Below are 576716 nucleotides of genomic sequence, written 5' to 3' on the forward strand. Positions count from 1 at the left end.
CAAAGAGTCATTTTACCCAGGTGCTCCACGGGGCATCACTGTGCTTCTTTTTGGAAACTCCTGTTTAAAGAAGAAAAGAAACAGGAGCCTTCCACTAATTTCACCAAGTTTTGACTGAAAATTTGCAATGACACCAAAATAAAATACATAGAATCATAGAATCAGTCAGGGTTGGAAGGGAACACAAGGATCATCTAGTTCCAACCCCCCTGTCGCATCTCACACTAGATCAGGCTGTCTAGAGCCTCATCCAGCCTGGCCTTAAACACCTCCAGGGATGGGGCTTCCACCACTCCCTGGGCAACCCATTCAAGGGCCTCACCACCATCATGGTGAAGAACTTTTTCCCAATATCCAGTCTGAATCTACCCATTTCTAGTTTTGCCCATTCCTCTTAGTCCTATCACTATTTGACATCCTAAAAAGTCCCTCCCCAGCTTTCTTGTAGGCCCCCTTAAAATAAACACAGATTTATTTTTCCAGAATGACCTCTTTTTCAGCAAGCATTTGTTTCTTCACCTGTTCCTATTTCTTTTTCCTCCACCATACTGTCCTGTGACAACAGGGAATTTTTTTCTTATCCATGACTCAGAACCTAGATCAACACTTCAGCTATAGTGTGGGAGGAGAGGGAGGGGAAGCCAATCTATTTCTGAGGCACTTCAAAATGCCAAGTCTGCACAAGCTGAAACTACATTTGACCTCTACTGGTGCTAATAAAAATTAAAATATTAAATCATTTTCCTTTAGCTCCATACCAAATCTGCTCGGATTTGCAAAGGTAGAACTGATGTTTTGGCCAAAGACACCTCAGATGTGTGTGGGATGTTAAAATGGAAGAGAAAGCCAACCTAGTAAAGCTCATTGTACTCCTCATAGATTTTTTTGTCTGAATACCTGTGTACATCCTAAGACCAGGGATCCTTCAGGGTCATCTTGGCTGGCTCCGTTTTTGTGTCTAAGGAATTTGGCAGGTTGCAGAAAATCCTGTTGTGTGTGACTCTCAGCCAACACAAGGACATCCAGCTGTTGGCACAAGTCCAAAGGAGTGCCACAAAGAGCTCAGAGGGCTGGAGCATTTCAGCTATGAGGACAGCTACAGGGACAGCTACAAGAGTAGGGGGAGATTTAAACTGGATGTTAGGAAGAAGTTCTTTGCAGTGAGGGTGACGAAACACTGACACAGGTTGCCCAGGGAGGTTGTGGCTGCTCCGTCCCTGGAGGAGTTCAAAGCCAGGTTGGATGAGGGCTTGAACTACCTGTTCTAGTGGGAGGTGTCCCTGCCTATAGCAAGAGGTTGGAACTGGATGTTCTTTGAGGTCTTTTCCAACCTAAACTATTCCATGATTCCATGAAGACTTGCACTTCAGAAGTCTGTTGAAGTCATGGTGGTAGTACAGCCTAGGAAACTCTGGTATGTCCCCAGTTGACACACTGGACAGAAGAGATGCTGAGATGCCATCCAGAAGGACTTGAACAGGTTTGAGAGATAGGCCCAAGCCAAACTCATGAAGTTCAATAAGCCCAAGTGTGAGGTCCTACACCTGGGTTGGGGCAATCTCAAACACAAATACAGGCTGGGCAAGGATTGGCTCGAGAGCAGACTTGAGAAGGACTGGGGGCTATCAGTTGATGTTTTTGAGACTCAGCAGGAACTGGCAGTGGTCACTTGCAGCCTAGAAGGCAGCTGTGTGCTGGGCTGCGTCAAAACAATTGTGACCAGCAGGATAAAGGAAGCTCCCTGTGAGAGGACAAGGGTCAACGTAAGTAAGCTGCAGCACAGCAGGTTCCACCTCAACACAAGGGGGAACTTCTTTACTGTAAGGGTCACAGAGTACTGGAACAGGCTCCCTAGAGAGGTTGTGGCATCTCCCCTTGAGACTTTCAAGGCCTGTCTGGATGTGTTCCTGTGTGAACTGAGTTAGATTGTATGGTCCTGCTCTGGCAGGGGAGTTGGACTGGATAATCTTTTGAGGTCCCTTCCAATCCCTGACATCCTGTAATCCTGTGATTCTTCCTCTCTGCTCTGCTCTCATGAGACCCCACCTGGAGTAGTGGAGTCAGTTGGTTGGACTCCATGATCTGAAATGTCTTTTCCAATCTGGTTAACTCTGTCATTCCGTTCCCCAGCATAACAGGGACATGGAACTTCTGGAATGGGTCCAGAGGAGGCCACAAAGATGATCAGAGGGATGGAGAATCTCTGCTACAGGGACAGGTTGTGAGAGTTGGGGCTTTTCAGCCTTAAGAGGAGATGGCTCCAGTGAGGCCTTATGGCAGCCTTCCCTGAAGGGGTCTATAAGAAAGCCAGGAAGAGACTTTTCCCAAGGGCTTGTAGTGATAGGATGAGATGGAATGGATTGAAGCTTGAGGAGGGCAGATTTAGACTGAAAATTGGAAGAAATTATTTCCAATGAGGATGGTGATACACTGGAACAGGTTACCCTGGGAGGTGATGAATGCCCCCTCCCTGGAGGTGTTCAAGGCCAGGTTGGATGAAGCCTTGAGCAACCTAGACTAGTGGAAGGTGTCCCTGCCTATGATGGAGTGGGCTGAAACTAGGTGGTCTTTAGAGTCCCTTCCAACCTAAACCATTCTATGAATCTATGAACCTATTACTCTTCCCTCACTGTGTGGCAGAAACCACAGCTGCATATTCCAGAGGAGCTCAGTAGGAATGCCTGAGAGAGAAGGACCAGCCAACATTAATCAGCTGGCAGAACCAAGGCTATACAAGCATTTAGCATACAAATAGTAAAAACACTGCTGCAAACAGGTGTGCCACACACTGCAAATGCTATCTGCCTCAGACAGAAACGGCAGTGGCAGTTGAGATACTGCCTGCAGAAAGCAGCTGAAGCCATCATGTACTTGAAGACATGGTGTCTGAGTAAGCAAGGATGTCAATTTCTTTTGTGTCTTTACAAAAACTCTTGCGAAAAAAAGCCCTAAGATCCCTCTCTCTGACAGTATATAAAAATTATGTTGGTGATGCTTCACATTCCATTCCTGCAAAAGGCAGCTGCCAAGAATCCTTGCTTTTTCAGTGAGAGGTATAAAGGTTGTTACAGAATAACAGAAAGTTAGGGGGAGTTGGAAGAGATCGTGAAAGCTCATCCAGTCCAACCCCACTTCCAGAGCAGGATCACCTAAATCAGATCACACAGGAATGCATCTAAGTGAGTTTTGAATATCCCCAAAGAAGGAGACTCCACAACCCCTCTGGGCAGCCTGTTTCAGTTGCTCTTCCTCATGTTTCTATGCCTTAGCTTCCACCCCTTGCCCCTTGTTCTGTCATTGGACATCATCAAGCAGAGCCTGGCTCCATCCTCCTGGCATTCACCCTTTACATTTTTATCAACATGAATGAGGTCACCTCTCAGTCTCCTCCTCTCCAACCTAAAGAGTCCCAGCTGCTTCAGGCTCTCCTTGTAAGGAAGATGCTCCATTCCCTTGATCATTTTCATGGCTCTTCACTGGACTCTCTCAAGCTGTTCCCTGAGGTCCTTCTTGAACTGAGGAACACAGAACAGGACACAATATTCCAGATGTGGGCTCACCAGGGCAGAGTAGAGGGAGAGGAGAACCTTTCTCCACCTACTAAACACAGCCCCAGAATGGCACTGGCCTTCTTGGCCACAAGAGCACACTGCTCTTCATCTTATTACTGTTTCAGCATCAAATTCAGGAGGTCAGATCTCATAATTCATTTGGATGGTGGTGGCCTACTTTGTATTCCTATACTGCTATACCAAACTCCTATTCACATTGTACACTCTGCCCAACCCTTGCTCCAAGGACACTTGCATCATGTTGTGTTCCATGAAATCCATAATGAAAATGTCTTGTTTAGTTGTGCTTGCCTAGCCCCTGGCAGAAGTTGTATGACACCTAGTAAGTGAAATGCAAGATTGCCTATCTCTTGCACGAAAACCAGAAAGTCAGTTAAGGCAATACAATGCTGCCTGAATATAAAACTCACTGTCACCAATGTATGGCTTCTGTTGGTAATCATCCAGTCATAGAATCATACCTAAGACTGAGTCCAACTCTTGACCTAACACCACCGTGGCCACAAAACCATGTCCTGAAGTGCCATGTCAAGCTTTCTGAACACCTTCAGGGATGGTGACTCCACCAGCTCACTGGGCAACCTGTTCCAAAGCCTGATCACTCTTTCAGTAAAGAAATTCTTCCTAATATTCAATCTAAATTCCTCCTGGTGCAATTTCAGGCCATTTCCTCTCATCTAACACCGAATACTAGGAAGAAGAGACTGACCCCCACCTCGCTACACCCTCCTTTTAAGTAGTTGTGGAGCGCAATGAGGCATGAACTTATCACAGAAACATTTAGGTTGGAAAAGACCTTTAAGTTATCATGTTTAACATTAGTTGAGCAAAACTGCAAGGAAGCCACAGGTGATCCTAGATAGCTGAAATCATACTTTGGCAATGCAAATCTATGCTTTGAAAATGAGCTGCACCATCTGAGACAATTAGGTACTCTGATGTTAAACTAGTTTGCTTGTGGGAGCCTGGGTAATACTTCAGCATCTCATTAGCTTCACAGTAGGCAGTTGTCAAATAGCATAATAATTTTGCATTTTATATAGCACCTGACAGGATCACAGCCAATAAACTACAGGTCACACACGGGGAATTGCTTTTTAATGAGCAAGTCCAATCCTCTAAACAGAAATCAAGGGTATGATGTTGTAATCAGAGACCATACGAAAATGTATATGCAAAATCAACTGAGTTGGAAAGGCAACCTCTTTACCTGCAATTTACACCCTTGACTTTGCCAACTCACAAGCTCACCCCAACATATTTCTAGCATACAGTGTGTAATTTTAAAATTACTTCTTTCCTATCCATCACATCATTGCTCTCCTGAAAAGAACAGGTGTGGGAACAAGAATAGATGATTAAAGACCAAAGCAACATCATGATGCTGCTTCATTATTTAGAAAACAAAGAAAAATTACTAGTTGTAAATGAACCCATTGATTTAGTAAGGATATATTACTGTACTTTCTAACCTTTTAAGTGTGATAGCCTCCACAGGTCTGCTAAATGCACGGGAATGTATATCAGAATGATGCCCATCTGGACAATAGACAATACAGATGTCCTGCAGTACAAATTGATTCAGTAAATGTAGTCTCCTGACAAAGATCATATTTCAGAAGCTGAAATCACTGATGAGAGGGGTAAGAATAGAAACTTGGTCATGACCTGGAGAATAGTTCTTCTCCCACTTCAAGGAAGGCGATGAGCACTGTAGCTGGCAGGTCACAGAATCATAGAATCACAGAATGTCAGGGGCTGGAAGGGACCTCGAAAAGTCATTTAGTCCAACCCTTCCTGCCAAAGCAGGATCACCTACACCAGCTCACACAGGAACCTTTCCACTGTTCAAATACTAGTTTATAGTTACAAAAGTGATTTCTCTTCTAAGTTAGAGAAGAAAGATGACTGTGTATTTGCTCAAATCGCAGCACCGAATGACACGAAAAGACATCAGCGTATTTTGCCAGAGGCAAAATTTTTAAGAGTTTGAGGCTAATTGGAATATTTTAATGAGAAATTAGATCATTGCTTGTGAAAAGAAAATAATCATGAAGTCTCTATAATTCATGGGTTTGCTGAAAGGGACAAAATGTCAACAATTTCTTCCACTCTGGTCTGGGATGCTGGATCTATTAGCTTACTCTTCACGCTAATATCTCTCTACCAATCTTGGCTAACAGAAAACAGTGTAAGCTTTGGTGGTTGTTTTGTTTGTCTGTCTGGAAAAGAAGAAGGAGAAAGAGAGGGTAGCTTTGAGCCCTTCTGGGCAGCTTTATTTACTTGGAAATATATTTTGTGTGTGTATATATATAAATATGCTTGTAAATAGAGCTTCATCTTACTTCCAAGCCATCTGAGTTGGTCTTATAAATTTCAGTAGTGGGGAGAGGATGGGAAATTCCTATCCCATTACAGGTATTTTGGAGGTTTGATTATTTCTTCAGGTCACATGCATCTACACATAAAAGCAGCAAGAAAGAGAGTCCACTTTGCTGGAGCCACTGGGTTGCAACTACAAAGCAGAGCAGAGCACACACTCTACATACCTGTATAAAAGGAGCTGACATTTTTCAGGTCAGCACCAAGTCCCTGTGTGTGAGCCAAGAGTTGTGGCCAGATTTATGATGGAGAGCACACTAAACTTATGAGAGAGCTGGAATAAATCACTCATGTTCCAGCAACTGGGAGATAGTTAGAAGATATCTGCCCAAGTCATATTTTTCTTCTGGTGCTTCTCCTGAAAGCATACAAGTTATAAATTCTTGATGACTAAGATGATGAGCTTATTGTTAGTTATATTGAAGCTGAAAGATAGAAACTAAGTCAGTGAATATTAACCTCCTGAGTGAGAGCCATGTGCTTACAGATTTTGTCTCTTCTTTTTATGTCAGGAACCTTACTTCTACACCAAAAGATTCCTCTGCATCTCCCAGATTTCAATTAAGCTAATACACAGTTTTAGTGAGGCAAAAGAGTTAAACAGGGACTTCCCAATATAAAGGACCAATGCCTAAGTCTTTCCTAAAACTGTCATAAGTAATTGACAATATTTAATATCTGGCTTAAAGATTTTATTTTCTAGTGACTGGAACTAGCCAACACATATTAGGGCAACTCAGCGTGGAACACCACATAGAGATTTTAGCTTCATCAAGCACCAATGAGAGTTAATGAAATTGTTAAGCAGATCATGTCTCCTCCTCCTTGGAGAACACAAAAAAAGAGTGCTGAAGCTTTCTCTACAGATCACTTCACCCTCACATTGCTGACTTCAGGCATGCCTGTCTGCTTCAAAGGGCTATGGGCTTTTGGAAAGGGAAAGAAGATGTGCCCAGCAGGCCCAGTGAAGTACTTCTCCCCCTCTACTCTGCCCAGCTGAGAACACACCTGGGATACTGTGTCCAGTTTTTGGCTCCCCAGTTCAAGAGAGACAGGGATCTGCTGGAAAGAGTCAAACAGTGAGCCATGAGGATGACTTGAGAATCTGCCAGACAAGAGATGGGGAATCCTGGGGCTGTTTAGTCTGGAGAAGAGAAGACTGAAAGAAGATCTGATCAATGTGTACGAATATCTGAGGGGTGGGTGTCAAGTGGACGGAGCAAATCTCTTCACTGGCCAGCAGCAATAAGACAAGGAGCAACAGATACAAACTGTCACAGAGAAAGTTTCTCCTCCACATGAGGAGACATTTCTCTACAGTGAGGGTGACAGAGCCCTGGAACAGGCTGCCCAGAGAAGTTGTGGAGTCTCCTTCTCTGGAGACTTTCAAAACCTGCCTGGATGCATTCCTGTGAGAACTACCCTATGGCACCCTGACTTGGCTGGGGGTTGGACTTGATGATCTCTGGAGGTCCTTTCCAACCTCTAAAGTTCTGTGATTCTGCAATTCAAAAACTGTGTGGCTCTGGTGCTGAGGGGCCTGGATTAGTGGTGAACTGGCAGCCTTAGCTTCATAGTTCGACTTGAGGACCATGGAGGTCTTTTGTACTCTTTATGATTCTATGAGTCCAGCTTTCCTTATATGCCTCCACTTCACTCAGAATCCACATATGGATTCAGTGGGCTGCCCCAAACTAATCGTCCCAGCTTAGGACCATGAGCTATCCAGGACTGGAAGACAGAAATGACTCCTACCCCTTTTGAAGAGTTGTCCTGGAGTCCTGTATACCCCTAAATTGCCCTCTCTGCATGACTTGAATGGGAGAGGGAAAGCCGCCTGGTTCCCCCCTCCCCTGCCCTGCAGGCTTGAAGGGGGTGAGCAAAGGGATCCTGCCCACACAAGGGGTGCCCTGTGCAGTGCCCACGCTGGGATCGGGCTGGGATTGGCTGTGCCTTTCCCGCCTAAGGAAGTGGTCATTCTGCTCTTTGTCTAGCGAGGGTATAAATATTGGGGGGTTCCCACCTTTGGGGTTCCCACCTGTGATGGTTTGGGGGTTACCCCGCCCCCCCACATTTTTGTATTTGCCCCAGCTAACTCAGACGGACCCTGGGAATATAGATGAAGCAATTTATTTACAGCTAGCAGAATTTACAAGCAGCTATTTACAATATATACAGTTATATACAATTATCACAGTATCACAGTATCACCAAGGTTGGAAGAGACCTCACAGATCATCAAGTCCAACCCTTTACCACAGTGCCCAAGGCTAGACCATGGCACTAAGTGCCACATCCAACCTTGCTTTGAACTGCCCCAGGGACGGCGACTCCACCACCTCCCCGGGCAGCCCATTCCAGTGTCCAATGACTCTCTCAGTGAAGAACTTTCTCCTCACCTCCAGCCTAAATTTCCCCTGGAGCAGCCTGAGGCTGTGTCCTCTTGTTCTGGTGCTGGCCACCTGAGAGAAGAGAGCAACCTCCTCCTGGCCACAACCACCCCTCAGGTAGTTGTAGACAGCAATAAGGTCACCCCTGAGCCTCCTCTTCTCCAGGCTAAACAACCCCAGCTCCCTCAGCCTCTCCTCGTAGGGCTGTGCTCAAGGCCTCTCACCAGCCTCGTCGCCCTTCTCTGGACACGCTCAAGCATCTCAATGTCCCTCCTAAACTGGGGGGCCCAGCACTGAGCACAGTACTCAAGGTGTGGTCTAAACAGTGCAGAGTACAGGGGCAGAATGACCTCCCTACTCCTGCTGACCACACCATTCCTGATGCAGGCCAGGATGCCACTGGCTCTCTTGGCCACCTGGGCACACTGCTGGCTCATGTTCAGGCGGGTATCAATCAGTACCCCCAGATCCCTCTCTGTCTGGCTGCTCTCCAGCCACTCCGACCCCAGCCTGTATCTCTGCATGGGGTTGTTGTAGCCAAAGTGCAGCACCCTGCACTTGGAGCTATTGAACCCCATCCCATTGGACTCTGCCCATCTGTCCAGGTGGTCAAGGTCCCGCTGCAGAGCCCTTCTGCCCTCCAACTCAGTCACATCTGCCCCCAGATTAGTGTCATCTGCAAACTTGCTGATGACTGACTCCATGCCCTCATCCAGATCATCTATGAAGATGTTAAAGAGGATGGGGCCCAGCACAGATCCCTGAGGGACACCACTAGTGACTGGCCACCAGCTGGATGTGGCACCATTCACCACCACTCTCTGGGTCTGGCCCTCCAGCCAGTTCCTAACCCAGCACAGAGTGTTACCATCCAAGCCACGGGCTGACAGCTTAGCCAGCAGTTTGCTGTGGGGGACAGTGTCAAAGGCCTTGCTGAAGTCCAGATAGACCACATCCACAGGCCTCCCCACATCCACCAAGCGGGTCACCTGATCATAGAAGGAGATCAGGTTGGAGAGGCAGGATCTGCCCTTCCTAAACCCATGCTGGCTGGACCTGAGCTCTTTGCCATCCCTCAGGTGCGCAGTTATTGGCCCCAAGAGAACATATATACAAAGGATAAACAATACAAAAGCACAACTCCCCTCCCAGAAACCTAGGTCCCCAGAAGGGGCTCTCAAACCACCCCAACACCTCCCCTGGCCCTCTCAACCTTACCCCAGTTCTCAGGAAGAAGAGAGGTGTAGCCAAGAGGTTAGGGAGCAAGGTTAGTAGGAGCAGGGTTAATGAGATGTGACCAGGTCTAAGGCAAAAGCAAGAGTGAGAAGACAAAATGGAGAATGTTTACTTCTTCCCAGAGCTCTCAGCGAGACTGTGAGAGAAGTTGACATCAATTGTTTTCATTTCACTGCCCGTTATCTAGTTCTTTTACCAAAACATTCTAGCTTGCTTCAAACTAGCACGCCACCTTGGAGTTCCTCTCGCTTGGAGTTCATTACTGCCTGGACGTTCATGCTTGCCTGAGAGTTCCCCCCCCTCTCGCCTGGCCTGGATACAGAGAGATCTTCAAAGGCTGCTTCACCTATTGACACCCTTTGTAAGCCTAACGACCCTTAGTGGTCCACCTGCAGCTGCTGAAAGGGAAGGAGAGAGAGACAGACCTCACCAGGAAGCCAGCCTGATCCTGAGTTATTTTGGCTCAGCTTTATTAGTAAGAAAATGCTATTAATTAATAGCTAAAGCCTTTTCCAACTTCTGACTTCCAAAATAGTCAGATTATCGATGGTATCCCTGTAGATATTCTCAAGCAACTGAATCTGTTAATTAAACTAAACCAATCTTTGTATATATAGTTTGGGGGCGGGTTTTGGGAAAATAAAATAACTCTATTTTTGTATAAAAGTTCCTGACTCAGCCACACATTAATTCCTGCCTCCACAACAAGAGTAAGAATGAAGATACTGATTGGAAGTTTAAAGGAAGATTCTATTCACAGGAGCATATATACAAAAGGCAATCAGATAGAATGAACACATCCACAAGCTAGGCCAAGTCTATCGAACTAAAACCTTCTAGAATCCTCCACCCCTTCACCCTCAGCAGGCCTGAGAGTAGGCCAGAACTGCCCTCCCCAGCTTAGGCCTGCATGAGGCAGCTCAGGATTGCCTGCCAGCTGGGAGCCATCTCCCACACACAGACCATGAGACAAGGAGGGATGCACTCTGCACGGAGAGCAGAAGTGAAGGGAGGAGAGGCAGGGAGGGGAAGAGAAAATGTAGCAGCCAGGCACTGCCTTGTAAGATGTGATACTGCCAAGTGGAATAGAATAACAATATTACAACATCCTGAGACTACCTGCTCCATCCCCTGGCATGGGACTTGGTAGTTTTCTTAAGGGAGCCTACTCCCCCCCCAAACTACCACACTAATTTACAGTGAACTACTCATTCAGGAAGCTCAAACCCACAATAACCTTTTGTAATTCTTCCATCTTTGCCTTCTTGATGCATGCAGTTGTCAGCTGTAGGCAACAGAAGCAGCATATTTACAAGTAATTTCATGGCAAGCAGCTGGAATGAATAATTCCTTCACAAGCCTAATAGACATGCTCAAGCTTCTCTTCCCTTCCCTCCTGTACCCGATTGTGAGCTAATCCAGAGCTGCCCACTCTGCAGTTTAATTTAACAGAAATGATGCATAGAAGTTGTTCCAGTTTCCCTGCTTTGTATTTGGATATGCATTTAATGAGCCTACTGTAATAAATGGTACCAGTGCTGCCTGTCCAAATGCCTGTGACAAATTCACACTTTCAAAATGACTTCACAGCTGGATAATCTTTGGATTCCTTCCAGTTTTAGTTGAAGTTTCTGTCGATGCATGCCAATTATTTGCCATAAATCAGGTTTTGCCTCATTTTAGGTGGGCAAGGCTGAGAATCATGGAATATTTTTGGCTGGAAAAGACTTTTAAGATCAGTGAGTCCAAACATTATCTACCAAGTGTGGTGCTAAGCCATGTCCCTGGACACCACACCTCTGTATTTTTAAAACACCTCCAAGGATGGAGATCAACCATCTCCCTGGGGAGCCTGCTCCAGTGTGTGAAGAACCTTTCAGTGAAGAAATTTCTTCTAATACCTAATCTAAACCTCCCCTGGTGCAACTTGAGGCCATTTCCTCTTGTTCTTTCACTGGTTACTAGGGAAGAAATCAACCCCCAGAAAACTGCTAACTAACCTCCTTTCAAGTAGCTGCATAGAGTGATAAGTTCTCTGAAGAGAGCATTCAAGGGCATGCCAAAGAACTGCTTCTGATAAGTTAAAGGGTGTGTTTAGGGTTAACACTCCAAGGGGAGTAACCCTGAACCTGGGCCCAGGTGGTCTTGACCCCTCCCCAGGGATGGGTCTGAACACCACCAGGTGATGGTTAGCCCACTCCCCCTTCTGTCCCATAAAAGCAGGGGGACTGCCTGTTTCACTGTCTCTCTGCGCTCCCTGCTTTGGTTTTGCCACCGTTGCCATCTGTTCCTGGGTTCTCTTTGTTACACCATGTGGCCATCACCCACGAGACAGACCAAGCCATCATAATCAGGTTGTATTTATACCATTTTGTATTTGCTGTTTTCCCTAACCTTTGTAACTTCCCTACCTCAGACACCTTTTAAAGTTATTGTTAAACTTTTCTTTTTAACTTCCCAATTGAGTGAGATTTCATTTATTTGGGTGTGCTTACTTCTCTCTTTCTCCATCTAATCCCTTTCTTTTGGGAAAGAAGGGGAAGAGGGAAGGGCACTTTACAAAGTTGTTATTGGTTCTATCAAATTTATCTGAGTCTCTGGAAATTTAAATTAGAACCAAGACAGGGTGGAATGCTATAAGATACAGCTGATAATGTATAAAAGCCAACAGTTTTAATTTGTGTCAGCAGTTTTTGACTGATACTTCAGACAGTTATTTTGATGTATTTTGGACGTAGCAATTCAGTACATTCTGATACCTTTCACACGTACACAAAAAAATAAGAACATTTTCATTTATCTTTTGTAGAAAACCTGTGCAAGAATAGCAATAAAATGTGAATATATCTATTTTTTTTTCCCACTTACTGAATGTAAAGTGATATGGAAATTAAAACTTTCCAGCTACATTATTTGAAATGTTTACACTTTCATTTTTGTGTTCCCAACAACTGAAAAGCTGACAGCTCAGTTCAACATCATACATATTAACTCTAAATATTAGCTTAAAAAAATGAAAGTTTGTGTTTAGGATTAAATTGCTCTTAAAATTAGAGAATCACAGAAGGCTAGAGGCTGGAGGGGACCTCACAAGCTCATTCAGTCCACCCCCCCTGCCAGAGCAGGATCACCTAGACCAGATCATGCAGGAATGCATCCAGGCAGTTCTTGAATATCTCCAGAGAGAGAGACTCCACAACCTCCCTGGGCAGCCCTGAGGGACCCCCCCCCCCCAGCTAAAGGCCTCCATCCCATTGACCACAGCTCTCTGACTTGGGCCCTTATTCCAGTGATTATATAAACATTAGAACCCACATTCAAGTAGTTTGTGGGCAGGGCTTCTCAGAAATAAAATAACTACATGTTTTGTAATTCCTGCCTCAGTCATTGCCCCAACTACTTCAAGAAAGCAATCTGGAAGGCACAGGAACAGGCCGTGCTGATGTGCCGAAAGCAGATACACTGGGGAAGACAACCAGCCCAGAGGGGTGAGGGGCTTGTGAAGGAACTAAGGGGAAAAAAGAAGGCATGTCACCTTTGGAAAGAGGAAGTGGAAACTCGGGCAAAAATTAAGGATGTTGCTAGGTTGTGTAGGAAGAAAATCAGAGAGGCAAAAGCCCAGTTAGAACTTAGACTGGCCACTGCTGAGAACCATAACGAGAAGTGTTCCTGTAAATACATTAATGACAAAAAGAGGGGCAAGGATAACCTCCACTCTTACTGGACAAGGAGGGGAATGTAGTGACTAGAGATGAGGAAAAGGCACAGGCAGAAGTGCTTAACGCCTCCTTTGTCTCGATTTTCAATAGCAAGACAGGTTGTCCTCAGGACAGCTGCCTCCTCAGCTGGCAGATGGGGTCAGGGAGCACAGTAGCCTCCCTGTATGGAATCCTTACAGGTCTATGGCACCAGATGGGATCCATCTTAGGGTCCTGAGAGAGCCGGCAAATGAGCTGGCCAAACTGCTCTCCATCATTTATCAACAGTCCTGGTTCACTGGAGAGGTCTCTGAAGACTGGAAGCTGCCATTGTGGTGCCCACCCACAAGAAGGGTTGGAAGGAGGACCCAGGAAATTACATTCCTGTCAGCCTGACCTCAGTGCCAGGCAAGATAATGGAGCAGATCATCCTGAGTGCAATCACAGGTCACTTACAGGATGGCTAAGGGATCAGACCTGGCCAGCATGGATTTAGGAGGGGCAGGTCAAGCTTCACCAACTTGATGTCTTTTTATGACCAGATGACCTGCCTGGTGGATGTGGGGAAGGCTGTGGATGTAGTTTACCTGGACTTCAGCAAGGCCTGTGGCACTGTCTGCCATAACAAACTCCTGGCCAGGCTGGCAGTCCTTGGCTTGGACAGGGGCACTCTGTGCTGGGTTCAGAACAGGCTGAATGGCCAGGCCCAGAGAGTGGTGGTGAATGGAGCCACATCCAGTTGGCAGCTGTCACTGGTGGTGTGCCCCAGGGATCAGTGCTGGGCCCAGGCCTGTTTAATATCTTCGCTGATGATCTGGATGAGGGGACTGAGTCGCCATCAGTAAGTTTGCAGGCGACACCAAGTTGGGAGCATGTGTGCATCTGTTAGAGGGCAGGAGGGCTCTGCAGAGGGACCTGGACAGAATGGACAGATGGGCACAGTCCAGTGCCAGTTTTAACAAATCCAAGTGCCAGGCTCTGCACTTTGGCCACAACTACCCCGTGCAGTTGGGAACAGAGTGGCTGGAGAGCAGCCAGGCAGAGAGGGACATGGAAGAACTGGTTGGCAGCAGCTGAACATGAGCCAGCAGGGCGCCCAGGTGGCCAAGAAGGCATCCTGGTCTGTGTCAGGGATGGTGTGGCCAGCAGGACCAGGGAAGTCATTCTGCCCCTGTACGCAGGACTGCTCAGGCCACACCTTGAGTCCTGTGTCCAGTTCTGGGCCCCTCTATTTAAGAAAGATGTTGAGGTACTTGAATGTGTCCAGAGAAGGGCACCAAGGCTGGTGAGGGAGCTGGAGCATAGCCCTACACAGAGAGGCTGAGGGAGCTGGGGGTGTTCAGCCTGGAGAAGAGGCTAAGGGGAGACCTCATTGCTCTCTACAGCTACCTGAAAGGAGGTTGTAGCCAGGTGGGGTTGGTCTCTTATTCTAGGCGCCCAATGACAGAATGAGAGGACACAGCCTCAAGCTGTGCCAGGGCAGGTTCAGGTTGGATGTGAGGAAGAAATTCTTCACAGCACGACTGATTGACATTGGAATGGGCTGACAGGGGAGGTGGTGAGTCCTCATCTTTGGAATTGTTTAGTAAAAGACTGGATGAAGCACTTAGTGCCACGGTTTAGTTAATTAGAAGGGTTAGATTCTAGCTTGGACTCGATGATCCTAGAGGTCCTTTCCAACCTGGTTAATTTTGTGATTGTGTGAAACCTTCTGTGTTCAAGTTTTGTGTCTGTTCTTTCTTGTCTTTTTGCTGCTGACCAGCAAAAAGAGATTGGCCCCATCAACTTGACACCCACCCCTCAGATATTTGTACACATTGGTCAGATCTCCTCTCGGTCTTCTCTTCTCCAGACCAAACAGCCCTAGGGCTGTCAGTCTCTCTTGGTAGGGGAGATGCTCAAGTCCCTCAGTCATCCTTGTGGCTCTCTGCTGGACTCTTTCCATCAGGTCCCTGTCTCTCTTCAATGGGGCAGCCCAAAATTTGGCACAGTATTCCAGGTGTGGTCTCAGCAGGGCAGAGTAGAGGGGATGAAGAACCTCCCTAGACCTGCTGGACACACTCTTCCTGATGCACTCCAGGATGCCATTTGCTCTCTTGGCCATAAGGGCACATTGCTGGCCCATGCAGAACTTGCTGACCACCAGAAGTCCGAAGTCTTTCTCCACATAGCTGCTTTCCAGCAAGGCAGCCTCCAACCTGTACTGGTGCTGTTGTTATTCCTCCTCAGATGCAGGACTCTGCACTTGTCCTTATTGAACTTCATGTGGTTACCTTCAGTCCAGCACTTTGCCTGTTCTGATCAAGTGCTGAGTCTTGCACTTTGGCCACAATCCCAAGAAATGCTACAAGCTTGGGGAAGAGTGACTTGAAAGGAACCCAGTAGAAAAGGTCTGGGGGTGCTGGTGGCTGGCTGAACATAAGCCAGCAGTGTGCCCAAGGCCAGCAGCATCCTGGTCTGTATCAAAATCAGTGCGTGCAGCAAGAGTAGGGAAGTTATTGTGCCCTTGTACTCAGCAATGGCGAGGCGACAGCTTGAGTACTGCATTCAATTCTGGACACCACAGTAAAAGAAAGACATTGAGGTCCTCAAGTGTGTCCAGAGAAGAGCATCAAGGCTGGTGAGAAATTTAGAGGGCTTGAGTAACTGCATTCAGTTCTGGACACCACAGTAAAAGAAAAGACATTAAGGTCCTCAAGTGTGTCCAGAGAAGAGCAACAAGGCTGGTGAGAAATTTAGAGGGCTTGAGTACTATGTTCAGCTCTTGTGATGGTTTGAGTATTGCCCAGCCCCCCACACTTTATAAATCACCCAGACTAGACTCAGCAGCTCTGGAAATTCAATGAAGCTTCTATTTACAGCTTAGCACAATAGACAAGCAGATATTTACAATATATGCAGCTATATACATAAATATACAAGTTAAAAGGTAATACAGAAACACAACTCCCCTCCTGGAAACCTGAGTCCCCAGAAGGGCTCTCAATGGCACTTCCACCTTTCTCCCACCCCTCTACCTTACCCCAGATCTTGCCTTATGCCCAAGGAAGATTGGAGGGTCGGCCAAGGGAGTTAGGAAGCAGGTGGATTTAGTCACATAGATGGCAGGTTAGGTTAAAGAGAGATGCAGCCCAAAGGCCAGGCAGAGAGCAACTGTGTTACCTATATTTACATTCTTATACATCTCAGCAAGCCTACGAGTGGACATCACTGTTTTTTTCTTCTCACAGCCTGTAATCTAGTTCTTCTCACCAAAACATTGTAGCTAGCTTCAAACTAACGCCGTTCTGGACACCACAGTAAGGAAAAGACATTGAGGTCCTCAAGTGTGTCCAGAGATGAGCAACAAGGCTGGTGAGAAATTTAGAAGGCTGAGTACTATGTCCAGTTCTGGACACCACAGTAAGGAAAAGACACTGAGGTCCTCAAGTGTGTCCAGAGATGAGCAACAAGGCTGGTGAGAAATTTAGAGGGCATGTCATATGAGGAGCAGCTGAGGGAGCTGGGTTCAATTAGTCTGGAGAAGAGAAGGCTAAGGGGAGATGTTAGTGCTCTCTACAACTATCTGAAAGAGGTTGTAGAGATGCTGGTGTTGGTCTCTCCTCCAAAGTAAGTAATGATAAGGTTTAAGTTATGCCACGGGAGGTTTACATTTGACAGTAGGAAAAACTTCTTAGTGAGAGAGTGGAGAGGCATTAGAACAGACTTGCCCAGGGAGATGGCATGGTTGCCATCCCTGGACGTGTTCAAGAAGCATGTAGATGTGGTGCTTCAGGATATAGTTTAGTGGTCATGGTAGCCGAGTTACTGTTGGAGTTAATGACCTTAAAGGTATTTCCCAAGCTTAATGATTCTATGATTTTCCACTTTTTTTTTTGTTGTTGTTGTTTGGTGCTCACAATACAAGTCCCACGTGGCTTTTAGGACTGAATTTCCCCCCCTGCCCCGCTTACCACCATTGCAGGTATTATTCACAAAAGCAGAAGCAAAATTTTACTATGCAGTCCATCTTACACCTGTCCCCTTTATATGGCATTTCATTTATATGAGCCTCCAGCGTGCTCTTGCAGCCTAGAAAGCCAACCAGACCCTGGGCTGCAGCAAGAGGACTGTGGCCAGCAGGTTGAGGGAGGTGATTCTCCCTCCTTACACCACTCTGGTAAGACCCCACTTGGAGTACTGTATTCAGTCCCGGAGCCACTATTACAAGAAAGATAATGTGCTGGAATGTGTCCAGATGTGCTGGAATGTGTCCAGAGAAGGGCCATGAGGGTGATCAGAGGACTGGAGCTGCTCTGCTATGGGGACAGGCTGAGAGAGTTGGGGCTGTTCAGTGCGCAGAAGAGAAGGCTCTGAGGAGACCCTATTGTGGCCTTCCAGTATCGGAAGGGGGCTACAAGAAAGCTGCTGGGGGACTTTTTATGGTGTCAGGTAGTGATAGGACTAGGATAGAGGAGGGGAGATTTAGATTAGAGGTCATGAAGAAGTTTTTCACCATGAGGGTAGTGAGACACTGGAACAAGTTGTCCAAAATGGTGGTGGAAGCCTCATCCTTGGAATTTTTAAGGCCAGGCTGGATGGGGCTCTGGACAACCTGATCTAGTGTGAGGTGTCCTGGTCCATGGCAGGGAGGTCAGACCCAGCAGATGATCCTTGAGGTCCTTTCCAACCCTGACAATTCTATGATTCTGAGATTTCATTCTGAGCAAGGAAACGTTACAAGTGTCTGGCTCTTGCTTTGAACTGAGGAGGAAACATCATGATGCAGCTTTTCTGGAAATCTACTCAGGACATGCTGAACAAGCTGGGCTAAAAGTTATTGGGAAATATGGTTTTCCTCTCTTCAGAAAATGAATCAAACAGTATTCTCCCAAATACTACATTTGGAGGCTGGAACTGGAAGCATTGCTGAATGGGATGCGCTATGAGTGGCCATATTTAGGCCTTCATCCTATTTTTGAATATTGGTCACTGATAACCATCAACTGAGGCTGCCAAGCAGTACTCTTCGTGCCATTAGCCTCTGATGGTTTTTGCATTACACTTAGAAACACTGCTGGGAGAGATACCGCACTGCTGGCTGCTGATGTGAGGTTTGCAAATACTGGTTGAGAAATGGAGCAAGCTGCAAAATGCCTCCAAGCACGCCAACACTATAAAGTATTTGATTTCTCTGCCTCTCTGGCTTCCCCATTCATCCCTGAAATCCTGTTTCACCTCTAATAACAGGACTATACACACTTCATGCATGTATCCGAATTTCCAGCTGCTTCCAGCCATGCTTTCTGTGAATCATTCCTGGATGTGAAGAGATTTTAGGGGCAGTGAAACAACATTACCCATTCCCAAATTTCTTTCCCGTATTTCTCCTTGGAAACAAGGAAAAAAAATCTGCCAATTTTTGGGGCAGCTTTCATGGTAAAGATCAAAGTTAAAAACTCTTTGATCACAGTAGAGAGGGGACTGCAGAAGCCAGTGCTATACTCCTGCATCACAGACTGCTGTGGCTACTTAGATTTTCCCTTACCAGTTCTTACTCAGAACTTGCATCAGAGTATCTCTGATGAGCACAGTGCTCTCAGGACAGTCTGGAGAAGATAACTCCCTCTTTTGCCTTGAGCCTCCAAGTAGCAGGACTTGTCACCAGCTTACCCAGATAAGAAAACTGGCACTAATCTCCAGCACCCTGAGCTCATAGGTTTATTTTTCCTGTACCCTCCACAGTGCTCACCACAAGGGATTAGGACTAGTTGTTCCTGAGACACCTACTACTAGTGGAAGAAGAGGGGCAGGGCTTGTGTGTGTGCAGAGTGAGACCTTCATAATCCAAGAGGAAACAGTCAGTGACCTGCTACACCACTTGTGCTATACACAAGTCTATAGGTTACACCCAGAAGCACTGAAGGAATTGGAGGGTGTGCTCACCAAACTGCTTCCCACCATTCACCACCAGTCTTGGCCAACTGTGGAGGTCCCACTTGACTGGTCACAAGTGGTGTTCCTCAGGTCTCAGTATTGGGACCACTTCCATTTAACATCTTTATGAATGATCCTGCTGAGGAGATAGAGTGCACCATCAGTTAGTTTGTGGCTGTTGTGAGTAGAGACGTTTGGACAGGCTGGATTGATGGGCTGAGGTCAGTTGTATGAGATTCAACAAGGTCAAGTGCCAAGTCCTGCATTTTTGGCCATGATAACCCCATGCAATGCTACAGGCTTGGAGAAGTGTGGCTGGAAAACTGTGCAGTAGAAAGGGACCTGGGGGTGCTGACTGACAAGCAGCTGAATGTGAGCCAGCCGTGTGCCCAGGTGGCCAAGAAGGCAAACAGCATCCTGGCCTGTATTATAAACAGTGTAGCATGCAGGATCAAGGAGGTGATCTTCCCTCTGCACTCTGCATCAGTGGGGCCACACCTGGAGTGTTGTGTGCAGTTTTTGGCATCTCAATACAAGAACAACATTGAGATGCTGGGGGAGTCCAGAAAAGTACAGCAAAGCTGATAAAGGATCTGGAGAACAGCTCTTATGAGATGTGACTGAGGCAACTGGGGCTGTTTGGTCTGGAGGAAAAGGAGGCTAAGGGCACACTTTCTCACTCTCTACAACTACCCAAAGAGAGGACATTGTGAGCTGGGTGTCAGTCTCTTGTCACAAGTAACCAGTGAGAGAACAGGAGGGAATGGCCTCCAGCTGCACCAGGAGAAGTTTAGGCTGGACACTAGGAAAACATTTTTCACTGAAATGGTTGCTGGGCATTAGAACAGCCTGCCCAAGGAGATGGTTCAGTCACTGTCCATGGAGGCATTTAAAACCCATGTTTGTCAGGCAATGGGAAGTGGTGGAGTCACCAAGCTTGGATGTGTTTAAAAGTTTTCTGGAAGTGATACTTGGGGATATGGCTTAAGGGTGAACTTTGTAGCATAGGGATAATGGTTGGACTTGGTGATCCTGGGGTCTTTTCCAACCGGAATGTTTCTGTGATTCAGTGTAAATGTGCTGCTTGGAGTTTAGTAGTGGACTTGGTAGAGTAGTGTTAATGGTTGGACTCAGTGCTCTCATCAGACCCCACCTGGAGTACTGTGTACAGTTCTGGAGCCCCAACACAAGAAGGACATGGAACTGTTGGACAGAGTCCAGAGGAGGCCATGAAGATGCTCAGAGGGCTGGAGCAGCTCTGCTATGAGGACAGGCTATGAGAGTTGGGACTCCTCAGCCTGGAGAAGAGAAAGCTTCGAGGAGACCTTGGAGTGGCCTTCCAGTATCTGAAGGGGGCCTACAGGAGGGCTGGGGAGAGATTATTTTCAAGGTGTTGTAATGACAGGACGAGAGGTAATGGGTTTGAGCTGGCAGAGGGGAGATTTCAACTGGATGTTAGAAGAAGTTCATTCCAGTGAGGGTGGTGAGACACTGGCACAGGTTGCCCAGGGAGGTTGTGGCTGCTCCCTCCCTGGAGGTGTTCAAGGCCAGGCTGGATGAGCACTTGAACAACCTGTTCTAGTGGGAGGTGTCCCTAACTCTGGTTGGGGGGTGGAACTGAATCATGTTTGAGGTCCCTTCCAACCTAAGCCATTCTATGATCCTATAGTTGTAGGGTAAACAGGCATTTGCTATTACCAGAGCCCTTCATGGATTTTTGACTGTCTCCACAGCCCCTAGTGATCTTAATTCCTCTCAAACCAAAATAATTCCATTTCCCTGAAGGCCCTTGGGTCCTTTTTTAGATGAAACATCTTTTTTCTGCTTTGGCTTGTCAATAGACACCTCTTATTTTAGGGCAGAGGTTTCAATGGAGGCATCAGAGATGGAAAGGACTCGCTTAGTCATTTAGGACTGACTTAGTCACAGACATGGCCTTGCAGTCCAGCCCATTATCAAGTGACCTTGGTTATTTCTGTATTTCCTCGTCGTGCTGTCTCCTGTCACTTGGAGGGAAGTTCCTCTTGGAGAAATTCTTGCTAGCTGAGGACACAGAAATGATAAACGTGAGCAACCTGTGCTGGGAAGACCTTGAATCCATCCTGGGAGTTAGACAGCAGGCACAGGGTGGCTTTCCCCCACATGCAGCTGCAGGGGGTGGAGTGCAGCTGCAGGTGGGCAGAGTTTAGCCAGCCCCAGAGGCTGACCCTCAGATTGTTATGGTATACTGACCTATCCATGCCTTACATGTAACCCTGTACCCTCTGTTTGTAACCAATCTTGGTGGAGCACACCTCTTGCAAGAAAGCATATAAGTCACTGTATCACAGAAATAAAGTGGATTATGACCATCTCACCATGTTGGTGAACAAAGAGTCATTTTTCCCAGGTGCTCCACCAGCTTATACGTCAGGTTGGATGAGGCCTTGAGTGACCTGTTCTAGTGGGAGATGTCCCTGCCTATGACAGGAGATTAGAACTAAATGATCTTTGAAGTCCCTTCCAAGCTAAACCATTCTATGTTTCTATCTTGAAAATCTTTTCCTACCTAAAGGATTCTATGTCATTTTAGGGCACTGGATGCTAATTTTTTAAGATGACCACCATGTTTTAAGATCTGACCACAATTCTCATCTATTGTTTTTGGTTATTTTTGCCTCCTTTGTCTCTTATGGCTATGTAATGACTCTTTCTAGGCAGATTTAAAATCAAGGTCGGTGCTCCTAATTTACCCAGGCAGTGAAACAATTAGACTAATTCACATGGAAAAAAAAAGAAGAGGATGCAGTCCAACTCCTGCAAGTGACCACTGCACCAGGCAGCAGGTGCAGTTGAGTTCTAATTTAGAGGGGTCATTAACAAAACAACTGCATGAACACAGTACTCACAGGCTTGGGACATCTGCCCTTATTCAAGACGAAGCAATGCACACCTTAGATGGTAGCTCATAGGTGCCAGGGACCACTCTGCCTCCAGCCAGAACCACCACTGCTGTCCTGTGTCCCAGCTCCCCTCTACCAGCCCTCAGTGAAATTCTTCTGCCAGCCCCCAGCAGAATTCTCTATGGACATTCATACTGAGATCCCTGAAGAATCAGGCTTCCCCTGATGCAGAGGACACCCCAGTGCAGACAGGGTGTATTTACTTTCCAAGAACACAGAAAACCTTCAAAGGTCTTGGGAATATCCCATGTAAAAGTTGGGTAAATAGTTGTTGGTTTGGGACTTCTTTTATCACTTACTGTAAAAGAAAATAGCACCAGTGAGAGATGCTGCATTTTTTTTTATGATGCAACAAAGAGACATCTATTGTTTTCTGAAATGTAACATTACTCTTTTATCTGACAGTGCATTCATCACACCAGCGGTGGGTCATTTTGCAGAGGATTTCACAGTGGCCCTTGAGTCCATTGCTGCTTAGGACAGACACAGGTCTGCTTTGTTGTTGCTTTTCCAGTCTTCCAATCCTTTTATGGAAGAAGGTATAAGTATAGCAGCCCTGTGGAGAAGGACCTGGGAGTGCTGGTGGACAAGCAGCTCTCCATGGCACAGCAATGTGACCTTGTGGCCAACAAAGCCAATGGCATCCTGAGGTGCATTAAGAGGAGTGTGGGCAGTAGCTCGAGGGAGGTTCTGCTCCCCCTCTACTCTGCCCTGGTGAGACCTCACCTGGAATACTGTGTTCAGTTTTAGGCTCCCCAGTTCAGGAGGGATGGACATCTACTCCAAAGAGTCCAACAGAGAGCTACGAAGATGATTAAGAGGCTGGAGCACAGCCCTGTGAGGAGAGGCTGAGGGATCTGGGGCTTTTTAGTCTGGTGAAGAAAAGACTTAGAGGGGATCTAATCAATATTTATAGATATCTGAGGGCTGACGGTCAAGAGGGAGGGGACAAACTCTTCTCAGTTGTGTCTTGTGGTAGGACAAAGGGCACTGGATGTAAACTACAGCACAGGAAATTTCACCTCAACACAAGGGTGAACTTCTTTACTATAAGGGTCCCAGAGCACTGGAACAGGCTGCCCAGAGAGGTTGTGGAGTCTCCTTCTCTGGAAACCATCAAGCATTGTCTGGATGTGTTCCTGCGTGACCTGTACTAGATTCTATGGTCCTGCACTGGCAGGGCGGTTGGACTGGATGATCTCCAGAGGTCTCTTCCAAATCCTAACATCCTGTGATCCTGTGGTAGCAAAGAGGATAAACACCACTTCTGCCCATCCTGTGAACTCAAGCCATATAGTTTTCAAAATATCAGCATTTCCACTGCTTCTTCCTTGTTACTGTTTTATCTTCATAAATTCAGAGATATATTTTCAATATCTATCGTTAACTTTATGTGTTCTAAACATGTAGTTCTTCATAGTTGAAATCATAGAATCATAGAATGGTCTGAGTTGGAAGAGACTTCCAAAGATCATCCAGTCCAACTCCTGCAGTCAGCAGGGACATCTTCAACTCAATCAGGTTGCCCAGAGCCCTGTTAAGCCTCACCTTGAATATCTCCAATGATGGGGCCACACATACTTCCCCGGACAACCTGCAAGCCATTGCTTGTATGAAAACTATTCCTCATTTGTGACTTAATTTTTAATGAATTCAGGATTCCTCCTCCAATAGTTATCAACATCAAGTCCAAACAGCAAACATAGCTCAAAGTTACTGTGTCCAAGCAAACACAAAGGCCCTCGATCATTTCTTCACTTTAGCCTGATTTGAAGGACCTGCACACAGTCCAAAACCACACAAAAATATTTCACTTATGTTCTATTACAGACTTAGTAGTCTTTCATAAAAAGCAGGACAAACTAAATTTATTTTAATCATTGACCTTATTTAAAAATGTTAATCAGGGAAACAAGCCTAGACCAGGTTTTCTAGCTGGTTATCCTAGAACTTCTAGTCTGGATAATAATCCTGGAGTAAAGGTATATGGCTCATGTTGCTGTGCTAGTTTGAAGCAAGCTAGAATGTTTTGGTGAAAAGAACTAGATAATGGGCTGTGAAAAGGCAAACATGGTTGTGTCTCTTCTCTCACAGTCTCGCTGAGAACTCTGGGAAGAAGAAGTAATCAATAGATAATATTCTCCATTTTGTTTTTCATTCTGCTTTGAGCTTCAGACCAAGCCACATCTCCTTAACCTCACTGCCACTAACCTTCCTTCTTAACCTTTTGGCTGCACCTCTCTTCTTTCTGAGAACTGGGGTAAGGTTGAGAGGGCAGGGGGAGGTGTTGGGGTGGTTTGAGAGCCCCTCCTGGGGACTCAGGTTTCTGGGAGGGGAGTTGTGCTTCTGTATTACTTTTAACTTGTATATTTCTGTATATAACTGTATATATTGTAAATAGCTGCTTGTATATTTGCTGCTGTAAAATAAATAGCTTCATTTATATTCCCGGAGGCCTTCTGAGTTAGCTGGGGCAATTCCAAAAGTGTGGGGGGGTGGGTAAGAGCCCAAACCATCACAGTTGCTTTTGGTGAGCTCAGTCCTGTGAAAGGCTCTAGACCGTTTTGGAAACAGTTTGGATATCCATTTGTGCTAGTTTGAAGCTAGCTGGAATATTTTGGTGAGAAGAACTAGATTACAGGCTGTGAAAGAGAAACAACGGTGATGTCTACTTCACCATGTATAAGAACAAGAGTATAAACATAGATAAGGTAGTTGCTCTCTGTCCAGGCTGTGGGCTGCATTTTTCTCTTTAACCTAACCTGATTAATCCACCTTCTTTCTAACCCACCTTGCCAACCCTCCATTCTTCCTTGGGCACAAGGGTAAGGTAGAGAGGGGTGGGAGAAGGTGGAAGGGTGGTTGAAAGCCCCCCCTGGGGACTTAGGTTTCTGGGAGGGGAATTGTGTTTCTGTATTACCTTTTACCTTGTGTATTTCTGTATATAAATGTATATGCTGTAAATATCTGCTTGTATATTGTGCTAAGCTGTAAATATCATAGTATCATAGTATCACAGTATCATCAGGGTTGGAAGAGACCTCACAGATCATCGAGTCCAACCCTTTACCACAGAGCCCAAGGTTAGACCATGGCACCAAGTGCCACGTCCAACCTTGCCTTAAAGTGCCCCAGGGACGGCGACTCCACCACCTCCCCAGGCAGCCCATTCCAGTGTCCAATGACTCTCTCAGTGAAGAAATTTTTCCTCACCTCCAGCCTAAACCTCCCCTGGTGCAGCCTGAGGCTGTGTCCTCTTGTTCTGGCGCTGGCCACCTGAGAGAAGAGAGCAACCTCCTCCTGGCCACAACCACCCCTCAGGTAGTTGTAGACAGCAATAAGGTCACCCCTGAGCCTCCTCTTCTCCAGGCTAAACAATCCCAGCTCCCTCAGCCTCTCCTCATAGGGCTTGTGCTCAAGGCCTCTCACCAGCCTCGTCGCCCTTCTCTGGACACGCTCAAGCATCTCAACGTCCCTCTTAAACTGGGGAGCCCAGCACTGAGCACAGTACTCAAGGTGTGGTCTAACCAGTGGAGAGTACAGGGGCAGAATGACCTCCCTGCTCCTGCTGCCCACACCATTCCTGATGCAGGCCAGGATGCCACTGGCTCTCTTGGCCACCTGGGCACACTGCTGGCTCATGTTCAGGCGGGTATCAATCAGTACCCCCAGATCCCTCTCTGTCTGGCTGCTCTCCAGCCACTCCGACCCTAGCCTGTATCTCTGCATGGGGTTGTTGTAGCCAAAGTGCAGCACCCTGCACTTGGAGCTATTGAACCCCATCCCATTGGACTCTGCCCATCTGTCCAGGTGGTCAAGGTCCCGCTGCAGAGCCCTTCTGCCCTCCAACTCAGTCACATCTGCCCCCAGCTTGGTGTCATCTGCAAACTTGCTGATGACTGACTCCATGCCCTCATCCAGATCATCTATGAAGATGTTAAAGAGGATGGGGCCCAGCACTGATCCCTGAGGGACACCACTAGTGACTGGCTGCCAGCTGGATGTGGCACCATTCACCACCACTCTCTGGGTCCAGCCCTCCAGCCAGTTCCTAATCCAGCACAAAGTGTTGCCATCCAAGCCATGGGCTGGCAGCTTAGCCAGCAGTTTGCTGTGGGGGACAGTGTCAAAGGCCTTGCTGAAGTCCAGATAGACCACATCCACAGGCCTCCCCACATCCACCAAGCGGGTCACCTGATCATAGAAGGAGATCAGGTTAGAAAGGCAGGATCTGCCCTTCCTAAACCCATGCTGGCTGGACCTGAGCCCTTTGCCATCCCTTAGGTGCACTCATCACCCCCAAGATAACTTACTCCATCTGTTTCCCTGGCACTGAGGTCAGGCTGAGCTTCATACAATTTCCAGAGCCAGCTGAGTCTAGTCTGGGTGATTTCCAAAGTGGCGGGGGGTGGGTAACACCCAAACCATCACAGCCTTTTTTTAATCTGGATTTACAACAATTTACTCCATTTTTGCCGTTGTTTTTTTTTTCATGCCATTAGGGTGAATGTTGTCTCAAGGGCTACTACATGCCATGGGGGGAACAAGCAGGAGATCAGGCCCAGTCAGCATGGGTTTATGAAGGGCATGTCCTGCCTGACAAATCTGATCTCCTTCTATGACAATATGACCTGGTCATTGGATGAGGGAAAGGCTGTGGATGTTGTCTATCTAGACTGCCAAAAAGCCTTTGACACTGTTCCCCACAGAATTCTCATGGCCAAACTGACTGCTTATGGCTTGGACGAGCACAGCTCTCCTGGATAAAGCACTGCTGGATGAAAGGACTCAAATAATGGTGGTCAGTGGAGTTAAATCCAGTTGGTGGCTGGTCACAAGTGGAGTTCCCATGGGGTCGGTGTTGGAATCAACTCTGTTTAACATCTCTATTGATGACCTTTATGGAGACAGAGAATATGTCAGCAGTAAGTTTGCAAATAACACCATGTTGGGTGTCAATGTTCATCTGCAGGAAGGTAGGGAGGCTTTAGAGAGGGACTTGGTTAGATTAGATGGACGGGCCAATGTCAATGGGATGAGGTTCAACAAGACCAAATGCCAGGTCCTGGGCCACAACAACCTCAAGCAATGCTACAGGCTTGGGGCAGTGTGGCTGGAAAGCTGCCTGGCCAAGAGGGACCTGGGGAGTGTAAATGAAAAACAACTCAATATGAGCAAGCAGTGTGCCCAGGTGGTCAAGAAAGCCAATGGCATCCTGGCTTGGATTAGAAATGCTATGCCCAGCAGGAGCAAGGAGGTCACTATCCCCTTGGAATTGGGTTTGCTGAGGCCACACCTTGAGTATTGTGTTCAGTTTTGGGCACCTCATTACAAGAGGGATGTGAAGGTGCTGGAGACAGTGCAGAGGAGGGCAGTGAAGCTGGGGAGGCACCTGGAGAATGAATCTTATGAAGAGTGACTGAGGGAGCTGGGGCTGGTTAGTGTGAAAAAGAGGAGGCTGAGGGGAGACGTCATTGCTGTCTACAGCTACATGACAGGACACTGTGGAGAGGCTGCTGCGGGTCTCTTTTCACAGGTAATTAGTGACAGAACAAAAGGGAATGGCCTCAAGCTGCAACTGGGTAGGTTTAGACTGGATGTTAGTGTCGCGGAGGGGTATTCTGCCACCTACGCCGATTGTGGTGGAGAGGAGAAATTAATTGGCACGAGATAATATTCTATAAAAATATATATTTATTAAACTTCAATATTCTGAACTCTTGCCACCCCCAACCACTGTATATTAATATTAAAAGGATCCTACACAGTTATGAAAGACATTCTAGGACTAATATCAACAGTAACTTGTTAATAACTAGCAAACATTCAAACCATAAACAGAGAGAGGAGTTTTTCCCACGGCTTAATGCTGCTTGGGGTCTATATACTATTTGCCCAGCAGGTGGGCTGAAAACTCTTTCTGCTCTATGGCAGGAGGCAATAGAAATTACAGAGGCATCAAAGCATTTATTCACAAGTTTTGATTAATTTTCAATCAATAATCACCCTCCAGGGCTATGTCACAGCCTATTACTAGTGTCCAAACTCCAAGGGAGTCTTTGCCCATGGACTTTGAGGCTGGAATCCTCCTGGCTACAGGGGAAAGTAGAATCCTCCTGGCTTGTGGGGAAAATAGTCTCTGATCTTGTGGTGTTGGTTTCTTTTGGATGATCTGTCCAGGGACTGTTGGCAGGACCTCAGGTGCAGAAGAAGGATGTCATGCTGTCTCAGCACGATGTAACGCTGGCTACATAAGCTGATCACGTGCAGACAATTCAGAGTCTGCTTCCTGATAACTCGGCAGCAATGGCACTTACCAGGCACTGATAGGCAGCAGGCATGCAAGGCGTGCACAGCTGCACACAAGTCTGAGCTCCATAGGTAAAGGCAGGCAATACAGGATCTGGTCCTGCTAACTCACCACAGTGGCGTGCAAGTGTGCACAGCTGGCTGGGAGACTGTAGGAGATTCTGTCTCTGTAATAACAGCACAGCAAGCAGCCTTAAGCAGTGCTGGTGAGCCTAAGTCCAATAAGGAGCAAGTGAGTGAGCAAGGGAGCCTGTGCAAGCAAATGAGCATGAGCGATCTGGGGAGTCCGAGCACGTTGTTTACCTGTGTACCCCTATTTATTAAATGTGGGCTGAGATTAATGGCCCCTTGGCCACCAGAATGACCAATCAGGTTTTGGCAGTCAGCCAAACAATACCATAATAGGCAAAAGCCACAGGCCTGGACTTTCCAAATATGGTAAACACAATAGGCTAGCACCCAGCAAGCATGAGCTGGGTGTGTGGGTCTTACACAACATGTTTACAAACAGGGGTCCTGGGCAGACTAGACTTTATGTCACCAGGCCTATTGTGCCCCTTTTATCCATTTAATGTGTTTACCTCTGTTTTGGGCACAAAAACATATTCAGGCAGGGCAAGGCATAAATAAGCCTATTTTCAGGCCTACAGGCCCTCCATGACAATTAGGAAACTTTTTTTTTCCCAGCAAGAGTGGTCAGACATTGGAATGAGCTGCCCAGGGAGGTGGTGGAGTCACCAACCCTGGATGTGTTTAAAAGTTGTTTGGATGTGGTGCATGAGGATATGGTTTAAGGGTGAACCTTGTAGACTAGGGATGTCGGTTGGATTTGGTGATCCTAAGGGTCTTTTCCAACCTGAATTATTCTGTGATTCTGTGAAAGGTTAATCTAACTGTAATTGGTCCATGCTTTTTTTAAAGTTGCCTTCCTTCCCATCCATTTTGGACAGGTAGCAGACATGAGTAAGCAAATAATTCTGCTTATGGAAAAGTCGCTTTTATGGCTACTTATAACTTCCAGACCCCTAATTTACAGTCAAGTATTCAAGATGTAGTAATGCAACACAATAGTTGTAACTTACAGTCAAGTATTCAAGACCCAGTAATGGAAACATACAGCTCTGATGCATGCTATTGAGATGAGCATTCCTCATTTTCCCTGTCTCTTCTGTCTCCTGTAGTGAAGACATTATTTTGGGCTGATAATGGCTGAGTACAGTGGTGTGGTACCTTCTGCATTTAAGAATTGAGTCCTACTGAATTCTTGTCCTTTCTCTAAGACAGTCTTCATTTATAAGCACAAGTACAGCATCAAAAGAAGGAAGCATCTCCCAAATTACTCCCAAAACTCAAAGCTTAACATTAAGCCTCCCTACTGGGTAATAGAAAGTGTCATTTCAGATTCCCGTATTGGGAGGAGAATTTATGAAGAGCTTCATAAGACAGCTTCATAATTAAAAACTTCTATCTATTTAAATCAGATTAAATAAGTGATAACAAAACAAACAAACAAAAAGCTCAGCTGCAGATGCAGACCTTATGCCAATTTTTCTTACACAGAACAGAAAGGAGAAAATAAGTGCTAGTTGCTATACATCATAAGCCCTGGACAGTTTAGTACATAACTTTGGAGCTGATCAAGGTGCAAGTTTGCTACAACAAGCAAGCTGCTTGCTCCTCTGTCAGCAGAGCTACTAGAAATACCTTTTTAATTTTACCACCTGTGTAAACCTTACCACAGATGTAAAGCACATTTTGTGCCAGAACATACAAGAAATCTGCTGAGGGACTTTTCAGGATGTCAGGTAGTGATAGGACTAGGGGGAATGGAGGGTAGATTCAGATTGGATGTTAGGAAGAAGTTCTTCACCATGAGGATGGTGAGACACTGGAACAAGTTGCCAAAAGGGATGGTGAAAGTCCCATCCTTGGAATTTTTTAAGGCCAAGCTGGATGGGGCTCTGGGCAACGTGATCTAGTATGAGATGTCCTTGCCTATGGCAGGGGGATTGGAACTAGATGATTCTTGAGGTTCCTTCCAACCCTGACTTTTTAGTGCTTTATTTTAATCAGACAAAAGGCTGTTCTTGGTGTGAAGCAGGGGCAAGTTCAACCAGAGAAGCCCCTATGGAACTTAGAAGCATAATTAAGAGAACTGAGAGGAAAAAGGACAATATCTACAGGACAATTTAATTCACTTTTGAAGTCCACAAAAAACCTTAGCTTGACTTGCATCCATTTATTTGCTTAATTTTGGAATATTGGGCCAGATCCAGATGAGGTCTTGGCACATCACATCATGCTGCTGGGATGTAATAAATAACCAGGATGCAAGTCCCAAGCAAGAACATTTCTCATCATATTCTATATAAGCAAAAAAGGAGAGCTGGGGGCCAAGGCTATGGGAAAAAACACATCTATCTTTTGCTTCTGAACTTCTGCTTTCATCTGCTACCTGTACTGATGGATCAAACTTTCAACTTCAGAGAGGTCTGCTGATCTACGAAAACTTGCTGTCAAGTTTGTCCTAATTTCTAGATATTCTTGAAGTTTGCTTTCAGCATTTGCTTGGATTTACTTCAAACAATGAAGAGATCACAGAATCACAGAATGTCAGAGACTGGAAGGGACCTCCAGAGATCATCCAGTCCAACCTCCCTGCCAGAGCAGGATCACCTAGACCAGATCACAAAGGAATATGTCCAAACCGGTCTTGAATATGTCCAGATAGATAGACTCCACAAGCCCCCTGAGCAGCCTGTTCCAGTCTTCTGTCACCCTCACAGGGAAAAAAATCCTCCTTATGTTTCCATAAAACTTCCTATGCCCCAACTTCCACCCACTGCCCTTGTCCTGTCATTGGATATCAACAAGTAGAGCCTGGCTCCATGCTCCTGGCACTCACCCTTTACATATTTATCAACATTAATGAGGTCAAGAGATGTTCAAAACAAAGTTGAAGTAAGAAAAGCATATACTGTGAAAAGTTCTGGCTTTCATGGCTTAAAATAAATTGAATGCTCTTGATCTGAATGAAACAAATTGGATCATTTGACACTGACAACCTGTGATGTTGCAAGTTTGGTCAGGCATTCAGGTTGTTTTAGAGAGTAATAAGGTGTCCTCTAAGAACCCTCTTCTCCAGATTTAAACAACCCTAGTTCCTTAAACCACTCCTCAAAAGATATGTTCTCCAAACTCTTCACCAGCTTTGTTACCCTTCTCTGGACATGGTCTATCACCTCAATATCATCCTTGTAGTGAGGGTCCCAGAGCTAAACCCAGTACTCAAGATGTGCCAGTGCTGAGTACAGAGGAAGAACAACTTCCCTGATGTTGTGTTGTGTTGCGTGGGGTTGTTGTGCATCAAAGTGCAGAACCTTGTTGAAGTCCATCAAGGATGATTCACATAGAATCATAGAATCAACCAGGTTGGAAGAGACCTCCAAGATCATCCAGTCCAACCTATCTCCCAGCCCTAGCCAGTCAACTAGACCATGGCAATAAGTGCCTCATTCAGGCTTTTCTTGAACACTTCCAAGGACGGTGCCTCCACCACCTCCCTGGACAGCCTATTCCAATGGGAAATCACTCTCTCTGTGAAGAACTTACTCCTAACCTTAGAACATTGGAACCTCCTAGGAAGGTGATGGAGCCACCATCCCTGGAGGAGTGTGAAAAGCAGGTAGACATGGCACTTCAGAACATGGTTTAGTGGCCATGATGGCGCTGGATGGACAGCTGGTCTTGATGATCTTAGAGGTCTTTTCCAGCGTTAATGATTGCATGATAATTTCAAATCATGCTGGGCCATTAAAGCGTGTGTGTTAGTTTGAAGCAAGCTGGAATGTTTTGGTAAAAGAACTTGATAACAGGCAGTGAAATGAAAACAATTGATGTCAACTTCTCTCACAGTCTTGCTGAGAGCTCTAGGAAGAAGAAGTAAACATTCTCCATTTTGTCTGGCACTCTTGCTTTTGCCTTAGACCAAGACACATCTTTCTAACATCACTGCTTTCTAACCCTGCTCCCTAACCTCTTGGCTGCACCTCTCTTCTTCCTGAGAACTGGGGTAAGGTTGAGAGGGCCGGGGGGAGGTGTTGGGGTGGTTTGAGAGCCCCTCCTGGGGACTCAGGTTTCTGGGAGGGGAGTTGTGCTTTTGTGTTGTTTATCCTTTGTATATTTCTGTATATAATTGTATATAACTGTATATATTGTAAATAGCTGCTTGTAAATTCTGCTAGCTGTAAATAAATTGCTTCATCTATATTCCCAGGGTCCGTCTGAGTTAGCTGGGGCAAATACAAAGTGTGGGGGGGCGGGGTAACCCCCAAACCATCACATTTTTAATTGGCGCCCAACGTGGGGCACGAACCCACGACCCTGAGATTAAGAGTCTCATGCTCTTAGGCATGTGTGCATCTACGTGCCGCACCTTCACTGGAATTTTCTCCAGCCGTGCATCAATGTCCTGCCATAGATTAGCACACCAAATAGGCTTTCCTTTCCTCTGCCAATCATTCTTCTTCCAGTCCTTCAGCCAACCCCATAGAGCATTGGCTACCATCCACGAGTTGGTGTAGAGGTAAAGGATAGGCCAATTTTCATGTTCAGCCACATCAAGAGCAAGTTGAACAGCTTTTATTTCAGCGAACTGACTGGATTCTCCTTCTCCATCTTTCGTTTCGGTAACTCTCCTGGTTGGACTCCAAACTGCTGACTTCCATATTCGCTTGTTCCCAACAAGACGACAGGAACCATCTGTGAACAAAGCATAGTTCTTTTCCTGATCAGAGAGATCACCATAGGGAGGAGCTTCCTCAGCACGAGTTATTTTCTCCTCCGGAGGTTTGGAACAGTCTGTGCCTTCCGGCCAGTTGGTGATCACCTCCACCAGACCAGGTCGGTCAAGATTACCCATTCGTGCTCGTTAGGTTATCAAAGCCATCCATTTAGACCAGGTTGTATCTGTGGCATGATGAGGTGATGAACCTTTGCCTTTGAACATCCAGTTTAGAACTGGCACTCTAGGAGCTAAAAGCAATTGTGACTCAGTTCCAATCACTTCAGAAGCTGCTTTCACTCCCTCATAGGCTGCTAGAATCTCTTTCTCTGTTGCAGTGTAATTTGTCTCTGAACCTCTGTAACAACGTCCCCAGAAACCAAGTGGACAACCACGTGTCTCGTTTGGAGCTCTCTGCCAAAGGCTCCAAGTTGGACCATTGTCACTGGCAGCCGTGTACAGAATGTTTTTAATGTCCAGACCAGATCGCACAGGTCCCAAGCCCACTGCATGGACTACTTCTCATTTGATCTGATCAAAGGCTGCTTGTTGTTCAGGTCCCCACTCGAAATTGTTTCTCTTATGAGTCACATCATGCAGAGGTTTGACAATCTGACTGAAACCAGGAATGTGCAGTCTCCAAAATCCCACCACACCAAGGAAAGAAAGTGTGTCCTTCTTACTGGTGGGAACTGCCATGGTAGAGACTTTGTTGATCACATCCTGAGGAATGTAACGGCGACCATCCTGCCACCGCACTCCCAGAAACTGAATTTCTTTGGCAGGTCCTTTGACCTTGTCTCTCTTAATGGCAAAACCTGCTTGCAACAGAATGTCAATGATTTTGTTACCTTTCTCGAAGACTTCCTCAGCAGTTTGGCCCCACACAATGATGTCGTCGATGTAGTGGATGTGCTCTGGAGCTTTACCTTTCTCCAGTGCATTGTGGATGACTGAGTGACAGATTGTTGAGCTGTGTTTCCACCCCTGAGGCAAACGGTTGAACTGGGGCGTGTAAGAGCCCAAACCATCACAGCGTGCCATAAAATGGTTAAACATGAGCAGTTGCTATGAGTAATAGAGCATTACAGACTACAGTATTGAAAAAAGAAAAAGTTTTCCAGACCAGAGAAGTGTCATGTTGTGGACAGCTGGCTATAAAACTCTAATAAGGAGCTGCATGAAGGAAAGAGCGTTGAGTAGGAAATATTCTTCCTTTGTGGAGGAGATGGTGCTAGCTAGCCACATATATTTCAATGCTGACTCTCCAGTCAGCTCCAAAACACTGTCCTCACTATGAAATAACAAGCTAACTGGGGCTCTGGGAAGCAGGTGCGTTAGAAATTACGCTTTGGAATTCTGCAACACAAACCTGCTGGCAGATCCTTAAAAAAATGTCAGCCTTTTTGCTAAAAACCAAAAAGGTGTAAAGTGTCCTTGACCATGTGCAGCACTGGGCCTAACAACAAAGCACTGTGTTTGTTAAAGATACATACAAGTCTTAAAGGAGATGCCTCTGAAGGGTTTCCACATCATGCAGCTAACCAACCTCCCTTAATTGTCCTGGGCGGCAGTAAGAGCAGCAAGGCAAGGGAGGGGATTCTCCTCCTTTACTCTGCACTCATCAGACCCCACCCGGGGTACTGCATACAGTTCTGGAGCCCCCAACACAAGAAGGACATGGAACTGTTGGAGTGAGTCCAGAGGAGGCCACCAAGATGCTCAGAGGGCTGGAGCAGCTCTGCTATGAGGACAGGCTGTGAGAGTTGGGACTCCTCATCCTGAAGAAGAGAAAGCTTCGAGGAGACCTTGGAGTGGCCTTCTAGTATCTAAAAGGGGCCTACAGGAGGGCTGGGGAGGGACTATTGACAAGGTGTTGTAATGACAGGATGAGAGGTAATGGGTTTGAACTGGCAGAGGGGAGATTTAAACTGGATGTTAGGAAGAAGTTCATTCCAGTGAGGGTGGTGAAATGCTGGCACAGGTTGCCCAGGGAGGTTGTGGCTGCTCCCTCCCTGGAGGTGTTCAAGGCCAGGCTGGATGAGCACTTGAACAACCTGTTCTAGTGGGAGGTGTCCCTAACTCTGGTTGGGGGGTGGAACTGAATCATGTTTGAGGTCCCTTCCAACCTAAGCCATTCTATGATCCTATAGTTGTAGGGTAAACAGGCATCTGCTATTACCAGAGCCCTTCATGGATTTTTGACTGTCTCCACAGCCCCTAGTGATCTTAATTCCTCTCAAACCAAAATAATTCCATTTCCCTGAAGGCCCTTGGGTCCTTTTTTAGATGAAACATCTTTTTTCTGCTTTGGCTTGTCAATAGACACCTCTTATTTTAGGGCAGAGGTTTCAATGGAGGCATCAGAGATGGAAAGGACTCGCTTAGTCATTTAGGACTGACTTAGTCACAGACATGGCCTTGCAGTCCAGCCCATTATCAAGTGACCTTGGTTATTTCTGTATTTCCTCGTCGTGCTGTCTCCTGTCACTTGGAGGGAAGTTCCTCTTGGAGAAATTCTTGCTAGCTGAGGACACAGAAATGATAAACGTGAGCAACCTGTGCTGGGAAGACCTTGAATCCATCCTGGGAGTTAGAGAGCAGGCACAGGGTGGCTTCCCCCCACATGCAGCTGCAGGGGGTGGAGTGCAGCTGCAGGTGGGCAGAGTTTAGCCAGCCCCAGAGGCTGACCCTCAGATTGTTATGGTATACTGACCTATCCATGCCTTACATGTAACCCTGTACCCTCTGTTTGTAACCAATCTTGGTGGAGCACACCTCTTGCAAGAAAGCATATAAGTCACTGTATCACAGAAATAAAGTGGATTATGACCATCTCACCATGTTGGTGAACAAAGAGTCATTTTTCCCAGGTGCTCCACCAGCTTATACGTCAGTAAGTTCCCTTAAGATTTACAACAGAGTCTCCTTTCTCATCTTTTTCCTTCTGATCAGTTGTCCCTCACTTTCTTCTGCATGGTTTCACCTTTGAAAAATATTACTCGATATATTCCACTGAACTCCTGCTTTTCCTAGAATAGAATGGTTTAGATTAGAAAGGACCTTAAAGATCATCTGGTTCCAAGCTCCCTGCCATGGTGGGGGTTTGTTAAGGAGAGATTTGAATCTGGGTTACAAGTGAATCGTAATGAGGCCGATATAAAGAGTTTATTAACTATACAAAGAAAATTTCCACAAACTTATCTGCAATTAACACACAGAGATCCTATTATGTGGTTGGCAAAACTAATTTTGCAGAAAGTATATATACAGTCAAATTAAGTGATTTAGGAAAGGCTTTAGAAAAGTGTTTACAAGCGGAGAGTCCTGCACACAAACTGCCGCTCAAAGGTTAAGCATAATCTTTCACGAACTTCAAACAAGAGAGTTACTCACTGGTTAGATGTTGGAGAATTTCTGGCTAACAGGACATGAAATGATAAACATGAGCAACCTGTGTCCTTAAGCCCATCTTGGGAGTTAAGATACCAGGCGCTGGGTAGCACCTCCCACATGCAGCTGCAGGGGGTGTAGTGCCAGCTGCATGTGGGCAGAGTTAGCCAGCCCCAGAGGCTGATCCTCAGATTGTTATGGTATACTGACCTATCCATGCCGCACATGTAACCCTGTACCCTCTCTATGTAACCAATCTCAGTGGAGCACACCTCTTGCAAGAAAGCATATAACTCACTGTACATGGAAATAAAGCAGACTATGACCATCCAACCATATTGATGATCAAAGAGTCATTTTACCCAGGTGCTCCACCGGCAGTTAGAGTCTCAATATATGTAATCCAAAAGTATATGTTGCAACCCAAAAGCATAGAGGAGGGACAATACGGCCTCAGGCAGGTGGTGGCTTTCCAGGCGGTGATGGTGCAGCAGGGTTTGCTGCCTGTTTAGCTCAGATTGAGCACGTTGTCAGAGGAAATCCACGGACACGAAGCAAGTCCTCCGTGGCTCTCAGGAAGTCATCAGAGTGGTCAGCAGCCACCTGGGCAAATCAGGATCCCGGTTTGTGGGCTGGAGCTGTCCGTCCGGGTGCTGCGTAGAGTAGGAAGTCGGCAGGGTGGGCCGGCAGGTCCCCGCGTTGTGACTCATTGCTAGGTCGTTGCTAGACTTGGCCAGAGTCAAACGGACTCGGGCTCAGCTGAGCTCAGGCAGGCAGCTGTATCCCAGCCTGGGGCAAACTGTGTCAGTCCCTTGGGTGAGTGTGGGCGACAGGCAGGGTCAGGGCTTCCTTTCATGCTATGCACGGTGCAGTGTCATGGAATGCAAAGGCATGCGAGGCAAATGGGTAGCAAACAAGACAAAGGCAGCAGCAGCAAGCAAACAAGTTTGCTAGGTTTTTAAGCGTTTTGATGAGTGTCTTTGACCAACAGCAACAGATAAAACCAACCCTAGAACTGATCCTAAGTTATTTCACCAAAAAAGGGAGATGCACATGCCTAGCATTCGTGACATGTTTACCAAGGACAAAGCAGGCTGCAAAACAAGGTCAAATGTGGTGTCTGTGATAGACTGAGAGGTGCTGAGGCTTTTGTCTGCTTTGCTGTGCTTCTTCCACCCGGGAAGAAGGAGGTGGGGTGGAGGCAACATGGGTATTCAGGCAGGTGCTTAGGGTATGTCATGGCTACGTATTCTAGGTATCATTTGGACTTTCCACACAGGGTTCCACTAGCCCAGGTTGCTTAAGAACTCATCTAACCTGGCCTTGAACATGTCCAGGGAGCAGGCATTGACAATGTCCCTGGCAACCTGTTTCAGTGTCTCATCATCCTCACTGGAAAGAATTTCTTCCTAATATTGCAGAGTCTTTTTTTCTACCTAGAAATAATTCACTTTGTGGCAGAGCTGGTGAACAGAAAGGTTCACTCCCTCTCCTTACCGCAAAGAGAGATTTTTGAAAGGTTGTAGGCAGGTGAGGATCAGTCTTTTCTTCCAAGGAACAAGAGGAAATGGCCTCAAGCTGCATCAGGGAAAGTCCAGATTGGACACCAAGAACTTCTTCCCCAGAACGGCTGTAAAGCCCTGGAACAGACTGCCCAGGAAAATGGTTGAGTTATCATCCCTCGGAGGGATCAAAAAGCCTCAGAGATGTGCCACTGGGGACGTGGTCCAGTGGTGACCTGGAAGGGCTTGGTCAGCAGTTGGATTCAATGATCTCAGGAGTCTTTTCCAACTTTAATGATTCTGTGATTTACTGAATGTCTGCCTTGTTTAAGTGCTGACACAGGCATGCGTATTGCAAGATGGGGTTTTGCAAAACTGGCGTGAAACAGATCCACCCTCGTGATTAGTAAGAACAAAAAGATACTGATTTTAGAGCTGTAAGAAAGTTCAAGGAGAGGTGAAATACAACAGAATACACAAGTAGAAAAAAATCCCCAAACCACCAAAACTAAAAGATACAGAATGAATCATAGCTGTTAGATCTGTTTTGGGCTTGCTTGGAGACAGCAAGGGAGCCTCTTGTGAGATTTCCTGATAGATGTGTTACCAGTGTAACACTTTCCCTCTGTGGCCACATCACTGCTCTGCCTTAAGATTCTATCATAGAATCACAGAGTCATAAAATCAGTTAGGGTTGGAAGGGACCACAAGGATCATCTATTTCCAAGCTCCCTGTCATGGGCAGAGACACCTCACACTAGATCAGGCTGTCTAGAGCCTCATTCAGCTTGGCCTTAAACACCTGCAGGGATGGGGCTTCAAACACCTCCCTGGGCAACCCATTCCCTGGCCTTACCACCCTCATGGTGAATTATGCAGTGAGGACACAGACATCTTGCAGGGAGTAAGGAAAATTGAGGCCTTCAATAGTCAGATGAGACACTTTTCTTGATATAAGCCAGTAAATTCAGATGGAATCATTCTCAGTTCTCCATGATTTTTCCCTTTACTTCTCTATAAGGAGGCTTGGGGAAGTGTGACTGGAAAGCTGCCTGGTAGAAAGGGACCTGGGAATTGTAACAGACAAACAAACAAATATGAGCAAGCAGTGTGCCTAGGTGGCAAGGAAAGCCAATGGCATCCTGGCTGGGATTAGAAATGTTATTTCTAGCAAGAGAAGAGAAGTGATTGTCCCCTTGTACTCAGCTCTGGTCAGGCCACACCTTGAGTATCGTGCTCAGTTTTGGGCATCTCATTACAAGAAGGATGTGGAGGTGCTGGAGCCAATGCAGAGGAGGGCAAAGAAGCTGGGGAAGGGTCTGGAGAATTAATCGTACGGAGAGCAACCGAGGGAGCTGGGGCTGGTTAGTGTGAAAAAGAGGAGGCTGTCTACAGCTTCCTGAAATGACCTTGTGGAGAGGCTGCTGCTGGTCTCCTCTCACAGGTAATTAGTGATAGAACAAGAGGGAATGGCCTCAAGCTGCCACTGGGTAGGTTTAGACCAAATACTAGGAAAAGAAATTTCCAGCAAGTGTGGTCAGGTATTGGAATGGGCTGTCCAGGGAGGTGGTAAATCCAACCCTGGATGTGCTTGTAAATTGTTCGGATGTGGTGCTTGAGGATATGGTTTAAGAGTGAACTTTGTAGAGTAGGGATATCAGTTGGACTTGGTGATCCTGAGTTTCTTTTCCAACTGGAATGCTTCTGTGATTCTGTGAATGCAAAATCCCCTTAAGTCCTCAAATTAGGGCATTGAAGTTCTACAAGCATACAATGGTCTGGAATTAGCAATGTGGAAAGAGACTCATTAACAGACAGTTTTCCAGTTATTGCTGACTAGTGCTTGCTTTCCAAAATGTGGGCTATAGCTTGACCTGAGCTTGACTTTGAATCATTGGGATAGCAGTGATATGCTAGTGCTAAAAGAGCAGTATAATGTACCAGTGAGAAGCAATACAAGATCCACACTGTTTAAAGATTTAGGATGGTTCAAAGGTAACTGCTTACTGTGAATGGCTGGGAAGACTTCACAGAATCACAGAATATCAGGGGCTGGAAGGGACCTCAAAAGCTCATCCAGTCCAACCCCCCTACCACAACAGGATCACCCAGACCAGATCACACAGGAATGCATCCAGGTGGGTTTTGAATATCTCCAGAGAGGGAGACTCCACAACACCCCTGGGCAGCCTGTTCCAGTGTCCTGTCACCCTCGCAGGGAAGAAATTCCTCCTCATGTTTCCATGAAACTTCCTATACCTCAGCTTCCACTCATTGCCCGTTTTCCTGTCATTTGGCATCACCCAGCAGAGCCTGGCTCCATCCTCCTGGCACTCACTGTTACATATTTACAAACATTGATGAGGTCACCTCTCAGTCTCCTCCTCTCCAAGCAGCACAGCCCCAGCCCCCTCAGGCTCTCCTTGTGGCAGAGATATTCCATTCCCTTCATCATCTTTGTGGCTCTGCATTGGACTCTCTCAAGCAGTTCTATGTCCCTCTCGAATTGGAAGGCCCAGAACCAGACACAGTACTCCAGATGCAGCCTCACCATGGCAGAGTAGAGGGGCAAGACAACCTCTCTTGACCTACTAACCACAGACCTTCTAATACACCCCAGAATGGCACTGGCTCTCCTGGCCACAAGAGCATATTGCTGGGTCATGGTCAGCCTCCCACATTGGCCCCCCAAAAGGCTACTAAATCCTTTTCCCCTTCACTACCTTCCAACAGGTCAATCTCCAGCCTATACTGATCCATGGGGATGCTCTTTCCAATGTACTAGACTCTACACTTGGCCTTGTTGAATTTCATTCAATTTCTCCTGACGCAACCCTCCAGCCTGTCCAAGTCTTGCTGAAGGGCACCACAGCCTTCTGGTGTGGCAGCCACTCCACCCTGTTTGGTATCATCAGCCATTCTGTCTCTTTTACCTCTTGGTTGCATGTTTTTGGCAATGATTGAAGTCTTTAGTGACAGACCTGAGAAGGAAAATTCAAAATTAATCAGTTTTTCAGAACTGTGAAGTGTAACCTACTGGTCCAGTTGAGCAAACTGTTTGCCTTTTGTCTATTGTTTTAGGAAAAGGCTACAGCTTTTTAAAGTGCAATTTGATTGTGTTATGGGAGGCTTTCATGGTTTCTAAAATGCACTGCAGATGCTGAATAACATCTTAGTTAATTAGCTAACTTTCTCTTCAATTCTCTGCTCTGTAATTACTAACTTGTAACACATTTCTCAGTACAAATCTCCTTAATCCTCCAGCCAAAACTAAAAAACAATATCCAGATTAAAGACAGCAGTTTCTATCTTCCACTTTGTAAGTGACTCTACATAGGATATACTTTGGATTTAAGTGAGGGTAAGATAAACATTTTCAGTTTGTGTTTAGCAATTAATCCTCTTCCATTATTTTTTCCAGTGTGGTATGAGTTCAATTTGTTCTCCCTTCCGCCTGTATGCTTTAAAAATCCTTGCTATATTTTCCTTCCAAGTGAGATAATTGCTTCAGGATGTCTTTACTTCTCTCTTGTCATCTTTGCTGGAAACAGTGAAAATGTACTTAAGCAGCTCTTTGGCAGCCATATGTATCATACTGACCCAATTTATAGCATCTGCCTTGTGACAGCCTGTACCATCATTTGCCAAATGTTCTGTAACTGCAAAATAATAAGAAAATAATAGTGAAGGGTTCCTACCCTGTCATGCTCTCTGTGCTGTATCTCACATGTCCCACAGAGCCTACATAATGAAATGTTTTGTTTGATAGGTTGTCGAGTCAGCATGGAGAAACAGAGTCAAACCCATACTGGAAGTGTTCATTGAGCAATGCTCATGGTTTCCTGGGCCAAAGTTCCTGCATCAGCTGTTAAACATACAGGGCTGTATCTGTTATTAAAGAAAGCTGATGAAGAGTAGTGATTAACTATCAAAGCTAGCAGAACAGAATCTTCTTCCACAGACAAAAGAGGAGTGCAAAACCAAGGTATCAAATGATAGCTGAATTCTCTGAACTGGCTGTTCTTTCAATCTGAGATGCATGTATGAATCTTTCCTCTGAGTTTTAGCACACTGCAATTAACATTGGGGTTTGGAGTTTTCTTTTTGATGTATAAATCTGTATTTGTGAACAGCAAGGGTCCAGTTCAATTTGGCATACTCAGATTACTAAACACATGGCACTTACATTGCCTTCTTCTGAAGCCTTCTTGTGCATTTTGGAACATTAAAATAATAAATGGGTGAAGTATTCACTGAACTGTAAAATTAGCCTTTTCTTTTGAGCTCCAACTCTGGAATGTCAGATGAGTTAGTACATTTCTTTCTGACAGCTGTAGATAGAATACTTCCCTTCCTTCCTTCTCTGCTCCTCTTATACCTTTCCCAGAGAGAGGCTGAGAAGATTTTATTCCAGGAACTGCTGAAGAGAATTGAAGAGCTGCGTGCTATTTGTTTTAGAACTCTGACTTCTTCATCTTCTCAGCTATTCAACTTGGTTTGTGACTTTTTTTTCCCCTAGTACAGCTTCCTCCTCGATGAGTTTCTGTGTTGTCTTCCCAGTGCAAAATGTGTTAGCCAGATTCTCAAGATTTTCTTCGTTTCCCTAGACATTCTGCACTGTGGTTATTTTTGCTGGGGCATGTTAAAAATAATGTCCTATATGGCCTCAAACAGGAATGATCTGGTTGAAGCCTCAAAGAAATCCTTTGGAGGATATCACTTGTCCTTATTTTGAGTGATATTCTCATTTCATAATTTATGAGAAGCAGCTATCTGGAAGAAACAGGGAGATGTAAAAACTGTGACAGATAGTGCAAAATGTCTTTTCATATGGGCAAGCTATGGGACAGACAATCTTAATGATACCTTGGCTTTCTTATTCAATATACGTTTATTTTTCATGGAGAGGTGAATTGCAAGAAGCAAAGCAAAGCTTGACAGAAGGCCCTTGAATGAGCCTGCTAGTAGGAAAACTCTTCCATTCCAGCAGCAATCTCTTGCACATGTCTCACAAAGAGACAAATCATTGAAGAAGATGCACAAAATAACACTGAGGCTGAAGCAAATCCAAGGCTGCCCCTCTCACCATGTTGTGGAACATTGTTTAGTCAACCTTGCTACGGCAGATGTTGCATTCCTTCTTGTAGTGGTGTCATTATGAAATAAGAGATGTTAAAACAGCTTTACTCTTTCTGGTCTAGGAAGGTATTCAACTGCTGTCTCCTACATCCTGCGTCTGATTCCTTTGGCACTACACTAAAGGCACACAGCTCACTCACCACTGCTGAGCAAGCCTCAGGCATAGTGCTGGATTTCCCAGATGGCTTGTGTCTGCCTGCCATCAGCATGTGTCCCAAATAAAGCCTCTTCTCTTTCCAAAGGAGCCTACATACATGATAATTTATATCCAATCATGGGTGCTAGGCCTACAGTTTCCAAACAGATATTGGATTTCTCAGCAGTCTATTCAACAGAAAATGTTTTGCATTCCAAACTGTATCAAAGTTTCATAGCATATGTTTGGCAACTTAAACACTCAAATAAGACATAAAATGCCAGTATTAATGATTTTTTAATCTTGAGTTAGCTGAGTCATAACAGGTGTGGGGAGATCAGCTCAGTGAGGCCATTAAATCAAAGTTAAATCATCAGGTCTCTCTGAATAAAAACTGTAACATTTGAAATTGTGGACCTAGGCCTAAATAAATATACTTTTCTTCTTCTGCATGAGCTGGATCTGCAGCTGACTAGCTTGCCACAGAAGCCAAGATAGGGTTGGAGAAGTTGGCAGCCTGTAGGTCTCCCACCCACACTACCACTCATCTCTGCCCTAAAATTGTCCTCTCAGAATAGTCTGACACCTCACACAGTATGGAATTATGAAGTGAAGAAGAAGATAAATATATCCCATTTTATTATTAGAGCATTTTTCCCCTGTTTGTCAGACTCTGTTTCTATGCACAGCTGTGTCCTAGTACTGAGCAGATCGACTGCTTTTACAGGTGTTATTTTGTGTCTCCTCAGACTTTGGAAGAACATAATTAAATCAATGAAGAACAGGTGAAAGGAGGTAAGTAATAGGAGTTTCCCTCAAACAGACTCTTGGCCATGTCCATTCAAGGATGCATTAAGTGGTAACTACTGAGGAAATTAAATTGCCATTGCTTTACAAGCAGAATAGGGAAACTGATTTCTTCAGTGCTAAGAGACTGAAGTATTTTAAAACCAGTTTCATTTCAATAGGGAATTAAACACTTGAAGTTATAACAGATGACTGGAACCACACTTTAAAGTCATGGTTTTAAAGTCATTGGTTACTAAATGGAACATTATATAGCTGCTTGGTAGGAATGTATAAAACACACAGAATGTGTAATTTGCATCCTCCAAACCAAAACCAGTTTAAAGTCTACCTTCAAATAAGTAGAATTATACTGGTTTAGGGCCTAATTTGAACAACTTCCTACTTAGTGAACCATGGAAATGCTCCACAATGAGACTAACATAATATAATACAGCACCCCTGAAAATGAACAGAACTCATACACCAACATTTGAGTCATGTCCTGCTATAGTTTTCTTTTGGAGGTAAGGATTGGCCACAGCTACTGGTGCCATTGCCTTTAAAGCTGAAGACTCACTACTCTCACACTACAATTACTTCAGCTCTGTGCTTCTGAGCCTTGAGAGTTTGTAAGAAACCCTTTCATTCTATGGGGCACTGCAGTTGTGTTTAGAGCTGGTATCAGCCAGCAAGCCTTTAGACACTAAAAACAAAAAGCACATTTTTGGATGTATTTCTGTGAATACCTCACTGAGCTGGGAAAGTTTGTTTACAGAGTTGCTCAGCAGCTTCACTTTCCATTGACTTCAGTTGCTGGCTCCTCGGGTCCTTTGTTTTCAAAGGGAGAAGTGATGGAAAAGAGAGTAATGACACTCTTTAAAGTGCTGTACTGCCAGGTTTTTGTAATTATTAGATCCACTCAGAACAGGTGTTTCAGTTAATCTATAAACATTTCACTTACATTGACTACTATGTTTATTTAATGAAAGCAAAGAGAATTATAATAATTCTATGATTTTCAGTGTGGCTGAGCCATTTATGTGTCCAGCACTCAGTGAAATTTATTGGGCTTGTACTTTCTAACTCCTCTACCTGAACACACCAGCTTTGTGAGCAGCTATGGAAAAAACTGAAGTCATTGCTATCAGCCATGCCATCCTCTCATCACACAATTAAAATTTAAAGAGACAGGGCAATGCCACAAAACTACTCAGAAAAGAAGGGAGATTTGTGTACAGGCAGCTTGCCCAGTTGGGGGTAAGGTAAGGAAAAAAGTAGTCAAGTCTTAAAGAAAGGTGAGAGTATTTTAGCATCATTTAAACTATTTTGCACCAGAGTGCATAGATTTATGGAATGGTTTGGATTGGAAGGGACCTTAAACCTCATCTAGTTCAAACACTCCCCTGCAATAGGCAGGGACACCTTCCACTAGACCAGGTTGATCAAGGCCCCATTGAACCTGGCCTTGACCACCCTCAGGGAGGGAGACAACCTCCTTGGGCAACCCATTCCAATGTCTCATCACCCTTGCTGTAAAGAATGTCTTCCTAATCTCGCACAGTATCACACAGTATCATCAGGGTTGGAAGAGACCTCACAGATCATCAAGTCCAACCCCAGTCTAAATCTACTCACTTCAAGCTTCTATCCATTCTCTCATCCTATCACTACAAGCTCTTGTAAAAAGTACTTCCTCAGCTGTCTTCTACGCCTCCTTCAGGTACTGGAAGGCCATTAGAAGGTCTCCCCAAAGCCTTCTTTTCTCCAGATTGCATAGATGCAACTCCTGTAGCCTGTCCCCATAAAGGAGAATTCTAAAGAGTTTGATTTTGAGGAAATATTATCTTAAATGAGCTATTTTGATATGATCATCTATGTGGACTTCTTTGACATTACAATTAGATAGCATCACAGTATTGCTTTGGTTGGAAAAGACTTTTAAGATCTGTGATGGTTTGGGAGTTACTCACCCCTCCACACACTGAAATCACCCGGACTAGCCTCAGCCAGCTGGAAGTAAAGGAATGAAGCTATATTTACAACTTAGTGCAATTTACAAGCAGTTATATACCCAATATACAAAAATATATACAGTTATATACAAGTTAAAAGTAATACAGAAACACAATACCCCTCCCAGAAATCAGAGTCCCCAGGACAGGTTCCCAACCACCCTTCCAGCCTCTTTGCCTCCCCTCAGAAATAACCAGAGCAATCCCTGTGTATCTCAGGTGATAAATCTGAGAGAGATCTGAAGTGAGATGTCAAAAAGACAACAAGAAGGCTAGGGTAAATAAAGGGTTAGGTCAGATTAGAGTCAAGGCAGATGCAACTACACAGACACCAGAGAGAAGGAGAACAAGTGAGAATTAACTGAGCAGTGTGTGAGGAGTGTCTTGTGTGTATTCTAACTAGTTGTGATTTTCATCAGCAGAATGAGTGGTACAGGTTACTGTTGGGTTTTTTTGTCTTTCTTTCTTCTCACAGCTAAGGATTTAATTTCTCTCAATCAAATATTCCAATTAGCCTCAAACCAGAACATGATCATGGAGTCCAAATATTATCTAACTCTACCAAGATTGGTGTTAACAACTGTCCCTCAGCACCAGATCTGTGTGACTTTTAAACACTTCCAGGGATTTGGATTCAACCACCTTCCTGGGGAGCCTATCATAGTGTTTGAGAACCCCTTCAAGTTTCTACTAACACCCAGTCTAAACCTCCCCTGGGGCAACATGAGGCCATTTCTTCCCATTCTACTACTTTTTACTAGGGAGAAGAGATCAACACTCACCTCACTACAACCTCCTTTCATGTAATTGTCAAGAGGTGCTTGAATGTGCCCAGAGAAGGGCACCAAGGCTGGTGAGGGGGCTGCAGCACAGCCCTATGAGAAGATGCTGAGGGAGCTGGGGGTGTTCAGCCTGGAGAAGAAGAGGTTCAGGGCAGACCTTATTGCTCTCTACAGCTACCTGAAAGGAGGTTGTAGTCAGGTTGGATTGGTCTTCTCCCAGGCACCCAGCGACAGAACAAGAGGACAGTCTCAAGCTGCACCAAGGAAGGTTTAGGATGGATGTTAGGAAGCTCTTCACAGCAAAAGTGATTGGCACTGGAATGGGCCTGAAGATGTTTAAAAGGAGGCTGGAAGAGGTACTTAGTGCCATGGTTTAGTAAATTAGAAGGGTTAGATGATAGATTGGATTTGATGATTTCAGAGGTCTTTTCCAGCCTGATTAATTCTGTGATTCTCTGATTCCGTGAATGTGTGAGAATGCATGAGTGAGAAAAAGGCCCCCAGGTATGTTGCACTGAATACTTTGTGTGTTCTTTTAAATGGGCTGTCATAGAGAATCTGCTGCTGCTATCAAAGTACAGCATGACACAGTACTTGACTGGCATGTGTGAAAATTAAATAAAAGGGATAAAGTAAGGTCATGCTGAGATGCTTGGCAGTGTTTATGAATCCCAAGCTGTACAGCCCAGATCTCCCAGACCTTAAATAGCAGAAATTCTGACCTTGTGCTTCACAGAAGCAATAAATCTGACCATGAAGCAACTTGGAGATTTATTTACCTACAAAAAAGAGTTCTACATCCCAGACTCATGCTGAATCATATTGCATCTATGTGATCTCCAGAATGATTCCTCATTTAGTACTTTAAACCAATTTATAGATTAAGGTTTTCCCAGGGTGTATGAAGCAAAAGCAGGCAATAGTCTAACCCTGACACACAAGAATTATAGAATCATATACAAACATCTGTCAGGCTAAGCTGGATGAACTGTTGGTCTCTGAAGTCCCTTGAGTCTGCTTGATCCAGAACAGGAATCATAGAGTGGTTTTGGTTGGAAGGGACCTCAAAGATCATCCAGTTCCAAACCCCTGCCATAGGCAGGGACACCTCCCGCTAGAACAGGTCACTCAAGGACTCATCCAACCTGATTTGGAGTATTAAATGCCAACTGTTTATGTGCATAAACGTTTCAAGGAAAGAATATATAAAGATAAATAAATAGTCATTTGTTTACAAAATATTAATGAATTTGCTTTCAGTGGTTTTTGGCCAACCCAACTTTGGGTATAAAATTTCAGTTTCCTGAGGGTGAAATCATAATAATGCTGAGTACCTGCAGCCTTCATCTAAACTTGACCATCCTTAAGGGAGTCAGCTGGAGAATTATGTGAGATTTTTCCATGGTAGAGGACAATTACTATGATTGAGAGTTTTGTCCTTTTGGGATAGGAACAAAGTTTGTACTTAGAGAGGGTTGGAAACCTATCATAGATGAAAGGAACTCAATAGTTATGGGGTACCATACCAGTTGCTTCCTGATTTAACAGCCTCTATTCAGTCACTCAAGTTTTACATCTGACTGCTGTTTCAGTAAAACAAACAAGTTACATTCTCTGCAGAGAGGGGAATTTCAGGCACCTTTTTTTGAAAATTCTGTTTAAAAACGTGGTTTGAGCTCCAACCACCACACAGACTAGATGAAGTCCTGTAGCTGAGAAGCAGCCAGGGCCATTAAGATAACATACCAGGAAGTTAACGTGCTGGTCATCGCAGCATGCCTTTAAAGGAAGCACAATCTGCTGGTTGCAACAACTGGAAAAGTAATTTTTGGTTTTTTTAGTTAATCTCCCAACTTCCATTTAGAGAATGGTAGGAAACATTTTGAATGCTAAGGCAGATTTCAAGGCAGACTGTAAACTTCATCTGCTTTCACTAGTGGATTTGAAAGACTTGTTCCTACCCTCAGTGAGTGTGCTAGTTTGAAGCAGGGTAGAATGTTTTGGTGAAAAGAACTAGATCATAGGCTGTGAAAGGAAAACAATGGTGATGTCTACTCCCCTCAGAGTCTTGCTGAAGAAAAGTAAATATTAGATAACACTCTCGCCAGTTTGTGGCACTCTTCTTTGGGCTTCTGGCTGAGCTGCAGCTCCCTAACCTCATCTGCCACTCACCTTTGCTTCTTAACCTCTTGGCTGAACCTCCATTCTTCCTTGGGACTGGGGTAAGGTTGAGAGGGGCAGGGGGAAGGTGCAGGGGTGGTTGAGAGTCCATACTGGGGACTCAGGTTTCTGGGAGGGGAGTTGTGTTCCTGTATTACCTTTTAGCTTGTATATTTCTGTATATAACTGTATATACTGTAAATAGCTGCTTGTATATTGTGCTAGCTGTAAATAAATAGCTTCATTTATATTCCCAGAGCCTGAGTTTAGTTGGGTATTTCTAAAGTGTGGGGGGGTGGAGGAACACCCAAACCGTCATAGTGAGTTTCAGTGTAGCCTACCATCAATACTTCAGTTAACACACTGCAAGAAAGAGCTGACATTACAGGAATCATCTTTCTTACCTCTCCCTCCCAACAGGTTTTGTCCTGATCAGAATGGAGCAGTATCTGGGTGACTCTACTTCAAGATGCCTACATGCCTCAGGTTCTCTGTAACAAAGACAACTTGGGCATATTATGATTTTTTTTCTTTCCAAAAGAAATTTAGGCTGCAGGAAAAGTACAAATTGTTGAGAAGTCACTGTGTAGATCTGACAATTCCTGTGCTTTGGGTATTGTTCTGATGATTTTTAGGATGATTTTTAGGCTGCAGAGGATCACCTTGGGCATGTTCTTGTGGGAACACATAGTCTGTTTATTGGTGCAAATTTAACTCCTGAAACAGGATAACTCTGTTTATTGTGAGAAAGGATTATGGTGAGAACTCTTCTGCCGCTGCTCTTTACATTAAGCTGTTTCTTTCAATTCCAGGAATAGGAAAAGGGTATATATCCAAAATCCTTCCTCAAAATCGCTTCCCGAGCCCATAATTCTTCTCATATATGTGCAAGAGAGTGCTCCATCACCCCTGATCATTGTAACTCTAACATATCCACAGAGATGGATCCACAGTACCCACGCAGAAAATCTAATTAAAAGAAGAGAAACTTTTGTTCTGGGTTAACACCACACACAGTGCAACCCTGCCTCTAACGCTCCGTGGTAATAGATAGCATCTGCTCTTGTAAGACAATTTAATACCCAGAATTTCACAACCAAACCTGGGAAGGCTGGCTACCTTTGAATAAAAGCTGAAATCATTGCTTTGGGAAGGGAAAATCACCTACTCAAACCAGCAGTGTTTTCAGGCACTTCTAGGATCACTAAAAAAAAAAAGTAAGTTCTCTATATTTATAAAACAGCACCTGCTGCTGGCCCAGGCTGGTGCAAACACACTTGGTCCTCTCAGTGCCACTGCTGAACCTCCATACACACTAGAACATCATTAGCCCATTACCTAACCTCAGCCCTCAACACCCCTATTACTTAAGACTCTAGATAAGAGACCGGTGTGAAGCACAGAAACTCCTTTCTGCATGAAATTGCAAGCCAGAGTCCTTAGACTCAGTGGCTCCACATCTTTTGGCCTCTTTCCCATGATTGTTTCTACCCACAGCAGAAGGGGAGAAAGCAGAAAAGCATGGCTAGGTAAAGCCAGGACTATTTAGGCCTACCATGACAGATCTCCAGAGCTAGCTGCCTGATATGCAACATTTATTCATAAACTTTTCTAGGTTACATACCAGCACTATCTCTGGCCCTGAACGTAGATCTCTGGTCAGCCAAAGATGACCAAAATCAAAATATAGGAGCTCTGACTAAGCCTGCATTAGGAACATTTCTTTCACCCATGCCTAACCCCCATAGCACCAGACTGCACTGACACTGTGTGCCAACCCCACAGCCATTTAAAGCTCATTAGCTTCAATACAATGTTGCTAATCCAAAACTTAGTTCTGAATTCTCTTGTCAACTGATATTCTGACTTGTAGTTGTTATCCTCTATTTATCCATAAACCAGTTTTTCTAACCTGTCATGAGACCTAGCTTCAGCACTGGCTCAAATCCACCTCCAGTGGCTCCCTCAGGCTTTGCAATACTAGTCAGGATGTTGCTTCCCTTGGTCTTTATGTGCCACATCAAACACAAGCTGGAGAGATTGGATCAAGACAAGAGTCCTTGTCTGATTTATCTACATGGAAACCTTTTCCCTTTCTCTTACAACACTACAGTGCTCAACATGTTTGAATCCTAATTTAAACCCAGCAATAAGTTGATTTTCCTCTAATCTGAGATTCCTGGCAACTAAAGCAACCTAATTAGGGTGTTTCTGTTGGCACCATTTCTTTTTCTGAGGATGAAGTACATTTCCATCGTATGTAGCTCAAGCTTCTTAGACACTGCCAGCTAAAACACAAATTTGAACCTGACTGAGCATCCTCCCTGGGAAATGGAACTATTTTAAAGTCCAACATTTTGACACTGTTAAAACTAGGCAAGCAGCTTCATATGGAGCTGCTTCTTGGCTCTTGTCTGAATTAAGCTTAACCCTAACACTGATCTCAGCCTAAACTTTGATCACAGGCTATCAACTGCTACCACAACAGACAGAATGAATTCTCCTTGGTGCACTCAATGCAGGAAGGACATGAACTTGTTGGAGCAGATCCAGAAAAAGGCCATGAATATGATCAAGGGGGTCAGCACCTCCCCTGTGGGGACAGGTTGAAGGAGCTGGGGTTGTTCAGCCTCCAGTACCTGAAGGGCACCTACAAGAAGGCTGCAGAGGGACTGTTTACAAAGGCCTGCAGTGATGGGACAAGGAACAATGGTTTGAAATTAGAGAAGAGCAGATTTACATTGGATATTAATAACAGGTTCTTTACCACAGAGGTGGTGGAACACCGGAACAGGTTGCCCAGGAAAGTAGTTGAGGCACCATCCATGGAAATATTCAAGGTCAGCCTCAACAGAGCTCTCAGCAACCAGGTATAATGGAGAACAGCCCTGCTCACACAGGGGGTTGGACTAGATGGCATTTGGAGAGCCCCAACCATTCTATGATTCCAAAATTCTATAAATGAGATCTATAAATCATCATGGAACAAAAAAAAAGTAGCTTTGAGGCCCTTGTCCATTCAAGCACCAACCCTGATGTGGTCACCAGCCTAAACCTGAAGCTTCTCTTGACATATTCTCTACAGGGCATAATCTAGAACCAGCCCTACAATTGTTTATCTCTAAACCTACACAATAGCCTTAGTTATTGTTATTCTGACATTTGAAACCCAACCCTCATCAAAATCTCACCCACATTGACTGAAAAGTGTGTGTTAAGCATCTTTACTCTTGGCATCTCATTTTGAGGTGGCTGAGTAAATTAAATCAAAAGAATCATTTGGAAGAATTTGCCTTTCAGACTTGAGACAACCAAAGCAGAGGCAGCAAAAGAAAATGTGCATTTATCTTCTTAGATCCCCTTACTCCAGCAAGTTTTCACTACTGACTGAAAGACATGATTGGTCCAGCTGGCACAGAGCTCAGCCTGGGCATCTCAGCCTGCTGAGGCTTCACTGACAGTCAGCTGACAACAGACTCATTTCTTCTGCTGGCTAAGCCAGCACTGGGAAAGGGTCAGATCTGCCCTTGGGCCTCAGAAGCAGTGCAGCCCCACAAAGAACTAACTAGACCAGTTGGTCATGGTCAAACGGGTAATGACTACTTGGCAGTTTTGCTTGCCATGCTGACTTGCTGAATTCAAGTGATTTCTCACTGGGGTTTTTGCTCTCCTGTCCATTTGGCTGGTACCTAACAGACTGGCTGAGAGACATGTAGCTGTATTTAGATGTTAGATAATGGCTGGACTCTATGATCTGAAAGGTCTTTTCCAACTGAAACTATTCTGTGGGTTTTGTTGGATTGCTTTTTTGTTGTTGCTGTTTGATTTTTCATTGATCCTAATTTGAGTTAAAACAGAGCTAATTCTATTCAGTGATTTGACTTCTCAGCTCAATTTCTCAATAACTACACTTTGCAGTTCAGGGCATGTTTTTCACAGGCAGTTCTAGCAGTGAGAATGTTCACAGGGAGAGTTACTGCCAACACCAAGGTCACTGATAGATTTTGTGGCCCATGTTAGGATGCACCTGCAGGGAGGAGAGGTGGCCCTAAACTGACCAACAAGGGAGCCCCTATACCTCACATTTAGTATGAAGCTGAGGGACCAGGAGGGTCAAGCCTCCCTTTTGGTGGCTGGTATTCAAGGAGAACTGTCTATTCTGCCTTTGATCCTGATCCATGAGTTCCTGAATCCATTTCCCACCTGCCACTGAGTCCAGGATAGGACTTTTGCCATAGTGGTGACAGAATAGTTGCTATCAGAGGGGTTGGGCTCTCCATTGAGTTTGTATGTATGTATCTACTATTTTTAGTAATTATTATTATCATTAAACTATTTCTGGTTTTCCAGTCAGTAAATCTTTCTCCCTTTTTCCTTTTTTCTTCCCCTTAGGAAGGGAAAGGGTTAATAGAGAGCATCTGTCAGCTAACTCTTGCCATGATTATTGGTACAATATCTTACTTCTTTATACAAGGTAAAATTCCAAATTTAAAAAAAAAAGGTTAAGTGAATCACTAGACAGAGTTAACTGCCTAAAAATGATTTCTGCTAGAAGTGCACATCCTAGTGCATGCAGTGCCATCTTGCATGCTTAATGGAAAGTTTTTAGGTAGAATAGCTTTCAAGCAGTAGAAGTGACTTAGACAAGTATTCAAGCACTTTGAAGTGTATGAGCACTCAAGTTCGAGGAAGAAAAAATAATTACATGTTTAAGTAGTAATAGTAAACAGTCAAACCAAGTCAATCTGAAACAAAGAGTGCCTGTCCATGGCTTCATGTCCCAGTGCAGGCCAGTGACAAGTGGATCCCTCAGGGATCAGTCCTGGACCAGTCTTGTTTAACATCTTTGTTGATGCCATGGACAGTGGCACTGAGTGCACCTTCAGCAAGTTTGCTGACAACACCAAGCTGTGTGGTGCAGCAGACAGGCTGGAGGGAAGGGATCCATCCAGAGGGACTTGGACAGGCTGCAGAGCTGGGCCCAAGCCAACCTCATGAGGTTCAACAAGACTAAGTGCAATGTCCTGCATTTGGGTCGAGGTAATCTGTGATGGTTTGGGTGTTACCTGCCCCCCACAGACTTTGGAAATCACTCAGACTAGACTCAGCTGGCTCTGGAAATTGAATGAAGCTTATATTTACAGCTTAGCAGAATATATATGCAAGCAGACATTTACAGTATATACAGTTACATACAGAAATATACAAGGTAAAAGGTAATACAGAAACACAACTCCCCTCCCAGAAACCTGAGTCCCCAGGAGGGCTCTCAACCACCCTTCCACCTTCTCCCACCCCTCTCTACCTTACCCCAGACATTGCCTTGTGCCCAAGGAAGAATGGAGGGTTGGCCAGGGAGGTTAGGAAGCAGGTGGATTAATCAGAGCGACAGCAGGTTAAGTTAGAGAGAGAAATGCAGCTCAAAGCCCAGGCAGCAACTGAATGTCTTATCTATATTTGCATTCTTGTTCTTATACCTCTCAGCAAGCCTATGAGTGAAGTAGACATGACCATTGTTTCCCTTCCACAGCCTGTAATCTAGTTCTTCTCACCAAAACATTCCAGCTAGCTTCAAACTAGCACACAATCTCAAGCACCAGTGTAGGCTGGGCAGTAACTGGCTGGAGAGCAGTCCTGAGGAGAGGGACTTGGGGGTGTTGGTGGGCAAGAAGCTCAGTATGAGCTGTCAGTGTGCTATTGAGCCCAGAGGGCCAACCAGAGCCTGGGCAGCAGCAAGAGAAGTGTGGCCAGCAGAACGAGGGAGGTGATTCTCCTCCTTTGCTCTGTACTGGTGAGACCTCACCTGGAGTACTGCATCCAGTTCTAGAACCCCTATTACAAAAGGGATATGGATGTGCTGGAGGATGTACAGAGAAGGGCCACAGGGATGATCAGAGGGCTGGAGCTGCTCTGCTGTGAGGAGAGACTAAGAGTTGGAGCTGTTCAGTCTGGAGAGGAGAAGCCTCTGAAGTGGTGACCTTATTGTGAGCTTTCAATATCTCAAGGGGCCTACAAGAAGGCTTGGGAGGGACTTTTTAGGATATCAGGTAGTGATAGGACTAGAGGGAATGGCACAAAGCTAGAAATGGGTAGATTCAGACTGGATGTTAGGAAGAAGTTCTTCAGCATGAAGGTGGGGAGACCCTGGAATGGGTTGCCCAGGGAGGTGGTTGAAGCCCCATCCCTGGAGGTGTTTAAGGCCACACTGGATAGGGCTCTAGACAGCCTGATCTAGTGTGAGGTGGCAGGAAGGTTGGAAATAGATGATCCTTGAGGTCCCTTCCAATCCTGACTGATTCTATGATTCTATGATTCTGTGGCTGAGCTCAGTAGCCAAAGCCAAATGCTCAGACAGATACCATGTGCCAGGTGCTTGGTGTCTCTGGTCTTAATCCATTCCAATAGTACACATCCACACAGGGATGCCTTTCAGTTTATGGTTTTCTCTTCCAACCTAAACCATTCTATGATTCTGTGATTCTATGTACAAAAGCTTCCTCTTCTGAGTCAAGATATTATTGCTAAGCTCTGTGTAATGCCCACAGACACACAGCTGACTCCATAAATTTTGTGGAAGTGCATGTCCATTTCAACTGCCAGAAATATACACCGAAAAAAACCCAAAAAACAGGGAGAGAGAAGGAAACATAAATCAGGACAAAAATCTAAACAAAAGACTCCAGAAGGTTCCTTTATCTTCTTGTATTCCAGCAAATGCTTTCCTGTGTGTTTTGGCAGTAGAGAAAATATACAAAGCTGCCTCCTAATTCTGCAGACACAAGGAATATACAAGTCCTTTACAACAAGTTTACTCCAGCTCTGCTGTGAAATTTCTTTTAATCAATTCATGTAATTCTGACATCCTGAAATTTCTTTTAATCAATTCATGTAATCCTGACATCCTGTCACTTCAAAGCCAGAATGCAACATTTCATCACAGGAAAACCAGTTTGTGGAATTAGGCTTTACAAGGTATAACACAAGCAAAGTGCTTTTTATCAGCTTTCAGAGTTCACCTTGGTTTTTGTTCTAAAGTAGAATTGCTTCAAAGAAATGCTTTGGTAAATACCTCCTTTGTGTAGTTCTTGTCTTAAAAACAGTCAAGGAAATCTTCTGGTACAAATAGAGATATCTGCATACAGAATCACGGAATCCGGGGGCTGGAAAGGAGCTCTGGAGATCACACAGTGTAATATTCCAGCTACAGCAGGGGCACTCAGAGCAAGTTGCTCAGGATCAAAACATCCAGGCAGGTTTGGAATCTCTCCAGAGAAGGAGATTCCACAGACTCTCTGGGCAGTCTACTCCAGTGCTCTGGAACTCTCACAGCAAAGTTTTTCTTTAAGCGGAACTTGCAGTGTTCTAGCTCATATCCCTTGTCCTATCACTGGACACCATTGAAAAGGGTCTGGCCCCATCTTCTTGCCACCTGCCCTTTAGATATTGTTCAACACTGATAAGATCCCCTCTCAGTCTTCTCTTCTCCAGGCTAAACAGCCCCATGTCTTTCAGCATACTCACATCAGAGAGATGCTCCAGTTCTCTCATCGCACATTCGGTTTGTGCCTGAGTGTGAGACCTATGGGAAATGGCTGAGGAAGAAAGAGGATTTGCTCAGTGGATGATCAGACTTAGGCTTATTAACAACAAAAAAGAAATTCTTTTCCACCTGCAGCCTGCTTGATCTGAATGTTTACTGGTTGTCAGTTGGCTGAACATGAGCCAGCAATGTGCCCAGGGGGCCAAGAAGGCCAGCGGCATCCTGGCCTGTATCAGGAAGAGTGTGGCCAGCAGGACCAGGGAAGTCATTCTGCCCCTGTACTCAGCACTGCTCAGGCCACACCTTGAGTATTGGACATCTCAATTTAAGAAAGAATGTTAAGGTGCTTGAACGTGTCCAGAGAAGGGCATGAAGGCTGGTGAGGGGGCTGGTGGTGAGGGGGCTGGAGCACAGCCCTGTGAGGAGAGGCTGAAGGAGCTGTGGGTGTTCAGCCTGGAGAAGAGGAGGCTCAGGGCAGACATCATTGCTGTCTACAACTACTTGAAAGGAGGTTGTAGCCAGGCAGGGTTGGTCTCTTCTCCCAGGCAACCAGTGACAGAACGAGAGGACACAGCCTCAAGCTGTGCCAGGACAGGTTTAGGCTGGATGTTAGGAAGAAATTCTTCACAGCAGGAGTGATTGACATTGGAATGCTGGGAAGGTGGTAGAGTCACCATCCCTGGAGGTGATTTAAAGGAGACTAGATGAGGCACTTAGTGCCATGGTCTAGTTAATTAAAAGGTATTAGGTGATAAGTTGGACTCAATGATCTCGAAGGTCTTTTCAAACGTGGTTAGTTCTGTGATTGTTTGATTGTGCTAGAAGCAGTTGCCAGAACCACTGGCTGATTGTTGAAAGACACAGGCTGTAATTGGGCTGGCTGCCATTCAAATGTATATACTTGTTTCAGAATCAGGAAAGAGCACCATGAGGCCATGTGAGGCCAGCAAGAGCAGAGAAGGGAAAGTTTGGATTAGAGGCTTCCTGTATGGAAAACATCCGCCCTGGAGGCCTAAATACTGTGCTTTTACTGAAGTGTGGCTTAGACATTGTTTCTGTTTAAGCTTTCCTGAAGTCCATAAGCCCAATGGAATAGAATTTAGGTTGCTTCTTCCTCTGTCCTGGTAGGGCATAAATTCTGCCAGGTCGGTTTAACTCTTGCTCTCCTCCTTCCATGGTGGATCTGGGAGTGGAGTCTGACGGACAAACAATAAGGGTTTGGCCCCAGCAAAGCTTTGAGGGCTAAGAGGTTTAGCACCACGTCAGGTGTCCTGTGCTGCCCTCAACGTGCCTGCGTGGTCAAAAGAGGCACAAAGCTTAGAACTGGTTGGCCAGAACAACGGTGCTAGTGCCTATTGCCCAGTTTGATTTTCAAAATGGAGTATTTACAGGGGGACTGTGTAGAAGATCACACCTCTCTGCATGGAGCCTTTCTGCCATGCACAGCTCGTTAAAGCTGGCTGCATGTATGCAGGTCACACCTGCCAGCTTAGCAGCAACTCAGCTCTCCTTCCCTCTGCCTGGAATATTTTGTATTTTATCCTGAGCTTGAAACTTTCTTTGATGCAGGAGACTTACTCAGAGACCAAAAGCATCATGAGTACATCCGATGGAGTGAATGCCAAGACTCCATAAGCATAGCTAGAATTTTTCCTGGTTTCATGTTGGTATTTTCCAAGTTCTGATTGTTTGTCCTCTTGCAGCAGCAGTCCCAAGCCTAACATCCATGGTGACAGCCATTCAAGCTGTATCACATGCATGGATGGCCATGATGGCAATGAAAGATATGTTCTTCATGGTCCTACTGCGAGAGGAGGACAAGGCCCAGTTTGCCTTCACCTGGCAAGGTGTTCAGTTCACATTTAATGGCCTTCCACAAGGGTACATTCACCCACAAGCACACACAATGCCCTTGCAGGTTTACTTGACACTGTCACAGTTCCCCAGGGTGTTGTCATTTACCAATACATTGACAACATTTTGGTTGGAGGAAGTGACAAAGAAGAGGTGGGATCAGTTAGCACCTGGGAGTTGCTAACCAACAAGGGGCTGCAGATCCCACTAGATAAGTGTCAAGGCCCAAGCCAGCAGGTCAAATTTCTAGGCTCCTGGTGGGTAGCAGGTGCAGTAGCAGAGCCAGAGGATACTCTGGAGTCAGTTGCAAAGGGCTGCATTCCTAGTAACAAGAAGGAATTACAGAATCTACTTAGAATCATAGAATCATAGAATAAACCAGGTTGGAAGAGACCTCCAAGATCATCCAGTCCAACCTAGCACCCAGCCCTATCCAATCAACTAGACCATGGCACTAAGTGCCTCATCCAGTCTTTTCTTGAAGACCCCCAGGGATGGTGCCTCCACCACCTCCCTGGGCAGCCCATTCCAATGGGAAATCACTCTCTCTGTGAAGAACTTCTTCCTAATATCCAGCCTATACCTACCCTGGCACAACTTGAGACTGTGTCCCCTTGTTCTATTGCTTGTTACCTTTAGCAATTGGAGAGAGCACGTTCTAGGCCTCTCTGTGGTAGCACATCCCTTGTATGAATTGCTGGAGAAGTCTGGGACTGGACACCAAGGCACACTCAAAGTCTGACCATCCTAAAGGGTGAGCTCAAAGCTTTCCAGAAGCTGGGCCCTCTATGCCCACAGGACACCCTTAGGGCTGGAAGGGGCTTTTCTGAACATGCCTCACGTTGTGGATTACTCCAAAAGGGACCCAAAGGCCTGAACTGAGCCCTTCTGTTCTCCTCCATGGCATTTAGGGAAGCTGAGCAGAGGTACTTGGAATGAGAGAAGGGACTTCTTTCCTCTCACTGAGCTGTCAGAGAAGCAGACAAAATTCGTACTGCACAGTCCCTGGAACCAAAAGCACCGTGAGTACATCTGCTGGAGTGAATGCCAAGACTCCATAAGCATAGCTAGAATTTTTCCTGGTTTCATGTTACTGTTTTCCAAGTTCTGATTGTTTAAACTGTTTAATTCTGTGCAATTACTTCCTGTTGACTGAAAATCCAAAGAATCTCAGGGAATTTTCCCAATTTTTGAATATTAATTTAAAATGTAATATTCATGCAGAAATTAATATCCATAATGCATACCCACTTATTAATTTCCAATACTTCCTCTCCTCTTCTCCCCATATGGAAAAATTAGGCAAAAGAGTAAAAGGGGTAAAACACCCAAAGAACAGCCTTGCACTGATTTGGATATTCAAAGGTAACTTTAACAATAAATAAAAGACATTCAAGGTAAAGAAAGCTTACAGATATAAGGGAAGGGAACAGCCACAGATGCATATACAAGACCAGGCTGGATGGCAGTGGATTCTCTGGATTGAGATAGATTGTCCTTGGATGCAGACCCCAACATGAGGTAATAGCTCTGGCCATGTGGTTAACAAGAGCAGCAGCACCAAGGAGGTGCTGCAGAGGAGAATGCAGGAGAGAGAGAGTGAGCAAGAACTCAACTGCCTCTTAAATAGTGTTGTGGACAGGAGACGGCAGTGGGATAAACTGTGACCTGGGGGGGGTCCTCCTCCCAAGAGGGGCTGGGTTTTCCCTGCCTACTTCCCCACCTCAGATGAGCTTAACCTAACACAGACATTCACAGAGTAGCACGGCCAATGCAGGAGCCACTGCTCTCTCAGCCTGCCCAGGTGTGCTGCTTTGGGTGATCTGGGGACGTAAGAGCGCATGCAGAAACATGTCCTCTTTTCCAAAGGCAGTCACCCTATTCAGCAGTGGTAACTGAAAACCAGCTTTGGAAACAACTGCATTATCTGATCAGTTTGCATGTCAGCTTCACCCTGAAAATAAACTTTACTATGTCCTTTCTATTAATTATTTACTTTCTGCCTCGTTCAGAATGAGTGGATGCTTGTGCCATGAAGGTTTGTGTTCTCACACAATGAAATTCTAAACTGCAAAGGAATTTGGTTTCTTGGCTACAAATTCTACCTTGTCTGTTTTAGTAAGCTTCTGGGGAGAATGGTATAACTAAGTTAAGGTCTTTAACTTGTTGCATATATGTCTTACACTCGAAGTGCATCAGCGAAAGTCAGCTCACATAACTAAACAGAAACAGTAGCAGTAGAGGTCATAAACAGAAGAAAGAGATGTATAAATCCAACAACTTTCCCAATCTCTCTCAAGAAATTGTTAGCTTATTTTAAAAGATGACAGCCCTCTATCTTTTACATTTCAGGGATAAAGGATTTCTTTAGTAGTCTAAACACTATTTAATGAGTATGATCAGAGGGAACATCTTGAAAACCAAACCTTATACCTTATCCTACTGACATCTGCAGGAACCTACCCTCCTGAAGATTATTTTAGTAGTAAAAGCACTTCTTATTCATGTGCTCCCTCCTTTGTCATCCCAGCACCTCCTCCCCACTACAGTCTTTATACAGGAAGAAAAGGCAACTTGTTCAAAATTACATAGCCCATAATTTCCAGAATTGTGGAATCACAGAATATTAGAGGTTGGAAGGGACCTCCAGAGATCATCAAGTCCAACCACCCCAGCCAAGGCAGGATGCCCTAGGGTAGTCCACACAGAAATTCATCCTGGTGGGTTTTGAAAGTCTCCAGAGAAGGAGACTCCACAACCTCTCTGGGCAGCCTGTGCCAGAGCTCTGTCACCCTCACTCTAAAGAAGTTTCTCCTCATATTGAGGTGAAACCGTCTATATTCCAGTTTGTATCAATTCCTCTTTGTCTTATTACTGTGCACCACCAAAAAGAAGACAATCTCCAAACTACATAATTAACAGAATAGGGAAGACAATCCTATGGTTTAGGAATTGCATCAGGAAAATCATGATTCAGAAAGCCTTGTGGCAATACACTTATGAGGAGCAAAGGCATAGAAGAAAATAGAGATTTTCAGGAGCAGCTCCTTCTGTGGCTGGATGTGATAATCTACTACTGTGATATTACCACTTTGTGTGCAGTTGTCTTTATCCTACCAAGAGGATCCGTAAGAGAATTAGAACAACATTACAAGAACTGGAAAACCTAACTTACAGGACACTAATGGAGATCCAGTAAGCTGGCATATCACAAGTACCCTGAGCAGGAGATTGATCATGGCCTGTAACAATGAAAATAGGAAAGCATTCTTAATGTATTGTTTGTATGCAAACAAATAAACCCCTCAAAAAAAACTCAACAACCCACAAACAAACCCCAATTTAATAAGTGAGCATTTAAGCAAACAAAATCGACATAGAAGAAAAAATAGCATTAGCAATTAGCTATTAGAACAGTTTTTCATTTTATGAAATATATTCAGATCTTTGGAGACTTTTCATCAGGGCTTGATACATCTTAGAGCTGATAAAGCTTTAACACAATTGCTGGACTTGCTATAAAGCTCACTTAGAACAGACTGCAAGCCAGATTTGTGCTACTGTGCACTCCTACCGTGTTCTATGCCTAAGCAGTGAATCCCACATCAGCAGCAAGAGATAGTCTGTCCAACAGATGGACAGACGGAATGAACACTTCACACATATGAAAGGGTAAGGTCACACCATAAAGAACAGCACTAAGAGGGAGAAGGACAGGTATGGTCATTCAGCTGGGGCTGGTTAGCATGAAAAAGAGGCGGTTGAGGTGAGATCTCATTGCTGTCTACAACTGCCTGAAAGGATGCAGTGGAGAGGTTGGTGTTGGTCTCTTCTCACAGGTAATTAGTGATAGAAGAAGAAGGAATAGTCTCAAGCTGCAACTGGGGAAGGTTTAGATCAAATATTAGGAATTTTTTTTCCCAGCAAGAGTCAGGCATTGGAATGAGCTGCCCAGGGAGGTGGTATTGTCACCAACCCTGGGTGTGTTTAAAAGTCGTTTGGCTGTGGTGCTTGAGGATATGGTTTAGGGTGAACCTTGTGGACTAGGGTTCTGCACTGGATTTGGTGATCCTGAGGGGCTTTCCCAAACTGAATGTTTCTGTGATTGTGTTATTCCTGCCCTTCTGTCTTCCTGAGCTATTAAGAGATGTGGTGATGAACAGATGCCTACTGCCAGGCAGGGATAAACCAAATGGTGAAAGGACAATAAGGAAAGGATGGAAACAAGACATTTTCCCCTAAACTACAAAGTCACAGTGGAAGGATACCTGGCTTCTCCTGTGTAATCAAGGTACTAGAGAGCCTCTCCACTTGTTTTTTCCCATTGCAGTCAAGTGTAGAAAGAAGCCCATTCCAAGCCAGCTTCTGGCCTCATGTGACCCTAGTAAGAGAAGATGATGAGAAGGAGCCCAGCCTGATGCAGCTTGCCAGTGGGTGCAGTCACTGAGAGATTCCATGTCAGATCAGCATCTTGACTGTATGCCAGTGAATCCAGCATGCCTGAACATTGCTTCAGACATGTATATTGCTGAATGATTTCAGTGTGTTAGGAAAGAAGACCGGTGGAGCAAGTGAGCTATAACACTTTATATCCAATTCAATTTGCACACAACAAAGACATTTCTAAGAACACTGCTGAATTCTTTCTGGCTGAGAAAAGCTGTTTGTATCAATTACATTCTGTATGATATCTGTATACAACACAATTTCTGAGTACAGACATGAAAATGAAATCTAAGATTCCTTTATACAATAAATGGATGTTTCCATTTGCCACTTTGGGATCATCATTCTACAAAACCAATACAGGTGTTGTCAGGCTGGAAACAATTTTATGTGGCATGAATTGTTCTGAATCATAAAATCCTATGAGAAAACCTCAGCTTCACAGAATCACAAAACCTTAGAGGTTGGAAGGGATCTCCAGAGATCATCGAGTTCAAACCCCCTGTAAAGGCAGGATCCCCTAGTGTAGTTTAGACAGGAATGCATCCAAGTGGGTTTTGAAAGTCTCCAGAGGAGGAGACTTCACAGCCTCACTGGGCAGCCTGTTCCAGGGCCTTGACACCTTCGCTGTAAAGAAGTTTCTCCTTATGTTGAGGTGAAATCTCTGTTCCAGTTTGTAGCTGCTGCTCCTTGTCTTACTGCTGCTGACCACTGAAAAGAGATTGGCCCCATCCACTTGACACCCAACCCTCAGGTATTTATACACATTGATCAGATCTTCTCTCAGCCTTCTCTTCTCCAGACTACACAGCCCCAGGTGTCTCAGTCTCTCTTTGTAAGGGAGATGCTCAAGTCCCCACATCATCCTTGTGGATCTTTGCTGGACTCTCTCCAGCAGGTCCCTGTCTCTCCTGAACTGGGGATCCCAAAACTGGACACAGTATTCCAGGTGTGGTCTCAGCAGGGCAGAATAGAGGAGGAGAAGAACCTCTCATTTCAATATTTCTACTTTATAGTTTCTGCTATAATTGTTTCAACTTTAAACGCCAGGTCATTTGCAATAGCTAAACATCCACTCTGGCATTGGTATTGTCTTGTGGGATGAAATAATACCTTGTGTGTTAGGTAAGACAAATAGTTTGAAATAAAGGATTGAGCATCATGTTCCCCTAACACTGGGTTAACAGAGACCAAAACGAAGCTCCACTTGAATTACCTTTGACTTGCATTCAAACTCATCTCCTCTGGAAGACATAGTGAGAAGAATGGAAACAAAACATTGGTTCCAGTTTTTCCTTGATACAAATCAATACAAATTAGTTTGTATCCAAGATCTTTAAACTTTTCTTTGTGTACCTTAGCACATTACTTCTACAAATCTAGAGATCTTTGGTTGCTCTTGTGTTCATAAATCATAACCTTTGTCTTTAAAAATTACCCAAAACACCAGGAGCAGGTGTTAGAGCTTTAGAGAACTGCCTGGTGAATCAGTAAATACTCTTTCCTCTACAGCTCTTCCATATGCAGCAAGTTTAACTGCATGACTGGATTCCTTCTTCTAGTAGTCTCACAAATTGCAGTTGAAAAGGAGCAGAAAGTTCTTTGCACTCTGTACCATGCAATATGTTACAGGCACTGCACAGAACTGATTAGCTCTGATAACATCTGTCAGTCTTCTCTGGGGTGAAAAACATGATCCTGGGGAAAATAGACTGATAAAACTGGGGTGAAATATCACATATGATATAGAATTCTTTCTGAATTTAATCATGGTGCCCTGGGAGCTGAAACTTCTGGACACCAAGGGAGGTCATTATTTCCTTGATCAGCAAGTAGAAGACTGAAAAATAAGACTGGTTAAGTATTTGTAAAAGTATATTCTTTAATTCACCTTAAATACCAAGAGATAAAAATATTATTTGCTGCTTTCTCTGACAGAAAAGGATAGATTTTTTTAAAGCTTTTTTTTTTTTTAGCCTTTCTTGGACAGGTTGGAGGGTTGGGCAGGAAGAAATGTAATGGAGTTTAACAAGGGCAAGAGTAGAGTCTTGCACCTGGGAAAGAACAACCACAGGGATCAGTATAGGTTGGGAACTGACCTGTTGGAAGGCACTGAAGGGGGAAAGGATTTGGGGGTCCTAGTTGACAGGAGGTTGACCACAAGCCAACAATGTGCACTTGTGGCCAGGAGAGCCATTCTGGGGTGTATTAGAAGGGCTGTGTCTAGTAGGTTGAGAGAGGGTCTCCTGCCCCTTTACTCTGCCCTGTGCCTGGAGTACTGTGTCCAGGTCTGGGCCCCTCAGATCAAGAGGGACATAGAACTACTTACGAGAGTCCAGATGATTAAGGGAGTGGACCATCTCTCTTATGAGGAAAGATTGAGGGAGCTGTGGCTCTGCAGCTTGGATAAGACTGAGAGGTGACCTCATCCATGCTTATAAATACGTAAACCGTGAGTGCCAGGAGGATGGAGCCAGGCTCTGCTAGGTGGTGCCCAATGACAAGACAAGGGGTAATGAATGACAAGACAAGGGGCAACGGGTGGAAGCTGAGGCATAGGAAGTTTCGCGGAAACATGAAGAGGAATTTTTTTCCCTTTGAGGGTGACAGAAGACTGGAACAGGCTACCCAGGGGAGTTGTGGATTCTCCCTCTCTGGAGATATTCAAGACCCACCTGGATGTGTTCCTGTGTGATCTGGTATAGGTGATCCTGCTGTGGCAGGAGAGTTGGACTGGATGAACTTTTGAGGTCCCTTCCAGCCCCTGAGGTTCTGCGGTTCTGTGATTCTGTGATTCTTGTTTTGCATGACAGATGTTGCCCAGTCTATTTCTCATGGAAACACTTATTTCCTGCAGCCTTCTCTGTTTATAATGGAAGAGTGAAGTGGAATTGTCAATGAGGAAAACCTCTACTCGCTCATTATCCATCTCTAAATCAGAACTACTCATTACAATTGCAGCTTGGGATGAGGGGGAATGAGTCTGAAGAAAATATGAATTCAGAGTTAAAATTAAATCGTGTGCTATCTAGTTTCAGTTCAAAAAGAAGCAGAGCCCTTAAAAACTGGCAATTGTGATGATAAAGTTCTTGCAAATCTTATTTCTCAAGATTTATGTTACAAAAAAAAAAGTCATTAAAATGCTTGGTGAACATTTGCTACCTGAATAACCTGCAACTTGTTAAATTAGGCATACAGATCGATAAATAGCTGAGTAAAGGAGGAAAGTTTTGTAGTAAAAATGTTCTAACCCTAGTAGCAAGGAGTACATAAATCATTAGCAAAAGGCTATAGGGCTACCAATTAGTCTATCAATAACTACCTCATTTACAGTTGTCCTTAAATGAAATCAGGGAATCAATACTGAGACACAAAACACACAACCAAAGCTTATTCACCTGATATGGGTTGGGAAAATCTTTTTACAGTATATGCTTTAATGAGGGAAAGCAATGGCTTCTCCCTGTGGTGGAGGGTTGCAAAATCCTCTTGCAAAGCCCTCATTTATACAGAATTGTGGCTCAAAGGACCATCAATCGAGGAGTTAAAACCTCCACTCCGTAACACTCCCCACACCAAGAAGAGCTGACACAGTGAGGGAAAGCAAATGCAACAACTCAGCAAGATGTTGAAATAACCTTTCCAATGGGGAAAGAATGCGACATAGGAAAAGTTCAGCTGAGTGGAGAGATCTGTTGTATTTTTGTTCTTGGCAGAGGGCAGTTCAAGCTAAAAGCATCCTTGACTCAACAGTAGCTGGTCAGCAGTGAGTATAAAAGTGTGCGACACTTGCACAGCAGAGACAAAAGTCAAGCTGTGTGTCCCACCTGAGACCCAGCACAAGGTTCATCACTTCTCTGAATGTAAGCGAGCACATCCAACGCTATTGTGCAGTAATATTCCCAGCTCAGCTAGGAAGCAGCACAGCTTAAATCACGCAGTGCTGTTCCCAAACTGTCTTTCAGCTGCCTGGGAGCAAAGCTGTGAACTGTCTTCCTACACTTCATTCTCTTGTCTGGAATCACCAGACTGGCTGCTGTGTTCTCACCCCAAGTCTCTGAAGGTGCGAACACGTCAGTCATATACGGACCAGGACTGCCTGGCGGTCACATCATGATTATAACGCCCAGAACACTTAGAAATGTTCTTTAGTGTTCCTTCAGGTTGAGCTGGAAGCTTCTTAGACTATTAGCACAGGAAGGCTTAGGAGGCACTGCAACAAACTGGGCTCCTCTTCACTCCATTGCCTCACTTTCCTGTTTTGCCAGCAGAACACGCCTCAAGTAGCAAACCCTATTATTACTTTATTTTTTTCAATTACAAAAAGAAATAGGAATGTTTATCTGTTACAGTGTCATCTGGCACTGGTTGGATAGTAGAAAGCAGGACATTTACATTAGCCACGTTTACTGCTTTTTTCAGAAACCAGGGACTCACACGGTTCACATCCTCCATAGGCTGTTGCAGAGAGAGATATTATTAAATCCAAAACAAAGCCCTATTCACAGCACAAAGTGATTTTGCTTGTGTTCAGCACTTTTTCTGTTGATATGGATGGTTGGATCATATTAGTTATTTAATAAGATAAAGATGGGCTGGAATTTAATGTGTCTGGAGGGATTTTTGGTTTCCAGGAAGCATCATCCCTCTTCAGGACCGAAAAAAAATAAGGATCTGCCTTATTCAGTACCAAGCAGTATTTTTCTAATAGCATTGCATCTCTTTAGTTTGAATTAGTTCATTGCCTATGATGGGGCTTCGTGTTCACTTGTCACTTTAATGAGTCTAAGTGATGTTTTAAGGCTGGAGAGAAGACAGGTGTGTTGCTTGGGTCTGGGAGATACTCCAGACTATGAAAGGTAACCACATGTGCTGACAGAGCAGTTGCTTGAGCTGCGCAACATTGTGCCATGATTTCTCTTCACTGGAAATATAGAAGCACATCATTGCTGCCCATGCAGGGGGGTGTAGATGTCGTAGTTTGAGGGGTCCCAGATTCCCTTAAGAAAACTACAAGGGCCCATCCCGGGGGACAGGCCTGGTCATCCCAGGATTTTGTAATATTGTTATTCTATTCCATTTTCTTGTATCCCACTTATAAGAACATGCTTGGTTGATATCATTCTCTCTCCTCTCCTCCCTTCACTTCTGCTCTCCGTGCAGAGCGCATCCCTCCTTGTCTCATGGTCTGTGTGTGGGAGATGGCTCCCAGCTGGCAGGCAATCCTGAGCTGCCTCATGCAGGCCTAAGCTGGGGAGGGCAGTTCTGGCTTCCTCTCAGGCCTGCTGAGGGTGGAAGGGGTGGAGGATTCTAGAAGGTTTTAGTCTGATAGATTTGGCTTAGCTTGTGGATGTGTTCATTCTACCTGATTGCCTTTTGTACGTATGCTCCTGTAAAGGGAATCTCTCTTGAAACTTCCAGTCAGTGTGCAGTGTCTTCACCCTTACTCTTCAAAAGGGGCAAGAGTCATTTCTGCCCTCCCGTCCTGGATAGCTCCTGGTCTCAAACCGGGACAGTAACCCGTCCAGAAGATTCTGCAGTGAGAGTGGATGGATGGCTGAAGGACACTTTCCTGGGACCCAGTCGTTGTTACAGCTGCCACCTTTGCAGTAATGCTGTGGGGAAGATGCCACCTCTGCGTTGTGGCCATTCTCCACTGATCTGATCATTGCATTGTGTTATTTTCAATAAGGTAGTTTTCATTTTCTTTCCCAGCCCATCACTCTCTCTCTCTCCCTTATTCCCTTTCTGTTCCCTTTGGGAAGAGAGTGAGGTTAAAAGCGAGTGTCTGTCTGTTTAGTGGCTGGTTGTCCCAGTTTGGGCCACAAGCATACCCGGGACTGGAGGACAGAAATGACTGTTACCCCTTTCCAGGAATATGAATGAGGATACTGCACACTGATTGGAAGCTTAAAGAGAAAGTCTACTTACAAGAGTATATATACCAAAGGCAATCAGGTAGAAGGCCCAGCACCTCAGCACCTCTCTTGAATTGAGGGGCCCAGAACTGGACACAGGACTCAAGGTGTGGCCTGACCAGTGCTGAGTACAGAGGAAGAATAACCTCCCTTGTCCTACTGGCCACACTGTTCCTGATGCAGGCCAGGATGCCACTGGCTCTCTTGGCCACCTGGGCACACTGCTGGCTCATCTTCAGCTATTATCTGCCAGTACTCCCAGGGCCCTTTCTGCCTGGCTGCTCTCTAGCCACTCTGTCCCCAGACTGTAGCGCTGCTTGGAGTCATTGTGGCCAAAGTGTAGAACCCTGCACTTGGCCTTGTTAAATCTCATTCTGTTGGTCCCTTCTAGCCCCTAACTACCTGGGATTCTGTGAAATCAAAAGCTCTATACCAGGAATAACAAAAATCAGTACCACAGAGCTAGTAATTAATTCACCTGGGGAACAAAAGAAGAAAAAAAGGTGGTCTTTGACTTTACTCAGTGTTGGGAAATGCACTTCTGCCATGAACCTCTTTGCTGGATTAAATTAATTTGCAATGTATGTCTTCAAGGTTTTTTTTCTTAAGTCACAAAAGTATCACAGTATCATCAGGGTTGGAAGAGACCTCACAGATCATCAAGTCCAACCCTTTACCACAGAGCTCAAGGCTAGACCATGGCACCAAGTGCCACATCCAACCTTGCCTTGAACTGCCCCAGGGACAGCGACTCCACCACCTCCCCGGGCAGCCCATTCCAGTGTCCAATGACTCTCTCAGTGAAGAACTTTCTCCTCACCTCCAGCCTAAATCTCCCCTGGCACAGCCTAAGGCTGTGTCCTCTTGTTCTGGTGCTGGCCACCTGAGAGAAGAGAGCAACCTCCTCCTGGCCACAACCACCCCTCAGGTAGTTGTAGACAGCAATAAGGTCACCCCTGAGCCTCCTCCAGGCTAAACAATCCCAGCTCCCTCAGCCTCTCCTCATAGGGCTTGTGCTCAAGGCCTCTCACCAGCCTCATCGTCCTTCTCTGGACACGCTCAAGCATCTCAATGTCCCTCCTAAACTGGGGGGCCCAGAACTGAACACAGTACTCAAGGTGTCGTCTAACCAGTGCAGAGTACAGGGGCAGAATGACCTCCCTGCTCCTGCTGACCACACCATTCCTGATGCAGGCCAGGATGCCACTGGCTCTCTTGGCCACCTGGGCACACTGCTGGCTCATGTTCAGGCGGGTATCAATCAGCATCCCTAGATCCCTCTCTGTCTGGCTGCTCTCCAGCCACTCCGACCCCAGCCTGTATCTCTCCATGGGGTTGTTGTAGCCAAAGTGCAGCACCCTGCACTTGGAGCTATTGAACCCCATCCCCTTGGACTCTGCCCATCTGTCCAGGTGGTCAAGGTCCCGCTGCAGAGCCCTTCTGCCCTCCAACCCGGTCACATCTGCCCCCAGCTTGAAGTATTTATCGGTTTTTGTGTAATGAACTGGAGTAGTTCTCATTTAAAGATTCAAGGACTCTTTGTGGAGATGGAATTTTACCTCATTGTGCTTTAATAGAGGCAGCCTAGTTAATACGTGGAAAGAGACATTTTCACTAAAGCTGAGGCATAGAGCAGTGTGTGTCCAGACCTGAAATATATTTTACATATCATATATATTGCTTTTAAGATTGTACCTTGTCAGTTGGACAATTACTTTGCAGGTTTTTAAGCATGTACTCTTTTGAATTACAGTGAAAATCTTGCTCTATCCTTATTGTTCACTTTTTACTCTTCAGTCTTTCACTTCTTTTATTATGTCCTAAAATGTAGAGCTAAGGATATTCTCCCAAGACTTTCCCAGAATCATAGAATTATTTCAGTTAGGGAAAACCTCTAAGAAGATCAAATCCAACCAATATTTAACTCTACCAAGTCTGGTATCCTAAACCATGTCCCTCAGCCTCACATCTCTGCCTCTTTATACGTCTCCAGCAACGGGAATTCAAGCCCCTCCCTGGGAAGCCTGTTCTAGTTTTTGGCAAGCCTTTCAGTAAAGTTTCCTCTAATTTCCAACCTAAATCTCCCCTTCTGCAACCTGAGGTAGTTTCTTCTCATCTTATCCCTTGTTACTAGAAGCTCCTCATCTCCACTTCTCTCTGACCTCCTTTCAGGGAGCTGTAGAGATTGTCAGTGACATGAACAGAGGAATTGAGTGCAGCCTCAGCAAGTTTGCAGATGACACCAAGCTGTGTGGCACAGTCGACTTGCTAGAGGGCAGGGATCCATCCAGAGGGACCTGGACAGGCTGGAGAGGTGGACACAGACTGGCTGGAGAGATGGGCCCAGGCTAACCTCATGAAATTCAACAAGGTCCTGCACCTGGGTCAGCACAATCTCAAGCACAAATCCAGCCTGGGTGATGAATGGCTGAGAGCAACCCTGATGAAAAGAACCTGGGGTTCTGGGTTGATGAAAAGGTCAACATGAGCTGGCAGTGTGCATGTGCAGCCCAGACAGCAACTGTGTGTTGGGCTTCAGCAAGAGCAGTGTGGCCAGCAGGGCAAGGGAAGGGATTCTCCCCCTTTATTATGCTATCCTGAGACCCCACCTGGATCAGTGTGTACAGTTCTGGAGCCCCCAACACAAGAAGGACATGGAAGTGTCAGAGTGAGTCCAGAGGCGGCCATCAAGATGGTCAGAGGGCCTTGCATCAAAGAAAACCCTAAACAAATCAACCAAAAAAACCAAACCCTCAGATCATATCTGTCTGGCCTATATATTTCCTCTCAGAATGTGTTTGACTTGGCTGCCTGGCTACATTTATACTACTAAGAGCTGTGTTGTAAGTGTTTATGAGAAGTCACACAGGTGCACAGAGCTAGGATTCATGTCTTTAGCATTTCTAATCAGATCTCATTTTTCTAATTCAAAATATAGATACCAGGCAAAGTGAAGTGTTTCTTGGCCATGTCCCTGCTTCTGTGACAACCACGTAAATGGGAATACTCACACCAAAGGGAATAGATCTTATCCTTTTCCCCTCTGGAGATCTTCCATATTGTCAGAAGCTCAGCTCAACACAAGCCCAAAGGTTACAGCAGGAGTAGGGAGGTTATCACCCCCTTGTACTTGGCTCTGGTGAGGCCACACCTCAAGTATTGTGTTCGGTTTCGGGCACCGCAATACAAGAGGCATGTGGAGGTGCTGGAGCAAATGCAGAGGAGGGCAAAGAAGATGGGGAAGGGCTGGAAGAAATCTTAATAGGAGTGACTGGAGGAGTTGGGGCTGGTTACTGTGAAAAAGAGGAGGCTGAAGGGACATCTCATTGCTGTCTATAGCTACCTGAAAGGACCTTGTCAAGAGGTTGGTGCTGATCTCTTCTCACAGGCAAATAGTGATAGAAAAAGAGGGAATGGCCTCAGGTGGAGACTGGGTAAGTTTAGACTGGACATTAGGAAACATTTTTTTCCCAGCAGGAGTGGTCAGGCATTGGAATGAGCTGTCCATGGAGGTGGTGGTTTCACCAACCTGGATATGGTTAAAAGTCATTGGGATGTGGTGTTTGGGGATATGGTATAGGGCACACCTTGTAGAGTAGTGTTCTTGGTTGGACTTGGTGATCCTGAGGGGCTTTTCCAAACTGAATGTTTCTGAGAATAAATCCGTGTTCTTCTTCTATCCAGGAATATTCTGAGATCCTGGAAGCACATGCAGGGACATTAAGGCAAAAGGGAAGCTTATCTAATGAACTGTTCTGATCTCCTAAGAATTATTATTCATCTCACACAGTTTGGAGATAAATAATGTTGTCCATAAAAGGTGAAAACATAGACCAGCTTTAACTGGGATGACAAAACAGGATGTAGGACAAGTGCCTTGAATTCTGGTTTGGTACCACAGTGGCTTCAGTTTAATCAAAAATTTGTAGGATAAACCTTTTTATAGCTACAATTGATTTCTGGGATTAATCTCTGATCCCTAAGATCTGTGTTCATATTGAGAGGAAACTATAGACTGGAGAACCCAATTATCCACTGCTAAAGAGCTTGGTGGAACAATTTTCTACTGTGATGGCAGAGCAAAGGGCACATGAAGTGTTCCACTAACTGTGGGAAGTCCATGGGGGATAAATACATCTCATAATCCACAGGTCATAGACTGAAACTGTCTATTCTTTAATAAATGCACCAGATTAAGACTTCTATAGAACAGTCAACAGAGAGTATCTGTGGCAGAGTTAGATAATGGATTTGACTGTCTCACTCCTGTTAGGAAAGAGCTACATTTCAATTAAAGCAGCACCCATGAGCAACTGGAGGACATCTGGACAAACTGAAATTGCAGTGAAATGCTATACAGGGAGGAAACTGTGAGAGTGACCTAACCAACTGCACATGAAAATGTAATGCGCTGGCCCTTCAGATGCTCTGCGGTAGGCAGACCTGCTCTCCGCTGATCCCAGCGTGACAGACTGTAGCATAACACTGATAAAGCTATGCAAGTTATGCCAGGGAGTGGAAAGAGGCAATGCCACTCATCTGATTAGGCAGGCAAAGAGCAAAATGCACTTGGTAAAGTGACTGCTGACAGTTGTGATGGGTGCTCCCACAGAGCAGGATCATATTGCTGGGACAAGGAGTGCACGAGCAGAAGGTACCTTGCAGTTTACAGACAGAATCACAGAACTAACCTGTGGGAATGCAGAATGCAGAAGAGTTGTGGGGTGCAGGTGCAGGAGAGCTGTGGGAACAGAGTGAAGTGACAACAGGCAGATCCTTGTAATAACAGACCTTGGTTCTCACATGCAGCTGGCCACCTTATCTCAGAAGGGGTAGATAATGGACCTTCGCTAACGAGAATAACAAGACGTGTACTTATGCAGATGTGATGGGTTGTCCCTGACTAATTATGCTAATGTGTAGGCCTGTGCTCTGCTGGCTGAGTGTATATATGTTTGGGCTGTACGTAATAAAATTGGCTTCTGCATAATTCACATTGAATCGCCTGGAGACCCTCGCGGGCTGGCCCACACCACACTGGTCTATGGGCCTTGTTTACTGCAGCTCCTGCAGCAAGCAGAGAGAGCAGGCAGCTCATCCTGCAACACTAACCAAGCTGCAAAAGACCTTCAAGATCATCAAGTCAGTATCAGTATCACAGTATCACCAAGGTTGGAAGAGACCTCACAGATCATCAAGCCCAACCCTTTACCACAGAGCTCAAGGCTAGACCACCTAACACCTTCTAATTAAGTAAACCATGGCACTAAGTGCCTCGGTCTCCTTTTAAACACCTCCAGGGATGGGGACTACACCACCTTCCTGGGCATCCCATTCCAATGTCAATCACTCTTTCTGTGAAGAATTTCTTCCTAACATCCAGCCTAAACCTGCCCTGGCACAGCTTGAGGCTATGTCCTCTAATTCTAGCTCTTGTTCCCTGGGAGAAGAGACCAACCCCACCTGGCTACAACCTCCTTTCAGGTAGCTGTAGAGAGCAATGAGGTCTCCCCTTAGCCTCTTCTCCAGGCTGAACACCCCCAGCTCCCTCAGCCTCTCCTCAGAGGGCTGTGCTCCAGCCCCCTCACCAGCCTTGATGCTCTTCTCTGGACACATTCAAGCACCTCAACATCTTTCTTAAATAGAGGGGCCCAGAACTGGACACAGGACTCAAGGTGTGGCCTGGGCAGTCCTGTGTACAGGGGCAGAATGACTTCCCTGGTCCTGCTGGCCACACCATCCCTAATACAGACCAGGATGCCTTCTTGGCCACCTGGGCACACTGCTGGCTTATGTTCAGCTGTTGCCAACCAGTTCTTCCAGGTCCCTCTCTGCCTGGCTGCCCTCCAGCCACTCTGTCCGAAGCCTGTGCCACTGCATGGGGTTGTTATGGCCAAAGTGCAGAACCCAACACTTGGATTTGTTAAAACTCCTGGCACTGGACTGTGCCCATCTGTCCATTCTGTCCAGGTCCCTTTGCAGAGCCCTCCTGCCCTCTAACAGATCCACACACGCTCCCAACTTGGTGTCATCTGCAAACTTACTGATGGTGACTCAGTCCCCGCATCCAGATCATCAGTGACAATATTAAACAGGCCTGGGCCCAGCACTAATCCCTGGGGCACATCACTAGTGACAGCTGCCAACTGGATGTGGCTCCATTCACCACCACTCTCTGGGCCTGGCCATCCAGCTAGTTCTGAACCCAGCACAGAGTGCCCCTGTCCAAGCCAAGGACTGCCAGCCTGGCCAGGAGTTTGCTATTGCAGAATGCGTCAAGATTCCCCTCTAACACTGCAGAGAGGATGTTGTGTTGAAGGTATGAAGCAGTAGGCAGCCCACTTCTGGGCTCATTTCTGCCCCAAATTGAAAATCCAAGAACAATCAGCAACTGGTACAATCCCACTATCAATCCTGTCTAATTAGTGCTCTTCAGACAGATAGAGAATATTCCCATCCTAAACACTTCTGTGATGCCTGCCTATAGCTACTGCCCTTGTATCCAGTGGATAACCCAGGCTTTCACACTTACCTACGTGAGGCTTTGTTGTTGGCTGATTTAAATCATTAAAACCAGGATGATGAAACTGCCTCCAAGGGAATCATCTTGGTTTTGGAAAAGCAAGAAGCTCCCAGCTTCAGAACAATTCAGTTACCTGAGGTGCTGACCCAGGGTTGTCTCTTTGGCCACCAAACACCGGATAGAAACATGACCACAATGGAAAACTCAAGAATCATGCAAGACTTTAGTTCTCCTATACATGTCTTTGAGCCAAACATTGCCCCAAAATTAATATTGGATTACCTTTTCAACCTGCATTCTTCTCGTGGAAGACATTGAAGACCTCAGATGAAACACTGCTTTCCCAAAAGGGGCTCTGGATGACATTTGTACCAGTTTTGTCATGTTAAATGCTGCTGGCAGCAATTCCCTGTGCAGTGGCCATAATGGAAAAATATGTATAGAACAAATCCAGGACCAAAGTGATGGTCAGTCCTCCCCACGGGACCTCAGAAGTGGCAGAGGTGACACATGAGGCTAAATGGGGCAATTGAAAGCATCAGTTCACACAGAAAAACATGCAGAAGTTTCATAGATGACATCTAAACAGAGGACAAGGAATTTAAATGTATCCTCAGTCTAACAGTTACTCTGCTGCAACCAAGACAATTCAGAAGTGCCTCACTGAGTGACCAGGTGAATAAACCCAAACAATCTCTGTGAGGACCAAAAGTGGATGTCTAGCACTGGGGCAAGGATAGCTTTCGCCTGTCAAGTGTGGCTCAGCCTCCCACATACATCTTTAAGGCAATTGCACTTTCAAGCCTCATTCTTGTATCCCCAGAACGCAAAATCTCTGCCTCACACAGCAGAGAGTTAGAAGCTGCAATAAGCCAGATTTCATATGAGTATGCCAGCTATTGTTCTTTACTTACACTGTTATTTCTTGGGGTTGGTACAGGTTCTGAGGGAGGGGATGAATTCATCACACATGATTTGTTACATATTCAGCAGGCAGCAAGCTGCTCCATGATGCACTCAGTCAGTCCCATCTTCATCAGTTCCAAGAAAGAAAACTCCCTTGGGTCAGCTTGTAATTCTGACTACAAAACCTTTGCCTTTCCAGGCACCTTTTCTCCTAAAAGTTTTAGACTAGAGATAAGCTATGGAAGATTTCCATACAGATGGGTTACTACAGGCCATGGATAGATCCACAGATTCGTATTTCATAAGGTTTTCTTCTCTAGTGAATCTCTTGGCTTTTTACTGCTGCATGTGCCATGTCTGTGACAGGATTCAGTCTGAAATGGGGGCAGGAAAAAGTTACTTGTACTCTCACTGTGCTGCTTGAGCAGGTCCAGAAGTGGCCGCCATGATCCAATTAGCATTTGCTGTTGTTGCAGTTCTTCTTAATCTCTCTGAAGAGCAGCTGAAGGAGCTGGGGCTGGTTAGTGTGAAAAAGAGGAGGCTGAGGGGAGACCTCAATCACTGTCTGCAGCTACCTGAAAGGACACCATAGAGAGGCTGCTGCTGGTCTCTTCTCACAGGTAATTAGTGTTAGAATAAGAGGGAACAGCCTCAAGCTGCGACAGGGGTAGGTTTAGAATGACATTAGGGAAACATTTTTTCCCAGCAAGTGTGGTCAGGCATTGGAATGGGCTGCTCAGGGAAGTGGTGGAGCCACCAACCCCGGATGTGTTTAAAAGTTGTTTGGATACGGTGCTTGAGGATATGGTTTAAAGGTGAATTTTTTAGAGCAGGGATATAGGTTGGACTTGGTGATCCTGGGTGTCTTTTCCAAACAGATCGTTTCTGTGATTCTGTGATTCTCTTGAGTGGAAAAGTGTGTGTAGGCCACTAAGTGTATCTGTGCATCTGTTGGTTCTTAGTGTCATTTAATCCTGAGAAATGCACAGGATTAATGAAAAGTTATTTGCCGTGACTGAAACCAAGCAAATTCTAATGTCCTGCTCTACCACATGACAGAAACCATGCCTGGGTTATCCATTTAATATCTTTAGAGTCTGTTGTTAACATTTCCTTGCACCTTTAGTAACAGTGAGCAGATGAATATGTGGATTTTGTTCTGAATGGAACATACACATGTAGGATTTTTCATCACCATGTAAAAGCCCTGTTCATAAATGAAGGTATCTAAATGAGATCCTGATTTAGGGGTTGTAGTGTGTAGCCAAAACATCCCTCAGCTCTTGGAAAGGCTTTAAACAAAGGAGTCGAGTTGTCTTTATCTACACTAAAACTACTTAGACTACACAAACAATTAATATTGTACAAACAATAATAATCATGTCCCAGGTGGCAGGTTTGGGGTTTGATTTTTGAGTTAAAGAATAAACCTGTTTATTACTGAAACACAATTAAAAGAGAGTATTTTTATATCTATTAAATTCAATAGATTCACTTACAAATTGAATCAAGTACAGCATAAAAATGAGCATGAATGGAAGAGACAAAAGGGTGGGATCCGTTTCTTTCAGGACATGTATGTTAAAAGGGGCCCAGACATATCTTGGCTCTTCAATGGGAGCATTTTCTGCAAGCCTGTCTGCAGTGAATTGTGACCTTAAAGACCTTTCAGTGGTAGCTGTAACATATGCAGGGGTTTTGGTGAGAAGGAAGACTTTCTGCTAACCAGGAGATGTTGCATTTGGTGCCAGCAACCCCAGCTGGCAGCAAATAACTTGTCATTCCCATCACCAGGTCTGGCCTCCTACCCACTGAGAAAAATTAAGGGGTTTATTGGCTCAAATTCTTGCCCATTTTCCACTGGACCTGACCCTCTTCCACGCAGTTGGAATGTTTAGGGAGGAACTCCATCAAGAGAAACTTCTTGGATGTTTATGCATATCTACTCATAACAAAGTTTAGTTGCCAGAAAAGTGTTTTATATTTACTCCACTTGCCAATTTTCTATGAAAACCAAAAGGGTCTGGAATTAAATGGTCTGTGTTCAGTACGAGCCACTAACGTGTCCAAGCACTGATGGATGCTGAAGCAGAAAATAATAGCTGTGTTTGATAACGATGTCTTCCACCAAACAGACACCACATTTTACTTCACTGTGGATGACAGAAGCAATTGCTGTTGTGAATATATTTGCCCTCTCACAAAAATATTCTCTTTTTATCTTTTTTGCTTCTATTGAACTTTGAGGAAAAGGTTTTGCTCACCAGCAATGCTGTCTACCTCTAAGACCTCATGCAGCTCAGTAAAGTTCCTCCCCCTATATTCTGACCTGGTGTGAATGCATCTGCAGTACTGTGTCCAGTTCTGGGGCCCTCAGTTCAAGAAGAACCTCAGGGAACTGCTTGAGAGAGGTCAGTGCAGAGCCACAAAGGTGATTAAGGGAATGGGACATCTTTCTTAGGAGGAGAGCCTGAGGAAACTGGGGTTGTGCTTCCTGAAGCAGAGGAGAATGAGAGGTGACCTCATCAATGTTGATAAAGATGTAAAGGGTGAGTGCCAGGAGGATGGAGCCAGGCTCTGCTGGGTGGTGCCCAATGACAGGACAAGGGGCAATGGGTGGAAGCTGAGGCACAGGTTATTTCATTTAAACATGAGGAGGATTTTTTTTTTTCCCTCCGAGAGTGACAGAAGACTGTAACAGGCTGCCCAGGGGGCAGATTATGGAATCTCCCTTGCTGAAGATACTCACAACCTGCCTGGATGTGTTCCTGTGTGATCTGGTGTAGGTGATCCTGCCCTGGCAGGGGACTGAACTGAATGAGCTTTCAAGGTCCCTAGCAGCCCCTGACACTCTCTGATTCTGTGAAAGCTAATTGAAGGTTTTAATAAAGTGCAATTAAAGTTGCAGACTTAAGACTGTGCAGTCTCTATGTTTAGCACAAGGAGCAAATCCACTGTTCCTTTTTGGTCACACAATTCAGACTTACAAAGGAGAAACAGGCCTTTTAAAACCCTTTACTCACATGAGCAGCATGCATGCGAGTGAACAGCCCTTTTACTTATTCTTGTCTTCACTGGAAAACCCTCAAACCATCAAGAATGTGCTTCCAAACCCAGACCTAAGCCAAAAAACATTCTGCCTCAAGCCTCCAAATGGTGTTGATGTGAGTTGAGCCAGCAATAAAGGGTTGGACTAAGCAGGAGACAGAGCTCTAAGTGGCTACAGTTCACAACATGCAATACTATAACTGAGGACAATAAATACAAGCCTGTTTTACAAATAGGAACATATATGTTTAAAAACAACTCTGTTCCATTAACAAAGAAAGGCACTGAGCTCAAGAACTACTTTGGCTCATGAAACGAGAACAACAAAACCGAAGAAAGGAAATCAATCTTCAAACAAAACACAACTAAAGAATAAGAACACAAAGCCAGGCAGTCAGTAAAACGTTGCAGAGCTCAAAAAGCCTTTTGTTGAGCTGCAATCTGGAAGTGGTACTTGTGTCACTCAGTCTATAAAGCTTATCCATAGATCATTCAGGTTGGAAAGACCCTTGGGGTCAATCAAGACCAACCATTCACCCTGCTCTGGCAAAGATCCCCCCATAAACCATATCCCCAAGCACCACGTCTAAATGACCTTTAAACCACATCAGGGATGGTGACTCAGCCACCTCCCGTGGGAAGCCTGATTCCAATCTCCGACTACTCTTGCTGTGGAAAAAAGCCCTTGCAAGCAATGCCTGTCCTCGTGGAGATGGCAGGCAGGGTTAATGAAAAGCCATTCAAAAGGTATGTCTGATGAGTATTTTCTCAGGACAAAGTAGACTAGGGGGGGGGGGGGGGGGGGAGGGATATAAATACTCAATAATACCCAAAACAAAACCCCAACTGAGAAACAAAATCAAAGAGGATCCCCTTACAGATTCTTCTTTAGTTTGTTTTGTTGTGTTTGAGTTTTTGTTGTATGGTTTTTTTTTACCTCAAAAGTAACTATCTGGGTAAAGGGGCACTGATTCCCCTACACTCTTATCTATTTCTGGGTAAACAATAGATGAAATATCAATGGAATAACTGAATCCATCTGTGGCCAGCATTCTTTGGGCACATTAGAAATTGCCTAAAGACAATTTCTACATCTATACTCGTGTCCAGAGTAGAGCCAAGATCCTATTTAGGCTTTCCGTCAGCAAACAGAGATACTACAACAAGCAACCTGCAGCACAAATACCCTGAGTATTTGAATATTAGTAACTTTAAAAACAGGGTGGGGTGTCTTCATTTTTGCCAAACTAGGGCTGGTGTCCCTCCCCTCAAACCTGCCTGATTCCCATTTGAAACAGAACCAGAACCAGGTGGCATTTAACTGTGAGTTGAAGATCAGGTATTATCATAGAACCATAGAATGGTCTGGGTTGAAAGTGACCTCCAAAGATCATCCAGTCTAACCTCCTCTGCAGTCAGCAGGGACATCCTCAATTAGATCATATTGCCCAGAGCCCTGTTGAGCCTCACCTTGAATATGTCCAGGTATGGGGTCTCAACTACCAACCTGGGCAACCTGCTGCAGTGTTCCACTACCCTCATGGTAAAGCACTTGTTCCTAATTCCTAAGAATAACAGTAACAACTGATTTACCAATAAATAGGGAAAGTTTCTAAGTGCTTTGCTGCATATGCCTCCTCTGGGAACCCAGGACAAATGCAGAACTCACCACACCTGCTGAGATGTTGACCCCCTTGGATAGCAGGGGTGTCATCACCATGGGAGTATGATGCAAGCTATATGTCTGGTGAACGCCCTGTTTCACTGGGCTCCAGGATTTCCTCTGCTGAGTCTTTCTTGGTTGGTACCTTTTGTTGCTTTCCAAATGGCATATGTTAGAAACAGAGTAAGTCAGGCTGAGAGGTCCACTGGAGCACCATGAGATACTCAGGACCCATCTAACTTTGAGGTTGGGTCAGGCTGCTGAGAGCCATGGTTAATGTGGCTCCTAATGTCTGAGAGGATGACCCACAAGCTCTCTGGGCTACCTGCTACAAAGCTTAACCACTTCAGCTGCAAATCAGAATCCAACAGTTTGCTGACATTTATGTTTCCTCCTTTTGCTCTGCACCTCTGAGAAGAGTCTGTCTCTGTCCTCCCTGTAATATTGACACTCAAGAGAGCTGAAGGCAGTGATGAGATGCTCTTTGACTTTCATACTGCATGCTGAACAATCCCATCTCACAGAATCACAGAATTAACCAGGCTGAAATTATCGAGTCCAACCTATCACCTAACCCTTCTAATTAACTAAACCATGGCACCAAGTGTCTCATCCAGTCTCCTTTTAAACACCTCCCTGGGCAGCCCATTCCAGTGCAACTCACCCTTGCTCTGAAGAATTTCTTCCTAACATCCAGCCTAAACCTGCCCTGGTGCAGCTTGAGGCTGTGTCCTCTTGTTCTGTCACTAGTTGCCTGGGAGAAGAGACCAACCCTCACCTGGCTACAACCTCCTTTCAGGTAGCTGTAGAGAGCAATGAGGTCTCCCCTGAGACTCCTCTTCTCCCTCCCCCCCCTCCAATCCAAACCATTTTGGCTGACCCTCTGCTGGACCTCCACGATTTGTCAGTGTTCCTCTCCTGGGATGCCCTGAATTTGGCACACTACCTCAGGTGTGACTCCAGAAGTGCCACATAGATAGGAATAATCATTTCCTTTGGCTGGCTGTGTCTATGCTCCAAATGTCTTATTGTTTTAGGCCCCTTGAGGACCTAGGAGTCAGCCTGGGCTGCCATCCAGCCTCTGTGCTCCCAGCCTTTCTTTCAGATTGTCTTCCAATATTTTGAAAAAAAAAAAAAAGTAAGCTTCTCCCTACCTGCCTTCTGCTTTGGAGCTCTTGCAACCATTTTTTCCCATTCCTTCCTCTAGCCTGCCCTTCCCCACTCATTTTCAGTTTTCATCTACGTGAGACAGTCCCAACCCCACCATATACTTCATAGTCATGCTGTGGAGCCCAGAAACTATAAATTATTGACGTGCTGGCTTTATGGCCACCCAGCATATCTTTGTGCTAAAGCATGGAAGAACTTAATTCAATTCCAGACATAAGACAGTGGTCTCCAGCACAACAAAGGTTGTTTGTCAACAGCTACCACACAGTCCCTCTGCTTAGGAGCAGGAAATGCTGTGGTGTCTCAAATAGTGTCATGCAAAAGACTTTTCTAAGCTCTTAATATTCTTGGACAGTCCTTGAGTTGCTAATCCATCCTGGCAGCAAACCACAGAAATTCACTTGGTCTGGTACATCTGTTTGCTTGTCAGATGGAGGAAGACTTTGGGAAAGCTTGACAGAAAAGAGGGTACTCTGCTCATATAGTGATCATGTTGCTCCAGAAAGGTCTCGCAACAGAAACAGATGAAATGTATTAATATGTTTATGTGCACCGAAGCACATCTTGGTCATGTGGCAATTGCAGAGGAGCACATGAATGCCCTTGCAATGTATCCTTGCTCTTGATACCTTCCCTCTTTCACAGGAGAGGCACATTTTTTCTTAGCTAAAGCTATATCACTACAGCTCTGGCAGGAGGTTGGACCTAGATGATCTTGGAGGTTGTAGGCAGGCGGGGGTTGGTCTCTTCTCCCAGGCAACTAGTGACAGAATGAGAGGACACAGTCCCAAGCTGCACCAGGACAGCATTAGGCTGGATGTTAGGAGGAAGTTCTTCACAGCAAGAGTGATTGGCATTGGAATGGGCTGCCTGGGGAGGTGGTGGAGTCATCATCCCTGGAGGTGCTTAAAAGGAGAGACTAAATGAGGCACTTAGTGTCATGGTTGGTTAATTAGAAGGTGTTAGGTGATGGGTTAGATTCTGGAAGTCTTCTTCTGTGATTCTGTGCTTTTTCGAGGTCCCTTCCAGTCCATACCCTGCTGTGATTCAGTGTGATTCTATGATCACTCTTCTAAAGGCAGAGATGCAACTATGTGAGATAATAGCAATTTTCTTGTTAGACATCAGTGCAATCAAAGTCATGCCTGAATATTCACCTCTGCGCTATGAACATAAAGGCTAAAGCATTACCTGCTGAAGCTTCATTTTATCCTACAGGGGTTGGACAGATTAATCATGGTGACATCTCTTTCCTCACCATGTTCTGCAGTTATTTTGATACAATGCTGGCACTGTAAACTGCTGTTTATGGGATCTTAAGCCACCAGAGTTTTGGTTTATTTTCAAAGGTCTCTACTAATAGGATAAGGGGCAACAGCTTTAAACTCGAGAAGGGTAGCTTTAGATTGGATATTAGAAACAAGTTTGTGATGGTGATGGAACACTGGAACAGGTTGCCCAGGGATGTGATTGAGGTCCCATCTCTGGAGATATTCAAGGTGAGGCTAAACAGCACACTAGGCAACCTGATTTAGTGGAGATGCCCTGCTGGGGGCAGGGTTAGACTGGATGACATTTGGAGATCCCTTCCAACCCAGACTATTCTATGATTCTGTAATTTAGACACCATGCATTATTAGTGGGCCTGCGCTGCTGGGCTTGACAGTTGTGATTGAGATCTTAGAGGTCTTTCCAACCTCAATGACCTTTGGATTCTAGAATCTTATGCCCATTTAGAATCATAAAAATCACAGAAACATCCAGGTTGGAAAAGCCCCTCAGGATCACCAAGTCCAACAAAGAACCCTACTCTATAAGATTGTGATGGTTTGGGGGTTACCCCGCCCCCCCACACTTTTGAATTTGCCCCAGCTACCTCAGACGGACCCTGGGAATATAGATGAAGCAATTTATTTACAGCTAGCAGAATTTACAAGCAGCTATTTACAATATATACAGTTATATACAATTATATACAGAAATATACAAAGGATAAGCAATACAGAAGCACCACTCCCCTCCCAGAAACCGAGTCCCCAGAGGGGCTCTCAAACCACCCCAACACCTCACCCCCCCGGCCCTCTCAACCTTACCCCAGTTCTCAGGAAGAAGAGAGGTGCAGCCAAGAGGTTAGGGAGCAGGGTTAGAAAGCAGTGATGTTAGAAAGATGTGTCTCGGTCTAAGGCAAAAGCAAGAGTGAGAGACAAAATGGAGAAAGTTTACTTCTTCTTCCCAGAGTTCTCAGCGTGACTGTGAGAGAAGTTGACATCAATTGTTTTCATTTCACTGCCCATTATCTAGTTCTTGTACCAAAACATTCTAGCTTGCTTCAAACTAGCACAAAGATTCATCTTAAACCACATCCCCAAGCACCACATCCAAACAACCCTTGAACACATCCAGGGTTGGTGACTCCACCACCTACCTGGGCAGCTCATTCCAGTGCCTGACCACTCTCTCCATCAAAAACTTTTTCCTAATGTCCCTTCTACACCTACCCAGTCTCAACTTGAGACCACTCCCTCTTGTTCTGTCTCCAATTACCTGTGAGAAGAGACCTCAGCAGCAGCCTGTCTTGGGTTCAAATGCAAGTTCCCAGAGACTCTTATAAATTTGGTAGACCCAATGACAATTTATAGAATTTATAGAGTTTATAGAGTGCCCTCCCCTCCTCCCCCTCCTTTCCCCAAAAGACAGGGAGAGAGATAAGAGGTAGGGACACCCCCAATAAATCAATCTCACTCGATTTGGAAGTTAAAAAGGAAAAGTTTAACAATAACTTAGAAAAGGGATTGGAGGTAGGGGAGTTTTACAAAGGATAAGAAGGGGAAAACAGCAAAATACAAAAACAGGGATGGATACAACCCGAGTGTGTGATGGGTGTCTCTGCCTCGTGGCTGGTATGCAGTATCAGTGTGTGTGTGTGATCATGAACGCAAGGTAGAGGAGGAACGAGCAAGAGAAAAGAGAGCGAGGAGCAGGAAGTGCTCTCTTTTATACCGCAGGAAGTGGGGGGAGTGGGCTAACCATCACCTGGAGTGTGGCCCACCCCTGAGGAGGGGCCAAGACCCCTAGGGTCAGGTTCAGGGTCACTCCCCCAGGAGTGTTAACCCTATACACAGCCTCTCCACAATGTCCCTTCAGATAGCTGTAGACAGCAATGAGGTCTCCCCTCAGCCTCCTCTGTTTCACACTAACCAACCCCAGCTCCCTCAGTTGCTCTTCATAAGATTTATTCTCCAGGCCCTTCCTCAGCTTCATTGCCTTCCTCTGAACCTGCTCCAGCTCCTCCACATCTCTCCTGTGCCCAAAACTGAATGCTCGAGGTGTGGCCTCACCAGAGCCAAGTTCAAGGAGACAATCAGCTCCCTACTCCTGCTGGACACAGCATTTTTAATCCAAGCCAGGATGCCATTGTCCTTCTTGGCTGCCTGGGCACACTGCTGGCTCATATCAGCTCCTGGTCTATTTACAACGCCCAGATTCCTTTCTGCCAGGCAGCTCTCCAGCCACACTGCCCCAAGCCAGTAGCATTGCTTGGGGTTGTTGTGAACCAAGTGCATTTGGCCTTGCTGAAACTCATCCCATTAATGTTGGCTCATTGATCTAGCCTATCCAGGTCCCTTTGAAGAGCCTCTCTGCGCTTATTCAAGTCACTATTGCCACCTAACTTGGTGTCATCTGTAAACTTACTGCTGACACTGTCTATGCCTGAATCAAGGTCACTATGTCATTGGTGTAAACTCTTGCACAGACAAACCTCCTGTGCAAGATTTGATATATTAAAGCTACTTTTGTCTCTCAACTATACCTGACAGTCTGTAAATTGTGACTATTCTCCTTTGTACTGCCTTTGGACACAGACATTGCATTGGTTTCAAACACTGTGTGCAAAGGCAGAAGGGTGGCATTGCACAGGTCCACACAAAGGAGGACACACACATGCTTGAAGGAGAAGCTGCCTGCTCATAGAAGTACCTCCTCTTCTCACATTTGGCCTATTGTTTTCCAGGAGCAGACAGTGAGCAAGGGAGAGCTGGGCAATTCATTTCTCAGTAATTAAACCCCAAGAGGTCACACGACTCACACCCTCTGCTTTCCTGCAGATGATTTCCATCAGCAGTCGGCAGAGATCTGCCTTCAGGAAAGCTCCCAAACAGATGCTTTGCACAGACTGTTTCTGCTTCTCTGTCACGTCTTTGCCTGGAAGGGTGCTTCGGGCTACACATGCCTAAAAGGAAAAAAGGGATAGGGAGAGAGAGATCTGGGAGAATATATCAAAGCCCCAGCAAATGGCTCCTTTAAATTAAAGGTTAACAGATCCTACCCAGAAGGGAGAGGAAATCACAGGTTGGCTTGGAGGGACTATTGGGCTGCTGGCTAAAACCAAACCTTCTGGAATATGAAGGCTGTCATGGGAAAAACTGGAGAATGATGAAAGATTTCTTCATAGAATTAGTCAGAGTCAGAATGCCTGTGCTGCAGATTTTACTGCTGCTAATGCCAGGTTTGGGTGGGTTTGGCGCTGGTAGAAATAACGTCCACTCATTATACATTTGAGATGTGATTTTAAATATATATATATGTACAAATCAAAATACTGATAAAATATTTTCCATGCTATGAAACGAAGTCCTAAACTGTCAGAACTGTACCTTGAGTTGCATGTTCTGGAATGACCTGAATGAGATAAAAGTACAGATTAGCTCAAGCTGCAGCTTCTTCTAGAGAAGCTTTTCTTTATTTTCTTTCTTTCCTTCCTTTCTTTACTTTCTTTCTTTCTTCTCTTTCTCTCTTTCTTTCTCTCTCTCTTTTTCTCTTTCTCTCCTTCCCCTCCTTCTCTTCCTTCCCTTCCTTCCCTTCCCTCCTCCCTAACTTCCCTTCCTGTCTTTCTTAAGTTAGACTTTTTGCTTTGTTTGAACCTACAGCATTTCTGAAGGAAGGGTTTTACACCAGATTGAGACTGGGAACAGGATGTTTCAGGAATGAAATAATTTGCTGTACTGATGAAATGCATACAATGGACTTACTTTGCATTTCTGCATTTTATTTACCATTCCACTGTAGGCTCAGCTTGGTAATGAAGTCCCAATAGCAAAAACACTTTCCAAAAATAAGCTACATTAATTTAAACACCTATTGAAATGAAATAATGTCAACATGACATTAGCTTTTGTCTTCCCACCTACTAATGCTGATTCCCCTTCCCCCCATTTTAAGTGAGACTTGTGACCCAAATGGTGCAGTAGCAAGTATTTGCCAACAGAAGTTTTTATATTAAGCAAGACCATTTCACTCAGGCTTTTCTGTTTGGTTGGTTTGGGCAGTTTTTTGTTTGTTTCATTTTGTCCTTTACAATGAGTTTTATCTGATTATGTTTTTGTTATTCTTCTAGCTTTAACCATCAGGAAAGTGATTAGGGGACTAGAATATCTCCTTATGAAGAAAGGGTGAGGCACTTGGGCCTTTTTAGCCCTGGAGAAGAGAAGCTTCAATGCAACAAATACTTAAAGGGTGGGTGAGGGGAAGAGAAGTTATCAATGCTAACAAATACTTAAAGGGTGGGTGTCAGGAAGATTGGGCCAGGCTTTTTTCCTGTTGCTTAGCAACAGAGTAAGAGGTAATGGACACAATTTGAACGTAGAGAGTTCCATCTAAACATGAGGAGGAACTTCTCACTCTGAGAGTGCTAAAACACTGGAACATGCTGGTGGAGTCTCCATCTCTGGAGTTACTCAAAGCCTGCCTGTATGCCATCCTGCGCAACCCTGCTCTAGATGAACCTGCTTTTGTGGGGGATTGGACTAGTGATCTCCAGAGGTCCTTCAAATTCCCTGTCATTCTGTGAATCAAAAACTGCTGCATCTAAGTATAAGGCCATAAAATCACAAGGAAAAAGTGTGATTTTGGGTTCAGTGCCATTCATACCTTCTCATAGATACCTGACAGCCTTGAATTTCACTGGCCCTGAGTAAGACTACTTACAAGATTTGTTACCGTTTACTGTTTTGTGTTTCAAGGAGCCTAGAACTGATTTGAAAGCCTGAATTATTTGAAAGCACTTCTTGCTGCCTTTGATTTGGACCACAGTTCTCCTATTTGCCTCACAAAATAAATTAGGAACTTTCTCATGTCTAATGACCTGATGTAAGGCCAGTTCACAGCAGGCTGCTATCTGCATGACACCACTGTCATCATTCAGTTTACTTGCAAAGCTGGTCTGAAAACCCTTCATTTTTATGTACAGCAACTACTTTCTTGTGAGGGTTAAAGTTGAAAACTAGGCCAGTGTGGGCCAGACGATCTCTGGGGCTATCAAGCATGTCATTAATTATGCTTCATCTTTTATCTTCTGTGTGATACATTCATTAGAACGAAGCATGTATTTCTTAATGAGACATTTGACTTCATTATCATTTCCCAACTGTTCAGGGAATGTCTATTTGTTAGTTTAAAGCACAGTCAAACTGACAGTGATAGACATAGTTTGGCACTAGCCACCTTTTTTTTCCAAGATTTAGTCCAACAGTGCCTTATTGAATCCAGCCTGCAAATTCAGACCTTGCAGATGGTCACCACAATTCTAGGAGCATAAAAAGCCAAGACATTGATGCCAGCTTATGTAATGACCCTTACAGCACTGACATGGACAAGAAAATCCATATGGCTTCACTGTGACTTTTCACATGGGCAGGCATGGCTGGAAAGGGGACCTTAGCTGTAGGATGCTCACTAAGGAATTGGTGTTAACCAGAGACGAATGTGAGAGCATCCTCTTTGATTCCTTGTTTGGAAAGTTCACAAACCCAGATTGTTAATGATGGCTTCCCCGTGGTGATGTGAAAGAAGGACAGCAGACAATCTTTGCCAGCTTAGTTTCTCTCCAGGCAAAGAGACTTTCTCACGGTAAATAATGATTATTCTCCATCTTGCAGCCAAACAGATAAAACACTGCTTTTATTTCATGTGGGCTGTCTGCAGGCAAAGAAAATAAAAATCCAGAAACCCACCTCAAGCTGTAGTCAGTAAAGCAGGATTGTTTTTTCTCTCCTTCCTTTCTTTATGCTTAGCTCCTATGGCTAGGAAATGTGCTCATGTTTCGTGGCAGACTTAACCTGCAAAGTTTTGCAACAACAAATAAGAGGAGAGGTTGTTCCCAGGCTTCTCGTTTTTGTTCCCTACAGTTTGGAATCCATCTTCTCAGTTTTAAAGAATTGTCTCAAGTTAACTATGAGCATTAAAAAACACTACACAAAGAGCTCTGTCTCTGTTACTTAAACACTTTCCTTCTAGCATTAGTGGTCCTGCTCCTCGCTCCTAACATGTGGCCGATCACTGATTTTGAAGTCACAAAGGGACAGTTCTGGACTGAAATAGGAAAGAAGACTTGAAAACACATAAACTTTGGTTACAAAAAGCAGATCCTGCTCTTGCACAAAAAATAAGACTTGCTGAGTGTTTGAAAGGGACAGAACTGCCTCCTGCAAAGCTTGACGATGTAATTTTGACTGATACTTCTTTGAGCATCAGCACCTCCTTGAGAAGGAGGAAGAAACTGCAAGATCTTGAGAGGTTTAGATGATGCATCAGGCAGTCACGACACAACCCTCTCCTACAACCCATAGGAGGGACAAAATCTTTGTCTCGATCTTGGCTAACCAAGTTTGGAAGTATAGAAATTTAGCTGAACGTGATAGGATTCTATTCCTTTTTTATTTTTGCCCAGCAGCTCATTACAAAAGTCTGAAATGGAATTCTTGGAGGGTATATTGTGTTAATTAATTATGTGTGCTTTGAGTCTGATAACTAAATAAGATTTGAACTACTCTTAAACACTATATTCCATTTTAATAACTAACAATGAAAGTAATCAACAAAAATGATAGAATTACAAATACATAGAATTAAATATTGAAAAACAGGTAGAATTAAAAGTCTCCTCCATCTTAATCTTATTTGTTCTGTTCATTGGAAAGTATATATATATATATAATTAAAAAATATTTTGTTTTAACAAATTAATGTTTTGACAGCAGGAAGCAGAGATACCAAACTCTATCCAGCAAGCTAGATCCTGGTCAAAACTCAACAAAGTAAAAACAAAGTCATGCCAATTTAAATCAGCTGCAAATCCGGCCTGTGACTGTGCTGTTTTCCATTTGGACTCAGAGATGTGCAAAGCATCATCTGGTCATGTCTGAAAAATAACGTGGCCCAGGAGTTATTCAAACAGAGAAATCATTAAACTGTTTGATTTTGGGCTCTGTCCATGAACTTCACAGACCATTGTGGGTGAACATATTTTTTTTTCTTCACAGAAAGAAGTCAAGGAAAAATGGCTTGACTGCTCTGTCCTTCTCCTCTGCTCTATTTAAAAGAGGTTAGTAGCATTAATAAAGTCACCACTGATCTAAAAGTCATCACCATGCTGCAATGCTGAAGGCTTTCAGGAAATAACCAGTGCCTGGAAAAGTGAAGATCATTTGGGAGTAGAGAAGAAGTAGAGGTGAGAACATGACTATTAGGGACAAGAGTAACTCAGACAAGGGAAGAGTATGAAAGCACAGAAACACCTGAAAGGAAAAGGGGGTTTGATACTTCCTGCTTGTCTGAGAGAGTTTTCCAGAACATTGAGCACCTTCCGTTCTCACTGCTCTTCCACACCTTCTCCCTTCACTTTCTCTGGATCCAATGGCACAGGATCCATCTGCACAGGAAAGCCTGCAGCAGTTTGCCAGGCATCCAGTCACCCTGCACTGCCTCACAGAGGATGCTGAAAAATACAAGATGCCTTCCACCTGGTTCTTTTCAGTGCAATTCAAAGAGCTCACACCCCACATGTCCTGGTCCTTGCCAAAAATCACCACAGTGTTTGGGTGACTGGTGTGCCAGTGTTACCACAGAAACAAGCTAAACAGTTCAAACGTGGATTGTTAATTTAGGAATACTCTACAGCATGAAGTACTGCTCAACGTGTTTCCAAAGGGACCTCCAAACGTCATTGGTCACAGACAGCAAGGATCCCTTAGCTCCCTGAGAACCACATACTGTTGTCCCACCACTGTATACCACCCTGTGTCTCTGGCTGGACTCCTGGCAGCTTCTGCAGGGTGTCTTTGCCTCCCAGCCCCAGGAGGGCATCACCATTTCAGAAGTCCACCGCTGGGAGGTTGGCCCTTAGGACAAAGTACAGCCACTTCCCACTTTCAGTTTCTTTCAGGACTTCAGAGAGTGGTCAGACAGTGGAATGGGCCATTGGAATGGGCTGCCCAGGGAGGTGGTGGGGTCACCATCCCTGGGGGTGTTCAAGAAAAGACTGGATGAGGCACTTGGTGCCATGGTCTACTTTGGTCTACTTGACTGGATAGGGCTGGGTGCTAGGTTGGACTGGATGATCTTGGAAGTCTCTTCCAACCTGGTTGATTCTATGATTCTATGATTTCTATGGTTGAGGTCACCAACCCTGGATGTATTAAAAGTCATTTGGATGTGGTGCTTGGGGATATGGTTTAGGAGTGAGCTTTGTAGAGTTCTGGATCAGACTTGGTCCCAAAGGTCTGTCAAACCTAAGTGTTTCTGTGATTCTCTGATTCAATTTCTTGTGTTTCCTTCTGCCTGATCTCTCTCCCTGGGGTTTGCACAACATTTTTTAAACAGTGCTGGCACTGTGTCTCAGCACTAACCAGAATATCTACAGTGCTCTACCATCTCTTTTTAAAGCAAACAATTACTTCAGGGCCTTCTTCTTACTCACTAACTTGTTAAATTCAAAAGCACTTAGGATTTTACCCATGCTACAGAGGGAACTGTCGAGGTGTCCACTAAACTCTTGCCATCTGCCAAACACTCATTTAAAAAACTTTATACTTTGAAAACATTTAAAAGCCTAGCAAAAATGGATTTGATTAAACAAGATCTAACAAATATACACTTACTGCCTGAGATCAAGCCAAATATGTCTTTCTTTTTATCTTTCTTTTCTTCTTCTTTGTCTTCTTGTTTCTTTTTTTTCCCTAGCCTAAGTTTTTCTGTCTTTATTCCAAGGAGATAATTTTTCTATTCTACTGACATGGTCTCCTCTGAGATTTTTTTCATCATCTTTGGCACAGGCAAAAGCCTTAACAATTTCCTTGATGTCTGCTGTTTATTTAGGGCCAATATAAACCATCTATTATATAGCCCAATCCTTAAATGACCCTTAAATGTCAATTTAAATACATTTTTCTGAGAATGAATGCAACCAAACAAATAAAATTCCATCCAGGATTGCTAAGGATTAATATTGTGCTGCAATGACCATGCTACTCTAAAAATTCAGTCAATTTTACTGTGTCTTACCCTTCACAGGCATTCCGGAAATGGCAGATCATGCTCTGTAAGCCTCAGAACAGGTTTATACTTATTTAAAGCTGAAACAGTTTGTTGCTCTCCACATCACTGCAGTTTTGTCATACACCCAAGCAGTGTTTCTTCAGGCATCAGGTATCTCATGTGCCTGCGTTTAGCTGGAACTGCTCACAATTGACACCAAAAAGCCATTTTTGACACATGCTCACTGCTCACCAGGTGCTGAACCACAGAATCACAGAAACATCCAGGTTGGAAAAGACTCTCAGGATCACCAAGTCCAACCTATAACCCTACTCTACAAGATTCACCTTAGACCATGTCCCTAAGCACCACATCCAAACATCCAGGGTGGGTGATTCAACCACCTCCCTGGGAAGCTCATTCCAGTGCCTGACCACTTTCTCTGTGAAAAACTTTTTCCTAATATGGAATATAAACATACCCAGTCTCAGATTGGGGCCATTCCCCCTTGTCTGTCTCCAACTACCTGTGAGAAGACACCAGCAGCAGCCGCTCCACATTGTCTCTTCGGGTAGTTGTAGACAGCAATGAGGTCTCCCCTCCACCTTCTGTTTCAAGTCCCTAGTCTTTCTGTTCCATGGATACAAAACCTCCCTGCATCTTATTATTTTCTGACTGTTGCTGTCCTCTTGCTTTTTGTTGCTCCCTGCATTGCTGACACGATTTTGGGAGCAAGCCTCTGTCCAATTTAGATCAACACATTTTCCATTTTCTTCCAATATGCTCTGGAATGCATTGATCCCTGCAGATATTCCTATTCCAGTGGTCCTAATCCCTCCAGAAGTGTCCAGTGAGTACCTAGCCTACTTGCTGCCACCATGGGAAACCACCTGAATGCAGGCAAGACAGAGAGGAAGCCCACAGATGCGGCAAGACAGGAGATACATGGCAAAGGCAAGGACACTGATCCATAGCAAGAGCTCAGTGGGGCTACAATGAAGTTTTTTCACTAGGAGACTAAGTAACATTGGACATTTCTTGACTGAGAGTGAGAAAACGGAAGACATAGATATCACAGTATCACAGTATTATCAGGGTTGGAAGAGACCTCATAGATCATCAAATCCAACCCTTTACCACAGAGCTCAAGGCTAGACCATGGCACCAAGTGCCACGTCCAATCTTGCCTTGAACAGCCCCAGGGACGGCGACTCCACCACCTCCCCGGGCAGCCCATTCCAGTGTCCAATGACTCTCTCAGTGAAGAACTTTCTCCTCACCTCCAGCCTAAATCTCCCCTGGCGCAGCCTGAGGCTGTGTCCTCTCCTTCTGGTGCTGGCCACCTGAGAGAAGAGAGCAACCTCCTCCTGGCCACAACCACCCCTCAGGTAGTTGTAGACAGCAATAAGGTCACCCCTGAGCCTCCTCTTCTCCAGGCTAAACAATCCCAGCTCCCTCAGCCTCTTCTTGTAGGGCTGTGCTCAAGGCCTCTCCCCAGCCTCGTCGCCCTTCTCTGGACACGCTCAAGCATCTCAATGTCCCTCCTAAACTGGGGGGCCCAGAACTGGACACAGTACTCAAGGTGTGGTCTAACCAGTGCAGAGTACAGGGGCAGAATGACCTCCCTGCTCCTGCTGACCACACCATTCCTGATGCAAGCGAGGATGCCACTGGCTCTCTTGGCCACCTGGGCACACTACTGGCTCATGTTCAGGCAGGTATCAATCAGCACCCCCAGATCCCTCTCTGTCTGGCTGCTCTCCAGCCACTCCGACCCCAGCCTGTATCTCTGCATGGGGTTGTTGTGGCCAAAGTGCAGCACCCTGCACTTGGAGCTATTGAATGCCATCCCCTTGGACTCTGCCCATCTGTCCAGGCGGTCAAGGTCCCACTGCAGAGCCCTTCTGCCTTCCAACTCAGTCACATCTGCCCCCAGCTTGGTGCCATCTGCAAACTTGCTGATGACTGACTCGATGCTGGAACATGTCCAAAGAAGGGTCACAAGGATAATCAGAGGGCTGCAGCACCTCTCCTATTAGGAGAGCCTGAGAGTTGGTGCTGTTCAGTCTGGAGAGGAGAAGACTCTGAGCTCACCTTATTGTGACCCTTCAGTATCTTGAGGGGGCCTACAAGAAAGCTTGGGAGGGATTTTTTAGGATGTCAGATAGTGATAGGACCTGGGGGAATGGAACAAAGCTAGAAATGGGTAGATTCAGACTGGATGTTAGGAAGAAGTTCTTCAGCATGAGGGTGGTGAGACCATGCAATTGGTTGCCCAGGAAGGTGGTGGAAGCTCCATCCATGGAGGTGTTTAAGGCCAGGCTTGGTGAGGCTCTAGACCACCTGATGTAGTATGAGGGATTGGAACTAGGATGGTCCTTGTGATCTGCTCCAACCCTGACTGATTCTATGATTCTATGACATCTTGTTCTCCAAAGACAAAGGCAGCTGGCAAAGGTTATGTCATTTTCATCTACTTTCTTCTGAGCTTGCTCCATTTCATAAGTTACTCTGCTCCTGATGTTATGCAAACAAAGCTGTATTTTAATTTAGCATGTGTGTGTCTGTGTGCTTTGAACAAGTGTGCAGACAACTCTCACAATCTCAGCTGACTTGAGATCCTGTCATCCTTCCTAAACTAACAGTGCTCTTGTCACCCTATCTGCCAAAGCACTGCTCACCCTTCTGGCACCTTCAAACCAGTGCATGCTTCCTACACAGGCTGACCACTGTTCTGGTGTCCACACGCTGTGACAAATGGGATAACACAGGATGTTCTTTGTTCCAGGCTCAAGTATCTTTGGTGGGACTGGTTTGGATCTTCTGTTATCTCCTGCATGAGAAGATAATCTGCTTTCTACACCTTCCATCTCAATTGGACTGACTGACCAACTGCTTATTATTTTATCGAGGTTTTGGTTTGGTCCTGCAGTTATCTCCAATAAAATTTTGTCCTGGATCCCAGATCCTGGCTTTCATTAGGCTATCAGCACTCTCTTCACGTGGCTTTCAGAAATCCCTATTTCATAACTTCCCTCTTCCCCTTTCCCTCAGCAGATAAACACCACTTAGTTCTTGCACAACACACAAACCCCCAGTATCAACACACTTAGGAGACAGTCTCTAGAAGCACAGTTATCCAAAGAGAAAAATGGGTTGGATAAGCAAAGAAGTCCCACTTCTGGAACAGATCACTGCTTTCAGAAAGAATTAGCTTGAACACTATTTTTTAAGGGACAAGAGAAAACCTGGGAAAGAAAACATTTGTATTGAGTCATGAGAAGCAGAAATGAGAAACTGCAGATTTTCTTTCTAGCTGTGTGGAATGTCTCCTAGTATTTAATCTCCTAGTATTTATGAGACCCCACCTGGAGTGCTATGTACAGTTCTGGAGTTTCCAGCACAAGAAGGACATTGAACTGTTGGAGCTAGTCCAGATGAGGCCACGAAGATGTTCAGAGGGCTGGAGCAGCTCTGCTATGAGGACAGGCTATGAGAGTTGGGACTGTTCAGCCTGGAGAAGAGAAGGCTTCAGGAGACCTTGGAGTGGCCTTCCAGTAGCTGAAGGGGGGCTACAGGAGGGCTGGGGAGGGACTATTTACAATGACAGGATGAGAAGTAATGGGTTTAAACTGGGGAGAAGGGAGATTTAAACCTGGATGTTAGGAAGAAAGTACTTTCCAGTGAGGATGGTGAAACACTGGCACAGGTTGCCCAGGATGTTGTGGCTGCTCCCTCCTTGGACGTGTTCGAGATCAGGTTGGATGAGGCCTTGAGTGGCCTGTTCTAGTGGGAGGTGTCCCTGCCTATGGTGGGGGCTTGGATCTGGATGATCTTTGAGGTCCCTTCCAATCTAGACCATTCTGATTCAATGATGATGATGATGATGAAAGATTTTATAGACTGGCTACTATTATCTGTGGATACCTATGGTAATCAATATATATACAGAGTTATTCCAGAACTGATCCCTTTTGGGAAATTTCTGAAGCTATGTTAAAAACAACAATAAGGTTCAACAGCAATATTCTGGAGACCTACAGAATAATTGAATTTAGCTAGGATTTCATTGTTAATCTTGTAACTGACATATTTAAACACAGAATCACGCAGAGTTCCTGGTTTAGTTATAAGATATTCCCCCATAATTTGAAATAGCCTAAAGAGCATAGAACCATTTCCTATAAGGATGGAAATGGGAAAGGCTTTGGGAATAATAAACAATTAATTATATTTGTTGTCTCTATTTGAATTTTAATTTACTTATTAAATTTGTTTTCATATTAACAGTTACACCTGCCTTCAATTTAGGATTGCAGTCATTGTCTTTCCTTACCTGCTTTTATGCCATCCTCTGGTTTGGTACTTTGTAGCTATCGCTTATCATCATGCTTTGTCGGTTTCACATTTCTCTTAGATATGCACGCTCTGGCCAGCACAGTCCACGCAATGACTGCAGCCACAGGAAGTTCAAAGTGAGCTGACAGGGTGTCAAGTCACATTACTTAAGGTTTACAGACTGTAAAATGAAGTAAGATTAATCGATTCATAGAGTAGCAGGTTGGAAGGGGCCTCAAGGATCATCCAGTCCAGCCTTGCAGGTAAGAATATAGTTGAAATGAGATGGCCCAGCACCCTGTCCAAGCCAGGCCTTAGAACTACCTAATGTGGGGGGTAATCCACCACCTTCCTGCTGAGTTTATTCCAATGTCAATAGTTCACAGAATCACAGAAACATCCAGGTTGGGAAAGATTCTCAGGATCACCAAGTCAAGCTATAACCCTACACTACAAGACTCGCCTTAAGCCATATCCATAAGCACCACATCCAAATGACCTTAAATACATCCAGCACTGGTGACTCCACCACCTCCCTGGGCAGCTCATTCTAGTGCCTGACCACTCTTCCATCAGAAACTTTTTCCTCATGTCCCGTCTAAGCCTACCCACTCTCAGCTTGAGGCTATTCCCTCTTGTTCTGTCTCCAATTACCTGTGAGAGGAGACCAGTAGAAGCCTCTCCACTATGTCCCTTCAGGTAGTTGTAGACAGCAATGTGGCCTCCTCTCAGCCTCCTCTTTTTCAGACTAAACAGCCCCAGCTCCCTCAGTCACTCTTTTATTGAGTTCAAATGGTGAGAAACTCTTTACTGGTATCCAGTCCGAATCTCCCCAGTAGCAACTTACACTCATTACCCCCTGAGATTACCATGGGACTCTGTGAAAGATCATGGAACCACAGAACTTTAGAAGTTGGAAGAGACCTCCAGAGATCATCGAGTCCAATCCCCCTGCCAAGGCAGGATCCCCTAGGGTAGTTCATACAGGAATGCATGCAGGAGGGTTTGGAAAGTTTCCAGAGAAGGAGACTCCACAACCTCTCTGGGCAGCCTGTTCCAGGGCTTTGTCTCCCTCACTGTAAGGAACTTTCTCCTCATGTTGAGGTGAAACCTCCCATGTTCCAGTTTGTAGCTGTTGGTCTTTGTCTTACTGCTGCTGACCATTATAAAGAGATTGTTCCCAGCCACTTGACACTCAATCCTCAGATATTTGTATACATTTATTAGATCTTCTCTCAGTCTTCTCTTCTCCAGGCTAAACAGCCCCAGATTTCTGTCTCCCTTCATAGGGGAGTTGCTCAAGTCCCCAAATCATACAGCAGAGAGCTTTTTATGCATGAAAATGGATAAGGCCAGCAAAGTGATTGTTAAATGGAAATGGGAAAGAACAACAGAAGTCAGACAACCTGACTTATCCTTTAAAAAGAAACATCAGCTGCATTGCCTCAGTCTTTGTCTCATAATTTCTTGCAATGGCTTTTACATAGCCTCGCAAATAAGCCCTCATGAATAATGGAGAAAGCTTTACTTCTGAACTAAGGCAGGCTGACAGCACAGACTAAACACAGAGAGGGGAGTGAACCCAGTCTTAAAGAACCAGTAATGTTTGAGAGGGTGGGAAGGAAAAAAGGATGTTCACAACAGATTAAAAGGAGATTGAAAATAAAATTAAGACGAAGATCTGGACATGTTGGGTAATTTATTGATTCAAGCTATATAGGGAGCAAGATATATGGAAAATAAGAAAAGTATCATTGAATATTAGTACAAAATGTTAGTTAATAGGTATGTCAGGTACGAGTAGAAAGATGCACATGATCGGTGTATTGACACAGAATGGCATGGCAAATTCCTTCAGGCAATAGGTTATGCCGTGAGACACAAAATAAATACCAAAGACAGAACTTTCTTCCCTTCCCTTCCCTTCCCTTCCCTTCCCTTCCCTTCCCTTCCCTTCCCTTCCCCTTCCCTTCCCTTCCCTTCCCTTCCCTTCCCTTCCCTTCCCTTCCCTTCCCTTCCCTTCCCTTCCCTTCCCTTCCCTTCCCTTCCCTTCCCTTCCCTTCCCTTCCCTTCCCTTCCCTTCCCTTCCCTTCCCTTCCCTTCCCTTCCCTTCCCTTCCCTTCCCTTCCCTTCCCTTCCCTTCCCTTCCCTTCCCTTCCCCTTCCCTTCCCTTCCCTTCCCTTCCCTTCCCTTCCCTTCCCTTCCCTTCCCTTCCCCTCCCCTCCCCTCCCCTCCCCTTCCCCCTTTCTACCTTCTTTCTTCTCTTCCTTTCTTCATTTCTCTCTTTCCTTCCTTCTATCTTTTTTCTCTTTCTCCCTTTCCTTCTCCCTTTCTTTCCTTCTTTTCCTCTTGCTTTCTTGCTTTCTCTTTTCTCCCTTTCTCTTTCTTTCTCTCTTTCTTTATCTCTTTATCTCTCTCATTCTCTCTCTCTTTGTCTCTCTCTGTTCTTTCTTTCTTTCTTTCTTTCTTTCTTTCTTTCTTTCTTTCTTTCTTTCTTTCTTTCTTTCTTTCTTTCTTTCTTTCTTTCTTTCTTTCTTTCTTTCTTTCTTCCTTTCTTTGGTGGTTTTAGGGCCCAAGTTTCCTTAAGAAGACCACAGAGACAGAGTCCTCCAAAAAGGAGATAGAGTGCCAAGGGCTAGACCTGGTCGTCCCAGGATATTGTAACCCTGTTATTTTCACTTTGTGGGATCACAGGCTATAAAGCAGTGTCTGGCTGATACTGCTCTTCTCCTGTCTTCACTTCTCTCCTTCCTGGGAGGAGTGCACATTTCTGCTTATCTAATGGGCCGTGTGAGGGAGATGGCTTCGAACTAGCAGGGAATTTTGAGCTGAATCATGTGGCCTCCTGAGGTCTTGAGGGTCTGAGGTAGGGAGGGCAGTTCTGGCCTACTCTCAGGTCTGCTGTGGGTGGAAGGGGTAGATGATTCTAGAGGGTTTTAGTCTGATGGACTTGGCCTCATTTGTGAGCGTGTTCATTCCACCAAAATGCCTTCTGTATGTGTGTACTTGTAAATAGAATCTCACTTTATACTTCCAACCAGTGAACAACATTTGCACTTCTACTCCCCAAAAGGAGTAAATATAACTTCTGTCATCTGGGCCTGGGCAGCTTGTGGCCCTTCCTCTTTCTCTCTTCCTCTCTTTCTCTTTATCTATCTCTTTATGTCTTTCTTTCTCTCTTTATCTCTTTCTTTATTTTTCTCTCTCTCTGTATCTATCTCTTTCTCTCTCCATATATGTCTCTTTCTTTCTCTTTCTCTTCCTCTCTCTCTTATTTTCTGTATTTTTCATTTTAGATTCATAGAATCAACCAGGTTGGAAGAAGCCTCCAAGATCATCCAGTCCAACCTAGCACCCAGCCCTGTCCAGTCAACTAGACCATGGCACTAAGTGCCTCATCCAGGCTTTTCTTGAATGCCTCCAGGGACAGCAACTCCACCACCTCCCTGGGCAGCCCATTCCAATGCCAATCACTCTCTCTGGGAAGAACTTCCTCCTAACATCCAGGTTAGACCTCCTCTGGCACAACTCAAGACTGTGTCCCCTTGTTCTATTGCTGGTTGCCTGGCAGAAGAGACCAACTGCCACCTGGATACAATCTCCCTTCAAGTAGTTGTCGATAGCAATGAGGTCTGCCTTGAGCCTCCTCTTCTCCAGGCTAAACACCCCCAGCTCCCTCAGCCTCTCCTCATAGGGTTTGTGTTCCAGGCCCCTCACCAGCTTTGTTGCTCTTCTCTGGACACATTCCAGCACCTCAACATCTCTCTTGAATTGAGGAGCACAGAACTGGACTCAGGACTCAAGGTGTGGCCTGACCAAGGCTGAGGACAGGAGAAGAATAACCTCCCTTGTCCTACTGGCCACACTGTTCCTGATACAGGCCAGGATGCCATCAGCTCTCCTGGCTACCTGGGCACACTGCTGGCTCATGTTCAGCTATTATCTACTAGTATCCCCAGGTCCCTTTCTGCCTGGCTACTCTCTAGACACTCTGTCCCCAGACTTTTCTCTCTTTCTTTCATTCTTTCTTTCACTCTTTTGTTCTTCCTCCCTCTTTCTTCCTCTTTACCTTAACAAGCTGTGGCTGTTATAAAAGATTTCGTTGTCTCTCATCTAACAGCAGGACAGTTTAAATTCCCTTGTTTCCAGTTGTGGTGAGAGGTACAGATGAGTGGCAATGCTGCCTTTTCAAATTGCACTTCAGCAATTTGATTTATGGAGTAATAGTCAATCTCTGCCTGCTGACAGAGAGAAATTGAAGTATTTTTCACAACAGCTGAGGAAAAAAGACACTTTGCTCATCATGGATTAAAGGTAAATAAATAAACACTCCATTTTTTGATACAAGTAGAAAAACACAAACACTTGGCACCATGGTGCCTAGCAATGCAGCCCTACAAACATGTGTCAGGAAACTTCTTGTTGCAGATGCCTTTATTTTACCTACAGTTTGGAGCTGTGCAGCTGAGCTTTTTCTGACATTGTGACTCAAAATCACCCCCCCTCACCAGTGTTCAGTTTCATCTACTCTCACCATCTCTACCGCTGTCTGAAGGCCTGGCACAGGGTGTGTGGTTGCAGTCAGCACTGAGGAGGATGGGGGTTAAATCCCCAGTGCAGAGCACCCAGGGAGAAGACAGAGCACAATGAAAGTCTGCACAAGGTGGGTCTTTGAGTTGGGCAAATCAAACCCAGGAATCAGCTAAGGAATTATAGGATTCTGGTGGCTCAAAGTTCTCAGAAGTACTCAGGTCCTTCTTGGCAAACTTCTGAACCAGCAGACCTTTCACTTCTGTCTCTGAAACTAAACTTGCATCAGCTGGTATTTTCCACTGTGTTTCTATGGGATTTGGATACTTAATTCCTCCCCAGGTCCTGAGAAAACCACGTCAGGAATATTGGAAAATTAATCTGCATGTAAGCGAGTATCTCTAAGTCAGTTCACACCTGCATGGGGTATCTTTTAATGCAGTTTTGATGATGCTCAGTTTTCAAATGTCTCAGGTTTATAAATCAAGGACTCCTGCAAACAGATATTTTTCAAAGCAAGCCACATGAAGTCGATTACCCAGAAGAAAAGTGTATAGCTGCATTTTTCTGTTAACAGATGGAAGCAGCAGATAAGCCCAGACAATTTAATAACCTCTGGCAATATTGGTTTTAGATCCATAACATTTTTTAGGAAAAAAAACACATTGGGTTTTCCCCAAGGACATCAATAAAACCAAGATCAACCCAATTCCCACATGCACATTACAAAGTTCTTCTCTTGCTAATTCTTGCTGTGTCACCTTGACACAGAATGCTGCTGCAGCAAAGTAAACCACACAAAGAGAGCCATCTGCGTGCAATAGAAACCAGACTGACTACGCTGAGGTCAGCATTTCAGTGGGCAATCGCTCAGAAAGGCTGCTCTGAAGCACTTCAGGCTCCTGCTGGGATTAGATTGCTATAAATGTGGCCAGTGGAATTGCTGAAAATCGTTGATGTGTGATATGCTCTGCTGAAGAGGACACAGAGAATTTAACAGGCAACACATCCCAAGTCATGCACAGGAACAAGTGAAATGAAGATTCCTATTCTGTTTAGCACTTAGCAAGCTGTACTGCCAGCAGCCAGACAACTATTCCTTCCACTTCTGTCCTTGCTGTCCTCACAACTGTAGAGCCTGCTACTCAGACTGCAACAGAGCTTCCATGTGGAAATAAGCTGGACTCAGCTCACATGATACAGAATCACAGAATGTCAGGGGCTGGAAGAGACCTCAAAAGCTCATCCAGTCCAGTCCCCCTGCCAGAGCAGGGGCACCTATACCAGATCACACAGGAATGCACCCAGGCAGGTGTTGAATATCTCCAGAGAGGGAGATGCCACAATCCCCATGGGCAGCCTGTTCCAGTGTTAAGTCACCCTCAAGGTGAAAAAAAAATCCTCCTCATGTTTCCATGAAACTTCCTACACCTCAGCTTCCACCCATTGCCCCTTGTCCTATCATCGGGCATCACTGACCAGAGCCTGGCTCCGTCCTCCTGGCACTCACGCTTTATATATTTATAAACATTGATGAGGTCACCTCTCAGTCTCCTCTTCTCCAAGCTGCAGAGCCCCAGCTCCTTCAGTCTCTCCTCATAAGAGAGATGTTCCATTCCCCTAATCATCTTTGATACATGGATTTTTATCCCCACAGTTCAAAGTGGTAAGACAAAGAGACCTACATTTATTTCAGTGTCTTGAAAGAGTCACCAGAACACACTGGATTCTTCCTAAAGGAGATTTCTCTTCCTAATTCCTGCCCAATCTATAGTACACTGCCAGGAAACACAACTGCATAAAATTACAGACTATTTTATGGTTATATTTTTTCTCTTGTTTTTGTTTTGATTTGTTCTTTTAAAAAAAAAAAGAGTTCTAACTGCACAAGTTGTTGTCTTTAAAAGGGTTGAAAATCTCTCATTTCATAGCAAGGTGGTTTAAATTATCTTGTTTACAGTTCTAGAGAGAGATACAGATGAGTAGCAATGATGGCTTCTCCAGAGCTCTTGCCTATCTATCTTCTCCAACTCTCATCTGTCATCATTTCTGTCCTCCCTCCCCACAAAGGAAACATTCCTGCCTGACCATCTTCCCTTCAGACTGCTTCTCTCCCCATCCTATGTGAAGTATTTTTCCCCATCTGTTATACAACCCAAACAAATCCAAACTGCAAACAAAAAAAAAAAAAATCAAAACAAAAAACACCCAACAGAACAGCCCCAGGGCATTAGCAAACCTCAATGGCACTCAGCATTGCCTCTTCCTGAGGTAGGTACCAGGAGGTACTCAGCACCCATATTGCAACCACAGGATGCTGAAGCCACTTCCCAGGTGACACACTCAGTACTACTGTGAAGAAGCTGTGAGACCTTCTTTGCTTCCCCTCTGGTTTTGGCCACTGTGACTGTGCTCCGGAGTAACATGAAGCTGCCCACGTTTTACCTACCTGCCATGATCAGGTCCTGGGAGGTCTTCTAGTCTCTTTCTCTGGAGACTTTCAAGGCCCATCTGGATGCATTCCGCTGTGACCTGAGCTAGACTGTATGGTCCTGCCCTGGCAGGGGGGTTGGACTCGATGATCTCTTTGGGTGCCTTCCAACCCCTAACGTCCTGTAATCCTGTGAACCTAAGAATGCCACATGCAGGTAAGATGAAACCCCTCTTGCTTGTCTCAGGAAAGGTTGCTTCTGTCTTGCACACACTTGAAGGCACAGGCACTGCAGCGCCTGTGTGATTTGGGAGTGCTTCTACGGACTGCTCTCAGTTGGAGGCATCTCAGCCTTCTTTAGCCTCTTGCTGTATGCATAGATAGGGTGGGACATGCCAAATGTGCAAAGATGTGGTGCTGAGGGACACAGTTTAGCACTAGACATGGTAGAGTTAGATAATGCTTGGACTTGCTTTTAAAGGTCTTTTCCAACGCAAACAATTATATGATTCTAGGAATCACTGCTGTTATGGTATGGCTGCAGAGTAAATGATCACTAATTCCATACAAGCTTCTCTCTCTGCCAAGCTGTTCAAATGGGACAAAAATGGGACAGGCTTCGTTTGACTCCTTTGCTGTTCCAATAGCAGTGAAGCTAGAACAGTGACTAAAATTAACCTAAGAACTTTGGTAAGCAAAATGAGACAGAGAACTGTGAAGGTTTTCCTAGCAGAGCAGTCTGAGATTTGCACACTGTGCGTCCAGACTTAGATCAAAACCACAGGGCATGCTGGAGTTTAGTTTGGACTTGAATTTTTCTAGGAACACAATGGAACCTGATAGCACTTCAGATGAGGGACAAAAACTCTTCACTGCAGAGTTCAGTTTGTGGTCACGCCATGTGAGGGAAGGTCAGGTTACTGCTGATCGTGCCTGAAGCTTTGCTCATAAATTATCATGAGAAGAAAAAAAAAAAAAACAAACAAAAAACCAACCCCAAAACTCACTAATATGTGGCCTAAAAACATTGCAACCTAATAGCATGGATGAAGCTCAGGTCAAGTTTGCTAAATAGCTAGCTAGAGATAGCAAAAGATTCATAGAATAGCAGGTTGGAAGGGGCCCCAAGGATCATCTAGTGCAACTTTCCACGGTAAGAATATAGTTGAAATGAGCTGGCTCAGCACCCTGTCAAGCTGGGTGTTCAAACTGTCTATAATTATGATAGGAGAGGAACAATTCCTGTGAACCCCGGGGGGAACACATCTACCTGTTGCTGCCTGGCAATTATCACAGTATCACAGTATCATCAGGGTTGGAAAAGACCTCACAGATCATCAAGTCCAACCCTTTACCACAGAGCTCAAGGCTAGACCATGGCACCAAGTGCCACATCCAACCTTGCCTTGAACAGCCCCAGGGACGGCGACTCCACCACCTCCCCGGGCAGCCCATTCCAGTGTCCAATGACTCTCTCAGTGAAGAACTTTCTCCTCACCTCCAGCCTAAATCTCCCCTGGCACAGCTTGAGGCTGTGTCCTCTCGTTCTGGTGCTGGCCACCTGAGAGAAGAGAGCAACCTCCCCCTGGCCACAACCACCCCTCAGGTAGTTGTAGACAGCAATAAGGTTTCCCTTGAGCCTCCTCTTCTCCAGGCTAAACAATCCCAGCTCCCTCAGCCTCTCCTCGTAGGGCTGTGCTCAAGGCCTCTCCCCAGCCTCGTCGCCCTTCTCTGGACACGCTCAAGCATCTCAATGTCCCTCCTAAACTGGGGGGCCCAGAACTGAACACAGGACTCAAGGTGTGGTCTAACCAGTACAGAGTACAGGGGCAGAATGACCTCCCTGCTCCTGCTGACCACACCATTCCTGATGCAGGCCAGGATGCCACTGGCTCTCTTGGCCACCTGGGCACACTGCTGGCTCATGTCCAGGCGGGTATCAATCAGCACCCCCAGATCCCTCTCTGTCTGGCTGCTCTCCAGCCACTCCGACCCCAGCCTGTATCTCTGCATGGGGTTGTTGTGGCCAAAGTGCAGCACCCTGCACTTGGAGCTATTGAACGCCATCCCATTGGACTCTGCCCATCTGTGCGGGCGGTCAAGGTCCCGCTGCAGAGCCCTTCTGCCCTCCAACCCAGCCACATCTGCCCCCAGCTTGGTGTCATCTGCAAACTTGCTGATGACTGACTCCATGCCCTCATCCAGGTCATCTATGAAGATGTTAAAGAGGATGGGGCCCAGCACTGATCCCTGAGGGACACCACTAGTGACTGGCTGCCAGCTGGATGTGGCACCATTCACCACCACTCTCTGGGTCCGGCCCTCCAGCCAGTTCCTAACCCAGCACAGAGTGTTGCCATCCAAGCCGCGGGCTGGCAGCTTAGCCAGCAGTTTGCTGTGGGGGACAGTGTCAAAGGCCTTGCTGAAGTCCAGATAGACCACATCCACAGGCCTCCCCACATCCACCAAGCGGGTCACCTGATCATAGAAGGAGATCAGGTTAGAAAGGCAGGATCTGCCCTTCCTAAACCCATGCTGGCTGGATCTGAGCCCTTTGCCATCCCTCAGGTGTGCTCTTATCACCCCCAAGATAACCTGCTCCATCAGTTTCCCTGGCACTGAGGTCAGGCTGACAGGTCTGTAGTTCCCAGGTTCCTCCATCCGACCCTTCTTGTGGATGGGGACCACGATGGCCTTTTTCCAGTCTCCTGGGACCTCTCCGGTGAGCCAGGACTGCTGGAAAATGATGGAGAGCAGCTTCTTATGGGACTGTCATAGGGAGAACCACTGCCATCTTGAAATACTCAACTGCACTCTGTCAATACAGGCTGCTAGGAAACCATGCTGATGAAATGCATAATAATCCATGAAAGGATCACAAAAACATGTACAAGCATAAAAACACATCCCTTTGACCAAGGAATTCTTTGCTGTTAGTATTTACTAAATTTCATGGTTATAAAAATCATGGCATCATCAAGGTTGGAAAGGACCTGTAAGATCACCAAGTCCAACTGTTGACCCACCATCCATGTCTCAGAGTGCCCTAGCTACACATTTCTTGAACACTTCCAGAGATGGTGACTCCATCGGTCCCCTGGGTAGCCTGATCCAATGCCTGACCACTCTCTCAGAAAAGAAACTGCTCCTAATACCCAGTTTTTAAGCACATTGGCTGCTTTCTCCATGCTTTATTGTGGACTCCACACACATGGATCATTGGATATGAAGTCAGGCAGAAAGTACTTGGGAAGTCAGAGAGGATGCCCTAAGTGTCACACAGGAGGTAGCATAAATGTGCTGTGCACACACACACTGACACACAATGTAGGTCATTGCTTCCCTGGCAGCTGCTGAAAATGCTGACACAAGATTGAAAGAGTGACCAAACAGCAGAACCATGCTGGCTTCTCCTTGCACCATCTTCAGCTAGAAGTCTCTCCCCAGTCCATAAAACCTTCTCTTTCACCAGCCTTTATGCTTAGGACTGTTGGCCCAGCAAGGCTGTCCAGACGCCAGCTGCAGCTTCCAAAGGGAACTGATACAAGCTGCTGTAACCTGGCCTTGCCCAGCCACGGCCTTGGCAGTCCTTGCAGGGACAGACCGCATCCTACTGTTCCCACAGTCTGTGCTGCTGCACATACCACCCTTCTGCTCACCAGAGCCATCTCTCACTACAGAGTGTTTGATCTGCAGAAGTCAGGAAGGGCCCTACTCACTGGCAGACACTCAGAAGGAAAGCAACTGAAAGATGTTGTGGGATGACTTTGACCACAAGAACAAGAACCTTCTAAGAGCCTGCCCTTTTGTTGTTGCTTGACATTGCTCCAACCACCAAGGAAATCCTTCACACAGGATCTTGACCATGACCTGGAGTTCTCAGGACTTGAGTAACTCTCACAGCCAGAAGCAGTGTCCCATCTGGCAACGCATCTATCAGTCACCAGTGGAGATCAAGCTGGAAGCTTCACAAGTTGTGTGGTTTCATCCTGAGTTAATGCAAAACAGTGGAGCATCCTCCACTGCCACTGGTGCCTTTTTGGAATTCCTAACAAACAGTACAGGGGCCTCCAGCAATACAGGGGAGGGTGGAAGCTTCAATGTCAATATTGGTCACAGAGATTTGTGTGGGTGGCAGAGATTGGGCAGCCAAACCTGCAGCTCACTTTTCCATGTGAGTTCAATCTGCCATAGCCACAGACTGGTCCTGAGCAAGCAATTGTGGAAACCAAGAGTAGGTTTGGCTTGGGCTCAACCACCACACCAACTGCGGAGGACCGTGATGGCAGCCACACAAAGAAAACAGCTCCAGACAGACCGTAATGGGAAGCTGGAATTGATTCTTAAGATGTATCTAGTCTGCCTTTCATGAGGTTTAAATACTTTAGGCTTCAAACAACTCCTACAGCAGTGGTGTTTAGAAGCCTGCTTTCTCTCTCTGCAGATGCTCCACAGGAAGCAATTAAATGTTTGTGGAGAAAAAAAAAAACCTAAGCCCTGTCAAGTGAGGTTCAGTACAGGATTTCTTCTCATGAGCAGAAAGGAAAATCCTGTATAAACTAGTCCAAAGTAATGAATATGGCTATAACTCTGCGAGAGGCACTCTGGTGCCTGCAGAGGGACTGCTGGTGTGAGGAAGAGGAGAGCTGGAAGTGTGAGAGGGAATCCAGAGCTGAAACATTGGAGTTCATTTGGGTACAGACTGGGTACCTCAGCAGCTGCAAGACATCTGAGCACATAAGGTACTGCAGAGCCACTCAGGGCACCCCGAAGGCTGAGATTCCTGGGCTGCTTTGCCCTCCAGTTCCCACTCTGACTGAAATCGCAGAATCACAGAACTTTAGAGGTTGGAATGTAACTCCAGAGAACATCAAGTCCAACCTCCCTGCCAAGGCAGGATCCCCTAGGGTAGCTCACACGGGAACACATCCAGGCAGGTTTTGAAAGTCTTCAGAGAAGGAAACTCCACAGCCTTTCTGGGCAGCCTGTTCCAGGGCTCTGTCACTCTCACTGTAAATAAATTCTCATGTTGAGGTGAAACCTTCTCTGTGCTACTTTGTAGCTGCTGCTCTTTGCCTTACTGCTGCTGACCACCAAAACCAGAATGGCCCGATCTGCTTGTCCCCTGCTGGCCTTCCCTTCTCCAGACTAAACAGCCCCAGGGCTCTCACTCTCTCTAAGTAGAGGAGATGCTCAAGGCTCCCAGTCATCCTCGTGGTTCTCTGATGGACTCTAACCAGCAGGTCCTTGCTGGCCCAAACAGCTACATCTACACCAGCCACCAGCTCCAGGGAGCTAGTGTAAAAAGGGCTTGCTGATTTGGGTCTGATGAACACACCACCTTGCAAGAAGTGACCTTCTCCACCTACCTGACTTGTTTAAGGTACAGCAGGAGATAGAGCTCTGTGAAACAGCACCGAGCTGATGGCTGTGACAGGCTTGTTGGGCTCATTGCACATCCCTGAATAACAGGACTGGAAGCACAGGGCTGCTGCTACACTGGTGGCTGGCTACACTTGTGCCTTGGCTTGCCTGCTGCTGGACTGTGACAGGCTGAGCACTGGAGGGTCATCCCAACAGGTATGTCCAGAGGCCAAACCCCACAACTGCCCTCAGGGTGTGCAGACACAAATGAGGCGCTGAAAGTCCAGAATCTCCTTGATGGTGTGGCCTTCTGGAGCCTGGTAGCACTGCAGAGGGACTCTGATGCCTTACCCTTTACTCTTCTCCCCTTCCTCTCCTCTCCTCTCCTCTCCTCTCCTCTCCTCTCCTCTCCTCTCCTCTCCTCTCCTCTCCTCTCCTCTCCTCTCCTCTCCTCTCCTCTCCTCTCCTCTCCTCTCCTCTCCTCTCCTCTCCTCTCCTCTCCTCTCCTCTCCTCTCCTCTCCTCTCCTCTCCTCTCCTCTCCAATCATCTTCATGGCCTCCTCTGGACTCGCACTGCCAGAATGCTCCTGGCAGTGCCTTTTCCCACGGACTCACTCTCAGGATGAGAAAAAGGCAGCTTGCAATGTTCTCTGCTTTGAACACCTGAGAGAGAGGCCAGTGTCTGGAATGCCCCAACCACTGCCTGATTTGCATTGTGCTTGAAATTCTGACAGAGATCAACTTGACATTGCATACAATCATCAGGTTTGGAAAAGACCTTCAAGGTCATCAGTTTCAACCATCAAGCCGACACCACCTTGACCACTGAAACATGTCCTGAGGTGCCATATCTACATGCTTGTTGAATACATCCAGGGCTGGTGACTGCCACCACCTCCCTGGGCAGCCTGTTCCAAGGCCTGACCACTCTTGCAGAAATGAGATTTTTTTTCTACTATCCAAACTAATCCACTCCTGATGGAACTTTCCTCTTGCTAGCTACCTGGGAGAAGAGGGCCACAAAGATGCTCAGAGGGCTGGAGTAGCTCTGCTATGAGGACAGGCTACAAGAGCTGGAACTCTGCAGCCTGGAGAAGAGAAGGCTTTGAGGAGACCTTGGAGTAGCCTTCCAGTATCTGAAAGGGGCTACAGGAGGGCTGGGGAGGGACTATTTACAAGGTCTTGTAATGAAAGGATGAGGAATAATGGTTTTGAACTGGCAGAGGGGAGATTTAAACTGGATGTTAGGAAGAAGTTCTTTCCAGTGAGGGTGGTGAGACACTGGCACAGGTTGCCCAGGGAGGCTGTGGCTGCTCCCTCCCTGGAGGTGTTGAAGGCCAGGTTGGATGAGGCCTTGAGTGACCTGTTCTAGTGGGAGGTGTCCCTGCCTCTGGTGGAGGGGTGGAACTGAATGATGTTTGAGGTCACTTCCAACCTAAACCATTCTAAATGATTCTAAGAGACCAACACCCACCTCAGTACTGCTTCCTCTCAGGGACTTGTAGAGAGTGACAACATCTCCCCTCATCCTCTCTTCTCCCAGACTAAACAACCCAGTTCCTTCAGCTGCTCCTTCTAAGACCTGTTCTCTTGACCCTTCACTTTCATGTCCAACCTTGATGTGAGCTATCTAGGGCAGAACACTGAAGCAGAGTGAAATAATGCTTAGAATATCCTGTGGGATCTATTTTTTCCCCATTTTGGCATTCAGCTTTTTAACAGGGGAGGTCTGTGAAAGACTGAATTTGTGGTTCTGAGAAAACAAATCCCTGTTTTCCTAAGCTTCAAGGGAATTCATTAGGGCTGCATGACTCATGTGGCTTTACTGGCCTGATTTAGTGGAGTGCCAAGAGGCATTTAATCTTTTTCCCTTAGGTCTCTGGTCGTGTATTTCTGACTGGCAAACAGCCCCCATCTCTTTCCAGATATACCTGTGCCTTTAAAGGGCTGCTAAACACGAGAACCTTCCGTGACACTGCACTACTTCAGCTTCACATCAACCCACTGCAATGTCACAGCACCATCCAGTTTTGATGACAGACCCACAGCTTCATCTCACCTTTTTATGACATACACTACATTCTGACAAGCTACAGGGGCTACCAAAATAACACACAGCGAATGGCAACAATCCTTAAACACCTGAGGGAGAGGTCTGAGCACAGACTTACAACCTGAAGTATGGGAAAACACACACAAAATGTAAAGTCTGCTGCTTACCACAAATCTATTGATGGGTGGATTAAAAGGTTAGTAGGCCAAGAGCAGTCCTCCTCCCACTCTGTTCTGGCCTGCTAAAGCTACGTCTGGAATAGTATGTCCCATTCTGGGCCCCTCAGTTCAAGGAGGACTTCAGGGAACTGTTTGGAACACTCCAGCACAGAGCCACAAAGATGTTGAAGGCAGTGGAACATCTCCCTTGTGAGGAAGGGCTGAGGGGGCTGGGGCTCTTCAGATTGGAGCAGAGACTAAGAGCTGACCTCATTCGTGTTTATACAGATGTGAAGGAGTGTCAGGAGGATAGAACCAGGCTCTGCTCAGTGATGTGCAATGACAGGACAAGGGGCAATGCTGCAAGCTGGAACAGAGGAGGTTCCACATGAACATAAGGAAAAGCTTTTTCACTGTGAGGATGACAGAGCCCTGGAACAGGCTGCCCAAAGAGGTTGAGGAGTCTCCTTCTCTGGAGACATTCACAACCCACCAGGACATGTTCCTGTATGACCTACTCTAGCTAATCCTGCCCTGACAGGGGGTTGGACTGGATGTTCTTCCAAGGTCCCTTCCAACCCCTAACATTCTGTGGTTCTGTGTGATTGATAACTGCAAACGGCATCAGGCATTTTAATTACTGTTTGCTTCTCAGCAGTCAGAAGTAGGAGGGAACAGAGCATGGCTAAGCCCAGTCAGATCAGCAACCCTGCAGAGCATTTTGACTCTGATAGGAAATGTCTTAGTAACTCTCACTTATCCCAAGAATTGTCTTACCTTAATTTTCTGTCTAGATGTAGTTGCTCGGTTTAGCATCCCCGGTTTATCTGGCACAAATTACACCTGATCCTGTCAGCATCTTACAGAGTTGAAGTGTCTCAGCAGTCCAGATCTAGTCAGGTCTCTTCATGGTGTTCCAATATAGGTGTGGTTGTCATTCTGGCTTCTCCAGAGTGTTCTGATACATGTGAGGTCACAAAAACTTGGGAGACCTTCTCCTACATTATCTGCACTGTAGGTGACAAATCTACCATTACAGTAGCTCTCTTCTATGACAACAAAGGTGGCCCTGCCCATGGCAGTGGGGGCTGGAAACAGATGATCCTTGTGGTCCCTTCCAACCCTGACTGATTCTACGATTCTATACCCTAAAATTGAATGATGGGCATGAAAAAAAAACCCAACAGAGTTTTACACTCTATTCAGACCCTTCCAATAGGCTTTGCTACTGCTTCCCCTCCCTCTCCAACTCTATCTTCTTTAGAATCTTACCCCAACACAGAATCACAGAATGCCAGGGGCTGGAAGGGACCTCAATGATCCAAACCCCTTGCCAGAGCAGGATCTCCTATACCAGATCACACAGGAACACATCCAGATGAGTTTTGAATATCCCCAGAGAGGGAAACTCCACAAGCACCCTGGACAGCCTGTTCCAATCATCTGGAACAGCACACAGGCTATTTTCCTGTCTGTCCACAGTGCCAGTGATCAGTTTGTCTGAAATCAATAAAGTTAAAACAAACAGACAAACAAAAAACAAAAAAAACAACCCAAGAACACCAAAAGATTTCAAACACACAACTGTGCTGAGAAGCAAACCAGTACCAATTCCTAGAGAGCTCATTTCTAGGTTGCCCAGGGAGGTTGTGGCTGCTCCCTCCCTGGAGGTGTTCAAGGCCAGGCTGAATGAGGCCCTGGGCAGCCTGTTCTAGTGGGAGGTGTCCCTGCCTACGGCTGGGGGTTGGATCTGGCTGATCTTTGAGGTCCTTTCCAAACGAAACTATTCTATGTTTGTATGATTTTCAGGGAAACATGCTTGGAAAATTCATGTTCTCAATTTTGGACAGAAACTTAAAAACAAAAAAAGAAAAAAGGCATCTCATTAGTGCTGGATAAAAATGCTTCCAGCACATAGTCATGCAAGAAATGAAGCTTGCAACCTTTTAAATGCCACACACAGCAAAGCCCCCAACTGGCTTTTACAAACCCTCAGCTGAATACATTTTCTGAGTTGATGTTCACTCAGAAAAGCTTCTGCGTAGGATGAGGTTGCAAAGGGCATAGAATCATAGAATGGCTTAGGTTGGAAGGGACCTCAAACATCATCCAGTTCCAACCCCCCACCATAGGCAGAGACACCTCCCACTAGAACAGGTCACCCAAGGCCTCATCCAACCTGCCCTTGAACACCTCCAGGGAGGGAGCAGCCACAACCTCCCTGGGCAACCTGTGCCAGTGTCTCACCACCCTCACTGGAAAGAGCTTCTTCCTAACATCCAGTTTAAATCTCCCCTCTGCCAGCTCAAACCCATTACCTCTCATCCTGTCATTACAACATCTTGTCAATAATGCCTCCTCAGTCTTCCTGGAGGCCCCCTTCAGATAGTGGAAGTGGAACTGAAGAATATTCTTAAGGGCCTATCCCAAGACTCCTTTTTCTTTTTTTTTCACAAAACTCTTACTGTAACAAAACAAATGTATATATATATATATATATATATATATATATATATATATATATATATAAACAGGCATTTAGAAAATATGGAGGATCATTATTCTTACTGTCCTGCTCTCCAATTAATATTTGAATAAGGACAATTATCATAGAATAATAGAATCATTCAGGTCATCCAGTCCAAGCCCCCTCTGCAGTCATCAGGGATATCCTTAACTCGATCAGGCTGCCCACAGCTCCTCTTGAGCCTCACCTTGAATATCTCCAGGGATGGGACCCCAAATACCTCCCTTGGCAACCTGTTCCAACATTCCACTACCTTCATACTTCTTTAGAACTTGCTTCTAACATCCAGTCTAAATCTGTTCTTTGCTAGTTTGACGCCACTGCCCCTCGCTCTGTCACTGCAGGTCTTTGTAAACAGTCTCTCTGCAGCCTTCATAGTGCCATGGTCTAGTTGATTGGTTAGGGCTGGGTGATAGGTTGGACTGGATGATCTTGGAGGTCTCTTCCAACCTGGTTGATTCTATGATTCTATGATTCTATGATTCATATAGGCTTCCTTCAGGTAATGATCTAAAGCACTTCTGCAATGGCACAGCAGAGCCATTCTGGAAGCCTTTATCAGGTGAACAGCTCATTAATGTGGTACAAACTACTAGAAACTAAGGATAAGTTAATGGAATCATAGAACGGTTTGGGTTGGATGGGACATCCAAAGCTCATCCAGTCCAACTCCTTCTGCAGTCAATAGGGACACCCTCAACTAGACCAGAGCCCTGTCAAGCCTCACACATTGAATATCTCACAGAATTACAGGATGTCAGGTTTTGGAAGGCACCCAAAGAGATCATTGAGTCTAACTCCCCTGTCAGAGAGCAAGACCATACAATGTAGCTCAGGTCACAGAGGGACACATCCAGACAGGCTTTGAAAGTCTCCAGAGAAGGAGACTCCACAACCTCCCTGGGGAGCCTGTTCCAGTGTTCTGTAACCCTTACAGTAAAGAAATTCCCCCTTGTGCTGAGGTGGAACCTCCTGTGCTGCAGTTTACACCCACTGCAGCCCTCACAGGGAGCAAGTGAGCAGAGCCTGTCCCCCTGCTCCTGACCCCTAGCCCTCAGATATTTGTAAATATTTATTAAATCCCCTCTCAGCCTTCGCTTCTCCAGACTAAGCAGCCCCAGGTCCCTCAGCCTCTCCTCACCAGGCAGTGCTCCAGCCCCCTAATTGTCCTCATAGCCCTCTGCTGAACCCCCTCCAGCAGATCCCTGTCTATCTTAAACTGGGGAGCCCAAAACTGAATGCAGTACTCAAGATGGGGTTTCACCAGGGCAGAGTAGAGGCGGAGGAGAACCTCCCTTGATCTGCTGGACTCACTTTTCTTAATACACCCTAGGATCCCATTGGCCTTCTTGGCCACAAGGACACATTGCTGCCCCATGGACAACTTGTTATCCACCAGTACTCCCAGGTCCCTCTCCATGGGGCTGCTCTCCAGGGATGGAGCCCCAAAGACTTCCCCAGGCAGTTTGTTGTAGTGTTCCACTACCCTCACAGTACAGAACTTGTTCCTAACATCCAATCTAAATCTGCTCTACTCTAGTTTGAAGCCATTGCCCCTCATCATACCACTACAGGTCTTTGTAAACATCCTTCTCTCTCCATCCTTCTTGAGGACTGTCAGGTAGTGGAAGGCCACTCTAAGCTTTCCCAGGAGCCTTCTCTTCTCCAGGCTTGGATACCCCCAGCTCCCTCATCCTGTCTTCATAGCAGAGCTGCTCCAACCCCCTGACCATTTTAGTGGCCCTGCTCTGGACCTGCTCCTTCAGGTCCATGTCCTTTCCGTATTGAGGAACACTGGAGCTTGATGCAAGCAGGCCTCTTTAACGAGGCACACTGAGTTATCTACTCTGTGCAACAAGGCTACGGGGAGTAGGAAAAACATTCCTTACTTCTGGATAGCTCAAATGGCTGCAATAGCAGCTCTTGGGGGCTGCAAACATGACAACTCTGCTTCTTGGCAGCTCTGTGCAACCCTGAGACAGGTAACAAAAGGGCAGAACAGGAGAAGTTATCACATCAGCTACTTTTCACACTAAAATGTAATACAAAAAAATTATATGATATGACATTTTCTTTTCCTCCTGCATTTCCTTCCTAATCTTCTACTACTTATGCTTTACTGCAAAGAAGCAGCTTTGCTGAAATAGTAAAATAAGTGGAGGAAAGGAAAAAACATCCAAATACTTAAATACAGTGATTTTGGTTGCTGTCATTCATATCAGCCTTAAAATAGGCTCAATCCACTGCAGAATTCACAGCAGGAGACTGAGCTTGCAGGGCTTATTGTCCCAAAGCACACAAGAATAAGTCTGAAGAAATTTCTCCAGCACGAAAGGCACATTGCATATGAATGTGCTGGGAGGCTCCTGCCTCATCACACACGAATATCTACAACCATCCACTGACAGAGCCCTGGAGTTCCGGGGAGTGTTTTGGGCTGATGAATACATAAATACACGTGCAGTGTCTTTAACCTGAAGTACTTCAAGAAGGCTGCACATACATGTCAGACCAGCAGGCATTTTAAATACGTATGGGCACTTATCCAGGTTTATTTAGTTTTGACTTCTGGTTTTAAAAGCAGCAACAGCAGAATCCCAAAGCGTCAAATTAAGACAGTGGAGAGGTTGCCTGCAATGATTAACACATTTCTTGCCTTAAGAGGGTGTCCAAGTGTTTCACTTGTGACTGGTGGGATGTAATGAAAATAGAAGCTGTGGATGTTTGATTAGATTTCTCTGGCAGCAAGCCTCCCCACAGAAGAGACTCCTTTTGTGAAGCACAGTTGCTCAGGGAGGATCACACTGTGCTTAGTTCCACAAATCATCATAATTAAGTCTCAGAGCCAGCCCAATCCCTTGGCAAGTGCAATCATCTCTGAGATTACACTAGCCACACTTACTTCTGCAAGTGGCACAATTCTCCTGTTCCTGCCTCCCATTTTGTAAGTGAAGCCAAAATAAAATGGAAGTCCTTTTGCCATGTGAAGGATTTGATCCTTGTTGGATTGAGTAATTTAGCTAATTAGACATTCACCACAAACCACATCTGTCACACAGAAGGACAAGACAGCCACTTAGAAACCATCTGGTGATGATGGTCAGTAACTTAGCAAAGGTTAAAACCCCACATAAACTCAGCACACATCAGCTCACCTGGCTTCAGAATAGTTCTAACCTGAGCAACTTGCTCACTCCAGCATGGTCGAGGAGACCTTGTAGGAGCCTTCCAGTATCTGAAGGAGGCCTATGGGAAGGCTGGGGAGGGACTATTGACAAGGTCATGTCATGACAGGATTAGGAGGAATGGGTTTAAACTGGCAGAGGGGAGATTTAAAGTGGATATTAGGAAGAAGTTCTTTACAGTGTGGCTACTCCTTCTCTGCAGGTGTTCAAGGCCAGGTTGGATGAGGCCTCGAGCAACCTGTTCTAATGGGAGGTGTCACTGCCTCTGGTGGAGGATCTGGATGACTTTTGAGGTTCCTTCCAACTTAAACCATTCTAGGACTATGATTTTACTTTTTCTCAAGTGACTCTGCTTTTAAAAGGTAAAGAGTAGGAATTTGTAGCGAGACAGCTTCCATGGACAAAATTCCATTCTGAGGAGCAGAAGTAGTCCTCTTTCCTCTAAACAGCAAGACTAATCACCTCACTGCCTTGTACTGCTCTCAAGAATCTATTTTTAGAGAGTGGGTTGAGAGTTTTTTGCCAGATGGTTTAGGATTAGTTTGCTCTTCTCCAAAGCATCACCAGCACATGCAGCAGCCTGAGCCTTTAACACAGCTGGATTACAGGGGCTGCTTTCTAGGATTCAGAAAGCCTTCAATTACACTCTCTACTCCTTAACTAACCATTAGAGTCCTTGGGCAGCTAAGTCTGAAAAAAAATCACCCAAAAGCAATAGAGTTCATTAAATCCATGAAGCACTGTGGAAAGCATTATTCCCTAATCATTAGTATTAGGCAGCCTCCTGCAGAGCAAGGTTTTTGTCTGCTGATTATAGATTAGACCCAGGTCAATAAGAAAGGTCAAACGTGAGTTATTTTACACTGGCTGCTGACATCAGATTCTTTCTAGCATCTGAGGTGACTTTCACAGAATCACAGAATTACGACCAGCCTATGACCTAACACTACCACATTGACCAGAACATGCCACTGAGTGCCACATCCAACCTTTCCTTAAACACCTCCAGGGGCAGTGACTCCACCACCTACCTGGGCAGTCCATGTCAGTGTCTAATTCCCCTTTCCATCAGGAAGTGCTTCCTAACACCCAACCTAACCCTCCTTGGGTGTGGCTTCAGGCCATGATTTGCTACAGTTCACAGAATTAAACCAGGTTGGAAAAGACCTCCAGGATCATTGAGTCCAACCTCTCATCTAACACCTTCTAATTAGTTAAACCATGGCACCAAGTGCCTCATCCAGTCTCCTTTTAACCACCTCCAGGGATGGTGACTCCACCACCTCCCTGGGCAGCCTGTTCCAATGCCAATCACTCTTGCTGTGAGGAACTTCTTCCTATAATGTCCTGCCTAAACCTGCCCTGGCACAGCTTGAGGCTGTGTCCTCTCATTCTGTCACTGGGTGTGTGGGAGAAGAGACCAACCCCACCTGGCCACCTCTCTTCAGGTAGTTGTAGAGAGCAATGAGGTCTCCCCAGAGCTTCCTCTTCTGCAGGCTGAACACCCCCAGCTCCCTCAGCCTCTCCTCAGAGGGCTGTGCTCCAGCCCCCTCACCAGCTTTGGTGCCATTCTCTGGGAACGTTCAAGCACCTCAACATCTTTCTTAAACTGAGAGGCCCAGAACTGGATGCAGGACTCAAGGTGTGGCCTGAGCAGTGCTGAGTACAGGGACAGAAGAACTTCCCTGGTCCTGCTGGCCACACTGTTCCTGGTATTTTCAGCCCTAAACCACTCTCTGTGGCAGGTCCTGCCCAAGGTGTGAAGAAGATCCTGCCCCACCATGAAGCAAGGTTGCATTCTGGGATGCCATTTATTTAAAAACATTTATTTTAGGCAAAAATCAAACAGACATTTGAGGTTACATAGAAATACAGCGGTCCCACCGCATCACATAACCTTGTCATTAAAAATGCACTTGCTGTGTTGATTGAAGTGTCTTGGTATTTACTGGACCAGGTATGCAGTAAAGTAACCATGCCAGCTGCAGTCAGCTATCATAAAAATCAGTCAATGGAAAGAGGCTTCTGAAAATGTGCAAATATTATCTCTGGAGTGTTACCGTCGATAACAAGTGGCCGCTAAATAGATGCTTCGTTAGGCAAAGCTTTTGGAAAGTACAAGAAAAATACAAATTCTATTTGTTAAAAAAAGGGCCATTGCTGTGGCTACTAAACATCCTCGTTGTACAAAGTCCAAAATACTATGTGACCAACAAAATTATAAAGACTTTTCTTTATGAAACATATACTACTCTATTAGTTAGTGATTTTATATATATTTATATTTATATATATTTATATATAATACTCTATATGAATGTTGAACACAGAGGGAGAGAGGGGAAGACTAATGTCATGTAGGACATTAAGGCCCCCATTCAGCACAGTACCTGAGCATATGTCAAACTCAGCAAAGGAATAACCCCATGTGTTCCATGGGACTCCAAAGGTATATGCAGAAGTACTTTGTTGAACAAGGATATACATAAAGATACAGACACAGATGTGATGACAAACTTGCAAACCACATTTTTGGTATAAAGTCTAACTGTTAAGAGTAAAAATATTAAGTGTTGCAAAAAAACCCCCAAAACTCTAATGAAAATAGGAAAAAAAATCATCTGGAATTTGGGGGGGTTTCTACATCTGTTCACTTGAAGAGGAAAAATCTTAAAGTGTTTTGGAAGTGTTTTAATTGAAGTGATGTCGAGTTTGGGCATCCAAAGGCTAATGATTATTTTCTGAGACAGTTCTAGGATGGTATTTTATTGCTCATGTTAAAGATTAACGGGGAGCATGCATAGGCAGGCCAGAGTCAGACTCAGCAGCAGCCAAACATCGTGGTGTGTGGGGCAATAGGAATGAGAAGGGGGCATGAAGGACTTACTAATATTGACTTCTTGAAGCAAGCTTAAAAATTGAAGTAAGACACAGAACATCAGAACAGGGAAAAAATATATTCAAGAGTCTGACTGCAAACACTCAGATGTTGCAGGTAACTTAGAGAGCTGAGCCCGGTAAAGAGTGCTTACACACACAGTGATGCATATTCCTAAGTAAATTCGAGTCCCTAATATTCTTTTTAAGTCATGGTTATCATGTCATGAATACTGAATCACATACTCTGCAGTTCAGCTATAAAGTACCAAAACAAAAGGCAGTCACTGTGTCCATTCTGCAATTTAGCAGGTGTTCTATGCTCATAAATGGCTAATTAGCAGATCACAATTTGTTAGCTTCTCAAACACGAATTAAAAGAGCTAAAAATCTGTTGGCTGTATAAAGTAATAATGTATATACAGTAGAGTAACCGTAGACAGTAATGGAAACCAATTACATGGCATCCAGATTTAGCTTCAAAGCATACTTGTGGCTAGCATTTTTCAGCTCTCACGCCAAAATGGGAACTGTTTTGTGCTCGATATTAATTATTTTACTGCATGAATATTAAATAAGGGCTTGAAAGCATTAAGTTCAAAATGCTGCCAGGTAAAGTATTCATTTGAAATCATGCTTGCAAGGAGAATGAGCTTTCTGAAGAACTTCTGCAGGCTAAGAGTCACAAAGTGTAGCAAACTTGGGCCAAAATGTGACAGGAAGAAACACGACAGTGTCATTTAATTCATATCTCATAAACAAATACAACTCCTTTTTTTTTTTTCTTTACATTTGTACAGGGAAAGAATGGAACTAAGTTGGATTTTTACAGAAGCAGACCTCACAAGAATTTACATGTTGGAAAAAAAAAAAGGCAAGCAATTTTTGGCACATGGAGACCTGTGAGTACATGTTCAGAATTAAAGGAAAAAAACAAACAACCCCCAAACAACCCAAACCAACCAAATAACACTGCGTAGGAATTTCACATTGGGTTTCTTGGCATCAGCACCTGCTGTCTAGTGGGTCAAGACAAAATACTGTGCCTTCAAGAGTTAATCCCATTTTGAACCCCTCCTGCAATGAAAGAAGACAGAATTAATAAAAAGCAAAGTAATTCCTGGAGGATTAGGCTCACTTTCTCACAAAAAAAGCTAGGTATGAACTTAATCTTTATGCAGACAAACCATAAGGGTACTTCAGAGTCAATCTGTGGGCATTTACATCAGTTGGTCAGCTGATTTTTAGTAGATTTTAGTGGTGAACTAGAAAAAAGACACATCTCATACAACAAAAGTAATGCAGTATGTATATAAACTGAAGAAAACAGGACAGAATGGAAGTATTGAATATTCATACACTGAGGTGAATAGATTTAAAAAATGACAAGCTTGACCTTCACAGCATGTTGCTCTGGAGTAAAATTTAGCATGGTTTACAAGCAGGAAAGATGGGGGCTATATGAGCAAAGAGTTTATCGTATTTACACTTTAAAGATGGAAGTAAATCATGGTCATGGTACCAAGGATCTCCCACATTCAGTAATCCCTTCTTGTAGAACAACTGAAAGTGCATTGACACTGACAGGTGTGTGCTTTGTAGTCTGCTGCCAGCTGGGCTTTGCTAAAAAGCCAACCCAAATCATATTTGCTCTACTGCAAATGATCCACCTGCATTTCAGAGGCATGTAGCTTAATTCTTTACATTTTCAATCAAAATCCTCTTTTAACTCATATTAGACTGTCTCATAGAAATACAAAAAAGGCCATGAGCTAGAAGCTACCATCCCTTATACTGAAAGATATTGATAGACCAAGGAGTTTATTATATTCACACTTTAAAGATGGAGGTAAACTATGGTCGTTGTTACTAGTACCAAGGGTTTCCTACATTCAATGATCCCTTCTCTTAGAACAACTAAAAGTGCATTGACATTGACAGGTGTCAGCCTGCTGCCAGCTGAGCTTCACTAAAAAGCCAACTCAAATCATATTTGCTCCACTGCAAATGATCAAGTTGCATATCAAAGGTATGTAGCTCAGTGAAATAAAACGCATTGGTCTTTAAAAAGTGGAAAGAATTTCTTTACATTTTCAACCAACATTTCTCTTTTAACTCACAGTAGTTTGACTCACAGAAATACAAAAATGCCTGTGATCTAGAAGCTCCTATCCCTCAAGTTGAAATGAAATGCAGTCCACAAGTACCTGTGTTTGGTGTGCAAAATGTACTTAACCTTGCACACCCGTTCCAAAATAACAGCATCATATAATACAGAGAAAGTGCTCTTGTGTTCACTTCTCTTCTTGCTCTAAAAGAAACTGAGTCATTGTGGCTTGACTATCAAAGAAAAGTCACCTCTGACTCAAGAAACTTCTTCTCTATTAGGGGAGTGTAAAACTATCACAAATGCCATGAGAACAACTCCAGTGGCAGCTGTCAGAGTGCTGCCTGGACATGCAGTTTGCTTATAGAACACAGCTCATCTGCTCTGCTCCAGGATCAATATTAAGTGCTGTCATGAAGCAAACACCTCCTGAACAGAAGACACCAATCTTCCTCGGGGCTAGGCACAGACTCAAGCCTTTTCTAATAAGGCATGGCAGTATCTCAAGAGCAGACCTTTTGGTTTTGAAAAAACAAGCTCCAAGTCAAACCACCTTAACTGCAAACAAATCTAAACCACAGGCTAGAATTTCTAAAGCGTGAGAAGATTTAATAACCTCACCAGGTACTGCCATCAGAGGAGTAATGCTGAGAAACAGAATAAACCCTCTGGCAAGAGTTCCTAAATGATCTGAGATTTTCCAGTTCAGTTTTAGTTTCATTCCTCCCAAACCAGTGTTTTGCCACTTGTCACCTCGTTTGTGTTTGTTATGAACTATCTCAGAACTACCTCTGCTTAGAACTATCTCTGCTTTCTTGATGAATGGTCTCCTTGGCCTCTCCTGCAGCTTCACTCCAGATCACTTTCCCTCTCCATTTACTCCTCTTCCTCTTTAAAGCTGTACCAATTTGCACTTAAAACAATCACATTTTCACCTACTTGCAGTGTGACCTGTGTTAATCCATTAAAAGCTTGCTGCACTCTTACGTATCATAGCTAATCTAAAAGCCTTTTTACTTTTATTAGCATAATGTCTGTTCTAAAAGGAAATGGTAATGTGCTTGCCAGGTGCTGTTCTCAGTTGTGGACCTGAGAACTCAGCTTCTACTGCAGGCAGAAGTGAGATGAAGTAAAACCTACTCCCACAGTGTCAGGAACTGCAGTGGTAGCATCTGCCTCCTGCTTAAAAATGCCCCATGTACCTAGCTATCTAGAACAGCAACACAGCATCTTCAACATTCACCCCTTCAATCACAAATCCCACGATCATCAAGCGTCCAGATACTCCAGTTAAAAGTAGGTTCAAAATTCCATGTCAACCACAGAGGTCACAAAAAGCCCAACAACATAAAGAGGAATTCATGGCAACCTAAGAGAGTGTCCTGGGCCTTTTAAAACAGTATTAAAAATGGTTTAAGCATTCCAGATTATCTTTTTTTTTTCCTCCTCACAACGGTTTAATTGGAAGACAAGAAGTGTGCAGCAGCATAAACCAAGGAAAGCTCTACCTGTTCAAACAATATTCCCATTAAATGTAACCCTCAAAAAGGAAAAAAGCCTTCAAAAAATCAGAACACCCCTACCCAACAAACTCTTTGGCAAAGTGACTGCAATCCAGTTTGTCCAGATCAGGAAAGCACAGACTTCAGATCTCCCACAGCCATCTCCTATCCTAGTGCCTCACATTTGCCAAATGCTTGAACAATTTTTGCAGTTTCCAAAACTATACTTTGCCAAATGTGGGATAATTGTGGGAAGAAAAGCTTTGAAGAGAAGACTTTCCTGTATGTCCAGACACAGCTAAACTGTGATTAATGCAGGGATCAGCATCCTCTGCTGTAGATCTCACAGCAATGCAGAATGCTGTGAGCTTTATGTCTGCGTCCAGGAGCGCAGTTTCACTACTCACCTGAACTGCATACACCTCTCAATCCTTTATGCCTCCTAATTATCCCACTTGAAGCTGCTGTGTGATTATTATAGCACTCATCATCATTCAGCATATTCCTACTATACTACCCACTCCAAACCACAGCTTTCACAGCTGTAATAATAATGAAGTCACTTGGAATGACCAAGCAGATTGTAAATTATGATTTGCTTTTGTCTTGCCTTTGCCTAACAAACTCCATTAATGAGTTAGGCAGAATGTTTTTTTTTTTCCTTTTTAGAGATATGTAGTCAGTACTTGGCACACACTGCACTTTTTTTATATATATATGTAAAATGCCATCAATAATGTTAATGCACAGCATTTGAAATATTTTTTGCCTTGTGAAATTCAGACATTTTAGTTTCTTAGCTCTTAGCATCAGACGCTGCTGTTCATCATAGAATCATCATCATAGAATCAACCAGGTTGGAAGAGACCTCCAAGATCATCCAGTCCAACCTATCACCCAGCCCTATCCAATCAACTAGACCATGGCACTAAGTGCCTCAGCCAGGCTTTTCTTGAAGACTCCCAGGGACAGCAACTCCACCACTCCCTGGGCAGCCCATTCCAATGGGAAATCACTCTCTCTGTCAAGAACTTCTTCCTAATATCCAGCCTATACCTACCCTGGCACAACTTGAGACTGTGTCCCCTTGTTCTATTGCTGGTTGCCTGGGAGAAGAGTCCACCCCCCACTTGGCTACAATGTCCCTTCAGGTAGTTGTAGACAGTAATAAGATCACCCCTGAGCCTCCTCTTCTCCAGGCTAAACAACCCCAGCTCCCTCAACTTCTCCTCATAGGGTTTGTGCTCCAGGCCCCTCACCAGCTTTGTTGCCCTTCTCTGGACATGTTCCAGCACCTCAACATCCTTCTTGAATTGAGGGGCCCAGAACTGGACACAGGACTCAAGGTGTGGCCTGACCAGTGCTGAGTCCAGGGGAAGAATAACCTCCCTTGTCCTACTGGCTACACTGTTCCTGATGCAGGCCAGGATGCCATTGGCTCTCTTGGCCACCTGGGCACACTGCTGCCTCATCTTCAGCCTACTATTTACCAGTACCCCCAGGTCCCTTTCCTCCTGGCTGCTCTCCAGCCACTCAGTCCCCAGCCTGTAGTGCTGCTTGGGGTTGTTGTGGCCAAAGTGCAGAACCCTGCACTTGGCCTTGTTAAATCTCATCCCATTGGCCTCTGCCCACCCATCCAGTCCTCTGCAGGGCTCTGAGTTCACTGAGACACGTGTGCTAGGGCTCCCTGCACTTGAAAGGCTCTCCATGTGGTCACAATCTCACAGTCTTCCGAGGTCACAGAATCCGCAGAAGGCCAACCCCTGGAATCAGGTAGGAGCGGGAACAGAAAGGGCTGAGAAGTACCTACACTGTGCCATGCTTCTCTGTTCCAGTCCTCAGGATGACAGCCTCAAGTATTTTTTTCACTTTCCCAGGTAATTTAACACAAGGACTGAACATCTCAGCTACCCAGAACAAAAATGGGACTGTAGTAGGCACATGTCTGGTCTCTTGAAGAGGGCAGCAAAGCTGCTTTTCATGAAGAAAAGTAATCTGAAACAATCCCTGTGTTAAAACACTTTTTTTAGTGTGTCTATGATAGTAAGATATGAACTACCCTTAGAACTTAGGCTGCCACTGCTAAGGAGAATAAAAAATATTTCTATAAATATATTAATGGCAAGAGAAGGGGCAAGGACAACCTCCAGTCCTTATCAGATGCAGAGGGGCATAAAGTAACAAAAGATGAGGAAAATGCAGAGGTACTTAACACCATCTTGCCTCAAAATTCAATAGTGGGACAGGTTGTCTCCAGGACAACTGGCCTCCTGAGCTGGCAGATGGAGTCAGGGACCAGTACAGTCCCCCTGCAATCCAGGAGGAAGAAGTAAGGGGCCTGCTGAGCCACTTGGATCCTCACAAGTCCATGGGATCAGACGGGATCCATCCTAGGGTGCTGAGAGAGCTGGCAGCTGAGCTGGCCAAGCCACTCTCCATCATTTATCAACAGTCCTGGCTTATTGGAGATGTCCCCAAAGACTGGAAGCTGCCAGTGTGATGCCCATCCACAGGAAGGGCCAGAGGGAGGAACCAGGAAATTCCAGACCTGTCAGTCTGACCTCAGTGCCAGGCAAGGTGACAGAACAGGTCCTGTGTCCAGTTCTGGCCTCCTCAGTTCAAGAGAGATGTTGAGATGCTGGAACGTGTCCAGAGAACAGCGACAAAGCTGTTGAGGGGGCTGGAGCACAGCCCTGTGAGGAGAGGCTGAGGGAGCTGGGGGTGTTTATCCTGGAGAAGAGGAGGCTCAGGGGTGACCTCATTGCTGTCTACAACTACCTGAATGGACATTGTAGCCAGGTGGGGGTTGGTCTCTTCTGCTAGGCAACCAGCAACAGAATGAGGGGACAGAGTCTCAAGTTGTGCCAGGGTAGGTATAGGCTGGATGTTAGGATGAAGTTATTGCCAGAGAGAGTGATTGGCATTGGAATGGGCTGCCCAGGGAGGTGGTGGAGTTGCCATCCCTGGAGGTGTTCAAGAAAAGCCTGGATGGGACACTTCGTGCCATGGTCTAGTTGACTGGATAGGGCTGGGTGCTAGGTTGGACTGGATGATCTTGGAGGTCTCTTCCAAACTGTTTGATTCTATGATTCTACACTTTGGTTAAAAACGAGTAGAAGACATAAACTACCCTAGTTAGAAACAGTGAAAGACAAAGAGCTTCCATTTTATTAGAAGATAAATTTGCCAAAGTCAACCTTGAGACTCTGAGGCCAACGTGTTGGTGGCTTCACAGTGACTTCACTCAGTAAGTGAGCAGAAAGCCAACGAACCTCTGATACATTTACACATCTCTGAGAAGAGAATTTAGAGGGCTAAGCACAACTTCTTTCAGATGGAAAGATGAGAAGCCTAATGACTGCTTTGGGGCACACAGGGAGGACGGTTTGCAGCTCCTGGAAGCTTTATGATATGAACTACCTTGAGATTTTAATAAAGTATAGCAGCTGTTGCTGGTATGATTCATGATCCGCTGCAAGACTCTGGGAAAACAGACATATTAATTTTATTAATGTCAGGATACAGTCAAAATAGAGAGGATGAAAATATGTTTCAGCATAAAGGATGGGGGGGGGGGGGGGAAATAAGGAGATTGGACAGTCATCAGAGGGAGGCCTGAGCTGTAAATGTCACATCCCAGCACATGTTTGAGTTTTGAGCTCTCAAAAAGGATCACCAGAGATTGGACAGAGAAATGGAATGGAAAGAGTTGAAGTGTGAAATTTGGATCCTCGCTGAAGTTTAAACACCAAAATGTTCCTCCAGAGGTCAGGAAATTTTATCTGATCTCATTAAGTTCAGAATATGCAGTGCAGAGAACAAGCACCCACTACTTCAGAGCGTTGACTCCTTTGCTGGGCTGTACTCTCCTCTTCCACTTTGCCTGCCCACCACCTTCCAGTGCACACACACGCACCGAGACAGCTTTTCTGTCAGCTCTGGTGGTGTCGCTGAATCACCTGACAGAGCCCTGCACCAGAGATGCGATGAGAGAGTCTGGTCTGAGCTGCTCCAACCAGGCTGCTGCAGCCTGGCACTGAGGTAGTTTGCTTGCCACTCTGAGTGTAGGCTAAGCTGACTGAATACCTTCTCTGAACAAGTTTGTATGTTGAACTATTAGATGTGTTCATAAGCAACTCACCTTTCCATATATAATGGAATACATATTTGCTGAAACTCAGGCTGTACTTCCATAATGTGAAGGTAAGAGATTGCTTTCACTTTGCACTCCAGAAAAGGAAAGAAGTCTTACATTTGTACGTCTCCCAATATTAGATTTCCCAGAGCACATTACATATGCTATGCTTTTACAGAATCACAGAAGCATCCAGGTTGGAAAAGAACCTCAGGATCACCAAGTCCAACTGAGAACCCTACACTACAAGATTCACCTTAAACCATATTCCCAAGCACTACATTCAAATGACCCCTGAAAACATCTAGGGTTGGTGACTCCACCACCTCCCCGGGCAGCTCATTCCAGTCTCTGACCACACTCTCCATGAAAAACAGTTTTCCTAATGTCCCATCTAAACCTACCCAGTCTCATTTTGAGACCATTCCCTCTTGTTCTGTGAGAAGAGACCAGCAGCAGCCTCTCCACAACTTCCCTTCACGTAGCTGTAGACAGTAATGAGGTCTCCCCTCAGCCTCCTATGTTTCACACTAACCAGTCCCAGCTCCCTCAGTTGCTCCTCATGAGATTTATTCTTATGCAATGCTGAAAACTGAACACAATGCTTGAGCACATCACCCTAACCCAGAGCAGACTACAAGGAGACAATCACCTCCCTGGGCAGTCCACTGCAGTGTCTAATCACCCTTGTGAGGAAGAGCTTCCTAACAGCCAGCCTAAACCTTCCCTGGCACAGCTTCAGGCCATGCCCTCCTGTCCTGTCACTTGCTGCCTGGGAGAAGAGCCTGACCCTCACCTGACTGCAACTTTCATTTAGGCAGTTGCAGAGAGTGATAAGGTCCCCTCTAAGCCTCCTCTTCTCCAAGCTGAACACCCCCAGCTTCCTCAGCCTCTTCTCATCAGACTTTCCCTCCAGCACCCTCAAAATCTTTGCCAATCTTATGTAATTATTTCCAAACAAAACCATGTCCAGACATGATTGTACGAACACAAAAAGCTTTTGCTTGTGTGCTAGTTTGAAGCTAGCTAGAATGTTTTGGTGAGAAGAACTAGATTACAGGCTGTGAAGGAGAAACAATGGTGATGCCTACTTCACTCATAGGCTTGCTGAGAGGGATAAGAACAGGACATTTGGTCACTGTCTGGGCTTTGGGCTGCATTCTCTCTCTCTAACTTAACCTGATTAATCCACCTGCTTCCTAACTCCCCTGGCTGAACTTCCATTCTTCCTTGGGAACAAGGCAATGTCTGGGGTAAGGTAGAGATAGGTGTTGAAGAAGGTGGAAAGGCAGTTGGGAGCCCCTCCTGGGGACTCAGGTTTCTGGGAGGGGTATTGTGTTTCCACATTACCTTTTAGCTTGTATATTTCTGTATATAACTGTATATACTGTAAATATCTGCTTGTATATTGTGCTAGCTGTAAATATAAAAGCTTCATTCAATTTCCAGAGCCAGCTGAGTCTAGTCTGGGTGATTTCTAAAGTGTGTGTGGGGGTGGGTAACACCCAAACCATCACAGCTTGAAACCATTTCATTAACGAAAATGCAATAATGAACATCAGAGGTTTCACTGGTACATACGGAAACTAAACAGTAATGAAAGCAAAGGTTTAGTATTAGCAGCTGATAAGGAAGGCTAAAGGCAACTAAAATCAGCTGTCCCTACCTTAAAAATTGCAGGGCCCTATATATTAACATATAATAGAAATGTTATTGTAACATACAATAGAAATTTTATATCTCCAATTCATATGGCAGGATATATGAAATAGAAATACCTAAGATTTCATATAAAGACACACACATCTACATGGATATGAAAGACATCAGACATGCCCACATGCACACCTCAATGGAAATGCTTTAAATGCCATTATCAAAATATGATATACCAACCATCGCTGACGCTGGGCACGCAGGGAAGCACAAGGAGATAAAAGAGATATTAGGAAAGCAGAAATAAAAGTTTCAACCTGTATTTTGCACCAACCACCACGTGAATTAAGTGCACATAGCTTTTGGTTTGGCCAAAATTAGACCCCAGTTTCTTTTTCTCACCTTGTAAGATTTACACTCAGGTTATAGATAAGCAAGGTTTGTGCCCACATAAAGAATCACTAATTATTTTCAGTTGAGGTGTCAAATCATGCTAGGGCTGATCTGTCAGACTCTCTAATCGTGAGGCTAATTTAGAAAGCACACCAAAAAGTTGGAAAAACCACCACCTGAATGTGCTGGGAGGAACACTGGACCAGTTCTTTGCAATAGGATGTTAAGGTTTGGGGAATTTGTTGTGGTTTTGGTTTGGTTTGTTTCTCTTTTTTTATCTGATATTTTGGGTCAACAATACAAACAGTGATACTAATTTTTCATTTTATCACCTCAAAAAGCTTTGATAAAGATTTCTGCTGTTCCATTCACTGATGCTTGATGAGGCGACAGCACCTTGCAGCCTTAAATGCTAATGTGACCTATAATAAAGACTCTTGGTGAGTGATATTTACATATTTTCATAGGTTTCCTCCTCCCAGCCACAGATGTTACAGTATGCTTTTTCCTAAAGTGGCCTATAGGCAATGGAAACGTCAATGTGAGGTGCTAAAATGTGTGGGTCTTGTCTAAAGGGCTTGGTAACAACATTGTAGCACTCACAAAGCAGAAATGTTTTTACTGGAATTGCAAAGCAGCCAGTTTTGGCTTTTAGCTGCTATCTGAAATGGTATGGGTCAGAGCAGAAGTGAGCAAGAGGCTACATTTCTTCACAGTGAGTGGAGTCTGCCAGTGGCACCATCTTAAACTGACACAGGAAACAAAATTTCACAACAAATGGGAAGGAAAAGATTTTACTCAAGAAAATGATCCAGTATTTAAACCTCACTTTGAATTGTTTCTGCTGCTCTCCAAGCAGAAGAGATGGCTGGAGAGCTGGGTTCTTGGACTTTGTGGGCTTGTGAGATATAAGAGGGCTGGAAGTCCTGGGAACACTCTCTGCTGAAGAGCCAGGATCCTAGAAACTCAAGTTCCCAGTACTTTCAGCCTTCCTTTTTCCTGGCAGGCTGCTGAAATATAAACAGATAAGCAGTCTGGAGAGGAACCAGCAGTTTGGAAAGTCTGGCTAAAGAAAGTGATTTCTTCCAAAACTTGAAGGCTTTCTCCTAGAACTGCTTCAAAACTGTGTCTAAGTGAACAGATACTGTGGAGTCTTTGAGAAGCAACAAACATTTTCTGCTAAAACAGCACTGTTTTGGAACTCTCAAATTAATTGTCAACCACTTAATTGTCCAGAGTGCAAGAGTCAGATAGGGCAGTTTTAAAAGCAGGCAGCAAAAAATTATTTTGCCTTTTTAAGCATCTGCTTTGCCTAAGTCATTGCTATCAAAAAACAGACTGATGCCATTGAGGGAAAAGATGAGGTACACTGGGAGGAGGGTGTCTGCTGGAGTGGAAGAGAAACAAGATCAGTGTATCTGTAGTGCTCTCCTTTCAGGTCTCTCAGCTTACTCAGTCCCTTCCAAGCAGAAGCAGCAGCATCTATTTTCATCACACTGCTGAGAAGCCCTACCCAAGTGCCAGAGTCCCTATTCATATCACGTAAGGATCTTCAAACAAATTCAAACTCCAACTCAAAGACAGTTACAAAAAGAATCACCAGAAATATATTTTTCTATGTATTTCTGCACCCATTTTCCAAATACCTTAAATGTGTATTTCAAGAACAGTCATGCAGCCACAGACAGAGGCTTAGTAGTTACCTGCATCTCATCTAGTTTGGACTGAATGTCTGGAGGGAAATCTCCTGCTCCGCAGCTAAAAGGGTCAAAAGGTTCTGCTCCAAAAAGGTCTCTCTCTGCAACAACAGAAAAGTGAGTCACTGACAGAAAAGGTACAGGCTATGGCAGCAGTGCTTTGGAAAAGTCAGCTTATGTCTCCTTACAAGCAGAGAAGAACACCTCCAGATATGCAACCGATTAAACACAACTTTGAACAGCCAAACTGAAAGTCAGGGCTTGAGTAGTTTTCCAAAGGTTAATACTCAAATGTTTTTCCAAGAATGCCTTCAACTTCTGCTTAAGCCTCTGTTCAGCTTCCTTGCATACTGATACCTTCTAGAGGAATCTGAGTGATCCAGTAAGAAGCTGTTGCACTTTGGAGGGCATCTCCTGCTGAAGTATGCTCTGTAATTGATGTGTATTATGAGTTTCAGAGACCAACTGGACATTTGTTGCCAAATTCTGTCTTAGCATTATGTCAGAAACAGCCTCTTGCAAACAAGCTAAGCCCTCGGACCCTGATCTGCCACTCCACCATCAGGATAAGGTTATCTTTCAAAGGACATGAAGTTCCTGTTCCTCATGGAAGGCAAAACCTTCATTTGATAAGAGCTCCTCAGCGATAAGAGTTAATGCTTTAAATTCTTTGGGTAAGATCAAGTCAAGAAAGAAAGAATGAAAAAAAACATGGAACCATGAAAGGCCACTTAGTATCATAAAGTTTCTCACTTCTCTTAACCCTAGAAAGCTTTCCCATGGTCAGAGGGCTTTGTCTGAGATCCTTTCTGCAAATTTTCTTGGTTGCTCAGAAAGAAATCTGGTAAGCACACCACCTACCTCAGAACCATGTTAGCCTAAGAGCATGAGAGTAAAAGCAGCCATTAGTATCTCTGGAGTGTTTAAGCACAACATTTTAACCCTTGACATCCAAGATCCGAAGGCTGACAAGTGACTGCTTGGCACAAAATCCACGTTGCAGCGCTAGCAGTCACGCACAGAGCTGAATCAATGTCCGGACTTTGACATCCTTGGAGTCAGAATTTTAGACCTGTAACTTGTCTAGGCTCTTCAACATACAGCTGTGTGTGCCAGCCTCCACGGTTTTCACCTGATCACTTGGGTGTTACCAGGCTGCATAAGAGGTATTAAAAACAATTAGCAGCTACCAGCACTTGCTCCCGCGCCAAAGCACAGGAACAAGCAGGAACTTGATTCATCCTCTATTTTTAAAACTGGGCCTTAAACAGCTACAAACTCTCACATGGGACCAGGAGATGGCCCAGATTGCAGAGCTTTATTCCAAAAGCCTCCTTGAGCCAAAAGAAAATAAATAAAGCCCAGCATTTCCTGGCAGAGGGAGACCACCTGCATGCAGAAGAGACTTGAACTAGGACAATATTAGGAACTAGCTCGTTCCTGCCTGCTTTCACAGCCGAAATGGGTCTGCTCCAACGTAACCGGTGTCCTTGCATGCCCCGATGCTCCTACCAAGGAACCTTCACATGTGCAGCAGCTTTGCCTTTCAGCCTAACTTCTCCTGGGCTTTATGCTCTTATTTGTTCATGCAGTAGGCTCACTTTCTTTCCTTTTCTTTTTTTTTTTTTAATTTCCTTCTCCATAGGATCTTTTCAGCCTTAAAAGGAGTTGACAGTTTTCTGTGTGGTCAGACAGCTAAAAGCAGCCAGTTGCAACAGCAAGCCTCAGCAAACATCCAAGGAATGTATTTAGGAAAAAGCAGTAAAGCACCCAGCTCTTGCATTTCTTAGGAACGAAAAGTGACTTCTCACTGTTTTTCAGAGCAAGTGTTTTGCACACCGTTATGGATATTATCTTGTTCAAGCCTTATTATTAGGCTTTTATTGATGACAGCACTTCTGAGCTCATTAGAAGGAAAATGGTAGGAGCTTTAAATCCTTGAACCTCAGCTGTGAAGGACAACTTCATTTTCCATTATTCGAGGCAGGCTTTAGAACTAATCAGTGTAGATTGCTTTTAAGAAGCAGAGACCTACAAACACTGTACAGAATCAAATTCAATATAAAGGAGCACTTCCTAGCTGAGTTTCTATGAACAATTATTATTTTGGGAACTGTATCACAAGTTGGTAGCTGTTTCAGTGGGAATTATATTACAATTCGGTAACCAACTCAGTAAACCACCTGAAAACATCCATAGTACAACAGCTTTTCTGCACTTAGAATGTGTGCCTGATAGGAGAGATGGCATTGCAAAAAGTCAAGGAAGGAGAAAGTTCTATGAAATATTTTCCATAGCATCATCAGTGTCTTCCTTGTTTTTCCTTGAATCTGTGGAAATGGGATGAATAGTAAAATGTAGTCACTGCAGAGCTGCATGGGATCTCCATAAGCTCATCTGCAAGTGTTCACTCAAGTGTTCTCAGGGAGGCTCCTTTTTAGCAGAGAAGAGATAAATCAGTATTTTTTTTTATTTCAGGCTAGAGTATTTGCATGAAGATTAACTACAAGAAGAATATCCTCTGCCTGGCACACTCCCCAAAATAACTGCAGCACAGGCAGGCATTTCTTTCTCCAATCCTCAGCAACCAGCAAACCTTTGAAAATGATCCTTTCATTTATCAGTTCCCTTCCCACTCCTTTCTGGATGGAAATAGATTCACAGCCTGGGAACTCGATCAACAAATTCAGCCCCATGAAATGCTGATGTTTTACATCCCCTCTTCAAACTACAGAAGGATGGGAGCAGGTAATAAATCCTTGTTTCTGTGACCTGGCTGACACTGGGGACCAGAACATGTCCTCCTGCAGAGCGGCAGCTTGCACCCTGCAATAAACTCTGAATGAACAACCACTAAACAAACCCACAGATATCTGGCTTTCCTGCTGCCTTCTACATCTCCATCTTCTTTACCGTAGCTATCATCCAGGAACACAGTTATGGTTGATGTATGCTTTCCCCAGATGTTCTGGAGCAGCTGTGATGACAAATAAAAATAAATCACACTGAAGACAAGCATTCATGAAAATATTTGGAATAAGATGAGGTACTGCAGTCTTTCCCTTAGCTGCAGGCTACTCTGTATTTTTTTCTTCCCTTTTGGAATTATTATAGCATAGAAAATAGTTCCACCATTATCTTGAAAATGTGCTCTTAAAGGCAGCATCTTGGAGCAGATTCCTACATCTGCCAGTTGTGCCCCTTAGGATTGTTCAAATTGCATTTGACTGGAATAAAGGTTGAACGATTCAAGAGAGAATGTTCTTTTCTGAGATAGGAAAATAAAGCTGTGCCCACAGGAAACAAAAATTGTACCTTTACTTAAAATAAATAAAATTAATCCTGTCCTTCAAAGTGACTTACAAGGCTGTCTGCAACCCCTTACTCCACAAGGCAGCAGTGTTTTGGATTGCACTCACCATGCATTGCTCAAGTATTCAATCAAGAAATTACTATACCAGGCTGCAGTATTTGACTTCAGCCTGCAAGCAAACTTAGTGCTAAAAAAAATCTCCTCTCAGCAGCATTTTGAATAGAAATAAAACTCTAGAAAGGGCTTTTGTTTTTGAAAGACCACTTTTTTTTGCTGTTATTATCTTGTGCTAGTTTGAAGCTAGCTAGAATGTTTTGGTGAGAAGAACCAGATTACAGGCTGTGAAAGGAAAACAATGGTGATGTCTACTTCCCTCATAGGCTTGCTGAGATGTATAGGAACAAGAAAGAAAAACACAGATAACCACTCTCACTGGGGCTGCTGGCTGAGCTGCATCTTACTCTCTAACCTCACTCTCCATTTTGGACTAACCCACCTTGCTTCCTAACCCCCTGGCCAAACCTCCATTTTCCCTTGGGACTGGGTAAGGTTGAGAGGGGTAGGGGGAAGGTGAAGGGCTGGTTGAGAGCCCCTCCTGGGGACTCAGGTTTCTGGGAGGGGAGTTGTGTTTCTGTATTACCTTTTACCTTGCATATGTCTGTATATACTGTAAATATCTGCTTGTATATTGAGCTAAGCTGTAAATATAAGCTTCATTCATATTTCCAGAGCCAGCTGAGTCTAGTCTGGGTGATTTCTAAAGTGGGGGTGGGGGCAGGGAACACCCAAACCATCACATACCTAAAGAGACAATACTTATTTCTCTAATCTGCAGCTTCTCGTCCAAAAATCATTCCATTTTCTCCTTTAAAATAGATAAAAGCAATCTATTTGCTACCACTGTGATATTCTGCAGTGGACAGACATTTGCTGAGAAGCCTTATTACTGTATGGCTGAGTAAGAACTCCAGATGCCCAGAATCTTCTCCCTTTTGTTAAAGTTTAAATGCTTTGGAGTTAACTTCCTGAGGAAAGGTCAGCATCACACTCTTCCAGTTCTTGAATGTTGTGTTCCCTGAACTCTGTCCTGTGAGCTAGACAAAATGAAAAGATTATCATTCATAACCTCCTTTTTTTTTCCCCTGGGGAGAATACCCAAAGGAGAGCTAAGCAAGCAAAGTTCTAACTCTAGGCCTTTCTCTTTGTGAGAAGTTTGACCTGCTGCAAATTATCACCTACAAAGCTCTTGGTCTCGGAGTAATCCAAGGGGCTTGGTATTGTTCCTGGTTTCCTGCAAATGAGGCTTGTCCTTCCTCTGCAGTGTTATGCTTGGGTGATTTGTCAAATGGGCCTGATGATCAGCAAGATTAACTCTGGCTTTTCAAAGCAAGTTCTGCTCTGGCACCACAAGTGCCATCCCTAGCTAACAGAGAGATGAACCTCAGGCAAAGGCAGCAGCTGAGTTTGACACCAGCAAACAGATGGCACAGCCTTGTGCTATCCTTCTCCTTGCTCATTCCTGAAGGTGAAAGTTACAGAAGTTACAAAATCCAGAGCACAGAATCACCCTGCAATTTCATCAAAACTGATGGCAAAAAAACACTCTAGTGCTGTGACAAATAGAGCAGAGCTAAGTCCACTTAATGGTGTTCTGGTAGGTCTGAATAGGGCAAAATAGGCCTGAACATGTCCTGGCTTGCCCAGGCATGTTTTTCTGCCCTCCCTCTCTCCGTTCTGGGGAGAAGCAACTGTGGGAATGAGGACAAAGAACCTGGAGCCATTGCATCTAAGGACTCTGGCCGGACCAGACTTGCTCTGCTCCTGTTCACATCCTGTGGCGAACAAAGTACCTACACTTGGCTTGTACCTGCCTTGTGCAAGGCCTATGTTCTGCCCTAAAAAGCAAGTCTATAGCTTCACCTAATATGATTAAGCTTGGATAACTGCCATTCTGATTGGCTATTCTGTGTCCAAAGGCCCATTAGTCTTGGGGTGTATTGATAAAAAAGAGAGGAGCAGGTAACACAATGTGCTCTGCTGTTGTATTCATGCTTGCTTGCTGCTGCCTCTATTGCTCTCTGCTTCTGGCAGTGTTCTTCTGTCTTAGTGCATCCTTACTGCCTTATTGCATCTTGCCATGCTATGCTAAGCTATAAGCTAGCTCTGCCACAAAGTAACAAACTGATGCTTTGAGTTTGTTAGCCTGGAAACTACACTGCCTCGAGTTTACCAGGAATAGGCTCTAAATGCCTCCACATGATCAGCCTGCGTAGCCAGTGCGACGTTGCGCTGAGACTGCACATCACAAGACATCCTGCCTACACCTGAAAGTCTCCTGCCAAGATGAGAAGTCCTGGAGGTGCACAGATCATCTGAAGGAATCAGGACCAGGTCAGAGATTGTCTGCCTCCTTTCCCCAGCACCCTGTGAAGCCCGTGAAGAATCAGAAGCCTCAGCGGCTGACAAGACACCAAGAGAATTCCCTGAAAGTGTTTGGGTACTGTCTGAAGCTGCAGCTAGCCCTGTGAGACAGGAGATTAACATTTGTGAGTAAATTTTTAAAGCCTCACCAATTGCCTTCTGCCATAAGCAGAAAGGAGTTCCAGTCCATCCAGTGGGCAAGTAGTATAATGAACCACAAGCAGTGTACTGACCGCAGGAACCTTCTCTTCCAGTTCAATTAATGTTTCTATTTTTTGCAAGTTATTTCCACATCCTATATTTTTATTTATATAATGTTTCCATGATCGTGCAAAGAACCAATTATTATTCAAAAAGTAGTGGTCATGGGTGAGAATTTTGAATATCAAAATTAATAAACAACATTCATTTTGGAAAAATATCATCTCACATTAATTACCCTCTCCATTACAAAAGGTGACCTCAGAAAATGGGAGACTCCAAATATCAGCCCCTCTTGGTTGCCACCAGTCTGACTTGTATTGGAGAAAGAAATGCCAACTTGCTTGTAGTGACAGCAGTAACATCACATAAACCAACATAGTACTGCCCATTTTTAATGCAACATTGCACAATCTGAATGAGGCTCTTAGGGGGTCTGAACTTCCTCATCTAAGACAGGAAGCCCTTGCTTATAAAAATATGCCTCTTCTGTTTCAAATCGACACTTTTCAAACAGGCCAAAGTGCATTAATGAAAGCAACAATTTTCAACATATAAAACTACCAGGACAGACAGGAAGAGGAGAGATCAAAATGATGTAGTCTTTGATGTGCTTCTGGAATCTCTCCCTGAAGCATGGCACACTGGGGAGGCACAGAGAATTAGCAGAGACTGACTGCCATGTCTCTGAACTACACCACCTTAATTTAATGCAAATGAATGACATGCAGAAGAAACAATTATTTTAAACCATATGGATCACAGAACAAAGAAAGTCCTCCCTGTATTGCAAAACCCTCAGAGAAACAACTCCCAAACCTACAGAGCTGGTATTCTCAAGAACACTCAGCACTGACTGCTGACTCCTGCAAGATTGATAGCCACAATTTCAATGGAACTGAAGCAGGACAAGAGCAAAAGTACAAAAAAAAAAATTGTCCTGTAATTAGATTTGTTATCTTTGAAGGTGGATGTGCACATTGAGATGGATTCTGTGGTACTGTCTGTAGTTTCAGAGAAACAGATTTCAAAAAAAGAAACCCCAAAGTTTTTGGAAGAGGGAGTGCTGGTGCTGCCTTGGAATGATTTTTCTTTTTGCTTTACAAAGCTATAAAACTATCTTAAGAGAACAGCTCTAATATTCTACCAGAACATTCTGATATTCTATGAAGTTATGTAAGAATAGTTAATTTTAACTCTTCTTAATAGAATACTATTAACATATCCTTTGAAAAACCCATATAATTTAATCTGGATTAGTTTAAAATATTCTCTTAAGGAAGAATAGATTCTTACTATTGAATCTCTCTTAGAGGGTGAGCAATGGAACTGAAAGTAGGATACTGCACTGAGGAAGACATTCACCAACCCAACTTTTACAATGTGGTTTCAGAATTATGCAGAGCTCATTCAGAGCTGGAAATTCTGCATATTATCAGAATTCCTCCCAAACAGCTAGAAACTCTTCAAATGTGGATTTATATACAGCAGGCAGAAACATTAATGTTCATGACCTATACTAACACAGGCATCAGAAACGGAAGATACTGTGCACAGACTGTTTTTTCCTACAGCCCCTAACACTGCTTGTGTCTTCTCCACTCTCTTCTCCCCCAAAAGGACTTCCAAAACTTTTAAAAATACTTATTGGTCTCTTAGAAGAGTTCCAGTGAAGCCGAGAACCTTACCCTAGCTGCTTTCAAACCTTTGGAAAATAAAATTGCTATTGTTAATCATCTCTTGAAGGTCTTTTTGGAACAGGTGACATCTGGAGAGGTTCATCAACTATAAATGAAGAATAAAGCTGCAGATGACATGGAAATTAGTATCAAAAAGAGCATTCCAAGACAGTCTACATCTTGAGGGGTTTCTTCAGCTCTCTTTTTTGCATCATCATCACCATACTTACTCCACCTGCTGTCTTTTCCAGAACTGTGGGCTTTGGATGTTACAACTGTGGCTTGACAGGGAAAGAACTAACACAAAGTAAACACATTTCTTGAAGTACAAAGAAAGATACTGTAAAAGAAAAGATGAGTTACAATCCCCAAACCAAACTCCTTCAAAGTGTTTTATCTAAGATTGTCAGCAAGTAGCTAAGTTTCTTTACAACACAACTTGGCAGCAACATCAATGACTTTGGGAGGAGGGTATAAAACCGAAATGGCATCATTGAACATGAGCGACAAAAACCTCTATTTGGCTTTTCATGCAAAATGTAAGTAAATCTTTCAAGATGTTTTATTTAAAAGGAAAAAAAAAATGAGCACAATGTAAGTAAGAATTAGGTCAGTTGTGACAAAACTTACTGATCTCTGTAGATCTACTGGGTACTGGAGGAGGAGGCTGTGTACCATTGCGAGTAGGTGTTGATGATTGAGGGGATATGGGAGAAAAGGGAACCATATCAAAGATGTCAGTGGAGGGTGATTTAGGTGTCACACTGCCTGCCTACAATAAGGACAATAAATATTAGGGCAATATTTCACATGAAAAAAAAAAAAAGATCACAATACTGAATTCTTCAGCATGCAGAGAAGAGCCACACTTTTCCAAAAAGTTAGAAACAACCACCAGCATGCAAAACCCAGCTCTTGACACCAAATGGCATTTGCAAGTTCAGAGCCTGAGACATGCTAAAACTCTCCAACACATAAGCAGCATTTTAATGTTTCCATTTTCAGTCCATCCTGTACAGCCAGAAATGTACCAACAGTCGGAACCTGAAAAAGCTGGTGACAAGCAGGTCTCTGTTGCAGATGTATGGACACAGACAGGTTCACACTTAAGGTAACGCTGCAACAACAGCAGTAGGCTATGAGCTGGAGCGCACAGAACAAGTAGCTATAAAAGATAGAACCCTAATATTTCTCATTTACTAATTCTTCCATACTTGATCACTTATTTGACTTTTTTGCTGTGATCAAAGAATCACAGAGTGGCCTGGGTTGGAAGCGACATCCAAGGGCCATCTGGTCCAACCCCTAAGCTTCAAATAGGTTTTCTTTTCAAACTAACCACCTTGACATGCAATATGCTGAATATGAATACAAAAAATAAAACACTTGTCCTTGAAGGTGAAGACGAAGAAACTTCATTTGGAAAAGGCCAAGGAATTTGGAAGGGTTCAAAAAACATACTGAGTCCAGAAAGCCAGACATGACTGTGGTTCTATTTTCGAGTGATTAACTCTTTCACTACTTTGTGACACAAAGGAGGCAGAGTCATGCCAGAATAAACTCAACAGTGAAGATAGAAGGATGCTAAAACAGATTAAAACTGAGAATGACAAGTCAGGGGCAACATATATATACATATATATACCAAACTAGTTTGCATGTTAATGATCCTACTTAGACAATACCAAAGCCCTGCATTCTGTGTGTTAGAAAGACTGCACAGCTAGGCACAGGGAAAACTTGTTACCTTTAAATATGATTCCATTAGACTAAACTATTCCCATGGAAATCTTTAAGCACCAGTTCACATGGATCCTTATATTCAAACTACAGGAATATGACAACCTGTCATGCAGGTAGTCTTTAGCACTGTCCAGGAGAGTTTCAGAGACCTAAAACTTGTTTTGGATGCTGCTTTACTGGTGCCTGAGCTACAGCAGCTGAAGCCTCCCTCTGGCAGCACATGCCACACGTTTCTACACCAGATCTATAGGTACCCCTCATCTGTACTTCCCTCTGGAATCTGCAGTGGCTCCTGAAGAGGAATATGCTATACACTGTTTAAAAGGAAAAGTAGACTCTGAAGTCCTACTTTTCCATCTCTCAGGAGTTTTGAATTCATATTTAAGTTTGGCTTAAGAGATAACTGTTCAGTACCTCTAAAAATACGGGATATTTCCATTTAGGTAAATATTTTTGCTTGGAAAATACCAAGCAAAAATACCAAAATGTGTGCACCAAAAAAAAACCCTAAAAATAATAATAATTAAAATGCACATTTAAAACTCTTTTTTTTTGTTGTTGTTTTGTTTTGTTTTGTTTTAATTTGTTCTATTTAAAACATATTCTCTCAGCCGGCTTACACCCTGGCAAGACCACAGCTGAATCAACTTTATAAAGCAGCCAATTTTTAAAATCATTTTTACAGACAGATAAGCCTTACTGATCTCTACATGAGTTAGCTCTACAGTTTCAAAGAGCATCTCTCCTGAAAAGGTTTCAGTACACAATGCTCAGGCATGATAGGCTCTTAGCACTATATTCACAGTCCTGGCATTAACCTCCTGGGTCCCCTGTGCATAGTCAGAGCAGCAGTGTAATTTAAGTTAGAGGGATGTCATCTGCTCCCACTCCAAGCACTGCAACGGATGTACTTGACCCACAGTAAACATATAATCATCTCATTTCCTTTTCTGTGTACAAACAAATCTCCCTCTGGTTGCAGACAAGCTTTTGCCTGGATCAGGAAGGTGGGATCAGGCTTGGTGCATGCCACATATTAATCTACATTCCATATCAACATTCACAGGTAACCTTTGAGTGGCTTGCACATAGTAAATGCTCATATAGATTCTCCCTCTTTGCTAAGTGTTTATGGCTACCTAGAAGCCAGATAAATAAATAAGACTTAAGTTTAGTCTTAAAACAGTCTTTTAGGGAAAGGAAAAAAAGGCAGCCCAAATCTGACACCATCATTCCTCTCTCATTTTGTTGTTCCCTCTGCCCATTGCGATACTAATACAGCCAGCAGAAGCAGAACTGTAATTTAGTTGTTTTAAGAAGTGTATATTTTGAATATACACGAGCATAAGAAACAGTTTTTATTTAGTGAACACATGCAGGAAGCCAGGATGTCTGCAAATACAGCCAAATGTTACTTGCAAATGGAAGGAAAAGTTGGGAGCATAAGCATATTGCTGTGAAAGAGCAGGCAATATGCATTCTATTTAAGAATGATTTTCAGCCTTCATTTTGCACAGAGTCCCTATAGAATATGCTATAAGGTATTTAAAGGTTGATTGCTCTTCTATTAATTAACTCTGGGGCTAAGCCCTTGAAACTGGAACTTTAGAACTGCTTGAAGAACAATTCACCACAGGAAGAATTTAAACAAAAGACTGAGAGATAACTGAGAGGTAATTCATTGATTTAAATATAGTGGGAATGAAAGAATTTCTAGTTTAGAGGCTGGGGAGAAGAAGCTCTGTAGAAATGAAGCTTCACCAATTCCATATTTTAAGAGTGTCCCTAGAGCATCTCAGCTACATCTGCTCTGTCCTTTCACTGCTGTACAAAATGCACATAGCCACATAAGTTAATACACAACAGGGAACAAAGGAAAGCCAAACCAAACCAAAAAAAAAAACAACTGAAAAAGCATTTGCACAGCAGGATTACACGAGGTCTTGGGCAGCTGAATTCACTGGCTGGCTTTGGAAGACCACTTTTTGAAGGTGGTGGTATTAACAATCCAGGTGGTAGTCTAGAGTCAGGAGAACTCCTAGGAGTAAGCGTAATGGAAGAGATATCTAAACAAGGAGGTGAATCCTCATTGTTACACCAGAAAAAAGTAGAGGGTCTTTGAAACATATGTTCATCATTATCACACTTTACGTGCAGCAGCTGAAAAGGAATCACAGAAAGAGAAAACATTCTGAGGAACAGAACATGGCAAAGTCAGGGAAAGAAGAAAAGAAGAACAAAACCAAAACAACAAACCAAAGCACAAACCAAAACACATTTCATACTTGAAAATCTTTGCCAGCAACTTGATGTTCAGTGCTATGGTTAACTCAAACATATTTTAAAACAACATCTAAAGATACACCATGGTAAGTCACCCAGTATTAGCTAGAATGAAGATCACAGAATCACAGAGTCCACCAGGTTGGAAAAGATCTTTGAGATCATTGAGATCAACCTCTCACCTAACCCTTCTAATTAACTAAACCATGGCACCAAGTGCCTCATCCAGTCTCCTTTTAAACACTTCCAGGGATGCTGACTCCATCATGTCCCTGGGCAGCCCATTCCAATGCCAATCACTCTTGCTGTGAGGAACTTCTTCCTAATGTCCTGCCTAAACCTGTCCTGGTGCAGCTTGAGGCTGTCACTGGTTGCCTGGGGGAAGAGACTGACCCCACCTGGCTACAATCTCCTTTCAGGTAGCTGTAGCCTCTTCTGCAGGCTAAACACCCCCAGCTCCCTCAGCCTCTCCTCACGGGGCTGTGCTCCAGGCTCCTCACCACCCTTGATGCCCTTCTCTGGACACGTTCAAGCACCTCAACATCTTTCTTAAACTGAGTGGCCCAGAACTGGACACAGGACTCAAGGTGTGGCATAAGCAGTGCTTGCTCCTTGGTAAGATAACTTGCTCCTTGATAATGATGCCCACTAAAATGAAGATGGATGCCTTTCCAAAAGCTGGGATGCCTGATGCACTGACAAGGTCTAAATCCACCCACAACCATCAGCATAATCTCATCTGCACACATAAATTAACTGGCACATACATATAGAATCACAGAAGGGTCTAGGTTAGAAGGGGCCTCAAAGATCATCTAGTTTCCAACCCCCCACCCCCCCACACACAGGCAGGGACACCTCCCATTAGAACAGGTCACTCAAGGCCTCATCCAAATTGGCCTTGAACACCTCCAAGTAGGGAGCAGCCACAACCTCCCTGGGCAACCTGTGCCAGTGTCTCATCACTCTCACTGGAAAGAACTTCTTCCTAACATCCAGTTTAAATTTCCCCTCTGCCAGTTACTCCTCATCCTTTCATTACAAGACCTTGTAAATAGTCCCTCCCCAGCCCTCCTGTAGGCCCCCTTCAGATACTGGAAGGCCACTATAAGGTTTCCTCAAAGCCTTCTCTTCTCCAGGCTGAAGAGCCACAACTGTGGCCAGCGCCAGAACGAGAGGACACAGCCTCAGGCTGTGCCAGGGGAGATTTAGGCTTGAGGTGAGGAGAAAGTTCTTCACTGAGAGAGTCATTGGACACTGGAATGGGCTGCCCGGGGAGGTGGTGGAGTCGCCGTCCCTGGGGCACTTCAAGGCAAGGTTGGACGTGGCACTTGGTGCCATGGTCTAGCCTTGAGCTCTGTGGTAAAGGGTTGGACTTGATGATCTTTGAGGTCTCTTCCAACCCTGATGATACTGTGATACTGTGAACTCTTTGTAGCATGTCCTCATAGCAGAGCTGTTGCAGCATCTTTGTTGCCTCCTCTGGATTGTATCTGAGGAGAAGAGTTACTGTGGTGCTTAAAGCACAGCTCAGAGTTTTCTTTCTGCAAGACAGGGAACAACATCTCCCAAACACATCCCACCAATATTTGAAGAACATTGAACTATTTAACTAAAATCTCCTTACAAATAGACATTCGTAGCTCACAAATTTTAACTTTCACATTAATACTAAAAGCTTTGTTCCACTTCCTTGCCTACAGAATTTGAGAACCTAAGCATTTACGGACAATGAAAAATCCTTCTGCCAGCTCTTCTGTGTGAATGAAGAACTAATTAAAATTGGTGGTGCTAGTAGGTGTCTCAAAAGATGAGATTTGCTAAAAATAAGAAAGGACTTGTCATGTCCTGGGATGCAGGACACAATAAAACTTTGCCACTAAGTAAATTAAACTAGAGGGCAATGTTGGTAAGACTCTCTGGATCTCTTAACAAATCCACAGAACAGGTTCAAACAGAGGCAAATGAGTAAAATCCACATCAGAACACAGGTGGGAAGAGTCTTCCCCTGAGTTGTAACTGCAAGGTTCTGGGCTGAATTAGGCAGGGAAGAACCTGAAGCTTGCTGCCTCGGAAGAGTGGACAGTATTTAACTGTATACACCAGCAAGATTCACTGTGTATCAAGAGTAAAACTGAGGGCTTTGTCCACTCTGATAAAAAAAAATCTCCCTTTTCTACTCCCTCCACCCCTTCATGGGATATATCTGCAATCCTGAAGGCTTAAAAATAAATGGATCTTGTCTAGGTGAAATTAAAAACAAAAGAGCCCTTAGGGCTGATGCTGGAAAGAAAGGCAAAATTGAAACGTCTTCAGGTATTTGGTTTAAGAAACGTGCTCAACCAATCTTTCTGTTGGGGCCAAGCTGGAATTCATACCTCAAAATATGAGGGGAAATAGATTTGGTCAGTAAAAACATGGCTTTAGGGTGCAGATTCATCTTTGAATCTGAACAGGAGGGAGTGAACACTTGCGCAGACAGTTGCTCCTCACTAGAGCCAAGAGTTTATACACTGGGAAGAACTGAATCTGGCTGCAGGAACCTCACCTAAAAAACTTGACCAGACTGAAGCAGTGGAAGATATCAACAGCAAAAATGTTGAAGTTTGCTTTTACTCTCTCCATCCAGCATCACACAATTGATATGATTGCTTTGTTATGAGTTTGCACAACTGCAGAAAAGCAGGATTTAAGCAATGATCTGAACCCAGTTCTTTAGAGTCAGATAAACCCCAACACATTTCAAATTCTTTAAAACCAAGTCTTAGCTCCTTTCTGCATTTTCTTTACAGATAAGCCAGGTTAAGGGTGGAAGCATCCAAATTTAGTGACAATGACATACTTATGAGGACACCAAACACTCACCATGAAACTCTCCATTTGAAATTTGCAGTTTGTAAAGGGGGAAAGAATATTTTTTTTATTGTGACTGGAAAGAATTAATTCATTGCCAAGCTTGAATTGTGAAATTGAGGGTTTGGAATCAATAAAAAATGAAACCAATAAAGTCTACAAGGCAGGGAACGTTGATTATTATTTAAAGAGTATCACTAGACTCCAGGTGGAAGACTTGCAATATTGGAACAGAAGACTATGCCACTGCATACCTACTGCCCTGTAATAATGGCTTTTATATATGGGAGGAAAAACCCTCATCATAATTAAGCACTGGAAGATACTAAATACAAGCAGGCAAATTATGATCTCCCTAAAATGAAAGCCATCAAAGGGTGAGCAGTTTCCATAAGAAATCATGTGTAACACATGAAAAATATTGCACAAACCAGCAATATGTGCACACAAGGCAAGACAAAGCAAGACTGTGAGGATCATCAACACACATAAAAATCTAGGTCTGAAGGAAGAAACAGAGCAGCCAATATTTGTATCAGCTGAGCCCTGAACGTGCAGCAGTCATTTCCTCCTATTTATCTGCTAAGAAATGATATTTTAAGGACATAAAGGGTTGCCAAGCCACATGTGACAGTTCTGGGACAGTGTCTTGTGAAAAATGACTTTTTCTAATAATTCCTGATTTTCAGGGCAGTAGAGAAGCCTGGCACTGGGACCTGTGCTGTGTGTTGTATCCCTTGATCCAGAGGTCTTCCTGCTAGCAGACCACAGGCAGAACAGGTGCAGCAGGGAAGTGTGGCCAACAATGGGAAACAATCACTAGAAGGCCACAAAGAATTGTGACATGTAACATTGTAGAATCGTAGGCTCATTAATGTTGGAAAAGATCACCAAGTCCAACCACCAACCCAGTGCCATCATGGTCACTAAACCATGTCCCAAAGTACCACGTCTGCGTATTTCTTGAACACCTCCAGAGATAGTGACCCAACCACCTTCATGGACAGTCTGTTCCAATGCCTGAACTCCCTTTTCAGTAAAGACTTTTGCCCTAGCATCCAACTGAAATGCAGAACACATCCCCAGATTCAGAAAACACATGAGAAGAAAGGAACAGACCCTTTGTCCAAAGTATACAACCTAAAGAGGTGTGGAATTTCTCAACCATGATATCCTTATGTCACATTATAAAGGAAGAAAATGTAATGGAAAAACAGTACACTTTGCAGTGTTCTGACACCCTCACAGTGAAAAAAGTCTTCCTCATATTTCCATGGAACTTCCTATGCCTCAACCTAACAAGGCTGGTGAGGAGGCTGGAGCACAGCCCTGTGAGGAGAGGCTGAGGGAGCTGGGGGTTGTTTAGCCTGCAGAAGAGGAGGCACAAGGGAGACCCCATTGCTCTCTACAACCACCTAAGAGGACGTTGTAGCCAGGTGAGGGTTGGTTTCTTCTCCCAGTGATAGAACAAGTGGACAGAGTCTCAAACTGCACCAGGGCTGGTTTAGGCAGGATATTAGGAAGAAACTCTTCACAGCAAGAGTGATTGGCATTGGAATGGGCTGCTGGGGAGGTGGTGGAGTCGCCACCCCTGGAGATGTTTAAAAGGAGACTGGATGAGGCACTTGGTGCCATGGTTTAGGTAATTAAAAGGTGTCAGGTGATAGGTTGGACTCGAGGATCTCAAAGGTCTTTTCCCACCAGGTTAATTTTGTAAGTGCACCTGTTAAATTCCACATGTAGGCTGTTAGCTAACCCAGGCTGCTTTAGGCAACATCGGCAACATGAAGAGGAAAAAGAAAAGATGTTATGTGAAAACAGGGCTCCCAGGGATGCACTGATCCTTGCAGGCCACACACAGCAGCATCATCCAAAGTATCACTGTGATACCAAGTTCAGCAGTGTCATCATAAGCAAACGATGAAATGAACATCAGATTGTCCTCAAATAACCAAGAGCAAATGCAAAGGGACCAGTGAGTAATGTGCTAGTCTGAAGCAAGCTAGAATGTTTTGGTGAAAAGAACTAGATTATAGGCTATGAAAGGAAAACAATGGTGATGTCTACTCCCCTCAGAGTCTTGCTGAACAAGAAGAAAGTAAACACTAGATAACACTTTCGCCATTTTGTCTTCACTTTCGGGCTGGGCTCTGGCTGAGCTGCATCTCCTTAACCTCATCTGCCACTAACCTTGCTTCTTAACCTCTTGGCTGAACCTCTTTTCTTCCTTAGGACTGGGGTAAGGTTGAGAGGGGCAGGGGGAAGGTACAGGGGTGGTTGAGAGCCCCTCCTGGGGACTCAGGTTTCTGGGAGGGGAGTTGTGTTTCTGTATTACCTTTTCATTTGTATATTTCTGTCTATAACTGTATATACTGTAAATAGCTGCTTGTATATTGTGCTAGCTGTAAATAAATAGCTTCATTTATATTCCCAGAGTCTGGCTGAGTCTAACTGGGTATTTCTGAAAGTGTGGGGGGGCGGATAACACCCAAACCACTACAAATGTATTGCCAAGCCATGAAAGCAGATGAGAAGCAAACAGCACAGATAACAAACGTAATGGAAACTTCAGCTGTACTTGCAAGGGAGGGAGAGACAACAGAAACACACTGTGCCAGCATTTCCCATGGCACATAAGGAACCTCCTGGTTTGGTCTAGTGTGTCCTTGAGAGATCCATTCATGCAATGGACACAAGTGAGAGCTCCTCCTGAGCAACACTTCTGCACCAGCAAATACGGGCAGCGTAGGGACTAACTTTGTAGAGTTCTAGCATGCAGGTGTACTTCAAAGCATCAAGCCAAAGGCAGAAAAAATGATTATCAAGAAGTTTATTATTTATTGAATGTGCAAAGAAACTTAAATCTAAATAATTACAATGCCCTGAGGCATGAGAAAAAGCTTCAAATTATCAAATTATCAAAAGAAAGGTAAAAAAAAAATCAAATTCTCAAAAGAATGATTATTTGGTGTTCAGCTCTCACAAGGCATTTTATGTGGAAGCAGCTGATTATACAGTCTAATCCTTTTTGTTTCCACCTACGTTCTAATTGCTTCCTTCATTGGTTCAGAATGAAATTTTACTTTTCCCCATACAGTTTATTAACTGACAGGGCAAAAAACATCCCAATACTTAAATTGGATTGATGCTGCTTTGGCTATCAGCTAGGTTTAGAACAGCTGAAGAAGTTTATTTTATAGCAATGCTAATAAGCAAGCAAGAAGGGAATCTGGACAACATATTCCTCAAAAGCAAAGCCTGCTCCTCTCAGCAGTTTGCACTGCAAAAATGTAAAGGACCTGAAAGTGTGGTGTTCATGCACATAATTTGCCAGCATTTTACATTAAGGCCTGCAAAAAATCTGCAAGATGAGCAAAAAGAATCAGGAAAGCAGTTTTAGATTAGATTTCCCTTTGTATTTTGCAAACAAACCTAGAACTTGCATTACTTGGGAACTGAGAGACTTCAGCAATCCCTATTTTTTTCCTATTACTATTTTCTACTTTCTATCTATGAGTATAGATAGGTAACATACTATTATTATAATAATATACTATTATTATAGATTGCCTATCTATTGGTTGCAGTGGTCTCCCAGTGGTTTTGCAGTGATCTCTTAGACTAGTGACAGTTTTCAGACAAGTCACCTCCTGTAACTCTTTGCACACATTCTGATGCCAGAGATCAGCAAATTAACATGCTTTAGCACTATGCTGGGCTAATAAAGTGTTCTACATTATTGAAGTGTTCAATATATGTACACATGACTCCTTTTACAGAAGCAAATGGACATGCTGGAATGTGGAAGGGCCAGGAGGATGATCAGAGTGCTGGAGCTCCTCTCCCATAGAGACAGGGAATTGAGACTATTCAGACTGGAGAAGGCTCCGAGGAGACCAGTCTCATCACAGCAGAGGGGCAGAATCTCCTCCCTTAACCTGCTGCCCTTGCTGCTGGGGATGCAGCTCAGGATACAGCTGATGTTTTGGATGTATCTGTTTAGAACTGAAACTCTGCTAGATTTTCTTTTTTTCCATGTGCAATGAGACAAATGTTTAAAACTGTATCACAGATGAAGTTATTCAACCATAGTTTAAAGATGCTTTCATATCCTATTGTCTTTTTGAAAATGAAGTGAGAACAGGAGATGCAATGCGGTCTTCCTCCTGGGAAAACAGTCTGGGAATCAAGAGAGCTTCAGCTTCACAGTGAGAGAAAGCACAAATACCTTTTCTAAAAGAAAAGCCAGCAGTGTCAAGGGCCAGTGAAATAATACAAAAGAACTGAACTTCAATCCTCTGAAGGCATTTTCTACCTACTACATTCAATTAAAAATTAATGGGAAGACTTGTGTGTTTGGAATAATTAAAGACACAAAAATCAATCCACTGCAGAAGGAAGAAGCAGGAGTAAGGAAACAATGGATTGACAATGAATACAAACCACACTGTGGTTTCTCAGCTACTGACAAGTGGGAAAGACATTCTGTGCCAGGTCGATACTTCAATAACGCATGGCAGTGACCTCACCTGGTGTCTGCAGCAGCACTGTATCACGCTGCAGGTGCAATAACTAGTGTAAACCTTCAGCCTTCTCTCACGGGGAAGGAAAATAAAGAGACTGAGATTATGCCTGATTAGACTGCATGGATTGTGGTCCCCCACCCATAGGGATGGGAAGTGAAAGAGAAGAGGCCAGTACACATTACAATGTGATTTGAGAGTTTACATCTGTCGTGTCCTGTAAACTGTTACCACAGGCCCTTTCAACATCTTCTGCTTCTTTAGGTGTATACTTGTTTAATCAAGTTGTTAGTGCTGACTTCTGAAGTGCTAACTCAAATGAGGGTGGCCAAACGTTCCTGGGACCATGCATTCATCACTAAAGGAAGAGAACAGTCAACAGCCTCTGAGACAGGAAAGCCACTTCAGCACATCTGGCAAATGCCAAGGAAGTGCAAGCAGTATGCAAACAACCAAACACAAAACAAGACAAGAAAATCCAAGCAAATATCTAAGCATAAAGAGAAGCAACTTTACGATCACCTGTCGCTGCCTCCTGCAATGGAACATTCCTTTACAAGTGACTGTGGTGCCAGTTAACAGCACACGGACTTTTATCATAGGAATTATCAAGTATCAGGGCTTAAACTTTCCACTCGTGATTAAACGATTCCTCCCTAGACTTCAGCAGGCAGAATAACATGAAACTGGACAGAGAGATAAGGAACTATAGCTATAGTAAATTAATGAAATAGAAATAAATCACTTATTCTGCCTGAAAACACATCAGAAAGCTCTCATACGGCACTGGCACCTCTTCCTAATTCAACAGCATGGACGTGAGAGCTGTGAGAAAACTAAAACTCACAGTTTACTAAATCTGTTTTAAATCACAAGAGTGGCTATGTAGCTAGCAAGTAACACAAAGAATATCTGCAGGGGAGTGAGTTTTCCCCCCATGTAACCAAAAGTGCTTAGGAAGTTACTCTGATGAGACATTACTGGACACTCTGCTTCTGTCAACTGTTTTATTCAAGTTTTCAATAAAATCCCACCAGCAGATTTGACTTTTTGACAAAATTATAGAGGTGCTGTTTTTTAAAAAGCAGTACAGATTATTATAATATGCTTAATATTATTTTAATATTATTAACAGTGTTGTTATATTATTAATGTAATCACAATATTATTATTAATATGGTACCTCAAAGTTGAAAATTGAAATTCACACACCCCTACCACCCAAACAATTTTAATTTTCTGTTTTGAAAACCAAAGTTACCTTTTTTTGATTCATCACAGGAATTAGGTGGAAATAGAGGAAAATATTCTTTGTGCCACTTCTGCTTTGCTTTAATAGTAGAGACTTGGCAAAGGCATGCTTGAAATGGTAAGTTGATTTGAATTAAAAGTGTATTGAATTAATTGCAGACTACATCAGGCAGCTGATTGTCTTACACATGGTGTGTAATTTCCTTCGTTCATACATATTTGTTGCTCACATAGTTAAGAAAGAGTTCGGCATCATCCGACCACATCCACTGCTATTGCAGGCACTTTGACTTAGGATCCCTTTGTCAGATTCAAACTATTTAAAAAATATTTATGCTTCCCTTACTCTGCACTCAAGTCAGTTCATAACCTCATTCCTTCATTTATTTCCAACCCAGCTGCTGCATTTATATGGACTTGCTCTCACACTAGCACACAACCGAGTGCTCTGATTCATAATGTACACAAGCTAGTTTAAAACTGACCTATTTTGAATGATCTCACAGGTTCACAGATTGCATTGGGTTAGAAGGGGCCCTCAAAGGTCATCTTGTTCAACATCCCTGAAGTCAGCAGACCACCTCCTACTAGATTAGGCCACCCAGGGCCACACTGAGTCTGATCTTGAATGTCTCCAGGGATGAGGCTTCAACAGCACCCCCAGGCAACATGTTTCAATACTTCATCACTCACTGTAAAGAACTGATGTCTAACCTTAATCTGCCCTGCCCCAGTTTAAAACCATTGTCCCTTGGTCCTATAGTTACAAAATCTTCTCAACAGTCCTACCTCAACTTTCCTGCAGGTACCCTTCAGATACTGAAATGTAGCTCTAAGGTCTCATGAAGCCTTCTCTTTTCCATGCTGAACAGCTCTGATTCTTTCAATCTGTCTTCATAGGAGAAATGCTCCAGACCTCTGATCATCTTTAAGGGTCTCTTCTGGATCTGCTCCAGCAGGTCCTTGTCTCTTTTGTGTTGGGAGCCTCAGATGAGGACACAGTACTCAGGTGAGTTCTCAGTAGAGCAGAGCAGAGCAGAGTGGCAGAATCACCTCTCTTGACCTGCTGGCCACACTGCTTTTGATATATCCCAAGATGCAATTTGCTTTCTGGGATGCGAGTGTTGGCTCATGTCCAGCTTCTTCTTTACCACTACCTCCAAGTCCTTTTCTGCAGGGCTGCTCTCAATTTTATCATCCCCTAGCATGTATTGATATCAAGGATTGCCCTGAGCTAGGTACAGGACCTTGCACTTAGCCTTTCTGATCCTTGTGAGTTTGTCTGGGTGAGGTGCAAAAGCTGCTAATGTTTGGTGGATATAGTTATGTTTCTAGATTTGAGGCTGAAACTTACCTAAAGACGTGTTTGCTTTTGCTTGCTTGGTTGTATTATTGTTGGCTGTCCATTTGATGAAAGAATAACGAGAGGAAATTAGCTGAATCCAAACTCCTGCTTGAAGCAGGAGCCAATCAGCTGACACTGCTGAGGACCAGATCCAGGAAAATTCTGACTATCTCCAAGGGTGCAGATAGCTCCAATCTTTCTGGCAACCTGTTCCAATATTTATTCACTCATATAAATATTTCTTTTTTTCAGAATCTATTTAGCTATTAAATAGGCTGTCATATGTGGAGAAAACTCACGAAATCTGTTGCAGGAACCATTTGTGGTTTTCTCTTTAAAAAGGAAGAAGTAAATAAAGCAACAAAATGATGTGTGAAAATTCACAGCGGTTTATTGAAATGAGGTCATGTTTTAATATGAACCTCATTATTATATCATTTTGTTGTTGCCTAAGTGCTGTATAAGCAATATTTCTATTAACTGTACCAACAGTCATTAATAAAGGAGTAAATCTACCCATGGCTGGCAAATGTTCCTTCTTTATTAAGGAATAAGACACTATTATCTTAAAAGACAAATCTCAAACTACAGGCTATTTTTGGTTCATTATTAATCATAATGATTAATAGGCCCACAAAGATGCTCAGAGAGAGGCAGCAGCTCTGCTATGAGGACAGGCTAAAAGAGTTGGGGCTCTGCAGCCTTCCAGTATCTGAAGGGGGCCTACAGGAAGGCTGTGGAGGACTATTGACAAGGTCTTGTAATGACAGGATAAGAGGTAATGGGTTTACACTGGCAGAGGGGAGATTCAAACCAGATGTTAGGAAGAAGTTCTTTCCAGTGAGGGTGGTGAGACTCTGGCACAGGTTGCCCAAGGAAGCTGTGAACACTCCCTTCCCAGAAGTGTTCAAGGCCAGGTTGGATGAGGCCTCGAGCGACTTTTTCTAGTGGGAGGTGTCCCTGTCTATGGCAAGGGGTTGGAACTGGATGAGCCTTGACTCACTTCCAACATAAACCATTCTATGATTCTATGATTTCCTTTGATTTTTTCTTTGACAAATGCAATGATCAAATTGTGCATTAATACAAATGAAAGACAAATGCATCTATCACAAGAGACTTAAGAGCCTGTTTAATTGAATTCAAAGATAGGTTTTAAACTAGAGCGGAATGGATTTAGATTGGACATTAGGAAGATCTTTACAGTGAGAGTGGAGGAATGCTGGTACAGGATGCCCACGGCAGCAGCAGACACCCCATCCCTATACCTGGAGACATATAAAGTCATGCTTGATGGGGCTCTGAGAAACCTGATCTGGTTGGGGATGTCTCTGCTGAGTGCAAGGGGGTTGGATTAGATGATTTCTAAAGGTCTCTTTCAATTCAGTGCATTCTAAGATTCTAATTCTACTATTCCAGCACTAAAAATGATTACCTATCACTGAATGCTTTGTAAGTGAGAATTTGGAACAGTCACTGTGGCATTTGCACAGGGTTTCTGGTTGATAACGCTCTCTCCTCCATATGGATTTTAGTGTAAGGAAATGATAGTTCCTCATGGGAACACCCTTCCATTCCCTATTTGGGGAGTAGGATAGAGACACAAACTGTCATCACCACTTCAAACATACTTTTACATCTCTTCAAACCTCTTTTTGATTTCATCTAAAGTGCTGCATAATCCAGGGTGGGAACAAGATGGCCCAAAATGGACAGCTCAAATGCAGTCTATCTGTTTCCATGGTTCTGCTCTGCATGCACCAAGATATTATATTTATTCCCACAGTTCCTTAATGCTGTATAGGGAGAGTACACTTGTAAGAGGAGGGGAGTCACAAAGATCAGCCTGCAATGCAACCTGCAATGTATGTTTAGAGGTCCTGCTTAGATGTATGCAATTTTCATTTGATGCCAAGATGATGAAGGGAATGGAACATCTCTCTTATGAGGAGAGCCTGAGGAAGCTGAGGCTCTTTAGCTTGGAGAAGAGGAGACTGAGAGGTGACCTCCTTCATGTTGGTAAATATGTAAAGGGTGAGAGCCAATTGCATGGAGCCAGGCTCTGCTTGGTGATGCCCAGTTACAGGATAAGGGGCACAGGAAGTTCCATGGAAACATGAAGAGGATTTTATCCCTGTGAGGATGACAGAAGACTGAAACAGGCTGCCCAGGGTGGGTGTGGAGTCTCCCTCTCTGGAGGTATTCAAAACCCACCTGGACGCATTCCTGAGTGATCTGGTAGAGGTGATCCTGCTCTGGCAGGGCAGTTGGACTGGATGATCTATGGAGGTTCCTTCAGCCCCTGACATTCTGTGATTCTGTGATTTAAAACTCTTTTCTTGTCATCATCTAGAGCAGGGTTCCTCAAACTACGGCCTGCAGGCTGGATACGGCCCCCCAGGGTCCTCAGCCTGGCCTGCAGGTATTTACAGAACCCCCCCGGCCCGGGCTTGGGGGGGAAACCAAGCAGCCACTTCCTGCCACTTAATGCACTCCCCAGCCTCTGAAGCCCCCAAGCACTCGCCGGGACTGGGCTGGAACCAAACTATAGTCCGGCCCCTGAGAGAGTCTGAGGGACAGTGAAACAGCCCCCTGCTTAAAAAGTTTGAGGACCCCTGATCTAGAGGGACTGCAGAAAGCATTAGCAGAGTAGGGACCCTGCTCCTTTTTCCTACCTACCCTGATACGTAATAACTGTCTTTGAAAAGGCTAAAAAAGTGTGAGTAATGTAGAAAATGTCTCTTGTAAGTGACAATATGCTTGGGGCAGAAAGTTCCTAGAAAAATCCCCAGGAGCATTTGTGAACCAGAGCCTTTACATGCAGAACTGAGTTCTTCATCTTAGCTGGCGTGCTCAGATATCTGCTATAGTATTCACTGTCTTTACACAGCAACAAATAGGTATGACAAGGGAATTAAAGTACCATAGATGGGAGACTGCAATTTGCTTATTTGATGGCTTGTCACAATCTCATTGCTACTTCAACACTGCATTTACACAGTTATGTTACATGACCACAGGCAAGTTAATCATCATCACTGGAAAAAGAAGGGACGCTAATAATTATGGCAACACAAGGATCATCAGGTTAGAGCAACTTCAGATACAAGAGTTATGTCTGTTTACTTACTGGAGATGCATGTACTTGTGTTCTTCTTAACTGGTTTTCCAAATCTTGAACTTTATTTTTCAGTTCTGCATTTTCAGTTTCTAATTCTTGAATCTACAAAGGAAATGGTTATTGCAAAGGCTGTTGGGGCACTTGTTCATCTCAACAACAGTGTTTGCCTGAGAGCTGCTGATCTGCAAGCAATGCTTAACTAGTTATCTGATTGCAAAAAAAAAGAAGAATAAGTTCCTGTATCTTCTCTATTGCAACCTGGCTGCTCTCTTTAATGACCTTGCAAGGAAGCAAAACATAGAAGAAACTCATAGAATGGTTTAGGTTGGAGGGGACCTCAAAGATCATTCAGTTCCAACACCCCAGCCATAGGCAGGGACACCTCCCACTAGAACAGGTCACTCAAGGCCTCATCCAACCTAGTCTTGAACACCTCCAGGGAGGGAGCAACATAAAAGTGTGTTTCACAGTTACCAGGTCTTCTTTCAGTTTTCTTTGTTTGAGTTGCAACTCTTAGCAGTCTGAGAGTAATGCTGGGAGTTATGCTGCCATAGGAAGCTCTGCTGGTTTGAGGGCAACTGGAATGTTTTAATGAGCGCAAACAGATCATAGGTGGTGAAAAGAAAATAATGATGAAGTGTATAGCATCCATTGGTTTGCTGAAAGGGATAAAAAGCCAAAAAGTAAACAATCTGTCCCACTCTGGTCTGGGATGTTGGATCTATTTGCTTCCTTTTCACTCCGCTCTAATCTCTTTCCACTAACCTTGGCTAACAGATAACAACATAAGCTTTGCTGGTTGTTCTTGTTTGTCTGTCTGTGAAAGCAGAGGGAGAAAGAAAGGGCAGCTTTGATCCCTTCTAAGCAGTTTCCTTTGTCCAGGAGGGAGTTTGGATTTCTGTATTATTTCTGATTTGTATAGAATTGTAAATATTTGTAAATATTTTGTGTATATATGTTTGCAAATTTAGCTTTGCTGTACATATAGCTTCATCTTATCTCCAAGCTGTCTGAGCTGGTCTGGTAAATTTCGAAGAACGTATGGGGAAAGTTCCTAACGCCCCCACAGAAGCAGGTAACACAAACATCAGAGATATTCTTTTATCTCTTTGAAAAAATAAACATACTTCAGAACTTACTCTTTTCTGTAGACCTGCAATTTGTTTCCGTGTTTCAACATCTTTTCCTCCAGATTCCAGAAATTTCCTGTAAGCTAAGTCAAAGGCTTGACCAATTGTTAAAGTTATCTCCTCCGCCTTCACATAAAACATAAGATTGAAAAAAGCATATTAGGGAACACTTGATATCAATACTTTCATTCCAGATGATCACAAAATGCTTTAAACCATATTTGCTACATCCATCAAGAAGTCAACTCTACAAAGGAGAGAGGCAAACACTCTGCAGCAAAACACTTTGGCAGAAAACATTATGGAAACAGCTTTAAAAATACTTCAGATAAAGAAAAGTGACTCAACAGGCAGAACAAAATTAGCTGATTTTTACCCCAAGGTATGTCTCTGATTTCTTTCAATACAGATAGCACACTGCAGTATGCCTTTTGGTGCTGACTTCTGAAGCAAACAGACTTTTCAAGCAGTGTATAAATTGTTTTAGTTTTAAGGCATTACCTTTTTTTCTGTACTAATGGGATATGTTGACTCCTATTATTTTGAATATTTTATTTCAACCTTATTTTTACAAGCCCTAGAAAATGTCAACCAGCATACTGTAGATAAATGTATTTATCTGCACAACTATTTCCAGTTACAAAAGCCCAACCAAGCAGAATTTGCATTTGTATGGGCAAAATACACATATGCTGATTTGCATTGTATGTTATGATGTGTACACACACAGTCAGTGCAGAAAATCTACTTTAGAAATAGCAGTGCAGGAAATTTACTTCAGAAATAGGGGTGAAAATAAGTGTAGACACTGATTTACTACACCAAGGCTTGATTAAAAACAAAGATGCTGACTCAAAAGGGGCATCTGGAAAAGGTGAATGTATGCATAGACCATTTAGCTTACAGCTTCAGCAAGAAAAGTAAACACAGTAAGCAACTGTTAAATATTCTAAGATAATTTATTAAAAGGAAAAAAAAAAAAGCAGAAAAAACCCTTGATCTGGCCAAAGCTAAACTAATTTTCTCATTTTATTGGAACTACAACCTGGTATTGGTGGTTTCTAATGAAAGCAGAGCATTCCACTCAATGCCAAGAACATTTTTCCTTCACTACCTGTAAGAACATAAAGGAGTGGATGCAGTGGTACAGAACATGTGTCCTGGAGTCCTGTACCCCTAAATTCCTCTCCTGCCCGGACTTCGGGGGGAAAGGGGAAAAGCCGCCTGGTTTCCACCCCCCCTCGCCTGCCCTGCAGCCGTGAAGGGGGGGAGGACTGCCCCGTGAGTTCCCGCGCTGGAGCCAGGCTGGGATTGGCCGTGCGCTTTCGTGCCTAAGGTGTGGTAACTCTGCCCTTTGTCTAGCGAAGGTTATAAATATTGGGGGTCTTCCCGCCTTTGGGGTTCCCGCTTTGGAGTTTGCCTGTGCCTGGACGTATGTCTCTGCCTGAGCTCACACACTCCCCTGTGCCTGGACTGCAGAGAGACCTGCAAAGGGATTCGCTTTCCTGTTGACACCTTTGTGTGCCTAACGACCCTTAACGACCCTTAACGATTCACCTGCAGCCGTTGAAAGGAAGAGGGAGACAGACCGCAGGAGTCAGCCTGAGTGAGTTATTTGGCTTAGCTTAATTTAGTAAGAAACCGCTATTAATTAATAGCTGAGGCCTTTTCCACCTTCTGACTTCCAATATAGTCAGATTATTGATGGTATCCTTGTAGGTTAATTCTCATGCAACTGAATCTGCTTATTAAACTAAATTAATCTTTGTATATATAGTTGTGGGGGCGGGTGTTTGGGAAAATAAAAAATAACTATTTTTGATAAATTCCCGACTCGGCCACGTATTAATTCCTGCCCTCCGCAACAACATGGTGCTCCCAGACTTTTCTCCACCAGTGCAACAGCAGAGTGATTCAGTAGAAGTGTGTAAAGACCTGAGTTCTACAGGAATGGGGAACTAACCTCTGTATCTTTTCACTATGGAAAAAACCCAAACTGACACTGTCATGGAAGATACACGTCCTGCCTTGCCCAAGTATGATCCCATGGTCCCCTTCCCTCTGCTGGGGGTGGGAAGCAGAGAGTAGGGAGAAGACAAAAGGCTTGGAGACACCCACTTTGAGGGTCCAAGACTTGCCCAGACTTGTTCTTCCCAAATATGGGAAAGCAAGCTCCTGACCTCACCCAATACGGTCAGGTTTGGCAAAGTGCCATTCTCATTGTCTCTGTGGCCAAAAGAGCCATTACGTTTAGGCAAACAATAAACCATAGAATGGTTTAGGTTGGAAGGGATCTCAAAGATCATCCAGTTCAAATCCCCCCCCCCACCATAGGACACCTCTCACTAGAACAGGTTGCTCAAGGCCTCATCTAAACTGGCTTTGAACACCTCCAGGGAGGGAGCATCCACAACCTTCCTGGGCAACCTGTTCCAGTGTAAATAGGCTTTTGCCACATGGCTTTTGCTTTTGCTTTGCATGCTCTGCCCTACCACATTATGCTCTGCTTTGCCTGCAGTGACTTTCATGACACCAACAGAACTTCTTTCACATGTTTGGGTACTGTCTGATCCTATTTTGTGAGTAAATATTCAAAGCCTCTTTGTAAGAAATTCTGTAACTAGATTCTATTGTGCCTTCTGCCTTAGTAGCATTCAGGAACCTCTTGAGGAGTTCCCTGGTGGGCAAGCAGTATAATTGAAACTAAGAACCTCTTTACAGTTCTAAGTTTAATGTTTGTATTTGCTAGGTATTTCTTAAAGTGTTCTAGTTTGCCTGTGCCATGTGTGTGTAGGTATCCCAACTGCATGTTTGAAATATTGTAAATATTTTTTCTGGTGAGATTTAATGTTAATAAGCAATTTTCATAGTAACAATCTTTGCCTGGGTATCAAAATTAATATCAATTACTAATTCTGCATAATTTGTAACAGACATCTTCAGTAACATTTAAACAAAGAAAACAAAGCCCAAAAGAAATGCAAGCCACAAAAATCCCCCACCAAACCATGACACCGGATTATGTTAATCAAACTAAATTGAGTTATAGCCAAAAAGCTGAACTAGGACTGCTATGGAGAATAACTTTCTAAAAGAGAAGTGTAATAAAGAGTGGGAATATGAAACCCTGTCTTCTTGGAAAGAAAAACTGAGCTGGGATCTTCTCAGTTCTGAGAGTACTCATAAACAGAGTGAAACAGGAAAAAAGGTACAGCAAAGGAAATAGCAGGTTAGAAAGCAGGTCTGGAATAAAAACTTTATGAGTGTGCAGACTGCGAGGGCAAATGAGGATCACAGAACGTGTGAAAAAGAGGCATAGCAGGACAGAAGTTAGAAGAGAAATGAACAGATGCATATAACAATTCAGAACAGCGGTGAAGGTGCCGGAGCAATGCAGGTGTACAACTGCATAGTCAAAATCACTGAAGTAACATCTAATGCTGTATAACTGCATAGAAACAGAAGTGAATATGCATATTTTTCTGAAATGTCTTCCTTAGTATTTCCTTTGTATGATACCTCAGCTACTTCAGAATAAAACCAAAAAGAGAGGTTCCAAAAACCATCCTGAACATCCATTTTTGGTGTTGACTGCAGTGCTGTTGTTAATTATTTTCAGAGTAAACACATGACTGTCTCAGCTAGACACTTCTCCATAGCAGTTCTCCATTACCTGTCCTGAATTATTTTTTTCCTGCTATTACACATCCCTAAGCAGTTGCTCTGCTGTGTCTCAGACATGAGAGAATGACAGTGGTCAATGCAATGAAATTTCTGACAGTGTATCAACAGCATTGAACTAAAGAGATGTGGCAGGGGGTTGGGCAGAGAGAAGGAAGAACCTTGTTGTAAAGCAAAACCAACCCTATAAATCTGAGGCAAACCCATCAGCAGAAGAGTCTGTGAGGGTATCTCAGTCACAGGGTTGCAGCAGTCTCTGCACAACAGCTGCACAAACATTTCAAGTTTGGTGAGACACGGTCTGTTCTCTAACAGTGCTGCAGGTGTCTGGCCTAGGATACTGAACTAGGGAGTAAGAATTGTCCCAGAAACCCACCTTAGACTGATGAAGGAAATGGCTCTGCTTTACATCAATACATCTAAATTACAAGGCACTGTATGGGCATGAAGAATTACATCAAAGTGACATCACAGGATGTTATGCGTTTGAAGCAATCTCCATAGATCATCAAGTCCAACCCCCTGCCAGAGCAGGACCATACAATCTAACTCAGGTTGCACAGGAACACATTCTGACAGGGCTTGAAAGTCTCCAAAGAAGGAGACTCCACAATCTCTCTGGGCGGCCTGTTCCAGTGCCCTGTGAATCTGTCTCTATTCCCAAAAAATACCATTTCTCACCCAAAATCTGCCTTTATTAACCATTCCGGCTTTATTTCAAAGTAGACCAGTTGAAGCCTGCAGGACTCACCCAAATGCTTTTAAAGCACCTTGCATACTTACACACTTCTCACTGTCAAATACATAGCACAGATGCTTATTTGATTCTGAGTCCTTGCATATGAAAGTAAATATTCTCTTGTCAGTTTTATCATCGGCACAAAATGATATCCTGTGGAGCTGACAGTTGTGCTGGACCTCCTGCAAGTGAAAAAAGAGAAGAAAAAAGGAGAACTTTCAAGAAATCAACTCTACACACAAAGTAAACCTCTGGGTTTCCTTGTGTGTGTAAGAGCAGGCAAGTTTCACTCACGTATTTCGAATGTCTCTCATTGCACATGAGAGCACCCAAAAGCGGATTTAATGTATAACAGACACTAGCAAACTCATCTCCTAAGAAATGTTCCCACTGTTGCTGAATGCAAGCAGGAAGTTTACATTTGGACAGCATTTATCTGGGAGTGTCCCTTTGGAACAGGAATTTTTGTTCTAGAAAATTGGTTTTACTGTTGCTTCGCTTCCCTCTGCAATTTATTTAGAGCTTGCAAAGCAGTCTGTCCTTCCTCCAGGTGCACCCCATCTTCACATTTCATCATCTCCCAGGGTTTGTTAAAATGGCTACACTGAAATAAGTCCTTCCTTTTCTATCTTCAATATAGAGAAGAAAAATAAAATGGCTTCTTTAAATAAAAGGGCACAGAGAAATCAACTGGAAGTCTAAGTAACTGCTTAAAGTACAAAGTAAACAGCTTTTCAACATTATTACTTGCATATTTCTGACACTGCATTTCACTTTCCATTAAAAAAATATGTTTCAGCTATTAAAAAATGGCAGTGGCAAAGTTCTTCAGCTGAGAGTTTGACGAGACTGAAATAAACTATCTCAACTGTTTTTTTTATTGTAGTTTTCCTTCAACAAGTCCCTTCTTGGTACTTTATTTTATTTGGCTTATTACACGGGGAAGCAGTGTTTGCTTTAAGGGAAAAAATGCAGTTTAGATGTGAATTATTATCTATTAAAAAGAAAAAAGTTCCTTTGCAGCACCAGAGTTCCCAGATTGCTGTAATCCCATAAACAAGGGAAACACAGCCATTGATCCCCAAAATATGGAGCACACAGGCAATCTTTTCTCCCTGCCTCAGCTGGGTTCACCTTTCTCAGTCTTTACAGCCAGTATCTCATATGCCTCCAAATCTCTACTCTCTCATTTAGCCTCTTTTTTCTGTAGCTCTTTACCAGTTCAATAACACAACACATGCTTGTTCAGGCTCTTTTAGGTTTATAGAGCCACATAACGACTTTCTATCATTTAAGAACAGAATCACTTTTCTGCAATCCTCCTTTTATGAACAACAAACACAAAAGCAAGTCCTGTCACATGAGCAGGCCTCCTGTTCCTACCACAATTAACAGCCCAGTGCAAGGTTCTGCAACTGAGTCAGTGCAATCCCAAGCACAAATCCAGGCTGGGTGGCAAATGGCTGAGAGCAGCCCTAAAGAAAAGGACCTGGGGGTCTGGGTTGATCAAAAGCTCAACGTGAGCCAGCAGTGTGAGTGCAGCCCAGAGAGCAACTGTGTGCTAGGCTGCAGCAAGAGCAGCATGGCCAGCAGGGCAAAGGAGGGAGACCCCACCCAGAGTACTGTGTACAGTTCTGGAGCCCCCAGCACAAGAAGGACATGGAACTGTTGGAGTGAGTCCAGAGGAGGCCACAAAGATGCTCACAGGGCTGCAGCAGCTCTGCTATAAGGACAGGCGATGAGAGTTGGGGCGGTTTAGACCGGAGAAGAGAAGGCTTTGAGGAGACCTTGGAGTGGCCTTCCAGTATCTGAACTGGGCCTACAGGAGGGCTGGGAAGAGACTATTTACAATGACAGGATGAGAAGTAATGGGTTTAAACTGGAAGAGGGGAGATTCAAAACAGATATTAGGAAGAAGTTCTTTCCAGTGAGGGTGGTGAGACACTGGCACAGGTTGCCCAGGGAGGTTGTGGCTGCTCCCTCCCTGGAGGTGTTCAAGGCCAGGTTGGATGAGGCCTTGAGTCACCAAGGAGGAGATGTCCCTGCCTATAGCTGGGGGTTGGAACTGGATGATCGTTGAGGTCCCTTCCAAGCTAAATCATTCTATGATTCTATGAGTATAAACCACTGTTCTCCTGTAACAATACTGCTTTCTTTTGAAAATGCAAAGGAAATATGACTGCAACCTGGGATGGCAGCAGGGAGTTTCAGTCACTTTTAAAAACCCTATGAATTGTACAAACAGAAGGAAAATCTGATTCCATTTCACGTTTACATATAGTTTGAAGAAACAAAGTGTAGGAGAAAAAAAGACTACTCATGGTTGACTGCCGTTTGAGCTGCGTTAACAACATTGCTAAGAGATTAGAATGTTCCTACTCCCACAGGAACTCTCATTCCACAGCTTTCTCTTAATCCCTGCAGGAAGAGTTATGAAGACTAACACATTTTGGCATCTAAAACTCTTGTTTTAAAGCAGTTTTCTTGCCAGGAGATGGGGTTTAGTACTCCTTTCTGCTCCAGGAAGCAAGGCAAGATGCAAAAACTGCAATTCAAGTTGACATGGGGTATTTCTTGTCCCCTCTGCTTATAAACTGTTGAATTCTGGATGTACCAAGAGTGCCAAGGAAAAAAGGCCTGCAAAGAGATACAGCCTTGAACTAAAGCTACCCTTTCTCAAAATGCATTATCATAGAATTACAGAATGGTCTGCATTGAAAGGGACCTCCAAATGTCACCTGGTCCAAGTAAGCAGTCAGCAGGGGCATCCTCCACTAGATCAGACTGCCCAGAGCCCTGTCAAGCCTCACCTTGGATATCTCCAGGGATGGGGCCTCAAACACCTCCCTGGGCAACCTGTTCCTATGTTCCACTACCCTCATGGTAAAAAATTTGTTCCTAACACCCAATCTAAACCTAATCTTCCCTAGTTGAAGCCATTCTTTTTGGGTAGTTGTAGAGAGCAATAAGGTGCCCTCTAAGTCTCCTCTTCTCCATGTTAAAAACATTAAATTTCCAGATTATAAACATTAAATCCTAGATTAGCTACAGCCTTTACTTTGGAGTATTGTGTACCTTCCTGGGAAGGTGTTTCCCATGTACTGCAACAAGAAATGGCATTTTGGAAAGGTTTTCTGTGACAGAATGGCTTTCAATTATCGCATTTAAAAAATATGAAGTAACAAAACATAAAAACCAGTTGAATCAGTATTGTATTAGTAGTTTAGCACCATAGACACTGAAGTCTCTTACCTTTGTTTTAGGATCGAGAATTTTCACGCCATAGATTGAAATTTGTAACTCAACTTTGGGTGTCTTCTGGCCTTCAGATTTCTTGATATGTCTGGCAAACTGTAAGGTGAAAAATACAACAACAATCACATTAAGTTTTCTTTATTTCTTTTATTACTACTCATTTCCTCACCTGAAGCTGAGTTTCCCCCCTTCTTCAAGGACCTAGAGGTACTGGTTGACAGCTGCCTTAACATGAGCCAGCAGTGTGCCCAGGTGGCCAAGAAAGCATCCTGGCCTGTATCAGGAATGGTGTGGCCAGCAGGACCAGGGAAGTCTGTCTCTGTACTCAGCACTGTTTAGGCCACACCTTGAGTCCTATGCCCAGTTCCAGGGCTCTCAGTTTAAGAAAGACGTTGAGGTACTTGACCGTGTCCAGAGGAGGGCACCAAGGCTGGTGAGGGGGCTGGAGCACAGACCTATGAGGAGAAGCTGAGGGAGCTGGGGGTGTTCAGCCTGCAGAAGAGGAGCCTCAGGGGAGACCTCACTGCTCTCTACAGCTACCTGAAAGTAGGTTGTAGCCAGGTGGGGTTGATCTCTTTTTCCAGGCATCCAGTGACAGAACAGGAGGACACAGCCTCAAGCTGTGCCAGTGCAGGTTTAGGATGGATGTCAGAAGTTCTTTGCAGCAAGAGTGATTGGCATTGGAATGGGCTGCCTGGGGAGGTGGCACCTCCCTGGAGGTGTTTAAAAGGAGACTGCATGAGGTACTTGGTGCCATGGCTTAGTTAATTATAAGGTGCTAGGTGGTAGGTTGGACTCGATGATTTCGTTGGACTCGATGATTTCGAATCACAGAATGGTCCGGGCTGGAAGAGATCTCTAGAGGTCATCTAGTCCAGCCCTCCTGCAGTCAGCAGGGACATCCCCACTAGACCAGTTTACTCCCTGTCATGCCTCATCTTGGATGTCTCCAGGGAAGGGGTCTCATCCACCTCCCTGAGCAACCTGTTCCAGTGCTCCACCATCCTCATAGTAAAGACCTTGTTCCTAACATCCAATCTAAATCTGCTCTTCTCAAGGTTCAACCTATTGCCCTACAGACCTTTGTAAACAGCTTCTCTCCATCCTTCCTGTAGGTCCCGTTCAGGCACTGGAAGGCTGCTATTAGGCTCCCCTAGAACTTTCTCCTCTGCAGGCTGAACACCCCCAGCTCCCCCAGCCTGCCTGCATAGCAGAGCTGCTCCAACCCTCTGATCATTTTCGTGGCCCTCCCCTGTACCTCCTCCATCAGGCCCATACCCTTCTTATAATGAGGGCTCCAGAAATGGACACAGTACTGCAGGTGAGGTCTCACCAGAGCAAAATGACAGAATCACCTCGCTGGATCTGCTGACCACTTCTTTTGATGCAGCCCAGGATATGATTTGCCTTCTCGGCTGCAGGTCTTTTCCAACCTGGTTAATTCAGTGATTCTATGACTCAAAAGACTCTTACAAAACCACAGTAAGCATTCCCAAAACAAGTCACAGAACAGCATTTCTGACTGCACACTATAGAATATTCAAGGAAATAAAAAAAAATAGTTTAAAACTACTTCTTTGGTTCTTTTGGAACTTTATTCTGTTCTTTATGCACTTAATTTAAGCCTTTATTCAAAGAGAACGATGGAAACATGAACACTTTCAGGTAGTTTGTTGACTGCTTGGATGTCGAACAGTGAACACTGTTGTGTTTTCCACATCCTGCTGCTTCTGTGCTCACTTCTGTACACCCCACCACCTCCCATTGGAACAGGCTGCCCAGAGAACTGGTGGCATCACCATGCCTGGAGGTGTTCAAAAACTGCTTATACATGGGTTTAGTGGGCATGGTGGTGTTGGACTGAGGGTTGGACTATGTGATCTTAGAGGTCCTTTCCTACCTGAATGATTCTATGATCCTACGTATGAAGGGCAATTCCATTATACTACTGTAAGAGGAGGAGTAACAACAGGCACCAGCACAGGTTAGAGCCTGCCATGCTGGAAAGCAGCTCCACAGAGAAAAGTCTTGGAGCGACGGTGGACAGCAAGTTCTGTACGAGCCAGCAGTGTGCCCTTGTAACCAAGAGAGCCAATGCCATCCTAGGGCATAGCAGGAAAAGTGTGGGCAGCAGGGCTAGGCAGGCTCTTCTCTGCTCTGCCCTGCTGAGACTACACCTGGAATACTGCATCCAGGTTTGGGTTCCCCAGTTCAGGAGAGACAGGGACTTGATGAAGAAAGTCCAGCGGAGAGCCATGAGGATGACTGGAGGACTTGAGCATCTCCCTTAGGAAGGGAGACTGAGAGACCTGGGGCTGTTTAGTCTGGAGAAGAGAAGACTGAGAGGAGATCTGATCAATGTCTACAAATATCTGAGGGGTGGGTGTCAAGTGGCTGGGGCCAATCTCTTTTTGGTGGTCATCAGCAATAAGACAAGAAGCAGCAGCTACAAACTGGCACAGAGGAGGTTTTACCTCAACATGAGGAGAAACTTCCCTACAGTGAGGGTGACAGAGCCCTGGAACAGGCTGCCCAGAGAGGTTGTGGAGTTTCCATCTCTGGAGACTTTCAAAACCTACCTGGATGCATTCCTGTGAGAATTATCCTAGGGGATCCCATCTGGCAGGGAGGCTGCACTCAGTGATCTCTGGAGGTCCCTTCCAACCTCTAAGGTTCTGTGAAAGCAGTTCTCTCAAACAGGTTCAGTGTGAAAGCACTACAGCTGTCAGCGCCTAAGAAATACTTGACCTCTTCTATCACATTCTCAGGATTTATTTGCTAACAGTTCACAAGAAGAGGCTAGAGAACATTTCATGTGACAGGGTCAGAGAATGTGTCCTAGTCAATACATTTTCCACCCTTTTAGATCTTGGTTTCTAGCTGCTAGGTCTGACTTGTCTTTCTCTCATGAATACTGCATGCAAAGTAAGTAAAGTAAGGTACCTAAAATTCACTCTTGCATGGCAGTTAATTAGTGTTAATGACAGTTAAGTCATGAATTTGGGTAATTTTCTTAACAAAACCACTGTTTTTCGCTGTATTTCACTCTGTTGCCAGCACTTTTAAGCAAGAAGGAGCTGGGGCTCTTTATCTTGGAGGAGACTGAGAGGTGACCTCATCAATATTGATAAATATGTAAAGGGTGAGTGTCAGGAGAATGGAGCCAGGCTCTGACTGGTGATGCCCAACAACAGGACAAGGGGCAATGGGTGGAACCTGAAGCATAGGAAGTTTCATTTAAACATGAGGAGGAATTTCTTCCCTGTGAGGGTGACAGAACACTGGAACAGGCTACCCAGGGAAGTTGTGGATTCTCTCTCTCTGGAGATATTTGAAACCTGCCTGGATGTGCTCCTGTGTGATCTGTGAGGCTGGGGAGCTGCTTGGCAGAAAGGAATCTGGAGGTTGTAATAGGCAGCTGAATATGAGCTAGCAGTGTGCCCAGGTAGCCAAGAAGGCCAATGGCATCCTGGCTTGGATTAAAAATGCCTTGGCCAGCAGGAGTTGAGCTGATTGTCTCCTTGGACAAGGCTCTGGTGAGGCTACACTTTGAGTACTGGTTCAGTTTTGGGCACTGCAACACAAAAGAGATGTGGAGGTGCTAGAGCAGGTCCAGAGGAAGGCAACGAAGCTGGGGAAAGGCCTGGAGAATAAATCTTATGAGGAGCAACTGAGGGAGCTGGGGCTGGTTAGTGTGAAAAAGAGGAGGCTGAGGGGAGACCTCATTGCTGTCTGCAACTATCTGAAGGGACATTGCGGAGAGGCTGCTGCTGGTCTCTTCTCGCAGGTAATTTGAGACAGAACAACGGGGAATGGCCTCAAGCTGAGTCTGGGTAGGTTTAGATTGGACATCATGAAGAAGTTTTTCCACAGAGAGAGTGGTCAGGGACTGGAACGAGCTGCCCAGGTAGGTGATTGAGTCACCGACCCTAGATGTGTTTAAGGGTCATTTGGATGTGGTGCTTAAGGATATGGTTTAAGGTGAATCTTGCTGAGTAGGGTTATTGGTTGGACTTGGTGATCCTGAGGGGCTTTTCCAATCTGGATGTTTCTGTGATTCTGCTATAGGTGACCTTGCTATGCAAGGCAGTTGGACTGGATGATCTTTCAAGGTCCCTTTCATCCCCTGACATTCTGTGATTCTGTGAAGCCTTTACTGCTTGGAATGGTATTTTAAGATGCTTCCAATCCCTAACATTCTGCAATTCTGTGGAATAAGGACAATGACTCATTGAAGGTCAGAGGAGTCAGAATCTCTGCTTCACAACTATATGTTTCAACACATCAATCTCAAACTTGCTCAAACTCTGAGCTAGTTTGAAGCCAGCTGGAATATTTTGGTGAGAATTAGATTACAGACTGTGAAAAGGAAACAATGGTGATGTCTATGTCACTCATAGGCTTGCTGAGATGTATAAAAACAAGAACATAAATAGAGATAACAGAGTTGCTCTTTGGCTCTGGCTGTCTGCACTTCTCTCCCTAACCTGATGCCTGTGTAACTAATCCTTCGGCTTCCTAATCCCCCATGCCGAATCTCCAAACTCACCTTGAATGTAAGGCAAAGTCTGGGATAAGGTAGAGGGGTGGAAAGGAGGTGGAAGGGTGGTTGAGAGCTCCTCCTGGGTACTCTGGTTTATGGGAGAGGTGTTGCGTTTCTGTATTGCTTTTTAATGTGTAGATTTCTGTATTTAGCTGTACATAGTGTAAATACCTGCTTGTATATTGTGCTAAGCTGTAAATATAAAGCTTCATTCTAATTTCCAGCTCAGCTGAGTCTAGTCTGGGTGATTTTCATAAGAGTGGGGAGGCAGATAACAGAACAGCCAAACTGTCACAAACTCAAGTATATTTGAGCACATAATTCATCATCAGTACAAGTAAACCATATAAAATGTCAGTAAGAACAATGACTTTTACTGGCATGAAGAGTTTAGGATGCCAATAAGGGTGTAAACTTTTTTAAGAAGGGTTAGATCTGAAAACAGAAGCCTGAAGTCCATTGTGATTGTGCAGTAGTAGGCTATAGAGAACTGAAATTCCCCCTACAAACACCTAAAGCCCTGATTTTAGCTAATTACTCAAATGATAGTTGAGGGTTTGGGTTTTTGCTTTGTCCCTATTCCCATGACAACTAGTACTTAGGAAATCTTCCCATGAACACAACAGCTTTACACAGTATGATTGTCTTCATCTGTTTTAGTTCATTTTGCTCATAGGCAGTTCTGTTTGTGGCAAAGCAGTTTCAAGAACCAACTCAAAAGGTTGAACAAGAACACGTCCAGGAGGGTTTTGAAAATTTCCAGAGAAGGAGACTCCACAGCCTTTCTGGGCACCCTGGCCCAGTGCTCTGTCACTCTTAAAGTGAAGAATTTTCTCCTTAAGTTCACATGAAACCTTGTGTTCTACTTCTTCCCCATTGCCCCTTGTCCTACATCACTGGTCACCACTGAAGAGTCCAGCCCACGCTCATGACCTCCACCCTTTAGGTATTGATCAGCATTGATAAGATTCCCTCTCAGTCTCCTCTTCTCCAGGTGAAAGAGCTCCAAGTCTCTCAGCCTCTCCTCATCAAGAGATAATAATCATCTTGTGGCCCTCCACTGGACTTTCTCCAGTAGTTCCCTTCCTTGAACCACAGGGGCCAGAAACGGACACAATACCTGAGGTGTGGTCTCACCAGGGAATTGTTAGAGGGCAGGAGGAGCTTTCCTGTACCTGCTAATCATACTCTGCTTAACACACCCCAAAATACTATTGGCCTTCTTGGCCATGAGGCCACATTGCTGGCTCATGCTGAACTTGTTGTCCACCAACACTCCTTAGTTTTTCACTGCAGAGCTGCTTTCCAGCACCTAACTTCACATAACCACAGAATCAACCAGGTTGGGAAAGACTTTGGAGATCATTAAGTCCAACCTATTACCTAACACCATCTAATCAACTAAACCATAGAATCCTAGAATCAACCAGGTTGGAAGAGACCTCCAAGATCATCCAGTCCAACCTAGCACCCAGCCCTAGCCAATTAACTAGACCATGTCACTGAGTGCCTCATCCAGTATTTTTTTGAACACCTCCAGGGACAGCGACTCCACCACCTCCCTGGGCAGCCCATTCCAATGGCAAATCACTCTCTCTGTGAAGAACTTCCTCCTAATATCAAGCTTATACTTCCCCTAGCACAACTTGAGACTGTGTCCCCTTATTCTGTCACTGGCTCCATACAAACCTATCCACAGTTTTTTACTGCCTAAAGTAATCACATCAGCTAGTAAGTTCCACATGTTTCACAAGGCAGGTTAAAAACACAACCAACCAACCCAAGCTAAAAAACCCACCTAAACCTCTCTACACCACTCTCAAATTCAATTCCTAAATCAAAGCACCTATTTTACATTTCAACAGTTAGGAATGCTACAGTCATTGGCCAAATGTTTTATGGAGACTCCTACAAGATGACTCATCCCTGGAGCTGTTCAAGGCAGGATTGGATGTGGCACTTGGTGCCATGGTCTAGCCTTGAGCTCTGTGGTAAAGGGTTGGACTTGATATCTATGAGGTCTCTTCCAACCTTGGTGATACTGTGATACTAGTGAAATCCAACTAGCTGGAAGTCAAGCAAATCTAACATAACTTCTACTCCTGCCTTTCTCCAGTGTCACATATATAGCTGTTCCAACATACACTTCCTTTTCCTGTCCTATTTATTTGCAAGCTCATTTCTCACCTGTCTGGAGTATACTTTGAATAAAGTTGAATTTTATTCTCATCCCTTTAATTAAGATGGGTCATTTCACATGCACCTTTTCATTTAATGGTTGGAAAAAAAAAGTCAACAAAACATTTCATAGAAGATAAAATTTTAAAACCTCATCAGAATTTTAGCCAATGGTATTTTTTTACTCTCTAGGATAACTCAAATTTCCTATAGGAAAAGAAATACTTTTTTTCTTTAATGAAAGTCACTAAACTCCTCCAGATATCTCATTTGCATTTTACACTAACAATTTCATCTATTGATTATTAAGCCTCTGCTTCTCAAAATAGTAAAATGATAAGGTTGTTGTTTGTTTTTTTTTCCTAGGATAACTAAAATTTGCTATAGGAAAATAGATATTTTTTCTTTAATGAAAATCACTAATTAAACTACCCCAAATATGTGATTTACATTTTACACAACCAATTTCATCTGTTGACTTGTAGACCTCTGCTTCACAAAGCAGGAAAATGACAGGGCAATCAAGGTTTTATTAGTATAGAGTTTTATTCCCAAAATGAGTATAAAACTTAGATTGCCTCTCAGACTGTTTTCAGATACATTTACTTGATACTCTCACACTGTCAGCTTTCTGTTCTATGTATAATTTGAAGATGCCCTTTTATTGGATAAAACCACATTCGCAGTCCATTTTCAGACTACAACAGGGCTCTGCATCTGGCTGGCTTTGCTATGTATGAAATGGAACAACCCCAAAGCCCACAGCTCACCTGGATAGCTTGGCCTTCATAATTTCCAATATAGCTTATGGTGCACAGAAACACACCTGTGCAATAGGTAATCCTGGCACACACCTTGATTTGGACCAGCCCTGAGCTTAAACGAACCCTAGCTTTTTGGATCACACAGGAACACATCCAGGCAGGTTTTGAATATCTCCAGAGAGGGGACTCCACAACCCCCTGGGCAGCCTGTTCCAGTCTTCTGTCACACTCAGAGGGAAGAAATTCTCCTCATGTTTACATGAAATTCCCTGTGCTTCAGGTTCCACCCTTTGTCCTGTCATTGGGCATCCCTGATCAGAGCTGGCTCCATTCTCCTGACACTCACCCTTTACATATTTATCAACATTGATGAGGTCACCTCTCAGTCTCCTCTTCTCCAAGCTAAAGAGCCCCAGCTCCCTCAGGCTCTTCTTGTAACAGAGATGTTCCATTCCCTTCATTATCTTTGTGTTTCAGTGCTGAACTCTCTTAAGCAGTTCTATATCCCTCTTGAACTGGGGTTAGCAGAACTGGATATAGTACTCCCGATGCAGCTCTGGGCAGCCAGATCTAGTTGAGGATGCCCCTGCTTACTGCAGAGTGGCTTAGACCAGAAGACCTTTGGAGGTCCCTTCCAACTCAGATCACTCTATGATTCTACGAAGAGGAGGTATAACTAACATTTGATTTTATTGAGTTAAAGCCATCTGTGTATGTTGAAAATTATGATGTCGCGCTTGGCTTCCCCACTGTAACCGATCTCAGGATACAACATGAACATTTTGTGAAATAAGTAGACTTGAGTAACTTGCACAAGTTTTAGAGCATCTGGCCAAAGCTTGCTCCAAGTAGTCAAGAAGCCTTACAACACTGAGGACGTTCCAGAAGATAATTTTGTGCCAATGAAGGCTGAGCAAAATGACCCTTCCACGTCTCCACTCTTGAAAGGCATAAATCAAGCTCAAGAGCTAAAGAATTCAAGTGAGATGAAATCAATAATGATCAGTATGGATTTTACAAAATAAGAAAAAAAAATAAGGCAGCTTGTCCAAAGAGACAAAGCATTTGCCTTGAGATTTGCATGCCATTACATTTAGGAAATGAAGCAATGCAACCAAAATATTCGTTAAGTTAGTTACATTAGTCTCCAGATGCAGTTATAAACAGGAAACTGTCATTGGGAAGATATGTCTCTAATGCATTCCAGCAGGGCTTATTTCTTAAGCATGACATTACTGAACAATGACCAGGAGGAAAAGAATTGCTGATAAAATCTGCAGGCAGGAAAAGAAGAAATAAAGAGGAAAAAAAGAGGAGCAAAGTAACCAGTGACCTGAAATCAAAGTGTCACAGGAAGCTTGCAGACCATTCAGGCTGATGGAAGGGCAAATAACATAGAATCATAGAATGGTTTAGATTGTGAGAGACTCAAAGATCATTCAATTCCAACCCCCCACCATAGGCAGGGACACCTCCCACTAGATTAGGTCACTCAAGGCCTCATCCACCTGGACTTGAACATGTCCAGGGAGGGAGCAGCCACAACTTCCCTGAGCAACCTGTGCCAGTGTCTCACCACCCTCACTGGAAAGAACTTCTGCCTAAAATCCAGTTTATATCTCCCTCCTTTCAGTTTAAATCCATTACTCCTGGTCCTATCATTACAAGACCTTGTAATTAGTCCCTCCCCAGCCTTCCTGCAGGCCTCCTTCAAATACTGGAAGGCCACTTCAAGGTCTCCTGGAAGCCTTCTCTTCTCCAGGCTGAAGAGTCATAACTCTCATAGCTTGTCCCCATAGCAGAGGTGCTCCAGCCCTCTGAGCATCTTCATGGTCCTCATTTGGACTCACTCCAACAAAAAAAAAGCCCAAGCTGGATAGATGTCTGGGACTGAAGCTGTGAAGTGATTCTGCTCAATGTGTGACCACAGACTGCAAAAAGAGAAGCTGCAGCATCTGCTAGGTTAGAGGTGCAGCACCAAGAGAGTTGGGAATGAGTCTTTTTTGTGGACTGGAGTACACAGTACTCCAGATGGAGTCTCATGAGAGCAGTGTAAATGGGGAGAATCATCTCCCTTGCCTTTAATACCCAGACCATCACAGACTGCCTGCATGCAAACCAGCCACCTCTGCTGCAATATCAACACATGGGAAACACCTCTGTTGCAGTACCAGATCATACAAATGGGAAGAAACTTTGTCTCTTGGGGCACTACCCCATGAAGATGGCATTAAGAGAGCACTGATGTCACAGTAAGCTTTCAGCTCACTGTGGACCTGCTTGTGAAAACTGAAATTGGGGAGATTGAGGCAATCCTTGCATATTCCAAAAAGATCCTTCAGAAGACCACCCAACTAGAGCTGTACCAGCTGCTTGTGAGAAAGCACTCCAATGTCATCTTCTGAGATGCAGAAGGATGTTGATACAATGGGGAAAGATATTTGCAAAAGCTAGCAGAAGGCTGGAGCCCACTTTACAAGCAACAACATCATAGCAAAACCAAGCTAATGGTGAAAGAAAAGCACAAAAGAATAATATCTTCAACACAGACACCCAGAGACAGACAAGCTTTTAAAATTAATCATAGAATGGGCTGGGCTGGAAGTGGCCTCCAAAGGCCATCTAGTCCAACTTCCTCTGCAGTCTGCAGGGACATCCACAAGTAGACCAGGTTGCCCAGAGCCCTGTTGAGTCTTAGCTTGAATATCTTCAGGTATGAGGTCCCAACCACCTCCCCAGGCAACTTGTTCCACTATCCTCACAACAAAGAACTTGTTCCTAACATCCAATCTAAATCTTCTCTAGTTTGATGCCATTGCCCCACATCTTATCAACACAGGCCTTTGTAAACAATCTCTCATCATCCTTCTCATAACCTTCTTTGGGTACTGGAAGGCTGTTATTTGGTCTCCCAGAGCCTCCCCTTCCCCAGGCTGAGACAAATTGAGACAAAGCAGCTTTTCAATCCAAGGCTTACTGGGATACAATGAGTGAAAAGCACATGTTAATGAATTCAGAAAAGCTGGTGCAGTTACTTTGTTAATGCTTCTCCTGCCCACCTCCTCTTCTGTGTATTAACAGGGAATGTGCAGATACTGATCAGCAACTTCCTTCCTACCTGACCTCTAGAAGAGCAAACTCAGCCACCTGCCAAACTTCAGAAAGGTCTGCATTGTAGATCCTAACATTTTGTTGTCATGGAACGATTTGGATTGGAAGGAACCCAAAAGGCCCAAAAGGTAGCCCCAACTCCCTGCAGTGAGCAAGGACATCCCCAACTAGATGAGACTGCTGAGAGTCTCGTCCAACCTGACTCTGAATGTCTCCAGGGATTGGGCCACCTCCCTGCACAACCTGTGTGGGGAACTGGCTGGAGAATGGGGGGCACAAGCCCCTAGAAGCATGTACAATCAAGCCTTGGATGTGAGGTCTTAGTATTGGAACTGCAGTAAACCACAGCGCTGTGTGTGAAGAAGCTCAGAGGAGTTTGTCCTTGAGCCTTCTGATAAGCAGCGTCTGTGGGGCTGTGAGCAAAGCAGGAGGGAATTGGGAGGAGTATGCAAATTCCAATACTTAGGTGCACTAAGAATGCTTTTGCAGTAACTGCAATTAGGGAAGATTATGCATATTCAAATGATTAGATGCGCCAAATCCTAGGAAAAGTATCACATCGTATGCTGTATGCGTTTCGCACTTCTCACCCTAACTGAAAAGTATGTGCCTTGTAACGTGGAGTCGGATGCTCTCAATAAAGAATTGGAGCTTGGATAGCTGAGCTCACACTGAGCTTTTCCCGGTTCCCTCCTGCAAACCTGGGCCAGTGTTCCTCCACCCTTACAGTAAAGAAGTTTGTCTTGATGTCCAATCTAAATCTCCCCTTTTCTCATCTCCTCTTTTCTAGTTGTCCCAGTGCTACATGCACTTGTAAACAGCCCCTCCCTGGCCTTCTTGTAGGTTCCCTTCAGGTGTCTGAAGGCCTCTGTAAGGTCTACCTGGAGCCTTATCTTCTCCAGGATAAACAACCCCAACTCTCTCAGCCTGTAGACCTCATTGCTCTCTACAACTACCTGAAGGGACATTGTGGAGAGGATGCTGATGGTCTCTTCTCACAGGTAGCTGGAGACAGAACAAGAGGGAATGGTCTCAAGCTAAGACTGGGTAGGTTTAGACTGGATATTAGGAAAAAGTTTTTCATGGAGAGAGTGGACAGGGACTGGAATGAGCTGCCCAGGGAGGTGGTGGAGTCAACTACAGTGGATGTGTTTAGGGGTCATTTGGATGTGGTGCTTACGGATATGGTTTAAGGTGAATCTTGTAGAGTAGGGTTCTTCATTGGACTTGGTGATCCTGAAGGGCTTTTCCAACCTCAATCTTTCTGTGATTCTGTGTTTGCAGCAGAGGTGCTCCAGCCCTCTGATCATATTTGTGGCCCTCCTCTGGACCCCCTCCATCAGATCCACATCCTTCAATAGCATCCTTCAATATGCCCTTTCACTTTTTTCTACTCATTCCTTCTACCCAAATAAGACTCTGATGGACCTCAGACAGGGGAGATTTACAAACATTTTCTCCTCTTTTCAGCACAGATGTAAAAGAAGGCAGCATCTGTAGCTCACACAGTAATAACATTATTTAAGAGGGTAAAAATCTGTAGACTTCCACTGGCACCAAAATGGTTGATGATATAAAACGAGAATGAATCACAGCACAGCTTGGGAATAGACACGAAGAGCCAAATCCTTAAGACGTTAGTTTATACATACATTGTTCTCAAGCAGAACACTCAGCTTTGGTCAGTATGAGCAGCTCAGTGAGCTGGGGGGCCTTTATTTTTTTTATTTAACTACTTTGGAATAAACCTCATATTTTTCTTGAATCTTACAGGGAAAGAAACATATAAATAAATCTATTTTCTATGGCTTAATTCAGGTGCAACAACAAAATCCCCAAACCTTCCATGTATCTTCTCTTGTACTACAGCAGAAAGGAAAAATTAGTTTTTTGAGACACTGCTTAATGCTTATGCATCAAGCCTTAGCAAATCATAATCAGGAAAAAAAACCAGGAAAAAAAATCACATTTTAGTATCAGCCAGGTGCTTAAGGTAAAGAAATGATGGCTAAAATCCACTCCTGAAAAATCTATTTAAGCTATGTAAAATCAAAACTAAGTGTTTTTATTTAATGCTTACACCTCACTGCATAACCAAGAGCTTATTAAAAAAAATGGGAGCACCAAAGGTAGATGTTTCTGTGATTTGGGTACTAACCTTCATCCTAGAGAACAGATTTTCAGTGCCAGGTTTTTATGCAGAGTTCCAGTGAGGCACCAATACCACACTTTATGAAGGCAAAAAAGGTGCCTGATGGCAAAGTAGTTGTCTAAGCTGAGACACTGCTCTGTAGCTGCCTTTAAGAAGATGTTTTTCCTCTTTTTTTTTCATTAAAGAATATTCATTATAAAGAAAGATGCCTCTGGAAAAAAACAGGGAAATATGCCTTGTTTCTTCTGCAGTGACTACCTGTCTTTTTGATCATATCATGGAGGGGGGCGTGGAACTAGATGATCTTTGAGGTCCCTTCCAACCTAAACCATTCTATGATTCTATGGTCCAAGGCCTCACATATACTTCATGTGGGTACAATGATATTATGACCCCTGAAGAATAGCTGCCAAAAAGAGGAAATGGCTAAAAAAGGACAGAGAGATATGAACTTGAATAGCTCAACAGTTAGCTGGGTAGGAAAAAGCTGTGTCAGAAATCTGTTTTTGTGGAACATGCTGCATTTCATTTTCTAGACATGTACTGGACTGAGAGTATGGCTATGGAGCTCTCAATCTTAGTAAACAATCCAGCATAGCCTTTTTTCTTCCAGCCTCTCATTCCCTGAAGCCTTTGTTTTGGTCTGTTGGGGTTGTTCTATGTGTTGTTCTTGTTGTTTTTTTTTCAGGCAGTATGTTGGGTTTTTTTGTTTAATGCTGTAAGGTTTGGGAGATTGGTTGGGAATTTTGGTCACATTTTTTTTATTTATTTGAGGTTATTTTGCTTTTGGGTTTCTTTTGTTCTGTTTTTTTTTTTCTCCTTGAGAGAGAGAGGGAAGGTAAATAGTTATGTTCTTCTTTAGCACTTCTCTTCTGATCCGTTTTAGTCTTCAGGCTGTCCCTGGCTGGTCCCAAACCACCCATGCTGCTTTCTCCGTTACTTCAAAGAGAAGAGTCATGGCTGTAGGGATTGACTGGAAACCTCCTCATTCCAGTATTAAAAGATTCTCTGTACTCCAACCTCCTCTGTCCTTTCAACGACAAATGAAACTCGGCTTTAACACAAAAGAGGACTCAGCAAATAGCCACTGATGGTCAATCAAGGGCAGCACTGGGACAGCATCATAGCATGAGTGGAGGTTTGTGAAAGTGCACTTTTCACTTTGTGATCCTGACAGGTCAAAGAGCTGTTGAAGAATACTTCAAGTGGCTTCAAAGTGATTAATTCTATTTACATTATCTCTGGTCATTTTCACTAATAGAAGAACAGAGAAGGAGAAGATTGAGTTGGAAGCTGGGAAACAGAAGGGATAGATCTTCCCAAAAAACATCACTTTGAAGGCTATAAAAGGAACAACCCAAAACTCAGGTGTTTGCTTCTGCTTTCTCCTTAACAACATTTCACAATGTCTTCTTACTCGTGCTCTACGTTGCACTTTCCATCTTCTTCTTAGCCAAGGCTATTCTCTGAGTACTGTTTTGAGAAGCATCAAATTCACCTCCACAGTTTGATTTAGAATTTCTATCCTTCAAGGAAAGTAATAAATTCACTTAATAAAAAAACAAGTGTGATTTCTATCCATCCTTTCAAGGAAAGTAATAAATTCACTTCATAAAAAACAAGTGTGATTTGACATATACATACATATACATACATATATATATATATATTACACAATGTACACATGTCCTGGTACAAAATCTTGGTACCATTTTCTTTAGAAATGAGTTAGGGATAGAAAAAGAGAGGGGAAAAATAATTTTGTAATAACTTTGAGAACAATTCACCTAATCATGAAAATCAAAATGCACCTTTTAAAACACTAGTGTCCAACTGTGGAGGTTGCAGCTAGATGAGGATCAGCTTATTCTTCCAAGTAAGAAAAGGCAGGCCATGAGGAGACAGCCTCAGATTCCACCAGGGGAAGTTTAGGTTGGACATTATGAAAAATTTCTGGACAGAAAGAGCTGTCAAGCCCTGGAATGGTCTGCTCAGGGAAGTGATGGAGTCACCATCCCTGGAAGGATTGCAATGTTGTGTAGATGTGGTGCTGAGAGATCAGGCTTTAATGGTGACTAGCAAGTGTTGGGTTCATGGTTCGTGGGATTTGATAATCTTATTAAAGGTCTCTTCCAATAAAAATGGTTCTATGACTCTATTCTACGATTCTGTATCTGTCCCATCAAAACTGTCAAGTGTTTAGAAAAGTTAGCAGTAGTATTTGGGATAAAACAAGTACAATGAAGCATCAAGAAAAACTTCATCCTATGTTACTGTAGAACATCAGCTCCACCTGCTGGGAGAAGTCAGCTCGCAGAACAGCGACATACAGATCTGCACAAACCTGGTTTGCCTTTGTGCTATGTGAGTAAAGAGCTTCTGAGTTCAAGGCAAGAATTGTATAACAAACGCCCTTACTAACAAGAATTTGGTGACACGATGGTTTCAGAAAAGTAGTTTACAGTGAGGGCATTTCATCATCTATACATCCCTGAAAGCATCTGACTTCAAGAAATTATTAATGCCATGCACACCAGTCACAAAACCAGCTCCAAATATCGAAGAGTCAGCTGTCTTTCTGCTAGCTATTAATGCTCATTAAAAAAAGTATGATTAACAACATCGTGATCAAAACGAAATCATAAAATCACAGAATGTCAGAGGCTGGAAGGGACCTCAAAAGCTCATCCAGTCCAACTCCTCTGCCAGAGCAGGATCACCTACACCGCATCACACAGGAACGCGTCTAGAGAAGGAAGTCTCCGCAGTCCCCTTGGCCAGCCTGTTCCAGCCTTCTGTCACCCTCACAGGGAAGAAATTCCTCCTCATGTATCCATGGAACTTCCTGTGCCTCAACTTCCACCCACTGTCCCTTGTCCTGTCATCAGGCATCACCCAGCAGAGCCTGGCTCCGTCCTCTTGGCACTCACTCTTTACATATTTATCAATACTGAAGAGGTCACCTCTCAGTCTCCTCTTCTCCATGCTAAAGAGCTCCAGCTCCCTCAGGCTCTCCTTGTAACAGAGATGTTCCATTCCCTTAATCATCTTTGTGGCTCTGTGCTGGACTTTCTCAAAGAGTTCTATGTCCTTCTTGAACTGGGGTTCCCAGAACTGGACACAGTACTCCAGATGTGGCCTCACCAGGGCAGAGTAATAACCTAAACCACAACACAGTTTCACAAGCTACACATCTTTCAAACCCTCTCCTACTCAAAAAGATCAAACAAACAAACCAACCCCCAAACCACTACCTATGTTTTCTTTCAATATAAGACTTTAGTTTCCAAGCTGTCTTCACTGGTTCAGAATCTTTAATTAGCATTTTCTAAAAACAAGCCCTGGAGATGTGTGGATAATAATGAAATCCAGGACCTCTAGGCTTCTCTTCAAAGAATTCGGATGCACAACATAAATCAATGCTGAAATGAGCACTCAGTTAACTGAAAATTGTTTCAAATGTGAAACCTCCTTTTTTGCTCTCTGAATGCTGTTCCAAGAGTTCTCAACTCTTTCCAAAAGCTGCCTTTAATTACTTTTTTGAGTTTTCTAAGAACCTTGTGATTATATAAGAGCCTGCATAATTCCTAAAAGCTAAGTCCCAAACTTCCAAGGGTGAAGAAAATACTGGTGCAACAATTCAGATACATCCCTGCAAGGTGCTTTATTTTCAGAACACATATAAAAAGCCAGAACAGATACCTACATGCTCCAATGACCTTGCAACTCTATACAAAACCCCTCTAAATTTCAGTGCTAGGCTGACAATGTTTTTTCCCCCAACAAAGAAAAAATATTCTGGCTCTTCCTACACTTCATAGAGGAAGTAGATTGAAATCCTTTTTAAACCTGCTTTCAGAGAAAACTGTTTCAAGGGATCAAGTCATACAACCCAGAGCACTAAAAAAGCCCCCAGAGACCAGCGAGAGCTCAAGCTAGCCCGGAGTTCCACCCATGACACACCCAGCAGCTTCCTCACTTACAGAATCACAGAACTTTAGAGGCTGGAAAGGACCACCAGAGATCACCGAGTCCAACCTCCCTGCCAAGGCAGGATCCCCTAGGGTAGCTTGCACAGGAATGCATCCAGGTAGGTTTGGAAAGTCTCCAAAGAAGGAGACTCCAAAACCTCTCTGGGCAGCCTGTTCAAGGGCTCTCTCACCCTCACTGTAAAGAAGTTTCTCCTCATGTTGAGATGGAACCTCCCGTGTTCCAGTTTGTAGCTGTTGCTCCATATCTTATTGCTGCTGACTAAGGAAAACAGACTGGCCCCAGCCACTTGACACCCACCCCTCAGATATTTGTACACATTGGTAAGATCCACTCTCAGCCCTCTCTTCTCCAGACTAAACAGCCACAGGTCTCTTAGTCTCTCCTTGTAGAGGAGACGCTCAAGTCCCCCAGTCATCCTCATGGCTCTCCCCTGGACTCTTTCCAGCAGGTCCCTGTCTCTCTTAGGAGGAGTCTGATCATTAAAATAGAATCAAAACTTCTACATTGCAGGACATTATCTTGATAGATTTTTGCACAGAATTAACCTTCCTCAGGGTAATGGAGTTTCAACACAAAGTATCCAACACAGCAGCTTCACTCCAGTATCAGACTTAAATTGCAGGAAGGCACAGAAACTCCCACATTTTCACAGTATCACAGTATCACCAAGGTTGGAAGAGATCTCATAGATCATCAAGTCCAACCTTTACCACAGAGCTCAAGGCCAGACCATGGCACCAAGTGCCACGTCCAATCCTGCCTTGAACAGCTCCAGGGACGGCGACTCCACCACCTCCCTGGGCAGCCCATTCCAGTGTCCAATGACTCTCTCAGTGAAGAACTTTCTCCTCACCTCCAGCCTAAATCTCCCCTGGCGCAGCCTGAGGCTGTGTCCTCTTGTTCTGGTGCTGGCCACCTGAGAGAAGAGAGCAACCTCCCCCTGGCCACAACCACCCTTCAGGTAGTTTTAGACAGCAATAAGGTCACCCCTGAGCCTCCTCTTCTCCAGGCTAACCAATCCCAGCTCCCTCAGCCTCTCCTCGTAGGGCTGTGCTCAAGGCCTCTCACCAGCCTCGTCGCCCTTCTCTGGACACGCTCAAGCATCTCAATGTCCCTCCTAAACTGGGGGGGCCCAGAACTGAACACTGTACTCAAGGTGTGGTCTAAGCAGTGCAGAGTACAGGGGCAGAATGACCTCCCTGCTCCTGCTGACCACACCATTCCTGATGCAGGCCAGGATGCCACTGGCTCTCTTGGCCACCTGGGCACACTGCTGGCTCATATTCAGGTGAGTATCAATCAGTAACCCCAGATCCCTCTCTGTCTGGCTGCTCTCCAGCCACTCCAACCCCAGCCTGTATCTCTGCATGGGGTTGTTGTGGCCAAAGTGCAGCACCCTGCACTTGGAGCTATTGAATGCCATCCCCTTGGACTCTGCCCATCTGTCCAGGCAGTCAGGGTCCCGCTGCAGAGCCCTTCTGCCTTCCAACCCAGCCACATCTGCCCCCAGCTTGGTGTCATCTGCAAACTTGCTGATGACTGACTCGATGCCCTCATCCAGATCATCTATGAAGATGTTAAAGAGGATGGGGCCCAGCACAGATCCCTGAGGGACACCACTAGTGACAGCCGCCAGCTGGATGTGGCACCATTCACCACCACTCTCTGGTCTCGTCCCTCCAGCCAGTTCCTAACCCAGCACAGAGTGTTGCCATCCAAGCCATGGGCTGACAGCTTAGCCAGCAGTTTGCTGTGGGGGACAGTGTCAAAGGCCTTGCTGAAGTCCAGATAGACCACATCCACAGGCCTCCCCACATCCACCAAGCGGGTCACCTGATCATAGAACGAGATCAGGTTGGAGAGGCAGGATCTGCCCTTCCTAAACCCATGCTGGCTGGACCTGAGCCCTTTGCCATCCCTCAGGTGTGCTCTTATCACCCCCAAGATAACCTGCTCCATCAGTTTCCCTGGCACTGAGGTCAGGCTGACAGGTCTGTAGTTCCCAGGTTCCTCCATCCGACCCTTCTTGTGGATGGGGACCACTTTGGCCTTTTTCCAGTCTCCTGGGACCTCTCCGGTGAGCCAGCACTGCTGGAAAATGATGGAGAGCAGCTTGGCCAGCTCAGCTGCCAGCTCTCTCAGCACTCTGGGATGGATCCCATCTGGTCCCATGGACTTGTGGGTGTCCAGATGGCTCAGCAGGTCCTGAACTAATTCCTCATGAATTTCCAGGGGAACACACTGCTCCCTGACCCCATCCCCCAGTTCAAGAGGCCACTTGCCTTGAACTCCTCCCTCCTTACTGTTGAAAACTGAGGCAAAGAAGGCATTCAGGACCTCAGCCTTTTCCTCCTCATCAGTTATAGTGTTCCCCTCCTGGTCCAGTAAGCAGTGGAGGCTCTTCTTGCTCTTCTTTTTAGCATTGATAAATTTATAAAAGTGCTTTTTATTATCCTTCACAGAAGTGGCCAGCCTAAGTTCTAGCTGGGCCTTAGCCTCTCTAATTCTTCTCTGACATAATCTGGCTACCTCCTTAAACACGTCAGGAGAAGCCTTCCCCTCCTTCCAAAGGTGATACACCCTCTTTTTTATCCCCAGTTCCTTCAGGAGCTGTTTACTCATCCAGGCTGGTCGCCTTCCCCGCCGGCTCATCTTTCGGCACATGGGAACTGCCAGTTCCTGAGACTTCAAGAGCTCCTGTTTAAAGTAGGTCCAACCATCCTGGACCCCTTTGTTCTCAAGGACTGCTGCCCAGGGGACTTTGGAAATAAGTTTCTTAAGCAAATTGAAGTTTGCCCTCCGAAAGTCCAAGGTGTGGGTTCTGTTATTGTTCCTCCTTATCTCCCTGCATATTGAAAACTCCACTAACTCGTGATCACTACACCCCAGGCAGCCTCCCACTGTCACATCTCCCACCAGCCCTTCTCTGTTGGAGAGCAGCAGGTCAAGCTGAGCTTGACCCCTAGTAGGCTCACTTAACAACTGGGTCATGAAGCTGTCCTCCATGCACTCTAGAAATCTCCTGGACTGCCTCCTCTCTGCTGAATTAAGTTCCCAGCAGATGTCTGGCACGTTAAAGTCACCCACAAGGACAAGATCTGATGATTTTGAGGCAGCCTCCAACTATTTGTAAAATATCTCTTCTGTTTCCTCATCCTGGTTGGGTGGTCTAGAACAGACTCCAACCAGGATGTCAGATTTGTTAGTCCTCCCTCTGATTTTAACCCACAAGCTCTCAATCCCTTCGTCCCTCACCTCAAGCTCAGTGGCAAGGAGTGACTCCCTAATATACAGAGTAACCCCTCCTCCTCTTCTTCCTTGCCTCTCTCTCCTGAAGAGGCTGTATCCCCCCCAGTATAGCACTCCAATCCTGCCTGTCATCCCACCAAGTTTCTGAAATGGCAACTATATCATAGTCACCCTGGTGGACCAGGACTTCCACTTCCTCCTGCTTGTTACCCAAGCTGCGTGCATTGGTGTAGATGCACTTCAGCTGGGCTCTCGATTCCCCAATTGTCCCTAGTTTCCTTCCCACTCTCTCCTTCTCAGAGAGAGTAATTGCCTCACCCACACCCTTCAGATCTAGTTTAAAGCCTGCCTAATGAGCCCTGCCAACTCCAGTGCCAGGACTCTCCTGCCCCTCCTAGACAACTGCACCCCATCAGGATCAAGCAGGTCTGGCTCAGTAAAAGTTCCCCAGTGGTCAAAGAACCCAAAGTGCCGCCGCTGGCACCATCCCTTGAGCCAGTTGTTGATGTCATAGGTTCTGCTGTTCCTCTCTGTGAACTCCCTTGCCACAGAGGGAACTGAGCAGAACACCACCTGTGCTTCTGCCCCATCTGTCAATTTCCCCAGGGCCTTAAATCCCTTTCTAATTGCCCTGGTGCCCTTCTTCTCAATTTCATCCCTGCCAGCCTGTATTACCAGCAAAGGGTAATAATCAGAGGGCTGGTTTAGGTTAGGAAGTCTCCTGGTGATGTCCCTAACCCGGGCACCAGGAAGGGAGCAGACCTCCCTGTGAGATGGGTTGGGACGACAAATGGGTCCCTCTGTCCCCCTCAAGACGGAGTCCCCAACGACTATGACCCTTCTCCTTTTTTTTGTTTTTTGTGGAGCTAGTTTCCACTGGTAGCATGCTGCAAAGGATAAAAAACCTGTCATACTTCTATTAGCCCAAACCACTCCAAAACAACTGGGCAACAGCTCTGACCAGCTTCGGCAGGGTAAATCTTTTTTTTGGCATGCACCACTATGGATTGACTAAGCAAATCTTTAAAGGTATTTTTGTAGAGCAAAAGCAATGGCAACGAACCCTGCCTCAGCACCTTCACACAATTAGGACTCAATCTCATAGAGGAGGCTTTTTCAAGGGAAACCTCGGTCTTAAAAGCTGAGCTTCATGCACTGTGTTCCATGCCTTATTCCTTTTCCCCCCCTATTACATTAAAAACAAAAAAAATCTAATTTTTCAATATTGATGCCAAATTTTTTTCCATCAACTCCAGAGGAATTTGTGTTTAAATGAATAATGAAAAAGTTCTGTGCAAAGTGCAATAGCAGGCAGAACAATTTTGAACTCCTAAATGAACTAATGCTGCAACAGGCTCTAACCACCTAAGCATGAAACACTTTAACTCCACATCAACATCAGTTAGCAGACAAAACAAATCAGCATTTCGTACCACAACTCAAAGCATCTGAAGAGCTTCAAGCAGATTAGCTGTCACTCAGTCAAGTCAAAGCCATGTTATGCTAGCAACCCTGGATAAGTCATTTCATTCAGATACTTTCTGTCTATTGAGTCCCTCAGCACCCAAGAACCAAGAAAAAAATGTGCCTGATTTTCTCAGCCCTCATATGACCCAGCACATAGAAAAGAGTTTGTCTGCACAAACATTTTCCAATGAAATATGAAGACCTGGAAGACAAGGTAAGAATGCTCCTCACCATAAAAAGGCTTGGTTTGTAAACCCTGTTCTCTCATTACAGCTCTGCCACAGAACCATAGAATGGTAGAGGTTGGAGGGAATCTCTGGATATCATCTAGCTTAACCTCCCTGCTAATGCAGGTTCACCCAGAGCAGTTGCACAGGAACCTGTTCAGGCAGGTATTGAAAGTCTCCAGATAAGGTGGTGATTCTCTGGACAGCTGTTTCAGGGCTCTGTCATCCTCAAAGTAAAAAAGTTTCTCTCCAAGTTCAAGTTAAGTCTCCTGTGTTCTAATCTGTGCTTGCTGCTCCCTGGTTCTGTCATCAGGCCTCGCTGAAAAGCAGCCGGCCCCATCCTCATGACCTCCACAATGTATTGTGACCTCCAGATATATCATCAGTTATCAAGCTGGGGGGTGAATTACATTTGTGCCAGTGGCACAAATCTTCACCTCCAGTCTGAGAGCTGGTTTAGATGGCTCAGACAGGTTAGCTTTAGCTGAAGAGCAGCCAAGGACAGCCAGCACACACAGGGCCATTGCAGCCCACCTAGGGCATGGTTGGGCATTCTTACTCCTGCTCCCTGGCACCACCAGCTTACCTTAAGTGGGTGGGCACTGTTTTGTCACAAGATGCACCTCACCTAACTAGAGCTCATGGGAAACAACTCATAATCCAGAGAAGTGCAGGAGAAGCATTACTGAAGTGACTAGTTTTTCAGTCAAGGAAGAGCTCCTTTAATTATCTGGCAACATGGTTGGAGTGCTATAATTAGAGACAGTTAATAGCCATAAAGTGAAGGTGGCAGCTCAGATTGTTGCTACCTAAGTATGTATCAGTGAAGCCCTAAAAGTTGCAAAGAACAAGGATTACACATTAAGGTCCATAAACTTTATACTACAAATAACTGTGTGATCTAGGAAAGAACTAAGCAGTAGGCAGAAGTGATTTTGCCACTCTGCTCTGGTAAGATCTCATCTAGAATACTGTGTTCAGTTCAATGCAAGAAGGACATGGACTTGATGGAGAGGGTTGAGAGCTGGGCCATGAAGATGAAGGTGGAGCACCTTTCCTACAAAGACAGGCTGAAAGAGATGGAGTTTTTCAGTGTGGAGAAGACTTCAGGGAGAACTTACAGCAGGCTTCTAGGACATGAAGGGGACCTACAAGAAAACTGGGGAGGGGCTGTTTACAAGTGCATGTAGCACTGGGACAAGGGGCAATGGTTTTAAAATAGAGAAGAGTAGATTCAGATTGGATATTAGGAACTTCTTTACTACAAGGGTGATGAAACAATGGCCCAGGTTGTGCAGGAAGATGGTGGAGGACCAATCCCTGGAGATATTCAAGGTCAGGCTTAATGGGGCTCTGAGCAATGTGATTTACTTGGGCAGGTCCCTGCTTAGTGCAGGGGGTTGGACTAGTTGACTTTTAAAGGTCCACTCAAACCCAGTGCATTCTATGAGTGAAGATCAAGTGCAAGGCCCTGTACTTGGGTGGGGGCAATCCCAAGCATTGATATAGGCTGGGCAGTGGCTGGCTTGAGAGTAGCCCTGAAGAAAAGGTCTTGGGGGTGCTGGTGGATGAGAAGCTAAATATGAGCCACCAGTGTGCTCTTGCAGCCCAGAGAGCCAACCACATCTTGGGCTGCACCAAGAGAAGTGTGTCCAGCAGAACAAGGGAGGTGACATTGCCCCTTTGCTCTACTCTGGTGAGACCCCACCTGGAGTACTGTGTCCAGTTCTGGAGCCCCTATTACAAGATGAATATGGATGTGCTGGAAGGTGTCAGAGAAAGGCCACAAGGATGATCAGAGGGCTGGAACACCTCTCCTATGAGGCTGAGAGAGTTGGGGGCATTCAGTCTGGAGCAGAGACCTTATTGTAGCCTCCCAGTATCTGAAGGGGCCTACAGGAAAGCTGCTGAGGGACTTGTTAGGGTGTCAGGCAGTGACAGGACTGGGGGGACTGAAGCAAAACTAGAAGTGGGTAGATTCAAATTGGATGTTAGGAAGATGTTCTTCACCATGAGGGTGGTGAGACCCTGGAATAGGTTGCCCAGGGAGGTGGTGGAAGCCCCATCCCTGGAGGTCTTTCAGGCCAGGCTAGATGTGGCTCTAAGCAGCCTGATCTAGTGTGAGGTGTCTCTGCCCATGGCAGAGGTTTCGGAACTAGACGATCCTTGAGGTCCCTTCCAGCCCTGACAATTCCATGACTCCATGATGCTATAAATATTTCTAAACAGAGCAGCTGATAACAGAGCAGCCAGGAGTCTATTAAAAGCAACTGCTTCTAGAAGCAATGAACTCACCTGGAAACACAAAGTGTCTTACATGGGAGAACACGTTAGGAATAGATTCAATTGACACATCATTAAAAACTCTTACCTTTAATTTTCTAACAGCATCTCTTACAACTTCTGTGCCTTTTGGCTGCTCCACTTCTGTACTGCCAAGAAACTGGGAAGAGAGCAATTTGTGAGACAAATGCTGTGCACTGAAAGGCCTCAGTAAACCAAGTCATCGTATTTGTCAACAATTTGTCTATACTCTTTGGGCAAGACAATTGTTTCAAGACTTGATCAACTACAAACCTCCATACACCTACTTCTACTGGAGATAACTGCGAGCACTAAATTCTAATTAGACAAATACAAGTTACAAAAAAAAAAAAACTATTAGCTTGATTCTATACAAGTCTGTAAATTAGAGGTTAAGCATCTTTTTCCATCATGAAACTGTCATTTTGGTAAAATCATCTCTTTTGGAAAATAATGAAAAAATGTCCCCAAAACAGTGACCTAAGGTACTTTCCATGGACCAATGTGACACAATGGCTTGGATTGTGTTACTGAAACTTTCATTTAGTGATGCAAAAAAAATTATGAAGGCCTGATTTTGCTCTCAGAGCTGCTTGGTTCAGTAATTTCACTGATTTAATGGCCATACCTGGAGTATTGTGTCCACCTCTGGGCTACTCAGTTCCAGAAGCACCTCAGGGAACTACTTAAAGGAGTCCAGTGCAGAGCCACAAAGATCCTGAAGGGAATGGAACATCTCCCTTGTGAGGAGTGCTTTTTAGCTTGGAGGGAGAGGAGCCTGAGAGGTGACCTCACTCGTGTGTATAAAGATGTGAAGGGCAGTGTCGGGAGGACAGAATCACAGAACTAACCAGGCTGGAAAAGACCTCTAGGATCACCGAGTCCAACCTATCACCTAACCCTTCTAATTAACTAAACCATGGCACTAAGTGCCTCATCCAGTCTCCTTTTAAACACCTCCAGGGGTGGTGACTCCACCACCTCCCCAGGCAGTCCATTCCAGCCAGGCTCTGCTCTGAGATGCCCAATCGTAGGACAAGGTGCAGTGGGTGAAAGCTGGAGCAGAGGAGGTTCCACAGGAACAAAAAAAACTTTTTCACTGTGAGGATGATAGCCCTGGAACAGGCTGCCCAGAGAGGTCACAGAGTCTCATTCTCCAGAGACATTCAAAACCTGCTTGGATGTTTCACTGTGTGACCTCCTCTAGGCGATCCTGTTTTGGCAGGGGGTTGAAATGGATGATCTTTCAAGGTCCCTTCTAACCCCTAACATTCTGTGATTCTGTGACACAAGGCTCATATTAAAAATCTGCTAGAGATCATATTTTTACCAGATAGGTTGTAATAAAATCCAACCACACACTTGGTAATACTCAAAGCATGACACTTGGGAAGGCCTTTACCATTCCTCTCTTGGTACACTGAAATGCCTTTTATGTTCTGTACAATAAAGGTGCAATAATCCTGCCCTAACTGCATTGCAATGATTTCATTTGGAATTGATTTTCACATTGAGATGAAGCTGACTTACGTCAAAACTTGTGGGTGTATATGCCAAAATAATGCTACTAAGAAAAAAGAAACTCCCTTTCTACTCTAAACCAGACAACTTTCTGTCTAGCATGTTGCCGAGGTATCTACAATTTTTAAGACCTAGCAGTTTCAAAAGGAACTTGAATTTTCCACACCATAAATGCTCTCAACACAGTAACTCTGACGTTTTAAATCTTATTAAACCTCCAACATGTTTACTGCAGTCAATAAGTTCAGCCTGTACTACCACAAACAAATCTTGCAGCTCTACCAATAATCAAGTCTCATTAGAAGTTTGTCACTGACTCTGATATATGATGTGCCATCCTGAATACAACAATGTGTTAATCAAAACACCATGCACATCTGCTGCCCGCAGTCTCTGCTATTACAATTCTCCAGCTAATAACAAAGCAGAAACATCTATTATTGATTTGATGTCATTCATGCAACATCTTCGATGACTTTAGTAAATGGAGAGCATCTTCTTCCCTGGAAAAGTGACATCTGCAAAAAAATGCACAGAGAGAAATACAATTCTTGGGTGTGAGGGATACTACATGGGACAGAAAGAGAAAAGGAAAGGTAAGCAAATATATGTAGGCAAATGTATGTGAATGCAAACCTAAAAAGATAACTAGAAGCTTAAAATGGACAAGAAAGAAAGAAAGTAGAGAAGGGTCAGATGAGAGCCTAAGAGGAATGCTGGCAACATCAGAGATGTGTACATAAGCTTATTTATACACCGCACGCTTGGCACAACACGAGAGGCAGAAATAGAACTGCTGTAAGGTTGGTGAGCAGGCCAGGATACAGAATCACAGGAACACTGAGGTTGGAAAAGACCCTCAGGATCACCAAGTGCAACTGAAAATCCTACTCTACAAGGTGCCCAGGCTGCCCAGAGAGGTGGTAGGTGCCCTATCTCTGGAAACACTAAGGGCTGGGTCAGACAGGGCTCTAGTTGCGGATGTCCCTGCTCACTGCATTCCATCACATCCATTCCAATCCAAACTATTCTGTGTTTTATATTAGGCCAACTAAATTATGGACACATACATTTGCTGGAATTCCTACCCAGGATCAGTTGTGATACTTAAGAATTCAAATGCTCTTTTACTTCTGAGATATCTTAGAAATATTTGTTCTGCAGTTTATCAAAGATGGTTCTTTATATTTGTGATGCTCAAGGGCAAATTAGATCACAGAAACATTCAGGTTGAAAAAGCCCCTCAGGATCACCAAGTCCAACCAATAATCCTGCTGTATAAGGTACATCCTAAAACATATTCCCAAGCACCACATCCAAGCAGCTTTTAAGCACATCCAGGGTAGGTGACTCAACCACCTTAGGAATCTTGCCTACAAAACAGGCTATCACAGCTGGAAGAGTAGGCAAGAACACAGGTCAGTGCTGCCCATGAAGAGGCAGACGATGGCTGAAGACACTGTAGCCACACTTACTTCCTAGGATTTGCGTAGTTTTGTAACTGGCAGCTCCTGTGCCATTACCAATGTAAGCAGCCTGGTACTTCTTGATATATATTTAGGGCCAGGCCCTGGGTGGAATTGTGTTGACTTCACTTCTAGGAGCTCCAGGGTATGCTGCCTCAGCTGCAGCCATGTCCTTGGAAGGGCAGAAGGCTGCCTACATTTCTTGCTTACTTCAGTACAGGTGGCTGAGATCTGAGAGAGCCAAAGGTATCTCAAAAGAAATAAATCCCAGCAGCAGAGCAGTCTTTCCATGAACATTAACTTCCATAAATACTCTTTTCCTATAGGCTTGTCCCTTGTGCTAATTCACATTGCTGCCTTAGAAAATGTAAGCACTAAACAAACCTCCTGCTGTAGCTGGGGAATCTGTTAAATGTCACTCATTTTTTAAGCCCTTAACAGTGCTTCAAAAAAAAGAAATTACCATTTCTGACTGTGGAAGGGAAAAGCAGACATATAAACAAAAAGGTAAAGTGCTGAAAGCACAGGTTTAAACCACAGGATCAGAGGATGTTAGAAGATGGAAAGGACCTCCACAGATTATCCAGTCCAACTCCTTTGCCAGAGTAGGACCATAGAAACGAGCACAAGTCACACAGGAACACATCCAGACAGGGATGAAAAGGCTCCAGAGCAGACTTCCATGACCTCTCTGGGCAGTCTGTTTCAGTGCTCTGTGACCCTTATAGTCAAGAAGTACTTCCCCATGGTGAAGTGGAGCTTCCTGTGCTGTAGTTTACATCCATTACCCCTTGTCCTATCCCAGGACACTGTGGGAGAATTCTCCTGCAGTGGGACATGAGCTGTAAACATGAGGGAGAATGTCCTTGAAGCCTTGCTGGCTCAAGGAAGCTAGGCTGTGGACAGTGAGCAACCCAGGCACACCTGCAGAGGGCTGGACCTGCTGGCCCCTGGGGCGGACACAGCTCCAGGGGGCTGAGCCTGCCAGCCCCCTGGGGTGGAACCACAGGCTGTTTTCGCACAGTGTAACCTATCTGCACCTTGCATGTGGCTCTGGGCCAATCTGTACTGTCCACTTGTGCCAGCCCCAGGCTGGCTGGATACACCTCCTCTGAGCACTATATAAGACACTGCACTGCCCTAATAAAGTGGTACTGATGCATAGCAAGCTGCTGAGTCGACTCGTCAGTGCCCCAATCTCACGTCTCACCAGCCTCTGGACCCTGACAGGGCACAACTGAGAAGAGTTTGTCCCCTCTCTCCTGACCCACAGCCCTCAGATGTTTTGAACACTGATTACATCCCCTCTCAGTCTTCCCTTCACCAGAACAAAAAGCCCCAGGTCCCTCAGACTCTTCTAACAGGGAGAGCCCAGCCCTTTCATCATCTTTGTAGCTCTCTGTTGGACTCTTTGGAGCAGATCCCTGGCCCCTCTGAACTGGGGAGCCCCAAACTCAACACAATACTCCAGGTGAGGTTTCACCAGGGCAGAGTAGAGGGGGAGGAGAACCTCCCTTGATCTGCTGGCCACACTTCTCTTAACGCACCCCAGGATGCCATTGGCCTTGTTGGCCACAAGGGCACATGCTGTGCCATGGAGAGCTTCTTGGCCACCAGCACTCCCAGGTCCTTCTCCACAGGGCTGCTCTCCAGCAGATCACCTCCCAGCCTGCACTGGTGCTGTTTGTTATTCCTTCCCTAGTGCAGAACTCGGCAATTACATCTTATACGACTGACAAAACCTGAACACATATGGACTGGGTTTGCTCCCAAGGTAACAAAACAAATAAACAACCAAGACCCAGAATAGATGAGAACAGCCTGAGCAAGATATTAATACTTATGAAACACCACCTAACCCACCAGCCCTTCCACCAGTCATTCACAATGCACTGTCTTCTAGATGAGCATTGGTTTTGACCTTTTCCAACCTTAATGTTTCTGTAATTCCATGAAATCAAGACAAATTCTTTTCTGATTATAACGTATAAATGACTAAGCAGTATGGGTTTAACATAAAGTCAATGTACTAACTTCAGGCTTCATATTGCTCACTTTTCCATCTGCTCTGTATCTTTTCTGTGCCAGGCAAGGTTTAGATGGAGTATCAGGAACAAAAATTATCCACCTAGGGAACGGTCAAGCATTGGAACAAGCTGCCCAGGGAGATGGTGGAGTCACCACAGAATCATAGAATGGTTAGGTTGGAAGGGAACTCAAAGATCATCTAGTTCCAATCCTTCCACACCTCCCACTAGAACAGGTCACTCAAGGCCTCATTCAACCTGGCCCTGAACACCTCCAGGGAGGGAGGAGCCACAACCTGTGCCAGTGTCTCACCACCCTCACTGGAAAGAACTTCTTCCTAACATCCAGTTTAAATCTCCCTTCTGCCAGTTTAAACCCATTCTTCCTTATCCTGTCATTACAAGACCTTGTCAATAGTCCCTCCCCAGCCTTCCTGTAGGCCCTTCAGATACTGGAAGGCCATCCCTGGAGGTGTTAAAAAAACACTGATGTGGCACTTTGGGGTAGAGTTTGGTGGGTACAGTGATGTTGCATTAGCAACCTTGGAAGATCATTCAACCTTATGGATTCTTTGATCCTATCGCATTCTGTTTAATATCAGGTACCAATCATTGCACCATCGCCCATAGCAGTAAAGGTAAGCAAACACATGGGTATTGGCAAAGCTGAAGCCTTGGGTGATGAGCTCAGTGTGAGGAAGGCCTCTCTGTGAGTGTATAATCCCTAGCACAATGGATGCACTGCCACCTCTGTTATTTCTGAAGTGAATGGGTACCAACTACATCACCACCCTCATGAAGTGGAGAGATGGCTGTTTCCTTAGGTCTATTTGGCATATTTTTCTCACCAGATCTCTCTCTCACACACACACAGAGTGAACAAATATTTGTTCTATCAGGAATTTGGTACAGCTGTGGTATGAACAATACAAATATTCATCCTGGAAGACTTTCTGCAACACAAATTTCAAATCAGAATTGATAAAGATGAAACTTCCCTTTCCAAGTTCAGGTCCCTTTAGGATGCAATACTGATGCTGAAGTCTAGATGAGAACTGTGAATGTCAGCAATTGCTTTGGTTACTTCAAGTTCCCTGCTGCAGCTATGGCCCTTTTGCAGACCTAGCTAGTGAGGAACAACAACATGGAAGTGTAACTGTTTCTGAGAGTAGAGCTAATACAACTCCTACACTTCACTGCAGAAAACAGGAATATAATATAATGCAGTAGCTCCCTTCCAGATCATTCAGAATTAATCCTATATGCAAGTGAATAAATGCATTAAGTGTTTGTTAACATCGAATACATAACACATGACAAATATTTACATATCATTGTTATATTTATTTGCTCTTTGCAACTCTCCTTTCCCTCTACTCTGCCCTTGTGAGGCTTCATCTGGAATACTATGTCCTGTTCTGGGCCCCTCAGTTCAAGAGGGCCATAGAACTGCTTAAGAGAGTTCAGCACAGAGTCACAAAGATGATAAAGGGAACAGAACATCTCGGTTAGGAGGAGAGCCTGACGGAGCTGAGGCTCTGCAGCTTGGAGAGGAGGAGACTGAGAGGTGACCTCATTCATGTTTCATATAAAGGGTGAGAGCCAAAAGGATGGGAGCCAGGCTCTGTCTGCTCAGTGATGCCCACTGACAGGACAAGGGGCAATGAGTGGAAGTTGAGGCATAGGAAGTTCCATCACAGAATCACAGAAACATCCAAGTTGGAAAAGACTCTCAGGATCACCATCCAAGGTTGGTGACTCCACCACCATCCTGGGCTGCTCATTCCAGTCCCTGACCACTCTCTCCATCAAAAACTTTTTCCTAATATCCAGTCTGAACCCATCCAGTCTCAGCTTGAGGCCATTCTCTCTTGTTCTCTCTCCAACTACCTGTGAGAAGGGACCAGCAGCAGCCTCTCCACAATGTCCCTTCAGGTAGCTGTAGACAGCAATGAGGTCTTCCCTCAGTCTCCCCTTTTTCACACTAACCAGCCCCAGCTCCCTCAGTCGCTCCTCGTTAGATTTATTCTCCAGGCCCTTCCTCAGCTTCACTGCCCTCCTCTGGACTCGCTCCAGCACCTCCACATCTCTCTTGCATTGCGGTGCCCAAAACTAACACTCGAGGTGTGGCCTCACCAAAGCCGAGTACAAGGGGGACAATCAGCTCTACTCCTTCTGGCCAAGGCATTTTTAATATAAGCTAGGATGCCACTGGCCTTCTCGGCTGCCTGGGCACACTGCTGGCTCATATTCAGCCACCTGTCTGTTACAATCCCTAAAATAGAACACTACGACCCCCCCCCAAGATACTATTCATAGAAGAGGGCATTTAAATTTTTGTATAACACTACACAAAATAAGCCAAAGCAATGTTTTGCCCATGTAAATTACTGGACAGTTCTCACTCTAGTCTGCCTCTCTTCTGAACACATGCCCTGCAGAACTGATGAAAGGTTATTTTTCTACCATCTTACTTATTCTGATCTCATTTGCAGCTGCCTATAATCACAACTAACATTTATGATGTCACCAGATTTAATCAGTCAAAACAGTTTAACTGTTCCTTTAAAGTACATCAAGGCTTGTTCTTTCCTCACTGATGTTTGCCATTAAGAAAGTGAGCTGTTGACCAGCCATATACAAGACAAGCACCTCAGATCAAACTGCTTATAATCTAATATCAGCAGACAACCAGATGTGCTCATTCCACATGCAGAGTTTGGCAAGACTGTGCAGCTGTGGAGAATTCACAATTTCATCATATTATAATCAACACTTTAAGCATTGACAGCGACTGGGAGAATAATCCAGCCCTGTAATGGCCAGGAGAGCTCTTACATGACAAACCAGCAAACAGATCACAGAATCACAGAACATCAGGGGCTGGAAGGGACCTCTAAAGATCATCCAGTCCAGCCCCCCTGCCAGAGCAGGATCACCTATATCAGATCACACAGGAACTTATTTATAAACATTGATGAAGTCACCTCTCAGTCACCTCCAAGCAGCACAGCCCCAGAGCTCCCTCAGGCTCTCCTTGTAAGAGAGATGTTCCATTCCCTTCAGCATCTTTGTGGCTCTGCATTGGACTCTCTCAAGCAGTTCTATGTCCCTCTTGAACTGAGTGGCCCAGAACTGGACACAGTACTCCAGATGTGGCCTCACCAGGGCAGGAGAACATCTCTTGACCTACTAGCCACAGTCCTTCCAATACACCCCAGAATGGCATTGGCGCTCCTGTCCACCAGGGCACATTGCTGGCTCATGGTCAACCTCCCATCAACTAGGACCCACAGATCCTTTTCCCCTTCGCTGCCTTCCAACAGATCAGGCCCCAGCCTACACTGATCCCTGCGGTTGTTCTTTCCCAGATGCAAGACTCTACACTTGGCCTTCTTGAATTTCATTAAATTTCTTCCTGCCCAGCCCTCCAACCTGTTCAAGTTTCCCTGAATGGCAGCACAGCCTTCTGGTGTGGCAGCCACTGCACCCAGTTTGGTGTCATCAGCAAACCTGCTGATCCCTCCTGGGAAGCATCTCCTCCTTCCAAACATAACTGAAACGGAAATTTTCCTACATATTTAATCTGAGTAAGACACATTTAGGTCCAGTTCATGGAGAAATTGTTAAACCTGCCTTTGCAGTTGTACTTTGACTGAAGAAACTATTAAAATAAAAGCTAAGCCTTTTTTAATATCATTTTGCTGCCTTAACTAAAAGCCAGCTCAAAGGTAGGGCAGCCTCAGGCACGCAGAGTCCTTTACAGCTCTGACATGTCTATTGTTGTTATTACTTGCCCAAGAGCTACTAGTAAGGTCAGGTGAATTTTTAAGGATAACAGTTCACTTTATTTCCCTGCCACTAACAAGACACACTCCACTAATTCTTCCCCCTGTCAGCTTACATTGTGACCCCCCACATCCTACTTTTGAGTTGGTTTCTTTGTTTTGTTCACATGCAGAGCATATCCAGGTGCTTCTCTTCAGAAGGCTGTGGATGTAGTCTACCTGGACTTCAGCAAGGCCTCTGCCACTCTCTGCCATAGCAAACTCCTGGCCAGGCTGGCAGCCCTTGGCTTGGACAGGGGCACTCTGTGCTGGGTTCAGAACAGGCTGGATGGCCAGGCCCAGAGAGTGGTGGTGATTGGAGCCATATCCTGTTGGCAGCTGTCACTGGTGGTGTGCCCCAGGGATCAGTGCTGGGCTCAGTCCTGTTTAATATATCCATTGACGCTCTGACTGAGAGGATTGAGTCACCATCAGTAAGTTTGCAGATGACACCAAATTGGGAGCATGTGTGGATCTGCTAGAGGGCAGGAGGGCTCTGCAGAGGGACATGGACAGGCACAGATCAGTGCAAGAGTTTTAACAAGGCCAAGTGCCAGGTTCTACACTTTGGCCACAACAACCCCATGCAGTGCTACAGGCTGGGGACAGAGTGGCTAGAGAGGAGCCAGACAGAGAGGGACCTGGGGGTACTGGTTGACAGTAGCTGAACATGATCCAGCAGTGTGCCCAGGTGGCCAAGAAGGCCAATGGCATCCTGGCCTGCATCAGGAATGGTGTGGCCAGCAGGACCAGGGAAGTCCTTGTGCCTCTGTACTCAGCACTGCTCAGGCCACACCTTGAGTCCTGTGTTCAGTTCTGGGCCCCTTTATTTAAGAAAGATATTGAGGAGCTTGAATGTGTCCAGAGAAGAGCATCAAGGGTGGTGAGGGGGCTCGAGCACAGCCCTGTGAGGAGAGGCTGAAGGAGCTGGGGGTGTTCAGCCTGCAGAAGAGGAGGTCCAGGGAAGACCTCATTGCTCTCTACAGCTACCTGAAAGGAGGTTGTAGCCAGGTGGGGTTGGTCTCTTCTCTCAAGCACCCAGTGATAGAACAAGAGGACACAGCCTCAAGCTGTGCCAGGGCAGGTTGAGGCTGGATGTTAGGAAGAAGTTCTTCATGGAAAGAGTGATTGGCATTGGAATGGGCTGCTCAGGGAGGTGGTGGAGTCACCATCCTTGGGAGATCATAGTATCATAGTATCATAAGGGATGGAAGAGACCTCACAGATCATCGAGTCCAACCCTTTACCACAGAGCTCAAGGCTAGACCATGGCAGGCACTTAGTGCCATGGTTTAGTTGATTAGAAGGTGTTAAAAGATAGGTTGGACTCGATCTCAAAGGTCTTTTCCAGCCTGGTTAATTCTGTGATTCTGTGAGAACTTCAAAGGAATACAAAAGCCTCTAAGTGATGCTCAAAAAAAGTTAGTTTTACCACAGTAAAAAAAAAAAAAGTTATTAAATCTTTACTGAGAAGTAGCTTTAGGTGTACTTTGGGAATATTCAATGTAGAGCTCCACTCTTCCAGTAGAGAGCAGTGTAGGATATTTTAATCATAAACCAACATCTTTCTATTGTCATCGCATTTCAATCTCTAAAAGAATCACAGTCTTTGACACTGGTACATTTCTTTATTGCTCTGAAATACCTGAGATTAAAAGTTCTCTTTTATGGATATTTAAATGCAGCTGTATGGAAAAAAAGATACTTGTCAATAAAGAAAAGGGGGAGAAAAAAAAAGAATGGCCATGTGAATTACTGAGTACCTCCTGCCACAACCTGACAAACCAGCTGCTTCTGCAGTAGAAGTTGAGGGAGGTTGAACTACTGATGAAAGTAAGCCAAATGTATCCACACAACATCAGAATGACAGTGTGTAACATAAAATGAGAATGAAAGGGAAGGATGTGCTCCAGTGTGATCTGCTCCAAGTGATCCTGCTCTGGCAGGGGGGCTGAACCAGATGATCTTTCAAGGTTCCTTCCAGCCCCTGATACTCTATGACTCTATGGCATCAGTTTTGAAGCTATGCAGAAAAAAAGAAGAGCAAATTCTAAGCTGTTAGTCACTGCCTAAGACATGAACTATTTCCATCTAGCCTTGCCTACCTGAGCCTTCCCTCTTAATGAAACAGGAAAACATCATGGACTATAAAATACACAGAATCACAGAACCTTAGAGGTTGGAAGGGACCTCCAGAGATCCCCTAGGGCAGGATTCCCTAGGGTAGTTCACACAGGAATGCATCCAGGCAGGTTTTGAAAGTCTCCAGAGAAGGAGACTCCACAACCTCTCTGGGCAGCCTGTTCAAAGGCTCTGTCACCCTCACTGTAAAGAAGTTCTCCTCATGTCGAGGTGAAACCTCCTCTGTACCAATTTGTAGCTGCTGCTTCTTGTCTTATCGCTGATGACCACCAAAAAGAGATTGGCCCCAGCCACTTGACACCCACCCCTCAGGTATTTGTATACACTGATTAGATCTTCTCTCAGCCTTCTCCGGACTAAACAGCCCCGGGGCTCTCAGTCTCCCTTCCTAGGGGAGACACTCAAGTCCCCCAGTCATCCTCCTGGCTCTCTGCTGGACTCTTTGCAGCAGGTCCCTGTCTCTCTTCAACTGGGGAGCCCAAAACTGAATGCAGTACTCAAGACGGGGTCTCAGCAGGGCAGAGTAGAGGGGGAGAATAAGCTCCCTAGACCTGCTGGACTCTCTCTTCCTGATGCACCCCAGGATGCCACTGGCTCTCTTGGCCACAAGGGCACATTGCTGGCCCCTGAAGAACTTGCTGTTCACCACAACTCCAAGCACTTTCTCCACGGAGCAGTTTTCCAGCAGGGCAGCCCCCAACCTGTACTGATGTTTGTTGTTATTCCTCTCCAGATGCAGGACCCTGCACTTGTCCTTAGCGAACTTCATATGGCTAGCTTTCATCCACATCTCTTTCTATTTAGGGTCCCTTCTCTTTCCCCATCCCAGTTGCTTGCCTGAAACAGTTTCCTTGGTTTTCTACAACACATTTCTTGCCAGAATGCACAAGTGTTTGGATTTTTTTTCCCTCAGAGTAAAAAGGTTTTCAGGTATCTCTAGCAATACCTTAAAAACTGTCTCTTCCAAGGCTGGATGGCTGTTCAAATGAGAGCAGAAAACAAGCTCACCCCATGAAAGCACGAGAGAAAAAAGCCACAGACATCGGCACATTCCCTGAATATCCCCTGCTTGTCTGACACGTAAGGTTCTGCACAAATAGTGACTCTGATACAGGAAAAGAAATTCTATGCATTTTTGTGAGGAAGCATTCAATTAATACCTGCTGAACAAAGGGGGAGGAGGGGGGAAAGACAAAAAAGAACGAATGCATGATTAAAAATATAAAGACAAAATGTGGGTCTCCTAAGGAAAATCTTCTAATGGAAAGCAACTATTGCCAGGCTAATCAGCAGAATTAGCCAAAAGCAGAAAACCCAGAAGTGAAAACACTGACAAGTAATTGAGATATAAGGAAGTAAATATTGGAGCAGTAAACCTCACCAGGGCCTGGATGTGGCTCTTGCCAGGAACTCACATTCTGGAAGAAGGAATATCTAGAAATATTCTAGCAAAGCAGCCTGAGAAACCGAGGATGTAGGAGTTTCCCAGTCCTGTCCACACCTGTCTTCCAACCCATGTTTAGCTTTGATGAGAATAAAAATTGCACAGCTGCTCACTAGGAAGAAACCTGAAGTGTGGCCCAAGTAAGCTGACTTTAGCTTGGTGCAATTTTAAGGTCAAAATAATGAGAACTATTACACTGAGTCATATTCTTCATCAAGTCTCATTGCATTTTAATATGCAGCCAGATGGGAAAACCTGAAGGGGACAGAAAAGAGAAAACACAGCAGGAGTATATATTTATATAAACAGAAGCAGTTTGTCTGTAAGCAGACCTTCAGGAGGATTTAGGATACACTTTGTATGTGCTCAGAACTTAGACCTTCCTGAAAGAGATCGGCGTGGTCATATGCTAAGGAGGCTATCAACATGGATATATTTAAACCCAGATCTGATTGCACCGCAGCTATCAAAAGCTGTTCTCTGCATAAAACTGTCTAATCCTAAAGGTAGAATCATGTTAGGAAATACAGCTAGTACCTCCCCAAGGAAGATCAGAGCAGGCTGGAACAGAGAAAGCAAGCAGAGAAGGTAAAAAGCCTGTCTTGTCAGGGCTGTCACTGTAGAAAACAGCAGTTGTTCAACAAAAAAACCTAACCAACATTATTTCTTCAGCCCGTCACCCACACAGCCCTGCAGAAGCACATTCAAACTGTATCATGCCTTGAAGAGCTGTCAGGCTGAATGTGAAGATTATAATGGAGCTGAGAGGGAGGTGTGTGGGGTGTACACTGCTCACCCATGGCAGATGCAATTATCAGCCACCTTACAGCTACCGGGATTGTTGCCACATGCTGAGAAGACACACAGCTACCTGCAGGCTCACTTCCACTTTGAACAACTGGATGAGGAAAAGGTGCATCTGTGGCTCTGCTCTGCACACTTGCTAGCTGGAGCTAACACCTCACCAAGGGGCTAAGTGAGCTCTACATCCCCACCCACTGTACTGCATTCAGTTTTGGGCTCCCCAGTTTAAGAGGGGCAGAGGTCTGCTGGAGAGGGTCCATCAGAGGGCTATGAGGATGGTTAGGGGATTGGAGCACTGCCTGATGAGGAGAGGCTGAGGGACCTGGGGCTGTTTAGCTTGGGGAAGAGAAGACTGAGAGAGGATTTAATAAATGTTTATAAATATCTGAGGGCTGGGGGGCAGGAGGTGGGGGACAGGCTCTGCTCACTGCTCCCTGGGATAGCTGTACAGGGTTAACCTTTCTGGGGGAGTGACCTTGAACCTGACTCCAGGTGGTCTTGACCCCTCCCCAGGGGTGGGTCTGAACATCACCAGGTGATTCATGGTTAGCCCACTCCCCCTTCCTGTCTAAAGGTCTACAAAAGCAGGGGGGCTTCCTGGGGGGCTTCCTGTTCTCTCTCTGCCCTCCCTGCCTGCTTGCATCACCATTTCTGTTTCCTGCTGCTCTTTGTTTCTCCACGTGACCATCACCACCACAAGGTGGACAAACCCCACTGCCATCACAAACCTGGTTGTGTATTTACATATTTTGTACCTTGTTTCCCCTTCCCTACACCTTTGTGACTTCCCTACCTCAGACATCTTTTTATTTATTGTTAAACTTTTCTTCTTTTAACTTCCGAATCGCAGTGAGATTATTTATTTGGGTCTGCTTTACCTTTCCTCTCTCTCCATCTAATTCCTGTTCTTTTGGGAAAGAAGGGGGAAGAGAGAAGGGCATTCTATAAATTCTTATTGGTTCTATCAAATATATTTGAGTCTCTGGGAATTAAAATTAGAACTGAGACAATAAGACAAGGAGCAATGGCTGGAAGCTGCAGCACAGGAGGTTTCACCTCAACTACCTGAAGGGTGGTTGTGGCCAGGAGGAGGTTGCTCTCTTCTCTCAGGTGGCCAGCTCCAGAACAAGAGGACACAGCCTCAGGCTGCGCCAGGGGAAATTTCGGCTCGAGGTGAGGAGAAAGTTCTTCACTGAGAGAGTCATTGGACACTGGAATGGGCTGCCAGGGGAGGTGGTGGAGTCGTCGTCCCTGGGGCAGTTCAAGGCAAGGTTGGATGTGGCACTTGGTGCCATGGTCTAGCCTTGGGCACTGTGGTAAAGGGTTGGACTTGATGATCTGTGAGGTCTCTTCCAACCTTGGTGATACTGTGATACTGTGAACACAAGGGGGAACCTCTTTAGTGTAAGGGTCACAGAGCACTGGAACAGGCTCCTCAGAGAGGCTGTGGAGTCTCCTTCTCTGGAGACTTTTAAGGCCTGTCTGGATGTGTTCCCCTGCGACCTGGCAGGGGAGTTGGTCTGGATGATCTCTTTGGATCCCTTCCAACCCCTGACATTCTATGATCCTATGATCCCAGCGCAGGCAGAGAGGCAGAAGCAGGAGGGTAACAGGAATATCCTTTAGGGATATTCCAATTTGAAGGGGGAAAAAAACAAAACAAATCTCCAAAACAATCAATGAAAAAACCCAAACCAGCAAGCTCAAGTAACTTTTAAACAAATTACTTTTTTTTTTATGCAGGGAAAAAGGGCTTAAAAAGGAAGATTTTAGCAGTGCACAAATGACAGCAATGCTGTTGTGTACCATACTGAAGGGCTGTTTTTCTTTTAAACTTTTACACTTTTAAACTTCCCATAGCTGACAAATTAAAAAAAGAAAAAGCCCAAACCACAAACAACAAAACAAAACAAAACAAACAAACAAAACAAACCCCAAAAAACCAACAAAAATCCCAAACTCCAAAGCAACAAACTAACAACACAAAAAAACCCAGAACAAAACAAATGAAAAAACAAATAACCAAATATAATATTTAGCATGAAATAAATGTAGAGGTAGATTGTTTCTTCAGCTACCTTATGGGGTGATCACTGAACCCATTGCTGCTTTAGATAACCAAGATAGGTCTCTCCACTTAAGTATTTTAACAATAAAAATCAAGCTTTACTTCTGTTCTGTGTAGAGATCTAACCCCTAAGCTTTTATTACTTTTCCAGTCTCTATAGTCTGTGGAATTGGACATTCAGTCAGCTATAACATGCCCTTTAACTTTATACACCCAAAAAAGGGTTTCCTGACATATGCCACAGCGAAACTCCGATCTATGCATTTTGTTAGCTGTCTAAAGCCCCTGCTAAACTGCCCCCATGTAAATATTTTGATGTACAAAAGGAGGATTTGAAGAGTTTACTGCTTACAAGCACAAGAAGCGTTAAAGAACTCAGTGTCCAGTGAATAAACACAGAAGTGACATGAGGTCTGTCCTCCCTTACTACCTCCCACCACAGGAGAAGGTGCTGAGCACATCTTGCTCCATCACCAAAGATACAACCAAGATTCAGAGCAAGCAAAAAACACAGGGAGTTAGGATAGAAGGAGGCGTGAGAGTGTTATACCCAAGTAGGAGAGATGTGGGTGCAGATTACCAAGCATAGTAAAAGTGAGGGTGGAGTTGAACAGAGAGGCAAGAAGCTTGGATAGAACTCAGATATTAGGAAGAAAATCTTTACAGCAAGGGTGGTGAGACAGGAACAGGCTGCCCAGGGAGGTCATAGATGCCCTCTCAATGGAGGTGTTCAAGGCCAGGTTGGATGATGCCTTGAGCATTCTAGTCTACTGGAAGGTGTCCCTGCCCACAGCAATGGTGGTCACAGAATCAACCAGGTTGGAATAGACCTCGAAGATCATCCAGTCCAACCTATCCCCCAGTCCTAGCCAGTCAACTAGACCATGGCACTAAGTGCCTCATCCAGTCTTTTCTTGAAGATCTCTAGGGACGGTGCCTCCACCACCTCCCTGGACAGCCCATTCCAATGGGTTGAAGTAGAAATTATTCTATTTTGTGAAACAAGGGCAGAGTGAGATGGTAGTGAGAGCAAATTTATCATTGGAGAAAAATAGTTTCTTTAGCATGAAATGCCTGATTGTGGATGGGGCACATAGATTCTTCTGATCATATTCTTTCTTCATGTGAAGGAATCCTGTGCTCAGAGTTTGGATAAAGGCATAAATTAAACAACAAGCTTCCAAGCTTTATCCTCTGTGTTTCAATTTGGACATATTCAGTGTTTATAATTTTAACTTTTACAGTTGGGAACAGACTATGGGGTTGGGATGTTGATTTTTTGTTGTTGTCGTCGTTGTTTTGTTTTGTTGCTGTTGTCTTGTTGAGTTTTTTTTGGCAGAAGCATCTGCCAGCTCCTTTTCTTACAGCAGGAGATGTCTGTGGGTAATCCCAAGGCACCATCTTCAAGTAATTATAGCTCCTTTGCTTCAAGTCAAAAACTATTAGCACATAATACAGAGAGATTCATCCAACATCAAACAATGGCATAAAATCACCATTTTGCCTTTCTTCACTGCTACCAACTCTGCAGAGCCTCCTTTAGTGTATCCTTGTTACTACCTTGAAGTGTAAGGAATACCATCAAGAGGTAATTCACCAAACAAGCATTCTGTTGATTAAGTCTGAACACCAGGCACCAGTACAGACTAGGAATTGTCCTGCTGGAAAGCAGCCCCATGGAGAAAGACCTTGGAGTCCTAGCGGGCAGCAAGTTCTGCATGGGACAGTGACGTGCCCTTGTGGCCAAGAGAGCCAATGCCTTCCTGAAGTACATCAAGAGAAGTGTGACCAGCAGGTCTAGGAAGTTCTTCCTCCCCTCTACTCTGCCCTGGTGAGACCACACCTGGAATACTCTGTCCAATTTTGGGCTCCTCAGTTCAGGAGAGACAGAGGTCTGCTTGAGGGAGTCCACTGTACAGCTATGAGGGTAACTGGGGGACTTGGACATCCTTCCTATGAAGAAAGACTGAGAGAACACCTATAAATATCTGAGAGGTGGGCACCGAGATGAAGGTGTCAGGCTCTTTTTGGTGCTTCCCATTGATAAGACAAGGAACAATGGGTACAAGCTGCAACACAAGACACTGCACCTCCACATGAGGAGAAACTTCTTTACTGTGACAGTGATGGAGCCCTGGAGCAGGCTGCCCAGAGAGGTTGTGGAGTCTCCTTCCCTGGAGACTTTCAAAATCTGCCTGGGTGCATTCTTGTGTGACCCATTTGTGCTGGTTTGGAGCTAATTAGAATATTCCACTGAGAGAAATTAAATCCTTAGCTGTGAGAACAAAAAAAAAAAAATCCAGTACCCTATATCACTCATTCTTCTGCTGAGAAATGCAACTAGTCCAAATATAGATAAGACATTCACTTCTCACACACTTCTCAGTTCTGAGTTCTGCTGCTCCTTTCTGGCGGTCAGTGTGTGATTGCATCTGCCTTAACTCTAATCCGACCTAACCCTTTATTTCCTCTGACCTTCTTGTCATCTTTTTCACATCTCACCTCAGATCCCTCCAGATTTATCACGTGAGATATATGAGAATTGCTGTGGTTATTTCTGAAGGGAGAGAAAGAGGAGGCGGGGGGAGGAGGTTTGGGTCAGGAGCCTCCTGGCAATCTGGTTTGGGAGGGATTTTGTGTTTCTGTATTACTTTTAACTTGTACAGAACTGTAAATATTTCTGTATATTGCGTATGTATCTGATTGTAAATTGTGCTGAGCTGTAATTATAGCTTCATTCCTTAACTTCCAGCTGGCTGAGTCTAGTCTGGGTGCTTTCATTGTGTGTGGGGGCAGGTAACTCCCAAACCATCACATTGCTCTAGGTGATCCTGCTTTGGCAGAAGAGTTTTTTTCAATGATCTCTGGAGGTCTCTTCCAACCCCTAACATTGTGTGACTCTGTAATGTGATCTAGCTTAACTGTACTTACAGTTCGAGTTGTCCTTTGACTTGCCATCCAACTGCAGATGCTGAATAACATATCCTTGCCAGCTCCTGCAATTGTCTGTCATTAGCCTCATGTTAGTTAAGATTTATTTATTCACTGACCTCCAGAAAATAAAAATTGGCAATTCTAATTTCACTGCTGAATCCTCAGATAGAGTTACCTCTTTGCTTCTGTACGAGGTATCGTCACTGAACCAACATTCATTGAAGACGATTACTGAAATTGATTATACTCCTGGCACGGTGCATGCAAAGGGAAGGGTACCTGGACATTCACAAGAACCACTCCATTTTCAGAGAGAAAAAAGGAATTAATTATCAAACTTGGCACTTCCTCTAGGAAGGAATATTCCAAACATAAATAGTGATACTCGCTGAAGACATATCAAACTGCTTGAATGCCTCAATTCACTAAAGCTCTATTCCTGACTGGGTGGTTCCCAGTAAAAGAAGACAAAACCTAAAGAAGCAAAAAAAAAAAAAAAAAAAAAAAAAAAAAAAAAAAAAAAAAAAAAAAAAAAACACTTTAAGTGAAGAGAATCCACCTAAAAATAATACAGATTCCCTGTTTTAAACACCCTTTTTTTAACTTTAAAAATACATAACAGCAGAGGGGGCAGAGTTTTCAGCTTTCCAAGTCCATAATTAGAAAGTAGACTTAGTTCTGCACCACAGGAATTGGATTCAAGTCAAGCATCATTTCTTACTACAGAAAAGCCAGACTAAGCCTGTAAATTTACTAAAATACTAATTTTCACTGAGTCCTAAATATTTTCAAGTATCTTAATGTAAGAAAGTGTCTGCCTTTTCTTTTTCACAAACCAGCTGCCTGTAACAATGATTTAATTTATATTCATCATAAGATACAATTTCACAATTCCTCTATTTCACTCAAGTGCACTGAAGTAGTACAGGCAGCTCTATAACTGCAGACTCTTTTGCAAAGATGTCAAATATACTGCTAGGGACTTTGGAACACAGAGACCACCTTTGCTTTAATTCCCCCTTAATATCCACAGCTGCTAGCTAGCAACACTGGCAAGTCTAGAGGGAACTCCACTGCACTGTAGAGTGAAAGAAATGTTTCCTCTGTTACTACTTGTGTAGCCCATTAGTCTACCCAAATTAGGTCACAGCTCATTTTCTTCAGCATTCCCAAAAGCTAAAGGACAGACATCCTCCCCCCCCCCCCCACACACACTCTCTCAAAACCCCCAATCCAGTTCAATGCTACAATTCAAGGAACAGCAGGCTCAAGATCTCAAGTGTTGGCATTCTCAGAACTTTTCTTCAGAGTTCCCACTGTAACACTTTGCCTAAGACATGCAGAACTGCTGTCCTAGTTTTTGGCTGCTTTTCCTAATGCCACCGTTCCTTTAACTGTAGCATGCACTGGTTTGCCCTGTATTAGCATTCTGCAGGCCATCTAGCCTTTCTCACAAAATATAGCAAGTTAGAGCCTGAACTCAGTGTTCTCAAGCTCCATCTGTCCTGTCTTTTTCTCCCCTTCCCCCCCAAATATTCAGCCATCAATCAAAATCTCCCCAAGAATAACGAAGACAGACCAGACATGACAAGAAACCCTCACAAGGAAACAAGCTACGCGGTCCAGTTGTTGATAACAAAACCATCCTGCTCTAACAATAAGGTGAAGCTTTCTACAGTTTGGAGTGGTTTAACTCACAGCTTCTTTACTGGAATAAGGCAGCTGAATTAGGGGCGCACATCTGACACTCTTAAGTAAACAGGTCATGGTATTACTCAGATTACTTCACTGCTAGGCATGAATCTGAGCACAGGCTTCAGATTCTTTCTTTTCTATCAACATGCACAGTAACAGCCAGGAGTTTCCATGTGCCATCTCAAGGTGGGATTGTGCAATTCTGAGCGTTCAGCTTGCAATAACTTCTTCAGACTGAAGTGGAACACAAAATCATGAAAGTCTTCCTCTGCTCAATGTAAACAAACTCTACAGGTTGTGGAAGAAATTCTGGTGGACTTTCATAGCAGTCCATCAGTAGACTTATACAGTAGTATATATATATATATATATTTATTTATATATATATAAATATATATATATATATACACAGTCCATCAGTAGACATATATAGTAGTATATATAGAGCCCATCAGTAGACTTACATAGTAGTACATATATTAATATATATACAGTCCACCAGTAGACTTCCATAGTAGTATACATATTAATAAAGGCAACAGAATAAGCACCGAAGTTACTCTTTTGTACTGGGAAATATTAACAGTAGCTTGTAGAAGAAGAAATAAAATTGCACAGGCATTTTCTGTGTTGCAAATAAAGCTTATTTTGCTTTAAACTAATATCTATCTCCCTTGTCCTTGACTAATGTGATAATGCTGAACTTGTAGTATCCTGCTCTTTTGCCACGGCAACATGCAGTGACATTGTAAACACAGAAACAGGAATTCTCTGTGGGATAAAAACCAGAAGTAGTCACAGCTAGGAATAAAATTCTCATTCAAAGACAAATGGCCTTGGCAATAGGAACAAACAGATACTGTCCATTACACTCAGTATATTAAAGTTCTAGTTTAATGTGAAATAAGAAATTGCCTGTTTTAAGGTGACAGCACCTATTCTGAATGAAGACTTTCAACATTGTGAGCCCTACTGCACCACAGATGAGAATAAATGACTTCTGCTTTAATTCTTGATACACAGAGACACTTGGCTGTTAAACAGAGAGCAAGGAGCACACCAGAAAACACTCTGCAGAAAGTATCACCAATGTGTGGAGCAAACTTGAGCAGACTGCAAATTTAATGCCACTTCTGGTAATTATTTCATGCAACACAAAGATCATCTGCTCTTTAAATTCCAGTGTCATAACTGCTGTCAGGTATATGTACTGAGATGCATTAAGGGACTGGCACATGCAGTGCTAAGAGTCACAGAATCACAGAAATATCCAGGTTGGGAAGGACCCTAGGATCACCAAGTCCAGCTGAGAACCCTATTCTACAAGATTCACCTTAAATCATATCCCTAAGCACCACGTCCGAATGGCCCTTAAACATATCCAGGGTTGGTGACTCCACCACCTCCTTGGGCAGCTCATTCCAGTGCCTGACCACTCTCTCAGTGAAAAAATTTCTTCCTAATGTCCAATCTAAACATGCCCAATTGCAGCTTGAGGCCATTCCCCCTTGTTCTGTCTTCAATTACCTGTGTGAAGAGACCAGCAGCAGCCTCTCCACAATGTCCCTTCAGGTAGTTGTAGACAGCAATGAAGTCTACCCTCAGCCTCCTCTTCTTCAAACTAAACACCCCCAGCTACCTCAGTCTTTGATGTTTTGGGTTTTATTTCTCAAACTGAAGAGTCTGTCCACTAAGAAGTACTGCATTTGTATAAAAAGCATGAGCCTAACATTTGCTTAGTAATGCAACTCAGCAGGGAAATATGTCGAGTCAGTATGTAAAGGGTAATCCATAATCACACAGATAGTCTCCAAGAATCACAGAATGTTAGGGACTGGAAGGCAGCTTGAGAAGTCATCCAGCTCATCTCCTCTGTCAAAGCAGGATCACCTAGAGCAGGTTACACAGGAATGCATCCAGGCAGGTTCTGAAATTCCCCAGAGAAGGAGACTCCACAACCTCTCTGGGCAGCCTGTTCCAGGGCTCCATCACCCTCACAGTAAAAAGATTTCTCCTTGTGTTGAGGTGCAACCTCCTGTGCTCCAGCTTGTACTTTTTGTTCTTTGTCCTGTCACTGGGCAAAAACATGTGAAAGGAAATGTCATATTCACAGAAATCAATCTCAGTATTTTGATATGGGTGGCTAAGAAAATGTGTTTCCTAACTGAAAAGAGTATTTTTCTCTGCTCCTAAACACTACTTAAGCACCATCAACTGCTTTAAACATACCACTAATTTCACATGAATGACACCTGCAGACATCTTTCTGACTTACTCTATCCACAGGAAACCCTCGGACATTTTCACAGGATCACAGGATATTAGGGGTTGGAAGAGACCCAAGGAGATCATCGATCCTCTAAGTCTTTTTTCCTCCAGACTGAAAAATCCCAGGTCCCTCAGCCTCTCCTCATAAACTATGCCCTCCAGGCCCCAAATCATCCTCACAGCCCTCTGCTGGACCCTCTCCAGCAGATCCCTGTCCCTCTGAAACTGGGAAGTCCAAAACTGAACACAGTATTCAAGAGGAGGTCTCACCAGGGCAGAATAGAGGGGGAGGAGAACCTCCCTTGATCTGCTGGACACACTCTTCCTAATACACCCCAAGATCCTATTGGCCTTCTTGGCCACAAGGGCACATTGCTGTGCCATGGTTAACTTGCTATCCATCAGGACCCTCAGGTCCCTCTCCACAGGGCTGCTCTCCAGCAGATCACCTCCCAGCCTGTACTGGTGCAGTTTATTATTCCTCCCCAGATACAGGACTCTGCACTTGTCCTTGTTGAACTTCATCTGGTTCCTCTGTGTAACATCCAGCCTATACCTCCCCGGCACAACTTGAGACTGTGTCCCCTTGTTCTGTTCCTGGTTGCCTGGGAAAAGAGACCAACCTTTGATATCTCAACCAATTTGCAAAGCTCTAAGTGCAGGAAACACATTTTCCTCTAAGCAACACAAAATAGGGAACTGGATTATCTCATTAGGAAGATTCTTTTAGCCAACTGAAAAGGTGTTTAAACAGTAACTACTCCAATACAACACCAGATGCAAAATACCACCACTGCTAATGTGATCTGAAGATCCATCAGCAGTCGAGATGGTCACTTCAGATGAACTGTTCTAAAGGAACATAACAGAGATAGAAAGTAATTTATACATTATTTTAAAATGGCAAATAATCCAACAGTAATGTTCTGTCACGTCTTACTTCCTAAAAAAAAAAAATTATTTCCAATAAGAGACCAATATTCTGGTGCTAAGGAAGCAAAATTATCCCAGTCTAGATCATTGCAATCATATACACATCATTAGGTGAACAGAAAATAAGGAATCTGTATTTAATCCTTCACCTCAGAATTAAGTCTTCCCCTAAATACTAACACTATCTTTTTTACTAAGAGAGCAGGTATTGAGCATACACTTAATCTGGAGCTCAAGGCACTGAAGTGGAATTCCAAATTTGGGTTCTGATTTGGGAACAGAGGTTTGGGGCTGACTTGCTGAAAACCTCCAGCACTACCTCAGTTTGCTATCTTTAAAATGAGGGTAATAACTGACCCATTTCTTGTCTGCATTATCCTTTAATTATTCCAGTTAAGAAGAAAGCTCCTGAGAGTCAAGTCCAAGGTCTTCTACTGCTTGCTTACACTGAACTTTGATCTGGGACTATTTGCAGCAGGGCAGCACCTAGGGCCTCGGTCTCATTATTCCAGGGGCTGTATAAACATCAAAAAGATAGCCCTTAGCTTCAAAGAATTTATGATCTATTGAACTGTGATAAATTACACTGACCTTTTGGAATTACACAGCACCATTTCAGTTAGTACCTCTGAGTGCTACTAATAAAAATCAGTATTAAACACTGAGCTCCCTTTTTCCTTGTACACATCATTCTAACAGCAAACACTAACATGAGCAAAAAGTTCAAGCAGCACAAAATGAACACAATGCTCTGTTGTACATGGTTAACCCTTCAGGGGGAGTGACCTTGAACCTGACCCTAGGTGGTCTTGACCCCCTCCCAGGGGTGAGTCTGAACACCACCAGGTGATTCATGGTTAGCCCACTCCCCCTTCCCGTCTAAAGGTCTATAAAAGCAGGAGGACTTCCTGTTCTCACTCTCTCTCTGCGCTCCCTGCCTCCCTGCTTACCAGCATCACCCTCCTGTTCCTGGTTCTCCTTGTTTTACCACGTGGCCATCACCCATGAGGTGGACAAAGCCATCACCATCAAAAATCTGGTTGTATTCACACATTTTGTATTTGTTTTTTCCTTCCCTATACCTTTGTAACTTCCCCACCTCAGATACCTTTTAAATTTATTGTTAAACTACTTCTTTTTTTTTTTAACTTCCAAATCAGAGTGAGATTATTTATTTGGGTGTGCTTACCTTTCCTCTCTCTACATGTAATTTTCTTTCTTTTGGGAAAGAAGGGAGAATAGGGAAGGGCACTCTAAAAAAAAATGTCATTGGTTCTAACCCTGTGTCCTCTTGTTCTGTCACTGGTTGCTTGGGAGTAGAGGTCAACCCCACCTGGCTACAACCTCTCTTCAGGTAGTTGTGGAGAGCAATGAGGTCTGCCCTGAGCCTCCTCTTCTGCAGGTTCAACACCCCCAGCTCCCTCAGCCTCTCCTCACAGGGCTGTGCCCCATACCCCTCACCAGCCTTGGTGTCCTTCTCTGGACACGTTCAAGCATCTCAACATCTTTTTTAAACTGAGGGCCCCAGAACTGGACACAGGACTCAAGTACCCAAGTTTTAAAGCTTTTGGAATGAGTTTGAACTTTAGGAAGGCACATGCTTCTAAGAGTTGCTGTTCCTCACAGCCTCACAAAGTGCAAGTTGGGATATAGCCCCTAAATTCTGGTTTGAGAAGGCTCACACATTCCTGACTTTGGTGGATTTTTGGCAATAATCAGTAGGCAAGATCTCTCCCCACCTCACTCATTAACAGAATGCTCTAAGTTATGTGATTTGCTGTGTTACTTATCTCTGTCTCCCCAGTAATGCTACAGGAAGAGATAAGCCTTGGAGACACTTTCAGTCCATGCTTCAAGTAATCTGTTCCTTTAAATGCAATCCTTGGCTCCATTCTTATGATTAAGATTACATATATATATGTATCTCCTCATTCCTACTTTCCCCCTCTTGTCACTTATACTACACCAACAAATTGAAGAACAATTTGCAAAACTATAGGAATTGATCAGATTTCCCTGCAGGATTCAGAATGAAGAAAATGCAACTTCTCAAAAGTATGCAAGAGGAAAAAATTTGAAAGTTTAGACCAATGTAATCCATCATTTCTGGAGCCTCTTCACAGCCAGTAATTTCTAGTGAAATGGAAAACATTTTAACAAAGATTTACAAATTAGATCACCCAAGTATTTTCCTTTGCTATGTCCCAAACTAGAAATAATTAGTTGCTCTAGTAAGTTACAGCTGGAATTCTCAGGTTTGATGCATTTTAAAATAAGCCACAGCTGGCTTCACACTTTCTGCATTGAGGCTCATCTGAATGAGGCATTTCAGAGAGGAATATTCAGTGCACTGCAAGATCTACTTGAGAGAGTCCAACGGAGGGCTACAAGGATGGTAAGGGACTGGAGCACTGCCTGATGAGGTAAGGCTGAGAGATCTGGGGCTGGAGAATCTGGAGAGGAAAAGACTGAGAGGACATCTAATAAACGTCTATAAATATTTGAGGGCTGGGAGTCAGGAAGGAAGGGACAGGAATGGCCTCTGCTCACTTGTGTCCTGGGATAGGACAAGGGGCAACGGATGGAAACTACAGCATACGAAGTTCCACCTCAACATGAGGAAGAATTTCTTCACTGCATGAGTCCCAGAGCACTGGAACAAGCTCCCCAGAGAGACTGTGGAATCTTTCTCTGGAGACTTTCCAGCCCTGTCTGGATGTGTTCCTGTGCAACCTGTGCTATATCCTATGGTCCTGCTCTGGCAGAAGGGTCGGACCAGAAGATTTCCAGAGGTGCCTTCCAACCACTAACATCTTGTGATCCACAACTGACCACTTCTGGGTTTGTTTTCCTATAGTCAGAGACCACAGCTGGTTGCCTGCCCAAGGTTTCTTGAGGGTGAAGCCTCATGGAGATGAGTTCTGCATGGTGAACAGCCTAGTTATTGGACAGAGTCCTCAATTTCAATGTAGTCAGCAAAACCATGTGCTCTTATGTAGTGCTTTGGGTGTTACCCATCCCCCACCACGAATTCACCAGACTAAACTCATCTGTCTGGAAGTTAAGGAAGACATATTTACAGCTTGGCACATTTTATAAGCATATATATACACAATATATTACAAATATTTACAGCTATATACAAGTTAAACGTAATACAGAAATACAGTCCTCCTCCCAGCCACCAGACTGCCCAAGAGGGGCTCCCAACCACCCTTCCACCTTCTTTCCACTCCCTCTCTTATCTCAGAATCCCCTTTACGTGCAGGGTAAGTAGGAAAAAGTTAGCAAGAGGTGTTAAGAAGGAAATGGTTATTTGGATTACAGAGACTCAGGCAGAATAGTCAATACGACAAAGCAGACAGACACATCTTCTCTTTCTTTGTGCTCTTACTTTTATATGTCTAAGCAAAACCTGTGAGTGAAATAGACATCACTACTGTTTTCTTTCACAGCCAGTGATCTAATTTCTCTCAATAAAATATTCCAATTAGCCTCAAACCAGCACACCTTGTAGAAATTTCTGTTCAAAACGTTGTGGCATTCTCTTCTGTGATCCAGGTCTAGCTATTTTTACTGGTTTATTTTGGGAGAGTTCCCTAATTATTTTGGGTGAATTAGAGAGATAAGAAGGCAGCAGCAGCTCCATAAATAAAGTTTGAGCAAACAGAAATACCCAGCTTTGTCAAAAGTAAAAATGAGAGATACAAAGGAGCTAATTCATCCTCAGGCCCGATTCTCACTTAAAGCAAAAACAATCTGTATAGCACTCTGAGTCAGCCAGCCCAAGAGGACAATAAAGATCTTTGAACTCTGCAGTGTATTAATTTGTGTCAGATGCACAACTCACTTGATGCTTGACAATCCAGAGGCTAAAAAGCCTGCCTGAAGAAGCTTCACAGCTGATACCTCATGCGGAAATAAAACTGTGCAAAAGAATCCCTGGAGAGCATGCTCATGAGACTAATTGCTAGCTCCAAGCAAACTTAAGGAGAGGCAAGGATATAAATATCAGCAAGAGAAAAGGAACAGAAGGGATGTGCAGACCTGAGTAATTCTTTGCTGACCCTAAGATCTTTGGAATTCCATCCTTTTGCTTTGCACACTGCTTTGGTTTTGTGCCTTCTGTTTGGACAAACCTCTGAAGGAGTGTTTGTATCACTCACTCCCTGTTAGCTAGCTGCTGCCTGCTCTGGCCCAGCACTGAGGAACTCAGCACTCTGAGTATCTCACACAGTAAAGTGAAGACTCAAATACAGTTGATTCATTTTCTGAAGAACAAGAAAATGACATTATATAACATGACTGCAAAGCTTCCGAATTTGAATTTGTGTTTTAACAGTCTCGTTGCTCAGTTCTTTTGAAACAGATACAGAGGAAGAGCAGTAATGCAGCTCTTTAAAACTTACTTTGAAACTCTTAGCTACTACTACTGTAGAAATAGGCTTTAGATGCTGTGTTCAATACTAAATGCCATATTATCAAGAAGTGCTGCTGAAAGAGAGTTGTTATTACTACTGTAGAAAAATGTCTGTGTGCCTTTTCTGTATGTTGTACCTGTAAATAAATACATTCTTGGACTTTCAGAACCTGTCAGATTAACATCTCAATGTATGACTGCCCTACATTGCAACAAACAGCTCTTCTATACCAAGACTCTTGCAAAGAATCACAATTTATGGACAAAAAAACTATAAAATGCACATGGCACAGATGGGTCTTGGGTATTGTGTTGTTGTAAGTCACAGAATCATGGAAACATCCAGGTTGGAAAAGCCCCTCAGGACCACTGAGTCCAACCAAGAACCCTACACTTCAAGATTCACCTTAAATCATATCTGTAAGCACCACATTCAAATGACCCTTAAACACATCCAGGGTTGGTGACTTCACCACCTCTCTGGGCAGCTCATTCCAGTGTCTGATCACTCTCTCCATGGAAAAATTTCTTCCTAATGTCCAATCTAAACATGCCCAATCACAGCTTGAGGCCATTCCCCCTTGTTCTGTCTCCAGCTACCTGCGAGAAGAGACCTCAGCAGCAGCCTCTCCACCATGTCCCTTCAGGTAGCTGTAGACAGCAGTGAGGTCTCCCCTCAGCCTCCTCTGTTTCACACTAACCAGCCCCAGCTCCCTCAGTCACTCCTCATATGATTTATTCTCCAGGCCCTTCCCCAGCTTCACTGCCTTCCTCTGGACCCACTCCAGCACCTCCACATCTTGTATTGCAGTGCCAAAAACTGAACACAATACTCGAGGTATGGCCTCACCAGAGCAGAGTACAAGGGGACCATCACTTCTCTATCTCTGCTGGCCAAGGCATTTTTAATCCAAGCCAGGATGCCATTGGCCTTCTTGGCTGCCTGGGCACACTGCTGTCTCATATTCAGCTCCTGTCTATTACAACCCCCAGATCCCTTTCTGCCAGGCAGCTCTCCAGCCACACTGCCCCAAGCCTGTAGCATTGCTTGGGGTTGTTGTAGCCCAAGTGCAGGACCTGGCATCTGGCCTTTGTGGAAACTCATCCCATTAATGTTGGCCCATTGATCCAGCCTATCCAAGTCCCTCTGAAAAGCCTCTCTACCCTCATTCAAATCAACACTACCACCTAACTTGGTGTCATCTGCAAACTTACTGTTGACACTCTCTATGACTGAATCAAGGTCTTCAATAAAGATGTTAAAAAGCAGTAATCCCAACACAGATCCCTGAGGAGCACCACTAATGCCCAGCTGCCAGCTGGATTTAACTCCATTGGCCACCACTTTCTAGGCCCTCCTATCCAGTCAGTGCTTTATCCAGGAGTCTATTAATTGTACCACCAACAGCAATCTTCCTATCTGCAGACCAGGCCAGATAAATCAGTACTATGGAATTCCCTGCTGCACGTTTTCATACTTACCCAAACAACGCACGCAGCTAAGAGATCAAACATTACAGCAAAAGCCTACAAACAGTCTCGAGTCAGGAAGAAGTTTCCCATATAGACACATCAACAGTGTGCCTTGTAATCCAGAAGTCATATTAATTCCAGGAGTCTCACATTCCAGCACTTTTGCATCTCCCATTCCAACGTGAAATAAAGCAACAATGCCCTGTTTTTAAAGAAAACATAGCTTACTGATAGGTTGGGGGTCATGGAAAGGGCTGGGAATGGTGAGAGAGCAAGAGTGGAAGCTAATGGACCAACCCCCTCCTCAAATGCTCATACACCAATGCACAGAGCATGGGGAATAAGCAGGAGGAGCTGGAGATCTGTATTAGACTGAATGACTATGATATAATTGTCATTACTGAGACATGGTGGGACAGCTCCCACCACTGGAATGTTGTCATGGATAGCTGTGTACTGTTCAGGAGGGGTAGACCAGCAAGATGAGGTGGGGGAGTTGCCCTCTATGTGTGAGAGCAACTGAAATGTGCTGAGTTCTGTCCAAGGCAGGGGGCAGAATAGGTTGAAAGCTTGTGGGTGAGAATTAGGGGATGTGGAAAAAGAGATGAAATTGTTGTAGGTCTACTGTAGACCACCAGACTCACAGGAAGATGTTGATGAGGCCTTCTACAGACAACTGGAGGTAGCCTCTAGAGCTAACTCCTTGGTACTCATGGGAGACTTCAATCACCCTGATGTTTGCTGGGAAGATCACAGTCAGGCACAGACAGTCCAAAAGACTCTTGCAGTGTATCAATGACAACTTCTTGATGCAGGTATTGGAGGAACCAACATGGAGAGGTACACAACTGGACCTTGTACTAACTAATAAAGAGGGACTGGCTGAGGACATTATTATGGTCAGGAACTGCCTTGGGGACAGTGATCACGACATGGTGGAGTTTAGTATTCTACAGTGCAGAATCAGAGCAACAAGTAGAATTGCAGCCCTGGACTTCTGCAGAGCTAAGTTTGTGCTCTTCAGGGACATGCTTGCAGAAATCCCATGGGATGAGGCTCTGGAGGAGAAAGGAGCCCAAGAAAGTTGGGTAATTTTAAAAGACCACTTCCTCCAAGCCCAAGCTAGGTGTTCCCCTGAGTAAACAACCAGGCAGTTGTGCTAGGAGACCTGCATGGCTGAGTGAGGAGCTGCTGGAGGAAATCTCAGGGAAGAAGGAATCTTACAGTTCATGGAAGAAGGGATTGGTCACTTGGGAGAAGTATAGAGAAGTAGTCAGGGCTTGTAGGAAAGCAAGAAGGAAGGCCAAGGCCCTCTTGGAACTGAAGCTGGCGAAGTGCGGTGAGGCAGATCTCGCGGAGAAGGGCTGAACTCACTATGCAAGGACACCGCACAATCCGATGTGGATCAAAAGCGAGTGACAACTTTATTTAGTAGACGCGTGCTTATATGTGTTACAGAGAATATATGCATACATGTAAAAAGCTAAATGGCTGAATCTCTAAATACCCCATTTGCATGGTGCACCTACTTGCTACATGCAGCTGCAAGCAGCAAACTACTTCTTATCTTATTCAGAGTTAGCTGTATCCTGCTCTGCTTGAGCTGTCCACTGAGTCCTCAAGGACAGTGCCTCCCTAGCTAGTTACATGTGCTAGTTAGAAGCAAGCTGGAATGCTTTGGTAAAAGAACCTGATAACAGGCAGTGGAATGAAAACATGGTGTCTCCTTCTCTTACAGTCACGCTGAGAGCTCTGGGAAGAAGAAGTAAACTTTCTCCATTTTGTCTTTTACTTCTGCCTTTGCCTTCAGACCTGGTCACATCTCATTAACCCTGATCCTACTAACCTTGCTCCCTAACCTCCTGGCCGCACCTCTCTTCTTCCTGAGAACTGGGGTAAGGTTGAGAGGGCCGGGGGGAGGTGTTGGGGTGGTTTGAGAGTCCCTCCTGGGGACTCAGGCTTCTGGGAGGGGAGTTGTGCTTTTGTATTGTTTATCCTTTGTATATTTCTGTATATAATTGTATATAACTGTATATATTGTAAATAGCTGCTTGTAAATTCTGCTAGCTGTAAATAAATTGCTTCATCTATATTCCCAGGGTCCGTCTGAGTTAGCTGGGGCAAATACAAAGTGTGGGGGGGCGGGTAAGAGCCCAAACCATCACATTACATTAAATGCTGCTTTTTTTTATTCAATATGTCTTTGTTTCTTTAATGTGGCCTTTGTTTCTGTGTGGCCTAGCACAGCCTTAATTTAGTTCCATATACTCATCCTGCTTGCCCACCTCTAAGTCATGTCCATTTTCCTTTAGCCATTCTGCAACAGCAAAGGAAGTAAAAGAGAACAAGAAAGGCTTCTTCAAGTACATCAGTAGAAAAAAGAACAGGGAAGTTGTGGGGGCACTGCTGAATGAGGAGGAAGGAAAAGAAATGAAACACCATACATAATATTAGACAGTCCTGCATTATTACAGAGGTTCTGAAACTATTTTTGGTCTTTGTTAGCCCTGAGTGGTCTGGTGATGATGTCATGCCAGCAATGGATGTGGAGCAGATGCAGTAAGTAGGCTGTTTTCTATGGTAGCAGTCACACTATTGCACCTGTAGCACCAGATTCAAACCACTTCCCATCCCCTACCCCTCCATTCTGCCACTCCTTGTCCAATTCCAATTACTTGGACTTGAGCACCGTGTCTCATGTATGATACACCTTTTTTAAGCATTTATGTAAGACGTTAGGAGCTTCAGTCAAACCTAAAGCTCTCCGTGCAAGCGATGCACAAATGTACCTTAAAAAAGAAATTGCTCATAAACCAAATTCCCTTCTTGAAAAAGGTCATCTTCTGGAGAATTAAGAGTGAGCTGCAGAGCCTGAGGTTGTGTTGCTGGGTATTGTACACAACTGACAGATAGCTATGGACATCTGGAAAGATACCATGCACCTGTCTTTAGCAAGGCTTTTGACACCATCTCCCCTGACATCCTAGTGAGCAAGCTCAGGAAGTGTGGAAGAGCAGACAGTGAGGTGGATTAGGAACTGGTTACAAGACAAAGTTCAAAGAGTGGTGATCAATGGTACTAGGTCCAGATGAAGAGCTGTAACCAGTAGAGTTCCCCAGGAATCAGTGCTGGGTCCAGTGCTGTTCAATATCTTCTTCAATGACATTGATGAGGGGAGAGACAGACAGAGTCTGCTCAGCAAATTTGCTGATGACACCAAACTGGGAGGCTTGGCTGATACAGCCGAAGGCTGTGTGGCCATCCAGTGAGACCTGGACAGGTTGGAGAGCTGGGCACAGGGGAACTAAATGTGGTTCAACAAGGACAAGTGCAAAGTCCTGCATCTGGGGAAGAATAATAAACTGCACCAGGACTGGCTGGGAGGTGATCTGCTGGAGAGCAGCCCTGTGGAGAGGGACCTGGGAGTGCTGATGCGTAACAAGTTGTTCATGGCCCAGGAATATGCACTTTTGGCCAAGAAGGCCAAGGGAATCTTTGGGTTAAGAAGAGTGTGTCCAGCAGATCAAAGGAGGTTCTCCTCCCTCTCTACTCTGCCCTGATGAGATCCCATCTTGAGGGCTGTGTTCAGTTTTGGGCTTCCCAGTTTAAGAGTGACAGGGTTCTGCTAGAGAAGGTCCAGCAGAGGGCTACAAAGAATGATTAGGGGACTAGAGCACTGCCTGATGAGGAGAGGCTGAGGGACCTGGGGCTGGAGAAGTGAAGATTGAGATGGGATTTAATAAATGTTTATATATATATGAGGGCTGATGTTGAGAAATGGTTAAAGGATACAGGACATGGGTCCCTGGAAGTCTTGTACAATCCAGGCCTTGACATGAGTTCTGAGTACATTGGGATGCAGTAGCCTACAGTGGCGTATGTCATAAAGTCCAAGGACACTCGTCCTTGAGCTTTTAGATAAACAACTCCGTTGGGATTGTGTCCGGGAATAAGTAGGGACAAGCTCTGCTCACTGCTCCCTGGGATAGGACAAGGAGCAATGGATGGAAGCTGCAGCACAGGAGGTTCCACCTCAACACAAAGGGAACTTCTTTACTGTAAGGGTCCCAGAGCACTGGAACAGGCTCCCCAGAGAGGTTGTGGAGTCTTTCTCTGGTGACTTTCAAGGCCTGTCTGGATGTGTTCCTGTGTGACCTCAGCTAGATTGTGTGGTTCTGCTCTGGAAGGAGGATTTAACTTGATGGTCTCTTTGGGTCCCTTCAAACCCCTGACATCCTGTTATCCTATGACCTGTCAAAACTGTTCTGTTGCTATTAGGTACATTTCTCCAAACTTTTCAGCCAGAGTCAGAAAAGATACTGGCAGGCCAACTCCAAACAAATAACAGTTTCCAGAGGTTTCTGATAAGCAGCAGTAAACAGCCATGCAAGACACCAATTCCTTCAGTTAGGGCACTGGTGGCTGCCCTAGCACACTGAACATGCAATTCATAGAGCTTTCAAACTTGGCTGCATTTATATGCAGATGAGATATATAACAACAAGCTCCTAGCCAAGCTGGCAGCTCATGGCTTGGACAGATTCACTCTGTGCTGGGTCAAGAATTGGCTGGACCTGGAGAACGGTGGTGAATGGTACCATGTCCAGTTGGCAGCTGTCACTAGTGGTGTCTCCCAGGGATCAGTGCCAGGTTCAGTCCCGTTCACTATTTTTACTGATGATCTGGACAAGGGGACTGAGTTCAGCATCAGTAAGTTTGCAGATGACACCAAGCTAGGAGCAGGTGTTGATCTGTTGGAAGGTAGGAGAGTCCTGCAAAGGCACTTTGACAGGCTGGATGGGTGGGCAGAGGCCAACGGGATGAGATTTAACAAGGCCAAGTGCAGGGTTCTACACTTTGGCCACAACAACCCCAGGCAGTGCTACAGGCTGGGGACAGAGTGGCTGGAGAGCAGCCAGGCAGAAAGGGACCTGGGGGTACTGGTAGATAGTAGCTGAACATGAGCCAGCAGTGTGCCCAGGTGGGTAGGAGAGCCAATGGCATTCTGGCCTGGATCAGGAACACTGTGGCAAGTAGGACAAGGGAAGTTATGCTGCCCTTGTACTCAGCACTACTCAGGTCACACCTTTGAGACCTGTGTCCAGTTCTGGGGCACTCAATTCAGGAGAGATGTTGATATACTGGAAAGTGTCCAGAGAAGGCTGACGAAACTGGGGAGAGGCCTGGAACACAGCCCTGTAAGGAGAGGCTGAGGGAGCTGGCGTTACTTAGCCTGGAGAAGAGGAGGCTCAGGGGTGGCCTCATTGCTGTCTACAACTACCTGAAGGGACATTGTAGCCAGGCAACCAGCAACAGAACAAGGGGACACAGTCTCAAGCTGTGTGAGGGGAGGTATAGGCTGGATGTTAGGAGGAAGTTCTTCACAGAGAGAGTGATTGGCATTGGAATGGGCTGTGCAGTGAGGTGGTGGAGTCACCATTCCTGGAGGTGTTGAAGAAAAGCCTGGATGAGGCACTTAGTGCCATGGTCTAGCTGAATGGATAGGGCTGGGTGCTAGGATGGACTGGATGATCTTGGAGGTCTCTTCCAATCTGGTTCATTCTGTGACTCTAACTGCCTGCATATACCATTCAGCTTCTATTACCATACAGTGATACACTATTGACAGAAAGTGAGGAGTGGTTTGTGCTCAAAAGATCAGTCCAAGACTCAGGATGTGTAGCGTTAATTCTTGCCCCTTTGCCAATTAGCTATGCAAGCTCAGGCAAGACAGACTGGCAGCGCTTCAAAAACTCTCAGTAGCCCACAGAGCTTTACCAAAGGGCCAGATTTCTAAGGAAGATGAAATGCTCATCAGTTTTCACAGAGATAAACAACAACAACTGAAACTACTTGATGCCAAAGAATTAAAGCAAAGTTCCCCTCCTTCAGCTACCTCTATGTGATGGTTTGGGGGTTACTCCGCCCCCCCACACTTTTGAATTTGCCCCAGCTAACTCAGATGGACCCTGGGAATATAGATGAAGCAATTTATTTACAGCTAGCAGAATTTACAAGCAGCTATTTACAATATATACAGTTATGTACAATTATATACAGAAATATACAAAGGATAAACAATACAAAAGCACAACTCCCCTCCCAGAAACCTGAGTCCCCAGGAGGGGCTCTCAAACCACCCCAACACCTCCCCCCAGCCCTCTCAACCTTACCCCAGTTCTCAGGAAGAAGAGAGGTGCGGCCAAGAAAGGTTAGGGAGCAAGGTTAGTAGGATCAGGGTTAATGAGATGTGACCAGGTCTAAGGCAAAAGCAAGAGTGAGAGACAAAATGGAGAAAATTTACTTCTTCTTCCCAGAGCTCTCAGCGAGACTGTGAGAGAAGTTGACATCAATTGTTTTCATTTCACTGCCCGTTATCTAGTTCTGTTACCAAAACATTCCAGCTTGCTTCAAACTAGCACACTCTATAAGGTGATACTCATGGCTGTTGAAAATTTAGACAAAATCCTTTAGAATCAGTTACTTATCTTGCAGGGTATCATAGAATCGTAGAATCAGTCAGAGGTGGAAGGGATCTCAAGGGTCATCTAGTTCAAACCCTCCTGCCATGGGCAGGGACACGTAACACTGGATCAAGCTGTCCAGAGCCTTATCCAGCCTGGCCTTAAACACTTCCAGGGATAAGGGTTCCACCACCTCCTTCAGCAACCCGTTCCAGGGTCTCACCACCCTCATGGTGAAGAACTTCTTCCTAAGATCCAGTCTGAATCAACCAATTTCTAGCTTAGTTCCATTCCCTCTAATCCTATCACTACCTGATATCCTAAAACATTCCTTCCTGGCTTTCTTGTGGGCCACCCTTCAGATGCTGAAAGGTCACAATATGGTGACCTCGAGCCTTCTCTTCAGACTGAACAGCCCCAACTCCCTCAGTCTCTCCTCATAGGAGAGCAGCTCCAGCCCTCTGACCATCCCCGTGGCCCTTCTCTGGTCACTTTCCAGCACATCCATATCCCCCTTATTATAGGGGCTCCATATAAATACGCAAAGGGTGAGTGCCAGGAGGATGGAGCCAGGCTCTGCTCAGTGATGCCCAATGACAGGACAAGGGGCAATGGCTGGAAGCTGAGGTACAGGAAGTTTCACTTAAACATGAGGAGGATTTTTTTTCACTGTGAGGGTGACAGAACACTGGAACAGGATGCCCAGGGGAGTAGTGGAGTCTCCTCTCTGGAGATAGTCAAAACCTGCTTGGATGCATTCCTGCGCGATCTGGTCTAAGTGATCCTGCTCTGGAAGAGGGGTTGGACTGGATGAGCTTTCCAGGTCCCTTCTAGCCTCTGACATTCTACGATTCTATGATCTGTGGATGTAATGTAATCCTTCTCTTCTCCATTTTATGTAGGTAATCTTGTAAGCAAAATGGCATAGGCAGATCCATTTTACAGGATCCCAGGATGTTAGAGGTTAGAAGGAACCTCTGGAGATCATCAAGTCCAACCCCCTTGCCCAAGCAGGGCCACTGAATCTAGTGTAAGTCGTACATGAATGCACCCAGGGCCTAAAATGTACCTGCAGATGTCTACAGACCCATACAGACTACTACAGACCCCTAAACACTTACATACTCCTACAGACTTCATCAGGTAGGGCTTGAAAGTCTCTAAAGAATGAGACTCCACAACCTCTCCAGGCAGTTGGTTCAAGTGTTCTGGGACCCTTACAGTAAAGAAATTCTTCCTCATGCCGAGGTGGAACTTCCTATGCTGTAGTTGACATCCATTTCCCCCTCTTCCTCTGGAAAGCTGCCATTTGGCAATGGGAATGCTAAGGAAGAAGTAGCACAGAAATGTATTAAAGGAGCAGAACTTTTTCCTTTCAGACTGGTGTCAGATAGTTCCTTGAGGGAGAGAGGTCTGTTGGCAGAATCTATCTCTTGCAGACTCTAGATATTCTATTTTTCACTTTTATGACTATTCATTTTTTGGTACAATAAGCCCCAAGTTTAATGACTGCAATGTAACAGAAATAACTAAGTACTTCAGATTAGCTACTCCATGCAAAATTACAATTTTCTGCTTTACTATTTCATTTGGGTATTTCCACAATGCTCATTTTTCTTCTGCTTAACCACAGATCCACATTCATCCATCTTATGGTCCACAACGTTTTGATACTCCAATAAAAGTCAAATTGAAGCCTGCTATTAATCTTAATTATAAAAAAATAAATGTAGGGAAATGAATTACTTCTTGTAACATTCTCTTCTATTTTATTAGATTCTAATTTCCACGGTTTTGGACTCTGTTTGGAATATCCTGCTATATCTAACTTTGCCACATAAGCATAGTTTTTAATGGCATGGCATGTATCTTTGTTTACTTGGAAAATCTGTATACAAATTTCCCCTTTCATATCCTTCCATAAATTACTTTTACTGACAGAAAACCATTATCATTCTGTAGTATGCTGACTGGATTTACGAAAGGGAAATTGCTAGTAGAGTTACAGCAACAAAAACCTGCAGTAGAAGTGCAATTTATGCCTTGAGAGAAGTTGAACACCTTTTTCTTTTTTTGGAGTGGGGAGAGCTTTGCTTATTTGCTGTCAAAGTTTCAAATTTAGACCTCATTAAGAATCATAACCATGAATATGACAAAAAAGAGTTAAAGAAAGTCCACAGCAAACATCAGAGTGAGGGACTTTTTAGGGTGGTGAGTAGGAACAGAACGAATGGATCCAAGCTAGAGGAAGGGAGATTTAAATTAGACATTAGGAAGAAGTCCTTCAGCATGAGGGTAGTGAGACACTGAAACAGGTTGCCCAGGGAGGTGGTGGAAGCCTCATTCCTGGAGGTCTTTAAAGCCAGGCTGGATGTTTTTCTCAGCAACCTGATCTAGTGTGAGGTGTCCCTGCCCATGGCAGGGAGGCTGGAACTAGATGTTCTCGAAATACCTTGCAACTCCAATGTGCTGGTTTGAGGCCAATTGGAATATTTTGGTAAGAAATTAGATCATTAGCTGTGAAAAAGGAAAATAAGATGGTGTCTCTATTACCCATTCACTCTGCTGAACCACACAAAAACACGGACACAAACATAGATAAGACAGTCTCTGCCTGGCCATTGCTGCATTAACCCTTCTGTCTGACCCTGCACACTTTCCAGCTAATCATTCTGTCTCTTAACTCCCCATGCCAACCTCTTCCAACTCACCTTGCATGTGACAGCAACATTCCGAGATAAGGGAGGGGGTGGAAAGAAAGTGGCAGGGTGGTTTGGAGCCCCTGCTGGGCACTCTGGCTGCTGGGAGGGGTAATGTGTTTTCATATTACTTTTAATTTGTATTTTAACTGTATATAGCTGTAAATAATTGTAATATATTGTATATATTGTAAATATGTGCTGAGCTTCATTCCTTAACTTCCAGCCAACTGAGTCTAATCTGGGTGAATTCACTCTGTGTGTGATGGGTAACTCCCAAAACCACTACATCTGATAATTCTGTGACCAGGACAGCAGCTATCTCAGCACTATAAAAGCCAGCCCATCTGCTGAGAAAATAAACTCCCAAGGTTTTACTCTGCCATCATGTTGTTCTGTAAAACAGTAGCTCTTCGGCTTCCTGTAAGGTCAAAGCTACTGACTCCACAGTGTATTAGTAGCCAACATAAACACCAGGCTTGCAACACAGAACCTCCACTCTGCAACACGGGAAGATGTGCGTGTGGAGATCTGATACAAGCCCAAGAACAGCCAAGTGACTCTAAAGGGGAATGCACGTATGATTTACTACAGAGCCACACAGTAAACATTGCTGGTTTGGGCAGTTGTAACTTTTTATTAGCAACCCTCAGGGTAGAATCAGTTACCTGACGACAACAATGAGACCATTTTTAAGGCTGCGGTCAGATTCTGTTCTAAAGCTCTGATCACACACTTGTTTTGGAGAAAGGAAACTCTCCTAAAATCAGGAGAATTAACTTAAGGACATTTTTTTTATTTCCTTACAGTATGGAAAAATAACACAAACACGTGTTCTTAGTTATGAAGCATTACAAGAAGAAAGAAAGAAAACCAGACAAAAAAGGAGAAATTATGAATTGCATTGGTATTTTATATCCTGATAACAAGAAAATTGCCATGCTGTTACATCTAAGTGAGTCCTATATCCTAAGACTGGATAATATACTTTCAAGATTCTTAATAATCTGTTTGGAGTAAGAATTATGTCACTAATTTTGAGTGATTAAGGCCAAGGGGAAAAAGGATTGTAAACTGATTTAACCTCTGGAGCATACTGAAACGCGTGGAGTCTTAGCACCAGTGCCTTCAGCAAAACCAAGACTGAGGACATAAGATTTTTAACCACTACCCTTCTCCAAAAAAAAAAACCCCAACAAACCAAACCAAATAATAACAGTAATATAATAAACAACAAACAAATCAGCCTCAAACCCTTCACCAATCTCAAAAGGCCTCCCCAAAACCCTTGAACCCCACCAATTTATACCACATATTCAAACCGTGCCTAACCCCAGCAAATTTGAAACTACCAAGCACCACAGGGATTGGGTATGCTGAAAAGGGGAAAATGAATCAAGATGTTTACAGAATTACAGAATTAACCAAGTTGGAAAAGACTTCTGAAATCACAGAGTCCAATGTCTTCTAATTAACTAAAGCATTGGCACTAAGTGTCTTTTCCAGCCTCCTTTTAAATACCTTCAGGGATGGTGACTCCACCACCTCCCTGGGCAGCCCATTCCAATGCCAATCACTCTTGCTCTGAAGAACTGCTTCCTAACATCCAGCCTAAACCTGCCCTGGTGCAGCTTGAGGCTGTGCCATCTTTTTCTATCACTGGGCATCTGGGGGAAGAGACCAACCCCACCTTGCTACAACCTCCTTTCAGGTAGTTGTAGAGAGCAGTAAGGTCAGCCCTGAGCCTCCCCTTCTCCAGGATGAACTAGTCCAGCTCCCTCAGGGCATCCTTACGAGATCGGTGGCTCTTGGGTTTTACTTCCATAAGAAACAACTCCGCTCCTGTTTTCTTGCAAAGAAGATTATTGGCATAAATGGTCACGGGGATCTATGGCCTAAAAGATGCAAGGCATTGCTAATTCTCTATTAAAAAGTCCTCTCCACTTTGTAGGGGAAAATAAAAGGCTGTCTTTATTGCAGAGCTCCTTGAACTTCACCATGACTTTTTAATAAGTCAAAAGGCAACTGCAACTGCTTTTTATCCACAAGATTCCTTTGAGCCTTAAAGGTATCTTAGGAATCAAGCCAGCAAAATCCCACCCTTGTTTTCATTAAGGTCCTTCTTTTTGGTGGTCATCTCAGAAGGTTAGTGCCAAGAGAAAAGATTTTTGCTCTTTTCATTTAAGAAGAAGAGAAAAAAAAAAAACATTTTCCATCCATGGTAATTTGCACTCCAAAGAACTATGTAGCAGAGCACAGCTCACTTGCCCATGGAAAAAGAACATCTCTGGTATTGGTTTCCATCAAACTGATTAGATTTTCTGAACATGTCATTCTTCACTCACAGAATTACCTTCTGAAATAAATCAGATAAAGTGTTGTCTTTTCCTCCCAACAAACAGAAAAGTTCTATGAATGGAATATTATGGAATTAAAGTGGAACAATGTGAACATTCTGGGGGGAGAAATCAGGGATTTTTATTCAATACTTATTTTATGAATGCTTTCTGAGTTTTTCATCATGATTTCCCAATGTAGCTACAGGAAATTATATCAATGGGCTATTTTAGTTAAAAATCAAAACTCTCCAAAACCCAAATGAGGCACTAAGAGATAACATGCTTTCCTCTCGAAGAGAAAAATATTGCAAGACTTAATGAAAACAGCACTTGAGAACTGAGGAGAAAACATCCCCTAGATTTAATAAGCTTGTTATGTCTGCACATGCCAGCAAACCTCATAAAAACTGCACACACTTATGCCAGGTCTCAATAAAAACAGAGATGTGGAAATCCAGTACCTTTTACAGTCCAGTTACAGAGTAGAGTTAATTCTTCCCTTGCTTTGGAATAATGAATAGAATCTTAGAATCAGTCAGAGTTAGAAGAGACCTCAAAGATTATCCACTTCCAACCCCCTGCCATGGGCAGGGACACCTCACACTAGATCAGGCTGTCCAGAGCCTCATTCAGCCTGGCCCTAAATCACCTGCAGGGATGGAGATTTCACCACCTTCCTGGGGAACCTGTTCCAGGGTATCACCACCCTCTTGGTGTAAAACATCTTCCTAACACCCTGTCTGAATCTACCCATTTCTAGTTTTGCTCCATTCCCCTCAGTCCTGTCACTACCTGACATCCTAAAAAGTCCCTCCCCAGCTTTCTTGTAGGCCCCTTAAGACACTGGAAGGCCACAATAAGGTCGCCTCAGAGCCTTCTCCTCTCCAGACTGAACAGCCCTAACTCTTTCAGTCTCTCCTCAAAGCAGAGCAGCTCCAGCCCTCTGATCATCCTCGTGGCCCTTCTCTGGACACCTTCCAGCACATCCATATCCCTCTTGTAAGAGAGGCTCCAGAACTGGATGCAGTACTGCAGGTGGGGTCTCAGCAGTGCAGAGTAGAGGGGGAGGATCACTTCCTTCGCCCTGCTGGGCACACTTCTCTTGCTGCAGCCTATGCTCTGTTTGGCTTTCTGGGTTGCAAGAGCACACTGATGGCTCATATTGAGCTTCTTCTCCACCAGCACCTCCAAGTCCCTCTCCTCAGGGCTGCTCTCAAGCCAGTCACTGCTCAGCCTGTATTGGTGCTTGGGATTGCCTCGACCCAGATGCAGGGGTGATAGCCCCAAATAATATTTGTTAAGATGATTCAAACGAAAAACAGGAATAATTGGAATACTTTTTTGCAAGCACATCTGCTATGTAGCACATGGCAGCTTCCTCCAAGTATTTTGACAGACCACAAGGGAAACAGCAGGAGGCTGAGGATGGTCTACAAAGTCAGATTCCACATTAAACAAGAGCAGAATTGGAGAGGGCACTTGGGCATATATTAGCCTCAGTAAAAGGAAAGGTTTTTTTTTCACTTTTCTTTTCTAGACTTTTTTTTTTTTTTTTGAGATTTTGTAGTAAGACTCAGAATAGACTTCCTTGAGGGAGAAATTTGCTATCCCTTTTTCTAGCCTGGAAGCTGTTGAAGTTGTTGTTTCTACAGTGATCACCACCTCATCACCAACATCTTTATTGGGTTTTTTTTCCACCACCGACATCTGTTCATGATTTACACTCTTAAGAAAGATGAGACATGAAAGATGAGGGAGGGTTCTTCTTTCTCCAAATAAAGGCCATAATGGAGCGGACATTATTCAGTGCATTAATAGAATTCATAGCTGCAGCTTTCTGTTTAAGTAGATGGCACATTCACTGCAGTTAGTAACCCTTCCCCTGAAAAACAGCAATATAAAAGCCAAGGTGTATGGCAAGGCTATATTGTTAAATGGCAAAAAATACTTTGGTCAAAAATTCAGCTGGAGAGCAGACAGCAGAAAAACATCTGCGCCTGGCAATAAGCAGGAGGAGATTCCAGTTTCCACTACAAACACTTGGCTCACTCTGTGGCAATACCAAGCAGTAGAAAACTGCAAACACAACACCATGGAATACCAGTACAGGAAACTGAGCCCTGGCCTGCAAAATATATTCTTTTTTTTTATATATATATATATATAAAAAAATACCAATTGTACAAGACATTTTACCCAAAACAGCCCATGGTGGAGCCCTTCTGAATTATCATCACCCCTGTAAGGTAACTGATTACTCAGTTCACTCAGAGTGAACACTGGTCACGGTTGTATTCTCTCCTCCTATTTTAGCAATCCATCTTCTCAAGTGTTTTTTTAGGAAGATGCATTTCCTGTGAACAGATGTCACCAGACTCATTACAGAATCACAGACTGGTAGAGGTTGGAAAAGACCTGACAATCATCTCGTCCAACTCCCCTGCTAGAGCAGGATGACGTAGAGTAAGTAACAGAGAAACACATCTAGGTGGACTTGGAATCTCTCCAGACAAGGAGACTCCACAAGCACTCTGGGCAGCCTGTTCCAATGCTCTGTCACCCTTTGAGCGATGATTTTTTTCTTTATATTTACATGGAACTTCACATGTTCCTATTTGTGTTCATTGCTCCCTGTCCTGCCATGGGACACCACTGAGAAGCATCTGCCTCCATCCTCCATCAGCCTCACCCTTTGCTATTTACAGGCATTAATAAGATTCCCTCCTCAGTCTCCTTCCGGCAAAAGCCCAACAGCCCCAGCTCTCTCAAGCTTCCCACATAAGGTAGATGCTCCACCTTCCTTCATCACCTCTTTGTAGCTCTCTGATGGACTCTCTCAAGTAGTTCCTTGTCCCTCTTTCCAGCCTGCCCAGGTCTGGCTGAACGTCAGCACAGCATTCTGGCATGTCAGCCACTCCTCCCAGTTGTCTTGTTTGTCTCTTTGTTCAGGTCATTGATGAAGATGCTGAACACAACTGGGCCGAGTACTGATCCCTGGGGAACACCACTCTAGCCACTATACTCTGCCCCACTGACCACACCTCTGTGAGCACTGTCCTTCAGCCAGTTCTCAATTCATCTTATTGTCCAATCACACAACACACACTTCTTAAGCCTGGCTGTGGGAGACAAAAAAAAGCCTTACTGAAGTCAAGGTAGACCACTTCCACTGCACTCCCCTCCAGCCATGACAAGGTAAAAAGACTGTCAGACAGGTCAAGCACAACTACCCCTTGGTGACCCCATAGTGACTACTTCTGATAACCTCTTCTTCACTTAAAATACCACTGCAAAACTCTGGGATAACTAGGATAGGAAATCATGAGCAACACTTTTACTTCTACTGGACAAAAATTCTATTATTATCTCATGTATTTCCAGAGGTTTTCATGTTTCAATAAATCCAGCAGACAAGATCACTACTTACTGCTTTGCTATTGCTCAAAAGAAGTTTGTGTTCCTAATTTTTATTTCCATAGGGCTGTAAGCATGAAGCCTAATGTTAAATTATTTTAGCATATATTAAAAGGAAAAAAAGAGGATCAAGCAGAAGAGGAACACCTTAGAACACTACCAAACAGACAGACAGCTCAGAACAAAACCAGTTTACCATTACTTAAGAAATACAGACTTTTCATCTGCACTAGAGATAATTACTAAGTTTTCCTTTGCTGTTTCATTTGGCTAATTAGTGTTCTCTGTAATTGTCAAATTAAGAATCAATATAGAACATATGTTATAAGAGGACAAAACAAATTTATATTATCTTACCTTTGCATTATAGGGAATATAATGCTTTGATAAGGCTTCAGGAGTGTGCATCCATGTTTTGTCTACAGAAAAGCAAAATAAAAGAAGCATTGAATAGCTTATTCAAACACTAACTTAACTGTTATCTATCTGGAAAACACCACCAACAACAACCCTCCTTTTACTCATTTAAGTATAAGCTTGAGGCAACTTCCCAAATATTTACATTAAGGAACAGGTTACTTCTCCTGGACGCATTTCCCGTTCTAATTGACTTGAATTCCAACTCCTCCCCCCTAAAAATGTTGCTGACCTAAGGTTGTTGGCTGTTGCCACCTCAGATCAGCACTTTCTGCATCCTGTTGTTTAAAGAAATTGCATGTTGCACTTCTAAAAATTATTTGTTAACTAATCACGTGCCTTTTTTTGGATGAATTAACATGAAAGGAAATTACTTTGGAAAAATTACCAGAGTGATAACTGACAGCAAAAAAGCCCTAATCCTTCTGCAGGAATAAAGAAGCTGGATTATGATAATTGATTGAGAAGTTTAGATCTTCTTTAATGTTTGGTTTGGGTTTTTTTTTTACATCTCCTAAATCACTTTGCATTTTTTCCTTTAATGGTTTTCTCATCACAAGACTGTGCTACAGTCTTTCTTTTCCCACTGCATATTTCATATGGTGATGTGATTAATCAGAATCATAGAATGTTCTGGGTTGGAAGGGACCTCCAAAAGTCACCTACTTCAACCCTCTCCACAGCCAACAGGGGCATCCTCAACTAGATCAAGTTGCCCAGAGCCCTGTCAAACCTCACTTTCATTGCCTGTAAACTACATCCGGCTTAAGAGCAGCCCTGAGGAGAGGGACTTGGAGGTGCTGGTGGAGAAGAAGTTCAATATGAGCCATCAGTGTGCTCTTGCAACCCAGAAAGCCAAACAGAGCATAGGCTGCAGCAAGAGAAGTGTGGCCAGCAGGGCGAAGGAAGTGATCCTCCCCCTCTACTCTGCACTGGTCAGACCCCACCTGCAGTACTGCATCCAGTTCTGGAGCCTCTCTTACAAGAGGGATATGGATGTGTTGGAAGGTGTCCAGAGAAGGGCCACGAGGATGATCAGAGGGCTGGAGCTGCTCTGCTTTGAGGAGAGACTGAAAGAGTTAGGGCTGTTCAGTCTGGAGAGGAGAAGACTCTGAGGCAACCTTATTGTGGCCTTTCAGTGTCTTAAGGGGGCCTACAAGAAAGCTGGGGAGGGACTTTTTAGGATGTCAGGTAGTGATAGGACTGAATGGAGCAAAACTAGAAATGGGTAGATTCAGACAGGGTGTTAGGAAATTTTTCACCAAGAGGGTGGTGAGACTCTGGAACAGGTTGCCCAGGTACATAGAGGAAGCTCCATTCCTGCAGGTGATTGAGGCCAGGCTGGATGAGGCTCTAGATAGCCTGATCTAGTGTGAGGTGTCCCTGCTCATGGCAGGGGGCTTGATCCTTGAGGTCCCTTCCACCTCTGACTGATTCTACAATTCTATGATATCCTGCAAGATAAGTAACTGATTCTAAAGGATTTTGTCTAAATTTTCAACAGCCACCAGTATCATCTTAGAGAGGTAGCTGAAGGAGGGGAACTTTGTTTTAACTCTTCTCTCTTTCTTTTTAATGGCCATTTAGAATGTTCTACTCATAAATTAAGGTGAAATTTCAAATATTAGGGGAAAAAAAAACAGCATCTTTTTTAATAAGCAGTTTAGGACACAATATAGTTTTTTTAAGTTTTCTCATTTGAAAAGCATTTAACAGAAAAAAACAAAGTAAGATGTTCCAAAACACTGTGTTGTGTTACCAAGCACATGAGAGACTCTGCGACATTTGAGCAGTATTTCATACTCCACATATTCAATATTTAGTAGTATTTTTAGCCTGAGACTACTCCTGTTTTAATTAGTATGAATTAAAGTTACAAATCTGGAACTTTACTGAAGGAACAAAATCAGAGCTCGAAGCAGAAGTCTACCCTTGAATAGCCCCAGATAAGTCCCTTTTTAATGAGAGTTGCAGTTACAGTAAATTACTAATTTTGAGTTGTTAATTACAGACACACAAAAAAAAACATTCCTTACTTCAAGCATTTCCAGAAGCAAAAGCTGTGACATTTGTTGACAATAAACTGAGTGTTTTTGAATATACAGAAGCAAGAAATCTGATGACACATTATTCACAGTCACCACAGCAATGAGATCAAAACTGTCACACTGGAAGAAATCTTTTTTCTTTACCCAGACTTCATTTTAGATGATAGCAATGTTCAGCTCCATTATCCATGAAGAGTGATAACATCACTCCTTAATTAAGGGAGCATGATTTGTCCATTCAGCAGGAGCCAGGAACGGCTCAGTGGCTATTCCCTTCTGTTGTGATTTGTGTTTCTAATACTGGAACCAACATTTACGCTTCTTCCCCGGAATATTTTAAGACTTGAAGCCTGATCTCCATTTTGAGTACAGTATCAAAAACTGATGTTATCCACAAGTATAAAAACAACAAATCACAGTGAATTGGGAACTTCAGAATAAAGCCCAACAACCCAAAAGGTAACTGTAAGCATTCTATTTCAAGTCAGCGCACTGCTGAAGGCAAGGTGAACAGTCTGATGATGCAACTTTGGGCCCCATCCTAAACACAGAGGAAGCTGGCACTTAGAGAGGCCGAGCATTGGAACAGGCTGCCCAGGGAAATGGTGAAGTCAGCATCCCTAGAAGTGTTCAAAATCATGCAGACATAGCACTTTGGGCCATGGTTTAGTGGGCATGAGCTGTTGAGGTGACAGTTGGACTCAGTGACCTTAGAAGTCCTTTCTAACCTTAATGATTCAATGATTAAGGAAAGACTGCTCCCTCCCCCACTATGCTTACTGCAGTAAAGACCTGCCTGGTGCAAATTTCAGCTCTGAAATATGCACTCATATTGCTAATGTCAACATTTGATTTGTCCAATTCTTATTTATCAACTGTTTCAGCAGGATATTGACATGTTTATAAATAAAGGGAAAATATTATCAAAATGCTTGAAAATATTAAATCTCTCTAAAAATAATAAACCCCTCCCCAAACCAAACAGCATACAGTTCATTTCAATGCCTGGTACTAGTACAAACAAGCCATTATGTCTGTGGCTTCTAAAGCAGTTTTACAGGTGACAATTGTCTACACGGGTACCAGTAAAACTGTTCCCTGCAAGTGTTTCCTTTCTCCATCTCACAGAATCACAGAATTAACCAGGTTGGAAAAGACCTTTGAGATCACTGAGTCCAACCCATTACCAAACACCTAATGCCTGACACCATGGCACCAAGTGCCTCAGACAGACTCCTTTTAAACACCACCACAGATGGTGACTCCACCACCTCTCTGGGCAGCCCATTCCAATGCCAATCACTCTCTCTGGGAAGAACTTCTTCCAAACATCCAGCCTAAATTTGCCCTGGTGCAGCTTGAGGCTGTGTCCTCTTGTTCTGTCACTGGGTGCCTGAGAAAAGAGATCAGCCCCACCTGACTACAACCTCCCTTCAGTTAGTTGTAGACAGCAATGAGATCTGCCCTGGGCCTCCTCTTCTGCAGGCTGCACACCCCCAGCTCCCTCAGCCTCTCCTCACAGGGCTGTGCTCCAGCCCCCTCACCAGCCTTGGTGGCCTTCTCTGGACAAGCTAGGCAACATCTAATCTGAAAACAATTATTTAAGTTGGGTGCCAAAGTGGAAATCCTGGGTTTAAGCAAACAGCTAGTCATGTTTAAACAAACAGCTAGGCCTGGAACACAAACCCTGTGAGGAGAGGCTGAGGGAGCTGGGGGTGTTGAGCCTGGAGGAGGCTCAGGGGTGACCTCATTGCTGTCTACAACTACCTGAAGGGAGGTTGTAGCCAGGTGGGGTTGGTCTCTTCTCCCAGATAACCAGCAAGAGAACAAGGGGACACAGTCTCAAGTTGTGCTGGGGGAGGTATAGGCTGGATGTTAGGAGGAAGTTCTTCATACAGAGAGTGATTGGCATTGGAATGGGCTGCCCAGGGAGGTGGTGGAGTCGTGGTCCCTGGAGGTGTTCAAGAAAAGCTTGGATGAGGCACATGGTGCCGTGGTATAGTTGATTGGCTAGGGCTCAGAGATAGGTTGGACTGATTGATGTTGGAGGTCTCTTCCAACCTGGTTGATTCTATGATTCTATGTCTTCAATATTATAAGTAAGTACAAAGCTTCACTTCAAGGATTTTTTTTTTGTTTGGGGTTTTATGCCAAGTCATCCACATGCTTACCAACCTCCATCTGTAATACCACAGGGATTCTAGAAAGGAAAAAATATTACAAGAAAAGCGTTTCCCTAACTGTCAGCACCTCTGGTTAGGGGACAGATGAGGAAATTAGGAAGAAATGTTGAGGATCAAGAAGATCACAGAATCACAGAAATATTCAGGTTGGAAAAGCACCTCAGGATCACCCATTCCAACCCTGAACCCTACCCTACAAGGTGAACTCTAAACCATATCCCCAAGCACCACATCCAAACAACTTTTAAACACATCCAGGACTGGTGACTCCACCTCCCTGGGCAGCTCATTCCAATGCCTGACCACTCTTGCTGGGAAAAAAAAAATCTTCCTACTGTCCAGTCTAAACCTACCCTGATGTAGCTTGAGGCCATTCCCTCTTGTTTTCTGGCTAACGATCTGTGAGAAGAGACCAGCAGCAGCCTCTCCACAAGGTCCTTTCAGGTAGCTGTAGACTGCAATGAGGTCTCCCCTCAGCCTCCTCTTTTTCACACTAACCAGCCTCAGCTCTTTCAGTTGCTCCTTGTAAGACTTATTCTCCAGGCTCTTCATCAGCTGATTTGTCCTCCTCTGCACTGGCTCCAGCACCTCCACATCCTTCTTGTAATGAGGTGCCCAAAACTGGACACAGCACTCAAGGTGTGGCTTCACCAGAGCAGACTACAAGAAGTCAATCACCTCCCTACTCCTGCTGGACACTGCATTTCTAATACAAGCCAGGATGCTTTCTTTGCCACTTGGGCACACTGCTTGCTCATGGTTTTTATTACAGCCCCCAGGTCCCTTTCCACCAGACAGCCCTCCAGACACACCTCCCCAGCCCTGTAGCCTTGGTTGGGGTTGTTGAAGATGATCAGAGGGCTGCAGCAGTCTGAGAGAGTTGGGATGCTTCAGGCTGGAGAAGAGAAGGCCCTGACCAGATCTTCTAGCAGCCTTCCAGCATGTGAAGGGAGCTTTAAGAGAGCTGGAGAGGGACTTGTTACAGGCAGTTTTAAGATATGGATGCTAGTAAGCAGGTTTTGACAAGAAGGGAAAATAAGATTAAATTTACAGACTTACAGGACACATTACAATGAAAATCTCCCATGTAAGGGTGGTGAGGCACTGGACAGTTACACTTCACATCAGCTGAGAAATACCTGATTTCAGACATAGAATCATAGAATGGTTTAGGTTGGAAGGGACCTCAAAGATCATCCAGTTCCAACACCCCACCATAGGCAGGGTGTCCCAGGTTGAGGCTATAGGGTTAAAATTTTTTTGGGGACTAGAAGATTGTTATCCAATCCCATAATTCTGCTATCTCTTTATAGACTGACAACAAGGTCAGCTCGCTCTCCTTTCCTCCTCCTCCTGCCCTGAGTGTGTGGCGGGAGCCACTTTATTTGGAACATGTAAGCAGTAGGCCTCTTGGATGGCAGAGGTGTTGGGGGCAGGGGGGGAGGATTGGAGCTCTGGGGAGTGTAGATTTAGTTTTTTGGGGATGGGGGAAACTTCAAGGGGGTTTGCCATGTTAATTGCTTTGTAATGTCTATTGCTGTATTCTCTCTAAATACAATTCTGTATTTTCTCTCCAATTTGATTTGAGACTTTAATCTCTGTCGTCTCTCTTTAAAAAAACTACAACACAGGGACATCTCCCACTAGAACAGGTCACTCAAGACCTCATCCAACTTGGTCTTGAATACCTGAAAGGAGCATCCACAATCTGATGGGCAACCTGTGCCAGTGTTTTCACCACCCTCACTGGAAAGAACTTCCTAACATCTAGTTTAAATCTCTCCTCTGCCAGTTTAAACCCAGTAACACAGTATTAAAATCCAAAGCCTACAGAGTAATTAGTTGGTTAAACACCTGATGCAGATGTGGCTTTTGGCTTGCACTATCCCTCACTTCTTAAATAATTTTAAACAGCTTTTCACAGATTAGTACTTAATTATTCATTCTGAAACAACAAAATATGAAACTCTACAATGAAAAAAAATCACAATTCATATTATTATTATTTTATTAGTCACACAGCAGCAAGAGTTCCACATACTTTATACATAAATAAAACAGTGAGTCCTAAAGAAAGGACCAAAAGCTTAGATAAAACCCAAACTGACAACACGGAAAGTGAAAACCTGTTATTTTAGATCTTGGCTGAAGCTCTGAATCTAGGTTGCTTTCACATTTATATTAAAGTTTAAGTAAGTGCCTAGTAATTTTATGAGAACGATGAGTTTGAGCCATCCAGAGTCCATTAAAACCTAAGCAGAGTTTAGCTTGCCATGGGGTATGAGAAATTCTAAGAGGTGAAAGTCTAAGTACGTTGTGGTTTTCCCTAACCTGCTGGCACTGTGTGGGAGAAAAGATGGGTAAAGTGATGGCTGTTCAGAAGTCAAGAACACAAGGTAAGACATAGCCCTGCTTGAAGTGAGTAATCTTGAAGCCTCTACACAATACATCTTCCTGTGCATGGCTGCTAACTTTGTGACATGGGCTTTTGGAGTGTGCCTCTGTGGAGGCAGCACAGCTTCCCATTTCGTTCTTAACAGAATTTGACCTGGCTGAGACTTTCTCAGATTTTCCTCCTTGCCAGCATACATTAATCTGCTTACCACAGTGGGAAAATTGCACAGAATTAACATACAGGGTTTGACACTTGGAACTGCAAGGGTAGGCAGAAGGTTGGGCATTTCCATGGTCAGAGGATTAACTCTGCTTAGAATTAAGACTCCGCTCCTCCCTAGTCCTCTTTGCATCATGGCAGCTCTTTAACAACCTGCTTTTCACACCAAATACTTGGCCATCACACAGTCTGGGGCCACCAGTGTAAGTCATTTCAGACATTTCAAAGGTGATGGGAGAACCAGGCAACAGGAACATGCTGACAAATGACATGCTGAATCATAGAATCAACCAGGTTGGAAGAGACCTCCAAGATTGTCCAGCCCAAACTAGTACCCATCCCTCGCCAATCAACTACACCATGGCACCAAGTGCCACCCAGTCTACTACCACCTCCCTGGGCAGCCCATTCCAATGCCAATCACTCTGGCAAGAACTTCCTCCTAATATCCAGCCTAGACCTCCCCCAGCACAGCTTGAGGCTGTGTCTCCTTGTTCTGTTGCTGGTTGCCTGGGAGAAGAGACCAACCCCCACCTGGCTACAACCTCCTTTCAGGTAAATGTAGACAGCAATGAGGTCACCCCTGAGCATCCTCTTCTCCAGGCTAAACACCCCCAGCTCCCTCAGCCTCTCCTCACAGTATATCAACATCTCTCTTGAATTGAGGAGCCCAGAACTTGACACAGGACTCAAGGTGTGGACTAACCAGTGCTGAAAACAGGGGAAGAATAACCTCCCTTGTCTTGCTGGCCACACTGTTCCTGATACAGGCCAAGATTCCATTGGCTCTCCTACCCACCTGGGCACACTGCTGGCTCATCTTCAGCCTACTATCTACCAGTACCCAAAGGTCCCTTTCTGCCTGGCTGCTTTCCAGCCACTCTGTCCCCAGCCGGTAGTGCTGATTGAGGTTGTTGTGGCCAAAGTGTAAAACCCTGCACTTAGCCTTGTTAAATCTCATCCCATTGGCCTCTGCCCACTCATCCAGCCTGTCTAGGTCCCTCTGCAGGGCTCTCCTACCCTCCAACAGATCAACACCTGCTCCTAGCTGGGTGTCATTTGCAAACTTACTGATGATGGACTTAATCTCCTGGTCCAGAGTGGGCCCAGCACTGATCCTTGAGGACACCACTAGTGACAGCTGCCAACTGGATGTGGCACTATTCAGCTCCACTCTCTGGTCTTGGCGCTCCAGCCAGTTCTTGACCCATATCAGAGTGAATCTGGCCAAGCCACGAGCTGCCAGCTTTGCCAGGAGCTTGTTGCAGCAGACGGCGTCAAAGGCTTTGCTGAAGTCCAGGTAGACTACATCCACAGCCTGCCCCACATTCACGAGGCAGGTCACCAGAAGTCAGCAAGTTCAGGGACTTCATAAAACATCCAGACAAACTATGCTGTACTTAGAGGATGACACTAGGTTAGATAACAGCACTGCCAACCATTTATCTACAGAAAGTGAAAGTAATAACAGTACCAAGAAATTGTTCTCCCTTTAAGATTAATTTCTCCACACATTACTGCCCACAGATAATACAGAACGGATTCAGCAGACAGGCATTGATGAACTACTTTATAAATGGCAAAACAACGCTCCACAGAGCAAGTGGAGTTAACTTCTTACCAAAGACCCACTCATTATTAATTCATGCATGCTAAAAGCAGCTCTACTAAACTATGTTTCCAAAGCATTTATCAAAGCATATGAGATCTTGTGACCATTTCATCTACTATGAAGAACAGAGAAAGATTCTGATTTAAGTTTCTCTGTCTCTTTTTTCTCCCCTTTTCTTAGTGCCATAGTGAAAGTATGGGCATTTCTGGAAGGTAAGAAATAAAGTCTTTTTTCTTTACTGAATCAAAATCTCTTTGACATCAATAGATGTTCTCTTTGCTAACAGAAGACATCTTGGAACTCTCTTTTTTTCCTGCTTCACACAACTTGCTATGGAAAGAAAGATCTGACAGGACAATCATCCTACTAACAGGCTCCTGAAGAAGAGAGAATCCCAGGAGGCCAGCACTACATCTAGGTAGGAATGCCTCAGGGAACAAATAGCTTATTTGTTTCAATGTGTGCATATCCACGAACATAGCCTTCATTTTTTCCAGATTATCTATTTTTGGATAAAGGAAACCTTCAGAATAGGAAATATGGGAATTGTCATCCTGTACTATCACCTCCTTTACCCTGCAGGTTCTCACAAGCCTCATTTCTGCTAGGCAGGCCACAAGGCAGAATCACAGCTTCACTTCTGCTAGGCAGACCACAAGGTAGATTTGGTCTTCTTGACTACTATCGGCAACAAATGGACCACTGATCCATGAGATTTGATGCTCAGCACCAAAATTTCCACCTGAATGCAACACCTAAACATTCTAAGCAAACATAAATTCATCCACATTCTCCTACAACTCTACTCTTTGTCCCAACCCCTTTTAGAAGAATGGCTGAGCACAATCTGTGTGTCTAATACCAGCAATTTATTCAAGTTATTACCAGGTTGCTATGATTAAGCAATTAGAAATATGACTCAAATTTTGCCCTAAGCACATATATAGACAAATATCCATCAATATACATAATTTAAAACGAATTACTTTTGTTCTTTCTTTTTTCTTCCTTTTTTTTTTTTTTTTCCAAACATAAAATGTTCTTCAGAGGCATATTTATTCTTTGCCAAGACAATGGAGCCATATTTCCCTGGAACAAAGTGAGCTTTGCAGGATGCTTCACCTTTCTGCATCCTTCTCCCATAAAATTCAGGGCCTTAGGAACAGTTTTGAACTGCTGATTATTAAAATATCAAAATGATATGACAGAATGATGGGTTGGCATAGCTACAAAATGAAAAAGTCTAGTCTTGCAGTACCTGCAGAAGCAGCGCTTGCTGCATGCGTGTGCTGGTTTGAAGCTAATTGGAATATTTTACTGAGAGAGATTAAATCCTTAGCTGTGAGAAGAAAGAAAAAAACCCAACAGTAACTTCTGTCATTCATTCTTCTGCTGAGAAATGAAACTAGACAAAATATAGATAAGAAACTCTTCTCACACACTTCTCAGTCCACAATTCCGCTCCTCCTCTCTTGTGTCTGTGTGCTTGCATCTGCCTTAACTCTAATCCAATCAAACCTTTTATTTCCCCTAACATTCTTGTCATCTTTTTTGACATCTCAACTCAAATCTCTCCAGATTTATCACTTGAGATATACAGGGACTGATCTGGTTATTTCTGAAGGGAGGGAAAGACAGGGAAGGGGGGAAGAGGCTTAGGTTGGGAGCCTCCTGGCAGTCTGATTGTTTTGGGAGGGATTTTGTGTTTCTGTATTACTTTTAACTTGTATGTGACTGTAAATATTTGTATATATATTGTGTATATATCTGCTTGGAAATTGTGCTAAGCTGTAAATATAGCTTCATTCCTTTACTTCCAGCCAGCTGAGTCTAGTCTGGGTGAATTCACTGCGTGTGTGGGGTGGGTAACTCCCAAACCATTCACAGTGCCCTACACATCTTAGAGCATATAGCTTTGAGATATGGATACTAGTAAATAGGTTTTGACAAGAAAGTAAAATAAAGTCAAAATTATAACATTTAAATTAGACCTAAGGAGGAAATTCTTCCCTATGAGGATGGTGAGGCACTGGAAAAGGTCACCCAGAGAAGATGCAGAGGCTGCGAGACTGAAAGTGTTTGAAGCCAGTTTGGATGGGGTCTTGGTCTAGTAGGAGATGTCCCTGCCCATGGCAGGGGAGGTTGGAACTAGATGATCTATTAACCTATTCTATGATTCATGATTCCATAATGATAGCTTCTGTGTCTAACTGGTGATTAGCAAAATTTTGGTTTTGCACTTCTACTTTGTTGAAGTACTTCTATTAGGTTCAGCTTTCTAAATCCATGGGAAGACAAAGGAAAAAAGAAAAAAACAAACGAGCAAAAAACCAAAAGCCAATAAAAGAACCTAGAGTACATCCTTTTATGTTCCTAAAATAAGTGCAGCATGGGGCCAGCACAGAGCTGCTTGTGCAAGTCAGAGCTCAGAGAATATGGAGGAGTCACAGAAGCCAAGGGTTGAGACTGCAAGCCTGTGTCCAAGAAGGACACAAAGTGAGCCCAGGAGAGGGCCACAAAGATCACAGAATAGAATGGAATCATAGAATGGTTTAGGATGGAAGTGACCTCATAGATCATCTAGTTCCAACCCCCTGCCATTAGCAGGGCTGATGATTCAAGGGCTGGAGCACCTCTGCTATGGCAATAGGCTGAGGAAGCTGAGGTTGTTCAGCCTGGAGCAGACTCCAGGGAGAATGTACTGCTGCCTTCCGATACATGAAGGGATCCTACAGGAAGGCTGCAGAGAGACTTCTTATAAGGGTGCCTAGCAATAGGACTAGGAGGAATAGTTTGAAGCTGAGGGAGAATAGGTTTAGATCAGATCTTAGGAAGACATTGTTTAGTATGAGGGTGATGAGACTGTAACAGGTTAACCAAGGAGGCTGTGGCTGGTTCCTCCCAGGAGGTGTTCAAGAGCAGACTGGATGTGGTCTTGAGAAGACAAGTCTAGTTTAAAGGTGTCCCTGCCCATGGCAGGGAGGTTGGAGTGATGATCTCAAAGGTCCCTTCCAACCTAAGCCATTCTATGATCTCACAAGCAAGTATTTTCCTGAGTGGTATGATTCAGATGTTCTCTGCAATTTTCCAACAGCTTTGCAAGATAAAGTCCACCAAAAGAAAGTAGTCATTGTGATTTCTACCAAGGTAGACATCCAAATTTACTTCATACAGAATAATCCATCTTGTCTTTAATTAGACCATTAACTAGTAATGTTTCTACTTTTGTTTAAATTCATTGAGTTATGTATCTACACAACTCAAGCATTTGGGCTGTACCTTGGGGAAGTAATTTGGACAAGAAATCTGCATCATACACTAGTAACAACTTACATCAAGAATTTATTAGCTTGTAGCTCTCAAAAGATGCTTGCCAAACTGCCATGAAAATCATTTAACATTCCATAAGTTAGGGCTGCTTAAACTTTAACAGGGTAGAAACAAAAAAGCTTGAGACTTTTTCAATGCTCTTCCCATTCTAAAGCCAGCATTTAGAGCTTTATGGTTAAGCAGTGCAATTAAGTTCTTTAAAGGAACTCACTGGGTTTTGCAGAAGCCACAAACAGTTATTGTGGTAAATATCATTGTTAAATGCCTCGAATACCCTTTAAAGCAGCAGATAGATAAGATTACTTCTGCAATACCTTTCTGAAGATAATGGAAATAAAAGAGCCAACAGGAAATTATCCTCCTATTCTCGTGGTGACAGAAAAGAAAAAGAAAGCTCAGGCTTATCTGGGCAGGCCCAACATGAATTCTGTGAATGAAGTTTTCAAAGCACGCTCTCATTTGTAGCTGCACATCCTCTAAAGGCACACTATAATAACTTCTTTCCTACACAATTAGATCTATTCCTTCTGTTTGCAGAACACAAATAAACACATACACAGCAAATACATACAAATGCGTGCAAACACACACACACACAAGTTGTGGACCTGGCTACTTCTTTGTCTCACCAACAGAAAAGGGCTGGAGCACCTCTCCAGGACAGATTGAGAGAGTTGAGGTTCAGACTGGAGAAGAGAAGGCTCCAAGTAGACCTTATTGCGGCCTTCCAGTATCTGAAGTGGGCTACAGGAAAACTGCTGAGGGACTTTTTATGGTGTTGGGTAGTGACAGGACTCAGGGGTGTGGATACAAGGCAGAAGAGGGGAGATTTTACTTTTTTGGGGGGGAACTTTGTTTATTCAGTCAAAGTTTCAGATTTAAACTTCATTAAGAATCACAGCCATGAAAATGACAACATACAAAGTGTTAAAATAAGTCTGCAGTAAACATTAGAGTAAGGGGCTTTTTAGGGTGTCAGGTAGTGGCCAGACTAGGGAGAATAGATCCAAGCTAGATGAGAGAAGATTGAGATCAGATGTTAGAAAGAAGTTCTTCATCATAAGGGTGGGGAGACACTGGAACAGGTTGTCCAGGGAGGTAGTGGAAACCTCATTCCTGAAGGTTTTTAAGGCAAGGCTGGATGCGACTCTGGGCAACCTTATCTAGTGGAAGGTGTCCCTGCCCATGGAAGGGGGGTTGGAACTAGATGAACTTTGAAGTGCCTTCCAATCTTGACAATTCTGTGGTCCTTGCTAAAGGGAGGCAGCAACCCTTCAGCTCTCCTTGGCATACTTGAAAGGGTACCTCTATAGGCTAACAAGAATTTCTTCCCAATACCCAGTCTGAATCCACCCTATGATGGAGTGTATTGAATGGAAAACTCAATATAGCTTCTGTACAGCTTTCCCTGTAACACATGTAAGTGGAAGTCTGACTAGTCTCTATGGAAGAGAAAGGCTATTTTGCTTTAAATAGTTACTAAATTTCTTCATATTAAAACATGTGACTCTATCAGCTGTTGATAGCAGCTTTAAATCAGAAACTTTTTTTCTGTCAATATCAGTTCATAAAGTTCTTTTCCGCTATTATAAGAGCTCATGGCTATCAGATGAGAATAGATATTACAACTGTGATTGCCTAATGATTCCATTTATTTATGATTACTTGTGTAAGTACTTCCAGAAACATGCTGAATTGGTTTAAATGTCACATCTTATACTTTTCATTGTCATGATGAGGATGAGAGATGAAGAGCTTGATATCAATCAACTGGACATTGAACAGTATCAATGAATTCATCAAGAAAAAAAAAACAACCATCAAATGAAACTAATTATAACTAAAATGCACACATCAAACTATCCAGCAGTTCTTGCTTGAGTTAAATCTCAAAGAGCCAGAGAGGTGATGACTGTAGCAGCTGTTTTAAGATCATATGACTCTGTACATTTTGTCACTTGAAGTGGCTGCTTCAGGCCCAAACCATGGCCTTCAAAACTAAAGTTCCACTGAGTACTTTTTCCCAATATAGAATCATAGAATCACAGAACGGTTTAGGTTGGAAGGGACCTCAAAAACCATCCAGTTCCAATCCCCCACCACAGGCAGGAATACCTACCACACAAACAGGTTGCTCAAGGCTTCATCCAACCTGGCATTGAACACTTCCAGGGAGGGAGCAGCCACAACCTCCCTGATCAACCTGTGCCAGTGTCTCACCACCCTCACTGGAAAGAACTTCTTCCTAAAATCCAGTTTAAATCTCCACTCTGCCAGTTCAAACCCATTACTCACCATCCTGTCACTACAAGATCTTGTCGATATTCCATCTCCAGCCCTCCTGTAGGACCCCTTCAGATACTGGAAGGCCACTATAAGGTCTCCTCAAAGCCTTCTCTTCTCCAGACTGAAGAGCCACAACTCTCATAGCCTGTCCTCATAGCAGAGCTGCTCCAGCCCTTCAAGCATCTTGGTGGCCTCGTCTGGACTGGCTCCAACACTTCCATGTGTTGGGGACTCCAGAACTGCACACAGTACTGCAGGTGGGGGCTCAGGAGAGCAGAGTAAAAGATGAGAATCCCCTCCCTTGCCCTGCTGGCCACACTGCTCATGCTGCAGCCCAGCACATAGTTGCTGTCTGGGTTGTACTCACTGACAGCTCATATTAAGCTTTTCATCAACCCAGACCCCCAGAGCCTTTTCCTCAGGGCTGCTCTCAGCCATTCGCCACCCAGCCTGTATCTGTGCCTGGGATTGTGCTGACCCAGATGCAGGACCTTACACTTGGCCTTGTTGAATGTCATGAGGTTGGCCTGGACCCACCTCTCCAGTCTGTCCAGGTCCCTCTGGATGGATCCCTGCCCTCTAGCAAGTCGATTGTACCACACAGCTTGGTGTCATCTGCAGACTTCTTTAGGGTGAATGATATCTGCAGTACAAAATTCTGATGCAAAATGAAGTACTGCTAATATCACAAATGGGTATCTGCACTCTGAAGAGCACTGCCCTGATTTAAGACAAGCCTCCTGTTCCCAACTGCAGAGACTCTTCAAATGCAGAAGATTCCTGTCACATATCTTATCTACAATGAACCTTTTCTTTAAAACTAGGTTAGTTAATTTTAGTTAATTTAGAGAAGAGCTCACTGTTCTCTTCTAAGGACTCACATTTCCCTTGCAACCCTTTTGGGAAAGCACAGGTTGCTATCCAGCCTCTGACAGTGCTTTTCTTCTTGCTTTACCTACCAATGCCTGCCTATAATGAAATTATTGCCTGAACACTCAGGAGGAATATTTTGGTGCTTGGATCAGGTAAGAAGTACTCTGCAAGTACTGCAGAGTCTACACCATCTCAGTCATCAGCTTACCTAGTTCAAGAAGATAAAGAACTATGGCACTAACCACTTTCTTCTCCATGTGCAGTATATTAAAAGGTTAGTATAGATTAGAGGACACTTACTCTCATAAATCTGCACAACTCAGATAATCTTTGGCTATTATGGAATACTACTTCCATCCTGTGTATCTGAGACTGTAGCTCCAAGTTAACTGACTGATGCAAACTTGTAATTAGCGCAGATGCTACCAGCACAGCCAGCAGGAGGCTAATCTCGAACCACTGCTAAGGAAGTCATGGCACTAAGATAGTTAATTCCTCAAAATGTCCACACACTTGTGAAGAGAAAAAAAACCACAAATAACCCCACCAAATACAGGCTGGGGTCGGAGTGGCTGGAGAGCAGCCAGACAGAGAGGGATCTGGGGGTGCTGATTGATACCCACCTGAACATGAGCCAGCAGTGTGCCCAGGTGGCCAAGAGAGCCAGTGGCATCCTGGCCTGCATCAGGAATGGTGTGGTCAGCAGGAGCAGGGAGGTCATTCTACCCCTGTACTCTGCACTGGTCAGACCACATCTCGAGTACTGCGTTCAGTTCTGGGCCCCCCAGTTTAGGAAGGACACTGAGATGCTCGAGCGTGTCCAGAGAAGGGCGACGAGGCTGGTGAGAGGCCTTGAGCACAGCCCTACGAGGAGAGGCTGAGGGAGCTGGGGTTGTTTAGCCTGGAGAAGAGGAGGCTCAGGGGTGACCTTATTGCTGTCTACAACTACCTGAAGGGTGGTTGTGGCCAGGGGGAGGTTGCTCTCTTCTCTCAGGTGGCCAGCACCAGAACAAGAGGACACAGCCTCAGGCTGCGCCAGGGGAAATTTCGCCTGGAGGTGAGGAGAAAGTTCTTCACTGAGAGAGTCATTGGGCACTGGAATGGGCTGCCTGGGGAGGTGGTGGAGTCATCGTCCCTGGGGCAGTTCAAGGCAAGGTTGGATGTGGCACTTGGTGCCATGGTCTAGCCTTGGGCACTGTGGTAAAGGGTTGGACTTGATGATCTGTGAGGTCTCTTCCAACCTTGGTGATACTGTGATACACGGGCATGGTAATTGTTGTATCTCTGAGGTCTGGGAAATATAATAAAAGAAGGTCAGCAATTGAACCTGTTTGAACCTGTTCTTAAATGCAGTTATGAGACATGAATGCTGACACTGCCAAGCTTTTCTGAGCTTCCACTGACATGAAAAATATGCAATTTTCACTCAGTCTTGACAACTGCTTAACTGAAATTTGCATTTTTCCTAGGATACAAGAAACACTGTATGTGTATTGCTCTGAGTAAAATCAACTGATGACAGTACTTAATTCTTCTGGTTGCTTGAGTTCTGAATTGCTTTTATGAATCCACAATAACCTCATTTCATTGTACCTGACAGCTACCTTTTTCAAGATCTTTTTGTTCAGCTAAAGAGAACAGCACACACAACCAATGAAACAACAATGCAAATTCACGGAAATGCCAAGAATTTAGGTGAAGTCAGCAAAGATTTTCTTATGAAGATGTGAAAACAGAAAAGGAATGAATCCAGACTCTGTAAATAATCCCAGAGAATACAACTTCACCATGTGACCATAAAGGCAACATGCAGACACTAGCAAGAACAAGGATGATGAAGGGACTGGAGCACTGCCTGATGAGGAAAGGCTGAGAGCCCTGGGGCTGTTCAATCTGGACAGGAGAAGCCTGAGAGGAGATCTAATAGAGGTCTATAAATATCTGAAGGCTGGAGGTTAAGAAGGAAGGGACAGAGAAAGCCTCTGCTCACCTGTGCCCTGGGATAAGACAAGGGGCAAGGGATGGAAACTACAACACGGAAAGGTCCACCTCACCATGTGGAAGAACTTCTTCACTACACAGGTCCCGAAGCACTTGAACAGGCTTCCCAGAGAGGCTGTAGAATCTCCTTTCAAGCTCTGTCTGGTTGTGCTCCTGTGCGACCTGAGCTAGATTCTATGGTCCTGCTCTGACGGGGGAGGTTGGACTGGAAGATCTCCAGAGATGCCTTCCAACCTCTAACATCCTGTGATCCCGTGAACTTGAGAAAGAGTATTTCAGCACTTTGCATGCAAGTTAAAACATGAAGGAAATATGACATTAAACACAACCTGTCTGTTTCTGAAACTTCATCTGAAGTTATTTTTGTTAATTTAAAGGGAAAAAAGGTTACCTAGACAAAACAGTACCTCGAGCTTCTTTCCCAGCTGTGATAAATCAATCCACAACTAAAGAATACTGAAGTGGTCTCTTGAATTACTTGGAAGAAGCTAGGCAACACTTATTAAGTAGCTGGTAGGTACCTACCACTTGGCAGAAGTGCTTCAGATTCGCGGTGCTTAAGAAGAGCATGGGCTATGAATTTTAGTTTATTCCTCAGCATCCATCATGCTGCTGGAGCATCCAATGACCTTTCATCTGGTTCTGTAGCCTTTGACAGTAAATCTACCTTCCTTTTAGGATCAAGCTACACTCATTGATAATCTGGACTACTTAGGCTACCCTGGCTTTAACATTTAAATGTACAAATGTAACAACTAAGTGTACAAATACAACAATTAAATGTACAAATACAAGGATGCAGTGACACTATCATTTTGTGCTGGTATAAGGTGTGGCAGACTGCTTTTACTTTCACCCTTGATACCAAAGCAAGAACTCAGATTGCATAAATAAAACCTTTACACATATTCCAATTGTGTTTACACCCAATTAAAGCAGAGGATAGAGCTCAGTGTCTATCACAGTTCAGGATCTTTCAAAGAAAACAAAAAAAATTCAGGTCCTAGGCCTGTTGAGTATTTTCAAGGTTATAAATGAATTGGAAAAAGAGCACAGCAGCTGTCAGCAGTAGAAGCTGCATATATAGTGCTTCATCCAAAAACTTATAATCATAAAGAGACCTTGAAAAGAGAATAAAGCAATCCAGAAGAGGAATATATATAACTGTGTATTTAGAGGTTTGATAACCTTTTGGAAAGTATTCTATTGCAGACTGCTACAAATTCAGAACGGCTTCGTAAAGCCAGGAGTTATTTTGTTGCATGAGATATTTCAAGTGCATTAAACATGGTTTTCTAAAACAGCTTCTCTAAGAATAAGAGTCCACACATATAAATGCATACATACTGAAGTCACTAACTCTAGATATTCTAAAACCCTCCAGCATATCCTTTGGTGTGTGAAGGGATAAAAAAGGCAAGGGTGTACATTTTACATATATATCACTATCTATCCATGGATATAACAGATATAATATATATAAACATATATATTATCTATCAAATATATATATTTTATATACATATATTACTATATTTTAATACATGTACACACACATACAGAGACATTTCCCTCAACAAACACTATGAAATTCACAGAATCACAGAATGTCAGGGGCTAGAAGTGACCTCAAAAGCTCATCTAGTCCAACCCCCCTGCAGAGCAGGATCACCTATACCAGATCACACACAGGAATGCATCCAGGCAGGTCTTGAATATCTCCAGAGAGGGAGACTCTACAACCGCCCTGGGCAGCCTGTTCCAGTCTTCTGTGACACTCACAGAGAAAAAATTTCTCCTTGTGTTTCCATGGAGCTTCATATGCCTCAACTTCCAGCCATTGCCCCTTGTCCTGTCATTGGGCATTACCCAGCAGAGCCTGGCTCCATCCTCCTGGCACTCACCCTTTGCATCTTTATCAACATTGCTGAAGTCACCCCTCAGTCCCCTCTTCTCCAAGCAGCACAGCCCCAGGTCCCTCAGGCTCTCCTTGCAAGAGAGATGCTCCATTCCTTTCATCATCTTTGCAGCTCTGTGCTGGACTCTCTCAAGCAGTTCTATGTCCTTCTTGAACCAGAGTGTCCACAACTGGACACAGTAATTAAACCTCTGCCTTACAATCTAGAAAGCTCTATAACCATTAACAACAAACGCTTTGCTCTGTACATCTTACAGAAGGCTTCCCATTTCTACCTCGTTTATCAGGTGTGACTATTCATAACTAGGTCCTTGTATAATTCTTGCTATTTTAAAGAACCTATAGAAAATATTTATGTCTCATATGGAACTCAAAGTAAATTACTTACCTTTCTTCCTGCTAAAAGCACGATTCATGGTGAAAAATCTATTCAGTCAACAATGTTTCTAGATCTGGTTTATTTTCCCTCACTTGAACCTGCAGAACAATACACATAAGAAAAAATCCATCATTATATTAGAAGACAGCTCATAATCTTCATATTCAAGACAATGCAAGTGATTTTAAGAAGTAAGAAATAAAAGAGAGCTGTGCTTTGCTGAGGAAGAAGTGGCAGCATTGGGAAGATACATCTTTGAATGCCCAGTGGCATACAGAAAGGCATTTCAAAGCTCTCCATGAAGCTCTTCTCAGTGAGACTTCAGACACACACAGCAGGTGTCATTATATGGACACATGATGGCAAATACTACACACAAATATGCTGGGAAAAAAGCTTCAAAATGAATGCTGACTACAAAACTCCATCAAAACATTCAGTTCACATTTGCACTGGCCTGTTTTCTGTCATTTGGGCTGTCAGATTATTTCAAGCTACGCTTTCATCTCCATGTAGGCTTGACATTGTGGCAAAAGGAATCACAATACAAAGATTCCACTTCACTCTTGGATTCAATACTGAAAAAAACGCCTTCTATTAGTGAAACTATCTCCCTGCTCTGATTATAGCACATTATACAAGCATTTCTATTTTTTTCTTCACTTGAATTATCTCTTAAAACACTCTTAAGTTAACATCAACTTTTATTCACAGTTTTGAGAATTTTAGCCTTCATCAACTATTTATAGGAAAAAAACCCAACCAAACAAAAAACCCAAAAACCCAATCCCCAACAGATCTGTTCAAAGCCAACCTATTTTGTAGTACATTCTCCTTTTTCAACCATGTGCAAAGACATTTCCACCATTCCTTTCCATTCTGTTCAGACCTTCCAGCCAAAAGCCACACTACTGGCAGTTCTCTGGTGTCAAAGCAGGCCAGCCAAAGGTAAAAAAGGAGAAAAAATTAGAAATAAAAATCGAAGCAACTGGTATCAGACTATCACAGAATCACAGAATGTTAGGGGCTGGATGGGACCTCAAAAGCTCATCCAGTCCAAGCCCCCTGCCAGACCACGGTCACCTAGACCGGATCACACAGGAACACATCCTGGCAGCTCTTGAATACCTCCAAAGAGGGAGAATCCACAACCTCCCTGGCAGCCTGTTCCAGTCTTTTGTCACCCTCACTGTGAAAAAAAATCTTCTTCATATTTCCATGGAGCTTCTTATGCCTCAGCTTCTACCCATTGCCCCTTGTCCTGCCATTGGGCATCACTCAGTAGAGCCTGGCTCCATCCTTCTTGCACTCACTCTTTACGTTTTTATAAACACTGATGAGGTCACCTCTCAGTCTCCTCCTCTCCAAGTTAAAGTGCCCCAGCTCACTCAGGTTCTCCTCCTAAGGAAGATGTTCCACTACCTTCAGTATTTTTGTGGCCCTGCATTGGACTGTCAAGCAGTTCCCTCAGGTCCTTCTTGAACTGAGTGGCACAGAACTGGACACAGAACTGCAGATGCAGCCTTACCAATGCAGAGTACAGGGGGAGGAGAATCTCCCTCGACCTACTAACCACAGCCCTTCTAATCCACCCCAGAATGGCATTGGCCTTCTTGGCCATCAGAGCACATTGCTGGCTCATGGGCAATCTTCCATACACAAGGATCTCCAGGTACTTTTCCTCTTTACTGCTCTCCAACAAGTCAGTCCCCAACATATACCGATTCCTGGGGTTGTTCTTTTCCAGGTGCAAGACTCTACGCTTGCCCTGGTTAAATTTGACTCCATTTCTCCCTGCCCAGCTATGAAGCCTGTCCAAGCTTCACTGAATGGCAGTACAGCCTTCCAGTGTGGCAGTCTTTCCACCCAGTTTGGTGCCATCAGCAAACTTGCTGACAGCGCTCTCTGTGCCCTCATCCAGGTCATTAATGAATATATTGAACAGAACTGGTACCAGTACTGACCCCTGGGAGACTTCACTAGCTACAGGCCTTCAACTAGACTCCATTGACCACAACTCTTTGGATTTCTCCCTTCAATCAGGTCCTAATCCACCTCACTACCTCATCCTCCACACCACACTGCCTCAGTTTAGCTGCAAGGATGCTGTTTAGCTGCAAGATAAACCACATCCACATCATCTATCCACCTGGTTATGTCCTCATTGAAGGCTATCAGGTTGGTCAAACACTGGAGTTTTACCAAGGGGCTGACTTCCCGTTGGTAAAAACACATTGGCTGCTCCTAATGACTCTCTTGTCCTTGATAAGCCTAAGGACAACATCAAGGATAAGTTGCTCCATTACCTTTCCAGGGATGGAGGTGAGGCTGGCAGGCCCATGTTTACCTGGGTCCTCCTTCTTACTCTTTTTGAAGATTAGAGTTAAAATATGACCTTTTCTTTGAAAAAAACCGAAAGTTGGGCCAGCGTTTCAAATGTGAACATCAAGATGACTGACAAACTCATTTAACATACTTCATGCACGTGATGACTTTGTGGTGCACATCTCTGTTTTTCAAGTAATTAAGTTCAATATCAAAGCAATTCTATTGGTTATTTCTGTGTAGATAGTTGATATTTTTCAGATTAGAACACGTGGATAATCACAGCTAAAACACACTTCCATGTTCTTTTCAAACAATCCCTGGAACAGGCTGCCTGGAGCAGTGTTAGAATACCCATCCCTGGAGGGATTTCAAAGACATGTAGATGTGGTGCTGAAGGACATGGTTTAGTGGTAACTTGGCTTAACGTTTGGACTTGATGACCTTAAGCATCTCTTTGAGGTCTCTATGACCTCATTTTCCATACAATCCTGTGAGTGAGAAGGAATAATCCCTGTTTACCTAAGCCACAGCACAGTACCCTAAAAGAGCAAACAATCAACATTTGCTCTTTGAAGTACATGTACCAGATGGGTTTTGGTTTACAGATTTTACTGAATAATTGAAAAGGGAGGATAGAATGAAATAAACCAAGGTAGCAAGATGTATCAAAATCACTCCAAGGGAATTATAAAATCAAGGCCCACCAGCCTCCTTTCACTATCACAGAACCACAGAAACCTCCAGGTTGGCAGAGAGGCTCAGGATCACCAAGCCAAACCTATAACCCTGTTCTGCAAGATTCACCTTAAACCATACCCCCAAGCACCACATCCAAATGACCCTTACACACATCTAGGGTGGGTGACTCCACCACCTCCCTGGGCAGCTCATTCCAGTGCCTGACCACTCTCTCAGTGAAATTTCTTTTTCCTAATGTCCAATCTCAACCTACCCAGTCTCAGCTTGAGGCCATTGCCCCTTGTTCTGTCTGTGAGAAGAGACCAGCAGCAGCCTCACCAGAATGTCCCTTCAGATAGCTGTAGACAGCAAGGAGACCTCCCCTCTTCTTTCTATCATTAGCACCACCTGGAAAGTTGTGGATATAGAGGCCAGCCAAGCCAACAAACACCCTAATGGCTCTGAAGTCCTAGGGATGATCTCAGCAGTAGCACTGAACCAGGCAATGGCATTACTGGGGTAATTCCAGTAAGTAATAGCTCACCTGGTAGGGAGTTTCACTTAAAGCTGCCAATACCTGCATAGTTCTCTTCACAGAGAGAACAGTTCAGGACTTACAACAGCGTAAATGATGACAATTCAGTGTAAATGAAGAAGCAAGCAGTGAAGAGCATTAGAATTTCAAATTTTCAGGCAACTGATGTGTTTAGCTTAGAGGACTACTTTATATAGGGAACACAGCCAGCCTGTTATAAAGACTCAGGATCTATAAGCAATGGCAGAACTTTGTTCAGGATGTTCATCTTGTCAATGAAGAAAACATTTCTTAGTAGGACAGAGTTTTGCTTTCCCCTCTTTAATACCTCTGACAGCTTTCTGGTACATCAGTAGACTAATCCCTGGGCAACCTGTTCCAGGGTCTCACCATGCTCTCGGTGAAGAACATCTTCCTAACATCCAGTCTGAATCTACCCATTTTTGGCTTTGCTTCATTCCCCCCAGTCCTATCACTACCTGACACCCTAAGAAGTCCCTCCCCAGCTTTCTTGTAGCCCCCTTATGATACTGGAAGGCCACAATAAGGTCACCTCAGTGCCTTCTCCTCTCCAGATTGAATAGCCCCAACTCCCTCAGTCTCTCCTCAAAGCAGAGCAGCTCCAGCCCTCTGATCATTCTTGTGGCCCTTCTCTGGACACCTTCCAGCACATCCATATCCCTCTTATAACAGAGGCTCCAGAACTGGACGCAGTGCTGCAGGTGGGGTCTCAGCAGTGCAGAACAGAGGAGGAGGATCACCTACCTCACCCTACCGGCCACACTTCTCTTGCTGCAGCCCAGGCTCTGGTGGCTTTCTGGGTTGCAAGAGCACACCGATGGCTCATATTGAGCTTCCCACTCATCCGCACCCCCAAGCCCCTCTCTTCAGGGCTGCTCTCAATCCAATCACTGCCCAGCCTGTACTGGTGCTTGGGATTGCCTCGGCCCAGATGCAGGACCTTGCACTTGGTTTTGTTGAACTTCACAAGGTTGGCTTTGGCTAACCTCTCTAGTCTTTCCTCACAGAAGAGATGTTCAAGTCCTGCAATCATCCCCAGCTGTGGTGGGTTAGGAACCTTCCTTCCCTCGCTATTGAAATTTACCAGACCACCTCAGACAGCCAGGAAGTAAAATGATCTATATTTACAGCAGAGCAATTTTTACAAGCATATATATACAATATAGTCACAAGTATTTACAATTATAGACTAGGTAAAAATAACACAGAAACTCTCTCCTGGACAAATAAAGCTGCCCAGAAGAGCTCAAAGCTACCCTCTCTTTCTCCTTCTGCTTTCCCAGACAGGCAAACAGAATCAACCAGCAAAGCTTACATTGTTAGCTGTTAGTGAAGAGATTACTGTGGAGTGAAATAGAAGTGAATAAGAGCAGCACTGCAGACCAGAATGGGACAAATTGTTTACTTTTTGGCTTTTTATCCCTCTCAGCAGACCAATGAATGCTATAGATTTCATCATCATTTTCTTTTTACAACCATTGATCTAATTTCTCTCAGTGAAACACTCCCGTTAGCCTCAAACCAGCACAACAGCTCCCTGTTGGATTCTCTCCAGGAGATTCCTTGAATCATGTCTCTATTGAATTGGGGAGCCCAAAACTGGATGCAGTGAAATCACTTGTTTAGAGAGGATAAAGCTGTTTTGACTATCAGAGGTATTAGGGATCAGGAAAGCAGAGCAAACCATTTCATGACTCATCACTTAGGAAGACACACCTACGTAAAAAATGTTTCTGTATTTTATTCCTAGGAGTTTCCTTCAGCTCTCTCCAGAAACCAAACCTTACCAGGAAACAAAAACCTGCATGTGATTTCACAAAACGAGTTACTGGATCAAACAGGTATAACTATAAGGAAAGCAGGGTTAGATCAGGCTAATTGTTTTGGGGCAGAGAGAAAAAGGAGAGTGAAAGACAGGAAGGGCTTAGAAAATAATTTTCTTAAACTAAGAATAATAAAAATATAAATGACAGGCAATCATCTTGGGGGGAGGGGGGGAGAGAAGATACAACATTCTCAGCCTGAAAAACAGGAGCATGCCAAGCTGAATGTTTAAGCTGACAAATCAGACTTTAAACAGTAACAGAGGAAAGCAAACATCTTCATGCCCTTTTCCCTTTGTCTTCACTGTCATTAAACTCCAGCAAGGAGAAAACTACGAAATGGTTATGGGGTGCAACGAGACTCTTGGGTTTGGCGACTGAGGTGGAAAGATCTGAAGCTGAAATCATCTCCTCTGTAATTACCTTTTAACACTAACAACACATTGGTTGCTGTCTTCTGTGCTTTATGCAGCAAAGGAAACCAAACAAAGGAAGGGGAGTGGCAGGCTTCCAGGTTCCAGCAGAAGCAACTGCAGTCCTCCCCGGCTGCTGAAATAACACCAAAGGTTCCACAGACATCTTAAAATGCCTGTGGGCTCCTTTAGGAATGCTGTGTTCTGATTTGTTTTCTAAATTTAGAGCTGTCTCAGACAAGCCAAGAGAGGGAGTACTTTGGAAGGGGACAAAACAAATCACCAGTATAACTGGTCTCATTTGTCTTATTTTCCTCTTAAAAATGGGGTATTTCTCAGGATTTCCTTGGGGCTCCCCCTCCCTTCAAATGGCATAAGATGGAACTATTACCTGGTCTAAACAGGGTTTTCTTGGTATACCTCTTTTCATGATGCAAAGAATCCTTCCAAGAACACCTCCCTAAAATCCCCAACTTGCACCCATTCTCTGTCTAGAATAAAAGAAAAAGGGGGAGCCCAATCTGTCCCTTCCCTCTCAAACACACACAGCTTCCACACAAAGCCACACTTAGGATAAGAATCCCTGAAGATTAGACACTTACCCCTCTCAGATCTCAGCCTTTCAAGCATGCTGGGTAGCATTTCTTCAAGAATGAAGCACAAAATGCCTTCAACCTTGTTTTCAAAAGGGCCACAGCACACAGGAATGTGTGATTCACTGACTTGCAATGAAATTTGGGCTTATAATGTTACTTCTGAAGGTTAAGATGAGAAACTCTGGAATATGGCAACAGTTTAAAAATGCTTTTTCTGAATTAAGACAAAACCAGCAGGAAAATATTGTCCTGACAAGATATGTGACGTAATGAAGAGAAAAAAAGAGCTATACAAAACCAAACATCATCATGTCAAAACGTACCCCGTCCTCTTGTATGGTTTGATGTAACACCTCCTTATGACTTTACTGTTTCAGAGAAGAAAAAGATACTGACACATCAAAGAACAAAATTCAGTCTAGGCTTGATTAGGGCACTAGAACATCTCTCTTAGAAAGAAAATCTAGGAGACTTGGGGCTTTTTAGCCTGGAGAAGAGAAGACTGAGAGGAGGATCTTATAAATACTTATAAATACTTAAAGGGTGAGCATCAGGAGGATGGGGCCAGTCTTTTTTCAATGATGCCCAGTGATCAGACAAGAGGTAAGTGGCACAAACTTGAACAGAGGATATTCCATCCAAGCATGAGGAAGAACTTCTTTACTGTGCGGGTGTTAGAGCACTTGAATAGACTGTCCAGAGAAGTAATGGAGTCTCCATTCCTGGAGGCATTCAAAAACCCACCTAGACACCATCTTGGGCAACCTGCTCTGGGTAAACCTTCTTTAGCAGAGGGGTTGAACTGGAACGCTCTCTAGAGATCCCTTCCATGCCCTAACATTGTGTGACCTGAGCCTTCACTCACATGCAGCTTTTCCTAATGTTCACAGGAAACAAGCAGAGTTACATTCAAGGTTATGTAAATGTGTCCTCTAAGTTCTTAACTGATGGTGGAATCAGGAATACAGGAATGAAAACAACAGCATTTAAACTGAATGTAGTGCCACGAAATCTAGCAGGAAAAATACCTCTCCAAGATCCACAAAACCAGCACAGCTCTACGGGCTTGACCAAAATTGAACACCTTTCTGTCGGCTGAAGTTCTTCGCCTCTGCTTGGGCTTTACAATTGCACAGAAGCGCAGAGTACAAAGGAGAACATCCAGTTACTGGCAAGCTGTAAAGTTCTATTAATCTCCACATTTTCAAAACCACTCCTTAGCCAGAATCAAGTGCCAGGCATACTTCTGGGGTGGAGGGAAGCCTGCAAGAAGTCCAGCACTAATTCTTGTAATTCTCCACTTACACAGTGGGGGTAGAGAACCTTGTCAAGAACTGCTGTTGTACCTAGTGCTCTCGTCTCCCTGCTACCAAAGTACACCTTCTTGTTGATCTTCTCTACAGAGCAAGGCTCAAACAAGAGCTCTGGTAGACTGTCAGTCTGCAGTGAGGGAGGCGTGAAAGTGAAGTGACCAAAAGGTGTCACAGGGGCTCACCAAGTGAGAGTGAAGACAGCAGCGGTCTGGCAAATTGCAGAACAGCTGTAAAGCACGTCCCTAAAACATGGCTCACCTTCCAAAACACTCTCCTGTGAAAGGGATAGGCTGGTACATATGCTAACCTGAAGGCTAAAAACATGTCTATAGTCTTGCAGTGATCACAGCCCCTCTTCTCCAAGCTGCTGAAACTAGCTGGAATGTACAGAACAATCAATCACTCATGCTCTGTTTTTCCTTCTCATTCAACCACTGCGACAAATGTTTCTCCCCCCACAGCAAGAACTCTTTTAGACCACAGGTAGAACATTGTTCTTACAATGGCCTGCCAAAGCTAGAGGAGTACTCAGAGAAACTGGAGACAAGCAGACAGTCCTGTTTTGCTACAAACACCAGAGCAAAGAAAGGCGAGAAATCAGAAAACCTGTATGAAACTCATGAATTTCAGACCAGCTGGCAGTGTTTGAGCAAGTGGCTTTTTTACTCTCCTATTTCCTAAAAATAACTTCTTCCTTTCAACAGGAAAGAAAAAAAAACCATATACAACTAACAGGTAAGGAAGAGGACATCATTGAGACATCTGATAGCAAACACAGCTCCTTTGGCAAGGTTACACTAACTTCTGTTTTACAGCAAGAAGAAACATCATCTTCAAGAAATATAACAAGAACATATTTCAAGCAGAAGTCTGAAGAAAAGGAGTTTAGAACTGCAATCCTCAGGTGAGTTGCAAATAGCACCACCTTAAGAAAAAAAAAAAAAAGAAAAAATAAAAAGAAAGAAAACCAGAAAATCTACTTTCTGTTCAGAAAAACAGTTCCCTAGATTTCCAGAACTGCATTTAGTTCTGGTGTCCCCATCAAAAGGAATTAGAACTGATGGAGCAAGTCCAGAAGAGGGCCACAAAGATGACTCTAGTGCTGGAGCACCTCTGCTACAAGGATAGACTGAGGGAGCTGGGGTTGCTTGGCCTGGAGAAGATCCCTGGGGCACCTCATAGCTACCTTCCAATCCCTGAAGGGAGCCTACAGCAAAGCTGCAGATTTTTCATAAGGGTGTTTAAAAATCAGACAAGGAGGAATGGTTTGAAGATGAGAGACAGTAGGTTTAGACTGTATCTTGGGAAGATGTTCTTCAGTGTGAGGGTAGTGGGACTCTGAAACAGGCTGCCCAGGGAGGCTGTGGATGTCTCTTCTCTGGAAGTGTTCAAGACCAGACGGATGAGGCCTTGATCAAGCTGGTCTAGTTGAGAGGCATCTCTGCCCATGGCACGGGGGATTGGAGTGGATGATCTTCAAGATGTCATCCACCCCAACTCATTCTATGATTTGTTTTGCAAGCATTAGAAAAGATGCTCTATTTCATAGAATGGTTTAGGTTGGAAGGGAACTCAAAGATCATACAGTTCCAACCTCCCACCAGATGACAGGACACCTCCCACTACAACAGCCTTGAGCAAAGGCTTCATCCAACCTGGCCTTGAACATGTCCAGGGAGGGAGCAGCCACAGCCTCCCTGGGCAACCAGCGCCAGTGTCTCACCACTCTCACTGGAAAGAGCTTCTTCCTAACATCCAGTTTAAATCTCCCCTCTGCCAGTTCAAACCCATTACTCCTCATCCTGTCATTACAAGATCTTGTCAGTAAGTCCCTCCCCAGCCCTCCTGTAGGCCCCTTCCGATTCTGGAAGGCCACTACAAGGTCTCCTCAAAGCCTTCTCTTCTCCAGACTGAAGAGTGACAACTCTCATAGCCTGTCCTCATAACAGGATGCTCCAGTCCTCTGAGCATCTTCATGGCCTCCCCTGGACTGGCTCCAACACTCCCATGTCCTTCTTGTGTTGGAGGCTCCAGAACTGCACACACTACTCCAGGTGGGGACTCAGGAGAGCAGAGTAAAAGGGCAGAATCCCCTCCCTTGCCCAGCTGGCCACACTGCTCTTGCTGCAGCCCAGCCCACAGTTGCTGTCTGGACTGCACTCACACTGCCAGGTCAGGTTGAGCTTTTCATCAACCCAGACCCTCCAGGCCTTTCCTTCAGGGCTGCTCTCAGCCATTTGTCACACAGACTGGATTTGTGCTTGGAATTGCATCGACTCAGGTGCAGGACCTTACACTTGGCCTTGTTGAATGTCATGAGGTTGGCATGGGCCCACCTCTCCAGCCTGTCTGGATGGATCCCTGCCCTCTAGCAAGTCATCTGTGCCACACAGCTTGGTATCACTGAATGGCTTAGGTTGGAAGGGACCTCATAGATAATCTAGTTCCAAGCCCCTGCCAGAGGTAGGGACACCTCCCACTAGAACAGGTATCATCTGCATACTTTTTTTAAATATTGTACTTTTCATCATAATTTGTTGTAAACTATTTTTCTGCATTATACTTATCAATGATTGTGTGGACATTTATTAGTGGATTACATTAGTCACAGAACTAGCTGAAATTATTACAAACAAATGGAGCTATTTTTAAACCCAGAATATTCCTTTCTTCCCAAACTTGTCTTATTTTGCAAGAAAAAAAAATACTTTTACCATAATTACTATAACAGAATATTTTTAACGGAAAGCAGGAGGAGCTTCCTCATCCCTCAAATACACAACTGCCAGTGTCTAGTGAAGCATGGTGAAGGATTTCAGCCATGTCAGCCTAATTTCTACTCTGCTGTACAGGAACTTATAGATGTCATAGAATCATAGAATCAACCAGGTTGGAAGAGACCTCCAAGATCATCCAGTCCAACCTATCCCCCAGCCCTATCCAGTCAACTAGACCATGGCACTAAGTGCCTCATCCAGGCTTTTCTTGAACATCTCCAGGGATGGTGCCTCCACCACCTCCCTGGGCAGCCCATTCCAATGCCAATCACTCTCTCTGGGAAGAACTTCCTCCTAACATCCAGCTTATACCTACCCCAGCACAACTTGAGACTGTGTCCCCTTGTTCTATTGGTGGTTGCCTGGGAGAATAGACCAACCCCCACCTGGCTACAATGTCCCTTCAGGTAGTTGTAGACGGCAATGAGGTCACCCCTGAGCCTCCTCTTCTCCAAGCTAAACAACCCCAGCTCCCTCAGTCTCTTCTCATAGGGTTTATGTTCCAGGCCCCTCACCAGCTTTGTTGCCCTTCTCTGGACACGTTCCAGCACCTCAATATCTCTCTTGCATTGAGGGGTCCAGAACTGTCAAATGCTCATGAGCCAGTAGGAAGGATTTTCACATGCTCTCTTCCAAAGAACCTGGGCACTTTAACCTGCTTCAAAAGACAAACATCTTGTTCATTTACAGACAAGACCATCTGTATTAGACATTCCATTAGCCATCTCTACAGAATCTGAACAAGATTTATGCCTGCTCCACTACTTCAAGATATATGATGGAGAGCCATGGGAGCTTTGCCAGTGTTTTGTTTTTAACAGTAGCGAAGTTAGCTTCAGTGACGGGGTTCACCATGAACAGGTAAATAAAACAGATCTGAAAAATGAAAGAGCTCTGGTAGAAGGGATACTAGACCACAAGCTTTTTAACTTGATGTATGAATAATTATCATTCAAAATTTTACTTGATGGATATATAGAGTTGAAGTATGTCCTGACACTGAACAAAGTTATTTCTATGCTGGCATGATGGTTTCTTCTCTGGACAATTCGACTGCTCCACATGCCACCTAAAGAAGCTATTTATTTACTTACTGGCAGATTATTTCCAAATGTTCTACTGCATTTCCTTTGGCAGGGCTGAAGTAGAACAAAAAAAAGTTAAGTTTTCATGTCTCCAAAGCCAGCAAATTCTTCTCAGCCCCTTGCAACTGTTGTAAAAAGTGCTGCTGACACGGAAGGCAAAGGTAAGACAAATCAGCAGATATTCTGAAGGTAACCTCCACAGAAAGCACAGCAATTTTAGAAACAACCCAGCTCCATTATGCTTATTACAAAAAGCTCATCCTACTTACCAGATCTGTTCAACAGCTTCCATTCTACTACTTTACTGAAAGTTTATTTAGCTGAATTAGAAAAATGCATCAGACCTATCACCGTGCACACATGCTCAGTGCATTACCCTAAGACCACTTGGTGTGCTTACATCAACATGCATTAGACAACCTCATGAAGTTCAGCAAGACCAAATGCAAGGTCCTGCAGCTGGGGCGAGGTAATCCCAAGCTCCAGTACAGGCTGGGCAGAGACTGGATTGAGAGCAGCCCTGAAGAGACAGGCTTGGGGGTGCAGGCAAGTGAGAAGCTCAACATGAGCCATCAGCATGCTCCTGCAGTCCAGAAAGCCAACCAGAGCCTGGGCTGCAGCAAGAGAAGTGTGACCAGCAGGGTGAGGGAGGTGATCAGTCTCCTCTACTCTACACTGGGGAGACCCCACCTGGAGTACTGTGTCTAGTTCTGGAGCCCCTGTTACAAGAGGGATATGGATGTGCTGGAAGGTGTCCAGGGAAGAGCAACAAGAGTGATCAGAGGGCTGCTCTGCTTTGAGGAGAGACTGAGAGAGTTTGGGCTATTCAATCTGGAGAGGAGAAGGCTCTGAGGTGACCTTATTGTGGCCTTCCAGTATCTTAAGAAAGCTTGGGAGGGACTTTTTAGGGTGTCAGGTAGTGACAGGACTGAGGGGAATGGAGAAAAGCTAAAAATGGGTAGATTCAGACAGGGTGTTAGGAAGACGTTTTACACCAAGAGGGTGGTGAGACCCTGAAACAGGTTGCTCAAGGAGGTGGTGGAAGCTCCATCCCTGGAGGTGTTTAAGGCCAGGCTGGATGAGGCTCTAGACAGCCTGATCTAGTGTGAGGTGTCCCTGCCCATGCTAGGGGGGTTGGGACTAGATGATCCTTGTTGTCCCTTCCAACCCTGACTGATTCTATGCTTGAAGTTCAAAAGCTGATTACTGATGTTCATAAGATGATTAAAAGCAAGTGAAATACCCACATGTCTATTTAGATAGCAGCAACTAGAAAATTTCTGTGTAGGTACTGAGGAACAACCATGTGCCCTCACAGCCAACTGCATCCTGGGGTGTCCAGCAGATTGAGGGAGGTTCTTCTCCCCATCTACTCTGCCCTCATGAGGCCCCACCTGGAATACTGCACCCAGTTCTGGGCTCCCCAGTTCAAGAGGGATAGGGATCTACTGGTGAGAGTGTAATAGAGGAGAGTGCTACAAGGATGATTAAGGGACTGGAGCTAAGAGCCCTGAGGCTGTTTAGCCTGGAGAGGAAAAGACTGAGAGGGTATCTAATCAGTGTCTAAAAACATTTGAAGGCTGGGGGTCAGAACAGAAGAGACAGGGACAGCCTCTGCTCACTTGTGCCCTGTGACAGCACAAGGGGCTCTGGACATAAGCCACAGCACAACAAGTTCCACCTCAACTTGGGGAAGAACTTCTTTACTGTAAGGGTCACAGAGCCATGGAACAGGCTCTTAAGGGAGGTTGTGGAGTCTCTTTCTCTGGAGACTTTCAAGGCCTGTCTGGATGCATTTCTGTGCAACCTGCACTAGATTATGGTCCTGTTCTGGCAGAGGGCTTGGACTTGTGGATCTCCAGAGGTCACTTCCAACCCCTAACATCCTGTGATCCTGTGACCAGCAAGAGAAGAGTGAGGAGATATATGCCTGCATATATTCTGAAGGCCCCAACACAAGACATGGAACTGTTGGAGTGGGCCCACAGGATAGCCATGAAGATGATCAGAGGGTTGGAGCACCTCTCCCATGAAGACAGTCTGAGAGTTGCTGTTGCTCAGCAAGGAGAAAACAAGGCTCTGGGGACACTTCCAATATTTGAAGGTCGTTACAGAAGAGCTAGGGAGGGACTTTCACAAAGTCATGGAGTGACAAGATGGACGGTAACAGCTTCAAACTGCAAGAAGCTCAACTTAGATTAGATATTAGGAATAAATCCTTCATCACAAGAGTGGTCAGGCACTGAAATGGGTTGCTCAAACAAGTTCTGGAAATTGCAAGCCTGGAAGGTGGGGCCTTTAGCAACCTGGTCTAGTACAAGGAGTCCTTGCCCATTAGCAGGGCGTTTGGAATCAGATGATCTTCAAGGTTCATTCCAAATCAAACCAGTCCATGATCTCTGCTCCTGTACAGACTTCACAGCACTCACTAGATGTTTGCTGCAGCTCTCTCTCTGGTAGCTTAGCAGGCTTGTTCCAACTCATTAGAAATGCAAAATGAAAGAATTAGTCACCCTTTCCCCAAGAGCTCTGAACTATGACACTACAAATGATTTTATAACCCTTTGAAGTAATAATTTGGAGGTTTGTAATTGTAAGAAGTCTAGAGTTTTGGGAAGTTTGCTGGTTGGTTTCTTTTGCAGTGCACAAGATGAATACAAAATGAACAGAGATCATCCTCTGATGGAAATGGGAAGTACTTGCCAAAAAAGTTAGCATCCCATCAAGGGATGAGAGAGATTATATCATTATTTAAACTAGTTATCTGTAGGATTTCAAGTCCACACTTTTTTACCTTCATTGACTTCAAGAACATTGTTCCACAACTCTCCCTCCAAGGAGAACCAGAAGCCTGTATGAATTCCAGGCACACAGACTGCTATACAGAGTGAATGTGTCCCTTTTTCATCTCTTTTACAGTCAAATTCCTATGATCACTTCCCTCCCAGCTTGAAAGGTCACAAGTTTGGGGGGAGTGAAATCACTGCCATACAAGCTTCCAGCAACTGACTCCCTCATAGCCAATTAATTAACAAGGACACACAAAAGTGTCATTCATGTAAACTTTTAAAAGAAAATAATTTACTTCACAAAGATTTCTAAAATTCAAGTGGCTGAACGCAAGCCTTTGCTACTGAAGTCAACAGATCTCTCATTAATGTTAATGCATTCAGAATCTTTGCTTTAACTGGTTAGCCCCAAGGACGGCATTAAGTTGTACTTCCAGAGATGAAGCTGGCTTTACTGAACGATTGTGGCAGGTTTCAAACAGCAGAAAAGCTGGCAATATCCATTTTGTCACTTGGACTAAATCAATTTCAGAGTTATCTTGCAAACTAGATTACACTGGGTCTTATGTTTTATCACAGTGCATTCCTTCAGCTTATTTTCTTTAGCTCCTCTGAATACATTTTGAACAGTCCTAACATTTCGACAAGGATATGACAGGAGGTTAAAGAATCACAGAAACATTCAGGTTGAAAAAGACCCTCAGGATCACCAAGTCCAATCATTAACCCTACTCTAGAAGGGCCACCCTAAACCACATCCTCAAGCACTATATCCAAAAGACGTAAACACATTGAGGGTTGATACACCTCCCTGGGCAGCCCCTCTCAGTGACTGACCACTCTTGCTGGAAATTTTTTTTTTCCTAATGCCCAGTCTAAACCTACCCAGTCACAGCTTAAGGTTGTTCTCTCTTGCCATGTCTCCAATCATCTGTGAGAGGAGACCAGCAGCAGCCTCTCCACAATGTCCCTTCAGGTAGTTGTAGACAGCAATGAGGTCTCCCTCCCCTCAGCCTCCTCTTTTTCACACTAACCAGCCCAAACTCCCTCAGTCACTCCTCACAAGTTTTATTCTCTAGGCCCTCCTCAGCTTCCTTGCCCTCCTCTGCACTGGCTCCAGCACCTCCACATCCCTCTTACAATGAGGTGCTCAAAACTGAACACAATACTCAAGGTGTGGCCTCACCAGAGCAGACTACAAGGGGACAATCAGCTCCCTACTCCAGCTGGACACAGCATTTCTAATCCCAGCCAGGATGCCATTGGCTTTCTTTGCCACCTCGGCACACTGCTGGCTCACATTCAATTGCTTGTCTGTTACAATCCCCAGGTTTCTCTATGCCAGGCAGCTTTCCAGCCACATTTCCCCAAGCCTGTAGCTTTGCTTGGGGTTGCTGTGGCCCATGTGCAAGATACGGCATTTGGCCTTGTTGAAGCTCATGCCATTAACATCAGCTCACGGATCCAATCTATCCATGTCCCTCTTCAGAGCTTCCCTACCCTCATGACGAACAACACTGTCATCTAACTTGGTGTCATCCGCAAAGTTACTGCTGACACACTCTCTTCCTCCACCAAAGTCATCAATAAAGACGTTAAACACACATATATTAAACTGAAAAAAATCATATTTATGATAAATTCATCTCTTCTCTTTCTTGTCGATGAGATATAGAATCACAGAATTAACCTGGTTGGAAGAGACCTCCAAGATCATCCAGTCCAACCTATCCCCCAGCCCTAGCCAGTCAACTAGACCATGGCACTAAGTGCCTCATCCAGGCTTTTCTTAAACACCTCCAGGGACGGTGACCTCACCACTTCCCTGGGCAGCCCATTCCACTGGCAAATCACTCTCTCTGTAAACAACTTCCTCCTAACATCCAGCCTATATGTTTAAGTAGTTCATTATAACGTATATTAAGGAGAAACATTCAAGTTTTGCACAACATCATGGTTATTATGAATCTCCAAGTGTTCCATTCCCGAGTAATGTAGTGGAAATTACTGAGATATAAACTACTTCATAATAGAATTTCCAAGCTAGTAAGACAAATATCTTCAGTCTTTCTGGATAGGAATGCTCTGCAACTTTCAATACAGACATTCTCCTTTTGTACCAACTAAGTTTTTAAAACCATGACAGATCAGCAAGTTCAGACTCAAACATTTATTGTACCACACAAGAATGTCACTGTCAACTTGAGACTGTGAAGACAAGATTCCAGCCCCCGCTCCAAGGAATTTTCATGTAGTTGAAAGATGCTGCAAGTCTAACAAGAAGCTCACAATCTTTTCATCTTTCCATAGAAAAACTCTCCAAGATCAGAGGATGAGTGTCTTCTCCTGTCCTTTACAAGCACGTGATACTTTTGACAGCTACACATAGCAACTTACTCCTCAGGCACCATTCTGTGCTGAATCCCCAGAACAAAAGAAGTGAAGACAGGTCACCATCCTAAGAGGAAATATAGACAACTGCTAGCAGACAATTCAGTGACTGATCCCAGAACTGATGTAAATAAAAGAGGGATGTGAAAAGTAGGTACAAACTCCAGCCATGTTTGCAAAAGTAATTAATTTTTATGCTTTTCTGTTGAAAACAGAGGTGGGGAAAAAAAGAAATAAAAAAAGGGGGAAAAAAACCTATAAATAATAAATCTCACCTTTCTATTTCACACAAGAATATGTCTCTGTTATCTACATTACCAGTTTATTGCTGGTCAGAATTCAGTGATGCTTTCCAAAAAAAGTTTAGTTTTCTGTGTTTAACCTTCCAGAAATTAATTATTTTTCACAATCAGACTCTGACTTAAGGGAGGCACAAGAACTCTTAATACAAGCAGTGTTTTAAAACTTTATTCACTGAATCACAGAACCATCCAGGTAGGAAAAGATCTTCAGGATCACCAAGTCTAACTTATAACCCTACTCTACAAAATTCACCTTAAACTATTATCTCTACACACCACATCCAAATGACCCTTACACACATCCAGAGTGAGTGACTCCACCACCTCCCTGGGCAGCTCATTCCAGTGCTTGATCACTCACTCTGTGAAAAAACTTTTCCTAATGTCCAATCTAAACCCACCCAGCCTCAGCTTGAGTCCATTCCCCCTTGTTCTGTCTCCAATTACCTGTGAGAAGAGACCAGCAGCAGCCTCTCTACAATGTCCCTTCAGGTAGCTGTAGACAGCAATGCGATCTCTCCTCAGCCTCCTCTCTTTCACACTAACCAGCCTCAGCTCCCTCAGTCGCTTCTTATAAGATTTATTCTCCAGGCTCTTTCTGAGCTTTGTTGCCCTCTTCTGGACCTGCTCCGGTACCTCCACATCTCTCTTGCATGTTCAAATCAGAAGCAATGAGATAAGAGTATAATTACAGAATCACTGAGACTTGAAAATGACCTCTGAGATCATCAAGTCTAGCCTATGACCCAATACTAAGATATCAGCTAAACCATGGCACCAAGTGCCACATCTAATCTTCTCTCAAAGACCTCCAGGGATGGTGACTCCACTACTTCCCTGGGCAGTCCATTCCAGTGCCTAATCACCCTTGCTGTGAGGAAGTGCTTCCTAACATCCAACCTGTATCATAGAATGGTTTATGTTGGAAGGGACCTCAAAGATCATCCAGTTCCAATCCCTAACCAGAGGCAGGGACACCTCCCACTAGAACAGGCTGCTCAAGGCTTCACCCAACCTGGCAACCTGGCCTTGAACACTTCCAGGGAGGGAGCAGCCACAACCTCCCTGGGCAACTTGTGCCAGTGTCTCACCACCCTCACTGGGAAGAACTTCTTCCTAACATCTATTTTAAGTCTTCTCCCTTCCAGTTTAAACTCATTACCCCTCATCCTGTCATTACAAGACCTTGTCAATAGTCCCTCCCCAGGCTTCTTGTAGGCCCCTCCAGATACTGGAAGGTGTACTAGTTTGAAGCAGGCTAGAATGTTTTGGTGAGAAGAACCAGATTACAGGCTGTGAAAGGAAAACAATGGTGATGTCTAATTCACTCATAGGTTTGCTGAGATGTATAGGAACAAGAAAGAAAAACACAGATAACCACTCTCACTGGGGCTGCTGGCTGAGCTGCATCTTACTCTCCAATCTCACCCTCCATTTTGGACTAATCCACTTTGCTTCCTAACCCCCTGGCCAAACCTCCATTCTTCGTTAGGACTGGAGTAAGGTTGAGAGGGGAAGGGCGAAAGTGGAGGGGTGGCTGAGAGCCCCTCCTGGGGACTCAAGTTTCTGAGAGGGGAGTTGTGTTTCTGTATTATCTTTTTACTTTGTGTATTTCTGTATATAACTGTATATACTGTAAATATCTGCTTGTATATTGTGCTAGCTGTAAATATAAGCTTCATTCATATTTCCAGAGCCAGCTGAGTCTAGTCTGGGTGATTTCTAAAGTGTGGGAAGGTGGGGAACATCCAAACCATTACAGAAGGCCACTACAAGGTCTCCTCAAAGCCTTCTCTTCTCCAGGCTGAAGAGCCCTAACTCTCGTAGCCTGTCCTCATAGCAGAGATGCTCCAACCCTTCAATCATCTTTGTGGCCTCTGGACTCCCTCCAACAGTTTGATGTCCTTCTTGTGCTGGGCAGTAGAACTGTACACAGTACTCTAGGTGGGGTCTCAGGAGAGCAAAGGGGCAGAATCCCCTCCCTTGCCCTGCTGGACATGCTTCTCTTGATGCATACTACATATGCATTGTTCTATTTTGTAGTTCCTTCAGAAGGAGAATATCGCTGAAACTGCCAGTATAAGAATGCTTTTCAAGCACTGAAACCTGAACATGCTGTCACTGAAACCTGAATGGCTTTAAGATCCAAACAAGAATCCACAAAGTTTAACAGGTATTAACTTTTCAAAAGTCACTGGAATCAAGCCAGTGGGAAACAAAATGCATTTTGCAGCCTTTTAAATTACAATACACCTACACAACCAAACAGCAGTATTTAATAAGCAGCCAAAAGGAAAAGTGAGATTTCAAAGGAACCTTCACCTAGAACATGTGAACTGAGGTCTGACTTCCCTTCAAACTCACCCACCTGGAGTGCTGTGTGCAGTTTTAGAGTCCCCAGCACAAGAAGGACATGGAAGTGATGGAGCCAGAAGTAGGAATTCTGGCTCTCAAATCACCCTAGCTGGCTAATCAAGCTTAATGAATCCTTCTGATATTGATGGCATAGAATCACAGAATGTCAGGGGCTGGAAAGGTCCTCTGAAGCTTATCTAGCCCAACTCCCCCCAGCCAGAGCAGGATGTTCAGTGATGCCCAGTGATAGGACTAGGGGCAATGGGTGGAAGCTGAGGCATACAAAGTTTCATTTAAACATGAGTAGGAATTTTTTTTTTTTCCTGTGAGGGTGACAGAAGACTGGAACAGGCTGCCCAGGGGAGTTGTGGAGTGTTCCTCTCTGGAGATATTCAAGAACTGTCTGGATGCAACTGCTTCAAATAAAGAGAGGAGCAATTCATCACCACACCTTGAACTCTGCTAAATTATCCAATTTAGGAAGTAAGGATATATTTACCATATTTTCTGGGGGTTTTTTTCCATGTTATTTGTTGCTGTTTGCATTCAGCATTGTGAAACTTGGAGTTAACTGTGAGTTTATTGCTATTTCCTGAGTCCAAGCTTGTCTTCACATACTTTGTCACTCTATTAGTTTACATGTCATCGGTCTTAAGATTTTGCAGGTCTGATCCAAATGTATGCTACAAATACACATCTATACTGTTACTTAGCTTCCTGTCAAAAAGAAGTTATTCACTTTTCAGGCTCTTACTTTCTTCTTTGTATGGTTCAATCTACTTGTATTTTTAAATTCAAGCAAGAGTGAGCGAATGCACACAAACACCCCCCCAGTAAACCTGCCCTTCGCACCCTCTCTCTGTTACTTTGCATGAGTTACACACTTTCACCCCCTCAGTTCTCACCCAGGCATCACATTCAACTTTATCCCATAATTCACATTATTTTTGTTGTTGGTGGTGGTGGCTTGTGTTGGTTTTTTTTGGTTGCTGCTCTTGTCAGGTTTATTTGACACATCTACACCAGCACTGTGTCTCTGGTCTCCAGTGCGAGAGTGAATAGATTCACTCACATGAAACAAAATCTTTGCTTTGCTCAGGGTGATGAACAACCTCACTTGTGACATTTACATCTATTGATTTGCCTGATTTCTAGATACTCCATTAAAATAAGTTGATCAAAATGATACAAAATGATAATCCGCTGCATTCAAAGATCTGCACTCCTCCTAAAGTCAAAATCTTTTTGTACCCATACAAAGAACCACCCTTTGATACTTCTTACAGATCTGATGGCACCAGTTCTAAATTAGCACTTCTTCCTAACATAGAAGACTCAGTAGCCAGACTACACAGAACTTCACTGCTGAGAAACAGGAAGCTGCCTGCAGACACTGCTGCTTCCCCACAGTTGGAAAAGTCAATTTTGAGAACTATTTTTATTCAGCAGACTGCTAATCCCCAGAGATCTGTGCATCTTGCTCTTTAGCAAGAGTTAATAAGCTGCATTTATGCTGCTGAAGAAGTAGGTAGACAGCAGCATCTCAGTCTGAGCATAAAATATCACTGTGAAGGCCAAAATGCTCTGTGACATCCACCACTAAGCTCTATGCTAGATCTCAGGGCAGTCCAAGCTGGATAACATTATAACCTTGTGGTATTACCAAGTAGAAAGTTTTTTGTTATCATTTTTATCAGTTCATAGAATGGTCTGGGTTGGAAGTGGCTTTCAAAGGCCATCTAGTCTAATCTCCTCTGGAGCAAGCAGCGGCAGGTTGCCCAGAGCCCTGTTGAGCATCACCTTGAGTATCTTCAGGGATGGGGCCCCAACCAACTCCCTGGGCAAGCTGTTGGGACCATTTTTTAGCAGCAATGAGATCCACAACTCCCCAGTCCAGAGACATAAAGAAATATAAAGTTGCCTTTAATTTTTTAACAAATTACTGTTTTCCCTCAAGGTTAGAAGACTCTGTTTTTATCTCAAAGCCATCCGAACTGCATAGATGTGGCTTATCTGGTTAACGGAAATCCACTAAACTGCAGTAAATCATTTCTCTAAGATGAATGGCAATGGGGTTACTAGAAAAAAAAAAAATCACCTGACTTAGCTATCAGTTCTTTCTAAATACTATGATAATGGTAGCTCTGCGGAGATTTAACACCTTCTGAACAAGGACTCACCAACTTCATAGGTCAAAATAGCATTTGGTAGATGGGAGAGCAAAGACAGAGACCAGTGCTTCTCCTGCCATAAAGTAAGGGACAGAGCACAACAGAGGAATCATATTTAAAAGCAAATATAAGAAGATTCCTGGAAATATATGCTGGGAACCAAGCACCTGGAAACACAGGCTTGCAATGATAGGATGAAAGCGATTAGATTTAAGTTCGAGGAAGGCAAATTTAGACTGGAGATTAGGTAGATGCTCTTTACAGTGGTGAGACACAGGAACAGGCTGCCCAGGGAAACTGTGGATGCTTCCTCCTTGAAAGTGTTCAAAGATGAGGCCTTGAGCAACCTAGCTTAGTGGAAAGTACCCCTGCCCATGGTAGGGCTGTTGAAACCAGCAATAGAACAAGAGGACACAGTCTCAAGTTGTGCCAGGGTAGGTATAGGCTGGATATTAGGAAGAAGTTCTTCACAGAGAGAGTGATTTCCCATTGGAATGGGCTGCCCAGGGAGGTGGTGGAGGCACCGTCCCTGGAGGTCTTCAAGAAAAGACTGGATGAGGCACTTAATGACATGGTCTAGTTGATTGGATAGGGCTGGGTGATAGGTTGGACTGGATGATCTTGGAGGTCTCTTCCAACCTGGTTGATTCTATGATTTTTAAGGTCCTTTCCAACCCAAACTATCATAGAGAGAATGCTCACAACATAAAACAATCAGAGCTGTTCAAGAATATTCAGATGCAAGTTTTAATTCTGAACATCCCAGCAGAGGAGAGAAATAAAGTCTTCAGACTAGCAGTTTGAGATGAACACTCTTGCTCAAGAAACTGGTTGAAACATTTTGTGAATAACAATTCACAAAATACGCAGTGCCTTAGTGATAAAAAAAAAATTGCAAAGCACTAAGCCAAGTAATTTATTCAAAGGTAAGAGTACCCTCCATAGATAGCCCACAGGAACACAGTACCCAGCCCTTAGGGCTGTCGCCTCAGTCCAGAGCTGCTGACACAACCACTGCTGAAGGCATCAGGGCAGTCAAGCGTATGTGGCTTTTTAAGAGTCTTACATATTAATGTCCCAGTAAGGCAGAGTAAACACACGATAATGGACATGCTTGAGAGTTACTTTGGTGGCAGTAAGTCTGCAAAAATGATTAAATGCACCCAAGGAAAAAAATTCTCCAAGAGGGATGAAGGCAACATGTTGAAGAGAACCTGCAAGAGAATCTTTACTTACACTGTGTAACCATGAACCCCACATCAACAGGACTTAAAGACATTAATTTAAAATAGGGAACTCCAGGCCAGTCAGTCTCACCTCTGTGCCCAGTAAGATCATGGAGCAGATCCTGCTGGAGGCACTGCTGAGACAGAAGAATAGTGCAGAGGTTTTTGGGTACAATCAGCATGGCTTCACCAAGGGCAAATCCTGCCTGACAAACCTGGTGGCCTTCTATGAAAACGTCACAACATCAATCTATGAGGGGTGAGCAACTGATGGCATTTACCTGGACCTGAGCAAAGCCTTTGACACTGTCCCACACCACATCCTGACCTCCAAGTTGCTGAAATATGGGTTTGATGGGTGGACCAAGAACTGGCTTGACGGCCGCACCCAATGGCTCCATATCCCAGTGCAGGCCGTGTTCAGATTCAGATTCAGCTGTTCAGACCAGCTCTGACCCTCCCTGCAGTGCAGCTCAGCTCTCTGACCCACCTGCAAGGATCAGCTATAGCTCTGACCTTCACCTAAGCGCTCGGCCGCTCATACGTACACGCTCGGAAGCCCTAGCATTGCTCCAATGCTCACTGAGGCACAGACCTCACGCTTTGATTCAATTCACAGTTAACCTGTTGGCGTACTTTAGATGCAGAAGCTCATTCAAGCCTGCACCCATATATATATAAGGAGCCGATAGCCTCCTAAGCCTAAAGCCAGCTGTGCATATTTGCAAGCTGTATCATTTATCTACAGAGCTCAGACTCCCAGCTTATTGCCTGGTAAGAGACCCAGGAGAGCAGACCTTTGAATTGTCTGCACCCTCACACACAGCCTGCTAGCTGTGCAGAGGACAGTGCCAGAAACTGCACGGACATCCTTCTCCTGCTCCTGTGATCCTGCTGAGCTGATAATCCCGGACACGGCTTCCAGAAGGAGACAGCAGCATTGAGGCAGAGATCGTCCCTCGCCAGGAGAACAAAAGGTTAGAGAAACCTAAGACCCCAGAGACTGGGAAGATTTATCATTTCCCTCTCAAGCCAGGAAGATTCCAGCGTCCAAGGATCCACGGGCAAAGATCCCCTGAATTCCAGACACTGGGCACAGGCTGACACAACCCCAGGAGTGTGATTAATAATTAGGAGCAACACTTACAAGTAAAGATTTAATTCTTCTGTAATAGAAGTCACCTCTGCCTTAGAGCAGATAGAGTTTTAGCCCTCTGCTGGGCTAATAGCAATAAGCTCCCAAGTGGCACTAAGCCAAAGGGAAATCTCTCTCTGTGAATAGTTTATAATTGAAATAGTTTTGCCAGTTATTGACCAAATCCCTGTATATATTATATTTCTAAATTGTTTTCATAAACTTGCACAAAAGAACTAAACAGTGGTTGGGGGTGGCAAGAGTTTGTAAATATTAATTTTAATAAATGATATTTTTATAAAAAATTAATACTGCCTCAAATTAATTTCTCACCTCTGCCAAACAGGCGTAGGCACTGAGAACCCCCTCCGCAACACCAGGAGGAGCTCCCAAGCACCTTTCCAGCTTCTTTTCACCCCTCTACCTTATCCCAGAGTCTGCCTTATGCGCAAAGTGAGTTGAGAGGATCGGCAAGGGAGGTTAGAAGCAGAATGATTAGTTGGGTTACACAGATCCAAGCAGAACAGCAGAAGCCCAGGGAGGAAAAAAAAACAGACTCTTAAGACAGTCGTTTTATCTGTGTTTGTATCCTTGCTTTTATACATCTCAGCGAACCTATGAGTGAAGTAGACATCACCACTGTTTACTTTTCACAGCCTAGAATCTAATTTTTCTCATAAGAATATTCCAATTATCCTCAAACCAGCACAGCAACCCTGACTGATTTTATGATTCAATGATAAGGTAATCCTCCTATTTCTCACTTTTTTTTTTTTTTAATTTCTTTTCAAAAGCTTTTGTCATTTCAGGTACTACAAACTTCAGAGAAGGACTTAGAAAGAACTGTTTGAGTTGGAAGCTAGTTTGAATCTTCTTTTTTTCCCCTTTTTTGTTAAGTGCCCCAATGATAAAATGGTTAATGCATTGGTTGTTTTTTTTTCTGTTATTCTACATGATGTGAACATGACCTCTTTGGCTACTGAGGTTTGACTTTCTTTCGTTTGAAATAGACTAAAATTTGAGTGTTCCTGTCTGTTCAAAGTAGGTTTTCTGTTAAATCTAGCAAGATTCAATTCCATTTATTTAGAAATCTCTTTTGTTTGGTTTTTTGTTTTCCATCTCAGATTCCACAGCCACTTAAAAATACAAAACAAATCCCCAAACCCTCACCGAGGTGGTTTATACTGTATACATGTCTAGGGAGCCAATGAGGTACAATTTTATTAATGGCTAAATCATTTATCAAATTTTTGAGCTGTCAGAGTAGAGACTTAAATAAAAGCCCTCAAAATGAATGAGGCTGTCAGAGTTTAGACCCTGTCTAAGAGAAGTAAAACATCTTTGCTCACAAATCTTTTTAAGCCTAGTTGGTCTTTACACTTTTATCCCACCCAGGACCCAGTTGAAGTGTCCCAAATTCCCAGAAAAGTTAACAAAAGTAAGAAATAAGGTTACAGAAGTGTGGAAACTGATACACTTTGGACATTGAATACATTTTGTATAGCTCCAGTCTTCACAATTCTGTGGTACAACAGAATTAAAGGTGAAGATGAAAAAGAAGTTCCTATTACAAGATAGATCTGGACATGTTGGAACATGTCCAGATAAGGCCCATGAAGATGATCAGAGTGCTGGAGTACTTCTCTTACAAAGCCAGACCGAGGGAGTTGGGGCTGTTCAGTCTGGAGAAGAGAAGGCTCCAAGGAGACCTTATTGTGGCCTTCCAGTATCCAAAGGGGGTCTACAGGAAAGCTGCTGAGGTACTTCTTAGGGTGCCAAGTAGCATTCGGACTGGGGGGAATGGAGCAAAACTACAAGTGGGTAGATTCAGATTGGATGTTAAGAAGAAGTTCTCCACCATGATGGTGATTAGACACTGTAACAGGTTGCCCAGGGAGATGGTGGGAGCCTCATCTCTGGAGATCTTTAAGGCCAGGCTGGATGTCGCTCTGAGCAATCTGATCTAGTGTGAGGTGTCCCTGCCCATGGCAGGGGGTTTGGAACTGGATGAGCCTTCAGGCCCCTTCCAACCTTGACAATTCTATCAAACAGCAACAGTCTCTTACAAAAAAAATAATGCAAACACAGGAGAGGAAAGCACTTACGTTATTATTCACCTTCTTTAATTTAGTTATGATACTTCTGTCTGTAAAAGGCCAGCATCAAGCAGCCTCACCACTTAGATTATCTAACATGATAAACAAATCTGTTAATTTGTCAGTTCTGGAACTGAATTGCAGGCAGGGATTTAGAAATATAAGCCCAAATAGATAAACAACAAGAAAATAAATACAGCATGAACTGCTACACAAACCCTTGATTATTAACAAGAATATTAAACAGTCTTATGTTAAATCCATCCCAACTGAGATATGAAATGTAATTCTTCTCCTACCTGAAGAGCAGTCAAAAAAAAAAAAAAAAACAACAAAACACACTGCAGTTGATCATTTCACCCAAAGAAGATATTAAAAAGAACCTTCAAACCCCTTCCTACTTGTTAGAAATATTAACTTCAGGGAGACAGATCTTGAAAATTCATTCCAACATGAAAATAAGAAGTGGCAACAGACTGCATCTGGAAGTTTTGGAGGAAGTGTTTTTTTAATTTCACATAACAGGTGTCACATTAAACAAAAAGCAAATTACCTAATAAATAACTACCTGCTCAGCAAAACCACTCAGCTGCTTTCCACAGATGGATTGACTGCCTTTTAATGGATGCTTTCCCATAACTCCAAAGTATGGGAAGAGCAGACTTGCATTTAAAACAGAAGGACTGGGAGTTATATCGAGGAGGGCTGTGTAACATCTGTCTGCATCCCTACTACAAAAAATTAAAGACACTCCAGAGCTGTCTCACCAAACCCTTTCAGTTCACTTCTGCTGCTCTGATTCATCTCTTTACTCATCATGAAAAGCAAACCTCTATGAATATAGACTCTCGTGGCAATTTTGTCTTCCTAACAAAGCCAGATGTCATGTTTGCTGTAGGGTAGTATAGGAAGGCAGTAGTCTTGATGAGGAATTTCAATACCAGATGGCAGGACTAAGAGGAGATCTTCTCAATACCCAAAGTGTGGGTATCAAGAGGATGGGACCAGACTTTTCACTGGTGCCCACTGATAGGACAAGGGGTAATGGGCACAAACTGGAACACAGGAAGTTCCACCTAAACATAGGGAAAAAGCTTATTTTCTATGAAAGAAGTGCAGGAGCAGGCTCACCTCAGAGATGTTGTAGAGTCTCTTCTGAGAGATTCCAAACCCATCTTTATATTGTGATCCTGGACAACCTGCTTTGGGTGACCTTGCTTTAACTGGGAAGTCTGGACTAGAGGATCTCCCTTCAACCTCCACTCTGATTAATTCAAGTAAGCATACAGATAGAACACAGACAAACTAAAGGCATGGAGATGTCTTCCAAGTGCTGCTCACACAAATGCTTGTGGTTTGAGCGGGCCAGCTGGGAAGGACACAAATGCAAGAACAAAATCCATTCATTTTTTGTTTGGCTTTTTAAGCACAGGCTGCTGACAGCATTTCTGGAAACCACTCAAGACAGACTTATCTCCACCAGTCAAGCTGGTGGGTGATTGAGTGAGACACCATCTCCTTCCTTGTACCACGCAGAAAGTCAAGTAGACTCTTCTGTTAGACTACAGCAAACTGTAAAGACTGAAGTACTGATGAAGCAGGATATCTGAGAACTCCATCAGCTGCACCAAGCAGGTTCCCTGGCTGCTGACAGTTCTCAACGACTTGGTAATGATGAACTCATTTTGCTCTACTGGCAAGGCCTAAGTTCTTGTGGTGATTTAAATTAACAGGGGATAAAGCAGCTAGAATTACATGTCTCAAACATACCTTAAACTAAAAGGTAATTAGAGCATGACCTTGCAGTGCCTTTTGGCATAATGGGTAATGAACCCATTTGTTTTAATAATACTGCAAAAAGTTTGAGATAATAATGTTTTAAAATGATATAACTGCTTGACTTTCAGAGATGCTGAGGCTTAATGCCCAACTAAAAATAAAAATAGCGCAACCTAGAAGCAGATTTTAAAAAGGACAATTGCCAGTAAAGAATAATTTAATTAGAAATGCAGCAGAATCTTTGCTATCTGCAAACTTTCAGAACTTTTAATGGCCCCCTAACAAGGAGTGACCCTCTCCCAAAAGGTAAGATGCCTGCAATATAGGTCACTGTAAGAAGCTCAAGGCAATACCTTGAAACTGACCTGAAAGAAATTTTACATTTTGAATCATGTGGCTGCAGCCTTGCCTGATTCCTTGCCAGTACACAGACGGCAGCAAAGAAACCAAGAAAAAAGCAGTGACAAAACCAGTCTGTCTGTTTAGCAGGTGAGGCAGAGATAGGCAGGAGGTATGGTGACAGCTTGGTAGAAATAGTGAAGGAGAGAAAAGGAGCTTTAAACACGCAGAACTTGGTTGACAATATTGAGCATGCAGACTTTCAGTGGTACATTAAAACCTGCTACATCTCTTACAGAAAGGATCCACTTTTAAATCAAGAAAACCAACACACAGAGCCAAAAAAAATTAAACAAAATCAACCCACAAACAGACAAACATTTTGCCATTAAGACTGGATTTCAATGCTTTTCTTGTAGGCTTAAAGATCTACAGGAAGAATTTTCAAAGTCCACATTGTTCACACCCTTCTATTTGACCACCATCATAGTATATTTTTCCCACAGTCAGGGCACTGTAGACACACAAAACCTAAACTGGTTTAAAAGGAGAAAAAAAGCTTTGTCTATATCAATTACAGGACTGCAGGATGTTAGAGGTTGGAAGGGACCTCTGGAGATCTTCACAGAATCACATAACTAAACAGGTGGGAAAAGACCTTTAGACCTCAAGTCTAACCTATCACCTAACATCTTCTAATTAACTAAACCTTGGCACCGAGTGCCTCATCCAGTCTCCTTTTAAACACCTCCAGGGATGGTGACTCCACCACCTCCCTGAGCAGCCTGTTCCAATGCCAATCACTCTCTCTGGGAAGAACTTCTTCCTAACATCCAGTCTAAACCTGCTCTGGCACAGCTTGAGGCTGTGTCCTCTTGTTCTATCACTGGGTGCTTGGGAGAAAAGACCAACCCCACCTGGCTACAACCCTCTTTCAGGTAGTTGTAGAGAGCAATAAGGTCTTCCCTGAGCCTCCTCTTCTCCAGGCTGAACACCCCCAGCTCCTTCAGCCTCTCCTCACAGGGCTGTGCTCCAGCCCCCTCACCAGCCTTGTACCCATCTCTGGACACATTCAAACATCTCAACATCTTTCTTAAATTGAGGGGTCCAGAACTGGACACAGGACTAAACCAGGGGCAGAAAGACTTCCCTGGTCCTCCTGGCCACACTGTTCCTGATACAGGTCAGGATGCCAGTGGCCTTCTTGGCCACGTGGGCACACTACTGGCTCATGTTCAGCTGCTGTCAACCAGCAACCCCAGGTCCCTCTGCCTGGCTGCTCTCCAGCCACTCTGTCCCCAACCTGTGGCACTGCATGGGGTTGTCATGACCAAATCATCTGTAAAGATATTAAACAGGACTGGGCCCATCTTTGGTCCCTGGAGCATACCACTAGTGACTGGCTGCCAACTGGATGTGGCACATTTGTCTCGGGGCCTGGCCATTCAGCCCATATCCCTTGCCAGAGTGGGACACAGAATCTATCCCTGATTAATATTAGTCAAGTATCAATTCAGTTATCATCCCATGAGATAATGACAGCTAATTCTCTCAGACAGCTAAGCAAGGGGAAAATAAACAACTTCTGTGTTGAAGCCTTCTCCTACCATGCAACATGAAGTAAGGGCTTGACAACAAATACTGAGAAGTGGAAGAAGAGCAGGACTGTCTCTGCCAACTTCCACACCAGCTTGAAGTGTGGCACTGAGCTGGAAACCACAGCACACAACAGTACATAGGAAATCTTTCAGTAAGTAACAATTTCTTCCTGGGTGAAATGACAGGCACTCTTCAGTCCACAAACAGGCTCAGTTAAAACAGATGAGACACAAATTAATTCATTTATTCTCAGTGTCTGGCCTCTACCAGCATTCTGAGACAACAGCTGAGCTTAACAAAACCATTTAGATGCTCAGACTGAGACAAATTCTCTGTATCTTATTAAAATAGTTTTAAGTAACTGAACACAGCTCAGCACTAAGCCTACAAGAAACATTAAACATCAGCACTGCTCAAGTCAGAGTTCAATAGCTTGCTCTAACCATATGAAGACATTTTTGTTATGTTCTTTTATTTCAATAAACCGTTAAAATATAAATCTCTATACAGACCCCATCTCTGGAGGTGGTTTAAGAGTTGTACAGATGTAGTGTTTAGGGACATGGTTTAGACAAGGACTTGTCAGGGTTATGTTAATGATTTGACTTGGTCATCTTATAGATCTGCTCCAATCTAGACAATTCTGTGGTTCTGTGGCAGAGAGTTTGGGCAAACAAACGTTATGGTAACTTTGATGGAACAAAGTTCCAGTATCTGAATGCATCCTACAGGAAGGCTGAGGAGGGACCATTTGCAAGGTCTTGTAATGACAGGACAAGGAGGAATGGGTTTAAACTGGAAGAGGGGAGATTTAAACTAGATGTCATGAAGAAGTTCTTTCTAGTGAGGGTAGTCAAACACTGGCACAGATTGTTCAGGGAGGCTGTGGTTGCCTCCTCCCTGGAGGTGTTCAAGGCCAGGTTGGATGAGGCCTTGAGTGACTTGTTCTAGTGGGAGGTGTCCCTCTCTATGGCAGGAGGTTGGATCTGGATGATCTTTGAGGTCCCTTCCAACCTAAACCATTCTATGATTCTATAAAGCTTACCCAACAAAATGTCAAAAGGCCATTCTGCATGAAATGCAACTGCTTTCTTGATCTTCCTTGAGAGCTTAACTTCACAAGCCTACTGAAAAACAGAACATAGGGAGCATTATGTGTCCCACTGGTCTCTCCTGCAGGTCTCTAAAGAGGGCTTGAACACTAATTTACGGTATTACCCTCTTGGACTTCAAGTATCTCAAAAGTCCACTTCAGGGTATTAGGCCAACTGTATGTGTAAATTAGTTCTGAATCACAAACTTTATCTGGAAAAATCTCCCTTATGGATCATAGCCTCAAGGAATTAAATGCTTCTATGACAACTTACCACTGAGCTAATCACAAATCAGAACATGAAGTTAATTTTAACTGAAGCAGTGGCACTGAAAAAAATCCACAACGATCAATAGTGTTACCCAGCTGAACCAGGTCATGCATGCCAGAACCTCCTACCACTTACTATTGCAGTACATTACCACTACAGGAAAAAATGCATTCTAAGCCTCTGCAAAGTACCAGAGGGAAGATTAAACATTTCTTTGGGCTTCACTACAGTAAAACAAACACATTCAGCATATTCAAGCTGTTAGATTCCACTACTGGTCCACATGTGATTTTGAAAATGTCAGTGATTAAGCTTGGCCCTAAAGATTTGTGTGTGAGAGTCTAAACGTCTCCCATGTAATATCTGCTGCAACTTTGCAACACTACATTTACTTAGTAAGCAATGGACACTAAAAATCACATCTGCCTTTAAAAGCCCAAGGATGCAACATTCTTAAAACAAAGGCCTTTGCACACAATGCCAGCTTTGTCTTTAAATTCCAGAATTAAAAATTCTACATAAGCCTTGCTTCCAATCAGCAAAAGAATTTGTATCTAAGTATCTTAAATAAATCTGTTTCAAGTAAGCCTGTATCGACAAAACGATTCTGTGTTTTGGACTGGGAAATGCTATCACCATTTTTTGCCAGTGGGCCTGGATTGGTCTCACCTTGTGGAAAGAGAGACCCATTAGGCAGTCTTTTTCAAGTACAGAGATAAAAGGAGAACCCAGTATGTACACAGGAGAGATTCTGAGGTGCTGTTGTAAGAAAGAATGAGTTTGTCTCCTCCCATTTGTTCCCAGGCTATAAGATCCTTTTGCAACTGGCAAGCTTCGATTTTTCCTTTTGGACCATGAGAAATACCTTTCAACAAGGAACTCACCCGAGTAGTGAGTCTGGGAAAGCAAGTCAAGAACTTGCATACCTGTTGGTTTATGTTAGAAAGAAAGTCAAGGACAACAGACTTTCATCTCAGACACCCAGGAAATGTCAACCACAGGACCTCACTGAGAGCTGGAAACTAACAGCTTTAAGCCACAAACACACACTGCCCTGAATCATAGAATGAGTCAGGGTTGGAAGGGACCACAAGGATCATCTGGTTCCAATTCCACCTGCCATAGGCAGGGACACCTCACACTAGATCAGGCTGTTCAGAGCCTCATCCAGCATGGCCTTAAACATCTCCAGGGATGAGGCTTCCACCACCTCCCTGGGCAACCTGTTCCAGGTTCTCACCACCCTCTTGGTGAAGAACTTCTTCCTAACATCCAGTCTGAATCTACCCATTTCTACCTTGGTTCCATTCCCCCTAGTCCTATCACTACCTGACATCCTAAAAAGTCCCTCCCAAGCTTTCTTGTAGACCTCCTTAAGATACTGAAAGGCCACAATAAGGTCACCTCAGAGCCTTCTCCTCTCCAGACTGAACAGCCCCAACTCCCTCAGCCTCTCCTCATAGCAGAGCAGCTCCAGCCCTCTGATCACCCTTGTGGCCCTTCTCTGGAAACACTCCAGCACATCCATATCCCTCCTGTAATAGAGGCATTTAAGATTCCATTTGGTAAGCCTTGTTCATCAAAGTTACCATAATCATAGAATCAACCAGGTTGGAAGAGACCTCCAACATCATCCAGTCCAACCTATCACTCAGCCCTGTCCAATCAACCACCCCATGGCACTAAGTGCCTCATCCAGGTTTTTCTTGAACACCTCCAGGGATGGAGACTCCACTACCTCCCTGGGCAGCCCATTCCAATGCCAATCACTCTCTCCGTGAAGAACTTCCTCCTAACATCCAGCTTCTATCTCCCCTGGCACAACTTAAGATTGTGTCCCCTTGTTCTTTTGCTGGCTGCCTGAGAAAAGAGACCAGCTCCCACCTGGCTACAGCCTCCCTTCAGGTAGTTGTAGACAGCAATGAGGTCACCCAAACTCTCTGCCACAGAACCACACAACTGTCTAGATTTGAGCAGACTTTTAAGAGGTTTAAGTTGGAGATCAGGAAAAATTAATAGGCCCTCCTGAAAACCAGCAGTTAACTGATGTGATCCTTGGTCATCTTACAAAAAAATGCCACGAAAAAAATTGAAAATCTAAGGAACTTTTACTTGAAATGTGGCATTTGCATACCATGGATGTCTGAGAAGAAACACCCGAGAGGTCAGAAGGGAACAGTACGCCAGTGACCTGGTTTTCAGAAGTAGTGAAATTATGTGAGGACTTGGAAGAGACTCTAAAATCATAGCAAGAGTCATCTTGGCGCCAGATGAAAGATAGCCTCTGGGAAAGTCTCATCTGGCTGGAGTTCTGTACCTTCTCCAAGGTATTTCAATGGATCTGAGGATTAAATAATCAAAGGAAGTGATATGCATTTGCTCCAAAGCACATTGCTGTAACTGAAATAAGGAAGCCAAGACATTTTGTTTTGTTAACCACTGGATTGCTAACTAATGTTTTTTTTCCTTCACCTCAAAACAATAACAAAACTGCTATATGGTTTTAGCTGATCTTTTTTTCATTGAGCTCAATGAAACATTGAATTTTCCATAGGTTCTTAGTTCTCTGTCTATGCTTAGAAAACATTTACATTATTTAATAGGTAAGTATTTCACAATCATTTCCATAAATAAACTCTTATCCATAACATTCCAAGTCCCCCACATTTTGATTTTTTCCAATAAATCAATGGAAACTCACAGCTGCTGCCTTGCCTTTATCCAGACAAGCTTTTGTCTCCTGACTGAAGCAAAGACACTGCAGCTTCACTGAACTGTGGTAGGGTTTGCAGTTTAAGCACTGAGTTATCAGTTGTGGAGGATGGAGGGGCATTAGAAAGGTTTAAGAACAGCAGGAAAAGCCAATTTGTAATAGTCACACCAACAAGCATTATTCCCTCCAACAAGAGGAGTATTGAAACACGGCTCATCAGACTGTTGGAGCTTTGGGTCAACAACTTGGTCCTGCCACACACTCCCAGCAGCTGACTTCATGTCAAGGGTACTGTTTACTGTGGGAAATGGACAGGAGTACCTCTCTGACCCCGAGAGTCTGTACACTTTTTGGCTTTGCTGCAAGCATCTCACATGGAAAAGGAAATAAAAACCCAAGTTACATCAAGTTACATCATTACAGCTTTTAACAGCCCCTCTATTCAACAAAGAAAAAAAGAAATCAAATATTTGCATAACCCTTTTCTGTAAAGTAGTTGATAGCAACAATTAAAACTTCTTACCCCTTCTGCATTCAAATTTCTTGCCAACGTGAAAAGCAGACACTAGTTCTCAGGTGGAACAGTTCACTCATTTGTCAACATTTCTGTACCTTTGTTACTGCTGCTTTATAGTTTCTGAGGCACTAGGATAAAAAGAAATGGTGACAGACATTAGTTGTGAACCAGGGCTATTATTAAAGCATAGAGATTACATCCTCATTTCAAGAGATTTCGTGCAAAACAACTTAATGAAAATATTTTTCACACAATAGAATTCTGCTGCAAAGGTCCAAACCAGGGCAAAATGCCGGAAGCAGCACTCTGTTTTCAACTAGGAACTTTGGTTCAAGTACATTTGCATCTTTTCCTTACCCACAGATGCTCTACACTGACAGAAGAACAATTTGAATCAGACCCAGAAAGTGCATCCAGTCCAAACCTCCTGCAGTGCAGGATCACCTACACTAGATCACTTAGAAATGCATCCAGACAGGTTTTGAGTATCTCCAGAGAGGAAAACAGTGGCCTGAGCACTTACTGATTCCACTAAATATGAGCTGCACAAAGCTTGCAGCATCAAACCAAAATCCTGTTCTTTTAAGGTAAACTACTGCACCACAACATCACAATTCCACCGCCTTGTTATTCTGCCCAGAATAATGTGTCAGTTTCAGTAATCATGCAATGCATTATCCTCACCTATTTCACTTCTTCCTATCATGCCCTTGTAAGAGTACTGAGGTAATAAATGCTGAAGGTCACTGTACAGAAGAGAACATGTTCTGGAGTTACAACATACAAAGATTATTTCCCCTCCCCTTGATCTAATGTGAAATGCATCCTGTACCATTTCATCATCACAACAGCATTAAATGCAACATTCCCACGCTGATGCTCTGTTTCTTACATTTTTCTTCAACACAAAAACTGCACAAGGTAGAGCAGAGCTCATTTCAGCTTTGGTAGTAGCATATTTTTTGTTTCTAATCCAAATCTGCACTTGTTAAGAGTTGGGGATGTCGGGCAGAAGATAATACCATTAACCTATTTCACATGTAATAACTTTGTGCCTCTACTTGAGCCTGTACAGCCCAATCCCAGCTGTCACCTTGAAGACAGCAGCAGCTCTACATCCTCAGTCCCCCCCTTCTGTAAACTCAGGTTTTGAAGACTGCATTTATTAACACTGCCCACTGACACAAGATGCAACCCAGAAAATAAGACTGAAACCTATTTTTAGGTGTTGTTCACACCTAGATTGACACTTCAGGTTCAAACCCTGGTTAATCAAAACTTTTAAACACTTACACTTGCCTTTCCCTACTCTTGTAACTATACAGTAAGAAAAGGTCATAGGACACTCGAGAATGCAACACTGATAAATGCAGCGTTCAAGCGTGGATCCAAAGGAGCAATGGAACTGGCAATCACTGCCCCAATGAACCTACGCTTTTTGGTGCTTATTTGCAGCTTATCCCACAGTGCCTGAAGCCATTGACATAGCTGCTGCCAGGAAATTCTTATTCAGAAACTCATTTACATTGCACTATTCACAGTCACTGTAACCTCTCTTTCCAGTAATACATTTATAGAACAGCTCTCAGCAAGAGGACTGGCATGTGCAGCAGAAACTTCAGGCAATCCTTTAGTCATATTCAAGACACAAACATTTCACAAATCGTGCAGAGAGGTTCTCAAGCTGGAACTACCAGGGAAAGACACAGAAGCCAATGCTCTATTCTTTTACAGAAGCCAACACCATGTCTCAGAGAGTACAGCAGCAGCACTTCAGCTTTAAGTAGCTGGTAAAATAGTATTTGTAACATTGAGTAGCACCACCTCTCCTCATTTTCACCTTCTGCTGATTATAGTAACAAAAAAAAAAAAAAGTTGCAAGTGCACTATATATACTTTTAATTTCCACTTACATATGTCAAATGATTTGACAATCAAAGAAAGATCCAGGTCAGAAAAATCTCTCAGGATCACCAAGTCCAACCAAGAACCCTACTCTACAAGATTCACCTTAAACCGTATCTGTAAGCACCACATCCAAATGACCTTTAAACACATCCAGGGCTGGTGACTCCACCACCTCCCTGGGCAGCTCATTCCAGTGTCTGATCACTCTCCATGAAAAACTTTTTCCTAATGTCCAATCTAAAGCTACCCACTTGCAGCTTAAGGCCATTCCCCCATCTTCTATCTTTCTCTCTCTTCTGTGAGAAGAGACCTCAGCAGCAGCCTCTCCACAATGTCCTTTCAGGTAGTTGTAGACAGCAATGAGGTCTCCCCTCAGCCTTCTCTTTTTCACACTAACCAGCCCCAGCTCCCTCAGTTGCTCCTCATAAGATTTACTTTCCAGGCTCTTCCACAGCTTTGTTGCTCTCCTCTGGACCTGCTCCAGCACCTCCACATCCTTCTTGTAATGAGGTGCCCAAAACTGAACACAACACTCAAGGTGTGGCTTCACCAGAGCAGAGTACAAGGGGACCATCACCTCTCTATCCCCACTGGCCACAGCATTTCTAATCCCAGTCAGGATGCAATTGGCTTTCTTGGCCACCTGGGCACACTGCTGGTTCACATTCAGTTGGTTGCTGCTTACAGTGCCCAGATCCCTTTCTGTCAAGCAGCTCTCCAGCCACACTGCCCCAGGCATGTAGCATTGCTTGGGGTTGCTGGGGCCCAAGTGCAGGACCTGGCATTTGACCTTGTTGAAACTCATCCCATTAATGTTGGCCCATTGATCCAGCCTATCCAAGTCCCTCTGAAGAGCCTCTCTACTCTCATTCAAATCAACACTGCCACCTAACTTGGTATCATCTGCAAACTTACTGCTGACGCTCTCTAGGCCTGAATCTCTATGCCTTGTCAAAAAAGACGTTCAAAAGAAGTGGTCCCCACACAGACCCCTGAAGAAGACCACTAGTGCCTGGCCACAGGACAGCACCAGACAGTACTGCACACATCATACAGCACCACACAGGAAGGAAAGCTCACGTACGAAAGCCAGCCATCAGAATACATTTCAAATTACAAAAGCCCCAGTACACTGTGTAAGTTACTCCTAAATATTCCCTTTTAATGCTGCCTGAAAGAGAGGGAAGATACCTTTTTGTAACAACAGCTCCCTAGAAGCGCTGCCAATTTTAGAAGGCTACGCTATCTCTGCAAGGCACAGCAGGGCTGACATCACCTTAGAGAAAATGTGCTGAGACATTTAAAATTTGCTCTTTGAAAACTCCTGAGTGAAAAAAAAAACCACAACCATTTCACTTCTAGGGGACACATAAAGCACATCCAGTGCAAATACACTTATCCTACTTTTTAAAAATTCCAACTTTAAGCCCACGAGTAAAGCCCCTCCACAGTCCCCAACAGTCTCAGCTAAACAGTCTTCCTAGTACTCCCTTTTCCAGTTTTGGTTACACCCACCCCCGTCAACTTATCTTCTGCATCCTCTGCTGTATGCTTCCAGAATTTAAGTGTGACTAAGACTCTCCTCTTCCTTTTACAACGCATTTCACATTCTTCTTCTTTTGTAGGGCCATGGAAATAATTATTAAGATACTGAAGATACTCTGGTCCAGCAGAGGTAAAAAAGAACCTGCTATACTATAGACGGGATTAAATCTCCTCAATGGCTCAGCACCTCGGCATTTATTTATTTCATATTAAAATCGGCTCTGCTTACATACCCTCCAAAGAAGCACATTTGTAACTGTGGTGTACCATGGAATAAATCATAGTAACATGTAATGCACTGAAAGAAATTCAAAGGTGGGTGATAGAACAAGCTGAAGTGCTCAAAAGAATTGAACTGCAATATAAACCACAGAATCACAGAAACATTCAGGTTGGAAAAGCACCTCAGGATCACCAAGTCCAACACAGAACCCTACTCTTACAAGGCTCACCCTAAACCATATCCCCAAACACCAAATCCAAACAACTTTTAAACGTAACCAGAGTTGGTGACTTAACCACCTCCCTGGGAGCCCATTCCTGTGCCTGAACATTCTTGCTGGGAGAAAATGTTTCCTATTGTCCATCCAAAATCTACCCAGTCGCAGCTTGAGGCCATTCCCCCTTATTCTGTCTCCGATCATTTGTGAAAAGAGACCAGCAGCAGCCTCTCCACAATGTCCTTTCAGGTAGTTGTAGACAGCAATGAGGTCTCCCCTCAGCCTCCTCTTTTCCACACTAACCAGCCCCAGCTCCCTCAGTTGCTCCTCATAATATTTACTTTCCAGGCTCTTCCACAGCTTTGTTGCTCTCCTCTGCACTGGCTCAAGCACTTCCACATCCCTTTTGTATTTAGGTGCCCAAAACTGAATACTCAAGGTGTGGCCTCACCAGAGCAGAGTACAAGGAGACCATCACCTCCCTCTCCCTGCCAGGCACAGCATTTCTAATCCCAGCCAGGATGCAATTGGCTTTCTTGGCCACCTGGACACACTGCTGGTTCACACTCAGTTGGTTGTTGATTATAACGCCCAGATTCCTTTCTGCCAGGCAGCTCTCCAGCCACACTGCCCCAAGCCTGTAGCATTGCTTGGGGTTGTTGTGACATCAGGACCTGACATTTGGCCTTGTTGAAGCTCATGGCATTAACACTGACCATGGATCCAATCTATCCAAGTGTTATTGCAGCTCTATAAAATAATGAGCTACAGCAGATGAAGGCAGGATGCAGCTATAACATGGATCAGACAAGAGCAATTGTATTCAAGTCAAAAAAGATGCCTCATGATTAAAGTCCAGTGCCTGGCTAAACAACTTGTTGCTCATAAAGTCTTTGAAACTAGTTGTGGAAGGAAGTTTTCAAAACTTCTGTGTGGTGGTAAGTGATAAAAGCAAGCAAACCAATTGGTATAAAAATCAAAGTTGGCTAAGGCAAGCTCTTCTCTTAAGGTTAACTCAGGATGCTTTTCAAGGGAGTAGAGCTCTGATATTTTACAGTTCAGATTGTCCTCTACACAAGGAAAAGACTTCTATATTAAAAGCATAAAATATTAAATTTCCAGATTAGACACAATCATTTCTCACACTTGAAATAAGACTGTATTTGCAAAGACAGAACTCAATATTCAGTTGTTCTGAAGCAAGGAAGAAACATCAAACAAAGATATGCCTTAATTCCTCTGTAGGAGCAAAATTTATCCTGGGGATATTTTGAAGATCTGTAAGACGAGAGAAATAAGCAATATACACAGCCCTATTAGAGGGTCCAACAATTATTTCATTCCCCTATTTTAATCTAAGCCCAATTATCTGTCAGGATATTTCTGACGAGAGCAGGGCAAACCTCCTTACAACTGCAGAGGAGTTCTGACTGGATCCTAAAGACACAAACGCAAGCAGGAAAAACAGAGACTGTTAATAACCCTACTTATCCCACAGGCCTTGATAAGCAGCAGGCTCAGTTCAGGGTACACGTGCATTGTTTTAACATATTAATATGGGATGCTTAAATCTGATTCAGAGCACAACACTTTCAGGACGTGAATTTCTAGGGAACCACTTGAAGGAGTCCAGCATAGAGCCACAAAGATGCCAGAGTGGAACACCTCCCTTCTGAGGAAAGACTGAGGAAGCTGGGGCTCTTAAGCTGGGAGAAGAGGAGGCTGAGAGGTGACCTCATTAATGTCTATACAGATGTGAAGGGCAGTGTCAGGACAGAGCCAGGCTCTGCTCAGCAGTGCCCAATGAAAGGACAAGGGCAATGGGTGCAAGCTGCAGCAGAGGACATTCCACATGAACATAAGGAAAAGCTTTTTCACTGTGAATGTGACAGAGACCTGGAGCAGGCCGCCCAGAGAGTTTGTGGAGTCTCCATATCTGGAGACATTCAAAACCTACCTGGATGCACTCCTGTGTGACCTACTCCAGGCGATCCTGCTCTGGCAGGGCGGTTGGACTGGATGATCTTTCAAGGTCACTTCCAGTCCCTACCATTTTGTGACTCTGTGATTCCATTTGTTTCTCCAGGCATTCAGTAGCTGTAGGACTCAGCATAGCTCATCCTTTCAGATTTCTACTTAAAGATGCTGGGAAGGAGTATAAGGAGCTTTTTGGAAAGCTGGCTCACCTGAATTCTCTGCTTTGCACAGAGAAGCCACCTATGACTCACTGTCCAGCCTTCACTGTTGTGATGAAGTTTATCAAACTGCCAAAACGACAACAGTCAACGAACCCATTTAATTTTGACACAATACATTTAGTATTTTGTTTGCTAACATCATGAATTTGTTTTCTGTTTGCTCTATTTTTGTCCTCACTAAGAATCAATAATGTAGAAATCATCATTTTCAAGCTGCAAGAGCACTGGACAACAGGGATTTTCATATAAACACAGAATGATAGAATGGTTTAGGTTGGAAGAGACCTCAAAGATCATCCAGTTCCAATCCCTAACCAGAGGCAGGGACACCTCCCACTAGAACAGGTCACTCAAGGCCTCATCCAACCTGGCCTTGAACACCTCCAGGGAGGGAGCAGCCACAACCTCCCTGGGCAACCTGTGCCAGTGTCTCACCACCCTCACTGGAAAGAGCTTCTTCCTAATATCCAGTTGAAATCTCCCCCCTTCCAGTTTAAACCCATTCCTCCTTGTCCTGTCATTACAAGACCTTGTAAATAGTCCCTCCCACGCCTTCCTGTAGGTCTCCCTCAGACACTGGAAAAAAGGCCACTACAAGGTCTCCTCGAACCTTTCTCTTCTCCAGGCTGAAGAGCCCCAATTCTCACAGCCTGTCCTCAAAGCAGAGCTGCTCCAGCCCTCTGAGCATCTTTGTGGCCCTAATATGAAGAACATAAAGAACACTGAAGCATAAAAATCAGGCAGGCCAGTGACTTGAGAGTTAAGATACAGTTCTGCGCTTATTTCTAATCTGACTATTAAATATCACCTAACTGTGCCTCACTTACTGACCTGGAGAAGGGAGAGGGTGGGAGTACACCAAGCTGAATGAGTAAGCAAAACAATTCTGGAAAATTTACAGAGAGACTAAAAGGCTTTTGCAGGTATGGGTAGCAGGTATGTATTTTGGAGGGCAAATTATGCAGGGAAGCTGACAGAAATTCAAACAGTTCTGCTGCATAAATACAGATCTGTTACTACTACACTTCAATTATTTTATCCATTTATGAGGAAACTGAATCAAAACACTTATCAAACAAGAAGTCCATGCAGCTCTACCATGAAAACTGATACACAGCTCCTTCATTTGGAATAGACAATGCCAACCTGGACCTCATTATCTAAGGAATGACCACAGAAGCACAGAATCACAGAACGGTTTGGAAGGGATCTTAGCGATTAGCTAGTTCCAACCTCCCTGCCGTGGGTATAGACACCTTCCACTAGACCAGGTTGCTCAAAGCCTCATCTAACCCTCCAGGGAGGGAGCATCCACAACTTCTGTGGGCAACCTCTTCCATTGTCTCACCACCCCCACTGGAAAGAATTTCTTCCTAATCTCCAGTCTAAATCTGCCCTCCTCCAGTTTAAAGTCATTATCCCTCATTGTATCACTACAAGCCCTTGTAAAAATTCTTTCCCCAGCCTTCTTGTAGTTGTTCTTCTGGTACTAGAAAGCCACTATAAATTCACTCAAGATTTTAGAATGACAGAATCATTTGAGTTGGAAAAGACCTTCAAGAGTATTCATCTCAACCATTAACTCTACTCTACCAAGTCCACCACTAAGCCATATTCCCAGGCAGCATATTTATATGGTTTTAAAAATCTCAACCACCTTCATGGGCAGCCTGTTCTAATGCCTGACAACCCTTTCAGTGAAAAATATTTTCATAATGCCCAATCTAAAGCTCTCCTGGTACAGCCTGGGGCCATTCGCTCTTGTTCTATCATTAGTTACTTGGGAGAAGAGACCAGCACAAATCTTATAAAAACCTATTTCAGGCAGTTGTAGAGAGCAATGGGGGCTCCCCTCACAGGATCACAGGATGTCAGGGCTTGAAAGGGACTGAAAGAGATCATCAAGTCCAACCCCTCTGTCACAGCAGGACTACAGAATCTAGCTCAGGTCACAGAGGAACACATCCAGACAGGCCTTGAAAGTCACCAGAGAAGGAGACTCCACAACCACTCTGGGGAGCCTCTTCCAGTGCTTTGGGACCCTCACAGTCAAGAAGTTCCCCCTTTGTGTTGAGGTGGAACCTCCTGTACTGCAGCTTACAGCCATTGCTCCTTGTCCTATCAAACGGAGCAAGTGAGCAGAGCCTGTCCCCTCACTCCTGACCCCCAGCCCTCAGATATTTATAGATATTGATTAAATCCCCTCTCAGTCTTCTCCAGACTGAAAAGCCCCAAGTCCCTCAGCCTCTCCTCATCAGGCAGCACTCCAGTCCTCTAAGCATCCTAGTAGCCCTCTGCTGGACCTTCTTCAGCAGATCCCCATCCCTCTTAAAGTGGGGAGCCCAAAACTGAACATAGTACTCAAGATGAGGTCTCACCAGGACAGAGTAGAGAGGGAGAAGAATCTCTCTTGATCTGCTGGACACACTCTTCCTAATACACCCCAGGATCCCATTGGCCTTCTTGGCTGAAAGGGCACATTGCTATCATATGGATGTTATCTACCAGCACTCCCAGGTCCCTCTCCACAGGGCTGCTCTCCAGCAGATCACCTCCCAGCCTGTACTGGTGCAGTTTATTATTCCTCCCCAAGTGCAGGACTCTGCACTTGTCCTTGTTGAGCCTCATTTGGCTCCTCTGTGCCCAGCTCCCCAGTCTGTCCAAGTCTTGCTGGATGGCCACACAGGCTTCAGCTGTATCAGCTGTTATTCATCAGTGTCATTGATGAAAATGTTGAGCAGCCTCAGCCTCCTTTTCTCCAGACTGAATAGCTTCAGGTTCCTCAGCTGCTCCTCATAACATTTGTTCTCTCCTCAGCAGCCAGTATTTACACACATACAAGCCTCTTCATCTTATATAAACTGATTTGCAGTTATACAGATATATGAGATAGTTAAAATACAACAGCTTGTTAGGATACACATCAATGCATAGCATAAAGGATGCCACAGAAACAACAATAGTATTAGCTGGTGAGTTTTTTGTGTTATGCTAGAAAACAGTGGGGTGACAAATAATTAAGTCTTAATGAAAATACTCAGACTCACATATTTGGCTGTGAAAATATCCTTATTTCGTGTGGATATTTTAAAAAAGTTTTTCTGATCTCTGCCCACATGCCAGCTCCAAAACACCTACAGATTAAATAGTTGCAAGCAGATCATGACAATCTCACAAGATCAAAATGACAGTGGTAAGTCAGCACAGTAGGTCACTGAAAGAAAAAGCCAATTAAAATGCACAAGGCAGTGAATTCTCTCCCTTCTGCCCTGGAGGAATGAAGAGGAGTATGTCTATATGGAAGTACATATTCCTCTGTCTGTGTTTACAAGCAGAGAGCATCAATACACAGCTTCTCTGCATTTCATGCTGCAGTTTCTGAACTCTGTGGTTCTGCTCCTGTGGTAGATTAAGGCTTACTGGAATACTCCAATAAAAGAGAAACTGGTACTTTCCTGAAATCTCAGTGCAGAATCTATATAAATTAGATCACTAGTTGTAAAGAAAATAATTATTGAGACTGTAGCATTCATTGGTTTGCTAACTGCTATAAAAAGCCAATGTTACATAAACAATCTTGCTCTTTTGTCTTCTGGGCACTGGCTCTGTTTGCTCCTCTCTGACTGCTCCACACTGAATGCTAACCTTAACTGACCAGATCACAGGTGAGATCTTGCTGGTTTTCTGTCTGGTGAGAGAGAGGGTGGTGTTGGCCTCCCCTGGGTTTTCTTTGTCATGGGGGGAAAGACTGGATTCCTGTGTTAATTCTAAAGTGTGTGCAACTGCAAAGACATGTAAATATATTGTGTATGCATGACTGTAAATTCAGCTTTGCTGTAAAGCTCTACTCTGAACTGGTGAGACCCCACTTGCAGTACTGCATTCCAGTTCTGGAGCCCCTGTTACAAGAGTGATATGGAGGTGCTAGAAGGTGTCCAGAGAAAGGCCACAAGGATGATCAGATGTCCGGAGCTGCTCTGCTATGAGAAGAGACTGAAAGAGTTAGGGCTGTTCAGTCTGGAGAGGAGAAGGCTCTGAGGCAACCTTATTGTGGCCTTTCACTGTCTTAAGGGGCCCTACAAGAAAGCTTGGGAGGGACTTCTTAGGATGTCAGACAGTGATAGGACTGGGGGTAAGAGAACCAAGCTACAAATGGGTAGATTCAGACTAGATGTTTGGAAGTTCTTCACCATGAGGGTGGTGAGACCCTGAATGGGTTGCCCAGGGAGGTGGTGGAAGCCTCATTCCTGGAGGTATTTAAGGCCAGCCTGGATAAGGGTCTGGACAGCCTGACCTAGTGTGAGGTGTCCCTGCCCATGGCAGGGGAATTGGAACCAGATGATTCTTGTGGTCCCTTCTAACCCTGGCTGATTCTATGATTCTAAAATGGAGCTTTGTCTTACTTTCAAGTCATCTGAGCTGTTCTGGTAAATTTCAGTTTGGGGAGTGATTTCCTAAACCCATCACAGTTCCCAAGACAGCCTCCAAACCAGACAATCTTTCATTTAGCTGTTTATCCATTTTCTCTTTAAGTCCAAGTGGGGATGAGACAGGGAGGCAACAATGCAAGGCTCAGAAGGCTTTGTTTAGCAATGGAGGAGCACTGCTTCTTGTGTATACCATCATGTACTCATAGCATTGCTTCTGGCTCAACATGACTCGTGCAAAACCACTGTGTTTTCTATGGATTCAAGCATGTGAGGATGCCATGAGTGAAGAGATGCTGGCTGACAGGAAAACTACCTCTCTGCCTTCAAGAGTATCTTTGTCCTCTAAAAATGCTGAGGTGCTTGAATGTGTCCAGGGAAGGGCAGCAAGGCTGGTGAGGGGGCTGGAGCACAGCCCTGTGAGGAGAAGCTGAGGGAGCTGGGGATGTTCAGCCTGGAGGAGCTTCAGAGGAGACCACATTGATCCCTACAACTACCTGAAACAAAGTTGTAGACAGGTGGGACTTGGCCTTTTCTCCCAGGCACCCAGTGACAGAACAAGAGGACACAGCCTCAAGTTGCACCAGGGCAGGTTTAGGCTGCATGTTATGAAGTTCTTCACAGCAAGAGTGATTGGCATTGGAATGGGCTGCCCAGGGAGGTGGTGGAATCCCCATCCCTGGAGGTGTTTAAAAGGAGACTGGACGAGGCACTTGGTGCCATGGTTTAGTTAATTAGAAGGTGCTAAATGATGGCTTGGACTTGATGATCCTAGAGGTCTTTTCCAACCTGATTAATTCTGTGCTTCTGAGGTTCTGTGATTCATTGTAAAAACAACAACAAAAAAAAAAGTTTATATTGTAACTCTGTGCAGTGTGGGATTTACTGAGCTTAATAAGCAAGGCTGGTTTCAAGGTCTTGAAAGTTCAAAGTACTGCTTGCATGGCCAGAAATGCCACCCCGGCACATCTGCTGCACAATTATTGAGATGCCATCAGCCCAGAACATACCACACCTGCCATGCAGCAAAAGCAGTCTCTACAGCACGTAACACCAGCAATGCCTTGAGAACATTCTGCAAATGCAGCTCTCTGACTAGGTAGGGAAGTCACCACCATTGTAAAATCATGAGGTGAACATTTAACAAAAGCTGTTGCAAATTCCATGGGAAGCCTCATGAAACATCACTGACAAATGGACATGAAACTAATAAACCCCCCCACACTTAACAGATTCACAGACTGCATTTGGTTGGAAGGGACGCTCAAAGGTCATCTTGTTCAACACCCTGCAGTCAGCAGGGACACCAACTATATCAGGCTGCCCAGGGCCACATGAAGACTGATCTTGAATGTCTCCAGGGATGAATGAGGCCTCAACCACATCCCTGGGTAGTCTGCTCCAATATTTTACCAGATTGTAAAGAACCTCCTCCTTGTGTCCAACGTAAATCTGCCCTGCTTCACTTTTGAACCACTGCCCCTGGTCCTATCACCACAAGCCCTTCTAAACCATTATGCTGGTTTGAAGCTAATTGGACTATTTTGATGAGAGATATTAGATTACTGACTGTGAAAAGAAAAACAATGTGATGCCTGTTTCAATCATAGGTTTGCTTGGCATATAAAAGCAAGGACACAAACATAGATAAGAGTCTCTGCCTGACTCTGGACGTAATTAACCCTTCTGCCTGGATCTGTGTAACCCAACTAATCACTTCCTTCTTAACTCTCTCATGTCAACTTCTTCCAACTCACCTTGCCCATAAGGGAGATTCTGAGATAAGGGATGAGGTGGAAAGGATGGAAGGAAGGAGGGGGATTGGTTGGAAGCCTCTCCTGCATGCTCTGGCTGCTGGGAGAGGTTTTGCATTTCCATATTACTTTTAACTTGTATATTGAACTGTTGGAGCCAGTCCAGAGGAGGCCACAAAGATGCTCAGAGGGCTAGAGGAGCTCTGCTATGAGGACAGGCTGTGAGAATTGGGGCTCTTCAGCCTGGAGAAGACTTCCAGGAGGCCTCTGAGTGCACGTCTAGTATCTGAAGGGGACCTACAGGAAGGCATGGGAGGGACTATTTACAAGGTCTTGTAATGACAGGACAAGGAGGAATGGGTTTAAACTGGAAGGGGGGAGATTTCAACTGGATATTAGGAAGAAGCTCTTTCCAGTGAGGGTGGTGAGACACTGGCACAGGTTGCCCAGGGAGGTTGTGGCTGCTCCCTCCCTGGAGGTGTTCAAAGCCAGGTTGGATGAGGCCTTGAGTGACCTGTTCTAGTGGGAGATGTCCCTGCCTATGGTGAGGGGTTGGAACTGGATGATCTTTGAGGTCCCTTCCAACCTAAACCATTCTATGATTCTATGACTACTGTATATAGCTGTAAATATTTGTAATATATTGTATATATATCCCTGTAAAATGTGCTAGGCTGTAAAAACAAAGCTTCATTCTTTAACTTCCAACCAACTGAGTCTAGCCTGAGTGAACTTTTGGAGGAGGCAGGTGATGCCCAGAACCACTACAACTGTCCTCCACCCTCCTGCAGGTCCCCTTCAGAAATTGAAATGTAGCTCTAAGGTCCCCACAGAGCCTTCTTTTCTCCAGGCTGAACAGCCGTCAACTGAAGAGGTGCTCCAAGCCTATGAGCATTGCTGTGGCCCTCCTCTCTCTTGTTTTGGGGACCCCAGACCAGAGACAGATTTCAGTGTGTACTCCAAACATTACTATTTATCATAGCAAGGAAACAAAATCATTGTCTCAGGACAGATATAAAGCTAGCAACAGAGGTAGAGGAGACAAGAAATGCGGAGAATAAACACAGACAAGTTAAATTTCACTGCTTCAAGTGAAGCAGGGGAAAAAAATCTATGACAGATGACCTTACAAAATTGATTCCTCCAGCCTATAAAGCCTTGGGAAATATTCCTCCTGCACTTCAAAAAGGACAATCTTGTGCTTAGTATCTTACATAAACAAATCTGAGAGTGAGGAATGCCAGAGAAGTTTCCCAGCTTGGTAAGCTGACAGGCAATCAGGAATGCAAGGCTATGGCTGTGTTTGACAAGACTAATTGCTCACTCCTGGAACAGCTGGGCTTCTCCTTTCACTGAAATCCAGTGTGCAATACAGATCTCCAGACAACCAATACATCTGGTGTCCAGCTCCGGGCCCCTCAGTTCAAGCAGGATGGAGGACTCCTGGAGAGAGTCCAGTGCAGAGCCAGAAGGATGATACGCTCGTGGGGGGGATCCTAGGTCTCCCTCAACAAAACCATAGGGACAGAGGCTCATCCCAAGGGGATGGACCTGCTCGGCCCAGGGTATTACAATATTGTTATTCTATTCCATCTTCCAGTATCATAGCTTAAGAGATAGTGTCTGACTGATCTCTTCCTCTTTCTTTCCTGCCTTTCTTGCTTCCACTTCTCCTGTCATGTTTCATGGAGGAGATGGCTGGCAGGGAATTGAGCCACTGAGGCCCTATAGGTGCCAACTGGGGAGGGCGGTTTCAGCCTACCCTCAGGCCGACTGAGGGTGGAAGGGGTGGAGGATTCTAGAAAGCCAGTTTGGGTCCTCTACCTGACTGCCTTTTGTATATATACTCTTGTAAGTAGAATTTCTCTTTAAGCTTCCAATCAGTGTGCAGTATCCTCATTCTTACTCCTGGAAAGGGGTAGGAGTCATTTCTGTCCTCCAGTCCCAGGCAGGCTCATGGCCCAGACTGGGAGAGATGATTGAGTGGAACATCTTTATGAAGAAAGGCTGAGGGAGCTGGGGCTCTTTGGCTTGGAAAGAAAGACACTAAGAGGTGACCTCACTCATGTTTATTAACATGTAAGGGGTGAATGTCAAGGGGATGAAATGCCCAATGACGAGACAAGGGGCAGTGGGTGCAAGTTGAGGCATAGGAAGTTCCATGGACACATGAGAAAAAAAAGTATTCCCTGTGAGGTGACAGAAGACTGGAACAGGCTGCCCAGGGGGGTTGTGGAGTTCCCCTCTCTGGAGATATTCAAGATCTGCCTGGATGTGACCCAGGGTGATCTGCTATAGGCAGCCCTGCTCTAGCAGGGAGAGTTGGACTGGATGATCCTTCGAGGTCCCTTCCAGCCCCTGACATTCTGTGATAAACCTTACCACACTTCCTACCTTCCTTTTAACAGGACTTCAAAACATCTGCACATCACAGGCAATGCTATGTTCAGCTTCATAGCTCTCTTCAGACACGAAAATATTATCTCAAGCTTTACACACCAAAGAGTTGTACAGATTAAGCCTGAATTTAATCATCAAGCACTAAACTTTTTTAAAAAATCTGTTAAAATGCCCAAGTGACTGACACCTGGCCCTTAGCTGCACTACGATTAAACAACTGCATACTCTGACTTTTTAGCCCAAATCTTCTAAATCTAATAGTCCTATAAAAACAACCAAAACTAGAATTCAAGCCTTCCTCCACAAGCTGGCAGGCTGCTTATCTAAGGCTGATTTAAGAAAGCACAGACTTTGGTTTTTTCCTCCTCTTGGGATGGCAATTTTGATTTAAACACTGACAAGTTACTCACTGGGGACCAGTTTTAAAGTAAAGAATTGCTTTCACCTGGTGATAAAAGTTTGATCAGGTTTGTGATTTATAAGAAATTACTGTGCTGAGGCCAGGTTACAGATTACAGTTTACCTAAACCCATGCAGTCAGATCTGCATACAACAGAGGAACTTGAGAATCACAGTCCCTGAAAACATGATTTATGATGATTTAAGCTTTCCACAAACAGATTGAGAAAGCAAACTGAACTGTTATGCCTGGGAAACAAAACTGACAACACAAATAACTGCACCCTAAGTTATTTCCTAAACAGCCACATTACCTCCAAATAATAAAATACATTTGCTCTGTAACCAGACAGAAAGTTGTGAGCAAATGCATTGAACATCAAAATCTAATTTAGTTAAACTCTTCAGTTCTGGGTTTATTTCAGAGAGGGATGAAAACAACTTGAAGTTCTCCAAAGCATAAATAAAACCAGATTAAGCTTCGAATCATACAACACTCAGTCCCAACTAACTAGCATCTCTTTTAGCACACTGTGTAGTGGCCAAATATTCATATACAGTCACGTTTGAACAACTGACAATGGCATCACTTTGTATGGGAAAAAAAGCCCTCAGTGTAGAAATTATCAGAGAATTTTAGGGGCTGGAAAGGACCTCAACAGCTCATCTAGTCCAATCCCCCTGTCACCTATACCGGATCACACAGGAGCACATCCAGGTGAGTCTTGAATATCTCCAGAGAGGGAGACTCCACAATGCCCCTGGACAGCCTGTTTCAGTCTTTCGTCAGCCTCACAGAGAAAAAAAATCTTCCTCGTGTTTTTATAGAACTTTCTATGGCTCAACTTCTGCCCACTGCCCCTTGCCTTGTCATGGAGCATCACCAAGCAGAGCCTGGTCCCCTCCTCTTGGCACTCACCTTTTACATATTTATAAATATTAATGAGGTCACCCCTTAGCTTCCTCTTCTCCAAACTAAAGAGCCCCAGCTCCCTCTGTCTCTCCTCATAAGCAAGATCATAGAATCATAGACCAAGCAGGTTGGAAGAGACCTCCAACACCATCCAGTCCAACCTAGCACCCAGCCTCACCCAATCAACTAGACCATGGCACCAAGTGCCTCATCCAGTCTTTTCGTAAACACCTCCAGAGAGAGTGACTCCACCACCTTCCTGGGCAGCCCATTCCAATGCCAATCACTCTCTCTGCCAACAAATTCCTCCTAACATCCAGCCTATACCTCCCCCAGCACAACCTGAGACTGCGTCCCGTTGTTCTATTCCACTCCCTTAATCAAATACATTAGATGGAGCTGCTTTAATTGCTGCTGCTATTCAAAACTCATGAACAGGAGTGACGCCAGCATCCATTGATTCTGTAACACTCAGAGTTGTTGATCCAAAACGCCATCATTATTAAAGCTACAACATTTTGTAGATGCTCAACCAACTGCTAAGGACTGGCAAGGCTCAGAGATGAGTCTGTGCCATCTGCACATGAATATGGATCAAGTGTTCATTTGATTAGTAAAAAAAAGTTAGAGTGATTACAACTAAAGTTTATAAATAAAGCCTCATTTACAGAAAGACTAAAGTGCAGGCTTCAGCCCGCAGGATCCCTGTATTGGAATCGATGCCACCATCAAAAGGTACACTGGGCCTCCAGATATTCTGCAGCACAACACATCTAATCAAGGCTCCAAACAAAAAAACAGTACTTATCCAATCAGGGTGGACATACCAAGACACCATCAGTTCCCAACATGAAAGGGCTGACTTCAGTAAATCTGTCTGAAATCAAAACCACGATCTCTCTTCCAAGCAAAGTCACCTTTACCTAAACATCTGAATTTACACAATTCAAACTGGGGAATGATCTCCTCTCTTCTGAGATTATATTGTGCACACTGATGCCACAGATGTCTCATAAGAAACCTCTACCTCAGCTTTCAGGTTATCTTACACATGAAGTTCCCATGAATAAGTCACTACTGGGCCTTAGATTTTCCTGAAGCACTTCCTGTTTATTACTATCTCACAGACCAGCACTCAGAAGGCACTGCTGGCTATGCCACTTTTGCCATCCTGTAATGGCCTAAACACACCTTTACACGGTCCTTCAACCCCAGCCTGAATTTCCCTGCTACTTTATAGTATTTCAGTTGAGATGAGAACCACCTGTAATACATCCTCCACAATGCTGAGCTCCTCCAGTGAATCATGGTAGAGTAGACAGAATCTAAATCAGTCTTCCTCCCTTGCATGCTACCTCCAGCACTCAGAAGTCAATAGTTGGAAAAAACCCAAACTTCTCACACTATTTTATGTTTTGACTATGCCATAACACAAAATTGATAAGAAAAAAAAAAATGCCAGGCAACTAAGTAGAATCATGAGAAGAAAAAAAAAAACAACAAACCTAAGAGAAGGGGGGGGGGGGGGGGGGGGGGGGGGGGGGGGGGAAAGTATCAAGTATTTAGCAAATAAGGCATTGTTTTGGGTATTATAGTTCTATCTGTCTGCAGTGATCACAGATTTAAAGATCCCCACTGTCAGTCTGCTCTTGGCTACGCTTCAGGTCCCAGACACAGTTTTATCATTTACCTTCAGCTGTATCCATTTTGTCCTTAAACACAGACATGCAGCATCCAACTCAAGGCATAAAAGGAACCTGACTGGACTTGTGGATGGAGGAAATGCAAAGAATGAAGATAATGAGCATGAAAATCACAGGACTATACCAATACTGCAACGGCATCACATAGGGAAATTTATAACTTAAGAAATTGCAAGACTAAGATTTTAGCAGCAGCTTCATCTCAGGTATTTCACCCTCTTTCTCAGGAAAAATGCAGGAAAAGCAAAAAAAAAAAACCAACAACAGAAGTGCAAAACTAGAAGTTGAACAGCACAATGTATGGAGCACAGAGGTTCACAGAATCACAGAAAAATCCAGGCTAGAGAAGACCCTCAGAATCACCAAGTCCAACCTACAGTCCTACTCCACAAGATTCACCTTAAACTATATCCTTAAGCATCACAACCAAATGACCTTTAAACACATCCAGGGTGACTCAACCCTGGGCAGCTCATTCCAGTGCCTGACCACTCTCTCAGTGAAAAACTTTTTCCTAATGTCCAATCTAAACCCACCCAGGCCAACCTAAACCTAACGTCCAGACTAAACCTACCTAGTCTCAGCTTGAGGTTGCTCCCCCTTGTTCTGGCTCCAATTACCTGTGAGACCAGCAGCTGCCTCTCCACAATGTCCCTTCAGGTAGTTGCAGACAGCAATGAGGTCTCCCTTAAGCCTATTCTTTTTCAAACTAACCAGCCCCAGCTCCCTCAGTCGCTCCTCATAAGATTTACTCTCTAGGCCTTTCACCAGCTTCATTGCCCTCCACTGGACCCTCTCCAGCACCTCAAAAGGATGTTATACTCTGAAGGAATTTGGCTTGTAGCGCTTTTAGCATTATAGAAGCTTCCTTGGCATTGTCTCAACTTGCCTTGGCCATAGAGACATTCTCTTTAAGAAAAACTTCTATCTGCTGTTAGACACAGGTGGTGAATTAGACCTGATATCACAGTATCACAGTATCATAGTATCATCAGGGTTGGAAGAGACCTCACAGATCATCAAGTCCAACCCTTTACCACAGAGCTCAAGGCTAGACCATGGCACCAAGTGCCACGTCCAACCTTGCCTTGAACAGCTCCAGGGACGGCGACTCCACCACCTCCCCGGGCAGCCCATTCCAGTGTCCAATGACTCTCTCAGTGAAGAACTTTCTCCTCACCTCGAGCCTAAATTTCCCCTGGCACAGCTTGAGGCTGTGTCCTCTTGTTCTGGTGCTGGCCACCTGAGAGAAGAGAGCAACCTCCTCCTGGCCACAACCACCCCTCAGGTAGTTGTAGACAGCAATAAGGTCTCCCCTGAGCCTCCTCTTCTCCAGGCTAAACAGTCCCAGCTCCCTCAGCCTCTCCTCATAGGGCTTGTGCTCAAGAAATATTTCAGCCTATATTTATACAAAATAAGATGCTAGAGAAGGCTATAAACAGCACATCAACTGAAATGTTCATCTTCAGGTATGTCTTAAATGTAAAGAGGTAGAAGACTGTATCCAGGAAAAGCTGAAGAAGCAACACAAAAACATGAGACTGCCAAACTACAAACCTGCATTCAACTGTCACTAAAGCAGACTATATGGAATTCATTTGTGATTCACTGCATATTTTAATCTAAATATAGAGATATTGTGTAGGTACTTACATAATGGAAAAATTCCTTCAGCATGGAGCAAGTAAAAAAACCTCTTTTATACAGAATTTTTGGTGAGTTTCTCAACCATGTCATCAGATTTAGACTTATAAACAGGCCAGTACCTTTAAGACAGTTAAGTTAAATTTTCATCTGAATTACAGAATCAGAGAATATATAGCTGGTTAGAAGTGACCTCAAAGATCATCCAGTCCAACTTCCAAACCAGCACTTAAGAGCTAAGAATAAAGCATGTCCACAAGCTCCAGGTCCACCTGCACAGTGGACCCAGGGACAGCAACACCACCCTGGGGTAAACCATTCCAATGTTTGAGAATCCTCTCTGTAAAGAAATATTTTCTAACATGCAGCCTGAACCTTCCTTAGCACATCTTGTAACCATTTCCTCCAGTCTTTGAGTTTGCCATCAAGGTGAAGAGGCTGCTCCCTTCCTCACTCCAGCCTCTCTTCAGATAGCTGTAGACAGCAATGAGGTCTCCCTTCAGGCTCCTCTTCTCCAGACTGAACAACCCCAGCTGTCTCAGATATTCCTCACAGAACAGATTCAGGACCTTCTCCAGCTATGTTGCCCTTCTCTTGACATGCTCCAGCCCTCAATGTCCTGTAGCGAGAGGCCCAGAACTGAACACATTGTTCAAGGTGCAGCTTCACCAGCACTAAGTATAGGGGATGATCACCTCCCTGCTCCTGCTGGCCACAGTGTTTCTAATCCAAGCCCAGATGTCACTGGCTTTCTTGGCCACCTAAGCACACTGCTGACATATCCCTTCAATTATCAATCAATACCCTCAAGTTCCTCTCCAAGTTGCAGCTTTCCAACCACACATCCCCAGGTCTGTAGCTTACCACAGAGTTAAAATGACCCAGGTGAAGAAGCTGGCACTTGACCTTGCCATACTTTACACAATTGGCCTTGACTCATCAGTCTAACTTGCCCAGATCCCACTGTAAAGCTTCCCTGCCCTCTAGCAGATCGATACAGGCACTCAGCTTGGTGTCATGTGCAAACTTGCTGATTTTTAAAAGCTCTCTGAGTTTTACTTGCTAAACACATTGCTTTACAAATGCCTGCTTATCACTGACCTAAAGCCAGATATACTCCAACTTCATTTTTCAAATCACATTACATAAAGCAAGGATAAGCCTAAGTGGAAAAAGTATATTAGATTGATAATACACTTTTAGATAAGAAGCTCAAAAATTATCCTTGAAACAAAGCTATTAATAGGATTATATTTAAGCATCTTCAACAAACAAAAGTTTCAAGCAAAGTAGATTCTAGGTATTACTCATAAGAAGCACAAAGCTCTGTACAACACTTAGCATTGCATACACTTAAGTAAGTCTCCCATGGACAACTTTAATGGAAACATTCAGCAATACAGAGACTAAAAGAGTTTTACTAGATGTCATACATCACTTCTAAAGGAAGCAACTCCCATGAGTCCCCATGAAGTAAGAGACATCCTGTAGTATTTATGTGGATCTGGAAGGCTGCTCTCAGATTCAACTTACTAGATAAAAAACACTTCCCCTATTCAACTCTATTACCTCTAGGAAATGAGCAGGTATCCCAGCTGCATTTCACATTGACATTCCCTACACTTCATACCAAGCCACTTGCACTGGAATGAAGTGTGACATTCCCACTCACAGAGGCGATAGCCACTGGGAATCAGAGTAAGACAAAGTATACTTAAAGCCTCCTATTAAAACACCCTACTTGATTTTGTCATCATTGGGACACAGTCAACCCTACAATGGATGAAGAGGTCAAGATCTCAGGAAGGTCATTCACCATTCCAGATGTATTGTCTGACCTGCATAGAAGCAGTCAGTTAACTAGGAGAGAAGTTAAAGTACAGACCATCCATAGAATCATAGAATGCTTTGGGTTGGAAGTGACCTTTAAAGATTCCCTTTAAAGAGACATCTTCAGCTAGAGCAGGCTGCTCAGAGCCCTGCCCAACTTGACCTTGAAAATCTCCAGGGATAGGGGCTTCTAACACTGTCACTTCCACTGAGGCTTGGCTTCACCTTTTACAAAAGGTGAAATTACCTTAACAAAAACTCTAAACTAGTCAGAGCTCTTACTGGTTCACATTGTCTTTCCAAAACATCACAATGAATCTAGCCCTCTTTTTTCATCTCCTCCCCTTTCCTTATGTTAAACAAATATTCAGCCCATGTGCATGACCTGTCTTTAACTTTTCACTTTCTTGATTAAAACCTCTCTCTGTTGAGATGGCAGAAATCACAGCTTATGCAGACTGATGATGGGAAATCAATATCCACAGCTGGAAGTGACCTCTGACATTATCTAGTCCAACTGCCCTTTCAGAGCAGGTACACCTAGAGCAGGTTGCACAGGATGTTGTCCAAGTAGGTTTTGAATGACTCCAGAGATGGCAACTCCAAAGCAGGATGTCTCCAGCCTTCCCACCTTCTCCTGTGGAAACCCTTGAGAAGTGATCTTGGTATGGTTAGCAGGGCTGGATCTGGGAGGTTAAAATTAATGTCTGAATTGAAAAGCTCTGTCTGCCACTGGTTTATACCATTTTACTTCACATATATATGTTTTATAGAATTCCCAAAACTCAGGATGGTTTTTTTTTCTCTACTTGGCAGTTGTGCTTTTGATCATTATAAGCGCACATAAAGATTGTCCAGACGTAACTTGTTACACTGAATTTTAGCCTTTATGGAAGTGGTAGCCAGACACTAACTCTGTAATTCAGCCTGAATTTCATTCACATGATGTTTTTTGGTTGTTTTTTTTTGGTGGGGGGGTGTCAGTACAAAGTGCTCTAGGCATGAAAAGTCAATGTACACCTTCAAGAATGTGATAGAACATCTTAAGAAAAGCAAAATTCAAGTGTCCAAATGAGTCCATCAGGATTTTACCCTCTATAGGACTTGGTGGGAAAGTGAGTATTACAGGCTTGAACCTTTGTTTGAAGCAGGCACAGCTGTAATATGTAAATGAGAGGAGATGTCCTTTGCTTGATCTCTTTTTGCCAGGTATAAATGTTTAATAATCATAAAAGTAACCAAATGAAATAATAACTGTTAGGTTTTTTTATGTCATTTGGAAAGGAGGGATTGATTCAGATACAAACCTGGCAGGAAGATGCTGATGCACGGAAGTTAGGACGTTATAATTATAACAACTTCATCAAAGATTGTGAAGTATCAGTTCACTTTGCCCCCTATCATTCTGTGTGATTCTGTGATGTGACTGTGATAGAGCTGCTAGATCTAGATGCAGTAATATCCCATACAGTCCCAACTCCAAGGGAGTAACAAGGGAACCAACCCCTGACTCAGCACAAGCTCCTTCCAGTGTCTTTGCAGGAGTTCCAGCTCGTCCAAGTTCTGCCTTCTCTGACTGTATTCACTTCTCTGGGAAACAATTACATTACCTAATGTCTGTATTAGAAACAATCTCAGTCTGTAGTAGAGAGAGCAAATATTTTACTTTTTAAAACAGCCAGGTGTAAAACCATAATTCATTCTTGTCAAACAGAGGAACAACAGGGATAGGATTTTAAAGATACTATGAGATTATATGCATGTGCACAGTCCAACAGCAAACAGACATTTCCTCCTGGAGGCCCTACCAGTATACTAACTCCAGTACTTAAATGTAAAAACGCAGCTGACCTTCTATTAAGGCACAGTAATGATGACACAGTCAAAGCCAAGAGAAATGCAGCCTGAATATATGCTCACTCAGGAAAATTCAGGAGATCAGCAAAACATGAAATCAGCATTTTAAGACAGTGAAGTCTTTAGACAAACAAACTTCAGTCTCCTAGTAGATTTTGCACTTATTTTACCTACTTCACTGCCTACTGAGTTAAGCCAAACCTCCTTCAATAGGGAAGAAACTAGTCCAGCAGAGACAAATTCCTAAAGCAACAAAGTATTATATCAGAAAATTATAACAGGATAGGATGCCAAATAAAGATACCTTTGCCCTCAGTTCACCTGATTATTTCTATAATGAAACACTAACTGTAGTTCTTCAAACTGAAGTGTACAAACACACTCATACCCAAGGACCTTATTAGCAAGACAACAGCAAAGGTTATTCAGCACTTTCTACACAACTCCGAACAGGTGTTGAGTGAACACAGAAAATGTTTATCACAGTAAGGTGGAGTGAGACATGAAAACCTTTTGCTAGTTTGTAGCAGAGGCTCTGCAGGTTGTCGGTTTTCCCAGGAGAAAAACGCCCTGGATGTCATCCCAAATCATTACAAACCCTGCTTAAACCTTAAGCTCCCCTGACAGCTAGTTGGGGAGTGGTGGGAAGTTGATGAGAACCTTTCCCTCTGGCCAAGTATAATCTAAAGTATAATCCAGTCACAAGTGGAGTCCCTCACGACTCAGTGTTGGGGGCAACTCTATTTTGCATCTTTTTATTGATGACCTTGATGGAAACAGAGTGTGTCAGCAGTTAGTTTGCAGATGACACCAAGTTGAGTGGCAGTGTTGGTCTACAGGAGCTTAGAGAGACTCTACAGAGGGACTTGGATAGATTGGATCCATGGCCAATGTTAATGGGATGAGATTCAGCAAGATCAAATGCCACACTACAGATTTGGGGCAGTGTGGCTGGAGAGCTGCCTGGCAGACAGGGATCTAGGGGCTGTAATAGACAGGAGCTGAATATGAGCTAACAGTGTGCCCAGGTAGGAAAGAAAGCCAATGGCATCCTGACTGGGATTAAAAATGTTGTGTCCAGCAGGCGTAGGGAGGTCATTGTCCCCTTGTACAGAGCTCTGATGAGGCCACACCTTGAGTATTGTGCTCAATTTTGGGCACCACAATACGAGAGAGATGTGGAGGGCCTGGAGAATAAACCTTATGAAGAGTGACTACAGAAGCTGGGGCTGGTTAGTGTGACAAAAAAGAGGAGGCTGAGGAGAGACCTCATTGCTCTCTACAGCTACCTGAAGGGACACTGTGGAGAGGCTGCTGTTGGTCCCTTCTCACAGGTCAATAGTGATAGAACATGAGGGAACAGCCTCAAGCTGCAACTGGGTAAGTTTAGACTGGACATTAGGAAACATTTTTTCTCAGCATTAGAATGGGTTGCCCAGGGAGGTGGTTAAGTCACCAATCCTGAATGTGTTTGAAAGTGGTTTGGATGTGGAGTTTGGGGAAATGGTTTAGGATGAGCCTTGCTGAATAGGGTAAATAGTTGGACTTGGTGATCCTGAGGGGCTGTTTCCAAACAGAAAGTTTCTGTGTGTGGTTCTGTGTGCGAATCTGACCTCTAAACTATTAAGTGCTTCCCATATACATGTTGAAAAGTCACTAAAAGTTTCTTGTGAGGGCATGGAGTCAGTCATCAGCAAGTTTGCAGATGGCACTAAGCTGAGGGCAGATGTGGCTGGGTTGGAGGGCAGAAGGGCTCTGCAGCAGGACCTTGACCACCTGCACAGATGGGCAGAGTCCAAGGGGATGGGGTTCAATAGCTCCAAGTGCAGGATGCTGCACTTTGGCCACAACAACCCCATGCAGAGATACAGGCTGGGGTCGGAGTGGCTGGAGAGCAGCCAGACAGAGAGGGATCTGGGGGTACTGATTGATACCCACCTGAACATGAGCCAGCAGTGTGCCCAGGTGGCCAAGAGAGCCAATGGCATCCTGACCTGCATCAGGAATGGTGTGGTCAGCAGAAGCAGGGAGGTCATTCTGCCCCTGTACTCTGCACTGGTTAGACCACACCTTGAGTACTGTGTTCAGTTCTGGGCCCCCCAGTTTAGGAGGGACATTGAGATGCTTGAGCGTGTCCAGAGAAGGGCGACGAGGCTGGTGAGAGGCCTTGAGCACAAGCCCTACGAGGAGAGGCTGAGGGAGCTGGGATTGTTTAGCCTGGAGAAGAAGAGGCTCAGGGGTGACCTTATTGTTGTCTACAACTACTTGAGGGGTGGTTGTGGCCAGGGGGAGGTTGCTCTCTCCTCTCAGGTGGCCAGCACCAGAACAAGAGGACACAGCCTCAGGCTGCACCAGGGGAAATTTAGGCTGGAGGTGAGAAGAAAGTTCTTCACTGAGAGAGTCATTGGACACTGGAATGGGCTGCCCGGGGAGGTGGTGGAGTCGCCGTCCCTGGAGCTGTTCAAGGCAGGATTGGACGTGGCACTTGGTGCCATGGTCTAGCCTTGAGCTCTGTGGTAAAGGGTTGGACTTGATGATCTGTGAGGTCTCTTCCAATCCTAATAATACTGTGATACTGTGATTCAATTCATCTGCTGTACCTGTAGAATGAAATTATCACCGCTTTACCAATCAGAGGCCCCATGTCAAAACAGGTTTCCTATAATCAGACTTAAAAACGGATTAGAATCCCAAGGACATCCTTGTGTAGGCAATCTATACTACTACTGCAAACAGCTGCACCACAGCAGTGTATTTTCTATGGATGAAGAACATAAACACTAGATATATGGCAAGAAACATCGACCTTATGATCATGCAGACAGATGTCAGAACTGCCACAGTGAAAATTCAGCTCACAGAAGCCTTAGCAGTTAACATGGGCAGTGCCTTCTGTACTGGAGCAGCTGGGATTGCAGCAGAACAGATTCTCCCTAGGAAGCCTCTAAGGGCTTTCTGCCTCTATTATTCATTAAAGTGTCTCTTTCAGTACAACCATCCTGAGGAAGACTCCTAAGATGAAGAGCTTTTTACTTAGCTCCTATTGCATATTGTCTCTGTTATTCAGCCTCCTCCTCCTCAAGGCTACTACCTCAGCTGTGAAAGGCAGATCAATAACACACATTTCCTCCATATTTTTTTGCCTTCTTTCTGGGTACCTGCCAGCAGCACAGTGTCTAACCCTAACCTTGGCTTTTGCTATAAATTCTACTCAAATCTACTTTTTTAGGAAGGTATTTGCTACCTAAGGCTCTTAGAAATCAAACAGCTCACTTATCCAACACCTTTCAAAACTACACCACAAGCCTACTTCCCTCCTCCCTCATTTTTGCAGAAATCTCCCTGAAAAAAAACAACCAAAAAAACAGAAAAATCTAACTTTTGCCTTTTTTCCTCCATCTTTTTAGACTGGTATAATCTGGGGGGGCTTTGTTTGCAAGGTAGATAAATCTACTGACAAGAACAAGGCAAACAGTAGTCTTGGATACAATTCTAATATTTCAAAAGCCAAGAAAGGAGCAACTTTCACAAAATCACAGCGTGTTAGTGGCTTGTAGGAACCACAAGTGATCATTCAGTCCAACTCCTCAGCCCAAGCGAAATCACCTAGGGCAGGTCACACAGGAATGCAGGCAGGTTTTGAAAGTCTCCAGAGGAGACTCCACAACCTCTCTGGGGAGCAGATTCCAGTGCTCAGTCACCCTCACCATAAAATGCCTCCTTCTGTTGAGCTGGAGCCTCCTGTGTTTTAGCTTGTACCTACGGTTCCTTGTCCTACCACTGAGCACCACTGAAAAGACACCCATCCCTCAAATATTTATAGATGTTAAGATCCTCTTTCAGTCTTCTCAAGACTAGAGAGCCCCAGGTCTCTCAGTCTTTCTCCACAGCAGTGGTATCAGAGTCCTGCAATCATCCCTGTAGCTCTCTGTTGGACTCCCTCCAGCAGATCTATGTCACTCCTCTCGAGTCTATAGAAGCAAATTCCTTGAATCCAGAGAGGTATAATACAAACTTATATTTACATATAATGAAGGGAGACTGACACACATAAAAATTATTTCTAGCAACCATTTATTTCCAAAAAAGTAACCACAAAGTTTACGAGGCAGCTCTGAGAGAGGCTGCATGCCTCCCACAGCATTCTCCTACAAAGACATGGTGTGGCTTTTACAAAACCAAGTGTAACTATTTATTTTTCATGGTGGACAGAACTGGGAAAGAAAGGAAAAACAACACCAACACATCACCAAACCATTGCTTTAATTTTCAATTAAAAGCTGCACAGTTGCTACAATCGCCCTGCTCTCTCACAATTCAGTTCTCACTGGGTTTCCTATGCAGCAGAATAACAATCGGTTTACATTATTGTGCTCAATTTCCTTCTGAGAAGTTCTTTCAAAGGCTTTCCCACATTGGCCTCTCACTTTTCTGGAAGCAATAGAACATTTAACTATGCATACAACTAGTGAGATTTCCAAGTCTTCTCCTCTGCCCCACATCTCTCTTAGAATCATACAATTAGCCAGGTTGGAAGAGACCACGAAGATCATCCAGTCCAACCTAGCACCCAGCCCTATCCAATCAACTAGACCATGGCACCAAGTGCCTCAACCAGTCTGCTCTTGAACACCTCCAGAGATGGCAACTCCACCACCTCCCTGGGCAGCCCATTCCAATGACAATCACTCTCTCAGTCAAGAACTTCTCCCTAACATCCAGCCTAGACTTCCCCTGGCACAACTTGAGACTGTGTCCCCTTGTTCTGTTGCTGGTTGCCTGGCAGAAGAGACCAACCCCCACCTGGCTACAACCTCCCTTCAGGTAATTGTAGACAGCAATGAGGTCACCCCTGAGCCTACTCTTCTCCAGGCTAAACAACCCCAGCTCCCTCAGCTTCTCCTCACAGGGCTGTGCTCCAGGCCCCTCACCAGCCCTTCTCTGAGCACAATGCAGTTCCTCAACATCTCTCTTGAATTGAGAAGCCCAGAACTGGACACAGTACTCTTGACCAGGAGCCCACTAATCAGGCAGTTGACACTTGAGAAATCACTAAAATATCCTCAAAACCTCCTCAAGCAGCCAATTTAAATCCACATGCTGACACAACCCAGTACTGATGTTTGACAACTGTATCAGTATTGGTAGAACAACAACTTCCCCCTGTGTATTCAACACATATGCACATGGAGTCCCTAACCTGGACACTGATAAAAGCTTTATGCTTTTTGTCTGCTGCAAACTTTGAAGTCATTGAAAAAGTGTCTGGGCAAACCCATGGGGATAAAGTGTCCTGGAATTTCCCTTAAGCACAAAAAAGTCATCCGTGGTCCAAGTTGTCCTTGACTTTCAGATTACTAAGAGTGTCTCTGTCATACTTTATTCTTCCACTCTTCTCAAATAAGAAAGAAAATAAGGAGCCAAAAAGGGTAGCACAAAGGGTATTAATCTGATTCCACTCAGGCATTCTTAAAATTCCTTCTGATTCCTGCTGTAAGTGTACTCCACAGCAACTACAGACTTTGTTGTCCATACTAAAGTCTCCTAGGACTCCAAGCTGGGCAGAGCTAGAATTCAATTTGTCAAATGAGTGTGTCCTAGAAGAAGCTGCCAAAAACAATCCAGGGGCATTTAAAATCTAAAAGACAAATACCATCAAAAACATCTGTGGTAATAAATCGGCTGAGAAAACAAAAGCCAGTGTGATTAGTACAACAAATAGCAGACTAGTACAACAAAAAGCAGAACAAAAACCTTTTCCCTGCCAATGAAACCTCCCCCAGTGCTCACTTCGAGCCACATCAGCAGCTTTGGGAGCTGGTAAAGTAGCTCAGTCACTTCAAGTCCTTACAAAGTAATTGCCACACTCTTCAGGGCCTTGCAAGCTCTCTCTGCTTCACACTGCACCTTCTGACACTTCATGTGAGCTTTGACTTTCTGCAGCACTTGGCAGGTGTGATAATGCCCCTGGAAATTCACCTCTCATAAGCAGACTCACTTGTCCCAAGGAAAGAAATGGTCTCTCTCTTTCCAGTTGGTACCTCTGAAGCACACTCTCAGAACACAAGCATGTAACAAAATCACAGAATGTCAGCGGCTGGAAGGGACCTCAAAAGATCATCCGGTCCAGCCCTCCTGCCAGAGCAGATCACACTGGAATGCATCCAGACAGTTCTTGAATGTCTCCAGAGAGGGAGACTTCACAACCCCCTGGGCAGTCTGTTCCAGTGCTGTCACCCTCACAGTGAAAACTTCGTTCCTCAGATTCACATGGAAGCTCCTGTGCCTCAACTTCCACTCACTGACCCTTGTCCAGAAGGTAAAATGGAAACTGAAACAGTCATCCAAGAACTATTCAGGTGGCACTATCACAGGGGTCACTCCTCAAGGTGGCACCTGACCTACCACACCCACCTTGCCAGCCTGCTGTTAAACGACACCAATTTAAACAACACTTCAGAACTTCAGATCCACGTTTTACTAGAACAAAATACATTGAGTGTTCAGCTCTGGGCCACTCGCTACAAGAGGGGCACTGAGGTGCTGGGGCATGTCCAGAGAAGGGAAAGGAGGATGGTGAAGGGCCTGGAGCACATGGGCTACAAGGAACATCTGAGGGAGCTAGGAGAAAAGGAGGCTGAGGGGAGACCTTATTGCTCTCTACAGCTCCCTGAAGGGAGGTTGGAGCGAGGAGGGGACAGCCTCTTCTCCTCGGTGGCAAGCAAGAGGACCAGAGGAAATGGTTTCATGCTGCACCAGGCGAAGTTCGGGCTGCATGTTAGGAAATACTTCTTCATAGAGAGGGTTCTCAGACACTGCCCAGGGCAGCGGTAGAGTCACTGGAGGGGTTTCAGCAGTCTGTGGACCTGGCACTTAGGGACATGGTTTAGTGCTGACCCTTCAGTGCTGGGTCAAAGGTTGGACTGGATGAGCTTGGAAGTCTCTTCCAACCTGATGTATTTTGTGAATTTTGTGGACTCACCATGCAAAAAGTTATGAGTAAGCTGTTCCATATGTTCAATTCCTAGGTCCTGTGCAATAAACACAGCTGTATTTTCAAACCCACAACAGTGAGAAGAGCCCACAATACTAAGGAAAAAAATGACACAAAATGCTCTGCTAGAGATTTGGTGAAAAGTAAATGGTGAAAGCACCATTTTTTTTCTGAGTACAGCCTGAAGCCATAACATACCAACAAGGACCAAAGCTTTCTTGTATTATGGCTTACTGCAATAAGAGAAAGGGGAAAGTGAATCTGTACCTGTCCCAGTCCTAACCAAGAGCTCTTCTCTCAACATCAACATAGGAAGTTGCTGATTTTTCAACATGACAAAAGCAAGAAGCTGATTATAATAGACACTCTATACGATGGCAAAAGCTTCCACAATGGCAACAGGTGAGCTGTTAAAGTGCTTTGGGAGCTTTTATCTGAACCATGACCACATCACATTTTACCACAAAAAACCTTAACAAAACCACAACAACGCTAAGCAAAGACTGTTCCATATGCAGCTGCCAACAGCACATCAGACTGCAAAGCTAGGGAGTAAAAGCATTACTAAATGTAAGGACCAAAATTGCCTGTCAGAAGACACTAAATTTCATCTTGGAAAGATTTCCACCTTTGAAATGCTAAAGCACTTCCAGCTTCCATATAAGCATTTTAAACAATCACTACCGTGCTGTTCCCAAGTGGTAATTTGGTCAAAAGATTAATCATCCTCATTGTCAAGATCATACACCTCACCTTCAAAATGAGTTATCCAACATCTGGTTTAGTGACTGAGCCCTGTTACATGTCTCCCTCCAAATGAGCACGTATCTTACTACCTGCTGTTTTCCAATATAGCAAAAGCATTCCTCATTTCTGTTTCAGATAAGCTTTACATTTCTAACTGCCAATCTTCAGCTCATTTCATGTATCTTTTCTACATTCACACAGTTTCTGAACAACAATCATGGTCATGGCTGTATTTTAGAACCAAATTTCATTAAGCAAAAAAATCACCTACCCCATTTACATTTTGCTTTACTCTCTCTACTAGCATTATATCCTTCACAATCTCTTGCTAATATGCAAGAAGAACAATGCACAAGCAATTCAGACTCACAAGCATCAGGAAGGTAATCTCCTTAGAGATCTGGTGATTGGCACAGCCTTGAGACTGTAATTCTGAGACACACTAATACAACCAGACACATCAGAGTATCTCACAGTCACCTATATGGGGCTGGCGAAGTTACCATTAGCAGCAGAAGGGGACTAGTTAGTAGGTCAAGAGAGGTTCTCCTCCCTCTCTAATCTGCCCTGCTAAGGTCACATCTGGAATATTGTGTCCACCTCTGGGCTTCTCAATTCAAGAAGGATCACAGCAAATTGCTTGAAAGAGTCCAACACAGAGCCACAAAAATGATGAAGAGAGTGGAACACCTCTCTTCTGAGGAAAGGCTGAGGGAGCTGGGGCTCTTTAGCATGGAGAGGAGGAGACCGAGGGGTTACCTCATTCATCCTTATAAAGATGTGAAGGGTGAGTGTCAGGTGGATGGAGCCAGGCTCTGCTCAGAGATGCCCAATGACAGAACAAAGGGCAATGGGAGCACAGAAGGTTCCATATGAACATAAAGGAAAAACATTTTCACTGTGAGGGTGACAAAACACTGTAACAGGCTGCCCAGAGGGACTGTGGAGTCTCCTTCTCTGGAGACATTCAAAACCTGCCTGGACATATTCCTGCATGACTTACTCTAGGTGATACTGCTCTGGCAGGGGGGTTCAACTAGGTGAACTTTTGAAGTCCCAACCCCTAATGTTTTTCGATTTTGTGATTTGGAGAACACTAACCAAAGAAAGCTCACATAAACATAATTTAAGAAGTAGCTGGCTCAGTTGAGACTTCTGGAGCAAGAAGAGGTTTCTTCTGAATGTCACCACAGTCAGGGGTACTATTTGCTGCAGCTCACCTGTTCCCTTTAACACCTCCTACAGAAGATTGACAGAAACAGAAACTGTATTTTGAGAGAAACAGGCACCATTAAACAAAGTTCCAATTCCCTGGCTTCCAACATCACCAAGTATGCTGCAACACTCACCAGAAAACTAAGTGCATACCAGAAAATTACCATCAAGAAAATCTGCCATGTCATTATACTATAAAAGCACTACCACTTCTCTGCTTAAACACAAACACTCTAGAATAGAACTTCCTTTTTGGGGTTGATTTTTTTTTTTTGAGGGGGAGTGGCACAAAGATTTTGCAGCTAAACAGCATGAAACACATAGGAGACTGCAAACAAAAATGCCCCCACAGAAACAGCTGCCACGATTCATTTCACCTTAATGCTACGGGAGCCTCATAAGCTTCATTTTCAAGCAAATCACAGAAGATGCAGATACCTTTTACAACAATGGACACAAACACTGTGTCTGCAACCTTCAGGTTGCTGCTGCTTGCTTTAACACAAAAGGATGTTGCTAATGCTAGAGGTATGAAAGTTCACCAAGCCTTCCTGGCTGTAGCAGTGCTAAATTGCTTCACCCCTCTTCCTGCTGCTCCCTGATCTTTCTTCTAATGGTCATGTAAGAGATAAAAGCTACTGAGTTTGGAAGTAAGATGTTTCTCATGCTGTAAAAGTCTTGGAAGAACAATTTCATGGTTGTTATTAAAGTCTTAGTGTATAGCAACAGGAAGAATAATGAGTCAAAATAATTGCTGATTTGGACAGCTTCATAGACAACCGTTTCACTTTGTGTTAACACCCAGCAGATTCTCAGCTCCAGTTTCCCCCAGGTAACTAGAAGCACAGAAGCACACACCTTTTGCCTGAAGCTTCAGCGTTTAATGAAGTTCCAAAAGAGATGTCAAATTAGAACAGCAGTATTTTTCTTTTTTTGCCATTATTCCTACTGCTATACGAGGTCTATGATCAGCACTAGAAGGTGATAGCAGCTCTTCTGCAAACGATGGAAGATCAAGGCAACCAGCGTGTTCAAGCCCATGCAGCTGCAGCACTCATAAACTTCACTGAAGATTGTCCCTAGTCACTGCTTCTTCTGTATTTGGACACTCTGGTGAAGCATCTTCATTCCACTATGGTGCTGAAGTTGCAGGAGGTACATTTGATTCATGGAGGCTAACCTTGCCATATATACAGAATAGGTGAATTAGGACCTCTGAACTAAGCCAGTGTACATGTCTGCTGATGTTGGTCTAAACTGATGAGTTTAGATACGTATGAGAGCAAATTTTTACATTTACAGTCTCAAGTTGTGCTGGGGGAAGTATAGGCTGGATGTTAGGAGTAAATTCTTGCCAGAGAGAGTGATTTGCCATTGGAATGGGCTGCCCAGGGAGGTGGTGGAGTCACTGTCCCTGGAGGTGTTCAAGAAAAGCCTAGATGAGGCACTTAGTGCCATGGTCTAGTTGACTGGATGGAGCTGGGTGATAGGTTTGACTGGATGACCTTGGAGGTCTCTTCCAACCTGGTTGATTCTATGCTCCTTTAGGTGTGGTCAAAAACAAGACAGTATGCCAGACAGTATGCCAGTGTAGAGAAAAACATCATGTAGATACCAAGTCAGAATGGTTATTTGGGAAACAACTATTATTTTTGAGCTTCTACTGATTCTTCTGTGGCACCTGCCAAGAAAACTAAACGAGCTCCATTTTTTTGCCTCTGTCCTTATCAAAATGTTTTCATGCACCTTTGTGACTTTTTGGTGACCAGAGTCGATGTTATATAGGAGCAGACCTCAGGAATCTCGTTTTGCAGAAGTCTGTACCTTTTTCTGCCTGAGATACATTTGTCCCACACTACATTTGAAGCCATCCACCACTGCGTTGAGTATGCCAGTCCAGTAAAGCTGGACAGGGGCCTGTCTGTATCTTTAGCAAGCTCTCCTTGACTTGAAGTCCATCCTACCCACCAATTTTCACGCCAAGATCTATGCCAGTCTGAACACTGCATGCAGTCCTTATTAAGGAGTCCAGCCAATTCACAGAATCAGAATCCATCAGGTTGGAAAAGACCTGGAGAACATCAAGTTCAACCTACTACCCAACAGAGATTATCCTGCCCCTCTACTTTGCCCTTGAAAGGCTGCATCTGGAGTACTGTGTCCAGTTCTGGGCCCCCCAGATTAAGAGGGGCATATAACTGCTTGACAGGGTTCAGTACAGAGCCACAAAGATGAAGAAGTGAATGGAACATCTCTGTACAAGGACAGCCTGAAGGAGTTGAGGCTCTGCTGCTTGGACAAGAGGAGACTTGAGAGGTGACCTCGTTGATGTTTATAAACATGTAAAGGTGAGTGTCGGGGCGGTGCAGCCAGGCTCTGCTGGGTGAAGTCCAATGACAGGACAAGGGGCAAGGGGTGGAACCTGAAGCATGGGAAGTTTCATTTAAACATGAGGAGGAATTTCTTCCCTGTGAGAGTGACATAAGACTGAAACAGGCTGCCCAGGGGGATTGTGGAGTCTCCCCTTCTGGAGCTATTGAAAAACTATCTGGATGCATTCTTGTGTGATCTGGTCTAAGTGATTCTGCTCTGCAGGGAGGTTGGACTTGATGAGCTTCCAAGGTCCTTTCCAGTCCCTGACATTCTGTGATTATCTAATCAACTAATCCATGGTCCCAAGTGCCATATCCAGCCTCCATTTAAACACCTCCAGGGATGTTGACTCCACCACCTCCCCAGGCAGCCCATTTCAATGCCAATCACTCTTTCTGCCAAGAACTTGTTCCTAACATCCAGCCTAAACCTGCCCTGGTGCAGCTTGAGATTGTGTCCCCTCATTCATGCTGCTCATTGTCTGAGACTAGAACTAGCACCTCTTATTTCAGGTGGCTGAAAGCATCAGTAAAAGGAAATCCTTGCACAGTTGGCAGCTTATATAGATCATTGATGGGAATCATCTTTAAATTCAGGCTCCTTAAAGCACACCTCCTCAGCCAACCAACAGATTTTCAGTCACTGCAAGCACAAGAGTGCTTTACTGCAGTAACAGCCTGGAAAGGAAAAGCTAGCAGGCAGTCTTATAAATTAAACAGCTTGTCATTTATGTCTACCTGCAACTACAGTATCATCAGTTAACTGCAGAATCCAGATCACAAACAACACTGAGCCTAAAAACCCACAAAACCCCAGCAGTATTGTGCCAAGCATATTAGCATTCAATAGGAGGAAAAAAAGGGGAAAACAATCACATTCCAGAAGTGAAGAATAATGAGCTACTTCACAGGTATATCCAAGAATACTCTGTAAGGTATCAACTGACTACAGAGTTTCAAATGGGGAGCAATAAGGGCTCCTTCAGCTCCAGCTTATCCCTCTGAGAGGTTCTGTGCAACCAAATATTTTGGCTAGTGCCAAGTATTTTTATTTGAAGAAATCCAAAGTATGTTTACAATACAGGAAATTACTTTGCCCCACCCAAGAGAGCTACTAATTATACTACTCTCACACAACCTAGTAATTACAGCCTAGGTAAAGAGTTTATTTCTCCTGACTGAGATCTCAGAAAGTAACTTACTGTAACTAAGCTGCTGAATCATAGATTCTTAGAACGGTTTAGATTGGAAAGGACCTCAAAGAGCATCTAGTTCCAACCTCCTTGCCATGGACAGGGACACTTTCCACTAGACCAGGTTATGCAAAGCCTCATCCAACCTGGCCTTGGACACCTCCAGGGAGAGGGCGTCCATGACCTCCCTGGACAACCTGTTCCAGTCTTTCATCACCCTCACCATAAAGAATTTCTTCCTAATCGCCAGTCTAAATCTGCCCTCCTCAAGCTTCAATCTATTCTCTCTCATGCATTACTACAAGCCCTTGTAAAAAATCCCTTCTCAACTTTCTTGCAGGCCCTTCAAGTAGTGGGAGGCTGATGTGAGGTCTCCCCAGAGCCTTCTATGGGCTGAAGAGCCTCAATTCCTGCAGTCTGCCCCCAGTGGGGTGGTCTTCCAGCCTTCTGACCATCTTCATGGCTCTCTTCTGGACCTGCTTCAGCAGTTCTGTGTCCCTTTTATGCTGGGGGCACCAGAACTGGCTGCAGTACTCCAGGGGGGATCTCACATGAGCTGAGTGGGGGGGCAGAATCCCCTCCCTTGTCCTGCTACTCTCACTGCTTTGGATGCAGCCCAGGGTACTGTTGGCTTCTGGGCTGTAAGTGCCCATTGCTGGCTCACGCTGAGCTTTTCATCAACACACCCCCCCAAGCCCTTCCTGAGACTGCTCTCAAGCCACTTCTCACCCAGTCTCTATTTGTGCTGGGATCACCCTGACCCAGGGAGATGTAGATGTACTAACTTACAGCTTTTCATTCATGTGAACTGTTACTTTCCCACAGAAATAGACAGAAATGAGTATGCCTATTAAGAAGTCTGGATGAAGTGCTCTCATCCTGTTGTACCAGTAGCCAGATCAATTGCCCATGCTACTGTCTACAAGTAAAGCAGCTTTTGAAGGTTTCCAGAAAGGTTATTTGTTAAAAATCATCTTAGTCTCAGCTCAGAACTCTTCATGAAGATTCACAGTGCAGAGAGGTGAAAACAGGACTTTTAGAACTTGCAGGTCCATAGCAGTACTTACTCCTGTTGGGATTTTGAGAACTGTGTACAAATATCTGAGGTGTGGGTGTCAAGTGGCTGGGGCCAACTTCTTTTCAGTGGTCAGCAGCAATAAGAAAAGGAGCAAATGCTACAACAAACTGGAACACAGAAGGTTTCATCTCAACATGAGGAGAAACTTCTTCACAAGGAGGGTGATGGAGCCCTGGAGCAGGCATCTCAGAGAGGTTGTGGAGTCTCCTTCTCTGGAGACTTTCAAAGCCAAACTGGATGTGTTTCTGTGCAGCCTGCTCTACGTGATCTTGCTTGGGCGTGGGGGTTGGACCTGATGACCTCTGGAGATCCCTTCCAATGCCTAACATTCTGTGACCCTGTGATCTAGATGTGAAAGGACAGGAAAACTTGCTTCTTCCTTCCATGCTATTTTTGTTCCTCACCTTAGAGAAATGATACCACCAACCTGTAAACATTTCAAAAAGCTTGATTTTATTACACCCTTAAGTTCTTGTTTTCCAATTTCACACAAATTGTAAACCAGGAAATTTAAAGCCAATTCTCACTCTGTACTGAACTAACACATTGCACAGCGAGCATCATATTCTGTTTTCACTGAATTGAAACTGTAGAGAGAGTTCATGCTACAAGAGTGCAATGAATCTTCCTGGCTGGCAGGGAAGTCTGAAGGGTTTAGACTCTCACTCCACCTGAATGCTTGTGCTGGTTTGAGGCTAATTGGAATATTTTAAGGACACAAATTAGATCATTGGTTGTAAAAAGAAAATATATGAAGTCTACAGCAATCATTGGTTTGCTGAGATAAAAAGCCAAAATGTAAATGATTTGTCCCACTCTGTTCTGGGACACAGCTTCATTCTGCTTCTCATTCGTTCTGCTCTAATCTCTCTACCAATCTTGGCTAACAGATAACAGCGTAAGCTTTGCTGGTTGTTTTGCTTGTCTGTCTGGGAAGGAAGCAGGAGAAAGAGAGGGAGGCTTTGAGCCTCTTCTGGGCAGTTTTCTTTGTCCAGGAGGGAGTTTAGATTGCAATATTATTTCTAATTTGTATATAATAGTAAATATTCATGAATATATTGTGTGTGTATATATGCTTGTAAATGTTGCTTTGCTGTAAATATAGCTTCATCTTACTTCCAAGCCATCTGAACCGGTCTGTTAAACTCCAGTAGCAGGAGGGGAGGGGAAGTTTCCTAACCCACCACAATGCTTTAATAGGACCCACTGCAGCATTCTTAAGAAAAATGGATAGAGTGCACATGTATGCTAGGGCAGAAAGTATGTCTGTATCCTGACAAATATATTAGATACGAAATCTTCTTACAATGTAAGTTGAATTCATAATTACACCATTAATAAATTCATGTAAAACTAAGCTACAGCTTCATGATTAGCAAAATCAAATCAAGCAGTAGAGACAGTAAGTGGCAAACACAGGGAGTTCCAGACAATAAATGAATTCTTGTCAAGATGTTGCTGCTGCTTGAAGAACTCAAGCTCACAAACACTATTTGTGAGGTCAGTGTTTCTTGACTAATACATTACAATGTTGTAGGTAAATCCTAATCATTTAAAGAGAAAAACATCATTAGCTCAAGCAGTTTCAAGATCAGAATTTCCTGTATTCATGGAGCAGTAGCTAACATATGAGCTACTGACCAAATCTCACAAATTTCTCTCCTAGTAGAAAAAAAATCTGAATTTTCTAATGGCTTTGAACTTTCTATATAGATACTTTATAAATTATTGGACATTGAATATAGAAGCCCTCTTCATTAGTCTTATTCCTCCAACTCTAACTAAAAGCAGTTGTTTAAAGTAGATATTTTAAAGAGACAGCTCTGAAAATCAATGGGGTAAACTTCGTATTTGGATATTTATCAGAAGGTCTTTCCTCAAGCAATATTCATAGAATCACAGAATGGTTTGGGTTGGAGGGGATCTTAAAGATCATTATCTAGTTTCAAACCCCTGCCATGGGTAGCAGCTTCTAAACCAGATTGCTCAAAGCCCCATCCAACCTGGCTTTGAACAGTTTCAGGCTTGGAGCCTTCACAACTTCTCCGCACATCACCTCATGGGCAAGATTTTCCTCCTAACGTCTCATCGAAGTCAAGCTTCCTCCAGTCTGAAGCCCTTACCCCTGATCCTGTCACTACACAACTTTGTAAAAGGTCTCTCTCCAGCTCTCCTGTAGCCCACTTCAAATATTAGAAAGCTACTCTCAGGTCTCCCCAGAGCCTTCTCTTCCACAGGCTGAGCAACCCCAACTTTCTCAGCCTGTCAACATAAGGGCTCCAGTCCTCTGACAATTTCCATGGCCTCCTCTGGACCTGCATCAATAGTCCTATGTTCTTACTGGGTTGAGGGCTCCAGAATTGACACGGTACTCCAGGTGTGGTCTCACGAGAGCACAGCAGGGACAGAGGATTCCCTCCCTCGGCCTGTGCACTACATGCATTCCAGCCAGCATTTTTCCTTTACCAAATCAGAGATAAATATGACACTATAAACTCTCCAAGAGCTAAAGATGTTGCCTGTCAAGTTCAGCTGTCTCTTACAGTTATTATTCTCCATGAATGTAGCTTCACTATGCTGTAGATTTGTCTGTCAAATGTCACTGCCACTACTCCACAACCATTTCTCTAAAAGCAACACACAGAGATGCTCTGTCTCAGGTTGTGCTAGTTTGAAGCTAGCTAGAATGTTTTGGTGAGAAGAATCAGATTACAGGCTAAGCAAACAATGAAAAGGAAACAATGGTGATGTCCACTTCACTCATAGGCTTGCTGAGGTGTATAAGAACATGAACAAAAACACAGATAAGGCAGTTGCTCTCTGGGCTTTGTGAACTTCTCTCTCTCTCTAACCTAACCTGCCATCTGTGTGACTAATCCACCTGCTTCCTAACCCCCCTGGCCAACCCTCAAAACTACCTTAAACACAGATAGCTGTCAATTTGCTCCACAGAAAAATGAAGGGCCACTGCTTTAACACCTGCTCAGCTGTGACAGTCAGCTGAAAGGGTTTTTTAACCCATATTCTCAATGGCACATGCAGCAGTTCTATAGAATCACTCTATAGGTATTAGAACAATATAATAATATATTTAGGGAAAAAAATATTTCCTTATTAATTCAGCCTTCTTTAAGGTATTTCCAAACTCAGAAACATCACATAACCAGAATATTGTAATAACTAAGTGCTATGATACACACAAAAAAATCCAAAACTGAAGCTCACACACATTCCCAAGAACTAAAATTCAAATCACTTGCTGCTTGTCAGGCCTAACCTGCCAATCTATTAGCTCTCACTTTGAAGGCCTGCATTTGCTCAATGGCTGACCTGCACATGGCAGAGTCTTAGCATGAGAAATGGCTTTCAGGCTCAGCTGCCTTCTAAGTGCCATCCATCATCAGAAGAAACAGATTATTCCCTTTACAGTCAGCTACTTTGCCAAATTTTTCTGGCACGGTTCCATCAGTAACACCCCTGCCACCCTGGGGAAAAGCAAACCCTGCTTCTCTATCTGGCTCCTTCTGAAGTGGGGAATGAAAGGCATTTATAAGGAAAACGGAGGTGGACTGACAGCTCTATCAAATGATAGAGCCTCCTGCTACCTGCACCAGCCTGTAGCTCTTGGAGGAGGCAGCTAAATGCAGACTCTGAGCTTCAAACAGGAGGAGAGCAGAGCTGGGACTGTACCATGCCTTTGCACAAGACAGAATCAGGAAAAGGCAACAGGCAGCAGGCTGCCCTTTGGAAGCCCCTCTGAAAATACATGTACACACACACTTGTCACTGATGCAGAACATCATAATGGTTATTACTTGCTATCCCAGAACTCACTCCTACAAGATGGGCTAACAAGGCTGGTTTGCCTTCCAACAAGGCTTCCCCTCACCCCAGTTTGTTTGTACTCAAGAATTACAAACAAGATTCCCTTTTCAAATCAAACATCCCTTCTTCCATTCAGAGTACAGTGAACAGATGGTGAAGATTTAGTTGCAACTAGGAAATAAAATCAGATTTCCTCTGAATGTGTCCTTTATCTACCCATCACCACCTTGCAGACCTCATGAAAGGGTCTGCAATGTTAAACTTTCACCCCTCAGGTCCTGCAACTATTAACACACATTAAAACTTCATCATCGTTGGGATACATCTGTTCCTTTCCTTCCTTCTTCCCCTCCAATAAAAAGGGAGAATAAGAGAGAAGGGTTACAGGACTATTTGCTCTTCAAATCCAGTCCACAAAACAAGAGACATTTCACAGGATCACAGGATGTTAGGGGATGGAAGGGACCTCTGGAAATCTTCCAGTCCAACCCTCCTGTCAGAGTAGGACCAGAGAATCTAGCACAAGTCACACAGGAACACATCCAGACAGGGCTGGACAGTCTCCAGAGAAGGAGACTTCACAACCTCTCTGGGCAGCCTGTTCCAGGGCTCTGTGGCCCTTACAGTGAAAAAGTTCTTCCTCATGTTGAAGTGAAACTTCATGTGCTGTAGTTTATACCCTTTGCTCCTTGTCCTATCCCAGGGCACAACTGAGAAGAGCTCATCCCCTCCCTCTTGACCCCCAGCCCTCAGATATTTATAAACATGGATTAGATTCCCTCTAAGTCTTCACCAGACCAAAAAGCCCCAAGTCCCTCAGCCTCTCCTCACAGGGCAGTGCTCCAGCCCCTTCATCATCTCCGTAGCCCTATCTTATTTGTGGTCAGTGTTCAAAACAGTGCAGTCACTTTCTGAGGAGAAACAGGCAGTTAGGCTCAGTTCCTCTCTTTTTTTTTTTTTTTACTTTCCAATTTAATTCTTGTAGCCACCAGAATTTAAAGGGTTTCACAACAAGTTAAGGATGACTACATCTCCTTGGGCCCATTTACTGTTTTGCTACAGTCTGGCTGAGTGACACACACCATTAACCTGCTCAGTTAAAATGTGGGAAGAGACATTAGAAAAGGTTTCCCAGAAACTGAAGAATATCTTTAAATGGTCTATCATTGAGTATGTATCCATTTGAAGTTGTCTTCCTTTTAAGTTCCTTCCTCCTTTTAAGTTCTATCTCCAAACCATAATCCAGTCATCTGACCACACACTAAAATATTACTTGTTACTGCCAAGTACAAGCCTGCTGTGCCAGCAGAAATCAGAGAAGTACCACATGTTCAAGGGACTCTTGTCACATCAACACAACAACATGCTTTGAAATCTAAAGCAACTACCAGAGAGATGACAGAAATCAGTCACAGAAACATCCAGGATGGAAATGACACTCAGGATCACAAATTCCAATCATTAACCCTACTCTACAAGCTGTACCATAAACCATATCCCCAAGCACCACATCCAAACAACTTTTAAACACATCCAGGGTTGGTGACTCAACCACCTCCCTGGGCAGCCCATTCCAGTGCCTGACCACTCTTGCTGAGAAAAAATGTCTCCTAATGTCCAGTCTGAACTCACCCAGTCACAGCTTGAGGCCATTCCCTCTGTTTTTATCACTAATTACCTGTGAGAAGAGACCAGTACTAACCTCTCCATTATGTCCTTTCAGGTAGCTGTAGAGAGCAATGAAGCCTCCCTTCAGCCTCCTCTTCTTCACACTAACCAGCCCCAGTTCCCTCAGTCACTCTTCATAAGATTTATTCTCCAGGCCCTTCCCCAGCTTTGTTGCCCTCCTCTGCACTGACTCCAGCACCTCCACATCCTTCTTGTAATGAGGTGCTCAAAACTGAGCACAACACTCGAGGTGTGGCCTCATAGAGCCGAGTCCAAGGGGAGAATCACCGCCCTACTCCTGCTGGGCACAGCACTTCTCATTCCAGCCAGAATGCCATTGGCTTTTTTTGCCACCTGGGCACACTGCTGGCCACATTTAGTTGCTTGTCTATTACAGACCTCAGGTCCCTCTCTGCCAGGCAGCTCTCCAGCCACAGTGCCCAAGACTAGCTTTGCTTGGGGTTGTTGTGGCCCAAGTGCAGGACCTGGCATTTGGTCTCGTAGCTCAGCCCACTGACATTGGCTCATGGATCCAATCTATCCAAGTCCCTCTGTAGAGCCTTCCTACCCTCCTGCAGATCAACACTGCCACTCAACTTGGTGTTATCTGCAAACTTACTGCTTACTCTTTGTCTCCATCAAGGTCATCAATAAACATATCAAACAGAGCTGGTCCCAACACTGAGCCCTGGGGGACACCACTTGTGACCAGCTGCCAGCTGGATTTAACTCCACTGACTACCTATCACTCCACCGAGTACCACCCTTTCGGTCATTTCATCCAGTAGTGCTTTAACCAGCAGAGCTGTGCTTGTCCATACCATAAGCAGTCAGTTTGCCCATAAGAATTTTGTGGGGAACAGTATCAAAGGCTTTTTGGAAGTCTAGGTAGACAACATCCAGACTTTCCCTCTTCCAGTGGCCAGGTCACCTTGTCATAAAAGCAGATCAGGTTCATCAGGCATGATCTGCCTTTCATAAACCCATGCTGACTGGGCTTAATCCCCTGCTTGTTCTCTGTATGACATGTAATAGCCGTCAAGATGCTGATACTGAGGTCAGACGCACTATACTTTACAGTCAAACAGTCAAGGCATCTACAGCAGCACAAGGGATGGCTTTGAGGGAGGAAAGGACTAAAACCACTCCTCATCCCCAAAACAAGGTGTTTTCAGAATCCACTTTCCTACCTGAAGTCAGCCAATGAACCAGGAATCACCTGGTATGCATACTAACATGGTCCTTCAGCTTCCCCTCCTCACTGATAAATCCCATTCTATCCACCAGCCCTACACCTACAGCAGCTGCAGTAGCAGCAGTAGCAGCCACTGCCAACATTTTACATGTAGGAGGAGCTCACTGAAGGACTCATACAGGGCTGCTCTAGAGAACCTTTCCCTGAAGAGCAGGTGCAGACATCACCAAATGGCAAACTGACCCTTTCTCAAAACTCTCTGCTGAAGATTTATCACAACTTTCTCCTTGTCCATAACAAGCACTGCTTTTTGACCAATACTGTCCTCTCTTTTCCACTGCAGAAAGGATGCTAATACCAGACCATCAAGTCTTTGGTTTGTCCATTCCCATGCTTTTGTAATACAAGAAAGTCCAGCAGCTACAACATAAAGTGGACCCCTTCTTGCCACGTGCCTTTCTGACACTTCTGTGGCTTCACCAGTGCTGTGGTCTTGTGTCTTTCCTCCTCTAACTACGGTGGCAGATCAATCAGTACACCATGAAGTGCCCGTCTCCCACATGACAAGTGATTACCCTCACTTCTGTGCACTTGGACTCCAATCAGAGTGAAGTGGCCGTTTTGGCTGCAGAGCCAATCGGGAGAGCATTGCGGGCACTGCTGCTGAGCTCGGACTTTCTGCTCTCTTCTGCTGCTCCGCAGTTCCGGGGGACCTCAAGGTAGGCAGAGGGGACGGCAGGGCTGTTGTCTCGCGGGATCGAGCGGGGCTGTGACGAGGGCTCGTGACGTCAGCTGCGGGAGGTTTAAATCCCCGCCGGGTGCCGCGCACGACGCCGCTTGGCTGCAGAGCTGATGGAGAGAGCACTGCGGGCACCGGGAGCTTTTGGGTTGTTTTTTTTCCTTCCTGTTTCTGGCTGTCAGTATCACTGTGCACTATGCCTGTCACTCGCACTACGAAGGGCAGGAAAAGCGTGTGCACCCAGACTGACTCGACCCAGGAACACACAGGAGTCCAGGCTACTGGCTGCAGGGAGTGCTGGAGCCTCTCACTTGCTGTAGAAGTGGAAGGGGAGAACAATTGCGCCAGGTGTGAGCAGGTGAACTTCCTTCTCACCTTGGTGGAAGAATTGAAAGATGAAGTGGCTGAGCTGAAGGATGAAGTATCCAGGCTCAGGCCAATAAGGGAGAACGAAAGGGAGCTGGATCTGTGGGAGCAGGCACTGCAGATCCCCCCTACTGAGGGAACTGCCCCTGGAAACAGGGAGGGATGGGTACGGATCCCTGTCAGGGGTAGTAAGGGAAATCCACCCGGGCCCTCTCCTCCTCTTCCACTGCCCTTGCACAACAAGTATGAGTCCCTGCATGCAGAGGGCACAGAGGATGAGAGCGCTGAGGAGCATCCAACTGTGATGATGCCTAGGGTGGAGCAGTCCCCACCAACTGTGGTGACTAGCTCCCCAAAAAACAAAAAAAAGAGAAGGGTCATAGTTGTTGGGGACTCCGTCTTGAGGGGGACAGGAGACCCATTTGTCATCCCAACCCATCTCACAGGGAGGTCTGCTCCCTTCCTGGTGCCCGGGTTAGGGACATCACCAGGAGACTTCCTAACCTAAACCAGCCCTCTGATTATTACCCTTTGCTGGTAATACAGGCTGGCAGGGATGAAATTGAGAAGAAGGGCACCAGGGCAATTAAAAAGGGATTTAAGGCCCTGGAGAAATTGACAGATGGGGCAGAAGCACAGGTGGTGTTCTGCTCAGTTCCCTCTGTGGCAAGGGAGTTCACAGAGAGGAACAGCAGAACCTATGACATCAACAACTGGCTCAAGGGATGGTGCCAGCGGCGGCACTTTGGGTTCTTTGACCACTGGGGAACTTTTACTGAGCCAGACCTGCTTGATCCTGATGGGTGCAGTTGTCTAGGAGGGGCAGGAGAGTCCTGGCACTGGAGTTGGCAGGGCTCATTAGGCAGGCTTTAAACTAGATCTGAAGGGTGTGGGTGAGGCAATTACTCTCTCTGAGAAGGAGAGAGTGGGAAGGAAACTAGGGACAATTGGGGAATCGAGAGCCCAGCTGAAGTGCATCTACACCAATGCACGCAGCTTGGGTAACAAGCAGGAGGAACTGGAAGTCCTGGTCCACCAGGGTGACTATGATATAGTTGCCATTTCAGAAACTTGGTGGGATGACAGGCACGGTTGGAGTGCTATACTGGGGGGATATAACCTCTTCAGGAGAGATAGGCAAGGGAGAAGAGGAGGAGGGGTGGCCCTGTATATTAGGGAGTCACTCCTTGCCACTGAGCTTGAGGTGAGGGACAAAGGGGTTGAGAGCTTGTGGGTTAAAATCAGAGGGAGGACTAACAAATCTGACATCCTGGTTGGAGTCTGTTATAGACCACCCAACCAGGATGAAGAAACAGATGAGATATTCTACAAACAGTTGGAGGCTGTCTCAAGATCATCAGATCTTGTCCTTGTGGGTGACTTTAACCTGCCAGACATCTGCTGGGAACTTAATTCAGCAGAGAGGAGGCAGTCCAGGAGACTTCTAGAGTGCATGGAGGACAGCTTCATGACCCAGCTGTTAAGTGAGCCCACTAGGGGTCAAGCTCAGCTCGACCTACTGTTCTCCAACAGAGAAGGTCTGGTTGGAGATGTGACAGTGGGAGGCTGCCTGGGGTGTAGTGATCACGAGATAGTGGAGTTTTCAATATGCAGGGAGATAGGGAGGAACTGTAACAGAACCCACACCTTGGACTTCCGGAGGGCAAATTTCAGTTTGCTCAAGAAGCTTATTTGCAAAGTCCCCCTGGGCAGCAGTCCTTGGGAACAAAGGGGTCCAGGATGGTTGGACCTACTTTAAACAGGAGCTCTTGAAGTCTCAGGAACTGGCAGTTCCCATGTGCCGAAAGATGAGCCGGCGGGGAAGGCGACCAGCCTGGATGAGTAAACAGCTCCTGAAGGAATTGGGGGAGAAAAAGAGGGTGTATCACCTTTGGAAGGAGGGGAAGGCTTCTCCTGACGTGTTTAAGGAGGTAGCCAGATTATGCAGGAGAAAAATTAGAGAGGCTAAGGCCCAGCTAGAACTTAAGGCTGGCCACTTCTGTGAAAGATAATAAAAAGCAGTTTTATAAATTTATCAATGCGAAAAAGAAGGGCAAGAAGAGCCTCCACTGCTTACTGGTCCAGGAGGGGAATACTATAACTGATGACGAAGAAAAGGCTGAGGTCCCGAATGCCTTCTTCACCTCACTTTTCAACAGTAAGGAGGGAGGAGTTCAGGGCAAGTGGCCTCCTGAACTGGGGGATGGGGTCAGGGAGCACTGTGTTGCCCTGGAAATTCATGAGGAATTAGTTCAGGACCTGCTGAGCCATCTGGACACCCACAAGTCCATGGGACCAGATGGGATCCATCCCAGGGTGCTGAGAGAGCTGGCAGCTGAGCTGGCCAAGCCACTCTCCATCATTTTCCAGCAGTCCTGGCTCACCGGAGAGGTCCCAGGAGACTGGAAAATGGCCAACGTGGTCCCCATCCACAAGAAGGGTTGGATGGAGGAACCTGGGAACTACAGACCTGTCAGCCTGACCTCAGTGCCAGGGAAACTGATGGAGCAGGTTATCATGGGGGCAATAACTGCGCACCTGAGGGATGGCAAAGAGCTCAGGTCCAACCAGCATGGGTTTAGGAAGGGCAGATCCTGCCTCTCCAACCTGATCTCCTTCTATGATCAGGTGACCCGCTTGGTGGATGTGGGGAGGCCTGTGGATGTGGTCTATCTGGACTTCAGCAAGGCCTTTGACACTGTCCCCCACAGCAAACTGCTGGCTAAGCTGTCAGCCCACGGCTTGGATGGCAACACTCTGTGCTGGGTTAGGAACTGGCTGGAGGGCCGGACCCAGAGAGTGGTGGTGAATGGTGCCACATCCAGCTGGCAGCCAGTCACTAGTGGTGTCCCTCAGGGATCTGTGCTGGGCCCCATCCTCTTTAACATCTTCATAGATGATCTGGATGAGGGCATGGAGTCAGTCATCAGCAAGTTTGCAGATGACACCGAGCTGGGGGCAGATGTGGCTGGGTTGGAGGGCAGAAGGGCTCTGCAGTGGGACCTTGACCGCCTGCACAGATGGGCAGAGTCCAAGGGGATGGCGTTCAATAGCTCCAAGTGCAGGGTGCTGCACTTTGGCCACAACAACCCCATGCAGAGATACAGGCTGGGGTTGGAGTGGCTGGAGAGCAGCCAGACAGAGAGGGATCTGGGGGTGCTGATCGAAACCCACCTGAATATGAGCCAGCAGTGTGCCCAGGTGGCCAAGAGAGCCAGTGGCATCCTGGCCTGCATCAGGAATGGTGTGGTCAGCAGGAGCAGGGAGGTCATTCTGCCCCTGTACTCTGCACTGCTTAGACCACACCTTGAGTACTGTGTTCAGTTCTGGGCCCCCCAGTTTAGGAGGGACATTGAGATGCTTGAGTGTGTCCAGAGAAGGGCGACGAGGCTGGTGAGAGGCCTTGAGCACAGCCCTACAAGGAGAGGCTGAGGGAGCTGGGATTGTTTAGCCTGGAGAAGAGGAGGCTCGGGGTGACCTTATTGCTGTCTACAACTACTTGAGGGGTGGTTGTGGCCAGGAGGAGGTTGCTCTCTTCTCTCAGGTGGCCAGCATCAGAACGAGAGGACACAGCCTCAAGCTACACCAGGGGAAATTTAGGCTTGAGGTGAGGAGAAAGTTCTTCACTGAGAGAGTCATTGGACACTGGAATGGGCTGCCAGGGGAGGCGGTGGAGTCACCGTCCCTGCGGCTGTTCAAGGCAAGATTGGACGTGGCACTTGGTGCCATGATCTAGCCTTGAGAATAGTGGTAAAGGGTTGGACTTGATGATCTGTGAGGTCTTTTCCAACCGTGTTGATACTGTGATACTGTGAGATGTCTCAATCCCTGCCTGAATTCCAGACAAACATTTTCACTGGGATCTGTGCAGCAGGAAGGGAAAATCCTAAGAAGTAAAAAGGAAGGGGGGAAAAAAAAAGGTCAGGAGTGGTGGGGAAGAAGGAGAGGGAGCAGAAATCTCAGGTGTAATAAAGGACATGGACTATCTACCTGGCAATTAATGACTAGGGACTGAACTCCAATATAATCAGCTGGGGTGGAGGTGGTGAGGGTGGTAGTTTCTACCAAAAAGGGCTATTTCAATTACAGAAAACTAGCTCTGAATTGATGAGAAATTGCAAGATTAAAGTTATGATGAATTATAAAGTTACCGAAATGCAGAGTGCATTAACTACTGGATTTTGACACAAAACTCCACTCTCTACCCTCCTCAAAGCTGAGAAAACTCAGTCTATACTAATTTAATTGCTTCCAAATAATTAAATTCCACTCTAAGTGGGGCTAATCTATATTGATTCAGACTAATTACTACCTCAGTTGCAAAGGGTCTTTTTTTCCCAAGAAAAAAAAAGATCAGAAGTGAGAATTTATTCCTTAATAATGTGAGTCTCCAGTTGTCTGGCAAACCTACTGAATGAACCTTTCTATAAGGCTAATACTGTCACAGCAGAAAACTCAAAGCTAAGTCAGCATTTCTTTTCCTGCACTTGTTCTGCATGCTAGTTGAAGCTCCTAACTTATGTCTTCAGCACACTAGCTAGCAGGGTTACTTGTGGTTATTTCCCTTGTGAAAAATGAAGCTACATCATCTCTAAATCTAAAGGAAGATTATATAGCAAGGCGTAAAGGGATAGTCAGACTCCAAACACATCAATCAACAAATGCAGTGGCCAGCAGGAGTATGGAGGTGATCGTCCCCTTGGATTTGGTTCTGGTGAGGCCACACCTTGAGTACTGTGCTCAGTTTTGGGCACCTCATTACAAGAGGGATATGGAGGTGCTAGAGCCAGTGTAGAGGAGGGCAAAAAAGCTGGGGAAGGGCCTAGAGAATAAGTCTTATGGAGAATGACTGAGGGAGCTAGGGCTGGTTAGTATGAAGAAGAGGAGATCGAGGGGGAGACCTCATTGCTGTCTACGGCCCACTGAAAGGACCTTGTGGACAGGTTGGTGCTGGTCTCTTCTCTCAGGTAAATAGTCATAGAACAAGAGGGAATGGCCACAAGCTGCAACTGGGTAGGTTTAGATCAAATAGTAGGAAACATTTTTTAACACCGCAAGAGTGGTCAGGCTTTGGAATGTGCTGCCCAGGTTGGTGGTTGAGTCACCAACACTGGTTGTGTTTAAAATTCTCTTGGCTGTGGTGCTTGAGAATATGGTTTAGGGTGCACCTTGTAGAGCAGGGATATTGGTTAGACTTGATGATCCTATGGGTCTTTTCGAACCAGAATGTTTCTGCCATTCTGTGATCCACATGCTCATTGTTTGAAGGAATATTGCCTGCTCCACAGTTCTGCACAGTAAAATAATCATCAGTATTTATGAAGCCAGTCAGATGTTGATCAGCCTTCCTTAAGCATGTTACAGTACACCAAGACATCGCAGAGGGTGAATATAACTCATGCAAAACTCTATCTGCTATAGTGAAGGATGTTCTTATGGTAAGAGCAGGTGGGCTGTAACAGTAAGTGTGTCCAGCAGCTTTAGGGAGGTTCTCCTTCCCCTCTGCTCGCTCTGGTGAGACCACACCTGGAATTTTGCCTCCTCAGTTCAAGAAGGACAAGGATCTGTTGGAGAAAGTCCAATGAAGAGCTACGAGTATGACTGCAGGACTTGAACACCTCTCCTATGAAGAAGGACTGAGAGAACTGGGACTGATTAGTCTGAAGAAGAGGAGAGAGGATCTTATCAATGTCTACAAATATCTGAGGAGTGCCATGACAAAGGAAACGGGCTCTTCAGTGGTTCAAGACAAAGAATAAGGGATACAAGTTAGAAGACAGGGAGCTCCACCTTGACATGAGGAGAAACTTCTTTACTGTGAGTGTGACAGAGCATTGGAACAGGCTGCCCAGAGAAGATGTAGAATCTCCTTCTCTAGAGACTTTCAAAACCAAGCTAGATGTGTTTCTGTGCAGCCTGCTCTACGTGATCTGCTTGGACAAGGGGGTTGGACCTGATGACCTCTGAAGATCCCTTCCAACGTCTAACATTCTGTGAACTGGATCTGAAGCAGCAACAGGAAAATGCTTTTGCCTTCCACACAGTCTCCTCACCTTAGATAAATGATATAACCAACCTGTAAGAATAGAAAATTTCAAAAAGCTTGATTTTATTATATCCTTAAGTTCTTGGTTTCTCCTTTCTGATTGGAGCATAACTCACAGGAAGGGTTAAAGAGACCAAGACAGAGCTTCAGATTAATGCCACCAACGATATTGCTCTATTGCCTTGGAATTGTAAGAGCACATGGGCAGACCAGGCTTGGTTCAGTAAATAAATAAATAAGCAAACAATTCACAAGGCAGTTTTTCATTAGGTATTTGGCATGCTAGTGTGAGTAATGAGGAAATATAGATATCAACAGCACTTTTCTATTTATCCCTTCTTTTCTTTCCCAATAAATGAGACACTGGAAGAGTGCTCACTGTAACTACACAAATTAACCATTGCCACAACGCAAGCAGAAAAATTAGGATGCTTATTATCAGGCAGAAAAGCAAAGGAAAGAAAATTACAAATAAGTGAAGCTCATGCAGGCTCTTTTACACAAAGGCTGCCTGTCCACATGACAGGCACAAACAGAAAGAGCCCATTTATTTCTCTGTCACTAACAATCACAGCTGAAATGTATCTCTAGGAGCCCAGATCTGAAGTTCAGAAGACTTTCAATACATGGCTCATTTTGCTGTTTCTGGGTTCTTCTTTTTAATCTCTTCCTACTTAAGCAATAGGCCAACTTAATCTGACGCTGGAAAACACCAGAGGGAGGGCTGAAGACACACTGAATGCTGACACAAAACATCACCTCTTTCAAGTACGAGAATTAGCTTTTCATGTATATATAATGACATAAAAGAAAACCACCAACAACCAAACAAAAACACAATACAAACAACAACCAAACCCAAACCAACCTGCGCGATCCCAGCAACTCCTCTTTACACAAGACATCCATTAAGCTAAAGAGCCAAATCTCACAGTCTGTGCTGTATCATCAGAGCATTGAGCTATTTTTGCTTTGTTTCCCAAAAATTATAATCAAGAAGCTTCAGCATCATCTCTGATGTTTTCCATGTACCAAAGCACCATTACTAGACAGTGTAACTCACAGTATCACAGTATCATCAGGGTTGGAAGAGACCTCACAGATCATCAAGTCCAACCCTTCACCACAGAGCTCAAGGCTAGACCATGGCACCAAGTGCCCACTCCCCACTAAGACTGACAGCACAGCCCATGCTTTTAAATACTCCTCATGGTATAGTATAAGATCACCTGCAGATCAAGGAGGGTTCTCTTCCCCCTGTACTCTGCCCCAGTTTTGGGCTCCCCAGTTCAGGAGGGACAGGGATATGCTCCAAAGAGTCCAACGAAGGCCTGCAAAGATGATGAAGGGGCTGGAGCACTGCCCTGTGAGGAGAGGCTGAGGGACTTGGGGCTTTTTGGTCTGGTGAAGAGAAGACTTAAAGGGAATCTAACCAATGTTTATAAATATCTGAGGGCTGGGGGTCAAGAAGGAGGGGATGAACTCTTCTCAGTTGTGCCTTGGGATAGCACAAGGGGGATTTGGGTATAAATTACAGCACATGAAGTTTCACTTCAACATTAGGAAGAACGTCACTGTAAGGGTCCTGGAGCACTGGAAACTTTCCAGCCCTGTCTGGACGCATTTCTGTGATATCTGCACTAGATTCTACCATCCTGCTCTGGCAGGGGGGTTGGACTGGAATATCTCCAGAGGTCCCTTCCAACCCCTAATATCCTGTGATCCGGTGTCCTCTCAGCCAATACTCCTTTCTTCAAACACAAGCCTCATATCCAAAACGCAGCTATATTCTCACAGCATAAACCACACAGATAGAAGTCCATTTCATCCTAAGAAAGAATAGATACTGTGATATAATTACAAAGGATGAGGAAAAGGCAGAGTTACTTAACACCTTCTTTGCCTCAATCTTCAACAGTGAGACAGGTTCTCCCCACAACAACTGGCCTTCCAAACTAGTAGATGGAATTGGAGATGAGTATAGTCCCCCTGTAACTCAGGAGGAAGAAGTAAGGGACCTGCTGAGACACTTGGATCCTCACAAGTCCATGGGATCAGAAGGGATCCATCCTAGGGTGCTGAGAGAGCTGGCAGCTGAGCTGGCCAAGCCACTCTCCATCATTTATCAACAGTCCTGGCAAGGTGATGGAACAGGTCATCTTGAGTGCCATCACAAAGCACCTACAGGATGACCAAGGGTCAGGCCCAGCCAGCACGGGTTTAGGAAGGGCAGGTCCTGCCTGACCAACCTGATCTCCTTTTATGATCAGGTTCCTGCCTGGTGAGCATGGGGCAGGCTGTGGATGTAGTCTACCTGGACTTCAGCAAAGCCTTTGACACCATCTGCCACAACAAACTTCTGACAAAGATGGCAGATCATGGCTTGGAGAGATTCACTCTGATATGGGTCAAGAACTGGCTGGAGGGCTGGACCCAGAGAGTGGTGGTGAACGGTGCCACATCCAGTTGGCATCTGTCACTAGTGGCGTCCCCCAGGGACAGAATAAGGGGACACAGTCACAAGTTGTGCCAGGGGAGGTATAGGCTGGATATTAGGAGGAAGTTCTTCACAGAGAGAGTGACTTGCCATTGGAATGGGATGCCCAGGGAGGTGGGCACTTTCCCTGGAGATGTTCAAGAGAAGACTGGATGGTGCACTTGGTGCCATAGTCTAGTTGATTGGACAGGGCTGAGTGATAGGTTGGACTGGATGATCTTGGAGGTCTCTTCTAACCTGGTTGATTCTATGATTCTATGACATCTATAAGTTCCTGTACAGCAGAGCAGAAATTAGGCTGACGTGACTGAAATCCTTCACCATGCTTCACTAGACACTGGCGGTCATGTATTTGAGGGATGAGGAAGCTCCTCCTGCTTTCCGTTAAAAATATTCTGTTATAGTAATTATGGTAAAAAAATTTTTTTTCCTTGCAAAATATGACAAGTTTGGGAAGAAAGGAATATTCTGGGTTTAAAAATAGCTCCATTTGTTTGTAGTAACTTCAGCTAGTTCTGTGACTAATGTAATCCACTAATAAATGCCCACACAGTCATTGATAAGTATAATGCAGAAAAATAGCTACTCTGCTCTGGTGAGACCTCATCTGGAGTACTGTGTCCCAGCTCTGAGCCCTCAATAGAGGAAGGACATGGACCTGATGGAGCAGATCCACAGGAGCGCCACAAAAATGATCAGAATTTTGGAGTACCTCTGCTCTGAGGACAGGCTAAGGGAGCTGGGGTTGCTCATCCTGGAGAAAAGAAGGCTGGAGAGCAGCCCTGTGGAGAGTGAGAGGACCTGGGAATACTGATGGATAACTTGTTACCCATAGGACACCAGTGTGCCTTTGTGGCCAAGAAGGTCAAGGGGATCCTGGGGTGTATTAAGGAGAGTGTGTCCAGCAGATCAAGGGAGGTTCTCCTCTGCCTCTACTTTGCCCTCGTGAAACCTCATTTGAGTACTGTGTTCAGTTTTGGGCTCTCAGTTTAAAAAGGACAGGGATCTGCTGGAGAAGGTCCAGCAGAGGGCTACAAGAATGATTAGGGGACTGGAGCACTGCCTGATATGGAGAGACTGAGGGACTTGGGGCTGTTTAGTCTGGAAAGAGAAGAGTGAGAGGAGATTTAATAAATGTTTTTAAGTATCTGAGAGCTCTGCTCACTTGTTCCCTGGTTCCATCTCGCCACAAGAGGGAACTTCTTTACTGTAAGGGTCACAGAGCACTGGAACAGGCTCCCCAGAGAAGTTGTGGAGTCTCCTCTGGAGACTTTCAAGGCCTGTCTGGATGCATTCCTCTGTGACTTAAGCTAGACTGTATGGTTCTGCTCTGGCAGGGGAGTTGGACTCAATCACTTTGGGTCCCTTCCAACTCTTGACATCCTGTGATTCTGTGACCCAACAGCAGCCTTCCAATGCCTGAAGGGGGCTGACAAGAAGGCTGCTAAGGGACTTTTCACAAAGTCCTGCAGGGGTAGGACAAGGGGTAGTGGTTTGAAATTAAAGAGCAGCACATTTAGATGGGATGTTATAAAAAAATTCTTCACCACTAGGGTGGTTGGGCACTCAAACAGGTTATACAGGCTCCATCCCTGGAGATATTCAAGGTGAGGTTCGACAGGGCTCTGGACATCCTGATCTAGTTGACAATGTCCCTACCGACAGCAGATGGGGTTGGACTAGATGACCTGCAGAGGTCCGTTTCAGCCCAGACCATTCTATGATTCTATGATCTAACCCAGCTGAGCACTGAAATAAAAGGAAAGCAACAAATAAAGTGGCATATGAAAGTGAGATAAAGAACATCCAAGGAATCAAGAATCTGTAATTAAAGTTGACCTACGTCTCTGAAGATACATCCAGGTTAAAAAGATCTCAAAGACACTGGTCTAGGACAAAGACTAACTCCACAATTAGTATGTTCTCATCTGCCTTGAGGTGAGAACAGAAAGCATTCAGATGTGAAAGGACTATCAGAATTTACAGACTTTCTCTGATCTAAATATCACATCCTATTTCTGATCCGGCAACAACTACAAATTAGCTCTACCCACACCAGGTAAAAAAAAAAAAATCACAGAATCATTAGGGTTGGAAAAGACCTCTAAGATCATAAAGTCCAATCATCAACCCAACACCACTCTGACCACTAAACTACATCCTCATCTACACTTTTTCCAAACACCTCCAGGGATGGTGACTCACCAGTTCACTGCGCAACCTGTTCTCTTCAGTAACCTACATTACTGATCACCTGCTAGTGTTAATAAGCACCTCTAGATGATCAGGTGTAGATTTCAGTAAACCACATAAAAAGGTAACACCAAATAAAGATCATCATTGAACCTAGTCTAATCTCCACCTTTATTACATTTCATCTCAAAGGTACTCATCGAAAAGCTCAGAAACCAAATGCAGGTCCAGAGAATGGCCAGGAAAACCATCAGAAGGCTGCAGCACCTTCCCTATGGGGCCAGGCTGCAAGAGTTGGGGAAAAGAAGGCTCCAAGGAGACCTTATTGGTAGCCTACAATAGAACTGGGAAGGGACTTATTACAATGGCTTGGAGTGATAGGACGAGATGAAATGGACTGAGGCTCAAGAAGGGCAGATTTACACTGGAGATTAAGAAGAACTTCTTTACAGTAAGGAAGGGTGGTGAGACACTGGAAAAGGTTGTGGATGCTCCCTCCCTGGAGGTGTTCAAGGCCAGGCTGGATGAGGCCTCATGCAAGCTGGGCTAGTGGAAGGTATCCCTGCCCACGGTGGGGGACTCAGAATCAGATGATCTTTAAGGTCGCTTCCAACCCAAACCATTCCATGAATAACCCATAAAACAACTTCAAAGTCTTTAGTTCATGCTTGCATGTGTTACTAATACTTCATACATGGGGTTTATCCACCCTAATACTTGGTCAAACCTGAACTAAGAGAAGATCTGTAGCACAGCTGACCCTTGCATTTAAGCTCCCAGAAAAAAAATGTGCTGGCAGCATGGACTAACTCACTCCCGAGGGTTGAACGTACGTAAGAATTTTGACGAGGTATGCGCTGCCAGGGACACAAATGCACAGCTCTCCCAGGAATTCAACAGCCTCCTAAAAGCTGTTATTACAAATGACTGAAATGCCTCGTTTGGCCAATTTAAAGAGGTCAAGTAGAAGGGCTTTGTGTATTTCTACTGTCTGAACCACGTTGATTTATCTTGATGTGTGCTGGGCTGCATCAAGAGAAGTGTTGCCAGCAGGGCAAGGGAGGGGATTCTCCCCTTCTACTCTGCTCTCCTGAGACCCCACTTGGAGTACTGTCTGCAGTTCTGGAGCCCCCAACACAAGAAGGACCTGGAAGTGCTGGAGCCAGTGCTAGGAGGCCATGAAGATGTTCAGAGGGATGGAGCACCCTGCTATGAGGACAGGCTATGAGAGCTGGGGCTCTGCAGACTGGAGAATAGGCGGCTTCCAGGAGAGCCTTCCAATATCTGAAGAGGGCCTACAGGGAAGGCCAGGGAGAGACTACTGACAAGGTCTTGTAATGACAGGATGAGAAGGAGTGGGTTTAAAGTGGCAGAGGGGAGATTTAAACCAGATGTTAGGAAGAAGTTCTTTCCAGTGAGGGTAGTGAGACCCTGGCACAGGTTGCCCAGGGAAGTTGTGGCTGCTCCCTCCCTGGAGGTGCTCAAGGCTAGGTAAGATGAGGCCTTGAGTGACCTGTTCTAGTAGGAGGTGTCCCTGCCTATGGTGGGTTGTTGGCACTAGATGATCTTTGAGGTCCCTTCCAAGCTAAACCACTCTATGATTCTACAATCTCATCAAATGTATTAATAATCCATTTACCCAAATACTAGTTATAAAAGTAGGCTTCCTCTGAAGATAGCAAATGTGGAGTAAAACCAAAAAAGACAATTTTCAGTGGCTTGAAGAGGTCCATACTGGAAAAATACGTCAACATCTAGAGAGACGTCTGAAACTAAATTCTTTCCACTGCAAAAAGAAGCTTGCTCACCAAAGGGCTTTGCAGACACAAAAGAGCTTGGCAGTCCTTGCCCTACAGTAGGCTTACACACCTGGGATAAGGTCCACAGGTTATTATTCAAACTTGTCACAAGGACTCTGCCACCTGAACTCAACATCCAAGAGAAGTCCTTCATCTTTTTCACCACTGTGAAAGAAAAAATAAATCAGCATTTCTGAGATTTAGCGTTGGGAGTCATCAAAATCCTAACACTGCAATTACTCATTTGTTAATCATGCCTTGGTTTCAGGATTAATAATGCCAGAAACACTTCATTTGTTATTTGAATTCACTGTAGACATTCATTTTACAATCACCAAAATGTAATGCAGAAATTGCACATGACATTCTAACTAAAGGGGAAAGACTGAAAACAAACTCCATTTTGTATCTGTGACTTAAGCAGATCATTCCTCAGTCACCATGCTGTTCAGAGCTGATCTGCAAAGGAGAAAGACATTCTGAGTTTGAGAGAAGCCATATGGCAGAAGTTAAGCTTTGGAGGCTAAACATCCATCACAGATTAATTCAAACATATCACATTCTCCCCGTTTTACCGAAGTCAGATCCAGAGATCATTCAGAACTGGAGAATTTCTTCCATAGATTTTTATGGACAAAGATCAGTGATTGAATTTCCTTGCCACCAGCGTGACACTGCAAAGCTGCCTTTCACCAGAGCGCTGCAGGCGCTTTCAGAGCAGACTGTACTTCTTTTATATATGCACTCTGGCAATAAGAAACTATCTCGGAAGGAGTAAGGTAAGTTTTATGTAAGCCTTAGTGTCATTTCATTTCCAGGCTTCCTTATCACACACAAACAAACATCCAGGTTGGCAAAGCCCCACAAAATCACCAAGTCCAACCTAGAACCCTACTCAACAAGATTCACCTTAAACCATATCCCTATGAGCCTTAAACATACCTAGGATGGGCAACTCCACCACCTCCCTGGGCATCCCATTCCCGTGCCTGACTAATCTCTCAGTCAGAAAAAACATTTCCTAATGTCCAATCTAAACCTCCCCAGTCTCAGTTTGAGGCCTTGTTCTGTCTCAAGTACCTGTGAGAAGAGATCAGCAGCAGTCTCTCCACAACTCCCCTTCAGGTAGCTGTAGAGAGCAATGAGGTCTCCCCTCAGTCATCTCTGTTTCACACTAACGCAGCCTCAGCTCCCTCAGTCACTTCTCACCAGTTCTATTGTCCAGGCCCTTCCCCAGCTTTGTTGCCCTTCCTCTGGACCTGCTCAACACTCCACATCTCTCATATTGCGGTGCCCAAAACTGAACACAGTATTTTGAGGTGTGGCCTTACCACAGGGCCAAGTACAAAAAATGGGGACAATCACCTCTTTCTCCTGCTGTCCACAGCATTTTAATCCAAGCCAAGAATTCACATGGGCTTACTTCTTGGCCGCCTGGGCACACTGCTGAATACTGAGCCACATCCCCTTTCTAGCCAGGCAGCTCTCACAGCCACACTGCCCCAAGCCAGTACAGTTGCATGTTGGTTGTTGTGACCCAAGTGCAGGACCTGGCAATTTGGCCCTCATTGAAACTCATCCCCTTGCCATTGGCCCATTGATCCAAGCCTGCCCAAATCCCTCTAGAAAACGTTTCATGAGTTCTGAAGCTCAAATATGCTGAATATAAAAAGTAAAACATTTACATCCCACTTGACAATGACCTCACACTAAATTGTTAAGGAACAATGGAACAGCTAAATGTTGCTATCAACACGGGTTAGGGCTACGAGCATGTAGGCCGTTTGTTACTGGCCCACAACTAATGATTAGTGCCATAAACTGTACTTTATGTGTCCATGGCAGCTCTCATCAGGGCACTTGAAGGTTCCCAAACTTCAGTATATTTCAAAACTCAATGTCAAAATTGTCATTGTCCTCATTTTACATAGAGTCACTGTGGTTATTCAACATTACTAAATAGTTGGAGGCCCCAGTCTGAAATTGCTACCAGCAAACATTTAGCTGCCTACACTAGTGAGAGGTAGTTTCAACTCTGCTATACTCCACTCAAATGATTTGCTGTGGGTGCAGTAAACCCTGCCAAAAACTACAGAAGCTACGTCAAGGAGACATGTGTCTGAGCCCTTAGGTGTTCCTCCCTAAAGAACTATAAAATGTGGTTATGTTCAAAGCAAGCTGCCCTTGATTTCAGTATGAGAGTCAGCAGTTCTTCAAATCAGAGACAAGAGCTCAAGTCAAGTATTCTTAACATCAGCAACAGATTACTAGAGCTTCTTGACCAAGGAGAGAAATTATATTCTCCAGAATAATGTTTGATTGGCCTAAGTTCCCTTTCAAGCTCTGGAGAGGGCAGTAAGTTCTCAAGGACAAAGTTCTGTCCTTCCCATCAATAAACAAGACTATACCCTTTCTCTTCAAATCTTTAGTGCTGCTTCTTCGGTATGACTGCAAATTCTTCCTTCTTCCACACATGATTATCCTGATTCCCAGCCCCTCCTCACTTGAAGAATCATAAAACGGTTTATGGTTGGAAGGGACCCTCAAAGATCATTCAGTTCCAATCCCCCCACCATAGGTAGGGTCACCTCCTACTAGAACAGGTCACTCAAGGCCTCATCCAACCTAGCCTTGAACACCTCCAGGGAGGGCACATCCACATGAAGGTTCCATTGGCTATTTTAATATCACCCTTGTCCATTGTTTTTATCCAAGAAAGTCTACAGTGACATGAACTACCAGCTCCTCACATGCTATCTACCTCCCTCTGAACAGATGCTCTGTCTTCCCAATGAACACTGTTTTCCTATTCACCTCTAAATTACTGTCTGGCTCCTACTTCAAGATCTCTTCTCCTCCTAGCTTCAGGTTCTCCACCTTATGATATTATAATATAAGCTATCATGAACTCAATTAGGCTGCAAAAGATCTTGTACTCCAACTATTTGATCCTTTGTTTTTTTGCTGTGGGTGGGGGTTTTTTTTGACCAGGTTTCTCCAATTTGATACGGAAGAAACAGGGGATCTCTAGCAGCCCCTTCCAAATTGCATCATATGATCATTCCAGAGAGAAGCCTGAAGAAAATGTTGGTATATACAGATGAACTCTGCACATTTCCTAACATCTGAAGTAGTAGAAATCATCTCCCGCACAAAGAACTGCTAAAAGAAAACTGATGGTATGAGTCAGTACCTCATTACAAGATTTCAGATGAGACATTTCTAAGATTTTACAACCAGGATCAAAGCATTTAAAAGTTTTACAGAGTTCTAGGGTTTTTTTTTTGGTTTTTTTTTTTTTTCTGCATAGACATTTTTTCCTTAGTAATGTAACTCAAGCAACTGACCAGAAAATTCAAGAGCTTAGTAAAAGAATCGATTTAAAAATGTATCATCCTATACTGGAAAGTGTTTGCCAATCTCAGTGAGTAAAATTCTATCATCTCCATCAATGATGTGCATGTGCAAACCACTGCTGGTAGAGAAAATTCCTAACTAAAATAACCTGCCCTCAGTTTGTGTTGCAGATCAGCTATGATTCAATGTGAGATGCTTCTAGAATAATGAGTCTCTCAATTATAATCACCAAAAAAAGTAACACAAGATTTCAATGAAAAAGCAGTTTCTGAAAGGTGCAAATGAAGAGACAGAGAATGAAAATTAGTTTTGAGAAGCAGCAGGCCTAAGGCATTTGTGTTCCCACCAGCAAGAGCTCTGGTAAGTGCTAAAAGCACTCCAGTCATTGCTTTCCCCTCACTACAGGCTGCAAGTTGACCCTTTAGCTACACCAGTTTTTTTTACAGCCACATTCTTACCTCATCTCTTTTTTAAAGAGCAAAAATACAGAAGGGCAGTGCAAGAATTGAACCATTGCTCAAGGTAAACACAAGGCCCAAGGTGTGTTGGTTTACAAGCATTGTTTGTTTTTTTTTTCCCAATATTTCAATATTCATCAACAAGCAAGCAAAACATTGTTTGCTTTCTGTTACAAAGTAAATCATCTGAGTCAGTATTTCTCCTTTCAAGCTCTCCCGTTTGAAAGATAAGCTGTTTGTGCCTTGTAAAAGCACACCATCACTCGCAGCTACACCTCACTCACACCTCCACTCCCCCATCTCCCCCAAATTCAATGTTTTCCTTCCATTTGGCACAAGCAAGTTCATAATATTCATTTCAAATGCAGATACTTAATTTAAGCGGTCTGGGGATATGTCCACTTAAACATGAATGCAGACCTTTAAGCAAAGGCCAAACCAACTACTAACCACCCGACAGAGAGAAGCACATCAAATCCTCAGGCTGCTACTCAAACAGCAGGTGTCCCAAAGCATCAGGCAACACAGACAGAATTTTCACATGAACCCACACCCTCCCTCAACCCTAACACACAAACTCTTTTTCCTCATTAGAATTACAACCTACCAGCTAATGTACAAATGATCCTAAAGGCCTCTCTCAATATGTTACTCCAAAATAGCTTTATGACTAAGTCACTTCAAATATCTTAGGAAGCAAGTGCTAGAAAATCACAGAACCCAGGATTAAGCAGGTTGGAAAAAGGACTTTTGAGATTGAGTCCAACCTAAACACCCTTTTAATTAACTAAACCAAGGCACCAAGTGCCTCATCCAGTCTCCTTTTAAACCACCTTCCAAGGATGGGGACTCCACCAGCTCCCCAGGCAGCCCATTCCAATGCAATCACCCCTTGCTGCAAAGAACTTCTTCCTAACATCCAGTCTAAACCTGCTCTGGTGCAGCTTGAAGCTGTGTCCTCTTATTCTGTCACTGTTTGCCTGAGAGAAGAGACCAACTCACATCTGGCTACAACCTTCCTTCAGATAGTTGTAGAGAGCAGCAAGTTCTCCCTGTCTAACAGAATTAACAGTAATGGCACCTGAGAAATTACAAAAAGATTCTAACCATGCTCATGTACTAAGAAGTGATCTAGTGACAGCCAAACACTGCACCAAGAAACATAAATAGAATTATGAGGAGCAACACTGACATCAGAGATTTCCACAAGTTGCCTCTCCACATCCCATTTGGGGCTAGTGCCATGAATTTTTGAATCCTACCCAACCCATGTGGCCTCTAAACCTTCATGTGGTTTAGGATCACCTTATCATGTCAGACACTGTCCCACTCCCAAACTGCCTGTGAGTGAGAGACACAGAGCTTATATGAAGTGAGAATGGAGCTCTCTTTCACCTGGCTCAAACAAGGAGCTAACATGTTCAGATTTGTCCGTGCTCATCTCTGTGTATGATCCATAACTAAGTTCTTAATTTTAAGTACAGGAAGGCCATGAAGATGCTCAGAGGGTTGAAAAGGCTTTGAGGAGACCTTGGAGTGGCCCTCCACTATTTGAAGGAGGTCTACAAGAAGGCTGGGGAGGGACTATTTACAAGGTCTTGTAATGACAGGATGAGGAGGAGGAGGTTTAAACTGGCAGAGGGGAGATTTAGACTAGATGTCAGGAAGAAGCTCTTTGCAGTGAGGGTGGTGAGACACTGGCACAGGTTGCCCAGGGAGGCTGTGGCTGCTCCCTCCCTGGAGGTGTTCAAGACCAGGCTGAATGAGGCCTTGAGCGACCTGTTCTAGTGGGAGATGTCCCTGCCTCTGTGGCAGGAGGTTGGAACTGGATGATCTTTGAGGTCCTTTCCAATCTAAACCATTCTATGATTCTATGACTGCACAACTGTTCTGAATTTAGAAGACTATTGAGAGGAATCACTTTTTTCCTGCTTCTTTACTCCTACAAAGCTCCCAATCTCCATGCTATACTTGTGCAACAAGTGCCAAGGTTCGACACGTTGGACTACAACTAAGCGCATGAAACAAAGCATCACATGCACAAACAAAAGCTCTTGCAGCTAAAGATACTAATTTCAGCAAAAATCTTGTGTCCAGTATAACTATCTATTCCAGCAAACTTTAGGTCTATGGCTATGAACAGACAATTTAAGAGGCTGTGAAAAATAGACAACAAAACAAACCCCACCAACATTATATTGGCTTTGCTGCCTGGCAAATAACAACCCTGTGCATTCACCTTTAGAAAACTGGCAAACTACTCGGATATCCCCAGCCAAAAATAACTCCTTATATCAATCAGAGCCACTTAGGAGCTGTTTGCTTTTGAAAACTGTAACACAGAAGCCCAGAACGGGTTGGGCTGGAAGGGACCCTCAAAGATCATCCCTCTTCCAACCTCCTGCCACAGGGACACCTCCTCCCCTAGAACAGGTCGCTCAAGGTCTCATCCAGCCTGCCTTGAACACCTTCAGGGAGGGAGCACCCACAAACTCCCTGGGCAATGCACTCCAGTGTCTCCCCACCCTCACACTAAAGAACTACGTCTTACTACCCTCAGTCTCAGTCTCCCCCTTCCAGTTCAAAGACATTGCCCCTCATCCTGTTCACTACAAGCCCTTGTCAAGTAGTCCCTCCCCAACTCTCCTGTAGCCCTTTCATGTGTTTGGAAGGCTGCTCTAAGGTCTCCCTCGAGCAAAAAATAACAAGGTCCCACTGAGATATGAGCTTGGATCTCTGCCCCTGCTAGCTAGCAAGATGCTTCCATTACAGCAGGACTAATAAAACTACAAATTTTGGATTTATACAAAACAAGTGTTCTCCATTAGGGGACCAAATGTTTTTTTTACTGAAGCTTACAAATATGACTTTGGGTCTGTATCAGAATCTACAAGTCTAACATAGACACTCTGCATAACTAGAAGCTTCTACCCATTTTAATTGAAATGTTTTTGACAGTTAATAGAGCCCATACTGGTAGTCACACTGATAAAAGGTATCCAGAACTCTTCATTTAAGCCAGTGAAAGAGTTAAGACTAAAGAGTGATTAGGCACTGTAATAGGATGCCCAGGGAGGCAGTGGCTCACCACCCCTGGAAGTCTTTAAGAAAAGATTGGATGTGGCAACCTGGTTGGCATGACTTAGATGATGTTGTGGGATTAGGTTATAGGCTGGACCTGACGATTTCGAAGGTCTTTCCTAGCCTCGGTGATTCTGTAAATGTTGAAACACCAACAAAGTGCAAACACTGTGCTGGGAGGTGTTGCACTAAACAGAGTAAAACATGGTAGTCCTGTGTCATGGCAGGTACCCCTCAGCTGCTACAATGAGCAACAGAGAAGTCTGCCTTCTCAATGCACAGAGAATCCTGGAATGCAGAAAAAGAACCTCTGAGTAGCTATTAATGATAATCAGTACACTGTGCCATCTACCCATACAGAACATAACATGCACCCAGAGTTAAAAATACTGCTTCCAAGCAATAAATACAAAGGAGATCTCTCAGCAAGTTGTCTACATTTTCAACCCAGAGCTTTGTACAATCCCATGCATTCTCCTTTCACAGCTATCACCACACTCAATGTGTATTTTAAGACCTGAAAAGCAGCAGAGCACTGTACTGCCAGCTGTGACACTAGCAGCATTATAGTATTATCTGAAAGTCCAGGACACGAGAATTAATGTACTGCATTCCCTTCACACTCAGAAAAAAAACAAACCAACCACCTAGGGACTATTTGCCATGACAGGAAGTCTACATCACAGATCACTTCCACTTGAGAGCCTTCTCTTTCTTTGAACTGAAAAATGGAAGACATAGACTCAATAAATACCACAGATTCTCAAAAAAAAAAAAAAAAAGCACCTTGCTGAAGCTTGTGATATTATCACAATTGTATCTTAAGAACCATACTCATTATTTATATCACCAGTGCATTCCAGCTAAAATTATGCATAGTGTTTTCTTGACAACATTTGTATTTCTCATCACAGAAGACAAGAGAACAATAATAGGAAAAGTCTCATTTGTAAATCATATTATCAAAAACCTCACAGGAGGCTAAAAATGTCCCGTTACATGACACCACTGCAATACAACAGATGGGGAGAAAACAATTTTAACACTACTCATCTTTTGACCCTCAAGACAACAACAGATCTTATTTAAACAAAGAATCACAGAATTGTCAGGCTGAAGGGATTCACAAGGATCATCTAGTTCCCACCCCCCTGCAATGGGCAGGGACACCTACACACTACATCAGGGTTGCTCAGAGCCACATCCAGCCTGCCTTAAAAGCTTTCAGGGATGAGCTTCCACCATCTCCCTGGACAGACTTCTTTCCCAGTGTCTCACCCACCCCTCAGGGTGAAGAACTTCTTAACATCCAATCTGAATCAACCTACTGCTAGTTTTGATCCATTCCCCCCAGCCTATCACTACCTAACACCCTAAAAAGGTCCCTCAGCAGCTTCCTCTACCCCCTGCAGATACTGAAAGGAGACCATTAAGGTCTCCTTGGAGCTTCTCTTCTCCAGATTGAACAACCCAGAACTCTCTCAGCCTGTCGACATAGCAGAAGAGCTCCAGCCCTCTGATAACCCTCATGGCCCTTCTCTGGGACACAGTCCCACACATCCATATCCTTTTTGCAATAGCGGCTCCAGAACTGGACATAGCACTCCAGGTGGGGCCTCACCAGAGTAGAGCAGAAGGGGGCTCACTCACCCCACTGGCCACACTTCTCTTGATTCAGCTGAGGATGTGGGCTGGCTCTCTGGGCTGCAAGTGCACACTGGTGGTTCATATTGAGCTTTTCATGCACCAGCACCCCACATCCCGCTCCTCAGTGGGTGCTCTCAGCAAGATGTTTTGGGTACATAATTATTTCTATCATTTACAGTCTGCATCAGGTCACAAAAAACAGCTTAGAAATCCAGGGATGCAGAGAGGCACAGACTGCGGTTTATGAAACATAGTTGAAACTGAAATTGCATCCTTGGTTACTACTGTGGAGCCAGACCTGCAATGGCAGTGTAGTAACATTTCTACCAAAAAAAAGCCATGAAAGGGACATTAAATTAATCCAGCACTCACAAGTCACATCTGTTTCTTGGTTTCTCCTGAGGAGTCATAGGTTCATAGAATCATAGAACGGTTTAGGTTGGAAAGGACCTCAAAGATCAGCCAGTTCCAAACCCTCGCCAGAGGCAGGGACACCTCCCACTAGAAAGGTCACTCAAGGCCTCATCCAACCTGGTCTTGAACACCTCCAGGGAGGGAGCAGCCACAATCACCCAGAGCAATCTGTGCCAGTGTCTCACCACCCTCACTGCAAAAAACTTCTTCCTAACATCCAGTTTAAATCTCCCCTCTTCCAGTTTAAACCCACTCCTCCTCATCCTGTCTTTACAAGGACCTTGTCAATGAGGTCCCTCCTCCCCTTCTGTAAGCCCCTTCAGATAGTGGAAGGGCCACTATAAGGTCTCCTCAAAGCCTTCTCTTCTCCAGGCTTTCGGAGCCCCAACTCTCATAGGCCTGTCCTCATAGCAGGGTGCTCCAGCCCTCTGAGCTTCTTCATGGGCCTCCCCTGGACTGGCTCAAACACTTACAGGTCCTTCTTCTGTTGTGCTCCAGAACTGCAGCACACTACTCCAGGTGGGGACTCAGGAGAGCAGGAGTAAAGGGGGAGAATCCCCTCCCTTGCCCTGCTGGCCACTGCTCTGCTCTTGCTGCAGCCCAGCACACAGTTGCTGTCTGGGCTGCCTCACACTGCCACTCATGTTTAAGCTTTTCATCAAACACAGATCCCCAGGGGCCTTTTCCCTCAGGGCTGCTCTCAGCCATTTCCACCCAGCCTGGATTTGTGCTTGGGGATTGTGCTGACCCAGGTGCAGACCTTACACTTGGCCATGTTGAATGTCATGAGGTTGCCTGAGCCCACCTGTCCAGCCTGTCGAGGTCCTACAAAAGGCAATTAAGTACAAGCATGTTGTGTTCTATACCTACAATATGTTTAGCCTGGAGAAGAGGAAGCTCGGGGTGACCTCACTGCTGTCTACAATTATCTGAAGGGAGGTTGTAGCCAGGTGGAGGTTGGTCTCTTCTGCCAGGCAACCAGCAACAGAACAAGGGGACACTTCTCAAGCTGTGCCAGGGGAGGATAAGGCTGGATGGTCCTCTGCTGCAGCAGCCACTCCACCCAGCTTGCTGTTGTCAGCAAACTTGCTGACAGTGCACTCTGTGTCTGAAGTTGTGCTGGAAGATGTCTAGGCTGGATGTTAGGAGAAAGTTCTTGCCAGAGAGAGTGATTGGCATTGGAATGGGCTGCTCAGGGAAGTGGTAGAGTCACCATCCCTGGAAGTGTTCAAGAAAAGACTGGATGAGGCACTTAGTGCCATGGTCTAGCTGATTGGATGGGGCTGGGTAACAGGTTGGACAGAATGATCTTGGAGGTCTCTTCCAATCTGGCTGATTCTATGAAAATTATCATAGTGAAAATTCAAAGTCAAAATTGTATCTTTAGCTCTAACATTATTTAAACTGGAGGTGAGTCTGGGAGCAAGTCTGGTGGCTGTTGTGGTGGCTCCCAGACAAGAAAGAACTACCAGGTTGTTTGGTCTGGCCTGAAAAGCTATCAGCATATGAACTTAGTCAACAGCCTATGAATCTAGTCTACATGTTGGATATTAGGAAGAAATTCTTTACAGTGAGTGTGGTGAGACACTGAAACAGGTTGCCCAGGGAGGTTATGAATGTCTCCTCCCAGCAGGTATTCAAGGCCAGGTTAGATGAGGCTTTGAGCTACCTGTTCTAGTGGGATGTGTCCCTGCCCATGGCAGGGGTGTTGGAATTGGATAATCTTTAAGGTCTCTTCCAACCCAAATAATTCTATCAATCTATGATATTCACCGTTAACTGATTTATTAAACAATGATGATAATATTAGCTCCTGTCCTACAGAGATTAGTATTAATCTAATTCCAATGCAATATCATAAAAATGATAGTCCTTAAATGAAAACCTTTCTTAAACTTTTACAAACACATGAAAATTGGAATTAACTTCAGCTATTTGAGTAATTCCCATGAGGACAGGCATAAGCACACAGAGAATAAAATTAACACCAGAGCTATAATTGGAGTGTCACAGAAATAAACCTTTCTTGCCCTAAAAGTCAATCTACACAAGGGATGGACAGCCTGATGGTTACCATGATACAACCCCATGTAGATTAGACTAAGACATTCTGGGTTAGAGCACTGAACACACAATATTTGATTTCTGTAAGCGATCAAAGCCCTTTAGTAATAACAATACAGAAAGAAAATCATCATCCTCACTTCAGGGCCAAGTGCTGAAGTCTGTACTTAAAAGAACAAGAAACAGAAACAAAGAAAAAAGTTAAAATGGTTTTCAATTTCCATTTCTTTCCTATTATTATTTCATGGACAAAAGAAGTGCTCTGTTGCATTGAGAAGTCGATGCATCTCCATTTCCCAAGACAGGTAAAAGACAAGAAAAACAGGCTCTGTTTTTTTTTTTTCTGATAGAGCTCAGCAAGAAAGCAACCCAAACCTCTCTAACAGACAAGCCTGGGAACTTGAATTTATGACAAAGCTAAATAAACTGGATATAGTAGCAACTTTAATGATTTTCCACAATATGGCATTGTCCTAGTCCTCACTTGGTTAAAGTGGTTGCATCTCAGGACTGCAGAACTACATCAGCAGAGGCCAGATAGAGACTGTACTTTTTTATGAGGATTGATGCAGTGAACAACCTGTGTGGACTGGACCAAGGCTTACAAATTTAGTCTCTGTCTACTTCAACAAGCAACTCCACTCAACAAGACCTATGAGGAGAGGCTAAGGAAACTGGGGTTATCAGCCTGAAGAAGGAAGAGACTCAGAGGAGACTTAATGCTCTCTATTACCTGAAAAGGAGGTTGTAGCCAGGTGGGTTGTTTTACTCTCCCAGGCACCCAGTGACAGAACTCAAGCTGTGCAGGGGCAAGTTTAGGCTGGATGGTAGGAAGAAGTTGTTCAAAGCAAGAGTGATTGCCACTGGAATGGGCCAGGGAGGTGGTGGAGCCATCACCCCTGGAGATGTTTAAGAGGAGGGCTGGATGAGGCACTTATTGACATGTTGTTTTAGTTTATTAGAAGGGTTAGGTGATAGGTTGGACTCAGTGATCTTAGTGGTCTTTTCCAACCTGCTTAATTCTGTCTTACACTGCTCCTCCACAACCAGACTGAACACATACAAAAGAACCTGTTCCTCTCACTACCCAGTTCTGGTCATTCTTGACCCAGTTCCAAATGCCAGATGTTACAACACCTGAGTCAATGTCCAAACAAACATGCATCAGGCAGGAAAAGGATGACAAAGACTTCAACCATCATTTCAGCAGCATTATTGCTGTCTCAAACTTAAGATAATTGCAGTGTGAATGTCCAAACCGAGTATACCCTCAGAAATCAAAGCACAGACACAAATTCATACACCCATAAACAGATCAGAGTGAGAAAAGCACAGAACTGTGGTCGTTCACAGCAGAGTTTTACACCTCTCAGGTGTCATGCTCACAAGATTTTGACACATATACCTGCAGTGCAGACTCTAATGAGTGACATATTTCCAGAGAGCTGACAGGACAGAGCACAGAGTTCCCTCTCTCTCTCCTCTCTCCTGTTTTACCCCTCCACAGCGTATGAGGCTGAGAGCAAAGAAGTCTCTTTCCTCCAGACATGTCACAAACCCGCTTTGAGTTGAAGCATCTCTTTAAAAGCCCTCACTCTGTAAAAGTGTTCCTAAGTACAGAGCGAAATGCAGTTTCCAAAAATCTGTCACGGTAGGTCAAGATTCAAAGGGAAGTTTGCTAGCTAAAAGGAAATACACTTCACTTTACACAAACACTGCCTGGCACTTACAGTTGCATCAGATCTTCTAAAACGCAGCTAAACTAATACACAATCAAATGCTGCTGGGGGCTGGGAGGAGGTATTTAGCCATAAACAAAAAGGATCACATCACCCAGCAGAACAGATGCCTCACAGCAAGCACAAGAAACACCACAGTAAATAATGTACACGAATTTCTTCAAGAGCATCTGGCAAAAGATCACTATAATGAATTCAAAATAGTCATAGCAATTATTTCCAGCCAACCACTTAACTTCCTTCAGAATGGAGAGCTTTAGCATTCATTATGTACTTTACTGTGAAGTATATTCAGACTACTGAAGAAATATTTTTCACACCCCTACAACTTGGCTGAGCAACTAAGACTTGATTCCACAGAAGTAACTTCCAGATGACCTAGCAAATGGAATTTGTTTGGAGAAACTGCAACAGATTATTTCAGTGTTAAGCAATCATGGGTATGCAGTAACAGAACACATCTCAAATACATTCCATTCATCTTATTAAGCATGGGTTTGTTGATGTGTCCCCAAAAATCTATTTTATGGCCCATTTATTCATACCTTTAATCACCATGCGGTTGCAAGGTCAAAAAAACATGGAAATCCCAATTGGAAAGTACATGGGGTCACAGCATAGTTAATTCTCTGAGTACAGCAGGGTCTGCCTGGGAATCGTTAGGGTGTATGACTCTATGCGTATTTACTGGCTTGCATATTTTGCACAACAGATTTGTTACATCTGAAAGCTTTCCTCCAGGCTCTTTTAAAGCAGCATGTGCTAGTTTGAAGCAGTCTAGAATGTTTTGGTAAGAAAAAGTAGATAATTGGCTGTGAAAGGAAAAACTTGGTGATGTCTCCTTCCCTCAGAGTCTCACTGAAGAAGAATTGTAAACACTAGATAACACTTTCGCCATTTTTGCCTTCACTCTCAGGCTGGCCTTTGACTGAGCTGCTATCTCCCTAACATCTACTGCCACTAACCTTGCTTCTTAACCTCTTGGCTGAACCTCTTTTCTTCTTAGGACTGGGTAAGGTTGAGAGGGGCAGGATGGTGCAGGGGTGGTTGAGAGCCCCTCCTGGGGACTCAGGTTTCTGGGAGGGGAGTTGGGTTTCTGTATTGTTTTTACCTTGTATATTGTGCTAGCTGTAAATAAATAGCTTCATTTATATTCCCAGAGTCCGACTGAGTTAGCTGGGGTACCTTTTAAAGTGTGGGGGGGCAGGTAACAGCCAAACCACCACACAGCGCATCCAGGCACAGCCCAGGAAGTCATCTCAGCAAAGTATAACAACAGTGTCCTCGATTTTGTTGTTGTTGCTGTTTTGGTTTTTTGGAGTGTGAAAGAACAAGGGACAAGGAAAAAGGAAGGTGAAAGAATGCATGCAGGGAAGGAAAACTATGCCTCTAGTTTAGAGCTGAAAGGATATAAGCCACACAAACTCAGAATCTCTCCCACTCCCCACCTTTAGCTTGCTCAGATTTTGTTCATTTTTCTGACTACTCAGAAAAGTTCCCAGATCTTAATCACAGTATCACCAAGGTTGGAAGAGACCTCACAGATCATCAAGTCCAACCCTTTACCACAGAGCTCAAGGCTAGACCATGGCACCAAGTGCCACGTCCAACCTTTGCCTTGAACTGCCCCACGGACAGCGACTCCACCACCTCCCCGGACAGGCCCATTCCAGTGTCAATGACTCTCTCATGAAGAACTTTCTCCTCACCTCAAGCCTAAATTTCCCCTGGTGCAGCCTGAGGCTGTGTCCTCTCGTTCTGGCGCTGGCCACCTGAGAGAAGAGAGGCAACCTCCTCCTGGCCACAACCACCCTTCAGGTAGTTGGAGACAATAATAAGGTCACCCCTGAGCCTCCTCTTCTCCAGGCTAAACAATCCCAGCTCCCTCAGCCTCTCCTCGTAGGGCTGTGCTCAAGGCCTCTCACCAGCCTCGTCGCCCTTCTCTGGACACGCTCAAGCATCTCAATGTCCCTCCTATACTGGGGGGCCCAGAACTGAACACAGTACTCAAGGTGTGGTCTAACCAGTGCAGAGTACACGGCAGAATGACCTCCCTGCTCCTGCTGACCACACCATTCCTGATGCAGGCCAGGATGCCATTGGCTCTCTTGGCCACCTGGGCACACTGCTGGCTCATGTTCAGGCGGGTATCAATCAGCACCCCCAGATCCCTCTCTGTCTGGCTGCTCTCCAGCCACTCCGACCCCAGCCTCTCGCTCTGCATGGGGTTGTTGTGGCCAAAGTGCAGCACCCTGCACTTGGAGCTATTGAACGCCATCCCATTGGACTCTGCCCATCTGTCCAGGCGGTCAAAGTCCTGCTGCAGAGCCCTTCTGCCCTCCAACTCAGTCACATCTGCCCCCAGCTTAATCAATCCTAACAATGCCACAGAGGAAATAAAACTCCAAAATGAGAAGGAGGGGAAAACCCCATCTTCTTTAGGAATTCTTCATAAGCCATAAAGTTATTAAAAAAAATCAGTATATCTTTCAATAATGGCAATAAAAATGCCACATAATAAAGTACAACAACCCTTAACTCATTAGAATATGGCCTGGTTCTGTATTTGACTGTCAAGAGCTTAGATAATGACTGTTTGTTCTGATATTGAACTTCTGTTTGAGGTATCCCAGTTTCCTCTAGGAGTAGGATTTGGAAACTGTTCAAGCAGCAAGTATCACAGATGAGGAAATTCTTGAAAGTATGAGAACAGCAGTGACCAGCAAAGACATCTGGACACAGAAAGCATATGAAACACCGAGTCTTGTCCAGAAAGTCTCTCTTGTCAGAGAGCCTCCATAGGAAGAAGCTTTCTATGCCATTTTAAAATTATTATCCTGGCCAGCAAAATGAACTCACACATGCTCCACTTCATCAAGAGCTTCATCTATCAGCCACGTCAACATTAGGATAACTGTTAAAACAATATCACTTCTCATCTGTATTACATCTCTGTCATTTGCTTCACCTAGGCTTTGAATAAACCATGGATATAAATGATACTGCATCTGTTTTTATCTGGTTTGGATGACTAAATTTCTTTCTTTAACAGACATAAAAGTGAAAGGCTGCCTTACTTATGAAACGTAGAACTTTAAAAGCAAACAAAGCAGACTAATGTGGGAGTGAAATTCACAGAAAGACATTCTGCAAATGCATTCTAGTTCAACAAAACAGCCTTTTCTCCTAGGAGATCTTTTACCCTATTAGATTCAAGCTTGGGACAAACAACACCTTTAAGTAAGCTTTTGCAATTGTTCTCAAGAATGTCAACCTTTTCTGAATTTGAGGCTGGGTTAGAATTCAGGGTAAGGACAAGGGGCAACGCGTGGAAGTTAGGCATAAGAGGGTTCCATGTCAACCTGAGGAAGAAGGTTTTCCTGTGAGGGTGACAGAGTACTGGAACAGGCTGCGCAGGGAGGTTGTGGAGTCTCCCTCTCTGGAGATATTCAAGAATCGCCTGGGTGTGTTCTGCTCTAGGTGATCCTGCTCTGGCAGGGAGGCTGGACCAGCTGATCTTTTGAGGTCCTTTCCAGCCCCTGACGTTCTGTGATTGTACTTTAAATGCATAGCTATGTGAATCACAGAATGTTAGAGGTCAAAAAGGACCTCCCAGAGATCACTGAGTCCAGTCTTCCTGCCAAAAGCAGAATCACCTAGGGTAGTCCACACGGGAATGCATCCAGAAGGGTTCTGAAAACAGAAGCAGGGCTCCATGGCATATTACTGCCTCTCAGAAAACCCAAATACAGAAGAGATAATCCAAACTGCCTGACCATTCCACAAGGACTGCTGTGAATAATGACCAGCCATTCCTTGCTGCACTTGCAAAAGATTGCAAGTACACATGAAACAGCCCACTGTCCTTGCCTGCTGCAGTAGAGATGTCCTCCTGCTTTGTGGGCGCAACGTCATTCGTGCATTAAAATCACTTTTGCTCTGCCAGTTGGTACAAAAGCAAAGCAAACGCCAACACTTTTCTAGCAGAAACAACTAACAGTGCTGTCAACTGCACTTCAGCTCCCTGGCAGATTACTAGGATACCTGTGCAGACTGTGTTTGCTCTGTGAATTCTCCCTGCCAACATATTGGCCGTGTCTGCTAGTCATCAGCTGTCTCATGCTATATCTCAGTCAACAGAGGTAAAGCAGCTCAGCTGCTCACAGCCAACACAACTGCAGTGAGAGTCACAGATGCCACCACTGCAAGCATGTACTACAAGGCTGAAATGGCAGCTAACGATTTCCATTCAAGAGCTTACTCTTCACCCCGGACAAAATGACTAACATAAAACTAGCACAGCAGTTTAACAGCTACACTGGAGAACAGGTCTTGAGAGGTGCAGTTGAGGGAAATGGGGTTGATCAGCCTGGAGAAAAGGAGGCTGAGGACACATCTCCTCAATCTCTACAACTCACAGAATCACAGAATGTCAGGGGCTGGAAGGGACCTTGAAAGCTCATCCAGTCCAATACCCCCTGACAGAGCAGAATCACCTGGTGATCACACAGGAACGCATCCAGGTAGGTCTTGAATATCTCCAGAGAGGGAGACTCCACAAACCCCCTGTGCAGCCTGTTCCAGTCTTCTGTCACCCTCCCGGGGAAAAAAATCCTCTTCACATTTCCATGGGACTTCCTATGCCTCAACTTCCACCCACTGCCCTCTGTCCTGTCATTGGGTACCACCAAGAAGACCTGATTCCATCCTCCCAGCACTCACTCTTTACATAAACATTAATGAGGTCACCCCTTGAAAGGAGGCTGGAGCTAGGTGGGTGCTAATGTCTTCTCCCTAGATAATTCTGCCGAAACAAGATGAGAGGTAATGGTCTCAAGTTGTGCCAGGGAAGTCTTAGGTTGGACATAAGGAACAATTTCTTCCCTAAAAGGGTTGTCAAGTGCTGGAATAGGTTCCAGAGATGTGATGCTGAGAGTTTAGCACCAGCCTTGGTAGAGTTAGATAATGGTTGAACTCACTGATCTTAAAAGGTCTTTCCAGACCAAAACAATTTCATGATTCAAGATCCTCAGAAGCATTTTAATTTTGCAAGAGAGAACAATAAATAGTTTGCATGTTCTCCTACTCTAGAACTGTCGCTATATCAGACTACTTGTGACAAACAGATGAGACTGCACATCTGTATGGCTAAGTTAAAAATCCAGATTGTAGCTTCTGCTGTCTTTCAGTGCAGAAGCAATCAACAGTCTTTGAGAGAACCGAAGCTGGGAACTACAAAGTTCCCAAGTGCTCTCTCCCACACTGCCTGGTTTCTTAAGAACTATGATTTTGAGCCTGCAGGGGACTGTTGTGGAGGCAGGGAATTAACATGGCCAAGTCAGGAATTACAGAAAAATATAATTATTTTATTCTCTAGGAACCCCGCCCCCAAACTATATACAAAAATTAATTTAGTTTATTAGCAGATTCAGTTTAATTGGGAATTTCTTCCAAAAAAAAAAAAGGAAATTATAGATAAATTTAGATAGTTAGGAAGTCAGGAAATGGAAAAGGCTAAGCTATAAACACAGCTTTATCCCACTATCAATCAGGCTGAGCAGAAGATTAAAGGAATAGCATGTCTTACTCACAGAGGTGAGATAGGCATTCAGCAATGACCCCTTACTGGATTCCTTGGCAGGAGCAGCCTTCTGACATTGCAGGCAATATCCAATAAGAGATCCATGCTGCAGACGCCCGAGGCAAGCGGGAGAGTCGCCAAACTCAGAAATGTCTTGAGCACTTCTTCCCGAGTGGGATGGTCATGCAACAATGATGCCTTCGCAACAGCAGGGGAGAGCTAAAATTGCTAGGGTCCCCCAGTCCCAGAGACAGCCAAGAAGTTGGCTACTGACAGGGTCTGAGAGGGGGCGGTCCAGATGACAATGTCTCTCTCTCAAAAGACCCCAGGGCTTGCCAAGCCTGCTGGTTTGCACAGAGGGTGCAAAAATGGGGAGAAACATCCAAAAGCAGGGACGCAATAAAACCAAGAGCCATACAAAAAGTAGGAGCCGTCCAAAAGCAGGGATGGTCCAGTCATGACAGGAACTTGTCCTTCACAGCAGCAGGGGACTCTCAAGACAGGAACTCTCAAGGCAGGAACCCTTGCTCTATTTTTCCTTATTCTAAACAAAGTGTCCATTTACCACTTATACTGGGCCTTTCTTCTCCCATTCAAACCCACAGAGTGAGAGGGAGAAGAGAGGAATTTTTGAGCCTGTGGGGGCTAATACAGAAATAGGGCATCCATCACAGCATGGGATGAGAGAGGAGGTTGTAGAGTAATTTTTAAAAGTTGGAATGCTTCTAAGCGAGGACTTTGGGTCTCAGAGAATACCTAATGTGCTATAAAAAGAAGAGTAGATAATTTTGGAGAGTTGCACCAAATTATAAGGATAGTAACAATCTGATGAGAATCTCAATGGCTCTAAGTGGCTATGTAAGAAAATATTACTTAAGTTGCATCCCAGTTTCCCAGCCATGGATTTAGCCCAACCTCAGTCATGTATTACCTTTTAGCTTACGATACACTACACAAAAACCCACTTGGAAATAAAATCAACCTGCTTCTAGGAGGAAACAACTACAAACTGTGATTAAAGGAAGATGTATAAAAACACTGCATTGGTAGTTCCACACCTGAACAGTTTTCCTCCAATTAGCTGAAATTTGGAAATCACTTCTTTCAAGAACATTAGCATCATACACACTAATGCTGCAGTTTAACAGTGTTGACATACTGCACTTCACAAAACACAGCAGAAGCAAACAATTAAGTGCAATTACTGTATGGCACAGAAAGATAAGAGAATTACTAACAGCCCCAGCTGCAAAATTTGATGGAAAAGTGTTTCTTTCGTCCTAAGCCTATTTGCACAACATGATAAATTGACTATAAATATAACATATAACTTACAAAATTAGTAATGCAATTTTTAGGCTGCTTGAATCAAGAAAAAGACTGTAATACTCTCAGATGTTAAAGTCCTTTGTGTTTACAAATCCACAGTCTGCTCTGCTTTAAAGCTTACACATGTGAAACAGATTAAGGGGCACAATGGTGGGGGTTGGTCTCTCCAACTACTTGCTGCTGGCTACACGTTCCCCTGCTACTACCTCTTCTGTCTCAAAAAAAAAAAAATTAGGATCATATTATACCATATACGTTTCACTCCTCACTGTTATTTACCACTTTAACAAGTTTGCTCATGCTATTTTAACTAGAGTTACTCTAAAATAGGTACAACTTGTGCGCATGCCTTACATAACAAAAGCAGACCACCACTTAGCTGCCCACTGCTTGGGGAGGGAATGGTTCTGTCACCTTGCCAACTGGGAAGCAGAAGAAAAAAAATGTGCTACCAGCTAGTTCTAGCACTGAATCTGCTTTGACTTCAGCACAAGAACAAGCAAAACGATCAGCAGAAGCCTCTGTTACATGTGGATGAAAACAGAATCTTTCAACTAATATTTTTCTCATTTAAAGCAGAAGGTCAGGTACAGGTGAGGGTGGTGAAACCCTGGGTTGTCCAGAGAGGTGATGGAAGCCTCATCCCTGGAGGTGTTTAAGGCCAGGCTGGATGAGGCTCTAGACAGTCTGATCTAGTGAGAGGTGTCCCTGCACATGGCAGGGGGTTTGGAACTAGATGATTCTCGTGGTCCCTTCCAACTGTGATGGATTCTATGATTATATGATACAGGGGTGCCATCATTCCTTATTTTATGTCAAGCCCCATGAGCTCTGTTTCTCTTGAAGACTAGCCATAGGAGAGGCTGAGATACCTGGGGCTTTTTGGTTTGGTGAATAGAAGACTTAGAGGGGATCCAACCAATGTTTATAAATGTCTGAGGTCTGGGGGTCAAGAGGAAAGGGACAAAATCTTCTGAGTTGTGCCCTGTGACAGGACAGGGGTAACAGATGTAAACTACAGCACAGGAAGTTCCTCCTCAACAGGAGGAAGAGCTTCTTTACTATAAGGGTCTTGGAACACCAAAACAGGCTGTCCAGAGAGGTTGTGGAGTCTCCTCTTCTGGAGACTTTCAAGAACTGTCTGGATGTATTCCTGTGCAACCTGTGCTAGGTTCTAAAATAAAATCTGTTTTCAATATAAAAGAGAAAGCTCTACACAGTTGGAAAAAAAAAAAAAAACCTAAAACAAGAAAACTTTAAAGAAGGAAAACAATACAGAATGTTCAAAGACGACAAAGGCTGTATTATTTTTTATCTCATTATTTCGTGATATTTTTGCTAGGGAACCTGACTCATGATCTTTGAATGCATGCAGCTGCCAACACAGCATGTAGGAAGAAAGCACTGGGGACAGCACATATCTGCACAGCAAGGCACTTGGAAAGACAGTCAGGACAAACGGTAAGAAAACAGTGCTGAAGACACACCAAACTTTTTTTAAATACCTCCTAATGTCATTGGCATACAAAGATGACTGCTGTTCCAAACAACATCTTGAGATGTGATTGCAGGAAATATAATTTCTTTATTGGGAACGCAGTCCTTCATCTAGGCTCATGATCTCACTTCTCTTATACCTTCCAGAAGATTTCACAACAGATTATGGAAAAAATGCTGCTGTTTCAAGAGGTATCTTTAAAACATGTACACACAGCAAAAAAAATTACAGGCTCTTGAGCTGACAAAAAGAGAAAATGCATTTATTAATACCAAGAGCACCATTATTCATAGAAAAAACAACGGTTTCACAACGGTTTGAAGCAGCTGTGTTAGAAAACACTGCAGCATATAGAAATTGCCAGCACTAGTAAAACTGCTCCCTGACAAAGCCCAGATGGCACAGACTGCAGCCACGAAGAAACCAGCTCTCCCAAGGCCTCCCCTGCCGCAAGGAGACTGCAAGAATGAAGTGAGAATGGGGCAACCACCTCCCCTCCAGCCACCTTTCCCCTCTGTAGCAGCAGTCCTACCCAGCCTTCAGTCTAGGGAAACGAAGTCTGCTTTTACATAGGCTGGTGAGAACTCTGAAAAAACAGGGGTTACATGGATTCCGCATGTCCTAGTTCATTCGGAAAGTTTAAGCACTTCGTTTTAAGTTCTTAATGGCCCATCCTGGATAGAAAGAACTGAAGATCTAACATCTGCATTTAAAAGGATAGAAATGAAAACTGAATAGACTGTTAAATATCACAGCAGGTAGTGGTCAGGATTCCGTCGTGCACTTCTGCATTGTGCCTTTATCCAAGATTGCCCCCATTAAAAGTAGGAGGATGGAGAGAGCAGAGAAGAATGAGGGGGGAAAAAAGTATCACATTAAAAATCTTGAATAGTTTCAGAGAACACAGTAACCTCCCAAAAAAAAAGTCATTTTCTCTAAAAATACCGAGCAGAAATTTGCATGCCCTTTTAAACTTTTCTCATTGTTTGAGGGATTATGCCAAGATTGAAGCACCTCAGAGATTAGGCTTGGCAGTTATTCTCAAATACTGGAGTACCCACACACCCTGCTTCACTAAGGCAATACAGAAATGGCCATCAGATACTTCTGAATGCCAAAAGATTTGCCTTAAAAGCCACGTATTCTTCAAAAGAAATTAATAGGTTACTTGCACTGGTCTACAGCCCGGGAATAAGCAGAATGACTAAAGAAATTTCCACTGGACATTTACTTTCTTGTGACAACACCGTCAATATTTAGCAACTTCTTAGTTCCATTAAATCAAAACAACCAAAATCAAGCCAGCTGCAGTCTCTGCTCCAACCAGTGCATTATTAAGAGAATTGTTTACCCAGCGACACTTGCACAAACTCATGCAAGGCAACAGCAGTGATCAGGTACCAAAGAACCTGAAAATCATCTGGCCATACGAGATGTTTCTGAATCTTTAGAACTGCAAGTGGAATGGGAGCAAACCCAGCTCTCAAAACAAAACCTAAACGTGCAAGTTAGATATATATGCAGTACAAAACAAGGAGTAGAGTATACAGTATACTCGATGTATATGTATACAGTATACTAAACTGAGCAGGTCAGACTCTGGAATTAAACTAAGGAGTTGAATGTCCCAATGTCTACCCTTCAAAATAGGGAAGAACTCTGCAGAAGTTAAAGAAACCCAGTAACAAGCTAAGTCTTCCTGGACTCTGCCACATTACCAAATAGCCTGTGCAAAACCACAGGCATCATGAAGCCCGAGTTCTGCTTCTTGCGCCAGTGAAAACACTAAAACTTCTATGGCTTTTGGAAGCTCAGATCTTGTCCTTTCCACAGAAATGTTTGTTTGATTAAGCCACAAAATGCTTCATTCCCTCTTCCTTTGCCTACTATGTAATTACACCCCAAAAACGTAAATCATTTCAACCCAAGGAAATTATAATCTTTTAATCCTGAGCATCCTCTTAGCTTGGCAAATTAGAACATCTGCTTAAACTGGCACAAGGAAGGAGAAATGAAAGTGTAAATTCTTTCCTGGGAATCCATGATGAGTTTCCAGCTGGATAAAATTCTCTATTAAAACCCTGGATAAAAATCTCTGTGGCAACATCACTCCCGTCTCTTGATGTTCAGTTTAGTGTAACAAACATGTTTTGAAACTGCACAGCAAGAGGAGGCATTTCAGATGACCTTCTGCTTATTAGAGGAGGTAGAGCTACAGCCTAGAAAAAAAAAATTTAAGCTCAAGAGCTACTACTGACCATTCCCAGAGTTCTTTCAGTGCCTCCGGGCAAATGAAGTGGCACAGGCAAGGTTCTACACTTGCACAGCTAAGACTAAAGGAGTGAGCAATAATTCACTGTAATTAGCGCTGCATTCTGCCATCCTTGCTAGGTCACAGGGCAGACACCACATCATGACAAGTCGCTGAGCAAATGCAACACCTCCTTCCTCCTGCCCATGACAGGCCATGAATGTAAATATAGATTATTAAGGCTGTTTATTAAATGGCAATAGTTGCCTACTCCACAACAGCACATGCACAAACCAGTTTTAAAGCATGGAGCATCTTCATCAAAGCACTGACTGTGGGGTAGTGAGACTAACTGCATGAAAAAGGCCAAGTTTCTGATGTCTTTTAGGAGATACTAACACAGAACTGTCTTCCGTTGGGAACAAGGACATTAAGGACTATGTGAAAAGTTACACAGAAGAGAATGTTACCAGGTAGCAGAGCAGAGGCACTAAGTCTTCTAACAGAGACAGTATTGTTTGCTCTTTTCTGGGATACAACCTGTTTCCCTAAAGGGGCTAAGACCTTCAAAAATCCGATTACAATGAGGCAAAAAAAAGGGGATGGGGAAAATGTTTATTTATGCCTAATTATCACATTCTTATGTAAAAACTGTTAAGTCATTAATTGAGGATTATTTTTTGTTGTCGTAGTGTGAGCTGATTTACTTGAAAAACAGCCTCAATCTCAGTTGCACATTACACCACTGACAGCAACTGAACATTCTAAGGGTGAAGTGAACCTGGTGGACTTTTCAGTTCTCAGTGCTCTACTCTCCCTCTTGGAAAAAACAACAGAATTAGAATCCTGCTAAAAGTCGTATTAGATATGTCAACAATTCAAGGATAAGATAGCTCTCTTTCAAGCTATGTTAGTCCCCCAGTTCAAGCTGAAGTTGCTCTTTAATTATTTCATGGGGGAATTATAATTATTTTCTTATGACTCATTCAAGCAATATGCTCTTGAGGGATTATCTCAAGAAAAAAACACTACTTCTATAATCATAACACAAAGGCTGGTTCATTGTATTTGGCCTCTCAAGTCTTCATAGAAGTCTTTTGTGATTTGTGGAGCATTCAGTAATATTTACAAACGTCGTCTGAACACGCCCATGCAGACACACTGCTACTCAGCCATAAGATGATCATGCTGTGGAGTCATCTTCTCTGGAGACTTTCAAAAATCGCCTGGATGCATTTCTGTGCAACCTAATCTGGGCAAACCTGCTCTAGCTGTGGAGTTGGACTAGAAGATCTCCAGAGGTTCCTTCTAACCCCACATCACTTTGTCACCCTGTAATGAGGTAACCCTGTCTACAGGCAAGAGACCAACAAATCATTTTAATGAGCTTGAAAAGGAAATTCTAAAATGTCACATCAGCTGAGTACTGTGAGAATCTTTAAACTCTAAGACGACCTCAAAAAGCTTACAAAGTTGTTACCAAGGACTAAGGCGGCAGTACCAATCATTATTGTGACAACCACTGCTCTCCTTAACTACAACTTCCCCCTTTCTGCTATTCTAATTCCAGTTTTGCATTTTCCTGTGCAGTTAAAAAAGCTTTACACAGAACATCACAGCGTAGCTCACTGTCAAAATCTAGCACTTTCCCCTGGCACCAAAAGAACTTCAGTTTCTGCATTTATCTCTCACAAGATGTGCCCAGTGCTGGCTGGATCACCTTCAAGGATACCATCCCTACTTTACTGCTACAGCAACCTGACTTATACTTGCTTCTGCTTATTTCCAGTCTCTTTTCACTGATATCCCTGCCACTGCAACTCTGTTAAAAGCACAAACTGAACTGTTCCCTTGCACCCTTCACCACTGTGTGGTAATTCCTAGGCTTTTAATCCATAAATCACTCTATTCAACCTCTCGACACAAATATATGCCTTTAAAGAAGCCTATAATCATTAACGCATCCATACACTTAAAAATGAATACCAAATGCCTAAATGTAATAATCATGAAATTATTGCCCTTTTTTCTCTACTCTTTTGTTGTTCCTTTTCCTGAGTGCACATGAGTAATCTCCAAACATCAGAGGCTGTCCCTGACACACGACTACACACAAAGCAATCACGCAATTAGACATTTTTTCTGTTCATTCTGAATTTGGAAAAAAAAAAAAAAAATAAAGGAAGCTTGACCTTGAAAAAAGGACTTTTTTCCCCCTTGGGTGAATTATTTGTCTTATTTTCATTGTCATCAGAAGTGGCAGAGATTTTAAGCTATGAAGTACCGCCTACCACTGCAACAACTGAAGGTATGACTGAAGTTCGAAGTCTAAGATGCAGGGGATAAAAAAAATCACAGAAAAGGTAAGTGGTATTTCTAAAAAGTTCAATTCTTAACGTCAAGCATAGACGCAGACGCTCATTTCTGTTTATAGTGAGCAAATTGCTAAAACATTTTATGCAGGTCTATACACATCCAAGGCACCTTCAAAATCACCTTCAGGTACTGCTTGCTTTCCAGTTTGGTTTTTTTTTTTTTTTTTTTTAAAAAGCTTTTGACTTAAAGATGACTTTTAAAAACTTGCAACCACAATGCAATTGTAGGAACTGGAAATTTACGGAGGGAGAGTTGCACGGTATTCACATTAGGAATGTAATGACAGTCTGAAGTTCGCAAAAAGACCCCGGAAAACTGTTTGGAAGGGGGCAAATCCTTCTGCGTGAAGAATACAATTAACCTTTACCGGCCTCTGATTGACTCTCGCTGCTGTTCAGTAAAAGAGAAGGACGGTGAAATTAAATGAGCAACACGCACCCCTCCCCGTTCCTGCAAAGAACGGCCACGCAACTTTCAGACCCTTTTCAACTGAGAATGTGCCCCTCAATCTCCCTGACACAAGAACCCCACGCCAGGGGCTGCAGACCTGGCTCAGATTTGAGCCTTCTATTCACATGATGATCCGACAGACTCATCCAGCACTCCACCCTCCCAAGGCCCGGCTGCTCCCCGGAGTTAAAATTAACTTGGCGGTTTGGCTTAGTCCAGGGGTAGAAGATCCTCCCTAGGAACACAATTGTGCCTTCATCAGGCTCCGTTGTGAGCTCGGCTCGGCTCCCAGCCCCTCTGCACTGCCACGGCCAAGCCCTCAGGAGGAAAACAAAACCTCCTATCAGATAATGGCTTTACTGTACTTATTTGGGGGGAGAACCACCGGAATGAAAGGCACAGCATTATTCTCAGACACTTGAAAGCCACAAAAACCCTCATCCGTGGCACGCCTACAACCTCCAAGTCCTCGCTGTTTTTGAAGTTAGAGGAGAAAAGGGCTGCAAGCGGCGCCCATCCCAAGTTTCGCACCGTGCCGTAAGGATAACAAGCACCAATACGGACGGGTCCACCCCACCGAAACCCACCGCAGGTGAGCTCAGCCAAAGTGCCCAGCTTCAACAGGCGCCCCACCGTCGGCCCCGGGAACGAGCCCCGTTACTCACATCGCCCCCCTCCCCCCACAGCCTCTGGCGTTCGCCCCACCCCGTGGTATTGGTGCCGGTCCGCCCGCCTCCGCTCACTGTGCGCAGGGCTCCGAAGTTTGTAACCAAGGGCAGCGGCTGGCCAGCTTAGCCCGGGGCAGCTCTGCCGCCGCAGCGATCAACAGGCGCTGAACGCTCCCTCTCCGCTCTCGCTCGCCAAGCGCACCTCGGAACTGGCGGGGACGCCGGCTGCCCTCGTCCTCAGAAAGGACGGTAAGGAGCCCACAGCAACAGTTCAGGACCCTGCCGTGCACTCAACCTGCCGCCTCCCAGAGAAGAGTGCAGCTTACCTGGGCGAGCTGACCGCCAGACCGTCCCGGAGTCGAGCCGAGCCGGCGACCGCTCCGCTCCCGCCTCAGCCGCGGAGAAAGTTTCCTGACGTCAGCGCGGGCGGGCGGGGGACCCCGCCTGCCTGCCGGGCTCGCTGCCCGCCGGGCTGCCGTTGCTCCCGGGCTCCCCCTGGCTCCCGCCGCCGGACGCCGGGGAGGGAAAAGGGAGAGAAAAGGGAACGAAGAGGGAGGCGGTGGCGCCGGCACCGGCACCTGCATCACACGGTGCTCGGCAGGGGGCGCCGTAGCGGCCCCCGGGACGATTGAGGGGATGCGCCTGCTGGCGTCCCTGCTCCCGGGGCTCTTGCGTGAGGCTGTTGGCACCCACGGACCTCAGCGTGGCGCAGCCATGGAGTCACACAATGCCCCTTAGTGACGCCATCGCTGGCGGCAGCGTCACGCCCAGCAGGGGCTGCCTCAACCTGGCTCCTGGCCGCAGTGGGTTCGCCCTCACCGCCCCCCGGAGCTGCTTACTGGCTAGAGGCCGGCAGCTGAGTCAGCTTTGGGCATTCGAAGGGTGAGAGGGGACACCAGCTTAAAGTCGGGACGTACATTCGCCGATCCAGGATGGACAAGTGTTGGTTTAGGTTCCCTTCCCTTCAAGGACGGGGCTTGGGAAGTAAAGAGGCGACTGGCAGCCGTGTCCGAGCAGCGGGAATCGGCCTCTGGGCAGTCCAGAGCTTCACGTGTGCACGGCTCTCTGGGCATCACAGCCACTGTAATTCAGTTCTGCCGTCAGGAGTCTGGTGACGCGAAGACGTGAGAGGAGGGGGTGGCAGGAGTGGAGAAAGTGGGGAGTGCCAGTTAGCAGCTTGGAGTTCTTCAAGGAGGTATCTTTTGAGGAACAAAGGCTAGCGGAGACCTTTCCACAGGCCTTGGTTACATCTGTAATGAATAATGTAAGTATTTGGCTAGGGTAAAGATGTGTAATGTGACCAAATGTGACAATGCCGTCTGTAGCACACAATCCCAATTAAAATGTGGTTTAGGAGAACCAGAACAGCGTAGATCAATACATTTTTTATGACAGCCACAGGAAATGCAAGTTAGGGACAACATACTGCCTGTAGAAAGGCAAGGAATTCACATCTGCCATACTTTTCTTCCTGGTGGCCTACTGCCATGCTACTGCCAGTGAGGGGGCATGTAGTGCCTTTGGAAAGGCAGGAAACTCATCTGTCATTCCTCTGCCTCATTTTCTTTTCACGGCTCTGTGAAAGATGCCTTTCATTTGTCATTAATCAATAGACAAACCTCAAGAATGGCCATTTAGAGAGCAGAACAAAACATGTCACTGAAGTCAAAGCAAAGGTGCTCTGTCTGCAGATGGCAGTTTCTGTTTTCAAAAGCAGGGTGGAAAGCAGTTGAGGGTGGCAATTTACGGTTTGGAATGGAAAGATCATGATCAAAAAACCCATAGAGGGTAGCAGTCAAGAGTTTTTTAAATCAGTCAGCCCTAGATAATTACAAGCATAGACGTGAGTTATGTAAAAAGTTAATTAGAGTGTGTGCCTTTTACATTCACCAATGAACTAAAAAAAAAACCTCCAAAATATGTACGTGAAAATAAAGCAATTCAGTGGTAAATTTGTCTGAGCTAGAGATGATTATAAACCTGCTGAAATTTTCTGTCAGTTCACTCTCTCCTGCAAAGGAAACAAAGAGGGATTTCTTACGTGGTTTCAGAGTTATTTGTAAACTTTACTAGCGAACTAACGGCTATGACCATTCATTGTGTGGAAAGCTGAGACTGTGGTTGATCCACACTAGCTAAATCCCAGAAGTGACATACTGAGAGGGAAGGAAAATGGGAAACACTTTGGGGGAAAGCTGTGTGGGAATTATATTCTAAGTAACACAGCCAGGAATCGTTTTCAGCATCGACATATTCACAATCTTAAACATTTTTCTGGGGGGAAGGGCAAAAACACCCCAGTAAACCTGACTTTACTGCAATATTAAGGCAGATGAAGGAATATCTAATGAATTTGGGCAAAACACTCTTATTTCATTCTCAGCTGATCCATGACTAGTCAATACACAAATAACTTTTTTTTTCTTGCTGCTGTTGTCACTGACAGCTATTCCCCTACACACTTTCACAGCATCTTGCTGGAGCTGACAACTGCATTGCATGCATCTTCTTAGCTGTTTGTGCCTGTCAAAAACAGTGACAGGAGGGAAAGGAAAAGAGATAATCTGTGAATTCTATGCAATCATCAAGGACAGTTGCAAGGAAATTGGTACCAAGAACCGTGGTTTTCAGGAGTGTCTCAGAAATAAAACCACAGACTAATCTGTCACGTGTTTGAGCTGCTAACTGTGTTAAACTTTTGAACTTTAGTTATATGTTCCATGTTTGTGTGATTGGGTTTTCAAGCAACAAGACAGTTCGGTACTGCTTTCTTAGGCAAAACCACAGTTCATTTTGGTGTCAGGAAGCATGTTTGTGTATTTGGCTTTTCACAACATATACCCAAAACTGGTCTTTGTTGTATGCTGTTGTTACAATTCAGGGCAACTGCTCTAGCCTAGTGACTTCATTGTGAATAAGAATAAGTTTTTCCAGAGAATTCCAGTCTAAAACAATTTTTAGGGTTGGACATTATAATAAGGTAGTTTTATCTAATTCCATTGGTCTGGTGAATATCTTACATTTTGCACTACAAGCTTGCTCTTAATCTCTGGCTGCCTTCTGCTTGGCTTCTGGCTGCTCTGTCTCTCTTCCTGACCTTGTATTGCCTGGCTGACTCTCTTCTAGTTTGGCTTTTGTAAGGTGCAGGGTGGGGAGATAGAGACAGCAGGCCTGCTGGACCTCTTTGTGTCCAGGGGGGGAGGCAGAGGAGAAATATTAAATACTGTATAAGGGCATGTTGTGTTGTTATTGGACTGTAAATATATGTAAATTTGCCTTGTATATGTTTATTGCCTTTTATACTTCTATATTTTATCCTACTTTTGTAAATATAACTTCATTTATCTTCCAAAATTCTGAGTAGGGGGTGGTAAATTTCCTCCAGAAGGTAACTTTCCAATTTGTTGGGCTGCAAATCAAACCTCCAACATCTGTAAACAAGTAGTCACACGTGTTCAATAAGTGTCCTGCTTTCATTTTGATTAGGCAAGCTCAGCTGCAGTCTGGTTACTAGATGGAGGTTCAAAGTTTTGCTCTATGTGTTAAAGACACATATACTTATTTGTGATGTTATGGAGTCCCTGACATGTTTTATGTCTCCCAAAGCTAAACTTCAGGAGAATGTTTACTGAAGCTCTAAGGTCAGCAGCTCAGTCACAGCAGCAAAGCAGAGCACACTCTAGACTAAGAGGAAATGTTTTGGCTGTGGATGTTCTCTTCAGTTTTTCAAAGGTTATTCAGAAAGCAAGTACAACTAAGGGCACTTGAAAAATCTCCAGTGATACCACAGCAGATTCTTCATCAGAGAAAGTTAAAATATGATAGAGGAAGGTCTCTTAGTTAGCAGGTTTTATCTGAAATCAACTATGTTTGACAATGGCAGGGTTCTCCAAAATCAAGTGATGCCATTTAAAATGCATTAAAAAAATATAAGCATAGAATATATTACTCAGGAAAGGACATTTTCTGAAATCCCTGCTGCATGCAGGTTTTTTTTTTCCTTGAAGTGAGTCATTTTTTTAATACAAGAGAAAATACTCAGCACATAGGAAGCTTCATACTTCTTCTGAGCTACATTTTCAACATAATCTATAGCAATGCTTAAATAAAAGGAATGTAGAGCAAACCTATTTTCAACTTAAATTGGATGCATATTATGAGAAGGGAATAAAGTAGAATGTGATTTCTTTCTTCTGCTGTCATCTTTTACCATCAACAGTGGCAACTAGGGATGGAGTGAGAACATTATTTGAGAGGAAAAGCAGGGCAAAAATATATGAACTCTGGCATCTGTTAATCAATTAATTCCTCTGTAGTCTAGGGTCCCCCGAAACATTAAGTAGACAGTGTCAGATGGATATGGGGCTGTCGTTCTGGAGCATTGTGGAGATGCTGTGCAAAGAACCATCTCAAAAGGAATAAGATGAGTGTAATCAAGAGAAAACAAAATCGCATTCATAATCACATGTTTTCACCTTGTCTCCTTATATGAACGGATTTGTTTTATTTTTCTGATGAGGCTGTAAATGTCAGACTTGTGAAGAGATGGTGAAGAGCGAATGAAGATAAAAAGAAGATGAGCAAATGCAATGAAATCAGTATTCATTTAGATCTGGAGCTATGATAAGGTCAAAGAGTTAATGTTAATCCCTTGGATTAGTTTACCAGAGAGTAGATACTAGAAGAAACAAAGATTAAAGGATTGCACCAAACACAAAACCCAAGAAGCTTCACCTCCGTGCCGAGCACTACCTCACCTCTCAAGTAACACCAAAAGCTGTCTAGCATTACTCTGCAAGGATACTAAATAGATAAAAAACTAAATCTACTCCCATTCAGTCTTTCTCATAATGAAGCACAACCAGTGAATATTTCATTCCTAGTTTCATATTTGACTTCTAGGCCTTTTAATGTCATGGTAGGATAATGTATATCCCCATTGTAAATTCTTCTTTGCCATAGAACTGTGCATTGTCACATTGTAAACAAAAATCACATCCCCACAATAATCCACACCTAGAATACTGTACCTGGATACAGCTCCAGGGCCCCCAACACAGGAGAGCCACCAAAGTGATCAGAGGGCTGGAGCACCTCTTCTATGAAGACAAACTGGGAGAAGTGAGGCTATTCAGCCTGGAGAGAAGGCTGCAGAGAGACTTTACCACTACATTTCAATACCTACAGGAATGATGGGGAAGAACTGCTTGGAAGGGTTTGGAGTGACAGGATGAGGGGCAATGATTTGAAATAGGATCAAGGCAGCAATAGAACAAGGGGACACAGTCTCAAGTTGTGCCAGGGTAGGTATAGGCTGGATATTAGGAAGAAGTTCTTCACAGAGAGAGTGATTTCCCATTGGAATGGGCTGCCCAGGGAGGTGGTGGAGGCACCATCCCTGGGGGGTCTTCAAGAAAAGCCTGGATGAGGCACTTAGTGCCATGGTCTAGTTGATTGGATAGGGCTGGGTGATAGGTTGGACTGGATGATCTTGGAGGTCTCTTCCAACTTGGTTGATTCTATGATTCTATGATTTAGGTTGGGCATCAGGAGGAAGTTTTTTGCAATGAGAGATGAATTACTGGAACAGACTGCTCAGGGATGTGATTGAGGCCCTGTCCCTGGAGACATTCAAGGTCAGACTTGATATGGCCTTTGGAAGCCTGGTCTAGTTGGAAGTGCCCCTGCTGACTACAGAGGGGTTGGACAAGATGACCTTTGAGGGTCCCTTCCAACTCAATGCAGTTGGTGAACCTGGATGATCTTAGGAAGATGTATGATAAGCTCTATATACCACCAAGGGAAGGACATAATTAGCACTGTGATTGGTTTTGGTGTCAGAGATGGCAAAGGCCAAGAATGCCTGGACACCCAGACAACTTGTTACTTTATCTTCTACAAACTTAACCAACCAGGTGACAAGGTAACTGTTGGTCAAATCATCAGAGCAGATACTGGTCTCTTGAAAGCAACTATGTAACATCATGTTACCTGAAATTTCCCTTTTGTTTGGCAGTTGACCAAAACCTCCTTTGAGGCAGGACTTTCTGAGAACATGACAAAGGCATATATACACCAGATGTGACATAGGATGTCTTGGTATATGGGTAAACATGAGGAAAAGAGTTTTTCTTGGTTAAGTAGGAGTGCAGTTGCATTGCAAAAATGGGAAGGGTTGTTGACTCAAAGTCATTGTAGTTCTTGTCTCTCTTATGTTCCCATTTATGAAAGATTTCTTGCTGGATATTTGGTACAGGTTTCTGTCATCATTATGTTGTTACTATTTTTTTTTTCATCACTGTAAAAAATTAAATGCAGAAATAAGTATTCATAAATTCATAGAATACCAGGTTGGAAGGGACCTCAAGGATCATCTAGTCCAACTTCTCAGGGAAAGAATAGAGTTTAAATGAGCTGGACTAGCACCCTGTCAAGCTGGATGTTGAAGCTGTATAATGTAGGGGAATCCATCACCTCCCTGTGGAATTTATTCCAGCATTCAGTTGTTCAAATTGTGGGGAAAAAAATGGTATCCAGTCCAAATCTCCCCAGTAGCATCTACTACATTAGTTTATTTTGGTAGGTGTAAATAAGGTACTCAGTTTTATCCAGATATGTAAGGGTCCCAAGAAAATAGTTTCAGATAGATGAGAAAAATGGTGTCAACAGTGCTCACGTATGGGTGGTGGAGGTGCTGATTTACTCCTGGTCACTGTAAACCTGAGCATTAATCAGCATCAACTAGCAGTTTGTCTAAAGAGGAAGGTCTTTTATATCATACTTCTGTAATGGAGGGGGATTTCTCTTGTTCCTTCCTTATTACGGGGAGGTGAGAAATTAATCTGAGGCGGTATTAATTTTTTATAAAATTATTTATTAAAATTAATATTTACAAATTTGTACCACCCCCAACCACTATGTAATCAAGTTCTTTGTGCAAAGTTATGAAAACAGTTGGGATATATTTGCAGGGATTGGATTATTAAATGGAGATATCAAATTATCAACAACTATAGACAGAGAGAAAGATTCTCTTAGGCTTAATGCCTCTTAACAACTATATTGTTTGCCCAGCAAGGGCTGAAACTGTGTGTGTTCTTAAGACAGAGGTAACTTATTTTACAAAAGAATTAAAGCTTGCTTAAATGTTTTGCTCTTAAGTATTAATCATTAATCACCCTCCCGGGATTGTGTCACCGTGTGCCCAGTGTTCGGGTCTTGGTGAGGCTGGAATCTGTCCCGGCTTGCAGGAGAATGATAAGGGTTCCCAGTCTCTGGGGTAAACAGGGTTTCTCTAACCTTCTCTCCTGGTGTGAAAGTGGTCTCTGCCTTGGTGCTGCTGCTTCTTCTGGATGCCGTGTGTCCAGGGATGATCAGCTGGGAGGATTTCTTGGTGCAGGAGGAGGATTTGTCCGTGCAGCTTCTAGCACAGTCATCTAACAGCTAGCAGGATGTGTTTGTAGGTTAGCAGACAGTCTGGAAGGTCTGCTGAGATGTATCTTTCCAGGCTTACAGGGCAGCTGGCAAGCAGGGTCTGCTGGGCTGCAGGGAGACTTGAGCTCCGTAGATAAATGCAGGATAGGAAGCCAATATGTACGGCTGCTCTAGGCTTAGGCAGGGGGCTCTCGGCTCCCCGTATATGTATCAAGTGCAGGCATGCATGCGCTCTGCTTCTCAAAGGGTTTGCAGACAGCTTAACTGCGCCTTGAGGTCAATTCAAGAGGGCTGAGCCTCAGTGAGTTATGCAAGTGAGGCCTGATCCTGTATCTAGGCCATGCAAGCAGGTCTGTGCTGCTATGTGGATCAGAGAGCTGAGCTTGATCCTCTGAACACTCTGAACGCTCTGAACACGTGGTGCTCCTTTGCACTCCTCTTTATAGACTCTGAGCCTAGATTCATGGCTCATTTGGCCATCTAAAGTGACCAATCAGGCTGGCAGTAAGCCCAAACCTTACCTTAATAGGCAGTAGATGTTTGCCTGGACCCTCCCTAATAGGGGATTACCTGGGCGGACCCCAGGGGTACACGGATTGGGCTTGCGTTTGTTACACAACCTGTTTACTGCCATGGGTCCTGGCAGAAAAACATGTCCAGGCATGTAGAGGCATAGAGAAGCCTCAGTTCTGGGGCTGCTGCCCCTCCACCACAACTTCATGGAATTTTCATCCTAAAGGGGGTCGGTCACTGTACCACTGGAGGTTTTTGTGTACTGTACTACTGTACATAGTAGCCACTATTACAAATTATTTCCAAAATAGAAAATATGTTTTTCATGCAGACTTTCTCACAGAGTGAGGTTGATTGTATACCTCATTCCTACAAAGGCAAGAGGAAGGAAGGAACAGGCTTTGGGTATTTCATTTTAAAGTTCTGAGAATGGTAAGAAGCAATAGGGAGTTTTTGTCAAAAGCAAAAGTATGAGATTCAGCATTCTAAAAAGAATGTAAAATGCTTAATATCATTGGGTTTTTTTTTCTGATCCAATTATGCTTTGAAGTGTGGCAGAGCGTCCACTTAGAAATTATTTGAAATGGTCTACGTTGCTTATTCCACGACAAACACTTAGAACAATAAGCCAGACTAAAAACTGTTTCATTAGCTTAGGTGAGACACAAGAAAAGAAATCATTTACTCTATCATTTATACCACACATGGATGTCAGTTTTTAAAACTGTATGATATTTGAAAACTGATGCAACAAACTTGAAGGTGCCTAAAGTAAATTTTCATGTCAGCTCTTATTGAACTCATAAGAACTTGTATGGATTTCAGAGGGAGTAATAATATAATACATTAATGAAATATTTATACCAGAATAAAAATTCCAAACAGAAAAAAAGAAAAACCTGTTTAAATCCTTTGATTTTAGGGCTGCTTTTAGATGAAATGTTAAGAACAAGATCAAGCTGAGGAAGAATCTCTTGTCCCTTGATATAAACACTACAACATCAATGAACAGTTAAATTGGAAATTAAAATCTTCAAAGATGTTTAGTGAAATAGCCTAGGCAAGGTCTCACAAAAGCTAATAATTATTTGAGGCCTTTAATCAAGGCCAAATAAATATTTTATATGCAAGGAACCCAGGCTTTAATCTATTTTCCTCTGCTTTTTTTCCATTCTGCTTTATGGAAGATTGGATGTAGATATACATGCAATTAAGGATGAGTTTTTCTTTACAGATTCACAGATTGCATTTGAGTGGAAGGGATCCTCAAAGGACATCTCATCCAACTCCCCTTCAGTCATTAGGGACACCTCCAACTAGACCAGGCTTCCCAGGGCCATATCAAGTCTGATCTTCATTGCCTTCAGGGACATGGCCTCAACCACATCCCTGGGCAGTCTGTTCCAGTATTTTACCACTCATTGTAAAGAACTGTTTCCTGATAGCCAACCTAAACCTACCCTGTAGCCAACCTAAACCTACCCTGCGCCAGTTTCAAACCTCATCCTGTCACTACAAGCCCTTCTAAACAGTCCTTCCACAGCCTTCCTATAGGTCCTTTTCAGATATTGCAATGTAGCTCTAAGGTCTCCTTGGAGCCTTCTTTTCTCCAGGCTGAACAGTCCTAGTTCTTTCAGCTTCTCTTCACAGGGGAGGTGCTCCAGCCCTCTGATCATCTTGCTGGCCCTCCTCTGGAACCAGTCCAGGAGGTTCATGTCTCTCTTTAGTTGGGGGTCCCAGAGTTGGACACATTATTCACATTAGATACATCTCATCCAGATTGTGATTAGTTTCTCCAAGACGGTATAAATGACACATATGTTTAATATACATGTTAAAGACACTTGCATTATATTCCATATATAATGTAAAACTGAAAAGTACAGAAGACAAGAAAATTGATGATCCTGGTAGAAGTCTAGAGGAAGACTGAAAGCTGAAGGTAGCACAAGGTTAATATTTAAACAAAGAAACTAATACTGGGGAAGAAATAAAGTGGTGTTATACAATATATGTATTTGTGAATAAACCTACAATTTTCACCATGCTGAAATTAGTTATCTACATTTAATTAGTTATCTACATTATTTGTGTTCTGCAGAAACGAACTCTCTCATAGTCAGCTGTACAATCACATTTTTAAACCACCTGTCTCCATTAAGTGTTGCTAATGCTACCAAAATCGTGACACGTTTCTTGATCACTAATTTTACATAGAAAATAACTTGGTTTTTACAAAAGTGCAACACTAGATTCCTGTGTCCTGGAACAGACATCTCTGAAAAGCAGGAAGTACCATTAATCTCCTCAGTGGATATTCCATCTAGAAAATTATTTGATCATTTTAAGTAAAACTATAGGAATATGCATCAGTTTTGAGTTTGGGATTGATGGTTGCCAGATTCTGGTGCCAGCTTCCTCAGAGGTGGCATAAAGAGGTACATTCTAGCAATGGGAACAGAACATCACCTTGAAAGTAAGCCCCTGAATTACTAGCTGCAAACTTCTTCAGACATTGATATATTGCTTTCTGTGCTTCCCCTTAAGCTTCTTGGGTACTATTCCTGAGTGACAGGAGTTAGAAATGAACCACAGAATTATGTCTTAGTTGATAATTGATATATTTTATTTATGAACACATTCCTAAGTGCTTATGAAGTTACAGGTGTAAGGAGTTTGTGCAATCTGGAGGACACTAAAACATGTCTAAAAATCTACCTATGAATGATAATGTATTGAATTCTCAAGCAAATACATTTCCTGTCTTCAAATTAAACTGAAACTACAGAAACTGGGTGCATTCCTGTGTGATCTGGTATAGGTGATCCTGCTGTGGCAGGGGGTTCAGACTAGGTGATCTTTTGAGGTCCCTTCCAACCCCTGACATTCTATGATTCTTTGATTCCGTGCAACTAAACTGTAGTCCTTTGTGCCCCCAGATCTGCCTTTGCTTTGGGGGTTGGGCTAGGTGATCTTTAAAGATCCCTTCCAACCTAAAAGATTCTATGAGTCTATGCTTACAGACAAGGTAATCCCTTGGTCAGCGCTTTCCACCTGCCCCAGGCAGAGGTTGAAAACTGGCTTCCTTTAGTGGATGTACTTAGCATTGCTGTTCCACTCATGACAGAGATCTTCAGATGCTTTTCATTAAAACAAACAATTACTTAGAAGAGTAAACATTTCCCAGTATTCAGGCCATATGTGGGACTATGCCGGAAATAGGTATTGCTTAAAACTAACCTTAAACTAATCAGGCAGAAAGCCCAGCTGAGCTCTCAAAAGAAATGCCATAGGAATATGTTTTATGTTTAGATTTAATTACCTGAGTACAACACTTTATCTGAAAGTTCAGAAATTGCTATTGATGAAGCAGCCTTTTAATGCTGTGATAAAAAATCCTTTGAGATGAACCCAAACTCTCTGCAGAACTCCTGCATCCCCCAGTGACTATTTAACACTCAGCACATGTCAAAAGGGAACCCAAGCATCTTTTTGAAAGTAATAACTGTTCTAATTTGTCATGGTTGATGTTATTATTATACTGCTCTCAAAAAAACCCCAAACTCATAGTTGCTTATCATTTGAATAAAGAGCAAACAGTTCACAGAACTAGGCTGATGCAACATGTTGCTGGGCAAAAGACAGCAGCATATTACAGCCCTCCCAAAGGCAAGAGGCATTTGTTTTTCTAGGTGCTGGACCTTGTATCCTCCATTCATATAGGGACAGAAAGAGAGAAAAAATACCTTTGATGCTGGTAACAGCATTATTAATGAGTTATCAGTCATTAGCCTCCCATATTAAGGTATTCTGGTAGTTTGAGAGTTTCCCACTCCCCCATGGATTCACCAGACTAACTCATAGACTCATAGAATCAGTTAAGGTTGGAAGGGACACCCTACCCTAGATCAGGCTGCCCAGAGCCCCATCCAGCCTGTCCTTAAACACCTCCAGGGATGGGGTCTCAACCACCTCCCTGGGCAACCCATTCCAGGATCTCACCACTCTCATGCTGAAGAACTTCCTCCTCACATCGAGCCTGAACCTACCCATCTCCAGCTTTGCTCCATTTCCCCTAGTCCTGTCTCTCCCTGATATCCTGAAAAGTCCCTCCCCAGCTTTTTTATAGGCCCCCTTCAGATACTGGAAGGCCACAATGAGGTCACCTCAGAGCCTCCTTTTCTCTAGACTGAACAGCCCCAACTCCCTCAGTCTGTCCTCATAAGAGAGATGCTTCAGTCCTTTGATCACCCTCTTGGCCTTTCTCTGGACACACTCCAGCACGTCTACATCCTTCTTGTAATAGGGACTGCAGAACTGGATGCAGTTCTCCAGGTGGGGTCTCACCAGAGCGGAGTAGAGGGGGACAATCACCTCCCTCACCCTGCTGGCTCAGGATCCAGTTGGCCTGCCAGGCTGCAAGTGCACACTGCTGGCTCCGGTTGAGCCTCTCATCCACCAGCACCACCAGGTCCTTCTCCTCAGGGCTGCTCTCCAGCCACTCACTGCCCAGCCTGGATTTGTGCTTGGGATTTCCCCGACCTAGATGCAGGACACTGCACTTGGTCTTACAGCTTAGTGTTGTCAGCAAACTTGCTGAGGATGCACTCAGTGCCACTGTTCATGGCTCCAACAAGGATGTTAACCAACAAGACTGGTCCCAGGACTGATCCCTGAGGGACTCTGCTAGATGTAATTTAAGGACTGAGGCTACATTTACAGCATGGCACAAATGTACAAGCACCATGTAATCAGATATTTAAAACTATATACAATTATGTGCAAGTTAAAAGTAATACGGAAACACAAACCCCACTCCTGAACAGCAGAACCATCCTGGAGGAGCTCTCAAAACAACTTCCCTCTTTCTTTCTACCCCAACACTTATATCAGAAGTCTTAGATGCAGGGATGAGATTGCAAGATAAAGAGTTAGAAGAAGACTGATTAGTTTGATTTATACAGGTTCAGGCAGAGGAATTAGTGAAGCATGCAGCAGCCAGACAGGAACTGACTGACTTTGTTTATGTTTCTTGTTTTTTTTATCTCTCAGCAGAACAAATGAGTGATAGAGATGTCACTAATGTTTTCTTTTCACAGCAAATGATCTGAGGGATGGCCAAGGGCTCAGGTCCAGCCAACATGGATTTAGGAAGGGCAGATCCTGCCTTTCTAACCTGATCTCCTTCTATGATCAGGTGACCTGCTTGGTGGATGTGGGGAGGCCTGTGGATGTGGTCTATCTGGACTTCAGCAAGGCCTTTGACACTGTCCCCCACAGCAAACTGCTGGCTAAGCTGTCAGCCCATGGCTTGGATGGCAACACTCTCTGCTGAGTTAGGAACTGGCTGGAAGGCTAAGCCCAGAGGGTGGTGGTGAATGGTGCCACGTCCAGCTGGCGGACAGTCAATAGCAGTGTCCCTCAGGGATCAGTGCTGGGCCCCATCCTCTTTAACATCTTCATAGATGATCTGGATGAGGGCATGGAGTCAGTCATCAGCAAGTTTGCAGATGACACCAAGCTGGGGGCAGATGTGGCTGGGTTGGAGGGCAGAAGGGCTCTGCAGCGGGACCTTGACCACCTGGACAGATGGGCAGAGTCCAAGGGGATGGCGTTCAATAGCTCCAAGTGCAGGGTGCTGCACTTTGGCCACAACAACCCCATGCAGAGCGAGAGGCTGGGGTTGGAGTGGCTGGAGAGCAGCCAAACAGAGAGGGATCTGAGGGTGCTGATTGATACCCACCTGAACATGAGCCAGTAGTGTGCCCAGGTGGCCAAGAGAGCCAGTGGCATCCTCGCTTGCATCAGAAATGGTGTGGTCAGCAGGAGCAGGGAGGTCATTCTGCCTCTGTACTCTGCACTGGTTAGACCACACCTTGAGTACTGTGTCCAGTTCTGGGCCCCCCAGTTTAGGAGGGACATTGAGATGCTTGAACGTGTCCAGAGAAGGACGACGAGGCTGGTGAGAGGCCTTGAGCACAGCCCTACGAGGAGAGGCTGAGGGAGCTGGGTTTGTTTAGCCTGGAGAAGAGGAGGCTCAGGGGTGACCTTATTGCTGTCTACAACTACTTGAGGGGTGGTTGTGGCCAGGGGGAGGTTGCTCTCTTCTCTCAGGCAACCAGCACCAGAACAAGAGTATACATCCTCAAGCTATGCCAGGGGAGATTTAGGCTTGAGGTGAGGAGAAAGTTCTTCCCTGAGAGAGTCATTGGGCACTGGAATGGGCTGCCCGGGGAGGTGGTGGAGTCGCCATCCCTGGGGCTCTTCAAGGCAGGATTGGACGTAGCACTTGGTGCCATGGTCTAGCCTTGAGCTCTGTGGTAAAGGGTTGGACTTGATGATCTGTGAGGTCTCTTCCAACCTTGATGATACTGTGATACTGTGATACTGTAATTCCTCTCATTAAAATATTCCAATTAACCTCAAACCAGCACAGGTATTTCTCCAACCACCTGTTTCTTTCTACTTAATACCTAGTAAATAAATTTATTTTTGCATGCTATTGCTTCCTGATAGCAGCTCAGAAACTGATTCATAGAGCTGAGTAAACAAACACAGATTTTCACACTCCCACATGTGTGGGCGAAGTGAATTTCTGATATTCCTTGCTTATTCAGGTCCCTACCTCTGGATAGCCCATCCTATCCATTTCAAAACAAGAAAGGAAGCATCCCATTTGTTCTACCAAAAGATAGTCTCAATTACAAAACTGGCCATAAAGTTACAAAAGAAAAGGTACAGACAATAAAATGCCTATCCTCTGTGTGGTGGTTTGGGTGCTCCCCGTCCCCCCACACCTTAGAAATCACCCAGACTAGTCTCAGTCGGCTCTGGGAATATAAATGAAGCTATTTATTTACAGCTAGCACAATATACAAGCAGCTATTTACAGTATATACAGTTATAGACAGAAATATACAAGGTAAAAGGTAATACAGAAACACAACTCCCCTCCCAGAAACCTGAGTCCTCAGGAGGGGCTCTCAACCACCCCTGCACCTTCCCCCTGCCCCTCTCAACCTTACCCCAGTCCTAAGGAAGGTTCAGCCAAGAGGTTATGAAGCAAAGGTGGGTTAGGCCAAATGGAAAGTGAGGTTAGGGAGTAAGATGTTGCTCAGCCAGCAGCCCGAGGCAGAGTGCGAAAAAATGGTGAGAGTGTTATCTAATGTTTTCATTTCTTCTTCAGCAAGACTCTGAGGGGAGTAGACATCACCACTGTTTTCCTTTCACAGCCTATGATCCAGTCCTTCTCACCAAAACATTCTAGCTAGCTTCAAACCAGCGCACTCTGTCACTTCTTTCCTGCCTGTCACTTCAGATTCCTAAGGCATGCCTTAGCTGTGAAAACAGAATGAGCAATTCAGCGCTACCCTTCCTTTCTTTTGCTGGCCACCTGTGAATCAGGATCATCTTCAAAATTAGCATCAGAAAAAAGGAAACCACAGTTAACACAAGTGTAGAGTCTTGCACCTGGGAAAGAGCAACCCCAAGTTCCAGTGTCGGTTGCAGACTGACCTGCTGGAAGGTAGTGAAGGGAAAAAGGATCTGAGGGTCCTGGATGATGAGAGGTTGACCATGAGCCAGCAATTCAGCAAGGCCAACCTAGAGTACTGTATACAGTTCTGGAGCCCCCAACACTAGAAGGACCTGGAAGTGTTGAAGAGAGTCCAGAGGAGGCTATGAAGATGCTCAGAAGGCTGGAGCAGCTCTGCTGTAAGGACAGGCTATGAGAGGTGGGGCTTTTCTGCCTGGAGAGGAGAAGGTTTCAAGGAGACCTTGGAGTAGCCTTCCAGTATCTGAAAGGGGACTACAGGAAGGCTGGGAAGGGACTACTTACAAGGTCTTGTAATGACAGGCTGAGGGGTAATAGGTTTAAACTGGCAGAGAGGAGATTTCAACTGGATGTTGGAAAGAAATTCTTTCCAGTGAGGGTGGTGAGACACTGGCACAGGTTGCCCAGGGAGGTTGTGGCTGATCCCTCCCTGGAGGTGTTCAAGGCCAGGTTGGATGAGGCCTTGAGTGACCTGTCCTAGTGGGAGGTGTCCCCGCCTCTGGCAGAGGGTTGGAGCTGGATGTTCTTTCATCATAATTTCCAACCTAAACCATTCTATGATTCTGTGAATGTGCTCTTATAGCCAGGAGGGCCAGTGCCATTCTGGGGTATATTAAAAGGGATATGGCAAGTAAGTTAAGAGAGGTTCTTCTGCCCCTGTACTCTGCCCTGGTGAGGATGCATCTGAAGTAATGTGTCCAGTTCTGCCTCCACCCCAGTTCAAGAGAGACACAGTGCTGCTTGAGTGAGTTCAACGCACAGCCACAAAGATGATGAACGGAACATCTTTCTTACAAAGAGAGCTGCTTGAAGCAGAGGAGACTGAGAGGTGAGCTCATCAATGTTTATAAATATGTAAAGGGTGAGTGCCAGGAGGATGAAGCCAGGCTCTTCTGGGTGATGCCCAATGACAGGACAAGGGGCAATGGGTGGAAGCCGAGCATAGGAAGATTCATGGAAACATGAGGAGGATTTTTTTTCCTTGTAAGGGTGACAGAACACTGGAACAGTCTCCCAAGGGTGTTATGGAGTCTCCCTCTCTGGAGATACTGTAAAACCTGCCTGGACACATTCCTAAGTGATTCAGTCTAAGTGATCCTGCTCTGGCAGAGAGGTTGGACTGGATGAGCTTTCGAGGTCTCTTTCAGCCTCTGACATTCTGTGATTCTATGACTCTGTGATTCTGCAACACTCAAGTTGAGATGGTGAAAATACTCTCTAAATACAGCTGTTTTAACAAGAACCGTGCATTCTTCCCAGCAAAGTTTTTGCTGGGAGTCTCAGAGTCAGTCTGAAATTTTTGTAGAGACCATGCATAAACAAAGATGACAAATTTGGCTTTTTTTTTTCCTAAGTGTTTGTTTTGTTGGTTTGGGCTCAGTTTGTGGGTTTTGGTTTTTTGTTTGAGTTTTGGTTGCTTGATTTTTTTTGGTTTGGTTTTGTTTGGGTTTGGCTTGGGTATTTTTTAATTCTATTTTTTCTTTGTACTTCTCTAAAGAAATACCAAATAATATATTTGTCCTTTCCTTGAATGGCTTTTATTCTACTGAGTTTTCATTTTACTGGAGTAGAACTGTCCCACTTTCTACTTCCCCTCATTTTTGGATGGGATGTAACAATTGTGTGGCTTTAGGTAAGTCTCAGCTTTCCTACCCACTCTGGTGTGTCAAGTTTTAGTAAGAGAAGGGAACACCCCAGCGTTATCCCCACCAAGTGGGATAGATGCAACATGAAACCGTAGTCTTCAAGAAAATATTTTTGTTGTTTACTGCTGAATTTTTTCCATTTTGTTATCTCTAGCCTTTAAAAATGTCAGCTCTGAAAGTAGCCATGCTACCAGATGAGGGAAGTGTGAACAAAGTTGTTCTCCTATTTCCAGCAGTCTATAAATACACTTGTATGTTTCTGTTGCCATATCCTACATGAACCAGCATTAGTACATGGCTGATATTAACAGTACAAAACAATAATGCCCCTGGAAAAACCTCCTACTGACCCACTGAGATCTCTCTTCTCTAGTTTAATGAAGCTAAAGGATGTCTACTAAGGCAATACAGTCATATTCAGCATCATCAACAGATCAAATTAACTTCCCTTAAAGTGTATTAATGTTTGCTCCTGAAGTGGTTTTTCTCCGATGATTTCTCTCTCTGCTTCTGTCTCTAGCTTAAAATAGTTCTGAGTCATTCCTCATGTCAAAGACTTTTTTAGAAGTTATTTATCTTTTGTTCATTTAATGTCTTCATGTTTCTAATTTTTCACCTGAGAATAGTTCTATATCTTTTCCCATGGAATCATTAAGGTTGGAAAAGACCTTTAAGATCATTGAGTCCAGCCATAATCATGACCACTAAACTATCTCCTGAAGTGTCACACTTCCTGAACATCTCCAAGGATGGTGACTCTACAACCTCCTTGGACAGCATGTTCCAGCCCTTCACCACTCTCTCAGTAGAGAAGTTTTTCCTTATGTCCAATCTAAACCTCCCCTGGCACAATTTTATTTCTGCTTACTTCTTTAAATGATAAAAATTGGTTGATTCTTTTTAATGATTGTCTTGATTCCTTTATGAGATGCGAAGAAAGGAGAGTTAATTAAATACTGACCTTTCATGGCTCATTGGAGAGGTCCCTGAAGACTAGAAGCTTGCCAATATAGTGCCCATCCACAAGAAGGGTTGGAAGGAGGACCCAGGAAGTTACAGACCTGTCAGCCTGACCTCAGTGCCATGCAAGATAATGGAGCACCTACAGGATGGCCAAGGGATCAGACCTGGTGTCATGGAGGGCCTGTAAACCCGAAAAGAGGCTTATTTATGCCTTGTCTGGACATGTTTTTCTGCCAGGACCCCTGGTTGTAAACAGGTTGTGTAAGCCCCCACACACAGAGCTCGTGTCTCCCTGGGGTAAGTCCATGTGATCCCCATATTTGGGAAAGTCCAGGCAAGAGTTTCTGCCTATTATGGTAAGGTTTGGCTGACTGCCAACCTGATTGGTCATTCTAGTGGCCAAAGAGGCCAGTAATTTCAGTCCACAGTCAATAAATAGGGGTGCAGAGGGAAACAACGTCCTCTGACCCTACCCACAGCTCAGCTCGGACCCCACTGCAGTGCCCTGCTGCACTGACTCACCTGCACGGCTCAGCCACAGCTCTGACTCACTTGCAGCGCTCAGCCACTCAGCTCCCCATGCTTGGACGCCATTGCATAGCTCCGATGCTCAGAGGCTCAGACCTCATGCTTTGATTCATTTGCAGCTCACCTGCCTGCGTACCTTTCTTGCAGAGCTCATTTAAGCCTGCACATAATATATATATAAGGAGCCTATAGCCTCCTAAGCCAGCTGTGCACATCTGCATGCTATTGCTATCAGGATCAGATCCTGCATTGCTTTACCTACGGAGCTCAGACTCTCAGCAGCTGTGCACACTTTGCATGCCCACTGCTTACCATTGCCTGGTAAAAGCCACTGCTGCTGAGGTAACCAGGAAGCAGACTCTAGATTGTCTGCACACACAGAGACAGCCTGAAGCTGTGAAGAACCATGCCAGAGAGCACAATATTCTCCTGCTCCTGAAACCCTGCCAGCTGATAATATCCAGAAGAAGCCATCAGCACCAAAGGCAGAAATTGTCCTTCACCAGGAGGACAAAGGTTAGAGAAAACCTATTTCACCAGAAACTGGGAAGATTTATCCTTTCCCCTCAAGCCGGGAGGATTCCAGCCTCCAAGTCCACAGTCAGAAACCCTGGAGAATTGGACATTAGGCACAGGCTGTGACACAGCCCCAGAGGGTGATTAATAATTGATAAAGAGTTGTGAGTAAAAGCTTTAATATCTCTGTAAATATCTGTTGCCTCTGCCACAGAGCAGAAAGAACTTCAGCCTGCTCTGCTGGGCAAATAACATAATGACCTCAAGCGGCATTAAGCTGCAGGGAAAACTCCTCTCTCTGTGTATAGTTTAAATGTTTGCTATTTACAAAATCCCTGTACCTATTTTATCCTAAATTGTTTTCATAACCATGTACCGAACATTTATATTAATATACAGTGGTTGGGGGTGGTGAGAGTTCAGAATATTGAATTTAATAGATCTATATTTTTATATAGAATTTATATCGCCCCAATTAATTTCTCTCCTCCTCCAAATAGGCATAGGTACTGAGAATCCCCCTCTGCAACACCTGGCCAGCATGTATTTAGGAGGGGCAGGTCAAGCTTCACCAACTTGATGTCTTTTTATGACCAGATGACCTGCCTGGTGGATGTGGGGAAGGCTGTGGATGTAGTTTACCTGGACTTCAGCAAGGCCTGTGGCACTGTCTGCCATAACAAACTCCTGGCCAAGCAGGCAGCCCTTGGCTTGGACAGGGGCACTCTGTGCTGGGTTCAGAACTGGCTGAATGGCCAGGCCCAGAGAGTGGTGGTGATTGGAGCCATATCCAGTTGGCAGCTGTCACTAGTGGTGTCCCCCAGGGATCAGTGCTGGGCTCAGTCCTGTTTAATATCTTCGCTGATGATCTGGATGAAGGGGTTGAGTCACCATCAGTAATTTTGCAGGTGACACCAAGTTGGGAGCATGTGTGCATCTGTTAGAGGGCAGGAGGGCTCTGCAGAGGGACATGGACAGGCACAGTCCAGTGCCAGGAGTTTTAACAAGTCCAAGTGCCAGGCTCTGCACTTTGGCCACAACAACCACAAGCAGTGCTAGAGGCTGGGAACAGAGTGGCTGGAGGTACTGGTTGACAGCAGCTGAACATGAGCCAGCAGTGTGCCCAGGTGGCCAAGAAGGCATATAGCATCCTGGCCTGTATCAGGAGTGTTGTGAGCAGCAGGACAAGGGAAGTCCTTGTGCCCCTGTACTCAGCACTGGTTAGGCCACACCTAGATTTCTGTGTACAGTTCTGGGTCCCTCTATTTAAGAAAGGCGTTGAGGTGCTTGAACGTGTCCAGAGAAGGACACCAAGGGGGGCTGGAGCACAGCCTTATGAGGGCTGAGGGAGCTGGGGATATTCAGCCTGGAGAAGAGGAGGCTCAGGGAAGACCTCATTGCTGTCTGCAACTACCTGAAAGAAGGTTGTAGCCAGGTGGGGTTGGTCTTTTCTTCCAGGCACCCAGTGGCAGAACAAGAGTACACAGCCTCAAGCTGCACTAGGGCAGGTTTAGGCTGGATGTTAGCAAGAAATTCTTCACAGCATTGGAATGGGCTGCCCAGGGAGGTGGGTGGTGGAATCATCATCCTTGGAGGTGTTTAAAAGAAGGCTGGTAAGACACTTGGTGCCATGGTTCTGTGATTCTTTAGTTAGTCTTTTCTGATATCTCCTTTGCTTGGGGTTCCCACTCCCTCCATGATGTGCTTGCACAACACTGCAAGATCCAATTTCTAAGTGTCCAACATTGCATAGAGCTTATCTGTGGGTGAAGATCATAGCAACAAACTGTCTCATGCATGGTCAGCTGACAAGAAGTAGTTGAAACAAAAAATTACCTGTCACTTAGTACTGATATATTCCCAGATGAGATACATGAAGACCCTTCAATTTGCAGCAATAGACTAGCACACAATCAATGATTCTTCATGGAGAGAGTGATTGGCATTGGAATGGGCTGCCCAGAGAGGTGGTGGAGTCTCCATCCCTGGAGGTGTTTAAGAGGAGTCTGGATGAGGCACTTGGTGCCATGGTTTAGTTAATTAGCAGGGTTAGGTGATAGGCTGGACTCAATGATCTTAGAGGTCTTTTCCAACCTGGTTAATTCTGTGATTCTGTAACATGATGGCTGAGTTCAAACAGCAGAGAGATGGATTGAAACTTCCACTGTGCAGGTGTTGCAGTAGAGTAGCCCAACTACTTCTGAAGTTAAACTTGTCAGCTCACTTTCCCTGTTTTACCAGTACTAAGGTTTTGTGCAAAAATCAGATTCTTGTTGATTTCTTGCCTCAGGTAACTTCTGGACAACCACCCTTCCTTGTGTTCTTTACTCATGCATGAAGACACTGCTGAACACTACCAGTTTCTGTTTTCTCTGTGTCTGAAGGACACAAGATGGAGAGCTTTTCCTTTTTTTTATTTAAAATACAACAGATGAGAACTACAACTGGTTGACAAGAAGTAAACATACAGCAGAGATTAAACATGTTGCTGTGGGAGGAATGCCAACTTCATGGTCACAGCAAACATCTGCCTTTAATCTATATTGCTCATTAGCTGGAAGAATTGAATGTTTGGGATTAGTTATAGTAAATAATGCTGAAATGGATACCACATGGATACTATTCTCCTGTATTAATGTCACAGCTGAAAGGAAAGAAAACAAAGTGAAACTCCCCCAGTAAAGGCTGCTTGGCCTTAGTTTAGATTATACATAAAGGGTCAAAGAAGATTATGTGACTTCTATAATTTCTAATTGCAAAAGCATTTTAAAGGATTACTGCCCTTCCTCACCCTTAAACAGTTGCTCCCTTACCTTTAATTGTATTGAGCTGTTCATGTGACCTCAAGTTCATCTGTAGATTTTCTGTGTTGAAGAGAAAAACCTAGAAATAGAGTTTGTTGGGTTTTTTTCTTTATCTACTGGAGAGCAAGGTCTTAAAAATGACTGCTTAGGATGACTAAAGTGAACAAACTACTGTTTGTAGCTGTGAGACGCCGAGGAAGAGGCAAGAAACAGACCTAAGACTGCAGGAGCTGCTTAAATCAGCTACAGCTTGACAGAAATCACAGGGTGGAATTACATTGTATAGAGGGTTATTTATTTACTTCTTCCACAAAAAGGAAATTACTCCAGATTTGGCATTATCCTTGGTCTAACTGATACCACCCTTGGGTGAACAGATGCCTAAGGAATGCAGAACTGGCTTTTCTACATGGAATCTAAATGAGCCATTTTCTTAGTATGAGCTTTAGTCACTGATGATGTTAAGTTGTTCTGTTCAAACAAGTGGGACATAAAACATAATTTTTGAGTTTAGAACCATAAATTAAAGTGCAAAGAACTCTCTTTCCGACAACTTCTGCCTTCGTTCTTTTCAACCAAGAACAAAAGGTAGGCTAAATATAGATTGTAGAAGTACTGTACCCAGCTTTGTTTCAACAAGGAAGGACTGGGCAGGGCTGGGTGATAGGATGGACTGGATGATCTTGGAGGTCTTTTCTAACTTGGTTGATTCTATGACTCTATGGTTCTGTGATACAGATCTGATGGAGCTGTTCTGGAGGAGGACCACAAAAATGATCCAGGAGTTGGAGCACCTCTCCTATGAGGAATGACTGAGAGAACTGGGGTTGTTCAGAAGAGAAGGCTCAAGGGGGTCCTCTAGTACCTGAAGGGGGGCTACAAGAAGGCTGGAGAGGGGTTGTTTACAAAGGCCTGTAGTGTTAGGGGTAGTAGTTTGAAATTAGAGAAGAGTAGATTTAGAGTGGATGTTAAGAGCAAGTTCTTTACTGTGAGAGTGATGTAACATTGGAACAAGTTGGCCAGGAAGGTAGTTGAGGCCTCATCCCTAGAGATATTCAAGATGAGACTCAACAACGCTCTGAGCAACCTGATCTAGTGGAGGATATTCCTGCTTGTTACAGATGTGTTGGACTAGATGATATTTGGAGGTCCTTTCCAAACAACCGACTCTAAGTTTGCAGATGACACCAAGCTAGGAGCAGGTGTTGATCTGTTGGAGAGTAGGAAAGCCCTGCAGAGGGATCTGGACAGGCTGGAGGGGTGGGCAGAGGCCAACGGGATGACATTTAACACAGCAAAGTGCAGGGTATTGCATTTTGGCCACAACAACCCCAAGCAGCACTACAGGCTGGGGACAGAGTGGCTGGAAAGCAGCCAGGAAGAAAGGGACTGGTAGATAGTAGGCTGAAGATGAGCCAACAGTGTGCTCAGGTGGCCAAGAGAGCCAATGGCATCCTGGCCTGGCTCAGGAACAGTGTGGCCAGCAGGACAAGGGAGGTTATTCTTCCCCTGTACTCAGCACTGGTCAGGCCACACCTTGAGTACTGTGTCCAGTTCTGGGCTCCTCAATTCAAGAGAGATGTTGAGGTGCTGGAACGTGTCCAGAGAAGGGCGACAAAGCTGGTGAGGGGCCTGGAACACAAATCCTATGAGGAGAGACTGAGGGAGCTGGGGTTGTTTAGCCTGGAGAAGAGGAGGCTCAGGGGTGACCTCATTGCTGTCTACAACTACCTGAAGGGACATTGTAGCCAGGTGGAGGGTGGCCTCTCCTCCCTGGCAACCAGCAATAGAACAAGGGGAGACAGTCTCAAGTTGTGCTGGGGGAAGTATAGGCTGGATGTTAGGAGGAAGTTCTTCACAGAGAGAGTGATTGGCATTGGAATGGGCTGCCCAGGGAGGTGGTGGAGGCACCGTCCCTGGAGATGTTCAAGAAAAGACTGGATGGGGCACTCTGTGCCGTGGTCTAGTTGACTGGATAGGGCTGGGTGCTAGGTTGGACTGGATGATGTTGGAGGTCTCTTCCAACCTGGTTGCTTCTGTGATTTTAGGTCTTCTCTACTTGGAATTACCATTTCTCAGTGTATATCCCTAGTTCTGTTTATTTTAAAGGCCTCATAGCATGTAAATGTTAAAGCAAATTTTAACTTTATAAAGTTTTGAAAACCCCAGCAATCACATCCTGTCACTTCAAAAGAGTTATGGAGCATCTCCAAAGAGAGAAATTTCCAAAGAAGAGTTTTAGACTTAAGTATTTAACTCCTTTCTCAGACCAAATGCATATCCATAGAAGATTTCCAAACCTATAGGGTATGAAAGTTTATAGTTGTGTGGAAATACAGCAGGAGTTAACTAGATGAACTCAAGAATTAGCTCACATGTGTATTTGAAAACCAAAGCTTATATCCCCCAAACCTATAAAGAACAAAACACCACAAAATACATTGAGATCTAGAGAACCAATAAACAAATCAACCAACCAAAAATCTTTGCTCTTGGGGAAACAGGAGCAAAAATTAAATCAACAGCCTTTCGTCTTCAGCCTCTTGTTGCACATTTGTAGTCAAGAGACCTGTGTATGCTGTACAGCAAAATGAGATGAAGCCTCTTCACAGCTGATCAGGATAAAAAAAAAGTGAAAGACTCAAACAGTACAACCTACAATAAATGGAGTCTAGCAACTTCACATATCCACAAGCTTAGGGTGGATAGAAAGGAATTGTTATAAAAGTATATTTATAAAAAGAATAAAGTGTACAGAGAACTCAGAATTACAAAATTAACCAGGTTGAGAAAGACCTCTAGGATCATTGAGTCCAATCTGTCACCTAACCCTTCTAATTAACTAAACCATGGCACTAAGTGCCTCATCCAGCCTCTGAGTAAAGGAAGCTTGTTGGCACAGCTTCCTAGAGGAAAGATTTCAACTTCAGCTGCTAAAAGAATTGATGTTTCCCTCCCTGAAAATCATCTCATTAAGAAAGAGATATTTGAAATGAGAACAGTAACCTACCAGAAAGTGTACCTTGTACTAGTCTTTCTTTCTATGCTCTTTTTATGCTTATTATAATTTAGGTTCTGGAAGTGGATACTGAAAAGACCCAAAAAGTCTCTTAGAGTGTACCCTGTTAGTTCATTATTGTTTCTCATAGTTGTTTCCCATACTTTATGTGAGGCTTTGAAATTGTGACCTTACAAAATAATAAAGAACAATGACAGAGAAGAGACATGATAGGATGAGATTCAGCAAGACCAAGTGCAAGGTTCTACACTTTGGCCACAACAACCTCAAGCAGCTCTACAGGGTGGGGATAGAGTGGCTGGAGAGCAGCCAGGCAGAAAGGGACCTGGGAGTACTGATAGATGCTGAACATGAGGCAGCAGTGTGCTCAGGTGGCCAGGGGAGCCAATGGCATCCTGGCCAACAAGACAAAGGATGCCAGCAGGACAAGGGAGGCCAGCAGGACAAGGGAGGTTATTCTGCCCCTGTACTCACCACTGGTCAGGCCACACCTTGAGCCCTAAGTTCAGTTCTGGGCCCCTCAATTCAAGAGACATGTCAAGGTGCTGGAATGTGTCCAGAGAAAGGCAACAAAGCTGGTGAGAGGCCTGGAGCACAGCCCTGTCTGGTGAGCTGAGGGAGCTGGGGTTGTTTCGCCTGGAGAAGAGGAGGCTCAGAGGTGACCTCATTGCTGTCTACAACTACCTGAAGGGAGGCTGTAGCCAGGTGGTGTTGGTCTCTTCTGCCAGGCAACCAACAACAGAACAAGGAGAGACAGTCTGAAGTTGTTCCATGGGAGGTCTAGGCTGAATGTTAGGAGGAAGTTCTTGCCAGAGAGAGTGATTGGCATTGGAATGGGCTGCCCAGAGAGCTGGTGGAGCCGCCATCCCTGGAGGTGTTGAAGAAAAGCGTGGATGAGGCACTTAGTGCTATGATCTAGTTGATTGAATAGGGCTGGACGATCTTGGAGGTCTCTTCCAATCAAATCTATGATTCTATACTTCTGCATGTGAAGCTAAATCTTCTAGAATGTGCTTTCATACAAGAGCTTTTTATCAGCATGCACCACATCTCTTCAGTGTGACCCTTGCAATGCCACACAATGTCAAAAACGATTCAATTGTTAGAAGTCAATGCATTTTAAAAGTGCATCCATAAAGGCAGAGCCATTTTTGCCATCTTATTACAGTTTCATTGGTTTAGAGCCATCTTCAGTGTCAATACAACTGAGAGTGTACTTCTGAGTTCTTTTTTTTCCAAGAGGAAGGATGGTGGATTAATGTCTCCTCACTGAAATCAACACCAGCTGCATTTAATGTCCCAGTTGTAATGCCTAAAAACTCTCTTCAGCATATGGGCAGCAGAACAGTGAAGTTCTTTTCCCTGTTTGTTTTCCTTATGTGGCAAAAAGAGGTTAAAAAAAAAGCATTATAAAAATTATAATATGGGAAAAGGGAACGTGAGAAACAGAGTGGCTTTAAAGACTCTAGTCTGAAGAAAGTTAACATCAGTAGTAGTCAAAAAATATTGCTTAGGCCTATGTTTCCAACAGAAACTTTTAGCGTTTAGCCCAAGTATAGCAATGCAGGTACAAAGTGCACAGAATCACAAGTTTTAAACAGCTGTTTTCCAAAAGAGGAGGTTTACTTTGCTACAAAAATATTTCTGTTAGGAAAAGAAAAATCAGAATGAAGACAACCACAACTGCAAAGTCAGCAGTTTGAGGTAGAAGTACTTTGATGTTCTTGGTTAGGAAACGTTTATGGAAACATCTAGACAGAAATAAGTAGTGTGTATTGATCCCTTTTCAAAACTGGCTTGTTAAAGTGAACAAAAATAGTCTTCCAGCCAGCAGTGTGGAAGGAACATCTTATATGAACAGGAGTAGGAGGATTTGGCTAAAAAACTCAGCCTTCTGTTAGAGACATGAGTTTGAGAGAAGTAAGTATTCCTTCCTTCAAGTGTATGGCTGTGTCATGGAAGGTAGCAGAGCCCTTTAGCAGGCTTCATTTCTGCACAAAGTCGTGGCTCACATGAAGCCAGCAATCACAAGAACCAAAACAATATTTTCTATCTGCCTGCATGAGCTTCAGTGCCCCTGAGAAGATTCCTCCCTAGGAAGGGTAAAAGGTAAACATTGGCTTTGTTTTGAGTAAAAGGCCTTGATTCCCATGGCACTGCTGGACACCTGCTAGGGGCTGACCCCTGGGTGGTCTTACAGGTTGTTTATGGTAATAATTATCCAATTGTATGAATTGATTATAATTTTGTACCAATCTGTAAATTTAAGGTAAAATCGCCTGAACTGGCTGAGCACGCCGGTCCAGAATACTATAAGAAGGGTGCATTTATCTCAGTCAAGCACCTCTTTCCCCTCTACCTTACCCTACTTGCCTACTCTCTGCACCTCGAGACCCTCTTGCTCTCAACCCTGCTGAATGCCACCATGCCTGCACATCGCCTGGCATTCGCACCGCAGCATTAAGAATTACAGCCTGATCGGCCAGGGCCCACCTCAGCCTGATCCTGCAGAAGGCTCGGACAATGCCCTGAACTTCATAATGTGTCAATACCCTGCTGAACCGCATTGGACAGTGAGTAACCGAGAAACTTTTTACTTAAAGACTGAATAACTTCTTAAGACTCAAAGAACTCTCTTAAAACCACAGACTCTCTTTATTTTTGACCATTCTGCATTTTCATCTGCAATCGTGATCCAAGAATCTATGTGGGATAATGTGCTAGTTTGAAGCAAGCTGGAATGTTTTGGTAACAGAACTAGATAACGGGCAGTGAAATGAAAAACAATTGTGTCTACTTCTCTCACAGTCACGCTGAGAACTCTGGGAAGAAGAAGAAAACATTCTCCATTTTGTCTCTCTCTCTTGCTTTTGCCTTAGACCTGGTCACATCTCATTAACCCTGCTCCTACTAACCCTGCTCCCTAACCTCTTGGCTGCACCTCTTTTCTTCCTGAGAACTGGGGTAAGGTTGAGAGGGACGGGGGGAGGTGTTGGGGTGGTTTGAGAGCCCCTCCTGGGGACTCAGGTTTCTGGGAGGGGAGTTGTGCTTTTGTATTGTTTATCCTTTGTATATAACTGTATATAACTGTATATATATTGTAAATAGCTGCTTGTAAATTCTGCTAGCTGTAAATAAATTGCTTCATCTATATTCCCAGAGGCCGTCTGAGTTAGCTGGGGCAAATACAAAAGTGTGGGAGGGGCGGGGTAACCCCCAAACCATCACATTTTTAATTGGCTTTCCCAACGTGGGGCTAGATATTTCAGTGAGTGGAAATTAGCTCTGGGAATTAAGATGAAGCTAATCAAGCAGCTATTGTACTTGGTGGGGATTGCTGTGTGGCCTGTTTTCTGGTTTTTTGTGTACAATTGGATCAAAGATCAAATTGGTTATTTCTTGCTTCATGTAGTTTTTAAGAAGGCTAAAGCTAAGGTTTCAAACATGTTCTGGAGCTGGGGTGATTTCATTCTTGGTTATGCTGGTTTTAGTGTCACTGAGAATATTACTAGTGATATTACAAGAGTTTTTGTCAATAATGTGACGATCAGTCAAAATGCTGCTTTATCTACTGCTCTCATGAGGGTCATCCAGCCCCAAACTGAAATGCCAAGTCCATGCAAGGATTTTTACAGAAAAGAGATTGTCACGGGTTTGGTCTGCAGTAATCTGGCTCTTATGATTTTAATATTCATATTAATTTTGGCATTATTGGTGAAAAATTCAAAACCAGTTTCTGTAAGGGCTAGGAAAAATTCTGTGTCTCAGAAGCAGTCTCTTTCACTGCAAAACAAGGGAACACAGTTATCGGCTTCCCCCTTGCCAGCCTCTGCCCCTCCTTCTCCAAGTGCTGGGAACACAGCCAATGTTCCCGCCAATAACGTAAACAATGATAAGGATAACCAAAACAAGCCGCAGAGTTTAGCAGGAGCCTCAGGAGGACAGGCAAGTACCCAAAATCAGAATGTTCCTAGCAACAATCAAAACACGTCAGGGTTGGCAGGCATCCCAGGAGGACAGGCAAACAATCCTACTAGTGCTAGTAACGCTAGCCCAGTCAGTCCAAATCCTAATGACACCAGCTCAGCCAATTCGAACCCCCAGCCAGCAGACCAGAACCAAAATCCTCCTGTTAAAAGCAAGGCAGATTTGAACTCACAAGCTCCAGGTCAGACCCCTAAGGATTCAAACCCTTCAGGTCAGACTCCTAAGGATTCAAATCCTCCAGCAGACACATCCAAGTCTGTTGCTGCTCAGGCCCTTCTGGCACCTGCTAAGGCAAAAGCTAAGACAAAGAGTGGTTCGCAGGAGGATGTAAGACAGGGGACCTCTGGTGATCAGCAGCAAGAGGAGGAAGAGGAGGCAGTTAGTCTGCGAGACCTTGTAGATGTGCTGAGACAACAATACTCAAGTGAGAGGAGTGCTGTGAGGTTAGCTGCTAAGAGAGAGGATGGTTCCAATGAGTTTAGGAATGCTATGAGGAAGATTGTGTTAGGCCCGGCACCACCAGAACAACAGGAGGAAGAGGAGGAAGATGACATCCAAGGCTCCAAGGATCCACTCAGAGAGGTCAGGGAAGTTAGGAAGGAATACACAAGAGAATCAGGTGAGCCAATCTTAAGCTGGCTAGTGAGATGCCGTGGCATTGGTGCTAATGCTCTGCAGGTAGGAGACAAGTCTGCCAAGCAGCTGGGACCACTCACTAAGGAGAGTGGAGTGGACAAACACCTAGCAAGTCCTCTTGGTAGGGTTAGCTTGTGGACACGCCTTCTGTTGGCTGTGGCTATGAGATATCCTTCCCGAGATGATTTGCCATGGGCTGCCAAGAAGTGGAACACCGTTGAGCAGGGAATTAAGCTTCTGAAGGAGTTTGCTGTGAAGGAAGTGCTTTATGGAGATCATGGCACACATGAGCCTGACGATATTCCTTTGGGAACAGGTCTCATGAAGAAGCTTATTAAGCTTGCTCCTTCATCCTATGCTAACATCTTGGCCAGCAAGTTTCTAGCAAGGAGTGATAATGGAAGATCTTTCACTGTTGGTGAATTCACTGATCAGCTCAGGCAGATTGAGGACAGCTTGTCACATTCTGGTATAATCTGTGCCATAAAAACTATGACTTCTGAAATAAAGAGCATGAAAGATGGTTTTGAGAATACCATGAAAGAACTGAAGGAGGATCTCAAAAATCTGGTAAAAGATACCGTTCCTGCATCATCTGAATGGGTGAATGTTTCTGCAATCAGGAACAGACGCCCACCTCCTGCAAGGCAATTCCAGCCCAGGAGGAGACAAATTCCACCCAGACAGCAGCAATCACGTGCGTCACTGTGGATACTTCTGCGTGACACATACGGTGAGAACATGAACAAGTGGGATGGTAAACCTACTTCAGCTCTTTCAAAGAGAGTCAGGGATCTGCAGAGTGGCAGAAACAGAGGCAATAATGCCAGGAAAGTAGCTGTCACTTCTTCAGCTCCTGAGAGCAATTGCAATTGTTCCAACAGTTGCAGTTCCTCTCACAACAACACCAATCACTGTGTACACCCTACATGCCATGTTCAGCATTAGGGGTGCCCTGCCTCCAGCCAGGAGGAGGAAAGGGATAGTGGAGAAAACCGAATCTATTGGAATGTATTCATTAGGTGGCCTGGCAGTTCAAGAGTTCGGAAATACAGGGCTTTAGTTGACACAGGTGCTCAGTGTACTTTATTGCCATCTAATTGTAAAGGGACAGAGTCCATTTCTATCTTTGGAATCACTGGTGGATCTCAAGAGTTAACTAAGGTACAGGCTGAGATCAGTTTAACTGGTAAAGAGTGGAAGACACATACTATTGTAACTGGTCCTGATGCGCCTTGCATTCTGGGAATTGACTTTTTGAGACAAGGTTGTTTCAAAGATCCTAAGGGTCATAAATGGGCTTTTGGAATAGCATCTGTAGAGATTGAGGATGATAAATTGAAATTGTCTATTAGACCTGAACTTTCTGATGAATCTGCAGTTGTGGGACATCATGACATAGAGGACCTGGAAGTGCCAATTGCAACTCAAACTGTTCATCATAGGCAGTACAGAACTAACCGTGACTCTCTGTTGCCCATTCATCAGCTGATTCGTCAACTGGAGGATCAGGCTGTCATCGAGAAAGCTCATTCACCTTTCAACAGTCCCATCTGGCCTGTGCGTAAACCTACAGGCGACTGGAGACTCACAGTTGACTTTCGTGCCCTCAACGAGGTGACGCCACCCATGAGTGCAGCTGTGCCAGACATGCTGGAACTCCAGTACGAGCTGGAATCGAAGGAGGCTAAATGGTATGCAACCATAGACATTGCTAATGCTTTCTTCTCTATTCCCATAGCAAAGGAGTGCAGGCCTCAGTTTGCATTCACCTGGAGAGGAATCCAGTACCAGTTCAATCGTTTGCCTCAGGGGTGGAAGCACAGCTCAACCATCTGTCACTCAGTCATCCACAATGCACTGGAGAAAGGTAAAGCTCCAGAGCACATCCAGTACATCGACGACATCATTGTGTGGGGCCAAACTGCTAAGGAAGTCTTTGAGAAAGGTAACAAAATCATTGACATTCTGTTGCAAGCAGGTTTTGCCATTAAGAGAGACAAGGTCAAAGGACCTGCCAGAGAAATTCAGTTTCTGGGAGTGCGGTGGCAGGATGGTCGCCGTTACATTCCTCAGGATGTGATCAACAAAGTCTCTACCATGGCAGTTCCCACCAGTAAGAAGGACACACTTTCTTTCCTTGGTGTGGTGGGATTTTGGAGACTACACATTCCTGGTTTCAGTCAGATTGTCAAACCTCTGCATGATGTGACTCGTAAGAGAAACAATTTCGAGTGGGGACCTGAACAACAAGCAGCCTTTGATCAAATTAAGCGAGAAGTAGTCCATGCAGTGGGCTTAGGACCTGTGAGATCTGGTCCAGACATTAAAAACATTCTGTACACGGCTGCCAGTGACAATGGTCCAACTTGGAGTCTTTGGCAGAGAGCTCCAAATGAGACACGTGGTCGTCCACTTGGTTTCTGGGGACGTTGTTACAGAGGTTCAGAGACAAATTACACTGCAACTGAGAAAGAGATTCTAGCAGCCTATGAGGGAGTGAAAGCAGCTTCTGAAGTGATTGGAACTGAGTCACAATTGCTTTTAGCTCCTAGACTGCCAGTTCTTAACTGGATGTTCAAGGGCAAAGGTTCATCACCACATCATGCCACAGATGCAACCTGGTCTAAATGGATGGCTTTGATAACCCAACGAGCACGAATGGGTAATCTTGACCGACGTGGTCTGGTGGAGGTGATCACCAACTGGCCGGAAGGCACAGACTGTTCCAAACCTCCAGAGGAGAAAATAACTCGTGCTGAGGAAGCTCCTCCCTATGGTGATCTCTCTGATCAGGAAAAGAACTATGCTTTGTTCACAGATGGTTCCTGTCGTCTTGTTGGGAACAAGCGAAGATGGAAGTCAGCGGTTTGGAGTCCAACCAGGAGAGTTACCGAAACGAAAGATGGAGAAGGAGAATCCAGTCAGTTCGCTGAGGTAAAAGCTGTTCAACTTGCTCTTGATGTGGCTGAACGTGAGAATTGGCCTATCCTTTACCTCTACACCGACTCGTGGATGGTAGCCAATGCTCTATGGGGTTGGCTAAAGGACTGGAAGAAGAATGGTTGGCAGAGGAAAGGAAAGCCTATTTGGTGTGCTGATCTATGGCAGGACATTGATGCACGGCTGGAGAAAACTCCAGTGAAGGTGCGGCACGTAGATGCACACATGCCTAAGAGCAGAGCAACTGAGGAACATCAACATAACCAGCAGGCAGACCAAGCTGCTAAAATTGCTCAAGTTGATACCAACTCTGAACTTGACATTGACCTTGATTGGAAACACCGAGGTGAGCTGTTCTTAGCTCGGTGGGCCCATGACTCATCTGGACATCAAGGCAGAGATGGAACATACCGATGGGCTCGCGATAGGTCAATTGACTTGTCCATGGACGCTATCACCCAAGTCATCTATGACTGTGACATTTGTGCTGCTATTAAGCAGGCTAAGCGAATCAAGCCCTTATGGTATGGTGAGAGATGGTCAAAGTACAAGTATGGTGAAGCCTGGCAGATTGACTACATCACTTTACCTCGATCACGTTCTGGCAAGCAGTATGTGCTGACGATGGTAGAAGCCAGTACTGGATGGTTGGAAACCTATCCAGTTCCACATGCTACTGCACGTAACACCATTGTTGGTTTGGAGAGACAGATCTTGTGGAGACATGGAACTCCAGAGAGAATTGAGTCAGACAATGGTACTCATTTCAAGAACAATCTTGTGAAAAACTGGGCCAAAGAGCATGGTATTCAATGGATCTATCACATACCCTACTATGCACCAGCTTCAGGGAAGATTGAACGCTACAACGGTTTGCTGAAAACCACCCTAAAAGCCATGGGGGGTGGAACTCTGAAAAACTGGGACAAACATTTAGCAGAAGCTACCTGGTTGGTAAATAGTAGAGGTTCAGTAAACAGAGCAGGACCTGCACAATCAGATTTGGTCCAAACAGTAGACGGTGATAAAGTTCCTGTTGTACGTGAGAAGAATCTGTTAGGGAAAACTGTTTGGGTATTTTCTCCTTCGGGCGAAGGGAAACCTGTCCGAGGGGTGGTTTCTGCTGAAGGTCCTGGTCATACATACTGGGTAATGCAGGAGAATGGTGAAATTCAGTGTATTCCACAGAGAAATTTAACCTTAGCTGAGAGAGTTTAAATTCAAGCTGTTAGGAGTTTTCTGTTCTAGGTAACATCGGCGCCCAACACTGAGAGAATCTACAATAGAATCTACAGCACGTGAGCACGAACCCAATATCATCTGGGAGTCCCTGTTCTGAGCTTTTGAATCACCTACAATCTGATTGAAGTGTGAACTGAACTTGTATATATTGTTTTAGTGTAAATATTGGTTTAGATTAGATTGGATAATTCTCAGCGATACTCTGAGCGAAGTAGACAAGGGGTGGATTGTGCTAGTTTGAAGCAAGCTGGAATGTTTTGGTAACAGAACTAGATAACGGGCAGTGAAATGAAAAACAATTGTGTCTACTTCTCTCACAGTCACGCTGAGAACTCTGGGAAGAAGAAGAAAACATTCTCCATTTTGTCTCTCTCTCTTGCTTTTGCCTTAGACCTGGTCACATCTCATTAACCCTGCTCCTACTAACCCTGCTCCCTAACCTCTTGGCTGCACCTCTTTTCTTCCTGAGAACTGGGGTAAGGTTGAGAGGGACGGGGGGAGGTGTTGGGGTGGTTTGAGAGCCCCTCCTGGGGACTCAGGTTTCTGGGAGGGGAGTTGTGCTTTTGTATTGTTTATCCTTTGTATATAACTGTATATAACTGTATATATTGTAAATAGCTGCTTGTAAATTCTGCTAGCTGTAAATAAATTGCTTCATCTATATTCCCAGAGGCCGTCTGAGTTAGCTGGGGCAAATACAAAAGTGTGGGAGGGGCGGGGTAACCCCCAAACCATCACAGATAAGTTATAGATAAGTTTGGGAAGGGGATTTCTCGTATGTTAGTAATACATCATTTAATCCTTTTATACTTCAGCCTCGCATGTCTTTCCCCATAAATTCCCCTAAACTATATTCCACAACAGGCTGTCATTTAGAAAAACAAGACAGAATTCTCTGAGTTATTTTATCAAAATAGATTTTATTTCCCCCTCCCTTGTATAACTTGGCTGGCATCAAAATGACAGAATCATAGAATGGTTTAGGTTGGAAGAGACCTCAAAGATCATCCAGTTCCAACCCTCTGCCATAGGCAGGGACACCTCCTGCTAGAAAAGGCTGCCCAGCAAGGTGTTTGATGAACCTCTGCACCAAGGTACTTCTAAGCAGGGGAGAAAATTAAAAAATGAGGACATAGTTTCCCTCTGGTTTTATTCACAGCACAAAAATTCATAGGGAATGAAGAAGTAACAGAGCCATTTAGTAAACAAAAAATAAATACTCCAATTTTCATCTATTTAAAATTATGAAGAAAGGCTCAGAGAATTGAGTTGTTCAGCCTGGAGAAGGCTCTGACGAGATCTTATTGCAACCTTTCATTAGAAAGATAGAGACAGTCTTAGTAGGGCTGATGTGACACCACAAATGTTGTGGAGGGCCTGTAGGCCCAAAAATAGGCTTATTTGTGCCTTGCCCTGCCTGGACATGTTTTTCTGCCTAAACCAGAGGTAAACACATAACGAGCACAAAGAGGGACAACAGACCTGGTGCCACAAAGTCTGGCCTGCCTAGGGTCTGTGTTGTGTAAGACATTTGTAAACAGGTTGTGTAAGCCCCCACATGCCCAGCTCGTGCCTGCCTAGTGCTAGGCCCATGTGATTCACCATATTTGGACAATGCAGGCCTGTGGCTTTTGCCCATTACGGTAATGTTTGGCTAACTGCCAACCTGATTGGTCATTCTGGTGGCCAAGGGGCCATTAATCTTGGCCCACATTCAATAAATAGGGGTACACAGGTAAACAACGTGCTCAGACTCTCCTGATTGCTCGGACTCCCCACATTGCTTGCCTGCCTGCGTACTCACTTGCAGAGCTTACTTAAGCCTGCCTATATATATATGGAGCCCATAGACTCCCAGCCAGCTCTGCACACTTGCACACCACTGTGGTGAGTTGTCAGGACCAGATCCTGTATCGCCTGCCTATACCTAAGGAGCTCAGGCTTCTGAGCAGCCATGCACACCTTGCATGCCTGCTGCCTATCATTGCCTGGTAAGCGCCATTGCCACTGAGTTACCAGGAAGCAGACTCTGAATTGTCTGCACATGATCGGCCTGTTGGGCCAGCGTTGCATCATCCTGAGACAGCACAACATCCTTCTTCTGCACCTGAGATCCTGCCTAAGAATCCCTGGACAGAGCATCCAGAAGAATCCAGGAGACAAAGGCAGAGATTGCATCCTTCGCCTGGAGAACAAGGTCAGAGACAGTCATTTCTCCAGAAGCTGGGAAGAGAATCTCCTTTCCCCTGAAGCTGGGAGGATTCCAGCCTCAAAGTCCACGGACAAAGACTCCCCTGAAGCTTGGACACTTGTATAAGCTGTGACATAGCCCCAGAGGGTGACTGATAATTAATAAGAGTTGTAAGTGAATGCTTTAATGCCTCTGTAATAATTTATTGTCTCTGCCATAGAGCAGAAACAGTTTTCAGCCCACTCTGCTGGGTGAATAGCATATAGACCCCAAGCGGCATTAAGCCACAGGGAAAACTCCTCTCTCTGTTTATAGTTTGAACTGTTTGCTAATTATTAACAAGTTACTGTAGATATTAACCCTAGAATGTTTTCATGACTGTGTAGAATCCTTTTAATATAAATATACAGTGGTTGGGGGTGGCAAGAGTTCAGAATACTGAGTTTAATAAATATATATTTCTATAGAATATTATCTCGCACCAATTAATTTCTCCCCTTAGCCAAAATCAGTGTAGGTGGGAGAATACCCCTCTGCGACAACAAGGTGTGATGGTTTTAAACTAAAAAAAGGGAGATTCAGGCTACATACAAAGGAGATTTTTTTTATGAGGTTGATGAGGACAGGCTACAAGAGTTCAGGCTTTTCATCCTGGAGAAGAGAAGGCTTCAAGGAGACCTTGGAATGGCCTTCCAGTACTTAAAGGGGGCCTACAGGAAGACCGGGGAAGGACTAATGACAAGGTCTTGTAAAGACAGGAGAAGGAGTAATGGGTTCGAAATGGCAGAGGGGAGATTTAAATTGAATATTAGGAAGAAATTCTTTCCAGTGAGGGTGGTGAGACACTGGCAGAGGTTGCCCAGAGAGGTCGTGGCTGCTCCCTCCTTGGAGATGTTCAAGGCCAGGCTGGATGATGACTTGAGAAACCTGTTCTAGTAGGAGGTGTCCCTGCCTATTTTTGGAGGGGGTTGGAACTGGATGATCTTTGAAGTCTTTTCCAACCTAAACTATTGTATAATTCTATGAGACACCAGAACAGGTTGCCCAGGGAGATGGCAGAATTCCCAGCCCTGAAAACATTCAAGGTCAGGTTGAACAGGACTCTGAGCAACCTGAACTAGTTGAAGAAGCCTCCAGTCATTGCGGAGGAGCTGGACTAGATGAGCTTTAAAGATCCCTTCCAACCCAAACCATTCTGTGATTCTACAAAAGGCAGACTCAGTTGCAGTGTTTTTTAAAATGAACCTTCTGTATAACACTCATTACTTATAAAGTTTAGGAAGGTTAATTGATATAGGAAGCTGTCCTTTAAGACCAAATCTATTTAAGAGTAGTACTTGTATTTTAATCACATCATGTAAGTATTTGTTCCTAACCATGACAAAATACATTGCTGGATGTATTCCCACTATAATTCTCAGTTTGGCTTTGTGGCCTGCAACAAACTTTAGATAATGAAGCTGTAATTCAGAGCAATGTTCAACTGCTGACTATCAGAGCAACCAAGAGGACAATAAAATGTGAGCACACTGGGTAGTAAAGGTCTTTGAATTCTCAGTGGAATGTGTTGAAATCCCTACAGGTTAAGTAAGGTATGCTGGAAATACCTGGCAGTTCTCTCTGACCTTATGTGTGATTGCCCAAATGTGAATTGCTCTGTACCTGTTTTTGCATTGGATTTCCAAACAACAAAAGGCTGGGGAAAATCGTAGTGGTTTCAAGGACTGGACATTGGTGGAATTACATTATAGATTTTAACTTTTTATAAAACCTGCTGATAAATCATCTGGGGAAGAATAACCACAGGCACCAGTACAGGTTGGGGACTGCTCTGCTGGACAGCAGCTCTGTGAAGAAAGACCTTGGAGTGCTGGTGGACAGCAAGTTCTTCATGGGCTAGCAACGTACCCTTGTGGCCAAGAGAGCCAATGGCATCCTGGGGTGCATCAGGAAGAGTCCATCAGATCTAAGGAGGTTCTTCTCCCTGTCTCCTCTGCCCTGGTGACACCACACCTGGAATACTGTCTCCAGTTTTGGGCTCCCCAGTTCAAGAGAGACAGAGACCTGCTGGAGAGAGTCCAGTGGAAAGCCATAAGGATGACTGAGGGACTTGAGCATCTCCCCTATGAAAAGAGACTAAGAACCCTGGGGCTGTTCAGTCTGCAGAAGAGAAGGCTGAGAGTGGATCTGATCAATGTGTACAAATATCTGAGGGGTGGGTGTCGAGTGGCTGGGGCCAAACTCTTTTCAGTGGTCAGCAGCAATAAGACAAGAAGCAACAGCTACAGACTGGAACTTCTTTACAGTGAGAGTGACAGAACCCTGGAACAGGCTGCTCAGAGAGGTTGTGGAGTCTTCTTCTCTGGAGACTTTCAAAACCCTTCTGGAGGCATTCCTGTGTTAGCTCCCCAAGGGGATCCTGCCTTGGCGGGGGAGTTGGACTCAATGATCTCTGGGGGTCACTTCCAACCTCTTATGTTCTGTGATTCTGTAATTCATGCTAATAGAAGAGGGGGGTTTGGCATTCAAAAAGCCCTGAGTGAACACCATTCATAACATTGCAATATTCACAGTTCAAATATTGCAAGATTAGGTTAATAAAAAAGAACTCTGGCCCTCCATTTTGCCAACAACAGCATCATATCCTGATTTTCTTTTCTTTTTTTTTTTTTTTTTAAATATACTGATTTGACTTTCACAGAATCATAGAATTGCTAGGGTGTGGAAGAGACCCCCAGGGTTTGAGTCCAACCACCCTGCAAAGCAGGACCACTTAGGGAAGGTGACACAGGAATGCACCCAGGCAGGTTTGGAGGATCCTTAGAGAAAGAGACTCCACAGCCTCTCTGGGCAGCCTGGCCCAGTCCTCTGTCATAATCACAGTTAAAATTTTCTCCTCATGCTGAGATAGAATTTCCTGTGATTGAGTTTATGTCCATTGCCCCTCCTTCTATCACTGAGTATCTCTGAGAAGAGACTGGCTCCATTCTCCTCGCAGACACCCTTGAGATACTTATAGACATTATTTCTTGTAGACTTTATTTCTCATTCCAGATGTGTTCATAGACTTGAAACAACCCTCCCCTTTCTGGTCCTCTGAGAAGTAAAGAATATAAACCACACTGTAAAATCTTAAAGAACTGGTTAAAAATAAGCTTCAACAAATGAGACCATCAGAAAGTTGCATGTGGAGCAGTTGCATAAGGGCTCAGCCACTTTCAAATAAAGCAAATCTTTGTGAAAATGAAAAATGAATAAAGTATTTGTGCAACTCGGCTGATCATTTGCTTGAACTGTTTACTACAGATACTCTAGTTTTAAAATCAATATTTCTTTTTTTGCATGGTTATATTGGAGTTTTCTGACTGTAAAAAGAGGTACAATATGTTGGTTTTCCTATGTCACAAAATAGAAGCCAGGTAAAGACTTGCCTTAAGGCAAGCCCTTGGAAAGAAATGCCTACAGATAAAGGCCTGCAGGGGAGACTCTGCTGTGACTTGGCGAGGTAAGAAAGTCAGTATGTTTAACAGTATCAGAATGTACCACTGCAGCTCAGAGTGCAAAACATCTTAACATACATCAGAAGGTCAAAAGCACAGAAGAGGTCATGGCCCTTTCTATTACCTGATTGCAGAAGAGACTGGATATTCCTTGAAGCCAACTGCTCCATGTAAAAACTCTAATTTGAACGATATTCCCACCACTGTGAAACCGATTAAAGCCACACTTAACTTCAGAGACGTGTGCTGTAGATTTGCATGCAGAATGCTTTCACCCTTACTCGTTTCTTAAACCATGGCTTCCTGTTTTCACTAAATTTCTTGCAAATAGAAAGTTATGTGTTTGTTTGAGATAATTGTTGTGCTGCCTGCAGAATATTGTGGTCAGTCTGAATATTGTACCATAGAATCATGGAATAGTTTAGGTTGGAAGGGATCTCAAAGATATCCAGTTCCACCACTGCCCCCAAAATAGGCAGGGACACCTCCCACTAGAACAGGTCGCTCAAGGCATCATCCAACCTGGCCTCCAGGGAACACCTCCAGGGAGGGAGCAGCCACAACCTCCTTGGGCAACCTGTGCCAGTGTCTTACTACCCTCACTGGAAAGAACTTCTTCCTAATATTCAGTTTAAGTCTCCCCTCTTCTGGTTTAAACCCATTACTCCTTGTCCTGTCTTTACAAGACCTTGTAAATAGTCCCTCTCTCTTCCTGTAGGCCCCCTTTTAGATACTGGAAGGCTAGTCCAAGGTCTCCTCAAAGCCCTCTTTTCTCCAGGCTGAAGAGCCCTAACTCTTGTAACCTGTCCTCATAGCAGAGCTGTTCCAGCCCTCTGAGCGTCTTCGTGGCCCTCCTCTTGACTCACCCCAACAGTTTGATGTCCTTCTTGTGTTGGGGGCTCCAGAACTGCATACAGGACTCCAGATGGGGTCTCAGGAGAGCAGACTAAAGGGGAAGAATCCCCTCCCTTGCCCTGCTGGCCATGCTGTTCTTGCTGCAGCCCAGCACACAGTTGCTGTCTGGGCTGCACTCACACTGCTGACTCATGTTGAACTTTTCATCAACACAGACCCAGTTCCTTATTCCTCAGGGCTGCTCTCAGCCATTCGCCACCCAGCCTGGATTTGTGCTTGGGATTGCGCCATCCCAGATTCAGGACTTTACACTTGGCCTTGTTGAATTTCATGAGGTTAGCCTAGGCCCACTTCCTTTGATCAAATCACTTCTTAGAGTCCTAGTTTTCAAACAGATTTGTTTGTTTGTTTGTTTTGGTTTTTTTTTGTTTATTTTTGTACTGCTCAAATTATGTTCACCAGTTGCAGTATTCAGACAGCTTCCAGAGATGGTGGAAGCAGGAATGAGTTAGGAAGTTTTCTCATGCTCATATACACTGTTGAAAGATTGAATACATTTGTGAAATGCTTTGGTGGGTTAGGAGCTTTCCCACACACACCCCATTGAAATTTACCAGACTAACTCAGACAGCTTGGAAGATGAAGCTGTTATTTACAGCATTTACACACATATATACACAATATATTTACAAGTATTTACAATTCTATACAAATAAGAACTAATACAGAAATCCAAACTCCCTCCTGAACAAACTGCCTACAAGGGCTCAAAGCTACCTTTTCTTTCTCCATCTGCTTTCCCAGACAGACAAAACAACCAGCAGAGCTTATGTTGTTATTTGTTAGTGGAGAAATATTAGAACAGAGTGAAGGAGAAGCAAAAGAAAGCAGTATCCTGGAGTGAAGTGGAACAAATTGTTGACATTTTGGCTTTTTATCCCTGTCAGCAAACCAATGAATGCTATAGGCTTCATCATGATTTTTGTTTGACAACCAATGATCTGATTTCTCTCATTGAAGTACTCCAGCACAAATGTGGAATTGCAGATTACTTTTACAAAGCAAAAGTGTGTCCCACATTAATCTTACTGCGAGGATGACTGGCTAGCATCATCAGTTCTTAGACCAGAAAATGTCTATCAAAGAAGTGAACTCCAAAAAGTCAAAGTCCTATTGCGAGTCACTTCTAGAATGCACACAGCAAGGTTTATCAGGAGTTAAAATACTGATTTCTCTCTTACCTGAATTCGTTTTGCAGGCCATGGAGCTTATTTTTAAGTCACTGGCATTACAACACTCCTGCTTCTACTGTAGGAAGTCCTCAGAGAACCTAAATACAGGTGAATTCACAAGAAGCAGTCCAGCAGGTGGATGGGGTGGCGCAAAGAGAGCTGAAGACAGAGAAATTGGATGCCTGCAGATATACTTCACAGCCTTTTGTGACTTGTTTGATGAGCCTCTACCAGGGAAGTTTCATATTTATATCATGTTGGTAATCTATTGAAAGCCTGAAGAATGATTGTTGTTCTGGGTAATTGCTTGCTTGCCTCTGTCTAGGCCAGAGAATTGAAGCAAGCAGCCTGTGGTGTCACAGTAACGAAAATCCTGCATACAAAATGGCCATCATTAACTTGATTAGTACATGGAAACAAAGCTCCTTCCTCCTTCTTTTCTAGGGGGAACCATCTCCCAGCTTCTAATGAAACTGTATACAAGATGTTTACCTGTCTTTGGGAGCTTGCAGAAGACTATTGCTGACAAATTCACAGCAAAGAGGTAGCAAACCTTTTTTAAGGTAATTACTACATTACACCTTGCTGTGAATTAACCTCATCAGTTTCTCAAGGGGAGTCTTAGCAAGCACGTGATAGGAAAAAAAAAAGAGAGTTCCCATGCCTTTCAGTTTCTGTCACTTTATAGCTGATCTGATGATAGTAAAATGTAGCCCATCAATTAGGCATGATACAACAATAAGTAACTGGTGTCTGGATAATGTGATGTTTTTCACATCAGTAAGTTCTTCATGGAAGGAAAAAAAAAAAAAAGTCTTATTCTTCTGCCTGCTTATGCACTGGAGAAAAGACTGAGTATGATAGTTCAACACCTGGACTGTCTCTACTCATCTGGCAAATAAAGAAAGACAACTTATCTGTTGATGCATATTGTGCTGCCATGCGGTGATCTAAATGATGTCTGTTCACTTGTAATGCTGCACCTTGTTGTTGTCAACAAGATTAGGAGGCAGTGAAATGCTTCTTTTCCTCAGCTATTTTTCTGGAGTAAGGGTTAGACTTGTTAAAATCCCTCTGTTCCAGCAGAAAGTGAAAGCCTGTTTCCAATAGCAGAGGGAATAAAAGCAAACAAGAGGCAACCTGTGTTTTGAAGGACATTGATGGAAAAGACAACACAAGGTATTGACTTTTTCATAATAAATTGAAAGGAAAACATTTATGCCACTGTACCCTATCTCATATTCCCTGATCTATCAAGTTGTGGTTTGGATACTTTTCCCCCTTGTTTTTTGGCATTTGTTATTATACTGAAGTCTGAAAAATAAAGGTTACTGTAGAGCAGAGGCGGAATAGCTCTGCTTCAAGGCAGAACTGAAATACAGACAATTATTTCTGGGTATGGGCATGATCGCTGCTCAGACTTCTGAAATTGGTTCTGTATAACTCAAAAGATATAGAGAAGGGATTAATTCTTTTTAGTTGGGTTTTTGTTTGTTTGTTTGTTTTAAATGAGATAATGTGAAATAGCTGGGAGAGATGCCACAGTTTTTTCCTTTAAGCCTGAAACAAACCTACCCTATATTCCTCCTTGTTCTCCAGGTAATTTTCTTGACAGCTATAAGCCTAGGCAAGAGCCCAGGGGAAAATACTGGGGGAGTTTGAGAAGTTTGATCAAAATGCCATTGTGTTGTAGCTCCAAAAGCAATCCCAAGATTTTTTCAGAGTATCAGAAAACATCAAGATACCACATAAACAACACCCAGATGATAAGTATCTAGTGGACTGGAGGGACAGTGTAAAAAAAGTACAACCACAGATAAAAATAAGTCTCTTTCCTAGGGCAGATCTCTTACAGAGACATTTTTCCTTTTGTCTCATACATATGATCTGCACAAATAAAGGGCAGCTGCCTTTGATAATTTTTCTGTGGAAGGAAATGATAGAATTTCAATAAGGAAACATATCTGCTTACCACATCATAATGGATTCAGGAATGTCTAAATTCACTTTACCTAGTTTTTTTTTCAGACAATAAGAAATGTTAGGTAATGGGGTCCCAACACAGGTATTGTTTAGCTGCATCTGATCCTCCCTGTGCTCTTCATTGGATGCTTTTTTAAAGTAAAAGCAAAAGGAGTGCTTGAGGCTGTTTTTGCAATTGGTATTGTCCTTCCTGTAGCAAAACTTCTCCTTGAAGAACTTCTAAAAATGTATGACCAAGGATAGTAGGTAGGGGAGAATGTATTTCTCATTTGACATCTTTTGTAGACTCTGTCAAGGAAACCTTCACAGAGTCTCAGTCAGCTTTGAAAAAGAAGAAGTCCTTCTTCCCCTGTACTCAGCACTGGTCAGGCCACATCTTGAGTCCTGTGTCCAGTTCTGGGCCCCTCTATTTAAGAAAGATGTTGAGGTGCTTAAATGTGTCCAGAGAAGCGCAGCAAAGCCATTGAGGGGGCTGGAGCACAGCCCTGTAAAGAGAGACTGAGGGAGCTGGGGGTGTTTATCCTGGAGAAAAGGAGGCTCAGGGGAGACCTCATTGCTGTCTGCAACTACCTGAAAGGAGGTTTTAGCCAGGTGGGGTTGGTCTTTTCTTCCAGATACCCAGTGGCAGAACAAGAGTACACAGCCTCAAGCTGCACTAGGGCAGGTTTAGGCTGGATGTTAGCAAGAAATTCTTCACAGCAAGAGTGATTTGCATTGGAACGGCCTGCCCAGGGAGATGGTGGAGTCACCATCCTTGGAGATGTTTAAAAGGAGACAGGATGAGAGACTTGGTGCCATGGTTTAGTTAATTAGAAGGTGTTAGGTGATAGGTTGGACTTGATGATCTCAGAGATCTTGTCCAACCTGGTTATTTATCTGATTCTATAACTTGAAAAGCAGGGTTCCTGGCAGGAATGTGATGGGACACTCATACTGGGACAGAGTTGTGTCCTCCAGGAAAGAGAACTGTCTTTGAAAACGCAATGTTTTGTTGCTCATCCCTGCCCACATGCCTCGTTTAGTGTGTATGCTAGAGGAGCCTGATCTGTGCTCTCTATTGCTTTGTACATTATCAGCCACTCATGTTTCTGGTTTGGTCTAAATTGCAAGCAGTTTAGAAAAAGTAGTATGTGAGTAGTGTAAGTCTTGAAACCTGGCATAAGCATATGGATACCATACGCTATCCCTGCAATGCATTTTCTCACTTTGTGATTAAACTCACAGCTGCTCCTGTACCTGAGAGTCCTCCCATCTGTCTCCTCAGACATTTGATTCAGTGAAGCTACTAACAGCCAAAAGGTATTTTCAGATCTGGTAAAATTTGGCTAGAACTAGCCTAAGTTTGAAGTAAGAAAGAAAGGAGAAGGTGAGAGAACTTGAAAAGCTCAAAAGATGAAGATTTCTTAGTTACCCCCAAATATGTAATCCAACAGAAACTATAAACCTCTCAATTCAGATTGCAAACCATTCCACTTGCTTGTGAGTAATCATTGTTTTCAGAACAGTATGAAGAATAAGTTAGGAGTGGTATATGATATACTTCTTTCTGGGAGTGACCAAAGTTTTCCTTAGGAAATCCAGGGGAATTAAATGAAAGAAGTACTGAGGAGTTAGATAAAGAATAAGTACTGAAGACTCTCCTTTGCTCCATGACAACAGCCATTAATTGTACCGATTCATACAAAGTTAAATTGTGACTAAACCAACTCCTGTGACACTTCTGGATTTGTCTTAAGATTAGAACTCAGCTGCTTAAGGGCTCTTCCCCAGATCCTTCCTAATGCAATCAGCAACCATGTGCTGGGTTATAAAGAGTATTTATCCACTCACTATTTCTCTTCCTCTGGTAGGCTCTGAACTGTTCCCTCCATTTCACTTTGACCTTTGGTGATTGCGGGGCAGCAGGATTTTTCTCTCCCTAACTCCTAAGTATCATGCTTTCTGCTTAATAACTTGGACTTTGTGGCTAGCTGCCTGTTGTCATGTTGAAAAGAGCCTCTAGCTGCAGGTCATTCCTTCTCCTTCAGGAATCCAGATAGCAAACACTTCTTTTTCCTATTCTGAGCTAGTCTCTGTCATCAGCTCTTTGTTATCACTGGCAAACTTCTCAAACACTTAAACAAAGTTTAACTCTGTGCACACAGAGACTTTAAAAATAGCTCTAGAAACTTGAGGAAATGCAGAATGTAGTTCTATAGTAATTTGTTTCTAGTCCAGTGATTTAACCACAGTACAGTAGAAAGTAGTGATATTTTACAGTCCTAAGTGCCCATTCTAGGTACAAGATAAGACCTAATTGGGACTGATGTTTTTAGTTACATGGGAAGAAAAGTAATAATCTTTTTTTTCTTGCCAAATAAATACTTTCCAAATATTTTGTATTTATTTGTGTACATGACCCTAAGAATTCTAGAAACCAAACTTTATGGCTTCGTTTGTCAAGCTGTGACTGCAGTTTGTGAGAGGATGTGTCTTGAGCCAGGATTTTTATTGCTTTGGAAGATGGAAAAGTGCCCCAGATTGAGACTATAGGGTTAAAAAAATCTTCTGGGGACTAGAAGATAGTTATTCAATCCCATAATTCTGCTTTCTCTCTATAAACTCACCACAAGACCAGCTCCTTCTCCTTTCCTCCTCCTCCCGCCCTGTGTCTGGCAGGAGCCGCTTTATCGGGAAGAGCATGTGAGCAGTAGGCCTGTTTTGGGGCCCCCTGAGGCTTGTTTAGGCCTCTTGGATGGCAGAGGCATTGGGGGTGGGGGTGGGGGGTAGGATTGGAGCACTGGGGAGTATTAGATTTAGGGTTTTTTTGGTTGGGGGAAAAATCCAAGGGGGGTTGCCAGGGATGTGGTAATTGCTTTGTAATGTCTCTCTCTGCATCTCTCTCCAAAGATAATTCTGTGTTTTTTCTCCAATTTCGTTTGAGAGTTTCATTTCTGTCAGCTGTCTTTAAAAACCACTGCAAAGTTTAAATTTGTTACATATGTCCTATTGTTGCAGAGGGCAGTAATAATTCGTGGCCAAGTCGAGAATTTATCAAAAATAGATATTTTTTATTTTTACAAAACCCGCCCCCACAACTATATATACAAAGATTAATTTCGTTTGATAAACAGGTTCAGTTGCATGAGAATTCTACAAGGATACCATTAATAATCTGAGTATATATTTGGAAGTCAGTTTTTGGAAAAGGCCTCAGCTATTAATTAATAGCGGTTTCTTACTAAATTAAGCTAAGCCAAATAACTCACTCAGGCTGGCTCGTGCGGTCTGTCTTCCTCCTCCAGCGGCTGCAGGAGTCGTTAAGGGTCGTTAAGGGTCGTTAGGCAGACAAAGGTGTGTGCCTAACAGCAAAGCAAGTCCTTAGTCTCTCTGCAGTCCAGGCACAAGGGAGTGAACGAACTCAGGCAGAGACATGCGTCCAGACACACGCAAAATCCAAAGCGGGAACCCCAAAGGCGGGAAGACCCCCAATATTTATAACCTTGGCTAGACAAAGGGCAGAGTTACCACACTTTAGGCGCGAAAGCGCACGGCCAATCCCAGCCTGGCTCCAGCGCGGGAACTCACGGGGCAGTCGCCCCCTTCACGGGGCAGTCCCCGCCCCCTTCACGGCTGCAGGGCAGGCGAGGGGGGGGGAAACCAGGCGGCTTTTCCCCTTTCCCCCCCGAAGTCCGGGCAGGAGAGGAATTTAGGGGTACAGGACTCCAGGACACCTATATTCAGAAAAAGAACGAGATTGTGAAGTCACCATCCAATAGAAATAAGAATCTCTTTGGAGGGTTGTTTTTTGGTGGTACTCTTAATCTGAAAATTCAAACACTGCAGCAATTTTAGTTATAGAATGTTGCACCTTTACAAAATGCTGCAGAGATGAAAATTTTCTGCTAGAGAGACCTGAAAAACAGATTGAAGTATCACAGAATTGCAGAATTCCCCAGGTTGGAAAAGACCTCTGAGATCATCGAGTCCAACCTATTGCCTAACCCTTCTAATTAATTAAACCATGGCAATAAATACTTGCTCTCTTGGCTGCTGTGGGTGGCAATCCTTTGTCCTCATACAACTTTAAGCTGCAGAGATTCAGAATGATTTATTCTGCTTTACAATATAACCTTACCACAATAGGCAGTAAGTGTTAGAGGGAATTCCCACATAGAATTCGTTTGTGGCAAGGTCAAAATATATGGAAATTATAATCGATCAGAATTAGGGAAATACTGCAAAGGTCAAGGAAGTCAAAGAGGAGAGCTTCAGTGCTGAAGTGCTCCTTGCATTCAGCCATTAGGGTGATGCATGAAAACTCAGTTTAAACAGGCAGGGATGAGAGCAACTTGTTAACTAGTGAAACTTTCAGGTTTTTTCACATTCTTCATAGAAATGCTGTTCTGCAGACTTGTAATAGAAGTTGCAGAAGATGCTTTCAACTTGTGGTGGTTTGGGTGCTCTCTGGCCCCCCACACTTTAGAAATCACCCAGACTAGTCTCAGCCGGCTCTGGGAATATAAGTGAAGCTATTTATTTACAGCTAGCACAATATACAAGCAGATATTTACAATATATACAGTTATATACAGAAATATACAAGGTAAAAGGTAATACAGAAACACAACTCCCCTCCCAGCAACCTGAGTTCCCAGGAGGGGCTCTCAACCACCCCTGCACCTTCCCCCTGCCCCTCTCAACCTTACCCCAGTCCTAAGGAGGAAAAGAGGTTCAGCCAAGAGGTTAAGAAGCAAAGGTGAGTGGAAGGTGAGGTTAGGGAGATGCAGCTCAGTCAGTGCCCAGCCAGAGAGTGAGACAAAATGGTGAGAGTGTTATCTAATGTTTTCCTTTCTTCTTCAGCAAGACTCTGAGGGAAGCAGACATCACCATTGTTTTCCTTTCACAGCCTATGGTCTAGTTCTTCTCACCAGAACATTCTAACTGGCTTCAAACTAGCACACAACTGAAGTTCAATTTGTGGCCATATTAGCTTGAATAGGAATGAGGATGGTTGGGAGCAAGACAGCACATGAGAAATACACAGCACAGTGTTTTTCCACAATGCAATGGGGATTGAAACTATTTTCATGCACCAAAAGAACACCCAATTCACAAAGCACTAACTGCTATGCCCTCTGCTCCCTTATTTCCTATGAAAGATAAAATCTCCTTTTTTCCATCCTAAATTGTTAACATATTGTGTTGCAGAAGAAAAACAAATATAGGTTTTCAGCTTTATCATTAGCAGACCATAGAATTCTCCCGAAACTGAGGGGAGAAAAAAATGGAACACTGTTAATACTTGAATCATAGAATGGTTTAGGTTGGAATTGACCTCAAGGATCATCCAGTTCCAACCCCTGCCACAGGCAGGGACACCTCCCACTAGGACAGGTTGCTCAAGGCCTCATCCAACCTGGCCTTGAACACCTCCAGGGAGGAAACAGCCACAACCTCCCTGTGCCAGTGTCTCACCACCCCTCACAGGAAAGAATCCTTTCCTAACATCTAGTTTGAATCTCTCCTCTGCCAGTTTAAACCCATTACCCCTCATCCTGTCATTACATGACCTTGTCAATGGTCCCTCCCCAGCCTTCCTGTAGGTCCCCTTCAAATACTAGAAGGCCACTATAAGGTGTCTTCGAAGCCCTCTCTTCTCTAGGCTGAAGGTCCCCAACTTTTGTAACTTGTCCTCATAGCAGAGCTGCTGCAGCCCTCTCAGCATCTTTGTGGCCTCCTCTTGACTCACCCCAACAGTTTGGTGTTCTTCTGTTGGGAGCTCCAGAACTGCACACAGGACTCCAGGTGGGGTCTCAGGAGAGCAGAGTAAAGGGGGAGAATCCCCTCCCTTGCCCTGCTGGCCACACTGCTCTTGCTGCAGCCCAGCACACAGTTGCTGTCTGGGCTGCACTCACACTGCTGGCTCATGTTGAGCTTTTCATCAACACAGACCCCCAGGTTCTTTTCCTCAGGGCTGCTCTCAGCCATTCGCCACCCAGCCTGGATTTGTGCTTGGGATTGTGCTGACCCAGGTGTAGGACCTTACACTTGGCTTTGTTGAATGTCATGAGGTTCATTCGTACAATGTTTAAATCTATGCAACTTAAAATACAAATTATTGATTGTGTAACAGCTTCTCTGGATTTGGGTTGTAATCTATTTGTTTTTTAAAATAGCTTACTGCAAGGTTGCATTACCAGAGTGTTACAAAAACACAACCCTTTTCCATTTCAATTCTCATTGTTGCCTGCAGCAGGTCATTGCAAGGATGACAATTATTGCAACAGAAAAAAATAAACAAAATGAGAAAACCTCCTTAATTTTTCTGTTTAAAATAGCTTAAGAAAACAGTTTGGAACAAAATTACCATCCTCTCTTGCCTTTATTTCATAGGACATGCAAGGGAACACACTCTGCTCTTTGAAAGGCGAAAACACTGCAAACAAAAATGCTTACAAAGCATTCTGAATAACACATATCCCAAAGTCAAGTTGATTCAAGGGAAAGTTCCATCTTGCTAATCCGTAGCCCATGAACATCCAAACCAAACATTTCAGTAGGCCTTGCACAAGGACAATGATTGTGTCCAAGGAGTCCCCAAATCACAGGTGAGCATTGCTAAATGTAAGATGTTCTGCTGCACAAGGACAATTAGAAAGACATCTGCGTGTACATGATTTCTTGTTCTTCTGAGTTTGATACAAATTTCCTGGTGTTTGGTCTCATTACTTTTGTTCATGTCAGATGAAATGGCCATCAGAAGAACAGATATTCATAACATACAGCTAGAGTAGATTGCAGTTACTTTTCTTACACACCACAGCCTCAGGCACTGTGAAGGCCAAGCTAAACAGATCCTGGGCTGCATCAAAAGAAGTGTGGCCAGCAGGGCGAGGGAGGTGATTCTGTCCTCCTACTCCACACTGCTAAGACCCCACCTGGAGTACAAGAGGGATATGGATGTGCTGGAAGGTGTCCAGAGAAGGGCCACAAAGATGATCAAAGGGCTGGAGCTGCTCTGCTATGAGGAGAGACTGAGGCATTTGGGGCTGTTCAGTATGGAGAGAAGTCTCCAAGGTGACCTTATTGTGGACTTTCAGTATCTTAAGAGGGCTATAAGAAAGATGGGGAGGGACTTTTTAGGATGTCAGGTAGTGATAGGGCTAGGGGTAATGGAACAAAGCTAGAAATGGGTAGGTTCAGATTGGATGTTAGGAAGAAACTCTTCACCATGAGGGTGGGGAGACACTGGAAGAGGTTGCCCAGGAAGGTGGTGGAAGCCTCATCCCTGGAGGTGTTTAAGGCCAGGCTGGATGAGGCTCTAGACAGCATGATCTAGTGTGAGATGTCCCTGCCCATGGGAGGGGAATTGGAACTAGATGATCCTTGTGGTCCCTTCCAACCCTGACTCTCCTCAGTTAAAAGCTTTACTGCTGTTAGAACATATGAAAGCTATGTGTATTTCTTTATAGTTGGACATGTACTGCTTGGTGTTTATTCCTTGTATTTGATCAATTTTACATAGCAGAGGTTGTGAAGAATCAGGAAATAAATCTCATCAGCTTCAAAATAATCAAATGGTTAAAGATTAAAAGGTAATTCAGTATTTAGAACCTCTACTGTCAGGGAAGCAAAATGCAACCCTCTCATACTTTGCATATATACAGCTGCTTCTCCTGTACCTGTCTTCATGGTTGTAATACTTTATTGAGCAAGCTGACTTCACCTTACATAGAGATATCTGATCTTTACAGTGCAGCTCTGTGCTTCTAGCCTTTGTTTTTAATGTCTGACTGAGCTGCAAGCTCTGGCAAAGTTCCCCTGGGTCTCAGATGGCTCCTCGTGTTCTTCAGAGTTCTGGCCAGCTTTTTATCCTCTGCATGAGCTGCAGCTCACCAGTCTAACTTCTCTTTCAGTGTCTGCACCCTTCTTCCTCAAACCTGCCTTAAAACCTCTCCCCTACCACTCTACCCCTCCTGCCCCAGGTTCCCTACCTGGCATGTAGCTGAGAGTGCATGAAACTGTTTTGATTTATCACAACCAAGTAAAACCAACTGTTAGAGATGCCAGGTTCTTAGAATGGGGGAAAAGTGGTGCTAGGAGGAAGCCTATTGTTGCTACTCTCAGCACCACAGAGGTTATCAAACATAATAACTTCTTGCTGATATAAGCTTTGGAAAGCAAATATATGAGGTGTCATTTGGCAAGGAAATAGCAATGAAGTCTTAATCTACATTCACATTGAGATACCTGTGTGAACTGAAAATGGGGTAGTATAATCCAGTCTGATCAAGACTGACCCATGCCTGATGGAGACCATGCAATTCCTGAACTTGCTGGTGAAGACAGTCTGCAGGGGAACTGAAGAGATGCTTCAGTCTTAAGGTAGAAGGATACAGGGCTTTCAGAATTAATTACTCCACAAAATGTCACATCAGCAAAGCAGATTCTTTATCATTAATTATCAGGATGCTTAATTTATCACTTATTACTATGTTACCTGTATCCTGTCTGTAACCAGCCCCTCCAGTATCTTTTCAATTTTTGTGTTTCTGAAAAGAGAAAGATCCTATTGAGGCCTTAAAATCAGGAACAAAAGGCTTACTAGGCCAAATCTGTAAACTGAAGGCAGAATTAAAAGAGAAGAAAACCTGCATAGACATGGATATTGTTTTACTTTAGCAAACCCTTTATAGAAACACCAAACATTACAGCAGATATAAGCCAGCCCCATGGCTGAGCTTTTGTAAATCTCCATTCAGAGGAGGCCCCAAGTGAAGCTGCTCAGGGCAGTCAAAGCCTGTTCATGCACTCGGGGTTTTGACATTGTTTACCAAAACAGTTTTCTCTGTAAGGTGATGCATTTTTGTTATACATCAAGGTGCAAACTGCATGCAAGTATTTTGCTATAAATGATGCTGGTGACTGTTGTCCTCTGTGTCTTTGCAGAGCTACGTTTTGCTGTGGTGTGCATTAGAGTGTTGTAGTTTTCGCTAGGAGTGAGTTTGTTAATACAATCATTCTGTAAGTATGTTTTGGGGACACTTCTGAGATGCTTTACCATTATGAGTGTCACAGTATTTTCAGCGTATCGGTTTATATATATGTCTGTGCAAAGGTGTTTTGCTTATAAAAACATCTTTTTAAACTTACTTCTGAAGTGGCCTAATCTCCAGTGACTTCTTCCACACAAGATGCTACATCAGTTCTCACAGGAAGTGTCCTCTCACCGACGTTGTACAAACATCACAGCAGTTGAAATCACAGAATCACAGAAACGTTCCAGTTAGAAAAGACCCTCTGGATCACCAAGTCCAACTGATATCGCTACTCCACAAGGTTCACCCTAAACCATATCCCCAAGCACCACATCCAGATGATCTTTTAAACACATCTAGAGGTGGTGAATCAACCACTTCCTTGGGCAGCCCCTTCCAGTGCCTGACCACTCTTGCTGGGAAAAATTGTTTCCTAATGCCCAGTCTAAGCCTACCCAGTTGCAGCTTGAGGCCATTGTTCTATCACTGGTTACCTGTGAGAAGAGACCAGCAGCAGCCTCTCCACAAGGTCTTTTCAGGTAGCTGTAGACAGCAATGAGGTCTCCCCTCAGCCTCCTTTTTCACACTAACCAACCCCAGCTCCCTCAGTCACTCCTCATAAGATTTATTCTCCAGGCACTTTCCCAGCATCGTCGCCCTCCTCTGCACTTGCTGCAGCACTTCCATATCCCTCTTGTAGTGAGGTGCCCAAAACTGAATGCAATACTTGAGGTGTGGCCTCACCAAACTGAGTACAAAGGGACAATCACCTCCCTGCTCCTGCTGGACACAGCATTTCTAATCCCAGCCAGGATGCCATTGGCTTTCTTTGCCACCTGGGCACACTGCTTGCTTCTCAATTAGAACCCCTATGTCCTTTACCACCAAACAGCCCTGCAAATACATACACTCTGCTGGTTTCCTTCATTTTGAAGAATTTAAGGTTGATATTTTGAATTTGAGTTTGTTTTGCACAAAATTTCAGCAGTGTTGCTCTTTGAAAATTACTTCTTTTTTTTTTTCTTTTTTCTTTTTTTTTTTAATAAAACACAACTGTGCCTTTCTCCACACTTTCTCCAAGGAGTTTGGTCCATTGGAACATATGGTTTCACTTTTCATGAGACTACTGCTCATTATGGGAAAATCGAGACTTGATTACAAATAAAACAACAAAAATCTCTTTCTGATTCATAAAATACTATCCAAAATTCACCAGCTATGATATATAATACTATACACATAATCTTCCAAACGTGATACCTATATTGATCTTGTAGCTCAAGAAATCTTGTTAGAATATAGAATAATAGATGGGTATGGCTTAGAAAGGACCTTCAAAGATCACTTAGTCCAATGGCCCTGCAGTCAGCAGGGACATCCTCCACTTGATCAGGTTGCTCAGAGCCTTATCAAGCCTGTCTGTGAGCAGTGGGACCTCAGCTACTTCCGGTGTTCCACCAATGTAATGGTAAAGAATTTGTTCCTAACACCCAATCTAAGTCTACTCTTCTCTCATTTAAAATCATTGTACCTCATCCTATCACTGCAGGCCTTTGTAAACAGTCCCTGTGCAGCCTTTTTCTAGGCCCCCTTCAGGTACTGGAAGGCTGCTATAAGGTCTCCTCAGAGCCTTCTCCTGTCCAGGCTGAACAGACCCAGCTCCTGCAGCCTGTCCTCACTGCAGAGGTGTTCCAGCCCCCAGTTATTTTTGTGGCCCTTCTCTGGACTGGCTTCATTAGTTTCATGTTGTTCTTGTGTTGAGGGGTCCATGTATGCCAAGTGAGATCTCGCCAGAGCAGAGGAGAGTAGCAGAATCACCTCTCTACTTCTACTGGCCATGCTCCTTTTGATGCAGCTGTGATGGTTCGGGAGTTATTTACCCACACTCACAATGAAGTCACCCAGACTAGACTCAGCCAGCTAGAAGATAAGGAATGAAGCTGTATTTATAGCTTGGCACAATATACAAACATATATATATATATACACACACAAATATATACAGTTATATACACGTTAAAAGTAATACAGAAACACAATACCCCACCCAGAAATCAGATTGCCAGTACGGCTCCTGACCCAAACCTCCTCTGCCCCCTCTCTCTTTCCCTCCCTTCAGAAATAACCAGATCAATCCCTGTATCTCTCATGTGATAAATCTGGAGAGATCTGAGGCAAGAAGTTAAAAAAAAAAAAAAAAAAAAACAAAAAAACAACCCAAAAGAACAATAAGGAGGTTAGAAGAAAAAGGGTCAGATTGGATTAAAGAGTTAAGGCAGAGGCAAGCACAGAGACCAGATCACCATAAAGAAGGAACAGAACCGAGACGTGTGTGAGGAGTGTCTTATCTATATTTTGACTAGTTGTGTTTCTCAGCAGAAGAATGAGTGATATAGGGTACTGTTGGGTTTTTTCTTTCTTCTCACAGCTGAGGATCTAATTTCTCTCAGTAAAATATTCCAATTAGCCTCAAACAAACACATGGAGCCTGGGACGCAATTGGTCTTTCCGGCACCTAAGTGCTCGCAGGAAGGTGAGGCAGAGGGCGGTGCCTGGCGAGCAGCAGATTTAAACGAGGAGCAGCCATCTCTGCTGAGCCCAGCTGCAGTGTGCCGGGGGAAAAAAACAAACAAACAAACAAAAAACTCCATACTAACTTAACTCACATCGGAGTTTCAGGAAAGCCAGACATGGTGCAAACTAGGTCCAAGCTGAACAATACTTGTAAAACTGTGGGCACCCAAACAGAGCCCACCTGTAGGAATGCAGGTGTGCAGATGACTGGATGTGAGGAGTGCTGGAGCCTGGCACTCGAAGTCGAGGGATGTTGGAGGTCGGAGACCGGTGCGGCGAGAGATCGGGGCACTGAGAGTCGACTCTGTGGCTTCTGCGCAGCAGTGCAGTGCAATTTATTAGGGCGATACAGCGACCTTTATAGCCCCCAAAGGGGGTGTAGACAACTGACTTAGTTCAAGATTGGTACAAGTGGAGGATACAGATTGGCTCCAGGTTAAGTGTAAGGCAGAGATAGGTTAACTTACAGTAAACACCTTAAGGATCCCACCCAGGGGGGGTGGCCAGAGTCAGCCCCCTGGGCCGTGCCCACCTCAGAGGCGGGCAGATTCCACCCCCTGACAGCTGTGCGTGGGTTGCTCATAGTTGCAGGCTCAGGCCCCTGGGAGCCTCAAGGCTCCAAGGACACTTCTCATCACAGGGTCTGATGTTTACCTTTCATGCTCCGCTGCGGGAGGAAGCTTCCCACAATACCCCCTTCTTTTCTTTTGAGCAACCCACGTTTGATTCTAAACGAGCTGTGCTCAGTGGGAGCGCAGGTCAATGGTGCTAAAGAGAATACATTTGTTAAGAATTTTGCTAGTGACAACAATCTGGCAAACCAGCCACCCAAGCTTAGCTAATGATCCCAAAAGCCATTTCTGCAAGCGACAGTGAGTCAAATGTTCAAAAACCCAAAAGTCCAGACGAACATCACAGCTTCTGGAGGGTGCAAGTCTGTCACGTCTTCATTAGCTCACTGTGGTAGCCGATGTTGTGGGCGAGTGAATTGTCCAGTATCTCTCCATAGCTTTAAGTTCACTTCATACTTTTCAGAGATCTTGATGTTCCCAGTGCAGTCCTCGGCTATGAGCTGCGTCTGACGATTGTGGTTAAGAACTACCAACCCCCAAATATAATACAAGAGTGCGTCTTAGATGTTGCTTTCAGGCTATTCTACTTAGGCCTTTTCCCACAGCTCTCGATTCACTTCAAGAATTTGGAGCAGTGTTTTTTCATCCCTTGCAGGGCCCTTGCAAGAGATAAAGAAATCACTTGCCATCTTATGCCAATTTTAAGTGGGCTTTGGCCTTCATCAAAGGGACCAGACCGAATCTATTCCATTAAGCTACAATCATTGAAGCTCATGAAAATACCCAAATTCATTAGCCAAGATCCAATGCCTTATAATCCAAATACTCATGATCATCATCTCTATGACTCTCCCAAGATCTTACCACAATTCTGCCATCTGAGCAAGATTTTCTGCTCACTTCATGAAAGGACAAACCAATCATATTCAAGTTGGTATCCACCTTAGGGCCTGTACAGACAGGTGAGAAAGCATAATACGAACATATTCAATACCTAAGCTGATAAATCCACTGATCTTACTTGTATGATGTGTCCAAAAAGGCTGTAGTGTTTCTCCATGCCTCTCTTCTTATTTTACTAGCTCCTCTTCCACCTCGCCCCCTTTTCCTTTTTTTTTTTTTTTTTTTTTTTTTTTCAATTTATATAAAAGACAAAATTCTACGTTTCTATACGTTAAAGAAAAAAAAATAATCATATAACCATAATACTGTCTTAACTTATAAGCCTAGTAGAAAAGGAAAAGAAAAAAGGTGTGTGAGTGAGTGTGTAAAAGAGAATATGGTACCATATTATCCTTAGTATAGAAAAGGTGAATAGGGACTTATAAGTATAAAATATGATGCCTTACCATAGTATATCAGTATAATAACTATCAAAAGCTAATTATGTTCTATCATGATTGCCTAAGAATTACTGCATTATCAACATTATCCTAAAAATTCAATATTATTAATAAGTATCAGTACCTTATCCAACGAATGTCCAAAATACAAAATATATTACAATTAAAGTCAAAAACAACGGTAAAGTCCCAGAGTCCAACATAGTTATTAAGACCCCAGCCTATATCTAGAGAAATCAACCAGGCTGTGTTTGCTGTCTACCCGGCTGACTCGGCGGGGGGTTGCCACTATCACAATTTCCAGGTGCAGCTTTGGTCCAGCGCGAAGGAACCCACAAAGGACCTGACTGGGTAGAGACACACATGTACCCTCGTCCCAGATAAATCACAGGGGCCGGGCCTCCCCATAGTCCGGTCTTGGGGTCCTTGTACATAACTGTCATTTGCACTGGAGGCGCTCCTTTTTGTACCAAACCTGAATGCACCTCTGCAGGTGGTCCTGGATCGTCACCAAAAATACACAGATGGTTAATAACAAAAAGGGTTTTGCTCACGCGTTCAGCTGGGTCGCGTATGTCCCGAAACTTTTCAAGGTAACCTTTTATCACCTGATGGGCACGCTCAATAATAGCTTGGCTCGTGGGTGAATTGGCTATGCCAGTGGTGTGAGTGACACCCCACTTTTGCACAAACCTCCGAAATGTCTCACTGGTGTATGCAGGGCCATTGTCTGTTCTAATTTTTTCTGGCACACCCATCACCGCAAAGCATCCTGTCAAGTGTTTGATAGCGTGAGTGGCTCTCTCTCCCGGCAGCGGCGTTGCCCATATGTGTTTGCTATAGGTGTCAACAGTAACATGGAGGCAATGCAGTCTGCCAAAGGAGGGAATATGAGTAACGTCCATTTGCCACAATTCTAAGGCCTTGAGTCCTCTGGGATTCACACCCGATCCTAATCCTGGCCCCATATGACTGCAGACTGGGCAGGAACGTACAATTCCCTTGGCATCGTTGTCAGAGATCTGAAATTGGCGCTTTAGTCCTTTTGCATTCTGATGAAAAGTAGCGTGGGCCTCTCTGGCTAGGGAAAACTGATCAAGTGGGGCAGGCCGTCCAGGTAGCGCCACTAACCTGTCAGCTCTAGCATTGCCTTCCCCCAGACCTATCTCCCACTTATGACTACGAATATGGATAATGCAGTAGGGAGCCGTTCTCTGGGCTATAGCTGCATACAGTGAGCATAGTAGTTGGTATAGGCGCTGATTCTTTACCTCTCTGATAAAAGAGTCCTCAATTCTCTGCACCACTCCAGCTACATACATTGAATCAGTTACTACATTTACGGGGACGTCGAGCCAATTAACTAAAGCCCATACCACTGCGGTTAACTCCAGGGTCTGTAAGGAGTCCATGGCCGTCCCCTGCAAAATGTGTTTTTGCCACCTTGTCTTTGAGCGCCATACTACAGCAGCCTTATGTGAGTTCCGTCCTGCATCTGTAAATGCATTAACCGCGTTCTGTAAAGGGGAGAGAGACTGCTTTGGCCTAACTATCCAGTTCTGCTGGCTTATCCATCGGAGTGTGTTGGACTTCAACGCCTGCACGGAAATGCGGCCTGGGAAATTCAGGAGGCTGGTCTGCAGCTCCTCTGATTGGCATAAGAACCATTCCAGGTCGTCCCGCTTGATAGGTAACCTTATGGTATCGGGTTCTGTTCCGGCGATGTCCAATAGCCGTTTCCTGCCCTTCTTAATCAACCGGGCTATTGTATACGTCTGTGTCTCTATTGTTTTTTGCGGCTGTATGGTAGTAAACAGCCACTCCAGAACAGATAGTTGGTCCTTTGATCGAAACTTACACTGTGTGATAGCTCCAAAAATACAGTGCTCGCCCTTAATAATAGATAAGTCGATAGGCACGTTTGGGTCCACTCGTTCTACCCATCTGTTGGTGATCATGTCACTAAGTTTCTGTATAGTTTCCTGTTGTAGGTGAGAGAGTTTGACCCTTTTGGCGGGGTCTGTGCCTTGTAGCAGTGGCTTTAAGGGCCGTAGGTCGTCGTTTGTGAACCCTATGACAGGACGTAACCACTGCAAGTCTCCCATCAATGTCTGAGCGTCTTTAAGTGTGGCAATATTGGTGGTCAGCTGTAATTTCTGGGGACGTATGAGGTTTTTGGCTATGTGCCAGCCTAGATATTTCCATGGAGCTTCCCTCTGGATCTTTTCTGAGGCAATCTGAAGTCCTACAGCCTGGAGTTCCGTCACGAGTTGCTGCAGATGAGTATCGAGGAAGGGCTCCGGCTGGGCTATTAGGATATCATCCATATAGTGGTAGATGATGGCCGTTTTCCACATCTGTCGAATGGGACGCAGGGCGAAGTCGACGTAGAGCTGACACATTGTCGGGCTATTTTTCATTCCTTGCGGCAAGACCACCCAGTGGAAGCGGCGTGCTGGATGCTGCTTATTAATGGCTGGCAAGGTAAAGGCAAAACGCTGACAGTCTGCAGGGTGTAGTGGAATTGTAAAAAAACAGTCTTTTAGATCTATGACAAGTAATTCCCAGTTCTCTGGTATCATGGATAGCGAAGGCAGGCCCGGTTGAAGAGCACCCATAGCTTGCATTTGTTCGTTAATAGCTCGAAGGTCATGTAAGAGGCGAAATTTTCCTGACTTTTTTGGTATTACAAAAATTGGGGTGTTCCATGGGCTGGTTGAAGGTACAATATGGCCTGCAGCAAGTTGTTCTTCGACGAGCTTGTGTGCTTCTTGCAGCCGTTCCTTTCGCAGCGGCCACTGATCTATCCAGATCGGTGCACTAGAAAGCCACTGGAGTTTGATTATGGGCGGCTGCCGTCCAGTGGCCGCTGCTGAAAAATTACCTGCGGAGTAGTCATCACGACTCCCATCTGTGTCATGACATCCCTACCAATCAGCGCATTTACACCTTGCGGGAGAGGTGCGATGGTTGCAAAGACGTGGCCTGTCCTGTCATCTATGGTTATACTGATTCGCTGTGAGCTTGTCAGAGTCTGAGATACTCCACCAACACCTTCAATACCGTCTTTAGCTGGGCCTGCTGGCCAGTGCGAGGGCCAGGCAGGTATGGAAAAAATGGTTATATCGGCACCTGTATCCAGGAGAACGTCCATGGTTATTGTGTCCTGACCATTACTAATGATAGCTGATGCAAGTGGTCGTCTATTCAGGGACAGGGTCAGCATGGCTAGGCCACCCGTAGATCCAAAACCCTGATCTCCTCTTTGTGGCAAGGCGCGGCCCTGGGCCACATCCTGCAGCAGGTTGGTCAGGGGCACCAGTTGAGCAATGCGACTGCCTTCCGGCACCACGATAGGTGGGCTGTTAGTGTATGCAACAATTTGTATGATGCCGGTGTAGTCTTCATCAATCACCCCGGGAACAATCATTAATCCCTTCAGCCCGGCAGAAGATCTTCCCAGGAGTAATGCGCCAGTGGGCTTGCCATTTATCATTAATGGGCCTTTCATGGAGGTGGCAATAGGGACTGGGCGGTTGTCAATCAAAGTGATGCTTACTGCTGTTGTAAGATCCAGCCCGAGGCTGCCGGAGGTTGCTGGGCAGATAGCATCACTGGGGCAGCAACTTGTGTCCTCGCGCGGCTGCCTGCCGCGCTGCGCTGGTAGTTTCCCGAGCGCTTGCAGGCCGCAGTTGCATGAGAGTCAAGTTGGCAGTGGTCACACCAGACTGCAGCCTGTGGGCAATTATCGCGCGCGTGCCCAGTTAGACCGCAGCGGAAGCAGGGGTTCCGTGGGTTGTTGTTTCGGCGGCCACGATTCCTTGCATCTGCGGATCGCAGTGCTGCCATTACGAGCTGCGTGTGCTTATCTAGAACTTGATCCATTTGGGTTGCAACAAATGTCTGCTGCTGGTTTGTAGGCATTCGAGCAACTCGCTCCAACATATCGTCCACTGAGGCTTCCCTAGGCAGAATGGACAACAGCTGCTTGGTCTTATTATTAGCATTCTCAAAAGCTAGGGTTCGAAAAAAGGCTTGTCTGGTTGCAGCATCTAACTCAGTGGCTGCTTCAACTGCAGCTGCTAGTCTATCAATGAAATGGTTATAGTCCTCACTCAAACCTTGCTTAACAGCGGTATAGCTGGGTGCTTTTGGCTCTGTAGGCACCATATTAAAGGCTGCTCTGGCAGTTGTCATGGATGCATGATGCCACTCAAAGGGATGACGTATCTGGGCATCCAGCGAGCTGAAAGCCCCTTTTCCCAGCAGTATATCTGCTTGAACATTGAGTAAGGGGTCGCCTAGTTGTCGTGGCTGCTCCACCACCTTCCTGCACTCATCGCGCCATGCCCTTTCCCACAACATAAACTGGGATGGTGTTAAAATCAGTCTCGCAACAGTCTCACAATCTGCTGGGCATAGCACATAGGCGGAGAAGATGTAATTCAGCAATTGCTTAGTCGGTTGTGAGTGTAAGCCATGGGAAGATACTGCTGTTTTCAACTGCATAAGCAGTTTCCAATCAAGAGCCGTGTGAGTGGCTCCTGGCTGTCCATCTGCAGTCCGTGCTGCCACAACTGGGAATGCCGCTGCACCTTCCAGAGCAGCAGCTGCCTCCCAATCACCTTGTAACAAGGCATCGCGAATAACGGCACGCCACCGATGTTGTGGACCAACGGGTGTAAGCTGGAGAGTCTTCCCGGTGATCTCTGTAGCTTGTGGTGCCGCCAGGGGCTGGGCATTGCCAGAAGGCATTATTCTAAGTTTCTGCAAGTCGTCGGCAACATTGTCAATAGTGTCGTCGGCATCGGACTGTGAGGAGTCGCTAGCGTCCGAGTTAATCACAGGCGGCGGTTCCCGGGCTTGAGAGGAAGGACCGGCTTCCGTGGCGGAAGTCCAACTCGGGCCCGCTGCAGCCGGGGGGGGCGGGTCGGAATGTAGCAAAAGGAGTTTGCGCCGGACGTGGCGAGATGGCAGCGGAAGCCGGGAGTGGGGAAAATGGACCACTGTAGGGCGGTGGCGCTGGGAGCGGGGGGGCAGACGGCTGCACCGGAACGGCAGGGATGGTAGGGATGTTTTGGGGAATTGGTGCCGCTGGCATCGGGGGTGCTGGTGGTTGCACTGGAACGGCAGGAATGTCGGGAACGTCTTGAGGCAGCGCAGGGTATAACGAAGGGTCCTGAGCCGGCGGCACCGGCTGCATTGGGACATCCTGCTGAGGCGGCGCTGGCTGCATTGGGACGTCCTGCTGAGGCGGCGCTGGTTGCTGGGGCGCTGCCGGCTGCGTCGGAGCGTTTGGAGTTGGCGGCACCGGTTGCTGGGGTGCTGCTGGCTGCGTCGGAGCGTTTGGAGTTGGCAGCACCGGTTGCTGGGGTGCTGCTGGCTGCGTCGGAGCGTTTGGAGTTGGCGGCACCGGTTGCTGGGGTGCTGCTGGCTGCGTCGGAGCGTTTGGAGTTGGCGGCACCGGTTGCTGGGGCGCTGACGGCTGCGTCGGAGTGTTTGAAGTTGGCGGCACCGGTTGCTGGGGCGCTGCTGGCTGCGTCGGAGCGTTTGAAGTTGGCGGCACCGGTTGCTGGGGCGCTGCTGGCTGCGTCGGAGCGGTAGATGCACTGGGGAGAGTCATCAAAGGCACCACCGTGCCTGGAGAAATTTTCAGGTCGGAAAAGAGAGAGCTAGCTGGGGTAACCATTGCCTCTAGTGGTCTCTCCCCCCGAGTGTCCAAGCCGTCAGCAAGCCGAGCCGCTGCTGTCGCTGCAAGAGGAGAGAAATTGCTACTTGTTTATCCAAAAGTGCTTGTGTGGTCGGTTCGCCAGCTCCCCAAAGGGAGTCACCAATACTTTGAAAAAACCGCGGAAGAAGGGAGGGGCGGCTGGGAGGTTCCATGGTAACGGCAAGGTTCCGTAAGCGCGCGGGAGAAAAAAAAAAAAAAGGAAGGAAGGAAGGGGGGGGGGGGGGGGGGGTGGGGGGTGTGGGTGGTGCGTTCGCCTTCCGGCGGCAACTGCCCTGGGGGGATCTGACTATGCACGATCACTGCCCCCAGAAGTGCCCATCTATATGGTCACACCTGTCGTCACACCAGCTGCCGTTATTAAAATTTTTGCCCCCATCTTTATGGGCGGCGACTCTTCTTTTTTTTTTTTTTTTTTTTCTTTTTTAATAAACGCCTATCTATATAGGCCGTCCGTATCGGCAGACACCTTTCCCTTGGTTAGTAACGGGTTTAACGAGGGGGAAGGAAAAAAGAAAAAAAGGAAAAAAAAGGAAAAATAGAAAGAAAGAAAAAAAGGAAAAAAGAGAAAAAAAAGGAGACGTGTTTCCCCAGCAGGGGGTATAGTAGCGTCCGATCTCTTGCGTTTCCACCAGCTCCTTTTATGTGGAAGCCTCTATGTCCTTCGTGGCCGGAGGGGGGGGGGGGGGGGGAAGCGGCCTGGCGGTTGTCTTCTCGGCCTAGCGGTGGGGGGGAAGCGGCCTGGCGGCGGTTGTCTTCTCGGCCTAGCGGTGGGGGGGAAGCGGCCTGGCGGCGGTTGTCTTCTCGGCCTAGCGGTGGGGGGGAAGCGGCCTGGCGGCGGTTGTCTTCTCGGCCTAGCGGTGGGGGGGAAGCGGCCTGGCTGGCGGTAGTCTTCTCGGCCTAGCGGTGGGGGGGAAGCGGCCTGGCGGCGGTTGTCTTCTCGGCCTAGCGGTGGGGGGGAAGCGGCCTGGCGGCGGTTGTCTTCTCGGCCTAGCGGTGGGGGGGAAGCGGCCTGGCGGCGGTAGTCTTCTCGGCCTAGCGGTGGGGGGGAAGCGGCCTGGCGGTTCTCTCCGCGGCCTAGCGGTGGGGGGGGAAGCGGCCTGGCCGTCTTCTCCGCGGCCTAGCGGTGGGGGGGGAAGCGGCCTGGCCGTCTTCTCCGCGGCCTGGCGGTGGGGGGGGGAGCGGCCTGGCCGTCTTCTCCGCGGCCTGGCGGTGGGGGGGGAAGCGGCCTGGCCGTCTTCTCCGCGGCCTGGCGGTGGGGGCCCGGGGTGCGGGTCTTCCGTACCTGGAGTTGTCCGGAGGTTCAATCGGTGTGTTCGGGCGCCATCTGTTGGAGGTCGGAGACCGGTGCGGCGAGAGATCGGGGCACTGCACTGCTGCGCAGAAGCCACAGAGTCGACTCTCAGTGCCCCGATCTCTCGCCGCACCGGTGTCCGACCTCCAACAGAGGGAGACACAGGCACTGGCTGCATTAGGTGTGAGCAGATTAATTGCTTAACCTAGTGGCTGAACTCAAGGGAGAGGTGGAGCGCCTCAAGGCTGAAAGGGAACGTAAAAGAGAACCATGCTCTGCAGTCCCCCTTGCCAGAGGGAGATGAACTAAGTAACCAAGGAGAATGGATGCAGGTACCTGCCAGAAGGGGCAAGGGTAAACCCTTCCAGCCATCCTCACGTCCTCAGCTGCCCTTACACAACAGATATAGGGCACTAGAGGTTGAGGATGAGGTGGTTTTGGAGCAGGCAGAAGCATCGCCGTCTGGGAGGGCAACTGAAACAAATCAGTTACCCCCTTGCATCAGAACCAGTACCCAAAAGAAAAAGAGGAGGACATTTGTTATTGGTGAATCCCTTCTGCAGGGAACAGAGGGCCCCATATGCCGGCCAGACCCCTTCCACAGGGAGCTCTGCTGCCTCCCTGGGGTCCGGGCCAGGGATCTTACCAGGAGGCTGCCTACTGTGGTGAAGCCCTCTGATTATTATCCCTTGTTAGTTACACAGGCTGGAAATGATGAGGTTGATACCAGAGGGCTAAAAGCTATCAAAAGGGACTTCAAGGCACTGGGAAAAGCAGTTGAAGGAGCAGGGGCACAAGTAGTCTTCTCATCTATACCCTTAGTCACAGGTTGGAATGCAGAGGGGAAAAGAAAAGCGTATTTGGTTAACAAGTGGCCCAGGGGCTGGTGCCTCCAACAAAACTTTGGATTCTTTGATACTGGGGAACTTCATCTTGCCACAGGTCTGCAAGCAACAGATGGGGTACAACTGATGCAGAGGGGGAGAAGGACCCTGGCACATGAGCTGGCTGGGCTTGTTGAGAGGGCTTTAAACTAGAGTGGAAGGAGGAGGGGGTTAAACATGACAGCACCAGAGATAAATCAAAGGGAATTGAGGACGGTAGGCTAGAGATAGGGGTAAAAGCAGCAGCCCAGCTGAAGTGCATGTACACTAATGCACACAATATGGGTGACAAACAAGAGGAGCTGGAAGCTCTGGTGCTGGAGGAAAACTATGATCTTGTTGCCATCAGTGAAATGTGGTGGGATGGCTCACATGATTGGAGTGCTGTGATCAATGGCTACAGACTCTTCAGGAGAGACAGGTGAAGGAGAAGAGGTGGAGGAGTGGATCTGTATATTAGGGATGCTCTGGATGTCATAGGGGTAGAAATCAAGAATGATCAAGTCGAGTCATTATGGGTGAGAATTAAGGGGAAGGCCAAAAAGACTGATATCCTGGTTGGAGTCTGTTATAGACCACCCAACCAGGAAGAAGAGGTTGATTTATTACTCTTTAAACAACTGGAGGCTGCCTCAAGATCACCTGCCCTTGTTCTGGTGGGTGACTTTAACCTGCCAGACATCTGCTGGGACTCAAACACTGCAGAGAAGAAGCAGTCTAGAAGGTTTCTAGAGTGTGTGGAAGACAACTTCTTATCCCATCTGTTACGTGAGCCTACCGGGGGGCAGCCCTGCTTGACCTGCTGCTCACAAATAGAGAGGGCCTGGTAGGGGATGTGGTGATTGGAGGCTGCCTGGGGTCCAGTGACCATGAAATTATAGAGTTTTCAATACATGGAGAAACCAGGAGGGGCATCAACAGAACGTCCACGCTGGACTTCTGAAGGGCAGACTTCAGCCTATTTAAGGAACTAACTCAGAAAGTTCTTTGGGAAAAAGCCCTTGAAAACACAGGGATCCAGGCAGGTTGGACCTGCTTCAAGAAAGAACTCCTGAAGGCACAGGAGCAGCTGTGCCATTGAGCCGGAAGACGAGCCGACGAGGGAGGCAGCCAGGCTGGATGGGCAGGGAGCTGCTGAAGGAATTAAAGACTAAAAAGAGAGTGTATCACCTTTGGGAAAGAGGGGAGGTGTCCCAGGAAAAGTTCAAGGAAGTTGCTAGGTCTTATAGAGGAAAAAGCCCACTTGGAGCTCAGGCTGGCCACGGCTGTCAAGGAAAATAAAAAATGTTTCTTTAAATGTCTGAATGGCAAGAGAAGGGCCAAGGACAACCTCCAGTCCTTATTAGATAGAGAGGGGAACATAGTGACAAAGGATGAGGAAAAGGCAGAGGTGCTTAACACCTTCTTTGCCTCAATCTTCAATAGTGGGACAGGTTGTCTCCAGGACAGCTGGACTCCTGAAGTGGTGGATGGAGTCAGGGACCAGTATAGTCCCCCTCTAATCCATGAGGAAGCAGTAAGGGACCTGCTGAGACATTTGGATCCTCACAAGTCCATGGGACCGGATGCGATCCACCCTAGGGTGCTGAGAGAGCTGGCAGATGAGCTGGCCAAGCCACTCTCCATCATTTATCAGCAGTGCTGGCTCACTGGAGAGGTCCCTGAAGACTGGAAGCTGCCAATGTGATACCCATCCACAAGAAGGGTTGTAAGGAGGAGCCAGAAAACTGCAGACCTGTGAGCCTGACCTCAGTGCCAGGCAAGGTGATGGAACAGGTAATCTTGGGTGCCATCACAAAGCACCTACAGGATGGCCAAGGGATCAGGCCCAGCCAACATGGGTTTAGGAAGGGCAGGTCCTGCCTCACCAACCTGATCTCCTTTTATGACCAGGTTACCTGCCTGGTGAATGTGGGGAAGGCAGTGGATGTAGTCTGCCTGGACTTCAGCAAAGCCTTCAACACTGTCTGCCACGAGAAGCTCCTAGCCAAGCTGGCAGCTCATGGCTTGGACAGATTCACTCTGATATGGGTCAAGAAGTGGCTGGATGGCAGAGCCCAGAGAGTGGTGGTGAATGGTGCCACATCCAGTTGGCAGCTGTCACTAGTGGTGTTCCCCAAGGATCAGTGCTGCACCCAGTCCTGTTCAATATCTTTATTGATGACCTGGATGAGGAGATTGAGTCCAGCATCAGTAAGTTTGCAGATGACACCAAGCTGGGAGCAGGTGTTGATCTGTTGGAAGGTAGGAGAGCCCTGCAGAGGGATCTCGACAGGCTGGATAGGTGGGCAGAGGCCAACGGAATGACATTTAACAAGGCCAAGTGCAGGATTCTGCACTTTGGCCACAACAACCCCAAGCAGCACTACAGGCTGGGGACTGAGTGGCTGGAAAGCAGCCAGGAGGAAAGGGACCTGGGGGTACTGATAGATAGTAGGCTGAAGATGAGCCAGGTACTGATAGATAGTAGGCTGAAGATGGCCCCAGGTGGCCAAGAGAGCCAATGGCATCCTGGCCTGCATCAGGAACAGTGTGGCCAGTAGGACAAGGGAGGTTTTTTTCCCCTGTACTCAGCACTGGTCAGACCACACCTTGAGTCCTGTGTCCAGTTCTGGGCTCCTCAATTCAAGAGAGCAACAAAGCTGGTGAAGGGCCTGGAACATAAACCCTATGAGGAGAGACTGAGGGAGCTGGGGTTGTTTAGCCTGGAGAAGAGGAGGCTCAGGACAGACCTCATTGCCGTCTACAACTACCTGAAGGGACATTGTAGCCAGGTGGGGGGTGGCCTCTTCTCCCAGGCAACCAGCAACAGAACAAGGGGACACAGTCTCAAGTTGTGCCAGGGAAAGTATGGGCTGGATGTTGGGAGGAAGTTCTTGCCAAAGAGAGTGATTGGCATTGGAATGGGCTGCCCAGGAGGTGGTGGAGGCACCGTCCCTGGAGGTGTTCAAGAAAAGAATGGATGAGGCACTTAGTGCCATGGTCTAGTTGACTGGATAGGGCTGGGGGATAGGTTGGACTGGATGATCTTGGAGGTCTCTTCCAACCTGGTTGATTCTATGTTTCTATGATTCTCTTAGGCTGCAAATATACCTTGTTGGCTCATATTCAGCTTCTCATCCACCAGAACCCCTGAGTCCTTTTCCATGTGATTACTTTCTATCACATCTTTCTTCATCTTATACTGGTAATGAGGATTGTTCCAACCCAGGTGCATCACCTCTTACTTGGCCTCACTGAACACGTCTATGTTTTTACTTAGCTATACTCAACACCTTTCCTCTCAAGACCTTTCCTCGCCCAGCTTAACACGGAATTAATGAAAATATTGAAACAGCATTGACAGAGACTTTTATTCTTTTGTGCATTCAGAAGGAAAGTCCTGTGGATATCCCAGCAGCTCCAAGGTTCAATTTCTAATTAAGATTCAGAATCAGACTGGAGACATCCTTGAAAGCTTTGAACACATTAAATCAGGAACAAGCATATGCAGAAAGTGCTCAGGCATTATCTAAGTAACATGTCGTGGTGCTATGGTTCAGCCTGGGCATGCTTGTGCTGCCAACTGTGATCTGGCCACCATCCATAACCACAGTTGTGACAGAACTTGAGCTGGACTAGTAGCTGGAGTGTTTACTGGATCCTGAGCAGAGATTTCCTCAAAGTGATGCTTGTTGTAGAGGGCCATACTGCAATATCTGGTTTCACTGCTAGATCAATATGAGTGCAAATGTGCTGCTGGTGCACTGAATTTGGCCATGCACAGACACCATGGTCTAGCCTTGAGCTCTGTGGTAAAGGGTTGGACTTGATGATCTGTGAGGTCTTTTCCAACCCTGATGATACTGTGATACTGTGATACTTTTAAAGGATGTGCTACCATCAGAAAGGGAAGGAAAAGCAGATATGTTGCTCTTGTGTTTTTTCAGAGATGGAGCATTGCTAAAACCACCAAAGCTGCCTGAAACAGCTTCTTCTTTTCATTTTGTCAAATCAACTTTACATCAAATGCAGGCCTCACTATCACAGTCCTATTTGGAAAAAAAACTGATGTGTGTGTGCAAACACAGTCCACAGCCCTCTGTCTCAAGCCCAGCAAATTCATGGCTAAGGTGATTTATACAAGCCTACATCTAATCTTGTTCTGAGCCACCAAAAAGACAGCCTGGCTCCTCTCAAACTCTCAGCTTAAGCTGCATAGTGCTTGCCTTGAACAGCTCTCTGATTTCTCTGAAGAAAACTGGATTTATCAAATCCAGTGGGAAATATCTGTGCAGAAGGCATAAAATATGTCACCAGCCTTGACAAATCTCTCCCTGTTTATCCACAGAAGTTTGATGAAATCCCTTGGAGAAAGCCTCCTGAAATGTAATAGCTGTGAAAAGCCATGTGTAGCAAGAGTAATTAGTACCTTCATCAAGGTTGAATTTATCCAAATGTGTCAAAACATGCAAGTTAGCTAATTACTCTCAGCTTGAAGGAATCATTCCAACTTTAACTCAGTTTCAGGGCCCAGAGTGCACCAATAAGCCTTAATTACCCAGATCAGTTTCTCCTGGGATTTCTACCCATATATGCTTTGTATAAAGCACAAGATCCATGGTTGAAGCTTATGCTTTCTTCTCTGTTAGTAGTGTCCCTGTAGTGTTGCATCAGGCCTGAGCTATTATCTTGTGGTTGTTGGTCTATTGGTGAGCGGGTTTGCTCTGCTCTATGGACCTACATTGGTGCTGGTAAGGACAGTGCTTCGTCTGTTGAAGTTAGTCCTGTTTCAGTTCTTGCTTTTCAAAAACATAGAATCAGTCAGGATTGGAAGGAACCAGAAGATCATCTAGTTCAATCCCCCTGCCATGGGCAGGGACACTTCACACTAGATCAGGCTGCCTAGAGCTTCATCCAGCCTGGCCTGGCCTTAAACATCTTCAGGGATGGGTCTTCCACCACCTCCCTGGGCAAGTCACTCCAGGATCTCCCCACCCTCATGGTGAAGAACTTCTTCCTAACATCCAATCTACCCCTTTCTGGCTTTGTCCTGTTTCCTCTAGTCCTATCACTACCTGACATCCTAAAAAGTTCAGACACTGGTCTTTATGTTTTCTGAGCTCACTGCACAAAATAAGTTGTTTCAGATTTAATGTAGTGGTCTGTATCAGCCTCTGTTTCTTTTATGACTCTAATGGGAGGCTTCTGAGAAGCTTAGACAGGAGGAGTGGTTTATGTCATGGATGTTGCGATTCTTTGTCCATTGGTTGCTCATAGCTAAATTGAGCTTCAGAAAGGCACTTTTTACTAGTCTCCTTCATTTTGGAAGTCCTACAAGATGGCATGTTCTGCCTTCTCTTAGCTTTTTGGGGAAGCTTGAAGAAATTAATGTTCTCAGTTGATACTAGTATTTGCTTCACTTGATTGAAAAGGTAGAATTTATTAGGCACAGAGGAAGGTGAATGAAGATGGGTCTGCAGTTATGTAGTAGTTCAGGAATGTCTAAGGTGATGCCATGAAAAGCATGGCAAAGGTAGGTGAAGACGCAGTAGAGTTTGTTTTTTGCTGAACTAGTAAAGGTGCTGTTTAGCTTGTCCTACTGTTAATGGGAAAGCTGGACATCCTGGTTGTAAATACTGCTATAACCCCTTCTGTCTTTGTCAAGGAAGAAAACTCAACACTTCTTACAGTTAAAGCTTTAGCTTGGGGAAAAAACACCACATTCCTTATGTTACATGACATAGTAATCTCCCTGAGGATGAAGCAGTAACTGTGAGCAGCCCCTGTCCGAGGAGATAAAGGCAGGGGGAGGAATAAAATAATGTGAGACTATAATTGTATTTTTTTCATTACTGGATTTATGCAAATTCTTAGACCTCTCAAACTTCATACTCCTGCTACCTAAATAATAATCCTCACTGTCTAAATGTCATGAAAGTGCATAGTGCAGGGAGAGTTCTTCCTAGGGTAGCAACTCTTTAATTTATTAATCTTACTCTAACACAAGTAGAACATTCAGTAATCATTCTGTAGCTTTAGGTATAAGCTGAAAAGATTTGTTCAAAAATGTATGGCCCTTCTCCTCAAACTATGTTTGGTATCACTTTGGCATCAGATAAACTAGAGCAACAGGATGTACAATATTGCTTTTTATTGGTGATTATAGTAGCATTAAATATTTGATGGGGAACACCACCAAAAAGTCTGCTTGCTGTTAAAAATTGCTCCAGCATTTCAGAAACTCTATTTATAAAGTGCTGGAATTGCTTTATCTTCTAATGTAAGGATCCAGTGAGCCAGCTAGCATATTATTTTGTTGATTTACTTCATTAAAGAGACTTTAAAATAACTGAGGCTTCTCCAGCCTTACTCTGTAAAAGCAAACTAGCATATCTTGGATATTAATCTCTGAATTGAGGTTGCTTAAGTTTTCTGTGCTAATACAAACTAGAAAACTTGAAATCCTAAAGGCTTGTGTAGACTTGCATTAAATAATTAAATCTGTGTTATTTGTATCTTGTGCTTTGTAGCTGAAAAGAAGTCAATAATTTGAGATTAGAATAATCAGAAGTCGTTTGTCAGACAAAGAATTCAGGTTGCCACCTGTGAGTAACACTTTCTTGACGTTATACTCTTCAATGTAACCAGAACAGAAGAATGTGCTTTACAAATCTTTCTTAGCCTTCTCTCACTCTCAGTGAAAAATCTTGTTTCATACATGTTACTGGAAATTTTATCTCTTTCCATTATTACTGTACTCTGAGCTGGTACTAATGTAACTGACTCAATGAATTTTATGAATGCTTACATTATCTATAGTACTCCTTCCTTCCTTCCTTCCTTCCTTCCTTCCTTCCTTCCTTCCTTCCTTCCTTCCTTCCTTCCTTCCTTCCTTCCTTCCTTCCTTCCTTCCTTCCTTCCTTCCTTCCTTCCCAAAAACATGTGTGCAGTCAGTTTTACCTATTTATACCTTTAAACTTTTTGATCTTGGGGAATTCTGATTATTATTTATTTGTTCATATAACTTTCATTCTAGTGTCTGTGGAAAGCTGAAGCATTAGCTGTGTTGGAGATGAAGTGGGTGCTCTGAAGATGTATACAGGGAAGAGGAGAGTTTGAATGCTTAGCTGTGTCATATGTATTTCTATTAAATAGTTGAGTTTCTGATGTTCAGGCAGTAGCAGCTACTGATCTGTGCATGAAGCACCAGCATTTTGGCTGCATTTGCTTCAGCTGCTTGTTCTGCAGGTTTGATTTTTGCAAAGACTGTTGGATTTCCTGATGAATACAGTTGAAACAAGTGTCTATTTTATGTCTTGAATTTGTTGCAGCTAAGAAAGCACTTCAAGATTTGCATTCCTGCCACTTCGCAAACACAGAACAAAGTGTATTTAAATCATAAGTATTTGTTATCTAAGGTCTCACTCAGCTGATTCTAAATGTCTCTAATGACTTTTATTGGATCCTCCCTTAAATAGGGCTGTGTGCAGCCACAAGCTAGTAGAGTATAAATATTCATTACAACTTCCCTTTTAAACTCAAGAAATGTGTTTACTGGTGTAGTTGTGGCTTCATAGTGATGTATCTACTTATCTGACTTTGCAGAACTGTAAGATGAGATTTTATATGCCTAGTAGCTTCAGAAGTCAGTATTTGGGAAGAAAGCTCTCAAGCACTGCCTTTGTGCTAAGTAGGTGACACAGAGGAAATTGAAAGAAAAATAAAAAATATTACTGGTGGATGATGAATTAAAAGCATCAGAGACTGAAAAGAAACCCCATTTCTTTCTTGTGTTCTCATATACACGCTAAATTTTTCATTCTGTAGGATCTTATCTTTACCAAACAGAATCACAGAACCTTAGGAGTTGGAAGGCAATTCTAGAGATCGAGTCCAACCTCCCTGCCAAGGCAGGATCCCCTAGGGTAGTTCACACAGGAATGCATCCAGGCAGGTTTTGACAGTCTCTGGGGGAAGAGGCTCCACAACCTCTCTGGGCAGCCTGTTCCAGGGCTCTGTCACACTCACTGTAAAGAAGTTTCACCTCACAATGAGATGAAACCTTCTATGTTCCAGTTTGTAGCTGTTGCTCTCTGTCTTATTGCTGCTGGCCAGTGAAAAGAGATTGGCCCCAGCCACTTGACACCCACCCCGCAGATACTTGCACATTTTGATCAGATCTCCTCTCAGTCTTCTTTTCTCCAGACTAAAGAGCCCCAGGGCTCTCAGTCTCTAAAATATGTGTGCATGTGTATATCATAGTAGTATCATAGTATCATCAGGGTTGGAAGAGACCTCACAGATCATCAAGTCCAACCCTTTACCACAGAGCTCAAGGCTAGACCATGGCACCAAGTGCCACGTCCAATCTTGCCTTGAACAGCCCCAGGGACGGCGACTCCACCACCTCCCTGGGCAGCCCATTCCAGTGTCCAATGACTCTCTCAGTGAAGAACTTTCTCCTCACCTCGAACCTAAATTTCCCCTGGCACAGCCTGAGGCTGTGTCCTCTCGTTCTGGCGCTGGCCACCTGAGAGAAGAGAGCAACCTCCCCCTGGCCACAACCACCCTTCAGGTAGTTGTAGACTATATATATTATATATATATATATATATATATATATATATATATATATATATATATAATGTGGTGGAAAACTAGGCACTTTAAGCCCAATATAAAGAGGGCTTTACAAATACAGAACTGTTAAAAACTTCTCAAAAGAATGTGTCAGAATTTTTGGAGGGTCTCCACCTTCCCACCCTGACTTATCTCGAATGCTGGGAAGAATCCAGGGCTGATCAATCTTTTTCTGAGATATCAAAGATGATGTGTGAAGCTCTTTTGCCTCCAGACTGAGGCTAGCAAACCTCATACAGATATCCCCATGTTGTGAATAAGAATGCCTTTTCCCCAGAAGAATAGAGGGATGGGGGTCGGTATTTTTTCTTGTTGAGCAGCAGGGTTGTTTTTTCCTGAGAAGCACTGGGGTGAAAAAGCAATAAAGTGAGAATAGCAATTGAAGCTAATGACTTGATTGTGGATTGGCTGCAACAATGTTTTTATTAATCTTTCTTGTGTCGGAAGATGCTCAAGTGACAATTGGGATTTAGTTATGCAGCGTAGATTGTAGCAGACAAAGAAGGGACAGCTTTAAGATACTAATGGATTTTGATGATTTACAAGCCTCTTCTGCACTTTCATATTTAAATCTAAGTCATAGTTTCCATTTTAAAATACCATAAAAATGGAGAAATGAGCCCTGTGAGTACTCTATTTCTGCATTTTGCTTGTATGCATCCTGGAGCAGACTGTGATCCAAAAGAAATAAATTACGAAAGAAAACTGATCCTGGGCCATTTAGGAGATGTGCAAAATGCTTCTGTTCCTCTGTTACATTTGGACCATGGAGTAATATGTGAAGGTAGAACTGGCTGAAAAAAGCAGACAAAAAAGGCCATGAGAGATAAGGCTAAAAGCATTTTTTGTGCAGACCTGTACTATACAGGGTAATACAAAGAAAATAATTTGTATTGGCCTGATTTGCTCTGATATTTTTTGTTTTCTATTATTTTCAGAAGTAACTCTCTGTTTAAATGAATCTGGTACCAAGTATGAATATTACTTGGAGGACTGAGAGTGTCAAGGGCAGGGCAGAGAAACTGCATAGAACTAGGTACGTGTACAGGAACAGGGTTTGGCTTTTGACATAGAAATATCAGTCAGTTTAATAAAGGAAGAAATTTCAGCACACGAGATCTGAAACATGAAAGGCTGCGGAAAAGTTTAAACCAAGAAGTAGATAAATCCAAGCCTGTGATGGTTTAGGGGTTACCCCACCCCCCCACACTTCTGAATTTGTCCCAGCTAACTCAGACGGACCCTGGGAATATAGATGAAGCAATTTATTTACAGCTAGCAGAATTTACAAGCAGCTATTTACAATATATACACTTATATACAATTATATACAGAAATATACAAAGGATAAACAATACAAAAGCACAACTCCCCTCCCAGAAACCTGAGTCCCCAGGAGGGGCTCTCAAACCACCCCAACACCTCCCCCCAGCCCTCTCAACCTTACCCCAGTTCTCAGGAAGAAGAGAGGTGTAGCCAAGAGGTTAGGGAGCAAGGTTAGTAGGAGCAGGGTTAATGAGATGTGACCAGGTCTAAGGCAAAAGCAAGAGTGAGAAACAAAATGGAGAAAAAGTCTTTCTTCTTCCCAGAGCTCTCAGCGTAACTGTGAGAGAAGTTGACATCAATTGTTTTCATTTCACTGCCCATTATCTATTTCTGTTACCAAAACATTCTAGCTTGCTTCAAACTAGCACAAAGCCTCACCATCACAGACTTCTTCAGCTTAGATATTTTAGTGAAGCATTTATCCTTGAAGCATTTGTACTTGGCTTTGATGAGTCCACACCTTGAGCATTGTGTTCAGTTTTGGGCACTGCAATACAGGAGAGATGTGGAGGTGCTGGAGTAAGTCCAGAGGAGGGCAACAAAGCTGGGGAAGGGCCTGGAGAACAAATTTTATGAAGAGTGACTGAGGGAGCTGGGGCTGATTACTGTGAAAGAGGAGACTGAGGGGACATCTTATTGCTGTCTGCAACTACCTGAGGGGACATTGTGGTGAGGCTGCTGCTGGTCTCTTCTCACACATAACTGGATACAGAACAAGGAGGAATGGCCTCAAGCTGCCCATGAGTAGGTTTAGACTGGACATTAGGGAAAAGTTTTTTATGGAGAGAGTGGTGCAGGAGTGGAATGAGCTGCCCAGGGAGGTGGTGGAGTCACAGACTCTGGATGTTTTTAAGGGTTGTTTGGATGTGGTGTGTAGAGATAATGATTTAAGGTGAATCTTGTAGAGTAGGGTTATAGTTTGGACTTCATGATCCTGAGGTTCTCTTCTAGCCTGGATGCTTCTGTGATTCTGTGATCCTCATACGCAATACTACTGAAGCTGTTCTTCTATCTCAACTGGTGAAACTGAGTAAAATCAGAGCTCTCAAACAAGGTGATTGTTTTAGTAAACAGTCATGAAAGGAAATTGTCATGAATCTGAAGCAGTGAGAATTGATTGAAGACTCTCTAGATATAATTGCACTTAACTACAGTAAAGAGTTTTGTACGATAGCATAGGGAAGACTAAACTATGAAGTCAATCAGTGTTGTACAGGGAGCAATGAATAAAGCATTAGTTTGACTAGCAAAGACAAATGATACTTATGTGAAACAGAAACAGTGTAGGAAAGGAATGTTAATCTCTAATACTTCAATTGTCAGTATTGCAGATGTAAAAAAATCTTGAGAGGTCCTTTGGGATCTTTGGCATTAGAGCTATGCTGTTAATCCCCCTTGTCTGCAGGGCAATTAATTATAGAATCAGTAATGGTTGGAAGGGACCACAAGGATCATCCAGTTCCACCCCACCTGCCATAGGCAGGAACACCTCACACTAGATCAGGCTGTCTAAAGCCTCATCTGGCCTGGCCTTAAACACCTCCAGGGATGGGGCTTCCACCACAACCTTCCTGGGCAGCCCATTCCAGGGTCTTCCCACCCTTATGGTGAAGAATTTCTTCCTAACATCCAGTCTGAATCTACCCATTTCTAGCTTTGTTCCATTTCCCCTAGTCCTATTGCTACCTGACAGTCTAAAAAGTCCCTCCTCAGCTTTCTTGTAGGCCTTTCACACACTGAAAGGCCACAATAAGGTCATCTCAGAGCCTTCTCCTTTCCATACTGAACAGTTCCAACTCCCTCAGTGTTGAGTTTACAGTTATTGGGGTGTGGAGGAGCGAGTTGTGATTTGATTCATTTTTATTTAGGACAGAAGATTCCAGCTGTATCCAAATGCTGTTCATGGTGTAACATACATGTTTTTTCTACTGCTGCAGAAGAAATGAACATAACTCAGATGTGTATGAAAATGTCTTTCTAGTTTTAAGATTTTTTTTTCCTATTGCTTTTTGTACTACTTCAGTGTAAAAATCTAATCTCTTGTATTTTTCCAACATGTAATTTCTTTTGGTGGAACTTAAAGTGGGTGGAAAATTTGCAAGAAGTGAACGTATTGGAGTGTCCAATGTAGTCCATATTTCTTATTCTATAAAACAAAAGTACTTAATGTTTATTTTGCTTAGCTAAAATTGAGAGGGAGTTGTGGAGAAAGCTCTGTGTGACTCGTGGGCATTGGCAGAACGTTCAGCTTGAAATTTAGTCACAATAAATTAAGTGCAGTGTTAACTACTGTAACCTATGTTAGCTGGCAACTGTCTTGGTTCTAGTTTAAATTTCCCAGAGAGTAAAAATATAGCTAAACAAATGTCAAGGTCCATAGAACAGAGATTAACAATATCTCTGTCCAGAGGAGCAAGATCTCTTATAAATTTCTGTGTTGTGAAATGAAGGTGCAAACAAGACCATAGATCACCACCAAACTATTTATTAAAGGATAAAGTGGAACAAAACAGAGAGAGAGAGAGGGAACAAAGAAAAAACAAGAGAAGAGGCAGGGAAGGAAAAGAGCAGGGATTATATTACCATCAGCTGAAGATGGGGAAGGGGGGAGAGAGAGATATGGGTGCATGGCCCAGGGATGTTCTTCTGTGGAGTTTGTCAGGAGTTCTGGTGAAGTTGTACCTCTGGAGGTCCGGAGGTGGAGGTGCTGGCAGGTATTGCTCATGTCTTTTTATACAGTTTTTTAGATTAGTGTCCAGGTGCAGCTCCCCAGGAAATCTTCCTGTGTATTCGTGCATTCGCAGGGGTCTGGTGGCGGCACTGGGGAGGGCCTCTGCCCCCTCTATGCACCACTTACCTGTCCATACCTCAAATACACATCCCTTCGGGGTATCTGATGTGCATGTCGTGGGCATCCAAGCCAGGCTGAGTACAGGGAAGTGCACAAATTCCTGTTGATTTGCATCTCTGAGCTTTTGGCCAGGAACCTGGGCAGAGTCTGAGAATTCCACAAAGGTGCTGTGTCCCTGTTGATTAGCATCCCTGTGCATTTGGCCAGGCACCTCAGCTGACCCAGAGAGGGTAACATAGGCAATCTTTATCTTTGGCAATTTACAAAGGAGAGATGATTCAGGCCCTCACACAGAACCAATACAATAACAGGATGCCTTCCCCTCTCCCCCGGATTTTGGAAAGAAAGGAATCACATGTAGAGAGGAAGAGGGTAAAAAACCACATCCAAATAAATAGTCTTGCTTTGATTTGGAAGTTAAAAGAAAAACACTTTAAAAGGTGTTTAAGGTAGGGGAGTTACAAAGAGGTATAAGGAAGGGAAAACAAGATACAAAAATGAATATGCAACCAGATTGATGGTAAGGGGTGGAGGTAGAATCAGGAAAGGTTTGTGCACCACGTGGAAGGATGGCCACATGGTAAAACAGGAGCAGCAGCAGAAACAAGGGCTGGTGCTAGCAGGTAGGGAGGTGAAAGAGAGATAGGAGCAGTTTCTGTGCCTTTATAGGGGCCCTAGACAGGAAGTGGGAATGGGCTAACCACTACAGCTGGGGTCAGGTTCAAGATCCAGCCCCAGGAAGGAGTCAGGAGGACCTGGGGTCAGGTTCAGACCATTCCTCAGGAGAGTTAACTCTTGCAAGCAACAAAGGCAGGAGAGCTTTCAAGAAAGTTAGGTTGTTATGCGAAGTAAAAACAGACTTTCAAAGCAAACTGGTAGCAAGGTGTCTAAATGTTTAATCACTGGGTGTAATGCACATCTGCGTGCTCCAAAACTATTTCAGTCAACTCTCTAATCAGCTTTCAAGAAAAATATTCCTGTAGAACTGTGAATGAAGGGATATCTTAATTTTCTAGTCAGATTATATGAGTAAAGCAGATGAGCAAAAATTGTTCCTTTGAACTTTCTGGTTAATTATGCTGGATGATAGATAAGATACTCACTAGAGGATGTAGAGTCCTGCCAGTGCCAGGTTTGTGTAAGTGAAAATTCAATGACAATATTGAGTTTTAATTGATATGCATTAACTTCTCCCTGTGCTGACAAGAACCGTAATGAAACATATCCTTGTCTCTAAATTCTAGGCTGCAAGCCTGGGAAGTATTTATACCTGTACTCTGCCTCAAATGTTGCAATGACTTGAAAGGTTGTGGGCTGTTAGTGCAGAATGGAGATGTAGAATCTAATTGGATAAATGGCCTCACTTAATTTGTGTGATACCTGTATGAGATCATGCTGTTGATGTTTGCATGGGACTGTGGTATGCAAATATAACCTTGGTCACCAAACTGGAAAAACATGGACTTGATGAGTGGAGCACTCACTGGATAAGGAATTGGCTGGATGGTCACTTCCATAGAGTGGTGGTCAACAGCACAATGTCCACCTGGAGACCAGTGCCAAGTGGTGTCCCTCAGGGGTCAGTGCTGAGACCAGCGTTGATTAACATCTTTGTCAGCGACATGGGCAGAGGAATTGAGTGCACCCTCAGCAAGTTTGCAGATGACACCAAGCTGTGTGGCACAGTTGACTTGCTAGAGGGCAGGGATCCATCCAGAGGGACATGGACAGCCTGGAGAGGTGGCCCCAGGCCGACTTCATGACATTCAACAAGGCCAAGTGTGAGGTCCTGCACCTGGGTCAGCACAATCCCAAGCACAGATTCAGGCTGGGTGGCTAATGGCTGAGAGCAGCCTTGAAGAAAAGGACCTGAGGGTCTGGGTTGATGATCAAGGCCAGGTTAGATGAGGCCTTGAGTGACCTGTTCTCGTGGGAGGTGTGCCTGCCTATAGTAGGTTGTTGGAACTGAATGATGTTTTAGATCCTTTCCAACCTATACCATTCTATGAAACTTCAAATCCACCCCTTACTCATATGGGCTGGATGAACTGTATAACAGATCTTGGTTAATTTGGACCTTGAGAGATCTCAGAGTGCTTCCTAAGTAGCTTAACCCTACCAAAAAGAGTACAGATAAATTAATTGCCATTTATCTTTTAGAAGCAATTTCATACTTATTAGAATCTTTCAGACAGGGACATAGGAGACACAGAGCCAAGAACAAGGGAACCATGATATGTGTGAAATAAGGCTCCAAGAGCAGGTAAACCAGCTCCGAAGTTTAGTCTGCTAACAGCTTCTGCTTTTTGAGACCCTAACAAAATGATGTAGAAACTAACAGCACGGTAGGATTCTATTGTATATGTGGATTTTAAGCTTCAGGGAAGGACTGTCTTACACTGGTATCTTCAGAAACCTCTTCCAAAGCAGTTCTGTGTCATTTCATTTTCAATGCATTTTATGGAACTGTTGTGGTAGGCCTGCTGGCCCCAAAATAGGTTTATACATGTCCTGCCTTGCTTAGGCATGTTTTTCTGCTCCACCAGAGAGGCGAGCTCAGGAAACGGACACAAAAGAGCCTGGAGCCACTGAGTCTGGCCTGCCCAGGGTCCTGTGGTGTAAGGTACACACACTTAGCTTGTGCCTGCCCAAATTAGGGAAAAGTGAGCCTATGGCTTTGCCTAATATGGTATCTTTTGGCCAACTACCATCCTGATTGGCTATTCTTGTGTCCAAAGGGCAAGTAGTCTCAGCCCACATTGATAAAAGGAATTATGCAGGTGAGCAATGTGCTTTTGGTTCACTGCTTTGCTTCCCTGCTCTTTGCCGTGCTCTCTCTGCTGTGCCCAGCCATGCTACTATTGTGTACTGCCTTATTGCTTGCCTGGTAAACTCCACTGCTGCGAGTTACCAGGAGCAGACCCTGGATGCCTGCACGTGACCGGCCTGTGTGGCCAGTGTGATGTCGCACTGAGACTGCACCACATCCTGCCTTCTGCTCCTGAAGGTCCTGCTTAGAATTCCTGGACATATATACAGATTGTCCAGAAGAAGCCAGGAGACAAGGTCAGAGATTGTCTGCATCCTTTCCCCAGAAACTGGGAAGATTCAAATCTCAACATCCAACAAGACAGAGTCCCCTGAAAGCATTTGAGCATTGTCTGGACTGTGGCTAAGCCCCTGCGAGTGGGTAATAATAATTTGTGAATAAATGTCTAAATGCACCTTTGTAATTCTCCACTGCCTTCTGCCATAGAGCAGAAAGAGCTCCTTGAGCCCATCTACTGGGCAAGAAGCATACCGACCACAAGTGGCAGCATACTGACCACAAGTGGCATTTGATGGTGGGAATCTTCCAGTTCAATTAATGTTTAAATATTTTGCTGGTTGTTACTAGATCTAGATATTATCCATCGAATGTTTCCATGACCGTGTGTTGTGGAGGCAGGAATTAATGTGTGGCTGAGTCAGGAACTTTTATACAAAAATATTTTATTTTCCCAAAACCCGCCCCCAAACTATATATACAAAGATTAATTTAGTTTAATTAGCAGATTCAGTTGCTTGGGAATATCTACAGGGATACCATAGATAATCTGACTATTTTGGAAGTCAGAAGTTGGAAAAGGCTTTGGCTATTAATTAATAGCATTTTCTTACTAATAAAGTTGAGCCGAAATAACTCACGATCAGGCTGGCTTCCTCGTGCGGTCTGTCTCTCTCTCGTTCCCTTTCAGCAGCTGCAGGTGGACCATTAAGGGTTGTTAGGCTTACAAAGGGTGTCAATAGGTGAAGCAGTCTTTGAAGATCTCTCTGCATCCAGGCGAGGCAAGAGTGGGGGAACTCTCAGGCAAGCATGAACGTCCAGGCAGTAACTAACTCCAAGTGGGACAAACTCCAAGGCGGGAACCCCAAAGGCGAGAAGCCCCCCAATACTTATACCCTTGCTAGACAAAGGGCAGAGTTACCACTTCCTTAGGCGGGAAAGGCACAGCCAATTCCAGTCCGATTCCAGCGCGGGTACTGCACGGGGCACTCCTCCTGTGGGCAGGACCCCTTTGCTCATCCCCATTCACGCCTGCAGGGCAGGTGGGGGGGGGGGGAAACCAGGCGGCTTTCCTCCTCCCATTCGAGCTACGGAGAGAGAGGAATTTAGGGGTATACAGGACTCCAGGACACCATATAAGAACCAAAATATTATTAAAATTAGTGGCTGGGCTGGCAAGAGTTCTGAATAGCAAAAGTAATAAACAATATTAATTTGGGAAAATACAATTAATTTCCCCTCCGCACCAGGAACAGAGGAATGGGATATGAACTAGATATGTATTCTTGTTGTTTTGATAAATGTATTTTTTCACTTCTTTTCCCTCTTGCTCTGACCTTGGAAGTTAGGAGCTGGTTGTGCACAGCAGAGTAAAATAAATTCTAAAGAGCTATTTTTATTAGGGACTGTTACAGTGTGTGTTTCCCCCCCAAGAAAGGGGGAGGGAAACTTTCTGGCATTGAGATTTTCTCTCTGTAGCAGACTTGGCACATCATTTATTTGCATTCGGTTGATGTTTGAAAGGTTTCCTTTGCAGAAGGTGTCTGGAAGCTTTTCTTCCCTTCAGAGTTTAGACTTTGTAAATGCTAATGATTAGCATGTGAGGGAAGGGGTTGCTGTATGTCTTGTCCCCTCTCCTTCCCAATCTGCCAGTGAGAACTTAAGCCACTTACTGTTCTTTGAGTTTTCTTCCTGAAGACTTGCTTGGTAAGGATTTCACCATTTTAACTCACTTGATTAGCTGCCATAAGCTCAGCTACTTGGGATTTTTTTTTTTTTTTCATTTCCTGGAGCAGCCACAAAGAATACAAGCTGTGTATTGTGGGAAAAGTACTTTCTTTTTTGTTTGGTGTTTTTTTTTTAAACCCAAACCAGCAATCAACAACAAACCACCAACCAACAAAGCTACCTTGTAATGTGATTGGAGAAATTCTATTCTTAGCTTGCTCACTGTACTGGTTGGCATCAATGCTTTGCAACAAATTTGTGTGGTCAGGATCAATACTAAGAATGTGGATGTCTAAAGTGTGTAAAAGAATCAAAGGTCTGCAAAGATCCTGCAAACTCAGGAAAGAATGGTAGAGATAAAACATTTCCTGCTTTTTGAATTAATTTCATTTGAATAATACTCCATTTAAATGATACTTTGGGTAAGGTTTTTAATGTACCTGTGGTTGATGACTCACATTTTTAGAGATCAGGCTCTACTTCTGCTGTACTAAATTAAAATTTTTTTGGCCTAATTTACAGTCTTAGACTGTAGTGCATTGAGTTGGATATTGGTTAAAAGCTCTACTGAGACAATGAGGGTTAGGAAAAGCATGATTAAAATAGATTTAAAAATGCTCATTTCTTCACAAGCTGAAACTAGAAAGTATTACAGATGCTTAGTACTCTTAATATTAAAAGCAATACCATATAAGTTATGGACTAATATTAAAAGTAATGGGCACAAAGTGATTAATTTTATTCTACAAATACTTGTGGGTAAGTTGCCTCCAATCAATTCCACATGGCTAGGGTACAGAGTGAGCATCTGATGTGAGAAGTGTTGAGCATTTCCAAATAGATGCTCCAGCTGTGGACTTGGGCTAAGAAAGCTGTTAGGCAGTTTAAAGGAGGAGATTTCAACCCTTCTAGTGTACTTCATTCTGTGTCTTGTAGCATAAGACAAACTGATAGAGAAAAGCAGTATGTAGGTCAGTATAAAAGTCTAATTCAGTCCTTTGGATTCAGTATTTCACAGAAAAGTTCAGGTTGGAAAAGACCCTTAGGATCACCAAGTCAACCAATAATTCTACAAGGTTCACACTAAACCATATCCCAAATCACCACATCCAGACCACCTCTAAATGCAGTCAGGGCTGGTGACTCCTCCACCTCTCTGAGCAGCTCATTCCTATGCCAGACCACTCTGTCCCTGAAAAAAAAATTCCTAATATCTCTCTAAACCTACCCAGTCACAGCTTGAGGCCATTCCCTCTTTTTGTGTCGCTATTCACCTGTGAAAAGAGAGCAGTAGCAGCTTCTCCACAGGGTCTTTTCAGGTAGCTGTAGGCAGCAATGAGGTCTCAGCCTCCTCTTTTTCACAAGTGTTGTTTTTGTGTTCTGTTTTGTTTTGTTGGTTTTTTTTTTGTTCCAGGCCCTAGTATGTAGTCTAAACCTACCCAGTCACAGCTTGAGGCTGCTCCCTCTTGTTCTGTCATTGATTATCTGTGAGAAGAAACGAGCACCAGATTTCAGTTCCTCAGGTTAAGAAATGTGCAGTGAGTACTGACATCTAACATGTTGGTGAGGAAGCAGTTGAAGCTATGAATTGTTCTCTCCTTTTTAAAGTGATTGAGACAAAACAAGGCACCCAATTAGCATTTTTCCCAAGAGGAATGAGGAATCCATAGTAATTGCAGAGCTAGAGACTTAGTTAAATTTTTTATGCTGAGTTCAGATCTTGTTTTGTTTGCTTCCAAGTTTCTTCAGACTGATTTATGAAGTAATGAACTCGGGTGTATTATTATTTTGTTTTACTGAGTTGATATGTTCATTGCACACCTGCTCAAACACAAAAGTGTCACGCAGAGGCTACTATTTCCTATTCCTATTTGAAGCCAGCACTTCAGATGCAGTAACTGAGTCACGGTAAAATGAGAAGGTGTTTTCATGATCCAGTTCAAATGTAGTAAAATATTTTCAATTGCACCTTCATGTCTGTGTGTTTTTGTGAAAGAAGCTTTGATATTTTGGAGGGCTGCTCCTGCCAGCTGAGTGGTTCACTACTACATTCATGAAAATCAAGTGAAGAACTGTGAGAAAATAATCATACCACAGTTACATGAGTATGTTCTAAGATAAAAGAGAAATTGCTAGTACCAAGTAGTTAAAATAAACCCAATTCTTTACAGTGAATTTGGAAACTTGCCTCACACAAGTTTCTCTTCCAAGAAACACAATGTTAAGCCATAGCCTCATCAGAAATGGATGAAATCAACTTGGACAGAACACTACTTATTTGCTAGATCTGAGAAGAAGTGCTAGAGAACAGTTCATGAGGAGCAAAGAACAAGTTTGAGTGCTAGACAGAGCGGAGGACTTCAGATGTTACTCATCCTTGAACAAACACCTACTTAACTGCTACCAGTTAGAAATGGTTGGTATGCGACATGTGGCTTAAACTGTTGTCTCTGCAACATGCTAGATGTTGGTACTGATAGCACACTGTTTAGGCTGAGGAATGGAGATACTAATTCCAAACAGTTGGACTGAATTTCTGTGCTTATCTGTGTGATAAATATATAGAATCATATGTTTGATCCGATCAATTCGTGGCAAGAGGTCACAGACAAGGAGGAAGGGGGGGGGGGGGGGGTTTGAATGTAACTGCATTCCTGCTTGCACCACCATCTCAATAAGCTTAAAGATAAGAGTAATTAGATTGACAAAGGAGGGAGGCATGTGGAAGAGATAGTCTTTTGCATATTTAAATGGAAATGCATTCCTCCTGGTGCCACCTTTCCTGTATGAGCAAATAGAAGAACCAGGACTTTGAAGTTCATGAGGAAGACACTTAAGCAAGACACCTTACTTCATCAAACATTACCAGAGGGACCACCGGATAAAAGGAGGCCTGTGTGGAAGAGACATCTCACATTCCTAAGAACTGATAAAGAAAATCCAACCTTTTCTTAGAACTTAGTAAATATGTAATAGAATAGGGTATAAAAAGAGAAAGCTGAAGGCAAAGGGTGTGCGTTGGGGTAGATCAGAGTCTCTCCTCGCACCCAGGCCTGTACATTGCTTGATTCCTGCAACTTTATTAAAGCCTTAACTTGCATGAACACCAGTTTGTGCCTGTTAATTATGACATCTGCATGCTGCTTTTCACCATTAGCATCAGTTGCCTTGAAGTTTGTGTGACTACACTCAGAAGGAAATGTGCAATTCTCTGCCTCTGGACCAGTGATGCCATGTCTGAAAAGACGCAAGTGAATTCTCATGTTGCTTGTCCTGTGACTGATCATGTGATAAGTAAAATGTACATTCTAAGAAACCCCTTTCAGTAACAGTGCTGTAACTCAGCACCAGCCAGCTGTTTCTGGAGACTTTCAAAACCCTCCTGGATGCTTTCCTGTGTGAACTACTCTAGGTGATCGTTCCTTGGCAGGGAGATTGGACTCAATGGTTTCTGGAGGTTCCTTCTAACCTCTTGTGCTAGTTTGAAGCTAGCTAGAATGTTTTGGTGAGAAGAACTAGTTTACAGGCTGTGAAAAGGAAACAGTGGTGATGTCTACTTCACTCATAGGCTTGCTGAGATGTATAAGAACAAGAACATAAATACAGATAACAGAATCATTCTCTGTCTGGGCTTTGGGGCTGCACTTCTCTCTAACCTAACCTGCTGTCTGTGTGATTAATCCATCTGCTTCCTAACCTCCCTGGCTGACCCTCCAAGCTACCTTGAGCATAAGGCAAAGTCTTGGATAAGGTAGAGGGGTGGGAGGAAGGTGGAAGGGTGATTGAGAGCCCCTCCTGGGGCCTCTGTTTTTTGGGAGGGATGTTGTATTTCTGGAAACCTATAGCTTGTAAGGGAATTCATAGAACAACAGGTTGGAAAGGACCTCAAGGATCATCTAGTCCAACCTTTCAGGGTAAGAATATAGTTTACATGAGATGGCCCAGAACCCTGTCAATCTGGGCCTTGAAACTGTCTAATGTAGGGGAATCCACCACTTCCCTTGCGAGCTTCTTCCAGCACTCAATAGTTTGAATGATGAAAAACTTTTTTCTAGCATCCAGTTCAAATCTTCCCAGTGTCAACTTGTCCCCATTACCCCTGTCTTTACCATGTGACTCCCTGTAATAATGTCCCTCCTCATGATAGCTGCCCTTTATGCACTTGTACATGGTTATGACTCCTCCCCTAAGCCTTCTCTTCTCAAAGCTGAACAAGTTCTCTCAGCCTTCTCCACAGTGCCACTCTCAAGCCAAGTGGCTCACAATCTGAGCTGCATTCCTGGGTTATGTTACTTGCTTTTCCTCTAGAAAGTGTATATTGTGCATGCTGAAGGATCCTAACTTTGGAAGGAGTAATACTTCTTAGAAATATGGAGGCCACATTGCTTGTGGTACCTTTTGCTATGGGGTTTATTTTCAGAGGTTAACAATGATATGTCTGTGGATTAGATTTCAATATTAACATCTGTTGTGGAGGCAGGGAATTAATGTGGCCGAGTCAGGAATTTTATACAAAAATAGAGTTCTTTTATTTTCCTGAAAGCCTGCCCCCAAAACTATATACAGAAATTAATTTAGTTTTAATTACCAGATTGAGTTCCTTTGAGAAGATCTACCGGATGCCATGGATAATCTGACTATTTCAGAAGTCAGAAGTTGGAAAAGGCTTTAGTTATTAATGAATAGCGTTTCCCACTTAATAATAAAGCTGAGCCAAAATAACTCACGGTCAGGCTGACTTGGTCCCGCGGCCTGTCCCTCTCACTCTCTTTCAGAAGCTGCAGCAGGGTAGTTAAGAGGTACTCAGGTCTGCACAAAGGACGTTAATGGGTGAAGCAGTCCTGTGGAGCGCTGGGCTCTTTCTCTATCCAGGCCAGGCGAGGGGGAGGAGAACTCTCAGGCAGGCACGAATGCTCAGGCAGGAATGAACTCCAAGGCGGGAACGAATCCAAGGCAGGAACCCCAAGAGCGGGAAGTCCCCCAATATTTATACCCTGCCTAGACAAAGAGCAGAGTTACCACTTCCTAGGCACGAAGACCACAGCCAATTACAGCCCGATTCCAGCATGGGCACTGCACGGGCAGCCCTCATGCTGGAAGGGCCCCTTGCCAGGAGGGCCCCTTGCTCTCCTGCTTCACACCTGCAGGACAAGGCGGGGGGGGATGGGAGTGTGTGAAACAGGTGGCTTTTTCTCTCCCATTCAAGCCATAGAGGGAGAGGAATTTAGGGGTACACAGGACTCCAGGACAACATCTGAGAGTTTTATGACTATGTTGCCTCTCTTCCAAGTCCTCCTCAATTCAGTTTGCCTGATTAAGCCTTACAAAGAAATATGACATTTTTTCTTTTGAGGAAATATTTGATGGGCATAAGTAACTTCCTTCTATTTAGGACCATGTTTTGTGTAGTGGTTCTGGGCATCCCACACACCTTCCCCAAGGATTCACCCAGACTAAACTCAGCCAGCTGGAAGTTATGGAATGAAGCTTTATACACTTACAGCTTAGCACAATTTACAAGCGTATTTATACAATATATTACATATATTTACAACTATATGCAGTAATATACAAGTTAAAAGTAATACAGAAATGCAAGACCCTTCCCAGCAGCCAGAGTACTCAGTAAGAGCCCCAAATCACCCTCCCACCTTCTTTCCACCCCCTCCCTTTATCTCAATCTCTCTTACATGTAGGGTGAGCTGGAAAGGTCAGCAAGGGCTGTTAGAAGCAGAATGATTGTTTGGGAACCTGCAGAAGAGTTAATAGGGCAGTAGCCATGCAGAAACTGACTTATCTTCGTTTGTGTCTGTGTTGTCCTATGTCCCAGCAGAATGAATCAGTAATATAGACATAGCCTTATTTTCTTTTTCACAGCCAATAATCTAATTGCTCTCATTAAGATATTCCAATTAGTCTCAAACCAGCACTTTTTGTGACAAGGAAAATAATCCTTAGGATTAGAGAGAAATGCTATTAAGCCAAGGTTATTACTTCAGGAAAAATTTAGACATTTGTAGAACCTCAGGAGAAGTTGAGTAGTGTTTATCTCTCTCTTCTTACAGAGCAGGATCACAAAATGAAGACATGAAAGTGAGTTGCCAGTCAGGTGACATTCCTTGCCTTACAACTTCCTATTTGACAGTTAAATGTGTGGCTTTCTGCCTGTCAGTATCCTATTACTCTTTGGTGATGAATGTAGATGCTTTAAACAAAGATCATGAACTGTTAGATTTTCCTAGATGTTCCACATCTGAGGAAATCATGGTCTCAGCTTTTCCTTTCAGCACTGCCCTTCTCAGCAACTCCTTGCTGTGCTTAAGTCAGACAGCTTAAGACCTTTCTTGGACTTGCTACTAAGCTTGATGTACAGATTATGAAACTGAAAAAAGTAAGAAAACTTCAGTCTGGAGAACAGAGCCTGATGAGCAAAAGCAGTTGTCTTATTCAGCAAATTTACCTTTCTGATTGCTTGACCCATGATTTAGTTCTTCATGTTATAATACAAGTGATGGAACATTCTTGTGATAGCAATGAAAAGAGAAATTCTTCAGTACTGTAATATTTGGTATCCTCAGTGTCTCAAGGGCACTACTTTTAGAAGACTTCCAATTAGCTTTTTGCCAAAACCAAGAGAATTGTTTTAGACATAACTTGAAGCCTTTCAGCAGGAACTTTTTAATCTTACTTATAAAAAAAAATATTAATAATGAAGTTTCACTGTTGGGTGACTTCTTGACTGATGAATTTGGGCTAGAATTTGATCCAGGTTTATTGAACAGCAGAAAAATACTATAGTCTGAATCAAAGTTTTGATTTCAAGGTATGTTTTAGAAATCTCCTAAACTAATTCAAGTTGAATGATCATAAAATCAGTCAGGGGTGGAACAATCTATGGCAGAGATTTCTTCAGGATAAGACTTGATTCCTGCATCAGTTTCAACAGGTAAGCTTTTCTATTGCTGTTGCCTGGCTGTACAGAGCAGATAATGTTTTCTTTTCTCTTTGCTTCCCTGATTTTCCAGAAAGCTAGCTGTAGACACATTGTGTGGAGGGAACAGTACTGCAAACACTCTTAAATAAGAGGTGCCACACAAATTTAGTGGAGATTGTGCTTGTACTTAGTACAAACTTATGTTCACTACTTGATATGCAAAAGAGTAAAGATTGTAGGATTAATGAAAATGAATTGTAATATTGTGTTTTCTGTCAGTCCAAAACTCATTTTCTGGCAGTGTTCTGAAGGCTTACCTTAGAAAGGTCACATGTTGCAACAGACCAGTTATTTAAATGTTATGTAGAAAAGTCTTATTTAAGACTTGGGGCTCTGCAGTGAAATTTGGAAGAGACCTCCAAGATCGAGTCCAACCTACCACCCCACCCTATCCAGTCAACTAGACCATAGCACTAAGTGCCTCTTTCCATCTTTTCTTGAACACTTCCAGGGGTGGTGACTCCACCACCTCCTGGGCAGCCCATTCCAATGCCAATCACTCTCTCTGTGAAGAACTTCCTCCTAACATCCAGCCTATACTTCCCCCGGCACAACTTGAACCTGTGTCTCCTTATTCCATTGCTGATGCCTGAGAGAAGAAACCAACCCTCACCTGGCTACAACCTCCCTTCAGGTAGTTGTAGGCAGCAATGAGGTCACCCCTGCGCCTCCTCTTCTCCAGGCTGTTTATAAATTTTTCTCCAGGTTGCTTATAAATCTGTTTATAAATCAGTCAAAACTTCAATGTGATTTATAACCACTTAACTTGTTCTCATCTCATTAAAATGAACCTGAAGTACGAAAGAAGGGAAGACATTGAGTGAAAATTGCTTACTAGCTTTAAGCTAGAGAATTTGAAATTACTTTCCAGTAAAAATATCTCTTGCAAACATAGCTAAATGATTTGTTAGGATTGAACATATGGTCATGCTGCTGGAAAGTGGATTGCAGCTGGGGTATTTGGAACTAACAGTAGAAATATTTTTACAATGTGTGTGTAGAAAACTGTATCAACTTGTATAGGGTTAACACTCCTGGGGGAGTGACCCTGAACCTGACCCTAGGGGTCTTGGCCCCTCCTCAGGGGTGGGCCACACTCCAGGTGATGGTTAGCCCACTCCCCCCACTTCCTGCGGTATAAAAGAGGAGCACTTCCTGCTCCTCGCGCTCTTCCCTTTTCTCCTTTACCTGCGTTCATGCTCACACACACACACACTGATACTGCATACCAGCCATGAGGCAGAGACACCATCACACTACTCGGGTTGTATCCATCCCTGTTTTGTATTTTGCTGTTTTCCCTTCCTTATCCTTTGTAAACTCCCCTACCTCCAATCCCTTTTTCTAAGTTATTGTTAAACTTTTCCTTTTTTAACTTCCAAATCGAGTGAGATTGATTTATTGGGGGTGTCCCTACCTTTATCTCTCTCCCTGTCTTTTGGGGAAAGGAGGGGGAGGAGGGGAGGGCACTCTATAAACTCTATAAATTCTATAAATTGTCATTGGGTCTACCAAATTTATAAGAGTCTCTGGGAACTTGCATTTGAACCCAAGACAATTTATTTGGCGTCTCAACGTGGGGCTAGGTAGAAAGAATTCTTTCAGAGAAGATTTGGAAGTTAAAAAATGGATATTCTGAAAGTCTTAATCATTAACGCTTTTGCATGGCTGGTGTGGGGCTGGCTGTTAAAGTTTATAAGTTACCATGTCTTCTGGATTGTCATTGATATGCTCTGGGAATATTCTAAGCATTTGCCTGCCCGAGTCTATGCCTATTTCCTGAATTCTGTTAGTAATATCACTGTGTTTAGAAATGTTTCTGGAACATGGAATCAATCTGAGTATATGCATTGGAGCACAGAAGCTCCAGATATTTTGGGCGAGAAATGGTACTGGATAGCTGTTATTTCACTGTGTGTAAATGTGGGTTTGGGAATTTACAACGTAGCTCCGAGCTGGAACACGTGGGGACCTCGGGTGGGTGCCGCCATTAGGGTGCTTAGGGGGAGGGGTGGCCCTCACTGCCCGAGCTGCAGCTGCGGGGGTTGGGCGACAGGTCAGGCCGTTCCGGCCGCCCCCAGCGCAGGCACCGCCCCTAGCGCGGCTCCGCCCCGAACTCCGCCTCCGGTCCCGCCCAGGGCAGCCCCCCGGACCCTGCCCCCTCAGCCCAGCCCACTCCATCTGGCCCCAATTACGACGCGGCCAGCAAGATCAAACGCAAACCCTCCCGCAGATACCGATCCAGGGCAAGGGACCTCTTCGGGAACCAGCACCCCCCAGCAACAGCAACCAGCTGGAAATGGACCTGATAATGGAGTGATCCTTATCAGCTCCACGCCCAGAAAGGAAATCAGGCACATAAGGCAGGAGTATGCAAGGGCAAACGGACAGTCCCTTTTAGCCTGGCTTTTGAAATGCTGGGATGCAGGAGCAGAAACCGTGGACCTAGATCAGAGGGAGGCAAAGCAGCTGGGATCCTTGTCGAGGGATGGAGGTGTGGATAAGGAGCTGGGAAGGCTCGATGGTACCCACTCACTTTGGGCCAGGCTTCTGATAGCTGTGAGGTACAGGTACCCGACTAAGGATGACATGATTTTCCATCCCCTTAGATGGACAGATATGGAACAGGGGATCTCATACCTGAGGCAAATGGCGGTTCAAGAGATAATTTATGAAAGCCATCCAGCTGGCCCTGGACATTGCAGAACGAGAGCAGTGGCCAATGCTATACATCTACACCGACTCATGGATGGTAGCAAATGCCCTATGGGGGTGGCTGAAGGAGTGGAAGAGAAATGATTGGCAGAGAAAAGGGAAGCCTATTTGGGCTGCTGATCTCTGGCAAGACATTTCTGCACACCTGGACAACCGACCAGTTAAAATCCGACACATCAGTGCTCACATCCCAAAGAGCAGAGCCACTGAAGAGCAGCAGCATAACCACCAAGCTGACCAGGCTGCCCACATCTGCCAGATTGACCTGGACTGGAAGCACAAAGGTGAACTGTTCTTAGCTCGGTGGGCACATGACTCTTCTGGTCATCAAGGAAGAGATGCCACATACCAATGGGCCCGAGACAGGTCCGTGGACATATCCATGGAGGCCATAACTCAGGTTATCCATGAATGTGACATCTGTGCCACCATAAAGCAAGCTAAGCGCATGAAGCCTTTGTGGTACGGGGGAAGGTGGTCAAAGTACAGGTATGGGGAGGCCTGGCAGATTGATTACATCACTCTGCCTCGGTCTCGTAGTGGCAAGCAGTATGTGTTAACCATGGTGGAGGGAAGCACGGGGTGGCTGGAAACCTACCCAGTACCTCATGCTACTGCCCGTAACACCATTCTGGGTCTGCAGAGCCACATCCTGTGGAGACACGGTACCCCAGAGAGAATAGAGTCAGACAATGGGACCCATTTCAAGAACCACCTTGTAAGCAACTGGGCAAAAGAGCATGGGATAGAATGGGTTTATCACATCCCATACTACCCACAGGCTGCAGGAAAGATTGAGTGACACAATGGCCTGCTGAAAACCACCCTGAAGGCTATGGGAGGTGGAACTCTCAGAAACTGGGAGAAGCACCTTGCAGAAGCCACTTGGCTGGTGAATAGCAGGGGATCAGTTAACAGAGCTGGTCCTGCTCAGTCTGCCCTACTGCCCACAGTTGAGGGAGATGGAGTTCCTGTAGTCTGTGAAAGGAATCTACTGGGAAAGACTGTGTGGGTTGCTCCTGCCTCTGGTGGGGGAAAACCTATCAAAGGGGTGGTATCTGCAGAGGGTCCTGGTCACACATACTGGGTGATGATGGAAACTGGTGTTATCGAGTGTGTCCCTCAGAGAAATCTCTCTTTAGCTGAAAAGGTTTTGAAATCTCAGAGTTGATTCCATGTGTTCCAGATACTTTCAGGTTATCTTGTATTATAGTTGTATAATAGTTGTATCATAGTTGTGCAATACTTGTATCATAGTTGTGCAATACTTATATTATAGTTCATAAGGGGTTACAAGTTGTTTTTGTAGTTATACCCTCACCACTACACAGCGTCCAACAGAACCTACATCACAGCAGCAGCTATCCAGAGTCCTACAACATCACATCACACCACGGCGTCCAACCAGAACCCTGCATCTGATTCGTCACTGATGCCCTGCAGTGAGAGACTGTTCCTGATTTCCCTCCAGAGGATGTCTACAGCCATCTCATCCACACCTGTTCCCCTGATGCCAGACACCAAGAGAGACTGTTCCTGATGTTTTTCTTCACAGAGGAAAAAGACTTTCCTGAGTTCCAACAAGAACTGTTCCTGTTTCACTGACTTTTCCTCCGTTCCTGCCCTGCTCACACCTCACCAACCTGCACCGGACCAGAGGAGCACATCGCCTTGAGATACAGCCGGGGACCAAGAAGGACTTTAAGAACTCTTAACCCATGGACAACTTTTTCCCATCTTTGGAGAAGAAGACTGTTCTTAGGAAGGTGGAAGTGGTCTAACCAAGGGGTGGAATGTATAGGGTTAACACTCCTGGGGGAGTGACCCTGAACCTGACCCTAGGGGTCTTGGCCCCTCCTCAGGGGTGGGCCACACTCCAGGTGATGGTTAGCCCACTCCCCCCACTTCCTGCGGTATAAAAGAGGAGCACTTCCTGCTCCTCGCGCTCTTCCCTTTTCTCCTTTACCTGCGTTCATGATCACACACACACACACTGATACTGCATACCAGCCACGAGGCAGAGACACCATCACACTACTCGGGTTGTATCCATCCCTGTTTTGTATTTTGCTGTTTTCCCTTCCTTATCCTTTGTAAACTCCCCTACCTCCAATCCCTTTTTCTAAGTTATTGTTAAACTTTTCCTTTTTAACTTCCAAATCGAGTGAGATTGATTTATTGGGGGTGTCCCTACCTTTATCTCTCTCCCTGTCTTTTGGGGAAAGGAGGGGGAGGAGGGGAGGGCACTCTATAAACTCTATAAATTCTATCAATTGTCATTGGGTCTACCAAATTTATAAGAGTCTCTGGGAACTTGCATTTGAACCCAAGACACAACTTCTGGAGAGCAGCTGGGTTTGGTTCACACCTGACATGTAACATGTATGCTAGCAGATGAGGATGGAGTGATGCAGACTACTAGCTTCAGTCTGGTACAAAGCACAGGTGAGGCTGCAAATGGAAGATGTTTTTAAAAGAGACATACAAATGATGCTTTTTTTAATCTCCCTACCTCTCCTCTAATGGAGTTATCCAACAGATGAAATGCAAGTGCCTCAACTCAAAACAAAACTAAAAATAAAATAATAATAAAAAAAAAGGACCAAACCCCCAAGCCCAAACCAAACTTTGGCATAACTTATGATTCCTGTCTGTAAAACACATTTCTGTTCAGGCCTCTGAAGAGCTATAATCATAGAAAATACTGGGCTGCAAGGGACCAGTGGAGGTCATCTAGTCCAGCCCCTTCTGCAGTCAGTAGGGACATCCTCAATTAGATCAGGTAGCCCAGAGCCCTGTCAAGCCCCACCTTGAGTATCTCCAGGGAGAGGGCCCCAATCACCTCCCTGGGCAATCTGTTCCAGTGTTCTACTACCCTGATGCTAAAGAACTTGATCCTAACATCCAGTCTAAATCTACTTTTCTCTAATCTGAAGCCATTACCCCTTGTCCTATCACTACAGGCCTTTGTAAACAGTCTCTCTTCATCCTTCTTGTAGGCCCCCTTCAGGTCCTCTAAGTTCAATATTAGGTTTCCCTGGAGCCATCTCTTCTCCAGGCTGAACACCTTCAGCTCCCTCAGCCTGTCCTCGTAGCTGTCCTAGATCATTTTTGTGGGCCTTCTCTGGACACGTCCATCAGGTCTGTGTCCTTTTAACAGTAGCTGCATATGTGTTATCTTTGCTGCTTTGACAATAAGCTGTAAACCATCTTCTGCTGCTAGGCTAGAGCAGGAAGCCTGTGTGCTTATTCCTTGAACCTTCTAAATTCTAGAGAGACTTGGACACTGTTCGCGTCTTTGTTCCATCCTCTAACTTAATGGCTTGATAAACAACAGGCGTTTTAGTATGTCACACTACATTCTCTGGCTTCAGATTTTGTGGCTGCATCAAAAATCTTACTTTTAGACAGGAATAGCAGAAAATATTGGCAGAATCTGGTGTTTTATATAGGCAATACATTGTCCTTACAGATTCTTTTAAGCTTTCTTCCAAGAATTACTAAACTATTAATAAGCCTTTGTGTTTTATTATGTTTTAGATGGATTCTGATTATAAATTAAGCCCTGTTTATTTTGAGCTTGTTCCTAAGTTACCATAACAGTCTTTGAATACATCAAGATGTTTACAGAGTAGCCTCTGCAAAGTCATTTTTGTTTAACTGTGGATTCTTTGCAAGTCAGAATTTGGTTTGCTCATTTAGATTTCCTTATGGAATAGGAAAAGCAAACCCCTAACCCTCTGGTTCCTGTTTTGGTTGGCGTTGTGCCAAGATTACGCTTATCACTCAGTAAAGTTGTCAGTTCAGAGATGCTGGAAAAGAATCTTAATTGCTATATGCAAATCCCTCTTAGTAAATGTTCTTTCTGTATTTAATACTAGAAAAAGGCATTTTGTGTATGGGACAAAAACATGCTCACTTCTCTCATGATTGCTGTATTATGGAAGCACATTTTTACCTAAACAGTCTATCAGCTTAACCTGGATGGAGATCAGAAATAATCTTCTAATCACAAATTCTCAGAAGAAGTAATTCAAAGAGTTATTAAATCTGTGCTCTATGGCAAGTCTCCAGACTGGGTAGTTTCCTCTAGTTTGAAAGATTTCATCACAAGCTCAACTTTTGACTCATCCTTGCAATTATCTGGCCGAAAACTTCTAGCAACTCACTCTGACATTCCTATTGAAATCATAAACAATCAGCATCTTTTTGTCAGGAGCTTGATCATTTGTAAAACAGACATTTTTGTTGGTTTGTGCTTGTGGGTCTTTGGGGTTTGTGGGTGGGTTTTGTTGGTTGTGATTGTTGCTGTAGCAGAGAGCCTGTAATTTTAACTTCTGTTTCTTCAGAAACGCAGATGTGGTACAGGCTGGACCTGCTTCAATGACAGGGGAGTGACCAACGCTCCAAACCCACCTTTGTATTTTGCCCTCAGACACCAAAAATGGCAGATGCCCTGACCAATAGCCCCCTTCAGAACAGTGCTGTGTTTTCCTTAGTGACAGGTCCAAACTGTGTGAAAGAGCGAATTTCTGGGTGTCTAAGCTTAGACAAAGTTTTATGAAAATTCATGGGTTGCATTGGGTTGGAAAGGACCCTCAAAGGTCATTTTGTCCAACACCAGGTGGTGAGAGAGGCACCACCAACTAGATCAGATTGCCCAGGGCCACATCAAGTCTGATCTTGAATGTCTCCACAGATAGGGCCTCAACCCACATTTCTGGGCAGCCTGTTTGGTATTTTACTGCTCTCACTGTGAGGAACTTCTTCCTTGTATCCAACCTAAATCTGCCCTGCTTCAGTTTCAAAACATTGCCCCCACCTCATTGTATTTCCACAAGCCCTTCTATGCAGCTCCAGGTTCTCCCCAGAGCCTTTTCTTCTGCAGGCTGAATAGTCCAAATTCTTTCAGTCTCTCTTTGTAAGAGAGGTGCTCCAGCCCTCTGATCACCTTGGCAGCCCTCCTGTTGACCCACTCCAGCAGCTTATAAGTGCATTGATTCATTAATTACAGGATGTTAGGGGTTGAAAGGGACCCAAAGAAATAGTCCAACCCCCCTGCCAGAGCAGGACCATAATCTAGGTCAGGTCACACATCCAGACAGTCCTTGAAAGTGTCCAGAGAAGGAGACTCCACAACCTATCTGGGGAGCCTGTTCCAGTGCTCCGGGACCCTTACAGTGAAGAAGTTCCCCCTTGTGTTGAGGTGGAACCTCCTGTGCTGCAACTTACATCCATTGCTTCTTCTCCTATCACAGGGAGCAAGTGAGCAGAGCCTGTCCCCACTCCTTCCTGACCCCCAGCCCTCAGATATTTATAGACATTTATGAAATTCCCCTCTCAGTCTTCTCCAGACTAAGCAGCCCCAGATCCCTCAGCCTCTCCTCATCAGGCAGTGTTCTAGTCCCCTAATCATCCTTGTAGCCCTCCACTGGACTCTCTTCTTCATATCCCTGTCCCTTTTAAACTGAGGAGCCCAAAATTCAATGCAGTACTCAAGATGAGGTCTCATCAGGGCAGAGTAGAGGGGAAGGAGAACCTCCCTTGACCTGCTGGACACACTCTTCATAATACACTTCACAATCCTATTGTCCTTCTTGGCCACAAGGGCACATTGCTGTCCCGTGGGTCAACTTGTTATCCACCAGGACTCTCATGTCCCTCTCCACAGGGCTGCTCTACATCAGACCACTTCCCAACCTGTACTGCATTAACAAAGACATCAGGCAGCACTTGCTAAACAGCATCAATCTATAGCCTTTAAATATGATCTTTACAAGTGACTGCCTAAAGATAGTTTACACAGCTGTTGCACCTGTATAAAATAGGAAGTAATTGCTCAGTGGAATGTACCAAGTGAAATACTGCCTACAAACCAACTTTTTAAGTCTGAACTTGATTGGCAGAAATTTAAATGTCTTTTTTTTTTTTTTTCTAAAATACTATTTGATCTTCTCTTTAATATTAGGGTGATGGTTAATGACCTTGGGGCTAGTCAAGCTAAACCTCATACTCACGTTTTCATTATATTTAAGGAAATAATGATTTAGGTAATAGTCATGGAATCATAGAATCAACCAGGTTGGAAGAGACCTCCAAGATCATCCAGTCCAACCTATCACCTAGCCCTATCCAATCAACTAGACCAGAGGTCCTCAGACTATGGCCTGCAGGCCGGATATGGCCCCCCAGGGTCCTCAATCTGTCCTGCTGGTATTTACAGAACCAGCCCTCTCCTGACATGGCTTGGAGGGAAACCAAGCAGCCACTTCCTGCCACTTAATCCACTCCCTGGCCTCCGCAGCCCCCAAGCACTCGCTGGGACTGGGCTGAAACCAAACTATAGTCCAGCCCCTGACAGTGTCTGAGGGACAGTGAACCGGCCCCCTGTTTAAAAACTTTGAGGACCCCTCAACTAGACCATGGCACAGAGTGCCCCATCGAGGCTTTTCTTGAACACCTCCAGGGATGGTTGCTCCACCACCTCCCTGGGCAGCCCATTCCAATGCCAATCACTCTCTCTGGGAAGAACTTTCTCCTAACATCCAGCCCATACCTCCCCCAGCACAACTTGAGACTGTGTCCCCTTGTTCTGTTGCTGGTTGCCTGGGAGAAGATACCAACCCTCATCTGGCTGCAGCCTCCCTTCAGGTAGTTGTAGACAGCAATGAGGTCTGCCCTGAGCCTCCTCTTCTCCAGGCTAAACAACCCCAGCTCCCTCAGCCTCTCCTCACAGGGTTTGTGCTCCAGGCCTCTCACCAGCTTTGTTGCTCTTCTCTGGACATGTTCCAGCACCTCAACACCTCCTTGAATTGAGTAGCCTAGAACTGGACACAGTACTCAAGGTGTGGCCTGACCAGTGCTGAGTCAATACATCAGTTCCATTTCCCAAAATACAAGGTGTCTAAGTTTTACTGTGCACAGGGGCAGTGTACATTCACTGTGTGATTTTACAGCAGTCTTTTTATTTCTGTTTAGACACTTCAAAATTGGTTCAAGGAAAGCTCTTTGGAAATGAAATTACTGCCTTCACTCTCAATTTATATCTGCTATGTATCATGCTGTGGTGCTGATAGCTGCTGCCAAGCACCATGATTTTAAATATCATGGATCATCAAAATGTAAATTTTTCTAATTTGAATTATAATTAAATTGTGATTTATTATGCTGGTAGCCCATTTCTCAGGTAGGCTTTGGTTTGTTATGATACGCATTTATGAGAGAAGTGTATAAACTGTATAGTGAGACTGCCTTGTTTGAAGCACAAAATGGAATTTGTCTTGTGGCAGTTCTGCTTCAAAGAACTGAACCCCTGTCTTACAGACTCACAGAATGGTTTAGCTTGGAAGGGACCTCAAAAGTCATCTATTTTGGACCCCCCCACCATAGGCAGGGACACCTCCCACTAGAACAAGTCACTCAAGGCCTCATCCAACCTAATCTTGAACATCTCCAGGGAGGGAGCAGCCACAGCCTCCCTGGGCAACCTGTGCCAGTGTCTCATTACCCTCACTGGAAAGAACTTCTTCCTAACATCCAGTTTAAATCTCCCTCTGCCAGTTCAAACCCATTGCTACTCATCCTGTCATTACAAGACCTTGTCAATAGTCACTCCTCATCCCATCTGTAGGCCCCCTTCAGATACTGGAAGGCCACTCCAAAGTCTCCTGGAAGCCTTCTCTTCTCCAGGCTGAAGAGCTCCAACTCTTGTAGCCTGTCCTCATAGGAGAGCTGCTCCAGCCCTCTGAGCATCGTCATGGCCTTCTCTGGACTCGCTTCAACAGTTCAATATCCTTCTTGTCTTGGGGGCTCTAGAACTGTATGCAGTACTCCAGTGGGGTCTCAGGAGAGCAGAGTAAATGGGGAGAATTCCCTCCCTTGCCCTGCTGGCCACACTGCACTTGCTGCAGCCCAGCACACTGCCAGCTCACTTCGAGCTTTTCATCAGTGCAGACCTCAAGTCCTTTTCCTCAAGCTTTCTCTCCACCCATTCGCCACCCAGCCTGGATTTGTTCTTGGCATTGTCTTCCTGGTATTCATTACAGATTGAGGATTAAAATAAAGTCAAACCTGATTTTTGTCTGGTTGGCTTTACTGTTTATTTACTGCTGATGTGATGTTTCTGTGTTTCCACTTGATCTTGGTGCATCTAGGCCTTTGACAGTAGAAGCAAACTTAGAAGTGTTCTTATTAAGCCCTTTCTGCCCTATGGTTTTCAATATTTATAGGACAGAACAAGCAACCCAGGCTTTTATCATTTGTTTTCCATGGGTGTGTGCTTTGAGGGTTCTAGTTTGTATTCACAAAGGAAGCTTTTTATTGTGTGTATCGAAGAACAAGTTTATTTTTGTCTGCCCTTGACAAATTAATGTTTGTTTTAAAGGAAAGATTCTTGCAGGAAGTCAGTGGCTCTAAATCAGGATTCTGGAAACACATGAAACTTCTCTAGATTTGAGACCTTATTGGATTTTTTTCAGGTTAAAGATGGGGAGGGGAGAGGGAAGATCAAGTAAACATAACCTTAACTTGGCTTTGCAAGAGATTAAATAATGATCTTTGTAACTCAAAACTGTTCAGTAACTTCTATATCACATTTAGAAGACAGTCTAATATTGGAAGCTTCGAAATCTAGATAAATTGCTGTTGTCTCAAATCTTCTCCCAAAGTTTTTAAACCCAAGCCTTTGTTCATCACTCAGTAATACAAGATAAAGATTTAATAAACCTTCTGACTTGATGTCTTGGCCCTCTAGTGCTCAGAAAAGGACCTTTGGTTATACTTAATTAGGACTTCACTTAGTGCATATAAAGCTTGAGATTAAACTCAAGAAAACTGTGACTGTCAAGCAAAACCATGGTATTTTTAACTCCTTTTTGAGATGTTCTTCCTCTCGCTTTGAAGTTATATATATAAAATGATGCCATTTCTTTTGTTTTATGTACTTGGTTGTGTCTTGTGCAGATAATTCAGTACTTTAGAACATAAAAATAATGTAGTGGAAATTAAAACTGTGCACTTGATATCATTTCCAGCATTTGAACAGAATTCTGATTTCAGCAAGGTTTCATAAAAGTTTAGGTTTCTGACTATGTTGTTTCTGTGAGTAGTGATGCTAAACCAGAAAGAAGTACACATTTGTAATGCTGAAAGAGAAAATACCTAGGAAATGAACAGATAATTCAATAGAAATAATTTGAAAGAGAATGCAAAACATTTTATTAATCTTCCTAAATGTGTTTATTTTTTACTTTAACTTTTCTTTTGGACAGAAGTGAGGTTTTCAAGTCAAAATTCTTGTATTACAAGAGGGATATGGATATGCTGGAAGGTGTCCAGAGAAGGGCCACAAGGATGATCAGAGGGCTGGAGCTGCTCTGCTTTGAGGAGAGACTGAGGGAGTTGGGGCTGTTCAGTCTGGAGAGGGAGAAGGCTTCGAGGTGACCTTGTGGCCTTCCAGTATCTGAAGACAGCCAACAAGATACTTGGGGAGGGACTTTTTAGGCTGTCAGATAGTGATGGGACTGGGGAGAACAGAACAAAGTTAGAAGTTCAGATTGGGTGTTAGGAAGAAGTTCTTCAGCGTTAGGGTGGTGAGACCCTGGAATGGGTTGCCCAGGAAGGTGGTGAAAGCCTCATCCCTGGAGGTGTTTAAGGCCAGGATGGATGAGGCTCTAGACAGCCTGATCTAGTGTGAGGTGTCCCTGCCAACAGCAGAGTGGTTTAATGATCCTTGTGGTCCCTTCCAACCCTGACTGATTCTGTAATTCTATGCAAGCCTGTGCCTTTGGGGGTAATGAACAAGATGTGACTAATTTCTAGCAGTCTGTTCTGTGGACCACATCCCAGAGGGCTGAAATACTTAGATGACAATGTTGATTTTAATCAGCCTGTCCGTTGCCTGATGTTGCAATTACAGCAAAAGTCTTGAGCTTAGCACATTTCAGCTGTGTTGTTTTGTGAGCCAGCCAACAGTTTCCATTTTAACTCACTCTTAAAAAAATGAAAGGAACAACGAAACAAAACAAAAAAAAACCCCAACCCCAAACACAAACCCAGCAAGCAGCAAGCCTTGCTACCAAGAATATTAAGTACCAACAGTAGCTGACTTTCACTGCTGTTAAGTGTGGTGGGAGCAGAATAGGTAGTCTGCATCACTGAAGTCTGTAGATGTGGGCATGCTGAAACAGGCTGATTTCTGTCACTTCTATGTGTCACATATTATGCTACTTCCTCAAATCAAACTAATTGTACAAGTACCCATGGAGCAGGATTATGAAACTAGCTTGATTTAGTTTTGGGAGAGTTATTTAGTGTTAGTATGTGTGTAAAGTATTACAATAAGGGAATTAGTAACTTCATTGTGGATAGTTTCAGTTAATTTCCTAAACAAAAAGCTCTGGGGTCTTGTCAGACTTCTCCTTCTCTTGTCATAGGGAATGACTAGGCTCTGTACTAACTGGGAATTGAAGCTCTGGGCTGTTGTTCAGACCCTTCTTAGTTTCATGCAGGAGGTCAGTGAGCAAATTAAAAGAAAAAATGGTTGTTTTTAATAGAGTTTGGCAAACCTGTTTCGAAGCATAGTTCAGAACTCCCTGTCAAATGTGTCCATAACTATTCTCAAATGTGTTCTCTGAAGTTGCAACCATCTGAGGACTAAGCCTGCCTGAAATCTACTTCTACAGAAATCCCTTTTTAAGTACTATATTTGAAATAATGTATGAAAGCTGTAGCATATATGTGAGAAAACAAGGTAGAATTGCGTCATAGAAATGCTAATAGTATGTCAAACTGATCATGACTTTCAAACGACTGAGTGACCTCTATTAGATGTTGTTCACTATTTTCTGTCACTGTTATTACTATAATGTCACTGTTATTACTGTCACTATTATAACTGTTATGGCTGGAGAAGCAGTTTAGAAGGGAATTGTAGCAGCTTGCTTTTACTTTCTTCCGTTATTGTTATGAGAGATGAATGAAACTTCTTAGAGTAACTGGGCTGCTCAATCTATTTAATATCTGAGGTGATAGTGAGCTACAGCATGTGTCATGGCACTTTTTTGCTCCAATATTCTGAATCATTCCACAGTCTTCATTTTCTATGCCCTTAGTATAATTATCTGTAAGTTTTCTTCTTAAACCTTTTTGTATTTGAGTTATATTGATATATAAAAACAGATAATAATTTGTGATGTATTATTGTTTTAGTTTGATCTCTTGTCTACATATTAACAAGACCTTCACCTATCTTCATGTTAATCACTTGTTTGATCTATTTTCCTTAGCTCCCTTCTCTGCCAAAGCCAGTAACTGGAAAGTGTTCTTACCAAGTTTTCAGTACAGGAATGCATTGTCAGACATTACATCCAAACACTTTAGAGAGTGGTTTCAGTACTACACTGTTATGGATAGCCAGGATAAAGGACAATTAGAATCAAGAGGGCAGGATCAGAGTAGTGTGACATAGTTGATGCTGTGGTGTCCTAGCATTGATAGCTTGAAGATAACATTGTAGTTGTTTGTGACTTCTGCAGATTTGCTGTTGTTAGGTGATTCTTGTAGTCCCTGCTTCAATTCGTATTTCTCCCTGTGCATAACTTTATTTGCTCTGATATTCTAACTCTGGCTTGTGATTAGGCAAGCTGGATTTCAGTGGTTAGTCAGATGTTTTGAGTTTCTGCAACTGCTTGATTTCAACTGACAGGCATGTAAATAATTTCTGTGATTGTTTGCCATGGATACATCCTTAAGGTCCCAAACACATGAAGTTTAGGCTGCACTTGAACATACACTGTCACTTTAATGTCTCTACATTTAAGCTAAATGGACCTTTTCCTCATTAGAACTTGAGCCCATGAAGTACAAACAAAGCTACCAAGTAGGGGCGGAACATATTCTTTTGTGTTGTCAAAGTTTCCTCCCAGCCCTAGAGATGGTACATAGACCTGCATGCAGAGACCTAGTGAAGTGACTCTGTGATTCCTCCTTGGTTGCAGCTTACCAAAGGACTCTCAGCCATTTGTTCATGGCACTTAACATCTCCAGATGATTATTTCATCACTATTGCACTGGAGGGAACAGGACTTCGGAAGGAAATAAATATGAAAATCAAAGAGGGTGAGAGATGATGCATCTCTCTCTCAAAAATAAATTTTTTAATGCTCTTTGATGTCCTTTTGTTTTTTGCCATTTTTCTGTGAATGGTTTAATCCTCTCTTTGAAGATAAGATTGGTATCTTTATTATTCTCAGAGGAGAAAGTGAGTTAATGAGTCAGTGAAAGAAAAACACAACTTTAGCCAGACTTCAGGTACAGTCATCTTCCACAGATGACTAGCAAAATAAATTGTTCTTAATGCTGTCGAGCAGATGGCTTTCTGAATCATCCAAAAGAAACCTGATAGCTGGATGTTTTTTTTCTGTTCTTTCTAGGTCTTTAGTCTCATTCTCTGCCAGTGAAAACATTTGTAATAATGAGCAGTGTGATAATGTCATGCAGACTTAAGTATCCTCTTGCTGACAATGGAGAATGAAGAGTCAAAAGAAATGAGCTTCTGTTTGTGGTGTTCTTTTGTTTATCAGCTATAATTGATACTTCACTCAATAATCAAATTGTCTCCTATCAACCAAGTAGTTCAATTTTGTCAAGGAGCATTCACTTAAAACATATTGTCTAAGTATGACATTGACTGCAGAAGAAACTGCAGTTGGCTTTGGACAGCATAGTAAACTGGGAGAGTCTTCAAGTCTGAAGTCACTGTGTGGATCGGTGCTTTTATGTGATATCTAGGAAATGAGCTTTCTACTATAAACCATGTTGCTCTAGTTACTGTGAATCATAGAATCATAGAATCAACCAGGTTGGAAGAGACATCCAAGATCATCCAGTCCAACATATCACCCAGCCCTATCCAGTCAACTAGATCACATTGCTTTTGTGTCACTATAGATATTAGTTAGTGAGGGACGAAATAACAGCGACATGAGAATATGTGGACATAATAGCCAAAGCCACTTATTGCTATAGCAGCAGTCTGTTTGTATGCCATTCTACAAGTTGTGGTAACTCCACAAGTTGTGGAATACAATCATTAGACAACATATTGTTTTTAACATTTGTATTGGATAACAGTGAGGTGCTGGCTATCTTGGCACAGACTGCTTTCAGTTCCTTGTTCTAAGTTTACTGTGCTTCTGTACAAATGTTTCTCAAGGTGAGCATACCAGCTGACTATGTTTCTGACCTTAATCTTGCTGCATCAAGGGTACACAGGGATGAGCTCCAGAGATACATGATTTATCACATTTAACTGACTCCCTTCCTCTGCTCCCACACTTTTGCATAGAGAGATTTTCTTCTCTCCTGTTCTCAAACTTATGAAAAGTTGCATACAGTGGTTTTGAAGGCATTTGTCCTTGAACAGATACAAAGATTGACACAACTTCATCAGAAGCAGGAACACCTCAAAAGATGGGGTGGCAGTGGAGTTGCTGCGTAAATGTTAGGGCAAAGTAGGCAAAAAGGTGCTAATAACTCAAGTGTACTCAAGATTATTTCTTGAGTTCTATTTTGGTGTGCTCATTGCCATGGTGGAATTAATAGGTCTCTATCTGGTGGTTTCATAGTTGTGCACAGAATTGGTGGATACAGGCTTAAATATATTTTTTGGTTTAAACTTCCCTTAATCAAATTTAGCATTGCAAAAAAGCCTAACAAAATGAAGTTGATAAAATGTAGTTTGTGTTTTTGCCATGCTGATTAAACCTGTGTTACACCTAAATTAAGAAAACCAAACTGGTTTAGCTTTTTTTATTTCTATACTACACTTCTCTCCACACTTGCAACAGTTTACATCCAATCTTGCTTCAAGCACTTTGAGATTGCTTTATTTGTTAGAAACTGGCAGTATACTAAAGCAAGCCTTTGTGCAAAGTGTGTCATTAATTACTAGCCTACACTAATGTAAGTGCAATCATGAGGGCATGCTGGCAGTGTTAAAGCTAATGACCCAAGGCATTATTACTTAGTACAACTTTGAAGTTCATTCAAGGGATTACCAACTGGAGGAATTAAATTATGAGGTATGTGCTCATGAGTTTCAAGAAGTCATGATTCTGGCCGCTATGGTATGGTTGTAATGGGTTTCATTTCAACTCGAATAAAGTAACTGTGCAGGTAATTGCCCCATGATTTGCACATACTTGAGATTGCAAACACGTACAGATTCAGATTCTACATAAACATGCAACAGCTATGTATGTTGAAGTCAGAAATGCAAATTGCAGTGAAGTACCTATTGTGTTAAGTGCTGCTTCAGCTTTAGGAAGACAGTTAAAGAAAAGCCAGGCATTGTTGAAGTGTCACCAGCAAATTATAGATGAGACAAAGGATGTGAGCTAGCAACATAAAGAGGTGGAGAGATAATAAATTTGCAGTTGTAGATCATGACACATTCAAATTAAACTTGTTGGAATTGTGTATTCTAAACCTTAATTTACTTAGACCTTTACCAGTCTGAGCACCACTTCAGCAGATGAATTGGTAAATTTCCAGGCCATTGAGATATTTCTTGCATGTGGATTGGGACACACCTAGTCTGAAAGAGTGGTTTTATGTGATGGAAACTGTAGGGCCTTTCTCTGGTTCATGTCTGATAAGGTTTTTTGATTCATATTTGTGCTGGTTTGAAGCTATTTTTTACTGCCAGAAATTAAATCCTTAGCTGTGAGAAGAAAGAAGAAAAGCCAAAATGTGCCCTATATCACCATTCTTCTGCTGAGAAACTCAACTAGTCCAAATATAGATAAGACATGCACTTCACACACGCACACTGCTCAGCTCTCACTTCAGACTGTGCCTTCTTTCTGGCAGTCTGGTCTCTGGCTGACTCTGCCTTTAACTCTCTAATCCACTTAACCACTTTTTCCTCTAACTTCCTTGTCCTCTCTTTTTGACATCTCACCTCAGATCTCCAGATTCATCATGTGAGATATATGTGGGTTGAGCTGGTTATTTCTGAAGGGAGGGAAAGAGGGAAGGGGAAGGGGGTTTGGGTCAGGAGCCCTGCAGGGGACTTTGATTGTTTCTGGGAGGGGTATTGTGTTTCTGTGTTACTTTTCATTTGTATATAACTGTATATATTTGTGTACATCTGCTTGTATATTAAGCTAAACTGTAAATATAGCTTCATTCTTTCATTTCCAGCTGTGGTAAAGGGTTGGACTTGATGATCTGTGAGGTCTCTTCCAACCTTGGTGATACTGTGATGCTGTGATACTGTGACACTTTCTTAAATATGGGGGGGTTCAGGTAACTCCCAAATCATCACAACATTCATGGCTTTTCAGTGATACCCTGCTCAGGTGAGGTTTTTTGGGGCTTCTTCTAAGGAATGAAGTCTTAAACACATTTTGATGAATTGCATTAAGTATAAAGGTGAAATTATGAAGATCTGTGTTGTCAGTATTTGCCTTGTTCTTCACAATGCATGTTTTTGAATGCAGTAGTATCAGTCCTGTAGTACTGAGATGACAGGTTGATGCCAGGGCAAGCTGAAACTTTCATTTTACTGAATGAGCACTCAAAAGATAACTGAGTGTGGACTACTGTCAAGAATCAAGCGAATTTTGCCAGCAGCACGATCTGTTAGTGTTTGTCCAGCAAAGCCATCCTTGTCCCATATACTCTGTTCAGCCAGAGATAGGGCTGAAGCAAAATAGAAGTTCAAGAGTATATTTTGCTTCCACAATATTTTATCAATTAATACATGATCAAAGATTTGCATGAGTAGGTCACACTAGTGCTTAGTCAAAATATATGGGTTAAGCTAGAGTGTAACTGACTTGCTCAAATCCCCTGAATAAACTTTCTGCTAAAATCAGGGGTATCAAAATACAAGTCAATTTAACAGTGGTGAAGAACTTCTGAACATCCAGTCTGAATCTACCTATTTCTAGCTTTGTTCCATTCTCATTAGTCCTATCACTACCTGACATCCTAAAAAGTCCCTCCTCAGCTTTCTTGTAGGCCCCCTTAAGATACTGAAAGGCCACAATAAGGTCACCTTAGAGCCTTCTGTTCTCCAGACTGAGTAGCCCCAACTCCTCAGAGCACAGCAGTTCCAGCCCTCTGATCATTGTCGTGGCTCTTCTCTGGATAAACAAGATGTGACTAGAACTCACTGGCTAAATCAAGATAGTTTTGTGGTGGTGTTCTAGCTTTGTTGAATGCAGTCAGACTTCTGAGCTGCCAAATAACTACTGCTCACCCTGATATTTCAGCTCATTTCTTCAGTGACTAGCACTGAATCTGAGCTTTATTAGTAGAAGAATCTTGAAGAAAACTATCACCTTTTCCCTCAATGATGTTATTTAAAGGCAATGCTGATAAAGGTATGTAAGGAATGATTTTCTTTAATATTCTGCAGATTCTTTTAACAAAGAGAAAGAAACTCATTTTAAGCACTCCTGTGTAAAAAAGAGAGGAGTTAAACTAACATATAGCATTATCTGTGCTTATGCTACCCTGCAATATTATAGTGCTTTTGTAGTATAAACCTTGGCTCACAACTCATAGTAATGTCTGATTTCTTTACTCTTTAATCAATTAAGGATGCAAAGTAGACCCTATGACATGACTGTCTGTGATGGTTTGGGAGTTACCCACCCCCCCACACACTTACAGAATCACCCAGACTAGACTCACCTGTCTGGAAGTTAAGAAATGAAGCTTTATATTTACAGCTTAGCACAATATACAAACAGATATTTACAATATATCACAAATATATACAGCTATATACAAGTTAAAAGTAATACTGAAACATGACACCCCTGCCAGAAAACAGAGTCCTCAGGAGGAGCTCCCAGCTACTCTTCCACCTTCCTTCCACACCTCTACCTTATCCTAGAGTATGCCTTATCGTTAAGGGGAGCTGTGAGGATCGGCAAGGGGGTTTAGAAGCAAAATTAGTTGGCTTACACAGCAAAGGCCCAGGGAGAAGGCACAGGCACCAACAGAGGGGCACACACACATTCTGTCTTATCTATATTTGTGTTCTTGGTTTTATACATTTCAGCAAGCCTATGAGTGAAGTAAACATCACCATTGTTTTCCTTTCTCAGCCTGTAATCTAATTTTTATCATTAAAATATTCCAATTACCCTCAAACTTGCACCCTGTCCTATTGAAAGTAAGTGAGCAGAACCCAAAATCTGCTGCTTCTGTGAATTTTCTTGTTGTACCAACCCTACAAAATGCTGAACGTTTATGTCCTTCCCTTTCAGAGCACTGCACATGAGATCCCCTCTCTTCTGTTGCAGAACAGGACAGCATCTGCAGTGAGAGCACTGAAGAGTTGTAAGGGTATCTCCTGTAGTCCTTTGCACCGGAAAGCAACTTTTGAGGTAGAGTTATCCTTTCCTCCAAAACTACTGACAGATGCCTCTTTGCAGTGTTTGTCACAAGATTTATCTGGACTTTTACCGTGTCTACCCGAGGCTGTAATTATTTTTCAAGGCCCCTATTCTACATTCCTCTAAGGATCTATTACTTTCAAAGTGTCTATCTTGGCTTTCACATTTTTCTTCATCTTCAAATATTTATCAGAGGGTGGAATAACTCAATGTGACACACTTGCCCAAAGCACCTCTCCAAAAAAAACCAAAACTGTGAATGACTATGCATGTCTTGTAACTTCTTCAGGAAGCAGTGAGGGAAATAAATGAATCCTCACGGAGTGTACAATTTCTTGGACTTCCTGCCAGCAAACAAAAAAAGAATCGGAGATATACACCACATACATCAGTAATGAAATTATAGCAACCTCATTAGCTGCACTGTAGTAAATGCCTACCCTGCTGGAGCTGCTGCAGAGAGAAGGCAAGAAGGAGTCCAAAGGACACTTATTTACGGCAAGTGTGGGGAATGGGGAAGTGGTGAAAAGAGTTCCATAGAACAAAGGAATTAGATAAGGCAAGTTTGCAGATGACACCAAGCTGCGTGGCACAGTTGACTTGCAAGAGGTCAGGGATCCATCCAGAGGGACCTGGACAGGCTGGAGAGGTGGGCCCAGGCCAACCTCATGACATTCAACAAGGCCAAGTGTAAGGTCCTTGTGCCAGCTTAGGGTGGATCCCTCCCCCGGTAGGATAAACTCACCACAACACAGATTTTTTGGAAAGTCAGGGAAAGATGAAATTGTATTTCTTATAGTTTAAGTATAACAGTGTAAAGGGAAACTACTAGAGAAGAAAAATACAATAACTTTAAGGAAGATGGGGAAGGGGTCAAGCAGAGGTGAAGCAGCAAAAACAGCGGCAGCCAAAACAGCAGTAGGGGAAGACAGCAGGCAGGCGCAACTCAAGCAGCAGAAGCCAGCAAGGGGAAAGAACAAGCTGTGCTTCTAGACATAAAGCTCTTGATGCTCCAATGCAATTATATTAACTTATCCGTTGTTGCCATTATATGGCCTATCCCTGGAATGTTCACCTCTCCCCTATGTCTAAGCTAGGAAATCAGCTCAAACAGCCACAGTCCTGCACCTGGGTTGGCACAATCCCAAGCACAAATCCAAAGCAGCCCTGAGGAGAAGGGTTTGGTGGTCTGGGTTGATGAAAAGCTCAACATGAGCTGGCAGTGTGCGCATGCAGCCCAGACAGCAATCATGCACTGGACTGCATCAGGAGAAGCCTGGACAGCAGGGCAAGGGAGGGGATTCTGCCCCTTTACCTTGCTCTTGTCAGACCCCACCTGGAGTACTGTGTGCAGTTCTGGAGCCCTCAACACAAGGAGGACATCAAACTGTTGAAGCGAGTCCAGAGTAGGGCCACAAAGATGCTCAGAGGGATGGAGTAGCTCTGCTATGAGAATCGAGGTTCTTCAGACTGGAGAAGGGAAGGCTTTGAGGATACTTTGGAATGGCCTTCCAGTATCTGAAGGGGGGCTACAGGAGGGCTGGGGAGAGACTATTGACAAGGTCTTGTAATGACAGGACAAGGAGGAATGGGTTTAAATTGTCAGAGGAGAGATTTAAACTGAATGTTAGGAAGAAGTTCTTTGCAGTGAGGGTGGTGAGATGCTGACACAGATTGTCCAGGGTGGTTGTGGCTGCTCCCTCCCTGGAGGAGTTTGAGGCCAGGTTAGATGAGGCCTTGAGTGACCTGTTCTAGTGGGAGGTGTCCCTGCCTATGGCAAGGGGTTGGAACTGGATGATCTTTGAGGTCCCTTCTGACCTAAACCATTCTATGATTCTGTGAAGCTCTGATGACCCCCAAGTTCCTGTAATTCTATGCAACTTCAGTACACAACTTGTCTGTCTGTTGGCCTCTGAACAGCATCACGTTCATGGCAGGATTAATTTATTAGGACAGTGCAGATAACTAAACACAACACCTGCTAGGCTGAAGCCATTCGAAAGGATTTTGTTCTTTCTGCTGGTGACTACATAAAGAAAAGAATAATTACCAGTGAAGAGCTTTGTGCTGATAAATGAGGGCTTTTCACTGCTGGTGTGTGGGAGCAAATTTCCTTCAAGTTTAGAAGTTTCCTTCCTGGGTTCATTTTAGGGAGCTTTCTTACATGTCTATGTCCTGCTGCTGTTTTACTACAAAATATGACCAATATGGTCTAATATCAAAGTTATAAGTAATCAGAACAAATGTTTAATAGCTCAAACAGAAGAATAAATTAGTGCATTGTTATAATTTGTCTGTGGAGTACTCGGTAGTCTTACAAGATGGATTTTTCACTGTATATAAAAAAAGGCCTCTGACTTTTGAACAGATAAGGCTATATTAGTGAATACATTTCTTCTGAATTACATTTATATGGGTTGGGAGCTACTTGCCTCCTTACCCCCAGCCCCCCCCCCCCCCCCCCCCCCCCCCCCAGATTCATCAGACTAGACTCAGATGGCTGGAAGTTAAGGAGGCTATGTTTACAGCTTAGCACAATTTACAAGCTTATATATATACATACACAATATACACAGGTATTTACAGCTATATAAAGAAATATACAAGTTAAAAGTAATACAGAAACACAATGCCCCTCCTAGAGGGGCTCCCAACCACTTCTCCACCATCTTTCCACCCCCCTACCTGTGCTAGTTTGAAGCTAGCTAGAATGTTTTGGTGAGAAGGAGTAGATTACAGGCTGTGAAAGGAAAACAATGGTGATGTCTACTTCACTCATAGACTTGCTGAGATGTATAAGAACAAGAATCAAAACATAGATAATGCACTACTACTCCTGCTGGGGAGCTCCGAGCTGCATCTCTCTAACCTCACCCTCTGTTTCTTCTCATTAATCCATTTTGCTTCCTAACCCCCTGGCAGAACTTCCATTCTTCCTTGGGACTGGGGTAAGGTTGAGAGGCCCTCCTGGGGACTCAGGTTTCTGTGAGGGGAGCTGTGTTTCTGTATTACCTTTTACCTTGTATATCACAGTATCACAGTATCACAGTATCACCAAGGTTGGAAGAGACCTCACAGATCATCAAGTCCAACCCTTTACCACAGTGCCCAAGGCTAGACCATGGCACCAAGTGCCACATCCAACCTTGCCTTGAACTGCCCCAGGGACGACGACTCCACCACCTCCCCAGGCAGCCCATTCCAGTGCCTAATGACTCTCTCAGTGAAGAACTATATATTGTAAATATCTGCTTGTATATTGTGCCAGATGTAAATATAAGCTTCATTCAATTTCCAGAGCCAGCTGAGTCTAGTCTGGGTGATTTCCAAAGTGTGTGTGGGGGTGGGGAAAATCCAAACCATCACACTACCTTATCCCAGAGTCTGCCTTACATGCAAGGTGAGTTGGAGGAATCGGTGAGGGGAGTTAGAAGAAAATGATTAGTTAGGTTACACAGATTCCAGCTTGAAGCAGTTAATATGGCAGGACCCAGGGGAGAGAGACACCAGTTGCCTTATCTGCATTTGTGTCCTTTTTTTTAATATGTCTCAGCAAACCTATGAATGAAGTAGACATCACCTTTGTTTTATTTTCACAGCCTGTAATCTAATTTTTCCTCATTAAAATATTCCAATTAGCCTCAAACCAGCACATGCATGAACAGAACACTTGGAGGACTCGCACTGCAAGTCAGTGTTGTTTATATCATGTGGAGTTAATTGTGGTGTAAGTATTTGCAGTGTAAACTGATCATCTAGTACAAATGATATTGGAATCTTTTTGCCTGTAGCATGCAGTTCTGTGCTGAAGCATCACTGATTAATACCAAACAATTTCCCAGAGAGTTAATTGGTGCTTAGAAGTACTGCTTCTATTCACAGCAGATGTCTGGTTGTTTCAGAGTGCAGTGGTATCTGCAGTGCAGCTATATTTCTGAGGTTGGCAGAAAAGGATTCCGTGAGTCTGCTGCATCTATTTCTGCTTCGTGTTCCAGCCATCTCTTTCATAGCTAATTCTGTGTGGCTGAGGGACTTGCTGTGATACTGTAAATACAGCCTGCTAGAATTACAAAGCTCTGTTTATCATGTGAGATGCTTCTGTTACTTTCTAGAGTGTGTTTATAATACAGAATGGACTGTCTGTTATCTAAAAAGGAAAGTAACAGAAACCTGACTTAAGCTGTTCAAGGCATGGCTCCTTTTATTTCTGTTTACAGTTTTCCACTCAAATTCCAGAGTTATTACATGTTATGAAATCCATGTGCTGTTTGCTGCAGGCACTGTGATTGAAGAAACTGTCCAGAGCTGTTAAACCATTATGTTGAAGAACTGGAATAAACTGTTAAAAATGTAAGTGAAGAAATTCGACTTCTGCCTTCTCAGGAACTTTCTAATTCCCTTCTTTCTACACTGAGTGTCTTGTCTGCCTCTCATCCTACTCTGCATATAAACCTCCTAATGTTCAAGTCCAGTTTCTTTAATTTCTCCCAGAAATTCAGTCTAAAACTGAAGTGAAATGACTTAATTCTACCAAGAAATCAAAAACCAGAGTCGACAACATTATTATGGTGGTGCCTACTGGTGCGTTAGAACATTTAATTTCTGTGTTAAGCATCACACTTAGTTTGCAGCACGTAAGCAATTCTAACCTGAGTTCCACTGTCATATTTACAAACTTGGAAACAAAGATGAATTCTGAAGTTGTTTTTGCTGTTTGGGGGAAAACTTAAAGTAAACATTAAAATAACTTTTTGTAGTACCAGAACCCTAAAGATAACTAACTAAGGGTTTAGGAGTTAAAGAACTTTTAGGTCTTTATAGAGGAAGGCATATATAATTACTTAATAATTAAAATAGACATGCTATTAATTAGTGTTGGAATGGGTGCATCTTCTAAATTCCTATCTGATATATTCCTTAGCCAAGGAAAAGAATAAATTATGCTAATTGCTCATCTGTTGATTGACAGAGTTGACAATGGGGCGATTGGTTATTGTTCTAATTAATGCAGGCTTTTAATGGGCTAAGTGGAATGTCATACACCACCACGCTGCAGAGCTAGATCTAACTGATGGTAGCACTGTCAAGTTCTCCTCTCTAGCTTTCAATTGCTCTGCTGAACTTCTACTTGCTTCCTCTGTTTCCTTGAGTGCTGAATTTCTGCTTCAGGCTGGCTTCATAGGTGTGCTTCAGCCATGTTTTCAGCAACACAGGGATAAAATACCAAGTGTTGAACTTCTGCCAGAATGGTGCAGACTGAGACTTGAGCTTTCTTCCTACTGGAGGTGGCAAAAACGGTAAGACACTTTCAGAATTGGAGCCTCTACGCTTGTGAGAATTCTTTTCTCCAGTTTTGAGTGGAAATTTAATACACATCCATTCTACAGCTTAAAAACCATCCAAGCCAACATAGACTGAATTGCAAGGCTATTTTAAGTGCTTGGCCCACAGGGTTTGTATATAGAACTTCATGCATGTGCTCATTCTGCTACAGGAGTTGGTATGACAGGTAACAAAGAGGCCTCGTGAGATGGATCACTTTGGGGACTTTTGACATTGGGATAGAAAGAAAAAATCTGCTTTTGGAGATGAGGAAACAGACAGGAGTACTTCTTTTAAGGCAATTAAGCAAGTTACTCCACTCTAACAAAAATTAACTGTAGTTTATGGCACAATGCTTGCTACTGGGGCGTGTCATTTTGAAGCAGCATATAAACAAATTCGTAAGGTGTTCTTAGTGTTAACTTAAACAGCTTCTTACTTCTTTCAAGTAACCTTACTTGAAATCCAGCTTCAAGGTTTTTATGGATTGCTTTCCTCTTCGTGGAAGGAAAGAGACTGGAAGCTCAGCTAATGTAAATCAGAACAGCTGTATTTATTCAGTAGTTTCAAGACTATTTGTTATGAGTTAACCTTATTCCTGTCCTCTAGAGGAGAACTTTCTGGGGAATTAATTGTATACCTAGGAGTATGTCACACCCTAATTTAAAGGATTATATTTTATGAATATTTCTAAGCAATTATAGAACTTAAAAGGCTTGGTTGGGTAGGAGGGTCTTCTACACATGGTATGTTACGTTTAAATGCAGTTTTTTGTATCAAGGAGCCTGTTACGTGTTTTAGGTCCTTGTTCTGGTTTGAGGTCCTACAGCTGATAAACAGATCAGGATGGGAGCAGTAGCTTTATTGGTTCAGATACTGTCTTAATTACCAGCTTTTAACATGCAGTGCTGTGTTTTTATTAGCTTAGCATAGCAAAGTCTAATGAGCTCTGTTTTGCATTATGCTGTTCAGGAGAATAGGTGGCAGTGGTTAGGGCAAATGATGTAGATTTGCTGCTCCTTTTCTAAAAATCCTCAGCTGAAGAAGCGAAGTTGACTGAGAAAAATGATTGAATTGTTTTTTACTATGATCCACAGTATTTTCATTTTAAAGAGAGGTGCCTATGCCTGTTGAAGCATGTTACCCTTGCTCTGTGTAACCTTGTATTATGATTTCAGAGATGTTAACCCAGTTTATAAGGAACTTGTGAAATGAGCTGAATTATTCTCTGTGTGGGTTTAGAGAATAGCTTGTGTTATTAAACAGTCTATTGCGTTCTTTTTGCTGCAGCTCTGCACAAGCTGTCTGGGGAGGTGGTGGAGTTGCTGTCCCTGGAGGTGCTCAAAAAAAGACTGCATGAGGCACCTAGTGCTATGGTCTAGTTCATTGGACAGGGCTGGGTGATAGGTGGGACTGGATGATCTTGGAAGTCTCTTCCAACCTGGTTGATTCTATGATTTAGCTTTTCCTGTTCCTGGGATATTTAATATCCATTCAAGAGAGATGTTGAGGTGCTGGAATGTGTCCAGAGAAGGGCAACAAAGCTGGTGAAAGGCCTGGAGCACAAACCCTATGAGGAGAGACTGAGGGAGCTGGGCTTGTTTAGCCTGGAGAAGAGGAGGCTCAGGGGTGACCTCATTGCTGTCTACAACTACCTGAAGGGACATTGTAGCCAGGTGGGGGGTGGCCTCTTCTCCCAGGCAACCAGCAATAGGACAAGGGAACACAGTCTCAAGTTGTGCCAGGGGAAGTATAGGCTGGATGTTAGGAGGAAGTCCTTCACAGAGAGAGTGATTGGCATTGGAATGGGCTGCCCAGGGAGGTGGTGGAGGCACCATCCCTGGAGGGGTTCAAGAAAAGACTGGATGAGGCACTTAGTGCTGTGGTCTAGTTGACTGGATAGGGTGGAGTGAAAGGTTGGACTGGATGATCTTGGTGGTCTCTTCCAATCTGGTTGATTCTATGCTTCTATGATTCTAATGTCACCTGATTCTCAGAAAGAAAAAAAGAAAAATCACAACCTTATTTTTCTTCTTTTGAAACACTCTTGCCTGTAACTGGCCTGCCTATGAAACTGTAACAGTTTCAGGGAAAGGAAGTGCTAAGTTGCTGCCCATGGAACAATTTAGTCAAAATTCATGGTAGCTTTTTAATTTTACCTGCAAAAACATCAAGAAAAGCCTAGCTGCTGTGTGTCTTCAGGCCCAGTATGCACTCCAAACCATGTGACATTTCATTTTGTTTCATTACTAAGTCTGTACATTATAGATGCCCCTACAGCAGCAGCATCGCCTCTTTGGAAGATATAGTCTGATCCATAGTGTCTTTCCTTTCAGAAGCACTACTTGAAGGTCATTGTGAAGTTGTCAATAATTAAAACTCCATCTGTTTGCTAGGGATCTAGACCTGATTACCCTTGACTTGCCTTCTAGATCAATGTGCCTAATGCTCAAGACGTGCCTCCCATGTGGGACAGGGCTGCTCCCTGACTGTATCTTTTAACTTGGTCTGTTTTGGAGAGAATTTCCAGAATCTGAACTTTTCCAGCAGCCTTGTATTTAAATCATGCTACTTGAGGCAGCAGGGAGGAAGGGATCAAAGCCTCCAGCTATGTTTCTAAAGTTCTGATTTCTCTCCATCTCTCTAAAAATTCTCATCAATTCTATTTGGTCTTCTCCAGATGGACTGGACTGCTGCTACAAGTCAGACTCAGTCACAAGATTTTCTGAATTGCTAGATATGTCCACAAGATCTGCAAATACCTCGGGTGAGATGATGTGAGGGAAACTACAAAGTGGTATAGGGCTGCTTGTATATCCAATTACTTGCTGCTTCATTACAAATATATATAAAATGGGGAGGGAATCAGGTACTGCAGTCAGACTACAAATAGCTACCTGAATTCTGTAACATCTCCAATGAACAATGCTAGTTTACAGCTGCATATTCTCATTTTATCTCTCAACTCAAGTAATGTACTTGAAAAGTAAAAAAAAAAAAGCTTCCTCAGAGTATCAGAAAGAGAGCAACTTCCTTTCACATGCATTTGAAGACTTTATCAGTGTAACTGCTGCTTTCACTTGAGAACTTTCAAATTAACTAGAATAAGGTAGTAGAGACTAGGAAGAAGTTCATAAACATTTAGTTGTTCCTAAACTCCTCATACTTTCATCTGCCTTTTTTTTTTTTTTTTGTACAATTTCCTCCTCAAAATCATGATTAAAAGTTAATATTTAGAATGATCTTGAAAGATCTCTTAAATTCTCTAAAATCTGTTGGGCCTTTTTATTTCTCCTCTGTATCTGCAGGTGAATGATGTAGAATTTGTTCTACTGATGTGGAAACATTGTGATGTAAAGGCTAATCAGCCTTATAAATGTGGACTACAAGCAGATCTGAACATTCTGCACTTTAATTCTTGGGAAATAGCTTCTAATTTCCTTTTGGTAGAGAGTAATTTGCTGATGTAGAATAATTTGCTGTCTGTTCTCAGTTGGTTTCTGCCCCCACTCACAAACACAGTGTTATTTGTGTTATTTTCTGCACTTGAGAACAATTTGGATTAGTTAACTAAAAAGCCAACCCAACAGTATCTTTTAAAAGATGATTTTCCTGGCTATACTCTGTAATTCTAATTGCTTCAGTTACATGAGAGAGTGTTTCAAAACAGCTTTCTTCAAGCCATCTTTAGCTTAGCTTTTGTGTTACAGTTGGAGCCTGAACTAAGATTTTTCTGTTGCAATATGGTGACAGATTAAGCTTAAATATTTATAAAGCTATTGCACAATACTTCTGTTTAGGGCCTAGATTTCAACATAGTAGCACATCACATTCAGGATCTTGGCCTGCATGTCTGAAAGACTAAAAGCTATTAGTTTTGGTGTTGCTGTTTCTTTTTTGTCATGGACTGTTCTTGTAAGTGTTTTGTTGGTTGATTTTTTTAATTATGCTTGGTATTTGTGAGAGATGTAGTTGACATTCCTGTTTACAACTGATTTAAATACAAACCAGACACACCAAAACTCTCCAAAGCCTTTGAATTATACCTGATAAAATGTAAAAGGGTTGCAAAACAAAAAACTGCCAACAAATCTGGGCATAGAGAGTATAATGCACTAATCTTGCAGTGCAGGACATTACATACTGATAAATGGTTTTCAATGCAAGGTGTATTGACTGAGTTTTCTTCCTTTATTTTAAAAGGAGAGAAGGGAAAAAAATATCCTGGCAGATTTTTTTCAAAAATATCTGTTCATCTCCTCTTCATAATGAAAGCCAGGTCCAGCTGGAGAGCTGCAGCTAGTGGAGTCCCACAGGGATCAGTACTGGGTCTGGTGCTGTTCAACATCTTTGTCAGTGACACTGGTGAGGGGACAGACAGACAGAGTCTGCTCAGCAAGTTTGCTGATGACACCAAACTGGGAGGCTTGGCTGATACAGCTGAAGGCTGTGTGGCCATCCAGTGAGACCTGGACAGGTTGGAGAGCTGGGCACAGAGGAACCAAATGGGGTTCAAGAAGGACAAGTGCAGAGTCCTGCACCTGGGGAGGAATAATAAACTGCACCAGTGCAGGCTGGGAGGTGATCTGCTGGAGAGCAGCCCTGTGGAGAGGGACCTGGGAGTGCTGGTGGATAACATCTGTGGGACAGCAATGTGCTCTTGTGGCCAAGAAGGCCAATGGGATCCTGGGGTGTATTAAGAAAATTGTGTCCAGCAGATGGGAGGAGGTTCTCCTCCCCCTCTACTCTGCCCTGGTTAGTCCTCATCTTGAGTACTGCATTCAGTTTTGGGCTCTCCAGTTTAAGAGGGACAGGGATCTGCTGAAGAAGGTCTGGAGGGCTACAAGGATGATTAGGGGACTGGAGCACTACCTGATGAGGAGAGGCTGAGGGACCTGGGGCTGTTTAGTCTGGAGAAGAGAAGACTGAGAGGGGATTTAATAAATGTTTATAAATATCTGAGGGCTGGGGGTCAGGAGGGGAGGGACAGGCTCTGCTCACTTGCTCTCTAGGGTAGGACAAGGAGCAATGGATGGAAGCAGCAGCACAGGAGGTTCCTCCTCAACACAAAGGGGAACTTCTTTACTGTAAGGATCCCAGAGCACTGGAACAGGCTGCCCAGAAAGGCTGTGGATTCTCCTTCTCTGATGACTTTCAAGGCCTGTCTGGATGTGTTCCTCTGTGACCTGAGCTAGATTCTGTAGTCCTGCTGTGGCAGAGGGGATGGACTTGATGATCTCTTTGGGTCTCTTTCAACCTCTGACATTCTGTGATCCTGTGAAATGCTTAATTTTCCCTCTTCTTTTTCATATTCTAATGGAGATTCACCACTTCTCCCAAAATGCTGAATAGCTGTAGAGAGTGAAAGAGAACAGTCATGAGAATGTGACATGTATTTGGTCAGATGCCTACAGAATTGAGGACTGTATCAAGGGAAGCATGGCCAGCAGACTGAGAGAAAAGTTTCTGCCAGTCTGCTCTGGTGAGACCTCACCAGGGCTACTCTGGGGTCCCCAACACGAGGTCCAGAGGAGAGTCAGAAAGATGATCAGACACCTGGAGCACCTCTTCAATGAAGATAGGCTGAAAGAATTGAGGCTGTTCAGCCTGGAGAGAAGGTTCCAGGGAGACCTTAGAACTACATTTCATTATCTGAAGAGGATTGACAGGAAGGTGGCAAAAGGACTGTTTAGAAGGGCTTCTAGCGATAGGATGGTGGGCAGTGGTTTAAATTGGAGCAGAGTAGATTTAGGTTGGACACAAGGAAGAAGTTATTTACAATGAGAGTGGAAGATGAGACGTAGTTGAGGCATCATCCCTGGAAGTGTTTAAGATAATGTGTCCCTGGGCAGCCTGCTCTAGTTGGATATGTCCCTGCTGACTGCAAAGGTGTTGGGCAAGATAACTTTTGAGAGTCCCTTCTGACCCAATGCCATCTGTGAATCTCATAGTTCATGGGTATGGAACCTTAAATCATAGTGTGCTTTCAGACTTGGACAAACTATCCTTTCCTGACTTACACGTATCTCTGCACTTTCATTAGTGATGAATGAAGTTAAAAGTCCTTCAAAGCATGGAGAATGAAATGTTCTTCACTCTTATGTTCTTAACATCCTTATGGAATTCTGGTGTGTCAGTGTAAGGTCATAAAGGCTAATGACATCTCTGTAGATCTACAGCTATGTGCATGCTGAGAGTATGCAATACAGCTGTCGTCTTTTGTCTAATTGGCTTCTGAGGCTCAATTGTTGGCTAGCTCATGTCATTGTGTACCACCAGGCCATGAAGCTGAAAGTGTGGAATGCTGCAACTTATTGTCTTTGCTGGTATGGTAGCTAAAGGAGCTCAGAAGTGCTCATGCAGAAGTTGCAGTACCATAAAGGGTACTTGGAACATCCTGTTGGCTGGTGTCTCGGAGGGAGTTTGTCTGGGTTTCGGGGAATGAAATACGAGGCCAATTTTTAAAGAGTTTAAAAGATTTAATATTATATATGCTAGGAATCCCCCTTCCCCAAACTCACTTATAACTACCCCAAGTAAGTTCTTTGTATGCGGTTGCGAGATTATTTTTACAGAATGTCTATGCACAACAAATTAGGAATTTAGCAAAGATTTGAAAAGGATTTAGGAAGAGAGTCTGTGGCAGAAAGTGCCACCAGTAGGCTTTTGAGAGATTATTCTGGCTTAGATTGAGTTCCTCAGTTACTCACTGTTGGGAGTCAGTTTTGAAGGTCCCAAATATCATAGTCTGGAACAATTCAGAGGTTATTGGGGCGCTCTGTCCGAGCTTCCGCGGGTACGAGCCAAGCTGGGCGTTGGCGGTCCGGAGGCTGGCGAAGCGTGGATCGGGGCACTGACGAGTCGGCTGTGTAACCGTGCCGTGCCGAGCCGTGCGATCAGTACAATGCGAGTGCTCTGTGTGTGTGTGTGTGTGAGTGCGAGAGCAAGAGCAAGAGCAAGCGCTTTATTAAGGCAATGCAATATCTTTTAGAGTCCAAAAGAGGTGTATCCAGCCAGACTTGGGCTGACACAAGTGAACAATACAGATTGGCTCAAAGTTATGTGTAAGGCACAGATAGGCTATTTTTTACCAAAACAATCTGTGGTACCACCCCAGGGGCTGGCAGGGGTCAGCCCCCAGCCTGTGGTACCACCCCAGGGGCTGGCAGGGGTCAGCCCCCAGCAGGTGTGCGTAGGGTGCTCACAGTGTCTTCGACTCAAGGTCCTTTTCCCATAACAACGGCTTACGTTTACAGCTTATTCCCCTCTGGGGGAGAAATCTTCCCACAGCTAGAAATGGCGGCTGTAGTCAGTTCCCAGGGCTGGTGCCGTGGGCTTTTGACCTCGCAATTATGGTCCTTTGAGCCACAATTCTGTCCAAATGAGGGCTTTGAAAGAGGGCTTTGCAACCCTCCACCACAGCTGGCAAATGGTAGTTACATTTCATTAGTTGTCAACTTTTGTACCATTCTTGGAATGGACAGTAGTACAAGCTTCATTCTCTGACATTAGTTTTTGTTGATAGAAGCCTTCCTTTTGCATTTGAAGGTGTCCTGGACTGATCATTGTGGAGTCTAAAATATATTGAAATACTTCAATGCTGTTAGCTAGGCATCTTGGTTCTAGTTTAAGTTTCCCAAAGACTCTAAATATATATAGCTAACAAAACCAATACAATTATAGGATGCCTTCCAGTCTCCCCCTTTTTGTAAAGAAAGGAAATAGATGTAGAGAGGAAAAGGTAAAATACACCCAAATAGTCTTACTTCAATTTGGAAGTTGAAAGAGAAAACTTTAACAATAAATAAAAGGCATTTGAGGTAGAGGAGTTACAAAGAGGTGTAGGGAAGGAAAAACAAGATATATATATATATATATATATATATATATATATACAACCACAGTGATGGCAATGGGTTTGTCCACCTCGTGGAAGGATGGCCATGTGGTAAAACAAAAAGCAGTAGGAACAAAAGTGTGCTGCTGGTAGGAGGAAGGCAGGGATGATCTGTGTACCTCCAGGACTTCCCATCTTGGGAGGAGACTTTCAGGTGTAGGCAGGCTGTCTTGCAATGTTCAGTCTCAGCACAACATCATGCTGGCTATGCAGGCCGATCGCAGGGAGGCCGATCACATGGAGGGCTGGTAAGCTTGAAGCAGGCAGCTTCCAGGCAATTCAGGATGCAATTAGGCAGTGATGGTGGAAGCAGCAATCCAGTACAAATACAATGGCAGAGCACACTGTGTTACCAGCTCATCTTTTTTATCAATACAGCCCAAGACTAATAGGCCTTTGGACACAGAATAGCCAATCTGAATGGCAGTCCCCAAGCTTGACCATATTAGATGAAACCATAAGCTTTCTTTACCCAAATTTGGGAAAAACATAGGCCATGCATGAAGCAGGCACAAGCCAGCTGAATGCACCCTGTTTACCACAGGATGTGTGTCCTTAGACTCAATGGCTGCAGGTTCTTTTTCCTCTTTCCCATGGTTGCTTCTTCCCACAACCGAGAGAGGGAGAGCAGAAGAACATGTCTGGGCAAGCCAGGACATGTATAAGCTTATTTTAGTCCGTTCAGGCCTACCACAACACAGCCTTACTAGCTTGAATGTTGAGTGCCCTCATCATGCTGACACTGCCTTGAAAAAAGCTGCAGGAACTCATAAACAGATCTAACTGATTGTTTTCATTCCTCTAGTGTTACATTTTGAGTTACTGTGTGCTAGCATGCTTTACGTTACTGCAGGTTTATACCTTAAAAGAGAAGCTTGTCAGCATGATCAATGTCCCTTTAGTGTCTAGGCATCTTAGCAAGCAGGACTGGCTGTCATATTAGAAGCCTTATACCCTCTAATTCAGCAAGCCAAGAACAGCCAAAATATCTTCTGGATTAAATGCTTGTTCTGCAAGTTCTGACTTGCTTTTTTTCCCCCCCAGTCCTTAAGTAACTTAAGCTGAAAAAACAGTTAGCAGGTTAGAGATGTTAACTAATATATTTATGAATAATATAATTCAAGGAACTATTTTCCTAAAGTTAGGATAAAAAGCAGCTGTTGGATTTGTTTGTTTGAGGTTCTGGGTTTTTTTTCAGGCAGAAACTCATTTTCAGATAAACACTTTTCTTCCTTTGGTTTCCTACAGTTATTTACTATGTGTAAGGGTCACAGAGCACTGGAACAGGCTCCCCAGAGAGGCTGTGGAGTTTCCTTCTCTTGAGACTTTCAAGGCCTGTCTACATGTGTTCCTCTGTGACCTGACCTAGATTGTGTGGTCTTGGTTTGGCAGGAGAGTTGGACTCGATGATCTCTTTGAGTGCCTTCCAACCCCTGACATCCTATGATCCTGTGATCTGGTTTTTGGAACATGAATCTTTGAGAAATATGAAACATGGGAATTTGTATGACAGGGGACTCTGCTTCTTTCCCTCCTTTCCATGCTTCAATAGGTTATTGATTCTGACAAGTAACCACCAACGACATTTTTCCTGAGCAGCCATTAAAAATCAACCCAAACCCTTAAGTTTCTAGAATTGTAAATTCTATGCTCCTATCCAGTATAGTTCTTACCCACAAATTGCATGTGTACACAAACTGTAACACATCTCACCAGTTTATTGCCCAATCCTTCAAATATATAAATTATTTCTGCCTGCCTGGAAAAGGTTAACTACACTCATGAAAAAAAAAAAAAAATTATAGGAGAGAATGGTGAAATGTTTGGGATTTAAAATTTGTTTTATATCTTCCTCACCATTATTTTATTTTATAAATACTGCCTTTAATCCATTCAGGATTGTTGCCTTTATCCACCTGTGCCACACTTGGCTTCATACATTACAATATTTTTTACAAAATCACTGCATTTGCTTTAGAGCTGAAGTATCTATGTGAAGAATTTTATTTATCCTAAAATTATCCTAAAAGCTTCTAAAACAGTACTTCAGTGAAGATCAATGTGATCCAGGAATGTGTGTCTTAAGTTCAGGGAAATCAGATCAGTATTTCTAAATCTACAGTTTAATGCTGTTCAAGGTGTCAATTTAACAGAATTTAGAGTGCTGTATTACGATGCTCTCAAAGCTGTGAACAAGCCACATTTACATCTGTTGGAAACTGAAGTTCTGATGGCCATGAGTTACTCTTAAATATCTACTCGCAAATGCAGGATATTGGTCTGACAATACTTTGGACTACTTTCATTTTGTCACTTCATAATATTTTATTTTGTAGTGAATTAGGTTAAATGCTTGGTGTGTTTTTAACCTTCATATCGTGATTGGAGATCAGGAAGAAGGAAAATCTGTTTCTTTCTACTGCTGGCAAATATCAGACACCTCAAAACCAGCAAACCTTATTTGAGGAGTAGGACTTGCAACATTAATCCTGTATCACTGTCATTTGCTGTATATAATAACCTATCATAGAGTGCGCTGGCTTGGAAGGGGCTTTTAAAGGTCATCTAGCCCAACTCTCTTGCAGTAAGCAGAATATCATCAACTACATCAGGTTGCTGAGAGCCCCCCAGTTTAGAAGGGACGTTGAGATGCTTGAGCGTGTCCAGAGAAGGGCAACGAGGCTGGTGAGAGGCCTTGAGCACAAGCCCTATGAGGAGAGACTGAGGGAGCTGGGATTGTTTAGCCTGGAGAAGAGGAGGCTCAGGGGTGACCTTATTGCTGTCTACAACTACCTGAGAAGTGGTTGTGGCCAGGAGGAGGTTGCTCTCTTCTCTCAGGTGGCCAGCGCGAGAACAAGAGGACACAGCCTCAGGCTGCGCCAGGGGAAATTTAGGCTGAAGGTGAGGAGAAAGTTCTTCACTGAGAGAGTCATTGGACACTGGAATGGGCTGCCTGGGGAGGTGGTGGAGTCGCTGTCCGTGGGGCAGTTCAAGGCAAGGTTGGACGTGGCACTTGGTGCCATGGTCTAGCCTTGAGCTCTGTGGTAAAGGGTTGGACTTGATGATCTGTGAGGTCTCTTCCAACCCTGATGATACTGTGATACTGTGATCTTGAATGGTTCCAGGGATGGGGCCTCCACCACCTCCCTGGACAACCTGTTCGAGTGTTTCACCATCTCACAATAAAGAACTTCTTCCTAATATCCAATTCAAGTGTACTCTACTGTAGGTTAAAACCATTGCCCCGTGGTTTTAACCAGTGCTACATTGCCTTTCAGTAACTGACAGTATTTTGCGTGTTCCTTCAAATTCATGTAATACCTTGCTGCAGGTTACACACTGTCACCGTAGATCTCTCAGGCTGCAGCTCCTGCCATTGTAACTTGATTTCTGTGTAATTCAAATCAGTAGCTTCAAGCATGTGGCAAAAATGGAATAATTTGTTTCACAGCTGGAGAGGACAAAATGGAAGAGTTTTGAGGATCTTTTTGTGTCCCTGGGGCTATGCTACTTCAGAGGAAGTGTGCTAATAGTAACAGAATGTTCAAAATTTCGTTGCAATTGCTTCATCAGTTCTTTTAAATCGTTGTCAACATTAAACTGCAGTGACTCTTGTAAGCAATCTCTCCCCTTCATTAATAGCTCCCTACCAGTTTTAAACCCTGTGAACCATGAGCATCTGTTTATCAAGCTATGAACACCTTAAACAATTTAAATAAGTGCTGTTAAATACACTACTAGAGAAGCTCTATTTAGTGTCACAATACCTTTCTTATTGTTATAAAATGGCATTTATGGAGTACTGGAGCAATTTGCTGCAGTGTGAGTTATTTCTCTTAGTTTAAGAATTATGATGTAAAGCATGTGTGGATTGACCTGTTCAAATCTTCCTCTTTAGGCTAGCTTTCTAAATCAAGGTTTACTAAATCAAATACTCTTTCTAACAAGTAGGATTAAAACAAAACCTTTGTGGCTTGTTGCCTGCTAAGATATGGCTTATCTGCTCAGCACTTTCTAGACTCAAAAAATCTGTCTGTTCAGTACTCTGATTTCAGACTGACATCAGGGCTTGGATACCAAACCAATGCAGACTTGGAGAGCAGAGACTCAATATTGCTCTCCAAAGCTGCCTGTTGCTTGACCTCTCATACTGTGAACAGTATTTCAAAAGAAATTAGGACCACTTAAGGAAATAGGACCACTTCCAAAATGTATTTGTAGTTACAGATGTCCTTGCAGCATTAGGAGTTGCCTGTGTCCCCATCTAGGAGCTTTGCCAGCAGCCAATATCTTAATGATATGGAAAGGATATAAAGTGTTGCCTAAATGCTCTGGCAGACTCTTAGGCATCTATTAGGTATGTTTAGACAAAGAATGGATTTAATTTTTCAGTTACACGAATTAGAGCAAAAATAATGCTGCTGCAGAGACTTCAGCTGACAGAAGCAACTGTTTGTTTGGGGACCTCCACAGCCTTCTTAGTACAAGGTAATACAAATGTCCCTGTGTGTGAGGAAGAAACAATTCCTGATGATAGATGGCAGAGTGTATGTGAAAGATCAGCTTTTCTGGATGTAGATGCTGACAGGTTAGTACAACCTCTCCTTTTTTCTGTTTGTGGCTGACTGTTATTTATATGCTTGCATTATTTAGTGCTCAATAATACACAACTTGTGATTTTCTTTCTTCCTCCTAAGGGCATTTTTTTTTTCAGTTTATACAGCAGGTCTTTTATTTTCCTATTTAATATATGCTACTGTGGCCCTGGGCTGCCCAAATGCAAGCTATACAGAATCTTAGAATGATAAGGGTTAAAAGGAACCTCTGGAGGTCACCTAATCCAACACCCCTGTCAGAGCAGGTTCACCTAGAGCAGGTTTCACAGGACTGCTAGGCAAGGTAGTGTTTTTCTGTCACTAGCTCAGCTGGTTGAAAAAGAAGACTTCAGGATCAAGTCCTGGAGCACCAACCAGTCACATCTTTCATATACTGGTAAGGGGTGGGGAGAGACAAGCAGAGTGCTTGCCACAAGGATTAATCAAACACAAGATGGACTTGCTGTGCTGCTGCATTCTGCAGGCTGTGTCGAAATCTGCGTGCAAAGTGATCCTTTGAGCCCTACAAGGAGCAGCTGGGGGAGCTGAGATTGTTCAGCCTGGAAAAGAGGAGGCTCAGGGGAGATCTTATTGCTCTCTACAACTACCAGAAAGGAGGTTGTAGCCAGGTGGGGGTTGATCTCTTCTCCCAGGCAACCAGTGACAGAAGAGAGAACACAGCCTCAATCTGTGCCAGGGCATGTTTAGGCTGGATGTTAGGAAGAAGTTCATCACAGCAAGAGTGATTGGCATTGGAATGGGCTGCCTGGGGAGGTGGTGGAGTCACCATCCCTGGAGGTGTTTAAATGTGGCACTTGGTACCATGGTTTAGTTAATTAGAAGGTGTTAGGTGATAGGTTGGACTCGATGATCTCAAAGGTCTTTCCCAAGCTGGTTAATCCTGTGGTTCTGTGCTGTTGCTTTTTTAAATAATGCATATTCTCTCTTACTGTGGTAGCCCAGGAGGCCTTGTGACTGAAAGAAGGTCACAGGCTGCAGCTGAAAGAAGGAGAGTGTGGTGTAGCTCTGTGTTGCCTTGGTCCTAAGTCCCCTGACACTGGCAGAGGAGAAAATTAACTCATGTTTTCCTTCTGTGTTATTTGCTTGGTCACCTACTCTGAGTGGAATTGTGTTTTCTTCTAAGCACTACTTGCTGCCTTTTCCTCTTATTTCTGTTTCCCTTCTCCACACATTAAGTAGTAAACAAGCATCCATCTCTCTTCCCACATTCTTTTCTGAGCATGGCAGAAAGAAAAAGTAGCCTCCTGACTTCAATAAGGCTGCAGTAAAGGACTTTCAAGCTGAGGAGTGCAGAGCAAGGTGGATTGAGGATTACATGCAATAAGATTCTGCCATAAAGTAAACACCATATAATATGGCATTTTAAAGTGAGGCATGGCTTAGATTTACGGAGCACTAAAATCAATATGATGGATCCCTGTAACTGGATGCCAAAGGAGACTGCTCTTCATGTTGATGGTGTTTCACAGATGACAGCATGCTATTTTTCTTCCATAAAGAAGGACTTATGTGAGTTTACTTGTGCCTTGTCTAGCAAAACAAATCAAAACATTTAGTCTGCTATAAGAAAGTTCTGGTAAGAAAAAAACATTGGCACAAGAAGGTACTTTTTTTTTCCATTTTAAATGCTGGATATTTTGCAAAGGAAGGATCACAGCAACATTCACCAAGGCCAACCCAACAGGGTGCACACTAAACTGTATCCCAGAGCACCACATCCAAACGACTTTTAAACACATCCAAGGTTGGTGACTCCACCACCACCCTGGGCAGCCCATTCCAATGCCTCACCACTCTGGCTGTGAAAAAAAATCTTCATAAAATCATAGAATGTCAGGGGCTGGAAGCGACCTCAAAAGATATCTGGTCCAGCCCTCCTACCAGAGCAGGATCACCTAGAGCAGATCACACTGGAATGCATCCAGACAGTTCTTGAATATCACAGTATCACAGTATCATCAGGGTTGGAAGAGACCTCACAGATCATCAAGTCCAACCCTTCACCACAGAGCTCAAGGCTAGACCATGGCACCAAGTGCCACGTCCAACCTTGCCTTGAACTGCCCCGGGGACAGCGACTCCACCACCTCCCCAGGCAGCCCATTCCAGTGTCCAACGACTCTCTCAGTGAAGAACTTTCTCCTCACCTTGAGCCTAAATCTCCCCTGGCGCAGCCTGAGGCTGTGTCCTCTTGTTCTGGTGCTGGCCACCTGAGAGAAGAGAGCAACCTCCTCCTGGCCACAACCACCCCTCAGGTAGTTGTAGACAGCAATAAGGTCACCCCTGAGCCTCCTCTTCTCCAGGCTAAACAATCCCAGCTCCCTCAGCCTCTCCTCATAGGGCTTGTTCTCAAGGCCTCCCACCAGCCTCGCTGCCCTTCTCTGGACACGCTCAAGCATCTCAACGTCCCTTCTAAACTGGGGGGCCCAGAACTGAACACAGTACTCAAGGTGTGGTCTAACCAGTGCAGAGTACAGGGGCTGAATGACCTCCCTGCTCCTGCTGACCACACCATTCCTGAGGCAGGCCAGGATGCCGTTGGCTCTCTTGGCCACCTGGGCACACTGATGGCTCATGTTCAGGTCGGTATCAATCAGTACCCCCAGATCCCTCTCTGTCTGTCTGCTGTCCAGCCACTCTGACCCCAGCCTGTATCTCTGCATGGGGTTGTTGTGGCCAAAGTGCAGCACCCTGCACTTGGAGCTATTGAACGCCATCCCCTTGGACTCTGCCCATCTGTCCAGGCGGTCAAGGTCCCACTGCAGAGCCCTTCTGCCCTCCAACCCAGCCACATCTGCCCCCAGCTTAGTGTCACCTGCAAACTTGCTGATGACTGACTCCATGCCCTCATCCAGATCATCTATGAAGATGTTAAAGAGGATGGGGCCCAGCACAGATCCCTGAGGGGCACCACTAGTGACAGCCGCCAGCTGGATGTGGCACCATTCACCACCACTCTCAGGGCTCGGCCCTCCAGCCAGTTCCTAACCCAGCACAGAGTGTTGCCATTCAAGCCATGGGCTGACAGCTTAGCCAGCAGTTTGCTGTGGGGGACAGTGTCAAAGGCCTTGCTGAAGTCCAGATAGACCACATCCACAGGCCTCCCCACATCCACCAAGCGGGTCACCTGATCATAGAAGGAGATCAGGTTAGAAAGGCAGGATCTGCCCTTTCCTAAATCCATGCTGGCTGGACCTGAGCCCTTTGCCATCCCTTAGGTGCACTCTTATCACCCCCAAGATAACCTGTTCCATCAGTTTCCCTGGCACTGAGGTCAGGCTGACAGGTCTGTAGTTCCCAGGTTCCTCCATCCGACCCTTCTTGTGGATGGGGACCACGTTAGCCATTTTCCAGTCTCCTGGGACCTCTCTGGTGAGCCAGGACTGCTGGAAAATGATGGAGAGCAGCTATAAACGGAGACTTCTCTCCCTTCTTAGGTGCATTGGCCAGGACTTGAACCTGGGCCTCCCGCATGGCAAGCGAGAATTCTACCACTGAGCCACCAACACATCTACCCCTTGGGGAATTGAGCCTGGGTCTCCCACATATCTCCAGAGAGGCAAATTCCACAACACCCCATGGCAGCCTGTTCCAGTGCTCTGTCACCCTCACAAGGACAAAATTCTTCCTCAGATTCACATGGAACCTCCTGTGCCTCAACTTCCACACATTGCCCCTTGTCTTGTCATTGGGCATCACCGAGAAGAGCCTGGCTCCATCCTCCTGGTACTCACCCCTTACATATTTTAAAACATTAATCAGGTCACCCCTTAGTCTCCTCCTCTCCAAGTTAAAAAGCCCCAGCTCCCTCAGGCTCACCTCATACGGAAGATATTTAACTTCCTTAATCATGTTTGTGGCTCTGCTCTGGACTCTCTCAAGCAGACCCTGTCCCTCTCAAGCTGGGAAGCCCAGAACTGGACACAATACTCCAGATGAGGTCTCACCAGGGTAGAGTAGAGGGTAAAGAGAACCTCCCTTGACCTACTAACCACACCACTTCTAATACATCCCAGACCAGCATTGGCCTTCCTGGCCACCAGAACACACTGCTGGCTCATGACCATCCTTCTTCCACCAAGACTCTCAAGTCCTTCTCCCCTTCACTGCTCTCCAGCAGGTCAGTCCCCAGCCTGTATGAAGCATAGAATCATAGAATCCAACCAGGTTGGAAGAGACCTCCAAGATCATCCAGTCCAACCCAGCACCCAGCCCTATCCAATCAACCATGGCACTAAGTGCGTCAACCAGGCTTGGCTTGAACACCTCCAGGGATGGCGACTCCACCACCTCCCTGGGCAGCCTAGGGAGAGAGATCTGGAGAGACTCATGCCAGCTAATGGGCATGCAGCACTTGATATTGATGCCTGGAGTGAAGCCTACCTCATTCCAGAGCCATAAGGAACTGTCTTGGCTTCTTGTCACTCCTGCAGGAGTGACTTTCAAGGAGGGCAATAAACCTTCCCAGCCAGTGTCTCATTTCCCTAGCCACTTCTCAGCATGGAGACAATGATCCTTAGTGACTTCATGAGATATCACCTCCAAAACAGCCCAGGAGTAAGAACCAGCCTTGGTGTAGACAACTGGTCTAAACAAGCTCATTGTGGCTTCCTGGAGAAGACTAAAATGCCATTTTTGAAGGGAGTACAGCCAGGTTTGGTTGTCATGTCCTGCTGGGGCTTGCTCTTAACATTCAAGAGTCCCAACCTCCTCTTCACTGCACCAGCTGCTGCCACACAGCAGACTCCCCTCCAAGAGTGTTCCAGAGAGGTGAGACCCCTCTCCAAGCTACCTAGAAACCCTAGGAGACTCCCTGATATCTCTCTGAGGCCAAACCAGGATGCTTTCTGCTCTGGCTTGGGCTGGCAACCAAAGTCCCTCAGAGCTATCCCATTTCATGCAAGATCTGAGTGGATTTCTTGCCTAGAAGTAAAGGACCATTGCAGTCCAGGGAGATACCTCAACAAGTCTTTGGAGCCTTTAGCCTCACAATTCCAGTTGGACCAGGATGTCAGGTTGTGCTCTACTCTCACTTGATACCAGAAAAGTGAAGGGAAGCTTTCATCTCTGCTAAATCCACTTATAACCCAGGCAGCAATACCTTCTAGGCTCATAGGGCTTACAGATAAAGAGATCTTCTCAGTAGCGCTTGTGGCAGAGTGGGGTGGTGTTCTTTCCCAGGTGCACTACTCTACATTTGCCCCTGTTGAACTTGATTAAATTTCTCCCTGTCCAAATCTCCAGCCTAAGTCTCTCTGAATAGTAGCACAGCTCTCTGGTGTGGCAGCCACTCCACTCAGCTTGGTGTTGTCAGCAAACTTGTCATTAATGAATACATTGAATAATACTGGTCCCAGTACTGACCTCTGAGGAACTCCACTAGTCACAGGCCTCCAGCTAGACTCTGTCCCACTAACCACAACTCTCAGTTCTTTCCTTTAAGCAGTTACCAACCCACCTCATTACTCCGTCACTCAGACCACAGCTCCTCAGTTTAGTTATGAGGATGCTGTTATGAGGATGGTGTCAAATGCTCTACTGAAATCAAGGTAAAGCACATCCACTGCTCTTCCATCATCTATCCACCTGGTTACATCCTCATAGAAGGTTACAAGGTTGGTCAAATCTGACTTCCCCTTTGTAAAACCATTCTGACTGCTCCCAATGACCTTCTTGCCTTGACACGCCGAAGCTTCATGCTGAGAATAAGCTGCTTCATTATCTTTCCAGGTACAGAGGTGAGGCTGAGAGGTCTATAGTTACCTGGGTCCTCCTCTTTGAAGACTGGAGTGATGTTTTCACTCCTCCAATCCCCAGGCACCTCTCCTGTCCACCATGACTTACCAAAGATGATGGAGAATGGTCTGGCAATGACCTTGCCAGCTCCTTCAGCACTCGCAGGTGCATGCCAACAGGACCCATGGACTTATGGATGTTCAGTTTACTTAACCATTCCCTAACTCAGTCCTCACTAACCAGTCCCTTTCACTTCCCCAAATGTTCCCTAGTCTATCTACCTTTTCCTTAGGCTTTGCCACCTTACAAAGCAGATCATTAATCTGCTCACACCACATGCAATACTCCCAGCATGCTCAGACATCCCCTGAAGCCTGGAGTTTTTACAGCTGTGTCCCTGGGCCATGCAATCTTCCTCCTTGCTTTCTTCAGGGAGAGGTCTTCTGGTTTCCCATCTCTGACATGAATGGAGTCACTTCCTTCCATGGGAGTTCTGTCTGAGATTCCACCTGTATTTTGGCTGGGACCAGAAGCATAGTCTTCCTCTGCCAGGTAGAGACCATAATTCTTTTGATTTCCTCTGCTTTTTTGATGGTTTGTCTTTTTTTTTTTTTTTTTTTTTTCCCAACACATGCCTCTGGCCACACTCCTGTGCAAGCCCAGCTGCCACTGCTGGCAGTGAGCACTCCTGTGCAAGCCCAGCTGCCACTGCTGGCCGCACTCCTGTGCAAGCCCAGCTGCCACTGCTGGCCGTGTGCACTCCTGTGCAAGCCCAGCTGCCACTGCTGACAGTGAGCACTCCTGTGCAAGCCCAGCTGCCACTGCTGGCCACACTCCTGTGCAAGCCCAGCTGCCACTGCTGGCCGTGTGCACTCCTGTGCAAGCCCAGATGCCACTGCTGGCCTCACTCCTGTGCAAGCCCAGCTGCCAGTGCTGGCTGTGCGCACTCCTGTGCAAGCCCAGCTGCTAGTGCTGGCCGTGCGCACTCCTGTGCAAGCCCAGCTGCCACTGCTGGCCTCACTCCTGTGCAAGCCCAGCTGCCAGTGCTGGCTGTGCGCACTCCTGTGCAAGCCCAGCTGCCAGTGCTGGCCGTGCGCACTCCTGTGCAAGCCCAGCTGCCACTGCTGGCCGTGCGCACTCCTGTGCAAGCCCAGCTGCCACTGCTGGCCGTGCGCACTCCTGATGACTTTATCCCCCTCCCCCTTCGCATCCCGTTTAAAGCCCTGTCAACTAGCCATGCCATCTCCTCTGCAAAGACCTTCTTGCCCCTTCAAGAGACATGTCTCCTGTTTGGTGTCAACAACCCTGGTGCTGTATAGATCATACCATTGTCAACTCAAAGTTATGCTGGTGATGCCATCCATGGAGCCATACATTAAAACTGTATGTGGCTACTTGTGGAGAGATTTTTGCTAGCAGGACATGAAATGATAAACATGAGCAACCTGTGCTGGGAAGTGTCCTTGAGTCCATCTTGGGACCTAAGATACCAGGCACTGGGTAGCACCCCCCACATGCATCTGCAGAGGGTGGAGTGCCAGCTGCATGTAGGTGGAGTTAGCCAGCCCAAGGGGGCTGGGTTAGCTGGCCCAGGGGCTGACCCCATAGAATGTTACTGTATATCACCCTATCCATGCCATGCCGGTAATGCTGGACCAACCGGAGCTATCCACATGTACCAATCCTAAACTAAGTTAGCTGTGCACACGTCTTCCAAGAAAGCATATAACTCACTGCAACAAGGAAATAAAGGGGAGAATGTCCAGCTAACCATAGTGGTGACTCAAGAGTCCTTTTATCCCAGCTACAATGCCGGCAGCTGCTTAATCCAATGTCTTTGCCATTGATTGGAATAATAGAAGAGAAGATGATTTGTGCTCCTGAGTCCTCTACCACTCGCCCCGAGGCCCTGAATTCTTTTTTGATTGGTCTGGGGCTAACAGTCATTATTTCTTCTTCTACCTAGAAGATCAATAATGGGTAGCAGCCTGTAGAGTGCACCAGGCTAAGAATTTTCCTAGCAGCATGCCTAACCTGGGCTGCAGGTAAGAGGCACACCTCCCTGTGAGAGGGGTCTACCCAACATATTGATCCCTCTGTTCTTCTCAGAAGTGAATCCCCTACAACTATCCTTTTTTCCTTTGTTGCACTAGTCCTAATTCTTGATGCTTGCTGACATGCCCTGGACAGCTGAGCAGGGACTTTCCCTTTCATCCTCCTCTGCCTGATTCTCAGTTTCTTGTGCCCCATATCTAGAATCATAGAATCAGTCAGGGCTGGAAGGGACCACAAGGATCATCTAGTTCCACCCCCCCTGCCATGGACAGGGACACCCTACCCTAGAGCAGGCTGGCCAGAGCCCCATCCAGCCTGTCCTTAAACACCTCCAGGGATGGGGTCTCAACCACCTCTCTGAGCAACTCATTCCAGGTTCTCACCACTCTCATGCTAAAGAACTTCCTCCTCATGTCCAGTCTGAGTCTACCCACCTCCAGCTTTGCTCCATTTCCCCTAGTCCTGTCACTCCCTGATATCCTGAAAAGTCCCTCCCCAGCTTTTTTGTAGGTCCCCTTCAGATACTGAAAGGCCACAAGAAGCTCACCTCAGAGCCTCCTCTTCTTCAGACTGAACAGCTCCAACTCTTTCAGTCTGTCCTCATAGGAGAGATGCTTCAGACCTCTGATCATCCCAATGGCCCTTCTCTGGACACACTCCAGCACATCAACATCCTTCTTGTAATGGGGACTCCAGAACTGGACACAGTACTCCAGCTGGGGTCTCACCAGTGTAGAGCAGAGGGGGAGAATCACCTCCCTCCACCTGCTGGCCACACTTCTCCTGATGTAGTCCAGGATCTGGCTGGCTCTCTGGGCTGCAAGTGCACACTGCTGGCTCATGTTGAGCTTCTCATCCACCAGCACCCCCAAGTCCCTCTCCTCAGGGCCGCTCTCCAGCCAGTCACTGCCCAGCCTGGATTTGTGCTTGGGATTGCCTCGACCCAGATGCAGGATACTGCATTTGTTCTTGTTGATCCTCATGAGGTTGGCTTGTACCCAGCTCTGCAGCCTGTCCAGGTCCCTCTGGATGGATCCCTTCCCTCCAGCATGTCTGTTGCACCACACAGCTTGGTGTCGTCAGCAAACTTGCTGAGGCTGCACTCAATGCCTCTGTCCATGTCACTGACAAAGATGTTGAACAAGGCTGGTCCCAGGACTGATCCCTGTGATGGTTTGGGCTCTTACCCGCCCCCCCACACACTTTGTATTTGCCCCAGCTAACTCAGAAGGCCTCCGGGAATATAAATGAAGCTATTTATTTTACAGCAGCAAATATACAAGCAGCTATTTACAATATATACAGTTATATACAGAAATATACAAAGGATAAACAATGCAGAAGCACAACTCCCCTCCTAGAAATCTGAGTCCCCAGGAGGGGCTCTCAAACCACCCCAACACCTCCCCTTGCCCTCTCAACCTTACCCCAGTTCTCAGAAAGAAGAGAGGTGCAGCCAAAAGGTTAAGAAGGAAGGTTAGTGGCAGTGAGGTTAAGGAGATGTGGCTTGGTCTGAAGACAAAGGCAGAATGAGAGACAAAATGGAGAATGTTAACTAATGTTTTCCTTCTTCTTCCCAGAACTCTCAGTGAGACTGATGAGGGAAGGAGACATGACAATTGTTTTCCTTTTCACAGCCTATTATCTAGTTCTTTTACCAAAACATTCCAGCTTGCTTCAAACTAGCACAATCCCTGAGGGACTCCACTTGTCACTGATTTCCACTTGGACATAGACCAATTGACAGCCACTTTTTGGGTGCTGCCATCAAGCCAGTTCTTTATCCACCTCATGGTCCACTCATCAAACCCATGTGTCACCAGCTTGGAGACCAGGATGTGGTGTGGGACAGCGTCAAAGGCCTTGCTCAGGTCCAGGTAAATGACATCAGTTGCTTGTCCCTCATCTATGAATGTTGTGACCTGTTCATAGAAGGCCACCAGGTTTGTCAGGCAGGATTTGCCCTTGGTGAAGCCATGCTGATTGTACCCAGCTCCCTCAGTTGCTCTTCATAAGATTCATTCTGCAGGCCCTTTCCCAGCATTGTTGCCCTCCTCTGCACTCACTCCAGCACCTCCACATCTCTTTTGTATTGGGGTGCCCAAAGCTGAACACAATACTCGAAATGCAGCCTCACTAGAGCTGAGTCAAGGAGACAATCACTTCCCTACTCCTGCTGGACACAGCATTTCTAATCCCAGCCAGGATGCCACTGGCTTTCTTTGACACTTAGGCACACTGCTCGCTTATATGCAGTTGTTTGTCTATTACAACCCCCCAAGTCCCTTTCTGCTAGACAGAAAATAGCAAGTGTAGCTTTCAAAGGTGGCTTGGACAAGAACAGAGCAACTACATTACTCGCTGTTTTAACACTTACTTATATGTAGTTTACCACAGTTCAAACGCTCTACTCATACATGAGTCCATTCTGTCTTAAATAGAAGATAAATAATGTTGCTTTATATAGCATTGATATTTTAACAGCTTTTATCTTTTTAAGTCTTTGCATAATATACAACCACAGCTCAACTTCAGCTTTGCTTTCTCTTCAGGGTCTGATCATGATGACAATTATTTGAAATAATTTGTCCTAGATGAAATACATTACATTTTGCTTAGAGGTTGCACGATGACATTCCTGTTAACAAAGTTAATTCAGCACAAGCTGTGATTTATTTGGCAGGCATGTTAGAAGTGACTCAAAGTTTTGCCCCATTGTAGTTCTTCCCTACACTGGCGTTGCAGCAGGGGTTACAGCAGGTTTTGTGTTACTATTTAAGAGCACTGTTCAAGAGTTTAAGAGTAGGGAGACATAGATGTAGGCAAATGTTAGAATTCTTGAATGATCACTATGAGAATTATAATAAGCAAATACTAAAAGTCTTTTCCTGACAGGAAATTCTACTTTATTAAAAAAACAAACAAACAAACACCTCTATTTGGTGCTAAATTTCACATTGGTCTTAAAAATAATCAAAGTTGTTTGGTTTTGTGGTTTTTTTTTTTTTTTGTGGTTTTTTGTTTGTTTGTTTGGGTTTGGGGTTTTTTTGGTTTTGTTTTTGTTTTAGGAAAAGGTGCAAAATTACCTATTTCAAGAGCTAAACATAAGGAGTCCATTCCAGGCTCAACAAAAGTCCCACCATTTGAATGGAGCATTTAAAGCTGATTAGTGCACAGAGTTAAGACTTGTTTCAAAAAACACTGCCCATGTTTTTCCTTCGATGTACAGGAAACAAAAATCTGCTGCTTAAAGCAGGGAGTGTAATTGCTTTGATACTAATTTCTGGTTGTATACTTCCAGTACTTGGCACAAATCTGTGTTTGCCCACAGAGGGCTTGGATTTTGGCAAAGAAACATTTCCTGCAAACCTTTTTTCACAAAGGAAACTCTATTCAGTTTGTTGTGTCTTCTTGTGAGGAGCAGCTGACAAATGTTTTGAAAGCTGACAGGTCTAACAAGTTTAGCAAAGCCTGTCAGACTCACCTATATTTCATTTCTGTGATTAAATTGATGAACATACCCCAAAAATTGTTCTTTGGCAAAAGAACATTTTTTTTTGTTGTTTCTTTTTTGCTCCTTTAATAAAGACTTGGGTTTAAGTTGATTTCTTTGGTATAAGCATGTCATAAACAACGATAAATAGAAGCAATTAGAACTTGGTTTCTGAAGGATGGTATTCTCAAACAATTTTTCCTTCTATTTTAATTTTGGAAAATAAATGGGTGCTCCATCTAGCAAATGCCAAAAAATATTATTATAGTTGATTATCACATTGCTAAAATAACTGTGTCTCAGTTCTAATTTAAATTCCCAGAGACTCAAATATATGTTTGATAGAACCAATAACAATTTATAGACTGTCCTTCCCTCTTTCCCTTTCTTTCCCAAAAGAAAGAAATTTGATGTAGAGAGAGGAAAGGTAAGCACACCCAAATAAATAATCTCACTCCAATTTGCAAGTTAAAAGAAGAAATGTCTAACAATAAATAAAAAGGTATCTGAGGTAGGGAGGTTACAAAGCTATAGGGAAGGGAAAACAAGATATAAAATGTGTAAATACAACCAGATTTTGATGGCAGTGGGTTTGTCTGCCTCACGGGTGATGGCCAGGTGGTAAAACAAAGAGAACCAGGAACAGGATGGTGATGCTGATAAGCAGGGAGGCAGGGAGCACAGAGAGAGGGAGAAGAGGAAGTCCCCCCTGCTTTTATGGATCTTTAGACAGAAAAGGGGAGTGGGCTAACTATCACCTGCTAGTGTTCAGACCTACCCCTGGGGAGGAGTCAATACCACCTAGGGTCAGGTTCTAGGTCACTACCCCTGGAGGGTTAACCCTGTACATTCCACCCCTTCGTTAGACCATTTCCACCTTCCTGCAAACAGTCTCCTCTTCCAAAGATAGGAAAATGTGTCCATGGATTAAGAGTTCTTAAAGCTCTTCTTGGTCCCCAGCTGTATCCCAAGATGATGTGCTTCTCCAGTGCAGGTTGGTGAAGTGAGGTGTGAGCAGGACAGGAATATGGAGGAAGAATCAGGGAAACAGGAACCGTTCTTGTGCTGTGGAAACTCAGGAAAAAGTCTTTTCCCTCTGAAAGGAAAACATCAGGAACAGTCTTTTCTGTAGAGCATCAGAGAAACAGGTGTAGGTGAGATGGTTGTAGACATCCTCTGGAAGGAAATCAGGAACAGTCTTTGGCTGTAGGGCATCAGGGAAAAACAGGTGCAGGGTTCTGTTGGATGCCTCATTGTGATGCTGTAGAATTCCTCTGGATTGCTGCTTGTGTGGTGTGGGTTCTGTTGGACGTGTTGTGGTGAGGGTGTAAGTAGAAAAACAACTTATAACCACTTATAAACTATTATACATTTATTACCACTTATAAACTATTATACATTTATTACAGAACTATTATACAACCATGATACAAGATTACATGGAACCAACTCTGAGATTTAGACCTTTTCAGCTAGAGTGAGGTTTCTCTGTGGAACACACTCAATAGTACCAGTTTCCAGCATTACCCAGTATGTGTGACCAGGATCCTCTGCAGATACTACTCCTTTGATAGGTTTGCCCCAGGAAGCAGGATCAACCCACACACTTTTCCCCAGTAGATTCCTTTCGCAGACCACAGGAACTCCATCTCCCTCAACTATGGGCAACAGGACAGACTGAGCAGGACCAGCTCTGTTGACTGATCCCCTGCTATTCACCAGCCAAGTGGCTTCTGCTAGGTCTCTCCCAGTGCTTGAAAGTTCCACCCCCCTATAGCTTTCAGGGTGGTTTTCAGCAGGCCATTGTGATGCTCAATCTTTCCTGCAGCTTGTGCATAGTATGGGATGTGGTAAACCCATTCGATCCCATGTTCTTCTGCCCAGTTGCTTACAAGGTGGTTCTTGAAATGGGTCCCATTGTCTGACTCAATTCTCTCTGGGGTACCATGTCCCCACAGGATGTGACTCTGCAGACCCAGAAGGGTGCTACGGGCAGTAGCATGAGGTACTGGGTAGGTTTCCAGCCAGCCAGTGCTTGCCTCCACCATGGTTAACCCATACTATTTGCCACTGCAAGACCTAGGCAGAGTGATGTAATTTTACTTTATTTTACGTTATTCTTTTTTTCCTGTCTTCTTACTCTGTGGAATGGTCAGAAACCCTTCTCAAGGTTCATTTTCAAAATCCTTCTTGAAACTTGATCCTCTTATAGAGTCTAGAGGCATGATGTGTAAAGTTACATATCAACATAAGTTATCCAATTTAGAAATCTACAATGCTTAGTGTGCTCACTGAGTATGATTGTGTCACTGCTTTTATCCCCTTTTGTTTTAAATCTGATAGAATTAGGTCTTAACTACAGAAATTGTAGGGCTAGAGGACTTGAAGCAAAGTTGTTTTGATGTCAAAAGTGTGATCACTATCTAGCAAATACACAGCTCCAAGTATGAGATCCAAATTTGATGTGTATAAGAGCTGTCAGCACTGCTTTCTGTGACCCCTGCAAACAGTTTAACTTCAGAACCTTAAGCAATTTTCCCTGTTAGTATTGATCATACAGACTGCTAATATCACAAAGTGCTCCTGTGTGCTTATGGGGGGAGTGTACAGATTTTGCATTGATATCCTCATTAACACTGACATAGTGCATATTGAGGTCTCTGTGGTGATAAGAAAAGCTGCACCCTCGGGGAGTCTGGGTGGGAGATTTAAGGTAATTCCTCTGGGTCAGTTGAAAACACCATATGGGGCTGAAAGATGTAAGGCTTAGAGGTTATTTAGATAATAGCAATTAGAAGAGATTAAACTGCTGTTTAAAGAAACCTTCATTTTCTCTGCATGCCTATGTGGCTTTGAGTCCTCTGTTTTGTGTTTGGATAATGTCAACACTGACAGTCAAGTCCAGCTTGTTCCACCTATGGCTACTAACATGGATAAGATCAGAGGAACTGAGGTCCATTGCAAAATAGTTCCACAATTGTGACTACACTAAGAATGCCAACAGAAGGTTCCTGTTAGGAGCAGTTGTGTGCTGTTGATAGAAGGAATTATTGCTTACTGGATGAACAGATGATGAAGACTGTGATGGTTTGGCAGTTACCCACCCCACCCCACTTATGAAATCACCCAGACTAGACTCAGCTGACTGGAAGTTAAGGAATGAAGCTATATTTACAGCCTAGCACAATATACAAGCAGATATTTATAATATATTGCAAATATATACAGCTACATACAGAAATATACAAGTTAAAAGTAATACAGAAACACAACACCACTCCCAGAAATCAGAGTCCCCAGGAGGTTATTAGAATCATTGCAATTAGTCTGGGGAGCTGAAGAAGTGACTGCTACCTTTCTGGCATTGTTGCCTCTGTTTCTTCCACTCTGCAGTTCCCTGCCTCTCTTCAAAAGAAATGAAGTAGATTGACCATCCTAATTGTTCATGTTCTCATCAAATTGGTCATGCAGAATTATTCACAGTGGCCCATGTGATGGCTGATGTCTAGGTGGAACTTTTCTCTTGGTCTGGAATTGCCTTGCAAGACGTGGGCATCTGTTCCTCATGGCAGGAACATGCACCCATTCAGATGATGAAGGGATGGTATCCTTTGCCAGATTGGAAATGGAAGTTTTAAGTTCCTTCTTCAGTTCTTTCATGCTATCTTTTATCTCTGTAGTCATAAATTTTATGGCAGAGACTGGGACAGAATGTGACAAGCTGTCCGCTATCTGCCTCAATTGGCCTCTCACCAACAGTGAGAGGCCTTCCATTATCACTCCTTGATAGAAACCTGCTAGCCAAGATGTTAGCACAGGATGAAAGAGCAAGCGTAATAAGCTTCTTCATGAGACCTGTTCCAACAGGAATGCAATCAGGCTCATGTGTGCCATGATCTCCATAGAGCACTTCCTCCACAGGAAACTCCTTCAGCAGCTTAATTCTCTGCTCAATTGTATTCCACTTCCTAGCTGCCCATGGCAAATCATCTCAGGAAGGATATGTCATAACCACAGCCAACAGGAGGTATGTCCACAAGCTAACCTTACCAAGAGGACTTGCTAGGTATTTGTCCATTTCGCTCTCCTTTGTGTGTGGCCCTAGCTTCTTGGCAGACTTATCTCCTACCTGTAGGGCATTTGCACCAATAGTACAGCATCTCACCAGCCACCTTAGGATTGGCTCTCCTGATTCCCTTGAATATTCCTTTCTAATTTCCCTGATCTCTTTGAGTGGATCATTGGAATCCTGGATATCATCCTTCTCCTCCTCCTCTGGGTGTTCTGTTTGTCCTTGGCCTAGAAACAGAACTTTCCTAAGAACACTCTTGTACTCCTTACAGCCATCCTCCTTCTTGGCAGCCAGTCTCACATAGCTTTTCTCATCACTATACTGTGATCTAAGTAAATTGGCCAAATCTCTAAGACTGTACTTCGCCTCTTCTTCCTCTTGTGTACCAGAAGTCCCCTCCCATAAATCTTCCATGAATCACTCTTTGTCAAATGTTCAGTCTTAGCCTGCACCTTTGTGGGAGCAAGAAAGGTGGTAGATGTTCCTGCTAGCAGGTCTGAGTTACTGCGGGTCTGAAGTGCTGCCTGTGAGTTTGAATTTGACTTAGGGTTAGAAGCCTGTGGATTTGAACTAGGTATAGAATTAAAAACAGCTGAAACCTCTACATATTGGTAGATAATGTACTCCTGTCCGAATTCCCAGAATCTGTGGTAGCTGTGTCCCCTCTTTCCCTGTAGGAATTTTAGAACCATTGTTTGAAGAACATGAAGGAGATTGTTTTCCTTCTATGTAAGGACCTTGTGAGCTTTTAGAAATCTGCCTCTTTCATTTTCTTAAAGCAGCCACGTTCAATTTTTTCATATACAATGCTACCATTAGTCCTAAACCCAGAATTATTAGGGCTATATTCATACATGATAAATATACCACTGTATTACATGCGTAGAACTCACTACAGGTGTTTGGAAGTTCAGTTTTGGGCAGAATCACTCTCATCAGAAAATATTTTTCAGTTCTTGTATTATTTCCTGACTTACTAAAAGCAGAGTTGGTAACAGTATCAGTAATATTAAAGCAAACCTAGCTGAGAACGTAATCTCTGAATTCCAGGAACATCCCTTTAAGCTTTCTCCATATAATATAAAAAAATCAATGAACCAACTTTCATTGTCAAGCAATGGTATAAAAAACAAACCCCTCATCAACAACAACAAAAAAAAAAAGAAAGTGAAATAGCAGACTTAATTAGCAATCAATCAAATTGAATTAGTCCCACATTGAAGCACCAAAATACGATGTGATAGTTTGGGAGTTACCTGCCCCCCCCCCCCCCCCCCACTTATGAAATCACTCAGACTAGACTCAGCTGGCTGGAAGTTAAGGAATGAAGCTATATTTACAGCTTAGCACAATATACAAGCAGATATTTATCATATATTACAAATATTTACAGATATATACAGAAATATACAAGTTAAAAGTAATACAGAAACACAATACTCCTCCCGGAAATCAAACTGCCAGGAGGCTTCTGACCCAAACCTTCACCCCCTTCCCTCTCTTTCCCTCCCTTCAGAAATAATCATATCAATCCCTGTATATCTCAGATGGTAAATCTGGAGACATCTGAGGTGAGATGTCAAAAAGATGACAAGAATATTAGGGGAAATAAAGGCTTAGGTTGGATTAGAGTTAAGACAGAGGTAACTACACAGACCACTAGAAAGAAGGAGCAGAAATGAGAACTGAGAGGTGTGTGAGAAGTGAGTCTTATCTATATTTGGACTAGTTGCATTTCTCAGCAGAAGAATGAGTGATATAGAGTACTCTTAGGTTTTTCTTTCTTCTCACAGCTAAGGATTTACTTTCCCTCAGCAAAATATTCCAGTTAGCCTCAAACCAGCACAAACACTGACTCAGATAATGATACCCAGTCTTTTGTCATGTTGACAATTTTCACACAAACTAGTGCTGTGCTTAACAGAGCACCCTTCTACAGGCTGGGTCCTCCTGAATGAGCAATGTCATTGTAATGGGGAGGGGGAAGATTTATTTTCCCTTTTAGATTATTCTTTTTAGTTAATTAAAATGAATCTCTGCTCTGTACAATTCATTTTCTTGAACTCTGATAGTATTGACCCCCTACTCATATAAACACAGTGTCTCTTTAAATACCACCAGCTGTGACAATGATCTTTTAGAAGAAAGGGAAAGGAAGAAGGCAGAGCTTTGTATCTCCTGCTAACTTCCCTGATAGTTTGCTTATAAGATAAATGTAATTTGCATTATCATTTTGTTCATTTAAGAACTGCAGGAAAATATACTAATAAAAATGTAAGGAACTTCAGAAGGTGTTCTCTTGTAGTTGTATCCATGTCTATTAGGTGCAAAGCCAGATACAGAGCATTAATAGCAGCAACTCTTCTGGTAGTGGATGAAAACAGTTGGTCATAGGCTTTGTCTCACCTGCTGAGCTATGTTTTTGGATTAGTCATTAGAGATCTACTGCAGAGAATTAGTTTGCCTAGGGAAGATAGTCTTTTGAAGGTGTCTTTTTTTAGAAGATATCTAATTCCATAGTCCTTCTGTAGTTTGTATCTGACCTGTAGGGAGACAGCTTTCATCACAGCCACTTCTAAATGAAAGAACATTGTCTGGCAATATACAGATTGTAATTAGTTTTATCTGCAGGTGTCTCTGCTATTCCAATGAACAAGGAATTTCCGCACGTTCTGAGGAAGCATTACTTTTCTTTTTAACTAGAAATCTGTTTCACTGAAGGTAGTGCCAATCTGTTCTCTTTTGCTCTCAAGCTACTTGGTGCATAATCATCAAATATCCTCCTAAAGTATTTGAAAATTCATCTGCAGTGGTTTCAGTGTCTGTTCTTACATCTTTTATGAGTGAATGTTATCCGAAGCTTTGTGGACAGACAGATAAGGGGAAGATATGGATTAGAATTTCCATGGTATCACAATACAAAACTCCTAACAGAAAATCCAGAGTTCTTTACCAGAACACTAATTCTAGCTGAACTTAAGAAAGTTCTTCATAATGGGAGTGGTAAAATACTGGAACAGCTTGCTCAGGGGTGTGGTTCAGGCTCCTGTCCCCAAAGACATTAAAGATCAGATTTGATGTGGCCCTGGGCAGCTTTGTCTAGTTGGAAGTGTTGCTGCTCACTGCAGATGGTTTGGACAAGATGACCTTTGAGGATCCATTCCAACCTAAAGCAATCTGTTTGAACAAATCCACTATTTGGTTCTTTTGACTAGGCTTTCATAAGGCTACCAACACCTTGGGCCTGTGGGTTGCAGCATTCTTGACTGCTGATTTGCTGTATGCATCTTACCTAAAGGTGTTTATTTACTTAAGCTATTGGTTATGATAGTAGCATTGAATATCTGATGAAGTCACATTAAATACAATGTACAGACTTAAAGCACCCTGATGGCATTATGAGATTTCATTGCTCTCTAAAACTACCTGAAAGAGATTGTGGGTGTTGGTCTCTTCTCCCTGGTAACAAGTTGATAGGACAAGAGGAAATAGCCTCAAGTTGCACCAGGAAAGGTTTAGGTTGTACATTAGAAGATAATTGATCACTGAAAGGGTTCTAAAACACTGGAGCAGGGTGCCCAAGGAGGTGGTTGAATCCCCATCCCTGGAGGTGTTTAAGAAGTACAGAGGGATGTTGTTTAGTACCAAAATTGTTAGATAATGGTTGGAACCTCTCTTGAAGATCTTTTCCAACTGAAGTGATACTAGGATTCTATTCTAATGAAGAATGAAAAGTCCTTCATTACCTTGAAGATAGCAACCTGGGTTAACAGTTCAAAATTCTCACCTGAGAATTTTTTAAAAGTATAAACTCATTAAAATATAAAACCCAATAAGATTGCTACTCTTCTGACTGTAAATATACATATTTAATAGACTCACAGAATGGTTTGGATTGGAAGAGACCTCAAAGATTGACTAGTCCCAAACACCCTGCCATAGGCAGGGACACCTTCTACTAGACCAGCTGCTCAAGCCCTCATCCAACCGGGTCATGAGCACCTCTCTAGGCAACTTGTTTCAGTGTCTCCCCACCCTTGCTGTAACTGAAATTAATTAACTGAAAATAATTTTCTCCATATATTTTATATTATTGAAAAGTCCTTTTGAAAAATGAATCCATTTTGGGAAGCAGCTTAAACTCTTGTTGACAGAAGAAACAAACAAGCTGTCAGTTTAGTTCAGCAGTATAAAGATAACTTACATTCTCTGTGCATGGGGTGAATACTGCTCAGGTCTGACTAAAATGAATAAATCATTAAGCCAATATTCTGTCTTTCTGTGATGTGAATATATAGCAATTATTTGTCTTGATTTTGCTACTTCTTGTGCTGTGTGCTGCTTAGTAACTGAAGCGTGTGGATGAAAATAGCAGGATCTCGCTCACTCAGCAGAAAAAATTTGTCACTTTTGCTTTTCCAAGAATGAGTTACAAGCTATATCCTGAAGCAGTAGCTACAATACAATTTCAGCCAGTTACATTTCAGTGGAAACACAGAAAGTTCATCTTTGTATCTCAGATTTTCACACAGGTAACTAGAAGAAAAATAAGTGGACTCTGCCTAAAAGATCATTGTGAATCCTGTCACATGGTTGATGAAAAGTTCAACGTGAGCCATCAGTGTGCATGTGCAGCCCAGACAGTAACCATGTGCTGGGCTCCAGCAAGAGCAGCTTGGCCAGCAGGGCAAGGGAGAGGATTTTGCCTCTTTACTCTGCTCTCCTGACACTCCACCTGGAGTAATGTGTGCAGTTCTGGAGGCCCCAACACAAGAAGGACATGGAAATGTTGGAGCGAGTCCAGAGGAGGTGACAAAGATGCTCAGAGGGCTGGAGCAGCTCTGCTGTGAGGACAGACTATGAGAGTTGTGGCTCTTCAACCTGGAGAAGAGAAGGCTTTGAAGAGACCTTGTAATGGCCTTCCAGTATTTGAAGGGGGCCTACAGGAGGGCTGGGGAGGGACTGTTGACAAGGTTTTGTAATGACAAGATGAGGAGTAATGGGTTCAAACTGGCAGAGGGGAGATTTAAACTGGATTTTAGGAAGTTCTTTCTAGTGAGGATGGAGAAACACTGGCACAGGTTGCCCAGAGAGGTTGTGGCTGCTCCCTCCCTGGAGGTGTTCAAGGGCAGGTTGGATGAAGTCTTGAATGACCTGTTCTAGAGGGTGGTGTCCCTGCCTATGGTAGGGTGTTGGAACTGGATGATCTTTGTGGTGCCTTCCAACCTAAACTATTCTATGATTCTATGAATGATGTTTTCATGCTGAGCTCAAGCCCTGTGAGGAGTGGATGAGGGAGCAGGGGGTGTTCATCCTAGAGAAGAGGAGGCTCAATGGAGCACCTATTTTCTCTACAATTACCTGAAAGGAGGCTGTAGCCAGGCAGGGTTGGTCTCTTCTCCCAGGCACCCAGTGACAGAACAAGAGGACACAGCCTCAAACTGCACTAGGGCAAGTTTAGGCTGGACATTAGGAAGAATTTCTTCATGGAAAGAGTGATTGGCATTGGAATGGGCTGCCCAGGGAGGTGGTGGAATCACTATCTCTGGAGGTGTTTAAAAGGAGACTGGATGAGACACTTAGTGTCATGGTTTCATTGATAAAAAGGTGTTAGATGATAGGTTGGACTTGATGATTTTGAAAGTCTTTTCCAACCTGGCTAATTCTGTGATTCTGGGATGCTGTTACATAGAAACTTTGAGAAACCTTTATAAGCTCCAGAAAGGGCAAGTCTTTAAAGTAGATTTTAGCAGCATGGATCCTCAGTTGTCTCAGTTCCTGCAAGTTTATGTGGAGCTTTGTCAAATTCATTGCCCTGTTTTAGTGATTAAAATCACAGCCTTTGATGTCAGGAAGGAAAAAATAAACAAACAACAAACAAATAGATAACAAACAAACAAAATCCCCCAACCCCCAACCCAACAACCCTGTCAGTCTAAATAGTCCTTATACTAAAATCACAGTGCTACAACTAAAAATGTTTTAGCTACCTGATGTTCAGATTTAATGAGGCTTTAACAGGCAGTACTGAAATATGTTTTGTACAAGCTTCAGAAAACAGAACACAGGAGGCTTAAATTGCTTCAGGGATTGATCTGCAGTTCATAACCTCTCTTGTTTCACACTCTGCTTCAGAACTTCAGTAAAAACTAGTTTTAGCTATATGTGAATCAAACCCCTGTCACCTTTGTAGGCAATGTGAAATTGTAAAAATTAACATTTTCAGAAGGAGTAGAGTGGAGATGTTAACTGAGGAGTTATTTTGGCTGTAGGTTTGGGGTTGTGTTTTCCATATTGTGGTGGAAGGTCTGAATTATATCTAAAATACATGTCCAAGACATGCTTCTGCATGTCCTAATTTAATCTACCTGAATACCCACCTTCCCCCATCTCCCCTCCTTCTTCCAGGGTGGAAGAAGAGATAGAGCAGACAGAGCAGCCTCTCAGTCTGCCATGGAGACACCATGTTTGCTCTTGTTATGCACTCTGCTTTGGTTTTGATATACGCAGCTCAGGGATGCTAGGCATGTGCATCTCTCTTTTTTTGGTGAAATAACTTAGGATTGCTTCTAGGCGTGGTTTTATTTGTTGCTATTGGTCAAAAGCATTCCCCAAAATGCTTTAAATTTGGCCAACTTGTTTGTTTGCTGCTGCTGCCTTTGCTGCTTGCTGCCTGGCCTGCCTCTCCCAGGAACAGACAACGTTGACCCTGCCTGTCTTTCAAACTGAGCCAAGGGACTTAACCAGCTTGCTCTGCTCTAGGAACACTTACCCACCTGAGCTCAGCCAAACCAGAGTCTGTTTGACTCTAGCTGAGTCTAGGGAGCTGCCTAGCAAAAATCTGCAACATCAGGACCTGCAGGCCTGCTGCTCTAGCGAGGGCTGACTCCTCTGCTATACAGCACCCAATCAGACTGCTTTGCCCAGCAGGATCCAGTGGCTGATCACTCCAATGGCTTCCTGAGAGCCATGGAGGGTTTGCCTTATGTCCGTGGATCTTCTTAGACAGCCTGGTCAGTTTGAGCTACGCAAGCAGCAAGCTGCTCCCCACTCCCACCCCGCACCATCACCACATGGAAGGCCACCACGTGGCTGGGACTACATTTTTCCTTGTTTATGCTTCTACATACACTTTTGGATTACAACGATTGAGACTCTGACCAGTGAGTAAACTAACTCTCATATCTAAAGTTTGTAAAAGTTTATGTTTTTAACCTTTAAGTGACAGTTTGTGCTGCAAAACTCTCTCCAGTTGTTTCTAAAACCTTCCTAAAATAGTTTAAAAATTCTGAGAAACCATAATTTTTTGCTCTGAAATTTAAGTGTAAAAGGTTTATTATAATATAAAGGCAAAGCAGCGCTGGGTGCGTAGCAATAACGAAATTGCTAGAGGCACACTGCTAACGGCAGATAGCAGTGCTTATATAGGACAATATTGCATTAGCTCTATACATATTCATGAATGTCCCTTTACATTTTCTAAGCACTACCCCTGACCCCCACCTCTTAGTCCCTTTAATCAAAAGAACAGTGGTTTTCTTCATAAGGTGAACTTGACCCTCCTGTATTTTCTTTGAAAATCAATCAGAGAGGCCTGCAGGATCCTCTTGACTGCACCATTATCTTCAGTCATGGACACTCTCTTGGTAAACCTAACACCCACAGCTAACTTGTTATTTTACTGCTTAAATCTTATGAATACCTCATTGTGCAAAAGCCAGATCCCCATGTGGTACAAAAATCAATCTGGCTGTATGTATACATTCTGCAAAATTAGTTTTACCAACCTGATAACAGAATCTGTGTGTGCTAATTGTAAACAAGTGTGGGAAATTTTTCTTTATATAGTTAATAAACTATTTAATAATTTTTATACCAGCCTTATCATAATTCACACCTAACCCAGATTCAAACCCAGCCTTAACATATATCCAGCTGAGGGGAGATGTAGTTTTAAAGTACAGTCTTACCTTTCTGGAGAAGCTGACATGACATCCTAGAGAGCAAGCTCAGGAAGTGTGGGATGGAAGAGCAGACAGTGAGGTGGATTAGGAGCTGGTTACAAGAGAAAAGTCAAAGAGTGGTGATCAATGGTGCCAGGTCCAGCTGGAGAGTTGTAACTAGTGCAGTCACCCAGGGATTAGTGCCAGGTCCAGTCCTGTTCAACATCTTCATCAACGACATTGATGATGGGACAGAGAGACAGAGTCTGCTCAGCAAGGTTGCTGATGGCACCAAACTGGGAGGCTTGGCTGATACAGCTGAAGGCTGTGTGGCCGTCCAGTGAGATCTGGACAGATTGGAGAGCTGGGCACAGGGGAAACAAATGAGGTTCAACAAGGACAAGTGCAGAGTCCTGCACCTGGGCAGGAATAATATACTGTGTGAGTCTAAAACATTAATACATCAGGATTGTTGTGCCATTAACTTGCAGAACAGACAGTTGGTTTCAAGGTTAATGTCTGTTGTGAAGTTTAGAAGCATTTTAGATCACAGGATGTTAGGGATTGGAAGGGACTTCCAGAGATTGAGTCCAGCCTCCCTGACAGAACAGGACCATATAACCCAGCACAAGTCACACAGTAACACACCCAGATAGGCCTTGAAAGACTCCAGAGGAGGAGACTCCTCAACTTCTCTGGGGAGCTGTGCCAGTGCTCTGGGACTCTTACAAGAAAGAAGTTCTTCCTCATGTTGAGGTGGAATTTCCTGTGCTGTAGTTTCCATCCATTGCCCCTTGTCTTATCCCAGGGCACAAGTGAGCAGAGGCTGTCCCTGTCCCTTCCTTCCTGACATCCAGCCCTCAGATATTTATAGACATTGATTAGATCCCCTCTCAGCCTTCTCTCCAGACTAACCAACCCCAGAACTCTCAGCCTTTCCTCATCAGGCACTGCTCCAGTCCCTTAATCATCCTTGTAGTCCTCTGTTGGACTCTCTCAAGTAGATAGCTGTCCATCTTGAACTGGTTGCAGTATTCCAAGTGGGGCCTCACTAGAACTGAGTAGATATCCATTGCTAAAGTTCCACCTCTTCTGTCCTGGCCACTAAGATAACAATGTCCAAACCACAAACTTTCATTTATGCATCATGAGTTCTTTTAGGTCGGGTTTTTGGGTTTTGTTTTTGTCCTGAATTAGTTGTGTTCCTGATCAGAAACACAGACTACCTTTCTCAAATTTTGTAGCAGTGTAATAAACAAACAAGTAATTTTTTTTTTTTTTTTAGTAGATAGGTATGGTGCAGTCAAAAGTCATTGGCAGAAAGAGTCCCAGGTGATTAAAACAAAGTAAATGGCAATCTAGCCTGAAGTGGTTGAAACATGAAGAGTTATGCTGCAAAATGAATGTTAACAATTTAGTTCTGCTATGGAACAGCTGAGGGAGCTGGGGTTGTCCTGCCTGGAGAAGAGGAGGCTCAGAGGAGACCTCATTGTGGCCCTTCAGTATCTCATTGCTCTCTACAACTACCTGAAAGGAGGTTGTAGCTGGTTGGGGGTTGGTCTCTTCTCCCAGACACCCAGTGACAGAATGAGAGAACACAGCCTCAAGCTGTGCCAGGGCAGGTTTAGGCTGGATGTTAGGAAGAAGTTCGTCACAGCAAGAGTGATTGGCATTGGAATGGGCTGCCTGGGGAGGTGGTGGAGTCACCATCCCCGGAGGTGTTTAAAAGGAGACCGGATGTGGCACTTGGTGCCACAAGGATGATCAGAGTTTTGGAGCACCTCTCCTATGAGGACAGACTGAAAGAGTTGGGGCTGTTCAATCTGGAGAAGAGGAGGCTCCAAGATGACTTCATTGTGGCCCTTCAGTATCTGAAGGGGGCCTACAAAAAAGCTGGAGAGGGACATTTTAGGATATCAGGGAGTTACAGGACTAGGGGGAATGGAACAAAGCTGGAGATGGGTAGATTCAGAGTGGATGTGAGCAGGAAGTTCTACAGCATGAGAATGGTGAGAGCCTGAAATGGGTTGCCCAGGGAGGTGGTTGAGGCCCCATCCCTGGAGGTGTTTAAGGCCAGGCTGGATGGGGCTCTGGCCAACCTGCTCTAGGGTAGAGTGTCCCTGCCCATGGCAGGGGGGTTGGAAATAGGTGATGTTTGTGGTCTCTTCCAACCCTGACTATGATTCTATGGTTTAGTTAACTATAAGGTGTTAGGTGATAGATTGGACTCTATGATCTCAAAGATCTTTTCCAATCTGGTTAATTCTGTGATTCTGTGATGGTTATATCCACAAATGTTCCTGCAACTTTCATTAGAAGGAAAAAAAAATGCAGCTCCTGTTGCACCACTCTTAGGTGAAAGGCTAATCTCTGACACCTTGTAGGGAAGTGCTATCACAATAAGACAGTTCTTTGTAGTGACCTAGAACTGCATGACCAGAGACACTGTGGGGTGAATCTCCATAAGTATTTGGACAGTGATTATGCTAAAGAAACTGCATTTGGCCAGAAAGCCTCTTTCAATTGAAGGTTTTGTAGGCAGTTCTTTTTCCAAATGTGGCTTAATTTCTGCAAAGCCCAGACTAATTCCATTAATTTCCATACTTATTTTACTCCAAGAGGAGTCCCTCAAAGTGTTTCTACCAGGTGCTTTTAGAGGAAACGTAGTAGTATTTTTGTTTGACTATAAAGAAACAAAGTGCTGTTGAATATCTGCATGAATTGTTTCTCAAATGGTGTCTGCTTCAGATCAAAGACTTCAATCTACTGTAAATAATCAAAGCAAACTTAAGGGGATGCCCATCATTGATGTTGAACATTCTTTTGCAGAATATACTGTATACATTGGAGTTTTTTCCATCTGTGCTTTGGTGTGAGAACATGGATTTCAGTTTGCTGTGCTTTAATGATTTGCATGCAGATGTCTGTGTCCATTTAGAATACAGTCATAAGAATCCTGAAGGGGATATAAGCAAATCTAGCAACAATGGGAGGCAGAGAAATTGTGGCCCTGTATGTCATGTTGATTAAATCATAAGTACTGACTGTAACAAGACACTATGTAGAGTAGTTGGATCTTGTGCTTGTCAGCAAATCACACCACACAATGAATTTTTGAGCAAAAATAACATAGCCTTAGGCAATATTAATGGCCTCATGTGGTGATTAGTGGAAAATATAATGTGTGTGAATATTAGTGATGACAGTGTGGTAAAAGCCTGTTAGATTAATGCACTTTTAACAGCTTGGAGTTATAGATGATATTCAAACCTAATCTCAAGTAAACAAAAGCTTTCAGTATCAAAATACTAATCCAATTCAAGAACAATTGGGAATGAAAGACATCGTGTCCTTGATGGTTTTGATGCTAATGATATACTCTGCACCTGGCACATTCTGTCAGCACAGTATGTAATTCTCCTTAATTGAAGAGTAGTTTGTACATCTCTTTCTCTGTTGTTTTTTTTCCTGTCTGCTATATAGTGTTCTTTAGTGTTTGGTTCATCATGCAACTGCTTATCCTTTCATGCCATCAATGTGAGCCCTCTGAGATGAAATAAATGGGTGTTGTGAAAAAAAAAAAGAAAAGAAGTTGGGATAATATATGGTGATTTTCCAAGAGCATCTGGAAGTTCTGTAACTTGATCTGTAAATCAAGCAATTTAATCAATGCCATCTCCTCATGATCCCTGGCAGGACACACTCCAAATGCAGGTTCGCTGTTTGCAGCAGCCTGCCCGTACACGCTGTCTGTGCTGGGATAAAAAGGGTATCAAGGCTTGACCGTTTCTTCTGGAGCCTCCAGCTCATCCCCTGAATTGGGAGTGGCTGTGCCCAGCAAGAGGATGGCCGCCATGGCCATCAGCCCACCAAGGAGGAGAGCACTGCTTCCACATGGTGCTATCTTTGAAACACTGCCCTCACGTCTGAGGTGATGACCAGGGGAGGCTGCTAGCATGGCTGGACCTACCTGCGTTTCTACCACCCATGGATTCCCATCAGGAAGGGAAAACATGCACAGGTTTGCCTGCTCCGCTCTATCCCACCCCTCCAGCTCACCCTGTGCAGTACCTCTCAGCACCATGCTGTCAGTCAGCTCGAGCCATGGCCGTCTCAGGGGCAGGGGACCTGTATCATCCTCAACCATCTCAAACTGTGCAAGTCGCTTCCTGCCACTTGCTTCTACCACCTCCACCACCCAAGAGTGGAGCAACTCATTTCTCCAAACCTTCCAATTTTCCATGCCAAATTCACTAAGAGACACCATTTTTTCCCCTTAAGCATTAATTCTGTATTTTCTCCAGTTCAAACTATGCAAACCAGCAACTATCTCGTTTTTCCATATGGGCCACCAATTATTCTGCTGTGGTTTTTAAAGATAACCAACAGAAATGAAGCTCTCAAATGGAACTGGAGAAAAAATACACAATTATATTTGGAGAGAGATACAGAGAGAGATGTTATTAAAGCAATTACCTCATCCCTGGCAAACCCTCTTGAATTTTCCCCCATCCCAAAAAACCTAAATCTACACTTCCCAGTGCTCTAATCCTAACCACCCCCCCCAGATGCCTCTGCATCCAAGAGGCCTAAACAAGCCTCTGGAAGCCCCAAAACAGGCCTACTGCTCACATGTTACGACAGTATCACAGTATCACAGTATCATCAAGGTTGGAAAAGACCTCACAGATCATCAAGTCCAACCCTTTACCACAGAGCTCAAGGCTAGACCGTGGCACCAAGTGCCATGTCCAGCCTTGCCTTGAACTGCCCCACGGACAGCGACTCCACCACCTCCCCGGGCAGCCCATTCCAGTGTCCAATGACTCTCTCAGTGAAGAACTTTCTCCTCACCTCCAGCCTAAATTTCCCCTGGCAGAGCCTGAGGCTGTGTCCTCTCGTTCTGGCGCTGGCCACCTGAGAGAAGAGAGCAACCTCCTCCTGGCCACAACCACCCCTCAGGTAGCTGTAGACAGCAATAAGGTCACCCCTGAGCCTCCTCTTCTCCAGGCTAAACAATCCCAGCTCCCTCAGCCTCTCCTCATAGGGCTTGTGCTCAAGGCCTCTCACCAGCCTCGTCGCCCTTCTCTGGACACGCTCAAGCATCTCAACGTCCCTTCTAAACTGGGGGGCCCAGAACTGGACACAGTACTCAAGGTGTGGTCTAACCAGTGCAGAGTACAGGGGCAGAATGACCTCCCTGCTCCTGCTGACCACACCATTCTTGATGCAGGCCAGGATGCCACTGGCTCTCTTGGCCACCTGGGCACACTGCTGGCTCATGTTTAGGCGGGTATCAATCAGCACCCCCAGATCCCTCTCTGTCTGGCTGCTCTCCAGCCACTCCGACCCCAGCCTGTATCTCTGCATGGGGTTGTTGTGGCCAAAGTGCAGCACCCTGCACTTGGAGCTATTGAACCCCATCCCATTGGACTCTGCCCATCTGTCCAGGCAGTCAAGGTCCCGCTGCAGAGCCCTTCTGCCCTCCAACCCAGCCACATCTGCCCCCAGCTTGGTGTCATCTGCAAACTTGCTGATGACTGACTCCATGCCCTCATCCAGATCATCTATGAAGATGTTAAAGAGGATGGGGCCCAGCACTGACCCCTGAGGGACACCACTAGTGACTGGCTGCCAGCTGGATGTGGCACCATTCACCACCACTCTCTGGGCTCGGCCCTCCAGCCAGTTCCTAACCCAGCACAGAGTGTTGCCATCCAAGCCATGGGCTGACAGCTTAGCCAGCAGTTTGCTGTGGGGGACAGTGTCAAAGGCCTTGCTGAAGTCCAGATAGACCACATCCACAGGCCTCCCCACATCCACCAAGCGGGTCACCTGATCATAGAAGGAGATCAGGTTGGAGAGGCAGGATCTGCCCTTCCTAAACCCATGCTGGCTGGACCTGAGCCCTTGGCCATCCTTCAGGTGTGCAGTTATTGTCCCCCAGATAACCTGCTCCATCAGTTTCCCTGGCACTGAGGTCAGGCTGACAGGTCTGTAGTTCCCGGTTTACTCCATCCGACCCTTCTTGTGGATGGGGATCACATTGGCCATTTTCCAGTCTTCTGGGACCTCTCTGGTGAGCCAGGACTGCTGGAAAATGATGGAGAGTGGCTTGGCCAGCTCAGCTGCCAGCTCTCTCAGCACCCTGGGATGGATCCCATCTGGTCCCATGGACTTGTGGGTGTCCAGGTGGCTCAGCAGGTCCTGAACTAATTCCTCATGAATTTCCAGGGCAGCACACTGCTCCCTGACCCCATGCCCCAGTTCAAGAGGCCACTTGCCCTGAACTCCTCCCTCCTTACTGTTGAAAAGTGAGGTGAAGAAGGCATTCGGGACCTCAGCCTTTTCTTCGTCATCAGTTATAGTGTTCCCGTCCTGGTCCAGTAAGCAGTGGAGGCTCTTCTTGCCCTTCTTTTTAGCATTGATAAATTTATAAAAGTGTTTTTTGTTAACTTTCACGGAAGTGGCCAGCCTAAGTTCTAGCTGGGCCTTAGCCTCTCTAATTTTTTTCCTGCATAATCTAGCTACCTCCTTAAACACATCAGGAGAAGCCTTCCCCTCCTTCCAGAGGCGATACACCCTCTTTTTTTCCCCCAGTTCCTTCAGTAGCTGTTTACTCATCCAGGCTGGTCGCCTTCCCCACCAGCTCATCTTTTGGCACATGGGAACTGCCAGTTCCTGAGACTTCAAGAGCTCCTGTTTAAAGTGGGTCCAACCATCCTGGACCCCTTTGTTCCCAAGGACTGCTGCCCAGGGGACTTTGGAAATAAGTTTCTTGAGCAAATTGAAGTTTGCCCTCCGAAAGTCCAAGGTGTAGGTTCTGTTATTGTTCCTCCTTATCTCCCTGCATATTGAAAACTCCATTATCTCTTGATCACTACACCACAGGCAGCCTCCCACTGTCACATCTCCCACCATCCCTTCTCTGTTGGAGAGCAGCAGGTCAAGCTGAGCTTGACCCCTAGTAGGCTCACTTAACAGCTGGGTCATGAAGCTGTCCTCCACGCACTCTAGAAATCTGCTGGACTGCCTCCTCTCTGCTGAATTAAGTTCCCAGCAGATGTCTGGCACATTAAAGTCACCCACAAGGACAAGATCTGATGATCTTGAGACAGCCTCCAACTGTTTGTAAAATATCTCATCTGTTTCCTCATCCTGGTTGGGTGGTCTAGAACAGACTCCAACCAGGATGTCAGATTTATTAGTTCTACCTCTGATTTTAACCCACAAACTCTCAATCCCTTCATCCCTCACCTCAAGCTCAGCGGCAAGGAGTGACTCCCTAATATACAGGGCCACCCCTCCTCCTCTTCTCCCTTGCCTATCTCTCCTGAAGAGGCTCTATCCCCCCAGTATAGCACTCTAATCGTGCCTGTCATCCCACCAAGTTTCTGAAATGGCAACTATATCATAGTCACCCTGGTGGACCAGGACTTCCACTTCATCCTGCTTGTTACCCAAGCTGCGTGCATTGGTGTAGATGCACTTCAGCTGAGCTCTTGATTCCTCAATTGTCCCTAGTTTCCTTCCCACTCTCTCCTTCTCAGAGAGAGTAATTGCCTCACCCACCCCCTTCATATCTAGTTTAAAGCCTGCCTAATGAGCCCTGCCAACTCCAGTGCCAGGACTCTCCTGCCCCTCCTAGACAACTGCACACAATCAGGATCAAGCAGGTCTGGCTCAGTAAAAGTTCCCCCATAATCAAACAACCGAAAATGCCGCCGCTGACACCATCCCTTGAGCCAGTTGTTGATGGCATGGGTTCTGCTGTTCCTCTCTGTGAACTCCCTTGCCACAGAGGGAACTGAGCAGAACACCACCTGTGTTCCCACCCCATCTATCAATTTCCCCAGGGCTTTAAATCCCTTTTTAATTGCCCTGGTCCCCTTCTTCTCAATCTCATCCCTGCCAGCCTGTATGTTCTTCCTGATAAAGTGACTCCTGCCAAACACAGGGCAGGAGGAGGAGGAAAGGAGAAGGAGCTGGTCTTTTTGTGAGTTTATAAAGAGATAGCAGAATTATGGGATTGAATAAATACCTTCAAGTCCCCAGAAGATTTCTTAACCCTATAGTGTCAACCCAGGACATCCTTCATTCCTCTTCTTCCTGGTCTGTATAATAATTCCTTGTGACTGCTGAATTTCAATACATCTGTGATGAATAAAACTGCAGGATTCCTTGGTATTCAGGGCACTGGCTAAGTAGCCAAGACCTTTAAACATACCCCAAATTTGCATTGCACATATACAAGGTGGACTGGGACTTGGTTGAAGGAAAAAGCCAAAGAGATGTGATCAATGGGATGGAGTACAGTTGAAGGCCTGTAACTAGTGGAGTTGCACAGGGGTCAGTACTGGAACCAGTTCTGTTCAATATATTCATCAGTGACCTGGATGAGGGCACAGAGTGCACTGCCACCAAGTTTGCTGATGACACCAAACTGGGTGGAGTGTCTGCCACACCAGAAGGCTGTGCTGCCATTCAATGAGGCTTGGACAGGCTGGAGAGCTGGCCAGAGTAAGATTTAATGATTCAACAAGAATAAGTGTGGAGTCTTACACCTGGGAAAGAACAGCCCCAGGGATCAGTATAGGCTGGGGACTGATCTGTTAGAAGGCAGTGAAGGGGAAAAGGATCTGGGGGTCCTAGTTGATGGGAGGTTAACCAATGCCATTCTGGGGTGTATTAGGAGGGCTGTGATTTTTAGGTCGAGAGAGGTTCTCCTGCCCCTCTGCTGTGCCCTGGTGAGGCCACATCTGGAGTACTGTGTTGAGTTCTGGGCCCCCCAGTTCAAGAAGGACATTGAACTGCTTGAGTGAGTCCAGTGCAGAGCCACAAAGATGATTAAGGGAATGGAACATCTCTCTTATGAGGAGAGCCTGAGGGAGCTGGGGCTGTGGTGCTTGGCGAAGAGGAGACTAAGAGATGACCTAATTCATGCTGATAAAGCTGTAAAGGGTGAGTGCCAGGAGGATGGAGCCAGGCTCTACTTGGTGATGCCCAATGAGAGGACATGGGGCAATGGGTGGAAGCTGAAGCAGAGGAGGTTTCATTTAAACATGAGGAGGATTTTTTTCCTGTGAGGACAACAGAAGATGGGAACAGGCTGCACAGGGAGGTTGTGGAGTCTCCCTCCCTGGAGATATTCAAAATCCACCTGGGTGCATTCCTGTGTGATCTGGTATAGGTGATCCTGCTCTGCAGGGGTGTTGGACTGGATGAGCTTTTGAGGTCCCTTCCAGCCCCTGACATTCTGTCATTCTATGGTCTCATCAAGCTGTTCCTTTAGTTTTTCTTTTTCCTCCTAGTAAACTGGTATTAAGCAGTGGTTTTGAAAGTTTATCTTCTGGTTTGGCCCTCTGATGTCTATTTTTCAGCTGTGTTGCAGTGTATGGGTGTCTGAGCTGTATAGCTGTTCTGCGTGCAGAAGAACAAGTATTACAAATACATTCAGGATTGTTTCAGCAAAGGAATTTCCAGGCACTGTTAAGATATAAAAGAGCCTGGCTTACTGTTCTAGTCCCAGCCCTGAGTTCTGAATTCTCCATGGCAGGGCCTGATGCAGTTTTGCAATCCTAATTGTTTTCCCTGGGCACAATAGAGAAATACAGACATCTTTGAAAAACCCTTGAAATCCTACATCATGAATTTTAGAGGATAAACACATTCTTGTTATTTTCAACATACACAGTAATTATTATCACTTTCCTCCTTGAGGATGTGTGGAAAATATTGCAGAATTCGTGGATCATTTGTCATCTCAGTACATGAGGTTTTTAATTATAGAATCATAAAATTAGCTTGGGATGGGAGGGACCTCCAGAAGTCATCTAGTCCAAACCCCCTGCAGTCACCAGGGAACATACTCCAACTAGGTCAGGTTGCTCAGAGACTTATCCAGCCTGACTTTGAATATCTCTAGGAACAGGACCTCAACTACCTTCCTGGGCAATCTGTTCCAGAGTTCCACTACCCTCATGGTTAAAGAACTTGTTCCTAACATCTGATCTTAATTTACTCTTCTCTGATTTAAAACCATTGCTCCTTGTTCTATCAGTACAAGTTTTTGCAAACAGTCTTTCTCCATCCTTCCTGTAGTCCCCCTTCAGGTACTGGAAGGCTATTAGTAGGATTCCCTGGAGACTTCAGGCTGAAAAACCCCAGCTCCTGCAGCCCGTCCTCATAACAGAAGTGCTCTAGTCCTCTAATTATCTCCATGACCCTCCTCTGGGCCCACTCCATTAAGGTCCTCCCTGTGTTGAGGGCTCCAGAGCTGAGCACAGTACTCCAGGTGAGTACACTAGAGTAGAGTGGCAGAATCACCTCTCTCAACCTGCTACCCACACGTCTTTTGATGCAGCCCAGTATGCAATTTGTGCACATTACTGGCTCATGTCCAGCTTCTTGGTTGATGAAAAACTCAACACGAGCCAGCAGTGTGAATGCAGCCCAGACAGCAACCATGTCCCGGGCTGCAGCAAGAGCAGTGTGGCCAGCAGGGTGAGGGAGAGATTTCTCCCCCTTTACCCTGCTCTCCTGAGACCTCACCTGGAGTACTGTGTACAGTTCTGGAGCTCCCAGCACAAGAAGGACATGGAAATGTTGGAGTGAACCCAGAGGAGCCCACAAAGATGCTCAGAGAGCTGGAGCAGCTCTGCTATGAGGACAGGATACAAGAGTTGGGACTCTCCAGCCTGGAGAAGAGAAGGCTTTGAGGAGACCTTGTAGAGGAGACCTTATAGTAGCTTTCCAGTATATGAAAGGGACCTACAGGAGGGCTGGGGAGGGACTACTTACAAGATCTTGCAATGACAGGACCAGGAATAGTGGGGTTAAAGTGACAGAGGGGAGAATTAAACTAGATGTTAGTCTAGTGAGGGTGGAGAAACACTGGCACAGGTTGCCCAGAGAGGCTGTGGATGCTCCCTCTCTGGAGATGGTCAAGACAAGGTAGGTTATTCTTCCCCTGTACTCAGCCTTGGTCAGGCCACACCTTGAGTCCTGTGTCCAGTTCTGGGCCCCTCAATTCAAGAGAGATGTTGAGGTGCTGGAATGTGTCCAGAGAAGGGTGACAAAGCTGGTGAAGGGCCTGGAACACAAACCTTATGAGGAGAAGCTGAGGGAGCTGGGGTTGTTTAGTCTGGAGAAGAGGAGGCTCAGGGGTGACCTCATTGCTGTCTACAACTACCTGAAGGGAGGTTGTAGCCAGATGGGGGTTGGTCTCTTCTCCCAGACAACCAGCAACAGAACAAGGGGACACAGTTTCAAGTTGTGCCGGGGAAAGTATAGGCTGGATGTTAGGAGGAAGTTCTTCATAGAGAGAGTGATTGTCATTGGAATGGGCTGCCCAGGGAGGTGGTGGAGGCACCGTCCCTGGAGGTCTTCAAGAAAAGACTCGATGAGGCACTTAGTGCTGTGGTCTAGTTGAGTGAATAGGGCTGGGTGCTAGGTTGGACTGGATGATCTTCGAGGTCTCTTCCAACCTGGTTAATTCTATGATTCTATGATTCTAAGACTAGGCTGGAGGAGGCCTTAAGTGACCTGTTCTAGTGGGAGGTGTTCCTGCCTATGGCAAGGGGTTGGAACTGGATGATCTTTGTCGTCTCTTCCAACCTAAATCATTCTACAATTCTTGTCCACCAGTAACCCCAAGTTCTTTTCCACAGGGCTGCTTTCAATCTCATCATTCCTCAGCCTATATTGATATCTAGGATTTCCTTGACCTAGATATAGGACCTTGGACATTGCCTTTTTGAACTTTCCGAGATTCTTCTCAGCCCACCTTTCTAGCCTGCTCAAGTCCTTCCGGATCCCATCCCATCATTCAGTCTTATCAACCACACCACTCAGTTTCGTATCATCTGTGTATTTGCTGAGGGTGCCCTCTATCCTGCTGTCTGAATCATTGAAGATATGAACAGCACTGGTCCCAGTCCCATTACAGACCCTTGAGGGACACCATTTGTCACCCATTTCTATCTGGATGTCAAGATGTTGACTACTACTCTTTGTATGCTATCATCCAACAATTCCTTATCCACTGGACAGTCCACCCATTAAATCCATAGATCTCAAACTCACTGTGCCAATGACACTGAAGTCTGTAGTTTGGAGCTAGGAGCAAATTAAGGAGAAGAACAGCTTCTGGATGTTAATGGAATGAATTTATCCTTGTGATACTATTGAGTGACTGGCTTCTGGTATAAGCAGCACACAGTTTAATGATGATGCTCAAGAAAATGAAAATAGGATTGACTGAATTGTCACTGCCAAAGCAAGATGGAAGAGATTTGTTTGTTTATGTGCTTGAGCACTTTTCTCTGCAGGGAGTCATGCAAGGTGATAGGGAAATAAAACCCAAATTCTTCTGTGTTGCGTATTGACTGCTTTTTCGTGGAGAGTGATCTTCAAAATTGGTCTGATGCTCCATCATGTTTCATAAGCTTCCCACTCTTATATCTTAAAGCAGCACTAGGATCAGCTATGATAAAGTGAAATGTTACTTTAGATATTTTTATCTCTACAAGGAAGAAATAATCCAAATTTTAGGTGTTGTCAGTCAGGGCTGCTTAGTGCAGGCTGGAGGCTTCTTAAGCCAAATTCACACATCCAGTCTGAACATATTAATTGAAAATTAGGTAACTAGTATTTAATCACATCTTCAGTGCCTAAATCATGTACTTTTATTTTGAAGTATAAAAAAATCTATGTTCATTCTGTCTTAGTCTGGATGATTAGCTGAACTTTAGATATGTCTGTCATGAATTTTCTTTAATGATTAAAAGTACAGTAAATCTCAAGGCTGAGGGTGATGAAATTAAGAGCAGCCCTACATAAGAAGACTTGGGAGTACTGGTGGATGAGAAGTTGGGCATGAGCCAGCGACCTTCACTTACAGCCCAGAAGACCAATGGCATCCTGGGTTGCATCAAGAGAAGCGTGACCAGCAGGTCGAGAGGTGATTCTGGCAGTCTACTCCGTGCTGGTGAGACGACTTCTGGAGTTCTGCATACAGATCTGGAACCTCCAACACAAGAGAGACATGGACCTGCTGAACTGGGTCCAGAGGAGAGCCACAAAGATGATCAGAGGGCTGAAGCACCTATGATATGAAAACAGGCTGAAAGAATTAGTGCTGTTCAGCTTGGAGAAGAGAAGGCTCAAGGAGACTTTACAACTTCATCTCAATGTCTGAAGGGGAAGGCTACAGGAAGGCTGGGGAAGGAATGTTTAGAAGGGTTTGTGGTGATAGGACAAGGAGCAATGGTCTTAAAATGGAGCAGGGTAGATTTAGATTAGACATCAGGAAGAAGTTCTTTACAATGAAGAGTGATAAAATCCTGGAAGAGGCTGCCCAGGTATGTGGTTGAGGCCCTGTCCCTGAAGACATTGAAGGTCAGACTGAATGTGGCCCTGGGCAGCCTGTTCTAGTTGGAAGTGTCCCTGTTGACTGCAGGGATGTTAGATAAGATGACCTTTGAGGGTCCTTTCCAGCCCAAAGCAATCTGTGAATTTCACATTCTTCAACCTCTGCTCCACATTAAAAAAAGAGTAATTTGAAAAATCAGAAAATTATAATAAGAAGATCTTGTAAAAAATAGTCTCATGGTGGTGTCTGTTACAGCTTCAGGACTTATTTGTTAAATAGTTTTGTGACTTTTATTCCTTTTAGTAAAGTAATGCACCAGATTCAGTGGTCCACAATCATATTTGTAAATGTGACATTCTGCAGATTTGTGGACTTTTGGCCTGACTCTACTAAAATTGTTCTTAACATAGACAAATAGAATAAGGGAAGTTTTACTTAAATTACCAACCATGATGGCTTAGAAGTTGAGGGTAATTTGTACTTGAAAGACTTATTTTCCTTTTTCAGCTGAAGCATAACACTAAATGTATGAGATATGTAGGTATTGGAACAGTCTGCACTTTGCACAGTGCTGGCAGATGCTGTTTTCATAATATTTGGTGCTATTCCTTAAATACTAACTGTGATGCCTGCCAATTTCCTTGGAGCAGACCATACTTTCTCTCCCAGAACGCCTACATTATCTCATGCAGTAACTTGAGAATCCGTCTTTCTGTGAGTAAATAGGAGAATCCATTTCCAATGAGTTCTGGTTTTGAAGAGGAAATTTCAAAGTATTTCACTGTTGAAAATAGTCTGTGTAACACCCAGTTTCTTGGCAATTCCCCCATCTGTGGGGAGTAAAAGCAAGTCTAATTTAATGGAAGCAAATCCATTTTTTCTTCTTGTGCCTGTAAAACTTTGAGCAGATACTTTTTTTTTCTTCTGCTTTCTGCAGAGCTGTTTCACTAATGATGCAGAAGAATAGTGAAAAAGTGATTTGGTACAATCAGCATGGCTTCACCAAGGGCAAATCCTGCCTGACAAACCTGGTGGCCTTCTATGAACAGGTCACAACATTCATAGATGAGGAGTGAGCAACTGATGGCGTTTACCTGGACCTCAGCAAAGCCTTCAACACTGTCCCACAAACCTCCAAACTGCTCAAACATGGGTGTGATGGGTGGACTGCCAGATGGATAAAGAACTGGCTTGATGGCTGCACCCAAAGAGTGGCTGTCAATGGGTCCAAGTCCCAGTGCAGGCCAGTGACAAGTGGAGTCCCTCAGGGGTCAGTCCTGGGACCCCTCTTGTTGGTTAACATCTTTGTTGGTGCCATGAACAGTGGCACTGAGTGCACCCTCAGCAAGTGTATTGATGACACCAATCTGTGTGGTGTAACAGACATGCTGGAGGGAAGGGATGCACCCAGAGGGACCTGGACAGGCTGGAGAGCTGGGCACAAGCCAACCTCATGAGGTTCAACAAGAACAAATACAGTATCCTGCATCTGGGTCGAGGCAATCCCAAGCACAAATCCAGGCTGGGCAGTGACTGGCTGGAGAGCAGCCCTGAGGAGAGGGACTTGGGGGTGCTGTTGGACGAGAAGCTCAATATGAGCCAGCAGTGTGCACTTGCAGCCCAGAGAGCCAACCGGATCCTGGGCTGCATCAGGAGAAGTGTGGCCAGCAGGTCAAGGGAGGTGATTCTCCCCCTGTATTTGGCTCTGTTGAGACCCCAGTTGGAGTACTGTGTCCACTTCTGGAGTCCCTATTACAAGAGGGATGTGGACATGCTGGAGTGTGTCCAGAGAAGGGCCACAGGGATGATCAGAGGGCAGGAGGTGCTCTGTTATGAGGAGGGACTGAGGGAGTTGGGGCTGTTAAGTCTGGAATGAAGGCTCTGAGGTGACATTATTGTGATATTTCAGTATCTTAAGGGGGCCTACAAGAAAGCTGTTTAGGATGCCAGGTAGTGATAGGACAGGGGGGAATGGAACAAAGCTAGAAATGGATAAATTCAGACTGAGTGTTAGGAAGAAGTTCTTCACTATGAGGGTGGCAAGACCCTGGAATGGGTTGCCCAGTGAGGTGGTGGAAACCTCATGCCTGAAGGTGTTCTGGCCAACGTGATCTAGTGTGAAGTGTCTGTGCCCATGGCAAGAGTGTTGGAACTAGATGATCCTTGTGGTCCCTTCCAACCTGACTGATTCTATGATTCTATGTCTATATCAATGACTTTTTTTTTTTTTTTTGTATGATACAACAAAAATATTTTAATAATTTCTTCAGGATGTAACTTATAAATGCAAAAGTAGATCACCCATTTCCTGTCCTTGGAAGGCTGTTCAGTCTCCAATGTGTCATACTTGGGAGTTTATAGCAGGCTGGTTTGCTTTCAGACAAAACTGTTCCTGAGACAGTTAATTTCCATAAGTTGTGTGAGTTGGATATTTTCTTTCCCTTTGGGAAGAAGGTTGGAGTTAATGAGTAGTTACAAAACAAGCCCTAAAATGCTCCAACTTGTTTTATTTCCTCATTTCAAGACAAACTTGGGTGCTTCTGGAGAGGAGGATTCTTATGTCTTCTATTCTTCATGATGGCAGTGAGCTGGGCCTTTGTTCTCCAGCCATAGAGCCTTGCATCAAATTAATTGTAACAGGGCTGCAATCCCTCTACCAGTCACAGATTACTTGCTGTGGCCATCAGCAGTCACTGGCCAGCCTGCGAAGGCACTACTTGAGCTGCAGCAATGTTGAACCATGAGGGATAGATGCAAAGAAGGCTGCCAAGCATAGTAATTTTAAAGTGCTTGACAACAAAAAGCATTTTTAGGATAACAAGTGTTGTGGATCTGGAACTTAATTGCTTTCTATTTAATGAAAACAAGGTAAAATTATTTTGAAAGAAAACATGAAATTCATTCTTCCAGTTGCAGAACTGTAAACCTGTTGTCTGCCTGGCATTGATGATAGGAAAGAGTAGCATAGCAGGAGCGTTTGATTCCCAGTTTTACTCTCCCGTTTCATCTGACTATTTCCTTTTACTTGTATACTTTCTCTCCGTAAACGAGCAACTTTGTGTTCCCTCTTGATCTCCTGAACGGAGTGAGAGTGTGCTGTGCTCCTAGCTCTTTTTCTGAGAGCACCTGCAATAAACCAGAAAATAGAGGCGTGACTGTGCAGAATAAGTTCTGATTGTGCCTAGGAACAAATCAAAGAGGTCAGGTAAGATTTACTATGCATTGACTTTTACTGGTAGGAGCTGTTCTATGCCAGACAAAACAAATAAAGAGTTAGAGGAAGAGGAGAGGATTAAAAGGGAAACAGAATAAGGTAATTTTTAGCTTAGCATTCTGTATTCAGTATGAATATCCTGCACTCTGGGGTAGGAAAATTTCATCTTAGATTTGCTCTCTCAAATCTGTAGGAAGCATTTTATGGGAGCTGGGGCCAAATTACTTGGTGCTGCTATATCACTTTGTGAAACTGAGTTATTCACTTAGTTAAGGGTTACTTAGAAATTAGGAGGGGGTGCCACAAAATATCTGCCTCGATCCCTGTCACTGCTTCCCTGGGAAGGGAACATGATTCAAATAAATGCAGTTACAGTCTTCTCAGCATATTAGCATTGCATGCTAATATTTTTCTTCGAGCATCAGATGAGAATTACCTTGTGGATAACTGTGGGAATGAGGAATGCAGAAGAGTTGTGGGGTGCAGGAGAGCCATGGGAAAGGATGTGAAGAGAAATGACAACAGGCAGATCCTTGTAATAACTGACCTTGGTTCTCACATGCAGCTGGCCACCTTATCTCAGAAGGGGTAGATAATGGACCTTCGCTAACAAGAATAACAAGACGTGTACTTATGCAGATGTGGTGGGTTGTCCCTGACTAATTATGCTAATGTGTAGGCCTGTGCTCTACTGGCTGAGTGTATATATGTTTGGGCTGTACATAATAAAATTGGCTTCTGCATAATTCACAGTGAATTGTCTGGAGACCCTCGCGGCTGGCCTGCACCACACTGGTCTATGGGCTTGTTTACCATGGCCCTGCAGCAAGCAGAGAGAGCAGGCAGCGTGGCCTGCAACAGATAACAAACAATGAATGCTGAGTGATTAAATATTCAGTATTACTTTTTCGCAACTAGAAATATTTTAACTGAATTTCCATTCTTGCACACAACTTTCTACACTTTCATTATTGTCATATATATACTGTTTCTAGATTAATGTCAGTCTCCTCTGAGTTTAAGTCATTTTTACACTGAGTTTAGATCCTTGAGAGAAGTTTGGGGTTTTTGCCCTTTTGCATAAAAATTTACCAGCTGCTAAAATCTAAGTTGATGTTTTAGGATCATTTTCTTTAACAGATATATGTTGTAGACTGGCATTAAAATGTCTTTTAGTTTCTCTGTATTTCTTAAGTTAGGCTATGTCTCCTTTTTGAAGATGCAGTCTAAATCAGAATAGTAAATGGACGAGAATGGGAACCAGGATCTGTAATCCCCAACGTGGCACTTCTGGCTTTAGGCAAGTCATTTAAATTCTGCCTCAGATGCCCATAAAATGGCATAACATGTCTCTTGCTCATCCAGGGTATTGCAGAATGCTTCATGTTATTACACTTTTTTGAAGCTTCCTCTCAACTCCTTACCATGCTACCAATTTCTGGCTTCACCTTGGTCAAAACAGCTACAATAGAGGGAAGGAAATAATTCCCATAATTATGCAGAAAAAAAAATTAAAAAGTCATTTAGAGCAATACTGTCACATGAAAACTGCTTTGCAAATGGAGAATGTGTGGGTGTTACCAAGTCATTAAATGATCCTAGGGAATTTTCTTATTGTAAAAAAATCTGATAGGTAAAAGAATGTGCCAGATGCTGAGTGAGACAGGAGAGCAGCTGTCTAATTATGCCCTGTGATCCACCTGTTGCAGAACACTTGTGTCACTTTTAGCCAGTAGATTGTGTTGCTCCTGATCTCTTTTTATGACCAGGTGACCTGCTTGGTGGATCTGGGGAAGACTGTGGATGTAGTCTACCTGGACTTCAGCAAGGTGTGTGACACTGTCTGCCGTAGCAAACTCCTGGCCAGGCTGGCAGCCCTTGGCTTGGACAGAGGCACTCTGTGCTGGGTTCAGAACAGGCTGGATGGCCAGGCCCAGAGAGTAGTGGTGAATGGAGCCATATCCAGTTGGCAGCTGTCACTGGTGGTGTGCCCCAGGCATCAGTGCTGGGCTCAGTCCTGTTTAATATCTTCACTGATGATCTGGATGAGGGGATTGAGTCACCGTCAGTAAGTTTGCAGATGACATCAAATTGAGAGCATGTGTGGATCTGTTAGAAGGCAAGGGGGCCCTGCAAAGGGACCTGGACATGCTGGACAGATGGGCACAGTCCAGTGCCAGGAGTTTCAACAATTCCAAGTGTTGGGTTCTGCACTTTGGCCAAAACATCCCCAAGCAGTGCTACAGGCTGGGGACAGAGTGGCTGGAAAGTAGCTGCACAGAGAGGGACCTGGAGGGAGTGGTTGACAGCAGCTGAACATGAGCCAGCAGTGTGCCCAGGTGGCCAAGAAGGCCAATGGCATCCTGGTCTGTATCAGGAATGGTGTGGCCAGCAGGACCAGGGAAGTCCTTCTGACCGTGTACTCAGCACTGGTTAGGCCATACCTTGAGTCCTGTGTCTAGTCATGGGTCCCTTAATTAAAGAAAGATGTCAAAGTGTTTGAATGTGTCCAGAGCAGGGCAACAAAGCTGGTGAGGGGACTGGAGCACAGACCTGTGAGGAGAGGCTGAAGGAGCTGGGGGTGTTCAGCCTGGAGATGAGGAAGCTCAGGGGAGATCTCATTGCTGTCTACAACTACCTGAAAGGACATTGTAGCCAGGTGGGGTTGGTCTCTTCTTCCAGGCACCCAGTGACAGAACAAGAGGACACATCCTCAAGCTGTGCCAGGGCAGGTTTAGGCTGGATGTTAGGAAGAAGTTCTCCATGGAAAGAGTGATTGGCATTGGAATGAGCTGCCTGGGGAGGTGGTGGAGTCACTTCTAACTTGTTGTCATCTGCAAACTTACTGATGATTGACTCAATCTCCTGGGTTCCTTGTGTATGTATTAAGTGCTAAGTTTCAGCAGTGTAAGAGCTGCCTAAATTAGTTGTGGAGCTCCGGTCCCCTCAAGAGCAAAAGGGGTTGCAGTGTGGCCTGTTGTCTGATGAGCTTCCTCAGCAGCCCTATGAGGAGATACTTAAATGAGCAAGTGTTTTGTTTTGGAAGCTTGTGACATGGAAAATGATTCCAGCTATTTCTTTGAACTTCAGACACTGAGGACTTTATGTTTCTAAGTCTTCGGGCATTTGTTGTTGTAGAAATATTTTGTTTTCTTGTGCTACTCTATGTTGAGGGTAGTAATATAGCTCCTGGTCAGATAATAGTAAGAAAACATAGGAGTGGGAGTAAGAACAAAGTAAAGTAATGAAGTGGCTTGTGTGCTGTTACACCACGTAGAAGAGAGCAGTGTGTGTTAACAGAAAAATAGGAAATGGCATTGTTTGCTGTGATATGTGAAGGAAGCACTCCCTTTTTATTGCCATTTTTATCTGCCTGTAGCTGCTGTCAGCAGTACTTCAGAATTATTATTTATAAAATTAAGCAATATTTTTTATGTGTTCATTTACTTACCATCTGCTTTTAGCTTTTGTGCTCTTTAAGAATTTACATCCTTACATTTCAGTGTTTTGTTCTCTATTTCTACTTTATTATATGTTGATTCTTAGCAATTAATTGATGGTTAACACACAGAAGATGTTAGGATTAAATTCAAATAGTCAGACTACCAATGTATCTGCAAGTCCTGAAATAATTTAATTTCACAGCTAATCAGTATGCATTTTCTGACTTATTCCCTTCTTATATTTAATGTGGATTTTAGAGGCCTTCTGGTGGCCAACTGCTTTTTTATGGTGTTTTTTTTTTTAAAGAGGAAACACTGTACTTTGGATTTTAATGAATTCTCAGACCAGTTTTAATGCCTTGATTTTTGTTCTGCATGTAGTAATTACCTCTTACATCACTACTTTCCCCCTCATCTTCTACTTCTCTGCTCCCTCCAAATACTCTCAGGATACATACAAATGCATGAGTTTTCCTACCTATAAAACCACTTATTTCCAAACCCCATGATCCTTGCTGGGATATTGTAATATTACATTGAATGTTTTCTAAAGCTTTTCTAAGGAATTTCATTTCAGATGTGCCTATAAATCATGAGCTGTAGTGGTTTGAAACTACATCCCGAAGTACCCACCAAGTATTGCAATATTTTTGGTTTAAAAGATGCAATTTGAGTGCAATTAATGATGGTGTTGTCCAGGGAAGGCTGGCTGAGCAGTCAAAGCCAACAAAATCACTCCTGTGCAGATAGGGGGAATTTTTGCTTCATTAGCTGTGGTGAGAGCTAAGTTCAAGGCATAAAAAAGGGTCCCAGGGAAAAGGGCGGTTGTATAGGAAATAGATCCATGTAGTGAGGCTGGACACTGCTAAGCCAAATGCTACACTGAAATTCCACCACTTTTTCCATCTTCTGTACAAAAGCTTTAGTGCATCAACAGTCAAAGGTGGCTTGAGATCAGAGAATCATAGAATAGAATCATAGAATCAGTTAAGGTTGGAAAGGACCACAGGGATAATCTAGTTCCAAACCTTCTGCCATGGGCAGAGATACCCTACCCTAGAGCAGCCTGGCCAGAGCCTCATCCAGCCTGGCTTTAAACAACTGGTTAAGGGTTGGACTTGATGATCTGTGAAGTCTCTTCCAACCTTGGTGATACTGTGATACTGTGATACCTCCAGGGATGGGATCTCAACACCTCCCTGGGCAACCCATTCCAGGCTCTCACCACTTTCATGCTGAAGAACTTCCTCTTCATGTCCAGTCTGAATCTTCCCATCTCCAGCTTTGCTCCATCCCCCCTAGTCCTGTCACTCCTTGATATCCTAAAAAGTCCCTCTCTAGCTTTTTTGTAGGTCCCCTTCTGTCATGTTTTTAAAGAGACAGCTGATAGAAATGAAGCTCTCAAATGAAATTGGAGAAAAAACACAGAATTATATTTGGGGAGAGATACAGAGAAAGACATTACAAAGCAATTACCACATCCCTGGCAAACCCTCTTGAATTTTCCCCCCTCCCAAAAATTAAATCTGCACTCTCCAGTGCTCCAATCCTACCCCCCACCCCCACCCCAATGCCTCTGCCATCCAAGAGGCCTAAACAAGCCTCAGGGGGCCCCAAAACAGGCCTACTGCTCACATGCTCTTCCCGATAAAGCGGCTCCTGCCAGACACAGGGCGGGAGGAGGAGGAAAGGAGAAGGAGCTGGTCTTGTGGTGAGTTTATAGAGAGATAGCAGAATTATGGGATTGAATAACTATCTTCTAGTTCCCAGAAGATTTTTTTAACCCTATAGTCTCAATCTGGGACACCTTCAGATACTGGAAGGCCGCAATAAGGTCACCTTAGAGCCTCCTCTTCTCCAGACTGAGTAGCCCCAACTCCTTCAGTCTGTCCTCATAGGGGAGGTGCTCCAGCCCTCTGATCATCCCTGTGGCCCTTCTCTGGACACACTCCAGCATGTCCACATCCCTCTTGTAGTAGGGACTCCAGAAGTGGACACAGTATTCCAACTGGGGTCTCACCAGAGCAGAGTACAGGGGGAGAATCACCTCCCTTGACCTGTTGGCCATACTTCTCCTGATGCAGCCCAGCACACTGCTGGCTCATGTTGAGCTTCTCATCCACCAGCACTCCCAAGTCCCTCTCCTCAGGGCTGCTCTCCAGCCAGTCACTGCCCAGCCTGGATTTGTGCTTGGGATTGCCTTGACCCAGATGCAGGATACTGTATTTGTTCTTGTTGAACCTCATGAGGTTGGCTTGTGCCCAGCTCTGCAGCCTGTCCAGGTCCCTCTGGGTGCATCCCTTCCCTCCAGCATGTCTGTTACACCACACAGATTGGTGTCATCAATACACTTGCTGAGGGTGCACTCAGTGCCACTGTTCATGGCACCAACAAAGATGTTAACCAACAAGAGGGGTCCCAGGACTGACCCCGGAGGGATTCCACTTGTCACTGGCCTGCACTGGGACTTGGACCCATTGACAGCCACTCTTTGGGTGCAGCCATCAAGCCAGTTCTTTATCCATCTGGCAGTCCACCCATCACACCCATGTTTGAGCAGTTTGGAGGTTTGTGGGACAGTGTTGAAGGCTTTGCTGAGGTCCAGGTAAACGCCATCAGTTGCTCACCCCTCATCTATGAATGTTGTGACCTGTTCATAGAAGGCCACCAGGTTTGTCAGGCAAGATTTGCCCTTGGTGAAGCCATGCTGATTGTACCAAATCACCTCTTCACTACTCTTCTGTCTCGGTAGTGCCCCCAGGAGGGTCTGCTCCATGATCTTGCTGGGCACAGAGGTTAGACTGACTGGCCTGGAGTTCCCTGGCTCCTCCTTTCTTCCCTTTCTGAAAATGGGAGTTATGTTTCCCTTTTCCAGTCAGTGGGGACTGCACCAGACTGTTATGACTTTTGGAATAGAATAGACAGGGGTTTAACAACCTCATCTGCCAGTTCCCTCAGCACCCATGGGTGTATCCCATTGGGTCCCATAGACTTATACACTTTCAGGTTCTTCAGGTGACCAGGAACCTGATCTTCATTTATGATGGGCATCTTTTCCTTCCAGCCCCTGTAATTATCTTCCATGGCTCCAGGAGTGTGGCTGGAGGCCTTTGCAGCGAATATTACAGTATCACAGTATCACAGTATTATCGGGGTTGGAAGAGACCTCACAGATCATCAGTCCAACCCTTCACCACAGAGCTCAAGGCCAGACCATGGCACCAAGTGCCACGTCCAATCTTGCCTTGAACAGCCCCAGGGACGGCGACTCCACCACCTTCCCGGGCAGCCCATTCCAGTGTCCAATGACTCTCTCAGTGAAGAACTTTCTCCTCACCTCCAGCCTAAATCTCCCCTGGTGCAGCCTGAGGCTGTGTCCTCTCGTTCTGGTGCTGGCCACCTGAGAGAAGAGAGCAACCTCCTCCTGGCCACAACCACTCCTCAGGTCGTTGTAGACAGCAATAAGATCACCCCTGAGCCTCCTCTTCTCCAGGCTAAACAATCCCAGCTCCCTCAGCCTCTCCTCGTAGGGCTGTGCTCAAGGCCTCTCCCCAGCCTCGTCGCCCTTCTCTGGACACACTCAAGCATCTCAATGTTCCTCCTAAACTGGGGGGCCCAGAAATGGACACAGTACTCAAGGTGAGGTCTAACCAGTGCAGAGTACAGGGGCAGAATGACCTCCCTGCTCCTGCTGACCACACCATTCCTGATGCAGGCCAGGATGAGGTAAAGAAGTAATCGAGAACCTTAGTCTTTTCCATGTCACTTGTGACCATTTCACCTGTTTCCTTTCTGAGTGGTCCCACACCTTTCCTGGTCTTCTTTATGCCATTAATATACTTGTAGAAGCTGTTGGTGTTCCCTTTGACTTCCCTGGCTAGATTCGATTCAAACTCTGCCTTGGCTTTCCTAACCAGATCTCTAGCTGCTTGGGTGGCTTCCTTACATACCCCCCATTCCAGCTGTCCTTTCTTCCACTCCCTGTAGAGTTTCTTTTTGTGTGGCAGGTGAATTAATGGCTCCCTTTACTGATCTTTGCTAGACTGTAAACAATTCATGTTCCCTGATTGTGATGCATAAAAAAAATTCAGATCAAAACCTATGCAACTTGTTCAATGTTGCAGAAAGCTTAACTTGCACAATTTTCCCTCCAAGGAAAATAATTTTCAGTCTAAAAACAGTTATATTTTCAAAATTTGTAAACTTCCTTTACTGCTGTGGTAACAGACTTGTGTGTCATCAGCGACAGTCTAGAAAACAGCTAACAAAATTGCCAAGGACGGATGCCCATGGAATGGTTTCAAACACAATATAAATTTGAGTTTAAACCAAGGCTAGCTGCCCAATAAGGATGATTAAATTCCAGTCCTTAGAGTGTTTGCAAACGGTATTCAAATACAGAAGCTGTTTCCTTCCAAGTCTAAAACTTACACCAGAAATATTGTGGGGTTTCGAAGATGTGTTAATGCATTTCACTTCAGAAAGTCCAGGTGTTTTTCTTTGCCCCTAGGAATTTCTTTTGTTTGGGTGTGATGTGTTAACACACACATTAGAGTGAGTAAAATAATTGAAAGTAGTGGAAGGATTGAATTATTTAAAATATAGACCCCAGTACTAATTAAAAAACAGGTTTTCATCTTTTAGCATCTCCTTCTGCTGTGGAGCTTGCTCAGGGATTTGGTGGCAGTGGAGATATTGTGATATTTATCAGGTGATGCTGATGGTAGCTGTCTTATTTGTTAAGTAGTAGTAGAGAAACTCTTATTTGAAAGCAATGTGAAGAAATGGTTTAAAGCTGTAGCAATCAAGATCTCCAGACGCTGGGTTTATAGTTCCACATAAAAATTGTCTGAAAGAGAGAGATCGTACAGGTATATTGGCATCTTTTATGGGAAAGCTAATGTTTTACTCTCAGCCACAGCACGAATTGTATTGATTTTTGTGAAACACAGCTTCTAAAGCTATTTTTCCATCTTTGAAATTGCAAAATCAGTGTAATTGCTTGTACAAATAGAGCCACTAGCACTGCTGTTTCAGTGTTAATTTTACATGGGTTGTAATTGCCCTCTTTTATATTCTGCATGGCAGACTATTGTTAGCCAGTCTGAATATATGTGCAGGAGGGGAATATGTGCTGAGGACTACATTTCTTCATAGCTTTGAAGAATGAGCACTCATTTATTAAGTAGATACTGCAGCAGTTGAAGCTCATGGGATAAGGAATGAGCTTCATGGGTGATGATGGGCGACGAGGCTGGTGAGAGGCCTTGAGCACAAGCCCTACGAGGAGAGGCTTAGGGAGCTGGGGTTGTTTAGCCTGGAGAAGAGGAGGCTCAGGGGTGACCTTATTGCTGTCTACAACTACCTGAGGGGCGGTTGTGGCCAGGAGGAGGTTGCTCTCTTCTCTCAGGTGGCCAGCTCCAGAACAAGAGGACACAGCCTCAGGCTGCGCCAGGGGAAATTTCGGCTCGAGGTGAGGAGAAAGTTCTTCACTGAGAGAGTCATTAGGCACTGGAATGGGCTGCCTGGGGAGGTGGTGGAGTCGTCGTCCCTGGGGCAGTTCAAGGCAAGGTTGGATGTGGCACTTGGTGCCATGGTCTAGCCTTGGGCACTGTGGTAAAGGGTTGGACTTGATGATCTGTGAGGTCTCTTCCAACCTTGGTGATACTGTGATACTGTGATACTGTGATACTGTGAAAATGTTTAATTCATGTCTGCTGCTTTTCCATTTATTTATGTAAGAATGGCTATAGAATAGAAATGAAAAGTTACTCAGTTTGGATTGCAAATGATCAGATCCAAATCTAGGATTCATTAATTAAATTGCCTGCAGTTTACTCTCACCTAGTTTATTGCCACTGACTGAAGAACACAGACATTCAGTTTCAATTAGACATACGAGTTAATCAGCACAAGTACTGCCAAGATCAGGGGCTTTGTCTAGATATGGAATACATAATGACTCACTTTCATGTGAGATACTAATCTTCTTAGCCACTTCCAAAAATAGTATAAGGGGGGAAGTACTTTAAATTTTGTGTGGAAGATGCTACAATCTTTCCTCTCCATTTCTTGCCTGAATTTTGTTCATTCTTCCTCAAATCCCAGACTGTTTTCTAGGCACATTTTTTTTGTCTTTAACCACTGTCAAACTTAACAACTGTGTCTAACTTGCATTATATAGTAAAAATCTGTTAGTTTAATTTCTTTGGGTTCTGTGTTCTATCACACAGCCTCATTTTCAGCAGCAGAGGCCAACATTATTTTCCAAGTTTCACTTTATCAAATGAATTCTGAACGCAGAGATCATTTGGATGGTTTGTTCTGTTGCTTTAGCACTCAAATGTTGATTTTTCCATGAACTTCAATGATACAATTAATTCATGACATGCTCTAAAATACTAAAGTGCAAAGAATCTGAAGTGAATCTGATTCTTACAACTCACTCAGTTGTTGTGATCAGGTATTACACAGGAACACAGAATATTAGGGTTTGGCAGGGACCCAAAGAGATCATCGAGTCCAGCTTCCCTTCCAGAGCAGGATCATACAATCTAGCTCAGGTCACAGAGGAACACATCCAGACAGGCTTTGAAAGTGTCCAGAGAAGGAGACTCCATAACCTTCCTGGGGAGCCTATTCCAGTACTTTGTGACCCTTACAGTAAAGAAGTTCCCCTTTGTGTAGAGGTGAAACCTCCTGTGCTGCAGCTTACATCCATTGTTCCTTGTCCTATACCAGGGAGCAAGTGAGCAGAGCCTGTCCCCTCCCTCATGACCCCCAGCCCTTAGGTATTTATAAATATTTATTAAATCCCCTCTCAGTCTTCTCTTCTCCAGACTAAAAAGCCCCAGGTCCCTCAGCCTGTCCTCATCAGGCAGTGCTCCAGTATGCTAACCATCCTTGTAGCCCAAGCAGATCCCTGTCCCAGTGACAATGGTCCAACTTGGAGTTTTTGGCAGAGAGCTCAATATAAGACACGTGGTCATCCACTTGGTTTCTGGGGTAGTACCTACAGAGCTTCAGAGGCAAATTACAGTGCAACAGAGATACTAGCAGCCTATGAAGGAGTGAAAGCATCTTCTGAAGTGATTGGAACTGAGTCACAATTGCTTTTAGCTCCTAGACTGCCAGTTCTAAAGTGGAAGTCCAAGGGCAAAGGTTCATCACCTCATCATGCCACAGATGCAACCTGGTCTAAATGGATGGCTTTGATAACCCAACGAGCACGAATGGGTAATCTTGACCGACCTGGTCTGGTGGAGGTGATCACCAACTGGACGGAAGGCACAGACTGTACCAAACCTCCAGAGGAGAACATAACTCGTGCTGAGGAAGCTCCTCCCTATGGTGATCTCTCTGATCAGGAAAAGAACTATGCTTTGTTCACAGATGGTTCCTGTTGTCTTGTTGGGAACAAGCGAAGATGGAAGTCAGCAGTCTGGAGTCCTACCAGGAGAGTTACCAAAGCGAGAGATGGAGAAGGAGAATCCAGTCAGTTCGCTGAGGTAAAAGCTGTTCAACTTGCTCTTGATGTGGCTGAACGTGAGAATTGGCCTATCCTTTACCTCTACACCGACTCATGGATGGTAGCCAATGCTCTATGGGGCTGGCTAAAAGACTGGAAAGAGCATGGTTGGCAGAGGAAAGGAAAGCCTATTTGGTGTGCTGATCTATGGCAGGACATTGATGCACGACTGGAGAGAATTCCAGTGAAGGTGCGGCACGTAGATGCACACATGCCTAAGAGCAGAACTACTGAGGAACATCAACATAATCAGCAGGCAGACCAAGCTGCTAAGATTTCTCAGGTTGATACCAACTCTGATCTTGACCTTGATTGGAAACACCGAGGTGAACTGTTCTTATCTCGGTGGGCCCATGACTCGTCTGGACATCAAGGCAGAGATGCAACATACCAATGGGCTCGCGATAGGTCAATTGATTTATCCATGGATGCTATCACCCAAGTCATCTATGACTGTGACATTTGTGCTGCTATTAAGCAGGCTAAGCGAATCAAGCCCTTATGGTATGGTGATAGATGGTCAAAGTACAAGTATGGTGAAGCCTGGCAGATTGACTACATCACTTTACCTCGATCTCGATCTGGCAAGCAGTATGTGCTGACGGTGGTAGAGGCCAGCACCAGATGGCTGGAAACCTATCCAGTTCCACATGCTACTGCACGTAACACCATTCTTGGCTTGGAGAGACAGATCATGTGGAGACATGGAACTCCAGAGAGAATTGAGTCAGACAATGGCACTCATTTCAAGAACAATCTTGTGAAAAACTGGGCCAAAGAGCATGGTATTGAGTGGATCTACCACATACCCTACTATGCACCAGCTTCAGGGAAGATTGAGTGCTACAGTGGTTTGCTGAAAACCACCCTAAAAGCCATGGGGGGTGGAACTCTGAAAAACTGGGACAAACATTTAGCAGAAGCTACCTGGTTGGTAAATAGTAGAGGTTCAGTAAGCAGAGCAGGACCTGCACAATCAGACTTGGTTCAAACAGTAGGCGGTGATAAAGTTCCTGTTGTACATTGTTGCAGAGGGGGTTCTCTATACCTACGCCTATTCGGCGGAGGTGAGAAATTAATTTGAGGTGGTATTAATTTTCTATAAAAATTTAATTTATTAAAATTAATATTTACAAACTCTTTCCATCCCCAACCACTGTGTATTAAAGTTCTTTGGTGCAAAGTTATGAAAACAATTTAGAAATATAATACATACAGGGATCTGGTCAATAACTGGTAAAACAGTCAAACTATTCACAGAGAAAGATTTCCCTTTGGCTTAGTGCCACCTAGGAACTTATACTATTTGCCCAGTAGGGTGGGCTGAAACTGTCTGCTCTAAGGCAGAGATAACTTATATTACAGAGGAATTGAATCTTTACTTGTAAGTGTTATGATTAATTATTAGTTGCCCTCCTGGGGTTGTGTCACAGCCTGTGCCCAGTGTCCGGGCTTCCAGGGGCTCTACCTGTGGACTCTGTGGGGCTGGAATCTTCCCGGCTTGGGAGGGAAATGATAAATCTTCCCAGTCTCTGGGGTAAACAGGTTTCTCTAACCTTTTGTTCTCCTGGTGTGGGATGGTCTCTGCCTCAATGCTACTGCCTTCTGTGGGATTATCAGCTGGCAGGATTCCAGGAACAGAAGGAGAATGTCCTTGCTGGTTCTTGGCATGGTCCTTCACATGGGTTCAGGCCATGTATGTGTGGATTAGCGGACAATCCAGAAGGTCTGCTGTCCTGGTTCTCTTACCAGGCAAAAGCAGCGGGCATGCAGTGTGCCAGGATGCTGGGAGACTGAGGTCTGTAGATAAAGCAATATAGCTTGCACATATGCATGGCTGGTGCTGGTCTAGGTTAGGAGGTTATTGGCTCCCTTGGTGGCAGAATTGAAAGATGAAGTGGCTGAGCTGAAGGATGAAGTATCCAGGCTCAGGTTAATAAGGGAGAACGAAAGGGAGCTGGATCTGTGAGAGCAGACACTGCAGATTGCCCTTGCTAAGGGAACTGCCCCTGGAAACAGGGAGGGATGGGTACAGATCTCTATCAGAGGCAGTAAGGGAAATCCACCCCAGCCCTCTCCTCCTCTTCCACTGCCCTTGCACAACAAGTGTGAGGCCCTGCACGCAGAGGGCAGGGAGGATGAGAGGGCTGAGAAGCATCCATATGGGATGATGCCGAGAGTGGAGCAGTCCCCACTAACTGTGGTGATTAGCTCCACAAAAACCAAGAAAAAGAGAAGGGTGATAGTTGTTGGGGACTTGGTCTTGAGTGGGACAGAGGGACCCATTTGTCGTCCCAACATATCCCACAGGGAGCTCTGCTCCCTTTCTGGTGCCCGAGTTAGGGACCTCGCCAGGAGACTTCCTAAACTAAACCAGCCCTCTGATTGTTATCCCTTGCTGATAATACAGGCTAACAGGGATGAGATTGAGAAGAAGGGGACCAAGGCAATTAAAAAGGGATTTAAGGCCCTGGGGAAATTGATAGATGGGGTGGAAGCACAGGTGGTGTTCTGCTCAGTTCCCTCTGTGGCAAGGGAGTTCACAGAGAGGAACAGCAGAACCTATGACATCAACAAATGGCTCAAGGGATGGTGCCAGCGGCGGCACTTTGGGTTGTTTGATTATGGGGGAACTTTTACTGAGCCAGACCTGCGTGATGCTGATGGGGTGCAGTTGTCTAGGAGGGGCAGGAGAGTCCTGGCACTGGAGTTGGCAGGGCTCATTAGGCAGGCTTTAAACTAGATATGAAGGGGGTGGGTGAGGCAATTACTCTCTCTGAGAAGGAGAGAGTGGGAAGGAAACTAGGGTCAATTGAGGAATCGAGAGCCCAGCTGAAGTGCATCTACACCAATGCACGCAGCTTGGGTAACAAGCAGGATGAAGTGGAAGTCCTGGTCCACCAGGGTGACTATGATATAGTTGCCATTTCAGAAACTTGGTGGGATGACAGGCATGACTGGAGTGCTATACTGGGGGGGATACAGCCTCTTCAGGAGAGATAGGCAAGGGAGAAGAGGAGGAGGGGTGGCCCTGTATATTAGGGAGTCACTCCTTGCCGCTGAGCTTGAAGAGCTTGTGGATTAAAATCAGAGGGAGGCCTAACAAATCTGACGTCCTGGTTGGAGTCTGTTATAGACCACCCAACCAAGATGAGGAAACAGATGAGATATTTTACGAACAATTGGAGGCTGTCTCAAGATCATCTGATCTTGTTCTTGTGGGTGACTTTAACGTGCCAGACATCTGCTGGGAACTTAATTCAGCAGAGAGGAGGCAGTCCAGCAGATTTCTAGAGTGCATGGAGGATAGCTTCATGACCCAGCTGTTAAGTGAGCCTACTAGGGGTCAAGCTCAGCTTGACCTGCTGTTCTCCAACAGAGAAGGGCTGGTAGGAGATGTGACAGTGGGAGGCCGCCTGGGGGGTAGTGATCACGAGATAGTGGAGTTTTCAATATGCAGGGAGATAGGGAGGAACTATAACAGAACCCACACCTTGGACTTCCGGAGGGCAAACTTCAATTTGCTCAAGAAACTTATTTCCAAAGTCCCCTGGGCAGCAGTCCTTGGGAACAAAGGGGTCCAGGATGGTTGGATCTACTTTAAACAGGAGCTCTTGAAGGCACAGGAGCTGGCAGTTCCCATTTGCCGAAAGATGAGCTGGTGGGGAAGGCGACCAGCCTGGATGAGCAAACAGCTCCTGAAGGAATTGGGGGAAAAAAAGAGGGTGTATCACCTCTGGAAGGAGGGGAAGGCTTCTCCTGACGTGTTTAAGGAGGTAGCCATATAATGCAGGAGAAAAATTAGAGAGGCTAAGGCCCAGCTAGAACTCAGGCTGCCACCTCTGTGAAGGATAATAAAAAGCACTTTTATTAATTTATCAGTGCTAAAAAGAAGGGCAAGAAAAGCCTCCACTCCTTACTGGACCAGGAGGGGAACACTATAACTGATGATGAAGAAAAGGCTGAGGTACTGATGGCCTTCTTCACCTCGGTTTTCAACAATAAGGAGGGAGGAGTTCAGGGCAAGTGGCCTCTTGAACTGGGGGATGGGGTCAGGGAGTGGTGTGCTGCCCTGGAAATTCATGAGGAATTAGTTCAGGACCTGCTGAGCCACCTGGACACCCACAAGTCCATGGGACCAGATGGGATCCATCCTAGGGTGCTGAGAGAGCTGGCAGCTGAGCTGGCCAAGGCGCTCTCCATCATTTTCCAGCAGTCCTGGCTCACCGGAGAGGTCCCAGGAGACTGGAAAATGGCCAACGTGGTCCCCATCCACAAGAAGGGTCGGATGGAGGAACCTGTCAGCCTGACCTCAGTGCCAGGGAAACTGATGGAGCAGGTTATCATGGGGGCAATAACTGCACAACTGAGGGATGGCCAAGGGCTCAGGTCCAGCCAGCATGGGTTTAGGAAGGGTAGGTCCTGCCTCTCCAACCTGATCTCCTTCTATGATCAGGTGACCCGCTTGGTGGATGTGGGGAGGCCTGTGGATGTGGTCTATCTGGACTTCAGCAAGGCCTTTGACACTGTCCCCCACAGCAAACTGCTGGCTAAGCTGTCAGCCCATGGCTTGGATGGCAACACTCTGTGCTGGGTTAGGAACTGGCTGGAGGGCCGAGCCCAGAGAGTGGTGGTCAATGGTGCCACATCCAGCTGGCAGCCAGTCACTAGTGGTGTCCCTCAGGGATCAGTGCTGGGCCCCATCCTCTTTAACATCTTCATAGATGATCTGGATGAGGGCATGGAGTCAGTCATCAGCAAGTTTGCAGATGACACCAAGCTGGGGGCAGATGTGGCTGGGTTGGAGGGCAGAAGGGCACTGCAGCGGGACCTTGACTGCCTGGACAGATGGGCAGAGTCCAATGGGATGGCGTTCAATAGCTCCAAGTGCAGGGCGCTGCACTTTGGCCACATCAACCCCATGCATGGATACAGGCTGGGGTCGGAGTGGCTGGAGAGCAGCCAAACCGAAAGGGATCTGGGGGTTCTGATTGATACCCACCTGAACATGAGCCAGCAGTGTGCCCAGGTGGTCAAGAGAGCCAGTGGCATCCTGGCCTGCATCAGGAATAGTGTGGTCAGCAGGAGCAGGGAGGTCATTCTGCCCCTGTACTCTGCACTGGTTAGACCACACCTTGAGTACTGTGTTCAGTTCTGGGCCCCCCAGTTTAGGAAGGACATTGAGATGCTTGAGCGTGTCCAGAGAAGGGCGACGAGGCTGGTGAGAGGCCTTGAGCACAGCCCTACGAGGAGAGGCTGAGGGAGCTGGGATTGTTTAGCCTGGAGAAGAGGAGGCTCAGGGGTGACCTTATTGCTGTCTACAACTACCTGAAGGGTGGTTGTGGCCAGGAGGAGATTGCTCTCTTCTCTCAGGTGGCCAGCACCAGAACGAGAGGACTCAGCCCCAAGCTGTGCCAGGGGAAATTTAGGCTGGAGGTGAGGAGAAAGTTCTTCACTGAGAGAGTCATTGGATACTGGAATGGTCTGCCCAGGGAGGTGGTGGAGTTGCTGTCCCTGGAGCTGTTCAAGGCAGGATTGGACATGGCACTTGGTGCCATGGTCTAGCCTTGAGCTCTGTGGTAAAGGGTTGGACTTGATGATCTATGAGGTCTCTTCCAACCTTGGTGATACTGTGATACTGTGATATACAAATGAGTGCAGGCTTGAATGAGATTCTGCATCTTAAATACGCAAACTGGTTAATTGCGAATTGAATCAAAGTATGAGGTCTATGCCTCAGTGAGCTGCAAATGAGAGCCAGACTCTGTGTCTGGGCCTTGAAGGTGGGTCAGAGAGCTGAGCTGCGCTGAGCTGAGGTGGACAGGTCTGAACCTGAGCTGAGTCTGAACACATGGTGCTCTTGTGCACCCCTCTTTACAGACTGTGGGCCAAGATTAATGTGCCCCTTTGGCCATCAGTGACCAATCAGGTTGGCAGTAAGCCAAACCTTACCTTAATAGGTAGGAGCTGTTTGCCTGGACTCTTCCAAATATGGGGATCTCATGGGTAGACCCCAGAGATACACGAGTTGGGTGTGTGTTTGTTACATAACCTCTTTACTGCCAGGGGTCTTGGAAGGAAAAACATGTCCAGGCAAGCATAGGCATAAAGAAGCCTCTGTTCGGGCCTACAGGCCCTCCACGACATACGTGATAAGAATCTGTTATGGAAAACTGTTTGGGTATTTTCTGCTTCGGGCGAAGGGAAACCTGTCCGAGGGGTGGTGTCTGCTGAAGGTCCTGGCCATACCTACTGGGTAATGAAGGCGAATGGTGAAATCCAGTGTATTCCACAGAGAAATCTAACTTTAGCTGAGAGAGTTAAAAATTCAGAGTGTATAATAGAAGCTGTTAGGAGTTTTCTGTTCTAGGTACCATCGGTGTCCAACACTGAAAGAATCTATGAGAGAATCTACAGTACATGAGCATGAACCCAACGTTACCTGGGAGTCCCTGTTCTCGTCTCATCTGTGAGGAGACAAACTGTTCTGAGCTTTTGAATCACCTACATCTGAGATAGCTGGAATTAAGTGTGAACTGAACTTCTAAAATTCATTAGTGTAAATATTGGATTAGATTAGATCTGATAATTCTCAGCGATACTCTGAGCGAAGTAGACAGGGGTGGATTGTGCTAGTTTGAAGCAGGGTAGAATGTTTTGTTGAGAAGAACTAGATCATAGGCTGTGAAAGGAAAACAATGGTGATGCCTACTCCCCTCAGAGCCTTGCTGAAGAAGAAACAAAAATATTAGATAACACTCTCGCCATTTTCTCAGTCTCTGGCTGAGCTCTGACTGAGCTGCATCTCCCTAACCTCACCTGCCACTCACCTTTGCTTCTTAACCCCTTGGTTGAACCTCTATTCTTCTTTAGGACTGGGGTAAGGTTGAGAGGGGCAGGGGGAAGGTGCAGGGGTGGTTGAGAGCCCCTCCTGGGGACTCAGGTTTCTGGGAGGGGAGTTGTGTTTTTGTATTATCTTTTCATTTGTATATTTCTGTATATAATTGTATATACTGTAAATATCTGCATGTGTGTTAATATTTTGTATGCAGACTATTTGTATCATACACTCTGCCATCTCACTGGACTCATTTCTGTTATATTGCAAAGCTTTGTCTGATCAAGCTGTCACCCTCATCCTGACTGAAAACTTGTTCTAGAATCACTGTCTGCACTATTTGTTAAACTTTCATTCCATCACTGCAAAAATATTGTTGCAGATCTTAATATCAAACATTTAGACTAAGTAGAGACTCAGGAAAATACCTGTATCTGTTGTAATTATTTTATGATGAAACATCTCTTGTCAAAAAGTTAATAATATTATTTCAGGTGTGTTCAGATGTATTTAACTGTTCCATGGCAATTTAGCATATCTTAGAGGGGTTTTACTGAAAAATAAATCTCTAAGTGCACCAGCTGTAACGTTGCTTTACAAATGATCTCTTTCAACCATGACTTCATTTTATTCATAGCTTAGTTTTACTTCATATGGAAATTTTGGATTTAAACTCAAATGCTGCTGTCATTTTCTCACTTCTCACTCTCACTCTGGTTCATGTTTTTGGGACATGATGTGATCAGAATGTGCCTGTTTAAAGTGTCTTGTTTCATGGCACAATGAATCCATTTTCATCTTCATCTATATGATTCCTCAATCTACTTATTACATTTTATAAGCTTTCTTCCTTTTGTCTCTTAATAATGAGGTCCTTAGCACATAGTTGATTTCCCTAATGGCTAAGATGCATAACTTTGTGAATTTTTGACTACTCAAAGGTGAAACTCTTCTAGCAGTTGTGTAACTTGTTGCTTTGTACTGAACTGGATTAATACTGATTACTGCATTTCTGCTGAAGGAAGAATAGAGAGGCTGTGCATCAACATTTTCAATGGTTTCAGGGCAAGAGCTTAGCTTCTATGTAGACTTTGTAGCTTCCTCAGTAAGTACATGAGCAGTATAAGCATGAATTTGGAGTAGTTAAGTCCTATGGTTTTGATGAAGCTTTATCTGTTGCTTCTTGTACAAGCTCTATACCAGGGGTCCTCAAACTACGTCCCGTGGGCCGGATATGACCCCCCCAGGGTCCTCAGTCCAGCCCGCTGGTATTTACATAACCCCCTCGCACCCCCGCCAGGGGTTGGGGGGGGGGGGGGAAAACCAAGCAGCCGCTTCCTGCCACTTAATCTGCCCACCTGCCGCCACAGACCCCAAGCACCCGCCGGGACTGGGCTGGAACCAAACTATAGTCCAGGCCCCAACACTACTGGGCTGGAATCAAACTATAGCCCAGCCCCCAACAAACTATAGTCCGGCCCCCGGCAGTGTCTGAGGGACAGTGAACCGGCCCCCTGTTTAAAAAGTTTGAGGACCCCTGCTCTATAGTGTCTGTCTCTTCACTCTCAGCTCTTAAACTACAGCAAACATCTGGCCTCTCTAAGTTTCCTGGAAAGTGTGAGAGAGGAATCTAATGAATTTTCTTCAGCCAGGAGATGCACTACGAAGGGAGCTTAGCTTGTTTGGAGCAGCAGAATGTCTGCAGCTTCACTTTGGGAAGCTTATTTGTTCTTCATCTGCAAAGGGAGACAGTCCTGAGCTTGCAGAGGGCAAGTTTCCAGGAAGTGGTTGGAGAACTGACTGGAATTTTCATCTGGTTGGACCAGGTTGAGTTGAGCTACCTCTGTTTCAGCTGATGTTATTTTTAGATCTAAGGCATGGGAGTATTTTCTATAGAAGCTGTATTAGTGTTTTGTAAGAATGCGGAGGAATCTAATGAAGAACTTTCAAGTTGAATAGAGGATTGAGAACAAAATGGAAATAGATGACTCTGTTGAAACTCAGCCTAGGAAAAAGACAGGAAATTGATGACTGAGCCACCAAGAGATGAGCAAAGGTGAAAGCCATGAAAAATTCTACAGTAACAAAAATGATAGGTATGTAGTCTGACTCTGTGGTGCTCAGCATTTTCATTAGTCACTGTTAGACAGTTCTGAAACTGCTTGCCACACCCAAAACTGAAGCCACCACAAGCAGTAGAAAATGGACATAGTTTTGGTAGAAAGGTGTAAACTTAAATAAAGGAATCAGATACCAGTAAAAACAATAACCAGTCAGGTGTTCTGCCATCTGCTGTATGAAAAATGCCTGACACATTGCTCTAGGAAGACGGAAAGCAGGTGTGCTTTCAGTGTGTATGACTTAAGGAAACAATATTCCTTTGATTAGTTCAACACATAAAATGAGATCACTACATAATTTGGAAATGAATGTGATCTCTCTTCCCTTAAGTACTGGAAAGGTAACATTAATATTTAGTTTGCATTAGTTTGTTTTACATAAAACGTTAGTATCATAATGTCCATGGTTAATGAAGAAGAGGGAAAGCAGCAAACAACATAAATGTGTTCACAGGATCACAGGTTGTTAGGGTTTGGAAAGGACCTCTATGGGTTGGAAAGGACCTCTATAGATCATCAAGTACAACACCCCTCCGCCAGTGCAGGACCATTGAATATAGCACAGGTTGCAAAGGAACACATCCAGACAGATCTTGGAAGTCTCCAGATAAGGAGACTCCATAACCTCTCCGGAGATCCTGCTGCAGTGCTACATGTTGCTAGATATTTTTTTTCTTACCTGTACAAACGTGTTTGCACCATGAAAATGATGTTTTAGGGCACTGGTAAGTTGAATGCAATAAAACTGAGAAGCACAGTCAAAATTAAGTGTTTTACATGAGAATAAAATGCTATTAAAATATGTTTTATGTGTAAGGATGATACTAATTTTATCACTATTGCCTCAAGACTTATTATGCTGCTCTCTTCCATTTCTGGGAACAGTGAAAAAAAAAAAATACAGTTAGTACTTCTTTGATGGAAATGATAAATGAGTGAAGATGATGAATTAATATAAGGTCCAATTCACATAACTGTAATAGGCTGTTCTGTAAAAAACACTTTTGTATCAGAAGTGCCAGAATCTAGACTTCACTGTGTAAGGATAAGCCAAAAGATTCAGACATTATTTCTGTGGCAGATTTTGTGTCTTTCTGCAATAAATGCCTTTGTCAACACGTTTTGCAACAAACGCCTTTGTAGTCATATTTTGCACTTTGCATTTTGGTTTGTTTTAAACAAGTACAGGAATGCTGTCCACCATCTAGGAAATTTACTTTGATTAAGAGACAGGCATTTGTATAATCAATACAAAGCAGGACAGAAGAACACCCACGTCAGGCTATCCCAATGTGGCAAAACAGTCCTGTTACCCATTGGAGAGGGATATTGGGATGCTCTTCCAAGCAAACACCTTCATACAGCTTCATACAGAGCTGTGCTGGAAGCTGGAGAGGTTAGGCAGTTATTCTGAAAGGTCCCTTCCACATTGCTGCATGTAGTAGGGCAGAGTTATCAAACAATGGAGAGGACTGACAAGTAGCTTGGTGTTCATATGCCTTGGTTTGCATTCATAGGGATTCTGTTAAAAGCAAACACTGAAATCTTTTAGATCCAGAAAAGTTGATTATAGGAAGGTAAGAGAAGTACACTGAGCTGGAATATAGATGAAGGAATTCATTTTTTTCAGTTGGCTTGAGCCAGTAGTGGAAATATTCATGCAATATAAATCATGGTAGCAGCTTCTGCTAATGGACTAGAAATGCACCTTTGAGAAGCAAGTTTAGTTTTTCAAATGTAACTATCACTGACATACTAAAGATAGAATAATAATAATAATAATAATAATAATAATAATAATAATAATATCCATTCCTTGAGAAAACAAACAAACAAATCCATTCCTTTTCTCTAATTGGTTTTAAGCATTCAGTTACTTCTTTGAAAACTTGATGTTTATAGATGTGACAAATTAGAATCACATTTGGTGCTGTTCCATTGCTGGTATTTATTGTTCCAGTACAGAAACTTCCCCAAGTACTAATTTTAATCATGGACATATATAAAAAATAACTAAATGAAAGCATAGTACATAACCCACATTTTAATTTTCCCATGTGCAAGTCCAAATTTGAACTCAAAATATTATTTGACGTTCTAATGGAATTGTTTTAAATTGCTCTAATGTATTAAGCCATTTTTCTGAGGTCACAGGTTTCCTGATGTGATGTGTTGTGATGATACGTTGTACTCGTCTAGCAAATTTAGGAATAGAAGGGCTGAAAGGCTCATTTCTGTTAAAATTGGGTTGATTTGACAGGCCCATAATTACTGTCTGTTTGCAAACAGTTGTAACTTTACCTTAATGAAGTTAAACTTTTTAAACCTTGACGACTGGAACAGACAGGGCTTGTTAAACCTTTGGAAGGCAAAGCTGAAATACATTTAGCTGATGACTGAATGTTTTGAAGTCTCACTTTTTCAGCTGGAATGTTCTATTTGGCTGATGCCATAGTACTGTTTCAGGAATGAAAGAAGCTCGCATGGAAGAAATTCCTTTGTGGGATTGATTATACCTAACCCACTCAACCTTTACAAGGTTTGTATTACATATGAATGTACATTGCATATTTTATGTGAAGCCTATTTTCAGAAAAAAAAAAACAACACCTTTGTGTGATTGCACACGAAAAGAAATACCATCAATATTTGCCAAATATGCTTGAATTTAAATAGAATTGGACTTTTAACCACCTGTAATTTCACATCCAGACTTTCTCCCTCCAAAGGGTCTGAAATGTTTTATCTGTGGGTTTCATAATTTCATCCTACAATCTTAGAAGTCAACTTCCACTTCCTGGAAATGCTTAATAGTGTTAAAACATCTCAGCATGTAAATGTTTTGCCATCTTGAGAGTACACTGACTGCTGCTGTCCCTCTGGACCTGCATGCTACTTGAGTGTGTATTTATTTTGTAGGCTGAATCTCCTTGACCTGTGGGCACATGTGCTCTGCCAAGAACTGTATTAGTGAAAGAATGAGATTCACTCCTGCTTTAACAACTGGGCCTCCGTAAAAGATTGCTGACTCAGATCTGCCAGCTTGAGCTCCTCAGGTAACTGTTTCCTTTGTGCAAAAGAAGCTAGTTCAAAGTTTGTAAATAGCAGGTCTTTGCTTCTGGTTCATTGTCACTGAAATAAAGAATACTTTTAGGATGCTGTTAATGATACCTAGCCTAGAGAGGGTGATGCTTGCACAGGTAGTATGGATGGAGATATTTTGTCTTTAGCTTGAAAAAGTATTCATTTCAGAACTACTGTGAGCAAGCAGCAGCAGCTATTCCAAGTCTTTCAGTGAATGCCTTAGACAAAACAGAAGCTTAGGTCAAGCTATGACTCACGCAATGTTATGTTAGTCACCTTTAAGCACTCCTCACTGACATCACTGTGGAGTTCTTAAGTACTGTGTCCAGTTCTGGAGCCCCCATTACAAGAAAGATCTGGACATGCTGGAACATGTCTAGAGAAGGGCCATGAAGATGATCAGTGCTGGAACACCTCTCCTATGAAGACAGAGAGAGTTAGGGTTGTTCAGTTTGCAGAAGAGAATTCTCCAAGGAGACCTTATTGTGGCCTTCCAATATCTGAAGGGGGCAACAGGAAAGCTGGTGAGGCACTTTTTAGGGTGTCAGACAGTGATAGGACTAGCGGGTATAGAGCAAAACTAGAAACAGGTAGATTTAAATTAGATGTTAGGAGGAAGCTCTTCACCAGGAGGGTGACGAGACAGTGGAAGAGATTGCCCAGGAAGGTGGTGGAAGCTCCATCCTTGGAGGTGTTTAAGGCCAGGTTGGATGAGGCTCTGAGCAACCTGATCTGCTGTGAGGTGTCCCTGCCCATGGCAGGGGGAGTTGGAGCTGGATGATTCTTGTGGTCCCTTCGAGCCCTGACAAATCTATGAATCTGTAATCTCAGTTTAAAACAAACATGCAGATCATGAGTCCAAATGTACATAAAAAGTTAGTGTTCTGATTAAAAAAAAAAATAGGAGCCTGTGATTATCCAGCTAAAAACAATTTGTAGGCAAATAAGATATGTTGAAAGCATAACATTTTAAATGCACTCAGCTGATTATAACAGTTTATCTCTACAGTTCCTGTAGAGATAAAATAGAATGATTATAACTAATGTGTTCATAAATCTGTATGACAGAGATTGTCCCCAACAGCAGGTATAATGAAAATGCATTCAAAGGATTGTGAGAACTTTCTATTCCTGCGGTGGACTAAGGATAGATTTTGATGTAGCTCTGTTTTCATTTGTTTTATATTGGCAAAGACACTGTAGGAGTACTCAGGAGAATAATATAAATGATGTGTGATGCTTTTTTTTGGCCTGGGAAGATCAAGTGTAAAAAATACTGTACAGAAGAGTTTTGTCTATAGAATAGTTTGGACAAGTACTGTTGATTGTAAAATTAGATTAAATTATATTCAAGATGGGATAAGATTGGGCAATTGGGAAGAATGTTTGAATTGCTGGTGGAGATTGTACCTCATCAACTCATGGCTCTTGACATAGGTGTATCTTTCATTTGTCTGGCTCTGCAATTCTGCTTTTGATTTAACAGAGCAGGATCCCACTTGATCAGTGTTTTATTATTCAAAACGTGGAGATCTATAATCAGGAACAAAAAAAATTAGTTACAGACTTTATAACTTCTGTGCATCACTACTGACTGAATTGGGCTTCCTGTAGCCTGGTAAAATATGATGACATTGTGTTTAGCACTATGATTCAGCTAATGAGTACAGTATTGCTTTAGTTAATCATTAAGGTTGGAAAAGACCTTACAGGTCATTGACTCCAGCTGTTCACCCAACACATCCAAGCCCACCACTAAACCATGCCCCTAAGTGCCACATCTACATGGTTTTTGAGCATTTCTATGGATGGCAATTGCTCCACTTCCCTTGGCAGTCTCTTCCAGGGCTTAACTACTCTTTCAGTGAAGACGTTCTTCCTAATATCCAACCTAAACCTTGCCCTGCCACACCTTGAGACCATTTCCTTATGTCCTGTTGGTTGGGAGAACAGCATAACCCCTGCCTCACTACAGGCTCCTTTCAGGTAGTTGTACACCTTTCTTCCTGAAATACTGTATCAGAATGAGTTTAGTTGACTTCATTACTAGGATCAGGCTGCACAATACTGTTTCCCAAGTACCTTGGTAACACCTAGCAATGTTAAGATGATTGCTATTCCATTCATCGTAACAGATGGATTTTTTTTGAAGTTATAATTTCATTATGACTTCAGGAGCAGGTGTAATGAAAAGGAGAAGCAAACATTTTGGCATCTTTTTCATAAATAGAGCCTTGGTTTTCTTTTTTCCTCGTTGTGTGGAAAGAGGAGTAATTGTGAGCTGCTGTTGATCTGTGTTGGCATTACTGTAACATACTGTATCATCTATAAGATAAAATACAATTGCCAGGTTCCTTTCTCTTGCCAGCCAACCTGTCTACCACCTGCTGAAGTGAATTAAGTCAAGTATAGTGTGAACTGAGTTTATCTTTGCATCCACCTTCTGTTCTGTTAGTGACTGAGTGCAATCATCAAGGTCATGTAGCCTCTGCTGGATTCTCAGAATCCAGTTGCTAACAGGAAAGTTAGACACAAGCTATGGGCTGCCCATTGTGCCTCTGGGAAATATAATTTAATAGGTTTTCTTCAATTTTATGATTATTTTTAAGCTCACTTTCATACAGTTTTGCTTGAATTGTAGAGAACTTTCCATCAGTCAATGCTGAGAGACTGTCTGTTCCTTCATTCTGTATATTAAATGTTATTAATATCTGGAGGACTGGAGCACAGCCCTATGAGAAGTGGCTGAGAGAGCTGAGTTTGTTCAGCCTGGAAAAGAGGAGACTCAGGAGACCTTATTGCTCTCTACAGCTACCTGAAAGGAGGTTGTAGACGGGTGGGGGTTGGTCTCTTCTCCCAGGCACCCAGTGTCAGAACAAGAGGACACAGCCTCAAGCTGCACCAGGCCACGTTTAGGCTGGATATTAGGAAGGAGTTCTTTGTAGAAAGAGTGATTGGCATTGGAATGGGCTGCCCAGGTAGGTGGTGGAGTCCCCATCCCTGAAGGTGTTTAAAAGAAGACTGAACGAGGCACTTGGTTCCATAGTTAAGTTAATTAGAAGGTGTTAGATGACTTGATGGTCTCAAAGGTCTTTTTCAACCTGGTTGCTTCTGTGATCCTGTGAAATCTGTTTGTCGATGATTTTCCTTTGTTTATAAATTATTTTTTTGTATTTGTTGAGAAACGTGAGTTTGGATCTTATGACTAGAAACTAATGTTATATATGAAAATCAGTGAAGTCCTAGGTCTTACAAAACTCACATTTAATTCTGAGGCTGATGTTCTCTCTTTTCATCAGCCCTGCTGAAGGTTCCTGGAAACTGTCATAGAACTAAGTGTATTTTAGTAGAGGACAAAAAAGCATCAGGGATGTTAAATATTATTGACATGGCCATTACAGTTTGGAAAACATCATAGAATCATTGAAACAGAGAATGGTCTGGGTTAGAAGGTACCTCCAAATGTCATTTAGTCCAACGCCATCTGCAGTAAGCAGGGACATCTTCAACTAGATCAGGTTGTCCAGAGCCTTGCCGAGCCTCACCTTGAATGTCCCTAAGGATAGGAGATGGGTCTGTGCATTTCCTCTTTTTTAGTGAGAATCACATTCCATCATTCAAATCTCTTTTGTGCATCATGCAGTAACTTATTGCAGGGAAGATTTAAACATACTCACATTTTCCCTTACTCGTGAGTTACCTAATGTTTCTCAGTGACTGACAAAAAGATTCTACCTAGCAGCTGGCATTTCAGAAGACAGCTTTTACTTTCAGGGGGAACAACAAAATGATTTTTATATTTTAATTTTGCAGGAAAATTGGAGGATGCCTCATAAGCATCTGATCTAAGGAGTAAACGGGATTATCTCTCTGGGGGCAAATCAAAATGATAATTTAGACAATCAGAGATGTCAGTGAGCATAGCATTGAAATTAATGCACTCACTGAATTGATGAAAGCATGCTGGATCTGTTCTGAATTTTCTGGTTTTGTTTGTGCATGCCTGGGTGAGTGAGAACAAACTCCAAGCATGCTACTGAGAGCAGTCAGGATATGCAAGCTGCGAATGGCTGAATGAGTTTTTTATATAAAATAAAGTTTTTAAAATTGCCACTTTCAAATTGTTCCTTTTTGCTTTAATTAAAGATTCATTGTGGCCCTTCTATAGCCCCATAAGCTTTCTGAAACTTATGAATTAACTTTTAAGCACAGTATCATTGCTTGGATGCATTTACTATGACTACCCATTTTGTCTTATTGAAGTTGATGGCTCAGAGTGCAATTAAGCTTACTTTTCTAGTGACTTTTGTAGCACTTGAACTCAGCTGTCATGCTGTCAAGGCCCCTTCAGGTGACCAGGTCATCATCATTGATGCTGGGGACTGACAAATTAAGAATAATAAATAGATAGATTAAAAGCAGATCTACTTAATCTTAAGAGAGAAACTAGGCCAAGAATAAGGTGTGTGATTAAGATGGTGCAATTCCAAGTGATGTCACAGCATGTCTGGTGGAATGAGATGCCTGGAGGCAGTGTTTGTGACTTGAAAGCTTGTCAAGTTTCTTCAGTTGTTGCCATCATAAAAAGCTCAGTCAGTATGACTTAATAAACACACACACTCCTTTTTTTCTTCTCTGCCTTGCTCTGTGTTAATCATTACTGGGATTAAGAGAAAAGTGAACAAGTGAAGTAAATTCATGGTAAATGATGGGAATCACTAAGTTGTCTGCAAAATAATTAATTACATAATTAAGAATTATAGTGGAAGCTTTAGGTTTGGGCTCATAATTATACATATACTCTAATCATTGAAAGATAGCGATCCCATAAATCATCCAGAAGAAAAGCAATTAGATTAATCACAGAATCACTGAGGTTGGAGGGGGCCTCTGAAGCTTAATTCTATCTCCCTGCTCAAACATAGCTGTCTGAAGCAGATTGATCAGGGCTGTGCCCAGTCTGAATTTGAATGGCAAGTATGGGGACTGGCAATCTGGTTTGATGAGAGTTGTACTAGATTCTTTCCTCCCACATGAGCTGCCTCTGAGGGCAGTAAGTAAATTATAATGTGCTAGTGAAATCTTGGAATGCTGATGGAAAATTTCATTACATACAGAAATTACTCTGTAGGATAAACAGGGCTCCTGTCAAGCCTGACACAATGTGTTATTTCTCTAAATCTTAACCCAACTTTTCATTACTATTAACATAAGCTTTAATCAATTCTACTTTGAGTTATTTCCTTTGAGCTAATGTTGCTATGACATTAAAGAAATCAGAATCTGGAGGTTACAGTTCATCTTTCAGTTCATTCTCAAATCCACTGGCCACTGTTGGCTTATTTAAAAGCTCCTGTCTGTATCTTCTTTCCAAATGTCAGTCTCGTGCTACAAAAGCTTGCCATGTATGCTCATAATTTCAACACTACAGTGCAGAAAGAAAATAATGTGAAAATACAACTTCAGAACCTAGTTCAAGAAGTCATTTCACAGTTCCCTTCCTTTAAACACACAAATAAGACAGGATAAGTGAATATCCAAACAGATGCTGCTTCCTCTCTGTCTAGTTGAGATATTTAAGCTCAAGGACTAAGACTCATTTTAGATTCTTTTTATTTAGGGTTTTTTTAGGTTTTATTTAGGTCTTTTATTTAGGTTCTTTCCCTGTAGAGCTTACAAACTTCTATTTGAATGTGATCTGGTTTATGTCATACCATTTGGAATAAGAGGGCAGAGAACTATGCATTTATATATTCAAATCAGTTTTGGGTTATCTTGCCCACAGTGACATGGGGATGGAGTTTGAAACATAGAAAATTAACAGAGCTCTCTAATGGCAACCAAACCCAGCCAAACCCATTCTTTTTTTCACATGTAAAGAAAGCAAAATCAAAATTAAAAAAAAAAAAAAATTGTCACTTGTAAATTTCACTCTGAGCTAATTATAAGCAGATGCTAATTTAAATATGACACTAATGCAGTCACAGGACCTGGGAAAATTGGATTCCAAAGTCATAATTGAAGTAGATAGGGCACTAAGAGCTCTATATAGCATAAGGGAATTGTGACGTGAAGCACTCGAGGGGAATCTTGCCTGGTTGTAAAGAAATATAATATGTCTCTTTTCTCATTGCAGCTACAAACCTGAGTCCAGAGGAGGAGACTTAGGTTCTATATAAACAAAAATGTTGCAAAAAATAGTGTAGGCTTACAGCATAGTTATATAGATGTGGGGTTGTGTAGATCAAGAGCTTTAAGTGGATAGCAGTTCTTATTTGCTGTTAAAACCCTAGACAGAACCCATTTGCAAGCAGTGAAAAAACTGCTGATGTCCTTGCTATCTTTTTACTAGTCTTATAACTAGTAAACTGCAGTACCAAGAGATGAAGGCGCCTCTTTCAATGTTAAGCCTTGCATTCCTCCTAAATGAAGACAGCCTTAGAATCACAGAATCATAGAATCAACCAGGTTGGAAAAGACCTCCAAGATCATCCAGTCCAACCTGTCACACAGCCCTATCCAGTCATCTAGACCATGGCACTAAATGCCTTCAACTGCGAATCACACAATAACAAAAGGAAAGGAGAAGACACTTCTCAGAAATCCTGAGATCCACAGTCATTTACTACTTGAAATTCTGAAATTCAGCACTTGGGTTGACAAAACAGAATTTCTGCTTGGGGTTTGGATAGGTGCTATCCATTCTGCTTGTCAGCACTGGCAAGGCTACCTAGCAAGAGTTGGTGGAGTAAAGTGCTTTTAAAGTAAATCAGAAACTCAATCTTGCCAGCTCTGATTTAAGATATATATATTTCTTTATCCAAATGGTGTATTCCAGAGGGCTAGAGTGCACTTACAAATATAAGTAAATTGTGGTTATTACCTACATGTTTGCCAGCAGACTACAATGTTTTACCAGTGACTGAAATAGACAGTCTGGCTTGAAATGAAATCAAAACCATGTCATACCCTGTTAAGCGGTGCCGATTTTTTGACCTCTTACTTAAACCTAGTGGAAGATTTATTCTCTCCTGTTTTAAAACTGACTCTGCAGAGTTTTGTCAATGGATATTGCATGTACTTTCAGCCTATAGTTATTTGTTAATCCATGCACAGATAGGAAACTTATGGTAAACCTGTATCAGGATGAAAAATCATTCGTTGGCCTTTATGATTGTCATAATTGAGACTGTAAACTGATAATAGAAATCTCAGTTTCATACACTAGTGTCCTGGAGTCCTGTATACCCCTAAATTCCTCTCCTGCTGTGACTTCGGGGGAGAGGGAAAGCTGCCTGGTTCCCCCCCGCCTCGCCTGCCCTGTGGGTGTGAAGGGGGTGAGCAAAGGGTCCTGCCCACACGAGGAGTGCCCCGTGCAGTGCCCGCGCTGGAATCGGGCTGGGATTGGTTGTGTGCTTTCACGCCTAAAGTGTGGTAATTCCCCCCTTTGTCTAACGAGGGTATAAATATTTGGGGTTCCCACCTTTGGGGGTTCCCACCTTGGAGTTCGTTCCTCTCTGAGCCTTTGTGCCCGCCTGAGACTTCTTCCCCCCCCTCGCCTGGATGCAGAGAGATCTTCAAAGACTACTTCACCTGTTGACACCTTTTGTAAAATCTGAATACCTCTTAACGACTCTTCCACAGCTTCTGAAATGGAACAGAGGGACAGACCTCACCAGGAAGTCAGCCTGATCGTGAGTTATTGTGGTAGTTTGGCTTCTATCCCGCCGCCCCCCCCACTTTTGAGAAACACCCAGCTAACTCAGACGGGCTCTGGGAATATAAATGAAGCTATTTATTTACAGCAAGCACAATATACAAGCAGATACGTACAATATATATAGTTATATACAGAAATATACAAGTTAAAAGTAATACAGAAACACAACCCCCCTCCCAGAAACCTGAGTCCCCAGGAGGGGCTCTCAACCACCCCTGCACCTCCCCCTACCCCTCTCAACCTTACCCCAGTTCTCAGGAAGAAAAGAGGTGCAGCCAAGAGGTTAAGAAGCAAGGTTAGTGGCAGCGAGGTTAAGGAGATGTGGCTTGGTCTGAAGTCAAAAGCAGAGAGAGAAGATGGCAAAAAGTGTTATCTAATGTTTACTTTCTTGTTCCCATAGCTCTCAGCGAGACTGTGAGGGAAAGGAGACACAACCATTGTTTTCATTTCACAGCCAATTATCTACTTTCTCTCACCAAAACATTCTAGCCTGCTTCAAACTAGCACAGTTATTTTGGCTCAACTTTATTAGTAAGAAAAATGCTATTAATTAATAGCTAAAGCCTTTTCCAACTTCTGACTTCCAAAATAGTCAGAATATCGATGGTATCCCTGTAGATATTCTCAAGCAACTGAATCTGCTAATTAAACTAAATCAATCTTTGTATATATAGTTTTGGGGGCGGGTTTTTGGGAAAATAAAACAACTCTATTTTTGTATAAAATTCCCTACTTGGCCACACATTAATTCCTGCCTCCACAACAACTAGTAAAACAGAATTTATGCCTGAGGAGAATTCTGTTGTACTGTCATTTTCTGTCCACTGTCCGCTAACTTCTATTAGACTTTTTTCCCCATATCTTTTATTGCTGCAGGTGTAGCTTCACCAGGGACATCTCATAGTGGCCTTCCAGCACCTGAAGGGATCCTGCAAGAGGGCTGGGGAGGGACTGCTTACAAATGCTTGCAGTGATAAAATTGTAGTGGTTTAAAACTAATAGTTTAGCTTAGTGTCTTAGTGCCTGATTTCTCTCAGTGGGGAAGAACTAGTCTCTTGTGCAGAAGGGTGGGGGAACAATTTGAAGGAGGTCTTCATGTTATTTCTGGATTGTAAAGAACTGTAAGTTTATGTAAATATATTTTGTACATATACATTGTATGTTAGATTTTAGCTTGCTTGTAAATAATAGCTTCATTTTGCTTTCACACCTTCTGAGCCAGTCTGGTGATTTTATATTTGGGGGTAATTTCAACCTACCATGCAGATGAAGGGCAGTGGTTTGAAAGAAGAGAACAGATTTAGGTTGGTGTTAGAAACAAGTTCTTTTCCAGGAACTGCAGGCTGGTGAAGCACTGCAACAGGTTGCCCAGGGAGAGGTAGTTGAGGCCCCATCCATGGAGATATTCAATGTCAGGCTCAACAAGGCTCTGAGCAACCTGACCTACCTGGGGATGCACCTCCTTACTACAAGGGGGTTGGACTAGATGACTTTGGTGGTCTCTTCCAACCTGAACCCTTCTATGATCCTATTTTTTTGATGCCGAATTTGCATGATCCAACATCCATTCTTAAATAATAAAGATTCTGCAAGAGGTCTCTTAATTTAAGAATAGTGACTCTAATAAAGGTAATACATTTGATTTAATGACCTCTAAGACAAAACCAATCTTGGAAACAAGTTTAATATTTCTTCTTGCATAAATATTTAAATTATGTATTTGGTCTTATATGTTGATGTTTAATAATGTAAAGGAGGCAATCACTTCACATTACTACTGCTTTCCCTAGCTGTAGACACGAGAAGTCACCTGAAATGACCTAATGGCTCTCATGACAGAAGCTACAATAAAAATGGTTAAATATAAAAAGTTGGAAATTGTCAGGTAAAACCTTCTGCAATTATGTGCCCATCCATCATCATCACTCCTGAAAGTTTTGTACAATGAGTTGTTTGCCTGTTTATAAAACCTGGATCTTGCAAGAGTTAGAATGAAGACAAACAAAATTTATCTAGCAGAGATGGGGAAGGAAAACAAATCACAGCCCTTATCTATAGTAGTTCAGTTCTCTCCTGAAGCTAAACATAGGCACATAACTCTCTTTCTCCTCTATTCTGCAGTCATCTTGTAGTAGAAATGTAATACCCTATCCCTTTTCAACTGGCTCCACTTTAAAACAAAACATTGAGCACCTGCTTGAGAGCAGACTTGCCCGAAAATTGCAAACAATTTTCTTCCCTGTCATGCAGAGCTACCCTGTGCTTCTGAAGAGGCTTGGTTGTGACATCCTGATGTCACTGGTTTGAATTAATGATTTCTTAATGAGACTGGGAGTTCTGGAATTGCAGTGGCTAGGGAAATAACTCATGCTAGTTTAGAGACAAACAATTGTTGAATGCCATCTTACGGTTACTCTTCTTGCCATTTTCTAAAATCCCACTGAGATTAATTACACAGAATCACAGGGGCTGGGAGGGATCTTGCAAGCTCATTCAGCCATATAATCATAGAATCATAGACTGTCAGGAGCTGGAAAAGACCTCAAAAGTTCATACAGTCCAACCCCTCTGCCAGAGCAGGATCACCTATACCAGATCACACAGGAACATGTCCAGGTGGATTTTGAATATCTCCAGAGAGGGAGACTTCACAACCCCCCTGGGTAGCCTCTTCCAGTGTTCTGTTACACTCACAGTGAAAAATATCCTCCTTGTGTTTCCATGGAACTTCCTATGCTTCAGCTTCCATCCATTGCCCCTTGCCCTGTCATTGGGCATCACTGAGAAGAGCCTGACTCCATCCTCTTGGTACTCACCCTGCATATCTTTATCAACATAAATGATGTCACCTCTCTGTCTCCTCTGCTCCAAGCTAAAGAGCCCCAGCTGCCTCAGGGTAAGAAAGGGCAGAGAAGATGCAAAAAGCTTCCAGCACCGCATTCAGTACCACTGGCTAAAAGCGTTGTCTTTACCAGGAGGGGAATGTAGGCAATTTGTCCTGAATACTGGATATTTGTGAAGTCTTTGGGTTGGTTCATTGGAGCTGGGCCACAGTTAGGCTGCACTGCAGGTGTTGAATTCAGTTTGGGTCACCACAGTATAGGAAAGACATTAATGCACTGGAGCAGGTACAAAGAAGGGTGACTGAGCTGCTGAAGGGCCTAGAGAAAAAGTCTTGTGAGAAGTGGCTGATGGAATTTGGGCTGTTTAGTCTACAGAAAAACAGACTGAGAGGGAGACCTTACTGCTGTCTATGACTATCTGGAAGGAAGCTGTAGAGAGGTGTGCCCTGGTCTCTTCTCAGAAGAAACTAATGATAAAATGAGCGTGAATGGCCTCAAGCTGTGCCAGGGCAGGTTTAGGCTGGACACAAGGAAATTTTTTTTCATGGAAAGATTTGTCAGGCACAGAAACAAGCTGCCCAGGGAGGCGGTTGAATCACCATCCCTGGATGTGTTTAAAAGCCATATAGGACTGGTGCTCGGGGGCATGGTGTAGTGACAGACTTGATGGAGTGTGCTCGATGACCTCAGAGGTCATTTCTGGCCTGGATGATTCCATGATTCTGTGATTCTTGCTTGAAGAGTCAATTAATAAACTTATTACCTGATGGAAGTGCTAGCGTGGGTTCGTCAGCTTCACATTGTTGATAGAACTGTTTAAGCCAGGGGTCCTCAAACTTTTTAAACAGGGGCCCAGTTCACTGTCCCTCAGACACTGTCAGGGGACAGACCATAGTTTGTTGGGGGCCGGACTATAGTTGGGTTCCAGCCCAGTGCCTGCGGGTGCTTGGGAGGCCTGCGAGCGGATTAAGTGGCAGGAAGTGGCTGCTTGGTTCCCCCCCAACCCCTGGTGAAGGGGGGAGAGCATGTGGGGGGTCTGTAAATACTGGCAGGCCAGATCGAGGACCCTGGGAGGTCGTATCTGGCCCGCAGGCTGCAGTTTGAGGACCCCTGGTTTAAGCAATCCAGCACCCCACAGGATCGGTTCTTTACCTAAAATTCCCTCAATGGCAGTTCTGTTAAAGATGCCGTGGTACCTAGCAGGGAAAAAAGTCCTCTCTCTTGTGCTTTTCGAGACACAAATTCAGGCAGATGAGTAATCATACTGCTGAAAGGTACTTCCCACGCACTTAAAAGTGGGCTGCAGAAGATTCCAATAACAAATCCAATCTTTCTAATGTGACTCACATTGCATTGGTTACTACATGAGATGTGTGCTTGTCCTTTATTTTAACATCTTTATTTCAACATGCAATTACAATGCAAGTGAAAGACTCTAGTATAGCATCAGTGTTTTAGAGCATGTCTTAATATGAATTAATGTAGTGGAAGATAGGTGCATTATTCCACACTTGAACACAACCATATTGGACCTTTAGGTCTGTGCATTGTTTGTGAACCATGCAGCACATTTAAGGTTATCTTTGGGGGTTGTGTAAGGATCAGGACATGCTGTAGAGAAAAATGTCATCAAAGATTCTTGCTTGTGCTAGTTCTTAAGTTGCCTCCTTAAAGTTTCTCCAAGACTGAAACCACCATCAGTAACAAGAACAGCTCAAGTTTTGTTGGTCTGGTCACCAAGTGGGATTAGAACTCAGTGCAAACTTCTCTTTTGTTGCTCTGGGTTCTGTGACAGAAGTTATGTTACCACATTTTTTTCACTAGCCGAGATTTCTCTTAGCTAATATTGGTTATGGCATAGCTACTAATTACCATATTATTAACTAATCATTGTGTGCATCTTTCTCATATCCTATACCACTGACTCCTCTTTTGATCCATGGATGTATTCTCTTCCTATTTTGGCTCATCTGAAGACTTTCTGAAGCTGCCCTCTGTCATTGAGTGGCAATTGTCCAAGCAGGGGAGGGAATATTGAAAAAAAAATCCAAATAAATTCCAAGTCAATTATTATATGGTGAAATCTGGAAACCAAGTTGATACACTTCAATTATTCTCTCAAAGATAAGAGTGTGATAATCTTTGGCATTTCCTCAAGGTAGGTAGGTTGTCTTCCTTTCCATGGCTTGCTCCTTACAAAGAAGATGCTTGACATAGGTAGAATTAAATATTAATTCTTATATATTTTACTTAGAGTATTATTTAAAATACAATTCTGTTGATGGTGTGATTATGTACCTATATTATGGTTCTTTATTAATGGAAATCCATGTTTAACTCTTGAACTCTAAGGTGACAATGTCTGGTTTTGGTGTTTAAGCTAAAAACTAGTGAGGCACTTTTTCTATTTCAGTATCACAGTATCACAGTATCATCAGGGTTGGAAGAGACCTCATAGATCCAACCCTTTACCACAGAGCTCAAGGCTAGACCATGGCACCAAGTGCCACGTCCAATCCTGCTTTGAACAGCCCCAGGGACAGCAACTCCACCACCTCCCCGGGCAGCCCATTCCAGTGTCCAATCACTCTCTCAGTGAAGAACTTTCTCCTCACCTCGAGCCTAAATCTCCCCTGGCGCAGCCTGAGGCTGTGTCCTCTCATTCTGGTGCTGGCCACCTGAGAGAAGAGAGCAATCTCCTCCTGGCTACAACCACCCTTCAGGTAGCTGTAGACAGCAATAAGGTCACCCCTGAGCCTCCTCTTCTCCAGGCTAAACAATCCCAGCTCCCTCAGCCTCTCCTCATAGGGCTGTGCTCAAGGCCTCTCACCAGCCTTGTTGCCCTTCTCTGGACATGCTCAAGCATCTCGATGTCCCTTCTAAACTGGGGGGCCCAGAACTGAACACAGTACTCAAGGTGTGGTCTAACCAGTGCAGAGTACAGGGGCAGAATGACCTCCCTGCTCCTGCTGACCACACCATTCCTGATGCAGGCCAGGATGCCACTGGCTCTCTTGGCCACCTGGTGTGATGGTTTGGGGGTTACCCCGCCCCCCCACACTTTTGAATTTGCCCCAGCTAACTCAGAGGGACCCTGGGAATATAGATGAAGCAATTTATTTACAGCTAGCAGAATTTACAAGCAGCTATTTACAATATATACAGTTATATACAATTATATACAGAAATATACAAAGGATAAACAATACAAAAGCACAACTCCCCTCCCAGAAACCTGAGTCCCCAGGAGGGGCTCTCAAACCACCCCAACACCTCCCCCCGGCCCTCTCAACCTTACCCCAGTTCTCAGGAAGAAAAGAGGTGCAGCCAAGAGGTTAGGGAGCAGGGTTAGTAGGAGCAGGGTTAATGAGATGTGACCAGGTCTAAGGCCAAAGCAAGAGTGAGAAACAAAATGGAGAATGTTTTCTTCTTCTTCCCAGAGTTCTCAGCGTAACTGTGAGAGAAGTAGACACAATTGTTTTTCATTTCACTGCCCGTTATCTAGTTCTGTTACCAAAACATTCCAGCTTGCTTCAAACTAGCACAATCCACCCCTTGTCTACTTCGCTCAAAGTATCGCTGAGAATTATCCAATCTAATCTAAACCAATATTTACACTAAAACAATATATACAAGTTCAGTTCACACTTCAATCAGATGTAGGTGATTCAAAAGCTCAGAACAGGGACTCTCAGGTGACGTTGGGTTCGTGCTCACGTACTGTAGACTCTATCGTAGATTCTCTCAGTGTTGGGCGCCGATGTTACCTAGAACAGAAAACTCCTAACAACTTGAATTTAAACTCTCTCAGCTAAGGTTAAATTTCTCTGTGGAATACACTGGATTTCACCATTCTCCTGCATTACCCAGTATGTATGACCAGGACCTTCAGCAGAAACCACCCCTCGGACAGGTTTCCCTTCGCCCGAAGGAGAAAATACCCAAACAGTTTTCCCTAACAGATTCTTTTCACGTACAACAGGAACTTTATCACCGTCTACTGTTTGGACCAAATCTGATTGTGCAGGTCCTGCTCTGTTTACTGAACCTCTACTATTTACCAACCAGGTAGCTTCTGCTAAATGTTTGTCCCAGTTTTTCAGAGTTCCACCCCCCATAGCTTTTAGGGTGGTTTTCAGCAAACCGTTGTAGCGCTCAATCTTCCCTGAAGCTGGTGCATAGTAGGGTATGTGATAGATCCATTCAATACCATGCTCTTTGGCCCAGTTTTTCACTAGATTGTTCTTGAAATGAGTACCATTGTCTGATTCGATTCTCTCTGGAGTTCCATGTCTCCACAAGATTTGTCTCTCCAAACCAACAATGGTGTTACGTGCAGTAGCATGTGGAACTGGATAGGTTTCCAACCATCCAGTGCTGGCTTCTACCATCGTTAGCACATACTGCTTGCCAGAACGAGATCGAGGTAAAGTGATGTAGTCAATCTGCCAGGCTTCACCATACTTGTACTTTGACCATCTCTCACCATACCATAAGGGCTTAATTCGCTTAGCCTGCTTAATAGCAGCACAAATGTCACAGTCATAGATGACTTGGGTGATAGCGTCCATGGACAAGTCAATTGACCTATCGCGAGCCCATCGGTATGTTCCATCTCTGCCTTGATGTCCAGATGAGTCATGGGCCCACCAAGCTAAAAACAGCTCACCTCGGTGTTTCCAATCAAGGTCAATGTCAAGTTCAGAGTTGGTACCAACTTGAGCAATCTTAGCAGCTTGATCTGCCTTCTGATTGTGGTGATGTTCCTCATTGGCTCTGCTCTTAGGCATGTGTGCGTCTACGTGCCGCACCTTCACTGGAGTTTTCTCCAGCCGTACATCAATGTCCTGCCATAGATCAGCACACCAAATAGGCTTTCCTTTCCTCTGCCAACCATTCTTCTTCCAGTCCTTTAGCCAACCCCATAGAGCATTGGCTACCATCCACGAGTCGGTGTAGAGGTA

At 44.3% G+C, this 576716-nt stretch overlaps 1 protein-coding gene, 1 long non-coding RNA gene and 1 other non-coding gene across 7 annotated transcripts; 1 reads left to right on the forward strand and 2 right to left on the reverse strand.

The window, feature by feature from the left end:
- Positions 1 to 118916: 118916 nt before the first annotated feature.
- On the reverse strand, positions 118917 to 371456 carry GULP1 (GULP PTB domain containing engulfment adaptor 1). Of its 5 annotated transcripts, none has more exons than XM_064158063.1 (14): positions 371128 to 371456; positions 286950 to 287071; positions 252608 to 252696; positions 233295 to 233356; positions 189067 to 189138; positions 165009 to 165107; positions 161801 to 161938; positions 157346 to 157462; positions 156216 to 156308; positions 142766 to 142990; positions 139718 to 139859; positions 131480 to 131574; positions 129624 to 129634; positions 118917 to 121060 (listed from the first exon to the last, which is right to left on the reverse strand). In XM_064158063.1, the coding sequence occupies exons 3-14, from the start codon at positions 252633 to 252635 to the stop codon at positions 121039 to 121041; spliced, it is 1104 nt and encodes a 367-aa protein (XP_064014133.1). In that variant the 5' UTR covers positions 252636 to 252696; positions 286950 to 287071; positions 371128 to 371456; the 3' UTR covers positions 118917 to 121038. The 5 variants fall into 5 exon arrangements, with proteins under 5 accessions (XP_064014133.1, XP_064014119.1, XP_064014109.1 ...); XM_064158049.1 differs by lacking the exon at positions 129624 to 129634 and adding an exon at positions 283395 to 283476 and having other exon boundaries at positions 371128 to 371454; XM_064158039.1 differs by lacking the exon at positions 129624 to 129634 and having other exon boundaries at positions 371128 to 371454.
- A 68932-nt stretch (positions 371457 to 440388) lies between these two features.
- On the forward strand, positions 440389 to 443515 carry LOC135187688 (uncharacterized). Its single transcript, XR_010307415.1, has 3 exons — positions 440389 to 440493; positions 442273 to 442347; positions 442779 to 443515. It is a non-coding gene; the product is annotated as an uncharacterized LOC135187688 (long non-coding RNA).
- Positions 443516 to 501729: 58214 nt separating this feature from the next.
- Positions 501730 to 501800, reverse strand: TRNAG-GCC (transfer RNA glycine (anticodon GCC)). Its single transcript has one exon. It is a non-coding gene; the product is annotated as a tRNA-Gly (tRNA).
- Between the last annotated feature and the right edge of the window lie 74916 nt (positions 501801 to 576716).

This window comes from Pogoniulus pusillus, chromosome 2 (genome assembly GCF_015220805.1).
Source record: "Pogoniulus pusillus isolate bPogPus1 chromosome 2, bPogPus1.pri, whole genome shotgun sequence".
Lineage (NCBI taxonomy): Eukaryota > Metazoa > Chordata > Aves > Piciformes > Lybiidae > Pogoniulus > Pogoniulus pusillus.

What these genes read in the sequence shown, in the direction of transcription:
- GULP1 (XM_064158055.1), bottom strand. Translation starts at nt 252,635, where the DNA reads ATGAATCGTGCTTTTAGCAGGAAGAAAG. An exon ending in TATTTGACAGTGAGAAGTGT is followed by an intron (nt 157,463 to 161,800) that starts GTAAGTATGCAA and finishes TTTTATGTGAAG; the next exon opens with GCGGAGGAGATAACTTTAAC. An exon ending in CCAAACTAGATGAGATGCAG is followed by an intron (nt 121,061 to 131,479) that starts GTAACTACTAAG and finishes CTTTCATTGCAG; the next exon opens with GAGGGGTTCAAAATGGGATT.